The 576,716-nt window shown below is 38.3% G+C and overlaps 1 protein-coding gene across 4 annotated transcripts; it reads left to right on the top strand.

Annotated features, from left to right (window-relative positions):
- The first annotated feature begins 140,103 nt into the window (after positions 1-140,103).
- On the top strand, positions 140,104-528,567 carry LOC150077302 (tumor protein p53-inducible protein 11-like). Of its 4 annotated transcripts, none has more exons than XM_090385672.1 (6): positions 140,109-140,679; positions 423,061-423,154; positions 463,229-463,336; positions 474,524-474,629; positions 512,523-512,624; positions 528,146-528,567. In XM_090385672.1, the coding sequence occupies exons 1-6, from the start codon at positions 140,576-140,578 to the stop codon at positions 528,382-528,384; spliced, it is 753 nt and encodes a 250-aa protein (XP_090241798.1). In that variant the 5' UTR covers positions 140,109-140,575; the 3' UTR covers positions 528,385-528,567. The 4 variants fall into 4 exon arrangements, with proteins under 4 accessions (XP_090241801.1, XP_090241798.1, XP_090241800.1 ...); XM_090385674.1 differs by lacking the exon at positions 140,109-140,679 and adding an exon at positions 309,947-310,057; XM_090385673.1 differs by lacking the exon at positions 140,109-140,679 and adding an exon at positions 358,563-358,892.
- Positions 528,568-576,716: the final 48,149 nt, after the last annotated feature.

Below are 576,716 nucleotides of genomic sequence, written 5' to 3'. Positions count from 1 at the left end.
TAAGAAACATTATACAATAACAATTCTGAATACAGACAATCTAGGGGGATGAATTATAGACAGATAAATCAAATGGGGAGCTCTTCACATTGGCAGTTTAGGGATAGGCCCAGCTGACAAAGAAAATTTTCTACACAGAATATTCGGGGAAATAGAGTAGGGCATGGTGTGTTTACAGCAGATAATGATACTGATCTACCTCTAGTAGAAGGATTTATTCAGGGCATTAAATCAAGGTTTTTGGTTGATAGCGAGGCACCATTACTCTGCTTGGTGCAGATATTTTTGATAAAATTAAATATAAGTATTTAAAACAGAGGCCTTCCACCGTTACAGTTTGTGGGATCGCCGGAAATTGTGCCTTTAGACACAAAAATCACTGTAAAGTTAACTTTAGATGGGAAGTCATTCACCGTTGATGCCTTTGTGGCCTTAGATAGGTTAAGTCCTCGATACGAACCGATATTAGAATCAGACATTTTATGGAAATTTTCATTCATATTAGATTCTGGGAAGATAATTTTAAAACCTGTACCATTGGGATTTCAAGAGAGATAGGAGTACAAGGACGAATCATGGGTGACCAAAAACCCTGCGTGGGAAAACTAACCTCAAACACATTATTCCACCTAGCACAGAAACAGTTTTAACTGTTCGGTGTGTGTGAACACATTCCATCCAGGACAACTAGTTCTTGTTGAACCCAATTATGACTTAGGTAGTAATGAGTTAGTGGTTAGAAACTCTGGACAAGTCCAGCAATAGAAAGATTTCGATTCTTGTGGCAAACACATCATGAGCCTTTGCACCTTACAGCGGGAAGGCAGCAAAAATTGAATGTATTAATATGTGAGAGATTAATTTTGCAGGTGAACAAAGGTGTGCTAAGAAAGCATCTCCAGTGAAAATTGAAGATTTTGAACTGAATCACTCAACTGTTAATGAACGCCAAGAACTAGTTAAGCTATTAGATAGGTACAAAGATGTTTTTGCCAAATCACGTTGCCAATTTGGTCGTTCCACTGTAGTGCAACATAGAATAAAATTACAAGACAGTATCCCAACCAAACAAATGGCTTATCGCACACCTTATACCTTCAGAGATCAGGTTGAAGATCAGATCAGTGAATTGCTGAATGCTAATATAATTTCACCGACGGTCTCACCATATTCAGCTCCCATTGTAATGGTGAAGAAACGAAATGATTCACGTAGGATGTGTATTGACTTCTATAAGCTTAACGCCAAAACTTACAGATAATTTTACTATACCTCAGATAACTGAGATTCTAGACATTCTGAGGAAAGCTCGTTACTATACCACTCTTGATCTTCAGTCAGGGTTCTGGCAGATTCCTGACCACTCTGCAGACCAACAAAAAACAGCTTTTACAACCGGGCATGCCTTTATGGGTTCAAAAGATTGCCGTTCGGGTTAAAAACAGTCCAGCAAAATTTGTGAGAGCCATGTCCATTGTCCTTCAAGACCTAAGAAAAGATGGGATAGACGACATAGGCATACCCCAAAAGAGGAAAGGGGAGTCAACAGCTGTACCTGTCATTCTGAAGACTGACCACGCACGTGAGACGATGCTATGGGAATACTGAACTCTGTAGCCACATTCCTTGCACTTCGAGCTTCCCCAATTATTCGACCCTGGGTCTAGTCTAGTTGTGTGGTTTTTAGGAGCATTAGCAACTAAGGCCATATTGCTCCGTGAATATGCGGTGGTCATTCCTGACCTTTCTGCATCCTCCGTATTTGGTGGTGATAAGCTCGAACCCCGGTCTAATCAAGAACTGTGTGCTACGCACTGCTGCTCCTTCCCACCTGGCTACGGAGGCGCCTTTCGACCCTGGGTAAAGTCATCGAGATGCTGTCTACTGGCCATTTTGTTGTCTGTAGCACTATGAAACCAATCGAATGTCTGTAACAATCGTGCTCACCATTCGGTAATTTGCACATAACTGCTGAACACTGCTTTTATCTGTTTACGTGAGTCCTCTCATCACGATTCAAATTTTTGCATGTGCAACAGCTTTCCACTGACTGGCCACGGTTATGCAAATCGGCACAAGATGTTTCATTTTATTATTATTATCATTAGCCATACAGTGCAAGGAACCCTGAGGCTTATACTGCATCAGCCACTGCATCGATATAATGATATGTATTTTTGTGAGAAAAATATCTCCACATTCTCATATTCATTGTCTGATGAAACCTCTCAACCAGACTGGCTTTCGTGTCGCCATACGAAGAAAACAGATAAACACCTTCCCTTTTCATTAAATCACAAACATGTTTATTCCAGAACTCTTTTCCTTTATTGGTCTGTAAATAGTAGAGTGGAGAACCAGTGCAAAACATCTTTGATAAAGCCTGTGCAACCTCTAATCAGAGTTTAGTTTTTAGGGGAATAATCCATGCAAACCGGCTGAAGCAATCAATAACAGATAAAAGATATTTGAATCCGTCATTGAACTTTGCTATTGAAGTCAAATCGACGAGATCACATTGATACTAGTGCGCAATGCTACTCACAACTGTTCGTAATCGCTTGAAACGATGTTTCACAGGTCTGTGTAGGGTATAAGGAGGTTGTGCCCTAAGCCACTGTTTCACGGTAGAAGGGCTGCCACTAAAAGTATTCTGTAAGGCTGCTTGCCCTGCAAAGCTCCCTGGCTTTTTGGGGTGTAATAAGCAGTGTACAGTTGTTCGTTCATTCATTCATTACAAACTAACACTAAAATAGTTTAAACACAGTATATATATATATAATGAATTGCATATTGTTCATTACAAAAAATAATTCAGGTGTAGAACACAATTTTTTATTAAAAAATAATAAATTTACATTTGTCATAATAAATGATAACATTACATTTGGGTTAACACTGCCTTAATCAATAAATGCTGGGCCAGCACGGAATTAAAAAAAAAAAAAAAAAAAAAAAAACTGTATCCCTGCAATTGGGTTGACGAACCTTGAATTATAAGCTCAAATTCTTCGATTAATGCGAAAGGACTACATTTTTTCATAAAATCACTGAGAACAAAAAGGAAATATGTCTCACTTAAGGTACTACAATCGTAGCCCAATTTCACACAAACTTGCATCAGAGACAATGTTAAAATCTCTGCCATGATTTGAAAAACATGCCTGTGCCCATGCAAAACTTCTAGATAAATGCTAATGCTGCTAACACGAGAAATCAGAGTAGAAATTCCATTAATAAACTTCGACAGCTTTGTCTTGAAGGGAGAAGCGAATTATGTTGTTGGTTGCTACAACATGACAAGTGCCACCAAGAATAAAGTCCGCTTTTCTACCATCATGTAAACATCTTCTCAGAGTAGGGAGGTGCGATTTCATAACGTCCCACACATCTGAGATAAATAACAGTATTGCATGATTCTATAGAGATTTCAGGATCGAACTCACTAAGGGAAACATGGAATTTAACTCCTCTTGACAATACAAACTGCAAACTTACACGAGACAGTGAAAATAAACTCAAGTCACTACATAAGAAAAGCACTCTCAAGGCATATCGAATGTGTATCGATCAGAAGAATTATATATACCCTCTTGGGGAAAACCACCAATCAGAAAACGTTAATGACCCTCCAATCAAATGGGATTAAAATGTATCTGGACAGGCAGAACCAATTACAAAGGCATATGGGGTTTGCGTAATAGGGGAGCAGTTGTCTCAGCTTTATTGTAAACAGTTCCTCAAACTACCAGCTCGAACCTGACTGGAATTCCTTTGCGTCACTTAATTGATATTTTCATCTGATAATAAAACACCCGCATCAGCTCTGTGACCCACATACCACTTTTACTGATGATGGTGTGACACATTTTCCTGCTCGGTTGCATAATATCCATGCCATGAACAGGTGTGTATGTAGGTCAGGGCCGAAGCAGAAAGGGGCTGTGTATGTTGACAGTTGTATCCTATATCTACTTAGGCACTTGCTTATTTGAGGACCTATGAAAATTCCTTCCTTAATGAAATTCTTAATCAGTCCATTATGTATACACTATATATTGAACAGTTGAATGGTGTAATAAAAACACTGACTTGTCTGGAAAAGTGCATCAACATATACTATATTGCTTTTTTTTTTTTTTTTTTTTTTTGTTTAGTTGTTGGCACATCGGCTTCTGTGGCCATAATGCACCTCCCAAGGTTTTTGCAGTACTGTGATCCAAGGCCGAGGCAGGATTCGAACCCGTGACCTTTGTTTTGCCAGGCAGGCACTTTACCCACCCAGCTAGCCCTGTCGGCTACTATATTGCAAGAACAGTAATGATGTACTTGCTTAAATTTTAGCCAATAAACAAAACCAACCAAAGTTAATAAATTTAAAAATTGTATTTCAAACAGTAATGATATCTTTGTCCATCTTAAATCTGAGATGTGAGAGGAAATTTTTATGATTGATTTTAAATTCTATACATAAAATTTGACCAGAAACAACCACTGATTTGCTGTAGGTAAATATCATGTTGGGGAGTGTAATTATACAAGATATAACTGGAAAAGTTGTTTTGATATGAAAGTGTTACCACTTTCAGAATAAATAAAATTCTCAAACAAAGTATATTCCCGGAGAGAACGTTTCGATCACCATCTATCTCTAGTTGATATGGAAAAGAATATATTGCTAGCTCTTAAAATCAAATAAGTTTAATAACTTCATAAAATCGCTAGACAAACAAAAAGAAAAAAAGTACATTCTTTCCAAACAAAAATCAGACTGGGATAAAAGAGGAAATATTCACTGGTTTGCAAATCAAGATATTAATGAAAGACAATCCTAAGGATGTTCGCAATGAACTCGATAAAGCATCGGTGGCATGCCTTCAAGGCACTGTGCCGTAAATTTTTAGTAAATCTTAGTCGTCAAACTGAGGTTATTATTGACAACTTTTGAATATATATGAAGTGTAGAGTTGTATTAAAATAACCCCCTGCTCCCCGAACTTGGGTAATGTCAACTATTTCTTCAGGGCATTTCTTGCGCACAAAAACATTATGAAACAAGTGGAGTCCGAACATGCTTCCAATTCCCAGGGCCGTGCAAAGGTACTTGGAGACCGAGATGCAAACTGGTTTAAGGGGCCTCGTTTATTTATGTTGAGAGTGAAGGCTCCCTCCCTTGGGGCGGCACATCCAATGCACTCCCCATTTGTATGGTCCTGCCGATTCCTGCTGCGGACCGTATTTAGAAAGCAGACTGCCTGCTTCCTGAGTCTGCGCGGTAGCACAGTGGCAGCGTCACCGTCCTCTCCACACCGAATGGAAAAGGGCCGGATTCGAATCCCGTCGATGACGCGAGGAACTTTAATGGGCTTTTTTTCACTCCGTGGCTGAGTTAGTCAGTCTTGGGCATAGATAGCAAGGTTTTATCCCAAGAAACTGGGGTTTTTCGTCCCGCAAAACAGACAAATCAACCATAGAACACACGCAATTAACAGACATAAGACACACAGCACGGCTGATTAATTTAATTATTTGGGTGGCCTAAATATAATAGTTTGGTTTCTTTTTTTTTTGCCTGCTTCCGGGGGAACAATGCTTATTGCAGTTACTACTATTTTACTTTACTCAGAGGTATGCCAGAAACCAGTCCGTGATATTTATGATCACAGATTGCTCAATAAGTAAATAAGCATTCAGTCGTTAGCTTATTTAATCAACTAGTTCCCTTCCGGGGTTATTAAATCATAAGAAAGGTATCCGGGGTGGGTACTTTTCTTGGTGGGAATCTATCCAGTTATATTGAAGGAGGCAGTATTTGAACTCAGGGGAAGAACCCACGTACTGGAGTTGTGCAAATGTATCCCCAATTCACAAAGGCAGATTTAAGAGTGACACGAGTAATTACAGGCCAGTTAGTTTAACTTCTGTTCCGGGGAAAATAATGGAGTCACTGGTTAAGTATGCATTGCAGGATCATCTAGATAAGGCTGCAGTAATAATTTAGAAACAGCATGGGTTTGTTAAGAGAAAGTCTTGCCTGACAAATTTGATTGAATACTATGATGTGTTACCAAGAAACTGGATGCAAAAAATAATTTTGATATCATATACTTGGATTTCAGGAAAGCTTTTTACACTGTTGCACATGGAAGGCTACTATACAAATTGGAGCAGTATGGCATTAAAGACAAGTTGCTACAATGGATAAAAAGGTAGTTCGCTAATAATATTAGTCCTCTTCGTGGACTAATATTATTAGCGGAGTACCCCATGGTTCGGTGTTGGGCCCACTGTCGTTTTGTATATTTATTAATAATCAGGCTTACTGTCGAAGTTTGCAGATGATATAAAGGTTGGCAGGGTTGTTAATGACACTACGCCACTGCAACAGGATCTAGAAAAGTTGAGCAGATGGGCTGAGAGGTGGCAACTGAAGTTTAATATTGGCATATGTAAAGTGCTGCATATGGGTAGAAGTAACCCTAGAGAAACGTACCAACTGTACGCTTAGGGTGGTAGAAAATGAAAAAACCTGGGGGTAATTGTGCAGTCGGACATGAAAATTTCAGAGCAGTGCAGGTCATGGGGCGTTGTCAATGATATACAGGAATTTTGCTAGAAGGGACAAGGAGGTGATGAGCCTTTTGTATAAGGCAATGGTCAAACCATGCCTTGAGTACTGCGTACAGGTCTGAAGGCCTCATTTTAGGAAGGATATAGAGTTGCTTGAGTGAGTACAGAGAAGGGCTACAGGTGAGGGAAACAAAGCGGTGGTTTTACCAAGAAAGGCTTAAGTCCTCCAAATTGCTGTGTCTGGAGACTGCAATTTGCAGGAGACCAATGCGAGGTTGATCTTGAGGTGTATAAGGCTTTGAATGGGTTGAGCAAGCTCGATGATGTGCTCCGTAAACTTTTCTTGATTTGTGTGTTTTTTTAATTAAAGTATTAAGTTCCTATTAGTGCCACCACATAAAAATAGGCCCTTGGATTGCCAGGTGCAAATACTTTATTATTTGAGCAGACAACAGATAAGTATTAAATGAATTTCTGCATGTTCATTCTGCTACTCTATACAAGCGCTTTCAGCCATTATCTTGTAGTTCAACTTATACATGTGTCCAACAGACACTTGACCAGGCATTACAGTTCCGCATAGCCGCTCTGCTCACCCTCCCTACTTAGACCCCTGCTACCTGTCGATTTCACTGCGGGACAACTAAGGAGACTGGCTGGTCAGTGACAATTGCTTGTAAAACCACAACTGGTGGCGATATTAAATTGTCTAGTAACACTACAGTAACTGAATTCAATATGACAAATACTACCTTCTGTCAAAATTCTAGCGTCTGCACCATCTGTGGGACCAGCTCTGACCCCATTGTCCAATGTACTGAGTGTAAGCAATTAATATGCAATGACTGTATCCACACTGACCTGAAAAAATTAAATAAAAGTCGTCGGAAATCATTCTGTTGTGATAGATGTCGACTCAGAAATTCTCAGAAAGGCCCTGTAACTGTTGCAACGAAAAACAGCACGGAACCTGAGACACTTTCCTCCTCTTGCACTAGCAAAGTTGAAATAACTTACTCAAGTTCACTTGAGCAAATATCATATTAACGCCCAAATTAAAAATCTCAAGTCAAGTCAATTATGTCTTGACACTTAAGGGAAGCTAGGAAGAATTCTAAACCTACTCTTGAAACTAATGGGCTCAAAGTGAATAGGAATTCTTCTTTACCTGACGATGCCCTTAGTATTGAGACCAGATCTTCATCCTCCATCGGCCTCAGTACTCCTACTGCTGCAAATATTAATTTGCCAAAGCCTGCTAACATTCATGATTCAAGTCATTTAACAGAGCAATTTATTGCCAGACTATGTCAAATGATTCTTCTGATGTAAATCGAACCACTCCTACCACCTGCTCTCCTCTGCGGAACAGTTTTGTCTGTACCTCTATTTTACAGCTCAGAGCCACCAAGTGGAATCCTCTTCAACATCAGTTAAGGCAACATATGCAAAAATAACTGCTGCCACATCTAATGAGATCTGCAAACTTGTCTGTAGGGCTGCCGCCACAGTGAGTATACCTGTTTCTGATTGCCAGTCTCAAATATCACACCAGAGATGAAAACAGACCAAACCTTCAGAAAAAGCTCAAGCCTCTATATCTCAAGATACTTCCTCCAAGCTTCCAGCCAAAATTCATCAAACACAGAATGTAACTACTGCAGAAAAACCTCAGTTACTCAAACATAAGTAAAATATCACAATTATTCCCACAAAAGACCGAATTTTTGTTTCTAGGCTTGGACCCGCCACTAAATCTGAAGATCTTATCAATTTAATTAAAGAAGAATATGGTTTCGATGTAGATGTTCGTTCTCTGAAGATACGGTGTCCCGCCTACTCATCTTTTATAATAACATGCCTGCCATCACAAACAGAAAAAGTGCTGACTAAGATCCCTCTTATCAGGGGTTCTAGTAAAACGCTTCACGGACAGACCATCAAGGGAGTCCAAAATCTCTTCTCCACAGGCATAGCAATCAGAAGCCCTGCTATCTACACATATTACGCTCTCCTCTCGTCATAGAATCCCCAGATCCCAACTGTTCAGTGTTTTACCTTCAGAATTTCAGGAGTATAATTAGCAACCTGAACCAATTTAGAGCAATCCAAGGCTCACATATTTATGACATTTACCTGCTCACTGAAACCTGGCTCTCCATAGATATTGATGATCAGGAGATTATAGATGGGCAATATACAATCCATAGAAAGGACAGAGGATCTCGTGGAGGAGGAGGAGTAGCTATTATACCTTCTAACCATATACTCTGTGAAATTTCATCAAATTTCACAAATATTGAATCACTATACTGCCTTCTTCGTCTTGGCAAGTTAAAAGTTTTAATCGTATTGCTTTATTTTCCACCTCCCTTAACTAATATCGACCTTCAGTACTTAGAAAGCTCGCTGGAATCTATCTTCCCACTAATTCAATCTGCCGACATAGCAATGGTTTTGGGTGACTTTAACTGTCAACTGGCCAATTTAGGATCTTCTTCTCCATCACTGCAGACTAGGGCTCTCTTCAATATGCTTCACAGCTATGGTCTTGAACAAATTTGCAATTTTCCAACCAGAGAAAATGCCTACCTTGACCTAATATTCTCCTCTACTCATATAGATGTTCACAATGACAACCCTATATTTCACTCGGATCATTCGCCAATTACTTTTGACATCACTGTGACTTCTCATAACTTCAAATGCAGCTCCCGTTCTCCACGATTCAATTTCAGAATGGCTGACTGGCCTCTGCTCAACCTAGCTCTCAGCAACGTAGACAAGCAGCTCCCTGACTCTATGGATGACATCGATGTGCTCACCAGCAACCTGATCAACTGTGTCCACTCAGTTATATCTGACATTGTTCCTCAATCCGATCTGACCGCACGCTCGATCTGACCGCACTGGTATAACAGCGAACTAATACATAAAATTAAATCCAAAGAATTATATAGAAACAAGCATAAGCAATCAGGTGACAGTCAATACTACGAAATATTCAGCCAACTCCGCAAAGAAGTGAACACGCTCATATTAAACTCTTACAATATGTATACAGAATCAGTTCAGGATAGTCTGCTTACTCACAGAGATATCAAACCATTCTGGAATTACATGAAGCACAAGAATATAACCAGTAGAAAGTTACAACTCCATAACGCAGATGGAATTCTCTTATCGGACGAATTCAGTATTGCTCAAGAGTTTGCCGAACATTTTTCCAGAATTCAAACAAATGATACATTGAGACCTGCCTCATTTACTGACTTCACACCTGTTAAAGATGATATAATCATTAACCTCTTTATGAATGATGAAGATTTAAATTCGGCATTAAAAAGCATGAGAAATGACTATACTAGAGGCCCAGATGACATTCCAGGCTTACTTTGGAAAATGACGGTCACTACCTTAAAACTCCTCATACTGCGGATCTTCAACTTGTCTCTCAGGCTGGGGAAGTATCCTAAGCACTTAAACAGGTCAATATAGTTCATATTTTCAAAAAAGGTGATAAAAATGATGTAACTGATTACAGACCTAAAACAGCCTGGCTAAATTCTTCGACACAGCAGTACACAAACATCTCTTCGAATTATTCAGGCCTTTCATTGATCAGAATCAACATGGTTTCTGCAGTGGCAAGTCAGTAGTCACAAATTTACTTCCTTTCTAGCAACACACCTCTGAAGCTCTTGATAACCACCTTCAAGTTGATGCAGTCTACACAGACATACCTAAAGCATTTGATAAAGTCCCGCACGAACAACTTCTGGAAAAACTTAAACTATGTGGTATCCGTGACCCTTTGCTCTCATGGCTACGCAGCTATATTACGCATCGTTCCTTGAGCGTTATCATCAATCAAGTGAATTCAGACTGTTTCATACCACTAAGTGGAGTACCACAAGGCTCCCCCTTAGGTCCCCTTCTCTTCATTGTTTTCGTAAATGATCTTCCTTCGTTCATCTACACCAATGTTCAAGTTGCTCTCTATGCAGATGATCTTAAGATCTACTCAGCAGTGAAGGAGATTACCGATTCTCAACAGCTACAATGTGCTCTCAATAAATTCTCTCTGTGGCTATCTCTGAATGGCTTGTCTGCTAACCCCTCGAAGTTCAAACTAATCTCTTTCTCATCCGGCAGATTTCCACAACTAAAAAATACAGAGTACAGTATTAACTCTGTGATCATCGAAAGGTGTTACCAAGTTAACGACTTGGGGATTCTCTTCTCCAGCAGTGCTAAATTCGATGCTCATGTCCTTAAAATCACCAGCAAAGCCTTCAAAACACTGGGATTCATCAAACGGAACACATATAAGTTCAAAAACTACAGATATGCGGTTATCCTTTATAAAACTATTGTTCTGCCAATCCTTGAATTCAGTTCACCCATCTGGAATCCTCACACAAAGACTTTAACTAACAAAATTGAAGCAGTCCAAAAATTTTTTTCCGTTACCTTACGTACCGCAATCCTCTATTCTATCACTCAGTGTATTATGAATCGCTGTGTGATTACTTTCATCTGAGGCCTCTGTGCACCAGAAGAGTTACTGCTGACATCACCCTTCTAGCCAAAGTAATCACTGGAACTTATGAAGCATCTGATATCCTGAGTAAAATAAACTTCAATGCTCCTTGTAGACAAGTCAGGAACCTTACACCGTTTTGCCTTGACTCTGCCACCACGGACTTTATGAAGTTCAGTCCACTGAACAGAATCAGCAAATCACTCTCATTGACTTCTTTGACAACTCCATCCACAAGTTTGCCTCTTCACTTCAAATGCTAAATTACTAGCTCTCATTTAATTATTGTAGTTTATTATTATTATGTGTTTTATTATTTTTCTATTCTCTAACTGATTAATTATTACTTGTTTTACCGGTAACTTAACTTAATGCAATCCTTTTTTGTACATGTGATTTTAATGTTTGAATCTATATCAATGTTTATCTTCCTGTTGGATTTCATATTATTGTTGTTATGTTTATTGTTCTGATCTCAGATACACTGTTAATGGTTACCTGTTGTGTATCTTGTTATTAAAAAAAAAAAAAAAAAAAAAAAAAAATTGACGGGATTCTTCCTCTTTCTCAGATTACGAACCTGAGGGGGCATAGATTCTAATTGAGGAAAGACATTTGTAGAATAGATGTGTGGAAATTTGTCTTTAGCCAGCGGGTAATTGATTAGTGGAACAAACTTCCATCTGTTGTTATGGAAGTTGATAGCTTAAATAAATTCAATGAGGAACTGGACAAATGTTTAGAGGGAAGGGATGTGTGAAACGTTGGGGTTTTTTTTTTTTGGCTGATACTACATAAGCTTGCTTCCTTGCATCATATGCCTTTGCTATTACTAAATCAGGTTAATGAACGCATACACAATAAAAGAGTATTCAGGAGTGGTCAGCGTTAGTTGCCAGCAGCAACATTGGGTATTATGTTTGTTGCTGTCGCTGATTGTCAGAAATGAAATGTTCTCTGTTCGTTTCTTTAATCGATGTTCAGCATTTTTTAAAATATAATTAAGTTTCATTCATAAACATATCGAAAAAAAAACGATAATAAATAAATAACTCTATGTCCTTTTTTTTTAAATAAAGAGAATATTATTATTCATGTGGGGACAAATGACATTAAACGAACACGATCTGATGATTTGTTGGAAAAATACAGGACCATGCTGAAGAAATTCCGCGAGCTAGGCCACAATGTCTGTGTGTCTGCAATTCTGCCCAGACACGATAGGAGGGATTATATGTTAAAAGCCTTGTGGATTAATTCAAGACTTGAAGGACTCTTCAAGGCTTTTGGGGGAAATTTCTATCAGCATGGCCCCCACTTGTAGGTAGATGGAATTTGTTTTGTAGAGACGGGATACACTTAAACAAAGATGGTACAAAAGTTTTTGCCAGTATTACTGAGGATACCTTAAAGGTTCAGGTAAACTGCTAGTTAGGGGGAATGTGGGTAATACTGACACGTTTATCTGATAATATTGGTCAAAGTAACTCTTGCACATACCTCAAGAGTTCTTATCTGTTATCCCAACTGGACATATTATCTACATGTTCTGGGGGCAGAAACGTTTCAAGTGAGCGGGTAGCTAATGACAGGGAAGAGAGCCTAAAAAACTTCAAGGGTTGTGTTAGGGTGGTTAAATATACAAGAACAGTAAGTCTTAATTGTTTATATAGTAATGTTAGAAGTGTCGTCAATCAAATGAGCGAATTAGAACTTCTGGTTAAAACAAGTAATGCGGACATAATAGGGCTTACGGAGACGTGGTGCCACTCGGAAACTGGGGATGATGAGTTTCAGTACGGCTTGTATAATGTATTTAGGAAGGACAGAGTAGATAGAAGGGGTGGTGGGGTAATGCTTCTTATCAGAAGCAACCTGAGTGCGACGATAGCTTTCCCGGATTCCGATGTTTCACATGCTAATATAGAATCTGTATGGTGTGAGATAGTTGGAAACAAAAGGTATAATGCGAGTAGGAGTAATCTACAGGCCATGTGATTGTGAAGATTATGACGAAAGCCTCTACATGCAAATGGAATAGGCAAGTAAGCGCCAATGTCTTATTATGGGTGATTTCAATTTGCCTCTAATTGATTGGAGTAAAAGGGAAGGAAACTTGACATGGGGAACAAAAGTTTTAAATCAACTAGATGACTGTTATTTGTATCAACATGTCAGGAAGAGTATTAGAGAAAAGAATATCCTAGACATCATCATCACCCATGAATCAGATGACATAACAGGGATGACAGTAGAGGAACCAGTAGCAGGAAGTGATCACGGAGTTCTACGGTGGATGACGATGAGAGAGGTAGCAGCAGTAAAAGGCAAAGGAATGGGTTTTAATTTCAGAAAAGGAAATTACGATGCCTAATGGTACTACATGGCCTCTATTAACTGGGTAGATATCGCACAGAGAATGAGTACATTTGAACTGTGGTATGCTTTTAAAACATTAATCACAGATGCCTTGAATGCGTATTTACCATTAAAAAAAAAAAAAAAAAACTCCACGAAGAGGGTTCCAAGTTGGATGAATAGTGAAGTTCCACATTACTTGAACAGAAAAAGGTGGCATGGAAAGGTTACAGAGCAATAAAAAGTACTGCAGCCTATAACAGCTACAAGGTGATCTGTAATAGAGCCACAGAAAAGGTTCGACAGGCAAAGGCAGTTTATGAGAAATCACTAGCAAACAGGGGGGGTTAAGGAATTCTTCACGTATATAAATGCCAAGAAGAGCAGGTCAAACCAGATCGGACCTTTACGTAAGGGAAAGGGGATAGTATTAAATACACCAGCTTCTGTTGCAGATGAACTCAACAGTTATTTTGCATCGATATTTACAAATGAAAAACCTTTTGTGGAAATGGGAAATTGTGGGAGCGAAGTTGAAAAATATGTAATTAATGATACTGAAATTTCGCAAGATTATTTAATGAAAAAAACTTTCGAGCGTACAGGCCAGTATGGTTCTTGGAGTTGATGAAATATACCCTATAATCTTAAGGGAGGCGGCAAGTGAGTGCATTGAACCATTGAGGCTAATTATGCGAGCATCACTAGGCTCTGGGGAGATTCCCTTGGATTGGAAAAGGGCCAATGTATCTCCCATACATAAGGGTGGCTCTTAGAGTGAAATGGAAAATTATCGACCTGTCAGTTTGACTTCAGTGGTAGGGAAAATCATGGAGGCAATGATCAAGGGTGGAATTCAGGATCATTTGAAATTCTCAATGATACTCAGCATGGTTTTGTAAAGGGAAAATCATGTTTAAGAAATCTGGTTCGCTATTTTGAAAGGGACACTCACGAGTTGGATTTAGGGAATAATATCGACATTGTTTATTTAGATTTCAGCAAAGCTTTTGACTCAGTCCCACATGAGCGGTTGCTTTATAAGCTGGAACAGGTTGGAATCACTGGGAAAATCCTTAGATGGATAGCAGGATGGCTTCAGGGCAGGAGGCAGAGGGTTGTGATAAATGGCTATTCCTTAGATTGGGTTGATGTAATAAGTGGGGTTTCCCCAAGGATCAGTATTAAGACCACTGTTGTTTTTAATTTTCATAAACGACATCGATTAAAGGATAGAGGGCGTGATATCTAAATTTGCAGATGATGTTAAAATTGGTAGAGTAGTTAATGATCACTGTCAAGCTGAGCTTCTTCAGAGAGACCTAGATAGACTTCAGGAATGGTCAGAAAAATGGCACCTATGCTTTAATCCAACAAAGTTTAAGGTATTACACCTGGGAAACAGTAGTCCCAAAATAACTTATTCACTTGGAGTTCAACTAAACTGGAGGAAAGGTACTTGGATGTTACGATACGGTCAGACATGAAATTCTCTGAGCATTGTAAACAGGTTGCAAGGAAGGCCCATGGTGTCCTATCGAACTATTGCAAGTAGAGATAGGGACGTGATAATCCAATTATATAAGGCTTTTGTTAGACCACTCTTGGAATACTGTGTTCAAGTATGGAGACCGCACCTAAAAAAAGACCGAGCTTCTTGAAAGAGTGCAAAGGCGGATAACTCGCCTGGTGAGATCGGAAAAAGGGCGTCCTCATGAAGAAAGACTTCGAATATGTGGGTTGCAGAGTTTGGAAACTAAACACCTTAGAGGAGGTTTGATTGAGGTGTTTAAGGCTCTGAGAGGCATCAGTAAAATGAATGAGGACGAAATTTTCAAGATTATAAATGATGCTAGAACTAGGGGACATAAATTCAAGTTACGGGAGGGAAATGTTTAGATTGGACTGCAGGAAGTTTTATTTTAGCCAGCGACTTATAAATTACTGGAATAAGTTGCCTACATGGGTGGTAGAGGCTGACAGTTTGGAAATTGAGAGGTCATCTGGATAGTACAGCTTTCCTTCTGTCCTCGCGTGCCTGTCGCACTGTCAGCAAACATGCGCTCCAGGTCCTCACTGGATCTCTTCCACTGGACCTGGAGATTATTCGTCATGGGTTGCTCTACCAAATAGCCAAAAGGAAGAGCAGTTACTTGTGCAGGTTTCACCACTGACCCAGCAAATAATAGAAACGCTGAAAAGAAGAGACTTAATGAACATCTAACAGACACCTGGCAAGAAAGATGGCAGACATCAACTAAAGGCGCTGTCACCAAAAGATTTTTCCCTGATGCCAGGGCCTCCTACCCCCTCACACCTGTCTGGTTTTCACCAGGACTCTATGCTACCTACCTCCTCACTGGACATGGCTCCTTCCAGAAAAACTACATGACTTCAGAATTTCAGACTCACTCCGCTGCCACTGTGGAGAGGATCAGACGTGGGAGCACCTTGCCCACAGCTGTGAAATCTACGAGGACTTCAGGAGGATCCTAATAACGAAACTACGCTTCAACTACCAAAATCAAGAACACCTCACCCTACAGAATGAAGAAACTTACCAAGCTCTGACCCAATTTGCAATGAACCTATTTACCAGGCAGAGAGCGCTACCACCACCTTAGTATTCGAATCAATAGGTCATGGCTCCAACCATGACTGCCAATTGTTGCTAGGCATCATTGAGCCATGGATGCTAACGCCTTGGACCAACTTGTACAAGACTTGACCAGCAGTGCAATCAAAGACAGGGTCCACACATACCTTGACAAATTCCTCATCATTGATTCCTGGACAAACTTCTCTCGACCAGACGTGACACATCTCATCAAGAAGAGGCCTAGCATCGATCCCTGGACTTGGACCATCAATCTTGGACTCCCGGTTTTGACCACCCCCACTGTTCGTTATGATGGACTACTGGACCAGCCTTCAGTCTGGATGCGACACAGACTCACCAAATGGAGTCCCAATGACGACACCTGAACTAGACCTTACTGAACATGACCCATCCACCATAGCAGCACTCACACTGCTGGATTTCCAGCAAGTTGTCGGCTCCAACTGACTGGCTGTGCTAGCTGTACCTACCCTGAACTTGCAGGGTGTATCTCTCTCTCTCTCATTTTTTTTTTTTTTCGGCTTCTTTCTTCTGTTTCCTGCCATCCGTTCTTTTACTCCCCCCTCCTATTTTTCTCTTACAGAATGTGTTTTTTTTTTTTTTTTTTTGTGGGGAGGTGGTTTTCGTCCACCCGCCACCCCACTCTTCTCTCTGGTGAGGCACTGGGCATGCCACACTGTCATCAGGGGCCATCTTCCCTATTGGCCCCTTTCTTGTGTTTCCTACCCTCCAGTCTTCTGCCTTCCTCCCTTACTTTTCTCTTGCACAACGTTTTCTTTTTTTTTTTTTATTTGGTATATATATATATATATATATATATATATATATATATATATATATATATATATATATATAATAATCATATAAATTAGAATAAAGTTATATAATAAAATAAAATAAAATAATGCCAGCAGTACGGCAAGATAAGAGCGAAAAAACAAAATTAAACTTAAATTCAAATTAAACAGGAAGGGAAGAGAAATGTAACAAGAGTAAAAATATTGCAGCAAAAACTCTAAATTAATTTAGAAAATCTAAATATACAAATGATGTGTGCTGTACCCTCCTTTTTATTTTTATTATGTAATATTTCTTTTTCTAACATTATTTAAATCTAATTATATATATATATATATATATATATATATATATATGCACACACATACCCCACAGGTCTAAATCTAAAAACATCAAAATTACTGCCCGACCTATTTGGCCCTAGAACAAGTTATCAGCGAACAACCCTACGCTCTATTACAATTACAACCGTTGTTCAAGAAACAGCGATCATCTCATTCTCAAATCTGGTCCTAGCCACTGAAATCCCAGGAAAGTAGGTGGCAGGACCCGCCAGAGTACTCTAGCTACAGTGCTGCTACACCCGGTCAGCCTCCCCGTGGCATGGTGTGGTAACGTCGGGTACCACTAGGGGCTCGGCGGCTAATAGACCGGAGGAACAAAGGGCACAACACAATATACAGCCCATGACCCCCACACACTTCAAATCTCTGGCCCCGATACAATGTACACCCGTGGAGATGGGAGAAATCCCAGGAGCCGTTAGACACTAATATACCTTATACCTTCGGGTCAGGGAAGCGCATAGGATGATAGGTTTAATTTACATTTCTTTTATTAATATTTATTTATTATTATTTTTTTTATCATTGTTTTATTCGATTGTTTTTTTTTTTTTTTTTTTTTGGCCGGTGCAGCATAAGCCATGGGCTTTCTCGCACCATGCGGCTATTACTAATCTATTAAAATAAATAATGACATTGACCAAATTTTGTCTACACCCTATAAAATTTAAAGGATGTATACCAGTTATTTTTTTTATTCATTTAAGAAATAACATATATTTTTTTTTTAACTGCGTCCTCCTTGAGATACCCAATTCCCCAGTAAACTCAATTCCCCAGAATAAATACTACAACAGAAAAAAAACACTTCCCGATCTAATGGTTTTTGAATCTGTTTGTTGTTATCAGAATCTACAAATCATGCATTTCGCAGATATTTTCTTTTCCGCTACTTTAGTGATTGTAATGTTGCTGTTCCGCCGTTTCAATTTCAGTTCAAGTATTTAGACCAAAGATAATGTATGCAAGATGCCGATAAAATATTGCTTTAATTTCCTCAGATATACTAGATCCAATTCTAGTTAAACTAAGTTTTTCTAATTGTGGAAGAAGAAAGAAGAAAAAAATCGACGTTAGCTCCATGAAGTCGAAGGTGGATCCGTGAATACCGTCATGTGAAATGAAAAAATACAATTTAAGCTTAATAAAATCAGTTTTATTTTATTCGGTATTTTCATTTACAATCAACAATAAAGGTTTGTAGTAACTAAAGTAGGATACACAGTTGAAACTATTAACATTGCGATTGAAGACCAAGACGATACATGGACCACGCATAGCAGATTTTGTAGGATCCGATGCGAATTTAAAATCGAAAATTGATTCCATGAAGTCGAGGAATGGAGCATTTTCGGGTTTCTTAACGTCAATGTTGAAATCGCCCACTAAATTTATTGGGATCTTTTGGAAGTTGAATTTCCTTACAACTTTAGGTAAGTCGTTGTTGTTGTTGTTATTGTTATTTTTGGCGCAAGGGCTGCTCAGGCCATATTGCGCCGATCAGCGATGTGAACGATACTCATGATGACTGTTTTGCAAACAGTCAGAACTGATCGTATAAGTTTATCCGCTTGATAAATGAGAAAAATTCTGTGAGATTGGCATTATTACCTATGATATGACAGAGGTTCAAAGATTCGTTAAGATTAGGAAGAAAACTGAATGAGAGTTGCCGGGCATGCGAGTATAAGGTGCATTCAACAAGAATGTGCTTCATTGTGAGTTGAGAATTGCAGTGTGTACACTGAGGAGGATCATTGCCTGTGAGGAGGAATAGGTGGGTAATGTGACTGTGACCAATTCTTGCTCTGGCTAGGATTACTTCTTCCTTTCTGTTTTCCCGGAAGCTAGAGGCCCATAATTGTGGATCTGGTTTTATTTGAAAGAGCTTATTATCTGGTTTATTTTGCCATATAAATGTCCATTGTTCCTTACATATTCTTTGTATATTAGATTTGTAGTCAGAATATGGAACGAGAGCACATGATGAATCTGAATTAGAAGGATGTTTGGCGGCATAATCTGCACATTCATTTCCAGATATCCCAGTGTGGCCTGGGATCCAGCAAAAGATAACTACAATCTGGCGTTCCTGAGTGTGTATCAACATATCTCTTATAGTTTTTAGTAAAGGATTCTTTGGTGAGGAGGTGTTTTGTAGGGTTATAAGTGCACTCTGCGAGTCCGTATATATTATACTCTTTTTGATGGACAGATGGAGAATATTTTGTAGGGCAAGCTTGATGGCAAATAACTCAGCTGTATAACTGCTGCATTCTGTGGGAAGTGATAGAGAGATGGTGTTAAAAGGGAATACTGCTGCAGCACCTACTGCGCTATCAGACTTTGATCCATCGGTATATATTTTTGTAAAAAGAGGATAATTCTCTGTGTGAGCAGTATGGAGTTGTTGTATATTGATATTTGCCAGGGAATGCTTCCCCCAGTTTACGAAGTAATTGTCGCAGGATGGTATATTATAGGCCCATGGGGCAACTGGACAGGTTGGATCTTGGAGGACTTTTTCGAGATGGACATTCCAAGTTTCTGATAGTGCTTGTAATCTGATACCAGTAGGCTGAGCAGCACTGGGTTTATTTCTATAAAAGCTTTTAAACTGTGGGTCACTAAGTATAGGCCAAATTGGATGGGTAGGCATGCTTCGAATTTTAGCTGCATAATTCAGAAGTAACACCTTTCTTCTGAGACAGAGTGGAACTTCATTGGCTTCAATATAAAGGCTTTGTACTGGCGATGTCCTAAAAGCTCCTGTAGCAATCCTGAGGGCAGAATGTTGAATAGGTGCAAGGCGTGTAAGTACGCTTTCCCTGGCAGAGTCATAAACTGGGGCACCATAATCAAGACGAGACCTAATTAGAGTTCTATACAATTGAAGCAGGGTATAGCGATCTGCACCCCATGTTGTCGAAGAAAGAACTCTGAGTATATTCATTTTTTTCTGGCAAGTAGTCCGCAGATATTTGATATGTTCCAAGAAATTAAGCTTACTATCAAAAATGAGGCCCAGGAGAGAAATACTTTTCATGACTAATATAGAATGATTCGTTAAGTGAAGCTCTGGTTCAGGATGCATCTTTCGTTTGTTGCAAAAATGAATGACACTGGATTTCTGATGTGATAGTCGGTATCCATTCTGTGTCATCCATAATTCAATATTGTTAAGAGAGGTTTGTAGTTGCCTTTCGATGAAGTTCATATTCTGTGAACTGCAGGAAACAGTCAGGTCATCGGCATAGAGATATGTGTTTACAGGGACTGGTATGCATTTGGTTATATTATTTATTCTTATTGCAAATAAGGTAGAACTCAGAACTGAGCCTTGTGGGACTCCTTCCTGTTGTATATAGATTTGCGAGAGGACTTGCCGATAGCGGACTTGAAAAGTTCTATTCTGAAGGAAGTTTTGTATGAAATATGGTAAGTGGCCTCTGAGGTCAAGAGAATGTAGATCTTTCAAGATACCAAAACGCCAAGTGGTGTCAAAGGCCTTTTCTATGTCAAGGCATACCATAACGAGATGCTCGTTTCGGATAAACGCATTCCTGATGTTTGTTTCAGCTTTGACCATGAGATCCAGGGATGATCGATTTTTCCTGAATCCAAATTGGCTATCAGATATTAAATGTTTGGAGTCAAGATACCAGGTTAGTCGGCGGTGTATCATTTTTTCCAGGGTTTTGCCCAAGCAGCTGGTAAGAGAAATAGGTCTATAGTGGTGAGGGACAGAGTGATCTTTCCCTGGTTTGGGAATTGCCAGTACATAGGAGTGATGCCAGCATGTGGGGAATGAATGTTCAGTGAAAATACGATTGTAGAAAGTTAACAGCAAGGATAATGCTTTGTTATCTAAGTGTTTAAGCATTGTATAATACACTCCATCTGGACCAGGAGCACTGTTCTTTGAGGTATGTATAGCTTCTTGAAGTTCAATCATAGTGAGGGGCCGATTATATGATAGACACGATTTGGTTTTGAAGTTCAATCGAGATTTTTCAGCTGAAGCTTTAATCTTCTGAAATGACTGGTCATATGCGGTCGATGCAGACAGCTGTGAGAATACAGAGCCTAAAGCATTTGCAATTTCTGCAGGAGTACACAGTTCCTGTCCATTCCAGTTGAAAATTGGGGAGGATGGAGGAGGAAATTTGCCATTTAATTGTTTTATTTTTCTCCATATTATTCTAGAATCTGTATTTTTATTAATTGAATTTGCAAATCGGATCCAGGAGTCTCTTTTTGCTTTTTTCCTGATATGGCGAGCCTTGGCTCTGAGTTTTTTATAATTTATAAGATTATTGGTAGTAGGATGTTTGCGGAATATATTCCAGGCTCGGTTTTTTTCTTTTTTGGCACTTCTACAGTCTTCATTCCACCAATAATTTGTGGATCTACGAGAGCTTGACTGTGACTGTGGAATGGCAATAGACGCAGCTGCTAGGATTTGTTTAGTGATATGGCTGGTGACTATGTCAATTGGACAAGATTCAATTATCTGATTATCAAATGATACATGATAAGTATATTTTGCCCAATCAGCCTTGGAAAATTTCCATTTCATGCAGTTTTCTGAAGTCACGGAGTGTGAAGTTTGAATTTTACAGATTAGTGGATAGTGATCACTGTTCAGTGGATCATCCAAAGCTGTCCACTCAATACAAGGAAAAAGGATTGGAGAGCATATAGATAGATCTATTGAGGACACAGTTCCTGTTTGGAGATGAATGTAAGTTGGTGAACCAGTATTTAGGATGGATAAATTCTGCCTGTCAATGAGCATTTCAATAAGGTGTCCCCGTCCATCTGCATTGGGAGAGCCCCACAATGGATGGTGTCCATTGAAGTCGCCCAATAAACAGAAAGGGGTTGGCAACTGCAGTATTAGATCTTCAAGTTCATGAATAGTGCAAGGCTGAGTGGGCGGTAGATAGATAGAGACAACTGTTATAGTGACTCCAATTGCTATTCGCGCAGCAACCGCTTCAATGGAGGTTTGCAAAGGAATACGCCTGCAAGGGACTCGTGAATCTATGAGAATAGCAACCCCACCGTGAGCTTTATTTGTAACTGGTCTATCTTCTCTGAAAAGAGAATAATTTTTGATCGAGAGAGATACTTTAGGAGTTAAATATGTCTCCTGTAAACAGATGCCAACTGGATTATGACGTTTAATTATTTCTTGGATGTCATCAATATTGCTACGCAAGCCTCTGCAATTCCACTGGACTATATTATTCATTGTTTAGATTTAGATGAGGGAGCTGAGTCTGTCTGCTTTTTAAAAGTCTGTTTACCGCGGTCAATTTTGATTTTATCTCTTTTTGAGAAAACTGGTCTCTTGTCTATTTCATCTTCCGGATGGATCTCCAGAATCGTTTCTGTTTCTTCCTGACTGGGGATTTCATTGGTATCCATAAGGATGGAGTCAACTGGCTGTTTGCTAACGGTATCTGGTTTCTCTGTTTGAACAGATATTACAGGGGCTGCATGGACAGCTGGTGGTATGGTGATTGGCGTGTTGTTAGCCCTGCTTGATATATGTTGCTTTGATGATTGTGGTGCAGAAGAGAGCAGGGATCGAGCCCATTCAGCAATAGAGATGTTTGGTGGAATTGATGTGTCAGTTTGGATGGATACTGAATGAAATTTTTTCGAGGCTTCGGCATATGTACGTCTAGGCATCTGTATTTGCAGTTGCTTTCGTGCTTCTGGGAACGAGACTTTGTTTTCTATTTTATATTTCTGGATTTTTTTCTCGTATTTCCACTGTTCACAATTTTTGGAGAAGGCTGGATGGTTGCCTTTACAGTTGGGACAAAGAGAAGACTGGGCATTACAATCAGTTTGGGTATGCTCTTTCGATCCACAGTTTGGGCAGACTGGGTCACCTCGACAGACTGTTTGTGAGTGTCCAAATTTCTGACACTTATAACATCTTATTGGGTTTGGAATGTATGGCCGTATGCGACAATGCAAATACCCTGCTTTCACTGACGAAGGTAGGTTTGGTGAGCTGAATGTTAGTATGATGCTCCGAGTTGGAGTTAGCTCGCCATCTTTTTTCATCATGATTCTTTTGGCCTGTGTGACTTTCTGTTCCTGCAATTCCTGTACAATTTCCTCCTCTGAAACATTCATTAGGTCCCATTCTGAAATTACGCCTTTGGATGTGTTTAGTGTGGCATGTGGGGACACCTTGACTTGAATTCCACCAAATGAATTGAGTCTAAGTAGAGACTCAGAGTGTTTAGAGCTTGTGGTCTCTACAAGCAAGTCGCCAGATTTTAGTCGTCTCACCATTTTCGGGGAACCAGCTACATTCTCAAGACATTTTTGAATTAGAAATGGCGATAGATTGCCTAAGGGTTGGTTTGTCAGTGAATGGAGAATCAGAAAACTCGGATGTTCAATTCGATGAGTATCCGTTTTCAGTCTCTTTGGATTGGTAGAGTCGATATCAGGTTGATGCAAATCCGTATTATTCAGATTTGCAGTCTTAATCGGGGGGAAGTTGTCATATTCCATGTTTTGCTCCTTTTGGCCCTGGGGGTTTGCTTTACCTCCCAGGTTTCCGGCCCCGCCACGGGGAGGCAGGAGCAGTGCCACTAGGTGACCAAGCGGCTGAGTTAATTGGTTAGTACTGTTAGAAATAGAAACAGAAAGGTGGCTTCCCTTTCTGGGCCTTTGCCTACTTCTTGTAGTGCGAAAGTGCTGCAGTAATTTATAAATAAAGAAAACGGTAGTTGGAACGAAATATAATTTGTTCAAAGGCTCTTTGGATATAACGCTTTTTGGAACGCACAAAAATCACTTGGTCACGGAACGCTTGGCACCCGGGGCCTTAGGTAAGTCTCCAAACTTTGGCATATAAATCGCTAGATAGGATATTAAGAAAACTTTAATCTGCTCCAATGTTGAATTAGGTGAGATGTAGAATGTTACAAGCAAAGTCTGCATCCACGGTAATAAGAATATGTGGCGTACATATTGTCGATTCGACTTTATTGTATATCGCAACACCACCAGATTGCACAGGTCTTTTGAATTGTGTAATACGTTTGTACCATAGTGTGCATAGTGTGCGGGTCGGGCGCCACCTGTGGTTTCCCACATCTGCGCCATATGTACACTGTGAAGAAATACAGAACACTGTAAATGCCAGAAAAAGTGTAGTGTGTTGAATGTGTAGTTTTGTGTTGGGTTCTGTTGTGTGTCCTGGCATTTGGCCGCAGGGCCCCTGGTGGAACCCCACGTTGCCCGCACACACACCACTAGGAGGTAGCCAGGCTGCCCATTATTCTCTGGCAGGTCTCCGTCAGAGTTGCCTGAGCTTCCTGAACGGAGACCAATTAAAAAAAAAAATAAAAATAAATAAATAAAAAAATAAATAATAATAATAATAAAAAATAAAATAAATAAAAAAAAATAAAAATAAATAATAAAAAATAATAAATAAATAAAAAATAATAATAATAATAAAATTAAAAAAAAAATTAATAAAAAAAAATAAAATAAATAAATAAATAAATAAATAAAATAAAATAAATAATAATAAAAAATAAAAAATAAATAAAATAAAATAAAATAAAAATATAATAATAAAAAAAATAATAATAAATAAAAAAATAAATTAAATTAAATTAAAAAAATAATAATAAAATAAAAAAATAAATAAGTAAATAAATAATAAAAATAAATAAAAAAATAAGGTAGAGTGCGGCAGTACAGGGTGTACGGAAGAAGATGGGGGATGAAAGTAAGAGTAACGGGATGTAGGTAAGGGCATCCCATAAATTGACAGTGGAGCATATGCCCCACCAGGAGAAAAGGGGGAGAGGATAACTCCAGAAGGGTAGAAAAACCACTCAGCGAGAGTGCTGAGTGTGACTTATATTTTGCGGTGGAGTGGTCAAGACCACTGGAGCCTACCAAACCATATGGAAAGTTAGCAGGTAATCCTACTTTGGATGTTCCAGGGTTAGCAAGTCGATGCTGGTAAAACAGTCAAGTACAGATTTTTTTAGTTCAAGTTTGAGTAAGTCCTTTACAAGTTTCTATCCCTGGCTTGAGTTGGTTGTAGAGTCCTGCGCCTAGAAAAGAGGTTCTGTGCGTACTCAGTTAATGATTTATAATATTGTTCTTCAGAAATTAGCAGGTGCTCCTGTCCTTGAGGTATGTGTTGTAGCCTGGTGTACAGTGTTCCTCGAAGATCGTTATAAATTGGGCAGTTATAAAGAAGATGGTCCCAATCTTCAATTTCTCCACATGTACAGTAGGGGTTATTGATGATTCCCAAGGTAGTCAACTTATGATTTATAGAGCCGTGTCCAGTTATAATATATGTACAGTAGAGGCCAGGAGAGAACCAAGGCGGCGACTTTGGATAAACTAGTTTGACATCCGGGATGAATTTCTTAGTTATCAGGCCCTTGTCCGTCTCCTCTCATCTTGTCTGCCAGATTTGTACTAGCATGGCAGCTAGTTTTTTCTTTTCTTGCTTGCAGTCAGTGCGGGTGTCGATGGTATGTCCAAAGATCGTAGCTGGGATTCCCCGCGACAGGCAGTAGTGCAATCCTCGACGGATAACCTCCAAGTCAAGGGGGAGGACACCTGCAAGAACCTGTAGGGCCGGAGAACTTACTGTACAACAGGCTCTGGTAATGGCAAGCAGTATACTTCGCTGAATTGTTTCCAGTTTGCATTTATTGCGAACAATTATTGCTCTATGGTACCAAATCCCAGATCCGTATGTAATAACAGGGAGGAATATAGCGTTATACAGGAGTTTGAGTGTTCTCCGGTTCAGACCCCAGTCACACCTGCTTACTCGGACGATTAAGGCTGCATAATTTCTGATTTTTACTTGAAGGTATGAGAGGTGCGGGAAGAAGGAGAGCTTTGAATCCAGGATGATACCCAGGTGTTTTAGGGAAGTTACCAGCTTGATGGTTTTCCCTTGTACCTTGATCTGAGGTGGCCTTGATATTTGTAGGGTGCCTTTGAGAAGTATGGATTGTGTCTTCTGTGGAGAAATCCGGAGCTTGTGTAGAGTTGCCCAGTCCTGTATGATCTGTAGTGCCTGGTTTCCAGCGGCCTCGAGAGCTGCTCTGGTGTCCGCTGCGATGGAGATGGTAATATCATCTGCGAATGCTTGGATAGTAACAGGGCCCAGATCCAGATCAAGTAACTCATCAAGGACGATGTTCCAGAGGAACGGGCCGAGGACCGAACCCTGTGGGCAGCCTCTGTAGATAGATTTGGTGAGCTTCTGGTATGGTGAGGAGATGGTGATCTTCCTGTTGGAAAGGTAACTTTCTATACACCTGTATAAGTTGGCTGGTATGCGTGCCAATCGTAGCCTGCGAAGAATGCTTGGCCACCAGAGCATGTCAAAGGCCCCGGCAAAGTCAATGGTTATGAGGAGAAAGTACTTGTAATTAGTGTTGGCTGCAGCTTGGGTTATTTGGTAGAGAGCATCCTCTGTGCAGCGTCCTGGGCGAAATCCATACTGTGAATTGGATTGTAGGCCAGCTTCTGTGTAGTGTGTTAGGAGTCTGGTATGGAGGAGGCGTTCAAGTAGTTTGCTCAATGTGGACAAGAGGGCAATGGGTCGGTATGAGTTAGGCTGTTCTGGAGGCTTCGATGGATTTTTCAGTATTAACTTTAATTCAGCTATTTTCCAGCTTTCTGGGAAGGATCCCTGGGTTAGGCATTTATTGAACAGGTTAAGCAGAAATTGGGGATTTACCTGGGCGACCTTTTTTAGTATTTCTGGTTCAATGCGATCTAATCCTGGGGATTTTTTATCCTTCATTTTGCCAAGGGCTTGCTGCAGTTCTTCAGTGTTAAATTCTTCCTCCACAGAGTCAATGTGGTAATTGTCATTATCTATACAAATTTGCTGCTGTTGCGTTGTGAGATGATCGGCGTCGCTGATAAAGAGAGTATCCAAGATATTCATCAATACGTTTGTACCCTCGAACATCAACGTTTTCAAGCCATGTTTCATTTAATGCCAAGATATTAGATTCCATGACAATTGGATCGGTCGCAATGTCTTCGCTATGAAGTTTCAAACTCTGTGTATTCAATAGTACCATTCTGAATCTCGACGAAGCAACTTGATCCCAAATGTAATGCGGTTGTAGAGAGTGTTTCCAAACAATGGTTATTCAATGTAACCACAATCTTTGATTTCTGTTTCTTCCGTCTCAACGTGCTGTAAAGTTCCGACCGCTCCAGTGACCAAACCATCTTCAACATCGATGTTTGTAGTGATCATGTAAAGTTTTCTAGTAGATAGATGCAATACGTATGGCAAATCTCCGGTCTCTGCTACGCTAATTTTATGGAATTTTGTTCGCATACTAGTCAACTTTCATGACCCTTGTAACCAGTGAAGTGATCGTCGACCGTACAATCGATGGTGGTGTTTCCTTCCAACGCTTGAGCGTTATATTGAACAACATCGTTGTTACGATGAAACAAACGAACAGCATTTGGTTCTTGTTCCACGAGTCTGGAGAATACAACATCACTCTGTCTCACCACTTGAACCAGTGGAAAGAAACTGAGAGACTGCTACAAAATTGCACCTCCGACGAAATTCTTATGAAGCTTGAATATTTGCCTTGCATTCACTGGCGGCAACTGACGCAAATCTCCGCAAAATATGATATCTAAACCACCAAACTCTCGATCGAATTCTCCGGTGATCTCTTGCAGTCTGGCGTTGATCGTACGCAAAATTTCAGCTCCGATCATGCTAACTTCATCGATGAATACTGCTTGAACATTTTAAAACGCGTTACGATAGAGGTGAAAAGTTTCTCGAGTAAGACCACCATGTATTCCCATCATACTAACTTTGAACACCAAATGAACTGTATTACCGTTGATCGCTACGGCCACCCTCCCCGACGACGCGCAGGCGACGAATGCGTTGTTAAACGAGTTGTGGTCTTGCTTGCGTTGAGACCAGTAGTGTACAGAATTTGGAATAGATTTGAGAAACGACAAGTTACGTTCGAAGCATTCTTCAACAAATCTTTGGTCTTCTATCATAAGTTTTGTTATGTTGGAAGTTTCTCCGACGCACTTGAAATTGGAATATAAACCTTCGGTAATTCTCAAGCGCAAAATTTTCATCGCCATGTATAGAATATGATGTGGCGTTACTCCTCGGCGATCTTTTCGTCTTATTTTGCTAATTGCCATCATAAACGGAGTAATACATAATCCATCTTTAAATTTACGTGGATGGCCTAAGTACAGGGTTGTTAAAATTAAAGTATCCCTATGTAGAGGGCTCTGGAGTCAGTTCTAAGGCTCTCGTACTTTAGAGAAATGTGGACAACAAGTACAATAAAGAATGTGCTCGAAATTTATTGGAAAAAAAAATTAGTTACAAAATTTGTCACCGTATGGCGCTGTGTCTCTATATGGCGCGTAACTATCTTAGTTACGATTATACAAATAACTTACGTTATTTACATAATCGTAAGTTATTGCCACAGCGCCACTACTCAGCTCCACCGTACTGTATAAAAGCAAAGCAGTCTCTTCAAAATCATACAGTAGATGTTTGCCTGCACTACAGCAGCAATGACTACAACTTTGCAGGAAAAGGCGCTGTTAAGTGAAGCTGTACTATCAGAACAGCAACAATGCAGCTATCAGAGAATTCCGGCGTCAGAAGCGCATAAGGCACAGGTGGACCTATGACTGTTTGTGCTGTCCGCAAAATGATTGCGAAATTTGAAGCGACAGGACAGCTTGGTGTTCAACCAGGTAGAGGTCAAAAACAAGTGGACTCCTCTCGTGTTGAAGATGTGGCTATGGCTGTCGTGGATTTATACAGTCAATCTCCATGTGGTAGTGCAAGTGTGCCAGCTGTTTCTAGTGAAGTGGACGTGCCGTATTCCACTGTAAGGCTAGTAATGCGTCAGGTGTTGCGGTACTATCCTTACAAGATGCACACGCTACAACAGCTAAAGCGTGGTGATGCAGATATTCGTTTCACATACGCACTTTAGTTTCTGGCGCAAATGAGAGTGGATATCACTTGGCCATGGAACATCCTGATGAAGCCCACTTTTGCTTAAATGGACATGTGAATACGAACAACTGTCGCATTTTGGCAACAGAAAACGCTCGAGTTATCTAAGAGGTCCAGTGCATTCTCCAAAAGTGACAGTGTGGTGTGGATTTACGGCTACATTCATGATTGGGCCATATCTTTTTGAACATGTAATACCGACTGGACCCCAGCACCTGTTCCGTCACTGGACAGCGATATTATGAAATGCTGGCAAATTTCGCAATACCAGAGCTGCAACAACATGGGTGCCTTCAGGATACCATATCCATGCAAGATGGTGCGCCACCCCACATCCACCGTTGTGACCAGAAATAATGCTAAGGCAACACTTTACAGACGAACGAGTCATCAGCCGTTGTTTCCAGACATTTTGGCCACCCCGATCACCAGACCTCACCCCATGCAACTTCTGGTTGTGGGGTTTTTTGAAGAACCAGGTGTATCGGGAAGGATGTCAAACTCTGGCAGATTTGAAGGACAGCATTAGACATCATGTGCAGGCTATTCCAGTTGACATGTTACGTTCTGCTGTAGAAAATGCTGTTCTTCGAATGGAAACTGTTGTTGACCAAAATGGAGGACACACTGAACAAATGTAGCGCTGTTCAAATGATTTGTATTGCCACAGCGCCATATAGTGATAAATTTTGTAACTAATTTTTTTTTTTTTTTTTCAAATAAATGGTGAGCGCATTCCTTATTGTACCTGTTGTCCAAATTTCTCTTCAGTACGAAACTGGCTCCAGAGCCCTCTTTAATTTTAACAACCCTATACAGTATATCGCTGGAAACGACAGTTCTTCAGCATGTTCATCGTAAACTGTCGACATCGGTTGATTGTGTTATCCAGGAACAATTGCAAGACAGTCTTCATTCCTAAGTAAAGTGTGTTGCTGTGCCATAAGTAATTCGATGTCACTTTCAGACGACGCGATCTTCTCTACATTGTCTACTTGTTCGCTATTGGTAACTCTCGATGAAACTGTAGCAAGCAAGTGACGATCGACTGTGGTATAACGTTTGTACAGAGGGGTATTGATTAAATACTGTAAGAACCCATTTCTTACACTCATCCTAGGGAAATAAATTTTATAACATAACAAAAATACATATATATTAAACAATACTATTTACAAAGGACGATTTTCAGCTTTGATTGTGCTCGCTCTGTACCGTACAGTTAAGTAGGGAGAGGATTATCGTAACAACGGGGGGGGGGAGCTGGACGGGGCACTAAAGTACAATGGGAGCACCGTAAAGGGCAGCTAAAGTCACGATAAACAGAAGGTGGGCAACCCTTTGGAAGAAAAGAACAAGCAGACCGACCCCCCCCCCCTTGTGGAGAGAAAGAATTTTAAAGACCCTTGATGTAGCATACATCATGTGTAAATGGCTAGCCACTGGATAAAACAGACCGACTCCTTGAGCACTTAATAATTTCAAGGAGCGGTAGAGAAAAAAAACAGAGTGGACAAAGGGGTAAGTGCATCGGAATGATCACATAGAGATATCTAGAAATTTCTAGGCATCCGGAAGTTCCTCGAAGCTTCTAGAAATTTCGAGAAGTCTGAAGTTCCCTCAGGAAAGAAAGGGCCACGAAAACGGAAGAAGTGGGTGAGAGCGAATGAGGATGAATCGGATGATGAAGAACGAACTATGATTGGACCAGAATAGAAGGGGTGGCGGAGAACAAAAGGGAGATGCAACAGGAGGACGAGAGAGTTTTGGAGTTTTTTTTGGAGAGTTGGGGGAAAGTATTGGAAGAAGGTGGGAGTTCTTGGATACGAGAGAGTTGGGTGAATCGCTGGGATGTGGTAGTGGGAATTGAAGCAGTTTGTCGCAAAGACAATTCATTAGGCAAGGCCTGGGAGAGGTCAGCCGCAACGTGGAAGTGGGAAGGAGATATCCAATGAAAGATGGAAACATATGCTGGAGCTGAGTGAAAAGGATCGAAAAGTCTCTGTATAGAGAGATAAGAAAGAGATACCCCTGGAGAAATAGAGGAAGGGAGATAAAGAGAATGAGGAGAACCCTGTATAGTCTGGTTTCTTGATAAAGCGGTAATGAGAGACTTGATAGTTCTGTTATGCACCCCAGTATCGCTGAGCTGATTAGACGCCTAAAGCGGGCCGGAGTAACTCATTAATACCCCGACTACGAATCGCAGTGCCGTATGGAGAGATAAGTTCCTGAAGTAAGGCGAATTCCTGTAGATGAGCAGCAGTTCCCTAACCGATGACTAATTCCAGTAGGAGCCTGACGATGCCCTATGCTGATGAAGATGCCCCCCCCCCCCCCCCCGAGCTGAGAAAAGGGTCTTGTAGAGAGTGATCCCCTAAGCTGTTATGTAAGTACTAGATAATAGCTTCAAGCTAGATTAGAAGGAAAGGACTCTAGGGAATGTTTTAATTAGTTGATAGATTATTTGATATTGTTTTAGCATAAAGGGAATGAGAAAGTCGGTAAAAATAAATTAAACTCATAAAGATAAGTTTAACAAACAAGGTAGGCATAGATATATGTACTCGTGACTGGTATGTTTTATGTTGAGACTAAAGAGTGTTCTATGCACATGTAATTTTTGTAAGGGATAATTAAAGAAAGAATTTAGCGGGGACTTATAAACCTAGGAAAATACATTATAGGTGTTATGCTCACTAATGTAATCCCAGTTAGGAAGTTTAATTGTTAGAAGGCAAGAGAATGCCTTCTAACAGAACCAGAAGGAGAAAAGGCCGAAGGACACGATGAAATATGAGTTTTGATTGTCTTTACATCTTAACACACATTATGCTAGTAGTTAACATTATACCCAATTAATAATGTATGCTATATTCTTCTAATATATATACTGTGAATAAACAATACAGTATTGTATATGTTTACCAAGTGTAGTACGAGTCATTCTGAATACTCAGCCAGTCCAGAGGATACATACACGAACTACTATCCCCCCAGAATCTGTAATCTTCTGTGCGGCACAACAGTCAGGTGCTAATGTAGAAGGGGGTGAATAGAGGGGAGATAAATTGAGTAATACAAAGTTGTAGAGATTTATTAACTGATCAATCACCAAAAAAAAAAAAAAGATCACCAAAGAATATAAGATATAATATAGTATTACACAAAAAAATAAGAGGGAAAAATCCCCCCACAATACCCTAGCCACGATTTGACCGTTTCTTTTCTCACATATCCTTGCAAGTAAGTCGATTTTTGAATCACATGCTTCTTGATGTGAACGTTGAATGCATAATCGTCTAAAGCACGAGGCAACTCTCTAACCTATTCACGTCGACTGTAACATTTATATGACTTGTCCGACGATACTATAACTGCCAATTTCATATCGCAAACGTCGAATCTGCATGAATGGCAGATTCGATGTTTGGCGAACGGTTGGATTCGGCAATCTAGCTGAATCCAACCGTTGGCTTATACAATCGAGCGGCGGTAATTTCGATGGAAACGGATGATATATGAAGCCGTTGGACTTCGATAACGACGGTACATTTCCCGATTCTAGGCTTGTGAAGCATATATTGCATGTCCACACGTACTGCAAAGTATAAACGATGCCATGTTCTCTGCTTCTGGAAATTCTCAAATCATTCTGAAACCACAGTCTGTCGCAAACACTGCAGACATATCCGAACGAGTTGTTCAAAAACGTTCTTTCAAATTCTTTTGAAGCTAACGTATAACACTTGACAATCTTCATTCACTGATTGCACTGTTGGTATCGCGTGTGCGCGTATAGTGTGTGGCAGCCTGCGAATGATCTCCGATTAAAGTTACTAATTTGTGCGGTTATACTGTTTTGATTTTGAAGAAAGATGTTCTAAAGAATTCCTCTGGTGATGATCTATCCGGTAATGATGCCAAATCGCCTGCATCGTCCTCAGGTAATGTTTTATTATATATTATTTCTTGACTGATTATATCAATACGATACAGTACTTCCATTGTCCGACCATAGAACAAAAGCAGTTGGCTATTGATAACCAGTGTTCGACGACTGTGAGTGCTCCCACCTCTTGGTATCTAGGTCATTGCCTCCGGCTGTCTTAAAGACTTCGCCTGAAATAAACTAGGGAGCTGTGCTACCACAAACACCTTGCCTAATCCCTTTATAGCAATTGTCAAAAAGTGTTCTGCTTCGCCTTCGTTTTTCCGCCCTGGTAGGGTAACTACTAAAATCATTATTGTCGCTTTCCGTCATACTGCAATGCCGTCCAGGAACACCAAAAATCAACTAAAGACGACTACTGTCGTTTGCAGCCGCTGCAACAAAGAAGTCAGTGAAGCGGTCTCGTGTAAATTGTTTCGCCTTGCTTTGCGAATCATGTTCGGGCCTAAAATCCCTACATAAATTAAATTCCCCGCGTCGCAAGAATTTCACGTGCGTTCCTTGCAAGAACAACCAGCCGAAAAAATTTAGGTCCTGCGAGCAGTTTACCAGTTGCACAGATAATCAACTTGGTGAGGCGATCGCAGTTCCATTAGCAGATGATAATGATACATCACCCACTTCCAGCACCTCAGCTGCTGATACATTTCATCCAACTGACTGCTTCCCAGATATAAGGGCCGGATCCGTGGAACGGCTTATTTCCCATTGTGATATCACTAACGCCGCAACCTGTTCGGTTGACCCTGATGATGAAGACTCTAGCTTCTCTAACTAAACAGACGCAAAGTCCCACCATCGCAGTGTCGCCACTGTAGCAACTCAAACAAAAGGACTTCGCCAATATCCCGCATGCACAGCCAACAATGCATGCAGATCCCCAAAGAAGGAACTCCATCTTCTATCACATTTACTAATGTGTATACACAAACTGATTTTTCGCTTGCTGAATCTTTGTTTCCTAGCCACTCCACGTGCCTCTTCAAGAACCGTAAAATCACTTGAAATTATTATAACATCAATACTTGAAGATATCAAACATCGCATGCTCTGCACTACTAATAACTACGTATCCTCCATAGCTGATAACTTTTCTCAAGATCTAAGTTTGTGTACATGTAATGATGGTGGTCCAGCTATTAAATGCGTAACGACTCAGACCTGCGCTACTAATCAGGCTCACAATAACTTATCCTACAGCACTAATGTACTGAATTCAGGCCAAACACTAAATTGCCCCGAGATCCAGATAGCCGAAGAACTTCCTTGCCAGAAAAACCAGACCAGAAACCCTGCCAATCCTACGGAAGAATCAGCTAATCCAGATAAACCACTTAGTGTCCCACTCCACAAATCACAGAAGCCATCTACTACATTGCAATGGAAACCCAATCCTGAAACTATCGTCGAGCCTTACTCGTACTCAAGCCGAGTGTATCAACCTACAATGCCGAAGAAACCTGAAATCCACAATTGCGGCCCCCCCACTGCCAACATTACAACCATCCTGGGCGGAAGTTGTAGCTGCACCTCCTCCTACACTTGCGGCCCAGAGTTACTGCAGTAAGCCTCGCCACCCTGAAGAGGGTAAAATGGGAACCCCAAATGTACTAAAGAGAAGGGGATCATTTAAAATGGGCACCGCGGCCACCTCCAGGCTGCAGGCGATGCATTCGCCAACTGTCCGTCTTCGACGAAGTCTATTCGCTTCCCGACTGGCCCCAAATACAACTCCAGATGATATCGAGTCATACATAATGCATGAGCTGCACTTTACTGTGTCCGTCACACTTCTTAAGAAAACACCCCTGCATACATCGTTCAAAGTTGAGTGCGATGCACAGAATTTTAGCTCCATATTAGCGACTGCTCTCTGGCCGTCTGGATCACTACTGAGGCCATACTATGAACTTAAATCCAATATCATCCCACGTCTAGCCAAGGCTAATGCGCTATCCCACCAAGACTACTCCCAAGCGTGACGCCATGATAGACATTCCTATTCTCAGAAGCCCGAAAACCAGGAATCAGGGTCACACGATGATGAGCCCTATACATACCCTGATGACAAAACCTCTGATCAATCTCTGCAATACCACAGCTGCAATGAAATCCACCCTCAGCTGATACCAACTATTGTAACCAACCGTGCTAAAAAGCCAACAAAGAAAATAAATCCTGTCCTCGAATCAGCACTCCTGAAGGTCTCGTGTCACCTTACACTCAAGATTTTTTTATCAAAATGTTCGTAGTATTCGGAATAAGCTAGAGACACTTGAGCAGATGCTCCTGTCCCAAATGGCTGATGTCATCTGCATGTCTGACACCTGGCTGGAACCACAACAAGAATCAATTGCCTCCGCCCAAGCTGCTGGTTACAAATCCTTCTTCACCTCCCGATCTCATACCTGTGGTGGGGGCGTTGCTGTTATCATAAATGCCAGTAGACTTCAGTTCGTACATGTAGTCTCCAGCAAATCCAATCTATTCGAAGCATTGATAGTAACGGTCAAGATCAACTCCAGCTTATTAGATCTCGGTGCAATATATATACCCCCAACCTCCGATGCTCAGACAATCAATGATATTGCATCCTGGCTAATAAATACGCTCCACACATCTGCTATCCACCTCATCTGTGGAGATTTTAACTTACCACCAAATCTCCAACATCTTCATGAGTCACTTATGGCTAAGATTGCACCTATTGGCCTCAGGATCATAAATGAAGGCCCAACTAGAGGTCTTCATCGCCTGGATCTCATATTATCGTCTGGTTCCTGTAGCGTCGACATTAAACCCGAAACTCACTTTGAATCCGATCATGAACCCATCGTAGTCCTATTGCAGCTCCCATCGCCCAATTTTAATGTCTCCCACTACGTTAAAAGGAAGATCATCATCTCTCCCACTTTCCCACAACCGAACAGATGCCTTTATGCAACAAGATTAATTCCCTGGGAAGTTCTCGAATCAGGAGATCCGGAACTGGCTCTAGACATATTAACTAGATGGTTGCACACTGTTACCATGTTCTCAGCAGCTAAACAGGTCAGTATCTCCGCTAGAACTAATGCTTGGTGGTCTTCGGAGCTAAATTACAGTTTCAAGTGCAAACAGTCCCTCCATAAACAATGGAAACAGTCAGGTACAGCATATGACTGAACTTAGTACTCCAAAGCTAGAGCACTGTTTAATAGACTGAAATCGCAAGCCATTAAAGAATATACTGACAAGACCTTATCCAAAGGCAAAGTGCCATATACCCGTAACTCTGAACCAGGTTCCAATTTCAATCCAGTTGAATGGATCAACTATGTAGCCAGATTCCAAGACAAACATCACACAACCATATGATTACCAACCAGACCCCATTTCTAGTCCAGATGATGAGCTGTTTTCCATTCGTCTAGATCGACAGCAGCTCCGTCAAGCCATGAACTCGCTGCGTCCGTCATGCACCGCTGGCGTCGATAAAGTTCCGCATTTCATCGAAAAGTTAGGATGATACACTAAATAATCTCTCGGTGGACACAGACGATATCATTCAAGTGCTTTGGAAACTAACAAAAGATTTTTCTGCAGGCCCAGATAACATTCCGCTTATCTTGTGGAAGAAATGCTTTACACAACTTAAATATATAATATTGCATATATTCAGTCTTTCCGTTAAGTCTGGTATCTACCCCACTCACTTCAAAACTGTTAATGTTATTCCTATCCCAAAGAGAAGTGCAAACCACTCACTAGAGAATTACCGTCCCATCTGCCTTATGAACTCGCTGGCAAAAATTCTGGACACTGTCATTCACCACCGATTAATGGAATATTTTCATCACTTTATCTGCGACTGCCAACATGGCTTCACCAGGAGCCGATCAACTACCAGTAATCTTCTCACTATCTGGCAACAGGTTCTAGACACCGTCGATCGCGGGGAACAGGTTAATGTGATCTACACAGACCTTACTAAGGCTTTCGATAGTGTCCCGCATAATCAACTTGCTTAAAAACTAAGCCACTATGGAATACTTGACCCTTTATTGTCCTGGTTGATGAGCTATATTTCATATCGAAAACATAGGGTGATCATCGGACAGGAAGTCTCAAGGGAATTTTTTCCATCGAGAGGAGTACCACAGGGATCATCTCTTGGGCCTCTTTTATTCACCATCTTTATCAACGATCTACCGCAATTTGTTGAGAGAGGTAGTATCAAGACACTAATGTTTGCCGATGATGTGAAACTATATTCACGTATCAGCAGTCAAGATGATGCTGTTAACCTTCAGGCTGCTCTCAACTCTTTTGCTGATTGGGTTGCTTTGAATGGTTTGGAGGTTAACACTAGGAAATGCAGCTCTATTTCCTTTGCAGCTACGAGGAAAACTAAGACTTTAGCTAATGAATATTACATCAATGAGATGCCGATTTCCAGAGTTGACTAAGTTAAAGATCTGGGAGTTACTTTTACCGCTACATGTGGGTTTGATAAACATGTTAGGAAAATATTAAACCAAGCGAAAAAACAAATTGGCTTCATTAAACGGCAGACGTACAGATTTCAAGATCCTCAGTTCTCTGTGCTCCTATTTAAGACAACTATACTCCCTATAGTGGAGTTTGCTTCTCCTATATGGAACCCACACTATGCATACATGATACAGCAAATAGAATCGCTCCAGATGAAATTTATCCACTATCTTTCCAGACGTAACCCCATGTTTTACCACAGAATCTTCTACCGGAATCTCTGTTCCTACTTCAAGCTTCAAAACTTGGAAACTCGACGAACTGCTCTTGATCTCAAATTGTTGTACCACATCTTCGCTGGTTCACAACCTACCTGCCAGATCTTCTGTGCCATATTGACCTTCACGCTCCAGTGGTGGCTACTAGACAGAAGACTACATTCCACATCGGTAACTCCAGATTAGAGATATCCAGGAACTCCTTCTTCAAAAGAACATTGGCACTCATGAACAAGTTTGACTTGGATATGGCTGTGAACAAGAAACAATTTCGAGTAGGTTGACCGATTGACGGATGAGTTCTGGGCTAAAGATGTCCTCATTAATTCGTGTGTGTGTGATGATGTCTCCTGCAGCAAACTGCTTTCTGCGAGTTCACATAGCGCTGGACTTGACGTCATGAATATCTTTTTTATTTTTGTGAATTGGACTTTTCCCAATTGGACTTTTCCCGTTTGAATTAACTTTCGTTGTACAAAGTATATTAGTCTACCATTTATTTTTGTTTTGTACAACTTTTGCCCTGTTATACACTTTAACTGGGCGAATGCCTGTTGTGTATATTATAGTTAAAAATAAAAATAAAAGTGCCTCAGTCCATATATCCTTGATCCTCTGCTCTACTTGTTCAACTCCATCCTCTCTCATAGTGTTTCCTGCATCCTGGAGCAAATACGCTCTCGCCCCACTACCAAGCCAGCCGAAGCACTATAGACCGATATCCACTGCATCCACGCTCCTAAAGCTACTGGAAAAAGTCCTTCTTCCGCATATAATACGCCATCTTCCACAATCATCAAAACAACTCCATTATGTTCTCCCTAATAGATCAACTGTCTCCAACCTTCTGGCAGTCCAAACGGAAATTTTAAATGCATTTGAGGCCATATCAGAAATGGTGGTTGTTTATGCCGATATCGAAGCTGCTTTTGATAGCCTCAACATCTCAGCCCTTCTGAATCTCCTAACCAATTTCTTTCTGATCAAAGGTGACGTTTTCGCTTTTCTGCACTCGCTCCTCTGGAATAGAACAGTGTACCTCTCTCATCGCACCCTCTGCTATACCCGATCCATCAATGCTGGTGTGCCGCAAGGTGGCGTTTTATCGGGGTTACTTTTTACCGCCCTCCTTATTCCGTTTGTGTGTAACAGAGATGATGTTATTACCTACGCCGACGATATAAAGTTCCTAACGGAAATACCACCATCAGCCGACAGGGGAGTGATCACATCGGAAATCTGTAATAAGATCACAGCTTTCTCTAACCATCTCAACCATTTCGGTCTTAAACTGAACCCCCAAAAATCCGTTATTATGGTTTTTTCTCTGAAGAAGTGTCCCACATCCATACAACCCTCACTGCAGGGTGCAGTTATTCCAGGTGTAACTAAACACAAAGATCTCGGTGTAACCTTCGACCCAAACCTTAGGTTCAACTGTCACATCGAATGTGTTCTACGCAAGATCAGCCGAATGCGCTGGATTGCCCGTCAACATCTTCTTCATAACACAGACGCAAGAACCACAATCAGACATCTGGAAACCGTTCTGTATCCTACCTTTCTGTATGCCTCTGAAATATGGGCATCCGCAGTACCTTCTCTCATGGAGCCCATCTTCGCCAGCGAATACTTAATATTGAAGTGGGCAACCCACAAACATCAACTCCCCCCTCAGCAGAGGACCACCAGCATGGCCGACCAACTCCAAATCCCGCAGCTGCCTCAAATAATCAGCATGAGGAGAACTGTGACCACAGTCAAAATGCTGGTTGGCAAAATCAACTCCCCTGACTTCTGGGATATATGCCAGTGGCATGTTCCACTTCCTTCCTTACGAGCCACCCCTCTTCTTCAGCTACAACGGAACAGGCTGAAGATCAGTGACAGATTCCTACCTGGACAAGTACTTCCTACAGTACAAGCCCTGCTAATGATCGGAGTTGACCTCCAGAAATTCGCTTCTGATCGCAATTACAGGCGCTCGTTGGCCGAACTTGTTCCCCTTTTGTTTGGCCCCTGATGTCGACTCATACCGATATCTCCATCTGCTATCTCCTATGAGGCGCATAACGGCACGTCGCAGGCAAATCGACGAACTGTCTCACAAGAAATGCAATACCGAACATCAATTTGGCACTGTGAAATATTCTGACTTGTGTGAATATGCTTAAATTTGTACATATGAGCGTGTACATACCTTGGTGTACTGTCTGCCTCACAACTATGTACATACTCATATCTACTGAATGATTAATGCTACGTTTTTAATTGTTATGTTATCTTTTATACTGTACAAATTTTTATACTGTTCTTTTCGATGCTGATGGCCGGACATCTGCCTCTAATTGATCTTGCTCGCGTTTATACCTCTCTCGCGTTCCGTCACCGACTTTGGTGCTTGCTATTCAACGTTAGATTTGTGATTTTGTCGAAATCTTTGAACACGTTCAGTTGATGTAACTTTCGGCATTGTCACAACTTAACTAAATGAAACACAACTGCACTGCTGGACAAATGCGAAGTACATGAACGAAGTAGTTACTTTAATGAGTTCCTCAACTCTCGAAAACTAAAAACCCTATTTGAAATCTAGTTATATATCCTTGTAGCGCTCTCAAAGGGCAACAATTCCGTTGCTTATTATTTTTGTCTAAATTTTTTGAGAACGAGCGTAGCCTGTGCCGATGTACATTTTTACCGCTCCTAGAACAGAGAAGTTTTTTCTGATTTATTTTCTGTTTTATTAGCTTAAATTGGCATATTAACTTATTTTCTAGAGTAGTTTTATATTCTTATTTACGATACTTAGATTAAAGTAACTTAGATAGAGATTTTGTAGGTATTACTTAGTATCGGAAAGGGTATCAAATCCACGTGTTACCGTTCGTAAATAGCCGCCAATGCTACGCGATACAAAATATCTCGAAATAGATAGTATAAGCATAATATAGTATAGTACATAATATTGTCAATTAATCAGATAATTAATCTTGTTGAACTTCATTGTCAATTAAATTGTACTTTTAACTATACATATAACGACTTGGGTTACGTAACATAAATAATTAGTAAAAAATGAATAATTAATACTTAACTTGATACGGAAGTTATATAAAGGGATTTCGTAGATAACACTCGATACTGAAACATAAATATAGCGTTATAACTGTGTTGATATATGTTTAGGGTTTTAATTTTGTATTGAAATTGAAATTTTATTGAAATTAAATCGAAATCTTGACTCTGACCAGAGCAGCAAAGCAAAAGGCCCAAGCTAATGGGAGTACTGTGGCTCAGGGGAAAAGTGAGGGGGGGCAGTTGCCCTCTGAATCACAGCCTATTAAAATGCACTAATTGCTTGATGTTTGTGGAGCAGTCTGGTACGGGACATGATACTGCCATGGGGGATGTCTTTGTGTGTGCGCGATGCAAGGAGTGTAAGGAAATCAGGCGACAACTCAGCATTGTTGTGGGCCTATATGAGAGCTTGAAGGACAGAGTGGATGCCCTCGAAGCATTAAAAGTGAGGGCCCATCAAGCTCTCAGCTGCCCACACCAATGCCAGAGCTTGCATTTGGTCATCGCGCAACACAGCGGCAGCCCCCAAGGCAGAATGAGCTGGTCCCAAAGGAACTAGTAGTTGTTGGTGACTATTGTCAGTGAAACATGCTTTGTAAAAAGGATAGGTGGAACAGGACCAGGGTATGTCTGCCAGGGGCAAAGGTTGATGACGCTGTAGAGCAGATATCATCTTTTAAGGGCACAAAAGGTGATATAAATAATAAAATAAATAATAAATTTTCATTTATTGCAACTACAGCAAGCCCATCACAGCACTAGGCTAGGGCCATAAATTCAGTACAAAGGAGACAAATTATATATATATATATATATATATATATATATACACAGTATATAAAAAATACATAGGATATTCTATATATACATTAACAACGAATATGAATTATAATGATCAATATATTACAGAACATCACATTTGGCTCTCGGATGCAGTTACTGGGTTGCAGGCAGGCAGTTGTTTGTATTTCTCATAATTTGTTTGGAAATGAGACTCCTGTAGGCTTCAGAGTTGAGCATCCTCTTACAATCAATGTTGTGATAGTTGTACACGTTGGCACTAATGATATTAAGAGTAGGGGACCGGCGGAATTACTTAACAAGTACAGGTCACTGTTTAAAAAAAGCCGTGAATTAGGGTTGAATTTGAAAGTGTCTGCAATTCTGCCCAGACACGATAGGAGGGAGTATATGATGAGAGCCCTGTCGATCAATTCTGCCCTGGAAAGATTGTGCAAGGCTCAAGGGGTAGAATGTTTTTCAGCCTGGTCAGTACTTGTTAACAGGAGAGACTGCTACTACAGGGATGGGATACACTTAAATAGAAAGGGTGCAAGAATGTTTGCTGATGCTATCGAGGCAGTGTTAGGTGGGTCGGAAAACTGCTAGATTGGGGGAATACAAGGACTAATAGATTAACAGTAGCCACTGGCAGAGGTGAAAGTGATTCTTGCACTGCTTCTATTGGAATGAGCCGCAGCCTGGAAAATAAGATGCAGGATATTTCAGAGACTGCTGGGAATCATTGGGGTACAAATAAACACATGGGTTGTGTTAGGGTAGCTAAGAAAAAGAACAGGTGCATGTATACTTGCGTGTACACCAATGCTAGGAGTTTAGTAAATAAATTTGATGAATTTCTCATAACATCAAAAGGCAGATATTGTGGGGATTTCAGAGACGTGGTGTCACACAGATATAAGGAATGCAGAACTGGAATTTGGGGAGTACAATGTCTACAGAAAGGATAGACAGGGTAGGAAGGGAGGAGGGGTTATGCTATTAGTTAAGAAATACATAAAATCCAAGGAAGTGAAGCCAGTCGACATTGCTGAACAGTGGACCTGGGGGTGGTTGTGCAGGCAGATATGAAGTTTTCTGAGCAGTGCAGACGGGCTGCAAGAGTAGCTCATGGTGTATTGTCGATGATATATAGGAATTTTTCTAGCAGGGATAAAGAGGTGATTATTCCCTTGTATAAGGCAATGGTCAGGCCACACCTAGAGTACTGTATACAGGTCTGGAGGCCTCATTTCAAGAAGGATGTAGAGCTGCTGGAATGAGTACAGAGAAGGGCAACAAGATTAGTGAATGGAACAAAGGGGTGCTCTTACGAAGATAGGCTTAAGTTTTGCAAATTACAGTTGTTATTTTAGTTTTTAGAAGCATTAGCAACTAAGGCCATATTGCTCCGAGATATGCGGTGGTCATTCCCTGACCTTTCCGCATCCTCCGTATTTGGTGGTGACGGGCTTGAACCGCAAATTACAGTGTCTGGAGACTAGGCACCGGCGAGGTGATCTGATAGAGGTGTATAAAGCCTTGAATGGTTTGAGCATGCTCAATGCTGATGGGATTCTTCCTCTCGCTCAGAATAATCACCTGAGAGGGCATAAATTCAAATTGAGGAAAGAGAGATGTACGATAGACGTGAGGAAATTTGCCTTTAGCCAGCGGGTGGTTGGTTGGTGGAATAGACTTCCATCCCTTGTCGTGGAAGTTGATAGCCTAAATAAGTTTAAGGCTCAGCTGGACAGGTATTTCGAACGAACGGAGGCGTGAAGTGGAAATTTTTTATTTATTTATTTTTTTATTGTTGGCTGATGCTGCCATAAGCTTGCTTTCTTGCATCAAATGCCTCTACTAATGCTAATTATAAATTTCAAGATATTGCGAAAACAAACTTGAAAATTCTCGGATTTTTCAACTCTCTCAAATTTTGCATCGCTATTACTCGGGAAACATAATAGCTACATCAAAACTATGTATAGATGTAAAAACTACGTTTCCTACTGAACAATATTGTCGCTTACTGTTTATCTATTATAGTTTAGAAGTTATTGAAAGTAACCAACGCGCAACCGACCAAAATGTGAACTTTTTAGTTTTTTCGAAAAAAAATTATATTAAATATAAAAATTTCTAATTTTTTCTTGCATATTCGTCGACGGCATTATATACCCAACAAAATAACTATAAATTGTTTATAGTATTATTGTCTATTAGTTTCGGAGATATAACAGCGGTTAGACGTTTCACTTTTCGTGACAGCCTGAGCGCTGTAGGGTACCCTCAGCATAGACGTTATTCGTGTCAAAAACCTAACACTGTATTTCCTAAAAACACGTAAAAATTCGTAATTTTAAATTCTATGTATTTTCAAAGTTTTATTTTTATGTTGCATCTTGTGGTTAAGTTCCTTTACAACCTAGAAAGATGTAAACCGAACTTCATCTTTACAACGTATGAGATATAATTGCATGGATACCGTTGCCGAAACTTATCAATCACATTACGAATTTTCTCAAGGGACAAAATTCGAGAAGTGTATTCAGCAGAGTAGCATGTTTGATTGATTGGTATAAATTATGTTGCTTGCTGGCATATTACACAAATGTGCCTTTGCGGACTTTTTTTTTTTTTTTTGTTTAAAAATAAACACAAGCGGCCTCCTAATATTAGTGAATAACTGAGGGGCATCTTTATGAATGCTTAAGTATTCATCATCTTCTCTTTCAAGAAGCATGAATATCAGAGCCTTGCGGTTTTAGAATCCATTATAGAGTCAGCGCTCATAAAGCAACGTGAATAGTGTTTTCACTTTGGAAGTGTAATTATCGTTATTTCTTAGCCATTTCTTAACGCATGCCGTGAAAGAACTTACTGAAGTCTCTGATGTTACCATAGCAACACACGCAACTTAAATTAGAACGGATTTTCTGAATCATAAAACAATTTTTACCGAAGACTCGTACGAAAATTCTTGTCATTCTAAACTTTATATCTTGACGTCCATTAAAATTTGTGCACATCGTGCCCATGACAACCGAAAGAATAAACTAAGTACATGCAGTATTGTAAGGCAATGAATTTTTTTTTTTTTTATCTTTCCTTCACACTATGAATGAATGAGAAACGAAAATAGCGAGATGAATTATTCGTTTATCCAAAGAGTCGGCTCTGAATCAGGATTAGCTAAGAGCTGGAGGGGTGGCTGCTTTATTATGTTCTTTGTAAAGGCAGGTCGTGATTCTAAACTTTTCAAATCATTACAGTGATATGAGAGAGAGAGAGAATTATGTAAATTAGCTATTTGAAAAGAGCACAGCGAAAATTACTAAGTCGCTGACTTCGTTTGAAAACATCGTTTTATGGCTAAAATATTACATTTGCTAATATACTCTGGGTGATCTCAAGTATAATCAAGTCGAATTATGCTTCTTACATCTTACTTCATACAGAAGTAAGTAAGGATCTTATAAGTTTTTATTACTAACGAAGAAAAATTAAATTTGGAATATTGAGGTGGAAATATCTAATTAGAAAGAAGCCATAGAAGTAGTTCAGTCAAACGTTTTTCTTTATTCGAAAATAACTTAGAAATCCAACTTTTGTGATTTATCCACCCAGTTAAATTACTTTTCTTAACGAATTGAGGCGTAGCCGCAATTCGTTAAGTCTCAATCTTGTTTACTGGAATGAACAAAAAGTGTCTGGAACATTCTGTCCTTCCAGTTCGGTTATATATGATGAAGTCTGAAAATATTGGCTTTGGCTGCTGAACCACTACAATTTACTTATACGGATTTAAAAAAAAAAAAAAGAAACACTGCTACATTCTTCTTTTCTACTACTATTTTTACACCTTAAATCGGTGAGACAATGGTGTATGACCAAATGTTGTCCCCTCCCTCTCTAGCTGGTAAACGTTAGCAGGTTAACAAAAGTGGGCGAATTCCCGTTTAAGATTGTGCAATGTCTTTAAAGATAAGACCCACAATAATAGAATTTGATTTATTTTTTAAAATATGACTACGAATTTTATTATATAAATCGATTAATATAATATCTGTGGTTTTACTTAAAAGATAGACTTTTCGAAATAGCTAATGCTATTTCATTTTATAACTAATGCCACTGTACCTTTTTTTTTTTTTTATCTTTGTAAGTCTGTTCATCAGCAACTGAAGCCATATTGCGCCCTATATATAAATTGTCTGTAAATTGCGTGTTCTGTGATAGTTGCTGTTTGCTGGACGAAAAATCCGTGTTTTCGAGAAAGAAAAACATGCTGCCTTCGCCTAAAACTAACTCAGCCACGTTGTGTAAGAGGCCCATAAAAATTCCTCGCTTCATTGACGGGATCGAACTCAGTTCTTTTCCACCCGGTGTGGGGAGGACCGTGATTATACTAACTGTGCTACCCACGAGGGCGCCACTGTACCACTCAAGTTTTTTCGGCGAACTGCCGATAGATGGCAGAAGAGTTTAATGTCCATGGATACGTTGACAGAGATGTAAGTTTTGACATGTCGTAGTTGAAAAGTGGTCTTAAGCAACGTGATGTTAGTATGAATCGTTTTACGAGCTGCATAATTGAAGACTGAGTAATGTTTTTTTAATCGCTATTGCGTTCAAAGTGGTATGAGTACTACAGAGACGAAAAAATGTCAGAGGTTTACCGGAGACAAGTGCTTGAAGAAAATTTGCAAATTTCAAGTGGCACAGGCGGCGCATTAAAGAAAGTTGAGAACCCATGGGTCGACCATTCTCAAAGAGTTATCAAGAAATGGCTTCCAAGAGTCCTTCTACGAGTGGACTCATCGATGGTGCAAGTGATAGTGGGAGGTGTTATGGATGTTTAGTGTAGCACAAGCTGCAGTGCGTCTAGATGGTAATGGTACAAATGTATAACATTTCGAAAGACATTTCAAAAAGGAGGGAGAGAGAGAGAGAGAGAGAGAGAGAGGGGGGGGGGGGGAGGAACGGCTTCCTTCAGCAACGAAGATTAAAATCAAGGTAGGTCTCTTTCATGAATTAAATGATCAACGTGGGTTTTTGATACCAGCCACCTTACAGCGTTTGTAGGAAGTTCACTTGGTTTAGTGTCAGTTGAATTACTGATAACACGTTGTTTGAGGATAATCGAGTAATATCAAAACTATTTGTTGGGCGTTCATGTAAATAAATTTTGGAAAAAATCGCCCTCATATATAAATATAAACCCCCCCCCCCCACTACTTTTTATAACCGTCAAAGTTATAAAAAGTAGCACTTACTGTACACTTGGAATGTATAGTTCCGCTATTTATAACGTTTAAATAATGTTAGGAGTCGCACAAGCTTTCGTAAATAGAAATGGTGAAATATTTATTTAGAAAAGCTATCTTGGTTGTCTGAATTTAATACACAAAGAGTGTCCCCGCCTAGTATTATTCCGCACACTTAATGACTTCCGCAAAGGAAATTGAAGAAATGCCACAAATACGTAGAGAATTAATCAGTTAAGCCAGAGCGAAGCTTTACTTAAATATTCTTGAAATCCATAAAGTAGAAGTTCCCACAGTGCTATTAAAGTTTTAATGCCTCAGAGCAGTACGAGGTGGACAAGGAATCCCATTCTGAACTTCTGTTTCATTAAATCGTACATTAAATTCTCATTGTACATTAAATATTTCATTTGTGCATTTAAACAGCAGAGTATTTCTCTAATAAGGTGAATTCATCCGAAGATGACTTAATTTTATTACAGGTTACGGATCATTTTATAATTTAAATTTTGAATTCCTATTACTTCTGGAAGTATTTTTCCAAAACTGTACGATGTACGTACGGTTTGAGAGAAATAATAGAACACAACACTGCTGACATTTTTAAATCTTAAAACAGAAAAGTGTGAAATATTCGTATGCATAGATGCAAAAGGAACGGGAATTAACTCTGTAATGCAGATTTTTTTCGATCTGTAGAAATAATGAGTTTTATAATGAAATATAAACAGCAATCAAAATTTTTAAGTCAGTTCAGATTGCATGGATTATATAAACTACTGCCTCCAATTCTGCTATTTTATGATTGTGGGGAGTCGTTTACCACCCGTATTAATTGGGCGGCGGTACCGATAATCATGCACACAGTAAAACTAGTGAAATCAGTCTGATTTCACTAGTTTTCACTCTGACAACTCCTGTCGGTCAAATCGCAAATGATTTCAATTTGGCAATATAACCAAATAGGTGAAACAATGAAAGGCGTTGATATTATAGGATAATAAATAAAAACAAGCGAAATTGCAATAGGGATAAATGGACAACACGAGAATGATATGCGCTGTGGGCAGCATCTGCAACTGACGTGCATTTTACCTTAATCTATTATACACTGAGTGGACAGAAATCGTGGGAATACCTACCTAGTAACGGGTAGGCCTACCTTTCGGCCGGATAAGAGCAGTCACACGGCGAGGCATTGAGTCCACTAGTTCACGAAATCGTTCCACGGGTATTTCTCACTCTCACACACACTTGTTGACATTTTAATCTTTTCTTGGCGCAGTATAACCGCAGTCGTTTTTGCGCCAGTAAAATCCAAATCAAATCAAATCACACAATCCCTACGTATCTGCCCACTTGCTTCATATCACGGAACGAACACGTGATCAGTTGCTCAAGGAGCACTTCATTTCATGAAAATGATTAAGTGTACCTAATAAAGTGCCCATTCAGTGTGGAAAAGGATTTGGTAACTACCTTAGATGCTTCCTTCAGTATACTATCAGCTTCTTTTGCTTTCTTAACTATTATACCCTATAATTTATCCTCGAGAGCCATTTCACTTATCACAAATTTCTTTAATGCTGGATTGGCAGAACTAGCAGTCTGCTCTTTGGAAAGGTATATTTTTATATAAAAGAATACATATGCAAAAAAACAGTTAATTTCACGAGCCATCTACTCGAGGTATCCATTTAACTGGTTTTTTTCACTCCGTGGCTGAGTTAGTCGGTCTCAGGCGTAGATAGCAAGGTTTTTCTCCCCAGAAACGGGTTTTTTTTTCGAAAAAGTCCAGCAAAACGGACAAATCGACCACATACGCAATTTACAGACACAAATACGGGTTAATGTATTCAATTACAGGCAGCCCTAAAATAATAATAATACTAGAGATATCCTATGTTGTTCTTACTACTTCCCTTGCGGGTGACTACTGTTCGTTCCTTTTTCTTTATAGTTCAAATATGCAAAGAATTCTCAGAAACTTCATTACTAAATCATTTTTATAATCAGCTTTGCCCTCGTGTGTATCACAGCTGGCAGTATCGCTGTCCTCATCACACCGGCTGGAAAAGACCTGAGTTCAAGTCCCGTCGATAACGAAGGGAATTTTTATCGGCCTTTTCACGACGTGGCTGAGTTAGTCGGTATCAGACAAGAGTAGCATGGTTTTTCTCCCGGAAACTCAGGTTTTTCGTCCAGCAAACAGAAAATCGACTGCAGAACACGTAATTTACAGACAATATACACTAAGGCCAAAATACATGGCTGATGGTCCAAAAAATCCTACTACAACAACAATCAATCTTAGCGAGTGTTACCCCCCCCCCCCAATCCAGCTCCAGGAGCAACAAGGCCTGCGTAGCTCAGTGGTCAGGAGCGAGAGTGCATAGCACGCGTTCCTTGAGTGGACCGGGGTTCTAGCCCGTGACTACTAAATACGATAAATATTTGTATTAACGATTTATTGTAAACTCTACTGACTTGGTTGTCATGCCGGAGTATAAACAGAAAATTTAATTTACTAACCTGATCACACATATTTTACATTCCATATTGAACATGGTTTCTTGATAATCTCTGGTATAATTTACAATCTGCCAGTGTGTTCACTGGCCGATCTACATGTTTTGTAGCCAGGAAAAAACCCAGAATAATTTGGAGTGCAACCTTACTCCATCAGCCTGAAGTGGCTAACTACAACCCCCACTAAAGAAACCTTTAAGAATTCTTCCAGTCTCCGTCAGCATTTAACCTCACGCTTCTCTAAGCGAGTGACAAGGGTAGAATTCACTATACCATCAAGGAGACGGAGAACCGACATTTACGCATTTATTGAAAAACTCCAGGAAACAAAGTAAGTATAGATAACACGAATATATGCTTTTTGTTCGGGTTTAGCCCACTGCTTAATTTTACCTCGCAATTCACGTTCTGTGACCAGAAACGATCTGGTATCTGACTAATTGTTGAATCTTGATTATGCAAAGTTTTTGTGTGGTAAAAGGAGATCTTTTCACACACAAAAGAAGATTTTGTGTGCATCTTTCTAATTTTGTGCTTCAAATTATTCAGTCTGGTCCCACGGAGAACACACGCAACATGATTTAAAGTGACCAGACGTCCGCAGTATGCGAGACTGTCCGGGATTTCAGTCGTTTGTCCCCGCATTGCACTGTCCCGGATTGGACATGTAGCCTCCATACTTAATGGCAAACATAATGCAAATCATTTGCATTGTTCGCCGGGAACCAATGGTACAACGGAAAGAGGTTTTTCGATAGTAAATAAGCTGTTGACGTCAACAAAAACACAGCTGACCGTAGAAACGCTGAAAGCAATATTACAAGTTAACTGCAATTTTGCTAATTCATGTGAAGAATTTTACGAAGAAATAGCAAATAATGAAGAATTGTTAAGAAAAATTCACTCAGCGGAAATATATATTTAATTTCTCTTGTTTTTATTGTTAAAAGAAGCATGCATATTTATTATTATTTCACAGAAAAAACAACTTTTTTTTCACTAAACAAAAATCGATAAAAAAACATGACCCCTCTAATAAGTGTTTCCCCTTCTAATTACAATTATTTTTCTTAGTCTTCACGCAATCTTCTGTTCGTTACGCAGCGTAACACGAGGGATACTGTATACTGTACTGAATTTTAGCGTTTTTGTGAGAAAAGAAAAATACATATACAAGGTTGTTAAAAATTCGCTCTGGAGTGAGTTCTAAGGCTCGTACTGAAAAGAAATTTGGACAACAGATACAATAAAGAATGCGCTCGCCATTTATTGGGAAAAAAAAATTAGTTACAAAATTTGTCACTGTCTGGAGCGTAAATATCTTAGTTACGATTATGCAAATAACTTACGTGATTATTCCGTTGTATAAGGCAATGGTCAGGCCACACCTTGAGTACTGTATACAGGTGTGGAGGCCTCATTTCAAGAAGATGTAGAGATGCTGGAACGAGTACAGATAAGGGCAACAAGATTAGTGAATGGAACAAAGGGGTGCTCTTACGAAGAAAGGCTTAAGTTTTGCAAATTACAGTGTCTGGGGACTAGGCACCAGCGAGGTGATCTGATAGAGGTGTATAAAGCCTTGAATGGTTTGAGCATGCTCAATTCTGATGGGATTCTTCCTCTTGCTCAGAATAATCACCTGAGAGGGCATAAATTCAAATTGAGGAAAAACAGATGTAGGATAGACGTGCGGAAATTTGCCTTTAGCCAGCGGGTGGTTGGTTGGTGGAACAGACTTCCATCCCTTGTCGTGGAAGTTGATAGCCTAAATAAATTTAAGGCTCAGCTGGACAGGTATTTCGAACGAACGGAAGGGTGAAGTGGAAGTGGGTTTTTTTTTTTTTTTTTTGTTTTTTGGCTAATGCTGCATAAGCTTGCTTTCTTGCATCATATGCCTCTACTAATGCTAAAGGCCAAACTGCAGGCCTACAAAGAGAGTGGGGCAAGACAAATGCAACAGCGCGCCCCCTCATATGCTGACGATAAAGCAAACAAAAGAACAAACCACAGACAACATCAGCCAGAATAGGAAGCCGCCCCCTGCTGAAAACTCCAAATCTGGTCGTCCTGAGACCTTCTGCAGGAGAAGAAAAATTTACAAACGAGGAAATCAAAACAAAAGTCATAGCGAACATGAAGGAAGACTTAAAGACAACCAGAATAAAAGGAATACGAAAAATGCGCAGCGTCGGAGTTGTCATAGAGACGGAGACCAACAAATAAGCTCAATAAATCATAAGAAATCCCAAAATTGCAACACTGGGCCTCACCCCCGAGCCTCCAATGATCATTTTTGACCTTAGCCAAGACCTCACGCCAAAACAACTGATGGATGAGACATATAGACGAAATCAACAAGATATCTTACCGGACCATGACCAACTAATAAATACTAGATATTCCAACCAAAGTAGGAACAGTGGAAACACAAACTGGATCGTGGAACTGGCCCCCAAGCCCTGGCAGGTGATCAAGGGACAAAATCGGATCTTCATTGAATGAGGAGAAGTCACAGATTCCGGGGGGCATGTGGTCGTACCAACGTGTTACAGGTGCTGCAAATTCGGCCACACTTTCCACACATGTGCCCAATTGGAGCCAACCTGTTGTCACTGCTCGGCGAAAGGGAATCACTACACTAACTGCCCATACAGGACTAAGGAACCCATATGGGCCAACTGCAGGGCTGCAAAAACAGACCATGTGCATTCTATCAGGGATTCCAAATGCCCTATATACTTAAAAGCACGAAGCACATACCAACTAAGAACTTAATATGGGAACACGCCCTAATGGTTACAACCACAGAATGCTAAGCATACACCAAATAAATGCAGAGCGAGCACGGGCAATGGCCGAGCAGGTGAGGACAAAAGCGGATTAAGAAAATGCAGATGTAATAATAATACAAGAGCCTTGCAAACACATGGGGAAGGTCAGAGGCTACCCACTGGCCTACAAAGTTATACAGACAGGCACTCCATGGGCGGCGTCGTGGTTTGCAATCCAGAGATAACTGCCACTAAGATCCCAAACTTACCACAGCTTGTGCAGCATGTGCCCACATCATCAGTTCAGTGGGAGAAATCTTTGTTATTTCACTCTACAGTCGACCAAGAGAAGACATAAATCTAGCCATAAAATACCACCTACAGGCAGCACAAAATATCCTCCAGGACTGTAGAGTCATCCTTGGAGCCGATATCAACTGCATGTCTCCAGCATGGCACAGCAGAATGCAGGAGCAGCGGGGAAAGAACAGTGGACTCCAACTAGAAGGAGTTCCTCTCAACCTCATCCTTCACTGTTCTGAACCAACCCTTCCAACTACCTACCTATGCAACACTCTATGGGAAGCAACTATAGATATCACCATAGCCACAAGAAATGTTGCAGCATACATCACTGATTTGTGGGTGCAAGATGCCTGGACAACATCAGACCACCAGACAATAACCTACTGGATAACGAGAACAATGGCAAGAAACCCCATAAGCAGGCTGATGCTGAACAGATTAAAGGTAGAAACAGCAAACTGGGAATTGTATAGGGAATACCCTACAGTCAAACGTGAACCAACTTTAGAACAGGTTGACCATACAAACCAAAACAAATCACGCTGCCAGCGTACCTGATCCAGATGTCTTACAGCAGGTCACATAACATCCTCATTGGAGATAGCGATGAGAAGGAAAAAACCAGCCACCGGAGTAAAAGCCATGGTGGATCCCCAAACTTAGAAGAATGCGGAAGGAAGCCCAGAGGAAAAGGAAAGAATTCCAAAGGGCAAGAAGGATGTGGCCACCAGAGGATGTGGCAATCTTACAACGGCACTACCGAAAAAAAGCTTACACTGAAAAAAAAAAAAAAATCAAGAAAAATAAGAGGTAATTGTGGGAGAATCTTGTCTACTCAACAGGCAACACTGATCTCTGGGGAATTGTACAAAATCACCACAAATAAGTTTCCTAGGGAGAAGTGAAGACGCTTAGAGGAACAATAACAAAGACATGGATGGAGTCCACCACCAATATTCTAAATGTAATATTCCAGGAACCACCTACACTAATGCTGCCTAAGCAGCAGGAAATATGCGATGCAAATCAAAATTACACAGTGCAACGGCAGGAGCATCCTTCCACTATGGATGAGCTATGGGCCACAGCACTGAAAATTAGGAATAAAAGATGCCCTGGCCCGGACTTGATAGAACCAGAGATACTAAAAAAAAAAAAAAAAAAAAAAACTGTGGAATATGAGCCTGAACTACTCCTCTATCTCTTTAACACCTGCCTTCAACCAGGAAAATATCCAACATACTGGAAGACAGCCAACCTGAAGCTGATCTTAAAAAATCCTGCTAAGCAACCTGACCAACCAGACTCATACCGTCCTATAGCCCTTCTCTCAAGTCTAAGTAAATTCTAAGAAAGATTACTTCACAGCAGAATACTAGCCCATACACTGCAGCAAACCTCACAAACCCTAATCAATTCGTGTTCAGGCCTGGTCTGCCAACCATTGAAGCCATCCAGAAACTTCAGAATGAGGCACAACAATGCACCAAGAAATACTTCCTTGCCATCCTGGTTGACTTTACCGGGGCATTCAACTCACTTTGGTGGGTGAGTGTCCTTGCCAGACTCCGGGTGGCAGAGGTCTTGGCGCATTATAGCCTTAGTTGCTAATGCGCCAATAAAACCCAAATCAACCAACAGCCAGACTCTGGGTGGCAGAGACCCCCTTAACATTTACCAGAGCATAATGACCTATCTGAAGGATAGAGGTAGTCACACCATTCCAGAAAACAACCAAGAGCATCCACAGGGGCTGCCCACAGGGATTAGTCCTGGGGCAGCCCCTGTGGAACATAGTCTTTGATGAATTCTTGCAATGGACCTGGGTGAGGTTGAATCCCAGGCCTTTGTTGGTGACCTAGTCCTGACAGTGGACTCAAGGGTAGGACTGGAGGGCCCTGGCCAACCACGCACTGGTGATCCTGCAGGAATGGACGACGACTCACTGCCTAAAGATATCAACGATGAAGACTTGAACAATCCTACTGAAGGGCACGCTTGATATAGAAGACCACTGCAAATTAAGCTCCAAGGGAACACGATAAAACTGATGAAGAAAGTGAAATATCTCGGACTAATCATAGACAACAACCCGTCCTTTAAACTTCATCTCCTGTACTTAAAAGAAAAAATAAGAAAATACGCGGCCATGATTGCTAGGGTGTCAAGGCAAGACGAGCCTAAAAAGACTCTCCCTGTCTCTGTACTACAAGGCGCTTTTCATCCCTGTGATTACCTACAGAGCACCCATCTGGTATAGGAAATTGATCACCGTGGTTAATAGAAAACTTCAACACTATACAGTGAACCATACTCCTTACCATAACAAGAGCCTGCAGGACAGTGAGCATGCACGCCTTGCAGGTCCTGGCTGGGGCCCTACTGCTGGACCTGGAGGTCGTGCACTGTGCTACACTATACTACCTTTCCAAAGGGAAAACAACAAACCTGTTTGGATATACCACAGAAACGGCAAATACCTCCACTACAGAAAAGAAGCGACTGCTGAGGCATTTACAGCACGTGTGGCAGAACCGTTGGTCTGCATCTACAAAGGGAGAAGTAACGAAAAAATTCATGCCGCACATAGAGAGAATCAAAACCAATACCTTTATTAGTCATCCATATATTTTGATGGTCCTTTTCAAAATAGCCGCTGATTGTTGAAACTCATTTACTCCAACGGTTCTGCCATTGTTCAAAATCATGGAAGCCATTTTGTGACATGCGTTTGAGAATAGTCTCCGACGTCTTTACAATGTCTTCTGACGACCGGAAACATTTTCCTTTCAACTCCTTTAACTTTGGGGGAAAAAATTGCAGGATGGAAGGTCAAGGATACAGAGCGGATGAGGAACATTTAACATTAATACTGGTTAAGTATTCCATGATAATATGAGCTCTCCCACTGTTGCCATATCCACAAACCTGCATACAATTATGGTCGTTTACGACGAATATGATCGCGCGAAGTGTGCAGTATAGTTCTTAGTACGGTGCCATAACAGTCGTATGACGTGGCACAACACGTTGGTAAACGATTCCTTGAATGAAAAAAAAAAGAGAGAGAGACAGAGAGATGAATAGCCTTCCTGCAGAAGCAACAACTTTTTGCTTTTTATTGGACTTCACAATCAACCCAGCAAGCAGTCAAAAAACGGAAAAAGCAAGACTACAGACCTACCTCCTTCAGGAGTGGCAACAAAGATGGACAGAGACGACAAAGGGCGAGATCACTCGTAAATTCTTTCAAGAACTGAACAAAATAAACCCAAGGCAACCGGGCTGGTTCTTCCCGGGCTTGCACCTGACCTCATTACTCACAGGACATGGACCCTTCAACCAGAAACTGTTCGGCTTCGGTCTCGCCACTAACCCAAATTGCACGTGCAGGGAGGTAGAAAGCTGGGACCACCTGCTTTACGACTGCCCACGATACGAAGACCTCTGATGCACCCTCATCACGAAAATCCATTACCTCCCCAAAGGACTTTAACATCACTTCATTGACACAGAAGAGGAGTACCGCACGCTCTCCCAGTATGCACAGGACCACTTCACAAGGAGAAGGGTGTTAATTGCCATACATCGAGACTGATAGTACAGTAACATAAATCGCATAAAAGACAACTCCTGGAAAAGAAAACTGTGGAAGAAAAGAAAATGAACGGAAAAGAAAAGGAATAAAGAAAAGGGAAAAAAGAAGAAGAAAAGAGAATCAACGAGAAAAAAAAAGGACAGGGATTGCCTCACGAGTGTCCCAATCTGAATCAAGTGGACAAGAATAGAGACAACAAACTGCAGCCTAGCTCCCAAAGCCTCACGGTAGCCTGAAGAGGGCACCCTAGCCCCTTCACCTTTAAACCCTACTCCCCCGGAGAGACGATTCTCTCGTCGCCCCCCCCTCATTTCTACTCTGGTGGGGTATGGGCATGCCACACTGAAACTTAGTTGTCTTCCCTATTGGCTCCATATTTCTGTCTTTCTCCCCCCCAGTCTCCAGCTCCCCCCCTCTCTATCTTCACGCTAGCGAAGCCCCACAAACCTAAATACATCCAAACTATCTTCACCCACGTTCTGGCCCAACTCAAGCGAAGTCAACCCCACGATTGACGTTGGTATGTGTATGCACGTTGTGTGAACATACATGTACTTGTATGCACACATATATACCAACTCATGTATGCACACATATATACCAACTAATGTATGCACACATATATACCAACCCAACTCAAGTGACGTCAACCCCACGACTGACGTTGGCACATGTATGCACTTTGTGTGTACATATGTGCTTGTACACATGCATATAATATAAATTTTTTAAAATTTTATTTATCTTTCTTATTATTATTTTATTTACCTTTTTTTATTATTATTTTATCTATTTATCTTTTTATTTACTTTTTTTTTTAAGATCCTAGCCACTGAAACTCAGGAAATTAGGTGGCAGGACCTGCCAGAGTAACTTAAGTCTACTGGGTTCCTGGTCTGCCTCTACGGGGCGAAGGTGGGGCAACGTTGGGCCTCAGCAGGGGTCCAGCGGCTAAACGACCAGATGAACAACGGTACACGGCACTACACATATACAATATCCAAACACTTTTAAATCACTGGCATTTCCAGTGAACTGGTACACCCACAATGAAAACTACGTGGAGATGGGGGAAACCCCTGGTGCCGTCTGACACTAAATACACCTTACACCTTAACCTCACCATCTTCAGTAACCATCCATTGCAGCTCCTGACAAACCTCCATGCGAACTTGTTGTTGCTGATGTGTGAGTAGTCTTAGAACCCTGCGTGCACAAATACTTGTCAAATGCAAATGGTCATGAAGAATACCATGGTGCTTCCTACCGATATTTTCAACATTGCAAGTTTTTGTACTGTTATACGACAATCTTCCCTCGCGATTACAGAAGCAGTGTTTATGGTTTCTGTGGTGACAGCAGTGGTTGGAGCTTCAGGACCGCCAAGTAGCCGAGTGGTCATTAGCGAGAGTGTATAGCACGCGTTCCTTGAGTGGACCGGGGTTCAAGCCCATGACTACTAAATACGATAAATATTTGTATTGACGATTTATTGTAAACTCTACTGACTTGGATGTCGTGCCGGAGTATAAACAGAAAAAAATTGAAAAAATTATTTTGTGATTGAATCGGTTCATTTTTAAACATATAAACCACCTGCGAGCTGTGCTACATGAAAGCGTAGATAAGCCTCTTTTAAAGTCTCATACGCTTCAGCTAATGTTTTCTTGAGAGTAGCATACTGTTCCTCGCATGTCAAACCCGTTGTTACATAGGCGAAACTAAAACAGGCATAAAATTGACTGACCGCCAAGATCACACCGTGTGCACGAGTCATCTGTGGAGTTGCTATGTGATGCAGCTTGGTTTGGTCTTAAATTCCACAGCTCAGCTAGAAATAGCAAGCAGTACGGTTGTTCGTAAAAAAATTGTGTTTTTATTTATTGAGCAGGTCTCGTAACAAATATGCTATAAACAACGAAGCAGTCATCGCAGAACCTGAAAAACAGACAAGCTGACGCTGCCTCGTGTACTATGACACACTGGCTACTCACAGCTTAGTAACTCGCATGATTCACGTAGTAAGTGAAACGATACTATTACCGTCCATACTTCGTACAAATTTGTCATTCAAATACAACTATGTAAAACGATAGAAAACAATGTTTTTCCTGGTTTGTAATTTATGATTAATGTTTATTATCAAGGAAAATAGAGATTTTGGGGACGTATATGTATAGAAGGTTTTTCTTTTTATTTTTAGTTGTGGAATATGCTCCTGCATTCATTCCTTCCAATTTTGTGACGCTCTTTATAAGACACTAAAATATTGGGGGAAGGGACAATTATTACGTGCCTTGTATAATACAATCATTCATACTGGTTTATTACTACTAAATTAAATTTTTTACACTCTCAATCATCATTCGATGAGCTATGCTCCATCTCTTATGGAGTTCAGACGTTTTTCCTTCCTTAATAAGATGTTTACTCGTTAATGATTATTCATTTCAGTTCTAAATTCAGATAATACAACTTCATCTTAATTGAAAGAATAAAATCAGCTTACTCAAAGAGTCCACATTGTAAGCATATTATCATATAATTTAAACCAGATTTATTGATTACCACTAACAGTGGTAATCAATAAATCAGGTTTAAATTAGTGGTTAAAGAAGATTACAGATTAAGGAAGAACCTAATCGCCAGCCAGTGTTGGAGATATTGCTCCCAACTGTGATTGTCTCTATACATCTATATTCTCACACTATACAGAAATACAGTTATAATTTCATTTCCTTACCGTTTATTAAAGATTCTCCCTCTGTTTTCTTTCTGCTTCAGGATTGCTTTATCTCCTTCCACTGCGAATAAGCGGCTTTATTCTTTGAAATACCTTGACTCTTCAAAATATTTGTGCAAAATTGACTGTTAAAGTTATTCACACACTAATTTGCATTTCAGGTTTTTTCTTCTAAGAGTACACCTAGTGGTAAAAAATTCAGAACCGACCAACTATTATTATAAGATTCTCTTCTGACTGCATGCTATTCTTATGACTGTCACATCCTACTTTATTCTCTTCTTCTGATTAAACATGCTGTCCTCGTTAAGCAGTACGACACATCACCATCTCTCGCTTGCGTGGAGTGGAGAGGATTGGTTGATTCTCGTCTGTTACTGGAATTTCTAAAGTCCTCTTCGACCGATCTAAGACAGAGGAGCAGTAGGTCTCCCCCCACCACGTCATTTATTCCGAGTTGTATGCGCTCACGGTTGTATTCTGCGATCTAGATGGGAATGATTTATCCATGGTCCTTTTACTCGTAGAAAAATAAGATCAGATAAAGTACGTAAAGCCGAAGCATATTTTAATGAGATTTTAATTGTTTATTAACGAAACAAACTCCCTGCAGCTTATGGTTGTCAAAGGCTGCTGTAACAGAAACGGAGGAGTTCAGTGAGGTGAGCTGTGTTCTTAGATTTCCCCTACATTTAATGAAAATAGTCTCTTCACATAATAGAATACGAACAGTTACTGAGTGTTCCCCCTTTTCTCTTTCCCTACAAGACATGCTAATGTTTATCTGTATGTTCAGCTTTTACTGGAGATAAACGCATCATAATAAAAATCCTGCGTCCCATATTTTATACTTAAATTACTCGGATTAACATCGAAAGAAGTACAATTTCATTTAATAAATCTAAGTTGTCTTCCTAGATTACCGCGGCAGTTAAGTGTTCAAGGAAACACTACCTTTCAGAAATAGCTGCTGGCTGTTTGTTTGTAATCTGGCTCCATGCTTTTCTACCATTATTATTTAATTGACATTACTAGAACTTAACGGCCTTAAAATCTAATAGATTATTATGATGCGAATATTCAATAAAATTTGGAGGGAATTACAGAATCAGTGTAATAATTCCATTAATGTATAAGTTACAGCTAAAGAACTTTTAATACCGCTGCTTTGAAATTACATGAAATACATTGCATTTATTATTAATGTTAATTTTAAGAAAAAACAGCATTTTTCAGAATGGATCCACGTCAAAGTACAAGTTCTACTACTAGTATACTTCATACATTTTACCTACTAACTATGTGTACCGACGTTATTTTACAATATCAGACTCAGTATTATTCAGGGGTGGTGGGTGAGATAAGAAGTGAATCAAGTTGATCAAATACCAGCCTACCCGTTAACAGTATTCCGTGCTTGTTCTGACAGTCTTATTAGAAATAAAAAAGCTAATTTTACTTGCTTGCCTGTTTTCTTTTGTCAGTATACAAATAGTCCCTGTTCTTTATTAGTAATAAATGACATAATAAATAAATTTTCGTGTATTAACTAGATAGCCAAGGCTAGAAGAGTTTAGAAATTTATCATGACCGCATACATATTTAATTATTAAGTAATAATGTCACTCTTCAAATTATAATCTGAACAAAACGAAACTACGGAACTTATTTTCGTTTGTTATAATAATATGAAAGCTTTATGGTTAGCTGAATGAATGCTCTTTTTTCCATTTATTCCATTCTGAAAGGTTATTTTGATCTTCTTGAATATTTTATTTAGTACTCAGTAAATGTATATTTATTGTCTACTAAAACTGATAAAGAATGAATGATTAACACGATACTTAATATAAAAATCCTTATTATTTTCATAATTTATATGTATCTATGTTTATGTGATTTTGTAAATTAATGTGTATTATTTATTATATTTATTAATTATTATTTATTAATTTATGCATACATGCAAATATAAATCGTCGTGACAGATAGTGGTTCCATTGCTCATCACTGGTGTAAACATGTCTATTTTTAAATCCAATCGGCGACTGCATTCGTTCTTCAGTCCCCAAACATGCCAACTCCTCCGTGGAAGATTCATTTATAGAGATGACGCGTATTGGAGCTTATAAACGCTCACTTTGATTAGGAAATATTTATATATGAAAATCTATTTACTACTTTAACATAGGAACAGACATTGTGTGACTTCAAATACCAATTGCAGTCATAGGTTTTATGCTTTATTTTTGATTTTATGATCGATTTAATTGGGGGAAGGGGGCCTATCTGACTGGTACTCCGGCTGAGACTTTCCTTTAGTGGTGCAATTGCCAATTGTTATGTACAGTGGCGGACAAAAAAAAATTGCATCACTTTAAAAAAAAAGTAACTTTTGTAGTGAAACGTATAAGATATTGTTTGATTAGTCATTTTGTTTGTCACAAAGCAAAGGTATTGCGTCAGATAACACCTCTATTTCATCAGACAGTAATTGCAAGGTATTGCATCAGCCGTTTCTATAAATACGGCTGGAAGGGTATATACGCTCATTAGTATCCTGTTTTGCGGAGGTGTAAGCATGGCTCCATATGTTCAATTGACACCAAGAAAAAAAAAAGGTTTAGCTGTTGCTCTGTCCCAGGAAGGGCTTTCTACGAGTGCTATCGCTGATAAAATAGGCTGCCACCAGTCAACAGTATCCCGGGTGCTGAAATTAAAGCGCGAAACCGGTGATGTGAAGAGAAAACCTGGATCCGGCTGTAAGAGAGTAACTACGCCTTCCCAAGATCGATATTTGAAACGGCTATGCCTTAGTAATCGATGCTGGTTCTCCTGATGTAAAACTGGACTTTGAGATGGCTGTGGTGTTGAAACAAGTTTACAAAATATTCAAAAACCGTTTTCGGAATGTGGTCTGCATGGTCTGCATGCCTATCGCCACAAGACGAGGCCTTTGTTGAGCCAACAAATGAGGAAGAAACGACTTGTTTGGGCTAAAACGTTTCATATTTGAGCCTAAAATGTTTCATGGACAAAAGAGCAATGGGAAACAGTCATCTTTTCTCAAGAATCGAAATTCAACCTGCATGGCTCGGATGAGAAGCGATATATCAGAAGACGAAAATCGGAGGCATACCATCCTGCCTGCATAACACCGACTGCAAAGTTCCCCTCCGGTCAGATGGTCTGGGTATGCATAACAAGCAAAGGGGTGGGGCGAATTAAGTTTATAAACGGAATAGTGAATGCAGAAACCTACACTGCTATATTGGAGGAGTTCCTGAAACCCATTATTACGGATCACCACACAGACGTCCAAAACTGCATTTTTCAACTGGACTCAGCACCATGCCACACAACAAAATTGTAAGTTTTATGCTATTTAGATTTAATGATGAGTTTGTCTTCTTGTCTCACAAGGCTTAAAACATACTTGCACCGATGTTTTCCTCGTTTTTCTCCCTTAAGGTGATGCCATACCTAGAAATGCCGAAATTAGAGTGTTGGACTGGCCTAGAAACAGTCTAGATTTCAACCCTGCTGAAAATTGCTGGTTCATAATGTCGTCTAAAATTGCCCAGAAGAAGCCAACAAGTAAGGTTCAGCTGCATTGTGGTGTGGTACCACGAAATTGGGCTAACGTATATCCAGAGTCGATTGCCTCACCGCCAGGTCGTTGCAAGGCTGTAATTGCAGCTCGAGGAGGAACAACAAAATATTAAGGACTTATTTTGCTGATTTCAGTACATAATACTATTACGTTAACTTGTCAATTCAGTTTGTACTCGTAAATGCAATAAAATGTATGTTTGGTTGGGATGATTACCATTTGCATGATTTCTCATATTTCTATTAATTACTAATTTTACCCTTTGGGAAGATATTTAGGGCAATTAGGTATGTCAGGTGGAGTCTTTTTATTGGATTTCATTCACAGATATATATATATCCCACATAACAAATGCATTTCTAACATTTGTGCAACCCACAATGCAGCCCAAAACACATTATTTGCAAAATTTACAAGTGATGCAGTTTTTTGTCTGCCACTGGATGTGTTAAGTACCAAAGTAGCTAAGGCCATGAGGCGTTAATATATTGTGTCTGATATGTCTATTCTTCGGTTGGTTGGTTTGTCTGTTTATCAGACGAAAAGCACGAGTTTCCGGATGGCAAATTTAGCATTAGTAGTGACAAATAATGCAAGAAAGGAAGCTTAAGTTATGCCGCATCAGCAAAAAAAAAATAATAATAATCATAAATAAAATAATAAACCGACACTTCTCATTTCGCCAAGGCGTTATACACCTCAATCAGATCACCTCGCATGTGCCTAGTCTCCAGACACTGTAATTTGCAAAACTTAAGCCTTTCTTCGTAAGAGCAACCCTTTGTTCCATTCACTAATCTTGTTGCCCTTCTCTGTACTCGTTCCAGCAGTTCTACATCCTTCTTAAAATGAGGCTTCAAGACCTGTATACAGTACTCAAGGTGGCCTGACCATTGCCTTATACAAGGGTATAAATACCTCCTTATCCCTGCTAGAAAAATTGCTGTATATCATTGACAAGACACCACTACTTAATACTGAAACCTGATGAACACCTTCAGGATGTTTCGGAACCACAATTGAGAGACAGAACAAGACGTGCTAGTTCAAGCACAAAACTAGCTGCAGTCTTACGGGAGGAGTGGAGCAAGATTCCAATCTTTGTATACCAGAAACATGTATAAGATGCCCCGCAGAGGGTTATTGATGTTATTAAAGCCCTAGGGTCACTAGGCATTATTATTATTTATTATTGTTTTTTTTTTTTTTCTAACCAAATGCATTTCCATTTAGTGTCCCAATACACGTTGGACGGTAGTCTACGCTTGTAATTAGTCGAAGGGCTGTTTCTGTTTTTAGTAGTATGATAATTGAAGAAATGAATGGGTAATATTAAGTATGAACAGAAAATAAAAATTCCCGGTTCAACCACTTAGGTATCTTAAAGTGGCGAAAAGTTCATTTTTATTATTAATTTTCTAAATATATAAATAATGAATCGTTATTATTTGCTTATTTTATTAATCACTGAAGATCGGTGAAATACGTTTTGTATTTTATAATTTAATTTTTGTGAGATCCAGACGGAAATTAAATAAAGTACATTACAAAAAAGTTGAGTGAATATTTCACTCGACTACATACAGGGAAGTGAAGTAATTATTCCTTGCATATTATTAATTAACAATTATAATATGCAAGGAGTAATTATTTTAATCACTATATATTATTATATAGTGATTAAAATGGTGAAGAATTAATTACGTTCAACTTTTGTTAATCAAAGCACGTGGAAAAATTAAATTAATTAAAAAAATGAATCAAACGCTTCTGAAATGCAGCACACTATGTACGTTAACTTTTCGACATTGTTTTATAACAGGACATTTTTTGGCTGTCTGTATACGTATTACTTCTGCAGAATCGAATGATTGTGTAACATCTAACAAAATATTCTATACAGTGCGAAGTAGTAGTGACTAATAGAATCCAGAGTGAATCGGGCGAAGCAGATTTTTTTTATTTTTGTTTTTTTTTTTTTCCAGATAGAGGGATACAAGTAAAGACGTTGTTGTCGTATATTTACTTGGTCGTGTTAGCAGATACAATGAAAAACATTACAAGAATCTTCAGGAATCTCATACATCAACCACATGTCGAATTGCTTTCTTGTCACTACAGTCCAGAACTTGCAGTCGACGTTAAGAAAAAGACAAACAGGGGAAAAACAAGATTGTCTTCAATCAAGTGAGGCCATGCGCTGGTTTGCGTTAGTTCTGCGCGCTTGCAAACAACACCGCTGTCATGGGAACCGTTTAAGATTGATTCGATTGTCCAGGTCCGCTACCCAGGATGGATTAATTCATCTTCTCTGCTCGGTAAATACCTAAATACATCACGAAGCTGGTGGCAAGATTGCGCGAGAGTTGTGAGAAAAGCACCAAGACCTCGTTCCTGTCTCAAGCTACATACACATCTCCTCTTGTTAGTTTTTTTTTCTTTTTTTTTTTTTTTTTTTTGTATCAAAGGAGATTGGACAGAAAAAAGGTAGCTAAATGTGTCCGAGAATGGGGGATGTTCAAAGAAATTTCGTTTAACAGGAAATTGTTCTTTAAGAGAGTAAATCACAGAAAGGAGTTAAACGCAAAAAGTTTAATATAATTCACAATTAAAGTGCAGCAATTGGAACAGAAAAGTTTTTAATACCCGCATCAGTAGGCATTCATATTTATGTTGGTAACTAACGTTAGTATACTTTATTTTTATTTTTTTAATTTATTTATTTCGGAGAATTCTTTTCTTTAAAACTTCAAAATCATTACAATTATTTTATAAACGTTAGGTCCTTTTAGTACTCGTGATCTCTTGGAAATGGGAACAACAAATATCTTTCAGCATTTACTGTATAAATTGCTATAGGTAAGAATGTATTTTGTGTGTATTTCCTATTGTATCGATATTGAGACACGGACCAATTTATCACATAGGCTTCAAAAATATTAGATTGTTCCCGTGGCGGAAAGTTAGGCATTTTAATGTTCCTGTTTAATAAATTGCTGGATGATAACTCATATCTCTGGTGCCTTTACCCACCTCCACTACAACGTATCGATTATACATTATATTTCTGTTCATACTGAGGATTTAAGCTACTCGCGCGTTACAGTATCACAAAAATAAATCTCCTGGCAATCCAAGTCCGGTAGTGTATTTTTGGTCTTCTCTTTCTGGGCTAATTATGGTTTCCTCATGGTAGACACAATTTATAAATACATAACCAGAATCACAGCTCCAGGCAGAATATTATTTGCCTTGATATCTGAACGATATGGCGAAGCAAATGTATAACATAACTATATAAAAACGCTAACTCCGTTGCTATGTTTGTGCTATTTGAAGACGCAATTGCAGTTATTTGCGAGTTCGAATCCCGTCAATGATGGAGGAATATTTATAGTTTGTTTTTTTTTTTAATCTCTTTTCTGAACGTGGCGAATTTAGTCGGTATGTGGCTGCGTGGTTTTTTTCCAGAAAAAGACCTGATTGAAAAATACCGACACAAATACGATTAACCATTGTATTTATGAACTGCAGCAGGCTCTTACCAAAATGGAGAGGAAATGTCCCGGACCAGACCTCATTGAACCCGAAGTCCTTAAAAAGACCGCCCAAATCAACATCCAGTTTCTACTCGACCTCTTCAATAAGTGCTTGTCCCATGGATCTTTCCCAGAAGAATGGAAAAACGCCAATGTAAAACTGATCATAAAAAATCCGTCTAAACCGCTCCAACAACCAGAGTCATATCGACCCATTGCCCATTTATCCATGGTCAGTAAACTGTTTGAACGTCTACTCCTAGTACGGCTCCAAGACCAAAGCTGGGCTCCAGTCCAACTTTCACTTTGGATTTCGACCGGGGCGTTGCACAGAAGACGCACTGCAAAGGATCATCTTTGCAGTCTCAACTTCTACCTTCAAATACTACCTACTAATAGCAATAGATTTCGCAGGAGCCTTCGACAGGCTCTGGTGGGCAAGTATCCTTCGCAGACTTAGGCAAGCAAATATTCCATTAAATTTATACAAATGCATCGAAAACTACTTGTCAAATAGGAAAATTACAATCTCCTCAACGTACCGAAGAATCACCAGGTCTATCTACAGAAATTGCCCCCAGGGTTCAGTCCTTGGTCCTTTTCTGTGGAACATTGTCCTGGATGAGCTCCTTGGACTGGACCTAGGTTCTGTAGCGATACAAGCCTTTGCTGATGATGTGACCATCTCGATTGAGGCTGACAGCAGAACTTCTCTGGAAGCCAGAGGAAACCAGGCACTTCAAATCCTTCAGAACTGGGCAGCCCTACACAAACTAAGACTCTCACCCCAAAAGACACAATCCATTGCAGCCTACTAGAAACGCTGCAGAGACACTGCAGCCTACTAGAAACTCCACTATCAAACTTCAAAGCCAAACCATCAAGCTAGTTTCTACGTTAAAACTACTGGGAATAGTACTTGACCCTAAGCTCACTTTCTCTTCGCATCTTGCACACCTCCACACGAAAGTGAGAAACTACACTGCTCTCATTGCACGGGTGAGTCGTCGTGATTGGGGATTGAACCGACGCACCCTTAAGGTTCTGTACAAATCAATCTTCCTTCCCTTCATAACGTATGGATCAGGGGTCTGGTTTCGCAGGGCAACTCTTTAGAACAACAAATGTAAACTGGGAACTATCCTTCTTACTATTACAAGGGCATGCTGCACAGTTAGCAACTCAGCCCTTCAGGTTCTTGCGGGCGTCATTCCGCTTGATCTGAAGGTTATTCAAAGGGGCCTCCACTACTGTCTATCCAGGGGTATACCAGCCACTATCCTTGGACACTCCATCAATAACTTGAATGAAATCAGGCAGGAAAAGAAACAAATTGCCATCCTACTACTTCAGACCTGGCAGGACAGATGGACTGCTACCGACAAAGGCCCAATCACCAAGAAATTTATACCTTATGTGAATGCCGTATTTCCCAAATCTCCAACTTGGTTTTCTCCTGGTCTTTATACCACCTACCTCATTACTGGACACGGATCAATAAACCATAAACTAACATCCATGGGAATCATTGACAACCCCTACTGTGCATGTGGTGAAATAGAAGACTGGAACCATCTAGTATATACCTGTCAACATTACGAGGACCTCCGCAGCATCCTGTTTACTCGTATACAAGATAACCCTCAAGGAAATGAACACTTATTCATCACAAAAGAAAACTACTACTATGAGTTTACCAAGTTTGCACAAGCCCTCTTCACAAGACGGAGCACCTTATTGCCAACACAAAATAGGAACAACCCAAACATCTGATCCTTACCTAACTGGCCAACCGATCTTAACCTGGATAGGATCAGCTGGCGTACGGGCCACCTGATTCCTCAGTGGCAACTTACACGCAGCTCCCTTGCTGTGTCTTATTTACCGTCCTTCCCGGGTTCCCCTTTCAACTGATGGCGCTTATTGCTCCATTGATAACCTGGAGGATGCCTTCGCCTACATCTTCCATATTTCTAGCTATACCCTCCTTTCTTGCGTACACTCTGTACTTCCCCGACTCTACCTTTTTTTTTTTGTCTCCGTCCAGGGAGCTCTGGCGACCCTGGAGGAGACAAGCAGAGAATAATGGGCAGACTGGCTACCTCCTAATGGAGTCCCACCAGGGGCCCTGCGGCCAAATGCCAGGACACACAACAGAACCTAACGCAATATGTCATATACAACACACAACACTTTTCTGGCATTTACAGTAGTACTGTATTCCTTCACAGCGAACATATGGCGCAGATGTGGGAAACCACAGGTGGCACATAACCCTAATACTATGCACACTATGTATTTATAATTTATTGTAAACTACTCTGACCAAATGGGCGTGCCGGAGTATAAGCAAGAACATACTGACGCCTCAGCTTTACTTGTTTGGGACTTAACAAACACCTATATATCTTCATAAACATAATGAAATTCACCGTGCCGACACTTTCAGAATTATTGTATAAAATACCATTATGAACTATAAAGATCTAATAAATAAATGTTTAATAAAAGAATAACACAGTCAACCATTGAAAAAGGTCAGGTTTGCTAATATGATTTTCTTTCTCTCATTCCATTTTTCTCAGAACTCATTTTTGAATTCGAATTCAGTTTTTTCCTGCTGATATAGCCTGGTAAACCTTTCTTTTGATGTTCCCATGCGTCTTTTATGCTCGAATCGTTGTTCTTTTCAGTATGTACGAAAAATGTAATTTTACTAAGAACAGTCTGAATTCTGCATCTGAACTAGTAGCAATTCACGAAACTACCGGTAATCACGGCAGTACTTTCAGTTGGCAAAAAAGGTTTTTCTTTTTCTTCTTGTAAGAGATCGTTTGAAAGGTTACTTTAATCGAAGACCTATCCCTTTTTATAGTATTCAACGACGAACGATCAGTTTCTGCGATCATGTGCTACAATACTTTCTAGAGAACATGGACGCTACAGTATAATGTACACAAGAAAGCACTTTAGTCTTTTTTGCTGCAAACCTTTCTTTGTCTTAGTAGGGGATCACGGGAAGAGTTCCTTTTGCTACTGTCTATTCCCCTCTTTAATCCATCAGTCAATGCCTGTCACTGATAAGACTTTGACCGATAAGACACTTTCACTGCTAATGCAGCCAACTTGCTCTTAAACAGACCAGATAAGATGGCTGAATAATAACCTCATGCTGGTTATAAAAAAATTACAAGTCATGAAAAATGCTTCATCAGGAACATTACAGTTTTATCGAAATATATAGCACTTTTTTTGCTTTTTATCCCTGCAATTGTATTATGGATAATTCTTAGCATCTAATAATTTATAACAGCAGTTCTCAAACTGTGAAATGCACCTCATAGTATGAGAACCGCTGAAAGAGAGGTGGAGAAAAAAAGATAATACCAATATGAACAATAATAATTATAGCATTTTAATTATAAAATTAAAAATGTAAAACTTTAATATGAAATAACTATCCGTACAGCAGTCTCAATTAAACCGGCATCTAATTTTAACCAACATCATTAGTTTTATGTCACTATATTTCATCAATATTTTTCTTATTATACTAAAGATGCTACATATAAGTGCATAATTATGCTAGTGATGTTAATGAGATCACTTCTTATATCTGTTAATCAAAGCTGGACGCTGTGACGATTCACGTCACTCCCCAGCCTAAACTTCAGATGCGCCAATGTCTCCCCAATTCACAAAGGAGGTGGGAAAAATGTTACGGGAAAAGATCATGGGCTCTGTGGTCGAGAATAAAATACAGGATCATGTCATATCATACAGGATGATATCCTTAATGGATCACATCTTCGGTTCGTGAAGGGATAGTCTTGGCTGACCAAGCTAGTTAATTATTATGACAAAGTCATAAAATACTTGGATGCAAGAAGCAACTTTGGCATTACTTTGTCAGGCGACACAGAAGCCTATGGTAGATACAAGCTAGTTTGCAATTAAGTCACAAAAGAGGTTAGGCAAGCGAAGGCAGATTCTGAAAAATCTTTGGCAAAGGATGCAAAGACTTCTTTACTTATATAACCTCTAAAAGGAAGGGGATGAATCAGATTAGTCCACTTGATATCAGTGGTTTGACTGTAGATGATTATTCTCAGATAGCTGCCGAACTAAATGAGTATTTTGCACCTACAGTCACACATGAGGAGTTATTCAAGGAAGAGGGGGCCAGATGTTTATCAAACTCTAACAGGGAATTAAATGACTTTGTAATAACTGAGAGCAAGGTGGAGGAGAAATTCTTGAAGTTAAACATAAGAAAGGCACATGGAGTGGATAGGATCTATCCAATTATATTAAAGGAGGCGGAAAAGCAACTAAGCAAACCCTTAGCCATAATTATGAGAGCATCCTTGGACTCAGGGGAGGTCCCCACGGACTGGAGATGTGCAAATGTATCCCCAATTCACAAAGGGGGATCAAAGGGTGACACGAGCAATTACAGACCTGTTAGTTTGACTTCTGTTTCAGGGAAAATAATGGAGTTACTGGTTAAAGAAGTATTGCAGGATCATCTAGACAAGACAGCAGTAATAATTCAAACACAGCATGAGTTTGTGAAGGGGAAGTCTTGTCTGACAAATTTTATTGGATACTATGATGTGGTCACAAAGGAACTGGATGCAAAAAAAATAATTTTGATATTATATACAGTACTTGAATTTCAGGAAAGCTTTTAATACTGTTGCACATGGAAGGCTACTGCACAAATTGGAGCCGTATGGCATTAAGGGCAAGTTGCTACAATGGATAAAATGATGGTTGAGTGGTGACAGTGGTTGATGGTTGAGACAGAGAGTTGTGATTAATAGGTACTGCTCTACGTAGACAAATGTTATTAGTGGTGTCCCTCAGGGTTCGGTGTTGGGCCCATTGTTGTTTGCTATATTTATCAATGATATTGATGAAGATATATCAAGCTTAATAAAGTTTGCAGATGATACAAAAGGTTGGCAGGGTTGTTGATAACAGTAATGATAGTATGCTGCTGCTGCAACAGGATCTGGAAAAGTTGTGCAGATGGGCTGAGAAGTGGGAACTGAAGTTTAACATTGACAAATGCAAAGTACTGCATAGGGTAGCAGAACCTCAGAAAAATGTACCAACTATATGGTGTTACACTCAGGGTAGTGGAGAACGAAAGAGACCTGGGGTAACTGTGCAGTCAGACATGAAGTTTTCTGAGCAGTGCAGACAGGCTGCCAGTCATGGGGTCTTGTCAATGATATACAGGAATTTTGCGAGCAGGGATAAGGAGGTGATTATCCCCTTGTATAAGGCAAAGGTCAGGTCACACCTTGAGTACTGCGTACAGGTCTGGGGGCCTTATTTTAGTAAGGATGTAGAGTTGCTAGAACGAGTACAGAGAAGGGCAACAAGGCTAGTAAAGGCTAGTAAAGACCAGATGCTCTTATGAAGAAAGGCTTAAGTTCTGCAAATTGCAGCTTCTGGAGACTAGGCACCTGGAAGGTGTATAAGGCCTTGAATGGATTGAGCAGTCTCAGTGCTGATGGGATTCTTCCTCTTGCTCTGATTACAACCAGAGGGGGGCATAGATTCAAACTGAGGAAAGATAGTTGTAGAATAGATGTGCGGAAGCTTGACTTTAGCTAGCTGGTAGTTGATTGCTGGAACAAACTTCCATTTGTTGTTGTGGAAGATGAAAGCTTAAATAAATTCAGGGTAGAACTAGACGAACATTTGGAATGAATGGATCAGTGAAATAGGGAATGGCGTTTTTTTTTTTTTTCTTTGGCTGTTGCTGTATAAGCTTGCTTTCTTGCATCGCATCATGCTCCCCTACTAATGCTAATGCTTACATTTGGGGAACCATATCAAAAGTTTTACTGACTTCAGTTAAGTTTCTGACAAGTTTATCCATGAAAGGTTATTTATAAACTGGAACAAAAATTGGGATTGCTGGCAAGATCTTTATTGGTCAAGTGCTGGCTAAAAGATAGGAGACAGTAGCCATAAATGCACTTTTCTCAGGATGGACCAGATTAGCAAGTGGAGTCCCTCAGGGATCAGTATTGGGACTACCTCTATTTCTCATTTTTAATGGCTTTGATGAGCGAGTGCATGGGAAGTTTCAAAAGTTTGCTGATGATTTGAAGGTTGGAAGGATGGTTAACAACTAAAACCAGTACATTTTGCTTCAAAATGACATAGATCAGATCGGTTGTACAAATGGTCTGAAAAATGGAAAACGAAGTTTAAAGCTTCTAAATGTAAGGTTGTGCACCATGGGGAACAGAAATTTTGAAGTTACTTATAGGTTGAGGGTGCGCTTAAACGTAGTTCAGAAAAAGATTTGAGGTTTATGATCAGTCAGACATAATTTTCCATGCAATGTAAACAAGTGACATATAGTGCCATGTTTATGATACAGAGGACCTTTGCAAGTAGCGAAAAGGATTTCGCTGTCCCTTTATATAAGACGATTGTGAGACCACATTTAGAATACCGAGTTCAGGTCTGGGCCACACTTGAAGAAGGACGAAGCTTCTAGAAAGGGTTCAAAGGACAAACAGATTGGTGAAGGCTGCTAATCGATGTTCATAACTCCGACCCTTCTGCAATAATACAATAATTAAAACTTATCTGCATCCTGTTATGTTATATGGTTCTGTAATTTGGTCAGCTGCTAAAACCAATGTCTTTCTCTCTTTTGAATTTAGTGTTCTTATATGTGCTAATCAGAGCTGGATTCTTTTTCACTTGGTCGAGATTATAAATGTAAAAACCTAGAATATACTTCACCTCCAGTCTATTAGTAACTGAATCTTATTATTATTATTTTTTTTTTGCTAAAATATGTTCATCAATTGTTCCTTTTCCTTCCATATGGGATAAAATTGGAATATAATAAAATATCTCGATATCTTTTCTCTTATCGAACTATTAACTTAGTAGATAATAATGCATTAATGTTATGTTGTTTATACAGAATACTACTCCAAAAATTATTTCTGAGGTTTCCTCTGGAAATGTATGCTAAACGGAGCTTAAATAATTCTGCTTGTCTGCTCTTTATAGAGTCCTATTTTGTGAATGTGTTATTTTACTTTTTTTAGGGTCCGTAGTCTAACGAAGAACCCTTATAATGTCACCCGGTTGTCTGTCTGTCTGTCCGTCACAGCATTGCATCTCTGGAACCACTCAACCTATTGACTTCAAATTTTGCATGGGTTTGTACATCATGTGGGCCAACATAATGCCATATTAATCGTTGTTGACAGAAATTTGTTTGAGAAATGAGGGGGGGGGGACAAAATGTTGTTGACAACCTATATTATTATACACCGTTGGAAATAGCACAACGAGTAGATTTAAAATATAATTTTAAACCTACAGGAAAATGAGTGAGAAAATGCCAGACATGAAAATGTATTTTCGTGTCCACCCCCACCTCTATTTTCGTCGCTAAAAATTTAAAAATCACATTCGCTATGCGTTATTTGATGCTTATCAAGGGAAAACTATTCCGATTGAAATCAATCATTTACTTTTTGTGTTAAAATTTAAAAAAAAAATTTAAAAATTTATTGCACTTCGATAGCGCCTTCTTTGTACTAAGTAACTCTCCTTTTGGTGACAAAAAGGTTGCTAAATAATTAGTTAATAATTCTATAAAGATCATTTATAAATTTTGCGACGAGAAGTATTTTTTAACAATTTTCAAAGCTGGAGTTGTCCTGGCAAGGAGGTACTCAGAGAGCCAGTGTTGAGGCGCCGGTGGTGGGGAGACGCCTGCGCGGGGTATTGCACGGCCCTCACCTGCCAGTCGCTTCTCCCCAAGACTTTAATCGCTTCTCCAGGAAGAAGTCGGAGTCGCTTCTCCCACCTTTGTCATTCACAACTGGAAAGACTCAAATAGAGTTCCCCAGTTTTAGGCCAAGCCGGGGTACTAGAAACTTTTTTTCAGTTACCATAAAGCTCTCTGTTTGAGATACTACACTAACGACCATTCGTGACTACGGACCCTTCATCCTGAGTGTCCTACACTCAGCAGTTGACCTATTTTTTTAGTTAATTATGGTTTGTATGTAAACTACCGATTACATGTCTATTATTATATTTAATTCCATTCGTATTGTATCTTTTATCTCTATGTAAGTCTCTCACTCCCTTTCTAGCCAAATGCTGTACAGGGCAAGTCTCTCTTGTTCTGCTTTTGCATATATGTTAATATTGAGCTAATGACCAAAAACAATATTTTATTTTATTAAGGTTCAGTTCATCTTCTTTAACCGTAAAATAACACTCTCTACTTTAGTGTTTTTAAATGAGTCTTGCATTCCAATTCCTGTTGTACAATCAAGCTATAAATGCTCTGAAAATTTCTTACGGAATTTTCCTTGTGGAATTGTACCCTATAATGCACTCTTATTTTATTCGAACTGAAATCAGGCTCAGAATGGATACCATTCCGGTTTCACATCGGTAATCATGTACGTACTTCACATTACAAATTTAACTCAGAATTGGGGTCCACCAAAGATCAGTTCTTGGGCCACTGTTTTTTCTGATTTTCGTAAATGACATGGACGAAGGGATAAAGGACGTGATGTCAAAATTTGCAGACGACGTAAAGAGTGGGACAGCCGATAATGATCAGTGCCAAGACGCGTTCCTTCAGGAACAGGCTTCAAGAATAATCAGAAAAGTAGAAGCTATGTTTTAATGCAACAAAATGCAAGATCTTACACTTGGGAAATAGCAACTAAAAAATAAATTTTCTGTTTATACTCCGGCACGACAACCAAGTCAGTAGAGTTTACAATAAATCGTCAATACAAGTATTTATCAGTCACGGGCTTGAACCACGGTCCACTCAAGGAACGCGTGTTATACACTCTCGATCCTGACCACTCGGCTACGTCAGGCCTACTTAGACATTTGATGGGGTTGAATTAAAAACAGTAGAGGAGCCCACCAGGTTAGTGGAATTTGCAATAAATCATCAATACAAACGTTAATCGTATTTAGCAGTCAAGGGCTCAAACCCCGATCCGCTCAAAGAGCGCGTGCTACTGCACTTACGCTACAGACCACTTGGCTACGTTTTCTGAGCAGTGTAAACAGGCGGCCAGGAAAGCTCATGGTGTCCTATCGACGATTTAATTTATCGAACAATGTCCTGTAGAGATATGGAGGTCATAATCCCACCATATAAGGCAATTGTAAGACTGCAATTGGAATACTGTGTCCAAGTAAGGAGACGTCATCTGAAAATGGCGAGATCGGCAAAAGGGCAACCGTATGGAGAAAGACTTCGATTGCGTGGGCTACAGTTTGGAAACCAGTCATTTTAGAGGGCTCTGAAGTTTATAAAGCTCTGAGAGGGGCTAATAAAATGAATGAAGCCGAATTTTCACTGTTATAAAGAATTCGAGAACAAGGGGCCATAAAATCGAATTACAGGGGAAGGTTTAGACCAGATTGTAGTAAGTTTCCTTTTAGCCCGCGAGTTACTGGAACATTTTTCCTTCGCAGGTAGTTGAGGCTGACAGTTCGAAAAAAATTCAAGGGTCAACTGGATAGTTGCCTACGTGAGGAGGGAAGTGCATAATTTATATTTTATTATCTCTTTTTTTTTGGCCGCTGCACTAAATGGCTAATACTAATATCTGATTATTAAAAATAAGATATTTTATTAACGACACTAAAAGGAACGTACACGCAGATAATTCGATTGGAAAGTACAATAGCCGGCCAATTACAATATTTGCTTGTAATGTACTTTCGAATTTCATTACTTCACAAAAGAAAGCGCTTCTGTTACGTTTTTGCAAGCGGGCATATCAAAATTTAACTCCTAATAAGCACTTGGCGTAGGTAATTGCTTTTGTTTTGGTTGGTGTACTTACACAAATTGGGTCCCAAAAAATATTTTCCTTTAATTATTCAGTTCAAGCAGTTTTTCTATAGAACTACCAGAAACGTGATCGGGCACATTAGTATTTACGAAGTTGTAATGCTGAGGTTTCTTGTACCGTAACATTCGCATGTTCATCGTTAAAAAAGAAACCTGATCCAGGGTACAGTATACCTAACTAAAAGTTGCAAATAAAGTCTTTTTGTGACTAAAGTTCCTTGTTATTTATCCGAGGATATCTCACAAATGGGAAATGCGACGGTTTGCTATCAACGTTCCAACCCATCACTAACAAATGCCTCCATTTTGCATATTTATGACATGGAACAACGATAAAGTTTAACAGGCGAACCACGTATCTCATGCATATCGAAAAAAAAAAAAACTTTCACTATGGACGGGAACATCTTGATGTAAATCTACATAGAAAGTTTATTTTCGTTTGTTTCTGGACATTATGCTAACTTGGGTCATTTTCTTACACGCTCCGAGAAATAGTGGAACTGCTGTCGTAAATAAAAGGAACTCATAAAAAGAGCTGCAATAAATTAAGAAGTCCAATACTTCCTCTTTCTATCTGCACTAGAAAGAGAAAGTATTTCTTCCTCTTTCTAGAGCAGCTTTAATTATGAATGCAGCTTTTTTCTGGATTTTTGGAATGCAGCTTTAAACTGTTCTAGAAGTAAGAAGTTAAAATATATAAAAAAAAATTTGGCTGCTGATATTTGTAATGTTTATAAGGTAAAAGGTTTTGTTGCAACTTCACAATGTCTCTAATAGATGGCGATGCACTACGATGAAGTCGAAATAAGTTTCTTGTGACAATTCATCACGTTTTCTTGTTATGTCGTCATATAATACAGTTTTAGAATTTTAATTAGAATTCATATTTGCCGTCACACACCAAGCGGTTACAGGTGTAAATAAAGTAGCGAAATTACAAATTCTATCCTTCCCCGCGGTGGAATACCTCTCAGTATGGTAGTTTCACCACTGGGTAAATAATCGAGTTTTGCCAGTGAATGCCGCACTACCATGCTTTCTAAGAAGCATCAAAGTGTTCAATGCGCACAGATACTCTTTGAAAAGCTGTCAATTAACATATTTCCTACAAAGCTGCTGATAACTGCAACACAAGCACTGAAATGAATGCGAGATTAGCTGTCACCATGGAAACACATTCTGACGAAGAAAGGATATAACAATTTCTCCATATTCTTCCTTGTGATGAGTTGTGTTGTGAGTTGCTTTACTACATTGCCTCTAGCCTCTGAGGACTTGCGTGTTGAAATTGCTGCATAATTGGATGAAGTTCAGTTAGACACATCGGTGCTTGTGACGTTATCAAACCTGAATTATTATGCATACTTGTTAGAATGCAGCAGTTTCAGTTCACTTAGTTTTGTAAATTATCAATGTAAAAGAATCTGAAAGTGCGAATATGCAAATTAGTAATCTGATTATCTGCTGCGCGTCTCTAAAACAATATTTAGTTGAAAAATAGATTTACTACCAATTACCACACACTTTCATGGCGACAATATTATTTACAATAATAATAATAAAAAAAAGAACATTCGTAAATTTTTTTCTAATGCGTTTTGCAACTCTCGTTTGAGAAATTCGTTGAAATATGATTATTGTTATAGTAGTTCCCTTTGTTTGAATATCGGTGTTTGATTTCCGGGAGAGATTATTCGTTAAGCAATTATTCCAGAAAAATCCGACAGATGTAACGATACAAAAGAAATATGAGAAGGTGCTGAAAGATGACGGAATGACTAAGAGAACTAGCACTGCAATAAAGTAAAAAGGCAATGGATTCAGTCAAAAAATTTCTTCCAGTAGGGAGAAAAAACACTAGTATACAAAAGTTAGTGGATAAATGTGATATACTTTGTAGAAAAATGCAGGTTAATTAAATGTGGTATAGGAGGCACATTGTATCATGATATGAAAATATCGTGAGTTGCTCTTTGTGCAACTCAGGATTATTGTTTTAGTTTTACAGCACAAAAGCGGGAAAGGCTATAATATGCCGAGCATGTGATTGGAAAAGCAAACAAGTTCAAAGTGACTTCTAATGTCTTTTTAAGTCTTGATATCGCTGGAGCTCCAAAAATCTTCTAAACAAACTTACACCTTAAGCCTGACGACTGTTTTTTCCAACTGAGAATCCAGTTTTCTCACTGACCGTTCACTACTGGTGATGATAGATTGTGCTGTCTTCTAATTTCTCACTAATGCTAGTGTTCTCCAAGATTCAGTTCTTTCTTCCACTCTTTTCTTCTTGTATATTAATGACCTTCCTCCTAGACATTCTATCCATAATTTTACTGACAAGAGCACACTACATTCTACCTTCCAGTTTGATAAACCTTGTCCTGCACAAACAGCCTCAAATTCTTTAATATTCATCACCAGTGCCTTAAATGCCGATCTCCAGATAATTCCCTAATGGGGGTAAAGAAAACTTAAATTCTTCTAAAATTCAGTCCTGTCTTTATTTCTCGCGAAAAAAGTCTACTGATCCTGCTCATCTTCGACAACATAAACATAAAATGTGTACAGTATATAATATTTCGGGACGAGACTACGTGTTCAGTATATGTAACCCACTGCACGTAGTATCTCGTACCCTGATATGTACTTAGCACCCTCCTGGCACTTTGCCGTCCCGGGGTGGTTTCCTTATGGAAATAAACAGATAATAATAAAAAAATAATAACACTCAGATTTCTAGACGAGATCGCATAGACGCTTTACGCGAGAAATAAAGACAGGACATTGAAAAATCAAAGCGATTATCACTGCACAAGAAAGCCCAATTATTCAGTATCATTAGCATTAGTAGAGGCAATCGATGCAAAAAAAGCAAGCTTATGCAGCATCAGCAAAAAAAAACAAACAAACAAACTCCCATTTCACCCCTCCATTCATTCCAAATGCCTGTCCAGCTCAGACTTATTTATTTAGGCTATCGACTTCCACAACAAGAGATGGAATTCTGTTCCATCAGTCAACTACCCGCTGGCTAAAGGCAAATTTCTGCACGTCTATCCTACAACCGTCTTTCCTCAAATTGAATCTATACCCCTTCTGGTTCTAAATCTGAGAAGAGGAAGAATCTCATCAGCATTCAGCTTGTTCAACCCATTGAAGCCTTATACACCTCAATCAGATCACCTCGCATGTGCCTACTCTCCAGGTGCTGCAATTTGCAGAACTTAAGCCTTTCTTGGTAAGAACAACCCTTTGTTCCCCCTCACCAATCTTGTCGTCCTTCTTTGTACTCGTTCTAACAACTCTACATCCTTCTTAAAATGAAGCCTCCAGACCTGTACACAGTACTCAAGGTGTGGTCTGGCCTTGTACAACAGGATAATCACCTCCCTGTCCCTGCTAGCAAAATTCCTATATATATCATTGACAAGACTCCATGACCTGCCCTGGCAGCCCGTCTGCACTGCTCAGCGAGCTTCGTACTGACTGCACAATTACCCCAGGTCCTTTTTCACTTTCCACTTGTAGTACCACACAGTTAGTACGTTTCTCTTCGGTTATTTCTACCCATATGCAGTATTTTGCATTTGTCAATGTTAAACTTCAGTTGCCACTTCTCAGCCCATTTGCCCAACTTATCTAGATCCAGTTGGAGTAGCATACTGTCTTCACTTTAGTTAACAACACTGCCAACCTTGTATCATCTGCAAACTTTGACATTAAGCCTGATATACCTTCATCAATATCATTAATGAATACACAAAACAACAATAGGCCCAGCACTGAACCCTGGGGAGCTCCACTAATAACATTCGTCCACGAAGAGCAGCGTCCATTGTTTACTACTCTCTGTCGCCTCCTACTCGCCCATCTCTTTATCCATTATAGCAACTTACCCTTAATGCCATACCGCTCCAATTTGTACAGCAGTCTTCCATGTGCAAACAGTATCAAAAGCTTTCCTGAAATCCAAGTACTGTATATGATATCAAAACAAAAGTGTCAATTGAGATTGGAGGGGGCTGCGGTTTCATCATTACTCCTATAACTGCTTACACTATACAATAAAATGCCAGAATGTGTGTGTATTTAAAATTGTTAGTCACACCAATGTATACGCTATATTTTATTTCTTCGGTTTAATTGTAAAATAACATTTATTTTCATACTTTTATTACCACCGAAAGTTTATCACCGATTATGTTTTTATAAGTTGTTGAAGAGACAGCGCGATTTGTCAATTTTTTTTTCTTTGAGAAAACTTAGGACTATTGGAAACAGTAGCAGATTTAGAGGTGCAACACCCCCCAAAGTTATATACAGCTTCATATTGCAATCGGTTTTATATTATTTCATTCTCCATCCTAAAACTGGCACAAGATCTGCCATTGATTGGAAGAGTTTCTCTTCACATTTTCAGAGGAGATGGCAACTTTAATTTACAGATGAAAAAAAAAAAAGAGTATAATAACAGATACATACAAAAGTAACAAGCATGAAAAATACTTTAAAAATACACTGAAGGAGTGTGATCTCTTCAGTGAAGTGAAATTTGGACAACAGGTACAATAAAGAATGCGCTCGCCATTTATTGAAAAAAAAAAAATTAGTTACAAAATTTGTCACTGTATGGCGCTGTGTCGCTGTATGGCGCGTAACTGTCTTAGATACGATTATGCAAATAACGTACGTTATTTGCATAATCGTAAGTTATCGTCACAGCGCCACTACTCAGCTCTACTGTACTGTATAAAAGCAAAGCAGTCTCTTCAAAATCATACAGCAGCAATGCCAACAACGTTGCAGGAAAAGGCGCTGTTAAGTGAAGCTGTACTATCAGAACAGCAACAATGCAGCTGCGGCTATCAGAGAATTCCGGATTCTGAAGAAGCGCATAAGGCCCACGTGGACCTATGACTGTTTGTGCTGTCCCCAAAATGATTGCTAAATTTGAAGCGACAGGACATCTTGGTGTTCAACCAGGTAGAGGCCGAAAACGAGTGGATGTCACGAAAAGATGTGGCTATGGCTGTCGTGGATGATATAACTGCACAGTTATTTGACCTGCACAAGCGACCGGAGGAAATATGAAAAATCATTCGATTTGCCTGAACCGGAGTGGCCTGTGCAGGCAAACCGGAGCGTATGTAGCGACGTGGCAGGCGCACTGCCAGATTGAGGGATTTCTCTATTCGACTATCATTAATAATTACATAAATTCTATGAAAAAAAATTCACTATTAATTTTGTCGCCGATTAATAAAACATTTGCCTGGATTAGAAGTAAATTTTAACTTTGAATATCAGTGTCAATAAATATAATTTATAATAACAGCAATAATAAAATTCATTACTATATTATTTTATTAAATTTTAATAAATCTGGGGGATTTTTCTGAAAATTTCTCTAATTATTGTCGAAAATTTAAGATCTTCGTAACTTCTTCCAGTTTCAAGAAATCTCAGAGTTGCAGTTAATCTCTCGTGCGATGGCCGTCCTCATAACAGTATCGTTTTTTTTTTTTTTTTTTTTTTTTTTTTAATTACTGGAGTAACTAATGAAAGAAGCGCCAAATAATTTCTTCATTCATCCGCAAATAATTATACCAATCTTTAGGGGCCAACTGAAATTCACTTAACAAGTTCACATGTGAATAAACTTTTCTTTTTTTCAATCATTCTTTGCACCATATATTACGTTTTATTTTACATTTAAAACACTTCGTTGCAAATAATAAGCCAACTATTGCTAAAACGTCGTCTGTCGATGCTGTCACCATTCATTCAGCGGGCTGACCATGGGGTCAGCCCGCTAAATGAATGGTGACAGGTTTACCGGACCGTGGATGCACTATGGCGGCAGGTAGACCTGTACAGGCATAACTGACAGGTTTATCTGAACGTGTGTAGCGGCCTTAAGGCTAGTAACGCGTCGGGTGTTTCGGTACTATATTTACAAGATGCACACGCTACAGCAGCTAAAGCATGGTGATGCAGCTATTCGTTTCACATACGCACTTCAGTTTCTGGCGCGAATGACAGTAGATATCACTTGGCCATGGATCATCCATTTAAGCCCACTTCTGCTTAAATGGACAAGTGAATATGCACAACTTTCGCATTTGGGCAACAGAAAACCCTCGAGTTATCCAAGAGGTCCCGTTGCATTCTCCAAAAGTGACAGTGTGGTGTGGATTTACGGCCACATTCATTATTGGTCCATATTTTTTGAACAGGTAACACCGACTGGACCTCGAACCTGTTCCGTCACTGGACAGTGATATTATGAAATGTTGGCAAATTTCGCAATACCAGAGCTGCAACAACGTGGGTGCCTTCAGGATACCATGTTCATGCAAGATGGTGCGCCACCCCACATCCACCGTTGTGTGTAAAAACTGCTAAGGCAACACTTTACAGACGAACGTGTCATCAGCCGTTGTTTCCAGACATCTTGGCCACCCCGATCACCGGACCTCACCCCATGAAACTTCTGGTTGTGGGGTTTTTTGAAGAACCAGGTGTATCGGGAAGGATGTCAAACTCTGGCAGATCTGAAGGACAGCATTAATGACAGTAATGGCAGTGTGCTACTGCAACAGGATCTAGATAATTTTGGCAGATGGGCTAAGAAGTGGCAACTGAAGTTTAACCTTGACAAATGCAAAGTACTGCATATGGGTAGAAGTAACCCCATAGAAACGTACCAACTGTGTGGTACTACACTTAAGCTGGTAGAAAATGAAAAAGACCTGGGAGTAATTGTGCAGTCAGATATGAAGTTTTCTGAGCAATGCAGACAGGCTGCCAGGGCAGGTAATGGGGTTTTGTCAATGATATATAGGAATTTTGCTAGCAGGGAAAAGGAGGTGATTGTCCCTCTGTATAAGGCAATGGTCAGGCCACACCTTGAGTACTGCGTACAGGTCTGGAGGCCTCATTTTAGGAAGGATGTAGATTTGCTTGAGCGTGTACAGAGAAGGGCAACAAGATTGGTGAGGGGAATGAAGGGATCCTCTTACCAAGAGAGGCTTAAGTTCTGCAAATTGCAGTGGCTGGAGGCTAGGCACCTGCGCGGTGATCTGATTGAGGTGTATAAGGCCTTGAATGGGTTGAGCACGCTGAATTCTGATGGGATCCTTCCACTTGTTCAGATTACGAACCTAAGGGGGCATAAATTCAAATTAAGAAAGACAGATGTAAAATAGATGTGCGGAAATTTGCCTTTAGCCAGCGGGTGGTTAATTGATGGAACAAACTTCCATCTGTCGTTGTGGAAGTTGATAGGTTGAATAAATTTAAGGAGGAACTGGACAGGCATTTGGAGGAAATGGTGTGTTTTTTTTTTTTTTTTTTTTTGGTTGATGCTGCATAAGCTCATACACATGCTTTCTTGCATCACATGCCACTACTACTACTACTACGTTATGTGCTATCTGTTCCAGTTGACATTTTACGTTCTGCTGTAGAAAATGCTGTTCTTCGAATGGAAACTATTGTTGACCAAAATGGAGGATACATCGAACAATTGTAGCGCTGTTCAAGTGATTTGTATTGCCACAGCTCCATATAGTGACAAATTTTGTAACTTTTTTTTTTTTCAAATAAATGGCGAGCGCATTGTTTATTGTACCTGTTGTCCAAATTTCTCTTCAGTACGAGCCTTAAAACACGCTCCAGAGCCCTCTACATAGGAATACTTTAATTTTAACAACCCTGTACAATTTCACATTTTTTCTAGTCTTCTACAAATTTCAGTTTCTGTTTTAAGGTTAACTCGACATAGATATATGTTTTCTCACGTATATGGTTACACCAGCAAGTATAAATACACATGCTGGTGTAACCAATACTTTGAATGCAAGTTAATTTGACGGCTAAGAGAAGAATATATTTTGCTGATGCTATCAAGGCAATATTAGGTTGATCGGAAAACTGCTAGTTTCGGGGGATACAGAGATTAATACATTAACAATAGCCACAAGCAGAAGTGTGAAAGTGATTCTTGCACTGCTTCTATTTGAATGTGCAGCAGCCCGGAAAGCAAGTTAACGGGGATTTCAAGGCCTGCTGTGGGTCATAACTGAACAAGGAAATACATGGGCTGGAAATAAATAAGTAACTAAGAGTAAGAACAGGTGCATGTATTATTACGTGTACATCAATGCTAGGAGCATAGTAAATAAATTTGATGAATTTGAAGTGCTGTCTAGACATTGTGGAGAAATAAATTTGATGAATTTGAAGTGCTGTCTAGACATTGTGGAAATATCAGAGATGTGGTGTCACTCATATATAAGGAATGAAGAATTTGAATATGGGGAGTACAATGTATACAGAAAGAACACGCAGGAAAGGAAGGGGATTATGCTCTTAGTTAAGAAGCACATAAAATCTAAGGCAGTGCTTCCAGTTAATATGTACAATGCTGAATCAGTATGGTGTGATATAAGCACTGGGAAAACAAAGAAATGAGAGGAGTGTGTTATAGACCGAATGACTAATGAATACAACGACAACTGTATTGAGAGAGATCAAAGAAATACCAGGTGGTAACAATCACAGTGTATTGATGTGGGATTTACTTAAAGATGTAGCTACCATTAACGGTAAAGGGAAGAGTTTTTGCGTTCATAAAGGAGACTACAGTGATCTCAGATAGTTTTTAAATTCTATACAGTGGGATGAACTAATTTGTTACTGATACAAATACTCCATGGGAAGCATTCAGGGAAATAATCACATACGCTACTAACTTTTCACATCAACTAAGAAAAACTGTTCAAGGTTTACGCCTAAATGGATGTCCGATTGAGCTGTTGAGACACCTGGCAGAGAAAAAAATGCGTGGGATGCATATAAATTATCAGGCGATACAAAGGCATATGGTAGCCAAAATTAGTTTGCAGTCAAGTCACAGAGGAGGTTATGCAAGCCAGGGCAGATTATGAGAAGTCTCTGACAAAGAATGCAATGAAAAGCAGCAGACTTCTTTACTTATATTAACAGTAGAAAGAAAGGGTTGAACACATTAGTCCACTTGATGTCGATGGTTTACCTGTTGATGAACCTGCTCAGGCTGCTGAGAGGCTGAATAGGTATTTTGCATTTATATTAACCCATGAGGAATTCTTTAGGGAGGGGAATGGTAGAAGTTTATCGAACTCATTCTAACAGGGAGCTGACTAATTTTGTGATAACTGAGAGGAAAGTGAAAGAGAAATTGTTATACATAAAAAAGGCACTTGAGGTGGATTGGATCTATCTAATTATATTAAGGGAGGCAATAACTGAGGTAAACAAACCCTTATCCATAATTATGAGAGCATCTTTTGATTCAGAGGAGGTCCTTGTGGACTGGAGATGTGGATCCCCACTTCACATAGGGAGATCAAAAGATGACATGAGTAATTATAGATCTGTTAGCTTAACTTCTGTTCCAGAGAAAATAATGCAGGACCAACTAGACAGGAGGGCAGTTATACTTCACTCACAGTATGGATTTGTTATTTGATTTGGTTTGTTATTGATTTGTTATTTTTTTTTATTATTATTTTTTTTTTATGAAAACCCCAAACACGAAAGGTATCAAAACCTATAGTACTTAGTACCGTGCATGGGTTGGAGGAGAAGTATGGGGGGAGGGGGATGCCGGAAACTTTGCTCTAGAGACTAAACATGGGTTTCACCACTTCAAGCCTCCAATAAGCAAAGTGGTGGTATTTCACCGGTTGATGAAAGTCATCTACCACCTATGAATTTTTGTTAACAAATCCATAACAAATCTATGTGTTATGAATTTGTTATTGGATTTGTAAAATTGTATGAATTTCATAAGTTATCAAAAATAATTTTCATATCATATACTTGAATTTCAGGAAATCTTTTAATACTGTTACCCATAAAAGACTGCTGTACAAATTGGAGCAATGTGATATTAAGGGAAAGCTATTGCTATGGATAAAAAGGGATGGTTGAGTGGGAGAAGCCAGAGAGTTGTTATCAACGGATACTGCTCTTCGTGCGCTAAAGTTATTAGTGTAGTACCCCAGGGTTCGTTGATGGGCCCATTGTTGTTCTTTGTATTTATTAATGATATTGATGAAGATATATCAGGCTTAAGGTCTAAGTTTGCAGATGATACAAAGGTTGGCATTGTGGTTAATGACAGTAATGAAGGTATGCTGCTGCAACAAGATCTAGAAAAATTAGGCACATGGGCTGAGAAATGGCAATTGAAGTTTAACGTTGATAAATTCAATGAACTGCATACGGGTAGAAGTAATCCCAGAGTAACGTACCAACTGTGTCGTGGGTAATTGTGCAGTCTAATATGAAGTTCTCTGATCAGTGCAGACAGGCTGCCAGGACAGCTCATGGGGTTTAGTCAATGATATACAGGAACTTTTCTAGCAGTGATAAGAAAGTGATTATCCCATTGTATACGGCAATGATCAGGCCACATCTTGAGTACTGCATGCAGTTCTGGAGACTTCTTTCTATGTGAAGGAAGTAGAGCTGCTGGAACGGATACAGAGAAAGTCAACGAGGTTGGTGAGGGGAGAAAAACAAAGAGGTGCTCTTACTAGGAAAGGCTTAATTTCTACAAATTGCAACATCTAGAGACTAGGTACATGCGAGGTGATCTGATTGAAGTTTTTAAGCTAGGAAAAACAATTGGAGGAGATGAATGGGTGAAATGGGTTTTTTTTGCTGATGCTGTATAAGCGCGCTTTCCGAGTGGTCAGGAGCGAGAGTGCAATAGTACGCGCTCTTTGAGTGGACCTCGGTTCAAGCCCGTGACTACTAAATACGGTTAATGTTTGAATTGATGATTTACTGTAAACTCCACTGACCTGGTGTCGTGCTGCAGTATAAACAACAACAAAATTATTATCGTTGCGTCTGGTGATCAGTGACATTTGATGTAATGCAAACAAGAAATACAGTACTTTCCAGCTTTTCTAAAGTTTTTCCCGAGTTATTTTTTTTAATATGAATTGTTATTTAGTTAAACATTATTGTTTTATTTAATTTATTTTTGTAATGTTTAATTATTTAATTCACAGTCTCTCTTTTGTTAATGGGTGCGTAGGTAGGTACCTAGTACAGCAGTCCTTTTTTAATATATTATTTTTCAAACTTGCCAGTTTGAAAAATAATATACTGTATATAAATAAATCAACAGCTTACCCGATGGTTGGATGACGGCCAAGCGGGCTTTAACTGTATTAATTAATATGAACAGAAAGGTACTGGGAAGAGTTTGTAAACAGATAAACATTAAAATAACTATTGAAATAATACAGAAATATATCCAAAAAGAAAAGTCAGAATGGAAAACATAAAATGCGTGAAAGAGTTTTTTTTAGCGAACACATTTCAGTCTATAATTTGAGAACAATTCAATAAAATAACAATACTTTCCTAAAAGAATATCGAAGTTCCGGTAACCTGGGTATAGTTTTTGAGTTAATCTTAGCAATCTTGGGTGCTAATCTTAGAAACTTTGGGTGATCGTTTATAGCATAGTTTTCTTGATAAAATTTATAAGTGACGTGATTTAGGTGGGTAGTTCAAGTATGAATGAGAACTTTTTATAAAATTTTATTGGCATTAACTATTAAGAACGCAGCATTGTTACTTCTGGAAATCTAAACATTTCTGCTAACATTTCTACTAACTTCCGAACGCCATTTTCGAAGGAGGGTAGTAGTATAGGCATAATGATGCAAGGCAGCAAATCTTATACAGTATCAGCCATTTAAAATTACCCATTTCATTTCTTGTAATAATAATCCTTCTAATTATTTACCTAATCATTCTTGCAGTATGTTCAAACTACCCACTCCCATGTGGAAAGTTTATTACAACAAATGAATTACTCTCTGGATGAAAGAAAATTTCCGCATATTTATCCTGCAACAGTCCTTTTTCCAATTTAAATCTGTTCCCTGGTCTGTGTCATCCATGTCAGAAAAAAGGAAAGATGCAATAAGCATTGTTATTTTGATTTACTCAACCTTTTGAAAGTTTTAACCACTTCATATTTCCTTCTAGATGCATGTCCAGACGGCGTAATTTACAGAAAATAAGTCTTTCTTGGTGAGAGTATCCGTTTGTAACCCCCTTTGTACATTGTGGTTGTCGCTGAGATAGAATGAATAATCGGATGACTTCTTGCTAATTCTTAAATTTTTTAAACCTTACTTGGATGATGTCCCAATAATGGAAGATTAAAAAAAAAAAAAGCAAGCTAGTCTGTTTAAGGACCTGAGGAAGCAGAAATAATAACATAATCTACACCAAAGCTCGCAACAATTTTAAAGCAGTTATTAATCAGTTCAAACTAGATTTTGAACAGGCTAAGAGCAGAAAACTTGCTTCTTGCCCTAATGGTAGCCGAGCATTCTGGTCTCTTGCCAAAGCTATTGGCCGCAACTTTTGTCCATCTCTGCTCCCACCTCTGTCAAAATCAGATGGTTCTGTTGTCACTTCAGCCAAGGATAAAGCTGACCTGCTAGCATCTCATTTTCCTTCCAACTCACGTATTAATGATCTTGGTAAAACACCTCCCACCATTCCTAGCAAGCTCCATTCAATGCCTCCTGTGGTCTTCCGTCGAAAGGATGTTAGAAGGATTTTGACGAATCTTGATGCTAAGAAAGGTCCAGGTCCTGATGGTATTTCTCCACTTGTTCTCAAAATCTGTGCTGCTGAACTTACTCCTGTTCTATGCTGCCTTTTTTCACTTTCTTACTCCAAAGGTGTTTTTCCTTCTGCTTGGAAATTTGCTCATATCCGGCCAGTTCCTAAAAAGGGTGACAAATCCCTCCCATCCAATTATCGTCCCATTGCAATTACTTCTACTCTTTCTAAAGTAATGGAGAAATCAATTAACCGCCAACTCTTAACCTAGAAACCTTCCGTCTGATCAACGATCGCCAGTATAGATTCCGTCGTTGTCGATCCACTGGGGACAATCTGGCTTATGTTACTCATTTATGGACAAATTCAATGGAAAAGTTTGGAAAAACACAAGCAGTTGCTCTTGACCTCTCAAAGGCTTTCGATCGTGTTTGGCATAAAGGTCTTCCAAACAAGCTTCCATCTTATGGTCTGCCAACTTTTTTTTGTAATTGGTTATCCAGTTTTCTCTCTTATCGCTCACTGAGGGTGAGGATAGATGATTCTCTGTCTTCTAACTTCTCCACAAAGGAGAAGTTAGAAGACAGAGGTTAGAAGAAATTAGAACTGAACCAAGGTTCAGTTCTTTTCCCCACTCGTTTCCTCTTGTATATTAATGACCTGCTTCCATTGAATGGAAATTCTATCCATAGTTTTGCCGATGCTAGCACATTGCATTCCACTTTCCATTTTGAGAAACCTTCAATCAGCTTCAACTTCTCGAATATCCGGGCTCCCGAAATTTCAAGTTCCTTAAATGTCGATCTTCAGGTAATTCTCTAGTGGGGCAAAGACAACTTAGTTGATTTCAACCCTTCTAAAACTCAGTCTTGTCTTATATCTCGCAAAAAGGATTCTTCTGCTCCTATGCTTATCTTTAGTGACACTCCGATTTCTAGGCAAAATGATATATCTCTTTTGGAGGATTACCCTCACCTTTAATCTCTCTTGGCACAAGCACATTACAAATATTGCTTCCTCTGCATCTAAAAAACTTGGTTTTCTCTTTCGCTCTCGGCCTTACTTTTCTTCCAAACAGCTGCTCACTCTGTACAAATCGCAAATCCGCCCTACCATGGAATATCGTTCCCACATCTGGGGTGGTGCCCCCTAAACCTATCTCAGACTCCTAGATTCCATTCAGAAGAGGGCAGTTAGGTTAATTAATGACTCATCTCTAACAGAGTATCTCCACTCGCTGTCTCATCGACGTTCTGTTTTTGCTGCATGCCTCTTCTACAGATACTATCATGGGCACTGTTCTTCTGAATTGGCTTCTATAATTCCCGCTCTCTCTTTCAAAACAGTCCGAACACGTGCCGCCACCAGCCAACATCCATTTACTGTCCAACTTCAAACCCACAGAACCAACTTTTCATCTTCCTCATTTATTCACTCAACTGCCTTTTTTCTTGGAACAACCTTCATACGTATTTCCTGAAAATTACAACCTACAGAAGTTCAAGTCCAATGTCAACAAATATCTTCTTTCGTCTTCTCAACTTGCAACTCCAATCACGATACTAAGTACTGTAGGTTCCAATACCTCTTGTGTTTGGAGTTTTCATAAAAAAAAAATATATATATATATATATATATATATATATATATATATATATATATATATATATATATGAATTGAAAAAAAAAATTCTTGTTTATACTCTGGCACGACCATTCAAAAGAGTTTACAAATACATCATTAATGTAATCGTTAATCGTATTTAGCAGTCAAGCGAGCTTGAACCACGGTCCACTCAAAGAATGTGTGCTACTGCACTCTCCTCCTAGTCGAGTTCCCCTAAAACTCGACTAAGTCAATCGAGTTTTAGGGGAACGCTAATGGGAAATCGGTTTATATCTGAACAAATAACTATAAGGTGCTAAATCCGCACTGTGTGTGTGAGGGGAAGGTGAAGAGAGAGAGGAAGTACCTCCCATTTCCGATCGTTCAGAATATTCGTTGATTCTATGACTGTGTGAGACATGGAATTATCTTGATAAAACTAAGACTTGGAATGACTGAGCTGTAAATCTAAAAATTTCGCCCGGGTCCTCGTTTTTTTTTTCGATAAAAAATTTATATAAAAAAAATGGAGTACACTTTTAAGACTGCCCAGTAATGGCTAAGCCTTGCTGGGCCTACTATAACTAATAGTTAACTTTGCATCCGATACTGTTGCCAAAGTTTCTTCGCAAGGGATATTTCTTAATTATCCTGTAATAAAGAAAAAAATCTCATTCATATTGTAGTTATCCTTTATTCTGAACTGTAAGCTACTCGGATAGCTAACGACTTCCGCTTCCAGACAACTTTAAGTTGTTGATCCTTGAATTGTTCTTGTTACAGATGGTTCTCCCCCCTCCTCCCCAGTGTGCAGGAATAGCTTCAGAAGCATTCTAGATACTTTTTTCCTGCTTCCCTGTCTCTCTCTCTCACAGTCACCTAATCTAAATCCAATACAGTATTATTTATTATGTGAAAGTTAAAAGGCTATCAGGTGTATGTATCCGATTCTGTTCGCTCTCCAGAAACTGCGGATGCTACAATAACTTTACTGTCATCGCGTAGCATTAATGTCAAGGCTAATTTTTTTGCTAGTGTGGAGATGAGGATTATGTTCCCAACTAACAGCTATTGTTTCATTACTAAACAACAATTTAGTGCTATCCTTCGTAGAGAAAGTGACCAATCAACCGAAGGGATGGTAGTATTTCAAACGTTCTTCCTTTTGTTTGATTGTTTTATTAAGAACATCAGGTACCCCCCCCCCCCCATCCCGCTTACGAAGTACGCAGAATCATAAATTGTTATGTTTTAAAATTCGATAATTTCTTTATTTGCAATTATCTTCATCTCCTGCACAGTTCCAGAAAATTAGTACCCAGTATTTAGGATGTCTGCATTTTCCATTATTGGTGGTTTTACAGACATGTAGAGGAATGTAGACTTTCTGTCCGTTCCATCGACATTTGATGAATTTCCAGAATTCTTCCAGTACCTCTCTCTTTCTATCGTGTTTGTGTGTGTGTGTGTGTGTGTGTGTGAGAGAGAGAGAGAGAGAGAGAGAGAGAGAGAGAGAGAGAGAGAGAGAGAGAGAGAAGGCGTTTGGAATGACAAACACACAGATCTCAGAATAAATTCGCGAAACTTACTCTTTTTTTATGAAAGCCTTCATACTTCTGTTTTGTTGGCATTCTCCACTCGGAAGATCGATTGGCCCTTCTTGCTTAGAGAAAATACATACCACCTTACCGACAATATATCTTTGTCGGTCTGGGCAGATGGTCTGGAATTTCGGTTCTGATAAGCTAAGTGCACATTTTGCGAAGTTTAATGACCGTTAGAGTCGATTTAGGACAATTGATCTTCTGCTCATAAATATTAAATTATCCCCAAATAGTATTTAGGACGTTATTAGAGCGTTTTTTTCTTTAACAGATCCTTTTATCGGAAATGTTATCAGAAAGAACATTACAGGTTTAGGCGACCGCTCGAATGCAAGAGAACAAAAGACTTTTGTTCCTAATATCCCTCCCAATCTAAAGATATTATTTTAACCTTTATTTAGAATATTTTCTTTCTGCCATATTAGTCTGTTCTTTCGCATGACTCCAAATAAAAACCCCACTTAAGGCACTAAAATGAAATATATTTTCAATGAGTTTTGTTGTCAAATTAAGAAAGTAGCTGTTTTTCTACAAGAATCGCTTTTTGCTGTGCGTGCGGCTATTTTATTGTACCATCAGTTGATGTTCCCTGCACTTCTAAATGTTATGACTCGGAAGAATACTTTTCCTTTTTTTTTGTTTTTTCTTTTAAGATTAAAACTTAAAACTCCGTTTTGTCAACCTGTCAGGAGTGCAAATTCTGATTTAAAAAACGAGATAAAAATTCTATAAAAGAATTTCGATACCTATTTAGGGAATTACCTACAACTAACTAATGCCTCGAATGATTGAAATGATCTAACCTCTCTGATTTGAAATTATTTTCAGAGAACGAAATTTAAATTTCTGAGTGACATCTAACAACACAGAAAAGAAGCAGTTGCCCGAACTAATTTCTTTCTCAGAAAGAGAAGTTACCAAGGCATGGATCAGAGAAAGAGCCCGTTTTTCATTGATCTGGAAAAAACAGATTTCAGTGCATATCAAACATGATATTTATATAGGATATTTTCAAAATTGCATAGAGCAAATGTACGAGCATATTCTGCAACTAAAAATAAGCAAAAAAGTTCCTATAAATATATGTCCCAAACGTCTTCATTTCCGAGATATTAAATCATAAATTACAAAACCTTATAAAATGGGCTTTAAACTGTACAAAATATACGTTAGGTAATGTGTACAGTGCGTTATATTTCAAGCACGTTCGATTTCTATTTTTCAAATTAATGCATGTTTCTTATTTTTCTGTGATTAACAGAAGCGAAAAGTAAACAACTAGTTATCTTGTTTATCTTGTTACTGATTAATTAACTATTAATATGTTTTCTCATAACTCCACTCGTACTCTGTACTCATAGTGTAGTAGCAGTAGTGGCATTTGATGCAAGAAAGCAAGTGTATGAGCTTATGCAGCATCAGTCAACAAAAAAAAAAAAAAAAAAATCACACCATTCCCTCCAAATGCCTGTCCAGTTCCTCCTTAAATTTATTTAACCTATCAACTTCCACGACGACAGATGGAAGTTTGTTCCAGCAATTAAGCATCCGCTGGCTAAAGGCAAATTTCCGCACATCTATTCTACAACTGTCTTTCCTCAATTTGAATTTATGCCCCCTTAGGTTCGTAATCTGAACAAGTGTACAGAGAAGGGCAACAAGATTGGTGAGGGGAACGAAGGGATCCTCTTATCGAGAGGTTTAAGTTCTGCAAATTGCAGCGGCTGGAGAGTAGGCACCTGCGAGGTGATCTGATTGAGGTGTATAAGGCCTTGAATGGGTTGAGCACGCTGAATTCTGGTGGGATCCTTCCACTTGTTCAGATTACGAACCTAAGGGGGCATAAATTCAAACTGAGGAAAGACAGATGGTTATCTATCTATACGGTTATCTATGCAAAAATTAGAAATCTACAGCAAAAAAAAAAAAAAATAAATAAATAAATAAAATATACAGGGTGATTCACTACCAGTGCGACAAACTTGCAGGAGGTGTAGGGGGCACAAAGACGAAACGGAATCACATAGCATTGCAGGGTTCGAAATGCCTTCGTCATGCGGTAGAGGACGTTGAACGGGAGGTCGCGTGAACAGCGATCCCGCTGGAAGTCAGCATTTGCGAACCGATTCCCGAGGCAGTAGGATGGACGAGTATTCAAACGTTGAACTGGCCAACATGCACCTCGCGTATGGGGCTGAGGACTGTAACGGGCGCGCCGCTCTGCGCTTGTACCAGGAACGTTTCCCCACAGGCGTGCTCCTCATCATACGATTTTCGCACGTGTGCACAGAAGGTTACGTGAGACTGGTTGTTTCACGAGAGGTACCATGAATCGAGAGCGAACGACGAGGACGCCAGACAATGAGGAGAATGTCCTACGTCTTGCAGAAGGCAATCCGAGTACGAGTACGAGTACTCGAGCGATAGGCCAACGATTGAGTATTTCCCAATCCGAGGATACTGTCAACAAACCAAATGAGTTCATACCATCTGGAACGCGTTCAGTCATTGGAGTCTGCGGATTATCCACTCCGGAGGACTTTTGCTACTTGGTTTCTTCAACAGAAACGGTTCGCAAATGCTGACTTCCAGCGGGATCGCTGTTCACGCGCCCTCCCGTTCAACGTCCTCTACCGCATGACGAGGGCATTTTCGGACCCTGCAATGCTATGTGATTCCGATTCGTCTTTGTGCCCCCTACACCTCCTGCAAGTTTGTCGCACTGGTAATGAATCACCCTGTATATATATATATATATTTATATATATATACAGTTTATATATATATATATATATTTTTTTTTTTTCCATCATCGATCATTTTACAACTACAGAAACACACTGTTTCCTATAATAATATTCCACAATGATTGGCCACATGTGGATAAATCTGACCATTACTGTGGACAAATAAATGATTTGCCTATTATGACTACCTATGGTTAGGTAGTCATAATAGGCAAATAATGTTGATCTAATCCATGTTAAGTCTGATCAAATTATTTTAGAAACGTTCATTTTTGTTGGTGACGCTGCTTCTTAAAGTAGCAGTTGTGGTACGCCATGTATTAAATCCATGGACATATCAATTTACACCGTAGGAGCATGACATCAAATTACGTTCACAAATGATTCTACCCGTTGTATAACTAGAGTGGTTTCTAATAGTTACACATAAAATAACATTTTACGTGATACTGGAGTGAGCAGCATTATAATTACAGCTGTAAGCGCTTGCTCCTATAAATGTTTGAACTATGCGCAAGAGATCGCCTAGGGCTGTTTTGATTTCCATAAGTCATTTGGAACACATTTCTGGCTTCAACTAACGTCGAGTAACAAATTAACACGAAGTTGCCCATTACGCAGCATTAGTCACAGAGGGCAGTCGATATTATAACAGTTTACTAAAACTAGTTTCGAATGATGAGTTCATAGTTTCGTAGGCTTTGGACATGGACATGTGGACATGTGTATATGTAAAGGGCGGCTCCTAGAACGTTTGTTCAACTCCGCCTCGTATCTCTGTGAAGAACAGTAGCACTACAAATGGGCCAGATATGTGTGTGACGTCGGTTTGTGTGTATTATGTGTGTGTTTTGTTGTTCTGTTCTGGCCGCTTGGCTACCCAGAAGCATCAGTCACCTGGACAGATGATTCTGAGTACTCGTCCACACCACGGGAAGGTGGGCCAGTCCATGTAAAGCACGTACTGTCTCAAGAGAGACTCTGACCCACCTAATGTTGGCAGAAGGTAGGCCAGGATCCTCTGGGGGCCCATTCCAGAGGGGAAAAAAAAAAAAAAAAAAAAAAAAAAGGATCACCCGTGGTGCTGGATTTGGAACCAAAATTATTAAAATAAAACATTTATGTAACTAAATAATAAAATAAATAAAATTTAAAAAAAATAAAAATAAATAAATAAATAAAATTAAAAAAAAAAAAGGAAGAAAGCACTTAATTTTGTCTGCAGGCCGAGGAAAATTTCATTTCTTGAGGATTTGAGTTTATGTATTATTAAACGAGATCTAACCAGCTATGCATCAGCAGGACCGTTGTGCTGCATTCTGTTGAGATCTGTCGACACTGAACGCCTTCGAAGAAATACGCCTTGAGCGAAAGCTTGAAGAATCTGAAATGACTCCGAGCTTTGAAGCAGAGACGACTCCTGTCCTGATTGAAAATTAGTAAGTGCTTGAAGAGGAAGTCTGAGATCGTCATACAGGGAGCAATGAAACAAGAGGTGATCCCAACTCTCTGGTGATCCACACGAACAGAGGTCTGTTTGTGATAAATTGAACCTAAGAAGACTCTGGTTCATCGATCCATGTCCTGTCAACAGGTAGGACGTGAACATGTCCATGCAGAACCACAATCGAACACGTTTATCAAGGAGAAATGAAACTTGTGGTATAAATTTTCTCGTTGTTGCACCAACGGGAGCTGTGTCCCATCGAGACTGCCAAATGTTTACTAACTCGTTCCACAGTCTCCTTCTTTCTCTTTTAGCATCTTCTTGAAGGTTGATGGTTATTCCAAGAAATTCGGTCTCAATCTGCCTTTTCAGTCTGTATAAAAAGCCTCTATAAGTAACTTGCAAGTCTAAAGGTAATGTTCCGGCTAGTACTTGCAGAGCTTGCGTCGAGACTGTCCTGCATGCCTTAACTAAACACCGCAAAATGGTTCTCTGCAATGAGGCGAGTTTTGTAATGAAGTGTTTGAGCCGTGCCCTGTGAAACCATGCACCGGCAGCATACGTGATTAGAGGGAGGAAAACTGCATTGTAATAAATCCTTAAAGTTTTTCTGGAGAGCCCCCATTCTACACGGGACACCCTAACAATTGCACCAGTAAATCTACGTATTTTAGATGATAAGTTTGTCAAATGAGGAATAAAATTGAGACTGGAATCAATTACCACTCCTAGAACCTTGTACTCTTTAACTATGGGGAGACGAATGTTGTTGATCTTGACCAACGGAGGACGAGTGATATCCAACTTTGATCCAAGAATCATCATCTTTGTTTTTGACAAGCTGATTTTAAGCTTATTGGCCACAGTCCAATCGTAGAGATCCCGGAGAACAAAATTTGCGGTATTTTCCAGATCGGCCCTAGAGTTACCATTTACCAAGATGGTGAGATCGTCTGCATACGCTATTATTTTTACGTTACCGAAAGATCGGGAGAGCCACTGCTGCAGCACCATGTTCCATGTAAAAGGACCCAATATAGAACCTTGTGGGCACCCTCTAGATACTGATCTTGATACTTGGCTATGTTTAGCCTTGACTATTATGGTTCTATTGGCAAAATAATTGCGGATTAAAAGGTAAAGGTGGTTGGAGCACCTAGCCGATCGCAGACGCTCCAGGACGCTCTCCCACCAAAGGGAGTCGAAGGCACCCTCGAAGTCGATGAAAACGGCCAGGGTATATTTATGTACCGAGTTTTGAACTGAAGAGACAAAGTCCACAAGAGCATCCTCGCAGGAACGTCCGGGACAGAACCCATATTGACTTCTTGAAAGCAGATCCTGTTCTACCAGTAGGGTATTCAATCTAATGGCCATTAGTCGCTCTAGCAATTTACCCAAGTTAGCCAGCAGAGCGATCGGCCTGTACGATCTAGCCGCTCCAGGAGGCTTATCCGGCTTTCTGATCAACTTAACTAGAGCGACCTTCCAAATTTCCGGAAAAGTTTCTTCCTGAAGGCATCTGTTGAATAAGTTTAGAAGAACGTAAGGTTTTAATTTCAAGACTCTGATGATAAAAATGTTTTCTATAAGATCTAGTCCTGGGCACTTCTGAACATTAACTTTATGGGAGACAGCCTGCAGTTCATCCAACGTAAAAGGTTCGGTGGTTGTTGAGGACACATAAAATTCATTGTCTGATCGGATTTTAGAGTGAATAGGTAAGTCTGAGGTTGGATCATCCAACGGAAAAAGAGCATCTAAGATTGCATTTGTAGAATCATGCCAGTTCAGTGTTTCCACGGAGTCTGCCACAATTGAGCCAAATATGTTAGAACTAGAGGTTTTTCCTCTTACAATCTTGTATAGAAGACCCCAAGGGTTAGCATTTCCAGAGGTGTGAACGAAATTCATCCACGTTTCACGCTTTCGAGAGGCAATGGCCTTCACGTAGCTTTTCCGCAAAGAAGAATACTGCTGGTAAAAACGATTAACGTCGGCTTGGGGCCAGTCTCTATGCCTTTGGTAGTACCTACGGGCTCGATGAACTTCCCTTCTTAACTGCGATAACTCCTGCGTCCACCATGAGCACGTCTTCTGGTTAACCCTCTTTTTCCTAGAAGACTTATATGACGCTTTTATTATAGCATTTTGAATATAGTTCACTTGATGAGAAATAGGTGAGGTTTCAAAAGAAGCAAGTTTCTGTTCGTCAAGGTCCAGAAGAATGGAAGAGTCAAAAGCATTCCAGTCAATGTTTCTGATGGAAAATCTTATTAATTCTGGCTGTGAGAAAGTGTGTGAAGATGGAACGGTAGAATCAGGGGAAAGCATGTAATAGATGACTCTATGGTCACTGGTGCACCAGTCCGTATACACGGTCCAGTCAGTAAGCCGCAAATCGAAGTGAGAGTTTGTCATCGTTATATCTATATTAGATTCTCCTGCATAACTTGAGAAAGTATGAGGGTGATTAGGCTTGTTGTGAATTGAAACACAATGATTAATTATGAACTCCTTCAAGAGAAGGCCACGTGCATCTGTAGAAGAGCTGTGCCAAAAGTTTGATTTTGCGTTGACGTCCGATGAGATCAATATATTGCTGTTCGGTCCCAAAGTATTTATGACAGTCTCTAGGTAAGCAAGAGAGTGATTAAAGTCCTCCGATGGAGGGCAGTAGAGAGAAATTAAGTAAAAATTCATTACGGAGTGTGTGACAAGAATGCAGGTAGAGAACTGAGTGCAAAATCCATGAAGAGCCGTGATGTCTAAAGAGTCATTAAGAATTAATATACAAGATTTGGGATTCTGGTCAACGGGTTGTATTATTCTCATTTTTAACGAGTAACCCAGGATTTTAGACTGTGGTCCAGACTGGACGCGTGCAAAATAAGGCTCTTGTATAGCGACAATGTCGATACAATTTGTCTCGGCAGAAAGCCTAATCTCGTCAGCTACTGCCCGAGATCGCTGCCCATTTATCTGCATAATCCTCAGACGGTCTTTCTCCCTCACAGACGAAACTGGCGTAGAACCGTTTAGAGAGGTGGTGTTGTTTACATTATGTACAGAGTAATGAGTCAAATTACTCATAAGCGGTCCTTATTCTTGCGGTTTCTAATGCTCTTTTATATTCAGGACATTCACTGTCCTTTACAGAATGGCTGTACTCCCGTTTACGTCGCTTGCAGTTTACGCAGCAAGCCGCCTCTTCCTTATGAGGGCACTCAGAGAAAACATGACCACTGCGGGCACAGTGACCGCACGAAGGGGATTCGTGGGAACAAAACTGTGTAGTGTGCCCATATCCTAAGCAGAGGTAACACTTGGTTACAATTGTAAACCGACGGAATTTGTGAGAACTCCAAGATAAGAAAATCCTTTCTTGGGACAGAAGGTGTTTGTACATTCTTGGCGGGAAGCTTATTACCCAATTCACAAGTGACGACGATCTTGCACGTGTAGTAAATCTGAGAGCAATTTCCTGTTTACATTCCTCTAAGGAAAATCCATAGTAAGCCAAGTTTTTCACATGAAGATTTTCGATTATTTCTTCTTTAGTTAAATCTTTTGGAATGTCGTAAAGAAGCAAAGAGGGGTTTCCCATGCGAGGGCGACCGAGAGAGACGCCAGCCGAAGTAAGAGACTCAGAAGCAGATAAATTTTCTAAGTCTGTCTTGGTAGCAGTTTCTACAATAACTCCTTTATTTCGTATCATGCGTAGGGACTTAATTTTAACAGTCTTAAGATCAGACTTGAGGGTCTTAGTAACGAGATTTTTAACGTCGCCACTTGTTTTGCACCCACTGGTGTCTGAAGCTCGAAGAATAATAACATTATCAGTTTTAACTTTCGGTTGTCCAGTCTTTTGTACCGATATTCGAACAGTGTCTGCATATGATCTAGGAACAGGAGAAGCAGGTAGTAACTCAGAATGATTAGGTTCTGAACATGACAGGTGTGGCTCCCTTATCAGCTGAGAATCGATAACCTCGGATCCCATCAGATCCTTTGATTTCTCTTGTCTGGCCGTATCTGAATTCATCACGAATGCCGGGCAGGTATTTATAATTCTATCAAGGAGATCTGTTCTGTTTTGTACCTCCTGATTAAGCGCCTTTAGTTTTTCGTTTTCAATGAGAAGTGACATTGTCACGGTTTCCAAATTATGCCACTTTTCTCTTAGGATGTTACCAGCTGTTTTAGTAATCTTGTTTCCCTCTTGGGAGAGAAACCCAGAAAAATCATTATGCAGTTTCGATATGGTACCCAGAATGACAGGTGCGTAGGCTTTGGACAGGAATTAAATATCCGGTACCGCCACCGTTAAAATTCAAAGAAATAGGCTTATTTCTATTTATTTAATATTATTTTTAATATTCCCGCGCTGTATTCATCAGAATGTCGTACTTCATCTTCAATTTATATCTGATTCGGATTATTCTTTAATGATAAAACTACAGTATTTCGTCATTCTGCAAAATGTGATAGCCTGGATTGTCTGCGTCTTTGTTCAGCCACAATTCCTTAGTCAAACAATAATTATTACATAATTTTTATTGCAATAGTTAATGTAATGGCTAATTTGTAGCTTTTTTTTTTTTTTTTTTTTTAGATGGTGAAGTTTTTATGCATCATTAAACTATCACAGGAATATGTTATATTCGTGTGATATTTTTTCTTTCTTACAGTTAAATATTAAATGTGCCAAGTTAAATGTTAAATGCTCTATATTAAATGTTAAAATTAAATGCTCTATATTAAATGTGCTCAGGTTATTTGAGTGAAATTAGGAGTAAAAATAACAACGGGAAAAAAAAGAAAAAAAAAACGGACTTCGAAAAAATTTTCAGATAAATAACTGAAATTTCATAGTTTCTTACAATTATGGCAGCCTTGGCGCCCGGTCCAGCTTGACCAACCTTTCACCTTAGAAAGAAGCCCTTGATACCATCCTTGCCGACGTATGGCTCCTGCATCAGGATAATGTCCAAATCATTTTCTTTCATCATTTAACCAATTGTAAAGCAACAACATAGTTCCTCCTGAACTATTTTCATCTTATTTCCTTGATGTTCAGATCAATCCACGATTTTGCTTTTTCAAGTTCTTCAAATACTCTGGATAGCTTTTATATTCGACTGAATGGTTGGGCTGTTTCCCCCTTTTTTTGCAATTCACAGATACAGGTCCATCATCTTTATTAACACAGTCTTTTAGCATATGTCCCTCCTTAGCAGTGACCACACGTCAGCATACCTTTACAGTACTTGGACACATGTCCAAGTACTGTAAAGTTGGACACATGTCCAAGTACTGTAAAGGTATGCTGACGTGTAAAGGTTTTTTGAAACACCTTGGCACTATAATAATGTCCCGTAATTTAAACCAGGACCAATTAACAAATATACGCTCTATCTGCATGAAAATCTTGCTTATACTATTTGATGCCTCAATAATCCAGTTCTGGGAAGCCTTTTCCACTGATTTATTCACTGATCTAATGTCCACCTGTTCACTGTAAGACCACATTTGGAATACTGTGTTCAAAAATATGGAAACCTCATCTGACAAAAAAGACATTGAGCTTCTTGAAATGGTCCAAAGACGGCCAACTAGCATGGTGAGATCGGCAAAAGGGGCGACATATGAGGAAAGTTTCCATATATCTGGGCTACAGAGCTTGGCAACCAGGCACCTCAGAGGTGACCTGAATGAGGTTTATAAGGCTCTGAGAGGGGTTAGGAAAATTATGGAAGGCGGAATTTTCACTGTTATAGAGAATTCCAGAACTCGGGGGCATAAATTGAAATTATAGGGGAAGAGGTTTAGATTAGATTGTAGGAAGTTTTCTTTTAGCCAGCGAGTCATTGGTTGCTGGAACAGGAAGTAGAGGCTTAAAGACAGTTTGAAAAAAATCAAAGGTCAACTGGATAGTTACGTATGCAAGGAGGGAAGCATATAATTTGTATTTTCTTATCCACTCGGTTTTTTTTCCCCAGCCAGTGCAGGAAAAGCCTGTGGCTGCTATTACTACTATTGACATCACTCATTGAGTATACACATTCTTTTAAGTTTCTTTCGTATAGCTGCTCTAACAACACCTCTTTCGCTACTTCAGGGTCCACTTCATAAATAACAAATTTCCTCCCCAGTTTCTTTGGAATTTCAACTTTAAGTCCTAATTCCAGTATCTTTTCGCATTGCTGAATCAACTAAGACTACTCTGAGACTCGGTCTCTACTATAACTCCATTGTCCTTTATTTTAGGCATTGTCTTCACTTTCATCTTCTTCAATATCGGCCGCACATTCTCAATTAGTTCTTGTTTCTTAATTATTTCCTGCTGCACAGCCTCACTTGTGGTAATTCTATTTGAATTGTATTTAACCAAAATGGAATACATCTTCTTCTCTTTTTCTTTCTCCACCACTTTATTTTTCGTAAGAACGTTTTCGTCAGGATATGGATGACGTTTCTGTTTTCCTAAAATCGATTGACACGTATCACCTTGTCTGAACTTTTATCCGAATCAAAACAAACAAGAAAGATATACTAGTCAGAAATCAGTGCATTATAGCCACAGTTGCTGATGCACCAACAAACCTAACAACAACAGTAAGAACATTTGCGTATGTCTCTATTAGATCTAGTTCAGCAATCATTTGGCAAATCTTTCACTCTTGCTTTAAGGACTTGATTCTGAATATATATCTGTATAGCTTTAGCATGGCATTCAGGGCAGCTCTCCTTATCTCATTCGAGTCACAGAATAAAAATTTGTCTAAATTCGTTCTTAAAACTATGATTTCATTAAACTCAGGTATTCTTCGTTCATCTTCACTTTCTTACGTTTCTTGTTCTTGTGCCTTCTTCTCCTCGATTCTAACCCCCCCCCCCAGAGAGAGAGAGAGAGAGAGAGAGAGAGAGAGAGAGAGAGAGAGAGAGAGAGATGTGTGGACATGTGTTTTTGTAAAGGGCGGCTGCTAGAACGTCAGTTCAACTCCGCCTCGTATCTCTGGGTTTGTGTGGGTGTGTTCTGTTGTTGTGTCTGGCTACCCAGAGAGGCCTTTCCTATATCTGGTCATGGCCTCACCTCTATATAGAGAGAGTATAAGCCTGCAATTATGTATAGATTGATCAACCTACAACAATGAAGCCCTGCTTAATACAAAGTAGGCTTGACTTTATCCAAAAAATCAAGAAAATACCAAAAACTATACAAAACAAATAAACAAAAATACAATCAATCTCACAAATCAAATCAATAAAGGGTCAGAATGGATCCTTACAAAAAACAAATGAGAATAAGTTGATACAAGATCCCTAACTTTGCTGTTAGAAGGCACGGAAATTCACGAATTCCTTTTTGTAATTTTCTACGGTTGTTAAACTCTGCTTCGCCGCCCAGAAAAGCCTCCCTGGACGCCAGCCGCAGAACGACGCAAAGGTGAGAGCAACCAAGTGCTTAAAAAATAAATCGCGGGAAAAATCGCGTAAGTCGCTTCATCAGACCTACTATCCCCAAGAGCAAAGTGACAGCTCAGCTGAGGCAGAAAGGGGCGCAATGTGCTGTCGCTCCCATAACTATCTACCACCCACCACTGGGTGAAGATAAGAAGTAGAAATATTGAACATACTGCATCGAGTGTGATGCAGGATAAGTCACTGGCTTTCAGGCTTTCGGCAGAGGAGTCGGTTCGAAAAGTTGGTTGGAGACAGTCCACCCTGGACCGACAGTGGAGTGAGTGGCACTGTCTCCCGTATGGCTGCAACAACTTGAAGGGCAAGACCACCGAGCATCGGTGGTCTTGCCCTTCACCAGGCACTTCCAGGTGGTTATCTGGAAGTGCTTCCTGCGCAACTGTATCTAATGATGCATCGTGTGGATGGCACATACATCATAGCTCATGCAGACGATGTTGTCATTCTGGTAGGTGGTGACTCACGCCGGATGTTGGAAAGAGCGGACAGAGGCTTCTTTAACCCAATTGTTAGATTGTGCAGGTCTGCATAAGCTGCAAGTTTCTGAGGAAAAATCTGTTGCCGTTCTTCTGAGGGAACGCCTCAGTTGGACCAGACCACCGGTTTGCCTCTCTGGAGATTTTTCTCTTAGAGAAAAATCTCCAGAGTGGCTACTTATATTATTATTATTATTATTATTATTATTATTATTAGCTGTATGGTGCAAGGAAGCCTGAGGCTTATGCTGCACCAGCCAAAAAAAAAAAATTCCCGAGTTACCCTGAGAGAGAGAGAGATAAGAGACAAAGTGAAACGATTGTATGCCAAGCTCCAGCGAGTACCTCGCGTAGATTGGGGCATAAAGGGGGCCGCCCTCCACCTCCTTTATGATAACATCTTTATCCCGATCTTAACTTACGCGGCTAGGGCTTGGGCAGGGTCAACTGAACATTACATTCACATATCCGAAGGATTTTGTCTTCTGCTCAAAGGTCTGCTCTTCTGGGAATCACCAGAGCCTGTAGGACTGTGGCTACCGACACATTGTGCGTCCTCGCTGGGAAGATGCCAGCTGAGTTAGTGATGGCACAGTATTCCTTGAGATTTGCCCTTAAGAGAGAAATCTCTAGACAGATTTTTGGCGTTAGGTCGTGCCCGGTGGGGCAGGCTGCTGCAATGCTTGACTTACCATCTGAACGAAGGCGGGTTAATGATGAAATAATCAAAAATAGAAAATATAAGTGTTTGTAGAGAAGAGTTATAATTTTGTCTCTTGAAAATCGAAAGTTTGGAAGTCTAAGATATTACATGATCAACGTAGCAAGAGAAATGAAGGCTAGATAGGAATAGGAAATCTAAGTCCTTGAATGTATCAGTACTTGCAATTAGAGTTTCCAATATAATAATCAATAAAGACGGAGGGTCTAACTGCACGATTCGAGCGAATGCGAAATAATTTACATTTTAGTGGATTTAGACGCAACAAAAAAAAAAAAAAAAAAAGGTTCAAAAATTTTTATTGAGCCAGAGTGAGAGGGAATCAAGACAGGACTGGAGTTCATCACTGTCAGTTGAGGAATATATAACTTTGTAAAGTTTAATATAATCTGCATAAATATTTAAAAAATAAATCATCTATATTATTCTGTTAACGACTAAGCGTTATAACTAACTATATTTATTTATCTCATCTGTTTTAAACTGCTTTGGCGAATTTTAGAAATTTAAGTAACTTTCTATTCTCTTAAATATCATGCGGCTTTTATTAAAATTTCCAAATCATACATTTCAATTATATTTGTAATTAGTTGAGGCTGTTATGATAGAAATATGGATTTGATATACAGGGGGTGTGTGTGTGTGTGTGTGTGTGTGTGTGTGTGTGTGTGCAGACAAATACACTAGCACTTTCGCTTATATTCCACTCTCTTATATATCACTTTAATGGAACTTTCGTGCACAACAGAATGCCAATAAGAAATATTTGCAGCACGATACTAAGATTTGATCTCTTTCTCTCTGTAAGAAATTAAGATCACTCATCTCTAGCAAACGTTCACTGTTAATAGACCCTTGGGAATGAAGTAATTTAGTGATGATGCCAAGTTTCCCTTCCACTATTTTTAAATATACACACACACTCTAGCTTTAATACTTATTTCTTACTAAATACCCCCAGGGACTGTCTGCAAGTGATAAATCAGTTCAATTTCAAAATGGGGAAATACGTTGCAATAAAACAGCTCCGGAAGCATATCTCTTACTAAAATAAATGCAATATTTTCGTCTTAAATTTTATTTTTTCGCAATCATTGGCTTTCTTCGTTTTGCATAAATCTCTGTGGAAGTGAAGGAACAATAAAAAAATAAAAATAAAATTAAATAAATAAATCATGGGAAGAGTGCAGATAGTAGAAGACGAAGAATAAAAAATATTGGAGATAAATAATTAACTGTGTTAGAAGTAAGGAAGAAAAGTAAGTGAAACGAAATTCAGTTCAGAAGAAGACAAAGCGAGTCAGCGGTGGAAGGAATAACAAAAATAGAACAAATGTATCGTTAACAGATACCATCGTGGACAAAAGTCAGTTTCTTCGACGGATTTTAATTACTTCTATTACATCAAATTTCATCAAAATCCGTTCGGCCATAGCAAATTATTAAATGTGTACAGACAGATAAAGTAATGCTACTGAAACTTGAACGTGTCGTGGAGTATATAAGTTTATATTTGTATAGTTCCGCTACATTACTAATACTAATACACACACGCCAAAAAAATACCAACCTTTATTCAGTATCGAATCAGCTGCCTTTGTTTCAAATAACATTACGGGTGCTGCGCGGCATGGATTCTATAACGTGTTTTAGTGCGTTTTAGTCTAATTGCAACCATTCTTCCAGAAAAACATCGTTCAGCTACGACAAAGTTGAAAGAAGAGGACTTCGTTGCAGAGCAGCTCTGTCTCCAGCATATCCCACACATTCTCAACAGGACTGAGATCATGAATGTAGAGACCATGGAAGACGATAGAAATTCGTGTTATCTTCTGCGAATCATCCTTGCAGGATTCTGGCACGATCTGCGGTTGCATTGTCATTTATAAAGTGGCCATCACCTTCGGGATGAAAGTATAACATTGTAAGGTGCACTAGATCTGATACAAAATTCAGGCACTATCTGGGTGATATTCTCCTTTCCCCGATATCGACGGACCCAATCCGTGCCAACAAAACATTTCCCATACCACGATATCACCTTCAGATGCTTGGGTTGTCTTAACAAGCCAAACAGAGTCCATCGCTTCGTGAGGTTTTCGCCACACTCTCTGCCTACTATCAGTGCAAAACAAAGTGTATCGTGATTAGTCTGACTTTCTTCCATTGTTCCACTGTGCAATCGCAACGTTCTCGGAACCACTACAAGCTGTTTTTTTTTTTTCTCTGAAACAAGTGGCTTCCGAATAGACAGGCGATGCAATACCCAATTTCTTCAATTCCCTGCGCATGGTACGATTGAAATAGGGAGTTCTGGGCCTGATTGAATTCAGATGTTATTTGCTGCACGCTGCATGCCGTATTTTTCCTACAGTCCTCCTTAGAGAACGATGGATTCGCTCTTGAAGTGCTGTTTTTCTCCCAAATTTACGCCGTTGAGATGTGGAAGAACCGTTTGCTTTCCAGTCATTAAAATCCTTTGAGATGGATGATTTTGAGAAACTATGTCTTTCGTTTCATAAATCAGGGCTCCTGTTAAACGTGCACCCAAGATATTATTTTTCAAAGTCTGATAGATCACGCGTTTTCCCATTCTGGCTTCAGATTACTGCAGTCGTAGTTCGAACAGCCTGTGTGGTCTTTATACTCAAGAGACAACACGTCATCACCCCATGTCACAGTTTTATTTGCATCTATTTGCATTTATTCTGTCTGTGACTGTCTTAATATAGAGGGTCGGATTTTTTTGGCCAGTGTGTATTACAAAACGTATTATTACCTTGAAGAGCAAGCATAGATTTCACCACCTTAAGGCACGTCGACTACACTTAATATTGAATACTTTTCGTTCTTTTGGTCTATTAGGATGATTATTCTAGACCGGAGCCTTAGAGGGGATACTGACACCTCATAGTCTTAATTACCTCGGAACGCCCTGAAAAACATTAAACCTAACTGATCTGACCGATATAAGGCTCAATAGGGATAAGGAAATTCGGTAATTCAGTAAGGATAAGGAAGTGGCATAAAGACGACGACAATCCTCTTTCTTTCTCAAGATCAGCGTTCAGAGCCCTGTAGAACGACATGAAGGACTAGTTATATTTGACATAAAATGGCTATAAAGTCTCATATTGTATATGCAGTTATTTGCCGAGCACTGCACACAAATAGAAATCAACTGTATGGCTTGTGAAATCTGACCGATTTCAGTATGATCGATACGGTTTTAAGGCGAAACAATATACCGCGCTGATGCTGTGGTCTTCTGCTACTCAGCTGGAGTCCACATTCTCTTTCACCTTTTTCCTTTCCACCTTTTCATTCTCTTAATGGAAAGGTGCTGATTTACACAACATATTAAGTTTAGAGTCAGTAAAGCATAACTCAGACTGAAGATTCTTTGGCTTTTCTCTAAATAATACTGTAAACAGTTTAATTGATCTGTGTTACAAGAAAAACTGCTATAACAGAATTCAGAACTGTCCTTAATTTTATAAAAATAACCTAGGTATTAGTTTAGCACATAGTTTCTAACTTTATCTTTCCTTTATCGTTAAATCTGTTGTGACTGTTTCTTTTTCTCTCTGTCTCCGCAGTTATGCAAATGAACACTATTGAGCGTTCAGAGCCTCGAGGTTGAATGGATACAGTGATGAAATTATGAGCGCTCCAGTTGGTTCAGATTAATGGCCACTCTGCAACTGATAAGTTCATTAGGGTTACTCTAAATTTCGATTATTTTGTCCGAAATAATCGAAATTTACATTTGATCACAATGGATATCGTGTATTAGAATGTCTGAACAGAATTAGCGGCCTGCTGCACAGTACATCAGCCAAGCAATAAACGTTTAGACCACCCTGTACAACATATTTCTCTCTGACCTTAGCTTTCACTTACAGTCCACCAACTTCACTGAGCGAGGACGTGTCACCTATGCCTTCAATGGCCTCTGTCCTTTCGGTGCGCGTTAGCCATGTGAGACTCCTGACAGGCAATATGTCAAAACGAAGTTCCCAAGAGACGTGAATGTGTGACCTTAATGGGTGGCTGTGTACGAAAACGCCAGACTTATTACGAACACGTCATTCTTGTTCCTAGAGGACCTTCACTAAAGCAACAGAAAATGTGCTGTTGATTCTCTGATCCACTTGCTAACAGACGGCTGCTACATCGGTCTCTCTCTTTCCGGACAGAAATTAAATCCCGCTGGGTTTGTTTTTATCAATAAATCTTCCAGCTTTTTGTTTCATTGTTTCACCAGACCATATGTAGTTCGCTGACAAGAAAATTTTCTAAACTTAGAATACAATAGACACCACTCTGTGTGTGTGTGTGTGTGTGTGTGTGTGTGTGTGTGTGTGTGTGTGTGTGTGTGTGTGTGTGTGTGTGTGTGTGTGTGTGTGTGTGTGTGTGTGTGTGTGTGTGTGTGTGTGGTGCTATATTAATCCTAAGTTCAGTTGCTAATATCTAAGTAATGCTTGTTCAGAACTTATATAAATAAAATTTTCGTTCCATTTGTGAAATAAAATGTGAAAACGGAAAAGTTTTAAAATTCCATCTTATTTGGAGAATAATTTGAACGATATTTCTCTCATCAGGATGTTGAAGGTTCTGATTAGAAAAATGAAAATGGCTTGATGATTTTCTTCATACAATTTTTTTTTTGAATGGACAATTATACCAACCTACCAAAAATATTCAGACTCACCCACTTCCTCTCAGCAGTGACCGGACCAAACGAGATGCACAGCAGGAAGACGTATAAAAGTATGCAAGCAATAGCAGAGATATCACAAACAAGCAAAATGAGTCACAGCAAGGTTCTTACATGTTTCTTAATCGTCAGTTGCTATAATAAAAATTTGTCACTGCGTGCGGCAGCCACACATTTGAACAGTGGAAGCGTGATGAATCATGTTACAGTCTTCAGATCAGACGGACCAGTGCGGTGCGTAAATGCCTGTAGAGCATCATTTACAGCAGTATATAATGCCCACGATGAAGTTCAGAGAAACAAGTGTTACGGCGTGGGGTTTTTCTAGTGGTTCGGACTCCGATCGTTGTTTGTAGCGCCAAAAATATTAATTCCAAGTCATACACTAACATCTTCTTTTCAGACAGGTTGGGTGCCCACACTCTGATAGTATTACAGAAATGGGCCCTCCACGTTCCAACTCCCTCAAGGTTAGCAGTGTTCGGATCACTACTCTTCCACGCTGTGTGGAAAAGGCTTTTGTTTGAATCCCATCTTGATGGAAGGAACGTATTAGCTTTTTTTTACAATGTGGCCGAGAAACGCCAAAGAAACCATGGTTATGAGACGTCAGTATATTGTGTCTGTAATTGCGTGTATTCTTCGGCCGCTTTGCTGGAAGAAAACCGGGTTTCTTAGAGAAGAAACGATGCAACCATAGTCTGAGAGCGACTAACTAAGCCACAAGAGAGAGAGAGAGAGAGAGAGAGAGAGAGAGAGAGAGAGAGAGAGAGAGAGAGAGAGAGAGAGCCCAAAAATTCCTCATGGCATTGACGGGATTCCAAATCGGGACTTTCTCCCAGTGGTGATTTTAACTACTGCGAGAGAGCCGAAGCTGGCAAAATGATCGAAGAATACATGTTATTACAGACCCAACGTATTGGAACTTCACTGCTTCATCCTATACAACGAGCCTATTTTCCCCTCCAACCTGGTTTGAAAACGACGCTCAACAACTCGCCTGGTTACTCCAGAATATAGACCTGAATCCGATCGAACACACTTGGGATCAAATGGAATGCCCAATCAGCGTGAGTCTAATACGTCCCTCTTCTACAGATGAACTGGCCGACTGCATCAAAGGAGGAATGGATATAAATTCTTGCTGCCTGCTAAAGAAACAGGTTAAAAGTGTTCCACGACAGGTCGATGCTCTCACTAGGGTCAAAATTGTCTATACCTTGTTAATTTTATTAAAACTCATGTTTTTACAAACGTGAAAATACCCGAATGCTTTTAGAGTAGAAATTGCATCATCGGTATAATACAAACTAACATTTAATTAATTTGATAGACTGGGCTGCTTGGAATACGGTATTTCGCACGGAATACGGTACCGTACGGTAGCAACAACGGTATTTTATTGTTGGGATGTCTTTTCATCAGATTGAAAATCTCGCCACTTCTCTAGGACAGCTCTTGCACGTAGCACAGGGGAAAATCGCTCTGCTACCGACAAGGATGGAGGTCGAAGGATTTTAATTCAGTGAAACAAGCAACCCGAACTAGAACTTACTTATCGGTTATTCCACCACTCACAGACCGGTGTCAAATCCCGTCTCGCAGAAAGAGACTCTTTATTTTTCATTATTATTATTATTTTATTTTTAAAATGCCGTGGTTGGCGGTACTACCAACTGTGGGTATCACAGTGATAGTACAACCGTCCTCCACACACCGAGCGGAAAAGACCTCAGTTCGAGTCCCGTCGATGACGTGAGGAATTTTTATGGGCCTTTTTCACAACATGGCTGATTTAATCGGTCTCAGGGGAGGGTAGCATGGTTTTTCCTACCGAAAACTCGGGTTTTTCGTCCAGAAAAGCAGAAAATCGACCACACACGTAATTTGCAGATGATATACACGGAGCAATATGGTCTTAGTCCTTGATGTTACTAAAACCGATCTGCAACAACACAGCTCGTGGGCGTCTCCTAAAGTATCAAAGACCTCATACATTAGCTGATAAAAAATTATCATTAATTGTATTTATTACAGTTTACGAGTTTTAGCAGCGTATTATGTCAATGTTCTTCACTTTAATAGTGCTTGTGCATACTATGTACAATGGTTAAACTTGGAATGAGAGGCCTCATTCCCAGTTTAAGAGTGCACTGCTGGTATTATTCCTGGCAATATAGTGTACGATAGTTTCCAAAACTTCAGTTATAACTGCATTTTTTTTTTTTTTCAGTTTTTAAATGTAATTGCCTTATATTTATTTATTTTGTTATTATTTTTTTAACTTTTTATTTTATTTTATTATTATTTTATTTTATTTTTTATTTTTTTGACATTACCACTTCCTGGATGTTACTTGAGGGGATAAATCCGCATACGATATCAGAATAGTTTTAATCTTTGGTACAAACCAGGATTGCTATAAATGTGCAAACCACAAAGTCACCATTCGTTTATATAATCTAACGCGATAGAGGATGCATTTTCTCTTTCTTTTAGATGTAACGAAGATATTAATAGTGGTTGATGGCTATTGGTTGGATGATGGCAGGACAGTCATAAGCTGAGGCATTCAGAGTTTGTGACAAATGGTAATTTTAAGAATATGGCAACAACATCAAGAGACACCAGAGGTGTTTCGGCAGCAATTCCCAGTTACACCTTACGATGACCGCTATGTGATAGTAATAACAAAACGTCCATAAGAGATGGCAGCTGATTAACTAACCACCTAGTATAGAATCTGTATGGTGTGAGCTAGTTGGAAGCAAAGGTATAATGAGAGTGGGAATAATCTACAGGCCAGGCAATTCTGAATATTATGATGAGAGCCTCTACATGCAAATGAAATGGGCAAGTAAGCGTAAATTTCTTATTATGGGTGATTTTAATTTGCTTCTAACTGATGGGAGCAAATGGGAAGGAAACTCGACATGAGGGACAAAATTTTTAAATCAACTAGATGACTGTTATTTGTATCAACATGTCAGGGAAAGTACTAGGGAAAAGAATATTCTAGGCCTGATCATCACCCATGAGCCAGATGACATAATAGAGCTGACGGTACAAGAACCTGTAGCAGGAAGTGATCTCGGAGATCTATGGTGGACGATGAAGAGAGAGATTGCAGTAGTTAAAGGCAAAGGAATGGGTTATAATTTCAGCAAAGGAAATTACGACGGCTTAAGGTGCTACATGGCCTCTATTAACTGGGTAGATATCTCACAGAGAGTGAATACAATTGAATTTTGATATACATTTAAAACATTAATCACAGAAATCTTGAATGCGCATATAAATACTCCACGAGGTAGATTCCAAGTTGGATGAATAATGAAGTTGCTAGATTAATTGAACAGAAAAAGACGTCGTGGAAAAGTTAGAGCAATAAAAAGTACTGAAGACAGCTACAAACTGCATTGTGACAGTATTACAGAAAAGGTTAGGCTAGAAAAGGCAGATTATGAGAAATCGCTGGCAAAGAGAGCATTGTGGGGATAACAATTCTTCACATACAGTATATAAAAGCAAAGAGAAGAACAAATCAGATCGGTATCAGATAACCCTGCTGATGTTGCAGATGAACTCAAACAGTTACTTTGCATCGATATTTACAGAAGAAAAACCCTTATGTCAATGGGAAATTATGGGAGTGAAGTTGAAAAATATGTAATTAATATTATTGAAAATTCACGATTATTTAATGAAAAAACTTGCGCGCCTCCAGGCGAGTAAAGTTCCTGGGATTGATGGCATATACCCTATAATTTTAAGGGAGGCTGCAAGTGAGTGCACTGAACCATTAAGGCTAATTATGAGAGCATCGCTAGACTCTGAGAGGAGAGATTTCGTTGGATTGAAAAAGTGCCAATATATCTCCAATACATAAAGGCGGTTCTAAGAGTGTAGTGGGAAATTACCGATCGGTCAGTCTAATTTCAGTAGTAGGGGAAAATCGTGGAGAGAGTGATCAAGGTTGGAATTTAGGATCATTTAGATAGAAATGGAATTCTGAAGGATACACAGCATTGTTTTTGTAAAGGGGAAATCGTGTTTAACAAATCTAGCTATTTTGACAGGGTCACTCATGAGCTGGATTTATGGAATAATTTCGACATTATTTATTTAGATTTAATCAAAGCATTTGACTCAGTCCCATGAGCGGTTACTTTATAAGCTGGAACATGTTGGAATTACAGGGAAAATCCTTAGATGGATAACAGAAGGACTTCAGGGCAGGAAGCAGAGGGTTGTGATAAATGGTCCTTCACTGATAAATTCTTCATATTGGGTTAATGTAAGAAGTGGAGTTCCCCGAGGATCAGTATTGGGACCACTGTTGTTTTTGATTTTCTTAAATGACATCAGTGAAGGGCTAGAGGGCGTGATGTCTAATTGCAGATGATGTAAAGATCGGTAGAGTAGTTAATGATCACCGCCAAGCAGAGCTTCTTCAGAGTGATCTAAATATACTTTAAGGAAGTCAGAAAAGTGGCAGCTATGCTTTAATTTAGCAAAATGCAAGGTCTTACACCTGGGGAACAAAAACCCCCAAATAACTTATGCACTTGGTGGAGTTGAACTAAAGTCAGTAGTGAAAGAAAGGGACTTGGATACGGTAAGACCTGAAATTCTCCGAGCATTGTAGACAGGTTGCGAGAAGGCCCATGGTGTCCTATCGATGATTTATCGAACATTTTCTAGTAGAGATAAGGACGTCATAATATATTATATAAAGCTATTGTTAGATCACACTTGAATACTGTGTTCAAGCGTGGAGACCACACTTAAAAAAAAGACATCGAGTTTCTTGAAAGAGTCCTTTCACGATAGCTAACAAAAAAAACATTTACTGCTTTTCAAACCTTCGTATTCAAAGCGGCACTGCTTAGGTGCAATATACTGTTGGTACCAGACTCTACTAGTGCGTTAAATTTTTTCTCTATTTTCTCTTTTTTTTTTTTTTTTTTTTTTTTGCTAGGCCCATCTAGGGGAAGGAATTTGTTTTGCTGGCCTCTTCACTTTTCTGAAGGGGAGAAAACTTTTACTGATACCATTGATTGGGCCTCAGTAGTACGTGACTGTGGACACCCATTGGATTTGCACGACTGCCTACGAGTGCAGGATTTAGTCCACTTAGGAGAGTACGTGCATAGTTGTAACTCGTCTCCTCGTGGCTTGAACGGGTACTGGAAAGAAGCTTTCCTGATGATCACTTTTCTTGGCAAAGTGTCCAGAAACAACTAAACAACGCAATATGACACACAATACGCAAACATAGCATTACAGTAATTTCTGGCCATTTTGCAGAGGTTTGTATCATCACAATGTATGCCATAGCTTGGTTGAACCAAAGTTCAGGAGCCACCCCACATCAGACACAACATATATCCATAAATCAGCTGCTATCGCTTTTTCCATCTCTTTGCGAGCTCTCCAGGTCATAAGAACAGTTTCAAGACAAACTGTACGGAGAAAACTTCAGGAAAGGAGACTAAACGTGACAGCCCACTGTTTATGTCCTCTTCATCTCCCCCTCCCCAAGAGGAGAGTCCATCTGACTTGGTAAACAAAACCGCCACATCCGGAGTCAAGACCAGTCACTTAACGAAGATTCAGTATTGACATTTATTCTAGAAATATTCTCATCTGGAGAAGATATGGAATGGTCAGCCAAATCTTCGGACCTGAATGATTCTTTGGGAAGGAGATGAACTTGGGCAGGTCGACCACCACCTAGAACCCTTCAGTCATTAAGAAGTGCTCTTTCAGAGTAGTGGGAAGATTATTACCATAAAACTTTATCAACTTTATTAACAGCTTAATTAAGCGATCGATCCTAAGTGATGTGGGTTGTCAGGACTGATCATATTACCTATGAAACGTCTGAATTATGCAGAAGGGCCGACAGAACTGTCTACATAATTCATGAAAATAATCTCATGATTATGATCATGAGAGTACAGGCATATTTATTTTCAAACTTAACAATATTTATATTTATAATAATAATTTTTGCACAATATTTATGGGTTCCAACTAGCAGGGCCGGATTAAGGATAAAAGAGGTTCCGGCCATATTTAAATTTGAGGCCCCTTTAATATATATATATTACAGACGTACATATAAATACAATTACTACATAGGTTTTTATATTTATATTGTTTACTTATATTATTTTTTTCATCCATACATTGATACACATTTTTCCGTCATCCGTAAAAATTATTATTAGAAATTTCTATCACTACTTTAGAAAATATTTACACTGAAAATGAGGCTCCTCTTCGGCTGAGGCCCCCAGCCATGGCCGGTTTGGCCGTAGCGTTAACGCGGCCTTGCCAACTAGTATAGTGTTTTCTTGATATCTCGGATCTTAAGCATGATAAAAGTTAACTTTTGTGCACTAGTGTATTAGCAAATACACGATTAAAGTAAACGACTATATATTTTTTTAATTTTTCACTTTACGTTCACGGTTTTAATCCAACGCACATTTTACTTATCTGCTTCCCTCCTTAAATTAGCACAAATGCTTTTAGCTGGAGGAGTCCTAGATATCGTTGAACTCGGTACACTAAATCATATTTATCATTCGCGTATCCTCCTTATTTTACACCAGCTCTCATATGTCAGCCCACTCCCTTCCATTACTGCCTCTTTTATTAGTTGGGAGTGGAGAGTTTCTTGTTGTGTGTTCCGACTAAGTGTATTTCGAATATAATAACACAGTGTCCAGGAAGCAAGCAGTCCTAGAATGGTTCCTAATTAAATATAGGGACACATCGACCATCTACGTGAGACAGTTTAGAGTAACATGCCGCACAACAGCTTGTAGCGTCGTTTGATTATTTTATATTCTTGTGGGGGAGGATGGGTTGGAAGTGAAAGAACGTTGTAGTTTCAGTCTGGAACACACTTGGAAACATACTAACTTCAGCGGTCTTTTTCTGTTACAAGCTTCATCTATGAAAATTGTTTATGTTCTGCCTGTTTGTGTATTCGTTGAAGCGAAATCGTTTCAGCTTCACTCCTAAGTCGTCTCCTGCAAAAAGAATACAAGCAAACGTGTCACATCAGTAGCAAATGCTGGATAGTAGCCCTGGTGACCAGCGCTCACAAAGCAGTAAGATAAATAGACAGACAACTAGAGATGGCTGACAGTAAGGAAAGATGACAGTTTCAGCGGTGAACGAAAATCGATTAGAGCGATGTTAAGACAGATTCATGTTTATCAGCAGATACTTGTATGTACATTGCTTTTATCATCTCTCTCTGATTACTGTGATTCTACAAGAGATTAATTGTCTTTCACGGATTTAATTAAATGAGTCTGTTTTGAAGTGCATAACTTGATTAATTAAAGTGATGGCATTCTTTGCTGTACGTTGGTAACCCAGTTTGGTGGTACTGTCAATATTTACAAGATGTCTTATTTTTGTTCCGGGGGAAATAATAGAGTCAAGACTTGAACTAGAAGTGTAATAAATGTTCGAGAAAATTAACCTTTTCGCTATCAGGATACTTTTCAATCTTCACATATCATGCTAAGGGAAACAAAAATTAAAGCAGATAAAAATAAAACCAAACCAATGCAGAACAATAAAAGCGATTTGACCATTTAAAAATGCCATTGATTTGTATTTATTCCTTCTCCAAGAGTGTAGGAATAGAAATACATCAGAATGGAAAATGGAGATTTTCGAATCTGCATGATGGAAATCGTATACATGTAAACAGCATCTCCAATAGAAACAGGGCAGTGTGAATAATCGCATGAGTAAACAGTCGTTTCGCACGGCTGCCACCAGCCAAGCAAGGAAAAAAGATGTAGTTTGGACCAACGAAGTAAAGGAAAGGTAAAATTACGAACAGAATTCTAATGGAAAAGAAATCGCATTAACTGGGAAGAACGTTATGCAGATAAGTGCTTCACATTATACTTGCTAAGGCACGAGCAAAAGTAATGTTCCCGTCCAAGAAATAGCAAAAGTAATGCTTGCATCCAAGACAGAGACTAAAGGTTTTGAAATGGAAATCAAACCGTTCAGGAAAATAGTTTGTAAGTGGACTGTTTGTGGCCGCCACCCCGAAAAAATAAACCTCAAATAACAGGCTGCACTTGGATTTCCCTTGTTCGAGTTCAAACGCACTCATTAAATAGCACTTTCATTTAATTTTTATTAAATTTAATTAACTGTTATATTTCCTTTTGCAACACAAGTTAGAAATTAAGACAATATAGACAAAATTGATGGTTTTCGTAATTTTTCCCACCCCTGCCGCTACCGCATTACATAACCTCAACATAACCAGGTAGATGGAACCGTTGTCAATTAATCTTCCAGAAACAACAACCAATCAACTTAATGTTGGCTAACGGAGATAAATAACGCAAAATCTAATTAGGAAAGCATTCTAATATTTCTTTGTCAAACTAAGTATTTAAGAGTTCATTACGCTAAAGGAGTGCGAGAAACGCCTAAATTAATGCTGCCTATTATTCTTTTTGGTATGTGTTCGGGACTCATTTATTCAATATGATCGCTTGGTGATTAAAAATTTGGTCCATTTTTAACAGAATGCAACTGGCAAGGCTACACTGGTGAACAAACATTAAGGTGTAATTGAGTTTACCTTCTGCAAATAGAATTGAAATTGTTTACATAAATCAAGTAAATGATGGAAATTCAAATGATAACATATGCATATTGTTCTGATATACAAATATGGATAGTTTTTTATAGAGCGGTCTTACCGCTTAGTTTTATTAAGCAATGATTCCAAGTTCATCTGGTCTGGGTAATGTTTCATGGTTCGGTGGCGCAAAAATATCAGTGATTTATTATCGTGCAAAATGACTGGCAGGATTGAAGCGGCCCTGTGACTGCGCCGCTTCCATTCTGTCAACAGGGCAGCTAGCAAATAGGATCGTGTGAATCGGATCGAATTATCCTGAAATATTTGATTCAAATCTGCTTCGCATAACGTAGAGTATGTCAATTAAAATAAAGATTATGACATACAGTAATTCTGTATTTACAATAGAGTTTCAACATGGTTCGTCAAATTGCCTGTACGGGTCCCGTTGTCCAACCTTTGCTTACCGAACATCTTTAAATCATAGTCCAGACCTTCGGATTTTGTCTAACAACTGCTCACTACTGCACAGAGATCACGAAAAGTTTACAACTTCGGGATTTATCGATATCATACAGAATAGTGGCATGGTATTTAGGGTCAAGCGCCACCGGTGGTATACAGTATAGTGAATTCGCCTCTTGTTATTCGTTTGGAGAGGTCGGGCTCCAGTTCCATTTGTGACTGGAGGAATTGGTCTTTTCAGTCAGCGTTGTAATTAGCCGATCTCAGGCGGGAGTACGGTCCCGCCCCCGGCGTTATTCTAGGTTTTTCAGATCGCATAATATACAAATAAGACCACGAACGCGCGCGCACACACACACACACACACACACACACTTATACAGGCATACAATAATACATGATGATGAGGACCACAGCTAGTACACTAGTGTACAAAACTTAAGGACCAACACTATTTCTAAAGGTTACAACCACAAAATCTCTACTTAAGGTACTCTTTACAGATCAGAGTAGATTCAGTCTCAGAAGCGATTCTGGACGTCAGCTAATTTGGCGAGAAGTTGGCACACGGTATCACCCCGCAAACATCACTGAACGGAATCGATATGGCGGTCGAGGTGTTCTCGTCTGGGGAGGCGTTATCTTGGATGGACGTACACAACTCCAGATACTGGCAGGCGGTACTGTAACCGGTGCACGCTATTGTACTGAGGTAATCCTTCCCCATGTGCGTCTATTCAGAAGCGCTAGGGGAAACCCCCAAACAACAATATATATACAGATATCTACTTATATTATATTTATATGCAAATATTATATAAAAATACTAAATATCCAAATTTTTGTACTAGCCCAATTATTATTATTATTATTAGCCATGAGGTGCCAATGGCCCCGAGTTCGTGTTTATGGATGATAACGCCACTGCAGCTGTTCATATGCTTTTCAAAAGCGAGGGCATTGTTCGTATGGATTGACCTGCCCGTCCTCTCCGCCGATCTAAATCCCATCGAACACATATGGGACGCTTTAGGGAGACACCTAGCGGCACATCCACACCCACCAGAAAATATTCACCAGCTGAAGATGGCGCTGACAGAGGAATGGGCGATGTTACCGCAAGAACTTAGCAATAACATTGTTCTAAGCATGGACAAGCGGTGCAAAACCTGCATCGACATTAGGGGTGGCCATATCTCCTACTAAGGACCACCTCTTCCCTTTGTTCCATCTTTGGCAGTGATGCATCTGTATCATGGCAGCTAGTGCTATGTTGCCATTTTTGAATAAAGTCCCTCTACCGTTTTGTTTCCGTTGTTGTGTCGGTGTTGTTTCCTTCATCATTTCTATACCTCACGAGGTTCCTTTGGTATGCTTTACCGATATCCAGGCCACTCCTATGAGAAGCTATAGGTGAAAACCTGACTGGTCCTTAAATTTTGCACACCAGTGTACAACATTAAACGGTGTGTTACGATCAAGGCAGACGAAGCGCTAGGGGAAACCCCCAAACAACAATATATATATATATATATACAGATATCTACTTATATTATATTTATATGCAAATATTATATAAAAATACTAAATATGCAAATTTTTGTATTAGCCCAATTATTATTATTATTATTAGCCATATGGTGCAAGGAAGCCTGAGGCTTATGCTGCACCAGCCAAAAATTTGTTTTCTGAATTACCCTGAGAGAGAGACAGAGAGAGAGAGAGAGAGAGAGAGAGAGAGAGAGAGAGAGAGAGAGAGAGAGAGAGAGAGAGAGAGAGAGAGAATCACCAAGAAAAAGAAGAATGATGATATCCAACTCAATCAGACATATGATAATAATATAACTTCGCACACTAAACGAAGTGATCTCATTAACGTAACGCAACCAGTAGTTCAGATTATACCTATTACGAGAGATGAAAACAAAATCAGAAAGTATTATTAAATTTATCTATTGATCTCGACTTGTTTAATTAAGCAGAACTTTAAAATATTACGAAGGAGCCACAGTCGTCTGTAAATCAGATTTTACAGAATTAGTTGTATCATTTAAAACTAAATATAATTCAGTAGCGTGCAGGATATGCGACTATGCAGGATACTAAGTAGCTGAATTGGAATAAATTATACTAAAGGGGGACACTCTACAAGTGCCACCGAAATTAGGTGATAATAAAATTTACTGCTAATACTTATTTACTAATCAATACAGACGTCCCATAATTTTTTTACAGAATAACTGAATGAATTATAAAATTTTGTGCACTTGTTGAAACTACTATTTATAAACTTTTTTATAACAATACGAGAAACTGTCTAATTTATTATTCGTAAATGTAGAAAAATAACATCTAAGCAAGAGCTTATTTAATATAGTTAGATAACTAAATTAGAGTGGGAGATTTTTTTTTTTATTATTTCCTTACAGAGAGCTGTCCCTATCGCAAGAAGTATAATTTGTCTCTGAAGATATGCATTTTCATTATCGTTTTGAAAGAAGAAATTGCGATATTTCAAGTGGCACGTTCGGTGATTTGAAAATTCGCCAAAAAATAAAAATAAGTAATTGATTTGCAAATACAGATCAAAGTACACAAAATACACGTAAACGTCCCGTTTAGAAGAAAAGAAATTCAATAAGATTTCCAACTGGAATAATAAAATAAATATTGTGATATCATTTTTAATGCTATTATCATATTTGTTATGATATTATTATGTTCAAAAATTACATTGATTACAATGAATAAAATTCCGGTAGTCAGCGCTGTTAATTTAGTGCACCTCAAATTGAATACGATTAACGTAATGCACTCACTGGGAAGTTTCTTTAAGTGCATCGATATAACAGCGAATAGCACCTCCTTTATCTTTCAGAACAACTTCAAATCTTCTGGGCGTACACTTCACGAAGTACCGAAAGTGTCCCACAAGATGTCAGCCTATGCAGACTTCATTACATTCTGCTGTTTCCTCAGATCAGATGGCAGCAGATCCCTACCGCGAAGAGCTTGTTCCGCCTCATCCCGATTGATTAATCAAGTTAAAGGCTGATGGCGGAATGGTTTCATGGTACACTTTAAGTCCCATGATTTTTAGATCTGAATGCCACAGCGCCTTTTTGAACACTGTTGCCGATCAGATGCATCCATTCATGCTCATACCTTATCTGCCCGGTAACACCTACTTCCAGCAGGATGATGCGGAAAGTAACAAGGCACAGATCGTTCAAGAATAGTTCGAGGAGCATGAAAATGACTTTTGCCATACCACATCTCAACTTGACTGATTCATTATTGGTTACACCACGCGTCCTTTCCACACTACTTAAATGTCCATTCTCGATATTCTTGTGCTGACTGTGCTCGTAGCTACATGTTTTCAGTTGACAAGAGTGAAACCCGGAGTGATCGTTTGCTGCCGTATCCCATTCGTGACAGGGTTCCATACATTGTGCACTCCGATATGTACCGTTTACCACACTGCTGTTGTACTGTCGTACTGCGCTATCATTTGACCGATTTTATCCCTTCCGTTAGACTGTATAATTGTTTTCACTTGCTGTGGGCCACTCAAATCAATAAGATGTCTCTGGACACAGGACTGCGATTGGCCGTATGTTTTCCACTTGTTGGACTATTCTCGGTACACTGTAGATAATTTTGCGCGTGAATGTTCCAATAGAGCGGCGGCATTCGTGATAGTTTCACCGGTTCATCTGATGCAACTATCTGATGCCAACTATATATGGACTATTGCCCCATCCCCTTGGTATCTATCTCCTTTGTGTAGTCTAGTCTGGACACGTGAGAATCTGAAGGAGAGGTCAGTTCTTCGTAATGGGTATGTAACTAATGAAGTGGCCACTGTATTTATATACAAGAGTAATAAGTTTCATTAGAATGACAAAACAGCATAAAATACGGAAAAAATTTATATCAAATATGTACAGCGTAACACGTATATTCGTAAGTAATTGTTTAACTTTAAAATTGAGGATAAATGGGCCTGTTGTACTGGAATCCATAGGATAACATTAGGTTATACGCCTAATTATTTGTTAACTCTAAAATTTTTACTTTTATAGTAAGCATGTACCACTTTCGGAGGACATTTATACAAGCATTATTTTATTATTATTAAAATCTTATTTGTTACCTTATTGGTTCACTCCCCCACCCTCTGAAAACAGCCTGAAGGCTTGAGTACACTGTCAACGGATCATATAACAAAAGTCACACTTCCATACATACAATAGGCACCACACATTACATAAAGTGTGCACAAAGAATAGTTTGACAAATTTCAAAATTACAAACAGATCAATAGCATTGAAGTGGCATTTTAGGAAAAAGCATTCGCATTAATTACTCCCATAAAATGATTACACCGTTCATATTACAGCTTTGATTCCAGAAAAATTCGGAATACTTTTCAGTGATCCAGCCGCATTCAGAACAAAGTGATACCAAATGACAGAAACGTAAACTGCTGAACCCCGCAGTTTCTAGTTCTGTCCCAAGAAAATGGAGCAACCAACGATTTTGGAAACTGTGTGGTGTAAGTGGGGATCTTTTAAAATCTGTGTTGTTTCGAGGTGACGAAGGAGGGAGACCAAAGAGGGAAGAGAGGCTTATTTTAGTTTGCAGTGAGGAGGTTCCCTATATTTACTTAATATTACTTCAGAGCAAGTTTTGCCAGGTGGAAAGTGCTTAGAGATAACATTTAACGACAGTAAGGAAATCATTAACGCCGGTACACGGAAAGTCCTTCAGCCATACTGAAAGCATCCATTAGTGAGTCTGAAAGGCGTCGGATGGTAGCGTGACCAAGCTGCCGTAAACTATCACATACTGCTGTTATGACCTTGATAAGAGTCACTATAAGCTTATAGGAATGCCTATAAAGGAGCTAGTAAAACTAGTAACTAGTAAGTGCCTGAAACCTACAACTTTAAAAAATCCAAAAATTTTGTTACTTACAGCAAGGAGTGCTCATAAAAAATGATCAAATATGTCTCTTTCCGTAAGCTCTGTAGATTAAATCATTCAGATGATTAAACAGATCCACTAAAATTTATTAACCTTAAAATCTGGAAAAGGTCAATATTTACATTAAACTATTCATCTTTGATTCTATTTTACAAATCGTTTATTCTATTTTTAGGTAGTTGTTTACGCTGTTGTAATACAGGGACATTTATGCTTATTTCTCATAACATTTGTGATACTTTAGCTTAATTTTTATTTTTTTTTTTTGATAAAACACAACGGAACTCAGTTGCTTCCTACAGTTGTTGCAAATTGGATGGTTGTGCATCTCTGCTCCGATGAGCTCGTCCCATCTCATCCTAGACGTATGCTCATTTGGATCGAGATCTGAACTGGGGGGAGGCCACCGCAATAGGATCAATTCCCTCATGTTCACGGAACCAGTTCTGTACAATTCTGGCCATGTGACATGAACGCATAATCCTGTTGGAAAAACCAAATCGCACTGGGGCAAATTCCAGTTAACCTGTGACATCCGAATGTTGCTCCACTGATCTGAGGGGGTCCAAATGTGCACCACGAAAACACTCCCCACACCATATCACCGCCTCCACTAGCTTACCTTGTTGACACCTGGAAGAATGGGTTAATGGACTCAAACTATTTTCGCCATGTTCTGACCTTCCCATTAGCGTGAACCATCAGCCCGCTGTAACCACTGGGGCGTCTGACGTTGACTATCATGCTGCATTCAAAGTTCTATCGTCTTCCGCATTCTCGAATTGTGCACACGCACGCGCGCACGCACAAACACAGAACAGTCCTACGTATCGTACGGTAGATACGTGAGAAACCCCGGAGCCGCATAGACAGACACTAATTAATACATAGGTTCCCAAAGTGGGCGGTACCGCCCCCCAGTGGGCGCTGAAGCCTTCTACAGGGGGCGATAGTGGGTTCAGAAGCAACTGGGGGGCGGTCTAGGGGTCAGTGGCTCCTTATCCGTATTTTTATCTTCTCAGGGTCCAGTGGACCCAGGGTCAACTAATAAATCAAAGGTCAACTAATAAATTCTATAATTTTTACTCTAGCTGAAATTCACTATAGGTGAAGCCAGAACTGTTTTCTTCGATTCCCACTTCAATTTTCAAAACCTTCTATTGAATTTCACGCAAATGACAAAAATGTGACGTCGCGTGTATTTTTTAGGCCTTTTTCTGTTATTTTTCTAAATCCACCCTAATTAGCCTAGGGCCTTTGAAACATGACAACGCGAGCTACTGTGAGTTGACATAAGAAGCAATAAAGCGAAACAGTAGCAACAAATGTTTTTGAAAGGCGTACATTTTTGCTGTTTAGGAATAAGTTTCATTACAATCATCAGTCAAAAGTGTGATAAATAGTGGAGTCATACAAAGTGTAAATTAAATCTTTTATTTTGTGAATATTGTTGAAAATTTTATTACTTCATTATGTCTGAATCTAAGAAGAAATGTCGACAGTACAGTATTGCGTATTTGAAATACGGCTTTATTCAGTCTCCTACGAACCAATTATTACCTATGTGCTTGATTTGCCAGAAAGTATTTTCAAATGAAGCAATGAAGTCTTCTAGGCTACAAGAGCGTTTGACTAAAATGCATGCTGACGAAAAGGATAAAGATTTGTCCTATTTTCAAGTACTAGAAGAAAAATATTTTAAACGTCCAACTATATCAAAACTTTTTGCATCGTCCACTAAACAAGATAATGACGGATTACAAGCTTCTTATAATATTTTATTATTAATCGCAAAAGTGGGAAAACCACACACAATTGGTGAGGAATTAACCTTGCTGGCAGTAAAAGAAGTAATAAACACTGTGCTTCATAAGCCAGCATCAGATATCATCAGGAAAATTCCTTTCAGCAATAATTCAGTGCAAAGAAGAATCGATGAAATGGCTGAAGACTTTGAAAAATCATTGTGCGATTATTTGAAGACATGCCAATTTTCCATTCAACTCGATGAATCAACTCTCTCAAATAATGAAGCACTACTCTTATCATACGTACGTACGATTCATAAAAGAGGAAAAGGTTTGTCAAGAATTATTATTTGCTAAAAATTTGGAAGCTGATACAAACGGAGAATCTATATTTAATACCATGAATAAGTTTTTTCAAGAGAAAGACATCCCTATTCGTAATATTTTGTCTGTTGCTACTGATGGTGCTCCAGCAATGACAGGGTGCCACAAGGGTTTCATAGCGCATTTGAAACAAGTAGTACCAAATGTACTCACTATACATTGTGTTCGTCATCGTCAACATTTGGTTGTAAAGAATTTAAGTGAATGCTTGCATACATCACTCCATTACGTTATTAGAGCAGTCAACAAGATTAGAAGCAATTCATTGAGTGACAGATTGTTTAGCCAACTTTGTAGTGAAAACGATGAAGATTTCAATCGTTTATTGCTTCACACAGAAGTTCGTTGGCTTTCAAAAGGTATTTGTCTGAATTGATTTTACAATTTGTTTGATTCAATACTAGAGTTCCTAGAAAACAGAGACGACGGATTGTGGGCCAACCTGATTACATCCAAAAATGATATCGCTTATTTGACAGACCTCTATAAAATATTTAATGAAGTCAATCTACAATTAGAAGGTAATGAATGGAATTTAATTAAAACAAAAAACGTTATTGCCGCTTTTGTGGGGAAACTTCTTCTGTTCAAGCGGAATCTAGGCCGAGGGGAATATAGCTACTTTTCAAATTTATCAGCAGTGTCTCTCAAAAAAGAAGATTTACTTACATACCGCCAACACTTGGAGGTTCTCCATGCTGATTTTAATGAGCGATTCAAGGATATTCTTAACATGAATATACCAAATTGGGTTCTAGATCCTTTCTCACATATAAACACAGCAGGATCATCAAATTTAGAAGAGGAACTCATAGAACTCACAACAAATGAAGAACTAAAAATAAAATTCAAAAGTGGATACCAAGAGTTCTGGCTTCAGAAATCAATACCGACACTGTACTCTGGATTATGGAAAATAGTGCAGAAATTTTTAATTGCATTTCCATCTTATTTGGCTGAGCATGGGTTTAATGCTGTAGCGAATTTACTATCTAAGAAAAGGAACCGATTGCATATAACTGAGCGTGGCGATTTACGACTGTTTTTAACGAAAGTTGAACCCGATATTAACAAACTTTTAAAAATGAATCAGGCTAATCCTTCACATTAATTTATTTTTTCTTTGTATTTTCACTTTGTAAGTTCGAAATAAACAATTTTCTAATACATTTGATGGTGTTTTAATTATTACAATAAGATTCTTACTAATGTAATACAATCTCTTAATATGTATTCCGAATTTTCATATAAACCATTGTATGAAACTGTGCATAATGTTATTCGAGCATACACTTTACAATCTTTACATATGGGCTATGTTTCATCAAAATCGGAAAACAATAATTGTGTTCAAGATGAAGCACATATTGGCCACTACTTTTTCAATAATTTAACGGCATAAGCAGTAATGTATCATTAGTTGCTATTTACGTCGAAAATATCAAACATCTTGAACGCGGAAAACTGTTATAATGGGGGGGGGGAAGACGTTACAAAATTTATGTCTTGCAAAGTGGGCGGTGGCCCGTAAAAAGTTTGGGAACCTATGCACTAATACAATGCAATGCCTACGTGCCTGCCCGCCTGCTTGCTTTATATTGCCTGGTACAAAGACATGGTACAGTTACCGGATGAGCACTCCATTTCAGGAAAAGAGTACGTGTACCCAATAAAGTGGCCACTCAGTGTACGTTGCATACCGTAACTAAAACATTTTGTTTCCTACAGCATGCTTTCTGAACAGACCTTGTACATCCCTGATCCAAGTTAAGCAGTGCTGCTTTTATTCGTCACCACAACAGATTAGTGAAAGCTTTTCTCAGACTTAAATGTCCACAGTTGAAGAAAGACTAATGTGAGATAGCTAGAAAGGTTAATTACTAATCACGCTAATAAAACGTGCATCGCGATTGAAAGGAATGTATATTGGGATTATAAATAGCAGTGGTGCAAAGGAAAAGCACAATCACAGTGTTTAAGCAATCAGATGAATGTTGAAGACATTGAAATGTTGTGGAATTAGAGAGGTTATTCCGCAAGTCTTACAATAAAGCACACAAGTATTAATGTAAGCATTTCTCGTTGAATATGCTACAGTACATCTGTATGGACTGTAATTAAATACAATGGTATCCAAAATTAAAGCAGCAGTCACAAAAAGTCACAAATATAGCAGTAACGCATTAAATATTTTACTGCAACTTCGGCAGCAGATAACCTTTAACAAATACTATAAAACCTAACAGCATAGACAGACAAACAAATAATGGCCAGCAAGCATATTCCAGAATAGCCGTGTATGGGGGAAGGGGGGACAATGCGAAAACTAGGTAGTCTGAGACTTGGTGCATATTTTAGAGGCCCTAAAATAACGTTATGAAGTTCCCGAAGAAATAGTAGTTGAATGTTTGCTGTTGGAAAGAAAAAGTAAAGTCTGAGGAGTACAAGGTGTACGAAAGAGGGGTGGGGCAGACAAAAGTATTGAGGATATAGAGGGAGGCGTCCTCCAAGAGAGAGCAATGGAGCAGTTAGCTTTATCAGACATAGGACAGCCTAAACGGGCAGGAAAAGACAAGCGAGAGGGCTGTGACTAAGTCGCCATTAGTGATTGGGATGGCCCAAGTGCCACCTAATCCTACCCGGCCAGGTTAGCATGTGCCTGAATTTAGATATTGGTTATAATTTATATCCGGTAGATTCCAGCGAAGCGGTGCTATGTCAAGTCCAGGTCCAGTCGTTAACGCCAAGTCATGTCGGTGAGTAATCAATCCAGGAATTTGGGAAGATGTATGTCCGATAATCTTATACTGGAGGGGGGGGGTTGTAAATTTATTGCTTCAGGAGCAAGAAGTAGTCAATGTGTTCGGGAGTGTTGCCTACTATGCTGCCTTGGTGCTATCATCCTCTAGTACAAGATGTTTAGCAGGACGTGTCGTTTGGTGAAGAGGTCTTAGGAAAACCTTGATAAAATTAAATTATTATATTAGAGCACCTAGAAAGTCACTTCAACTATCCATGTGTATTGTGTTTCGCTGAACTAAAAAAAAAAAAAAAAACCAGTTTTCCCGGCGTAGAGGGGGAAACCTTGCTATTTACGCCTGAGACCGACTAAATCAGCCACGGAGTAAAAAAAAAACATTAAAGTTCCTTGCATCATCGACATGATTCCAACCCGGGCCTTTTCCACTCGGTGTGAGGAGAACGGTAAAGATACCACTGTGCAACCCGCGCAGACGGAAAATCTTGCAAAGTAGTAATGTCCCTCGTTTACGAATAAGTACTCATGTCCATGTGGAAGATCTTGAATTGTGGTTATGAGGATGGCGTGCTAGTACGGGGACTACTGTACAGGAGGGACTCTCAGTCTTCTTCCTGTTCACGTAGGCAACTCGGGGTTCTCAATAATGCCCATGGAGGCTAGCTTGATGTAGTGGTGTAGAGCTCTGGGCAAAACCGGAGGGGGGCTAAAAGGAATGCTTGTGAGATGTTGAGCAGAAATCTTTGAGTTGTCACTCCTTTTGTTGTTTCCGTCCACCTATCTTGCCAGACATTATGTAGGTGCGTAGCGACGCGTTTACGTTCTGCTTTGAACGTAAACGCCTCGCCTGTTCTTGGTTGGGTCAATGGTGAATTCTATGATGGTCGTTGTCAAACCTCTTGCGAGGAAGTAATGAAGACATTTTCTGATACCTTCCAGATCTTGCGGCATAACGCCCGCGAGGAACTGGAGGGCTGGGTTACTCACTGTGCAGCATGCACATGTTATTTTAAGAAGCATGCTATGTTGGATTGCTGCGAGCTTCCTCTGATTGCAGACAAGCGTGGCCTGAATGAACCATGCTCCTGCACAGTACGTAACCACAGGGAGAAAGATGGCTTTGTACAGTAGCGACGATTTAGGTTCCAATCCCTTCTGCTGATTCTGGCTGCCATTGCTGTATAGCTGTTTACTTTTTGAATAGAATCAATTACAACCCCTATAAATTTGATCTCTGTAACCAATTTAATTGTTTTATCAGCTTTATCTTTATTCATGGGGTCTGGAGGCCTTTGGGAGCCTTTGAGCAGGATTGAGACTGTCTATCCAGAGAAATGGTCAACTTATCTAGGTTTGTCCAGTTCTGCAGAATCCCTAGTGAATGGTTGGCTGATATCCCAAGATCAACTCTGGAGAGGCTTGGCAGTGCTCGAATCCATTGAGAGGAACTTGTCCAAGACCACATAGGAATGAGCTAAGGAAGGAGTCCTGGGAATAGCCTCTGCAGATGGAGCGGGTGATTCTTTGGTAGATGTTGATCAAGCAAATTCTCCTGTTGTGTAGTTAGTGTTTCTAGATCCGTAGAGGTTTGCTGGCAGGTTTGCCTACTGTAGGCGTCTCAGAATGCTGTGCCACCAGAGCAAATTGAAGACACCAGTGAAGTCCACAACAATGACGAGGTGAGTTGCGGGTGATTTGGAGGCTGAGTTATAAGGTGCCTGATCACATCTATACTTCTTCCAGGGCGGAAGTCGTACTGGTTTGGGGCCTGCGGTTTGTCCATTAGATTGACTAACTTACTGGTAGAACAGGATCTGCTTTCAAGAAGTCAATATGGATTCTGTCCCGGACGTTCCTGCAAGGATGCTCTTGTGGACTTTGTCTCTTCAGTTCAAAACTTGGTACATAAATATACCCTGGCTGTTTTCATCGACTCCGAGGGCGCCTTCGCCTCCTTTTGGTGGGAGAGCGTCCTTGAGCGTCTGCGATCACCTAGGTCTCTAACCACCTTTATTTTTAAATCTGTAATTACTTTGCCAATAGAACCATAACAGTCAAGGCTAAACATAGCGAAGTATCAAGATCAGTATCTAGAGGGTGCCTAAAGGGCTCTATATTGGGCCCTTTTACATGGAACATGGTGCTGCAGCAGTGGATCTCCCGATCTTTCGATAACGTCAAAATAATAGCGTACGCAGACGATCCCACCATCTTGGTCAATGGGCCGCTCTTGAAACTACCGCAAATTTTGTTCTCCGGGATCTGTACGATTGGACTGTCTGCGCTGGTAGCACAATGGTATCGTCACCGTCCTCCCCACACCGGGTGGAAAAGGCCTGGGTTCAAATCCCGTCGATGACGCGAGGAACTTTAATGGGCTTTTTTCACTCCGTGGCTGAGTTAGTTGGTCTCAGGCGTAGATAGCAAGGTTTTTCTCCCCAGTAATTGGGGTTTTTTCGTCCAGCAAAACAGGCAAATCAACCATAGAACATACGCAATTTACAGACACAAATACGGGTTAATGTATTTAATTACGGGCAACCCTAAAATAATAATAATAATAATGTACGATTGGACTGTTACAAATAAGCTTAAAATCAGCTTGTCAAAAACAAAGATGATGATTCTTGGATCAAAGTTGGACATCTCTCGTCCTCCGTTGGTCAAAGATCAACAATATTCGCCTCCCCATAGTTTGGGGAGACGAATTTAAAGAGAAAGAGGTTCTAGGAGTGGTAATTGATTCCAGTCTAAATTTTATTCCTCACTTGACAAACTTTTCATCTAAAATACGCAGATTTACTAGTTTAATTGTTAGGGTGTCCCATGTTGAATGGGATCTCTCTAGAAAAACTTTCAGGATCTATTACAATGCAGTTTTCCTCCCTCTGGTCTCGTATGCTGCCGGTGCGTGGTTTCACAGGGCACGGCTCAATCTTTTCAAATCTAAACTCGGATCCTTGCAGAGAACCATCTTGCGATGTATAGTTAAGGCACAGGACAGTCTCGGCTCAAGCTCTGCAGGTACTGGCCGGAACATTACCTTTAGACTTGCAGGTTACTTATAGAGGTTTTTTATACAAACTGAAAACACAGATTGAGACTGAATTTCTGGGAATAACCATCAGCCTTCAAAGAGAAAGAAGGAGACTGTGGGACGAGTTAGTTAATAACTAGCAGTCTCGATGGAATACAGCTCCTGTTGGTGCAACAACGAGAAAATTTATACCAGGTTTCATTTCTCATGGATAAACAGGCTCAATTGTGGTTCTGATTCACGTCTTACCTGTTGACAGGACATGAATCGATGAACCTAAAAAGACCAGAGTCTTTTTAGCTTCAATTTATCACAAACAGACCTCTGTTCGTGTGGATCGCCAGAAAGTTCGGATCACATCCTATTTTATTGCAATTATTGCAGTTGTAATTATTAAATATGTGGGATTTAAAGTAGCAAACACCTGTTCTAGATATCTTTGTGATAAATTAATATCTGCTGATGGTGGACAATATAGTGACAGTAAGTAGAATGAGAAAGTTGATGTAGAGACTAAAATACAGGTGGAATTTTCATTACACAAGCCAGAGATAACAGTGTTTTCCAGCTTGTTGTCGAATATGATGATGGCAGATTTAGGATCTGTTTCAGAGGACTGAATGATTCTTGAAGTCATGGGATATCCCATAACTTTGGAAGATTGCCCATAAAAGTGCTTAGAGATATAAGGTTCCTGAATGCATATAATATCAAATAAATTTTCCGTTGCAATGAGCCTGATCTCATCAGCAACGCATCTAGAGTGTTTTGCATTGATCTGCATTATTGTAAGTTGGAAGGGACAGTCTGGTTCGCTGCCTAGCTATGCAGAGAGAGGCACACTGCCCATCTCTGGTCTCGAGATCGCTTGTACCGCTGGTTGTTCATTATTATTACCAAACGATGGTATTACCAAGAAACCTGCGGGCCAGATAGCTGTGTTTAGATAACTTTCTATATTGGAATCTTTGATCTTAATCCGGAAAGAGGAATAGGATGAATGCCTGGTGTGGACCTTGATGGGGGTACCGGGTATGTCGAGCTGCTTCAGAAGGGTTTCAATTTGTTCCACTCTTGTTTCCGGGCATAGTCGACTTATAAAAATGCTGGAGGGGCTTGACCTCCTTCCTCTACGCTGCACCGTTTAATATCCAGTGTGTTAGGGTTAGAGCCAATAACTGCATTACGATTCTGAGCTGCTTGGGTGAAGGAGGTCTCCTTGCCTTGCTTGGGAGTAACTTTACATGCTAGAATCGCTCTTTAGTGCAAATTTGTTCTTATAGTAAAATGCACACTGCCATTCGTCTTGGGTCATATAACGTGCTGTCTACGTCAATTCAGGTGCTCCCTCCCATGACGTGAATGGGGGGGGCACATATCATCAATCGTTTTATATAGAGGTCACCATTATACAACAAATCTGGATGCTGTCGTACTGGCCATGAGATCCAAACGTAGTCAAGATGGGTACGTACTGCTGACAGAACCGTTGGGTTCTGTCAGCAGCAGAACCCCATTTTGTGATGTGGAATAAGTATTTATCAGAAAAACATGGAAGGAGACTATCGATTCGATCCGACTAAATATTACAGCGGCAGTAACAGAAGTAATACTCCTATTATCACACCAATGTTCCCGAGTATAAAAAGGCATTATTGAAAACACTAACGTTCGCCCCCCCCCCCCAATGAGGTTTTACTTTTCGTGACATTGATCAGAACTTCTCTATGAAACATGAATGAATAACGTGAAATAAACAAGTATTGTAATAATCAGTAGTTGGCAACCTTTTTCTACGGAGGGATTACAGCTTGCTTTTCGAATTTTTTGATCGATCAGTAATGAAAACTATGAAGTGTATTTTAGATTATGTAGAATGCAATTAATTAAAAAAGAATTCATTCAACAATCTTTTATTTTTAAAGTCAATTCTTTTGCATTTATTTATATACATATAATAATATTTAATGATACATTTATAAAAAAATTATTTTTGGTAATTAAATGTAAGAATTTTTAACGGCTTCCTTGACTCTGAATTTATTTAGAAATGTTTATTACTAAATCTGGTTGGCATTTTGATACTTTTAACCGCACACACGATTCTGAATTGTCTCTTTGTCATCCTGCTTCGAAATGCATTTAACACATATTTCATTTGAGAAAATATCTGTTCGCACATATAGGAAGAACCAAATGCAGAAAGAAAGGCGATTGAGATTTTTTTCATACAGCAAAATTTTGGTGTAAAAGAAGTCTAATATTTAGATATTACTTTTAATTTTTTTATTTATGTTTTTTTATAATTCATGGCGCAATTCTTTGAATTTAGTTATCCATAAAGTAGAACTTTTGAATTCTATTAATTAATTCCATATGCAAATAGTGAATTGCTAAAAATTCAAAATACTGACGTGAATGTGCAACATCCATTTCACTGATTTCCTGAGGATTAATTATGACCATGTAATTTTAAATTTTGGAATCTTTTTTTTTTTTTTTTTTTTTTTTTTTCAAATTCTACTTTTATGTTACCGATATAATGGTTTAAAAAAATTGCGTCGCGGAGTCTTCATTTTTTTTTTTTTTTAAATTAATTAAAATGTTCGGCTACAGGTTAACCAAATCATGCTGGAGGGTCACAGATTGCCGACCACTACTATAAATAAATATCCGTTTATTTGTTGCAGTAGACGAATACATGCTTAACTGGAGTAAACATAACGGATCCGGCCAAGGCAAGAAGGGCTTACGTTAGATTCCAATGATACATACTTAATAAAATACGAGTCTTATTTACATAAATAATCACATACAATGTGTACTACTAATAAAACACACACACACACACACACACACACACACACAGTGGATTAAAAGATAGGACAGCGTCAATAGTTTTCTAGTCACACCGACCCAGCTGGTCGAGATGATGAGGCTTTTGCAATTACTAATGACCTTGCACAGATTGTTCATTTGCCTACAAGAATACCGGACAATCCTAACCATACAGCCTTGATCTTTTTCTCACAAACAACCCTTCTAAGTACACGGTCGAAGTGAGTGGTCCTTTAGGCACCTCGGATCACAACTTGGTGATTGTATCTTCTCCAATGGAACCTTTATCTCATGGCTATTCCCAACCTCGCATTGTTTGGCATTACATGAATGCAAAACGGGATGACCTGCGAGATTTCTTTTCTTTTTTTCCTTCGTCGGATTACTGTTTCGAAACTTCTGATGTCAACGTTTGTTCAGATCTTCTTCTTCTTCTTCAGTGTATCAGTCTATCGACTGGTTTTCCCTTTGATGAGCTGTCTCCATTTCTCCCGGTCTTGTGCTAGGTGTTTCACTTCTGCATAGCTTCGAAGCCCAGTTTCCTTTAGAATCGTATATTTATGGTGGTGTTTCTTTGTCTTCCTTGTTTTCTTTTTCCCGGTATTTTGCCATCTAGCACATTCAGTAACATCTCTCTAGGCCTCATGGTGTGTCCGATCCATTGTAGTCGCTGTCTTCTGATTCTCCTTAGCAATTTTCTTTCTTCTCCTACACGTTGTAAAACCATGTTATTACTCATTTTTTCTGTCCAGCTAATCTTTTCCATTCTCCGCCAGCACCACATCTCAAAAGCCTCTAGTTTTTTCATGTTGGTTTTGTTTAATGTCCAATTAAAAAAAGCTGAATACAAAGCAATTGACTAAATGTAAGTTTTCTTAATTCTTTTTCTTAGGTCTAGTGACATATTTCTTTGGCTTAGTAAAGAAATTTTACCTCTAAATGCTTGTTTTGCCATCGCAATTCTTGAACCGATTTCATTGTTGTAGGATGAATCTTGTGTTATAATCTGTCCTAGATATTCGAATTTTGTTACCTGTTCTATTTTTTCTCCATCAGTTTCAATGTGAAATTGTTTTGGCTTTTACTTATCATCATAATCTTTGTTTTATTAGCGTTAATCTTCATTCCATATTTCTTCACTTTCTTAGTTAACTGTTTTAGCATATTGGATAACATTCTTGGGCTACTTGCAATGATTACCTGATCATCTACAAACTTGATTGTGCTAAGAGTTCTTCCGCTTATCTTTATACCTAACTTTTTACCATCAAATGCTTCTTTCATTATTAATTCTGCAAATATATTAAATAAACCTGGGAAAAGCAGGCATCCTTGTCCCACTCCTCTCCCTATTTTTGCTGTTTCTGTCAATTCTCCGATTAACCTGATGATGGCCTTTTGTCTTTTATACAAGTCAAATATTAGCCTAATTAATCTTTGTGGACATCCCATGTTTTCTAGTAGAGGAAAAAGCTCATTCCAAATTACCATATCAAATGCTTTTGCACAGTCAATAGAGCACATTGTTTATCATTCTTTCGCCTAAGAATCTTAAAGTTTCTACTGCTTCTTTTGTAGATAAGTTCTTTATGAACCCACATTGCGTATCCTCTAAAAAGTGTGTTCGATGTAGGATTCTATTCGTATTTTTATGATTTTTAAGAAAATTTTTGATGCATGTGATATGAGGCGGATGGTTCTGTAGTCTTTGCATTTGGTTGGTGCAGATGTTTTGGTATTGGTACTATGACGGTTGTACAATGTTCTTCTGGCCAATTTCCTTCACTATATGCTATCAAAATCAATCCAAATAGTGATTGCTTGCCTTGATCTACACTGTTCTTTATTAATTCTGCGGTAATATTTTCTATACCAGGAGCTTTGTTGTTAGGAAGTAACTTAATTCTTCTTTTAATATTTGATCTTGTTTTAAGTTTTGTTCTTCTCCTTTCTCATCATATTTCCAAGTGTAAATAATTTCACTAACACGATCTGGGCAAGATCGTGTCAGTGAAATTATTCTTGTAGGAATGGAATCCTTTATTCCACACTCCACTTTAGAATCTCATCCTTTATCTAAACTTTGGTTTTCAAATAAATGTGTTAAGTCTGTTCAAGTGAAGAACGTTGCATATCGTATTTGGCTTGTTTCCGATTCTTCAGTTTCATTTTCTGCCTACACCAAAGATCGCAACAATTGTAAAGCAGTTATTAATCAGTCCAAACTAGATTTTGAACAGGCTAAGAGCAGAAAACTTTCTTCTTGCTCTAATGGTAGCCGAGCATTCTGGTTTCTTGCCAAAGTTATCGGCCGCAACTTTTGCCCATCTCTGCTCCCACCTATGTCAAAACCAGATGGTTCTGTTGTCACTTCAGCCAAGGATAAAGCTGACCTGACCTGCTAGTATCTCATATTTCTTCCAACTCATGTATTAATGATCTTGGTAAAATACCTCCCCCCATTCCCAACATACTCCATTCAATGCCTCCTGTGGATGTCAGAAGGATTTTGACGAATCTTGATGCTAAGAAAGCTCCAGGTCCTGATGGTATTTCTTCACTTTTTCTCAAAATCTGTGCTGCTGAACTTACTCCTGTTCTTTGCTGCCTTTTTTCACTTTCTTATTTTTCCAAAGGTGTTTTTCCTTCTGCTTGGAAATTTGTTCATATCCAGCCAGTTCCTAAAAAGGGTGACAAATTCCTCCAATCCAATTATTGTCCCATTACAATTACTTCTACTCTTTCTAAAGTAATGGAGAAATAAATTAACCGCCAACTCTTAAACTACCTAGAAACCTTCTGTCTGATCAACGATCGCCAGTATGGATTCCGTCAGTGTCGATCCACTGACGGAATCCATACTGCCGCTCTTCTGGCTTACGTTACCCATTTTGGACAAATTCAATGGAAAAGTTCGGTGAAACACAAGCAGTTGCTCTTGACATCTCAAATGATTTCGATCGTGTTCGGCATAAATGTCTTCTAAACAAGCTTCCATCTTATAGTTTGCCAATTGTTTTTTATAACTGGTTATCCAGTTTTCCCTCTGATCGCTTACTGAGGGTGATGGTAGATGGCTCTCTGTCTTCTAACTTTTCCACTAATGCTAGTGTCCCCCAAGGTTCAGTTCTTTTCCCCACTCTTTCCCTCTTGTATATTAATGACCTGCTTCCATTGACTAGAAATCCTATCCATAGTTTTGCCGATGACAGCACATTGCATTCCACTTCCCATTTTGAGAAACCTTGCCCTGCTCAACTTCAACTTCTCGAATATCCGCTACCAATTCCTTAAATGCCGATCTTCAGATCATTCTACAGTGGGCCAAAGGCAACTTATTTGGTTTCAATCCTTCTAAAACTCCGCCTTGTCTTATATCTCGCATAAAAGGATTCTTCTGTTCCTATGCTTAACTTTGGTGACACTTCGATTTCTAGACAAAATGATATATTTCTTTTGGGGATTACCCTGACTTCTAATCTCTCTTGGCACAAGCACATAACAAATATTGCTTCCTCTGCATCCAAAAAACTTGGTTTTCTCTTTCGCTCTCGGCGTTACTTTTCTTCCAAACAGCTGTTCACTCTGTACAAATCGCAAATCCGCCCTAGCATGGAATATTGTTCCCACATCTGGCGCAGTGCCCCCAAAACCTCTCTCAGGCTACTAGATTCGATTCAGAAGAGGGCAGTTAGGTTAATTAACGACTCCTCTCTAACAGAGTCTCTCCACTCGCTGTCTCATAGACGTACTGTTTCTGCTGCATGCCTTTTCTACAGATACTTCCATGGGCACTGTTCTTCTGAATTGGCTTCTATAATTCCCGCTCTCGCTTTCAAAACAGTCCGAACACGTGCTGCCGCCACCAGCCAACATCCATTTGCTGTCCAACTTCAAACCCACAGAACCAACTTTTCATCTTCCTCGTTTATTCATTCAACTGCCGTTTTCTGGATCAACCTTCCTTCATACGTATTTCCTGAAAATTACAATCTACAGAAGTTCAAGTCCAATGTCAACAAATATCTTCTTTCGTCTTCTCAACCTCCAACCCAAGCATGGTACTAAGTATTATAGGTTCTAATACCTTTCCTGTTTGGGGTTTTCATAAAAAAAAAAAAAAATATGTACCTTGAGGTAGTGGAGGTCTGTAGAGAATAAGACCATACCCACATTGAGCTGCTGAATACATCTGAGCCATGTATATGGAAAGAATTATTTATCTATCAAGAGAAAGATTCGATTAGAGAGAGAGAGAGGAATTAATGAAGGTTTCTGTCTAGCACCCTAGGGGAAATAAGCCAGCTAACCTTAGCTCAAATAGAAAGCACCTCCCCATATATTCGCGGAGAGTATGGAAACACAATATACTGACGCCTCATAGCCTTAGTTTCTGGCACTTACACACTTTACCTTACCTAACTTTCGTGACAATATAGTAGTTTCGCCACTTATCACTAGTTTGGAGAGGTCTGGATTCGACTCCAGTCTATGACTGGAGAAAATTCTAAAGTTCTCTTCAATCGAGGCTGTAGTTAGCCACAGTTAGCCGATCCCAGGAGGGGAAGGGGTAGAAGTCCACCGGGGGTGGAATCTACTGCCAGTGAGTTATTTTTGGGATTATTCAGCTGGCACAACAGGCACAATGGTACGTGAACACAAACACAAACACACTTGCATAGAAATAATACACAACGGTGTACTATAGCTTTCTGGTGCGCTTAAAACGCGACGAAAACAACCTTCATATTTTCAGATACGACTACAAAAGTTGTTGTTTTTTTTTAAATTCTCTTCTCTACAACTCCCATTCATTTCCACAGTTCTGAATATGAAGTTAATTTTTTACTTCTCTTTTCACAGAATAGGAAGACTGGATCTTCTCGTACGGGGTTCGAGCCCGTCACCACCAAATACGGAGGATGCGGAAAGGTCAGGGAATGATCAACGATTTTTTTTTTTTTTTTTTAACTTGCTTATTTGTATATGACAAAGACTTCTTGTCTTCATGCAATCATATATTTTGTTTGTTTGTTGTTTGGTTTTTAGGAGCATTAGCAACTAAGGCCATATTGCTCCGGGATATGCGGTGGTCATTCCCTGACCTTTCCGCATCCTCCATATTTGGTGGTGACGGGCTCGAACCCCGGTCTAATCAAGAAGCGTGTGCTACGCACTGCTGCTCCTTCCCACCTGGCTACGGAGGCGCCCATATATTTTGTATAACACTGTATATTTTGTACATTATTGTATATTTAATCCTGTAAATGTCTCGGGTCGAACACGCATGTACTCTTGTTAATTGTACATTGCGTTCCTCGCACCTTAGTCTGTAAATATTCACGCCCTTCTGGCACAGAGCCGTCCCGGAGTGACCCAAGGTTTCTTGGGAAATAAACTGATTTTAATAATAATAATAATAATAATAATAATATCCCGGAGCAATATGGCCTTAGTTGCTAATGCTCCTAAAAACCAAATAACAATAACATCTTCTCGTAGTAATCTGTTTATCTGCAGAACTAATTCTGTGTTCAGAAAGTCGACAAACAAACCCTCTAGTCCCGATATCGGCACTCTCCATACCAGGCTATTAGTGCGGTGAAGTGTACTGGCTCTCCTTTCTCCACCTACCTGCATGTCAGCCTGTGCGCGCACACCATCCAAGTGAATGGAGTAATAACACGTGTTCTATCGCAGGCCCTCTCTGTCTCTAGCTAGTACTGACCAAGTGTAGTAATTACAATGTAGTGCTTTTGGTGAGTGTGTTTGTCTCTTCAAACTTACGGAGTCCCTCCAAAGCAACACTGTGTGCTACTTCTCAGAAAACTATGACCCAACTTCTCCGCAAATAAGGTAAACAGTTACCATAGCAACGCTCCGAAATGGCGCAGAATTAAAGCTCACTGCCTCTGGTTAACCATATGGGAACGACACGAACCCACAACGATAGACAGAAGGAACGGACAATAGTGAACGAAACTGGAAAATTCTCTGTTACTATCGGGCGACAGATCTGTGTGTGTGAATTATCATTGCGGAATACTAGCTCTCTCGCCTGGTGAAGTGGTATGCTGCAAGAAAAGGAGTAAAGGATTAGACATATACGAGAAAAATGAGTGAACTGCCTTGTGACGTGGATGAAACTTCCCCCCAAGTAGCCAGAACATCACCGAGTGACATCGCTCATCGACTGTTTCATGCAGCAAAGCTAGAAAGGTAGGAGTTCAGAAATCAATGTTAGTGTTGTTTGGACCATGCGAAGCTTTATGTTATCATTTTAAGCCAACAGTAGTTTTATATCGGGCAGTTTATCCTGGAATTAAATTGTAGTATAATAATTGTCGTAATTGTATTGTGGTAATTATATTATACTAATTCCATACAATTTATACACTACTTATACATCAGATTGATTTTCGTCATCGTACATTACGATTATTGTACTAACTGCATACAATCGATGACCTGATAAAGGAGCTACCTCTCAGTAGCTCCTTTATCAATGCTAAAAAGCAGAAATCGCACGTCAAAAAATCGAAAGTTAACTTAATTGCAGAGACTCTCAGTGTGTGTTTAACATTGTTGGATAGGGTGTTACTTTTTTCAGCTAACAGCATTTCTTTTTTGATTTCTTTTCTCGACATTTTTTTTTTTTTTTTCATATTTCCTTCCCTCCTTTGTTATTAACTTCTCTAAGGGCTACACGGCTTCAGGACAGTATCCTGCTACATTGAGCCTGAGTAATATTTTCCAAAGGAATAAGATACTTCTATCAATATTATAAAACTAGCTTTGAAAAGCTAAATGTTGCTACAAAATTCTTCCGACCTGCAAATAGAATACAGCCATAAGACCAGGGGTGTGTTGCCGCTGGCTCGTTCGTGCTTGTTAGATTTCGAATGGCTTGCATGCTAGTTGTTATAACAGTTGGAAATTAATTAGCAGCACACCGTTGCATCAGATCTACAGTTTACCTGATGCAACAGGTAAACAAGAGCTTCGTGCACTCTATTTACGATCTAACAGGCATGTTTGATTTCATATGCAATAGAATAATATTTATTCAAATTTTGACTTTTTTGCTATACACAAACCTCCAGGTTTCTCGATAGGAGACTCTCAAATAGAAAGACTAAAACGTTAGTCGCCCAGAACAACTTTGTAAAGCGAAATACAGTATAATACACTGATAGAGATTATTATACTTAATGATAAGCAAAATTTTTAAGTACGCCAATCACTGTCTGTACAGATCTGTGAACATCTTCAGTAGTGATTATAAAATTTTATAGCTCTAAGGAGCCTTTTTAGTTTTGTAAAACACACACACACACACACACACACACACACACACACACACACACACACACACACACAACTGCCTATTGATCGCTTCAGTGTCAAAAATTAATAAATAACATATATCAGTTTACTGGGTCACCACATCACGTGAGAAAATACGATCATTTTGGCACATAGCAACTTATACTGAGTTCCACCTGAATAGCTAAAAGGCAAGTAAACCAAATAGCTGCACCGAAGTCATAACACTTCATACTTAATATAAATTGACAATATTACGCAACATTACTGAATTACACAAAAATAATTATAAAATTAACACATTGCAGAAAGTCAAGAAATAGTTTTTTCTAACATATCTAATTTATCCAACAAGTTAACTGAAAAATAATTAAATTGAGATATAATATTTTTCATGGAAAAATAGGTAAAGATCAAAACTACTTGCAGCAAATATTTTTGACATATTGTTAGGAAAGAATTCATCAACTTATTTAGCATTAGCAGAGGCATATGACGCAAGAAAGCAAGCTTATACTGTATATCATTATACAGAGACGAAAAAAAAACATTCCCATTTAACCCATCCATTCACTCTAAAAGCTTGTCTAGTTCAGCTGTGATTTTATTTAAGCTATCAACTTCTACAACGACAGATGGAAGTTTGTTCCAGCAATCAACCACTCCCTGGCTAAAGGCAGATTTCAGCACATCTATTCTTTTTTTTTTATGTGAACCCCAAACATGAGAGGTATTAGAACCTATAGTACTTGGTACCGTGCTTGGGTTGGAGGTTGAGAAGACGAAAGAAGATATTCGTTAACATTGGACTTGAACTTCTGTAGACTGTAATTTTCAGGAAATACGTACGAAGGAAGGTTGTTCCAGAAAACAGCAGTTGAATGAACAAACGAGGAAGATGAAAATTTGGTTCTGTGGGTTTGAAGTTGGACAGTAAATGAATGTTGGCTGGTGGCGGCACGTGTTCGAACTGTTTTGAAAGAGAGAGCGAGCGAGAATTATAAATCCAATTCAGAAGAACAGTTCCCATTGCAATATTAGTAGAAGAGGCATGCAGCAGAAACAGTACGTCTATGAGAAAGCGAGTGGAGAGACTCTGTTAGAGATGAATCATTAATTAACCTAACTGCCCTCTTCTGAATGGAATCAAGAATCCTGAAAGAGGTTTTGGGGGCACCACCCCCAGCTGTGGGAACAATATTCCATGGCAGGGCGGATTTGCGATTTATACAGACTGAGCAGCTGTTTGGAAGAAACGTAAAGAGAAAACCAGGTTTTTTAGATACAGAGGAAGCAATATTTGTAATGTGCTTGTGCCAAGAGAGATTAGAAGTCAGGGTAATCCCCAAAAGAGATATATCATTTTGCCTAGAAATCGGAGTGTCACTAAAGATAAGCATAGGAGCAGAAGAATCCTTTTTTGCGAGATATAAGACAAGACTGAGTTTTAGAAGGGTTGAAATCAACTAAGTTGTCTTTGCCCCACTGGAGAATTACCTGAAGATCGGCATTTAAGGAATTGGTAGAAAATTTTCGAGAAGTTGAAGCTGATTGAGCAGGACAAGGTTTCGCAAAATGGAAAGTGGAATGCAATGTGCTCTCATCGGCAAAACTATGGATAGGATTTTCAGTCGATGGAAGGTCATTAATATACAAGGGAAAAAGAGTGGGGGAAAGAACTGAACCTTGGGGGACACCGGCATTAGTGGAGAAGTTAGAAGACAGAGAGCCATTTACCATCACCCTCAGTGAACGATCACAGAGAAAACTGGATAACCAATTACTAAAAACAGTTGGCAAACCATAAGATGGAAGCTTGTTTAGAAGACCTTTATGCCAAACACGATCAAAAGCCTTTGAGATATCAAGAGCAACTACTTGTGTTTCACCGAACCTTTCCATTGAATTAGTCCATAAATGGGTAACATAAGCCAGAATATCACCAGTGGATCGACGCTGACGGAATCCATACTGGCGATCGTTGATCAGATGGAAGGTTTCTAGGTAGTTTAAGAGTTGGCGGTTAATTGATTTCTCCATTACTTTAGAAAGAGTAGAAGTAATTGCAATAGGACGATAATTGGATGGGAGAGATTTGTCACCCTTTTTAGGAACTGGCTGGATATGAGCAAATTTCCAAGAAGAAGGAAAAACATCTTTGGAATAAGAAAGTGAAAAAAGGCGGCAAAGAATAGGACTAAGTTCAGGAGCACAGGTTTTGAGAACAAGTGGAGAAATACCATCAAGACCTGGAGTTTTCTTAGCATCAAGATTCATCAAAATCCTTCTGATATCCTTTTGACGGAAGACCACAGGAGGCATTGAATGGAGCGTGTTGGGAATGGTGGGAGGTGTTTTACCAAGATCATTAATACATGAGCTGGAAGAAAAATGGGATGCTGGCAGGTCAGCTTTATCCTTGGCTGAAGTGACAACAGAACCATCTGGTTTGGACAGAGGTGGGAGCAGAGATCAGCAAAAGTTGCGGGCAATAGCTTTGGCAACAAACCAGAATGCTCGGCTACCATTAGGGCAAGAAGCAAGTTTTCTACTCTTAGCCTGTTCAAACTCTAGTTTGGACTGATTAATAACTGCTTTGCAATTGTTGAGAGCTTTCTTGTAGGCAGAAAATGAAACTGAAGAATTAGAAACAAGCCAATTACGATATGCAACATTCTTCTCTTGAACAGCCTTAGCACATTTATTGGAAAACCAAGGTTTAGCTAAAGGACGAGATTTTAAAGTGCAATGTGGGACAAAGGATTCCATTCCTGCAAGAATAATTTCACTGACACGATCTGAGCAAACGTTGACATCAGAAGTTTTGAAACAGTAATCCGACCAAGGAAAAGAAGAAAAGAAGTCTCGCAGGTCATTTCATTTTGCATTCTTGTAATGCCAAACAACACGAGGTTGGGAATAGCCATGAGATAAAGGTTCCATTGGAGAAGAGACAATCACAAAGTTGTGATCTGAAGTGCCTAAAGGACCTCTCACTTCGACCGTGTACTTAGAAGGGTTGTTTGTGAGAAAAAGATCAAGCGTATTGGCTGTATGATTAGGATTGTCTGGTATTCTTGTAGGTAAGTGAACAATCTGTGCTAGGTCATTAGTAATTGCAAAAGCCTCAGCATCTCGACCTGCTGGGTCGGTGTGACTAGAAAATGGAAGCCAGCTGGAGTTGTGAACATTAAAATCACCAAGGAAAATTACCTCACTGTTAGGAAAGTTGGACTGCCGAAAGTCAAGTTGCAAAGAGAGGAAGTCAAAGAGCTCCAAGTGATTAGTGGAGTTGGGAGAACGGTAGAGACAACAGATGAATTTGACACAATGAGGTAGAGAGATTTTAAGCCAGAGAAGATCAAAGAGAGGAGATTCCAAATTGCCAAGTCTCTGACAGGGAATATCAGAACGGACATATGCACAAGTACCACCTTTGAGGCGAAAGGACTCATACACCCGAATAATTTCGGCATCTGAGATGAGCAGTGGTTGAATCAACCGATAACTGAGATTCTGTCAGAAAAAGTACATGGGGTTTGCAGACTGCAAGTGGAAATGGACATCGTTGATATTAGAATTGAGACCACGTATATTTGTGAAATGAATTAGAAAGTGCTTGGGAGGTTTAGATCTTTTCGCAGATAAGCTTGCTCTATTAGTTTGACAATTCATGGTGTATTCAATAGTAAGAAAAAGTGGGTGGGACATGCTGTATGAAGTAATGAAATTTTTGGATATGGCGTACACGTGGTAAGAATATACCCTGATTCTTGACATAACGTGGCCACGACAATGCTCCCTGCATATACACTATTCGGACTCCCTCCAGTCACTATCTGGCAGAGTAGAGGTAGCAAGATTATACACTAGCTGATCCGGAAGCCTCCTAGAGAGTTACCAATAGGTTCAGTCCGGTATACTAACTAGCGGCTGGCCTGCAAACACCGTTTTAGAGCTGTACCCTCGAAATGTAAGGAATATTGGATCTCGCCACGACGTTCATCATAACCTCAAAAGTCATCAATCATACTGCATGATGGAACAGATAGGGAAGGATTGATCGGAACTTAGCTCTAGAGACTAAACATGGGTTCCACCACTTCAAGCCTCCAATAAGCATAGTGGTGGTATTTCACCGGTTGATGAGAGTTATCTACCACCTAGTACTGCCTGGTAACATAGAGTGGCGGCGTTCCTCCATGTGGTGTGGGCACCACACCTCGACCCCTGCTTACGTTGGTTCACACCTGGGTGGTCACCCACCATGTACTTGTGCATGGAGGTTATACCCAGGATTACTAACAGTCCCACCATCGTGAAGGTGCAAGCAGAGGATTTGGCTGTCACAGATCGTCCGGACTTCGCCGAAATTGGGTCCACCTGACTTGAGTGTCACCCGAATATCAGTTACATCAGCGTTTTAGACTCCCAGGTAGCAAGTACAGCTTGTCTGGCATATCTGGGAGAATGTCTGTGACAACTTCAAGGACCAAACAACTGTTTTTCCTCAATTTCTACAACTGTCTTTCCTCAATTTGAATTTATGCCTCCTCAGGTGGGGAACCTGAGCAAGAGGAAGAATCCCATCAGCATTGAGCTTGCTTAAACCATTCAAGGGCTTATACACCTGTGTCAGATCACCTCGCAGGTGCCTAGTATCCAGACTGAAATTTGAGTCGTTCGGTACCCAGCAAAGTAAATGCCTCAGTATGTAACAGATACCCTTTTTTCCACCCATTAATCTCGTTGCCATTCTCTGTACTCGTTCCAGCAGCTCTACATCTTTCCTAAAATGAGACTTCCAGACCTGTAAGTACTCAAGCTGTGGTCTGACCATTGCCTTATACAGGCAATGGTCACCTCCTTATCACCCCCTTATCCCTGATAGAAAAATTCCTATATATCATTGACAACAGCCCATTACCAAGGTAGTGGAGAACCGCATTTGATATGTTACTCTGGGGTTACTGCTACCCATATGCAGCATTTTGCATTTGTCAATGTTAAACTGCAGTTGCCATTTCTCAGCCCATCTGCCCAGCTTCTCCAGATCCTGTGTAGCAACATACTGTCATTACTATCATCACTAGTGACATTAAGAGTTGTTGTTGTTATTTGGTTTTTAGGAGCATTAGCAACTAAGGCTATATTGCTCCGGGGATATGCGGTGGTCATTCCCTGACCTTTCCGCATCCTCTGTATTTGGTGGTCACGGGCTAGATCCCCGGTCTAATCAAGAAGTATGTGCTACGCACTGCTGCTGCTGCTGCTGCTGCACCTGGCTACGGAGGTACAGAGTAGGAAATCTGCAGATTTACTTAACAAGTAAAGGTCAATGTTGAAAAAAGTCACGAGTTAGGATTAAATTTGAAAGTGTCTGCAATTCTGCCAAGACACGATAGGAGGGAGTATATGATGAGAGCGTTGCCAATCAGTTCGGTCCTGGAGAGATTGTGCAAGGCTCATGGGGTAGAATGTTTTCAGCGTGGTCTGTTTGTTAACAGGAGATACTGCTTCTATAGGGTTGAGATACACTTAAATAGAAAGGGTGCAAGAATATTTGCTGATGTTATCGAGGCAGTATTAGGTGGATCTGAAAATTGCTAGCTTGGGGAGATTCACAGATTAAAGATTAACAGTAGCCACAGGCAGAAGCGAAAGTGATTCTTGCACTTCTTTTATTAGAATGAGCAGCAGCCTGGAAAGCAAGGTGCTAGGGATTTTAGGGACTGGGAGCGTGTCATTATGGAACAAGTAAATACATGGGTTGTGTTAGGGTAACTAAGAATAAGAACAGGTGCTTGTATACTTGCATGTACACCAATGTTAAGTGTATAGAAAATAAATTTGATCAGTTTGAAGTGCTGGTCAAGTCATCAAAGACGGATATTGTTGGGTTATCAGAGATGTGGTGTCACACAGTTATTAGGAATGCAGAATTGGAATTCGGGGAGGGAGTACAATGTGTACAGAAAAGACTGACAGGATAGGAAGGGAGAAGTGGTTATGCTGTTAGTTATGAAACACATAACATCTAAGGAAGTGCTTCCAGTTGATATAGATGGACAGTACAATGTTCAGTTAGTTCGGTGTGACATAAGCACAATCATAAAAAAAATTAGGGTAGGAGTGTGTTATGGGCCTCATGACTCTGATGAATACAATGGACAACTATACAGAGAAATAGAGCGGGCCAGTAAATCAGAATGTCTTATAATGGGGGATTTTAACTTCCCAGATACTGACTGGAACTTGAGAATTGGTCACTCGCACACTAGCAACACTTTTGTGGATTAACTGGATGATTGTTTTCTACATTGGTATGTTCGATTGGCAACCAGAGAATTATCAGCAGTGATTATTCGTGCATTAAGAATTTGCAGATAAAGAAACCACTAGTTGGCAGTGATCACAGTGTACTGGTGTGGGATTTACTTAAAGATGTTACTACCATCGTGTAAACGGAAAAGGAAAGGTTTTTGCTTTCGTAAAGGTGACTACAGTGGTCTCAAACAGTTTTTAAATTCTGTAGCGTGGGATCAACTGATGATGTTATCAACAGCAAATTCTAAATGGGAAGCACTAAAGGAATTAATCTAGGCTTTTCATATCAACCAAGAAATATTGTTCAAGGTTTAGGTGTAAATGGATGTCACATTAACTAATAAGACTCGTGGCAGAGAAGAAAAATGCTTGGGATACATACCAATTACAAAAAAAGCCTATGGTAGATATAAGCAAGTCTGTAATCAAGTCACAAAGGAGGTTAGGCAAGCGAAGGCAGATTACAAGAAATCTTGCAAAGGATGCAAAGAAAAACAGCCAAGACTTCTTTACTTATATAAATTCTAATGTTGCTAATGCGCCTAAAAAACCCTACACAACCTATCGACACGAACTGAAGCTGTCATCGGCGAAAGGTGATTCTACTAGGGTATTAAGATTCAGAATTAAAATAGTTTTTGTAATTACTTGTGTGTGTGTGTGTCCGAAATCTTCTTGTGGTATAGAGTATTTTCATATGCAACAACTGATGTGGTATATTTTATGTTCATATGCAACAGATGATGTGGATTATGTTTTTCTTCCGGTTCATTTTTATACTGATGAAAATAACTTGAATAACGAATCTACCGTTAATGACCCTAATCTCAGTTTTCGTCGGAATAGCATCTGAATCTATAACCGACCAAGTCAATAATTGTCTGTGGTTAAGCATTCCTAATTATTCTTATGATTATTGTTACTACTATTATTTCACCAAACAGAACGATAAAATAGACTATATAAGCTGCGCAGCAGGATAAATACAGTATCTTCATATTAATCAAAATCAGTAGGAGTGGAGTTAATTGAGTCAGTTTTCATAATTTAAGAGGTGAAAAACCATGGTGAAAAAATAACTCAAAGAGGAAATATCCAATAGCTGAGACCGGCTAACAGAGCCATGGTAAGAAAAAAAAAATTAATAAAATAAAAGACCATAAAAGTTTCTTCCGTTCCAAAGGGAAGGATATCTCAAATTTCATCTGCATAGGAGAGCGGATCCAGGCTTTTTCACAAGGTGTGAGAGCAGAAGCGGATTAAGGTCGGTTGAGGCCCCGGGCGCAGAAGAAAATATTGGGCCCCTTAAAAAAAAAAAAGAGAGATAGGGAAAATAAAAATACATGTTAACCATTTTTAAATAAATAAAAAATATTATGTACTATCCATGTTTTATTTCCAATAAAATTTGAATATAATATATGCATTATATTATATTCGCGTCTTTTTTTCAGCCCCTGATAGATGTCGTTTCATTTTTCTAGCTACCATTGATAGCCTATCAATGAAAAGAAGAATATAAAATTTAATAGTCTGAATGATTAGAATACTAGAGAAGAGATGATTTTTCGTTATAGTGCAATAAATTAATGAGAATTAAAATTCAAAAATTATTCATAAACTACAAAAATCCAGGCGCTGATGTAACAACAGGAATTAATTTTATTTGCCTTTGAAAGTACAAAGGAGCAAATACGATTCTATTCCTCTGATGAGCGGTAGCGCAGCCGCGCGGGGCTTATGCAGCGTAGTATGTGTATAGTATGCAGCGTAGTAATGAAATAATGAAAATAAGCGAATATAAACATACTATCAGGTTTTACCGCCGATTGTAAACTTGTACGTAATTAAAATTGCACGTATGTAACCAAACTTAGTGTCATTAGAAAAAAGTGTAAAGTTGGGGTTTTGAGGGGCCCTTCAGAAGTCGGGGCCCAGAGCGCGCGCGCGCCCGCCGTTGAATCCGTCTCTGGTTGTAAGGTATGTTGGTGTCTAACGGCTTCTGGGATTTCTCCCATCTCCGCGGGTGTGCGTTGTATCGGGTCAGAGATTTGAAGGTGTGTTGGGTCTTGTGCAGTGTTGTGCCCTTTGTTCTTCCGGTCTATTAGCAGCGAAGACCCTAGCGGGACCCGACGTTACCACACCATGCCACGGGGAGGCTGACTGGGTGCACCACTGATGCTAGAGTACTCTGGTGGGTCCTGCCACCTACTCTCCTAGGATTTCAGTGGCTAAGAAAATTTGAGAATGAAATGATCGCTGTTTCTTGAGCAACGTTTGTAATTTTAACAGTTAGTTGGTCTCAGGCATAGATATCAAGGTTTTTTTACCCCCAGAGGTTTTTTCGTCCAAAATAAATATGGGTAGATGTAATCATTTACAGGGGACCCTAATATCATAATTTTTGTAATTTTAGCAGAGATTTAGTTGTAATTTTAGTTGTTCGCTGATAAATTGTTCTAGGGTCGGGCAATAATTTTGATGTATTTAGATCATGAAAAAAAAAAAACGTTGTGTAAGAGAAAAGTAAGGTGGGGAAGGAAACAGAAGGAAGGGGCAGAAGGAAGGAAACAGAAGGAAGGACATGGCCCTGCAGACAATACTGTTCGGCCCCTATGTAGGCGTCACATGTTGGATGACGAGGCACTTGGCCTCGTCATTATTATTAATAATACATTATGTATTATTATTATCTGTTTATTTCTGTTTCGAGACACCCATAGACACGTGGCTATGGTGAGGGTGTGGTTACATTACATCAGTATTTACAAGCATGTTTACATGAACTTATTAACAAAATTTGGAGATTTTTTCGAAAGTTTTTTTCCATATGTAGGCGTCATATGGAACAGAGTATGTGGTTAATGAATTAATTGTTAAGTTGGTTTAATTAATTGCAAATGGTTGTTAAATGCCAAATATTATTATATAAATGATTAGATTAGTCGTCTTATTATATTTATACTTGCGGATACACATTACCAAAGATTTTTGTCCCCTACATTTTGTCTGTATATAGTTTCTCTCGATCTATATTTAAATTATTACAATTTTTAGTATTTGCTAGGAAGAATCTCCCCAGAGAGTCCAATTGAGTCAGTTGGTAGTTGAGACTTGGTTCTTCCCTATTTATTCTCGGTCGTATCATCCGGGGGCGAGTGATCACGTTTCCCACTTTCGGCGCATCTATTCTCTCCGTTAGTAGCTTTGCCAGAGTTAAGATGTTTCTGGTTATGATGATGTACTTCCAGGGTGTGATGTCCAGATTGGCAGACAAGACCGCTCTTGAGATGGTAAACGGTTTCCCGGCGATCTTGTTTAGCCATCTCAGGAGCCAGTATTCTACTCCTAAGAAAGCCTTGATGTTGTTCTCGGGGGCCGATGACTGGATAGTCGATGCGTACAACGGAATCGGTGTAACGCATTTAAGGATGTATTGAATCATAATCTTATAAAGCTGGGATTGAGAAGTTGTCGAAGGCTGCTGCTACATCTAGGAAAACTATGTCCAACTGTTGTTTATTATTTAAAGCTAGCTGTATTCGGAGTAGTAAGTAAAAAAAAAAAGTAAAGTGCAGCCATTATCAACCCATTGCAGGATGGAAGCTTCCTCAACAATTCATGCTGAGAGAAATGAACCGTAATCTGCCACGCTGGTCCAGTGCGGGTTGGCAGATCGACCGTATTCACCAGTCAGGGGCTTGAACCCCGGTCTACTCAAAGAGCGTGTGCTACTGCACTCCTGCTACTGACCACTCGGCTACGGAGGCACTCGGAGTAGTCTCCATTAAATTTGTAATTGTCGACCTTAGTAGTAGGCGTCACCTATTAGATGACGAGGCACGTGGCCCCTACGTAATTAAAATTGCACGTATGAAACCAAACTTGGTGTCACTAGAAAAAAGTATAAAGTTGGGGTTTTGAGGGGGGCCCTTCAGAAGTCGAGGCCCAGGGCGCGCGCCCGGTGCGCCCGCCGTTAAATCCGCCTCTGTGTGAGAGCAACGACTTGTCCACTTTTCTACCCACGAGGAAACCTTGTGGGTACACCACGCAACCCTCACTCAACACCGACTAACTCGGCTAAAATAAAAAAAAATTAAAAAAAAAAAAAAGTTCCACTTTTTTTTTGACTAGAAACAAACCCTGGCTATTTTCACACAATGGGAGAAAAGGGGTCATAACTACCGTGATGGTTGATGAGAAACGCTAGGATGCAACTCACGTTGTGTTGCGTCTTGTGACTGTAAACTGTACTTAATTAAGTAGGAAAAATCGGAGTTTGATGATCTCTACTTATACATCCAGATGAGAGTGCGATCAATATTGTCTACGTAGGACCCTAAAATTTGCTCGTCATTTCTTATCGTTGCTTTCAATATATCTGGCTGTTGTGATCTAGCTCGTGTACCACAGCTCTTCTCTGTTATCAATTGCTTGATTTTGTATTGCTGCCAAGAATATTAAATAGCGCCTTGCAAGCCTTGTTTTAACAACGGCCAACTGAGACCTACGGTGACGCCCTTTAATTCAACCCTAGCGATTATTTTGCGTAGTCTATTATGAGAACCAAAAATTTGAAGTACTGTTTAAATCATTGGTAGCTTTCATCAACCGTGAAACTGTTTAACAACTTATATATTATAACTATGAAACTGTCATGAATCAACAGTTTATTACAAAAACTTGCCAACCAAGTGGCAAGTTTTTGTAATAAGCAACTACTACTATATTTACATAATTGGCTTCCTCATAATGGGAATCAGTCACGCATCGCATACAATACTGTACTTTATTTCTTCCATGACCAGATGCTGTATAAGGTTCAGTTAAACTTCGGCTGCGAGATATACATTAATAAATAATACATCACTAGCTTATTTACTTCGGTATCATTAATCGGTGGGGATTATTTTTCTGCTAGTTTGCTACAAAAGTCAATTGTATTCCTGAGATTTTTTTTAAACTCTTATATTTGAGCAAGATGAATTTTTACGTAGAAAAACAAGTCTTAATAATTTAGTTCTGCGTGAGGAACACGAGGAAGAAATTCTCGTTTATTCCCGCACAAAAGATTACGAAAACCTGACTGTTATAGTCTTTTATTTTTTTCTTCCCCTTTTGTTCAGGCCCAGAATATTAAAGACAAAATGAAATGCAATAGTAAGTAATTTCCTCAGTGAATTAACTTAGCGTCTCTACCAAAACAGTCAACTCATTGTAAGCTGTATTTGCATTGTAAATTGATCTCAAATAAGAATATGAATACATCTGTCTTGTGATTACATTTATACAAATAGTTTTTTTTAAGCCAAGACCCTCGAAGTAATGCAGTGGATAGCAATGCTGCTTTTTTAACGTTCGATTCCGTTGCCCGCAGCAGATGAGAAATACTGCCTGCTGCCCTGTCCTGTCCAGTTCTGAACACTTTATTTAAAAAAAAGTTAGATAATAATGTACATAGTGCATTACTTTTTTATTACTAGTATATTTAGTAATAATTAGTAGTATATTTGGTCCTTGAAGTTGTCACAGACATTCTCTCAGATATGCCAGACAAAGCTGTACTTGCTACCTGGGAGTCTAAAACGCTGATGGAACTGATATTCGGGTGACACTCAAGTCAAGTGGACCCAATTTCGGCGAAGTCCGGACGATCTGTGACAGCCAAATCCTCTGCTTGCACCTTCACGATGGTGGGACTGTTAGTAATCCTGGGTATAACCTCCGTGCACAAGTACATGGTGGGTGACCACCCAGGTGTGAACCAACGTAAGCAGGGGTCGAGGTGTGGCGCCCACACCACATGGAGGAACGCCGCCCCTCTATGTTACCAGGCAGTACTAGGTGGTAGATGACTCTCATCAACCGGTGAAATACCACCACTTTGCTTATTGGAGGCTTGGAGTTGTGGAATCCATGTTTAGTCTCTAGAGCTAAGTTCCGATCAACCCTTCCCTATCTCTTCCATCATGCAGTATGATTGATGACTTTTGAGGTTATGATGAACGTCGTGGCGAGATCCAATATTCCTTACATTTCGAGGGTACAGCTCTAAAACGGTGTTCGCAGGACGGTCGCTAGTTAGTACACCGGACCGAACCTATTGGTAACTCTCTAGGAGGCTTCCGGATCAGCTAGTGTATAATCTTGCTACCTCTACTCTGCCAGATAGTGACTGGAGGGAGTCCGAGTAGTGTGTATGCGGGGAGCATTGTCGAGGCCACGTTATGTCAAGGATCTGGGTATATTCTTACCACGTGTACGCCATATCCAAAAATTTCATTACTTCATACAGCATGTCCCACCCATTTTTTCTTACTATTGAATACACCATGAATTGTCAAAATAATAGAGCAAGCTTATCTGCGAAAAGATCTAAACCTCCCAAGCACTTCCTAATTCATTTCACAAATATACGTGGTCTCAATTCTAATCTGAACGATGTCCATTTCCACTTGCAGTCTGCCAAACCCCATGAACTTTTTCTGAGAGAATCTGAGTTATCGGTTGATTCAACTACTGCTCATCTCAGATGCCCAAATTATTCGCTGTATGATTCCTTTCGCCTCAAAGGTGGTACTTGTGCATATGTCCGTTCTGATATTCCCTGTCAGAGACTTGGCATTTTGGAATCTCCTCTCTTTGATCTTCTCTGGCTTAAAATCTCTCTACCTCATTGTGTCAAATTCATCTGTTGTCTCTACCGTTCTCCCAACTCCACTAATCACTTGGAGCTCTTTGACTTCCTCTCTTTGCAACTTGACTTTCTGCAGTCCAACTTTCCTAACAGTGAGGTCATTTTCCTTGGTGATTTTAATGTTCACAACTCCAGCTGGCTTCCGTTTTCTAGTCACACCGACCCAGCAGGTCGAGATGCTGAGGCTTTTGCAATTACTAATGATCTAGCACAGATTGTTCATTTATTTACCTACAAGAATACCAGACAATCCTAATCATACAGCCAATACGCTTGATCTTTTTTCTCACAAACAACCCTTCTAAGTACACGGTTGAAGTGAGAGGTCCTTTAGGCACTTCAGATCACAATTTTTTTTTTCAATGGAAGAAGGTCATTAATATACAAGAGGAAAAGAGTGGGGGAAAGAACTGAACCTTAGGGGACACCGGCATTAGTGAAGAAGTTAGAAGACAGAGAGCCATTTACCATCACCCTAATTGTCTCTTCTCCAATGGAACCTTTATCTCATGGCTATTCCGAACCTCGTGTTGTTTGGCATTACAAGAATGCAAAATGGGATGACCTGCAAGACTTCTTTTCTTCTTTTCCTTGGTCGGATTACTGTTTCAAAACTTCTGATGGCAACGTTTGCTCAGATCGTGTCAGTGAAATTATTCTTGCAGGAATGGAATCCTTTATCCCACACTCCACTTTAAAATCTCGTCCTTTAGCTAAACCTTGGTTTTCCAATAAATGTGCTAAGGCTGTTCAAGAGAAGAATGTTGCATATCGTAATTGGCTTGTTTCTAACTCTTCAGTTACATTTTCTGCCTACACCAAAACTCGCAACAATTGTAAAGCAGTTATTAATCAGTCAAAACTAGAGTTTGAACAGGCTAAGAGTAGAAAACTTGCTTCTTGCCCTAATGGTAGCCCACCATTCTGGTCTCTTGCCAAAGCTATTGGCCGCAACTTCTGCTGATCTCTGCTCCCACCTGTGTCCAAACCAATGGTTCTGTTGTCACTTCAGCCAAGGATAAAGCTGACCTACTAGCATCCCATTTTTCTTCCAGTTCATATATTAATGATCTTGGTAAACACCTCCCACTATTCCCAACACGCTCCATTCAATGCCTCCTGTGGTCTTCCGTCAAAAGGATATCAGAAGGATTTTGATGAATCTTGATGCTAAGAAAACTCCAGGTCCTGATGGTATTTCTCCACTTGTTCTCAAAACCTGTGCTCCTGAACTTACTCCTATTCTTTGCCGCCTTTTTTTGTTTACTTTCTTATTCCATAGGTGTTTTTCCTTCTGCTTGGAAATTTGCTCATATCCAGTCAGTTCCTAAAAAGGGTGACAAATCTCTCCCATCCAATTATCGTCCCATTGCAATTACTTCTACTCTTTCTGAAGTAATGGAGAAATCAATTAACCGCCAACTCTTCAACTACCTAGAAACCTTCCGTCTGATCAACGATCACCAGTATGGATTCCGTCAGTGGATCGACACTGACGGAATCCATACTCTGATATTCTGATATTCTGGCTTACGTTACCCATTTATGGACTAATTCAATGGAATGGTTCGGTGAAACAGAAGTAGTTGCTTTTGGCATCTCAGAGGCTTTTGATCGTGTTTGGCATAAAGGTCTTCTAAACAAGCTTCCATGTTATGGTTTGCCAACTGTTTTTAGTAATTGGTTATCCAGTTTTCTCTGTGATCGCTCACTTAGGGTGATGGTAAATGGCTCTCTCTCTTCTAACTTCTTCACTAATGCCGGTGTCCCCTAAGGTTCAGTTCTTTCCCCCACTCTTTTCCTCTTGTATATTAATGACCTTCTTCCATTGACTGGAAATCCTATCCACAGTTTTGCCTATGATAGCACATTGCATTCCACTTTCCAGTTCGAGAAATCTTGTCCTGCTCAATCAACTTCAACTTCTCGAAAATCTGCTACCAATTCATTAAATGCCAATCTTCAGGTAATTCTCCAGTGGGGCAAAGACAACTTAGTTGATTTCAACCCTTCTAAAACTCAGTCTTGTCTTATATCTCGCAAAAAGGATTCTTCTGCTCCTATGGTTATCTTTAATGACACTCCGATTTCTATGCAAAATGATATATCTCTTTTGGGGATTACTCTGACTTCTAATCTCTCTTGGCACAAGCACATTACAAATATTGCTTCCTCTGCATCTAAAAAACTTGGTTTTCTCTTTCGCTCTCGGCGTTACTTTTCTTCCAAACAGCTGCTTACTCTGTATAAATCGCAAATCCGCTCTGCCATGGAATATTGTTCCCACATCTAGGGTGGTGCCCCCAAAACCTCTCTCAGGCTTCTTGATTCCATTCAGAAGAGGGCAATTAGGTTAATTAATGATTCATCTCTAACAGAGTCTCTCCACTCGCTTTCTCATAGACGCACTGTTTCTGCTGCATGCCTCTTCTACAGATACTTCCATGGGCACTGTTCTTCTGAATTGGCTTCTATAATTCCCGCTCTCTCTTTGAAAACAGTCCGAACACGTGCCGCCACCAGCCAACATCCATTTACTGTCCAACTTCAAACCCACAGAACCAACTTTTCATCTTCCTCATTTATTCATTCAACTGCCGTTTTCTGGAACAACCTTCCTTCATATGTATTTCCTGAAAATTACAATCTACAGAAGTTCAAGTCCAATATCAACAAATATCTTCTTTCGTCTTCTCAACCTCCAACCCAAGTACGGTTCTAAGTACTCTAGGTTCTAATACCTCTCGTGTTTGGGATTAACATAAAAAAAAAAAAATGAAAAAAATTACATTTTATTCGCATTCGATCTTTTCTTCTTAAGTCAATTAGATTTTGTTTTGTGATTAATAGATGTGAAAAGTAACCAACTATTCTGTTACCAATTAATTAATTAACTAATAATATATACAGATTTAATTGTTTTTACTTTAGTTCAAATTTTATTACTTTTCTTTTTCTATGAAAACCCCAAACACGAAAAGTATTAGAACTTATCGTACTTAATACCGCGCGTGTGTTGAAGATTGGCAACCTGATAGAAGATACTTTGTTGACATTAGACTTGAATTTTTGTAAATTGTAATTTTCAGGAAATATGCCTGAAGGGAGGTTATTCCACAAAACGGAAGTTGAAGGAATAAACGAGGAAGAAGAAAAGTTGATTCTGTGAGTTTTAAGCTACTCAGTAAAATGATGCCGAGTGGCTGCGGCACGTGTTGGGACTAGTTTGGAAAAGGAAGGAGGAATTACATAAGCCAATTCAGAAGAACAGTGCTAAAGGAAGTATCTATAAAAAAAGGCAAGCGAAGAAACAGGCTGTCTATTGCGTCAAAGAGTGGAGAGACTTTGTAAGAGTTTGGGTCAACCTAATTGATTTCTTTTGAATGGAGTCTAAAAGACTGAAGAGGTTATGGGGGCACCACCCCAGATGTGGGAACAATATTCCACGGTAGGGCAGATTTGAGATTTGTACAGAGTGATTAGCTGTTCAGAGGAAAAAATAACACCGAGAGGGAAAGAGAAAACCCAATTTTTTAGATTTAGAGGAAGCAATAGTTTATGTGCTTATACCAAAAGAGAGATTAGAAGTCAGGGTAATCCCTAATAAAGATATGTGATCATGTCTCGAACTCTGAGTGTCGTTGAAGATAAGCATAAGAGCAAAAGAGATATAAAACATAAGAGATATAAAACAGGAATGAGTTTTGGATGGATTGAAATTAACTAAGGTGTCTTTCCTCCACTGGAGATTTACCTGGAGATCAACATTTAAGGAATTCGTAGTGCATATTCGAGAAGTTGAAGCTGGTTGAGCAGGGAAGGTTTCTCAAACTGGAATATGGAATGCAATATGCTATCATCAGCAAAACTATGGATAGAATTTCCAGTAAATGGAAGAAGGTCATTAAAACATACCTTACAATGTAATATTCATGCAACATTTTGCAATATTTTACTTATTTTCTCCTCGAATTTTAATAAAAATTGAAATGTAACACATATCACAGATCTTTTGCGATTTAATAAAATAAACAAATAGCAACATTTACCTTAGGTCCTAGTATGGGTTCAACATTTTTATAATATACTGTACTTATTTCCTCCTGGATTAACAATTGAAAGACAACTGCAATTTTACGTTTCTGCCGGAATTAATATAATAAGCAAATACTAATAATTCATGATTCATTTATATACTATATTCAGTAATCTGACAATAAAAAAAACGAGCTCCTCAAAAAAGTAACGACTTTAATTGACGAAAAAAGAAATGAAAACATTTCTTTTCTGCTTATTCACCAAATGTAGATTTATAATAAATTGTAGATAGCGTAATATGTAAATGAGACAAATAATTAAATATTTATCAGAAATTTTCTTAAACATTTTTTTTAAAATAAAAAAATAAGGTCAGTAAATTTTTAGAGAACGTTAATCAATAAAATTAAAATGTTACAAAAACGATATTTTAAAATACAATGATGGAAACAATTAATGAATTTATGATTTCCTTAATAAATTAATAAAAAGGCAAGATAATCAGCACTGAAAACATGGGACCGAAATTACTATAATCAATACGAAATTTCATAAAAATAAAATTAACATAACTGAAAGCTGAATTTAGACAACTTCCGTGGAGCAAATAAAATAAATACATTTTCTGTTTATATTTCTAGACGAACACTTGAGGTCAGAGGAATTCCCACAAGTAAGGAGAATACAGAAACATCACGTGGACATGAATAGTCTACATGAAAGCCAGACCACAACAACAGAACCCAACATAATACTTCTCACATACAACACACACTACTTTTGTCTGGCTTTTACAATGTATACTTGACAAAGAGTACTTATGGCGCAGTTGGGGTAAACCACCGGTGGCACCCCCCTCCCGAAACACTATGAGCTATGCAGATAGGCTGTTAGGACAGCTCATAGGTTTTTGTCAATGATATACAGGAATTTTACTATCAGGGATAAGGAGGTGATTATCCATTGTATAAATCAATGGTCAAGCCTCATTTTAGGAAGGATGTGGAGCTGCTGGAACGAGTACAGAGAAGGGCAACGAGACTGGTGAGGGGAACAAAAGGTGCTCTTACCAAGAAAGGCTTCAGTTCTGCAAACTGCAGTGTCTGTCTGGAGACTAGGTACCTGCGAGATGATCTGAGTGAGACGTTTAAGGCGTTGAATGGATTGAGCAAGCTGAATGCTGATGGGATTCTTCCCCTTGCTCAGATTACGCACCTGAGGGAGCATAAATTCAAAGTGAGGAAAGACAGTTGCAAAATAGATGTGCAGACGTTTGCCTTTAGCCACCGGATAGTTGATTGTTGGAACAAACTTCTATTTGTTGTTGTGGAAATTGATAGCTTAAATAAATTAAAACAAACTATTGGTGAAATGAGAAGTGTTGATTTATTATTTTATTTAGTATTATTATTATTTTTATTTATTTATTATAATTTTTTTTTTTTGCTGATGCGGCATAAGTTTGCCTTCTTGCATTATTTGTCACTACTAATGCTAATGCTAAATTTGTCATCCGGAAACTCGTGCTTTTCGTCTGATAAACAGACAAACCAACCAATCGAAGAAGAGACATATCAGACACAATATATTAACGCCTCATGGCCTTAGCTACTTTGGCACTTAACACACACAACATCCAGTGGCAGACAAAAAACTGCATCATTTGTGAATTTTGCAAATAATGTGTTTTGCGCTGAATTGTGGGTTGCACAAATGTCGAAATGTATTTATTTATGAATCTTCCACGGAGGAGTTGGCATGTTTGGGGACTGAAGAACGAATGCAGTCGCCGATTGGATTTAAAAATAGACATGTTTACACCAGTGATGAGCGATGGAACCACTATCTGTCACCACGATTTATATTTGCATGTATGCATAAATTAATAAATAATACTGTATACATTAATTTACAAAATCGCATAAACATAAATAAATAACGAAAATAATACGGATTTTTTTATTAAGTTCGTCGTGTTAATCATTCATTCTTTATCAGTTTTAGTAGACAATAAATATACATTTACTGAGTATTAAATAAAATATTCAAGAAGATCAAAATAACCTTTCAGAATCGAATAAATGGAAAAAAGAGCATTCATTCAGCTAACCATAAAGCTTTCACATTATTCTAACAAACGAAAATAAGTTTCGTTTTGTTCAGATTATAATTTGAAGAGTGACATTATTACTTAATAATTAAATGTGTATGCGGCCATGATGAATTTCTAAACTCTTCTAGCCTTGGCTATCTAGATAATACACGAAAGTTTATTTATTATGTCATTTATTACTAATAAAGAACAGGGACTATTTGTATACTGACAAAAGAAAACAGGCAAGCAAGTAAAATTAGCTTCTTTATTTCTAATAAGACTGTCAGAACAAGCATGGAATACTGTTAACGGGTAGACTGGTATTTGATCAACTTGATTCACTTCGTATCCTACCCACCCACTACCCCTGAATAATACTGAGTCTCATATTGTAAAATAACGTCGATACACATAGTTAGTAGGTAAAATGTATGGTATACTAGTAGTAGAACTTGTACTTTGGTGTGGATGCATTCTGAAAAATGCTGTTTTTTCTTAAATTTAACTTTAATAATAAATGCAATGTATTTCATGTAATTTCCAAGCAGCGGAATTAAAAGTTTTTTAGCTGTAACTTATACATTAATGGAATTATTACACTGATTCTGTAATTTCCTCCAAATTTTATTGAATATTCGGATCATAATAATCAATTAGATTTTAAGGCCGTTAAGTTCTAGTAATGTCAATTAAATAATAATGGTAGAAAAGCATAGAGCCAGATTACAAACAAACAGTCAGCAGCTATTTCTGAAAGGCATTGTTTCCTTGAACACTTAACTGCCGTGGTAATCTGGGAAGACAACTTTGATTTATTAAATGAAATTGTACTTCTTTCGATGTTAATCCGAGTAATTTAAGTATGAAATATGGGACGCAGGATTTTTATTATGATGCGTTTATCTCCAGTACAAGCTGAACATACAGAATAAACATTAGCATGTCTTGTAGGGAAAGAGAAAAGGGAGAACAGTCAGTAACTGTTCGTATTTATTATGTGAAGAGACTATTTTCGTTAAATGTAGGGGAAATCTAAGAACACAGCTCACCTCGCTGAACTCCTCCGTTTCTGTTACAGCTGCCTTTGACAACCATAAGCTGCAGGGAGTTCGTTTCGTTTAATAAACAATTAAAAAATTTTATTAAAATATGCTTTGGCTTTACGTACTTTATCTAATCTTATTTTTCTACGAGTAAAAGGACACTGGATAAATCATTCCCATCTAGATCGCAGAATACAACCTTGGGCGCATATAACTCGGAATAAATGACGGGGGGGAGGTACCTACTGCTCCTCCTCTGTCTTAGATCGGTCGAAGAGGACTTTAGAAATTCCAGTAACAAACGATAACCAACCAATTCTCTCCACGCAAGCCAGAGATGGTGATGTGCCGTACCGCTTAATGAGGACAGCATGTTTAATCAGAAGAAGAGAATAAAGAATAGCATGCAGTCAGAGAAGAGACTTATAGTAATAGTTGGTCGGTTCTGAGTTTTTTACCAATAGGTGTACTCTTAGAAGAAAAAAAACTGAAATGCAAATTATTGTGTGAATAACTTCAACAATCAATTTTGAACAAATGGTTTGAAGAGTCAAGGTATTTCAAAGAATAAAGCCGCTTCCTCGCAGTGGAAAGAGATAAAGCAATCCTGAAGCAGAAAGAAAACAGAGGGAGAATCTTAATAAACGGTAAGCAAATGAAATTATAACTGTATTAATCAGTATAGTGCGAGAATATAGATGTATAGAGCCAATCACAGTCGGGAGCAATATCTCTAACACAGACTGGCGATTAGGTTCTTCCTTAATGTGCTTTAACCACTAATTTAAACCTGATTTATTGATTACCACTGTTAGTGGTAATCAAAAAATCTGGTTTAAATTATACGATAATATGCTTACAACATGGACTCTTTGAGTAAGCTGATTTTATTCTTTCTATTAAGATGAAGTTGTATTATCTAAATTTAGAACTGAAATGAATAATCATTAACGAGTAAACATCTTATTAAGGAAGGAAAAATGTCTGTCTGAACTCCATAAGAGATGGAGCATAGCTCATCGAATGATGATTGAGAGTGTAAAAAATTTAATTTAGTAGTAATAAACCAGTATGAATGATTGTATTATACAAGGCACGTAATAATTGTCCCTTCCCCCAATATGTTGGTGTCTTATAAAGAGCGTCACAAAATTGCAAGGAACGATTGCAGGAGCATATTCCACAACTAAAAAGAAAAACTTTCTATACACATACGTCCCCAAAATCTTTATTTTCCATGATAATAAACATTAATCATAAATTACAAATCACGAAAAACATTTGTTTTCTATCGTTTTACATAGTCGTATTTGCATGACAAATTTGTTCGAAGTATGGACGGTAATAGTATCGTTTCATTTATTACGTGAATCATGCGAGTCACTAAGCTGTGAGTAGCCAGTGTGTCATAGTACAAGATGCAGTGTCAGCTTGTCTGTTTTTCAGGTTCTGCGATGACTGCTTCGTTGTTTATAGCATATTTGTTACGAGACCTGTTCAATAAATAAAAACACAATTTTTTACGAACAATCGTACTGCTTGCTATTTCTAGTTGAGCTGTGGAATTTTAACACCAAACCAAGCTGCATCACATAGCAACTCCGCAGTTGACTCGTGCACATGGTGTGATCTTGACGGTCAGTCAATTTTATGCCTGTTCAGTTTCGCCTAAGTAACAACGGGTTTGACATGCGAGGAACAGTATGCTGCTACTCAAATTTTGTTTGTCTCAAGAAAACATTAGCTGAAGCGTATGATACGTTAAAAGAAGCTTATCTACGCTTTCATACATTATTTCGACTCAAAGAGTAAGCAACAAAGGTCACTTTAGAAGTTTTCGCCCATAAAATGCAAAAGTTGTTGCTTTTAAAGATGAACTGATTCAATCACAAAAATTGGCGGTCCTGAAGCTCCAACCACTGCTGTTACCACAGAAACCATAAACACTGCTTCTGTAATCGCGAGGGAAGATTGTCGTATAACAGTAAGAAAACTGGCAACGTTGAAAATATCGGTAGGAAGCACCATGGCATTCTTCATGACCATTTGCATGTGACAAGTATTTGTGCACGCTGGGTTCTAAGACTACTCGCATCTCAGCAACAACAAGTTCGCATGGAGGTTTGTCAGGAGCTGCAATGGATGGTTACTGAAGATGGTGAGGTTGTGCAGAAGGCGATAACGACGGATGAGACATGGTTACATTATTTCGACTCAAAGAGTAAGCAACAAAGATCAGTTTGGAAGTTTTCGCCAATAAAAAGCAAAAGTTGTTTCTTCTGCAGGAAGGCTATTAATCTCTCTCTCTCTCTTTTTCATTCAAGGAATCGTTTACCAACGTGTTGTGCCACGTCATACAACTGTTACGAGACCGTACTACAGAACTATACTGCACACTTTGCGCGATCATATTCGTCGCAAACGACCATAATTGCATGCAGGTTGGTGGATATTGCAACAGTACGAGACCTCGCATTGCTCATATTATGAAATACTTAACCAGCATTAATGTTAAATGTTCCTCATTCGCTCTACAGCCTTGACCTTCCATCTTGCGATTTTTTTTTTCCAAAGTTAAAGGAGCTGAGAGGAAAATGTTTCCAGTCGTCAGAAGACATTGTAAAGAAGTCGGAGGCTATTCTCAAACGCATGTCACAAAATGGCTTCCATGATTTTGAAGAATTGCAGAACCGTTGGAGTAAATGCGTTTCAACAAATAGGCTATTTTGAAAAGGACAATTAAAATATGGATGACTAATAAAGGTACATTGTGAAAAAAAAAAATTATGATCATTCTTCACTGAACAGCACTTGTATTTTATGGTAGACACTGCAAAGCTGTTTATTTTTGTTCACCTAGCTAATATGACATTAACTTAGAGGTTAATAATTCCTTAGCTGCTTTCGCAGAATCGCCTAAAATCTTCCAGCTCAAGTTCTAAATCGCAAAACACTTGTTGCTGTAAAGGGGTGGGGGGAATAAGTATGCTGAAACCATTACCAGTAAACACCGGTAGAAGGATATTTCGAGAAACTGCAAATGCTGAAGAGCAAACACTTCGTGATGTACAAGTACCTCCTGCCACAAGGTTGTCGGATACTGTAAATATTTCAGCTGCAATCGTATGGAGTATATTACGTGAATAGCAATTGTATCCTTTCACAGCACAAGAACTGTTGTCATATGAATAAAAGCAGAAACTTTAGTCGGTGGCTCGTTTTGCAGTGTTCATATGACCCTCAATTTCTCAGCCGCGTTCTGGTTACAGATGAATCATGTTTTACAAGAAATGGAAACGTCAACTCTGAAGGCACTCATACCTGACCCGAAGAAAACCCCTATGCGATTGTCAGTACTCATTATCAATACTTTTTTCCTTTAATGTTTGGTCTGTTGTTTTTGAACAACCTTAGGTCTCTAGCAGAGTTTCGAAACAACAGGCCTACGTTTTCTGCGGTAAAATTTGTGGGAACTATTGACAGACACACCTTGAAAATCGGCAAAAGATGTGGCTTATGCAGGACGGTGCACTAGCCCACTTACATTTCTGACCTTTTAAATAACGGACGGATTTGTTGTAAAGGCCCTATACCAGGGGTGGCCAACTTAATTTGTGATGCGATCTACTTTTTTCCTTAAAAATGTGCCGCGATTTACTATCTCAAAAATTTCATTGTACAAGGCTAAAAAGTTAATCAACACATATTCAAAAATGTTTATAAATTTTAAAATTCAGTACAATTCAGAATTCTTATTTTAAATTCATACGTATTTTAATTTATGCGAAGTTTGTGTCTTCATGTCATCTGCCAAGCTTTCAAAATCGGTGATATACTTGTGATAAGGCCACAACAGTAAAGAATCTTAATACGAAATAATAATATAAAGAATAAAGAATGTAATACGAAAAGGCCGATTCACACAGATATGTGGAACCAAAACAGGAATTTAAAAGTTCGCTGCTTTTTTTTTTACATTTGGGTACTTTTCTCGGCAAACATATTTCCAAAAATCTTCTCTGATGATCTGGCTTTTAGGAAGATCGTTTCGCAATGTAATTTCATTTTCAAGTAATATATTTTCTCCGTGTGAAAAATCTCAGCGATTTTTTCTTCAATTTGTTTCGTATCTAAGCGGACATTAAATGGATAAGAAATATATTGAACAATGTCTTCAATTGTTTTAAAATCATTGATTCTGGTTTCAAAATCATCCATAACATTCTCAATTTCAGAAACATTACTCACTATTCAAAAACAGGATATTTTTGCAAATGATCGATTTTTTTTTTTATTTGAGATCCTTAGCCATTGCCAAAAATTGATATTTATATGCAGAAATACTACTAATCATGTCACCACATTTTTATTTTTTACTTGTAATTCAGATAACTTAATTTACTGGTAAAATCTGCCAAAAAAAGCCAGATCACACAACCGCTGCGTATCTTGTAGCTGCTGATAATCATCTCCACTTTGATCAACAATTGTTTTAATTTCATTCAGCAAATTTCGAAATCTCTGTAGAAACTTACTAAGACTCGGCCACCTCACATCTGTGTGTAATATCAGATCTGGTTCTTTTTCATCGAGTTACATTTTGAAAAGTCTCCTTTGAAGAGATTGTCCTCTGATGAAATTCACGATTTCGAAAGGGATGTCCATAACACTTTTAGTATTTAATCTTTTGCTGGCTAGCACTTGTTGGTGGATGATACAGTGGTAAGTCAAATCTGGGAATTGATCATCCTTTTGGCACAATGCGATGAATCCGTTAAAATGCCCCGTCATTGCTTTAGCTCCATCTGTTGTTACTGATACGAGCTTAAATAGTGGTAATTTAATTTTTTCAATAAAGTGTTTGTTTGTTTGATATCAAGACCTCTAGTTCTTTCTTTTGACGAAACCATACCCAGCAGTTCTCTAAGTGGCAGAATCATCGAAAACCATAAGAATAAAAACGAGAAATTGAGATGTATCATTGACGTCTGTAGATTTATCCAGTTGTAAAGAAAAGGATACTCAATTAGCAATATGAGCACGCAATTTTTCGCTTACATTTTTACTCATTTTTTCGATGCGTCACATCACAGTATTTTGAGATGATTGCAAATCTTGAAGGGCACTTAATTTCATTTTTGTTCTTAAAATTTTCAAAAAGAGAATCAGTTATTTCTAAAAATGCGTCTTTGATGAATTGACTATAAGAAAATGTTTGCATTTTTTTTTTTTTTTTTTTTTTTGCAAAAAGAAGACTCACTTTAAATGATACTACAGTTACTGCTTTAATTGTAAATTAGGTGTCATGAAGAAATTTTATTGCGCAAATAATCTAGATTTAAGGTCTTCTAATTTATTTTTTCTAAGGTCACTATTCGGCGGAAAATCCGATTGATATTTATCATGGAGTGCGTTGAAGTGTCTTTCTAAATGCCCTTTTTTTGGGTATAGCCACGAAAGCATTGCAAATCAAACAGCAACATTTTTCTTTCACCATTACAAAACAAAAAAGCATTCTAGTTCCCACTCTTGATGAAAATGATACATTTTTTTACTCTTTTTTTTTTTCGTAGTATTCATTTTAAATAAAAAGGTATTAAATTAACATATAAGGTACTGTCCAGTTATTAAATCAGCACAAGCAATGCCTACCGATTAAAACATTTAAGTTGCGCAAACCGGAAAAATATTGTCTGAACAACTAACGTAGGATAATTAATGAAGAGGATTCCCGAATGAGGAAGTTGTTTCCAAAATAACCGACAAACGCACCACCGTTCATTGCTCTGTTTGGTTATATCCTTATAAGAATCAGTTTTGAATGCCTTTGTGATATTTCTCTAAAGCTATTTCTCCAGGTCACAATCATAAAACAATTTGCACTTTTCTATTAATGCAATCTAATTATAAACGGGTGGTAAACTCAATCTTATTGCATTTGCAATAATATTGGCAGCTGGAATTCTGTGGTATTTTACGTTATTATGGTGAAATGTTACTCCTTCAATGAAATCTTCAATCATTCAAAAAAAAAAAAAAATAAATAAATTTTCAAAATCTGCTCTTCATTCCTATTTTTGAATGCTTATATAAAAATAACGCTACCTGCGTGTTATTTTTATTTATTCTCAATATAGAATTTATATACTGTTCGCAAAATAAAATTTTATATTGCAAAACCGTCTGCGCAATATATATAATTTTAGTATGAGCAAATCGAGGGATGACTGTATATTTAAAATTCGTTGTGATCGATCAAAATTAAAGCCGCCATCGATTTGTTGGCCAGCCCTGGCCTATACGATTCAACTGCATTCTTAAAATGCGGAAAAATGCCCCGACATATTCAGTGTCTTCCGGAAATGTTAAAATCCAACTGTCTAGCACCTCACGTTTCCAATGTAGATCTTCCTGAGGCATGGTGGTTAGTGACAGCAATGACCGTACGCACTGCAACAAGAGCTAAAGATTTCTAAATGTGTCTTCTGGTATCTGGTACCAACACATGATCCTTTAACTCCTGCAAGGTCCTGCGGCATCTCAACCTCGCGGCTGAGACGCCGCAGATCTGAGTTGCTGTTCCAACACAAACCGCAGATGGGATTGATGTCTGGGGAATTTGGAGCCAGGGCAATTCCTGGAAGTCTTCGGTGTATCTCACAGTTAGTAAGACGCTGAGAGAGTCGGAATATAAAATGAACCGCTGGTATTGGCATTTTCTAATGTGATCCAAGTCTAACTCTACAGCTCTGCAGTAAATATACTGCATTCAAGGAGAATCTGCTCTGATATCGTGGTGTCTGTAAAGACAGTAGCAGGTCCTACATGCTTCCTTCCTACATAGACTTCCACCTGTCTGTGTAAACTGGCACGAAGTCAGAATGCTCAGATCGGTGTGTGATTAAAGCTGCAGGTAGACCGACGATGGAGCTGCCAATTTTCCACAGGTTTTAAGGAAAAAGTCGCATGCTGGAACGTGAGCATGCCAGGGTTGAAGGGGGGGCCCTAGGTGTGCGAGCAACCTTGTCTAACTTGATCTTAAGTTCTCTGATTAGCTCTTGGACACGAATACCAAAAGGACGATTAGCACTCTTACGGGCTTTATACAAACTCGTGGCTGAAAAATGGATGGCCATGTGTGAAATCCATGCCAGACCATGTATCTCATCCCTGTCTGGCAGGATTTTAGTTTTAAAGCATATTTTAGAGACAGCTGCTTGCATCAAATCTAGAGCATCTCCTCTCTCTAGATGTTCGATTCGAACTGTGTGCAGACGCCATAGTTCATGTCACAGACCTGCTGTGATGTGTGGTACATATAGATCATCCTGCAGTAAATATACCAATACAGCTTATGAAGGCTGTATGCTGCCGAAAGCTCCTGGTGGTTCCAGTGATTTTAGCGACTTATAGCGGCTGCTGCTGTCGAAAGCTCCTGTATTAGTGGTTATAGTGATTTTAAACAACTTTTATCGCTTTTAATTTTATATATTTTATTGAATTTTTATTCTTGTTACATTTACGATCAGCATGCATATATTTTCTTTATCATAATAAAGACGTTTTACACATTCGAGTCGGTGCTATTTAATAGCATTACAGATGAATTGCAGAGTTCTTGACTCCAGAGGCCTTTTCACTGGGACCCGTAATCCAAACTGGATCGTAAAAGTGCACGCAATCGCAAATGGTCCGCAGCCCTGAATATTCTCCGCTCTCGATATAGCGGAGAATATTCAGGCCTCTCGTGCACTTTGTACGGAGTTACGGATGTAATTTTGTGCTTGGAATTGCATTTTTTTTTTTTTTTTTTTTTTTTTTTCAAGCAGTTCAACAAAAAAAAAAAAACGCCGTAGCCTAGTGGTCAGGCGCGCGGGTGCATAAGTACACGTGCCTTGAGTGACCGGGGTTCAAGCCAGTGACCACTGAATACGGTGCTGTTTCTTGTATTCTATCTATCTTGTGAACTCCTCTGACCGTTTGGTCGTCCCGGAGTATAAACAGAAAATTTATTTATTATTAAAAGTATCGCATTTGTAATCGTAATTTTCATCCATTTTGCAGTTGTTTTTCAACATTGCGAAGAAGATGACGATTTAGTGTGCAGGTAGAGGCTGACGAGGTACTGTGCTGGGAGGCATCACCTATTAGATGACGAGGTACTGAGCAGGTGACACACATTAGATGACGAGGTGTCATCTAATGTGTGTCCATGTGGAGGTGTCACCTATTAGATGACGAGGCGTCACCTATTAGGCATGACGATTAGCCTGTATATAGATGGCGATTAACGTGTTTAACATCTCCACTTTAACACACTCCAGCACGTTAAATGGAGGCGTCACACAGTAGATGACGACGTACTGTGCAGGTGACATATTAGATGACGATTTAACTTGAACATGCAGACTAGGATCGAACTGAAATCTCAGGTTCAATGAAACAACCCTAGTTTAACAGCAGTGCAAACTAGACACTTCATTTTTTTTTCTTTAATCAGAACCTCAGTTGTTGGAAGTTGGACAATCAAATAGACGAAGGGAATTTTGCTTCATATATTACTCCAAGAGATTACGTTAGGTTATGACTCTTTTATATTGCCTTAAAAAGGAGACCTTCCAACTTTTGGAAGGAGGAGGGATGTCAAGAATATTTTCACTAAACTTTTAGAGTCAAATTATTGATTCTGCTGAATGAAAGGGTAACGTTAGAACAATTCTAAGGTTTATAAAGATTCTTGGACATATATCGCTACTTATAACTATCTTTCTTGTACGTGTCTTACACAATCAATTTCTTGTGTTAAATTTCTTCCAATTCCTTGACAAACAGCTCTCTAAATCGCCACAATCTTATCACACTGCTTCATGTCTACTTCCCCATCCACGTTTTATAATACACGTTCCTATTCCGTTTGCTTTCCTCCCCAAGTGTTTCGCTGTAGAGCAATGTTCTATATTATTAAAGCCACCGCCTGTATTACCTCGTTTTTCATGTAATATTGACTGTTACTTCATCCGTGTATTGTGTAGTAGGACTTTCATTATGTAGGGGGCTGTCTCCCTCTCCAAGTTTTTTGGGGAGGGAGACAATATCGACGGGCAGTTACAGCTGCTACAACAACAGGGTATATATATATATATCACACAAGGCTTTGTGTTGAAGGCTCTTCCAGTTGAGTAACGAAACGCAAAAAAGACTAATCTTTAGAAAGTAAAACTATTGCTATTCACCCAGTAAACAAATCGTAACAAAAAAATTTAAACGTTTGCTTTTTACAAATAGTTAATTACTTGCATACAATGCTACTGCAGAAACAAATCTGTTATTATGATCAGGGCAGATCTGTGACGATAATTATTTCGGGCACAATCAATTTAGTCCTAAATGCCGAAATTGCACCGTAATAATGAGTAAGAAGAATACTTAATTTGTCTGCAACACGTGCTTTATACTGTAATGTAGCCTAAAAGGATTGGCAAAGTTAACTAAACGACATAAACGCTACGGTGAACATTTCCAGGGCTTCGTTATGATATGTTCATAGCTTTATAATCTTACTGTGGATTTTAGTGTTTTGCACCAACCTTGCGTAGAAATAAAAATAAAAACACAAAGGAAACTGGACTTTTAATAACTGTGTTTATAATAAATTATAATAACCTGTATTTACAATAAATTTAACTTTACGATAAACTATACATATAAAATATTAAAATCTGCTACATTATGAACAATAAAATGCATTAAAATATACTAAGTTAAAAGCGATAAAAAACCATAGCTTTCAAAGGCTCCAGCCTTCTTCTTCAGCGGTATTTTCTTATTCTGCAGTAGATCTTTAAATATCAGCAGGTTTATGGTACTCATCACGTGTTTCATTCTCACGTGTTCCGTTCTCTTGCGTTGTGGAACCGGAAGTGGCTCGAGCGGGAGTCATACGGAACCGTTCATCCCTTCTGAGGATAGTGGTCTCAAAGAGAGGATGAATCCGCGTACCTCTATCTCTATTAATGTTGATTGTAGAACAGATCCGCAAACTCTCGAGCCACTTACGGTCCCAGAACTTATGCGCCCGATCGGTGATGATAGCATCGTCCGGGGAGATCTGGTGCTGCTTCTCCCAAAAGTGCTCGGCCACGGCGGACTTGCCATACTCCGCATTTCTTATTGCCTTAGTGTGTTCCCCCAGACGATCTTTGAGACGGCGTTTTGTTTCCCCTACATAACATTCCCCACAATCCGGGCATCTAATGCTATATACGACCCCTCTGCTACATTATGAACAATAAAATGCATTAAAATATACTAAGTTAAAATATACTAAGCATTAGATGCCCGGATTGTGGGGAATGTTATGTAGGGGAAACAAAACGCCGTCTCAAAGATCGTCTGGGGGAACACACTAAGGCAATTAGAAATGCGGAGTATGGCAAGTCCGCCGTGGCCGAGCACTTTTGGGAGAAGCAGCACCAGATCTCCCCGGACGATGCTATCATCACCGATCGGGCGCATAAGTTCTGGGACCGTAAGTGGCTCGAGAGTTTGCGGATCTGTTCTACAATCAACATTAATAGAGATAGAGGTACGCGGATTCATCCCCTCTTTGAGACCACTATCCTCAGAAGGGATGAACGGTTCCGTATGACTCCCGCTCGAGCCACTTCCGGTTCCACAACGCAAGAGAACGGAACACGTGAGAATGAAACACGTGATGAGTACCATAAACCTGCTGATATTTAAGATGTACTGCAGAATAAGAAAATACCGCTGAAGAAGAAGGCTGGAGCCTTTGAAAGCTATGGTTTTTTTTATCGCTTTTATCTTAGTATATTTTAATGCAATTTTATTGTTCATAATGTAGCAGATTTTAATATTTCATATGTATAGTTTATCGTAAAGTTAAATTTATTGTAAATACAGGTTATTATAATTTATTATAAACACAGTTATTAAAAATCCAGTTTCCTTTGTATTTTTATTTCTACGCAAGGCTGGTGCAAAACACTAAAATCCACAGTATGAATATATACCCAACCTCAGAGGCCTGTTTAAAGAAGCTTTATAATCTGATTGCATGACGCTTAATCAGACAAGTGTCATAAAGGTTCAAAGACAGACATCCAGGTGGGCAGGTAAGGGGTACTAATCTCGTACGTCCAAAAGAACGGCTTAGAAGATGCAAAACTTGGCAAACTTAGACATCTTGGGGGAGGGGGTGTAACGGAATCAGTAAAATGAATGAATGAGGAAGGTGCATTTCATTGATAGAAAATAGCCAAGGAGCAGAAATAAAAAATTCTGAGAAGTAACCGAGTAGTTTACTTTCAGGTAACTTCTGTAATTCATTCTAGATCACTAGAATGAATTTCCTGCCACAGTAGCGGAGGTGGAGAGTTTGGTAAAAAAAATTCAAAGCGGAATTGAGTAGCCACAGTTTTTTTTTTTTTTTTTTTTTTTTGGCAGATGCAGAAAAAGCCCACTACTAACAAGAGTGGAAGAGGGCCAACATCTGAAAAAGCTGTATAAATGGTCTTCCTAAGGACAGGATCACAACAAATCGTTTTAAATAAATTCTGTTTTAATATAAACTTCTTTTAATTATCCAATTCATATGTTTAATAAATGACACTATAATTAAATAATTCTACTATAGCTTTAGTTCTGTGAATAATCTGGTTAGTAATACAGTAACTGAACAGTGCTGATGTTCCTTAGGTCTCTAAACGTTATTATATTACGTATATTTAATCTAATATATTATTGCAAACGTTGAACGTTTTGGGGATTAAAACAGTAAGTTGTTTTAAATGCATGTGTACAATTTCAGATCATTAAAGGTAAAAATTTGAACTTTTTTTTTTTTTTGTAAAAAAGGAAGATAAGTTACATTACTGACATAAAAGCTTAAATAATAGGAAGCCCGTAGGAAGAACTTTGAGATATACCTATATGATGTATCGCATAGGTAAGATTCCTCCTCTCCATAAATTCCTTAACGTTTTGAACATAATGAGAAATCCAATTTAATAATGGAAGATTTATATAGCTACATCTATAGCTTCATAATTAACAAGAAACGATAGGGCATCCACGAATAGTTGTCACTAATCCACAAGGACGAAACTGTTAAGCTCACAGGAAAACATTTTTAATTTTAAAATATTTATATAACTTATTATTCACTATGGTATGAAGGATGTTAGGTAAACTAATTAAAATATTAGACATTAGGTCAGTGACTTACACTTGTCTTAGCACATTTCTTGTAAACAGGAAATAATTATACATGCATTCTGAAATATATAGGATAAATCCCTAAATTTAATGGTTGAAATTTTGTAGCAAGAAATCCCGGTAACGTCTGTGAACCATAAACGAAATATCCTTAGGATCAAGATATGTAACTAGCAGACGTCAGATGGTTGTATCTACTAGCATCTACATATTTCCAAGATGACCAAAGATTCTTGAACTTGATGAATTTAGCAACTAGACAGGATCGATTTCCAGTTTCGTTTCGATAAGAAACAAAACTATTTAACCTTTCTTTCACATTAATTTGAAAATTTTTGAAAACAGGTTCTTAATCGATTTATTATATTATATTTTTGTAATTTTTCTTAACTTTATGAAGTTAATTCTTTTTAATTCTACATTAAACCACATAGGAAATTCACGGCTAACTGATTTACATAATAGAACAGCGCTTATCAATAACGTTTAGAAATCAAGCAGTAACAGACTCCAGAGAGACCTTATCATAAATATTTTCGTAATTTACGAAAGTGCATTGATTACGTTTATCCAATCTGTTAGATTAAATCCGTTAGTTAGATTGATCTGAATTCATTTAATCTAATTACAGGATAGCAATATCGAAAATGTAAGGGGAATGAATACCAATATCTCGAGAAAACAACCAATGAGATGCATGTTTGAGTGGTAATATACTCAGCGACTGAAAGGCACATTTTCTATTGATATCAAGATGTTGAGTAGTCAGTTCTTTCCTGCTTGCAACTGTAATATTTTTGCCGCATATTTTAAACGGCGTAGTTCTTCCTTTGCTGTAAAAACAAAGAACCGACGTGAAACAGTTTAACACGAATTTCACTGATCTGCTTATACCTTAAAAAGTGATTAATGTGTGTGTTTAATACTTCAGCCGTCTGTAGCGTTTTCTTCAACAGCATCCGTGGCATTTTAATATAAAAAAATAATTATTAGACGTTAACACAAAAAAAATTAAAAAACACTATGGTGGATTCTTATTACCAATTAATGGTTTCAAGTTCATAGATGGTAAAGTACTGGAAAATAGGAATCTACTATATACATCAGTCTCTAAAATTCTCTTAAACAGTCCTCGTAGCTGAAGGAGACACAAGTCTACCTCATCCATCGTATTACTCACCACTTCGGAAGTTTGTGTTAATAGTGGAAGTATTCATTGTGTTTGTTGAAGAATAACATGATGAATGGAAGAACGAAGTGAATTAGCAACGGTTTTATTTTATTTATTAGCATTTATACACTTAACCATTAATCTGGATGTAACAATACACCATAACAAGTTCCATCATTATTTCCCCATGTAGGCAACGTAAGCCGTTTCCGGGATTTCCAGCTATAATGACAGTTTATTGTCATTATAGCTGGAAATGGTTCTTCATCTGCAATGTACAGACATGGCAGATGAATTCACGGTAGAAATCCAATTACCCGAAAATAGTTTCAGATAATTGGAATTTCTTCCACTAATTTCACTCAAAGAAACTGACATCTTTAAACTGTAAGAAACAAGACTATCACGTGAATAAGATAAAATCATGTTTCACTGATATGAAAGCATTACGAATAAAGAAAACAAGAGTAAATTCCATTCATGTGAGTTCTGTATTATACCAACCATACTTGTATGATGCGAAAAAACTTCACTGTAAAAAAAGGCTACAAATTCACTATTGCAAATAAAAAAAAAAAATTTAGTCTGTGTAAGGTTGAGTGTTTTTTTTTTACATGACAATCTAGAGGTTCTGAAAACATGTTAACACACTAAACGTGTTTAGTGAATCGTTAATGCTTTATGTACGAATCGCGAAACTCAAACTGCGTAATACATCGCTTATTATCAATGAGTCTTTAATCTTGTTCACGAACTACAATTAAGACAAACACATGACCTACCAAATTTATCGATGTCATTAGAGATCAACAGAGCTTACAAACCGTGAAATTTCAATCCTGTGCAATCAGCCCTACAAGCTACTCTGGCAAGTGGCCAATACGAGAACTAAATTTCTTGATTCTCGAGTAGTTTTCCGGATTCATCTATTTCCCTAAACATAGTGGGTAAATGGGTGGTGCAGGATAAATGATATCTTCTAGAGTTTTTTTGTTTGGTAGGGTACTGAGGACAATCAATTCTGAAATGACATGAGATGTCTCTGGCTGGTATACTTGGGGGATGATCTAGCAGGTATTTGGTGTGTCGATTGACGGACAGGAAGTGGAACGAAAAATCTTATGACACGAATGCTTTAATAAATTATCTTATTTTTTGATAATCAATTATGTATACTACCGATTTTACGAACCGGAACCGCTTTCCGGTTCGTTCCGGTCTGTTCGAAGCTATGCAGAGAAACTGGCTGGGCCAGCAGGCTAATGTTAGCTCTAATGTTTGATTTTACAGTTACTGAAATTTTTTTTTCTAGACATTATGAACGGAAAACTCAGTTTCGGTTTAATCATCAAAAGATCTGTCTTACGGTGAGAACTTTCTTGATTATGGATTCAAGCATATCCTACCAGATTTAAGAGCCATATTGTCAGAATGAATAGACAACGTTGGACATGGCTGATAATGATTTTTTACTTGTTTGTTTAATGTTCGCATGACTTTTTTGGATTTTGCATGGACGTGGTGTTGGAGGTAAGTTTGCACCAAGGATAATTCTTTGTCTTCATATGACGTGACTTTTGGTACTGACTTTATGGTGGGGGGAACTTTGGCTTTAGAAGAGAGGTGAGATGTGTTCACTCCATAGGTAATACAGGTTGCCGATGTGCTCAGTGGAGTTTTATTGAGATGAGATTTATGTCATCTGCATATATATTCTTTGAAATCCTCCAAGAGCATTTAAAAATTACCAGCGTTAATTTTGAAATGGTGCCTCCTGTATAGTATTAATAAAATACACTATTCTATCGTATGTCTTTCAAAGATTTATAATGGACTAGAAAGTAGTACATTATTAAAATATTAAGAGTACGTTACTACTTTCTGGTCCATTATAAATCTTTGAAAGACATACGATAGAATAGTGTCTTTTATTAATACTCTATAGGAGGCACTTTCAAAATTAGCGCTGGTAATTTTGAAATGCTCATGGAGGATTTTAAAGGATTTCAAAGTTTAAGTTATTATAGGCACTTTTTTTCCCCCATATCAAAATAAGTACATTCCATTGCGGAAGTACTCCGTCTTGAAGGCTTTCGTAGTACGTACCACAAATACCTTTTTTTTTTTATGTTTAATTAATGGAACTAATTTGATAAAATCCCTTTCTGAAAGGACAGTTATCTCCGGCGTTCCTCATCCTGTTTCCAAGAAATAAACCGACATTCTAATTAATACTATGGTATATTGAAGAGTATTAATTAGAATGTCGGTTTATTTCTAGAAGTTGGCGAATGGATGTAAACCTTTCTTTCAAATTCTCTCTGGGGGTTTTTAATGAACTCCTGTGGCTTACCCACAGAATAGCTTGCTAAGTTCATGAGTTTAGTTTGCCTGCTGTGGGGAAGTTCTTCAGAAAGTTATTAAAATTCATCAACGCAGTAGTGAATTCCCAGTGACGTCAGCCTCCATGTAGCTACATGGAGACTGACTCCCTCCCTTGTACAGGTTCTTTTCGTAGTGAGAAATCAGATGACCGGAGGTTTACTCTCAACAGTGTTCAGTTACCTGCCACCTGTGGGAGGGCGTACGGCATTAAACGGTTGCTATGGCTACCCTTTCCTCGATATCAATATACCGGCGTTGTTTCCTCCTTCCCTCCCCTCCCCCAAGCATATTCTTGTAAGGCTCTCTCTGGTGAAGAGGAAAAAAAAGTAGGAATTGAATAACAGTGGTCAAAACGTAATATGTTACTAAAACGAAAATATCCAATCTTGACTAATTTCATGCTACTGAACACGAAAGTCACATTAAAATTTCTCGATTGGCTCTTGTTTTCGAATTACAGTTGGAGTCTCATATTAGCGAGTTACTCTACATGTCGACAAGTGGGTAGGGCGGCTCCCAGAACGTCGGTTCATATCAACTTCGTTTCGTTGTAAATTATGCAGACTGTGCGAAACAGGCCAGACGCAAAGTAGTGTAATGTTCCTGTGATTAATGTACGTTGTGTTGGCCTCTTGGCTACCCAGAAGCAGCTATCACTAGGAAAGCTGCTTCTAAATACTCTTCCGCACCACGGAAGGTTGAGCAATTCCGCTTATGGTCTCAGATTATGAGACGACAAAACAAAAAACACCTCTGGGGGTCCAGTCCAGAGTAATAGGGACAAAAAAAAAACACTCCTTCACATTCAAAACAGAGTTAGCGTTGTGAAAATCGGTGGGCATGTCATTTTAGGGTATGGGGAAGCGATTTGTAGAAGGAAAAAATTTAGTTCAAATTTCAGCCACTAGGGGAAAACGGCGCTGCACATAAGTAAAAGTTGTCATTTACTTCAAGACACGCTGCTTACGCAAATGACATCCTGTTAGATAAAAGAAGAAAGGCCAACGCCACCGTCAATAACCATTATGGCTCTTACAAAAAAGAAACTTGCTCTTTTAGTAAACCTGTTCTACTAGAATAATAGTAACGCTAATGCAGCACTACGTGAATATCGGAAACTTAAAAAGGTTTGCGTAAAGGACCTTTGACATTGTCAGTGGGGCTTCGAAAACTAAAAGAAATTTGAAGCGACCGACCGACCGGGGAGTTAGGTGTAATTCCAGGCAGAGGACTACCACGTATTGGAACGGATGAAGTGGCGGTTGCAATGGTCAGAATGCGAAACACTACCAGTCAGTAGTGCTTGCCAGAGGTGTGTCAAGAGACTTGAACCTTCCTTGGTCTACTGTACGTAAAGCGGCTCGAATAATTTTAAGCTGGTTCCCATCCAAGATTCACGTAGTGCAAGAACTAAGTTGCTGTGATCAGCAACAACGAATAGACTTTGCTCTACGATTTCTGGCTCGTATGGAACTTGATGATACGTGGGCTCGAATGATCTTGTGGTCTTATGAGCCAACGTCCCCAATGAGATGCTATGCGAAACTGTCGCCTGCAGTTCTCCGTTTTCAGGATGTCATCTGAAGTGAAGGAAAGCACATAGAACAATATCTGTATATTTAAAAGTTCTGGTACATGTTTACAGTGCCAATTTCTCCCCTGGTGGTGGAAATTTGGTTTTTTTTCTTTTTTTTTTTTTTTACTTCTACAAATCGCTTCCCCATGCCCACCGATTTTCACAGCGCTATCTCTAACCGTTTTGGAACTAGGATCTCTTGAATAGGGAAATTTATTTTATAACCACCCAGTATTTTGACCTAAGACTTAAATAGCAACTATCTATACACAAATCTATATTGAAATACCGCTTTCTGGAACTCTTGAGAAGCGTCAAATTTACTGTTCAGAGAGAGATAAAACTTTCTGCCTGAGTATCAAGGATTCAATAACAGTACAAAGTGCCGTCCTGTAGATCTCATAGAAAGAACAATCATACAAAATGTGATACCAGTCCTCATTAGAGCCACACGTATTAGTCAGACCAAGCGCAAACAACTTCCCATTCAGAGATCCATGGCCCGTTACCAAGATGGCTGGATCTCTGAATGCTTCCAAGCCACGAGTAAACAAACTCGAAAAGATGCCTATTAACCAAACCGTAATATCAAGGATAAATTGTCGTAACTCTTCCAGTGACCCATCGTGTTTGCCATGTGTTTATGATTTCATTAAGACACCGCTTCCTGTCACAATTAATACTAGTAAAATTATTAAGCTCAAAACGTATAATCGTAGTGGGTATCTGTCTCCTTATACAACCCATGCTATACAAGAAACAAGTCCAACAGCTGCTGTGCAACTCCATCCAAGACTTGCACAGCAGCTGTTGAAATTGTTCGACATACTCTCAAAATACTAAAAAGCGTCAAGCGTTGAAATGAATTTTAATTTGGACTGTATCCTGACAATCGTAGTCCGGTAAAACTAGGTTCCAGCAGTATACAGTGTCAAGGGAAGGAAACCTGTTGTATAGTATAGAAAAAGAGCGTCTTCCGCGACAAACCCCAATCTGCTTTAGACATTAATAATTGCACTGGAGAATTTTTATCTTAGTTTATTACTAAGATATTGCAAATGTGGAGCAACTTTCTTCAAAACGTTTGTTAATTCCCCAGAGGTAAACTGAGCCGGAACTGTTTAAGTTTGATATATTTCATTATCCATCCGAATAGATGACTGGTCAAACGTATCTTTCTCAATATCATCTGTTGGAAACAATTTAGTCGACATTGCTTCAACTGTATCTTCCCAGCCTGTCGTCTCGTGAGAATAAACTGTAACTGACCCAAATATGTCCCAGGAACGCAACTTGTTCGTGGAAATTTTATGCAACAAACCCCATGAGGTTTTGATTTCCTGATTCTTTGACGAATTCCCTCCTTACTGTAGAGCCGCTATGGCTCTACAGTAAGTGATTTTAAGTGTTAAATACTTTTCATGAAACCTAATTACCTCCTCAGGCCTCCAATCGCGATGACACTGATATTTTCTCTACTTTATCAACTACGACTCTCGGCAAAACGCATGGCAACACCGCAGTTTCAGTACCACAACGTTCTGAATCACGTGATAAGTTGTCTTCAACTCTGTTGCAGTAATCTTCGATACCGCTAGGTGACTTGTTTTCAGATAACGGTTGTTCTCTGAGATTCCTACATTTTGCGCAGTATTTGTGTCGTGTAAGATTAATATGCACTGTAATTGTGTGAATAGTCTGGGTGACTTCTGTCGTGTATGTGAAGTCACGTTAGCTTCAAGAAAGCGTTTCTTCACTTTCCTAAAAAAAGCCTACTTTTTGTATTTTGGGTGTAAAGTAGGCAACCAGGACAAAGCCGGAGCTCCACACATATGCTAAACTTCCTTTCATCAAAATTCAACGCGTGGGTGAATCGAAATGGACGTTTTATGCCTTTCGCAGTGCTCCATATCATATGGAGGGACCCAACAAATCACGTCACAGACTGTTACTTCTGTATGGTGCCTCCTATTAGAAAAGCGATGACAATGAAGGAAAAGTGGTCAGTGACGTACCCAAATATACCATCTGCAATTCGTCTCGTGCCTCACGGTTGAAGTACTACTATTCCTGAACCTTGATCGTTTTTCTGTACATTCTGATGAAGACATTGATGACCATCAACTTGATACACACGAAGAAGTACAGCAGCTGTCTACGTCAAGGGATGCACCATTTTGTCCAAACCTTTATCCTTCTGAACCACATAAGATCACAGAAAGTGAGCTTAATGACCCCATCAGGTATCTCGAACTGCCGAAAAACAGGGCAGAGATTTTGGCCTCGAGGCTATAACAGTGGAATATTCTAGGTCATTCTATGAAAGTGACAACATTTCGTACTGGAAATAAAGACTATGATATATTATATCAAACAGAAGGTGAGCTAACTGTTTGTAAGGATGTTTATGGTTCAATGACAGCAATGAACACGAGGCACTTTCCCGAAGAACGGCGATTATTTATAGACGCTTCTAAGGTTAGCCTTAAGGCTGTGTTATTACACTATGGAAACATGCTGCTTTCGATACCTCTTGCGAATGCCATGCACAAAACAGAAACATACGCAAACATGGAGAACATCCTCTTAGGTGTACACTATCAGAAGTGAGTGGTATTAGTAGATATGTGGTGATTTAAAGGTAATCGCCATTTTATTAGGACTACAAAAGGGCTACAGTACATATAGTTGCTTTCTCTGCGAGTGGGATAGTCGTGCCAAGGATATGCACTGAGAGAAGAGGAATTGGCCTCAATGAAAATCATTAACACCTGGAATAAAGAACGTACCATTTGAACCTCTGGTAAACAAAGTTTTGCTTCCACCACCACCCCACATCAAACTGGGGCTCTAAAAGCTTTGGAAGTGAATAGTCCTGCATTCACATACTTTCAAGAGTAGTACAGAGATTAAGGCAAGCGTTTTCACTGAGAGAGAGAGAGAGAGAGAGAGAGAGAGAGAGAGAGAGAGAGAGAGAGAGAGAGAGAGAGAGAGAGAGAGAGAGAGATTTATTGCACCACCTTCAATAGTGACAGTTACGTGATTGGGTCGTGTTTCAATGTCCCTTCATGGCCAAAAGGCCAGGAGCTAACACATATAGAGATGATAACAAGCAGATATATTACAGAAATAAATAAATTGCCATTAAGGCAACTTTTCAAAGACGAACAGGTAGAATGTCTTCTTAGTAGCTATGTCCTTTCGAAATGTTTGGACTAGTTTTCTAGGAAATGTTAAAGCCAGACATTTCAGTCAGCTTGTGCAAAATCTCATTACTTCTTACCAAAAACTAGGGTGCAGCATGTCATTGAAGATGCATCTCTTGCACTCACACCAGGATTTCTTCCCGCCAAACTGTGGTGCCGTCAGCGACGAACTTGGTGAGTGCTTCTAGCAAGACATCGCAGCGATGGAACAAATATGCAAATGTACCGTCATTTTAGCCGATTATTGTTGGAGGGTGAAAAGGGATGCTCCCGAAGCTGAATACAAGCGAAAGGCGAAAAGGTCAGGTCTCCCGTGTTTGATACAAGTATGTTCGTAGCTACAACTTACTGTCATATAAATAAAAAAATTTAAAAATTGTATAAATACAAAAAACTACTTTTTCGAAAACAAGAGCCAATCTGCCATTTTAAACACTATTTCCGTGTTTAGGACAATAGGCAAAAATCTATAAAGTAAACTTACTTTCACGCTCGTAACAAGATATGACCTACAATTTGTTGTTCAGTGTAATATGCAGCCCATGTTCAATATGGCTAAACTTCGTTTTTCAACAACTTTTAGTATGTTTTTACTGCAAGATCGTTACGTTCATATTATTAGTGGAGTCCCCCAGGGTCCGGTGTTGGGCCCTCTATTATTTTATATATTTATCAATGATATTGATGAAGGTAAATCAGCTTAATGTCCAAATTTGCAGATGATACAAAGGTTGGCAGCGTTGTTAATGACAGTAATGGCAGCGATAGGATCTAGGAAAGTTGGGTAGATGGGCTGAGAAGTGGAAACTGAAGTTTAACATTTAAAAATGCAAAGTACTGCATATGGGTAGAATTAACCCCAGAGAACCGACCGTACTAACTGTGTGGTATTTAGGGTGGTAGAAAAGACCCGGGAGTAATTGTGCAGCCAGATATGTTTTCTGACAGTGCAGACAGGCTGCCAGAGCAGGTCATGTGGTATTGTTAATGATATACAGGAATTGTGCTAGTAGGGTAAAGGTGATTAGCCCTTTGTACAAATATATTTATCAATGATATTGATGAAGGTAAATCAGCTTAATGTCCAAATTTGCAGATGATACAAAGGTTGGCAGCGTTGTTAATGACAGTAATGGCAGCGATAGGATCTAGGAAAGTTGGGTAGATGGGCTGAGAAGTAGAAACTGAAGTTTAACATTTAACAAATGCAAAGTACTGCATATGGGTAGAATTAACCCCAGAGAACCGACCGTACTAACTGTGTGGTATTTAGGGTGGTAGAAAAGACCCGGGAGTAATTGTGCAGCCAGATATGTTTTCTGACAGTGCAGACAGGCTGCCAGAGCAGGTCATGTGGTATTGTTAATGATTAGGGTGGTAATGATTAAAGGTGATTAGCCCTTTGTACAAGGCAATGGCCAGGCCAGGCATTGAGTACTGCGTACAGGTCTGGAGGCCTCATTTTAGGAAAGATGTAGAGTTGCTTGGGCAAGTACAGAGAAGGGCAACAAGATTGGTGAGGGGAACGAAGGGGTCCTCTTACCAAGAAAGGCTTAAATCCTGCAAATTGCAGCGTCTGGAGACTAGGCACCTGCGAGGTGATCTGTTTCATGTGTATAAGGCCTTGAATGGGTTGAGCAGGCTCAATTCTGATGGGATTCTCCCTCTTGCTCAGATTACGAACTGAGGGGACATAAATTCAAATTGAGGAAAGACAGTTGTAGAATAGGTGTGCGAAAATTTGCCTTTAGCCAGCGGGTAGTTGATTACCGGAACAAAATTCCATCTGTCGTAGTGGAAGTTGATAGCTTAAATAAATCCAAGGAGGAAATGGATAAACTTTTAGAGGGAATGGATGTGTGTTGTGTTTTTTTTTTTTTTTTGTTTGTTTGTTTGTTTGTTTGTTTGTTTTGGCTGATGCTACATAAGCTTGCTTTCTTGCATCACATGCCTCTAGTACTTAATCGAGCGCCACAAGTTTGCATTCGCTCTGTTAAAATGAATAAACTTTTCCAGGTTTCTCTTGCATTACTTAAAGTAGAATAAAAATTCCAACAAGCTTCCACACAACGTTTCGTGTACAGACAATATAATCTGGCATCAACATCGCGTTTATTTATTACTGGTGATGGTCATCGTACATCCTGGCTCATTTCTAGTTTCCCCACTTTTAAATAGTTTAAAAGTTATCATTGACTTAAAATGATACCAAAGAGAATTTATTCCGAACAAAAGACATTTCTTATAGATGATGTGTTCAAACACATCATCTATAAGAAAATTTAAATAAGTAAGGTAATGTACTCATTGTTACGTTAAATTTCAGATTCTTCTAATTATCAAATAACATACCTCGGGAGTTAAAAAATATACTATACTAATATAACTATAATGACTTTTTTTTTTTTTGTTATTTAATGATTGAGACCTGTCTTCTTTAGAAGTTCTCGGGTTCTAATACCGTTATGTTTGGGGTCATTTATACAATTAGTACAATGTACTAATCATTTAGTACAATGATTCCCAAACTACTGAGATCTACGGACCCATTCAAAAAAAGTTTGTGGACCCATATTTTAACGGCTGGCCCTCGTTAACGACGTTGAAATCATCTTAAGTACAGCACTAAGTACTTATAATATAATATTTTTGACTTTTTGTCAAAAAAAAAAAAAAAAAAAAAAAAATATATATATATATATATATATATATATATATATATATATATATATATATATATTTTTTTTTTTTTTTTTTTTCCAACTCAATTGTGGTTCTCACAGCTTTCCTTGTTGGTTGTTTTTCTTCACTACATTTTTTTTGGGGCCATGGTGATTTCTTTTTACAAAGATATTTAAAAAATTTTCAAAGAGGTGATACGCACTGAACGATCTCGCAAGCAGACTGCTGGGCCATCGCACGGCGATTGCACAAAGCTAGGATGACCATGTGGAGTGACTTTTCGCGACGAATATTGGATTTTTGAACGAATATCGGAGCAATTTTTTGCCGAAAAAATGTGATGACTATTGGATTTGACGAATATAGAGGTCCCACTATATAATGTTTAAAACAACCGAACTTTATTCTTATTTTTACCAAAATATATAATAATAACTTCATTTATCATTAGGCCGACCGGGCTAGCCGGGTGGGTAAAGTGCCTGTCTAGCAACCCCCAAAGGTTGCGGGTTCGAATTCCGCCTCCGGCTTGGATCAGAGTAGAAAATGCAAAAACTTTTGGAGGTGCAATATGGCCACAGAAGCCGATGCGCCAACAACTAACAAAAAAAAAAAAAAAAAAATTTTTTTCATCCGTTTCGTGGACCCCCTGGAACTGGCCTACGGACCCCAGTTTGGGAAATGCTGAATTAGTATATGGCCATGAACTGGGCTGTGTATACCAGAGGAGGGAATACAAAGGGGAAATGAACTAACAAGCTGTTATATGAAATCAGGGACAACTATTCCAAAAAAATAGTCAAAACAATTTCAAAGTCTTTTTTTTTTTTTTTAATGGATCGGTGCTGTTGTTTGAAATCGATTGCAAAGATTTGGTGGACGGAGAGGGGAACTAGGGAAGGATATGAATCGGAATTAGGGTTTGGAACCTTCCTAGAAAATCTTCTCCAACGTACAGAAAATATGGTGGCGCTCCGTAATACCAGATTTATACTAGTACGATTTTAATTAAATTTGAATTGGCTCGATAAATGTTTCTAAAATATGCAAACATAAAACTTCAAATAAATCCATCCACTGGGAATTGAGCTGTTACATGCGGCTGGACGGAAATGGTGAGGACAATAGGCACTTCATGCATTTGAAAACATGACTAAAATAAACATACTTGATGCCCTAGTATGTTTGTTTATTTTTAGGCATTTTTATTCTCAGGCCAATATTCATTTTCCTGATTTGCTTTCAGACTTTTTATCTCGTAAAGTGGGCGGAGCTGTTTTCGATCTCAGCAAGCAAAGATCGAAACAAAGTAAGCCGAATTACTATTCTAAGTTTATTGCAAAACTGTAACCATTTATGTTTTAGATGGTATGTCATCACACAGTTTCTACTTAAATTTGTGACAATGACAAAAAAAAAAAAAAACGCGGATTTCATCCGCAATTTTTTTTTTTAAAGGATTACTATCAATTAATGGGTACTCAAGGCATTCAACTAACATGACCATAGAAAAATATTCGAATATAACAATAACATAACACTGAATATGATTACACACACAAAACAGTTATGATTCCAGACATAAGGAAGCCGCAAAATACTGTCTTGGGATAATCTTTAAGCGGATCAATAAGATCTCCATCTGTTCAAGTGTGACACCATACAATAATAGAAGATTTTTGATATACAAAAATTAGTATAAATGTGGTAACGTACGCATAGACGAGACGTGGAGAAGATCTCAAAGCGCATAAAAGAACACAATAAACATGTGGCTAAAGGGAACACGAAAGAAAAAAAAAAAAATCAAACATACAGCGACAGAAACTTTGCGATAGTAGGGGGGAAATAAAGGAAACATTTTTACATCAAGAAATTCAGCGAGGTTATTTTAAAAGAAACAGGAACTACTGAATGGGATTTCACTAAAGATTAAGCAGGGAAGTAGCAAACAGTTTACTCACAGCTACATACAGAAAAAGGAATGTATAAATTGTACAATGACTTTCATATCTTAATGCTTTTGCCCTAGAATTAACTATGTCTACTTAATTTGCTGCACCATCTCACATATTAGGATATCGCTCGTCATTGGTTTGCTTAGGTGTTAACAATGCCTAACTGCCCACCAATGAGACACTAATCGGAGTCAAAACCCGGGTCTGGGCAGTGATATAAAAATTAAAAAGCATGCCAGCGGTGAAAAGAAAAATTCAGAAAGAGCAAACTGAACTAAGCATTTCCTATCAAAAGTCCAGGAAATTTTTTTCCGAACAGGAATGGCCATACTATTATCAGTCATTTACTGAGTTCGCCCAAACCAACTCTCAAAAATCAATCGGCTGCCACGCGTATAATAATACTTCCTGCTATTACCACCTTGACTGAGTGGCAAGGAAAACTTCACAAAAACCTGTCCCCCACACACAAATCTCAAAAGAGGTGAAGGAGGTTCCAAGTCTTGTCAACTTTTTGCCAAAAGAAAAATTGCCACCAGACAACTTTCATCCTTCCCCAAAAAAAGATAATCCCAAGTCAGAGAAGCCTTAAGCCCTTCAGAAGGCGATAGACGGATCCAGCAAATCTCTCAATAATGGTCACATTCAAATTCTTAGCGGAATTGCTGTGGATTCCGTTGAAATAGTGATAAACAAATAAATTTTCTGTTTATACTCCGGGACGACCAAACGGTCAGAGGAGTTAACAAGATAGATAGAATACAAGAAACAGCACCGTATTCAGTAGTCACGGGCTTGAACCCCGGCCACTCAAAGCACATGTACTTATGCACCCGCGCGCCTGACCACTACTACGGCGATGACATCGAATCCCCTGTTACGTAAGCATCAGCCAACTTTGTATCTGCTTACAGGCGAAAAGGAAAATTTTGTTTATACTCCGGCACGACTACTAGGTCAGGAGAGTTCACATTTAATTATTCTAATAATGAATACAATCATCAACAGACCGTAGTCATGCGAGCTTCAAACAAGGTCCACGCAAAGCACGTAGCCGGGCGATCAAGTGTAACCACGCACTTGACCGCCTGGACTTCCTGTATCGTAAAGCCAAGTTCCATGACGAACTGCATATTGGCCGCTGTAGCCAATAGTAGGTGTTAAGTACACATGATTTGATTGACGGGGATTCATGCCCGTGATCTGCTAAATACGGTGAACTCTTCTGTTGACCATGTGGTCGTCACAGAATATAAACAGAAAATTTATTTATTATATGAAGTATTAATTAGCATATTAATTATTGTATTGTAAACGGAAGGAACTTATTTTTATGACCCACTTTAATCACGATTTCCAGTGTGTGTATGAGGATTTTAAATATTATAAATAACTTTTTTTATTAGTAGTAATTAAAGTTCAGTATTGAAATAAAAAATCATTTCATATTAATTTTGAAAATTAATGAAAAACATCCAATATTAATCGCCGACAAGCACAGTGATTTTGCAGTAACAGTCTTTTGACTGTTACTGCACTTGCTACCACTCCTGTATGTTCTTCCCATTCTCTTTTCAGCTCAGACGAAGCTTTACTGTTTTTAAGGCATTAGCGCTTCAAAACGCGGTCCTGTTTTGGCATAGAAACACGTTTGCATCCGGTTCCTTTTTTGCTATCAGCAGAACCAGTATTCTTGAGTTTGGAAAGAAATCTACTGACTGTCGACTGATTACAAGACTCTCTCTAAGCAATATGACGGGAAGAACATCCTTCCTCACGTAAAGCAATAATAGCACTCTTTCTTCATGGAGCCAACTGCACGTAACTCGCCATCCTGACACAAGCAAGGAATGACTGCGACTCTTGCAGAGCGTGCTTATATAGCTGAAAGTAACAGCTGATGCAATATTACGTCATCACCTATGCGTGTCAATCTTATATGATGCAATCTGTAAGAAATATTGCCATATACTTACGTACGTTATTCGGACGACAATTATAATTTTAAGGGATGATGCACTTTTTTTGAACACCAGTGTATATGGCCCGCTTAGTACTTTAATACTCTTTGAGTACCAATTATACTCCTACAGTAGTAATTAGATTACAGACTGATGTAATGTTTAATCTACAATTTATGGCATTAATCTGATCTGATATACATTTTACATCTATTCTTATATTTCATAATAGATTAAATACATATATATTTTTATTCATTAAATAAAAACAAGTTAAATGTGGTCTCTCCGTGAATGCCACAGAGAACTAAGAAGGCAGCAGGTCTCCTATCATGGCACTGGTGCGCGAGCCCATGTTTAATGTTCTCTGTGCAGTTTCCAGATAAAGAATTTGCGATTAAAGCTTAGCAACATGAAAGCACTTATCTCACGCTCAGACAGGAGCTCCCTGGTATATGGATATGGGATGCGATTACTGTGGTGGCTATTATAGTGGAAAGTTCTGACGGAGAGCGAAAGATAGGTTATTTGAACGTGTAACTGCCATACGCAAGGCTAATTATGAGCGTGCCACTATGTACGAGCGATCCCTAGGGACAACGTTGGCTCTAGAGTTTGCGGATGAGAGTACAATATAAGCGTGCTTGTCAGCGATTAATGCTGGATGTTTTCCATGAATTTTAAAAATTAAAAAGAAAGTTTTTTTTTTTCTTAATTTATTTCATTACTGCACTTTAAAACTTTCATTACTAGTGATATGCAGGCTTCACCCGTTTACAAAGTGCTTCATAGAAAAAAAAAACAAGTTATTTACAATATTTAAAATCCTCAGTATCGTTACAAAATGAATAAAATTATAAACACACAAAATATGAAATAAGAAGTACATTAAGTAATTAGAAATATCAGGGTAACGATAATACAAAGTATAAAGAGGAATGTTATTCAGGGCTTAATAAACTTTCTTTAAAACCCATAAATAACAAAAAAATATTAACAATACATTAAATTAATAATATTTTATGGCAGAACTGCCTTGAAATATTATTAAGTCTAAGAAGTATACCTTTTGGCGCCTCTCATATTGTGTAAATAAGTCACAACTGGGTTGTCGCCGCTTATACCTCTGGGTATCTACCCGCTCACTAATAAGAAGCCAAATAATGCAAATGCACAAACCAATTTATACAATAGGTCAAGTTTATATTGATCTATTACATTTAATTAAGAGTGAGGGGGACCCATTTTTCCCCATAATCTGTCTGGTAGGGTTATTGTTAATTTTATTACAAAAACAACAACAGCGGGTGCATTTATGAACTAAAGCACGCTATTTCAAAAAAAAAAAAATAAATAATAAAATAGATTAATTAAATTAAATGATTTTAGTATAACATGACTCTAAAATAATTGAAGCACATTGTTCTGATAATACATATATGGGTTATTTTAAAAAAGAGCGGTCTGACTACTCATTACTCAGTTCCACTGCGCACTGGCACCAATCATATCTAAGTTTCCATAATCGAATGTCATATGCACTATATGAGGGCTTGCAGTGGAGAGCAGTCGGTAAGATGGAAGCAGATCATTCCACAGATGAAGGTAGCAAGCGTCCTGAATATCCACCCAAATATGAAGACTGAAGACAAATATCCTGAAGAGCTGTATAAGGTCGACCACGGGTCAATACCAACAGACGATCAATACCTGGTCCTAAATGCTAGACAATAGAGCAAAATAAATAAAAGCGCAGCAACTCTTCAAAGTTTCAGTCGCCTTAGGATGGAACATCTCTCGCCTTACTATATACCATAGGCTGCGCAAAAGAAAGAAATATGTATCCATCTTTTTTGCGCCAGTAAAATCAAATCAAATGTATCCATCTTACCTCAGCGCAGAGAGATCCCGTTTCAACTGTTGTCGTTAACATTGGGCCCATCAGTAATGGTCCAATGTGATATTCACGTATCGATCCATAAAAAACCCCTTTGCAGTTTATATAATAGCAGTGAGGATCCAAACAGGCGCGATGCATGCGCACATATATGCGTACAATCCACTCCCGAAAACGATTAATTTGGCTACAGTGCGGAAAACAGCGATTGTAACAATTTGCTAAATTCACGCCCGTCGTTGTTTTTCATCTGATTAGCTATTACCTTATATTACTCTCCCACCTGAAGAAGTATCCAAAAATTCTCGCCACGATCCGAAACGAAAATTATGTTAATCAATATTTCGCTCCACTCCCTATCACACAGATTCTGCAGATACAGCTTCTGCTGAACGCCTTTTTGGTAAAGGCACTTCCATAGGTACTCATTCTCTTGATGGCATCTGGCTTTCTGTGTCTTTCGTCTACACAAGTTAGAAAGCGTACATCAGCCAGCACCCGTCACGGTAAACCCGAAATCCACGGAAGCATCCTATCTCCATTCATCCTCTACTTCTATTCTCGAACACCTCTTCACACCCTCTCCCCACAAAACAATGTTTCTTGAAAATTATAATGTAGAGAAATTTAAAATTTTGCTTGGGAATCATCATTTTGAAAAAAATCTAAATCTGTAATCTGTGCATCAAAGGTAGACCGGAAGTGAATGCATTAAAGGGCTTAGTTTGTGCCCCTTGTTTATTTGGGCCTAAGTTCTGGGCTAACCGAAGGCCGTTTTACGCGGATTGTGACCTCCCACACCACTTACCGCTGCTGCTGCTGTTCGGCGTGTTTACTCGAACCTCTTCCTCCCACTTCTCATCAGAGTTGACGTTTGCCTTCCTGCGATAAGGGCATGTTGCTGTCTAACCACAGACGGATGATATACGGCATGGAAAAGCAGGAAGCATCTCCGTCATTCCGAATTCACCGGTCCTTTCGCAGCTATCTTCCCATCTATTGGCACATCAATATGCGGGGAAGAGTGGTGCCGTTCCGCGAGAGACAGTTTTCCATCAACTGCATACCGGCGCATTCCAGCCGCTTATTTCTCGCACAGACACGGAAGTGATGTGTTATGTGCTGCAGAAGGGAGAGGGGGAAGGGAGTATAAATAAGCAAAACCGTCAGCAGAAATAAGAGATTTGAAAATCAAAGTGGCAGTTCACATTCATGTTTTCTCTTCTAGTTTGTTTCTCTGTGTGCGTGTTCCAGCAGTGGTTGAAAACTTGGGATTAATAACTGCAGCAGCTTCTTGCTACTTTAAACAGGAGGAAATATACGAAGTTAGAGCAATGTGTGTGTGTGTTTTTATTTATTTTTTTTAAACTTGCATTTTTTTTTTTTTTAAGAATCTCACCTCGGCAATCGATTTTCTGAATGTACACAGGGGTTTGTACGCACACACTTTCTTGACTTAGCCTGTCTGCATTTATTTTAAATGTATCGTTCTGACGGATGTTTCAAACTCACACAATTTTGCATCTTAATAAATGCATTTAATACTCTTTTTAAACGTCATCGACACTGGAAAGTTGCCCTACTTCTTTTGCACGAGCAAAGTTTCCTTTATCTTTCAATCAGTTCTCCACGAATTGCGTATAAAACACGAATTTACCATTTTCGGTATCCTTAGTTTTTCTTATAGCGTTATTTCAAATAGAAATTTTCAGTGACGTATATGCTGCGCTGCTCTTCCATTAAAGCATAAACAAATTTTCTTTTCTCATGACTTAAAGTGGCTAATCATTTTCCTAAATACCATAAGGAAATGAAGATTTTTCTCAAACAAACGGGCGACATCAGTGGGTTCTACAGTGCTCTCGATAGCAAGTTAAGATCAATGCTCCAAACAAGTACTTCCTTCATTTTTCACTCTAGTCACACCTTTTGATATAAAAGATTATATACTCGCAGCACTAAAGAGCTCAGTGGTGTTTTACTCAGTCTCGCGGCACACTTGGAGATTGTGGTATTTTGGTGTGTCACGACTACCTTCAAGTGAAAGCAGTTGTTACCAACCTATATGTACGTGCACCGTTGCGAAGTGACAAGTATGGGGGGGATATAATATTTATCCTATTCTCAAAGAAATATTTTGTTTCTTAAACGCGGATTGGAACGTTGCGCTGCATAAAAAGTTAGATTCTCTCTCTCTCTCTCTCTTCGGGAATGAATATTGTTTCTTAGCAAATATCAGAATCGTACGATTTTTGAGGGAACTTAATAGCACCGATATTGTTTACAACGGGGTGCGTTGTAAACAATATCGGTGTAAACAAAAAAGAATGAAAATAAATAGGTAGTAGGTAAAAACACATTCATTTTTTACCTCTCCTACCCATGATAAAAATTGTCTAGCTCCCTTCGTGCAGCTCGAGATTAAGTTTTGCAGCCTACTGAATGTAATCTGTAAGGCATTATACGAGTATTTTCTGCTAAACATAGGCAATGAAAGCATGACGTGGAATACGAAAATAATTCGTGGAAGAAAAATTAGTAATCGTGCTGCTAATGAGAAAAAAAAAAAAAATACTTTGTTTTCATAACTTGAAAATGGAGCACAGCTCATCCGATAGCGTGGGGGGGGGGGGGGGTTCTGGTGAAATAAAGGTATAACGAACACTGCTATAATGAAGGTTTCAATATAACGATTATTTCTTTTCAACAATACTCGGTCACACCCATAGTCCTTGGGGCTGTCGCAGACATTATCTCAGATATGCCAAGCTATGCTTGCTGCCTGAGCGTATAAAACGCTGATGAAACTGATATTCAGGTGACACTAAGTCAAGTGGACCTAATTTCGCCCAAATCCGGTCGGTTTGTGACAACCAAATTCTCTGTTTCCACCTTCACGATGGTGGGACTTTCGTAACTCTGGGTATAACCCCGATGTGCAAGTCCTGAAATACGACACCTAGCACACCCAGGTACAAACCAACGTAAGCAGGGGTCGAGGTGTGACGCCCACAGCACATGGATGAATGCCACCCCTCTGCATTACCAGGTAATACTAAGTAGTAGATGACTCGTCAACCGGTACAATACCGCCACTTCGCTTATTGCAGGCTTGAAGTTGTTGAACCAATGTTTAGTCTCCAGAGTAAAGTTTCAGCAAACCCTCCTCCATCATGCAGTATGATCGATGTCTTTTGAGGTTATGAGGGAAACCATGGCGAGTCCAATCTTCCTTACGTTTCGAGGGTAAAACTCTAAAACAGTGTTTGCAGGCTGGCCGCTAGATAGTCCACAGGAACCTATTGGTAACTCTTTAGGCAGCTACTGGATCAGCTAGCATATAATACCACTGCCTCTACTCTGTCAGATAGTGACTGGAGGGAGTCAGAATAGTATGCGGGGTGCATTGTCGAGGTCACGTTACGTCACGGAGCAGGGTATATTCTTGCCATGTGTACGCCATATCCAAGAATTTCGTTATTTCATACAGCATATCTATCCCCACCTTTTCTTACTACTGAATGCCTTATGAATTGCCAAACCAATAGAACAAACTTATCTGCGAAAAGATCTAAACCACCCAAAAACTTTTTCATTCATTCAACAAATATACGTAGTCTCAGTTCTAATCTCAACGGTGTCCATTTCCAATTAGTATGTCAAACCCCATGTACATTTTTCTGACAGAATGTCAGTTATCGGTTGATTCAACCACTGCTTATCTCAGATGTTCGAATTATTTTCTGTATGATTCCTTTCGCTCCAAAGGTGGTACTTGTGCATATGTCCGTTCTGATATTCCCTGTCAGAGACTTAGTAATTTTTGGAATCTCCTCTCTTCGATCTTCTCTCGCTTAAAAAGTTTCAACTTGAAACTCTTTGATTTCCTCCCTTTGAAACTTGACTTTCCCCAGTCCAACTTTCCTAATGATTTTAATCAAGGTAATCTTCCTTGGTGATTTTAATATTCATAACTCCAGCTGCCTTCTATTTCTTAGTTACACGGACCCAGGTGGGCGAGATGCTGAGACTTTGCAATTACTTTTTTTTTTTTTATCGTATGATGTGAGCAATACACGAAGGAACCAGTTTTTCCCTGCTTCCTTCGTGCATCATGGCCGAGAGATACAACCGGATACTGCGGCACCATCGTGATATCCAGGCGGGATTCGAACCCGCGACCTTTGGGTTGCCAGGCAAGCACTTTACCCACCCGGCTAGCCCGGTCGGCTTTGCAATTACTAATGACCTCGGACAGATTGTTCATTTACCTACCAGAACACCAGACAATCCTAACAACGCAGCCAACACGCTTTATCCTTTTCTCACAAACAGGCCTTCTCTAAGTGAGGTGAGTAGTCCTCTATGCATCTCAGATCACAACTTGCTGATGGTCTCTTCTTCAATGGAGCCTTTCTCTCGAGGCCATTCTCAAACTCGCTGTTTGACATTACAAGAATGCAAAATGGGATGACCTGCCAGTTTTCTTTTCTTTGGTCAGATTACTGTTTCAAATCTTCTGATGCCAACGTTTGCTGAGAACGTGTCAGTAAAATTATTCTTGTAGAGATGTAATCCTTTATGCCACATTAAAATCTCATCCTTTATCTAGACCTTAGTTTTCTAATAAATGTGCTAAGGATGTTCAAGAGAAGGATGTTGCATATCATTGCATTGGCTTGTTTCCAAATCTCCAAGTTCATTTTCTGCTACACCAAAGCTCGAAACAATTGTAAAGCAGTTATTAATCGGTCCAAACTAGATTTCGAACAAGTTTAGAGTAGAAAACTTGGCTGTCCAAATGGTAGCCGAGCATTCTGGTCTCTTTCCAAAGCTACTGGCCACAGCTTTCGCCCATATCTGTCCCACCTCTGTCAAACCCAGACGATTCTATTGCCACTTCAGCCAAAAATGAAGCTGACCTGCTAGCTTCCTATTTTTTTTTTCCCAACTAGTATTATTGATGATCTTGATAAACCATTCGCAATACACTCCATTCAATGACTCCTGTGGTCTTCCGTCAAAAGAATGTCAAGGAATTTTGATCAATCTTCGTGAAAAGCAAGTTGCAGGTCCTGAAGGCATATTTCCACTTGTTCTCAAAACCTGTGCTACTCAACGTACTCCTGTTCTGTGCCGCCTTTCAGTTTCTTGTTCCAAACGTGTTTTTCCTTCTGCTTGGGAATTTGCTCATAATATCAGCCAGTTCCTGAAAAAGGGTAACAATTCCCTCCATCTAATTATCGTCCTATTGCACTTACTTCAAATCTTTCTAAAGAAATGGAGAAATCAATTAACTGCCAAACTCTTAAACTACATTGAAATCTTCCATCTGATCAACGATCACCAGTATGGATTTCGTCAGTGCCAATCCACTGGTGATATTCTGGCTCATGTTCCCCATCTATGGACAAATTCAATGGAAAAGTTTGAAACTTAAGCAGTTATTCTTGAAATTTCAAAGGCTTTTTATCGTGTTTGGCATAAAGATCTAAATAAGCTTCTATCTTATGGTTTGCCAACTGTGTTTTATAACTGAGTATCCAGTTTTCTCTCTGACCGCTCACTGCAGGTGATGGTAGACGGCTCTCTGTCTTCTAACTTCTCCACTAATGCTGGTGTTCCCAAGATTCAGTTCTTTCTCCCACTCTTTTTCTCTTTATATTAGTGATGTTCTTCTATTAACTAAAAATCCTATCCATAGTTTTGCTGATGATAGTACACTGCATTCCACCTTCCAATTTGAGAAACTTTCTCTACACAAACAGCTTCGACTAACCACTACCAACTCCTTAAATGCTGTTCTCCATATAATTTTCCAGAGGGGCAAATATAACTTAGTTGATTTCAATCTTTCTAAAACTCAGTCTTGTCTTATATCTCGCAAAAAGGATTCTTATGCTCCTATGCTTCTCTTCGATGACACTCCGATTTCTAGGCAAGATCATATATATCTCTGTTGGGGTTAATTACCCTGACTTCTAAGCTCCCTTGGCATAAGCACATCACAAATATTGCTTCCTCTGCATCTAAAAAACTGGGTTTTCTCTTTCGCTCTCTGCCTTACTTTTTTCCATACAATTAACCTTGAACGTTGGTCTCCTTTAAATGCATTCTGTGCTGTAATTTTAACCAACTTATTTACGGTAGCCAAGTTTTCAACTTTCGTGTTGAAAACTTTGCTACCGCAAATACCGCATTGACAATTATTATTTCTGCATGACAAGAATATCAAGGAAGTTCAAAAAGAACAAGCAGAGCATCAAATATCCTAACATATCATAAGCAATAAGGCCTCATTTCACATAATGACGACCTGCCGATACCAGATCCCCCAAAATCATGGAATAGAGGAAGCAACGATAGTGGGAATTCTTGTTGCAAACTTTCCTAGACTGTCCACTTCAACCCATTTGTACTACCACCAAGGAAATTATAATTCTTAAATTAAATTATATAATTAAATAGTTGGAGTTAGTAATGAATTCAATTTGCTGTAAACAGCAAGCAGAACTGCTTGGTTATGACACAACAGTGGAAATTACTTAAAACAGAAATTAAAATCACAGTATATCGAAATTTACGCAAAACATTTCTTTGTTGTAGTAATAATGGCAAATGATGCAAGAAAGCAAGTTTATATAGCATCATCATTATATATATATATATATAAAAAACCTTCATCCATCCGTACCCTCCAAGGATTTCTCTAGTTCTCCCTTGAATTTATTCAACCAATTCACTTCCACAGCAAGGGATGGAAGCATTTTCAAACAATCAACCACCGGCTGGCTGAAAGCAAACCTCAGCACATATATCGTGCAACCATTTTTCTTCAGCTTAAATCTTGCCTGCAGGTGCCCGGTTTTGAGACGCTGCAATTTGCAGAACTGAAGCATTTCTAGCCTTCCCTTCACCAATCTGATTGCTCTTCTTGGCACCCATTCCAGAAGTTCTACATCCTTCCGAAAGCGAGACCACCAGACTTGTATACCGTACTCAAGATGCCGCCTAATCATGGCCGTATACAAAGGCAGAACAACTCCTTATCCCTGCTAGCAAAGTTTCTGCATATCATTGACAAACACCATGAGCTGACCTGGCAGCATGTCTGCACTTCTCAGAGAATACCATGTCTTGATTTGTCAATGTTAAACTTCAACTGCCAATAATAATATTTCTCAGCATATCGACCTAATTTTCCTAGATCTTGTTGCAGTAGCTCACCTTGATGACTGTCGTAAACCATACTGCCAAACTTTGTATCGTCTGCAAACTTAGACATTAAGCCTGATATACCTTCATCATCATTATTGATAAATATTCAAAACAACCATGGACGCAGCAATGAACCCTGGGGAAATCCACTAATAACATAAGTCCACGAAGAGCAGTGCACATTGATAACTATCTATAGCATTAACTTGCCATTAATGCCACATTGCTCCAGTTTGTACAGCAGTGTTTTTTTTTTTTTTTTGATGTGCAAGAGTATCAAAAGCCTTCTTGAAATCCAAGTATGTGATGTCAAAATTATTTCTGCATCCATTTCCTTGGTCAGGTCTTTTTTTCTTTCGTCGTAGTAACCTATCAGATTGTTTATACAAGCCTGCGCCTTGACAAATCCATGCTGTGATTGCAGTATAAATGCATGCCTGCCCACAGGTCCTACATTACTTCTTTAACCAGTAATTCCATTATTTTCCCTGGAACAGACGTTAAGCTAACAGGTCTGTAATTACTCACGTCGCCTTTGATGACTCTTTATGAATATAATCGCACTTCTCCAGGATATTCGAATGTATCCCAATTCTTAGGGATACGTTCGCACTCCTCCAATCCATAGGGAATCCCTGAATCCAAGACTGCTTTCATAATTATGGCTAAGGGTTTGCTTACCTCCTTTGTTGCTTCCCTTAATATAATTGGATAGATTCCATCCACCCAGGTGCCTTTTTTATATCCACCCTCAACAATTTCTCCTCCACTTTCCTTTCAGTTATCACAAAATCATCTAGCTCCTCATTTGAGTTTGCTAAACTTTTGGCATTCCCCTTCCCTAAATAATTTCTGCTGTGTGAATGCAAAATACCTATTCAATTTATCCGTAACTCGAGCAGGTTTATCAACAGTTTACCATAGACATCAAGTGGCCCTTTCTTCTACTGTTAATAAGCATAGGAAGTCTTTTCTAGAGACTTCTCATAATCTGCCTTAGTATGCTTAACTCCCTTTGTTATTTGATTACAGACTAATTTATGTCTACTATAGGCTTCTGTATAACACGATAATTTATGTGCATACCGTGCATTTTATTTCTCTGCTATGTCTCAATAGTTCATCTGGCATCCATTTGGGTCTGAGCCCTGAACAGTATTTCTTTGTTGGTATGAAAAGCCTAGTAACTTTTTTATTGGTTCTCATTTAGAATTTGCTATTGGTTGCATCATCATTTGGTCCCTGTGCCCACAATTTAAAAATGCTCAGACTCTGTAGTCGCCCTTACAAAAGCCTTGACAGTAGTTAGGTCTTAATTAAATTGCACATTGGCACACTGTTATTGCTGCCACCCAGTGGGTCTTTTACCTGCAGATTCTTAATGCATGAAGAATCTCTGCTGATAACCAAATCAAGAGTATTGCTTCCTCTTGTTGCCTCTCTAACATGCTGCTGTAGAAAACAGTCATCCAAGAAATCCCCAAAAGTCTTTATGAATATAATCGCACTTCTCCAGGCGGAGTGAGAGCGTACACGTTGGGACCCGAAAGATGGTGAACTATGCCTGGGCAGGACGAAGCCAGAGGAAACTCTGGTGGAGGTCCGCAGCGGTTCTGACGTGCAAATCGATCGTCAGACCCGGGTATAGGGGCGAAAGACTAATCGAACCATCTAGTAGCTGGTTCCCTCCGAAGTTGTGTGTGTGTGTGACCAACCCACAAATTCCAGTCAACATCAGGAAAGTTAAAATCACTCCATTATGAGACATTCTGATTTGCTGGCCCACTCTGTTTCCCTGTTTAGCTGTTTGTTATACTTATCAGAGTCATTAGGCCTATAACACACTCCTACTCTCAGTATGGTTTTCCCAGTACAGTACTAATATCACACTAAACTGACTCAACATTTCACTCGTAACCCAAGTCAATTGGATGCACTGTCTTCGCTTTAATATTCTTCTTAACTAAGGTCATAACCTCTCCAGCTCTCCTGAACTGTCTGTCCTTCCTGTATACATTGTACTCCCCATATTCAAATTCATCGTCACTTATGTCTGGGTGTCACTACATCTCCACTGTTCCTACGACGTCTGCATTCGGCGATATAATCAGTACTTCAAATTTATTTACAATGCTCCTAGCATTAGATTACATGCACGTGTTCATACTCTTAGTTACCCTAACACAGCCCCATGTATTTACTTGTTCCATGATGATCCACAGCAGGGCCTGAAATTCCAGACACCTTGTTTTCTAGGCTGCTGCATGTACCAATAATAGCAATGCAAGAATAACTTTCACCTCTGCCTTGCAGCTCTAGTTATACTATTACTCTGTATCTCCCCAAGGTAGCAGTTTACCAACCAACCCACTTATCACTGCCTTGATAGCCTCAGCAAATATTCTTTCCCCCTTCTATTCACGTGTATCCCAACATTGTAAAAGCAGTCTCTCCTGTTAACAAGCACAGACCACGCTGGGAAAAATTCTACCCCATGAGCCTTGCACAATTCTCTCTAGGACCGAATTGACTGATATGGCTCTCAATATATACGCCCTCCTATTGTCTCTGGGCAGAATTGCAGACACTTTCAAATTCAATCCCGACTCGCGACTTTTTGACAACATTGCCTTGTACTTGTTAACTAACGTCTCGGATCTCTTAATATCATTAATGCCAACGTGTAAAATATCACATTTCGTGCCCTCAAAAGATGATATCTGCTCAACGTCATCTACTTTTTTCCCGGGTACACCTGGTCTTATTCCACCTCTCCTTCTTGCACAACATGTTTCACTGACAATAACTAGCTCCTGTGGGAACACCGCATTCTGCTTTGAAGATTGTCGCTGTGTTATCTAATGCACAAGAGGCTTTGAGTTGGGCAGCTGAGAGCTTGATCGGTTTCCCACTTTAATACCTTCGAGGGCATCTACCCGATTCTTCAGACTCGTGAACGCCCATCAGAACGCTGGATTGGCGCCCAATTTCTTCACATTCTCAGCATCCTTCTTGGCTGGATCTTGCCCTGTTCCAGAAAAGTCTTTTTTTTTTTTAAGCCTGTGATGCCCTGGAGAATCGCCCCCTTAAATTCTCCCCCAAGACACAGCACTCTCGCTACTTTGTCCCCGTTTCTTTGGTACTCTAGTCTGGGGCATGATTTCCGTTTAAATACAATTTAATTGATTAACAGTGAAAATTAATAAGTTTAATTGATTGACAATATTACACTAAGATAATAGATTCCTAAATGCAGTGATGCGTATTACGCTATCTAGTAGCGTATTACGTTATAACCATAGTAGCTTATGCGCCATTAAACTCCCATAACAACAGCTATCTAGTTTTAAGTTATACTTACGTTATGGAAGACCGCATCTGTTTCTGTAAAAATAACAGATATTGTGAACGAAATGGGCGCTAAACCAATTCTAATGAATGGCGTATATTTATTGGTGCCTTTAAAATTAAATTTAAAAACAGTTTTTCTGCACAATGAAAACTCATTCCCATTACTTCCTCTATTTCATGGCGTTGGCTTGAAAGAAACGTATGTGCTTGGAATGCCTGTGGTGATATTAAAGTAACTGGATTACTCACTGGTCTACAGGGAAATGTCACAAATTACTGTTATTTTCTGTTTGTGGTGTTTTACGACTTTGAATGAATTGAGCAAGCTCAATGCTGATGGGATCCCTTCTCCTTCTCAGAACTACGCACGAGCGGACATAAATTCAAATTGAGGAAGGATTGTTGCAGGTTGTTATTTATTGGCCGATGTTGTATAAGCTCCCTTCTTGCGTCATTTTCCACTATTAATACTGACATATCAGCCATCGCATCATATGAACTTTATGGAGGAAGGGGTAGAGCAGTTTATATTTCGGAACAGCCATCAAGAGCTGCAAAAGAATATAAAACGATGAATAGTATTAAAGACTTTTTGGTATGCAGTTCCTTCCCCTACCTGGCAAATCTTGATTTGCCAGGTAGGGAAAGGGATCTTGAGCAAATTTTCCAATTATCTGTTTGTGAAACCACGGTAATTTTTACCTATAAAACAAGTCTGAAACGGTAATTTGACTACATCTAAGACGCTTGATTTAACCTTCCTATAAACAGCTTATCCTTTATATGCGATAATCAGATTCTTATTCAGAAGATAAGGTAAGGATGTGACATTACTAGCTGAAGTATCCAGCGTTGCCCTAGGAAACTTGGTATAATATCTTCGCAGATCGTAGACATATCGTTTATATGAATGCTTTGTAACTTCCTAAGATACATTGGAGTTAAAAAAAGAAAACCTTTATTTTTATGTTATGAAACATTTTTGATGAACAATAAAAAAAAAAAAACTGCTTGCCACCATAATACCAGGGGAGCAATGAAAACTTGATGACAAATATTCCTGGGCACTACCTAGTATTACAATCCCGGAAATCAAATGACGATGAACTGAAGGGATTGGGGTAAAAGACCGTCTGTGGAGCTATATTATTTATTTATTGTTAGGTTAGCTATATTATTCTATTTGCTAATAACATGGCTAAGTAATAATATAGCCATACACCTTCCCCTTTAGGAAAGTGGAGATCATTTAAAGGCTATGTAGTGATTCCAGTACCCGATGAAATCAAAACACTCGGGGTGCGTAAAAACTTATTCCTTGACCCCCTAGATTAGGGGTTTCTTAATCATCTTTGCGCAGTTATCTCCTTTCCAATTTTGCCCTGCCACCTCGTTTCCCTTATTTTCTACACATAATCGGAAAATTAAATTTTGGGAGAGGCCTGTAAAGTTTGGTTTCACAACATAGTCCGAGGTATCGCATACGGACAAGCCTTCCCAATGATATTAAATTATGTAATTAACTAAATTTTCACTATTGATTAGTAGACATACTTAAAACTGACAATCATCAATGAAAATCGACCCAAAAATTGCACGTTTCGATACGCTAATGTATAGTCCTGATTCTTAGTCCAGAAGAACACAACCAACATTTAGGGTTAACGCAGATCTAACTTGCTATGTATTATTGGAATAGCATACAAATGAGTTTCTTGGTTATAAAATTCACGTTAAAGAATTAACATTTATATTTAAACGCGTTATAACTGGTATATATGGCAACATCATTCATTAGCTATATTTATGCTTTGACGGTATTACAGACACACAAATATTACAGTGGTTAATAGTGGCAGATGCTGAAAAAAAACCAGTTGTTCTATTCGTCAGATATCCCTCCTGCTACTGTTACCAAGGGAACAATTTTGCATCATCCAAAGAAGATATTGTATTACTATGGGCATTAGAATCGTAGCTTTATTTGATCGAAGACTGAATCAATAAAAAAAAAACTTTAATGTTTATGTCTGGTACCTAGTGGAGCGAGCCAAGAAGTTGTATGCTCTATAGTCACATATCACGCACGTGTAATGTGTTTGTCACTGGAATTATAGATCGATACTTCGCCTTGCATGAGGAGGTGACCCATTATTTTCCAATGCCTATCTCACTTTTGTGAATTCTCAGAAATTTTCACAACTAACATTTAAACTGCAGGTAGAGAAATGTATTATTATATCGTGTAATATAGGTAATATGCAAGAATATATATCGTGTGTGCTAATATAAATTAAAAAAACAGTCTTTAACCTCGTATAAAGAGCTTTTTAAGTGAAAAGCAAAATTAAAGTTCAAATAAAAGTCAAAATATTTTTACCCCACTAAATTTAACTTTCTGATAGTGTGACGCTTGCAGAAGTTAATGTTCAATTTATCGATTAGCCGGGCCTTCACATAGAAATTTGTAGAGTAGGGGTGTCTATTCTATTTTAATTACATAAAGATTTTTCGCAAATTGGGAAATTAAACACATTTTTCCTTATATTGTAATTTATTAAAGCCTACAATATAGCATAAATTCAAATTTTTCTTATAATAAAATGGACAAAAATGGAAAACAGAAGAATGTTTTATACAAAAGGTGAATGTTTGTGAAAATATAAATTAGCATAAACATTCATTTTTGCATTAAAAGGTTTTTTTTCCCCTACCAGACTTTCGTATTCAATACTTTTTGAACGGAAGACTGGAATGTTCTGCGGGTTTTAGATCTTATGCATCACGCCAGGCCCTTTAAAAAGACCCGTAGAAAGCTCTCCCATCATATCAAGAAAGTTTATCCAACTTTCTTGAAATCATCTCATCTTCTTTCCATCTCTGTTATACCTTGATGGAATCATTCACCCTGTTCCTTGCTGGAACGGAACAAGATTTTTCTTAAAGAGTTGCTAACATTTTTTTGAAGCCATTCTTGCTTCTTTTTCAGCTGTGGTCATCGTTCTTTCAAACTGTCCATCAGAACTTAATTTTTCTTACCTGTGACGCAATTAAAATACCTTTTTTCAGTTTTTGACGGTATAAACTTGGAAATTGACTGTAAAGGTACTTAGTACCTTTACAGTCAAAGGCTTCAAGCCAAGAAAGGTAACTGCTTAAAAGCAAGTTACCTTTCTTTGAAGCCTTTGCAAATTGCATCGTTAACTACAATTTGTTACGAAGTAGAAGTAATAGAACGTTCGCTCATTCCATCAGACTTTCACAATCAGTACCTTTTTGAACCCGGTACAAGGCTATCTCCATGTGCACAGTTTTGTCCTTGTTCAATGTTGATATTATATCGATGTCCCATTCATATGAAACACCGTGTGTTACTGTAACCTGATTGCTGACCATTCTTTATAGAACCTTAACACTTCTACAAATTGTTAATTTGTAGAGTTATATTATTTTTATTAAGGAGTCTGAGGTTATCGTAGATCTCCTTCTCAACTGAACCGAATGTGCATTGGAAGAGAAGTATACTGCACGTTCCCCCCCTTATGAAGGAACGAAATTTTTAGACTATTTATTTAAATACTGGTATTGGTGTTTTTTTTTTTTTTTTTATTTCAATAATTCTACTTTTTTCAAATTCTAAAAAATCTATTTGAGAGCTCATGCAACTGTTAATTCTACGTTCAATTGCTGCTTTTGTTTAACTGATGAAATAATCTCGTCTCTTCCCTGAAATAACGTTATTTTACTTGCTTTAAATCCAGTGTAAATGACTTTTCCTCCCACTCTAGTAATGGTTCAGTCCAACAAGTCTAATATCATAAAACAGCATATACGGCCTTGGATAATTTATGGATTTAATCTTTTTGTCGATACCCTAAGTTATAGTTATTGATTCACAGCCATTGATTTAGCTAACAATGGATCTGCTGCAAAACATCAGTTTTTAAAACGTTGTTCTCTGGACATTACAGGTAATTAAAGACCATAAAAATACCAGGATATTGATTTATAGTGAACTTATAACAGGAAATCTTCGATGTAAATTCAAATCCTTGACTAACTTTGGGGGAAAAAAAACAATTTCAAAGGAAAAAGTTTACAACAGCTTCATGCGTATGGTGGCATGGGCGAGAACTCGCGTCTTTACTCGCGTATGAAGACAAGGAAAATGATCACATACGGTAATTGAAGTGGACTTGGCTACTCCATATGTCAGTACAGCATTGACTTTCCAGTGCATTCTGTAAACAAACGAGGTCAACTCATAGTTTGCTTATAATGCACAGGGCAAAAAAAAAAAAAAAAAAACATGCACACTGTGCTTTATAGTCTACAACGCACCGTTAAGACCAACAATAAAGATTATACCGTTGGTTAAGGTTAAGAAGACTCACAAATCAAATTATCATTTTTTAGTTTTTGATATGAAATAACTCCAAACGACACTTTTATGAGAAAAAAGTGTCACAAAGTTTAAGTCGCTTAGTAAACGCCAGACGGCGTCTGTGTTTCATGGTTGGAATATCCACATTTTTATTATACACGTAATTTTTAAAATTCACCTCCTTAAAAAGTCAATCCTCGAAGATTTTAAAGCCTGTCATTCGGACTTTTTTGCTCAATTTAAATGAACTGGTAAAGATACTAATAATTTTTAGTGTTTCTCACCAACCATTGAAGTAAAAAACGAAAACCAAAATCTTAAAGTTTGTTTAAATTTACAATAAATTTACAGTAGATCAACAAAATACGATTATACAAAATGTTACTGATAATGAAATACTGAATTAGGATAAAACAAATGTAATTTACAGTGAATGTACAAATAAAATGATAATAAAATACTGAATTAAAATATACTAGATTAAAAGCGCTAAAATAACTGAAGCTTTCAAAGGCTTCTGCCTTCTTCCTCAACAGTTATTTTAAGCTTCAGCTATTTTAATCTAGTATGTTTTTATTGCATTTTAATTCAGTATTTTATTATCATTTTATTTGTACATTCACTGTAAATTACAATTGTTTTATCCTAATTCAGTATTTCATTATCAGTAACATTTTGTATAATCGTATTTTGTTAATCTACTGTAAATTTATTGTAAATTTAAACAAACTTTTTAAGATTTTGGTTTTCGTTTTTACTTCAATGGTTGGTGAGAAACACTAAAAATTATAGTATGAATATACCCAACCTCAGAGGCCTATTTGAAGAACTGGTAAAGAGCTTTTTGATATTACTTTAAAAGAACGAGGATTTTCTGAAGTATAAATTTGAAGTGGTTTGCACTTAGTCACACTCTGCATAGCCACATAACAAGTGTTAACCTATCTTTGGAAACCTGGAGAGGTTCTCTCGTTCTTTTGAAATTAATGTTTGGCTTGGCATACGCTTCCAAAATAAGCTGGTCTCATCAGCATTAAACATTTGCTAGATAATCCTCAGTCATAATAATATTCCTTAAAGTTTTCGGATACAAGGAAACAGAGCTTCCTGATCAGCGCTGGCTGCTTCACTAGTTAATTTTATATTGAGAAGATTTTGAAGCTGTTTAAGTTTTCAAAGCAACCATTACTGGCCCGAAAGATATCTGCATTGGATGGACCGGCTTCTTCTTGCAGGCTATTAAAAATTTGCAGAGATTTCGTTCTAATAACATCAGAATTTAGAGGTTATTTTGTTTATGATCCTCTCTCCAGAAAAAAAAGTAATTTTTCAGTTTTTCCTATGATAGGATTTTTCACTCTTATTTTTTTTTGCAGCCAATGATGTGGAGCAGATAACTGAATTTAATTTTCTCGGCCGAAGCCACAATCTATCTTTACGCCATTTTCTACATGCTTAATGATTTTTAAATTTTTTTTCTCTAAATGTAATTTTTCTCGTTGTAGCTTTCTTCATTTTAGGCCATCTGAAATAAACATACTGTACATATATAGTTAAACTTAAACACACCCTTTATGTATATGAGAAATAGCGAAGAAGAGTAAAGGACTAGTGGCATAGTATCTAGGGTTAGGCGCCACATGTGGTTTCCCACATCTGCGCCGTATGTACTCTGTGTTGGAATGCAGAACTACTGCATAAGCCAGCCAGAAAAAGTGTAGTATCTGGTTTATGCAGTATTATGTTGTGTCTCCGGCTACTTGATCGCAGGGCCCCTATTGGAACCCTACGTTGCGCGCCACCACCACCACTGGGAGGTGAGCTAGGCTGCCCATCATAATTCCGGCTGATCTCCGACAGGGTCGCCTGAGCTTTCTGGACGGAGACAAAAAAAACAAAAAGGAGTGGGGAAGATAGTAGAAGTGGTGGAGTCAAAGTAGGCAAAAGGATGGGGAAATAAGGCATCCTCCAGCGGAAAGAAGAGGTGGAAAGGGAGAAGTAGGAATCACCCCTGGTCTGGGAGCCCACTGAAGGCCAGGGAAAAGAAGACAGGTTGCAGAACAAGGGCGTTCTGCAAAGGTGGGTAGGTGCAACGGGAAGTGTCTGAGTTTGATTTATATCAGTTCAGTGCCGTCATTCCAACGAGGAAGATGTCCAGTTAGGTGTTCGTTCAGTTCTGAAAGTGGCCGGTGATGAGAAAAGAGCTTATACGAGGAGAGATCATAGCGGTTTCAGGAACGTCTGGTGTGGGATCAGACGTGGAGAGATGATACCAACGCCTTTTGAAGACTCCTGAGGCATACCCGCTAAAAGCTAAAAACGCTTCTTTTGATTTTTAACAGGTAAAGGACTATCATTTCATATTGAATGGGATGTCTTGGAAAAAAACATTTTTTTATGTTATCTGAAGAAGCTCCTTTTTTTTATAATGGAAAAATCGCGCAGCAGCGAAACTTTTACCACATATTCCAAAATTTTGGTAGTAAATACCTGACCGCGCCATAAAAAAACCGCGCAAATCGAGGGATAACTACTTATCCTTAAGTAATGGTTAATACTAACATCACAGGTCTCCATTTCCAAACTGAACAGTCTTTTCTTGCATTTTTTTTTCGAGGGGCTGCTCTTGGAATCCCGGGAATTGATACATTTAGCCTTGCGTAGTCTCTCCAGATATGAACTGGTTGATAAGACTCTTATTGTGTGTAAGCATAACCACAGACATTTGCTTTGAAATTTAATCCTAACTCGCTAAACTTCCTCAAGATTGACCTATACCTCTAAGTAAATCATCAGGTTTCCTATTCTTAATATCATTAGTACCAACGTTATATAACAACATCGGCTTTCTCCCAGGACACGCCTACCTTAGTCCTATTCCATGTATGCTTTTTATGTAATACATCTTCCTCCCCCCCCCAGCACTCTTAATTGGGGAAGTAAAAACAGAGCATTAAATGTATACTACTATTAGAAGTATAGGAAACAAATTTGATGAATTTACTGGTTCAGTCATCAAATGCAGATGTAGGGATATCAGAAACAGTGCCACTCGGACATAAGGAAAGTTCAATTTGAATACAAGTACAACGTGTATAGAGAGAACATGCGTGTACCGTATGTATATGTAGCTTTGTTACAGTAGTTCCAAAGAATTCCCTCAAACCTGCCGCATGTTTCTGTGTTGTGCATCTCTGCAAAGCCAGTCATGTATGTTGTGTTGGTTTGTGTGCTTAGTGATTTGCTGTTTTTTGTATGACACCTCTTAGCAATCAGCCAGCAAAAGCTGCTGGCTTGCTCCTGTCATTTAGTGTTTTATGTGCAGTGTACTATATTGTAGTAAATTACACTGTGCAGTTTACTACATAATATGTGGTGCAGTCAGGAGTGGCAGAATGATATAGGGCAATGCAGTTTAGTGCAGTTCACTGCTGTGTGGTATGATGCACCATACTATAGTGCAGCATGATACAGTTAATGTAGGAAATTGGTTTAGGGTGTTTTGGTTATATAAGATGAACCTAGAAACCCACACATCCTGAAGGCTATCAGCCAGGATTAGTTGCTGGTTTTGCTCTTACCAGTCCTGTCATGTAAGTAGCCAGGACAGTGCAGAATACAGCAGGGTGGCAAAAGCAAGGAAGCTGCATTAGCATTTGTTGTGCCTGTTTTTCTCTTGTTGAATATGGTGTTTGGTAAATGTTGGGAGTGCACTGAATACCTTTTTTTTTTGTTCCAATAAGTTCTTCCTGGCTAACAGCAAATATGCCCAATTGAATGAACTGTCCTGTATACTGAATATAGGAGGCAAAAGTCAGAGGCGTATTCAGGGATGGGCAGAGGGGGCATATGACCCTCCTTAACTAAAAATTTTAAATTAAAGAAAAAGAACGAGGAGGCGTTCTCAAAAGCCTTGTCGCCATTCCTCCCTTAAAATTATACCTGGACCTAGTCACCATGCCCCCCCCCTTACAATGATGCCTGGATACGCCACTGGCAGGAGTACAGAACATGAGAACAGGCCTTGGGCTTCCCACACTGGAAATTTTGTGTCACTGATGCCTAGGTCTGCCAATTTTGCTTTGAATGAATGAGCCATGGCCTGTCAACAGGAATATGACACAAGTACAAGGTCAGAACCACTTACTGATTTTGGGATTTAAATAGATTGCATATGAAATAATTTTTTTGATTATGGCACCTCTTTTTCATTTTTAATATCAGTGGGCAAGTTCAACTCATTGTCAAGAATTTGGACAGATCTTTTTTTTCTACTGAAATAAAGACGTTCACAACATATGATTATAAGGTCCAAATGAAGGTAATCAGCAAGCTCCTGAAATGCTAATACAGAGACTCTGATAGGTAAATGTGAAGAGAAGTAGTATTTGTTTTTGTATGGAGCCCCCAGCTTGTTACTGCTCATTCCCTGAGTGGTTAGTAGTTCTGTGGTAGCATATACGTGCTACATATGTGAGAGTGGGAAAGAAAACAATCTGTATGCTCAATTTGAGTATCATACCTGTTGTGTATGTGTGATTATTATTTTTTATTTTATTTTATTTTTTTTTTATTATCTCCTAAGTGAGCTAGCTAGGAACCAAAGAGTAGTTTGTGATATAAAATAACTCCAAAGTGCTTTAGAGTTTTAACATTAGTCATTGAGTGAGTGATATTGATACTTTATCACTGGGGGCTGCTTCAAATTATCTTTCGTGTACATAGTACTGTATTAGTAATGGAAAATGATGCAAGATAGCAAGTTTATGCGGGAACAGCCAAAAAAAATTACATTTCCCTTAACCATACCCTACAATAGTTTGTCTAGTTGTTCCTTGAATTTATTCACAGTATCCACTTCCACAACAACTGACGAAACCTAGTTACAGTAATCAACCGTCCGTTGGTTGAAGGCGAACTTCCCCACATCTATTTTGCAACAATTCTTCCTCAATTTGAATTTATACTTCCCTCATCTGCATAGTCTAAGCAAGAGGAAGAATCCTCATTAGCATTTGAGTTTGCGTAAGCCATTAAAAGCCTTAAACACCTCAATGAGATCGCCTTGCAGGTGCCTAGTCTCCAAATGCTTTGTCCCCTCACAAATCTCATTGCTCTTCGCTGTACCTGTCCCAGCAACTCTACATCCTTCCTAAAATGAAGTCTCCAGACTTATATGTAGTATTCAAGATGGGGCCTTACACAATGGGGTATCGCCTACTTAGCCATGCTAGCAAAATTTCTGTATATCATTAACAGAACCTCAAGAGCTAACTTGTCTGCGCTGCGCAAAGAACTTCATATCTGACTGCAGAATTATTCCTATGTCTTTTTCATTTTCCGCTATTCTGAGTGTAGTACCACACAGTTGGTATGTTAACCTGGGATTGTTGCTACTCATATGCATACCTGCATTTATCAATGTTCAATTTCAACTATTTTTCATCCCATTTGCCTAATTTCTTTATATCTTGTTGTAAGAGTTTAACCTGATTACTGTCAGTAACCATCCTACCAACCTTTTGTATCATCTGCAAACTTAAACATTATTGTGAATTTGTGGGGTGGTCACTCGCAGACTAGCAAGACATTTGCAGATTTCTTTGACGACTGTTTTCTACAGCAGCATGATAAAGAGGTAATAAGAGGAAGCAAATACTCTTGATCTGGTTATCAGCAGTGATTCTTCATGCATTAAGAATCCGCAGATAAAAGGACCCATGAGTGGCAGCGATCACTGTGTACTAATGACAAATTTATTTAGGGATGTAACTACCATCAAAGTTTAAGAGAAGGATTTTTGCTTTCATAAAGGTGACTAGAGTAGTCTGAAACAGTTCTTAAATTCTACACAGTGGGACCAACTGATGATGTTAACAACGGCAAGTTCTAAATGTGAAGTATTCAAGGAATTAATCAAAGAAGCTATTACATTTTTCATACCAACGTCAAGAAATACTGTTCATGGCTTAGACCTAAATGGATATCAGATGAACTATTGAGACAAGTGGCAAAGAAGAAAAATGCACGGGATGCATATAAATTATCAGGTGATACAGAAGCCTATGGTAGATATAAATTAGTCTGAATTAAAGTCAAAAACAAGGCTAATCAAGCGAAGGCAAATTATGAGAAGTCTCTGGCAAAGAATGTAAAGAAAAACAGCGAAGACTTCTATGCTCATATCAACAGCAGAAGGAAAGGGTTGAATCGTTTTGGGCCACTTGATGTCTATGGGTTAACTGTTGATGACCCTACTCAGGTTACAGACAAACCGAATAGGTATTTTGCATCTACATTCACACATGAGGAATTCTTTAGGAAAGGGGATGCCAGAAGTTTATCGAACTCTAACGAGGAACTAAATGACTCTTTGATAACTGAAAGGAAAGTGGAGGAGAAATTGTTGAAGATGGACTTAAAAAAGAGGCACCTGGGGTGGATGGAATCCATCCAATTATATTAAGAGAGGCAGCAAAGGAGGTATGCAGATCCTTAGCCATAATTATGAGCTTATCCTTGGATTGAGAAATGGTCCTTTTGGACTGGAGATGTGCGAATGTATCACCAATTCATAGAGGAGGATCAAAAGGTAACGTTAGTAATTACAAACCTGTTAGCTTAACGTCTGTTCCTGGGAAAATAAAGAAGTCACTGGTTAAAGAAGTAATGCTGGAAAAGTTGGACAGGCATGCAATTATACTGCAATCACAACATGGATTGGTCAAGGAGCGGTCTTGTTTAACCAATCTGATAGGTTACTGTGATGCAGTGAACAAAGAAGGATGCAAACAAAATTTTGGCATCATATAATTGGATGTCAGGAAGACTTTTGATACCGTTGCACATAAGAGACTGCTGTACAAACTGGAACAATGTGGCATTAAGGGTAAATTACTGTTATGGATAAAGGGAAGGTTAAGTGTAAGAAGACAGACAGTTGTTATCAATGGGCATTGCTCTTCGTGGACTAATGTTATTAGTAGAGTTTCCAAGGGTTCAGTGTTGGACCCATTGTTTTCAATATTTATCAGTGATACTGATGAAGGTATAACAAGTTTGACATCTAAGTTTTCAGACGATACAAAAAGGTTAGCAGAGTGGTTGACGACAGTCAAGGGTGAGCTATTGCAACAAGATCTAGGAAAATTGGGTTAATTGGCTGAGAAATGGCAGTTGAAGTTTAACATTGACAAATGCAAGGTAAAACATATGGGTAGCAGTAACCCCCAGAGTAACTTATCAACTGTGTGGTACTACACTCAGGATAGTGGAGAAAAAAAAAAAGACCTGGGGAGTAACTGTGCAGTCAGACTTGCTGCCAGGTCAGCTCATGGGGTCTTGTCAATAATATGCAGAAACTTTGCTAACGGGGATAAGGAGGTAATTACTCTTTGCATAAGGATATGGTTATGCTGCATCTTGAGTACTGTATACAGATCTGGAGGCCTCACTTTAGGAATGAGATGGATCTGCTGGAAGCCAGACTGGTGAAGGGAACAAAAGGGTGCTTTTTAGTTAGAAAGGCTTTAATTCTGCAAATTAGAGCGTCTCGAGATTAGGCACGTGATTGGAGATATAATTGAGGTGTTTAAAGCACTGATTGGATAGAGTAAACTAAATGTTAATGGCATTTTTCTACTTTCCGACACTACACATGAGTGGACATAAATTCAAGTTGAGGAAGGGTCATTGTTAATGCTAAGTTACTGTTGAACAGTGACGTCAAGCTTGATGTGATGAAGTGAGAAACATTGGAAAAAATACAGCTGATGGGGAAACAATGGCAAGAGACAGTGTATCATTACAATGGCGGACTGCGACTTTTTTTTTTTTTTTGGACCAAGACATAAGTGCACTGCAATTTACTGGCCGAGTTCAAGTTTCTAACTCTATCAGCCAAAAGAAATGGGAACGAACTGAATACGTGAAGAAAATGTAATAGTCTGCAGAAAGAATGGAGCATCCTTCATTGCAATCGTTTGATTGGATACAGTAAGCTAAATATTAATGGCATTCTTCCACTTGCCGACCGAGACTACCTGACATTCCCATGAAGGGGGGGGGAGAATATGTAAGCGGCCTATAACTGTTGATAAATATTAAGAATTGACATAGTTAGAGTAAAGAAAGTGATTACTTATGAGCAAGTATTTAATTTATTTGAAAGTGAATACTAAGGCAGATTGTGTCATTTATTGCTTGGCTGACTGCATCTTTCAACTACAGTTAACATGAAAAATGTGGGTAATGACAAGGAAGACTGTACTTCGGATTAGTATTGCAGTTTTGAAACAGGAAAAAAAAGATAAAAATATATTCAAGATTCAGAATAAAATGTAGAGGCGTAACGGAGTAATTGGTAAATAAACAGCGAAGGTAAAACAAATATAAAAGTAATATGATATTATATAATACAGTACTAGGTATTACATTAGATAAACAGTCTGAATCGCAGGTTTATAAAGAATAGTATGTTTATTTATAGAAGAGTAGTATATTTCAGTATTCGCAACATTATGCAAAGCTTATACAGCACCAGGCAGAACACACGCACCCTCCCTCCCTTATTTTTCAATTTCCTTCCAATAATTTGCCCAAACCTTCCTGACATTTATTCAAACTAGCTACCTCCACAACGTTAGATGAATTTTATTCCATTATTTGATTCGCTGAATGCGAATTTCCGCACATCTATTCTGCAACCATATACACTGAGCGGACAGAAATCATAGCTACCTACCTAGGGTAGGCCCAAATTTCGACTGGATAAGAGCAACCACGCGGCGAGGCGTTGAGTCCACTAGTTCACGAAAGAGGTTCCGTAGGCATTTCCATTAACGCTTGCTGCACCTCTGTCCATAATTCCGTCGCATTTCTCGGTTGAGGATCCAAAGCTGGACCTTTCCACAGCATCCCAAAGAGGCTCCACAGGGTTCATGTCCTGTGAATGGGGAGCCCATTCCATGGTGGTAAAATCTGCGGAATGCTCTTCGAACCATGTTCTAGTCGCCACGGCTCTGTGGGGAGGCGCATTGTCCTGGTGGAAGAGTCCATTGCACTGTGAGTGCACGATGACCATGAAGGGATGCAGATGGTCTGCAAGGATGGACGCGTAACCTGGACCGTTCAGAGATGCGTCTAGACGTACCAGAAGTCTCAAGTGACAGCTGAACACGCCCCAGACCATTACCGACCGTCCACCTGCCTGAACAGTTCCTTGTTGACTATGTACTGCATGATGGGTGCATAGCTCCTTACGGTTTTCGCCAGATACGCACCCTCCCGTCCGGTCGAAATAACTGGAAACGCGGGACTCATCGAACCAGGAGACCAGTCTCCAATCATCCAAGGTCCAGTGCCGATGTTCTTTCGCCCAGTTGAGGCGTAGAGTCCTGTGTCGTAGTGTTAGCAGTGGTATCTGGTGGGTCGACGGCTCCCATAACCTATTGCGGCTAATGATCTCCTGCGTGATGGGCTTGGTGGAAACGTTTCTGGTACCTCCCTGTCGGTGGTGATTTGTGTTATTGTCGCTCTTCGGTTGGCTGAAACAATGCGAAACAGACGTCGCTGTCCACGATGAGATGTTATTCCGGAAATGGCGTATTGCCGATACACTCGCAAAAATGCCTTAATCCTACAGAAAATCCAGAATATCGAAGCCTTCCTCTCCGGTTTCAGCCTTCACATAAATCTTGAGAAGTCGAAACAGTTGAATTTCTCGCTCAAACGGAACCCAACGATGGTGCAACCCAATCTAAGAGGATCCGCGATTTCTGCGTTCAACAACACACCGATGTGGGCGTTATTTTTGACCAGAAGCTCTCCTTTATACCGCACATAGAGTTCTGTCGACTCCGGTGGATGCTTAAGCAACAACTTATGCATGACCAGGCCGATGGGTGCAGATATAATAAGACATGTGCCTATCCGGTCATACTTTATTGCGCAGGAACCTGGGCCTCAACTGCGTTGCGGCAGTTGAGGCCCTGAGAAATTCGCCTGCGAAAATCCTCAGACCGATTTTCGCAAGCGAATTTTGGCTACTATGGCTACCATGGCTACTTTGGCTACCATATAGCCGACTAAAGTCGGCTATATGGAAATTTCGGCTTCCCCCCCCCCCTGCACCAAGGACCACCCAGATGGCGGTAGCTCTAAACATCAGACGTCTTCCTGCCATCATCCATGAGAGAAGACTCGTCTTTGCTGTAAAAATGATGGTTGACATTATTTCGGAACCAGAATTCTGGGCTAACTGCGGATGGAGAATCCCGGTATCAAGCCTTAGAGCCAATCCAATCCTTCAGGCCACCCCAAACCGGTTAAAGTTATCCGATCGGTTCTTACCCGTGTAAATGCTGCAGTACATACACTCCTTGGACGGCGACCTCTACAAGTTCGCAATCGATAAAAAATATAGGCAGAACTAACTCCATCGACTTCCTTCTCAGGACTACGTCACAGGAAATTAGAACCTGCTCCTGAAGACTTGTCCATCACTGCCATGGATCCATCTCTACATTATTCCAACTTTCTGCGCCTGCTGGGATGACTCCAGCACTGTAAAAGACTGCTCCCTGGAGAATAATCTAACTTAATAACATGCTGTTGTGTATATATTCTCATATGTAATTTTTTTTTCTCTCCAATTTATAATCTTTTTCTCCAAATCCTATACTTGTATAATTAGTAATATATTGATTTTTTTCCCTATCTCATCCTTGTTTATCACATTGTATTAGCCTTTACTGTAAACCCTTGGCTTGTAGCCGTGATGAGTATTATGTATGGCGTGTACCCTTTGTATGGGCGCCTCCGTAGGCAGGTGGGAAGGAGCAGCAATGCGTAGCACACGCTTCTTGATTAGACCGGGGTTCGAGCCCGTTACCGCCAAATACGGAGGATGCGGAAAGGTCAGGGAATGACCACCGCATATCCCGGAGCAATATGGCCTTAGTTGCTAATGCTCCTAAAAACCAAATAACAAACAAACAATAACCCTTTGTATGCAGTAATGAGTTCTTCCTTTAACTTATTTACATAATTTCCAAATTAGTAATGCATTTCCTCTGTTTTTAAATTTGAGGAGTTGAGCGGAAGGTGATTTGAATCGGGCATCCCTGGTGACGTGTTCAGTTAGTTTCTTTAACAGGTTTAGTGAAATGGCATTTTTGATATTTTCAGGAAGATTGTTCCAGGTTTTAGCACCTCTGTATTTTATATTTTTCTGTCCTATGGCTTTTCTGAAAAGCGGAACCTTCAGGTTTGCTTCATTTCTTAGATTGCACGATATTTCTTCTATTGTTATGAAGAAGGATCTGAAGAGAGGAAGAAAGTTTTTGACGTTTTCAAAGCATTGTAGACAGACCGCTTCAGCTTTCTGCAGAAGTTGGAAGATGCTTAGAAGTCTTGCTTCTTTGTATCTCTAACTCACTAATGCATTCCAGGGAAGGCCTAAAATTGAACGAACGCATCGATTGAGAATGGAGTTGATTCTAGCAAGGTTTTCTTGACAGATGGTAGTACTCCATGAGATGATTCCATAGGTGAGGCGAGGCTGAACTAAGGAAATGAATACTAGTCTGAGAAGGGAAGGAGGCTCGTGCGAGTATTCCCGCTAGTGACGGTCTTCTTTCGTAAATTGATCATCTGTTTATACCAACTCAGCTTATGATCAAGCCAGATTCCTAGAAACTTGAACCTCGTAAATCCCGCGAGGTTCATGACTGATTTTTATGTTTATATATGTGTATCTACACATGACAATCAGCTTCCAAGTATTTTCGAACAGAAAATATGTCCCTCTGTAGTTAATGGTAAAAATATGGTGATGTGCGTTATTATGGTGAGTGCAATGCGAGCGCGTGTTATAATTATAGTGAGCGTAATATAAGTATACAATAATTTAATACAGAGCGCTGTTAAAATCTCAAACAATGTCCCTATTGTGACACGAAAATCAAAATATTGATAAACGTTAATCAATATTTTACAAACTTTGTGAGGGACTAATATCAATTATGTGAGCTGGAACCAACACAATCGAACTGTCGTCAAAAGTCGATCAACAGCCATGTATGGTGACCTTGCAAATCGCCATATTTTTTAAAAAATCACTGAATACTTCAAAATCAAATAATCGTTAAGTTTTTTTTACAATTAAATGATTATTTGAACTACTTGTGTTAAATACATACATGGGTTTGATCTAATTAGAATAACTAAAGGAGACTTGAAATTAAAACCTCTTACTCCGAGTAAATTGATGAAAGATTTGCAGAGTTAATAATTTTTTGTGAAACTACAATATTTTCAATATTAGTAAATAGAAACTCCATTCTTGAACTTTACATGTCGGTTGTAGTCCTGGGGTAAAGTAAGTGGACACACAAGTGTAAAGACTGCGATATCGAGCCGTACGTTATACCGAACTGTAGTTAACACCGACATTAGAGAAATTATTATTTGTCTTCTCTTGATATCATAGTCTCCTTACACTGTAGCTACACTCACCTGCAATCCCTCGTCGAAGAGGAACGGTTGCAACATTGATTTCCCATTTATTAATTGAACTTTGAATGGATAATCTTCATTTGCGACTTTGAATTTCTGATAAGTTTAGAACACATCACAATTTTGGTCCGTCACCCGTGATGGGATGGTAATAACTTAGTTTACACAATCCAGATGGACTGTATAAATTTCTTGTAGTCAGAGGCCTCTTTAAGAGATAAATCTCGAATTTCCTCGAAATAAATCTCAGGCGGTTGAGGAGGAGAATCCACAGCACTGCCCGGGACTTACTGCACCCTTGAGTAAAAACATCTTTCAAGGATCGCATAGCGACATTTAATAATTTACCATTCCATCACTAATGTCAGATTAAATTCGAATTATTTGGGGAAAGGAAAGTCGGGGTACCGAATTTTTACATTTCCTTTGCCTGCGTAAGAATATATTAATTGTGGCTTGTCAGGACAATTTTAAATCCACCTTTTAAAAGTTATTTTATAGCATAATTATTTTAAAAAATAAAGGCACTCTCTGTGTCCCTTTCTCTCAGTAACTGGCAAAGTAAAGGACCTCGATATTTACAAAACATTATATTGTATCACAGATAATTTAATTTTCTAACGAAGTTTCAATTCCTTTTCTTCGAGTGGAAATTGAATACTAGATCGCCTTTGTATCTTGAACCACTTTGAACCGGAGGGGATTACCGTTTTAACTTATAAAGAACTCTCTGAACTTCTTTAGTGACTTGTATTGGGTGAATCTGCCTAATTATTTTAGTGATTACTACCACTTATTACGGATTAAGCAGCTAACATCTCTGCATTTTCAGTTGATTTTACCACAAAATTAATTTGCAACTGCGCAAAGATGAGAATCCAACGTTGTCCATATATTTGGCATATTTACAAAATATATACTGCATTTTTGTAACTTTTCGATCTCGTGTCATATCCCTATGTAAATCAGCCTACTACGCTGGTCTATCCCCCCCCCTCCGCCCACACACACAATGACCGGATGGATACTGAAAACTGCTTGTAATCAGAACTGTTTGAGGGATGAAAAACCCGAATTTCCCCCTCTGGAAATTTTAATTTCAAGTGGGGGATTTCGGGTTTTTCTATAAATAATATATTAGCAGAAACTCAACAGCATATGAGTTATCAACAGAAAGAGTTCAATATACAGTACAAGAATAGGATTTCGTGTGTAAAGTCTATCGTTCTGTGCAAACAGCGTGGAAGCTGGGTTAAAGTTATTTTTCTAAATTCTGAGTATACATGTAATTGCATGATCTGAGAAGTACCTACCAGACGACAAGATAATAAAAGCCAAACCTTGTTTTCAACAGAAATCGTTTTGGTACTGAGCGGTTTTTCTGAAACCGTTTATTTTGATTTGGTTCATTCTTACTTTACTGGTAACAACATTTCTTGCTTAAATGCGTTTTTCTTTTGTAGTGTACGTGTCTGTCTGTTTTACGCTGAACTCGAAGCCACGAGACTGCAAATAAATACCGCAGTGCAAGCCAGTTGAATAAAACCCTTAAATGGAAGGCGCAACGACCATTTTCCTAACGCTATCAGCTAAAAACCTGGCACTGTGCCAAACAGGAGTGTGAATGCAGCTCTTCTACTGTCAAGAAGGGTGTGAAATAGCGTGACATGTAAAGTATTTTAACATTAGCGAGAACGTTGAAGTCCCTTCAGCGTTCTCGCTAATGTTAAAATAGACAAAAAAATAATGAGCACTGTATAGGTATTCACACGGGAATAAACGTTTCTGATATTCTTCCGTTGGAAAGTCTATCGTTGTTATAATCAAAAATACACCTTTTGTTTAGTTCGCTTCGCTATCTGCTAAAACTCACATTATGCTAAAAATTATTTTAATGTATTCTGCTCTCTATTTAGTTTCAAATTTGAACGCAATCTGCCAGTTTCTTAGATCGATGGATGCCAAGAAGTAGAGGAACTTTATGACCGGCTTGAATATACGATCGTATTAGTAATAAATATATAGCAAAGATATGAATACAGAAACATTAATACTGACATTAGCATTATATACCTCATTGCCTTCTCAGGTTGTGACATTGTTCGCACACATCCATATTCGGGATTGCCAACATCTAAAGGCAATCTTCATCCTCATTGAAAATCAAATCTCTGGCTCTCACACATATACAGTACTAAATACTATTGGTTTTAATACATTTCGTGTTTGGGATTTTCACAAAATAAATTTAAAGACATGATTAAAGTTTTTAAAAAAAAAAAAATTATTTGGTCGTGTGCACCGCCTAAAATAGATATTGAATGCTATTGCAGAAAATTGGCGAGGTTAGACCCATCGTCTGCATTGCGCACTTCGTATCGGAGTCTTTATGATTAAACAAGTCTACCACAGCGATATTTAACATTTCGTTTCGTATTTTTTTTTTAATTTTTATTTATCCATTAAAGAAGGGTGCCAAATACTTCAAAAACGTTATATACGAATATTCTGTACATACCAACCTCTCAGACCCCTGAAAGTTTCGTGTTTGGGGTTTTCATAAAGAAAAATAAAAAAATTAACATTCAAGAGAATTGTCGGTTGTCAGCGAATATGGAAGAGTGCTGCAATAAATTCTACGAAGAAGCAAAGAAGACTAATAAACAACAGAGAGAGGAAAAAGACATCAGCAATAAGGCCTCTAAGGTTGGGATTATTCCTTCCTCATTGCTGAGGAAGGAGGCAGACACCTCCGAAAGCTTCAATAGTGTTTTTATCGCTTTTAAATTTATATTTTAATGCATCTTAACTTATTTTATTTTATTTTTGTTGTAAATTAGTTTTTTGTAAATCATATATTTGTAAATATTATTTTACAGTCTTTTGTATCATTTTATTTTATTTCATTTCATTTTATTTTATTTTACTATTAAATCAGTTTGATTTAATATCTGTTTTTAATGGTGTATCTGTTTAAATTTGTGGTAGGAAAAAGATGGTTTTTTTTTTTTTTTTTTTCTGAGAGAGTTATTTCAAGAAAGAAAATATCCAACACGTTGGAAACGAACATTATTAATGTGCAGTTTGGAAGAGATTTAATGAATTTATAAAATTTAATACTCTCCTAAGAGATTTGTAGTTTTCTCTTTTAGGTCTTTGCATTTGGAATCCAATAAGCATTTCTGTGTATACACATGACCTATCGGTATATCTGCTACCAAGTATTTTCGACACCAGAAAATATTCCTCTCTGTAGTTAATGGTAAAAACATGGTGTGCCACGCAAGTCTTTTTTTTATTTATTTATTTAAGTTAGGACGATCCCCAAGCCAGACTATGGCAAACCCGCCACGTGTTTAGGTACATTACTGTACCCAGCAAGGTCCTTAGTACGATGTCATACATCCATATTCGGCTCTATAAGTAAACTAGTACTGTATATTGTCAGTATTCAGTGTACAATGTTATAGTATACATAAGTTAGTTCCAGTCCCATACTCTGTATACAAAGTCATACATAAGTTAGTTCCAGTTCATACTCAGTTTACAAAGTCTTTTGCCACGCAGGACTGTGACCTTCTAAACTCTGTAATCTCAAATTTATACCCTTTCACATACCTTGGTGGCGTTTCAATTGTCAGCTCGGACGCAGTGTAGAAGGAAGGAAGATTAATATACCGTATTGCCAGTAATGTAGAGGGGTGGGGAGAAGATGATGGTATGTTAGTTGTCACGGCCCCAGATGTTGGGGGGCAAGAAGAGGCTGAAGCTAAATAAGAGGAAATTAATTATAGTTACGGCTAATTACGGCACCTTTCATTATGTATATTCAAGGTAACTGGTCCACCCCCACAGGGGTGGACCAGTTACCTGGACCTTCTGATGTGGCACTTGCATTACGCCTTCGCACTTCAGAAAAAGCGGGATGCTCCCAGTATTTTGCACCTTCAGTGCAGATTCGACGTGATGTTGTTCGTCTCGTGGTTTTGATTAGGACCAGGTCTCGTATACCCTCAACATAGGAGAAAGAAGTGAAACTCACCTCTCCTAATGCCGCAGTTTGAACCTTTTTAGCGTTGTGTAAATATTGAGGAACTTAATGCAATTAAGCTCATCAATATGCAATAACCATTATCATTTTGATCTTATTCAAATCTGGCAATTACTGGTATGATTAGGAGCTTAGCAATGAGGCAAAATTTCAACATAAACGTTTATTGAATGTACGTATATAAAAAAAACACATGTACACATCACTCACATTCTCTTCCTGATTAAAACTTCATTATCAAAACATGAATTCCACCAAAACAAAGTATTACAATGATTCATTTGGTTATTTTATATCCCTTTACAAAGGGTTATACCATTAACATAGTAATATAAAAACTCTCATATATATATATATATATATATGGCCATCGCCATTTCTTAAGTATCAACATCCTACGTTTAACCTATCCCTCAATATAATATATAAAAAAATAAGTTTTCTGTTTATACTCCGGGACGACCAAACGGTTAGAGGAGTTTACAAGATAGACATAATACTGTACAAGAAACAGCACCGTATTCAGCAGGCACTCAAGGCACGTGTACTTATGCACCCGCACGCCTGACCGCTAGGCTACGGCGGCCGGGATAATTAAACTTTTGTATTAACCATTTAATATCCATGCGACTCTCCAAAATCATGTTCCGCGACATATAATACATATGTTTAACATAGTAACTCATAGGAAGGAATCATCTTCTTTTAAAACTTAGTTATTCCGTTACTATTAAAGGGCCGACCGAGCTAGCCGGGTGGGTAAAGTGCCTGCCTGGCAACCCAAAGGTCGCGGGTTCGAATCCCGCCTCGGGCTTGGATCAAAGTACTGCAAAAACCTTGGGAGATGCATTATGGCCACAGAAGCCTATGCGCCAACAACTACTCAAAAAAAAAAAAAAAAAAAAAAAAAAAACTATTAAAGGTTTGCCTTTCACATACACATAATAAAGCTTTTCTGCTTACCCTTTTTATCTTGTTCTTTGACTCTATGGGCTGGCTTCTCTACTCGGGCGTTTCCTCCTTGCTTCTCTGGAATGGCACTAGCACTTAGCTAATTCTTTACCGCACTTTTCACTTCCACATTTAACACACTACCAAAAGACTGACCGACCGACTCTTGTCAACCACTCTCACAACTACTAACGATCACGACAACCACTACCATTCCACTATCCCGCTAAGGACCCCTTTTTAAACCAGGAGCAGCTCTCTATGTTTAGACAACTACTCCCTCTCATTGGATTTCCAAGACCGGGGTCAGATCCCAAGTGTCTGAACAGCGCGTGATGGATAAGGAATCATCACCCCATCCTCCAGAAATTTCCACGACCATCGAACCATGGATACGTCACGACTCTTTTGGTATAGGTACCACTGTGGCTCTGTGCATCACATGCACAATCTTTACCGTTTTGGGCCAGCAAGAATGTTACTTAACACCGAAAACACTTAGAGAGCTCAAGGTATTTTCTGTACACGTGAGAAAACAACTTTTCCCCACTCTACACCCCGTTCTGGTGTCATCCCATACTTGTGAAACTCTCGCATGTTTATAAGGGAAGATAGTCTTTCTTGACCCGTTCCTGACCTTACAACGGAAATCTACCGCTGTACTGTGAATGCAAACCTAGGCTTATGTGGCATGTACATCTACATGGCTTCTTCTATGCTAGTTACGAGTGGGTGGGCTCTTCTTAAGGTTCTTAATATTTAAACTCTAATTTTGAATAATAATAATTGCTTGGTTCTACTGGTTTCCGTCCTTGTTGACAGAACTAACAGATTATTGATTAAAATACAGGTGCTCGATTAATAATATAGATATCAGCAATAAAGGAAACCAGGCAATTAATAAAGGTTTTAATTTATTCAAAAGAGAAAAGTGGGATCTATACCACTCGTAACAGTAAGCGCCGCACGCACGCCACCTAGTAAGAGGTGGCGTGCGTGCGGCGCTTACAGGAAAAGGTCCAAGTTTAAAATAAGAAAGTGTGAGCAAGGATGATAGACGAAGAATGGGAGTCAAAGCTGGTAGGAACACGGAAAGACGAAGAAAGAAGGCGTCCTCCAGATGAGGAAGGCAGGCAAGGAATGAAGGGTTGGACACTCCCCGAGCTGGGAAGTCCACTGGAGCCCAGGGACAGTAAAAGTATGCAAGGCCAGAGTAACTGCATAAGGTCATTGGAAGGATTAGTTGTCCTAATTGTCATCTTTCTGTTATGAATTTGTTTGACTGTCTAATTTCAAAGAATGATTTTGCAAACTCAGTAAAGGCAAGGCAGAAACGCTCATCCTGCAGTAAGAGATGTCATTATGCTGTGGGTTTTCCTGTATTTAGGTGATGAACCTGAGTCGGGGGTATTTTTATGTCGGGCAAGTGTACATAATATGGTCCCAACTTTCTTCATCTTCACATGTACATGTATCAGTTTGAACTTGAAAGTCCCATGTCCCGTAAGGAGGAAGGTAGCTTATAGGCCTGGTCAATACCAGGAAGGAGACATCGGACTAGCAAATGCAATTGATGGGACGAATTTCCAAGTAATTATATCCTTGCCAGAGTTTTTTTTTTTTTTTCCAACTCTCTTGCCAGATTCTGTTGTCTTTGGATGATTTTCTTCTTTTCATGCCCGGGATCATTGGGAGGTCAAGGGTAATGTCAGCTATTGTCGTTGGAATGCCCCTCTTCAAGCGTTGGAAGAGATCTCTGCTGATTACCTCCAAGTGGAGGGGCAGGCAGGCAGCCAGCAAGGAGCTGGAGTGCAGGGGTGCTAACGGTATCTGACGCTTCATGCTCTAGTCCACTTGACAAATCCGGATAATCATAGCAGAGTACTTCTTAATCTTGTCGGCCAGGTACTTAAATAAGGGTGAGCTTCATATCAATAAGTATTCCCAAATATTTCGCTTCCGGATAGAGCCTTAATGAAATATTGTCTCTTTCAATGACTGAGGGGTCTAGTTAGCTGCAGTGTTCCTTTAAGCATTATTGATTTAGTTTTCTCGCAGGAGATGACCAGCCAATGAGTAGCTGTCCAATTCTGTAGCTTTGAAAGGGCTCTGTTAGCATGGGTTTTCAGGCCAGCTCTTGTGTCAGCATTCACTGTCAATATCGTTTCCTTTTTGGTTCTGTGATAATCCCGAAATGTGAAGTTTATTAGCAGTTAGAACACGTGGAATTTATAGAATGCTTTATTTTCCGTTCACAGCAATCGCCATCAGAATTTTCAATATTGCCTGTAATGCGCGAAAATGTTGCTTATAGAGCGCAAGCATACCTCGCTTAATGACACTTGAAAAATTACCACCAATATTCGGTTTGCAATATCCTTCGCCTCATTAAAACAATGCCTTATAAATAATTTCTAGAAATATTAACAAAATCTTTTTTTTTTTTTTTAACGGCCTTTTTCCGTTTCGGGAAATTTTTTCTATTTAGTCTCCTGATAAACACAGCAAGTAAAAAATAGAAAACCTTTACCAAATTACGGCTCAGTATAGCCGTAAATATCACAAGAATAATTTATTTTTAATCAGCTTGTAGGGTTGTTATTTGATGGCGCACTTCTCAATAATCAAATATGTACATGACATTACCGGTGCGTGTGACGAACCAGAACGGTGTTCCCATGAGCATCAGCCCATTAGGAGCTCTGGGAGGTGCGGGGATAGTCTCGGCATGCAGACGCAATAATTCGAGCTCCTGATATTTTGTTTAATTTAAGTGCTTAAAGTGCCTCATACTTCTGGAATTATGTTCTCCATAGACAAGTTTAGAAGAGGATTCCGTTGGTGAGACTTTTTTTTTTGGTGTTTTCTGGGATCTTTCTGCTAGATCTTAACGTTAATTATTCAACGTCTTTGTCAATGGTTAGGTCGCCATGCCGCCATTGGCAGGAAATTGAAGAGAGCAGTTTTCGGTCTTTTCGGAGCTGCCACGCTAATATCTAGCAAATTGTGACTGGGGAGGGGACCACCCGCTGTGTGTCAGCAATTGTCTGCTTACGTTGCCTAGTGATTGTCGCTTAACAAGGTCAAGAATAACGTCACGTGGCGACAAGGTTAGGGATTATACTCCTCCACCCTAATTGCACTTTTCTCCTCTTATGCCCATAGGCACAACGTCTCTGAAACTTTTCGCCTGATTTAAACTAACTTTACCATGTTTTCTGTGTGTTCCCCACACGTCTACAAACTTTTTGTGGCAGATGTGAAACTTCCCCCAGGCTTATCCGGCGAGAAAATGAAGACTGTCATCGTATTTATCGTCCCCAAAAACTTCTAATAATAATAATAATAAAAAAAAAAAAAAAAAAAAAAAGACCTTGTTCTGTTAATTTAGAGGTTTTTCCGCTTGAACTTTTCCTATTTTTTCCCACGTGAACAGAAGGCTACAGCCCAATACCGGGTTCCTGTTTATCATAGAGACTTGCTTCAACCATCATTTTGCTACTTTTTAGGAGAATACTAACGGCGACCCGATTATCTGGAAACCCCTGTTTTCCGTTTTTCGAAAATCATGTCCACTGCAGACTATACTATCATTGATGAATGCCAGGACTTTACTCCTGAAACTATCCAAACTCTAGGCCTACGGGGTGATACTGAGGCCTCCAGGCCTACTCCAGCCTCCAAGAAGCGTAATAAAAAATCATTTCCGAAATCAGAAATGGAAACCAGATCCCAAAGTGAACGAAAGGAACTACAAGACCGATCTTCCCAGCAAGGAGAAAATGATGATGAAGAGACACCACTGGATCCCACTCTGCCTGAGGGTCCCGTTTTAGAGCAGGTTCTCTACCTGAGAACTGCACTAGAAACTTTAATGAAGACAACCAACAGCAGAGTCAGTACAGCTCTGCGCGCAGACATAGTTTCCCTATGGACGAAGTTGGAAACCATTTTACTTACAACGCACCTCGAACGCGAGAAAGCAGTGGCTAAACTCGAGGCATATCTTGACGGTAGGGATAGTCAAATGCAACAGCGCGCCCCTAATTATGCAGACACGCTGAGGATTCCCAGTAATGCTGAACAAACAACTGAATCAGAAAACTCAACCAAAAGGAAAACTCTCCTACAAAAACCACATCTGGTAATTGTTAGATCTACTTCCACAGAAGATCATCACACAAGTGAGGAAGTAAAAAATATAGTGGTCGCAAATTTAGCAGAAGACCTGAAAATGGCAAAAATTAAATCTGTGCGTAAGACACGTAATATTGGTGTCATCATTGAAACTGAGACGAAAGAAGAAGCTAACAAAATCATTAGTAACCCCAAAATACAAACACTTGGCCTACAGGCTGCACCCCCGAAAAGAAAGGGGCCCAGCATAATAATTTATGATACCGAAAAGGACCTAACCCCAGCAACGCTCCAGGATGAACTATACAGAAGAAACCTCCAGCAGGACCACCCAGATGTTGAACCAAATGACCTCGTTTTCCCGAAATTCCAAAAAAATGCCAGAGTGGGAAATTCTACCAACTGGGTAGTGGAGCTTTCCCCCGCAGCCTGGAGAACAATAAGTCAACAAAATAGAGTGTTCATAAATTGGGGCAGTCACCGCTTCAAGGAGCATGTGGCTGTCCCCAAATGCTACAAGTGTTGTCGTTTTGGACACACGACACACACGTGTACCCAAGCTCAACCCACATGTGGACACTGTGCTGAGAGAGGCCACGACTTTAACTCGTGCACTAAAAAAGAAGACCCACCCACTTGCGCAAACTGCAAATCAATGAAAATGCAGGCGGATCATTCCATCCGGGACAATAAATGCCCTGTCTACACAAAAGCTAAGAGCACATGCCAACTAAGGCTCGATTATGGGGACTTACCTTAAACCATTTAATACTACCACTGTAAAATTTGCACAAATTAATGCCCAGCGAGCTAAAGCAGTTGCAGCGCAGTTGAGGAAAAAGGCAGATGAGGAGAACCTCGATATCCTCTTTCTTCAAGAGCCATATTCGCATAGTAAGGCAGTCAGAGGGTATCCGTTGGCTTATAAGATCGTTCAAGTGGACGGGGAGACCCCATGGGCGGCTATTCTGGTCAGAAACTCTGATCTCACTGTTACCAAAATACCACATTACTGCCTTCCCTGGGCAGCCTGTGCCCATATCATCACCCCTTTGGGGGAATTTTACGCAGTTTCTCTCTACTCGCGGCCGGGGGAGGATATTCTCCTGATTATTAGATACTTACAAAGCATCTCTCTGGAATTCCCAAATGCAAAAATCATCGTTGCCGCCGACGTAAACTGCAGGTCGCCAGCGTGGTTCAGTGAAACTCAAGATAGACGAGGCACAAACAACGGACAAAGACTGGAAGAATATCTTTCAAACAGTTCTTTCTCAATTCTCAACCAACCAAATAACCTACCGACCTTCTCTAGTACAATGTGGGAAGCCACAATTGATATCACCCTGGCCACAAGATCCGTTGCACAACACCTTTCATCCTGGACAGTTAGAGAAAGCTGGACCACTTCGGACCACCGTGTAATAACTTTCCAACTACACCGATCAGTAAGCCGACAACCAATTATGAGGCAAACTCTACATAGATTTGCAATTGACAAGGCAAACTGGCAGGAATTTAAGGATTCACTGATCATGGCCGCCCACTCTCTCAGCACAGTTGGACTGAACCCAGACCAGCACCAAAAGGCAATTGTAAGCCTAGTCACTGACAGCTCAATTAACTCTATTAAACGGAAGAAACCTTCTCTTGGAGCCGTACCTTGGTGGTGCCCAGAGCTCCAACAACTGCGACGGGAGGTTTACACCCGACGGAAAAATTTTCAACGCGCAAGACGGACATGGCCAGAAGCGGAAGTAGAGTATCTCAAGCAGCAGTACCGAACGGCAAGAAACGAATACACAGCCCTGATTAAACAAAGGAAAAAGCGCTCCTGGGAGCACCTAGTCTCCACAGTTGGAAATTCTGCTCCATGGGGAGTGGTTTACAGAGTAATCACAAACAAACTCCCCAGGGGAGAAGTCATCCCAGCCACCAAGACGCCACAAGGCACGTATACAAAGACATGGTCCGAATCTATAAATAACATCCTTGACGCCATGTTCCATCAACACATGCCACCAAGTACCCCAGAGCAAATACTACTATGTGAGGAAAACAGCACATACACCACGGCCCAAGTGGAAGACAGCTTCACCAAGGAAGAACTGGACTCCGCTGCAGCAAAAATAAAAAACAAGAAATCTCCAGGAGAAGATATGCTGGAGCCTGAGATCGTAAAGAAGGCTGTTGAAACCATCCCAAATGAGATCCTAAACCTCTTCAACCATTGCCTTGAAGCAGGCCATTTCCCAGTAGTATGGAGATCTGCAAAATTAAGGCTTATTCTCAAGAATCCGACAAAACCACAAGACCTTCCGGAGTCATACCGGCCCATCGCTCTTCTATCCATACTAAGCAAACTCCTAGAACATCTTCTAAGCAACAGAATAGAAATTCATTACTCCAAGGCTGGCCTTCACTCTGACAACCAATACGGCTTTAGAAGGGGATACTCCACGGTGGACGCCTTAGAGAATATCGTCAAAGCAGCTACCACTACCAGCCATAAATACTTCCTTGTCATTTCAGTGGATTTTGCCGGGGCGTTTGACTCCCTCTGGTGGCCAAGCGTCCTTGGCAGACTCCGGAAAGCAAAACTACCAGCTAATTTGTACAATTGTATAAAAACCTATCTTGCAAACAGAACAGTAACCGTCAGTGCTCCGTACTGTTCAGTCACACGACCAGTCTATAGAGGATGCCCACAAGGCTCAGTACTTGGCCCACTTCTCTGGAACGTGGTGCTCGACAGCTTTCTAAACCTCGACCTTGGTAATGTGCGATCGCAGGCCTATGCGGATGACCTGATCCTGATGCTGGCGGCAGACTCAAGAACTCAACTAGAGATCTCTGCAAACCGTGCTATAAATATCCTACAAGACTGGGCCACCCAAAACCACTTAAAGATATCCCCAACAAAAACCTGCTCCATCCTACTTAAAGGTTCTCTCAATATCAGAAGGCCTCCCCAGATAAAGATTCAGGAAACAACAATTAAGCTTTCCACTGAACTTAAATATCTTGGTATTCTGCTGGATAAAAATCTGTCATTCACACCCCATCTTACTTACCTCAGAAGCAAAATCAAAAAATACTCCGCACTAATAGCTAGAGTCACTCGTCGCGACTGGGGACTTAAGAAGAGGACCCTAGCCCTCTTCTATAAGGCAGTCTTCTTACCAGCAATAACATACGCATCAGGAGTCTGGTTCCACAAGGCGGTAACAGCAGTTAACAAAAGGAAGCTAGAGACCATTCAACGTTCAGTCCTACTAACAATCTCGAGAGCCTGCTCTACTGTAAGCACCCACGCCCTCCAGGTCCTCTTGGGTGCTCTCCCCCTGGACCTGGAGATCGTCCGCTGTGGGTTGCTTTATCAACTATCCAAAGGCAAATCAATCACCTGCCTAGACTACACAACTGATCCGGCGAACGATCGTAAACTAGAGAAAAAACGCCTTCTCACCCACCTACAGCAGGCCTGGCAAACCCGCTGGACGACTTCGACAAAAGGGGAAGTCACCCGAAGATTCATACCGGATAATCAACTAGTGTTTCCCCAAAGCCCAAACTGGTTTTCACCGGGTCTGCTGACATCTTACCTGCTCACGGGACATGGCGCAATAAGAGCAAAACTCTCCAGTTTCGGATTGAGTGACACCCCTCTCTGCCACTGTGGACAGCCAGAGACGTGGGAGCACCTCATGCACCACTGCCAACTATATGAAGACCTCCGCTGCCTCTTAATAACTAGAATACGTTTCTCACCAATAAACCAAGAACAATATCTCCTGGAGAGCGAGGACAACTATAAAGCCTTAACGCAGTTTGCGCAGGATCTTTTTACTAGAAGAAGAACATACCCACAACCTTAGCAGGAATTTTCCCACAAACTAACCACTCATCATCCATAATAAAGATCCTTAGATGTGTCAACCAAACAAAAACCTAACAGCTACAATCTGAAAAACTAATCATTAACTTAACCTGGATCTGACCACTGGCTTAAACTGGAGTCATTATCTGGATTTGACCACTCACACGGACGGAACAACATGTCCCAGGAATGGCGTACGAAGACCTGACAAAGACATTATGCAGTTTGCTGCCGAAACATCATTAGGCGATCTGAACCGGGTACCCTCACTCGGTTCACTTTCTTTCCCTTTCCTTGGCAGGGGATGGTTACTCTGTACCCTCCCCCCTGCCATCCCCTATCTTCACCTGGTGAGGCATGGGCCTGCCCCACCGACTTTTGGGGTTATCTTCACTATTGACTCCATATTTCTGTCTTTCACCCCCCAGTCTTCAGTCTCCCTTCCCTCTCTAGCTATCTTGCGACTAGCGTTTGACCCTTGCCAAAACTACACAAGCCCCACACAAAAATTAAAAAAAAAAAAAAATAATAATAAATAAATAATAATAATAAATGAACTATAACCCGTATAACTTATATCTCTTTCGGTCTGACCCAATTTCTAGCGTTTCTCCTCCCCCCTCCACTTTTTTTTTTTTTTTTTTTTTTTTAGGTCCTAGCCACTGAAATCTCAGGAAATTAGGTGGCAGGACCTGCCAGAGTAAATAGTAAATTTCTAAAATACTGGTGTACCTGGTCTGCCTCCACGAGGTATAGTGTGGGCAACGGTGGGTCTCATTTGAGACCCAACGGCTAAAAGACCAGATGAACAACGGTACAAAACATTACACACTACAATATCCATACACTTTTAAACCTCTGGCCTCTACAGTGTTCTGTATCACACCACAATGTATATTACGCGGAGATGGGGGAAACCCCTGGTGCCGTTAGACCCTAAAAAAAACACTATACACTACACTATACACACTATAGGAGCTCTGGTGTTTACTTGATTCATTTATTAGCTTCTCTTCAATAGTTCCTTTTTAAGACGGGTACAAAAACTCCAAGAGAAAGAAGTTAATACAAAATATTTGACGGCAGCTTGGAGAAAACTGCGCTCTTGTTGTATGTAAAATTACCATGGATTTCGATCAAAAATAAACACAGCAGAGACTGCAAAAAAGGCCGACTTTGATAAATAGTCATTTATTCGAATCACGTGATGAAGATTTGACAACTTAGTGGAGTGGTCAAGCCCGAGTGCAGTAAAACACACACACACGTTTAACGGGATCGTGGTTCGAAGCCTTGTGACTGCTAAATACGGTTAATGATTTTGTATTTATTGTCAGAATAATTACTTGTAAGCTCCTCCGACCTAATGGCCTATAAACAAAAACTCACTGAACTTGCCCTAAACAATGAACGACAAGGTTATATTGTTAACGCTGCAGCCTCAGAAATTAATTAATCACAACCAAAGACATGTTGGAAGCCTTTACCATTTAGAAATTTATTACAGCCTGTAAGAAATAATTTTTTTTTCTTGTTTATATTCCAAGACGACCACATGATGTAAGAGGAGTTCACAAAGTAGAGAGACTACAAGAACATTACAGTTTTTAGTAGTCATGCGAGCTTGAAATGCGGTCTCTCAAAACGCATGTATTTCTGTCTTTGGGCTGGACCGCTCGGCTGCGGAAGACACGCAAAGGAGCATCAGAGTTTTAAGAGAAAAAAATCATACGAATGCTAATAGACTCTTATTTTAAACGATCTCCACCACTTACAGCTACAAAAGAAGCTTTATTGCCATCCAACAAAGGGGGAAAAAATGTTCTTTTTTATTATACAATTTTCTTTTCTTCAGGCCTAATGGGGATGGTTATACATTAAATAAATCAATGGTCCACTAAGTTTCAGTCTTCTCTTATTGCGTTGTTATACACTGACTTACCATTAATATCTAGACACCTGCATATTCGATCTTCATTTACAGGCAAACTAATAATGTGTGCTGAAATCCTTAGTCTTTGTTACAGCCTTTAGTCTGGGAAGAACATTGTCCATCAGTTTTTTGTAAATATGCTCCGATATTTTCCACTACTTGGCTTTCAAAGCTGCGACCAGTTCAGTTCTGTTTCTTAAGCGGTTTCTCTTTATACGTATCCGTCCATCCAATTTCGAGGATGGGCAGGTATTTATAAAGAGGACCAGAGGCTGGCTCTCAATAGGATTGAAGTCTGAGCACTGCAGTGGCTAATCAAACTTTGACTCTCATATCCTGAAACCAGTACGTCACAACGCAAGCAGTGTAACATGCAGCGTTCTCCTGATGACTATGGTATGGGCTTCCCCAAAATGCTGCCACAACGTAGGTTTCGCGTTATTGTCCAGGACGTCTAGATAGACTTTTGCAAGCAGATTTCCTCCACGTTCATCACTCAAGGAGCTTGAAGGACAGTTCCTCCATGAAGAATGGTCCAATATTCCTCTCAAGATTTATTTACATCTATTGCACGTAGAATACAAGTTGTTTTAAAAGCAAAGGGTGACCCAACACCATATTAGTGCACACTTGAAACTCTTATCAAAGGTGTTTCCATTATTTTGTCTATCTTTGTATATGTTCTCCTTTAAGTACAAAGACTTTTCGCAGTTTACAAACACTTTTTTTTTTTTTAAATTGCTATGATGCATTAATATTAATAGGTTAACTATTATGACTTCTTTGCAGTTGTTTCATTACGTTATATGCAGCTGATATTTGTCGTAAAGCTACAATACAAATATAAAGACTCTTCTGGATTTCGGATAATTACATAAGCGCATACAGGAGGACCTTTTGGATTGCATTCCCAAAGATATCTGCGAACTGAAAATTGTTGAACGGTAACGTTAATTAAGGGCCTATGGGGAAAATGGAGGTTGGGTTCTCAGATTTTCGTTTATAATGAATTTTGGTACTATATTACTACAGGCAATTACATCTATTGATATAAGCGATAGGCTTGTATGCCGTTATTGTAATCTGTATTAAAACAAGGTGTCCGCAAATCTCTTTTACAAAATTAAAAATGATACAAATCTGATAAAAATGATACAAATCTGAAACCACTTCCAAGTGATACAGGATAGCTTTGTTTTTATTCACCAACCGGAAAAGGTGCGCAACGTAGAGATGGCAGCATGACTAAAAAATTGAAATCGTGGTTAATTTAAACGACCGCTCATTTAACTTCAGTTAAACGAGCTCAGTCTGCCACCGTTGTTATACGTAAATTTCGAACAGTTTAAAAAGAACCCTGAATGGAAGTAGAAGGCAGCACGTCAGTGACAGCCATGTGTATACCAGCTAGCATGGTAAACAAAGCCATGCTGAAGCTGGTACTAACCAAGAAGCGTGTGCAATCCACATAAACACCTACGAAGGCACTACTCAAGAACCAGAAGGGTTAATAAATTTGTAAATCCTGAGCACTGATGTCACAGCAAAGTAATCGTATCACCTCTGCCGTCAGAGCAGAGATAGTCCAAGTCTGGTCGAGTATAATCTTGTTCTCCTCGACCTTCACAGAGAACATGAACGAACAACGGCCAAATTAAATACCTACCTTCAAGAAAGGGGAAATTAAATACTACAGCTCCCCCTCTCCTAGACGTCTCCGTAGCCAGGTGGGCAGGAGCAGCAGTGCGTAGCACACGCTTCTTGATTAGACCGGGGTTCGAGCCAGTCACCACCAAATACGGAGGATGCGGAAAGGTCAGGGAATGACCACCGCATATCCCCGGAGCAATATGGCCTTAGTTGCTAATGCTCCTAAGAACCACGTAACAAACAACAACAATCCCCCCTCCTACGCTGATGCGCCGAGATCACAGTTAGTGTAGCTCCATATACCAGCAGACCTCCAGCTCGGAAGAAAAAATTTTCCTACGTGAGCTGCACCTCGTACTACTACTAAAGCCTACCAAGAATTCGACCTTTTGACTTCAGCGAGGCTGTTAATGGAGCTTTAGTTTTGTAGAGGAAGTTTGTGGGCCCTCTGTAAATTTCAGTGTACATATAGTAGATTCTGTATATGTGAATCTATACTGAATATAAATCTATGTTGATTGTAGAATTTGTGGTATGAATTAAGAATGCAACCGAAAACTTCGCTGGCAACGAAAAGTTAAACAGAGTTCGCTAGACAGTGGAAAATTCGAACGCAGCTCCACATTTTGACCAACGACCCACGGTCACCGCATACAGAAATAAAATATTTATATGAAAAGAACTGCAAGCCTTTTCAACATTCCTTTGGACCGTTATCAAATTTTCTGGCCATTTATGTTGCCTTAATCTTTATGGCCATATGCAGAATCTGATGTTAGGCTCGAAACAAAAATCAACTCCGACCGATGATAAAATTTTAGTTTTGGTTCTAACTTTCACCTTTATCACCAGACGTTCGTCAATACTAATAGTCGTTAGATCTGTCATCTTTGCCGGTAAGATGACAGATCTAACGTCAGTCATCTTACCGGCAAATAAGATTATGCATCAAAATGATTGATTGATAGGTGGACTTGTCAAGAAATAAAATTGCCAATGAACACATAGATAGGGGAAAGGTTTCCAGGGAAATACATATAACCGAAAGATGCCAAGCAAGTTTAGATTCCGTGAATGATTGAGCGCCTGACTCGTGATGGATGAAGTATGATCAAAGTACGAACCGCGAGTAGTCAACTAATAGCAGTTGTCCACGATCCGAAAATCAACGAATTTCAAGGTTCTCTACTACTACTACTACTTTAGTTTAATACTTTGAATTATATTCCAGCAACTCAGAAGGCTGAGCTAAAAATAACATTATTTGTAAATTTACGGTCGAATATATCAGATAGTATTAATATGTGGGCCTCCATGCTGGACGACTCCTATGCACTTTAAGAACAGTTCCCATTCTAATTTGAACAGTTCAAAAAAAATTGTTCATTATTCAAATTCATTTTTATTAGTAGCAAATAAGGATTTAATGGAATTTAGGGCTCAGTGAGCATATTATGCAAATAATTTTTTTATAAAACTTGGGTTATAATGAACTGAATTACGTACGAGTATACAGTCTTAATGGTAATGATGTATTCTTCAATGTATTTTTTTTTTTAACTCGGTGCAAGGCTACATGGCACCTATATTTGGACCATTTTCTCTGTGTTTGCAGCAGGCACCTGTGTGTGCAGTTACACGTCTGTAGTAAACAGCAAATTTTCGTTTGTTCTCTTACGACCACTGCGGCCAAGAAAATATTACTCTATTTAACCAGTCTACTGCAACAGATGTACTAGAGTAACAGTTAACAATAGGGCATGTTGGTGTGTGTGTGTGTGTGTGTGTGTGTATATATATATATAGATTACAAATAACTCAGTTAATTCACAGTGTAATCGAAATAGAAATGAAGATTCCTATGGCCATTGTGGTCGTACAGAGTACAAATGAAACTTTATTATTTATGAAGAAGTATAAGTATGTTCACCAATTGTACACACATACTTGTACTAGAAATAGAGGGAAAAGTAATCCTAACAGATGCCCAGTAGGATCTTAAGAGTTTAAAAACTATGTTGGAGAATACAGTTGTTCTTCAACATAGCACTTGAACATAGTTCCAACATTAGCATTTTAAAACAATCTGCGAACAATTAGTTCGTGCCATTTAAATTTCAGCAAATATGATTTTCTCAAAATACTCAGTACCAACATAACAGACATACAGTACAATATGCATTGTATAAATTGAAGGGTGATCTCTGTTAGTTCAAAGTTGACCATCCCTGGATCAAATTTTGATCCAGGGGTAGCCAACTTTTTATTATTTATTCATTTTAGTTAAAGCCCCTGAAAATATTCATTAATTTTAGCACATAAATTAAATATGTCACTATAAATTAAATAATGTCACTATTTTATCAAATTAATAATTTTAAGCAGGATGTTTAAAACAGGATATCCAATAGTCAGTTTTATTTTTATAGAAGTGCGGTCTTTGCGTTATTATGGATCAAATCTTATCTCGGAAATCATGATCCTGTTTTCCAATCACCTGAGTACGTGGACAACTGTTTGGCCACTGGGATGGTGCCTGAGCAAACTGCCCCTGCACGTTTAGCTTGTCCTCTAAATCCTATTCCTGAATTTAGGGGCTTTGCAAGAGTGCAGATCCTAATTTCATTCGTCTCAACTTTGACAGTGAAGCGAATGAAATTTTGGCGCTTCCCTCTGGGCTTAGGCCCCCCGTTAGGCTCGGGGTGGAGACTACAGAATTCCTCTGCTGCTGACGGGTTTATCCCAGGAATCAATGACCAGTCTCAAATTAATCAGCTCCTGGATTGTTAATCTGTGTTAAGAACTCCCTAGCGGTTGCCTTCAAGGGTCAATTTTAGGCCCTTTAATCTGGGGCTAGCTGTCTAGGACTACCAACCTCAACAATGTCCAACAGTTAACATACGCTGACGATCTCACCATCCTCGTCAGTGGTATTCGTCAGAAGAACGTCAGCTGCACGCTACCATAACACATGGGCCGGCAGCCATTTTTGATCTAATTATGAGAGAGAGAGAGAGAGAGAGAGAGAGAGAGAGAGAAAATGAGAAGAGCCGCGCCTCAGCTCAAGCTGGGAGGCGCGGGGGGTAAGAAATGGAATAGAGTGGGAAGGTGTTTTATTAAAACTATATATATATTGAAAATATTATTTGTTAATACTGAAAAAACGTAACAAACATCCAATAAGTACGAATTAATGTGACTTTTGCTGCTGAACTTCTCGAGTGAGCCTCTCAACGTCAGGCGAGTATGCCGTAACTTTCATCTTTAAACATGCAGAGACTCGCATTGTTCAGACGGTTTCTTGATTAATTTTTAATATAGTTCATGTTCGAAAATATTTGCCCGCAGAAATTCGTCGAACCAAAAACTGAGAATTCCAAACGCAAATATTTTCAAATTGTATACGTGTCCGGTAAGCTACTCCATGCATCGAACACAATTTGGTCTTGCTGTTTCAATTCCTGTATCGCCGTCCATTTGTGTAGAATTGCAAGGGCAGCCTTTTGCCTCTCCAAATCCTCAATTTCAGTTTTAAGCCATTTTAATCTTGCACTCCACATGTCCTTGATTTTTAAGTCCTCCATTTCAAATTGGCACTTCCCTAGCCAGATGGGAAGGATCAGCAGTGCGTAGCACACGCTTCTTGATTAGACCGGGGTTCGAGCCCGTCACCACTAAAAATGGAGGATGCGGAAAGGTCAGGGAATGACCACCGCATATCCCGGAGCAATATGGCCTTAGTTGCTAATGTCCTTAAAAAAAAAAAAAACCCCAAACAAACAAACAAACCATTTCAAATTGTGCTTCATGTGGTTAAAAGTTAGAGCGGCAGTTGCATGCTCAAAGAGCTGCATGCGGTTCGCGAGCCGCAGGTTGCCGACCCTTGCCATAACAGGTAGCCTTATTTCTTGGTCTTCTGAAAATGAGCTCAAAACATCTCCTTCAAAGACAAAATTAATGCTCTTTATGGGCAGTCTGAATTAAACAGACCGCCGATTGTTAAATCACATGACAAAAACTTCCGATGTTAATGTCAATCACCTATCTAGCAGTCCTCATTGATGATCGCTTTTCTTTCAATCTCCAAATTCAACAATTATCCCTAATGATTAAGTCTAAATACAGATCTTTACGCTTTAACACTTCTCACTGTTTTTAACACTTATCACAGTTTTTTTTTTTTTTCCCCCATCTTCCATATTGCAGACCTGTTTCTATCCCCGCTCTACAAGTATTGGCAGGAATTCTTCCTTTAGATATCTTAGTTGTCTTTCGTTACCACATTAGACAAGGCAATGCCATTACGTTTTATAATTTCGAGATTGATACTGCTGCTCACCCTGCGAAGGAAAGGAAGAGCTGTTGGAATTTTCTGGTCGATTTGTGGAAAACAGATGGACTGCCTCTTCTAAAGGAGCAATGACCAAAGAATTTCTTGAGATCGCAAACTACCCCATTCACATTTCTTTAGATTTATGTATGATCACAACTCCACTTGATACCAAGTGGAGTTGAACCTTTAGGAGCAGCCCTTCATGAGATACAATACACGTCCATGTCCAATACATCAATACTAGTAATATATATTGTAATCAGTACGTGGATATTGTGATGCTGGGTTTCAGCGCTCATAATTTGACTCAAATAAAATATATTTTATTTGAGTCAATAAAGTCAATATATTTTATTTGAGTCAATATATTTTATTTGAGTCCACCAATAAAGTAAAGTCCAAGAAAATCATGTTAAACTGACTGTTCGATAGGTTCCTTCGGCAACTAAGCAGATCAATACGTTCAGTGGCCTTAATTCATGATATTTTAGCGTGAAGAATTGTAAATAAGACTTTTAGTTTAGCTTTCTGAAATATATATTTTTTTTTTCAATTCAAAATTATTTATTACAAAAATTTTCCGAATATAATGATCCAGCTAATGGAGATGTAAGGAACTTTCTATCATTGACGATTGTGACACTAATTATTCACTTACCTTCTATAATACCGGATAATTTCAACCACATGCACAAAATCATCGATAAATACCCCTTCTAAGCGTATTGATGATTCTAGCAGTTTTCTACTCGACATCAGATAATAATCTGGTGCTGATCTTCTTTCCCATGAAGTCCCTTATCTCTCACAGTCACTGTCAGCCTCATGTGGTTTGACAGTAACACCAAATGTGATTCGTTCCTCTTTCTTAATTGGACTGATTTTCAAATCTCCTGATCCGAACACTTGCTGTGAGAGCATAGCGAAAAGCAATCGTGTAGAATTAAATACTTTATTTTTAATTAAACTTTCAAATGGCATCCTTATTTTCCAACACACTGGATCATCATCATCATCAGCCATTTTCAATCCACTGCAGGATGAAGGCCTCTCCAGCAACTTTCCAGTTCCTTCTGTTTTGAGCACTGGCCATCCATTTACTACTCAAAAACTCATGAATTTCATCTATCCATCTCCGCCTGTGTCTTCCAGGTTTTCTTCTAGCCCCTCTTGGGTACCATTCTGTTATTTTCTTAGTCCATCTGTCATCATGTCTTCGAGCTATGTGTCCTGCCCAAGACCATTTTAGTTCTTTAGTTTTGATAAGAATGTCCTTTACTTGAGTTTGCTGCCTAATCCATGTGTTTCTCTTCTTATCTAACAGTCTGATTCCCAATATAATTCGTTCCATTCTTCGCTGTAGTTCTTAGCTTCTCTTCCATTCTTTTGGTGAGTGCCCAAGTTTCACTTCCATAAGTCATGGTTGGGAGTATACATTGATTCATTATTTTACGTTTCAGACAAACTGGGATATTGCTCTTCAGTATGTGGCTATATTTCCTGAATGCTATCCATCCAAAATTTATTCTTCTCTTGACTTCCAGCCATTTATCATTATTACAGCTAATAACTTGTCCCAGATAAGTATGACTCCACCTTTTCAATTACTGCTCCTTCAATCATTATTTCCCTTTCCGTGGCATACTTGTTCATCATTACTTTTGTTTTATCCATATTCATCTTTAGTCCAAAATCCTTACTAACTGTGCATAACTCATTAAGATTTTCCTCTAATTCTTTGGGATCGTGGCTTATGACCACAATGTCATCTGCAAATCGTAAATGGTTTAGGTACTCTCCGTTCACATTGACTCCTTTCTGCGACCAGTCTAATCTTCTGAAAGCTTCCTCAAGGGCAGCAGTAAACAGCTTCGGAGATATTGTGTCTCCTTGTCGAACTCCTTTCTCGATTTTAAATTTGCTACTGTCTTTGTCTAGTCTAATAAAGGATGTCGCACTCTCATATATTTTCTTCAAAATCATAATATATGGAGTATCTATGCCTTGCCTTTCCAGTGCCCGAAACATTGCCTTATGCTGTATGGAGTCAAATGCCTTTTCATAATCCACAAATGGCAGGCATAATGGTGTTTTATATTCATTTGCTTTCTCCATTAGCTGTGATATTACGTGAAGGTGATCCATAGTTGAGAATCCTGTCCTAAAGCCAGCTTGCTCTTTCGGTTGATTCTCATCAAGTATTCTTTCTAATCTGTTAGTAATGACCCTTGTGAACAACTTGTAGATATGGGATAACAAGCTAATTGGCCTATAATTTCCAATTTCTGATTTATCTCCTTTCTTATGCAGCAAAACTATGACTGCATTATTCCACTGCTTAGGCATCACACCTTTTCTAATGCACTTTGTGAAGAGCCTTGCCAGTTTTTGTGTTATGTCTCTTCCTCCCAATTTTAACAACTCTACAGTAACTTCATCTTCCCCCGGGGCTTTCCGATTCTTCATTTTCTTCAATGCATGTTCTACCTCATCAGGAAGAATATCGGGTATGTCATATGTGTTGCTACTTTGCAATCCATGTTCCCCACTGCTGGTTTCATTCCCTCGCTCCTTGTATAATTCTCTATAGTAGTCTTCTGCTATTTGAATTATGCCTTCTCTGCTGTTTATAAGTACACCATCGCTATTCTTCAGTTTCAGTATCATTTGTCTTTCTGTATTACTGCTCATGGCTGCTGATTTAAATCCTTTGTTTTCCCTTAATGCTTGTTCTACTTTTCTTGTGTTAAATCTTCTTATGTCCTCTCGGAGTCTCTTTCTAATGGCTTTGCATAACTCAGTATACTCAATTTTCTCCCTGTCAGTGTTTTTCTTGCTCTTCATTTGTCGTCTTTGGTTCATCATGACAAGTGTTTCTTGACTAATTTTTTCTTCTTTGGATTTCTGTTTCCCTATAGGTTTTTTGGGCTTTATCACTTTCAGAAAGTTGTAATATTCCTCGTCGATATCTTGGTCCTGAGCAGTCTGCAGAAGCTCAAACTTGTTCTTAAGTTCCAGTACATACTGCTTTTTCTCCTCCTCTGTTATTTCAAAGACCTTTGTATTATTCACTCGAGTCAGTTTTTTCCTTTCCTTTCCTACATCTATATCAAGTGTACATCTTACCATTCTGTGATCACTTCCAACATTTACCTTATTCAGGACGGTAACATCATTCACAATATATCTTCTGTTAGTGAGGATGAAGTCGATTTCATTAGCCGTTAATCCATTTGGACTCTTCCATGTCCACTTTCTGTTCACCCTTTTCTTGAAAAAAGTGTTCATTACTGACAGTCCTTGAGATTCTGCAAATTCCACAAGTCTTTCACCTCTTTTATTTCTTTCACCAATTCCAAAATTTCCTATAGTTCCTCTTTCTGCGCTGTTTTGCCTTTTTCCAACCTTAGCATTGAAGTCCCCCATAATAATAGTGTAGTGGGTTTTCTGCTCATCTAGAAGACTCTCAATTTCAGTGTACATTTCTTCAACCTCTTCATCATCATGGCTCGATGTTGGTGCATAAATCATTATAATCTTTAGCTTGTACCTCTTAGAAATCTTGAGTATTAGTCTTGACACCCTTGGTGGTGTACTTTTGAATTCCAAAATGTTGTTTTTTAAATCTTTATGGACCAGAAACCCAACTCCACCTTCACTCCTTTCACTGTTTCCATTGGTGTACAGCAGATTTCCACTTGATAGACTTATAAGTGACTCATTTCTTCTTCTTGTTTCAGCCAAACCGATGATATTCCAATTCACATTTTCTAATTCCTTTTCCAGCTCTAATATCCTGTCTTCACCGATGAGTGATCGTACGTTATAACAGGCCAAGTTCAATTTCCGTGCATGGCAGCCTGGTTGTACCCAGAGATTCTTAGCACCCTCTGCTTCCACTCTGATCCTCTCGCTGCCGTAAGAGGGAGAGTGAAAGCTGCTGGGGACTGAGGGCCATTTGTATTGTTGTGCTCTCATTGCTGGAGGGTTTGGTCTTTTCCTCTTCACGCTGACCAGGCGTCTTGAAGAGAACCACTCTACACGTTCGTTGCCACCTAAGTGACGTAACAGGGCTTACCATCGAGAAGGTGTGCATGAGTGGATTTTAGGGAGGCAGGCCAACCGGACTTCTCCTAAATCTTCTGTAATAGAGAGATATTGGATCCATCAGTGTTTTAGGCTGAGTGTCTGATAACACACTGGATACCTGTTCCCCTCTAAGCCCCTCTGCGCTGTTTTGCCTTTTTCCAACCTTAGCATTGAAGTCCCCCATAATAATAGTGTAGTGGGTTTTCTGCTCATCTAGAAGACTCTCAATTTCAGTGTACATTTCTTCTCATATGTGAATTCACACTGGTGAATACACACTGGATAACGACTTTCAAATTTTGTACGTACTTGTATTTCTAGCAATAAATGTGATAAAAATGAATCAAATGACAAGCAGTTTGAATCAAGATCCAATGATACCTTTTTTTGTCTAGGTTAAATCCCTAAACGCGTTAATAAATAAGTAAAAATATTATTAATAAATGAAAAGTTCAAGAAGCCTCCAAATGACAGCTGGATTTTTCTGCTCCTCTAAAAGCATCCTATTTTGCCTTCGCATGGACGAAACTGACAAATTTGATACCATACCAAAAACGTCCTGTTAAATTTCTCCTTGGAATTTTTGCCAGAAGTAGATTTAAAGAGTACTAAACGGCCTTGATAGTAAAAACGCTTGTTACAAAATTTAAGTTTAAAGTTTTAGTATAAAATTTTAATAAGTGTAAGTAATTAATATTTTTAGGGTATCCACCTCAAAAATTCGAAGGTGAATGAAGCTAAGATTTTTGATAATGAAATCTAATAAATTTGCGAATCACATATGACAAATGTGTGCTTGATGATTAATGCAAATTTGCTGTAAGAAAAAAAAATAAACAGGAAATGAAAGAACTAAAATAAAAAGTTCTCTTCATTTTTATTTTTTTTTAAGCACAAATTTGTCAAATAACGTTCGCATATTTATTAGAAGGTTTGTTACTTCAACTCTTAGTTAAGTTTCACATAAGAAATAACTCGGGCACAGGATAGCAAGACTTACGTTCCACTAAAGAAACTGAGAGGACACGAAATTAAATTATAGCAAAAAAAAAAAAAGAAACATTACCATCTATTTATCTTTCTATGGACTTACTCTAACTCTATTTAAAAGAATAGACGAATCATAATATCATTGTCAGAGTCACGTATTTCGAAAAAAATTGCAAATAAGTCTTTACTACATGGCGCGTACTTTTAGTAAGTTAAATTGATCTGGAAAGTGTTAATCAGGTAGTAGGATTACATAGGTTTAACAATAAAATAAAATAACAGAAGATGAGGTTGAACGGAGCAGTAAGGGCGAGTGCATTTCATTCCAAAACATGGAAAGGATACCAACCTCATAGCAGACAACGGCGATCGCTGATCTTAATTCAGGTGGGTGTCGAACAGGCCTTTACGGCAACCTCAAAGATCATTGGGATGCTAGTAGAAGAGTAAGATTAGACAAAATCGCTAAACAAACAGATCATAGAGAAAGTAGAATGCTGATAGTTTTAAAGAATTAACAGAGATGGCTCCTTTAACGTATCCCATTTCTGACCGGGTGATCTTATTTTCCAAATTAAATTTACACTTTTTACCATGTGTGTAAATGAGTTAATTTAATTTATTCAGCGTTATTCTTTTATTTTGATTTTGTCGTTTTAAGAGGGGCAGAAGTATTTTATGTTGACAAAGCTGTGGAGAGGAGGGGTTGTTTTTTTTTTTTTTTTTTTTTTTTGCAGTATAAGGGTCGGAGCAGAGAGGAAACGAAGTAAAATGAAATTAATTTAAAAAAAAAAATTCGGTAAATTACACGAAAAGGAAGGAGGTGGAGGAAACAGGAATGTGTTATGTTGGTCCTCGTGGGTAGCACAGTTGGTAGAACTGCCGTCCTCCCCACACCGGATGGAAAAGACCTGAGTTCGAGTCCCGTCGATGACGTGAAGAATTTTTATGGTCCTTTTTCACAACGGGCTGAGTTAGTCAGTCTCAGGCGACATGGTTTTTTCTTACGGAAACTCTGGTTTTTCCGTCCAGCAAACAGAAAATCGACCACAGTATACACGGAGCAATATGGCCTTAGTTGTTGATGCTCCTTAAACTTTACTACTACACATTTTAGAATATATGAAAATCTTTGCTGCAAAATTCATCATTTCTTATTTGGCGGGCAGGACGTTTCAATTGACCCAAAAGTTCAATTCAAACGTCCTGGCTGGCATCCTTTTCCCTCAGTAGAAAGATGATAATCAAGTGAAATATATAGAATAAAGGTGTTTTTTTTTTTTTTTTTAATATCACTGTAATAGATTTATCTTATTATCAGTTCAAAGTATGCTATTGTGATTGGTTAACTGGCTTGAATAACAAAATTGAAAACAATGCCGAATTAGGTACCCAGATAAGTAAAGCAAGACTGAGAGTGCAGGCGGTATTCAAAGACATGCATGCACAATTATATTGATTGTCTTATAATTAATACAAAATGTATCAAATATACGTTGATTATTTTGTAAAGGTGTAGGATGGTAGCAGATAGGATTATTTAATTTATTACGGATTGGCTAGTTATGTATGGCAGAGAGTTATGGTTGAGATGGAATAAAGCAGTAACTGAACCAGTCATAATTTATATCAAGAAATGGGTCAGTATTGAATTAAACTAAGTCAGCCTTTTACAGGATACTTTTGATACAAATAAATTTTAAAAAATACAAAGTCTAAGCAGTTAGTAGGGTGTAGTCGAACCTCTGAAATCCAGCAACCATCGAACCCCGATAATTGCCGAATCTTGTAATTTTACGAATTTCTTGTAACCATAAAAAAAGCGAAATACAGCATTTTTATACTTAATAAGTTGAAGTACAGTTTTTGTTTATGAAAACCTCAAGCACGAATGGTATTATAACCTTTAGTACTGTGCATGGACTGAAGGTTAAGAGGGAACAAGATAGTTGTTAACAATGAATTCCGGTAGACTGTAATTTTCACGAAATACATGTGACAGGAGGCGTTCCAGAAAACGAAAGATGAAGGAATAAATGTGGAAGAAGAAAAGTTGGTTCTGTGAATTTGAAATTAAACAGTAAAGGAATGCTGACTAGTTTGTAAGAGACGGCGAAAACTATAGAAGCCAATTCAGAAGAACAGAGTGCCCACGAAAGTATCTATAGAAAGGACATGCAGTAGAAATTGGAAGTTCACGACACAGAGTGAAGAAATTCTGTAAATAGTGGGGCATTGATTAACCTAACTGTCCTCTTTTGAATGGAGTATAGAAACCTGAGAGAGGCTCTGAGGAGAACCCAGCCCCATCTGTGAGAAAAATATTCCATATTTCGGCGGATGTGAGATTTGAACATAGTGAACAGTTGTTTAGAAGAAAGGTAACACAGAGGGTGAAAGAGAAAATCCAGTTTTTTAGATGCAGAGGAACCAACATTTGTGATGTGCTTATGCCAAGAGAGATTAAAAGTCTGGATAATCCAAATACAGATGTGTGTGTGTGATCTTGTATGAAATCTGAGTGTCTTCGAAGATGAGCAGAAGAATTCTTTTTTTCAAGATATAAGCCAGGACTTGAGTTTTTGGATTAAAATTAACTAAGTTGTTTTTGCCCCACTGGAGAATTACCTTGAGATCAGCATTTAAGGAATTGGTAGTGGATATTCCTGAGATTTGAATCTATTTGTGCATGGCAAGGTTTCTAAGACTGGAAAGTGGAATTCAATGTGCTGTTATCAGCTAAACGATGGATATAGGATTTCCAGTCATTGGAAAAAAGTCATTAATATATAAGAGGAAAAGAGTTGAAGAAAGAACTTAACCATGAAGAACATCAACATTAGTGGAGGTTAGAAGACGACAGCCGACTGCCATCACCCGCAGTGAGCGGTCGGAGAGAAAAGTGGATAATCAATTTAAAAAAAAAAGTCACAATCAGAACAGCAACTGCTTGAGTTTCACCAAATTTTCTAAAAAATCTGTCCATAGATGAGTAACGTAAGTCAGTATATCGACAGTCAGTGGATCGACACTGATAGATCCATATTGGCGATCATTGATCAGAAGGAAGGCTTCTAGATAATTTAGGAGTTAGCGATTAATAGATTTCTCTATTACTTTAAAAAGAGTATATAATAAATAATGCAGGGTTTACCTTGGTCTCTTTATAGGAATGCTTCTTTTCCAACCCTCGTATTCGATCACGTAAGAATTCAATTACAATAATAAAATTTTAAAAATTCATTTTTTAATGTGTTCCATACCGACAGCTCGTCCGCGATTCAATAAATCGGAATCACCGTTGAGGCCCCAACCCGACCCCTAAAATACTAACCGCGACGCAACTATCAACATAGGGAAACATGTCAGCATTAACAAATAAGTTCAAACAAATATGAACGTATTCATATATTTTTTTTATTTATTTATTTTTTTGGCTGATGTTGTATAAGCTTGATTTTGCATCGTGTTCCTCTACTCAACATAATGCTAAATCACTGTTGTCGATCCACGGTTATTTATGCTTATGTCACTCACCTTAACCTATCTTACAGCTTCTCTTGCGTAGCCAATTTGAGCTACTCCGCATGCTGTTTGAAATTCCAAACCTAGGAATATCTCACGAAGAAAATCCTCTTCCTTCCGTTTGAGATCGAACCAACCACAGCCCCAAATATAAACAAATTTAAGAATTTCTGCAGTCTCCCGCAAAATTTCAACCCAGACCTCTTCAGGTAAGTAGAAAACTGGCTATATAATGTCACGGAGGACAAAGCGAATAATGACTGGAATTAGTTCAGGGTGGAATTATTTCAGGATTCTCAATTAATGCTAATATGTTTCAAGATTCTGTTCCTTGACCTATTTATTTTCCTTCATATATTAGTGACTTCTACAATAAGAAGTCCCCCATCACTATATTCGCCGTTTACCTCGAATAATCAACCCAGATCCATCAAGTTGGATTGAACTCTAATTCTTAGACGTAAAATAACCTAAAATGTTAAAATGATTCTTCTGTGAAAGTTCGCACAATTCTCGTTTTCTATGCTGTGTGTGTGTGTGTGTAAGAGAGAAAAAATACTGTTAAGAAAAGTAATATAAATACAAGTAATTTTCCTGAGATTAGTTAAATAAACATCAGAGAGTAATGTTTCAGTTTACTGATTTTTCCATCAACTTTCCGACAAACAACCCCTCAGAAAGAAAAGTATCTTACATAAGCTATAATCGTAATTAAATTTCTGCGGAAAGAATTTAAACAATCCGTAATAAACAAATACATATTCCTATAGTTAGACCCACTAGAAGTTCTGGATCAATAGCCAGAACGTGATTTACAGAACAAGAAACGCTTATTTGCTACACACTACTTTATTAAACTGACGATAAACGAACCGTACATTAGGATTGATGGAACGAGAGAACACGTGTTCAACCCTAACATAAATGGGCACGTGTCCCATTATAAATGTACTTACACCGGAAGAGTGACGATGGCATAATATCTAACTACCTCTGGCATACCAACAATGTGTGTGCTCTTCTGGAACGAGGTCTATGGCCTTCAGAGAAATGCAATTAGCAGAGTTGTGTAACTATGGGTGATGCAAATGGAACACGGAAACTGTTAAGAAATGCAGAGATGGGGAAGAGAGCGCTGTCCCGAAATATTGATATTTGGGGGATGGCACTTCCCCCATATTTGCGAGTGTGGCGTTTTGTGGATGAAATATAGAGGCATGATTACAAGCACTTCGGCGTCTGACATCCATGCTATTTAGTTCGGAGGTTAGAAATAGAGAAATCAGAAGAAATGTTTGACGAATTGTTCCAATTTTAAAGAAATTCATAGGCAGTGTTACTATGAATTGAAGTAGAAAAGCGAGTTCAAATAGTCTCATGAACGGAATCTCTCTGGAACACGTGATCGAACTGGTTTAAAAGTAAGAACCTAAATTACAGTTATCAGTTATGAAGGCCCAATGGAAATATCTGTTAAAATTTTAAAGCCAAGCTTGAATATCTGTGCAACGAATTCGAACTGAATATCTGTGGAATATGGGGTTCACTTCATATTCCACAGTGGTGAGTGATCATTCTTTAACACGCTGCTCTTTTTTTAGATAGGATAACGAATGTTACAGTTGGGAGCAGTTTCACAGATGTGGATATTAACAATGATCCACGATAGGGCACATTTGAGATTAGTATAGAGTTAACAAATATTCAAGAGAAAAAAAAATAATGGCTAAAGCGAAAAAAATTTTTTTAGATTGTAGAAAGTTTGTCAGCATTAAAAAGTAACTGCCATTTCTCCAACCATCCATCGCACTAGTAAAAATCATTCTGAAGGAACTCAGCCTGACTTGTATCGTTAACCGCCCTCCCGATTTTCATATTATCTGAAAATTTCACATCATGCCCTTTATTCCCTCTTCGATATCATCTCATAAAATCAGAAACAAAAATGATCCCCCAGCACCTTATCTTAAGGGATCCAATAACTCCGGGGAAACTATCGATAACAACTCTCTGCTTCTTATCTTTCAATCATCCCTGAATTCACTCCAGGACCTTGTTTGTAATCCCAATACGCTCTAGGTCGTACAGCAAAGTTGTCAACTGTTTTGCTAAAGTCTTCAATATACAAAGGACAAAAAGGGTAGATGAAATAAAAGAAAACTGAAACACTTCAGCATTGGCTGAAAAGTTCAGAGACAGAGAAGTATTATGCCATTACACATAATGAACTGCTAAAGAAGAAAAAGAAACATGTATGCCTTTTACAACTACCATTCTGATTGTCAGCCAAAGTTACTGGCAAAGTAAGCCACTCTGCTAATAATTAGGAATAGAATTATCAAATTACTCCTAGTTTTCGTGGATGCCTATAATTTGACAATAATAATTCTTCATTAACGCAGTGTTCAATTATTGAACACTGCGTTAATGAAGTTTACTGTTTTCATTTACTGAAAACAGTTAATACCTGAATTTTATATAATATTAGATCAGTTGAATAATAATTAAATTCTATTTTGGGTATCACAGCAGATATCAAATAAAAGCTTTATTAATATCGATTTCGTAAAAGATGGTAGTAAGGCCACCAGCTCCAAGTGCGACGTAACGCTAAGATGTCCCTAAGAAAAAGTACATATTTTTATTATTCATAATAAGTAAAAAAATAAATAAATAAAATAAATTTATATTCTGGGATGGTCACATAGGGTTAGAGGAGTTTACAAGCTATCGATACATAAAGATCTTAAATCACACTGTCGTAATTTACATATGGAATTAACCGATGTGACTTTGAGTTAAAGTAATACAAACGGCTACAAACATTTTTAAAGAGATGAAATCTTAAAAACATTACAGCTTAGCAATCCGCAAGAGTTTTATTAAAAGTAACATATGAACATAATTTAATAAATGCAGTACAAAGCTCAAGAACACACATTTCTCCACTTGTTCTCAAAACGTGTACTCTTATTTTAAGCTTACTCTAGCGACAGGTTTTGTGTCGCCTATTTACACTATCTTATTCCACTAGTGTTCTTCCTTCAGGTAGAAATTTGCTCATATCTAGCCAGTCCCTAGAAAGGATGATAAATTATCGACCTTCCAATTATCGTCCCATTGCCTTTACCTCCACTCTTTTCAAAGTAATAGCGAAATTCATCAACCACAAACCCTCTCTATCTTGAAACCTATCTGATAAATGATCGCCAATATGGATTCCATCAGAGTCGATCCACTGGTTATACTGTCTAGATACTCTTCTCTGGGCAAATTTGAAACTCAAGCAGTTGCTCTCGACATTTCTCTTGTTTTCCATAAAGGCCTTTTAAACAAGGTCCCACCTTATGGATTTTCGACTTTTATTTTCCGCCATTAAGTAACCAGTTTTTCTCTCAAATCGCTCACTGCAGGTGACAGCAGATCTCTCTGCCTTCTAACTTCTCCACTAATGCTGGTGTTCTTCAAGGTTCATTTCTTTCTACCTGTCTTTTCCTCTAGTTTACTAATAATTTTCTTCTACCGACTGGAAATCCAATCCGTAGTATTTATGACGATAGCACACTGGATTGTAATTTCCAGTTTGAGAAACCTTGGACTGCAAAGACTACTTCAACTTTTCGAATATTCCCACCACCAATTACTCAAATTCCGATCTCCAAGTAACTCTCCAATGAGGCAAAGAAATCTTAATTGCTTCAGTCCTTTTAAAATCCAGTCTTGTCTTTTTTTTTTTTTTTTCTCACAAAAAAAAAAAACACGCTGCTGTTCCGTTAAGATATGCCTTATGGAAGCATATCTAGAAATCTGGGTATCACCTTCAGTCACATTTCTAGACGAGGCCCCAAATCTCTATTAGGAATTACCCTGAATTTTAATCACTATTGGCATAAGCATATCATAAATACTGTTTCCTCTGCATCAAAAAACTAGGTGGTTTTCTTTTTCGCTCTCATCTTTACTTTATTCCAAACTACTACTCACTCTGCACAAATTTCAAATCCGCCCAACCATGAAATGCCATTCTCATATCTGGGGTGGTGCCCAAAAAACTTCTTTCAAAATCCTACTCTATTCAGAGTGCTCTGTCAGGTTAATTAATGACCTGTCTCTTACGAAATATCTCCACTCTGTCTCATAGACGTTCAATTTCTGGTGTATGCTTTTTCTATAGACACTTCTATTGACACTGTTCTTCTGAATTAGCATCTGCAATTCCATCGCTTTCTTCAAAATTAACAAGGTGTTCATAAACCCCAGAGGCTCACATCGGGTGAGTTATGGGCTTGGCAAACCCAGGGTGCTCAGCTGGATATCATCATCCTTCTCTTGGCGATTTCTCTCTCTCTCTCTCTCTCTCTCTCTCTCTCTCTCTCTCTCTCTCTCTCTCTCTCTCTCTCTCTCTCAGGGTAACTCGGGAAATGTTTTTTGGCTGGTGCAGCATAAGCCTCAGGCTTCCTTTCATCATATGGCTAATAATATGCCTTAACCAGTCAACATCCATTGCCTGTCTAACTCATAACTCGCAGAACTAACTTTTCCTTATTTTTATCCCTTCTACTTTTGTATTCTGTAAAAAGCTTCCCCCGAATGTATATCCCAAATAATACTATCTGAAGAAATTAAAGTTTAATGTTAAAAAGTGTATTCTATCTTCTCAGTCTTCAACTTATGCATGATACTTAGTACAATAAGTTTTTAATACCTTTAAGATTTACAATGTGTCAGGAAAGACCCATTGATTTTATAATAAATTCTATTAGTAACAGAGATTTCTGCGTGCAGTGATATAGACGACGTAATATTAATGATTATACAATAATTAAACACGAAAAATGTACAATAACATGTACAATTATACTTAGAAGTAATTATTACATTTTGTATTATTATTTTTAAGATTTTTGTGTAAAATTACATTACTGGTATGTTGTACTCTCAATATTTTACTGTATGTTTCTAGTTACTTTGAAATTATAAAAAAGGAGTTTTATTTTTCGTTTTTTTTTTTACTTCAAAGGGCGCGATTTTAAATTTACACGCTTTTGCATATACCGGTCTGTTCGCAAACTGTATAAGCTGTGAAAACTGCCTTAATTCACTCAGTAAAGCTCGTTGCCATAAGCGACTGCATGGGACTGATCAGTAGGATTTAGAACAGCTCGGCAATACATTGTGCAGTTGCTCTGCAATTGCACAATGTATTCGTAATTGGAAAATCAGTAATCATTTTCTGTACCAAACACCAAACTTCTAGGATGTTTTCTCATATCTGTGTTCGGCCACTAGATGGCAGCAAGTGACTGTTTAACTTGCTGCTAAGCGCCGTGGGTTTGCTGCAATGGTACATTAGCTGCTCGACGATGCTTTTCATTGATTTTTTTTTTTCTCCTCTCTGTCTCTTGTTGAAACAATCACCTCGTTATCGATGTTAGAAGTAGTAATCCCAATTGTCCCGCCATCGCTTTCGTCGAGAAGAGATGATCGATAAGAGAGAACAGTGCCTGTCCTCTGAATATTTTCCCTATGACGAAGGACAGTTGTGAGTTTCAATCAGTTTGTTACCATAGTTACACAAAATGAAAACGTCAAACCATTGACAAATTCTCATTGGATTACTTTTTCATGAACAAGAGTAGAGATTCAAAAACTAATAATGAAAAGCATCTCAAGGATATGGCTATTTCCTTAAGATGCATCGAAGTCCTCTGGATTTACACAATAGACGATTTTGAACTGTTACATGCTAGCAAAATATATTCCTCTCAACTGCGTTTACTTTTACATTTTTACACACATTCTGCTTTTTGTTTTAATTAGCCAATTTCAAATCCATTAATGTGATGTTCATTTTCAGTTGTTTATCATCGCGTTTTCTGAAGGATTCCAGTTTCGATAATTAAAAGTAATGTGACATAATTCGACCTCTAAAGTCACGAGAATCTGTGTGCTATACAAAATTCTTTGTATCAATATCATGTATTTACCTTTTGTCATACAGAACCATTCGTAATACATTGCAATTAATTTACGCTGATATAAAAGATCACTACTTTTGTCATGTTTATAAAAATTAAATCAATTAATATTTAATTGATTTAATATTTTATTTTATTTTATTTTATACTGGGTATACTTTAAATAAATATCTGTTAAATTAATATTTAGCCATTTTTTGGCGTAATTTATTTTGTCGTTAAACATAAGGCTTGCAAGTGCTTTATTTTCCTCTCACCTGCTTATTAATTCTCTTGCATCTTTAGTTTCTATTACTGAGATAATGCAGCGTGTCCTTTTGTGCATGTTCTGTGGCAAGTTATTCATCGAAATATTTTCATTTCTAGGTGGCGCTCGTAGCAACCATCGGATTTCTGTACACTTCTTTGTAACGTGTTAAAATTGCGTCCCCGAAGGGATATGTGCTTCGCTAAGTGGCATCTAGACACAAAAGAATGCATCTAGTGTGCATGAATCTACAAAATCAATAAGTGGAAATGATTGAAAAAATTAATTAATAGATGGGTTGGCAAGTCTAATCGCATGATGCGGCCACGCTTGAAAAGATGAGATAAGCAGAATTTCTGAATAAAAGGAAACAGCCGTTGAATTTTAAATATTTATAGACGAGTAAAACACTTAATTAATTGGATAGCATTATAGGCCGAAGCTTTTTATGTTGGTATTTCCAATCGAGTCCCAAGATGAACTATAGATAGTTTTATAGCTAGAGATAAGAAAGCTATTTTCTAATGAAAATTAACTTCCGAGTTGTATATTTATTCGGAATGCAACAACTCTTAAAAATTCGTCTCTAATTAACAGGTGTAGGAGGACTGTCTGCCGAGAGTTTACCTCTAAGCTTTTGAGATCAATCCCCACCCCAACTTTCTCAAGGTAAAACTGAAAGCATTCCAAAATGATCACTTAAAATATTTAAAAATTTTTCTGCCATTTCAGAAAAACTTCTTCAAATTGCTACTGCAAATTATTTCAATAGAAAACTATTATAAACTTGGATGTAGTTACATCGACGGAAGAGGATTAAATGGACGATAATTGTTTTGTAAGGATCATCTCTTACAAGGTTTTTATAATGCTCTTAATTTACAGAGGATAAAAAACTTACATCTAAATACTTCCATCAGGTATAGTTACTATTCATTTTTTAAAGTTTTCCTTATCGTAATTTTTTAATAATGTCGGTACGCAACAATTTCAAAGACTCTCTCCATCCCTCCAGATAAGAACGTTTTGGTAAAATACAATTAAACCTAAAACGAGCTGCACGGAAAGTTTTTGAGGATTACACCTGTTAAATTGCTATGTGGAAGAAACAGATTCCTAACCTCAGCGTTCCTTTTCCTGGCATTTATCGGAAATTTATTTCCTCTTCCTTCCCCAGGGAGGATGTTCTCGAAAATTGCCCCAAGTTATTCTGAGAAGCCACGGTGAACAATTTAATCAGCCTTTTACGTGAGTGGATGCAGTTTGCAGAAAGTAAAGCAGTATGTTTAAAGCAAGGGAATGGGGATGGGGGGGAGGATGAAGCCTTTTAATTGATTCGTTGTGGAGGGACTTGTAGATTAAGACGCTTTCATCACCCTGCACACAAATAACTTGTTATTATGGACTGGAACGGTTCTACGATTTTTATTAAATCATCTCTTCATGCTCTTTTATAAAGCTACTGGAAACATGTTTTTCTCTTTGAATGAGCTACGATAAACCTTTTAGCTGTTTTACCCTGTTTTTCATTATGTTTGCGACTGACATTTTTATTAATTAATTACTTATTTATTAATTACTTTATTTTATTAATGTGAACTGTCGATAGCGAAAATTACATTTTATAAGTATTTGACACTAGATACACCTGAACAGCTTACTCTGATGATATTACAAGTTAAAGGAATATTCAGCCAATTGACAATACACACGGCTTAGTAGGTTGTTCTCTCTCTTTCTCGTTTGTTTTCTTATCCCTTCTCAATTTCCTTTTCATATGCAGAAGCTGACCAAGAAAATCTTCCGAGATCCATGTAGGTCCAAACGATTACACATTTGTTCTCCAGCAGACGCTTCACATTCCGCAAATGCGAAGCGTCTGCTGTTGATGGAGGAGGCGGGACGAAATGTCCGTACTCCAGAGATCGCATGAATCAAGTCGATATTCGCTAATTACGTCTTTTCTCTGTCAACAGCGGCAACGTCATGTCTACAGCTCGATTCCCCTCCTCCTTAATGGTACTAGGCTCTGGTCTACATCTGTCTGTCTTCGGGTGTCCACAGCTTTTCAGATGCATTTTTATACCCAGCGGAATTCTGAGATAGCTTTTTTTTTTTTTTAATTCTCAAGGAATACTCTCCGGTGTTTTGAGTAAATTTCTGAAATACGGAAGTTATTTCTCAGTTGCTCTACAACCATTTCTACTGCTTGATGCACCAATCAAAGACAGTAGATATCTGCTGATTTTAGTCGGTATTTCATATTTGTAATCATCATGAAACGGTCGAATCATTATTTTAAATGACTGAAAACTCTGTATAATGATAGGTGCTAAACTACTGTGAATATAAAGAAATCTACAACAGCGTGGTGATTTAGATATCTCTGAAAATTGCGAATAAAGTACTTTTCTCGACAGCTTTTCATTATTTTCTCTGAGGATTTGAAATGACACTGCAATAGATTAAACAGAAATAACGATAATGATGCTGCAAATTTAGCCTCTTCTACAAAAATGCTTAATAGTCTAAAGGGGAGAAAACTCTATACTCCGTTGTTTTGCTGACGTGACTGTCTGGGGACTTTTGTCCCTTCAGTGACAGAGGCTTCAGGCTTAGTTTTTTAAAAACAACTAGGTTTATTCAAGAATGGACCTAAAGGAATATCATTTTAATAGAATAAATTCGTTATTCATTAAAAACTTTCGGTCATTGTTGTGTCCGTAACAACAAGTAGCCTCAATTAGCGACTTTCGTTCGAGAATTAAATAACCATAATGAAATCTAAACGAGCAGTCAAACGATGTTCGGAATGGAGACTTCCGAACTCCACTTTCTTTACGTGTATAATAAAATCCCCTATCAATAGGCTGCGTTGGCCGAATGCAGCAATCTACTAAATACACGGAGTATTATTTCAACGTGCCTTCAAGTTTTGACGTTAAAAACGTTTCTACTGGCGTTATTCCAAAAATTTTGTAACGAAAAATCGTCATGTGAAAAGCGGTACGAAAATTTATTCAACTTTAATTTATCTTCTACTGGACCGAATTTAATGAAATTTTGCACGGTGCTTCATCTTAGCACTATACTAGAGCAAAACTTTCAAACCTCTGAAAATTGCAGTAGTTTTTCCAGGATAGTGGAAAATATGAACATATGATCAAGAAATTTTCTCACGTAATAAACGGGATAATGTGGACGTATAGCGTATCGTTGGAAAGCTAAGGAATTTAGAACCAGAAATATTAAGGTTTTAAGATACAACAAACTTTCGAAAACGCATCTGCTTGCAAGTCACCTGGTGTTTTCAGACTGAATGTAATTTTTTTTTCTTTACAATTAAACTCTGAGGCTGGAGAAGAGTTCTGCACATTTATGAAAACATTCTTCAACTTGGGCATGTCATCAGATCTTTTGATAAATACCACACGTAATGGAATGACTACTATGGATGGTGTATTTAGTCGTGAACTCTTCAAAGTAAAATTTATATATCCTACTTTAGTCATCACAGACCAATACTTTCAGTAACTGATACGTAATTATTATTAATAAAATAAAAACATTGTTATATTATTATTATTCATGAATTTTATTAATATCTGAAAATTAAAACGTTTTTAACGCCTGCCGATGACTCTTAAATGTAAAACACGTTAAATATTCTAGCGGCAGGACACATTATGTACCTGCTACAGAATTTTTATTTATTTTGACTAGACGACGTTATTCGATTTCGACACTTACTAGACGACGTTATTCGATTAAAAACGATATTATAAGTTATTACTTTAGGTCGTTTCTAAAGAGCCCAAGCACTGTCTCACTGAATGAACATTACTATTTCCTGACAGTTTACGAGAGAAAAAAATTAACAGTGTAGCGGTTTTTTTACCCTCTCAAACTACTCTTATACTATTCCGCTTCTTTACTAAATCGCAAAAATCGGAGAACGAAAGTAGTTCTATAAATGTGCAACGGTATAGTAGCTTCACCGTTTGTAACTCGTTTGAAAAAGATCTGGGTTTAAATCCTATATACTAGAGGAATTCCTTAAATCGATGGTTCGACTATTGATGATCCTGCTCAGATAGCAAACAAACTGAATGAGTATTTTGCATCTACATTCACACATGAGGAATTATTACGGTTTGAAAATGGCAGAAGGTTATCAAATTGTATCAGGATACTTAATGATTTTGTTATAACTGAAAGCAAAGTGGAGGAGAAATTGTTGAAGTTAAACATAAGAAAAGCACCTGGGGTGAATGGGATCTATCCAGTTATATTAAAGGAGGCGGCAAAGCAACTAAGCAAACCCTTAGCCATAATTATGAGAGCATCCTTGGACTCAGGGGAGGTTCCCACGGACTGGAGATGTGCAAATGTATCCCAATTCACAAAGGGGGATCGAAGGGTGACACGAGTAATTACAGACCAGTTAGTTTAACTTCTGTTCCGGGTAAAATAATGGAGTCACTGGTTAAAGATGCATTGCAGGATCATCTAGACAAGACTGCAGCGATAATTCAGACACAGCATGGGTTTGTTAAGGGAAAGTCTTGTCTGACAAATTTGATACGATATTATGATGTGGTTACAAAGGAACTGAATGCAAAAAATAATTTTGATATCATATATTTGGATTTCAGGAAAGTTTTTGACACTGTTGCGCATGGAAGACATATTGTACAAATAGGAGCAGAATGGTATTAAGGGTAAGTTACAATGGATAAAAGGATGGTTGAGTGGGAGAAGACAGAGGGTGGTAATTAATCAATGGGTGCTGCTCTTCGTGGACTAATGTTATTAGTGGAGTCCCACAGGGTTCGGTGTTAGGTCCACTATTGTTTTGTATATTTATCAATGATATTGATGAAGGTATATCAGGCTTAATGTCGAAGTTTGCAGATGATACAAAGGTTGGCAGGGTTGTTAATGACAGTAATGGCAGTGTGCTACTGCAACAGGATCTAGATAATTTGAGCAGATGGGCTAAGAAGTGGCAACTCAAGTTTAACCTTGACAAATGCAAAGTACTGCATATGGGTAGAAGTAACCCCAGAGAAACGTACCAACTGTGTGGTACTACGCTTAAGGTGGTAGAAAATGAAAAAGACCTGGGAGTAATTGTACAGTCAGATATGAAGTTTTCTGAGTAATGCAAACAGGCTGCCAGGGCAGGTCATGGGGTTTTGTCAATGATATATAGGAATTTTGCTAGCAGGGAGAAGGAGGTGATTGTCCCTGTGTATAAGGCAATGGTCAGGCCACGCCTTGAGTACTGCGTACAGGTTTGGAGGCCTCATTTTAGGAAGCATGTATATTTACTTTAGCGTGTACAAAGAAGGGCAACAAGACTGGTGAGGGGAATGAAGGGATCCTCTTACCAAGAGAGGCTTAAGTTCTGGAAATTGCAGTGGCTGGAGACTAGGCACCTGCGCGGTGATCTGATTGAGGTGTACAAGGTCTTGAATGGGTTGAGCACGCTGAATTCTGATGGGATCCTTCCACTTGTTCAGATTACGAACCTAAGGGGGCATAAATTCAAATTAAGAAAGGACAGATGTAGAATAGATGTGCGGAAATTTGCCTTTAGCCAGCGGGTGGTTAATTGCTGGAACAAACTTCCATCTGTCGTTGTGGAAGTTGATAGGTTGAATAAATTTAAGGAGGAACTGGACAGGCATTTGGAGGGAATGGTGTGTTTTGTTTTTTTTTTGGCTGATGCTGCATAAGCTCATCCACTTGCTTTCTTGCATCACATGCTACTACTACCTTTTTATTATGCGCTGTTTTTGCGAAAAATGTATGTTCTAAGCAAGTATTCTTAATTAGTTTTTTACGCTGTGAAATAATTAGATTTCCCTAATTGGTTTTTCTTCTCGTCAACAGTTCTAATCTTGTAATAGACACATTCAGATACGATAACACAGACGTGTCTTTGTTTGTTTGTTTTGTTTATTTATTTATTGCGATACAGATAGCTTTAGTTGTGCAATAATAATAAATAAATTCTAGAACCTCCGCTTCAATAAAGGCAGTTTTTTTTCTCTATATTTGATTTAACAGCAATTCCTCAAACTCCAAAATTTAGGAGGTTCTTTCAGGTTATTTAACGAAGAGTAGTGGAAGAGTACTTTAAGTATTTCTACACTCTGGGAATACATGATAAATAACCTTGCCACACGCAACGTAGAAAACAACCTTAAGTGATCAAAGCCAGCTAGCAGGTTTCTTTACTTTTTCATGACTTGCAGTAATTCCTACCATTACAAAGGAACAGATGGATGACTGATGTTTCTAATGAAGAAAAAATGTTGAAACTTTTCTAATAGCAAGACATCGCAGAAGCCATTAGAAGTTGATGGGTCACCGCTGTTTTATTATGGTGACCTTTACTGTGCTGGCACTCGCTCGTAAATGTTTCCTTCTTCGGTTTCTTTAACGTGAGTGCACACACACACACACACACTGAAATGGCGGAAATACTGAGGACAACTCCATCGCTACGTGAATGATTATGACACGCTTAGTCCTGGTAGATAGTTAGCTTTCCGTGATATCCCTCCTTACATAACACTTGAGATAATAACCGAGAACCGCAACAACTCCTGCTACCTGCGCAGCATGTAATGGTTTAAAGTTAGGAAATTCGGTTTGTCTTATAAAGCATTCACATGTTCGGAAATCCATTAGAAACAATTCTATAAATAATTGTAAAAGCAGAGCGCTATGCAAAGAAACTGACACAAACTGAATACGCTGACCTATATGTAATGAATGAAATTTACTTCAAAATACGAAGTAAATCAAATGAAAACAGAAAATACTGCATCATAATTTCTTCAAATTATGATGCAGAGAAACAGCTTGTAGATCACTCTGCACTTACAGATGGCTTTTGAATTCATTTTCACGCTTTCACTTTTTTATATTAAAGAAGTAATAAAAGTAATCCAGTCTTCCTTTCTGCATATATTATTACCATAAAAGTTCAAATCAAATATTGCTGTCTTAGTCGATTGATTACAATGGTTCCAACATAGACTGAAGTGATTTTATCATGAGTATAGTCGGAACCGATTTCGTGTAGAGTGAGTGCGAGGTCCGGTTTCATGATATATAAATCAATGGTTTCGGAAAAAACCCTGCACTGGCAAATCGCATGAAGTTTGTTAGTGGCTATGTGTGGCCTCTACTCCTGTATTGAGTGGAAACTTGGACACTCAACCGTGAAAAGAGTAGAGTCCTTTGAGATGTGGGTATATAGAAGAATGCTGAGGATCCCCTGGACGAAGGGGATTACAAATAAACGAATGTTATAAATTATAGGATATAATTCGGCAAACCGATGAACATCGTGAAAAGACTGAAGGTCTCATGAGAGGAAGGAAGTAAGAGTTATTGCAGGTGATTCTGGAGGGGAAGATGGAAAGGAAGAGAAAGGTTAGCCAAAGGAAAATCTCATGGATGGATAACACCAAGAGATGGATAGGACTGGGGTTCGAAGAGCTTGTCAGTCGGCTGAAGACAGAAAGGAGTTAAAAAAAAAAAAAAAAAAAAAAAGTGATCGCCGACCTCTGAACCCAGAGATAGCACTGGAAGAAGTGCGAACGGCAATTTTTTTTTTTTTTTTTAATAATTATTTGAAAGCATTGGTAACTACATGTGTTGGTGTTTGACTATTCATGTTCAGGTATTCTGCAGCCAGAAGCGAAACTATAGATTATGTGCTTCTAAAATACGATTTCAAAGCATGAACTGGGATATAATTTTTTTTCAAAATTTTAAAAAGTAATTATTATATCAAAATACTTAAGATGAGGATCGTGACGAATTCCCACGAACCGAAGAATGAAAACAGCATTCATTGCCAAATCAAAGTCCGGAAACTGATAAGATGGAAATGCTAGGTAGAATTTCAAAGAAACTATAATAACGTATAACAGTGCTGTATCATTTGCTCTTGCAACAGATATGCAGGTTTATAAGACGACCAGTATCCATGTATCTACGGGAAGAATGAAGGCATATAACCCCCCCCCCGGCCAAAAATGTAAACAAGTAATTTATTTTCTCTGTATTTCAGAACAGTTACATAAAGGTCAAAGGGATCTGCAAGAAAAATTACACAAAGAAAGATTCGAATAAAAAAAGGTCCATCGTAGGATGGATTTCTACTTGAAAATGGCCCTATATAACAAGTTACACACTAGTAAACACAAACTCCTGTTTTTGGTGATAAATGGACTCTAGAAGATAACAGCCAGAAGCGGATTAAGGTCGGTTGAGGCCCCGGGCGCAGAAGAAAATATTGGGCCCCTTAAAAAAAAAAAAGAGAGATAGGGAAAATAAAAATACATGTTAACCATTTTTAAATAAATAAAAAATATTATGTACTATCCATGTTTTATTTCCAATAAAATTTGAATATAATATATGCATTATATTATATTCGCGTCTTTTTTTCAGCCCCTGATAGATGTCGTTTCATTTTTCTAGCTACCATTGATAGCCTATCAATGAAAAGAAGAATATAAAATTTAATAGTCTGAATGATTAGAATACTAGAGAAGAGATGATTTTTCGTTATAGTGCAATAAATTAATGAGAATTAAAATTCAAAAATTATTCATAAACTACAAAAATCCAGGCGCTGATGTAACAACAGGAATTAATTTTATTTGCCTTTGAAAGTACAAAGGAGCAAATACGATTCTATTCCTCTGATGAGCGGTAGCGCAGCCGCGCGGGTCTTATGCAGCGTAGTATGTGTATAGTATGCAGCGTAGTAATGAAATAATGAAAATAAGCGAATATAAACATACTATCAGGTTTTACCGCCGATTGTAAACTTGTACGTAATTAAAATTGCACGTATGTAACCAAACTTAGTGTCATTAGAAAAAAGTGTAAAGTTGGGGTTTTGAGGGGCCCTTCAGAAGTCGGGGCCCAGAGCGCGCGCGCGCCCGCCGTTGAATCCGCCTCTGGTTGTAAGGTATGTTGGTGTCTAACGGCTTCTGGGATTTCTCCCATCTCCGCGGGTGTGCGTCGTATCGGGTCAGAGATTTGAAGGTGTGTTGGGTCTTGTGCAGTGTTGTGCCCTTTGTTCTTCCGGTCTATTAGCAGCGAAGACCCTAGCGGGACCCGACGTTACCACGGGGAGGCTGACTGGGTGCACCACTGATGCTAGAGTACTCTGTTGGGTCCTGCCACCTACTCTCCTAGGATTTCAGTGGCTAAGAAAATTTGAGAATGAAATGATCGCTGTTTCTTGAGCAACGTTTGTAATTTTAACAGTTAGTTGGTCTCAGGCATAGATATCAAGGTTTTTTACCCCCAGAGGTTTTTTCGTCCAAAATAAATATGGGTAGATGTAATCATTTACAGGGGACCCTAATATCATAATTTTTGTAATTTTAGCAGAGATTTAGTTGTAATTTTAGTTGTTCGCTGATAAATTGTTCTAGGGTCGGGCAATAATTTTGATGTATTTAGATCATGAAAAAAAAACGTTGTGTAAGAGAAAAGTAAGGTGGGGAAGGAAACAGAAGGAAGGGGCAGAAGGAAGGAAACAGAAGGAAGGACATGGCCCTGCAGACAATACTGTTCGGCCCCTATGTAGGCGTCACCTATTGGATGACGAGGCACTTGGCCTCGTCATTATTATGACGAGGCCAAGTGCCTCGTCATCCAATAGGTGACGCCCTACATAGGGGCCGAACAGTATTGTCTGCAGGGCCATGTCCTTCCTTCTGTTTCCTTCCTTCTGCCCTTCCTTCTGTTTCCTTCCCACACCTTACTTTTCTCTTTACACAACGTTTTTTTTTTTTTTCCATATGTAGGCGTCATATGGAACAGAGTATGTGGTTAATGAATTAATTGTTAAGTTGGTTTAATTAAATGCAAATGGTTGTTAAATGCCAAATATTATTATATAAATGATTAGATTAGTCGTCTTATTATATTTATACTTGCCGATACACATTACCAAAGATTTTTGTCCCCTACATTTTGTCTGTATATAGTTTCTCTCGATCTATATTTAAATTATTAAAATTTTTAGTATTTGCTAGGAAGAATCTCCCCAGAGAGTCCAATTGAGTCAGTTGGTAGTTGAGACTTGGTTCTTCCCTATTTATTCTCGGTCGTATCATCCGGGGGCGAGTGATCACGTTTCCCACTTTCGGCGCATCTATTCTCTCCGTTAGTAGCTTTGCCAGAGTTAAGATGTTTCTGGTTATGATGATGTACTTCCAGGGTGTGATGTCCAGATTGGCAGACAAGACCGCTCTTGAGATGGTAAACGGTTTCCCGGCGATCTTGTTTAGCCATCTCAGGAGCCAGTATTCTACTCCTAAGAAAGCCTTGATGTTGTTCTTGGGGGCCGATGACTGGATAGTCGATGCGTACAACGGAATCGGTGTAACGCATTTAAGGATGTATTGAATCATAATCTTATAAAGCTGGGATTGAGAAGTTGTCGAAGGCTGCTGCTACATCTAGGAAAACTATGTCCAACTGTTGTTTATTATTTAAAGCTAGCTGTATTCGGAGTAGTAAGTAAAAAAAAAAGTAAAGTGCAGCCATTATCAACCCATTGCAGGATGGAAGCTTCCTCAACAATTCATGCTGAGAGAAATGAACCGTAATCTGCCACGCTGGTCCAGTGCGGGTTGGCAGATCGACCGTATTCACCAGTCAGGGGCTTGAACCTCGGTCTACTCAAAGAGCGTGTGCTACTGCACTCCTGCTACTGACCACTCGGCTACGGAGGCACTCGGAGTAGTCTCCATTAAATTTGTAATTGTCGACCTTAGTAGTAGGCGTCACCTATTAGATGACGAGGCACGTGGCCCCTACGTAATTAAAATTGCACGTATGAAACCAAACTTGGTGTCACTAGAAAAATGTATAAAGTTGGGGTTTTGAGGGGGCCCTTCAGAAGTCGAGGCCCAGGGCGCGCGCCCGGTGCACCCGCCGTTAAATCCGCCTCTGATAACAGCATATTTTATCCTTAATATATGAATAATCGTATCCACTGAGCCTTGTTTCATAATATTAACTTTCATAGTCGTGCATGTTTCTAGTACAGAATTTCAGCTTTTGAGAGGCGCAGCATTTCATAAATAAATGAGTCGATATAGCTGTAGACATTCAGTGGTCGGAAGTCATTTGAGCAAATACAGTTGGTAACGTCGCGTCATTATTAAGGATTATTTCATTTGGTAAGGCTACTTTGGAATACCAAAGCACCCAGAGAGGAAGGAAAACGCATGCACAGACTATAAAATGAAAATCGAACTGGAGATTCAGACTTAATGATCAATTCCCGAAAGCTCACGTGAGTGAATTAAACGACAATTGCTCCCACCTGTATTTAAAGTATTCGTGCGACATTGCACCGTCTATTGACTTCCAAACTGACGTCAATTACCTAAGCGCTGAGTAACTGACACCCATTAGATGTAACGGATTTCGGAAGGAAGTGCATTTGGCTAGGGACACTGAGAAACGGCGACGTGAAGTGGTTGCAGATAACGCATGTGCACAGACAGATGTACACAAAAGTGTTTCGATATCGGTAATTATATGCGGTGATTAATAGTTCTCTCACATCGGGGCATATATGCTAGATGGGGAAAAACGACATAGAAATTATAAAATTCGTCACTGTATATCTTTTCAGTAGGGCTTTTTTTTATTTTTGTATATATGATCTTTTGGGAAGTCCTCCCGTTACTCCGCTAGGTTCGATTCCTTTCTCCGTACCAATGTTTAAACGTTTACCTTGGAATGCAAAAAAAAAACTTTTATTAACAACATTTAAAGTCTGTCTCTGGAAGAGTTATAAAAAAACTTTGTCCATCACATGAACTAACCAAAGATTATACTCAATTTAAGAACATAACAAACTGGCTTCGGTTTTTACGGGAAAATAACTCAACCCTTTTTAGAATGTGATGTTTATACGTCAGGTATTCAGGCTAGTACTTCGGGAGTGTTTTCCACTTTGATTGAAGATTCCAATAAAATAAATCGTTATTGTGGACGGCATTCAGTTCTTTATCGAATCTGATGACCCAAAGCAGCTTCCTGATCTCATCCAGCAAAGCACTAAAATTCTACGTCTCGAGCAGTATTTATTATGCATTAGATTAAACCTTAACTCTAGGAATTCGGTACAGGCTACGATCATAAATAAATAAAAAATAATAATAATATTAACAATTTTATCAGCTGAACACGGGTGGAGAAAGCAACCCACCAGAATTTAGATTTACTCTGGGATGAAAGTATCAACATCCAGAAACACTTCAAAGCTGTCAACGCCAAAACGTACGATGCTATGTTGGCCTAAAGCAAGAATTAGTCGGGGTGCATAACACAATTCAAAATACATCCTGAAATGCCTGCTGTAGCACCACTACGCTTCAGTGATTTAGTACTGGTCTCCTAACACTCACCACAGATTGTTTCTACTCAGGTATAGAACATTGCGTCCTTAGATGGTTAAACAGAGTTGCACGAAAATCTTTAATCTATCTCAAGGGCCCTACTATACGCCAGCATATTGAACCACTGAGAAACCTTCTTCAGATTCTGATTAAAATCATTACTACTAAACATTTGGAAAGTTTTTAGCAATAGACAGCTGAATTATAGGACCACAGAAGGCAAGTGGAACTAATGGAAACATATTTGTCTTTCCCTTCTAAGCTATGCAACATGATTTCCTTGGGATATACAGTGTATTCAATAAGAATGTATCGGGATCAATGTGATTACTTTTAGATTTAGTCTATTCGTCATCTGGACCTTTTTGTCATATCTGGGCTGAAGTCTGGTGGTTTTTATTGGATCTGATATTAAAATTGGACTAAGTATTACCGATTTCTAAATTTAAAGTTTTTTCTTAATCAAGCTGCTTTTTTTTTTCTCAATGAGAAAGTTGTTCCAAGTCCTCAATTTAGTCTTAAACATTATCGGTGTACTTCTGAAATAAAGTAAAACCGATTTTATCTAAAAAATAAAAAAATAATAATAATAACAGTGGTTGTAGTGAGAGGAGACGGGCCACAACTGTAATTGTACTGCCAGCGCAGCTGAACACGCTTTCATTTGTCCGCACCCCCCCCCCCTTTAAATAATTTTATCTAAAGGGGAAAAATGGTTTATGTTCGTTCGTTTCAAATGCACATCGATAACCCTTTTAGACTAAACTGATGACTGGAAACAACTTTTTCCTTGAGAAAAAAAGCAAATGATTAGGAAAAAATTTAAATTTTGAAATGGCAAATGAGGTAAACATAAAATTAAGTGAGATAGGATCCCTACAGTGCCTTTTTTAAATTCAAGCACCCTGTACGTTCCCTAACCTTCTTCAACTTATTGTGTCGACAAGCTACAGTATATGAAGAGAAATCAGATAGAAATTAGTTCTGCGAGGGTAAAAGTAAACAGTAAGAATAAGTCTCTTCAGATTTTACAAGTCAATCTTAGCGGAAGTACTTTAGCATCAATTTCATTTAAAATGAGATACTGTGTGTGTGTGTGTGTGTGTGTCTCTCTCTCATCTCCCCACGATAGATGAATTATTTCAGCACATCTGTAAACACAAACAGCTTACTAATGACATAATTTCCAACTATCTTGGAAATTGTCATTAATTTCCAAGATAATTGGAAATTAATGACATAAGCGAATAACTAAGAAAAAACGTTTCCTGCAAGAACGTAGCCTTCGTCACCTACACTGGTGTTCAAAGAAAGTGCATCACCTAGGAATTTCACATTTATAACCCCTTTTCCGAAATGGTATGTTACATTAATAACTAGCATCACAAATAGAAATATAAACAAAAGATATTTATTAATAGTTAAGGCAAAAGCTAAGTAATATTTGACGGGTGCTCTCAAAATATTCCAAAATGAGCATTTGCAACCTTTATACAACAGTTTTGGTTAACACGACAATTATGGCTGAAATGTTATCAGAAGCCCTCAATTTGCTTCAGTTTATCATTTTAAATGGAAAACAAAATGAAAAGTTCACCAAACTAATATTCAGTTGAACCGCCTCTGGCCGTGATGACAGCAGCGTCGAGGCATTGACAAGATCAATTTCTGAAGATAATCAACTGGTAGTTCGTGGTTCCAAACACGAATTATGAAGTTCACGAAGGGTCTTTAGTTTATTTCTGGCAACTGCAGATTCCTCACGATGCCAACAGTTCTCTATAGGATTCAGGTCCGGGCTGTTTCCTGGCCAGCTAACAGTTGTAATGTACCGTTCTTCCAACCTCTTCTTGGAACCTCTAATGCAGAAATGAAGCTAAAGTTAACTACAGAAGTGCCTATTTTACACTTTTCGCCCGATGACAAGGAGCAGCAAATAGCTGAAAGATGCAGTTACTTGAAATGGTCAGGTTGAAATGGTCTCTAATGGTTGGCAGCAATTTGCTTTCCAATATAGCCAGGTATCCATTGGCATTTACGGAACCTTTTATAAACTGCAGGTGATACGAAATGCACCCCCATATCATTTGGCTGGTAGGGAATTTCACTGTAGAGGCCATACAGTCTGGATGGTATTCTTCACCACGTCTACGGCGAATCGTTTGTTTCCCATCAGAGCCATGCAAGTTGAATTTATCCTCATCCGAGAAAATATCCGACTTCCACTGCTTGGGGATCCATTTGACATGCTCCTTACACCAAATTAATTGGGCATTTTTTGTGTGAGGAGGGGCTTCTTAGAATGACGGACTACAAGTCCATTTTTGAAGAGGCATGTTCTGACTGTTACTGCACTTGCGACCACTCCTGTATGTTCTTCCCATTCTCTTTTCAACTGAGACGAAGAAGCTTTACGGTTTTAAGGCATAAGCGCTTCAAAACGCGGTCCTGTTTTGGCGTAGACTCGTTTGCGTCCGGTTTCTTTTTTTTTTTTTTTCTATCAGCAGAACCAGTATTCTTGAGTTTGGAAAGAAATCTACTCACTGTAGACTGATTACAAGACACTATAAGCAATACGACGGGAAGAACATCCTTCCTCACGTAAAGTAACAATAGCACTCTTTCTTCGTGGCGTCAACTGTACGTAACTCGCCATCCTGACACAAGCAAGGAATGAGTGCAACTCTTGAACAGCGTGCTTATAAAGTTTAAAGTAACAGCTGATGCAATATTACGTCATCACCTAAGCGTGTCAATCTTATCTGATGCAATCTGTAAGAAATATTGCCATATACTTACGTTATTCGGATGACAGTTACAATTTTAACGGGTGATGTACTTTCTTTGAACACCAGTGTATGTGTACTCGTGAATTCTTTTAATATACAATACACTGAAGATTTTTTATGTATATATTATTTAGTTATACTTTGAATTATATCCCCTGCGTTGTTGTACATACATTATAATCAGTGATATTATCACTATATTATACGTTGCTCTTAATAAATAAATGTTTTAAAACAATTAATAGAGTTCAGATTTATTCAATGAATAAATCACAGTTCAGCGTTGGGCAGTGTTTAAGGTTCTTTCTTTAACACGTGTGAAATTTCGGTATCATTCTGGTGAAGAAACGCAATGATCGGGACACTCCAATGAACTCTGTTCTGTACCGCCAGGTTGCAAAGAACTTTCCGTAAAAGTATGGAATTAACACACTACTGGTGTGCTTTAACCACGTTCCAGAAGGAAATACTTCAACAGACAGATTAAGAATGGCGTCGTGCAAACGTTTAAACTTCCGTAAAACCGTTACTTAAACGAAGTTGGCAGCGGAAGTCTAGTTGTACGAGGAAATAGAGGTGAAAGGAAGAAGGAAGTATTATTCCTCGAAAAACCTCAAAGGGCACATATAACGAGAACAAGAATTTTACGTTTGTAATAATTTAGCGACCACTGGTTTAAACTATAGGAAAACGAGTTAACATATTGCTCTACATTACTAATCGGCCATCTTGGGTGGGAAATTAACTATATATAAAACCAGTATTAAAAAAATAAATGGACTAGCTACTGTAAGAAAAGCTACATTAATTCACCTGAAACATTTGACACATTTTATAATTTTCATATTTTTGTTATTATTATGGACATAACTATAGTGCAACAGAAATTACTGCTTTTCTGCCAGCAGATAAATGTTAACCTAATTGTCGTTAAACAATCATTTCTGCTTTGAGTTATGTTTCCCCAAGTACATCCTACCGTTAAATATCCTAATTGACGACAAATAACTGAAATTAGCAGCAATTTGACACCCAAGAAAGAAATTAAAAAGAAATGGGATGTGTGCTACTTGCACGAAAACCTGTTTGAAAGAGTTAAAGAGAAATTTAGTTGAACAGCTAGCGAGTGAGGACTCTCCAAATGCGTTTTCTCTCCAGGGGCTCGTTATATGCAGTGTGGATGGTGTCATTTACAAATTTCATTCGGGAAGACATGCAGCATGAAAGGAGTCCATCGACTGTTTTAAATTATTTCTAGAAGTCTAAAAGTCACCTGGGACATGAGCGAAACCAACATTAAATTTAATGGAATCGAATGAAAAATATCTTCCCAGCAATGAGTTAATGCTCGTGTGAATTGGGCCTTCTCTGCAGAATGTCAAAAATCTTCACAATGCAAAGTAATAATAATATAAAAATCATTATTACCTTTGCATCTGAAGCTACTGCAACAGAAGGAAGGAAATGAACTATTTGGCACGCATGTCTGCACATCGAGGCTTTGTTAACGTCTTTTTCCTTCTGGGATTTTCCTTCAGTTCAGTTGAGATCTCTCACCGTCCCACAGTTGTTACGATTACTGTATTTTCACATTGTATGTAAGAGGCCTGGGTTCGAACCCCATCAAGTTTGGAGGAATCTACATGGGAATTTTTCACACGGTTGTGGAGTTATTCCGTCTCGGGTAAGAGATGCACAGTCTCTATCTCCGGAAACTGGTTTCCAAGGGGGGGGGGGTTAAAAAACCAGCAAAATATCATAACAAAATAAAGAAATAAAAGGATCTTACTGCTGTTACAATATCATAATAGGTTACTGCGCGAATTTAACGGTGTTATTTTCGCCAGTTGTTTCAAATATGTCCATGTGAATGACTTCTATAGAAGCAAACGTACACATGCGCACACACGAGGGGGGGGGGGGTGAGTGCTACGATTATTTGCAGTACAAGCAAGCCAGGCATAATAGTTAGGTGTTTTTTTTTTTTTAAGCATCAGAATATGAATTCATTTGAATAATACTAATATTACCGGTAGTTTTATAATACTAATATTACCGGAAGTTTTATCCGTAAATTTTTACTATAAATAATAGTGTGGTTATCTCGGAGTATCTTTCGAACCTACTAAAAAAAATTTAGTCAGTTTTAGGATTGGTTAAGGAAATTTGTCAAATTGATTCCCAAGAAAGAAATGCCGGCTTTATTCTACATTTAGCAGTTCAATAATCATTTAGGAATATTTTCCTGACATAAAACAGTTACACATCTACAAAGGTCTTTAGGCTACGTTAGAGAAATTTGCCAAACAAATTCAGTATGTAGTCACTGATTTGTGTATTCGCTGTGAATGCATTAATCAAATTTCCATAACATAACATAACCTAGCCTAACCTGATCTTAAAAATATTATGATGTCAGATTAGGTCAGGAAGAGATTCCCAAAGTGGGTGCCCCCCCCCCGGGAAAGTTATACTTAGGTTTTTTAGGGTGGGACGCTTGTTGCTTTCATGAAACACTTTTTAACAAAATATGGACAAGCCATCCCACAAATCCAAGTACAAAGTTTTTTTTTTTTTATTATTATTTATTTCTGTTATTCGTATTTTATTTCTTTTGAGATTAAATGTATTAAAGTATATATTGAAATATATATTAATAAGCTAAAATTTTATGTCAAATCTATTTACTTGTTAAACTTGGGGGCATAAAAATTGAGGGATCAAGGTATAAAAGTTTCGGAACTAACTTCAATGAATAAATCACGCATCAAAACTTTAATTTTATCTTGAGATAAAATGACTGGCGAATCATGTCAAACTAGTGCGCCACCATCGGAAAGGCAAATTGCTGACAGAACCGGGGACAATTAAGTTACATATATGCAAATTGGCTACGTAGCAGGCTGGATTTTCTACAGTTTTTTTTAAAATTCGTTAAAAGTCTTTTATGACTAATAATTCACTCTGCTAAATTCTGTTTATTCAGGCATAATCTTTTTCTTGCTCTTGCAAGACACGAAGCTTGCAAGAGCAAAAAATAAATAAAAAAATAACTATTTGCTACTAGAGAAAGACCGACCGTTGATTTTCATCTGATATGCTCTTTAAGGAGGGAAAAAATTTAAAAATAGTAGCAAATCATTATTTAAATCTTAACCATGAATTGTGGTGGGGTCTGTCATACTCTAACAGTTGCTTCTTCATTTGTAATATTAAAGCCAGATAGTTTCGGGTATTAAAGCTTTGAGCTGTCAGCGTGCTTTGCGGTTTGAAGGGTTTTTTTTTTTTATTTTTATTTATTTATTATTAGAATATCAGTTTCACCCTGCGTCACCAGAATTTAAATGTCAATATTTTTCTAAAGCATTTTTGGAAGTAAAAGTAAGTTTTTTTTTTTTTTTTTTTTTTTTTTTTTCTCTTCATATCATTCCAAACATAGAGTAATCAAGTCTTTGTTGTTAGTGGTGGTCAAATTAACTTCATGCGGAAGTTTGCAAACATTTTTCTAATTTTAACTTTGAAGTTGTTTCATCAAAATATAAAAATAACTGTATATTTCTTAGATTGTACCACCTGGGATCTGACAGACCCCCACTTACCTTTAAGTGCCTTTTTTTTTTTTTTTTTCCATCAACAGGATTGAGGGTTAAAATACTTCCTTTTTAAAATAATACAAGCATTAATTTATGTTTCCAAAATACTGAAAATACGTTGGATGTATTTTGGTGTAAATAAGCGAAGCTTTAGACTTCCATCACATCAGATGTGGCGTCACTGGATATTTTAAGTATCCAGAGGCCCATAAGGCATATATGAATCGGAATTAGTTCTCGTTTGCAATTACTTATAAAGCGACGCTAAATATAAGTTATAATTCGTATAAGATGACTTCAAAAATTGATAAACTCATAGAACGCAACTTACCGTACATCCCGTTAAACAGCACAAAATTTCTGAACTACGGTATTCAGAGTAGGTAATCGAGATCAGTTGTCTCTTCGTCTAAAGCATAAATTTAAAAGCGAACACTTCTATGTTTTTTTTCTTTCCACCATCAATCTCTGTTAAGCTGTGGAGAAAAATTAGAAGTAAAACTGCAATGATGATATCTTTATGATCCCTATGGGAAATTATTTATGCATAAACTTTTTAATTACTAATAGAAAGTTCATGAAAAAGGGATTTAGAATAACGATAATAATATGCAATATATATTATTATCCTAAATCCAGATAACGACAATGCAATCCTCACCTCAACAACCTACGTTAATCCGAAGTTAAATTCAAAGCTCAGTATTATTCCGAATGAAAATTTCTTTGATTAATTGTATCGAAATATCAAGACGTCTTCCTTCAGTTATTTACCAGTAAATTTGAGCTTTCTTCCAACCATGAAAAGCCGACTTAAGAAAGCGCATGTTTGTGTATTCGAGGCTGTAGTTAGACGATCTCAGGTGGAAGAAGAAAGGTTTCTCCTCTCCATCGACGGTTATTCCTTGTTTTTCAGCCGGTATAACATTTAAATTAACCCGTGAACCACATTTGCACAGGCATAATACAGAGTATAAATATGGTCTAATTCGCTGATGCGTGTGAAATACCCAAAACATTATCTGCACCACTGGAAAATCTGGTCCTGGGGCTCGATTAGGAGAGCGCCGTCTGGCACAAAATTACACACCTATTCCCTCTCGAGCCCCCCCGTTTCGTATGTTCCAGGGCATCACTCGTTTTGTTAGATTCAATATCTTGTTATGGTACGCGGAATTTTAACTTGAGATCGTCGCACTACGACATCTGGAAATCGAAATTAATCTTCATCCACCTAAAGAAGTTTCTGTATACAGTGGCGGATAAAAAAACTGCATCACTTGTGGATTTATCAAATAATGAGTTTTGTGCTGCATTGTGAATGAAATCCAATAAAAATACTCCACCTAATTGCCATAAATATCTTCCCAAATTGTAAAATGGTAAAACTTCCCAAAGGGTAAAATGCGTAATTAATGGAAATATGAGAAATCATGCAAATGGCAATCACGACAACGAAACATTTTATTGCATTTGCGTGTACAAACTGAAATGACAAGTTAACCTAATAGTATTATGTACTGTAAATCAGCAAAATAAGTCCTCAATATTTTGTTGTTCCTCCTCGAGCTGCAATTACAGCCTTGCAACGATCTGGCATAGAGTTAATCAACTTCTGGATATACGGTTGCCCAATTTCGTGGTACCCACACCCTTACAATTCTCTCCTCCAGCTGAATCTTACTTGTTGGCTTCTTCTGAGCAATTTTAGATGACAGTATGTACCAACAATTTTCAATAAGGGTCAAATGTGGACAGTTGCCGGGACAGTCCAACGCTTTAATGCTAGCGTATCTGAGGTATGATTGACCTTAAGGAAGAAAAACGAGGGAAACATCGGTGTAAGTATGTTCTAAGCCTTGTGCGACAAGAACCAAACTCATCATTAAATCTAAATAGCATAAAACTTATCAATTTTGCTGTGTGGCAAGGTGCTGTTGAAAAATGCAGTTTTGGGCGTCTGTGCGAATCCTAATAACGGGTTTCAGGCACTCCTCCAAGATAGCAGTGTAGGTGTCTGCGTTCACCGTTCCCTTAATGAACTTAATTCGCTCCATCCCTTTGCTTGTTATGCATCCCCAGACTATCTGACCGGCGGGCGAGGAACTTTACAGTCGATGTTATGCAGTCAGGATGGTATGCCTCCGATTTTCGTCTTGTGACATATCGCTTCCCATCCGGGCCATGCAGGTTGAATTTCGATTCGTTAGAAAAGATGGTGTCCCATTGCTCTTTGTCCACAAAACATGCGTTTTTGCCCAAGCAAGTTGCTTCTTTCTCATTTGTTGGGTCAACAAAGGCTTCTTCTTGGGCCGATAAGCAAGCAGACCACATTCCGGAAGCCGTCTTTGGATAGTTCGTGCACTTGTTTCAAGGCCAGAGGCCATCACAAAGTCCAGATCAGGAGCACTAGCATCGATTACGAAGGTATAGCCGTTCAAATATCGATCTTGGGAAGGCGTAGTCACTCTCTTACGGCCTTATCCAGGTCTTCTCTTCACATCACCGGTTTCGCGCTTTAATTTCAGCACTCGGGATACTGTTGACTGGTGACAGTCTATTTTATCAGCGATAGCACGCGTAGAAAACCCTCCCTGAGACAGAGCAACAGCAAGGGTGTTTTTTTTTTTTTTTTTTTTTTTGTGTGTCAACTGAACATACGGAGCTATGCTTACGCCTCCACAAAACAGGATACTAATGAGCGTGTACATCCTTCCAACACCGTATTTATAGAAACAGCTGATGCAATACCTTGCAATTACTGTCTGATGCAATCGAAGCATTATCTGGCGCAATACCTTTTTTGCTTTGCGACATGACATGTATAGTATCTTATGCAGGACGGTACCTGAACTGACGTTTAGGTGCCGTCCTACATAAGATACGATATTGCCGGGGCCTTTGACATGCTCTGGTGGCCAAGCATTCTTCGCAAGCTAAGATTGGCACGCATACCAGCCAACTTATACAGGTGTATAGAAAGTTACCTTTCCAACAGGAAGATCACCATTTCCTCACCATACCAGAAGCTCACCAAATCTATCTACAGAGGCTGCCCACAGGGTTCGGTCCTCGGCCCGTTCCTCTGGAACATCGTCCTTGATGAGTTACTTGATCTGGATCTGGGCTCTGTTACTATCCAAGCATTCGCAGATGATATTACCATCTCCATCGCAGCGGACACCAGAGCAGCTCTCGAGGCCGCTGGAAATCAGGCACTACAGATCTTACAGGACTGGGCAACTCTACACAAGCTCCGGATTTCTCCACAGAAGACACAATCCATACTTCTCAAAGGCACCCTACAAATATCAAGGCCACCTCAGATCAAGGTACAAGGAAAAACCATCAAGCTGGTAACTTCCCTAAAACACCTGGGTATCATCCTGGATTCAAAGCTCTCCTTCTTCCCACACCTCTCATACCTTCAAGTAAAAATCAGAAATTATGCAGCCTTAATCGTCCGAGTAAGCAGGTGTGACTGGGGTCTGAACCGGAGAACACTCAAACTCCTGTATAACGCTATATTCCTCCCTGTTATTACATACGGATCTGGGATTTGGTACCATAGAGCAATAATTGTTCGCAATAAAAGCAAACTGGAAACAATTCAGCGAAGTATACTGCTTGCCATTACCAGGGCCTGTTGCACAGTAAGTTCTCCGGCCCTACAGGTTCTTGCAGGTGTCCTCCCCCTTGACTTGGAGGTTATCCGTCGAGGATTGCACTACTGCCTGTCGCGGGGAATCCCAGCTACCATCTTTGGACATACCATCGACACCCGCACTGACTGCAAGCAAGAAAAGAAAAAACTAGCTGCCATGCTACTACAAATCTGGCAGACAAGATGGGAGGAGACGGACAAGGGCCTAATAACTAAGAAATTCATCCCGGATGTCAAACTAGTTTATCCAAAGTCGCCGCCTTGGTTCTCTCCTGGCCTCTACTGTACATATATTATAACTGGACACGGCTCTATAAATCATAAGTTGACTACCTTGGGAATCATCAATAACCCCTACTGTACATGTGGAGAAATTGAAGATTGGGACCATCTTCTTTATAACTGCCCAATTTATAACGATCTTCGAGGAACACTGTACACCAGGCTACAACACATACCTCAAGGACAGGAGCACCTGCTAATTTCTGAAGAACAATATTATAAATCATTAACGGAGTACGCACAGAACCTCTTTTCTAGGCGTAGGACTCTACAACCAACTCAAGCCAGGGATAGAAACTTGTAAAGGACTTACTCAAACTCGAAATAAAAAAAAATCTGTACTTGACTGTTTTACCAGCATCGACTTGCTAACCCTGGAACATCCAAAGTAGGATTACCTGCTAACTTTCCATATGGTTTGGTAGGCTCCAGTGGTCTTGACCACTCCACCGCAAAATATAAGTCACACTCAGCACTCTCGCTGAGTGGTTTTTCTACCCTTCTGGAGTTATCCCCTCCCCCTTTTCTCCTGGTGGGGCATATGCTCCACTGTCAATTTATGGGATGCCCTTACCTACATCCCCTTACTCTTACTTTCATCCCCCATCTTCTTCCGTACACCCTGTACTGCCGCACTCTACCTTATTTTTTATTTATTTTTATTATTTATATACTTTTTATTTTATTTTATTATTATTATTATTTTTTTTTAATTTAATTTATTTTTTTTTTATTTTTTTTTTTTTATTTTTTTATTTTATTATTATTTTTTTATTATTTATTTATTTTTTTTATTAATTTTTTATTTTATTATTATTATTTTTTTTATTTATTTTTTTATTTTTTTATTTATTTTTATTTATTTTTTATTTTTTTAATTATTTTTTTTATTTATTTATTTTATTTATTATTTTTTTTTATTTTTATTATTATTTTTTTTTTATTTTATTTATTTTTTTTTTTAATTGGTCTCCGTTCAGGAAGCTCAGGCGACTCTGACGGAGACCTGCCAGAGAATAATGGGCAGCCTGGCTACCTCCTAGTGGTGTGTGCGGGCAACGTGGGGTTCCACCAGGGGCCCTGCGGCCAAATGCCAGGACATACAACAGAACCCAACACAAAACTACACATTCAACACACTACACTTTTTCTGGCATTTACAGTGTTCTGTATTTCTTCACAGTGTACATATGGCGCAGAAGTGGGAAACCACAGGTGGCGCCCGACCCTAACACTATGCACACTATGCACACTATAAGATACTATACGTTCAGGTGCCTTTGTACACTATGATGATTACAGAGCACTGTAGAAGACCAGAAATGTGTGTAATATTATGTTCGTGCAGTGTGTGTGTTTTGTTGTTGTTGCTTTGCGACAAACAAAACGACTGTAATCAAACAATATCTTATACGTTTCACTACAAATGTTACTTTTTTTTAAAGGTAATGCAGTTTCTCCGCTACTGCATATGCAATAAAGAAAAGAAGCAAACGACCATAGTCACAGATGAATTGTCACTGACAATTCCCCCATCACTCATGATATGAAATATGTAAATAAATTTTTTGCTTATACTGTGGGATAGCCACGTTGAGTGAGACGAGATTACATGGTGGGGAGAATACAAGGACACCACGTATTTAGTAACTACAGTATATGAATTTATAACCGCTATCAACTTAAACGCGTATACTCCTGTAACCTGGCACTTACCTCCTGCTTCTAATTACTTAAAATGAAAGCATTTCATCTCCTAACTTTATAACCTATTTTTCACTAATAGCGTAAAAATCCTACGTTTCGCAGATGTCTCTCTTCCGCTTCTTCGGTGATTTAATCTTGCTACTGCATTTGAAAGGGTTTGCCGTTCTGCCCAGTCATGATAGGAGGGAGTACATGATGAAAGCGTTGTCAATCAATCATTATATTGCATTTAATTAGTAATTTTTCAGGTCGAATTTTGGTATTTGTATACGGCGTTTGAGCAATGATTATAGGCATAGCATAGAAATGCTAAAGATAAAAAACTTGAAATAAGAATACTCTAAATTTTCATATTCTGAAAGTAAATGTATGTTGGCAGCTGCGTAACATTTTGTCATAAATATGATTAGCATAACTAAAACTGTAATTATACAGGTATTTGTTATTAGGTGTAACTTTCACGAATTTCTTTGACATTAGGCACGACCATGGGCGCCGGCAGGATATTTTGAAAGAGGTAACAGGAAAAAATATCCCATTTTCTTCTTATTATAATACTTAAGATTATTTAAGTATTATTATTAAGATTATTATAATACTTAAACGTTTGATTATAATTTGCATGATTTTTTGCAAATTTTAATCTGATTTTGATATCATTAAACTGGTGATTATTCTTAGCAATGTGGTTTTTGTGAAACACATTGCTAAGAATTTTTATTATATATAATAAAATTTTAATGTTTTAGTGGCCGTTTTGATTACATAAAAAAACTTTTATTTCAAAAACAGTTTCTGAGATATAGACTTTTTTTAAAATACAGTCGGGATTTTGGATAGCACCGATGCCATCCAGGCAGTGTCAGATGGATCAAAAAACTAATAGCTTTGGGCGATACAAACACTAATAGAATAATAGCAGCTGCAGACAGAGGGGGAAAGTGATAGGTGCACTGCTTCTATTGGAACATGCAGCAGCCCGGAAAAGCAAGGTTCGATGACAAGTCCTGATGGGGGCTCACGGATCAAGTAAATACATGGGCTGTGTTAGGGTAACTAAACAAGTGCATCTATGCTTGCACGCACACTAATGTTAGGACCAGAGTAAATAAATTTGATGAAATAATGACTAAGTCATCGGATGCATACCATTTAGGGATATCGGAGACAGTGTCAGTCAGATACGGGATGCAGAATTTGAATATGGAAAGTACAATGTGTACAGAAAGGGCACACACAGGACAGTAGGTGGGGAGGATTATTCTATTAGTAAAAAAATGAGCGTAGGAGTGTGTTATAAGCCTAATGATTATGATGAATATAACTAACAACTATACAGACCAGGCCAGTAAATTGTAATGATGGATTTTACCTTCCAGATATTGACAGGAACTTGCGAAATGGTCACTGAGACTAGAAAAAATTGACTGGATGAGTGTTTTGTACAGTAGCATGTTAGAGAGGGGACAATACTATTAATCTGAATAACAGCAGCGATTCTTCAAGAATTAAGACTCGACAGGTAAAAGATCCACTGGATGGCAGTTATCACAGTGTACTGACGTGGGATTTACTTAAAAACCTAACTACTGTGAAGGGTAAAGGGAAGGGATTTTTTTATGTGAAAACATCTATAGCGACACATAATAATGGAATGTAAAGAAAGTGTAATGCAAATGACGTAACATCCTAATTGAGTTAGCGTCATTTAAAACGTCACGATCATACTTCCTGCAGTTACTACTGTAGGAAGTATGATAGTGACGTCACAATCATACTATTCTGTAAATGGATTTCACTAAACATCTTTCGCGCGTACAGGGTACACACGCTTTAATTTTATTTATTTTTCATAAGGTTAACTATAGTGGTATCTCAAACAGGTTTTTGAATTGTATGCAGATATATACTGATGATATTACTAACAGCATATTCTAAATGGGAAGCATTCAATGAAATAATCGTAAAAGCTGCTATGGTTTTACGATTATTTCATTGAATGCAAAGAACAGCAGCAGACTTCTTTACTTATATTAACAGTAGAAGGAAGGGGTTGAATCACATTGGTCCACTCGCTGTTGATGATCCTGCTCAGGTTGCTGCTAAAAACCTGTATAGCTGTTCTGCATCTACATTTACACATGAGGAATGCCTAGGGTAAGTGATGCCTGAAGTTTATCAAACACTAACAAGGTGCTAAATGCTTTTGTGATAACTGAGAGGAAAGTGGAAGAGAAATTATTCAACTAAATATAAAAAAATTAAAGAATGTGTACGCACGAAAGATGTTTTATATGAAAACTTCCTTGGCTTGGAAGAGGTTAGCGAAATCCATTTGTAGAATAGTGACTTGTTCCAGTAGTAACTGCAGGAAGTATGGTTTTGACATCGAGACTACGTCGGCACAATCATAGGGAAGTATGATTGCAACAATACAAATATTTGACCGCAACATTTGCATTTCCGTTGCATTCCATTGTTAGGTGCCGCCATAGATGTTTGCGCATCTAAAATAAATAAAAGCAAGCATACGTACTTTAACGATGCAATTCACTGCATGATTTTGTAAAATATGGTCCCGTTGTTAAGAACAGTAGCATTGTGTGAAGTCCTCGGGACAATCGCTCGCACCCTTCAGGAAATAAGTGCTGAACGGTGTCTCTGCACTAATGACCGCTGCATAGTCACAAACCGGGATGCAGCCACGCAAACAACACCCCTTGAGTCTGCCGAACTGCTTACACAAAAAGAAAAGATGCACAATAAGAATCCCTTTAGGGTGGCTAAAGAAAATGAAAGCGCCCTTGAAACTCTTCTAATCAAATCAGATTACTGCAAGTTCCTTAAATCACTTGAGAATCGGGATCAGAAGAAGAAAAGCGACAAACGTCCACAGGAAGTAAACAAAGCCACCCGTGTAGTGAACCACACTAATAAGTTGACTCTGTTTCACGAAAGAAATGATCATATTGTACCACACGACAGACATGACCAAGCTACTGAACCGAGAATCGCTGACCAGAGATGTGTTTCGAGAAGCAAGAGCCCCGCCCCATTTTCTCCCCCACTAGAAGGCAACCAAAGAATTCCAACAACATTAGTCAACAAGCGATTATCAAAGACTCACCCTAGTAAACAGACGCTCGCAGAGAAATATGACATCTCTGTCGCTTTGCCCAGAACCAAGATATTTGTCTCCCGGTTTGGACCCTCAACAAGCCCCGATTCCATAAAGAGAATGTTTCTTGTGGAACACAATGTCCGCATCGAAGTAAAACAGCTTAAAACTAGGCAAACTGGCTACGCCTCATTTCTAGTAAGATGTTCACCCTCTGCCTACGAAAAAGTTCTGGATCCCGACTTCTGGCCTCCAGGCATACTTATCAGACCTTTCTCTGACGAAAAAAGGACATCCCCTCAGCAATCCCTGCTTACTCGTCCTCTACAATAGCAATCATCTATTCCAAAAAACCTCCATCCATGCCACACAATCAGGGTCTTCTCGCAAAATGTGCGCAGCATTGTTAACAAATTAGCCCCTCTGCAATCTCTCCTCCTGCTCGACGAATATGATTTCATCTGTATCCAGGAAACTTGGCTTAACCATGGAAGACAACTCACCCACTTGGCCACTCCTCACCATTACAAAAATGTTTGCAATGGCAGGGACCTCAAACGTGGAGGTGGCGTCTCCATCATTTACAAAGACATCCATCACCTTGTGTGTGCACAACTCAGCGACTCCCCTGCATTTGAAGCCATTTCTGCAATTTTTACAGTTAAAGAAGTGAGAACTCAAGTTGTAGCGGTATATTTACCTCCTGACCATAATCCCGTCACAAGGGATGAGCTAACTACCTGGATTATAACCCACCTCAAGCCTCACATGTTCACCTTTGTTTTAGGAGATTTCAACATGCCCTCCCCAAGACACGAAGCTGCTTTGAAGGACGTCGTACGCTCCTTCTCATCTCTAGGCCTTAGACTAACCCATACGCAACCTACAAGACGACATCAAAACCTAGACCTCTTATTTCATAACCTTGACCATCTTACTCTCACAACGCCGATTTTTAAGTTTGCATCAGATCACCTCCCAATTTCCTTTGATAGTGAATGTCTATGTTCTCCCCGACAACTTGAACAACATGACCATAAAGAATCCCAACTCAAGATCTTCTCATTAAAATATATGCAACCTCAAATCATCCTACAAAGACTAAAAGCTACAGACTGGAAAAAAATTGCTGCTAGCCATCCTGATCAAACGCTTACCAATTTAGCAAACTTGTTAAAAGACATCGCCTGTGAAGGGGCCTCCAAATCTGTACGCCTGTCTCCCAGGACCAAGAACTGGTTTACCAGCGACGCAAAACTCGCCTTCATCATGAAACAGAAACTATACAGGAAATGGCAAAAAACACGGGATCTAGCCGACTACCAACTCTATAAAAAACATCGGGCACGCTTCCTACGCATTCGGAGGAAGGCGCGCAGAATGACTGGATTGCACACAGAATGAAACTTGGGAAAAGAATCTTCACCAACAAGAATCAACAGTCCCCCATGTCCACTGACACCTTCCTTGCATGGGCTAACTCGCTCGCAACTAAGCCCCTATCTGCCCCAAACCCCTTTATTCGGGTTAATCCACCAGCTAACCAGACATCACTGGATAAAATAGCCATCACAAAAGAACGCCTTACTGAGGTCATCAACAGTCTTCCCAACAAGTCTACCACTGGCCCGGATGGATTCCCTATTTTCATGGTTAAACTGTGCAGTGTATATATCATTGATCTCTTGCTTGATGCATTCAATTCCGTCCTCGTAACAGGAGTTTACCCTGCTATCTGGAACACATATTATGTTTCTCCAGTTCCAAAAAAGTCGAACCCAAAATTGCCTAATGACTACAGACCAATTTCTGTAGGATGCACTTTTCTCAAAATCTTGGAAAAAGCCATACTTCCTGCTCTCATCCATCACATGTTCGGCCACAAACCTCCATACCTCCATAGTGTACTACCTGGACGTTCCACGATCACCAACCTCTTGGACACACTGTTCAGAATTGAAAGTACCTTAAGCAACAAAGAGCAACTGGATATTGTGTTTCTCGACATTAAGGCGGCCTTTGACAATCTGTCCACCCATGCATTATGTACCATACTGTGCAACTATTTCAAAATCTCTGGCAACATCTTAGTTCTCCTTCAGTCCAGGATCCTATGGATCAGAAATCAAAACCATAATCACCACATTTTCTGCTCCAGAGGGCTCCCCCAAGGGGGCGTTCTCTCTGCCGCCCTCTTCGCCGCATCTTTAGAACCCTTCCTATCAAACCGTACTAATTTTACCACCTACGCAGATGATATTAAGTTCTTCGTCAGCACAAAATGCCCCCAGTCTCTCCAGTCTATTACTGTGAGCTCCAACCGACAGCTACATGAACTGGAAAACTACCTTCATGCGATTGGGCTCTCCATTAATAAAGAGAAAACTGCACAACTCTCTATCACCAAGAAGAAAAATACCAACGATGTGGACATCATTATTGCGAATTCTCCAGTTAAAAAAGTCACCCAACATAAAGATTTGGGTATCATCTGGGACAAAGACCTCACCTTCTTGCCTCACTTTAATGCCACTCGAACGAAAACATATTCGGCTTTATGGGCAGTAAAACAAGAGATCTCCAACTTCCATAACCCGGACCTTATCATCAAATACATTCTTCGTTGTATTTTCCCAATTCCATTATATGCCTCGACTATATGGTCCTCAGCACCCTCATCATACCAAGCCAGGTTCCTCTCCCTGGAATTCTGGATCTTGAAATGGCTAAATAGGGTTGCTGGGCTAACACCTACAATATCAAAATCTGTTCTGGTCACCAATCTTAATACGCTTCCTTGGAGGTATCACATCATCTCTAGGAACCTTCTTACCCTTTCTCAGCTTCTATCCGGAAAACTGAAGTCACCCGATATTTGGGATATCATCGCTAGACCGTCCGACAGGAGAAGATGCCAGTCCAACACCTCCCCATACAGATCGAAGCTGCGTAGCATGTCCTCCTTGGACAATATGTTTCCACACAACTCCTTCCAAATATTTAACAGATTAGCCATAGACGCTGAGAAACTTTGCAAGGACAGAACCTACAGATCTTCCATTCTTGCAGACATGTATTCCTTAGTCAAGTTCTAGGTGGACTCTCTGTGATACCGCAATATCCACGCTTCGATGTATCCGGATGCACTTTTATTTGTTGTAACTTTATGTTTTTGTACTTGTTGTAACTTTATGTTTTTGTATTTGGTATAACTTTATGTTTTTGTATCTTCACCAGTGGCTGTTTAAGGCCGTATATTGTATCTGGCTCTGTATGCAATGCATATGTCTGTATTTTATGTTTTTTTTCTCTGTATATAACTCATGTCCTCTAGCTGCATAGCTGTAAAAGGACATTTCTTCGGAAATAAATTGATATTAATAATAATAATATGCATAATGCGCCTGCTGCCTTCACCACGCTTCCCCCCCCCCGGCGCCTCCGTGGGCAGGAGCAGCAGTGCGTAGCACACGCTTCTTGATTAGACCGGGGTTCGAGCCCGTCACCACCAAATACGGAGGATGCGGAAAGGTCAGGGAATGACCACCGCATATTCCCGGAGCAATATGGCCTTAGTTGCTAATGCTCCTAAAAACCAAATAAACAACAACAAACAACAGCTTTCCCCCAGCATGTAACAACTCGACTCTCAGGACGGATTTTCATAACTCTTCCCAGTGGATGGATTTTAAAGAAAGTTTATCTTTCGCTCTGTAAGAAAGATTTGTCGGTCCTACCTATGTTTCATTAAAATAACACCAACAGAATTCCAGCAACTATTATTATTATTTTATTTATATTTTGGAATACAGTATGTGTGTGTATATGTGTGTGTGTATATATATATATATATTGTAGCTCAATATTGTGTTTGCTTAATATACGCAAAAACGAAATATTCTCTGTTCGCGCATAAATAGTGCTTTTTGCTGTAAATCGTGAATTATTAACGTTTGCAAACGTACCTGAAATGAAGTGCTCTGCGCACATTAACTACCTTTTTTTTTTTTTTTTTTCCTTTTTGTATTGAACTTATATTTTGCAGCAGGTGCAAAGTCCAGCAACTGATTTTTGCCGAAAGGCATAATTATTCATATTTTAGCTGCAGCTGTAAACCACTGCCTTAGTTAATACAATGTATTCTTTTAAGGAGCAGAGCAGGACATGTCTGTTAAACAGACTGCCCGCAACCCACCTTATGATGGTGGCGCGGCTGCCCCACTAACCCCCTTCCCTCAAGAGTAAAGTCCGCAGCGAAAACGCTGCGGAGTTTAGTCTTGGATTTCAGAAAACTTTTGATAACATTATCAAGTGTGGCATTAAAGTCAAGTTACTGTTATGGATAAGCGATAGTTGAGTGGGAAAAGACTGAGTGGTTATTAATGGACTTTGTGGACTAATGTAATTAGTGTAGTTTTACAGGGTTCAGTGCTGTGCCCATTGTTGTTCTCTATATTTATTAATGATATTGATTTATTTATTTCGGATGTATTCCTAGTCAGGGTCCTTGGATTTGAATTGCTAATAGCACCCGGCCTTGAGACTGACTAATTCAAGATACTGAGGAAATCCACGACTACTGACAGTTGGTCTCAAACCCCGCACACTCCACTCAGCCTTGCGCTCTTGTTAACCTGGCTACCGGGGGCCGGTGATATTGATGAAGGTATATCAAAGCTGCAGATGATACATGACAGTAATCGAGGTAGGCTATTGCAACAAAATCTAGAAAAAAAAATTACACAGATGGTCTTTGAAATGGCAGTTTTTTTTAGCGCATTATAATTGTGAACTTCTGGATGAAATAATAAAATCACGTCAGTCGATATGAAATAGGTGGGTGTATTTTCCCATTTTTGAAAAAATGAAGTGCGTCGTGAAAATTTAAAGCAGATAGCGGAGTACGTATAACGCTTATCTGGAACTATAGGCGAAGGATTTTCCTATAGACAGGTCAAAGTCATTCGCTAGCTGTTCTCTTCTTCCTTTGTCATTCTTTGTACATGTATGGTTCGTCCACATAATTAGTAGTACCCGCCTGCTTACGTAAGCAATGCTTTTCTTAGCCTAACAGTTTGTTGATAAGAAGAGGTGAATTGTAGCATAAATGACCTTAACCGGCCTGTAGAAATTCTCTGAACTACAATGCAATTATGGGACACATTTTTTCTGTGGTAAAAATGTGTATTAAGGAATAACTACAATTTACACCACTGTTACTCCGTGATAATTACCATCATAAAGACTACTGGAACGATGTAACTGTACAAACCTATAACTTACTCTCTTTTGCAGGCTTCCAGATTTTATATTTATAAAAGCGGACAATCGTAATAACGAGACGCATTATAATCAAGTGTCCCACTCTGGTCGTCAGATCTTGCCACTATAATAAATTCATACTTCTAATTTATCTTGCCCATCTCAGTACTTCCTCAGTTTTAACCCTTTTTTATTTTTGTGCACCTGCTTAGTCCCATAAACCATGACGCTCCACACAAAACTTTTAACTAACTTCTCTCTTAACTCTATATCCATTCTCCCTATATCTACTTCCTCTTCTAAAATGCTATCTTACCCTTGCAGATCTATTTCCTGATTACATCTCCATTAGCTTATTAATTGACTATCAAGATAGCTTTAGTTATACGTTGTAATATCCTTTTAACAGTTTTCCCCTTTCCACCATAATTTTGTCTACCAAAATTTATTCTCATTGCACATTTTCACAATTTTCCTGAAGCTCTCCCAATCATATCATCTTCAAATCTCACAGTCTGTACAACTTCCGTCCTCATCGCTCTTCCCACTACATATACAGGGTGTCTCGAAAATACACGGCATAACTTCAGGAATGAGTTCCTCATATGTAGACAATAAAAATATTTTATATCAACATAATTCCTGAAATGCTTGGTTTCTGAGTTTTGAAGGTCTGTCTATGACACTTAACTGTTCACATCACCTTATAGTAATTGCTCAAAATATCCACCTTCTGCCTGAATACAGGCCTCACACCAACGTCTCATGGACTCGCGAAGATGATGCCAAATTCCTGGCATGTTTCGTATTGTCTCACAACCTGCCACAATTCGATTGCGGAGAATTTCCACATCAGCTACCGGAGTCGAATACACCAATGACTTTAAATAGCCCTACAACAAGCCTGCACAACATCCAAAATCTCCTCTACTTCAGGAGTCGTAGATCTTGGTCGTCCTCTGTCGGCAGCATGAGGTGTAAAGGTCCCATGTTCACAAAGGCAGCGATGGATACTTTCAAACGTTTTCCTGAGTGGACATCTTCGTTCTGGAAACCTTTCGTGGTACAAACGACGAGACTCCAGAGCATTGCCGTCCGCCAAAACATACATAAAGTGCATATCCGCTTGCTCCTGATCTGAGTACATGGTAGGAATGGGAAAACCACCAGATTCTGTCAGTACCTTGTGATGAAGGAGGAAATCACTTGCGAGAGATAAGACATTCCGGTTAACTCGGTAACCAAGCATTTCCGGAACTATGTTGATATAAAATATTTTTATTGTCTACATATGAGGAACTCATTCCTGAAGTTATGCCGTATATTTTGAGACACCCTGTATATATAGAAAAATGTTGAGGAGAGACAACACCCTTGTCTCGCCGCACTGCCTATTTCCATTTTCCCCATTCTCAACTACATCATTTTACCGGAATACAGTAATTTTTTTTTCTTTTCTTTTTATCCTCTCTCTCTCTCTCTCTCTCTCTCTCTGCAGTCAATTTCTACTCCTTATATCCTCCTCTATCTCCATAAACGTTTTCCAGTTTGCCAATGAATTTGTTTTCCAAAATAAACATTCTCATTCATCTGTAAATTTCTTTCCATTAAAAAATGGCATGAGTACTACCACGTCTCTAGCTCCTCATCTATCATTTCCGCCATTTAAGCGAGTCGCTACTTTTCCAGGTTATTTCTATTAAGGGATAACTACAATTTACACCACTGTTACTCCGTGATAATTACCTTCATAAAGAGCATTACATTCCGGGACCTATATCGGCCCCTTTATATTGTAGCTATTCCTGTCATTCCTTCCCCCAATCTCCTCTTCCTAAGCCCCAGCATCACTTTTGTTGCATGCGATATCAAATTAATTATTCTAAAAATTCTTATCTGATTGTATTATTTTATTTTTCTATTGGAATAATGGCCATGAAATCCTCCGGTAATTTTTCCTTCTCATATACCTGTATACACATTTTGTTAGTTCCCTTATCCATGCAGTTCCAACTGCTTCAAATATTTCCATTGGTAACTTATCAATTCCAATCGCCTCTTCTGTCTTTATTCTGCTTACTGCGACTCTAACCTCTGTTTCAATTATTTATGGAATCAAGTTATGTCATTCATCCTCAACCTTATCCTCTTTTCCACGACTCCCATATGCATCCTCTTATGTGTGGTACAGCATCCTTGGATTAATGTAAAATTAATCTTTTGAATAATTTTCCATTTCCAACCACATCCGAATTCTCTCTCTATGGGGCCATTCTTACACGTATTATTGAAAAATCTCACCTTTTCAAACATTAAATTATAGCATTCTTTCATTTTTATACTCTTGTATTTCCCTACACTGCTTCTTTAGCTGTTCCTCACTCTCATTTCATTTGTTCTTCTCAACGTAGTATTATACTCGCTGTAATACCTGTTTTTCCTGCCCTGTGGTCACATAAAGTCACATTCTTCCATCTTCTTTCATCCAACGCTCTCGTTATTTCTACTCTTACCCACGGTGTTTAGTTCTAGAACCTTTTCTGTATCCTGTTACTTTCTGGCTGAGCTCAAAAACTCGATTCCCTATTTCAATCAGGTTCATCCAGATCACTATTTCATCCTTCTCCATTTCTCTTTTATGGTCCTTACAAAATTTTCCTCATCCATCCTTATTTTTTCCATATCACATTTGCTATCATTCTTTGTACTCCCAGTCCCCTTAGACTTTACTCTAAGATCCATAATCACTCTTTCGTAATCGCTGTTAATCAGGTTTTGGATATAATATTCAAATTTTTCACGCTATTCTTACACCTTTCTCTGGCCATCATGTTATCCAGTTAGAACCTTCCCCTCTGGCATTTCCCAAGCGCCTCCTCTTATGAAAAAAAAAAAAAAAAAACATTCTCTCTACCAGTTTATTTTTCCTACTAAATTGAACCACCTCCTCCTTCCATTTCATCTATTTCGGCATTGTCATAATCTGATGTTGTCGCATGTATTACAATACGACAACATCAGACAGTAATCACTGAGAACTATTTTTTAATACAGTTGACGGTAAAAATTGAACTCTTAATTAATTAAATTAAATCAAGTAATTATAATAATTGCGAAATTAAATTAATTTTTCAATTTTAATTCAGATTTGATCGTTGCAACGAATAAAGACAATAATTCAGGTAAAAGATAAATAGAGCGAAATAAGTAAAATAAAAGGAAAACTTGAATTTACATGGAATTCACAAATCTGAATTTCTGTTTGTAACAGCTTTATTCCCTGTACCTTTATAGGGTCGCATGTAAGAGAATAAACAAGTCCACGGGTAAGTAACAGCGGCAGATGATCCAGGACCTTCTTTGATATAAAAAGGAAAGGAACTACTTTGAGATATTCTATGGTGTCGTTCAGTCTTGTATTATTTTTCACGAGAACACCCTTACTAAAAGGAATGTCTTGTCTTTCTACGCCATTCTGCTCTCTAAGGAAATCAGAGAAGCACTTCAGGGACGTTTTTATATCAATTCTGGCGATGGCAAAATGTTACTTTGCGGTAGCATTTCATATCATACTATTCAGTTTCTTCCAATGAAAAATATATTAAATTAGCGCTCTCTCTGTCTCTCTCTGGTATTATTTGCTTTCGTTTTATCCTCTTTCATATTCCTTTTTCTTTCTTTTCCAATTCTGGGAAATCTTTCTGTTTATCTCTCTCTCTCTCTCTCTCTCGTCAGCAGAATATGGGTAGAAAGCAAGACGGGTTTTATACCTCCCACAAATAAAAGCACTCTACCTAGAAGCCGTCACTCTGTATATGTGTTTCTGTCCCGGAGCGCTACAAAGAGCCACTCCTGTCGCATTGACATGCTAAGATGCGAGTTTTGCCTGCAAGCACTGAGAAGAGAAAGTTTGGGTTGAAGCCACAAAGGAAACGTGCTCGTAGCCTCTGAGAGCATTTGAAAGGGTTCCGTGTGACTTAGTGCAGTTCGCGCTTCTTTAGTTTGTGCTTTCACCATCAAATTCATCGATCTGCACACGCAGTTGATGGTCTGAGTTGGGTGTTCGCTTGTTTTCAACTCGTTTCTTAGATCCCGGGATTGTCTATTTAAACTTTACCGGAATTTTAGCGAGTTGAGAATGCAACAAGATGATCAAGAGAAGTTCTTATTTCTGAAAATGGCTAGCAGGTGTCGCTGGAACACCCGACGATAGATTAGTTACGTCAGGCGTTAAATAACTGAATGTTCAATTAAAGATGCTAAGTCAGTTTGATGAGTGTAAGAGTACTTAAATACTAACATCTAAACTTCCTCTCTATTTTTCGCTTCCCGACATACACACTTGAAAATCTAAGATTTTAAGAAAATATTTTATTGCATTACATATATACTATTTTCACGAACACTGTAAGGTAACAAATTGCCACTACTGTTAAAATTAGCCAATTTCAACCTTCAAAACTTAGCAGAAACTTTTTTTCTACGACCAATTCTCATCCTAAACAAAGATAATGAGAAACACCTTCCTGTTTATATAACCAAAGAGACAACACATTCTGTCGATGTCAATAATTCAAAGAAACTAGCAATTTTAAACTGCTGAATTTTTATCACGTGTCTCTCCATCCCATTGTCACTTCGAAATAGTTCCATTGTCCCCCTAATAAGACTAACTGCTCACTCAGATTTATCAGAAAATCGGCAGGGAAGCTGTCGTCTTTAAGTGTTGCAGTGTGTTTGTTATTCGTAGCTTCATTTCATTTCGTACAATGTTTCTCCCTTGGGGAGGGGGGAGTGAATGCCCAAGCCCTCACTTTTTGTAAGTTTAAAGTTTGGCATGAGGGCTTGCTTTCTGAATTGAACCCCTAAAACGTGCAAATGTAGTTATTACTGTAGGAAGCTGTAATGTCCTACTTGCTGGAACTTGAATGAATTATCACAAATCTTTTTACTTCTAAAAACAGGGGGTATCACATAAAATGTTACGATGTTATGGGTGGGAAAGCAAAGGCAGTCGCACGAAAAATGCTTAGGTAATAATGGAAAGAAGAGAAGAGGCAAAGGCTATTGTTAAGAAATGTTATGGGAGAATGGTCTGTTCTTTTCCGTGTAAATCAAATTCAACTACTTTTTTTTTTTTACACACAATTCGTTCCTGTCAATTTATCAGTTTAAAAGCTAGCACTTCATTAATATACACGGAGTGGTCCCTTTATTAGGTACGCCTACCATTCCATGAAATGGAGCGCACCTTCGGCAACAGCATCACGTGTTCTTATCATGCGATATAAAGCAGGTGTGTAATTCTGTACGAAAATGGGTAAGACGTGGAAATTAGGGAACTTTAAACGTGGCACGGTAGACGAGGTGAAATGAACATGTCGGAAACTGCAACCTTGCTTCGGTCTTCACGTACAACTATGTCTCGGGCGCATCCAGATAACCAAATAACATCTGGCCAACGGGGATCATGTGGTCGGAAACAGCTTCTTGATGCGAGAGCCGTGCAGGATAAGAGAAAGGCAGCAGTCAGTCATAGAGCCCAGTACAACTCGTCATACTGTTTGATACCTTCTGTTCAGTTATTATACTTCATCCGTGATAACTGATGTGGTATAATAGACGAGAACCGAATCGGGTTCCATTTCCGTCAGAAAAAAAACAAAAAAAAAAAAAAACGAAGTTGCCTTTGCACTGGGTTCAGGAACACCAATACTGAAGTGAAGGATTGGGGACATATTGTCTGCTCGAGGACTCCTGTTTCATGCTGAAATGTACATTACATTTGAGGCGCGTTCATTAGCTAATTTGTTTATTGCCTGAGCCGATTAGCGGAATGAATGGAAAATATGGCGGATGCGCAGAAACGAAATCCTCTAGGTTCATGCATAAGTCGTTGCTTTTTTGCAGGCTAGTGGTGGAGGTATAATGGTGTGGAGAGTTAAATCACTCTGCACCCCATCGGTCCCTTATTACCAGTGGAGCAATATCTAGATGCCACGAGTTAGGTGGAAATTGTTTTGTACCAGGCGCATTCCATCGTGTCGTGGATGATACAACAAATTATTCACAGAAGCAAACTTATATAGCAAAAAATAAAAAATGCTCACCTCATCTGTTTGTCCCCTCCCGCCAACAATTTGTCATACTCTGCTTTCAATTTACTCAAATTATCCACTTCCACAACGTCAGATGAAGCTTGTTACAACATTGAATTAATCTGGCTGAAACCGAATTTTCGCATATGAATCCTGCAACCATACTTTTCAATTTAAATTTGTTCCCTTATGTGTATTGATCAAGAAAGACTAAAGATTCCATCAGCATTTAGCTTACTGAATCCATTTAAAGCAGTAAACACTTTAATCAGATCTCCTTGCAGATTTCTAGTTCTCAGGCACTGAAATTTGCAGAATTAGTATTTCTTGGTAAGAGTATCCTTTTGCATCTCTTGTTACTCTTCTCTGCACACGTTCCAACAAATCCACATTCTTCCTAAAAATGAGGCTTCAAAACCCGTATGTAGTAATTAAGATATGGCTTAATCATTGCTTTATGCAACACAGTTATTACCTCCTTGTCTCTGTTGGCAAAATTATTATTTATTAATACTTTTCTCCTTTATTTTTTCCGCCCCGTGACGGGTACTGGTACCAAGTGCATTGGGTCGTTGGTTGTGTTGGGTTACTGTTGGTAAAGGAACTCTGACTATCCTACAGGTGAATCGTGGCTTTCTGGAGTTACATGTAAGTGTTCTCTGGGAGTCCGATTGCTGCCAGGTTATTATGGAGGCTCTTTGGCACCATACTGATGGTTGACACAGTGATCTGGATGGTCACTACCTGTTCAACATGCCATATTTCTTTGACTTCCTGTCTTAGGTCTGTGTATCTTCTGATCTCTTTCCTCGTAGGTTTTATTATTAGTGGCATATGATGCAAGGAAGCAAGCTTATAGCATCAGCAACAAAACAAAATTAAAACAAAATAGTGAAAATCAATGACAGAATCCCATGAACTGTATAATGTTAAACTTCAATTCCCACCTCTCAGCCTATCTGCCAACTTTTGCATCATTTGTAAATTTATACGGTAAGCTTGATAAGCCTTCGTCAATATCTCTAATAAATATATGAAAAGAGTAAAGGTCCCACACTGGGACTCCAATAAGGGCGGTGTCATTAATAACCACCCTCTCTCTTCTGCCACTCACTCAACCATCCCTTTATCCAAGGCAGCAACTTGGCCCTAATTCTACACTGCCCCCATTTGTAGACAGTCATTCATGTGAAACAGTGTCAAACGCTTTATTGAAATATAAGCGATCTCAGAATTATTTTTTGCATCCAGTTCCTTTGTTAATGCGTCATAGTACATAATCATATTGGCGAGTTAGAACTCCCCTTAAGAAATCAATGCTGCGATTTCCTTATGACTGCATTCCAATCAGATTATCTTGCGTTACGTCTTTAATCACTGACTCAATTATTTTCTCTGGAATAAGTCTCGCTTATAGGTCTGTAATTACTCACTGCACAATTTGATTCCTCTTTGTGAACATTAGAACATCTGCAATCAAATATTTCTAATATTCACATGCTTGTCTAACCCTACAGCATTAAGTAAGAAAAAGAAAAAATCGATTAATTTAAAAAAAAAAAAAAAGAAATGAAACGCCTGAAATATAATTATTATTATTATAATTAGCCATATGGTGCAAGGAAGCCTGAGGCTTTTGCTGCACCAGCCAAAAAAAAAAAAAAAAAATTCTGAGTTACCCCTGAGAGAGAGAGAGAGAGAGAGAGAGAGAGAGAGAGGAGGGGTCAGAAATAGAAGGGAATCACCAGGAAAGAGAAGAATGATGATATCCAGCTCAGGACCCTGGGTGTGCCAAGCCCATACTCACCAGATGTGAGCCCCTGGGGGTAATGCACTGTGTACATACCAAAATTTTGTTTATTGCTGTTTACTGAGTAGAGAAATGAATGGGCAATATTGTAAATACGCAGAAACGAAAATGCTCTCGGTTTACGCATAAAATCATTGCTTTTTTTTGTTTTTTTTTTGTAATAAATCATAGATTATTACTATTTGCTAACGTGTCTGAAATGTAACGTACTGCGTACATTAACTTGTTAGCCATCATTATTATAACATCTCATATTGTGAAATCCTTAATTTTCGTGAAATCCCTCACGAAATCCTTCTCATATTGCCTTTCTGCTGGCGCCTCCGTAGCCAGGTGGGAAGGAGCAGCAGTGCGTAGCACACGCTTCTTGATTAGACCGGGGTTCGAGCCCGTCACCACCAAATATGGAGAATGCGGAAAGGTCATGGAATGACCACCGTATATCCCGGAGCAATATGGCCTTAGTTGCTAATGCTCCTAAAAACCAAATAACAACATAACAACAGCCTTTCTGCTATACTTCGAATAAGTAACACTTCCACATTACACAAGTTTGCTGTTAACTATACTCAATTGAGTACCACCACCCAGATGGCACCGTTTTTAAATTAATGTATGTAGGAATATAACAACCTTCAACCTGCAAGGCTCCCAGATAGTTGGAGAACAACTTCAGAGTGAAATGAAAGAAAAATTAGAGTAGAAGGCTAGAGTATAGCTCCGAAAGAAGAAGTAAGCCACATCCATTTGGGGGTTTCCACATGATCAATTGGATACCCACACCATTCCTCACACTCACTCAGGATTTAAAGTTCTTTTATTATCCACTCGCTCGCTGGAAGGCTCCGTCTGCGAAACCACAGACTGCGGTTGCCCTCCCTGCTCAGGTTCTGGTAAGTTCCAGTCACTCTCACACATTAGGGCACACAGATGGCCCGCTATCGACACGAATGCGACTGCTTCTACTAAGCTGTGCACCTGTATTATATACTGTGTCATTTCAGGAATAGATGATATACGAGTATATTGAATATATACATTCATGACTGGCCCCGGACAGCACCGTTTCGAAGCTATTTGGCCCCTCCCTGGTGGATAGGCACTGAAAAACTGACGATCCTGTTGCTACCAAAATACCAAATATGAGAGACTCCAAACTGTGTACTTCTTAGACTAAAACTCTTAGGGAAGAAAACCTCAAATTATGCAAATTTTAAAACTATGGCATAGTGTAGTGTAAATGCATCATTACTACACGGTTGAATTTTAAGACAAACAGAAATTTGTACGTTAGATATTACAACTTCTCATTTGTGAAAACCTTCACAACGAATTGGTCTTATACTTCGAATAAGCTTAAGTTTGTTTTAAGATTCAACTACGTAGTAATGATGAAATTGTACTAAACTGTGTCATAGTTTGAAGCTTCTGCCCTGAAATTTTATTAGTATGTCTTATCTAATTTTGTTATTAATAATATGCATAGAGGGACGGATAATAGGCGCTTTTTTCATATTAAATACTCATATGATTCAAGAAGATTCTGAATATTAAACTAGCGTAAATAATCTTTAACAGCAGTTATAAGAATCTAACAGCATGTCGGACTGATAGCTACAATTTGAAAAGATGTGTTTACTATCATTTCTTGGTCCCAAAAGTTTTATAACGAACATTCATGCACTTTCCGTAAATGTCTCGCGGGAAATGCGTCTGTTACCGATGAATTCCCACTACGCATCTCTGTCAAACAACTAGATATTTTTACACAACTACACTCGCACAACAAACCATGCTCCCCCCCCCCTTATCTTGCTGAAATGCTTTTTGATATTCGACAGTACTATAGCAAAGACATGCATCCCCCTCATTACGCATTTCAAGTCGATGATCTCACGTTTTCTGCCCTCGTCGATGTCCCGGCGAGTTTTAACCAATTGAACCACAGCTGCAAGAAACCACTTTCTGCTTTATACTATCAGTCAGAGCACAAATCGATGAGTCCGATAGCAAAGAGCCACTAGCTGAAGAAGTTCTAAAAAGTATTTCTTAGAGGTACTTTAAAATTTCTTTTGCTTGTTCTCCTTTCACTCGCTCACTCTCATTATATTTAACCAATAGTACAATAATATAGAAAACTACAGCGGTTCCAATTCCGGAAATTTCTTTCTCGCGCCATGAATTAGGGTTTCCAAGATTGCTTATCTAACTTATAATTCTTGATTCAGAAAAGTCCTTTGTAAAACTAAAAATACGTGTTCAGCATACTCAGTGCAAACCTTACTGAAAACACTAGCTTTTCAAGCAACTGTGTGTAACTACACTTATTTCACAACCACACAATTCAATCTTGTGTTTGCTGACTAAATGTATTCTTCTGTTGCTAATTTGTAAATTTATAATTCATTTAAACTAGCAGATGCATTTCAGATTCTTTGCCATTTGATGACAAATTCCAAACTTTCATCCAGACTTTAAATTTAAGGGTGTCAAGTTAGGATGAGTCTTCGCTTTGGAAACGACTCTCGCTTGAAACGTATTCTGGAACCAAGCGGAACAAAAAAATTTTCGGTAGTGATACACGAAACATTTGAAGCGCTGTAACAGTTCTAAAATAGAAAACTACAATATATTTATATTCCATTTAAGTTTCTTTATTCGCTTTTTAAATTTTATATGTATTTTTTTTCATTTTATTACATTTTATGAGGACCCTAAACACAAACTGGACTAGTAAGGTTAAATAACTGAGAGCTAGGAAACAGAAGAAAGTCACTGACATTGGACTTCAGTTTCTGTAGATTTTAATTTTCATGAAATAATTTGAGGACGTTCGATCCAAAAGACGGGGTGGAGGGAATAAATGAAGAAGAATCGTTTGTTGAGTTTAGAGATGAACCGAGAATACTACTGACTATTTGATGCATGCTTTCAGACTGGTTTCGATTAAAGAGAAGACATTCCAGTGTAGAAGAACAGCGTCCATAAAAATATCGGTACAAAAGGCATTCAGCAGAAATTCAGTGTTAATATGACAAAGTACAATGAGCTTGTAATAACTCTGAACAAATCGTAAATTTACACTCTCATGGAATTATATTCACGGATATGGGAATGTTATTCCGGAAAAGGGCAGATTTTCGATTTGTACAGTTGGCAACTGCCCGGAAAATTAACGTTGGAGGTAAAATAGAAGTCCCAGTTTTATTGGATGCACAATAAGCGATATTAAGCAGTGTAATTAATACGTAAGTGGCAAAGGATAGCAGGAGTTTTTCGAAGGAAATTAATGGAAAAAGATTAAAGGAAAAAAATTAAATAAATTTTTATCTAAAAATCGTAAGCATAAAAGCAGGATTTTTTTTTTACCTGAAACAAGATAGGACTGGATTTTATAATGGAGGTTCTCTGCTCATCCCCCGCTTGGAAAATGGCATGTAGATCATCATTTAAGGTAGATATTTAATAATTATTAGATAAAGAATCAGTGCAAGGAAACAGAACTTTGTGGCACCCCAGTGTTGTAGATTAATATTGAAGAAAAATGATTGCACCAAAAAAATTACAGATGTTAATTTATTCAGTGATTATTTGTAGTAGTAGTAGTGGCATGTGATGCAAGAAAGCAAATGTATGAGCTTATGCAGCATCAACCAAAAAAAAAAAAAAATCACACCATTCCCTCCAAATGCCTGTCCAGTTCCTCCTTAAATTTATTCAACCTATCAACTTCCACAACGACAGATGGAAGTTTGTTCCAGCAATTAACCACCCGCTGGCTAAAGGCAAATTTCCGCACATCTATTCTACATCTGTCTTTTCTTAATTTGAATTTATGCCCCCTTAGATTCGTAATCTGAACAAGTGGAAGGATCCCATCAGAACTGTCACTTAATTTATCGCTGTTCTTTCCAAACTCTATGGAAAACGCCTGGGTTCGAGTACCATATAAACAGGAGGAACTTTTATGGATTTTTTATACTGTTGCCGAGTTTCTCGTGCAAAAGTTAGGCGATTTGTATCCGCCAAATAAGCATAGACAATCCGTGTATTTTTTGCGTTGGCGCAAAAAAGCAAACGACGAAAGAACTGATACTCCGTGAAGTCTGCCCATCAGTTCAGCCGACTTTTGAAGTTGAATTTGTTATGGGTTCCCTGAAGCATCATAAGTTATTAGGTGTTTCTCAGCCCGCATACAAGGAAATCGGGCCATGAGTATACCTTCTACAGATAATTACACAAAAATACGGATATAAGCAACAAGATGCAGTGTTATTAAAAAAGAATAATTAGAATTCGAACAAGCATCCCCTGGCATTTTCTGCCGTGAAAGGAATTTGTCGTGTACCAATATATTTGGTAGGACAAAAAAATTTATTTATAATTTGATGCGTTTGATTATAACCACTGTGCTACCTCGCGTGTAGCACAGTGATTATAATCACCGTCGTCCCATACTGCATAGAAAATGCTTTAATTCTAATTCCCTATATGATATGAGGTACCTTTTATTATTGGCCTTTGCCATACCGGAGCCGAGTTAGTCGATCTCTGGCAAAGGCAGCATGCCGCCCCTCCCCCGAATCCCAGTTTTTTTTGTTCAGCAAACTTATTTTGAGCAGTTCCTATTTTGTATTAACAAAATAAGACAGTATGGGACGACGGTCATTTCTTTTCAACTTATTGGAAATCTTACTCCTGTAGGCTTGAGAGTTGAGAAATCTTGGGCAATCAGTGTCGTGAAGATTTACGAGGAAGGTACAGTTTCGCAGAATTTGGGTAAATAAATACATCTTTATTGCATAGTATTGTATATGTAAGATATGCAATACGTGAATAATCTATATAGCATACAGATCATCCTTTAGAGTAATTTCTAAAGTCCTTTCAATCGAAGCTGCAATTAGCTGATATGAGGATGAGTGGGTAGGGTTTTCCCACGAGTATTCCCACCAGATTTTTTCAGGCCCCACAACATGCAAATCCATTCATGAACACACACAGTTGTATACACATAATACACAACAGTGCAACGTGGTTAAGTTGTTGATGTACCTAAAACCCTACGACAACATAAATAACAAAGAGCCACCAGGGCTTGATACAAGTTAAGGGGAACGGGTAAAAACAAACATAAATATGAAATCTACAGTTAGGAAAATACACAGCTTAGGAGGCTGACAAGACATATGTATTGAAACAAACCTATGTACCTTATTAGAGTCAAGTGTTCAGAAGCAAATTAGGCTTGCCTGTCGGTAAATATGTTAGAGAGAGAATCTTTATTACAACTAAATAAATACAATGTAGATAAATGTATAAAGTTGCAACTGTCCCGTCACGGCCAAAGGCTCATATCAGAATTAAATAATTATGTACACAACGATATAAAAAGTAAAAACTAAAAAAGAAACATGCTATCACGATTCCTTGCATTACATGCTACATCACGTAAGGTTATATTTACAATACAGAACATACATGAATGGCATTTATACCTTCTCTGTGCATACGCATCGATGCGCTCTTGTTTAAAGACGTATAGGTATGGTGAGACTTAGCCCCCCCCCCCCACACACACAAGTAGCAAACGAATTTTGTCGTAGCACAAGAGAGCTTGATGGTGTGGAGAGGAGCACGAGCTTGTTCTTATTGGCTTCTGGGATTCGAGCAAGATGCTAAGACTTCTTTCTTATAGGATTTATTGGTGCAAAATTTATTCAAGTCTGCGTCGAGATGCCTGTACTTCCGTTAGCATTTGATTTGGGAGGAAGTGATCTGAGATATAAAGTTTCCGATGCTTCGGGCAGAGCATCGGGATTGACTGAAGAGCTGGCTTGGGAATTCGCCAGTAACACGAATCCCAAATGGTGTTGATATTTGGTGACCATCTTAACTGCGGCTACTAGTCCCTGTATTTCAATAATATCAGGCAGTTGCTGCATCTCCAATGAAGTGGCTAAGATTGTAGTTCTGTCCTGTTGTGGGAGACAAGCTTTCCGGTTAGCCCATTTAAGGAGCCAGAATTCTGCAGCGAGTATTGACTTCTTCGTTGTAGCTCCTGATGCCCACACTTCAGCGGCATAGAGGAGTGAGTATAAATTACTGTTCTAATGAATTTCCTAATTATTTGGGGATCCTTGACATAGATTAATTACTGATTAGCTGCCCATCGAAGAGAGGCTGCTCTGGACGTGAGCTTGTCTACACGAGCATAAAACTGAAGGTTTGGGTCAAATACTATTCCCAAATCTACGTGAGTAAGACTGGCAGATATTATTATTGTGTTGCAGAGTCCTCTTGGGTAGCACAGTTGGTATAACCACAGTCTTCCCCACACCGGCTGGAAAAGACCTGAGTCTGAATCCCGTCAATGACGCGTGCAATTTTTATAGGTTTTTTTTTTTTTTTTAAACATGCTGAAGTCGGTCTCAGGCGAAGGTTTACATGGTTTTTTCTTCCGGAAACTTTTTTTTTTTTTTTTTTTGTCTAGCAAACAGCAAATCGACCACAGAACACACGCAATTTACTGACATTACATACAGCGCAATATGGCCTAAGTTGCTGTTACGCCTAAAACCATACAACAATATGTTGCAGAAGTGTTCTAAGTTGCGTGAAATGCAGGTACACATTAGTTTATACATAGCCATTTTCGACCCTAGCCATTTGCTAGGGTGGTACACGGATATCTGCAGACCTTTTGTGCAGGAGAGGTCCGTTCTCAGCTTGATGTGGTAGACGAGGTCATTATATGGAATGCGTGCATCGCGGGGGATACAAGAGAGGACTTAGCTCAGCCAGAGAACTCCTGCGCTTGTGATCTGAGCGAATTTTTCGGGGATCTACAAAGCATTACCATTAGCAAAGGCACATGATGCAAGAAAGCAAGCTTATATAGCATCAGCCAAAAAAAAAAAAAACCCTTATTTCACCCATCCAGTCGCTCCAAATGTTTATCAAGTTCTGCCCTGAATCTATTTAAGCTATCAACTTCTACAACGACAGACGGAAGTTTGTTCCAGCAATCTAAACGCGCTGGCTAAAGGCAAACTTCCGCATATCTATCCTACAACCGTCTTTCCTCGATTTGAATTTATGCCCTCTCAGGCGATTATTCTGAGCAAGAGGAAGAATTCCATCCGCATTGAGCATACTCAAACCATTCAAGGCTTTATACACCTCAATCAGATCACCTCTCCAGACACTGTAATTTGCAGAACTTAAGCCTTCGTAAGATCAACCCTTTGTTCCATTCACCAATATTGTTGCCCCACTAATCTTGTAGTCCAAACTTTGGGATTCTCCACAGTTGATCGATTAGTCCTAATATTATGTAGAGAGACTCATAGCGTTTTTCCACTGTTCTAAAGATCGTGACGATAGCCAGACTACGCAGAGGATATTCAAATAAATTGCACTAGGGTAATTAATTGTTGGTACTCATTTTTAGTATTCTTGATCCACTTCCATTATTTTTATTATTAATTTTCCACAGCTATCTGTCGGGCTAGCGGTTATTCTGAAAGTTTTCTGCTAAAGTTAATGTATATTAAGGTAATTAAACTATATTGAAATTATATTCTCAGTATATTTGAACCTTGGTAAACGGCAAAAAGAAACAGATTGATAGGATATATTAAGGGGAGCTAGCCCTAGTTAACGTTCCCTTCGATGTATCCAATTATCAATAATTAACTAAATCATTTTAATTTTACTATTTTATTGTGTGTGTGTGTGTGTGTGTGTGTGTGTGTGTGTTTATTTATATGGTACAACAATGAAATCCAACTTAGGTTACCTAAATACTTAGCCCTTTGACCTAAATTCTTATTAAATTTCTCTGGTTGTATGCAATTTATCCAGTTGGTATTAAGTTAAAAAAAAAAATATATATATATATATATATATATATACACACTGTGCTCCCACTTTATTAGGTACACCCCTGTTGTGCACACAAATGGTTTGTCCCAAAACCTTGCAAGTCACATGACCACAGTTGTGGATATAAATGCAGCAGAACAACCTTTCTAGTATCAGTTAAGCGTACAAACCGTAGCAAGAATTTGGAAAAGGAGTGATCTAACGGACTTCGAACGTGGCATGGTAGTAGGTGCAAGACGTGCATCTCTGAAACGGCAGTTCTTCTGAACTTTGCACGCACCACAGTTTCAAGGGTATATCGAGAATGGCGCAACGAACAGAAAACATCCTCTCAACACTCCTGTGGGAGAAAATCGCTTGTTGATAAGAGAGGTCAGAGGAGGATGGCTTGAATTGTGTAAGCAAACAGACGGGCCACAATGTCGTACATCACTGCAGAACAAAATATCACAACGGACCACTAGTCGCGAATGGGCTACAACAGCCACGGCCTCATCGCATACCTTTGTTATCAAGAAGAACAAGAGAGCACGCCTCCTGTGGGCACAGCAACACCAGCACTGAACTATCGAGGATTAGAAAACAGTTGCTTTTTCTTCTGACGAGTCAAAGTTCCTGGTGCATCATGTCGATGAAAGGCTCAGAATTTGGCGAAAACAACATGAATCCATGGAACCGTCATGTCTGACGACTAATGTGCAAGGTTGTGGGGCCAGTGCTATGGTGCGTGGAATGTTTTATTGGCACATGTTGGGTCCATTGATACCCATAGATTCACGTCTGAATGCCACATCGTACCTAAACACCGTTGCTGACCACCTGCATCCGTTCATGTTGAGAGTTTATCCTTAATCACATTGTTTCTTCCAGCATGATAATGCGCCGATGCACAAAGCCCGAATCACTACGGAATAGTTCCAGGAACATGACAATGACTTTACTTTCCTGCAGTGGCCCGCTCAGTCCGCGGATCTCAATCTTATTGAACATCTTTGGGATGAGCTGGAATGCGCTGCAGGCCTACACCTCCGTCGAATCTCAAGGAACTGCGTGACACTCATGTCTGCATGGTACTCCATTCCTGCACAACCTTTTCAGCATCTTGTTCAATCCATGTCTAGACGAATTCAGGCTGTTTTGAAGGCTAAAGGAGACTCAACACGCTACTAGGCAGGTGTGCCTAATAAAGTGGCAGCACAGTGTATATACCGGGTGGTTATAGATTAAGTTTCTCTATTCAGAGACCCTAGTGTCAAAAAGGTTAGTTAGCGCTATCAAAATTGGTGGGCAGGTTATTTAGGGTATGGGGAAGCGATCTGTAGAAGAAAAAAAAGTAGTTCAAATTTCCGCCACCAGGGTAAAAACGGCGTTGTATATATGTAAAAGTGGTCATTTACTTCGAGACACGCTGCTTACAGACATCCTGTTAGATAAAGCAGAAAGCCTAACGCCACCGTCAATATCCATTATGTCTCTTACAAAAAAGAACGTGCGCTTTAAGAAAAACTGTTCTACCACAATAATAGTAACGCTAATGCAACACTACGTGAATATCGGAAACTTAAAGATTTGCTTGAAGGACCTTTGACATTGTCAGTGGGGCTTCGAAAACTAATAAAGAAATTTGAAGCGGCCGACCGGGGAGTTAGGTGTTATTTCAAGCAGAGGACGACCACGTGTCGGAACGGAAGTAGTGGATGAAGGGGCGGTTGCAATGGTCAGAATGCGAAACACTACCTGCCAGAGGTGTGTCAAGAGACTTGAACCTTCCTTGGTCTACTGTACGTAAAGTGCTTCGAATAACTTTACGCTGGTTCTTGTACAAGATTGACGTAGTGCAGGATTCAGGAAGTGCAAGATTAAAGTCGTGTGATCAGCAACAACGAATAGACTTTTTGCTCTACGATTTCTGGCTCGTATGGAACTTGACGATACATGGGCTCGAATGATCTTGTGGTCTGATGAGGCACATTGCACTCTTCATTGGGCTGTAAATGCACAAAACTACCGAATATGGGGAACTTTTCGTTCATCTGCTGTGCATGAAAGACCACTACAAAGTCCATACGTTACAGTATGGTGTGGATTCACAGCAGAGTTTATAATCGGACCATTTTTCTTTGAAGAGTCTACACCTCATGGTTCCGTAAGGTGCACGGTACTGCGCTCTTCTAAGAGATCACATTTTTCCCGCTCTGCAAGAAAGGCAATGCTTGGAGACCAGAAGCGGATTAAGATCGGTTGAGGCCCCGGGCGCAGAAGAAAATATTGGGCCCCTTAAAAAAAAAAGAGAGATAGGGAAAATAAAAATACATGTTAACCATTTTTTAAATAAATAAAAAATATTCATGTTTTATTTCCAATAAAATTTGAATATAATATATGCATTATATTATATTCCCGTCTTTTTCAGCCCCTGATAGATGTCGTTTCATTTTTCTAGCTACCATTGGTAGCCTATCAATGAAAAGAAAAATATAAAATTTAATAGTCTGAATGATTAGAATACTAGAGAAGAGATGATTTTTCGTTATAGTGCAATAAATTAATGATGAATTAAAATTCAAAAATTATTCATAAACTACAAAAATCCAGGCGCTGACGTAACAACAGGAATTAATTTTATCTTAATATAATTTCAACAATATACGATATACGCGTATTTGCCTTTGAAAGTACAAAGGAGCAAATACGATTCTATTCCTCTGATGAGCCGTAGCGCAGCCGCGCGGGGCCTATGCAGCGTAGTATGTGTATAGTATGCAGCGTAGTAATGAAATAATGAAAATAAGCGAATATAAACATACTATCAGGTTTTACCGCCGATTGCAAACTTGTACGTAATTAAAATTGCACGCATGAAACCAAACTTAGTGTCATTAGAAAAAAGTGTCAAGTTTGGGTTTTGAGGGGCCCTTCAGAAGTCGGGGCCCAGGGCGCGCGCCCGGAGTGCCCGCCATTAAATCCGCCTCTGTTGGAGACCGTCGTGTTCATGCAAGATGGTGCCCCTCCCCACGTTGGTCGACAAGTGAAGGAACTGCGCCGTTCAACATTCGGGAATGATCGCATCATTTCTAGAGACTTTCCGTAGTTCTGGCCAGTCCGATCTCTAGATATCAATCCCTGTGATTTCTGGCTATGGGGATACCTGAAAGACAGTTTACCATACAGACGCTTGACGATTTGAAAGCAAGCATTAAACAGCATGTAGCCAGCCTCTCCAATGAGATGCTACACGAAACTGTGTCGCACGCAGTCCTCCGTTTTTAGAATGTCATCTCAAGTGAAAAAAAAAAAAAATCATATAGAACAATATCTGTAGATTTATAAGTTCTGATATTAAAATCTAATCCTAAGTTAAGTATTCCATCTCATGTTGACAGTGCCAATTTCTTCCCTGGGGCGGAAATTTTAACTGATTTTTTTCCTTCTACAAATCGCTTCCCCACACTCTAAATGACATGCCCACCTTTTTTCACAGCGCTATTTCTAATCGGTTGACACTAGGATCTCCTGAATAGGGAAACTTCAGAACCACCGTGTGTGTGTGTGTGTGTGTGATCGTCGTCTAATTGTTTCATCACCCTCCAGCTTTGATATTTTCACACAAAATCCATTACTATTGACTTCAATGACATCATCAGCCATTTTCAATCCACTGCAGGATGAAGGCCTCTCCAGCAACTTTCCAGTTCCTGTTTTGAGCACTGGCCATCCATTTACTACCCAAAAACTCATGAATTTCATCTATCCATCTCCGCCTTTGTCTTCCAGGTTTTCTTCTAGCTCCCCTTGGGTACCATTCTGTTATTTTCTTAGTCCATCTGTCATCATGTCTTCGAGCTATGTGTCCTGCCCAAGACCATTTTAGTTCTTTAGTTTTGATAAGAATGTCCTTTACTTGAGTTTGCTGCCTAATCCATGTGTTTCTCTTCTTATCTAACAGTCTGATTCCCAATATAATTCGTTCCATTCTTCGCTGTGTAGTTCTCAGCTTCTCTTCCATTCTTTTGGTGAATGCCCAAGTTTCACTTCCATAAGTCATGGTGGGGAGTATACATTGATTCATTATTTTACGTTTCAGACAAACTGGGATATTGCTCTTCAGTATGTGACTATATTTCCTGAATGCTATCCATCCAAAATTTATTCTTCTCTTGACTTCCAGCCATTTATCATTATTACAGCTAATAACTTGTCCCAGATAAGTATATGACTCCACCTTTTTAATTACTGCTCCTTCAATCATTATTTCCCTTTCCGTGGCATACTTGTTCATCATTACTTTTGTTTTAGCCATATTCAACTTTAGTCCAAAATCCTTACTAACTGTGCATAACTGATTAAGATTTTCCTCTAATTCTTTGGGATCGTGGCTTATGACCACAATGTCATCTGCAAATCATAAATGGTTTAGGTACTCTCCGTTCATTGACTCCTTTCTGCGACCAGTCTAATCTTCTGAAAGCTTCCTCAAGGCAGCAGTAAACAGCTTTGGAGATATTGTGTCTCCTCGTCGAACTCCTTTCTCGATTTTAAATTTGCTACTGTCTTTGTCTAGTCTAATAAAGGAGGTAGCACTCTCATATATTTTCTTCAAAATCATAATATATGGGGTATCTATGCCTTGTCTTTCCAGTGCCCGAAACATTGCCTTATGCTGTATGGAGTCAAATGCCTTTTCATAATCCACAAATGCCAGGCATAATGGTGTTTTATATTCATTTGCTTTCTCCATTAGCTGTGATATTACGTGAAGGTGATCCATAGTTGAGAATCCTGTCCTAAAGCCAGCTTGCTCTTTCGGTTGATTCTCATCAAGTATTCTTTCTAATCTGTTAGTAATGACCCTTGTGAACAACTTGTAGATGTGGGATAACAAGCTCATTGGTCTATAATTTCCAATTTCTGATTTATCTCCTTTCTTATGCAGCAAAACTATGATTGCATTATGCCACTGCTTAGGCGTCACACCTTCTCTAATGCACTTTGTGAAGAGCCTTGCCAGTTTTTGTGTTATGTCTCTTCCTCCCAATTTTAACAACTCTACAGTAACTTCATCTTCCCCCGGGGCTTTCCGATTCTTCATTTTCTTCAATGCATGTTCTACCTCATCAGGAAGAATATCGGGTGTGTCGTATGTGTTGCTAATATGCGATCCATCTTCCCCACTGCTGGTATCATTCCCTCGCTCCTTGTATAATTCTCTATAGTAGTCTTCTGCTATTTGAATTATGCCTTCTCTGCTGTTTATAAGTACACCATCGCTATTCTTCAGTTTCAGTATCATTTTTCAATGACATAGTAATCGATAATCACATTTCACAGAAATTCTAACGCCTTATCACAATTCACGCTGAATAATACATATAATGGCGTTTTCTGAATGCTTTCATCCTCATCTCTCATCAGCATAGCATATACTCAGTTCACATCTCGGTTTAATACTTTTGGAGGGGATATCTAAATACTTTTGAGAGGATAGTGTATGTAAAGAATTGGTAAAACTCGAGAACAAAATGGCTTTCATTTTTTAAGACTGACTTACAGAAACGTACCTAATCTCGAATTTTTAGAAATTCGTGTTCACACTAGATTTGATCTGGTGATAATGCAAGGAATTGAGTTTGTGGCAGGATATATTCTCCCTGGAGCCAACCAGGAAGAATATCCTACTACAAACCAAGAAGATTATCCATTCAAATTTAAACTGTAAATAGCGGTTATAATTGCTCGAAAGTCAGATACATTTCGAATTGTGTGAGTGAAAACTGGAGCCATCCTCATTGTAGTTTTGAGATATCAACAGAAAAAATGGCATGCACATTGAATGATATGCTAAATGATTCAGGGAAGTCCGCTTCCCTGAATCATTTAGCCATTATAATAACAGAATCAAAAACTCCAATAAGAATGCAATTCCAGTTAATCTTTAAACTTATTCATTGAGCTTGTGAAGAACATTACCTATTTTCCTTTCTAAGAACTGGTATTATCTACTAACCATTTGTCTCTTTTCATGCACTGCACACGATAAGTATAAAAATAAATTAATAATAATACAATTCAAGTTAACAGTATGGCAACAATCTTTAAACTTATCCACTACGCTTGTGAAGAACATTACTTATTTGCCTTTCTTAGAAATAGTAATATCTACTAAACATTTCTCTTTTCCTGCATACACATAACAGATAACCTCTGTGTATGCAGAAGTTATCTGAAGTCTGTGACGATATCTGGCATAATTTTGAATGGATTGTTTGCTTTAATGGGCTTAACAATTCTAATGTAAAAGAGAACAAGCTACAAGGGTATAAACATTTTTTTTTAATTTCCAATTTTAATCATGGGAGATGATTGATCGTGAGAACACAGATGTGAGAGATGTTATGCTTTCGTTCTGTTTGGTTCAAGGCCGGTGTTGTTTTCAACAGCCAAAACTATTATTTGAAGTTCTTCTTTTGCAATTCATCTGGAGATCTCATTCAGCAAAACATCTCCCTACCAATAATTATTTGATCATAGGTGCATCAGAAAATGGTCAGACAGTGCGCAAAAACCAACAAAGTAAATAAGATGGCATAGTTGAGTAGTGTGGTCTACAACAGAATCGTCTTATCAAAGAGAATTCCAGAAGGAATGATGCGAAACTTAAAGTCCCAGTATTCTATCTCTAGGGGTGCGCTCCTTTATCTTTACGAGCTTAACCAAGCACACGAGAATCGCATCTGTCGTAAACAGAGTGACCGACTTCGTTTTCCCTAGAGGTTAAAATGTCGTAAAGACGTGCTAGCTCTCCATCACCGTGGAAGGAAGCGCAAACAGTCTGAAGGAGTAGTAGTCAGTAATCAGAACCATGCCATTTGTTGGCTGTCGTTTCCGCTTCTAAAGCTACGGAAATGGAGAGAGAGAGAGAGATCGCGTCACTTCTGGTTACCGACCGCAACTCGACGACAAGTTTAACATTGAAGATTAAATAGAATTCTCTTGTTTTGACAAAGATCCTATACTGAACCCGCATGAGCCATATACACTTACAACTCAGTAATGTCTGAAGAAGGCGATGTTCCCAAAAAGACGTTGACCACGTAAGTAATTCCTGTTTGTTTTGAATTTCACTGAAACTATCATTTCAGTAATTTGTTGACCGTAATGTTGAAAAAATAATGGATGGAAAAAAATCGCCATCAAGATACTCCATTAATGAAACAAACTTTGATTGGAATTCTCAATCTGGAGATACCAGCCTAACATCTCTGAAAGAAATGGAGAACCATTTATTTCAGGGATATTAGGCTGGTATCACCAGATTGAAAGTTCTACAACTGCAAGGGCCGGGTGGGTAAAGTGCCTGTCTGACAATCCAAAGGTCGCGGGTTCGATTCCCGCCTCGGGCTTGGATCAAAGTACTGCAAAAACCTTGGGAGGTGCATTATGGCCACAGAAGCCTATGCGCCAACAACTACCAAAAAAAAAAAAAAAAAAAAAAAAAAACAACTGCAAGCTGCATTCCCCAAATAACGACGCCCTCTACAACCTGCGTGCAAGTACGGGTGTTGGGATATTCAACGAGAGGCGGGGCAGTGTCTCTAATTTACATACTGTGAACAACGCAGACAAATTAAAATGTGTCTACCATGCAATGATGTCAGCAATTTCTGTGACGCTACAATCAGTGCAGTGGAACAGCATCGACGCTACATTGAAACACTGGTGCATCACTTTTCCACTGGTTCAATGCGGTCTCCATCACTACATTAAAACAGAGAAAAAGTCATGGGGGGACATAAAGGCGAAACAGCAAGGTAGTTTAACGCGTCGTATAGTGTTTCACCCTGTCAACGCGAAATTTTACACAGCTCTTGACAGCCAAACTCAGCGAAACAGTGTAAGAAATAAAGTGCTGCAACGTCAGCCTACAAATCATATCTGTCGCCCTGCGATTGCTACGCTCTCCCTGAAGAAAACACTCAAGTTCGTTGCTGTCTGTATGATGAGATGATGATGGATGCTAATATTGTTGTACACCGAAGGTGTGTCTTCCCTGATAACACCATGAAATCGATATCTCAACGTCCCTTTTGATTCTTTACTTTTTAACCATAAAGAACATTCTTACTCTCTCTATTCCCGAAACAGAATTTCCCTCGATGACGAAGATTTGAAGACAAACGCGATACAGCAACTCAATCCTGTCACAAAATAGTTCCACAGGTGCTTCCAAATATCAGGCATCCTGGGATCGCTGTATTCAGTCAGGAGGAGCACAGTACTTTGAGTGAGTTTTATTTGAGTAATTTATATGTATAAATTTTAAATTCAGTCAGTCCTGGAACGTTTTGATCAGACGCCGTACATGGTCTTTTTCCCAAATGCACTTTTACGGGCTTTTTTTTTTTTTTTTTTCCCCTCTCTCTCTCACAACATAACTGAATAGTGTCGGGCGCGAGCGAATTGCATGTGTTTTTTTTTTTTTTTTTTAAACTTGCCCAGAAACTCGCGTTTTTCGTTCAGCAAACAGGCAAATCGATCACACGCAATTTACAGACAAAATGTTAATATCTCCTCATTGCCATAGTTGCGCTGGATGGATACACACACATCATATGCACTGAATAATTTACTGTAAAAGTAAGAACTTGCTGATGAAAGAATGAAAACGGCACCTCACATTACGTTTGTATTTTAATGTCGGTTTATTGCCGACAAGTTACACGGTAATTTAGGCATGTGCGCTAGAAACAATGCAGAAACACAGGTTAAATGCATTAAAATTTTAAATTTAATAAACGAACATTTTAAATAAAAACAAACACTTAGAAACAAACTGAAGAAACGGTCACACATTTAAAATAAAGTAGCATTACGTTAAGTAACGTAATGCAGCAAAGGGTCGGATTATAGAACTCGTTTTGAGCTCCATGTGATTATTACATGTGTTTTAATTATTGACGCTGACCTCTATGAGGACAGATCAAACCTGGAGGTGAAAAAGTGTTCTTCACTCGGTAAAAGAAGAAATTCTGTTGTTTCGGCACCAGGTCTGGACCGGTCATGGAGCCCTGTTCAGGAATTACTTGCGGGATCCTATTTGTTATTTCCTTATCTCCAGAAGTTAAAAACAAATACAAATATTATTGAAAGTGAGTATAACATAAAAATTACATTTTTAAATAATGTCCTATGTTCGATATCAAACGAAACATACACATTGAGAATGAAATACAAATTTGTACACGCTGCATTTCGAACAATTTTCAAGTCGACTCGCGCAAGCGTTCTTGGAGTGACGATAATGTGGGTAAGCAGCGTTAAAACAGCGGTAGAAACACACTGAAGAAACGTAGGCTCGTTGAGAGAAATGCGAAAAAGATACGGATAATATTATTATTTAGACCATTTGAGCGCGGGCCCTGTTCCACAGAACTGGATGAATATGCTAGTGGCCGGCCCTGTGTACTTTGCCTAATCTGTTTGCTGTTGCGTACATGCCAATATGCGCCGTTTAGTCGTGACCAATTGCCTCCGGCTATTCACCTGCTAGTATTCGCTCCTTCAGAAATAACCCACGTCCCTAGGGAACTTCTGCAAACCCTCTCTTGGCTGATAATCAGTCTCTGTCCTTAGCCACGCTGAAATATAAGATTAAACAATGTCAAGTATAAACAAGCGTATTCGTGATAATAACAAGACTGGTAGCACAGTCTTGTTATCAACTGTGCTCGTGGGTGGGATTGCCGTCATCCCCTCACTGGGTGGGAAAGATCAGAGTTCGAATCCCGCTGATGACGGGGAGAATTTTTGAAGGTGAAACTTCTTTAGGCACGTTCCAGGCAGTTTTCACATGGGAGTAACTTGCATCCGAGGATTGACAAAAATCGTCACGGAAATGAGACACTAAATGATCCATCGTCCCCACCATTGTCCCACTCCGTACCAGGCACGAGCTACGCGGCGCCATACGTTGCAGCGACGCGTAATACAATCAGTGCCCCTGCAGCGCGGCCACAGTTACGTTTTAAATCGCTATATCTCAGCTTCTAGCAGTCCGATTTTAAAAATGTTAAAACCAAAATATTTCTTTCGGCATTCTCTACCGTATTTTATTAAAAAAAATTTCTACGGAAATTTTCAAACGTTTGGTCTAACCATAAACAACGATCTGCGGATTTCAACGACTAGATCTGGAACAATCATCCATGAAGTATTTCAACGACACTTACAAACTTTGAAATCTGAAATTTATGCATCATGGTTTAGCTCTCATAGGTCAACTGTATTGATGTTACCATATTAAATTTATAAAAACTTTGTAAACTTGTAAAACAATTGTAAAATATTAAACCACTGTAACATTAAAATAATAAACGTTTCAAAAGATTCTAAAGATCATCAACAGCAGCCATTTTCAATCCACTGCAGGATGAAGGCTTCTCTACAATCTTTCCAGTTCCTTGTTTTGTGCAATGGTCATCCATTTACTGCCCACGAACTCGTGAATTTCATCTGTCCATCTCCGTCGTTGTCTTCCAGGTTTTCTTCTAGCTCCTCTTGGGTACCATTCTGTTATTTTCTTAGTCCATTTGTCATCATGTCTTCGAGCTATATATCCTACCCAAGACCATTTTAGTTCTTTAGTTTTGATGAGAATGTCCTTTACTTGAGTTTGCTGCCTAATCCACGTGTTTCTCTTCTTATCTAACTGTCTCATTCCCAATATAATTCGTTCCATTCTTCGCTATGTAGTTCTCAGCTTCTCTTCCATTTTTTGGTGAGTGCCCAAGTTTCACTTGCACAAGTCATGGTGGGAGTATACATTGGTTCATTATTTTACGTTTCAGACAAACTGGGATATTGCTCCTCAGTATGTGACTATATTTCCTGAATGCTATCCATCCAAAATTTATTCTTCTCTTGACTTCCAGCCATTTATCATTATTACAGCTGATGACTTGTCCTAGATAAGTATATGAATCCACCTTTTCAATTACTGCTCTTTCAATGATTATACCACTTTGTGGCATTTTTGTTTTAGCCATATTCATCCTTAGTTTGAAATTCTTACTAACTGTGCATAACTGATTAAGATTTTCCCCTAATTCTTTGGGATCGTGGCTTATGATCACAATCTCATCTGCAAATCGTAAATGGTTTAGGTACTCTCCATTCGCATTAACTTCTTTCTGCGACCAGTCTAATCTTCTGAAAGCTTCCTCAAGGGCAGCAGTAAACAACTTCGGAGATATTGTGTCCCCTTATCGATCTCCCTTCTCAATTTTAAATTTGCTACTGTCTTTGTCTAGTCTAATGAAGGAGGTAGCACTCTCATATTTTCTTCAAAATCGTAATATATGGGGGTATCTATGCCTTGTCTTTCCAGTGCCCGAAACATTGCCTTATGCTGTATGGAGTCAAATGCTTTTTCATAATCCACAAATGCCAGGCATAACGGTTTTTTATATTCATTTGCTTTCTCCAAATGAATTGCTTTCTCCACATTAAAATAATAAATTTCAAAAGATTCTAAAGAAGTTTCACTTAACTGCCACTATCGTTCTCCGCACACAATTTTATGGGCCTTTTTCACAACGTGGTTGAGTTAGACGGTAGCATGGTTTTCTCTACCGGCAACTCGGGTTTTTCGTCAGAAAACCCGAGTTGCCGGTTTACAGAAAACAGAAAATCGACCTCAGAACACGCAATTTACAGACAATGTACATGGAGCAATATGGCTTTAATCGCCGATGCTCCTAAAATCATATAATAACCTATATAGGACGAAAAAAACCGTCGATTCATATTCTCATATCAAATGCACCGGGTGCAATAACTTTATTTGCCGTTCCTGCAACAAGGTTGTACACATAAATAAACAGCCATCAAAAGGCCGGAGTTCTTTTTTAAGGAACTACTTGAAAAATCCCCAAAAAAAAGTCTGTCTCATTTTTTGAATTACCAGAAAGATATTTGCCAGACCGCTAAGTCCATGACACTTCGAACCGAGGATCTGCCTCAAGAGAACTAGGGAACAAGTAATTATAAAGAAATACTGTGTGGAATGTCAAACAACCACAGCAGCATTGCGGCCGGAAGTACAATAAAGGACAGCGGAAGAATCACTGAGCGATCACGAAATCGTGAAAGTAGCCAGCGAACATAATACACTTCCTCCTCCAAACCAATTCACGATAAGAATTATAACGAACAGATAAAATCACCTGCAAATGATAGTTCTGACCTTAATAACAACTACAAAGTAACCTCCATTAATCTAGTCACTTCTCAATCGCAAGTCTTAAATAATGGGAGTAGAAGGCGACACATCAGTGACAGCTATGTGCATATCAGCCAGCATGGTATGCAAAGCCATGCGGAAGCTGGTAGTAACCAAGGAGAGTGCACAATCGCTTCTCGGCGTTTTGGCTAAGATCAAAGTGTAATTTGCGTTGCTATGTCACCTCTCTAAGGGTAAAGCAGTATCAATCACGGATTATACAACAAACACAGATAAAGCAGAGAAAAACGCCTAGCCCACCACTTACAACAAACCTGACAATCCAGGTGGACCAACTCTGCGAAAGGAGAGATTATGCGAAAATTCATTCCCGACACTACTAGGGTTTATCCGGAAATGCCGACATGGTCCCCCTGGCCTCCATACGACGTTCTTGTTAACCGGCCATGGGCCCATCAAAGGGAAATTACAAGCACTAGGCATTATTGATGACTCGCTATGCAACTGTGGTTCCCCGGAAAGCTGAAGCCACTTAATGTATAACCGTGAGCTCTGAGGATTTAAGATGTACTCTCCTCACCAAAATCCACTATCTTCCCAAAGACCGGGAACAGCACGTTCTTGATAACGCCGAAGACTACATTGCCTTCACACACTTTGCTCAGGAGTTGTTCACTCAACGTAGGGCGCTTCCGCGAACACAAACTTGAAAACTGTACAGTACCAGTCACAACTCACGACGCAGCTTTCAATCATTGACTGGAGCCTCTACTGAGAGAGAAGTTCCATTAACGCGCAGCAGAAGATAAGGAAACTGACACACTCAAACCCCATCAAGCGCCATCTGGCGATTTAAATGGAACTAACCTAGTTCCCTTTAAATGCCCTTCCCTAGGCGGGGGAAGGATACGGGTTTCTGTCTCCCCCCTCCCCTGCCTGACACTTCTTCTCTTGGTGGGGCCTGGGCCTGCCCCACTGACATTTTTGGGGGTCGCCTTCTCTATCATCTCCATACTTCTGTCTTTCCCCCCGCTCTGCCTGAACTGTCAGCGTACGCCCCACACAATATAAAAATTCAACAACATCCAAAATTAAACCGCATTAACATTAACCTCTTTCGGCCTTGCCTAAATTCCAGCGTTTCCCCCCCCCCCTTTTTTAAGTCCTAGCCACTGAAATCTCAGGAAATTAGGTGGCAGGTCCTGCCAGAGTGCAAATTTAAAATTACTGGGTACCTGGTCTGCTTCCACGAAGCATAGTGTGGGCAACGTTGGCCCCCAGAAAGGGTCTAGCGTTTAAATGCCCAGAAAAACAACGATACATAACACTACAATTACAAAATTCATACACTTTTAAATCTCTGACCTTTACAGTAAACTGTTACTTATTCCAATTATTACACCTACAATTAAAGCAATGCGAAGATGGTGGAAACCCCTGGTGCAATTAGACACGAACATACTATACAGTTCGCGTATATGCAGGATCGCCTGTCGGGAAGCTCAGGCGACCCAGACAGAGACCAACCAAAGAATAATGGGCAGCCTGGCTACCTCCTAGCGGTGTGTACGGGGAACGTGGGGTCCCATTAGGGGCCCTGCGGCCAAATACTAGGACACACAACAGAACCCAACACAATACTACATTTTCAACAAAACACTTTTCTAGCATTTACAGTAGTTCTGTATATCTTCTCAGCGTACATATGGCGCAGATGTAGGAAACCACAGGTGGCGCTTGACCCTAATACTATGCACACTATGCAGTCTGCGTAGATGGGACAGTTCCTCAATGATAGTCGCAACAAGAAGTTTTATACAACGTTACATATTTACTAAATAAGTCGACAAGAACATGGTTTTCTATAGGAATGGAAACTTCATATATTATAACGGAAAATGGGGCCCTCAATGAAAAATTATTTCAACTAGGACTAGTGATACAGATTTGCGCATGTGGAGCTGTAGAAAACTGGAAGCATGTACTTTGACTGTCTATATTATGCTGATTTATGATTGCAAAAGAAGGGGCTGCGTTTCTAATTTCTATACGAGGGAAGAAGAGAATCTTCTCTTCATCCGAGCATCTTTTCAGAAATTACAAACCCAAAACCTATTATATTAGGCCACTGGAATATAGACTAAGATGCCGCCTTATAAATATTCTGTTTATTCAGAAATGGCTGCGTATTAAGGATGCTATTGCACTTAATATATACATAACCACTGGAATATTTAAATTCATATGCCGTGCTGTGTGTCTTATGTCTGTTAATTGCGCAAGTTCTATGGTCCATTTGTATGTTTTTTTTTTTTTTTTTCTGGACGAAAAACTACAGTTTCTGGGGAAAACCTTGCTATCTACGCCTGAGACCGACTAACTCAGCCACGGAATGAAAAAAGCCCATTAAAGTTCCTCAAGTCATTGAGGGGATTCAAATCCGAGTTTTACCACCCGGTGTGAGACAAAGAAATTACAAGAATTTGCTACGAAAGTGTTTAAAAGGAGACAGATGGTTGCCTGAGATTCTGAGAGTACTGATTCAATTAGTATTGCAGTCGGAGCTGCCAATGGTATTTTTTTTATGTATGTTTTTTATTTATATATATATATACAGGGTGTTTCAGTTAAACGTTTCAGAACTTCTAAGAGGGGTAGGGTACATCCTGACAACTCGAAATCATATAGCAATGTGGGGTCGGAAATGCTTTCCTGAAGCGGTGTTGTACACAGAAGCACCATAAAGAAAAGAGACCGTAAGTGAGAAATCGTTTTAATAATACATGAAAAGAAGCAAAAGGTACATGGATTAAAGTAAGTGTTCGAAGTTTCTTCCACGGGCTACAATGCACGCCTCACATCTCCGACGCATGGACATCCGAACATTCTGGAATACTCCAGGCGAATTTCGAATTTCTTGAACAAGAACGCCAAGTTAGTAGGATGGATGATTACACGAACGCAGAGTTAGCCGATATGCATTTGGCGTACGGGGCTGCAAATTGTGGGCCAGCCGCACAGCGTTTGTACGCGGAACGATATCCGACGAGGCGTATTCCCAGTCATAATTTCTTTGCAAGACTGCACCAGAGGTTAGCTGAGAGAGGTTCATTTGAAAGAGCTGACAGGGACAGGGTAAGAACAGCACGGACTCCAGCCGTCGAACAGAATGTGTTGCAGCATGTACAGGGGAATCCAAGAACGAGTACACGAAGTCTAGCAAACGCAGTCGGGGTTTCCCATTGCAGCGTCTGGAGGATTCTCCGAGAACAAGACATGCATCCGTTTCACGTGCAGCGTGTCCAGACACAGCAACCGGAGGATTATGCACCTCGTATTGCTTTCGCACAGTGGTACCTTGGAAAATGTGTTACAAATCCCCTTTTTCCTGCTGAAGTGTTGTTTTCCGATGAGGCATCCTTCACAAGAGAAGGAATTTTCAACACGCATAACGACCATATCTGGGCGGTCGAGAACCCGCATGCAATACGACGTCGTGCAGCACAGATTCGATTTTCGGTCAATGTATGGGCCGGTATTATGGGAGATCACCTCATCGGACCTTACCTGTTACCGTGTCGTCTAACCGGACCTATCTACTTGATCTTTCTGCAGCAAGTATTGCCACAACTTTTGAGAGATGAACAGATTTCTGCATCGACGCACCAGACAATGTGGTTCCAACACGATGGAGCCCCTGCCCATTATAGCGGAGATGTTCGTAACTACCTGGATGTCACATTTGGTCAACAGTGGATCGGACGTGGTGGTCCCGTGCGTTGGCCTGCTTGGTCACCCGACCTATCTGTCTTGATTTTTATTTCTGGGGTCATATGAAATCGCTAGTTTATGACACCCCTGTTGACAATGCTGAGGAGCTGGTTGCAAGAATCGCAGTAGCTGCCGAAGAAATTCGCCTGGAGTATTCCAGAATGTTCGGATGTCCATGCGTCGGAGATGTGAGGCGTGCATTGTAGCCCGTGGAAGAAACTTCGAACCTGCTTGATCCATGTACCTTTTGCTTCTTTTCATGTATTATTAAAACGATTTCTCACTTACGGTCTCTTTTCTTTTTATGGTGCTTCTGTGTACAACACCGCTTCAGGAAAGCATTTCCGACCCCACATTGCTATATGATTTCGAGTTATCAGGATGTACCCTTCCCCTCTTAGAAGTTCTGAAACGCGTTTTAACTGAAACAACCTTTATGTATGTATGTGTGTGTGTATATATATATATATATATATATATATATACACACACGTCTTCTTCTTATTATTATTATTATTAACGCCATAGCATCTTTTATTCTTCCTTCCTTTTTTTTTTCCTCTTTCTGGAGTGGGCTCTCAGAGGAATCTAGCCTACCTTTTGGCTTCATCAAGTGGGTCGGAGTCTCGAATTGAGACAGTACGAGCATTATTGGGACTGGCCCACTTTCCTGTGGTGTGGACGAGTACCCAGAATCATCATTCCAAGTTATTGATATTTCTGGGTAACCAAATGGTCAGAACACACACATTACTGGTATATCTGGCCCTTTTTTGCAGTGGTACTGTACTTTACAGAGAGACGAGGCAGAGTTGAACTGAAGTTCTAGGAGCCTCCCTTTACAAAAACACAAGTTCATGTCATGTCCAAGTCCACATAAACACTGACGAAGACACTACTCGAGAACCAGAAGAATTAATAACGGATCAAATCCTGTCACTACACCTCAATCTGAAGGCCTGATGTCGCAATAAAATAATCGTATCAACTCGACCGTCAGAACAGAAATAGTCCAAGTCTGATTGAGGATGGAGCTTATCCTTCTCAACCTCCACGTAGAACATGAACGAATAGAGGCCAAATTAGACGCCTACCTTCAAGGAAGGGACAATGAAATATTACAGCGACCCCTCTCCTACGCCGATGCGCTGAGGACCACACTTAGTGTGGCTCCATATAAATAAATAAATTTTCTGTTTGCGATCCGGGACGATTACAGTCAGAGGAGTTCACAAGACCGACAGAATACAAGAAACAGCACCGTATTAAGCAGTCACAGGCTTGAATCCCAGTCACTCAAAGCACGTATACTTATGTAACCTCGCACTGACCAGTCGGCTACGGCGGCCAGCAAACCTTCAGCCCAGAAGAGAAGACATTCTATGTGAACGGCACCTCGTACTACTAAAGCCTACCCAGAATTTGACCTTTGACTCCAGCATGGCTGTTAAAACTACTGTTGTACAGAAGTTATCCCAAGGCTTGAAAACCACGACAATAAAGTCCTCAGGAAGACTCGCAACGTTGTAGTAATTACTGAGACAGACACAAAGCAAGAGGCACAATCAATTATCTCCAACCCGACAGTTACCTCTCTTGACCTGACCGCAGAGTTTCCCCCAAGAGGAAAGACCCCTCTATACCCATATTCGACGTGGACCAAAGTCTTCACTCCGGACCACATCATGGATGAGTTTATTCACCACAACTTCCAAGATTCCTTTGACATCGCTGAAGCCAGAGACCACTTCAAGCCTAAGTATCAGATTAACTCTCACTGTCCATAGTATTGTATCCTGAAAAAAGCCTCTGAGGTTGGGAAAATTCATATTTTAGCATTAAATCAGATCACACACCAACCATAAGAGTAAGTAAGTAAGTATTTACTGTAACTAAAATATTTACATATTAAAATAAAATAAAATAAAATAAATAAATATTTACAAAAACTGCTATTAAATTAAATTATATACATATAAAACATTAAAACTGTGATAAAATCCTTGAGATAAAATACACTAAAATAAACCGGATAAAAACGATAAAAATCTCTGGAGCTTTCGGGCATCCGCCTTCTTCTTCAGCAGTAACAAAACTTCCTGCAGCACGTCCATATATAACAGGCTCACGGTACCTATACACGTGGTGCAGTCGGCGCATGGTCTGAACTGGAAGCGGAAATAGCTCGGGAACGTGTTAAGCAAAACCGTTCATCCGTACTTAGGATGATAGTTTCAAACAGAGGATGCATACGCATACCTCTGTCCCTATTCATAATATTGTGGTCGGATGAACAGATTCGTAGGCTCTCGAGCCATTTACGGTTCCAGAACCCATGCGCTCGATCCACGATAACCGCATCCTGTGGGGAAATTTGATGCTGCTTCTCCCAAAAATGCTCGGCCACAGTAGACTTATTGTAATCAGCGGTTTTTATAGCATTTGCATGCTCCCCCAGACGATCCTTGAGCCGTCGGTTTGTCTCGCCCACATAACATTCCCCACAATCCGGGCATTTTATCCTGTATACTACTCCACTACTCAGGTCCTTTGCTATTGGGTCTTTTACCTGAGACAACACTGTGTGCAACCTCCGCCCTGGAAGCTGCACACAGCGTGTTTTATAACCCCGCAAAACTCTAGCGAGATGCTCAGTAATGCCCGGATAGTAAGGAATGTATGCGGTAGCCACAGGAACAAACGGTTCCTGACGGTTAGACTCTATTCCTTTACTAAATCTGTCTATGATCCTCTGGGGGTATCCGCATTTTCTAAGGTCTGCTGTGACCCGTCTAATTTCACATTCTTTGTCCTCAGAGGTGGTGCAATGTGACCCTGCTCTATCTAGTAGAGCTTTCACTACACTAATCTTATGCTGCCCAGCTTGTGCTGAACTGTAATGGGTGTACTGGCCTCTGCACATAGGTTTTTTAAACACAGAAGTTTTGAGCCTAGGGCCTATCCTAGAGACCAGTACATCCAAGAAAGGAAGGGTACCTCCTGTTTCCACCTCTGAGGTAAATTGTATAAATTGGGAGAAGCTATTAAGCCAATGGAGTGCATCATCCTCTCTCCCCTTCTGGACCACGGTAAAGGTATCATCAACATACCTTTTCCATTTCTTTATGGGAAACTGACATCCACTAAAAACCCTGTCCTCTAACTCCTCCATGGCCAGATTAGCCACGATGGCGCTAATAGGAGATCCCATGGCTGTACCGTGAACCTGTTTGTACATAACACCTTGGTACACCATAGTGGTGCTGGCCAGACAAAGTTCCACACCCGAACAAATATCCTCTACATTTAAAAGCGATCTATTACTCAAAGAGACATCATTACTCAAAGATTTTCTAACACAATGCCCGGATTGTGGGGAATGTTATGTGGGCGAGACAAAACGACGGCTCAAGGATCGTCTGGGGGAGCATGCAAATGCTATAAAAACCGCTGATTACAATAAGTCTGCTGTGGCCGAGCATTTTTGGGAGAAGCAGCATCAAATTTCCCCACAGGATGCGGTTATCGTGGATCGAGCGCATGGGTTCTGGAACCGTAAATGGCTCGAGAGCCTACGAATCTGTTCATCCGACCACAATATTATGAATAGGGACAGAAGTATGCGTATGCATCCTCTGTTTGAAACTATCATCCTAAGTACGGATGAACGGTTTTGCTTAACACGTTCCCGAGCTATTTCCGCTTCCAGACCATGCGCCGACTGCACCACGTGTATAGGTACCGTGAGCCTGTTATATATGGACGTGCTGCAGAAAGTTTTGTTACTGCTGAAGAAGGAGGCGGATGCCTCCGAAAGCTCCAGAGATTTTTATCGCTTTTAATCCGGTTTATTTTATTTTAGTGTATTTTATCTCAAGGATTTTATCACAGTTTTAATGTTTTATATGTATATAATTTAATTTAATATAATAGCAGTTTTTGTAAATATTTATTTATTTTATTTTAATATGTAAATATTTTAGTTACAGTAAATACTTACTCTTATGGTTGGTGTGTTATCTGATTTAATGCTAAAACATAGTATTGCAACTGGGTTACAGAGCTCTCTCAGCAAGCCTCGAATGAGCTCCAGCAACAAGATCGAATTTTCATAGGGTGGAGCAGCCATCGCTTCAGGGAGCATGTCGCAGTCCCCAAATGCTTGTCCCCAGGTGTTGCAAGTTCTGGCACCCCACCTACACCTGACCTGCACTCAGTCAGAGCTCACATATGGTTACTGTACCCAGGAAGGATATGATTTCAACAACTGTGTTAACAAGTCTTCTGTTGCAGTATTCGCGAACTACAAGGCGGCTAAAATTGATGCAGCTCACTCAATTAGAGATAATGTCCCGTTTAGTTTAAATTCCTGGTAATTTTTATAACATAAATCCTCAAGTAGATTTTGCTTAGTCAAGGCTTTGTAAGGTGCTTTTTGATCAAGGCTTTGTGTCTCCAAGAAGATACTTTTATCCTTAGAGAAGATGAGGAAGTCAACCTGTCAATATCAATTGAGAAAGCTGTTTCAACGGCAATGCCTTTTTTTGTTTTTGATCAGCGTAATGATTTTATTCTCACACTCTTCACATCAGCACTGGAATTAACAGCACTTTAACAATAATTCATTGGCGATCTTAAGGAGCAGGAAATTAGGTTTAGATCTGATTGAATCCTATCTGTCAGGAACAGCATGAAGAAGGGGAATCGTATGTAATATGTTGGGAATGAATAGAGTTAACAACACTTGTTGGGGAAGCAGAAGACGAAGGTACCTGCTTAACCTTCTCAGCACCAGATGAACTGAAGTTCGAAAGTGTTTGCAATGAAGAAACACTAGTAAGAATGTTGATAGTTCTTTGCAACTCTTCGTGCTAGACTTTTAAGACCTCATAGTTGTAATAAGATCATTAACTATGATCTCAATATTACACCATCTTTTAGTGACAGATGTAAGCTTTGGGCGACTTTGTTTTGTTCATTGGTTAAGAATTCATTAATTTCCCTACAAGTATTACAAGCCTTATGTCAGACAAACCCAAAGAAGGCACAATGACTTCAGCAGATTGAGAAGGCACAGCAACAGTAGAAGTTTCAAAAGTGTCCTTAAGAAAATCAATTTGTTCCGGACTAAGAAAAGGAACAGTTTCAACTTTACATCAGATTGCGAAACACTATTTACATCAGCAGAAAAGGGTCAGTTAAAGGAGGGAAGTCCTCACTATGCAAAGAATGATTTTTCATCCATGGTAAAAAAAATAGTAACTAATACAATAAATAAACGCACAGGTGCAGCCTAAAATACACGGTTTAAGTTAAATCAATCATTTATAACACAGTCACAATGTTAAACGAGAGAAGAAATCACAAGTGTTCCACTTAACAGAGCGAATGCAGCTCACGATTTTAAGGGGGATAATAAAATACACAAAAATAAATAATTCCCCCAAATATAAGAGGAATTCATTACGAATTTTAGAGGGGTAGTTACCAATTTAAGGATAAGAAAAGGTGTGCCTAAAATCAGTCCAAATACATATGCAAATGATACATATGCATTGGCAAATGAATGTGTGAATCATACATTCATTTGCCAATAATCAACCCAAATACATATACAAAGTAGAAAATAACCAAATAACCCTCAGAAAGGCAATTCCTCTTGAAACTAAAGGGAACATAAATATATGGAGGGTACAAATACCAAAAAAGTATTAGTATATATAAATATTTTACAGAATTAAAAGTTTTATTAGATTTTCAACTTTGGAAGAAAATGTTTAACACTAGATTGTCTAAAGTCTAAGAGAGAAAGTCAAATGGTTGACTTTCTCTTTAACTGTATGTGAAGAACAAGGTCTTTTCCGCAAAAAAGTCAATATGAAAAAGCAATGGCAGCTTCTAAAAATTATGTACAAGCATTACGTCAAATTTAAAGCCCACCATCATGATATCATGTCTTCGAATGAAAAGTGTCCCCAAAAATCTTAAAATCCTGAAAAAGTTAACCCTCTATAGGGGAGGTTAAATTTCAAGAATTTCTTGAAATTTAAATAGAATTAAAGCTGAGGGTCTATGAGGGTAGCCCATAAAAAAAGGAAGTATAAATTACGCGTAATATGATCTTTATTGTAAAGTGCAAAAGTACACGCAGCTACTCTGACTTTACAAAACTCTTCACGGCATTAAGCCAGGGGTTAACAAGTTTCCATCTCGCCGAAAATATAATACAGGGTAAGTACAATAGCTTTAATACGATTACATTAAAGGGAAATATGTATAAATAACATAAAGCAGATTATATTAACTTAGGGTAAAAAAGTAATAAAATACTTCAAAGTAAAAATAATAAAATAAATTAAAATAACACAAGATGGGTTTCCTTGAGTTGGGTTTTCCGTGAGATTCTTGTGCAACCGGAACGATCAATCAGTTGATCGTTGTGGAATACATGTACGATCTAGGATCAGACGTACGTACTTTTTGTCATCTACAATTTTGCACAAGTCGGCATCCAAGGATTGAACTAGACGGAGCTTTTGATAAGGGAGGAAGCGATCTTTAAAATATAGCCTAGAAGCTCTTGCTTCTAGGCAAAATTTTAACGTACAGGAGATGGATGTTGACTACAAGAAATTCATTGAGGTCAAATCCTACAGAAAAGTATCATCAGTGAGCAGCTCTCGTCTTCAACTGAGTGGTTATCAGCTTGGGAGTGGAGAGCTGGTTGCTCTCCACTCCACAGAGTTGGGGAACCGCAAACACGGTGTCCCAAATGTTGAAAAAAGAAGTGAATATTTCCTTTTTTTTTTTTTAAGATGCATATTTTCAATGCCATTTTGTTCGTAAAAAAAAAAAAAAAAAAATCTGCCTTACGGATATTCATCAAAACGTGCTTTAATAACCGTTCATTTAAATCTATTGAATAATATTGCCCTTGCTCTTGAGAAGGCGATTCTGTCGTTAACGTGATTAGATTTTTTCCTGTATCTCGTGGCAGTCTTTCCAACCTCGCAAAGGAAAACTTTGTTGAGGTCGAAGTCCCCAAATAGATCTTCTCCAGCGAGTGGGGGTGTCACAGTGTGCTAGTTACACACCCTGCCAGGGGCAGACGCAGCAGAGGCATCTTGAAGACAACAGGATGAGTCCAAAAATTTAGGAGAAATGATCTTGTTTTCAATCAGTCAATTCAGGAAAATCAGGACCTGGTAACTTCCCTGAATTGATAACGAGCTCGTGATTAGGTTGAAAACAAATGGTTAAAGTGTAACCTCATGCCTCATCGAGTGTAGAAACACTGCAATTTCGTGACGACGCACATGTAGGAATTTCGTGAGACGTCCGTCCAACAGTTTCGTGACGACGTTCGTACCTCAGTGTCGCAAGGATGCGCGTGCAACCCCCAAGTCATTCACGACAGTATCCTGAATGACTTTGAAGATACATCCAGTGAAATCAATAGCTCTAAACAAATCCACACGACTAAGCAGAACACAGCACTATCTCAGATCCACCTCCCACATCAGTACTTCTTCACAAACTGAATGGACTCACAAGCCTGAGGCCTCTGCGTCTGGTTGAACTTTAAAGAGTGCCAGCACGTACCTGATGTCATAGTGAAGAAGATTAGGCAGTATTCAGTCGGACTTTGAAATAAACATTTTCCAGTTCGTTCTACCCAATCTCATATAACTACAGATTTCCTGCCACCAATACTGAGAGAATTCAAGTCATCGTTACTAAAATGCATACCAATGCAATCGGACAGCTTCTACGATAGGTGAATTACTTCTCTTGCGAAATTTGTGAGAATGTGAAAAGCAGCATCCTCATGATCAATCGCAGAAATAAAAACGTAAGTCAACCTGTATCACCTTACTCATCGTATTTTGACTCTGAGCGTTGAAATCGATCACCATACTATAAACATATCACATTCTCATGCAAAAGGCGATAATATACCCGAAACAGTCCTCAACTGACACGTCAAATGAAGAGGTAAAGAATCCAGCACGTGAACATTTCACGTCCCTTCCAACCAACCTTCGCCCTGCCATCACGACTGCCTCACAATCTGCCGGCGTGCAAAACTCATCAGTCCATTCAGGAGGAAGTGTCATGGCTGATATTATTAACAGCTATGGAAAACAGAAATCAAACTTGCGTGAGGGTGCAGCTACAAAGCATTATTACACAGCTCCAAAGCTACTGCTTTGGAGCTGTGTAATAAGGCTTTTCTCTTTACTTTGGAAAGCAAGTGTGTGTTAGCTGCTGTAATTCTGTGCTCTTAAATTTTGCTTTGAAAACGTAGTTTTATTTGCAGTTTGTTTTATAATTTTGTGAGATATCCCTAGTTCACGACAAGGTCTACCTGAATTGAATTTTTTTAACGGCAGTAGGTTAATATCTAGGTAGATAAAGACTTAAGATGGTTTCGGCAGTTGGAACGTTTCCAGTTCTAACTGCCATGTTACAGTTTCCTATACTTTAGCATAGGGCTAGAAATTTTTGAATTTTCAGCGGACATTATTCTGAATACTGTAAGCTATGGGAAGTGGCTTCTTGTTTTCAGCAACGGCCTTCAAGTTTGGCCGTATACACTTCACTTCCTGATGAGATATTGATTTTTAAAGGGTTTTATAAATTTTAGGTTATCCAGCCTTTACAGACTGTTGAGAAGAAGGTCCACTGTAATCCCAACACCACATAATACGACTACGGTGACATTTATACCGTTTTTGTGCCTTCTGTAGGCTATTCCTCTGGTTAGAACTCAAGATGGCTGCTATAATATGTCCTGTGGGATCTTATTGATTGTGTCCTTTGCCCCAAAGTGACATCTCAACTTAGTGTTACCGGGTGAAAGAGGAATTCATGCTCTATCCTTCTGACCACCCATCTATCAAATAATAAGAATTGAGTGAGAATTCGCATTTTCAATCTCCTTGTCCAAACCTGACTTCCATCAAGTGAGGATAAACATAATTAAGGAGGTCACTTAATAATTTTTTCTTTTTTTCCTGCAGACGCAACAGACGTAGCTGATATTGGGGTTTCAAGTGTTGATGAGAGATCTTAAACTGTTAACAGTCTTGCCGCATAGATCTAGTGCTACTACCTGGAATTATTGGATATATAATATTTAAAACAAATTGGCTTCTATCAGAATTTTGCTTTTTATATTTGGTATAACTTGCGAGCTGTCTCATTGATATTCCACAATCAAAACCCTATAATATAATACTGGGCTTGAGTTTAAGGCTGACTTGTCTCGATGATTGCATATGCACAATGATTGTGGATAAGAATGGTAAGGAGGGAGGTGACTACAGAATTAGTAGGATATCCTCTACTCCATTGGAGGAGCTCCTACAACGTCTCATAGTGAGTGATGAATTGGATTCGGAATATAAGCAAGTTACGCTTCGTACTTCTGGATCTTGGATAAAGGAACCCTGGACCTGATGATCTTGTTCACTTATATTTCTGGAACGAATATAAACCGATTTTAAACTAAAGAAAAAATAATAATAAACGATTTTATAGGATGTTGCTCTTCAGTACATGTGGTTAGTCGGCTATATAAATGCATTTGTGGTGAATCTCCTCTAGCTACCATCGTTAGATTATTAGTCTTTTTTTTCTTTAAGAGAATCCTGTTTACGTTCGTTTCTGAAACGAACGTAAACAGAGTTGATTAGTAGCATAAACATTACTAATCAACTACTTTTTTATCCCACTGAGAAAAACTCAGTTGATTAGTAAATATTTAAATTTAGAAATCATAAAATCTGAACGATTATATCTAGTCCAGTTTTAACCACACAAATTTTAATACGTTTTAAAATCAAACTTCGAATAAGAGCTAAAGTTTTGTTTTAAAAATTTCAGCTAACAAAAAAGGGTTGAGACGACAAATAAGTTAAACCAAAAAGTAAGGCAAGACCTGAGCGCCTTTTAATTGGAACGCGCTTTTACAACAAATATATCAAGTGATATATTTTAGCTAAACGCGAATTAAATCAATTAATTCTTCTGCGCGCGCGCGCGCACACACACACATACACTTTGGCTTCCAAAAAAATTTGCAATTCCTGAAGGCAACTTTCTTACGTTCAATTTTAAGAATATTTTTACTTTTTTGTTCCTTTTACGGTATTTTTAAATTAGCCATTTTTCATTGGAAACAGTTTACCATTAATCTGCATGCAGGTCATGTGACTTAATGCGCTTTTTTCCTCTCTTGTAAGACTAAGAACTGTACTTCAGTGAAGAAAAAAATTAAAAAATGCACCCGATACAAATATGGGCGCATAATAGTTGCCATAGCGACGGGAAATGGCCATTAATAAGCGATAAAAATTAGCGAATTTCGCTTGAAAAAGTACCTATAGAGAAGAATTTCTCTGTAGGTACTTTTTCCATATTTAAACTTCACATAATTACTCAACATTGCTATTATTTTATTTATTATTTTTTTTTTCTTTTCATTATAAACGAATTTTGTGACCTTTTTGCAAAGGAAAAAAGGGAATAAAACCCATAACTTCCATTCAGTGAAATAAATGAGCAATTGAATACAAATACGTATTTATTTTAATGAATACACTTATTTTACGGAATAGATATTTGATATCTGAATACTGGTAATGAATTAAATGCTACTGAAACTACTTATATTTATAAAAACAAAGAGAAATGAATAACAAACGAATTCCTAAACTAAACAAGTCCTAAATCAGAACAAAACCTCTGAGGAATTTCTGTGATAAATAATTTTCCTGGCTCGCTCTCTCTGTGTGAAACTAAGATACAAAGTACATATAAAAAATCTTTCAAAACTGGTTAAAAATCTCTTAGTCTCCAATTCTGTATTGCTTTATTAAATTTAAAGAAAGCGCTGTTTAACCTCAACAAGCAGATCTTCACGTTAATTGTCTTGTCGATCTAGATGAGCACTGCTGACAATGTGCTTTTGTCATTGCGAATGGATCTGAACATTCGAATCACGTGAAAGGCATGCAACGACAGATGTAGCTGACGTTGTGTTGACCCAGTAATTAGCAGTTAGCTGAAGCTAACATCAAGCATGATATAAATTACTTGTATTCAAAATATAGAGTTGGCAAATTAGGCTTAATTTTAAAAGTTGAACGAAAAGAACCGTGCCTAATGAAAAGATATAAAAACATAGCAAATGATCGGTGATTTAATTAGAAATGACGAAGGTGGATTCGTGCGAAATCCCCCATACCCCTCCAGTACCTAGCGAAACCATTTTTAAGGGAGGAAAAATAATTAACGAGAAGCGGCGCTCATTACCGAGGACAAGATAACTAAAGTTAAGAAATCAAAGAGGACACAAGTTTGATGCTCGGAAACAGACTGAAAAACAATTGAAAAAGATATTAAATTCTTCGTGGACTGATCGATACACGATATATTCGTAGCACGCAACTTGCAGCCATGTTAACTGATAGAAGTGAGCATAGTTTAATGGAATTGTAATTATAATGGCTTATTGGAAAGTTCAATCGATTAAAAACTAAATTAAATTCATTTCCCTTTCCACCCAGGGGTATAATTAATAGGAATGGAGATTTTTTTTTTTTTTTCTTTTGTCTGAGAGGATTGCGGGGTGCTCTTTTTAACTAAAGTTTTAACTTTTGAGAGACGAGGGAAGATGAGACGTTAACGCAGAATGATTCAGGTCCTAATGATGCCCTGTTTTTAATTAAACCTTTCTAGCGAATGTACTTTTATTTAGAGCCTTCTGATAAATCACTAAACTAGGGAATAGTTATGTCGATTTGAATACATGCTCGTGAATTGCTCTTCCCATTAAGTGGTAATTTGCATTAGAATTGAAGTCCGCCGTCAACATTCGGAAAGATAGATTACTCAACACCAATCTCTTCTTGCAAATACCCATACATTTATAAACATTAAGGTCGTATTCAACGATATTTATATTTGTGTATTTCGGCGTAATTTTTGTCTTTTCTCTTTCACTTCAAAGCTCTCTGTTGATCTTTGTCATTTTACTTTATTATTGCCAATATAGAGTTGCCCTTTCTAGACATCTAATGATCAAACTTGTTTTCCATCCCCAGATACAAGCGATGATACATTATGCTGGAAGCCATAATTTTTATGATAATTTACATTTTATTTCCAGTTGTAACAGCGATAGGAGCTTAAAAAAAATCTACACGTCGCGCTTTAGATGGATCTAATTTAAAAGGATCGTTGCAGTAAAATACCGGTGCCTCCCCCCATCAGTTAGCAATAGCATGCAAAACAGAAGAAAATATAAAGTAGTAAAATCAATGGTGGTAAGCGGCTGATATTCATATACAGCGAACTCTCGTTTTAGCACTTCTGCTTATAGCGAACTCTCCGTTTAACACTTCTGCTTATAGCGAAAACTCTCGTTTTAACACTTATACTTACAGCGCTCTTTGTTTTTAACACTCTTTCCCTGGCCCCAGTGGTAACCTATAAAGCTACAGACGAAAACAAATATGTATTTTTAATGTTTATAGCGCTTCGGTTTCAAAGGCTCTCCTCCTTTTTAAAGTTTCAAAAGAAATAAACCAGCCCTATTTCATATTTAACTCGAAGTTTTGAAGAAGAAAGGGCTCTCTTTACAATTCAGGTCTAGCCATTTATGGTTACATTCGCACATTCTGCTCAGCTTTCTTTTTTTTTTTTTTTTAATTCAACATTATTCGTTCGCCTTTCTTGCTGGTATATTAATTATTCACCGTGTGTGTGTGTGTGTGTGTGTGTGTGAGAACATGGTATTAATAACAAAATTATTACTCTTTTGTTAATACTACGCTTATCATGATAAACATAACACTTAAGATATGTTTAGTTCAATTAAAAGGCTGAAGGTGCTAAAAACGCAGAGGTGGTATTGACGAAATATGAAAAACAGAAAAGAGGGATCCCGCTTTTCTGTTGCGGGTTCATTTTAGTTTTAGGATTACACATGACCGTAGCTATATCCCTCATTTCCCGTTTTTGAAGGTCACTTAGCATTTAACTGTAAATATAAGAGCTTCTAGGACCTACTAGTTTTACAATAATAGGTATTTTTCAAATTATTATTGTATACCAGAAGAATAAACTCGTTGCTCATTTCTTAAACGTTAGTGGTATTCTGAAGTTCGGTTAAATTTTTTTCTGTTAAACTGATCGTAAATTGTTAAATAAAAATGCGAAAGGAAAGAAATCTGACAAATAAAGAAGACACAAATCACATTAAATTTCTAAAAGTCTTCAGGGGTATAGTAGAAATAGAATTCTTGAGAGTTCTTTATTACGTTCATGAAAACGCCGACAGGAAGAATAAATTTGTAACGCTAGAAAAATTTAACACTGTACCATGTCCAATACAACTTCTGTTTATACTCCGGCACGACCACACGGTCAGAGGACTTCACAAGAGAGAGAGAGAGAGAGAGAGAGAGAGAGAGAGAGAGAGAGAGAGGGGTGAATTAGTAGGGTGAAGACCACCATCAAGGTAAATGCGCTTTTATCTGAAGATAAATTTGTTCTTTGGTCCATCCAGCCATATCATTGTTACTTTTAAGTTAAATGTTATTTAAGGGGCTTTTGTGTTTTTTTAAGCCCTTTTCACTGTCATTATTGACGTAACAATCGCAATTAACTGAAAACATGCTGATACTTCAAATGTGAGCACATAACATTTGGTGCACCTTGGCTGCCGAAACCTATGCTACTGTATTAGTCCGGTGGGTAGCATGCTTGCCTAAGAAATTAAGGTTTGGGTTACGATTCCCCAATAATTTTAATATGATATATATAAGTTCGAAATGATTCCAGCAATCGAAAAGCCTTAACTAAATACTGCTTCACAGTTTATTACTTACTAGGATATAGTGAAATAGCATTGAAAGGTCTCAAAATCTTGAGACCTTTATGCCAAACACGAACAAAAGCCATTGAAATGTCAAGAGCAACTGCTTCAGTTTCACCAAACTTCTCCATTTAATTTGTCCACAGATGGGTAACATAAACCAATATATCACCAATGGATCGACACTGCGGAATCCTTATTGGCGATCATTGATCACATGGAGCTTTCTGAAGACTAAACCGATGTTCAGTCTCTAGAGCAAAGCTCTGGAGACTAAACATGGGTTCACCACTTCAAGCCTTCAATAAACGAAGTGGTTGTATTGCACTGGTTGATGAGTCATTTACCAACTGGTTCTGCCTCAGATGGGCGGCATTCCTCTGTGCGGTATGGACGCCACACCTCGACCCCTACTTACGCTGATTCACACCTGGGTGGTCATTTTCAGTACACTAAGTGCAGTATTTCTTGACCTCCACACGGGGTTAATAAACTCCCACCAACGTGAAGATGCAAGCAGATGGCTTAATTGTCGCAGATGACACTTCATTCTAGTGACACCTGAATATCAGTTCTCGACGTTTTATACTCTCGGGTAGCAAGGAATTTAAGAAAGAATCAGGAACTAATCACCTCTACGGCACGTGGCTAAACTGTGATAAGATGTAAAAGCGATAAAATAAAACTAAGTCTGATTACAATAAATGGCGTTTTTCCTATGTATTCGTGTATCTCATTGGGACTTCATAAAAGCGAAAATATTATCCGTTATTACAATAAGCGGCGTGCATTGTATTTGAAGATGTTAGCATCACAGGACATACTAAGTCGCGAATAGTAGTGAAACATGAATATGGGTCGCATCTTAACAAGGACTTCAATTTCACATTACATGAAAAGTATAGAACTTCAATTTCTTATAATGGAGCGGGTATTAATTAGTGACTATAAGTCTGTAAAGAACTGTAAATAGGTGGCGGGGTTGTCAACAGCTGGCTGGGACCGCCTAGTACAATAAATAATAATAATAAAAAAAAAAAGGTTGGTAATCGCTGATCTAGACAGACGTGCACACTACGCGTGTTTTCTCCTAGTTATCTCAATCTTATTAATTTACTACATAGAATCATTCATTTCCCTCGAGTAATTTGGGCACTGAACCTCTTGGCCATTTTATGACTACAATAAGTGACTACGGATACTATGATGAATCGACTTATTTCGGTGGGATCTGATCACTGAAGTCACTCGAGTCACCTTTCTGTAATGACTCGACTGAATAGAATCGGACAAATACCTCGTTTTGCTCATCACTTCATCAAGGCACTAATATCTGCCACACAATCCGTATAACCGGTTCTGTTCTGTGGCTCCTGTTCGTGTGCCTAATGTGTTGAAAAGATAATCCTTTATGTATTTATACTTGAATAGTTCTACTTCTAGGTCGGTCAATTTCAATGATGAACATTGTTAATTTTTTTCAGAATGACTTGACTGACCTTATGAAAAAGATTTGTAAATACCTTTGAAAAAAAATGTATTTTTAAAACCAGATGACGATAATATTCTCTGTACTCAGTTAATTTCAGGAACGACCTAGGCATTGACATAACTTGCTAAACGAAGCAGAAAATTTTTCTTCATCGTACAATCACCTCTCGATTATTCCAGATAAAGAAACATGCATGGACGTATCTGTACAAGTTTCAAAACGATTAAAGCAAGTAGTTAACGTGATCATAGTAGTAGATAAAAAGTAACCTAAGTAAAAATACACTTGCTTTTGGTTCATTAACATGTTTTGCTTCTTTGTTAAACTGATTTAGCATTAGCATTAGTAGAGGCATATGATGCAAGAAAGCAAGCTTATTCAGCATCGGCCAAAAAAAAAAAAAAAAACCCACTCCCATTTCACCCCTCCGTTCGTTCGAAATACCTGTCCAGTTGAGCTTTAAATTTGTTTAGGCTATCAACTTCAACAACAAGTGATGGAAGTCGGTTCCACCAACCAACCACCCGCTGCCAAAGGCAAATTTCCGCATATCTATCCGACATCCGTCCTTCCTCAATTTGTATTTATGCCCACTGAGGTGATTATTCTGAGCAAGATGAAGAATCCCATTGGCATTGAGCATGCTCAAACCATTCAAAGCCTTATACACCTCTATCAGATCACCCCGCCGGTGCCTAGTCTCCAGACTCTGCAATTTGCAAAACTTAAGCCTTTCTTCGTAAGAGCAACCCTTTTTTCCATTTACTAATCTTGTTGCCCTTCTCTGTACCCGTTCCAGCAGCTCTACATCCTTCTTGAAATGAGGCCTCCAGACCTGTATACAGTACTCAAGATGTGGCCTAACCATTGCCTTATACAAGGGAATAATCACCTCCTTATCCCTGCTAGAAAAATTCCTGTATATCATTGACAAGACACCATGAGCTACTCTTGCAGCTCGTCTGCACTGCTCAGAGAACTTCATATCTGCCTGCACAATTACCCCCAGGTCCTTTTCATTCTCCACCACTGTCAGTGTAGTACCGCAGAGTTGATACGTTGCTCTGGGGTTACTGTTTCCCATATGTAGTACTTTACATTTGTCAATGTTAAACTTCATTTGCCACCTCTCAGCCCATCTGTTCAACCTTTCCAGATCCTGTTGCAGCAGCATAGCGTCAGTAGTGTCCTTAACGACCCTGCCAACCTTTGTATCATCTGCAAACTTGGACATTAAACTTGATATCCCATCATCAATATCATTCATAAACACCGAAAACAACAACGGACCCAACACTGAACCTTGAGGAACTCCACTAATAACATTAGTCCACGTTGAGCAGTGTCCATTGATTACTACTCTCTGTCTTCTGCCACTCAACCATCCCCTTATCCATAGCAGCAATTTGCCTCCAATGCCACACTGCTCCAATTTGTGCAGCAGTCTTCCATGTGCAACAGTATCGAAAGCCTTTCTAAGATCCAAATATATAATATCAAAGTTATTCCCTGCATCCAGTTCTTTTGTGACTACATCATAGTATCCAATCAAATTGGTCAGGCAAGACCTGCCCTTAACAAAACCATGCTGCGTCTGAGCTATAACGGAATTCTTGTCTAGATGATCCTGCAGTGCTTCTTTAACCAGTGCCTCCATTAATTTACCTGGAACAGAAGTTAAACTAACAGGTCTATAATTACTTGTGTCAGCCTTTGATCCTCCTTTGTGAATTGGGGTTACATTTGCACATCTCCAGTCTATGGGTACTTCCCCTGAGTTCAAAGAAGCTCTCATAATTATTGCTAGGGGTTTGCATACTTCCTTTGCTGCCTCCTTTAATATAACTGGATAGATCCCATCCACCCCAGGTGCCTTTTTTATGTTTATCCTCAACAATCTCTCCTCCACTTTCCTCTCAGTTATTACAAAATCATCCAGCTCATTGCCAATGTTTACTTTACCTGATTTGTTTTGTAGATTACATAACAAATTAGCAGTTTCATAACCTTAAAACAAACCAGAAGACTTTCTTCCTAACGGATAACACTGTATTCCTTCTCGGAATAATCTGTTGTTTCTATCCTGTATTTTATTTATTTTCCTTCTGCCAGGCACTGCGTTCCTATAACGTTTTCATTGTCAGATAGCACTTGAATCCTTGTTCAGCTGTCAACTCTTAGTCGTTCTCAAATGTCTTCAGTGTCACCATTTTCTCGGCCTTCAGAATCGCTGCTAAATTAGCTGCTAAACTTCATTTTGGCAGTTTTATCAACCCTTCTTTTAGCTGTCAAAGAGAATTTTTGTCACTATTATTAATGTCTTTCGAACTCACATGAAATGGACAGAAGTGCTTAAATCGGAATGTTTCTTCGAATACGAAGAATTTATGCACATAGCATTCTAATCACAAGCTAAATTGTTAAAATTAAATGCAGATAATCAATATTGATTGTTCACAGTATTTAAGGTACTGAATTATTAAATTATATTACGTTTCGAAAATCCGTTATACGAAAATTTCGTTAATAATATCGATGAATTATGTGCCACATTGGTTATACTGAGTTGTCTATTTATTTATTTATCAACTATTTTACCTCTAATCTTTCAGTTTCCCCGTTCAATCTAGCCATTAATCTTTTGAGAGGTCTTCCGTTTATTCTCTTTATCGGTGTTCTGCTTGCATTAATAGCTTATGCCTAATGAATGTTTTTTTTTTTTCCTCTCTCTCTCTCTCTCTCTCTCTCTCTCTCTCTCTCTCTCTCTCTCTCTCTCAAGAAACATCTTTAAAATTATTATTCGTACGTATTCCAACCTTTCTCTTATAGACATTCCTCTTTTTTCCTGTTTCCTATAATTTTACGAATGGATTGCATTTCAAATGCATTTACTTTTTTATTTTTAAAATAATACTTCTTAGTATTAAAAACACTAATAACTGGAGGATTATCATAGTTCTGCAGTTTCTGGTATTATCAATTTCGAGATCCATCAAAGTTTTCGTTACGCATACAGAAAGCTCATTTCTTATTTCTTTAGTTCGTATCGTTAATAAATAAAGAAATATAATTTTCGTAATCCTCCAGCGAACAGGAGAAGATTAACTTTTTAAAACTGCCGTTTATGTAATACGATGCAACTAAATTTTTTTCAACCAAATTCAAATAACTGATTAGCAGTTCAACTAAGCTCTAAAACTGTGCGTTTATTTAATAAACCGAAGAGAAAACAATGTGACCACGATCAGAGAACTGTTTCCAACGATATACCCTCCTTGAAAGTAAGAAGAAGAAAATCAGATGCTGTGAGTCTTTTATGCAACTATCAAACCCACAGATTTAAGAGAATTGGAATTTCCAGTGCAGAGGCAAAAACTAGAGCGATTGCCAGTTGTCTAGAACGGTGCACTTTTGTTTCATCAAGGAAATAGCTCTTCCCGTGTATGACCTCGTAAGAGGAATTACCACGTGACACCGGAAACGAATTTCTAGTTGCGATATCAGGGCGAGAGGAAGCTGAAACTCCCTCAAGTCACGTGCAGGTTTCAATAAAGGTAAAACGTCGAGCAAAGAAAAGCATAAAAACCCCAGCCAAACACACTTCCATTTCGTTTTGATGAAGGAAAAATACCAGAATGACTTCCATGTCTTTTAAGGGCTTCTTTGCAAATTTCCTTTTCGGGCAGGTTTTTAAAAAAAAAAAAAAAAAAAGGCGCTTTTAGAGATTGTTCTATCATGTGGGTTTACGAAACCAGGACAAATTTTATTTCAACTTCGACTTTTTTTCAAGTAAATTTCGACAGTCTCTGGAATACGGCCGGCAGCATGGCATGCTTCGATAATGAGTGCTTGCCATTCCACTGGCAACTGAACAGAGTATACTATAAAAATAAAAACTTATTTCTCTTCCAGAGGAGTACGCAAAACTTCCCTATTGATCAACAAGAACAGACATTGATTTCATTTATATTTATTTGTTTTTCCCCAAAGTTCGTCTCTTTTATGCCTTTCTTAAGTATTCTTATTTAGAAATGAATCCCAGTAGGTCACAATGCATCTCAATCACATAGGTCTAACAAAGTTATCACTCAAGCTTTTTCTCAATGGAGGAAACTCAAATTCTTTCACAATTTAGCAGACTAGTAGCTCATTGTTTTCTTGGCCAGCTTGTGAGTTACCAACTCAAGTATCCCTTGGAATAAATCTTACCTCGGTTTTTATTTTGAGATATTTGGTTATTGTACGAATTCTTTTTGAACAAAGCTACTTCAGTATCAAAAACACTGACTCTACTAGCAATAAACAATGCAGAAGCGGTTCGTATAAATGCTGAAATATATACAGTCGAACTTAGTGAAATAAAGTACATGAATTTATATTTATAAACATTGCATTTAAAGCAATAAGAACAAAAATCATCCATTTACTAACCTGCATTTAGTCCAAAGGCTTGTTTTTGCTGCAGAACGCTACAAACAACTGCTTTTAAGCAATTATCGAATCGGTGCCTATAAATTCGATGTCTCTGCACAAGTTGATGGACATATAGAATTACACAGAGTCGACTGTTTCTACTGCAGACTTCCTTTTGTGATTTGAAAATCCTAGTTCTATTCACGAATTTCGTTTCCTTGTTACCGGATCGATAATGAGCAAAAGATCAGATCACGTAACTTTCATGGCAATCGCTCGTGTATTGCGAAGGTTCTCCTATTGCTGGCTGCGTCTTGCTATTCGCGAGGCTGCCCGAAATTCGAGAAGGGAGAAAACTATGTCCGGAAGTACAATCAAATATAAAAGCTTCGAGCATTCAGAGATATTTCAGATTTTGCCGAACTGCTTAGAAATTTCTTTACATTACTCTTCTGTTATTAATACTTTGGCAAATTTTGCTCCGGGTCTCCCCTCTCCTTCCCCGCTTAAAAATTTAGAAACGGGGATTTATGCTTATTCAAAGTGAAATGATACTGGTCAAGAAATTTAAAGAAATGGAAACTTCTTCATTTAAATTTTAGCGTACTTTGTAAGTAATAGAATCAACTGAGTTACATCTCCCACAAGAATAAACAAAATAACTAAGAAAAAACAGAAAAGAACTGTGAAGGGTGCTGATTTTTCACTGTGGTACCTATCAAGAGAAAATGTTTTTGCTAACCGTTCTAAAGATGCTGTAGGGGATTCTTCTTTTTCTCTTTTTAGTAGGTATATTAATATGTTTAGGCCTATCTTCGTCCTTAGCCCAAGGGGATGTTAGCCTCCAAATGTCTTAGCTGTCTGAAAAACCAATTAAAGCTCACTTATCCAGTTGGTAGAGTAAAATGCAGCAACACGTCTGAGTCGTTCGAGAGTTCCGCTTTTCTCACTAAAGAATACGGTGAAAGTGTTATGTCACGGAGCAGGAGAAATCCTCCGTTAATTTAACCGTGACTAATACCAGGACGATAGTGTGTGTTCTTTTTCATTATTTGAAATCCAGCTTCGAATTCCAAAGAACGAATTTCTTTCTGCCTGCCTTTTTGCTTCTTAAATATCGTTCATAGTTGTTCTGAAAGAATGGCTTGCTGGGCGAACTTCTGAAAAATGTACCACTTGTTCTATTTATAAAATTCCTTATAGTGCTCTGCAGTCCGATGATACACTGAAAAATTAAATACGCGATGGCTTTATGGTATTGTGAAACTACAAGACCTCATTAAGAGTGTGCTACGTAAACGATCAATCGCGTAATGTCCCCAAAGCAACTATACTGCGCAAACATGGCTATTCGGCATTCTACAAAATTAACATCCATCAAAGCAGCTGTTTTACGAAAGAAGCAGAATGAAAATTCAGAATCGTGAAGTTTTATGCTGAAAACTGGTAAATAATAAAGCAATTTCTGACTACCTTTTTAGGAGCGTTCGCACATATTAAGTACATATGCATAAGCACCTATTGTCTTTGGCAAGTCTGTCTGTCCGCATGTAATAACTCGACTCCCAGTGGAGGGATTTTCATTTAATTTTACATTTGGGTCTTTTGGAAATATCTGTCGAGCAAGGCCAGATGTCATTAAAATAGAACAGACACACGCGAATTATTATATTTTATCCGAAAATTATTTTTTTTCATGCATGTCACATAGGCTATCCATATATCGTATATTGTAGCTGAAACATTGGGTATTATCTTTATTGCCGTGCGCTGATTGGAGAAATGAATGGACAATATGGCGATTGCGCAGAAACGAAATGTTAAGCATTGCCTACATTACTTAATTTGGATTACTTAGTCAATCACGACTTCGGTCACAAATAATTACTTAATTATTACGTTGTGATAACAGTGACCCCTCAATGAAGTTAGTGGATGTTATAATACCTTTTTGAAAATAAGATTATGCATCGTTTGACCTTCAAGAGGAGGTATTGCTTCACCACAAAACCACTGAAGAAACTTTCAATTTCTTAAGTGTTGATTCTTTTTCAAGATAACTAACAAGCATCTATTATTTTTTCCTTCTAAAACACAACGTTGAAATCAAGCTGCCTATTTACCGTAGATATGTGTCAAATCCTCTCCCATCTTTTAAATTGTCTGGTTATATCAGATTTGGCTGATTAAACAATACAAAACAGTAGAATATATATATATATATATATATTCTACTGTTCTGCAACATAGCAACAAAAGATGCCTCTCGTCATAACACTATACATCCGGCCTATTCTGTGATGTCTGTCTGTTGGGTAAAGGAGTTCCACTTTTTTATTTTGTGTTCACTCGGGTGTAGTTAGCCAGTCTTAGATTGAGGCGAAAGCGTTTCTCTCCCTAATACTTTTTACGTGCCGCGTAGTGCAGACCAGCGGTGAATACCAAAAATTTCTCTATTGTGTGAACGCAGCATCATAGCCACTGCTACGGAAAGTGGAGACCCGGAAAGCGGGTGTTATCACACCCGCTTTCTGGGCCTCCACTCAATCTACGTTCAAAATTCTTTCTTCAGTTTAGAGTATTAAATAAACCATAAATAACTACTGATGTTGTTAACCTTATATTACAAAGCTAATTGGTTAAGTAGTAATATATGGATTTCCTTGCGACGGAAGGGAAAAGTGTTCCTAATAAACTACCCACCGAATGTATTCGACTGATGAACTAATGCTACTACGCGGTTGTCCCCTTTAATGTCTCTCTCCAAAAAAGTAATCCGAATTTAATAAAATTTGGATTACTTTTTCATGAGTTCCTCCTCTTCGTCCAGTGAATAAACACACTTTATTCGCTGGAATATCTAAACCATATCCGTATTTAGCATTATAGGTAAAATAAGGCTGTGGTTCGGATATTCTGAAAAATGTAAAATCACTTTATTGGAACAGTATCTACGTGATTTTTTTACCAATTTCTTAATCCTCTACAGTACCTGAAAAAACTACTATGGCGATATTTCTGAATAAATCTATGGAATTCTGTCTTCGGACTAAGAAAGGAATTCCTAACTGGTTTGCAATTGAACAACACCAGAAAATGGAAAAGTCTCATATTTAATTATATGATTAGCTATTTTCAGATCTCTCGGAAAAGAATTTCGCATATGTGAGCAATCAAAGCTGAATAAAATTAAAAAATCTAGAGGAATAAAAGACAAAATTCACTGATAATACCATTCTCGAAATTGTAACAACTTACAATCATAATGAGGCATCCAACCACATAGTGCTAGTAGAGAGCAGCTCCGTCCAAAAATATCAAATCAGTCATGGATAACAGGAGCACTGAGAAAGCAGACATTTAACAAGAGTGTGAACAGTGAAAAGGTCAAACTAAAAAAAAAACAACTTCTGAAAAAACGTCGGCAGTCTCAAAGTTAGAACACAAACTGGATCGTAATGTTAAATGAAACAACACCGCGAGAGTAAACCTGCAAATTGAAAATACTCAAAAGTAGGAAAATTTAAGAATGTAGACAAACTCAGTCATGAACTGAGCACAGCTTATCTGTGCTCAATGCATACTGGTAGATACCGGGCATTTCAAGTGATGCTTTGCAACGACGACCACGCTTGAATATAACAAAAGTAGCGAGGATCTGTTCTGTCATTTGTTGAACACTTTCAAAGCAAATATAACAAACGTAGAGTCCAGAGAAAGATAATTCTTCCTTTCTCGTTTTTCTCGCTCTACTAAGCCCGAAAAAATTATAACTATGTATGCAGTTAATTGGACCACCTTGTTTGAAGTGAAGCCAAAATATCCTTCATACACCTCGATAGTTTTAACCTGTACTACATCAATCTATCCAGGTTGCTTGATGTGGTACAGGTTAAACGGAGAGCAACTGGCATGAATACATCACAATAGCAACTAATAGGCCGCAATCCTCTTCTGGCACTGAATCCGAAATTTATTCCGACAGGTAAACGGAAATCAACAAAGCACACAATAATTGAAGCGTGCTATCAGAACTGGAAAAGTAATTCTCTCATTTCAGAACTATGACCTTACAGATCTGCGATATCGATACCAGGAAGAATGCAAGACTTGATCTGATCTTTTCTAAGGATTACGATACTGTTCAAGAGGAACAAGCCATATTCCTATTGGATCATATTGCAATACACCAATGAAATGTACCTACACCGGGAGCTATCAATATCACAAGAAATTACTTTCTAAAAGCAAACTGGGACCATATTAACGAAACTATTAAAATAATTAACTTGGCATATCTCTATCGCAACACCAACGTGGATGAGTTAAGGACTTACTTTTCCCATCTGTTAATAACGTTCTCAGAAACAGTCCCGGTGGTTGCCCAAAAGAACTTTAACTGTCCAGCATGGTACTCAGAAAAACTCAAAATAAGATATACTGCCAGAATAAATTTAAACAAATAGGTAAAGGTGAAGTTATTCATTAAATTCAATTGTGAGATATCTTCACTCAGTCCCAGAAAGTCTTTCGGTCAGGGGAGACAAAGTTATTTTGGAACTTGACTCAGAAATCCACTAATAAATCACCTCATTCTTTCTTAATCGACAGAAAAAGAAACCAGGTGTCTTCTCCAGGATAAGGAAATCTTTTTTGCGGAATACTTCATTAGCCCAAAACAGTATAACGTGACACATTCAACTTTATTAGCATAAACGCTTCTGACATACTGCATGTCTTATTAACACTTAAGATGGACTTCATTGGGCCCTGATTGCATTCCTCTGATATTTTGTAAGAAAGGCGGCAACAATTTTATGTCCATACTTCTGCATCTCTTCAATCTATTTCTGAGCACCGGAACTTATCCTACTACTTCAAGTAAGTCAATATTATTTCCATACATAAAGGCAACTCAAAAGATAATGCCCAAAACAACAGACTAAGCATCCTTAATACACTACAAAAATATTTGGCGCTGGAGTAAATAAGTATACGAGGTGTGGCTGCTAAGTAACGAGGCTATTTCAATAATACTTTACAAGTTACCCCCTTCAAAATAATCGCCTTGGGCTTGTACACACTGTTCCTAATGTTTCATCCAAGCACAGAGACATTTGTGAAAGTCATCTTCTGTAAGCCCTTTTACTACTTCGATCGTTTTTTTTTTTTTTTTATGTCTTCAATGGACTAAAAATGAATTACCTTAAGTACATGTTTCAGTTTAGGGAAGAGAAAAGGTCACATGGGGCTAAGTATGGCAAGTAGGATGCTTTTTTGGCCAGGAACTGACGAAGAGAGCACATTTTGTGCCGAAGCATTGTCTTGATGAAGAATCCAACCATCCTTCCACAATTCAGGTGTCTTCCTTCGAATTTTTTCATGCAACCTTGTCAGAACTTCAATGTAGTATGTTTGATTGACAGTTTGATTTGATGGAAAGTATTCGACTATAATAATTCTTTTAATATCGAAGAAAACAAGAAGCGTGGTTTTCAGTTTTGATTTTGATATTCTTGCTTTTTTTTGGTCTGGAGGATTGTTTTTTTTTTATCTTCCACTGCACTGACTATCTTTTAGTTTCTAGGTCGTACTGGGAACAGTCAACTTTCTTCACAAGTAATTACAGTACTCAAAGTCTTGATCTTTTTCAACGTTTTTTTCAAAACATCATAAACTTGGAGTCTTCTCATTCTTTGGTCTTCATTCATATTTTGGCATCATCTTGGCACGCTTTTTTCATGTCTAAATTATCAGTTAAAATTTGTGTAACTGTTTCTTTGTCCATATTGAGTTCTGATGCTTAAACGACGATCACTTCTAATCAATATCCTTACCCAGTTCACATTTTCATCCGTTTTCATGAATATCGGTGATCATCTTCTACTCTCTCTTCTAAAAATCATCTATGCCACCCAACCACGCGAGCTCTTGGCATAGTACCTTCTCCATAAACTTGACCAACAATTCATAACTTTCAGTTGGTGTTTTCTTTAGTTTTGTTAAAAATTTGAAGTTGATTCGTTGTTCGAGTCTTTTTTTTTTTTTTTTCTCTCTCTCTCTCTCTCTCTCTCTCTCTCTCTCTCTCTCTCTCTCTCTCTCTCTCTCTCTCTCTCTCTCTCTCTCTCTCTAAGTTTTCCAACAAACTACAAAAACACAAGGTATGAAACCTGTCTCACTGCAAAGCGAATGAACGAGCTGGAATGTAACTTGGCAGACAACCAGGGAAAGGTTCAAGGTCAACTGTTGTGCCTTTATTTCACAGGTGGCGCTTGGTGTCAGGTTGCACGCGCAGTCTCGTTATTTAATAGCCGCACCTTGTATGGCAGAGTACTTTGATCATTTCACAACAGATTTGTCAGCTTGGATTCACAAAAGAAGGATCACCAGGCTGTGCTCTGCGATTTTGTAACAGACACTACAGACAAAGAAGAACAAGTGGGTGTCACCTTCAGAGACCTGGTCCATGCCTTTCATTGTGTCTCGCATGCGATTCTGAGCACGAATTAGTACATGTAGCCAAAACGCCAACGTTTATGGAAGTTGTGAAAATGTTCAGGGAGACTGGAATACATAAAACTTTCAATGATAATTTGCAACATTTCAGAACTCTTTTACCCGATGTTATTCGCATTTTCATGTATTTTCATTTAAAATGACCACCCTATAATTTAAATATGCTATATGTTTTTCAATACACAGTATATATGATAGGATGAGACAGCGTAAGCAGGGGTGGAAGGGGCCAGAATTTACTTTTTTTTTCATATCCGTGCAAAATGTTCACGGTACTGAAACAATTTTTATTTTTCTCTCTTTTTACTGGTCGCTTAATCCCGTGATTAGCCGAGTATTTTGAGGTTCCCTTGTTCCTTCTATAAATGGAACTTGTGGATATATCCTCCACAGAATTATCTGCCGGAGGTTATTGTTGACTAACGTGATGCGCGAAGTGACAATATTGGTAAAATTTGTAGCAAACTAAGATATGTTTTTGAAAAAAATAAGCAAGACAAATTAAACAACGATATGAAGCTGATAACTACAAAAATCATATATAACATCCTGAAAATATCGCAAAAAAATGTATTATACAGCGAAGTATGACTATTTGAAATGAATTACTTAAATCTTTCATTGACGTGCTGCAGATGACAGTACAGCACACCAATACTTATGGGGAGACACAGAAATCTGCTTCTGCAGAATAAGAATTGCTAGCCCTGTTTTACTATTAATGATTTAAAAGGATAGCACTGATAAATTACAATAAAGTACAATCAGATTTTATTTACGCGCTCTCACAAACATTGTTGAAGAAAGAACCGAAATGAAAATGTGCCATATATCACAAGGTCTCTTATGTAGTCATGTGCCACAAATGATTGCATCACCCTAGAAGCAATATAAATAGAGTACAGTAGTACATTATTCTGTACTATTGCAATAGTTAAGTTTTTACAATTAACACCACGTAGGAGAAGAGGCCTCCGTTGCCGAGTGGTCAGGAGCGGGAGTGCAGTAGCACACACTCTGAGTAGACCGGAGTTCAAGCCCCTGACTGCTGAATACAGTCGATCTGCCAACCCGCACTGGACCAGCGTGGCAGATTGTGGTCCATTTCCCTCAGCATTAATTGTTGAGGAGGCTTCCATCCTGCAGTGGGTTGATAATGGCTGCACTTTACCTTTAGGAGAAGTGCTGCTGCGTTGAATGCGGAGGGACATTCTACCCATGAAATAGCTAAATGGATTCACTGTACTCAGGTCAACAGAGGCACGTTTATTACAAAAATTATTAGAAACTGGCAGTCTCAATATAAAAAAAAAGTGGACGCCCATGAATATCTCCTGCAGCGCAGAACGACTTGCCGGTTCGTGTGTGTGTGTGTGTGTGTGTGTGTGAAACAAAAGATTCTCATCGACAAATCTGAAAACAGCATGGGAGGAAGATACAGGAGTAAATGCTAGTACAGCAACAGTATGTAGAAGCCTTTTTCATCAGGATTAGTAGCACGTCGCCTAAGAAAAAAATTGCCCATTTTGTCGTAAAAGATAAAAACTCAGCGTCTAATGGGGACGAAAGAGAATGCTATGCTCCGAGAATCAACGGAAATGTGATACTTTCTCTGATGAATCAAAATTCAACTTGCATGTTCGGACGGCCAGCAGACTGTTAGACGAAGAAGCGAAGAATTTCTTCCTGACTCTATCGTCTCCACTGTGAAACATTCGGCATCTGAAATAACATGGAACTGTATTTCACATAGAGGAGTTGGTCGTCTTGAATGTGTGAAGAGTACAGTGAATTCTGAGGTGTACGAGGATATTGTTGAGACAAAATTACTTCCTACAATTAGAGATCACTATGGAAATGTTCCGTAGCCGAGTGGTCAGGAGCAAGAGTGCAGTAGCATACGCTCTTTGAATAGACCGGGGTTCAAGCCCCTGACTGCTAAATACGGCCAATCTGCCAACCCATACTGGACCAGAGTGCCAGATTATGGTCCAATTCCCTCAACACGAATTGTTGAACAGGCTTCCATTCTACAGTGGATTGATAATGGCTGCAGTTTTTTTTTTTTTTTTAAAGGGGATGTTGCCAATTATTCAAGATGACTCTGCTCCATTTCATAGCGCCAAAACCGTAAGTACCACTTCATAAAATTAGAAAAAGTTTTAAATTTATACATCGCACACTTGCTTAAATAAATGTAATTTGTTTTGCTGTCTTTACTGTTCATGGGTAAAGATGGTATAAATGGATACAAAAATGGTTTAATGGATAAATCAATTCGCACAATAACAAGGCCTGGGAACAGCCCAGACCTCAAGCTAGTTAAATTGTAGGAACAAAATGGCAGTTTGGGTAATGGAAAAGAAACCAAAAACAGTTAGAGGTGCAAGTTACATTCATCGGTGTTTGGTACCATTAGATTTCTAAGGACTACATTCAGAACCTTATCCAGTCGATGCCACGATGAGCAGCAGTCATCAAAGCAAGGAAATATTAGTTTTCGTTTTGTTTTGTTTTTTTATTATACAATATAACTGCCTGTCGTATTAATATGAGCGAGTAATGAAAAAACTGCTTTCATAGAATTTTTTTTATTATATGAACCATAAGTGAAAACTGCAGCCATTATCAATCCGCTGCAGGATGGAAGCCTCCTCAATGATCCATGTTGATGGAAATAGATCATAATCTGCCACGCCGATTATGGTCGATCTGCCAACCCGGTCCAGTGCGAGTTGTCAGATCGACCGTACTTAGCAGTCAGGACTCGAACCCCGGTGGTCTACTCACAGAGTGTGCTACTGCACTCCCGCTACTGACCACTCGGCTACGGAAGCTTATATGAACCACAAGTAACATGGTGTTAATTTGGATATTTACCCAGAGAGAATAAAAGTAAAGTTTTTTGTAATTAATAGTTTCATAGGTGTATTATTATTGCATATTTATGTTCTTTCTGCTATTTTTAAAAGATTAGCAACCAGTATAAGGACAAACAACCTAAAAAATGAGGTGATCAAATTTTTTGAGCACCACGGTATATCATCGTCCCCCGCGGATTTGTACAGAGTAAGTATTTGTGTATAAGAAAAGTAAAGCAGAGAGCGACAAGAGAAAACCCAATTTTTTAGATGCAGGGGAAACAATATTTACGATGTGTTTATACCGAGAGGGGGTGGAATTAGAAGTTAGGGTAATCTCTAATAGAGATATGTGATCGGGTCTAGAAGTGTCATAGAAGATAAGCATAACAACTTCCTTTTGCGAGATATAAGACAGGACTGACTTTTAGAAGGATTGAAATTAACTAATTTATGTTTTTTCTATTGGAAAATTACCTGGCGATCAGCATTTATGGAATTGCTGGCAGTTAACAGAGAAGTTGAAGTTTGTTTGTGCAGGGAAAGGTTTGTCAAAATGGAAGGTGAAACGCAATGTGTTATCATTAGAAAAACTGTGGATAGCATTTCATGTCAGTGGAAGATCGTTGTTATACAAGAAGAAAATAGTGGGAGAAAGAACTGAACCTTAGGGACCACCAGCATTAGTGAAGAAGTTAGAAGACAGAAAGCCATTTTGGCATCACCTGCAGAAGACAGTCAAAGAGAGAAAATTGGATACCCAATTACAAAAATAGTTGGCAACCCTTAAGATGGAAACTTATTTAGAAGACCTTTATGCCAAACACGGTAAAAGCCTTTTAAAATGTCAAGAGCAACTACTTTCCTTTCGCAAAACCTTTCACTCCCCCTCTTACGGCAGCGAGAGGATCAGAGTGGAAGCAGAGGGTGCTAAGAATCTCTGGGTACGACTAGGCTGCCATGCACGGAAACTGAACTTGGCCTGTTACAACGTAAGATCACTCATCAGTTAAGATAAGATATTAGAGCTGGAAAAGGAATTAGAAAATGCGAATTTGGATATCATCGGTTTAGCTGAAACAAGAAGAAAAGAATCACTTAAATTTATCAAGTGGAAATCTGCTATATACCAATGGAAACAGTGAAAGGAGCGAAGGTGGAGGAGTTGGCTTTCTGGTCCATAAAGATATAAAAAACAACATTTTAGAATTCAAAAGTACATCACCAAGGGTGTCAAATACAACTAAAATTAAAAACAGGATAAACTGTTGCAGTAAAATAGGAAGCAGTGTCCAAATAAGAAAATAGAGAAAGCCAATAAGGAACACGGGACAATTGAACTGTTGAAAAAAACTTAACCCAACAGCCAACTATTTTACTGTGTTAATATAAATTAATATTAAATTTCACCATTAAGGTGCAAATTTTGAAAATCATATGAAACGAGACATCACATACAGGAAATATAGGAAAATTAGGGCAATAGACGCATTGCGGATGGGAATCTCTGTCACAGAAGCACTCATGAGCGTATTTATGATTTTAATAAATTCCCTCATCTGCCGCGGGTATCCATTTTGGATGTTGATATTGTAATAATACATTTATTACACATTATTTTATATCATATTAATTGGTCTCCACAATAAGAATACCTTTCTCATAGACTTGAGCGAATTCAAATCAAATTCATTAAATCCCTATGCTTTAGAAACCTTTTGCCTTTCATCGTCGAAACTATGACGCACTTTGCCATCGTTTTATTCGTCCCTTTTTGCTTCAGACAACTCCATGGGTCTTTTTTTGTTTACAATATCATAAACTCTGTTATTGATTCTCCATCTCTTCTCGAACAGATACCTTTCACTACAGCACGCTTAAATTCTCTTCTAACTATTTCTAACTGCCTGTTCCTCCCACTCAACATTTATTTCCTGGTCCTCTATTCCGTTTGTTTTAAGTATTAAATAATCAACACATTGATTACACATGATTATACTTAACTCATCTATGTACAAGAAATTACTCATTTTAATCTGTTTTTATTAATTAATTTTGCATATTTCAATAAAAAGACTGCTTTATATTAATTGTCTGTAATGCTCAGCCTTTTACCAGAATTTAATGAGCTATTTTTTCAAATATGAAATTAAACAATTGATGAAATTGTACAAATGACCAACTGATATTATAAATCAGAATATTATAAACAGCAATAATGGTGGAAAGTAGTGCAATGGAAAAAATAGTTTCATGCATGTTTATTACTTAGGGTACACGTGATAAAATCTATATGAAGGCATTTTTTCTCTATTTTCTTGATTTTTCTGACAGAAAAATTGGAGGAAGTGATATGAACGATGACAGATACAAATAAAACGGCGTATAATTTAGTGATTAAATAAACTAATAATTGAACGTCAAACTTATTTGACCTTTTATAATACTCGCATCTTTAATTAGATAATGGAATAATATTGAAATTTTGACTTTATTGAAAGATAATTGAAAATGTGTGCGATGTTAGGAGTTAGTGGTACAATTATAAGTTTAGTATTCTTTAGATTAAAATTCATAAGACAAAGCAGTAACAGCAGAGTACTGTGAGAATGCGTATTAGAGTGTGAAAGCAAGAGTAAATTCTTTCACACACCCCTGTGAAAAGACAGCTGATTATCCTGCCCAGTGGCTGCAAATTCTGTGAATATGTTGCGCTGAAACTAGCATAAATCTCTGAACTATAAAACTCTGTTACTCTAACAAACCTAGTCCTGTTTACAGAATGGATAATATCGGGTGTTAGATGTGAATAATCCTTATTATAATATCAAATACACTGTTATCATACACTTCTTTCTTATTGGGAATTGCTATTTTAAGTACATAGCATAATCTTTGTATAAATAAGCCTATGGCATTACAGCTCAGGATGTCTTTGTATTTTATCGTAAATTGTTTTCATACAGTATATGGTTTGTAGTACAAAAGTGTTCTCTATGTTGCGTTGAATAATATTAATTGAAGTGATCTCTTGCATTACTGGTCAAGAATTGCGTATAGCGTTGTTTCAACAGGTTTGTTGTTTAAGATAATTTGTATATGCTGGAATGATCATAGATAAACGGTTGTTTTCGTGCTTCTGGAAAGAGCTTTAGTGTTATTTGTTTATCTTCAGTCTTCTTTGTGCTGAGAGAAATTCTAATACTCTCTCATATAAATAGTTTGTACCACTATCCTTTTCTCTTGTTTTCTTTTGAAAAACTGCACAGCTTTGACGTAATTGCATTGTGTTTCGGCGGTGTTTATAACAACCTTACTGTAAAAGAGAGGAGCAGAGTAGTCATAATTGTATTAACGATATTTTAATTACCAATTACATTACGGCCTTGGTTTAAGGAAAGAGGAAGCAGATGAACCAAAAAATCGAAACCAGTTGTTGAACTTTTACCATGGTTACGAAAACAGAATTAGTTAATAACAGACAGAGATAGAGCATTGCCAATTGCTGTTCAGGTCAGTTCCTTCTTCCTGCTTACTTCCCCCCACCCCCCGCTGGTTTTTCTTCGCCCTAACTTTCAACTTTAATGTGATAAGTAAGCCGCAACTATAAGCCTAAGGTTTTTTTTGCTGTTTAGGAATGATTTATACGGCACGCTATCAGAAGCAGAATGGATAGCGATAAAAATGAAATATATCAACTACCTACTTTGTGCCTGGTGAACTCCATCATATAACGTGGGCGACAGCCGCTGCTGTCTCTACCACTCACCGCTGCCGACAATTCACGGTGGCATTTGAACGAACCTTATACATTGGCGTTGTTCAGAATTCGGATGGCAACTCTAGAAAACTTTACTTCTGGTGACAAATATTAGAGGCACTATATATAATTCTTGTCGCAAATCATATCCATGGTGCCTAAATGGGTTGGCCCGATGCCAAAAATACATTGTTTTGGTCAGATTGTTGCAGTGTCCTCAGCGCGACTTTATGCTCATATGCATTAGGCTGCAGGTTTCATGGACCGGAACTGCACACTGGTTTATTCCACTTTGCTTTTATTACTGGTCACATTGCGACGCCGTAAAAGAAACATTGTAATGGTTTTTATTTTGTATTGTGTGCGAGGAAAAGATTCCCATCCTCAAATAAAATATTTTCCCAAGGGCTCCCATCTCTCGTATATAAGGTAGATGGTTATATATCCTGCACGTTCTCTTACTCGATGGGGTTGGAAGAAGCCTGTACCCCAGAGTGTTCGTTGTGAGACAAACCTATTTCAAAATTCGGGAAGCCACAAGAGAGATTTTTGTAAACAAGAAATTTACCTTCACATGTGAATAATACATCCGAGTGGAATCAAACTTTCGCATACGCATCGTTCGTCGTAGCCCTGTAAATAATTGATAACGTGTTCGCTTCAGCACTCTTTGACTAAAACAATCATAAACCAATACGAGACAAAGTATCAAAATTTTAATGAATACAAGACTGGGAAAAAACTAATTAAACATAGCTCTTACCACAAGCAAATGCCGTACTGTCATAAACTTTGTCAATTTCTAATTAACGCAAAATATGTGGGTATTCTATTTTTGTAATGCCCAGATATCATCCTCGTTTTGGTCGGACAGTGTTATACAGAGTCATATGCTTGGTACGTGCATATAAACATCAGCGATCTAAATGCATATGTACATAGAATGAAAAACAAAAAATGGTAAATTATGATTAGGATGGATTTCTAATATGAATTAGCTGTTGTGTGAAACTAGGGTGACCAGATGTCTTGGTTTTCAATATATTGTCCCGATTGTTTTTTTCCTGGTAAGATAAATGTCCCGGTTTTCTGAAAATTTAAATCTCGTGGTTTATCCAGCATTTTTTTATCACCTCTGTTTTTCACTAATTCATTTTAATTCTCAAACTAGATCTAACAAATACGACTTCATAAAAGGCAATCGCATTTCTCTGCACAATGCAATACAGTCAGAAATTGGGAGACTTTCTTACAGTGTGGAAGTGGTCGTAGTCAACGGCCGTCCTTCCATATAGACCAACTAGGAGGTCGCCTAGGCCAAAAATCGCAGGATACATGTGCACTTGGAGTTTTTTTTTTTTTTTTTGGGGGGGGGGGCGAATGTATGGTTCGGCTAAGCCTTTAGTTGCTGAATGATATGAAGATTGTGACAAAAAATTGTAATACTTTACAAACTGCGAAGTATGGGCCAAACAATAGTTTGTTACTTTAGTAGATGTAACATACTATAAGGTATTAACTTATTCAAAAACTCGCTGGTTAAATTTCTACCAAGTGATCGATCGACTATAAAAAAATTTTCAGTGTTGAAGGCATCGTTTCTCGAAGAAGAAAAGCCTTCGCCAAACATTTCTGAATCATCATTAAATAAAGCATACTTCCATATTATACACATTGTAGTTAGCATATTAGTATTGGAATATGATGATAAGAAGTAATTCAATAAACAAATACTAAAAATTCAATGTCCCAAAATAGGTGACAGAGAAGGTAAGAAATGATTAAAATGATCAAAATTGGATTTATACAATGAAGAAAAATTACTCCCTTGCTTGAAAAGCAAGTGAAAAATATAATAAAAAAGTATACTTGCAAACTTTTAACTGATTGAAATATTCAGGATGAAAGAATGATATCATTTAAAGGCGAAACATCTGATAAGTATAAAACGACTCGTGAATACCTAGAAAAATGAGATGAACACATTTCAATGAAAAAGTACACCAGTTTGAGAGGACGTCCAAAATATGTAAAAATATTATTTATACATAATTTTAAATTGACCCTCTTGTTATCAGTTATTTTCTGATAACAAGAAATAAAAATAATCAGTTATTTTTTCTTAAATACTTCATTTTGAAAGAAATTAAACTGAGGAAGCTAACTGGTCAGCGGTCATCGTGTTTTTTTTTAAGCCTGTATTTCAAGAGTATATTCCTGTAGTCAGTTTCCAAGACTTCGGAAACTGAAAAAATCAAATGGCTACAAGACGGATTCTAAAATATAACTTCGTGAAGTCTTCAAATTTAGTTAAGTAACTTATTTTATTATTTCTTAAAACAGTAAAATAAGATTCCCATTTTATTCCATTAAGGCAGTTATAACAAACCATAAACAGACTTCAATATCTTCGATATCTAGAAATAATCCAGAGCCTACAAGCCCATTTCCCTTCAAACTTTCTCTACTGAGGCCTTTATGCACTTGAAAATAAGCGTAGTAATCTATAAGGGCAGAGAATTATCGATTTCACTACAACGAAAAACCATCTGCGTCTACAACTGACTTTATGAAATCGTAACATTTTCACTTACCAATAAGTGTGTTGTGCACATGAAGCGTGTCCTAATGTTTCCGTTGCCCAGTATACTGTCTTGCTGGTGAATTACTTCACTAATGCAGTTTCTAACATTACTTGTGGGGATTGCAGTTCTATATACAGTTCAGACCATTTGACTTTCTACTACGCTCAGTGAATGGCTAACTTTCCTGTAAAGTTGATTTATACCTCTGCTTTATGAATAAATGGCCCCACGTCATTCTCTATTCCTCTCTTTTCATATCTAAATGATTTAGTCGCGCTCTCTCTCTCTCTCTCTCTCTCTCTCTCTCTCTCTCTGAAATTATTATTGACCTTATATTTCCTTGTAAATAATCAAGTGTGTGCACAAAAACTATGAAAAAACATGAAACTCAGTATACAGTGTGCACTATAACAGACATTCTTCAGTTTCCATTAATATGGGCTATTTTTGTGTGTGTGTGCTTATTGATTTGTCTCTGATACGGACTGTAGGTGCACATGAAAGAAGATATATGGCTGACAATGGTGTGTAATAAATCTCTGTATGGTCACTGAAATCTATCAGTGTATTAAGTGAATAGGTGTAGCAGCAGTAGTCTCGCTACTACGTGAGGATATGCCCAGCTAAATTTTCGAGTATTCGTTTCGCTCCGAGCAATAAAAATGTTCTGATTAGGTAAGGAGTGTGCGTTGTAGAAAAAACTGTGTCCTAACAAAATTGTACTAGCTTAACGAGTTTGCTATTTCCCATTGATTAGGTACTTCAGAACTCAATACCAAGATTCAATCTTAAGGCCTTCATTCAATTTTTTTTTTTATGTAAGGGTTCCCATTTTGAGTAGGAAGAGAAGTACTGCATCAATAGTAAGTTGTTTGAGTTTTCCATCTGAGCTGTAGCTGAAGTGTAAAACCTATGAATAATTCTTGAAAGTTTAAAAAAGAAGAAATTACTACCATACAATTTGAAAATTACTATCTTTGCATTAAACTTACTGCTGCACTTACTGCTGTGTTGCCCCTGTAGTGGTTGCTTCTCTGTATTATTTAATTACATTGCGGTAAAGTAAAACTTCAGTTGTATGAAACTGTCACTCTGCCAATATCAGTTTTTATTTTCCACCCCTCTTTTATTTGTTAAGTTGGAGGAGGAGGTCAATAGTGTGCTAGAAAGATGAAGGGGGAATACATATTTCTGTATAACAGAAATATGTATTCTTTTTACATATTTCTTTATACATATTTCTCTTTATAATCGTGCAGAAAAATGTATATAAACTAGTCTACGATCGAAAATGACAAAAACTTGCAAAAACTATCCCGTTTTACCTGACTCTTTGAGTTTGGTAATACGGGAAGTACTTAATAAACCCATGCTATTATTATAGTAGCTTTAAATGTGGGTTCCGACATTATTTTGTGTCCTTTCCTCTAAATTATCAGTAATCAGAAATTTGATTACGGATTTGAACTATCACAGATTTAGACCTGCTGATTACATCTCTCAGTACTCAATACTTCCGAATAGGTTTGCTCAAGTCTGTACTTAGTTAGAGCAGCAGCCACTGAAAATCATGCTAATTGTTTATTCTCTAGCTGGATCAAATTTAAATAAGTTTCTCCTTAAACCTTGTGCTTGAATTCGCCGAGAAAACATTTTTAATCAGTTTCGGAACTTCTGCTTTGCTTAAAACTTGAGAGAGATTAGTCACAAGGGACATCGCACACATACATTTGCATAATGACTTTTGAAATTACGAGTGAAAGAGAAAACATCAGAGAAAACTTTATTGGTATCTGACTTAACTTGTAGAAACTGACTTACTTCAATTTCTGTCTATTATTTAAAAACAACTAATGACAAACAGTGTTCTGAATTATGGCAACAATCACTTTCATAAGGATATTCAGAGCTCAGTGGGAAAGAAAGAAGAGAACAGAGAACACATAATTCAAAAGATTACTCGAGACACTAGATTTTAATGATTATAACTCATTAAACAACATAAAGAGGGGTTGTACTGTCCTGTAATTCCATACTGATGGATGGTTTTTGCTACTAAAACTGCCATATTAACTTTGAAGTTTTCTTTTAGCTGTCATTTTAGAATTAGTTTGAACTCCTCCGGTGATTTTTACAACGGTAGCAAATAATTATTTGCTACCGTTGTATATAATACAGACAATTATTATCAACTGTATTATAATAATAATAAAAAAAACTAAGACTATCCCACTTTACACAGAACTGAAGCTTTGTCAACTTGGGAATAATTGTTTCTCAACTTTATTTAGCCTGATGCACTCCTAAGAAGACTAGAGCACATTGAGGCTTATAATAATAAATTAGTAATTTATGCAAAGTGATTTTACTTCTGTTTTCACGAAATTTATTCCAGTATTTTTTTAATATTAATCAAGATTCGCAATCCAAAACAGGCTATCGTTAATTATAGTTATCTACTTCAGTCACTTAGCATAATAGTTTCACTAATACCAGACAGACAAGACTTTAAAATACCACGGAAACTGAACGCTTTCAACACGGAGCCTCGATTTAACAGACTATGGAAATAACGAACAGCGCCCATTGAACTAGGTTTTTCGTCTGTACGGTACTCACTGATGTAACTGCCTCAGGCTGATAGTATATTTACCATCAATTAAAATATTTTAATTAACGTTAAAATAAGTTTAACTCAGCGGTTAATAAGGCTGTCTTTTCTTTCGTTTATCAATGCAGTATCAGACAATCAGATAGAAAAATCAAAATATATACTGCATTTCGGTTTTTCTAACTGACTTTCATTTTGTTCTCTTGAAGTTGAAATAACTGCAAAAGAATTTGGTATTTAGTGAATGAACGTGAACTTGCTGTTAGGCAGTTCCTGCTGTTATGAAGAAACTAAATTCGCGTGTACTGTGTCCTTTACTATATTCACATGGTAAAAAGTGCATGGGAGCAAGGATTTTCTTCATTTTACCTCTCATCAACCTGCAGACCATGTCAGGCATCAATAGGGTGACAGCGAGAGTACGTACTCGAAAGCTTTTCAGACTCTGAATAAGCTTCAGTCACAGGTTCCATTCCTATATACGACATAGCAAAATTTCAAGCTCTTCCACTCCACAGAACTGATTTATTTCAAAGTACCACACTTTTTTATAACATTCTGGCACTTTGACGACTATATATATTTATTTATTTATTTATTTATTTAGTGCGAATTTAATGGACAATCGGATTTAGGAGACGGGCTTTATCCCCCATATAAAATTAGTATTGTCCATATAGTCTATTAAAAGGAAGTTTTACTATATTAAAATACACATAGCTTGTTTCTATATAATAATCAAGTTAAAACGAGCACACGAACTTCCTTGCGCTCCCTCTTAATCCGTCCCACTACCGACCAGTGTGAAAACCATTAGTTTAATAGATATTTGCTATCTGATCATTACTTGTAACTGTTCTCGGTAATGCCTTTTTCTTATAAATGATTACGGATGAATAAGAATCATCATAGATGAAATCTAATATCTCATCTACTATGATGAAATATCAGATTCCATCGAAACAACAGCAGTGCGTTGCACACGCTTCTTGATTAGACCGGGGTTCGAGCTGGTCACCACTAAATACGGAGGATGCGGAAAGGTCAGGGAATGACCGCCGCATATTCCCGGAGCAATATGGCCTTAGTTGCTAATGCTCCTAAAAACCAAACAACAAATCATCGAAACAATTAGTTCATGTCTCGTGGTTTCAATTCTTTTCAACATGAATTCATTTCGAAGTACAGCTAACTTTTACCAATCCATGAGGTGCACAAGTTGCCTATTTATTGATATACCTCAGTCCGCTGATATTTACGGTGGTGTGGCCCAAACTTCCAGGTTTTCCTACGACCGAGACCCGCGAAAAGCAAGTCCCAGTAGTCCGGTGTAATCCCACCCCGTCAGTGTGTACATGCAACGATTCATTGATTCTTATTAGCTGTCGAAACTAAGAGCGGCTTTCGTGTGCACAGCAGATGCTAGCGCCCTCTACTATCCTTACGGCGGGCAATCGCGGCGAAGGAGATGAAAAAGAAGAACACGAGCTGTCTGCCGGAGAGATCTCTCAACTCTGGCACGTCAATCAGGTCGCGGGAGATCCCTAGCCAAGCTTAACGAGACCGGCCTGTTTAATAAGCCACGGAGGCTACCGAGTGATGTGGATGAGTGCGTGAAAATGAAAGAGCTCTGAGAGTAGCCTTCCTTCCGTAACACCATAACCCCACGGTGCCGTTGAATAGGGAATGTTTAACGGTCTCTATGGAAACCGATCAACAGGAAAATATCGTATATGCAACTCATGATGATCTATGGTGTCCCGCCTCTTGGAATCAGGAGGGCGATGTTCCTGGGTGAGAGATTACAATCTTACTTAATCTGTTAATGATGTAGTTAGTGAGTTATTTTTATGCTAAGTACAGCTGGTACAGAAAAGGTTGCCTTTTTTTCTTTTTTCTTTTTTTTTTTTTTGTTATTTATTCGGCTTCTACATTGCCATGTTGTATGTGAACCAATATCGCCCGAGTAAAAGTTCCAATATCGCCCGAGTAAAAGTTCTTAGCGTATTTATGCTAACAGTTAGCATGAATACGCTAAGGTTGTTAGCGTGAACCCACCCTCCATGCAACTGACAATCATAAAACTTGTTGCTTTTTCACAACGACCACTCTATTAAGACGCTAAATTAAACAACAGCATTAAAGTTCAAGTAACTATGGAAACATGAGTTGCCAAAAATTTGTTTTACCAGAATATGCTACATTCTTTCGTTAAGTATATCCTCCTACAAATGGTCCGTGATCCAAGTGCAAAGGGACCGCAGATACCAGAATACCAGACTTAGTGGTGGTTTCCATTGTCTTTCGCGCCTGTATTATGCTAGTAGCAAGTCTTGCATGGACCTACTTGTAAGAGCTGAAAATCTAGGAAAAAACTTTGCTCTCTCTCGGGTTTGGATCGACCAACTACAGCCCCGATTGAGTTGACCTTTAAGCATTCCTCCAATATCCGACAAGATGCGAGCCACACGGATGGATGATGAATTTTTAGAGATTTATTTGTTGAAAACATCTGCTATGCTTCCTTCTTATTTCGACTGTTCAGATTTTGCACGAGTTTAATTTGAATGTCGATATTTGAATATTGGAGATATAAAATGTTTGACTGAATGACCGGCTCCTGTAGGGGCACATAAGAATATTAAGATCCTTTTATATACTCCGGTAAATGTGCTCAGTTAGACACATACTGGATTATTTTTTTTTTTACTTTCCACATCAGCAGCAATACCTTCTGTTGAAAATCATACACCTAAAACTTATCAAAAATATCATCACTTTTCTTCTACTGACAACTTCAGAGCAAATTCAAATAGATTGCCGTCAGAGAGAATTTTCAGGTAGTAGAAATGTCAGGTAGTTTAGTTTGGAACTAAAGGTCTATAGAATGATGACATTAACATATATTATGCTTACTATAAGTGATAATATTGTGTTAAATGATTCTGTCACTGATATTGAAACTGTCATTTATTTTAATAACAATACTTTTCTTTTGAGTTCATTCCAACGTTTCGGTGTTTACGAAAACGGTTAATGCAGAGATAAAATTTGTCCTCTGTGTCCAAAACACAAGGTTTAGACTGCAAGGTACTATTAGGTCCATTAATGTCCCAATGAGTTTTCCTATGCAGGAATAAACATAAAAGCTTTGCGTTCGTGAACGTTAGGTCCTTTTATCGGGAGTGATTCCATTAACTCCAAATTGTCTCTCTCTGACTGCGAAGAAGTCGACATGCGCCTCCATTGTCTTAGACAATCTGGCCTAATTTAATAACGGAACTCAAAGTTCCTTGGGAAACACTGTGAGAGAATACGCTACCAAGATATTCTTCAGTATTAGCGTATACTTCGTTGTGTAGTTAGTGTCGCGTGCTTAGTGTATACGGGATACACGCATTATCTACTGTTGACCACAGGCGATAGACACACCACTCAAAGCAATGTCTAGATAGCGAACATGTCGTGACCAGGTGACCTATCGATTAGCCGACTGGCGTTAACATTTTACTAACACTGCTGTAAATATTTTTCCACAATGGCCTCACAAAGAGAGAATACGAATGCTCTGTAAAGGAAACCCAACGACATCTACAGTATCTCTGGTAATCGCCAACTAGAATTTCTACTCTTATAGAATAAAAAGTCAAGAATATTTACATGATATTTTACATCATTTTTTGTTAACTCAGAAACATCAAAAATACGTCTAAAGTAGTAAATTATGTACGCGCTATTTTCAAAGCAAGCGTAATAAAAATTAAATAATATCAGATTTTTCTCCATCTTAACTTAAATATTACAACTTGAGTAACTTTTAAAGCTGAAATATCCATTTGTGAATCTTATTTAGTCTTCTCTCGTCTATACCTGCAGGCATTTATGCATGGGCTTCTGGAAGACTGTGAAGACTCGTACGTCACTGACTGTTTATTTTCACGTGTTACGGATGGCCAGCTCCCTGAAGTATTTTTAATTGTTGGAATAGGGCCAAAATTCGACAAGTCTTGGGATATAAAAACACAACTCCCTCCTCAGGTTAAATGTGCATCTTTTACTTTACAAACAGGAATGAGTTGTTAAATTGTAATTTTCTCAGATATGTTTACCTTTTCGTTTTTTTTTTTATTATTTTACTTCCTTTTTTTTTTTTTTTTTTGGCAGACGTTTGCGGTCAAAGACCTGGAACCGTCCTTACTCCCTCTATACTACCACCAGAAACTCTGTTGCGTAATGCAAACTACTTTGCGAACACATTAATCGTGCCGAGGTAAAGAGAAATATTAGCTCGAGGAGGATATTTCCTGTTCCGCCTTCCTCTCAGGATTTAAAACTGTAATTTAATAGTAAAGCAAATTGTTTGTTTTAATCCTTTTTTATCATAAAAAAGGATTAAAATTTTTCTTTATTCCTGAAAGAAGGAAATTCTTTCAGGAATAAAGAAAAATTAAAAATGAGAGAATTTTGTATTTTCTCCGAAGAAACATAACTGCTATTAATGAAGTCGATCATATTGAGTTCGCCATCGCTGAACACTTCAGGAGGAAAACTACGATATTTCTCCGAACGATGCGATCATCATTGATAATACTCCCGAATATTGGCACCGGAAGTGGCTTGATGGCATGCGGACTGGTATTGCTGAATGCAGTATTAACCAGATTGGGAGTGTGCCATATTCATTTCTGAAGGAAATGAATGTATTCGGGCGGGATGGGCTGGCATTAGTTATATCCCCGTTCATGTCCGGAATGCAGACATGCAAATCAGCCGTTAATGCACTTTACTGAGAATACTCGATCAAGGCGAATTATCGACGCATTATGACTAAAGTAAATGATGCACTAAGAACCCACCTGTCCGCCCAAAAACCGCACCAACGGAAGCAGGTACAGGGTGTGAACTAAATTTCTGCCTAACAGCAATTTAGGCCATATTTCACCGCTGGGTGTTATATCTGTTGCTGTATGTGTTCAGGGGTCGATTTGCAAGTTAGTGCGGGCTAAAAAACCACTCTGAAAAGTCGCCGAAGGAATCCTTCTCTCCCTTTTAGAAATTCCTCCAGTCTGCGACGGGATTCGAATCTAGACCTCTCTACAGGAGTGAAATGAGGCGAAACCATTATACTGTCAAGGAGGTTTAAGGCTGTGTTTTAGTATCAACATATTTTTAGTGCTATTAATTAAATATTTCTACTCTGGGATAGCTTAGTCAGCACGATACGCTTCTTTGGGCAGTCTGCGTTCGAGTCCCAACGAAGAGTACAGAACTTCTAAACGCCTACTCAATAGGGGCTAGGTAATCTTACTCGGGCTGCCGGTAGGGTTCCACCTCCTCCGTGAGTTAGTTTTTTTTTGCTCTTGCAAATCGGAACGTGAGCACAACCCGGAACAGGGGAAAAAAAAAAAAAAAAAAAAAAGAATATGCTCGGAAAGTAACAGAAAATCACAGCGTCAAGATTGTATAATTCCCTTTTCAGTCTGGGTGCTTTTCATCCCGACCGCGGGCTCCCTGTAACGGATGGAAGCGGGTCAGGATTGGATCTGGAATTAGATACTTACTGTTTAATCTGTGTAAAAAGTCTTCCTGTATTGTAAATTTTAAGGCATTTTAATATTTATTATATTTATGAATAAAGGCTCCTAAGTCAGCAGAAGCCTTTTGTGAGTTGGTAGTTGAATTTTATTTTATCAATTAACAAAACAAGTCGGAATTATTCCATTTTCTCTGAAACTCCACCGACAGTCGCAATCGACTGCCTATTTGCAAATTGTCCAGGCTGAAAAAAAAAACGGATAAAGCGTAATAAACCAGCAAAAAAGGTTTAAGAACGACAAATATAAGGTACTACACACGGGTAGCTGCAATCCCAGAATTACGTACCAACTGGGTGGTACCAAACTCAAGGTTGTCGAGAATGATAAAGATCTGGGGGTCACCATAGATATTTTTTATTCTCACAGTCAAACAAAGTTCTCTAACAGTACAGACAGGCTGCTATGCCAGCTCTGGGGGAGTTGTCAATGATATACAGGAATTTTGATTTTGTTAGCACGGACAAAAAGGTGATTATCCCGTTGTATAAGGCAATTTTCTCAGGCTTCATCTTGGGTAATGCATGTGGGTATGAAACCTCATTTTCGGAGGGATGCGGATCTGTTGAAACGGATGCAAGGAAGGGCAAGAAAAAGATTAGCCAGAGGCACAAAAGGCCTCTCTCTCTCTCTCTTATCAAAAAAAAAACTTTCAGTTCTGTTGTAAATTTCAGCGTTTGGAAACAAACCAGGTACCTACGAGACCTGACTGAAGAGTTTAAGAATTTTAAATAGGATTGAGCGAATTTACCCCAGTTGCTGTGGCAGTGAGCGTGCTCGTATAGTGTGTAGTCAAGTGCTTTATACGCTCTCCAGCTCTTTAAGAATTTTCTTCTAGCTTATGAAGATAAAATTTATACTGTACTAACAGATGCCTTACTGGATGCTGATCTCGACTTTCAACTAATCTTATGTAGACTGACATCAGGTAACTTTTTATTGAAAGTTTTCCTATGTGATACGCATATGCTTTTAGATACTCTGCTAGTTGCAGTGAAGCACAAGGTCAACTGTTATGGCCTTGGGGTCAACGGGTCAACAGCCGAAACACACAGGGTCCTTACTTTTGACTCGAAGTGAAGATCTTATTTTCGGTGACCTACTTTCTGCCGGGTGCGTGAGACAGTGACAATTTTTGTCAAAAAATAACTGCTAGTATTTATATTACTTTACTGCATTCTTCCATTTCTCTTACGGAACATAACTTTTCTTGCACTCATTAAATGTTTGCTATATGTAAGTAGACAACGTGGATGTTGATGTCAAAAGTAACTAGCATTCTGATATTGGGTATTTTCCCCCACTGCCATCCCCTGTTCCTGGGACGCCAACGGACAAAGACATACTACCAAATATTGATCGAGAAATAAGGGATACTCTTATCCGAACAGATGTAAATCCAGAGAAAGTTGATGAAGATTGTGTTTCACAGGAAGCTCTCAACAATAAAACGAGTGTTTCTCACGACGCTAATACAAACTGTGATATTTCTTCTGATTTTGGAACGGTAACCAATCTGAATAAAGCTGTAGTTCGTTATCTTACTAATAAGACAAGTAAAGTTACGAAAGCAGCTTCCAACTTTGGGTTGGAAAAATGGGTATATTTAGAGACCATAACCACTGCGCTCATAATTGAAAACGAACATCTGCGAGTTAGCACCGAAGAATTACAAATCAGAACTTAAGAAAACTTTGTTAGTAGCCCACTGCATTCTCGTGATCATCCAACTTTTTATCGAGTATAAAAGAATAATTCTGTTTCTACACAAAGGTAGTGAGGAATGCCATAAAGAACACTATGAATCCTTCAATGTCTTCTTTGTACGTTCTTCTAGAAAGAAAACAACCATCCCAGGTGTTTCTAAAGATTCTAACAAACTGTCTGTTGATGATGCGTGCCTCAGAATAGTGCGATTTAGACATGTCAAGATATTAGAGAGACAGTAGTACAGACTCAAAGAAAAGAACGTGAGAATCAAATCTATGCGTACAACTCGCAATAAAGTATAATACTCGAAACAGCTAATCAACAAGACTTTGAGAAGATAGCAACATCGGAATCCCTTGCATATCTTGGGATCATACCTGACAGGCCAAAGTTTCCAAGCTCAACTATAATGATCTATGATGTTCCAAAAGACATAATTAAGGAGGACATTGCGGATGATCTGTTTTACAAAAATTTACAAGATTATGGCTTTACATACGAGGATACCTTACAGGGAATTACCTTCCGTTTCAATACTCGCACGAAATTCAAGACCACAAATTGGTAATAGGTTTTTCGCCTCGACTGCTATCCTGTAATATGAGTAGTGAAAGAATATATTTAATCTACATCTCCATAAACTTCCTAATCAGCCAAGCACTTTCTCTAATACGCATGGAGAATCCAATATAGACCTAAATATCGCTACTGCAGGCCCGTCATCTAGAATTTCACATTGGTCTGTACATGAAGATTTTACCAATAGTGATCACAGAGAAATTACTTTCAACTTGTCCCTACAGCTTGCATCCTTATTGCACGCTTCTCTTCCTCAGGATTTTCAGAAAGTATGTAATTTAACACATTAAATGGACAAAATTTCGTGATTCTATAAAAAAGACTTCACTGCTGAGAAACTGAATTCTATTAATTTGTTGACGGCATATGGAGCACGCCTTTTATGTGGAAGCGAGGGAAAAAAGCTGACAGACCTAATACTGTTCCTTGGTGGAATAATGAACTTTCAGTATTGCGTAAGCGCGTTCACAAGGCATGAAATTCTTTCAGCGCAGATCTTGGCCCGAGACAGTAGTAAGACTTGAAGATATTTACAGGGATATAAGGAGAGAATATGTGAAGGCTATATAGCTAAACAGAAATTAACCACTTAGCAATACTTAGTTCAAACAGTGGCAATTCTAACTAAATAAACTCAATTCGCACGACATTTATAATACTGATATTAACAACAACATGGAAACAACCAACTACACGATACAGTAAATCTAATCGACGAGCTTATACTTCAAGATGATCCTACCAGAGACTCTCCAGAATAGCTTAAAATCAGAGGGATAGCTCACTGTATCACGCTCCTGGAGATACAGGTTTATTTACTGTTTCTGAACTAAAATTTGCTTTGTGAAAAATCAACGTCAAGTGCTCTGACGCTGATCTCATTGAAAATGCTGTTATAATAAAATTTTCTGATCTTTTTCCCCGCATCCTCCTTAATATGTACAAGTGTCTTTCGGCTAGAATTTTCCTAGAAATTTGGATGACTGTATTAAGTAAAATCATCCGTAAACCCAATAAGGAAACCTCGGATCCAAAAGCGTACAGACCCATATCTCTATTGGCTAATTTGGGTAAACTACATGAACGGCTCATTGCAGCTAGGCTGATTGACCTGTTTGACAGACAAATTTTAAATTCTCCTTCTCAGTACGGATTTAAAAAAGGCAAATCCTGTGAGGATGCCTTGATTTCATTTTTAACTCAAGGGCCATCTACGAACTAGCTATATCTGGTGGGGAAGCGCCCTCGATTGACTGCGCTGTTCCAATTGCTCAAAGCAGCTGTATAAGATTATTCGTAACTACTTTCAGCATAGGTCCAGATTGTATATCAACAGCAACATTCCTCAAGACCTGTCTCTAGAGGGTGCCCCCCAGGTGTAAGTTCTTGGTCCCTCTCCTGAAACATTGTTTTAGATACCTGGCTTTGTCGACAGCTTGATGGCTATACCATCGCCTATGCCGACAACTGGTTTGTCTCTTTTCTGGAAAATCTCGCGTAGAGCTTGAGCAAGAGCCAACAACATGCTTCATAATGTATTAAATTGGACGAGTCGTAACAAACTGCGCATATCTCCAACCAAAACGAAAATGACGATATTCAGGGATAAACTCAACTATAGAAGAGCACTAATTATCAAAATTGAAGGTAAACAAATTCCATTAGTTCCACAGCTAAAATACTTAGGCATCCTCCTGGATGATCGACCAAATTTTACTCCACATATTAATAAGCTTATTATAAAGATCAAGAAATTTACAGCTGCTGTTTATGAGAATTACTCGTACCTAGTGGGATCTGAACAGGAAAACATTCTCTATTATAATCCGGTATTCATTCCGATTGTTTCCTTTGCGTCTGGAGGTGGTTCCAGAGGGCTGCTCTAGTAAAACTACAAGCTAAGCTGATCTCCCTAGAGCGATCCGTGCTGCGGATCGCTCTAGGTATCATCCGCTGCTCTGCAGGTTTTAGCCGGATTTTACCTCTCGACCTCCGTGTAATATATAAAGGAATTTCCTACAGATTAAAGCATTCAATTCAAACTGCAATTTTAAGAATTTTCTACGATGTAACAGTTGATATTAAAAGAGAAAAACGTCGCATCCGGAACTAACTAGTAAACATCTGCAAAACTTGTTGGGAGACTAGTACTACAGGACATGTTACACGCTCATTTATCTCGCAAGTCACATTTGCAACAAAGAAAAATGTAAACTGGTGGTTGTCTCCAAATCTAACCACCACCTAAAAGTTATTCCAATTAGATCTCATCAACACTATGCTCTTGTGGTGAAGAAGAAACATGGTCTCATATTTTATCATTGCAAAATAATTGTTGCAATGATAAAATATGGTCTCATATTTTATCATTGCAACAATTATTTTGATTCAAGAAATAGTTTACGGAATTTTGTGATAGGTTATTCTGAAGGTGAATCAGTAGTTTTTATTGTAAACGCTGCAAGTCCTACAGCAGTTCTCTACTGAAGTTTTCAACAAAAGTAAATTACTGCTTCCTGGTACTTCTACAATACAGATTAAAGCTATGACTACAGGATCGTCTTCTGGGCATTAAAATTCTCAACTGCTTCGCTATGCTATTATGATGCTCGGTGTTCATATCTACTTCTTGCCATGGTAACTCTTATTTCGTGTTATAGTTAACTGGATGTTTCATGCATAAGCACGACCATTTATTGAAATCCGCCTGTTGATGATCTCTTAGATCTTAGATAATTTTCTGCTAATGACCTTGAATTTTGAATGCTGACAACTTCCTTTGGTCCCATCTTTCAGTGGATGTGTCACCTCTTAGTCTGGTTATCAACTTATGTTGACGGTGTTCAAAATCCTGGCAGTTCGTTTTTTTTTCTTTAATTTATATATACATTTTTTCCTTTTTTTTTTTAAATTATATGTACTTTTTTTTTCTTTATTTTAAATTATATATATATTGTTTTCTTTCTTTTTTATTATATATATCTTTCTTTTCTTTTTCATTTTTCTTTCTTTTTTTATTATATACATTTTATTTCTTTTTACTATATATATGTATACGTGTGTTTTTTTTTTTTTGTTTTTTTTTGTGGGCGCAATTTTTCATTCTTGCCTCAAGTACTAAAATGGCCCTGCATGTCTACATGTCATACCTTAGTTGTCAGAGGTTGGCAGGAACCGCTCAAATACAATAAAAAATAATTACTCTAGGACGACGCCAACAGTGGGGACATACATTTAAACTGGAAAAAGGTTGGCTGCAGGATAGACGTATGAAAATTTGCTTTCAGCCAGAGAATAGTCGGTTGTTGAAATAAACTTCCATATGGTGTTGTGGAAGTGGGTGGTTTGAATAAATTAAAGGATTAGAAATGCTTAGGTTTTTACTGGATTTTTTTTTCCTAATGCTGTATAAGCGTCATGCCACTACCAATACTGACACCAATTTCCTCAATGCTATATATCTTCAATGTTATATGTTATTTATAGGGATTAGGAATGCTTACTCAAGTGGTTTTACAGCTTACATCGTTCAGTAATTGTCTTATTGCTAAATGAACAATTTCATAGAAGCAGGAAAGTTTATATAAATAAACCTAACGTGGTTATTTCAGTATAAAAATAGCAAATTATTAGTTACAAAAATGTTGCTAAAACGAAATAGTTCTACCCATATTTTATTGCAATATTATGCAAACAGAATGACATTGCTCTAGGGTGGGGTTTGTGTCTATGCATCAACTGATTATATCTGGCTGATTTATTGAAGTGACTTATCGGAGATTTTTTTTTCAGTTTGTAGCAGTACGGCATAAAGATGATAAAATGAAAATGATTATTTGCTTCCTTTTTCTGCTACTGTTTGTTCTTTCGTTCTATTTCTCGATTTCTGTTAGCTATCCCTTTTTTATTCTCTTCTTTCCTCCGAATTCTCGTTTGTTTTTCTTATCCAATCTTGCGTACTTATTGATACAGATATCATACTGACTAAGAAAATTATCAGTGGATGTAAACTCGCCACACAAACAAACGTCGTCATGCGGTTAACTTTTTCCCCTTCTTTAAATCTCAACTCGAATGCCTTCTTTTTTCTACACCAACTGTATTATTTTTATATAAAATTCTCTCACCAGCTGAGTCGTATGGGATAACAACCTAAGACTTCCAATTTTACGCCTCTCCTCTTCTCGTGCTCTCAGTTCCGTGCAAACTTTATCCGTTACACTTCCACACAACTCACTGCCATGCCATCTCTACAGACACGTCGTCAGTTCCTGGCGTCTTGCCATTTTTCATCGCCTTTCTGATCCTCCACAGTGATAACAGTATCCTCCTGCTAGGAGCGACGATTTATCTCTTCCTGTCTTTCGTAATTTCTTTCTTTATCTGTTTTTTTTTTTCATCCTGGTTTAACATTTCATTAAGGTAATCCATCTGGATGTCTTCCTCAGTTTCCATTGTTTCCGTAATCTTCGAAGTTTCCACGGACTACTCATGGAACACGTCGAAATCCATTCTGCTTTGAGCTGAAAGTTCTTTAAACTCTTTTTTTTTTTTTTTTCCAGCTTGCTGGTATTTTCTTGTCCGTGTTATTCCATTTTCAAAAAACCTTTTCTTTCTCCTTGTAAATCTTCTCATCTGTTCTTCTCTTTCAGCCATTCGTTTACTTTTAACGTTTTCTTGGAAAACTGAAGTTGCCATTCTAGAGGTTCTTTTTATTCAAGTTCTGTAAGCATTACGAATATCCGTCTCAACCATTTTGCGTCCGCTTGAAACGAATCTCATCTTTTACTAATCCGTATCAGTTTTTTATTTATTATAATTCTGGCGTGTCTTTTGCTTATTGAAGAAAGATTTCAGAAATTCGGCTTTCCATCATCTGCAAGACTGCAGTAGGAACGAACTCTCTATAGGAACTTAATAGAAAGAAATATCGTTCAGTGACGACGAAAAATTTTAATTCAAACATACAAGTTCTGTACAGACAATAACACAGGAAAAGACTCGTCAAAAAATCCAACAACCTGTTCTGTTTAACATAATATTGACACGAGGGACATCTCAAGACTAATTTATTTTTCAGTTCAACCGACACGTTCAATTCCCATCGCTGCGTGTGATTATGTAGGGAATTAATTTATGATTTCCGAATGCTTCAGTTTAACAATACAAAGTAACAACAGCGTAAGAAAATTTTTATACATATTACAGAATGTGCATAAAAATGTGCATAATGAATTTCCAGATTTTCGAAGTTAAAATCCATAACGTTTACGCTATTTTTTAAACCCCACACCTCCTCGTTCTAGCAGCTGCTAAAGTTCTTCCACGTATTCACTAAATCAATTAAAAAGAAAAGCCCGTTTAAATCGAGACTTGCCTCCTCCATCCGTATGGTTTAGTGCAGCAATAGTGAACTTTTTCCGACCTGAGTGCCAAAAATAAGCTGAAATAACGCATGCCACAGGGAAAAAAAGTAACTAAAATTAATATTATGAACGTATTGTAACAATGCTTGGAAATTTTTAATAAGAATATTGTTGCTGCATAATTTTGCACAATTACGTCTAGTATTCGTCAGATATAGCTGAAAGACCATAAAACAAAAAGGATTTTGTTTTATGGTTTTGCATACGCTCCTATTGTCTTCAACATGCGTCCCTCTACATGTAACAGAGTCTCCAGTGGCGGATTTTCATGAAATTTTATATTTTAGCCTTTTAAAAATATATTTCTCGAACCGTTCCAAATTATATTAAAATCGGATAAATATAAATCCGGCAATCAATATATATATATATATATATATTTTTTTTTTTACACACAAATTTTATGGAAAAAGAAATCTATAGATTAAATGTAGTTTTAATGCAGTATGGTCAGGTTTAGATAGTCCTTGCACGCTTCTCGTGCAAGGACGAATGGATAAGACATACGCAGCTATGTGGGCAATTAGGCAGGAGCTAGTGGGTGTAAGGTAGCTCCATAAGGATTTAATGACACATTAAAAGATGCCCCTTTCCGGTATCCCCACCACCTTATGCTTCTGTTATTTGCTCCTCAGCTCCTTAAGCATAGCTCAGCAGATTCTATGGGCTCGAATATTGGATCCTCAGATGGGCTAACCTGGCTAGCTGGACGACCGTTCACGATCGGTCCTCCATACCAACCTCGGTCTAACTCCATTGAAAATACAGGTCGCAACCGGAAATATCCAGTTGCTAGCAAAATTTCGCACAGAAGATAGACGCCCCATTGATTTCAATCGTCATCACCTAACGAAACTTGGAAAGACGGACACGCAGTCGTGTGGGATCTTTACTGTAGCATTCCGTCAACAATTTAGTGTGTCTGAAGAACATGTTCCCATCTAACGCAATTGGGGGTTTCTATAATGCTCTCGAAGTACATCCCTTAAAATTTTGTGATGACAACAGCTACAGGACTCCGCACTCAGGAATACCCACCAGTTCTTTGTTATATATAGCATGGCACCTATCTCTAATGTGGGACATGACCCACTTAATTGTGAGGGCCAGCTAATCATAAAAACTTAGAATACTCCTGGCAGACTACCAGTGTTAATCGCATGATGAAGCTTCCACTGCAATTTCAGAAGAGGTTTTTAGTGAAAATACCATGTAAAATTGTATGCAATTCTGGCTGAATTTTTTAATTTTAAATAAGTATACACGTTATCCTAGTGATAGTGATAAATTAATCTATAAAACTTACGCTGCCACGGTCCTATAAATACTATTTACTTGAATAATTAATCACAAAATTCATAAAGGGGATCGAAGGGTGACATGAGTAATTACAGATCTGTTAGCTTGACATCTGTTTCAGGGGAAAATAATGGAGTCACTGGATCATCTAGACAGGAATGCAGTTATACCACGAATTTGTTAAGCGGCAATCTCGTCTGACAAATCTGATTGGATACTATGATGCAGTAACAAAGGAACTGGATGCAAAAAATAATTTTGACATCACATACTTAGATTTCGGAAAAGCTTTTGATACTGTGACACAAAAAACACTTCTATAAAAATTAGAGCATTAAGGACATTACGGTTATGCATTTATCCATAGAATTACTTCTACGCATTTATCCATAGCAATACTGCTACAGATAAAGGGATGGTTGAATAGGAAGAAGACAAAGGGTTGTCTGGGCACTGCTCTTTGTGGGTGAAAGTTATTAGTGGAGTTCCCCCCCCCACAGGGTTTAGTGCTGGGTCCATTGTTGTTTTCTGTATTTATTAATAATATCAATGAAGGTATATCAAGTTTAATGTCTGCAGATAGTACAAAGATTCACATTGTGGTTCAAGAGTACACTGAGTAAATTGCTGCAATAGGATCAAAAAATTAGGCAAATGATAACATATATACCAATTATGTGGTATGATACTGAGGTAGTGGTGAAAAAATACCTGGAAGTAACTGTGCAGTCAGATGAAGTTCTTTGAGTAGTGCAGCCAGTCTGCTAGGTTAGCTCACAAAAGCAGTTTTGTCAATGATATACAGGAATTGTGTTAGCAAGGATAATGAATGAGGTGATTATCCCATTGTACAAGGCAGTGGTTAGACCACATTGAGTACTGAATACAGGTCTTGGAAGCTTTATTTGTGTAAGGATGTGGATCTGTTGGATCTATTTCTCAGACAAGAGAAATAAAATTAGTGAGGAGGGACAAAAGGGTGCTCTTACCAAGAAAGGCTTTAATTCACAAACTGCAGCACTGGAGACTACACTAGAGATCTGATCAAGGTGTTTAAGGCTCTGAATGCAGTAAGCTCAGTGCCAATGGAATCCTATTCTTCTCCTTGCTCAGACTGTGCACACATAAGGGGACGGGCATAATAATATTTTGAATGGTTTGAATAAAGGAGATTATATGTGCAGAAATTTGCCTTCAGTGTAAAAGAAATCTATTTTCTTGTGGGCACTTGACTGTTCAAACAAACTTCCATAAGGGTTAGAAGTAGTTTAAATAAATTTAAGAAAAAACACACTGTTGGAGGGGATAGTGGACAGATAATGTGGAAAGCATGTGTTTTTATTTATTTATTATTTTTTTTTTTTCATTTTATTTATTTCATTTTTTTTTGGTGAATGATGTATAGCTGCTTTCTTGCATCACTTACTAATACTAAACTGACACCCGTTCCTCTTCCTGCACTTTCAAATACAGCACAAATACACTCTTTCAGTTTGGACATCTGGTATTTCTAAATGTTTCATGATAAAGTTTTTGCCAAGTGACACTCCTAAATCCTTCAAATACTGGCATGTGTTTTTCTTGTTTTTGCCTTTCTAACCTCGGTTGGTCATTGAAACAGGTTATTGCGTTTATTCTAGCATTATCTAATATACAAAGGCTGCTGATTCATTCTCCTTATTGTTGAATTCACTTACATAGCTGAACAAATGAATCGGTTCCTCCTTTAGTTATGCTGTAAGTCACTATCATTGAAGGTTTCCCACTGCATTGATCAACTGAGTCATCGTGGTGCATAATGTTCAAGGGGAGCAGTTTTTATACTTTTATGGCATGTAAGCCATCACTGTTTTACTCTGGCATACGAACATGTCCAGTTGGACTGATATCTAAAAATTAGCAAGGTATTTACGAATTATATTTTCCCAAAGTTCCTAGAATTGTCAATTTATAATTTTCTAGAAACCAACCAGATATAAATAATCTCTTTACCTTCTTGAGAACGATAAATGCAATCAAACCTGAATCCACCGCCTGTACCAACCAATATTGTAATAGGTGCATTATGGCCTTAGTAGCCCTTGCGTCAGTAAATCAAATCAAACAACAAACAAGCATAATTTGCTAGAATTCTACCTGTGACGGTAATACTAGAAAATCAAAATTGTCAACTAGTAAACAAATAATATAATTTAGTTTAATTTATCAACGCTCTTGATTTTATTTTGAGTCAAAATGACTCTAAATGATGATAAAAATATCCTATAAACAATGCATAAAACTATACTGCTTGATTCACGAGCCCAAGCAACATTAATGCAAATTTACGTGAGCTACCGGTGTAGGGTTAATTTAATATTTCCTCAACGGCCTAAAAGCACTTCCATAAGTTTTTGAATTTATTATCTGGTTCACATAAAAATTGCATCACATTATTTTTTTTATTTTTAAATTACTTCAGTACTGTACAGAGAATACAATAATTAACGTGCTCTTTTATGTATATGTAAAAAAAAGAAAAACGCGGATTGTAAAATTTCAGTATATAAATATAAAAGTACGTTATTTCAAATCCGCGATTGGCAAACCGTGTGCTAGCGACGGATGCTGTAAAATAAAGAGGCAGTGTAAAGTCCAGAAATCCAAACTACGCAACATTTTAGCTACAGGAACTTAAGAAACATTTATATAATATAAATATATTAAATTACATACCTCTCAATCTGCTAATATCGGTCATAAGTTTATCAAAAGCCATAATCACAAAAGACGTCTTCACGAACCCAACCGTCCTGGTTGTAGAAATTGACATTTTACCACGTGTGCGACCTTCAGCTGTCCTTAACGTAGTTTGCAGAGTTAAAACTGGGTATGAGCGCACATTTACACATCGTGGTACATTATTTTACTTATTATTCATTTGAGAATTATCAGAAAGATATAATAAGCCAGCATTACCAGTGATTGTAGGCCTCGGTGATGGCGAATTTCTGCTCTGCGTGCCAAAAATGAGCTGAAAAAAAAAATTATATATAACAATTTTGGCGTGACATGGGAGAAAAATAATAAAAACTGACTAAATTAAATATCCTTTATAATTATTTATAAGAACTGATTAGTAAGTAGTTTTTATAATTGTGGTATATGTGATCCCAGGTGTAGGCCAAATAAATCCATGATGAAGCGCTTGAACAAACGTATTCGAGAAACAGGCGGCATCAAACACAATAAAAAATAAATAAAATGCTATATATATATAAAGGTAGTATTGCCAAACTGCTTTAGTACTAATTACTGCAGGCACAGTATATTGGTCTTAATTCGAGGTTGGTATCTCTAGGTCTACCACTTCAAGTCTTCTCTCTAACAACTTTCTCTTCACTCTAACAACTTTCTCCAGATTATGCGGACAAATGCATGGTCAACACTGAACCATTTGGCAAAATCTATTAGAGAGTAATCAGCCTCAAGCCTTCCAGTGGCTTTTAAGCATTCAGGCAGTTGGTTCCTTTCAGACATTCAATATTAGAAATCATGACTTGATTAGTTCACGGATCGAAAAATAAGTTCGCTTTCCTGCCGGTTTCCTCATATAATGTGGTTACTGAATAGACTACGTCTGTAGTATATGAAATAAGTCTCATTTCCGTTCACTGCACGTTTTATAATATATGCAGAAAATGTTAAAAAGCAAGTGTGTTGCTTAAGTTTTGCAAATCAGTATATTTTCAATTAAAATTTAATTTTATATATATATATACAGTACATTTAAAAAGTTCTTGAAAAGTCGTGAATGTTTTTAATTTTCACGAACGCATGAGAAGGAAGGCTATTCCGAAGAGCATAAGTAAAGGGATAAAAGAGAAAGAGGAAATATTAGTTCGATGGGTTAGAACTGAACTGTGTGTGTGTATATATATATATATATATATATATATATATATATATATATATGGGTTTTGAAGAATTTTGTAATGAAAACATTGGCAAAAGGAATAATGAAATAATTCCTTATGCCAGATATAAACCACTTTTATATTTGAGGTACAGGTAAGACCACAAAAAATATTAAACGTACATAAAATATAAGATTTATACATGCAAATATATTAATAACTATTTTTAAATACGATATATATATTCATACTTTTTTTAACATATGTAGTATATGTTAGGTTGTTATAAGCATACCTGCATCTTTCATCACTATTAAATGGATCACTATTACTAGCAAAATAAACCTTAGTGAATAATTTACATAAATACGTCCACAGCATGCAAAATAAAGCAAACAAGTTTCAATATCAATAATTGACATGGAAATCAATTACTACATATGTGACATCTTCATCCTGCCGCTGCTTGATACCCCACATAGAATTCAAAATATAATCTATAATAATTTGTTAGCAATACCAACTTAATTTTTAACACATGAATTTTGAATAATACTTCTTTATTATACCACAATATTTTTAAAATCAGGAGAGTTTATACTCTCCTTCTTATATCGTTTTGTTATAAATAGTAATTTCGGAAACATTTACAGATTATTGAATAATATCAACCGACATGTTACCCACAATTTAATGCTCTGGAAGATATATCCGAATTTACACATTACACGACACTCATTATTATAAGAAAAGTTAGAAAGATTTTAAAATTACATTACCAGCATGTGTCAACTACTAATGTCGTATAAAATAACGGTTCATTTTTATCATACATCTATGAGGCTGCATGAGCAGTACGTATTCAAAACGAAACCAAGCTATTATAACATTGTTGAACGTAAAATGATAACAGCGGTGAGAAAATACCTAAATCGAAAAACGTCTCAGGTAAATTATTATAAGTTCCAAAATTTTACGAGAGGAGGTTCGCACACTACACAGTAACAAATTTTAAATAAATCTTTAATAAGAAAAAATACATAAACAAATATACGTACCAAAACAAATACGCAATAAAATGAATCAAATAAATAGCTTTACACTCGACACACAAATAACACCATTAGACCAACACCAAACGACACCTACTCATACTATAGCAGCGCCCCACGTCGCAAAAAAAGCTATTGCTAACTAATCATTAAGTTAACTTGTGACAGTCAAATTAATTAGCTATTCTTATTAGTTTAACAAACTAATCGTAAAACTAAACAAAATTAACCTATTTGGAATTTTATAGCTAATTAAGTTATAAATAAAAACGAAAATATCCAAAACAAAAATGCAAAGTATATTTTTTTAAGATCCCAGAAATATTGGAAACGATAACCACATAAGTTTTAAATTTCATATTTTGGATATAATTGGGAAGGTATACCGCCCCACATTGCGAGAATCTGAGATATCATAAGCTGCCAAGGCCCTGAAGCCCTTGATACGTAAAATTGCAATGAACGCATATATTACTTTCGCATTGCGTCAAGAAGGATTGTATTCACTTGCCCGTCAGGATTGTAGGAACTTTTATACGCTTTTTTCATACTAGGACCGAATTAATACAACTTAGTAGAATGTTTTATGGCATTTTCTTTTCAAACGTCAGGTTTTTTACTCTTAAAACTACCAAACTACCGGTATTAGGACACAAGGCACATCAGAGTTTGTAAATTGCAAACAAACTCTGATGTGCTTGTGTCCTAATAGAGCCTTGGTGAAACTTCTAAAACCCACTGATCTGATGTGCTGCATATAATTTCACTTCCAATAGTTAGAGGTTTGAGTTTTTAAATGGAGGACCAGTCAGTTACACCATGTACAGTAAAATTAAAATCAGATTCGCCATACAACTAGGCCGTAGTACAGAAGCATTGTTAATTATTACTTTTAGTTATAAATTTTATAAATTCCTTAATAGGATTATTACTGAAAATCATTATTGATGAGAATAATTTCAATATTAAAGTCAGTTCCATGGAATAAATGAATGAAGAAACAAGGAAAGCATTAAAATAAATCGGTCAACTACTGAGTGCCGGGCACTCAGAATGAAGGGTCCGTAGTCAAGAATGGTCGTTAGTGTAGTATCTCAAATAGAGAGCTTTATGGTTGGTAACTGAAAAAGTTACTAGTACCCCGGCTTAGCCTAAAACTGAGGAACTAATGAAAACGTTGTCTATTTGAGTCTTTCCAGTTGTTGTGAATGACAAGGGTGGAAGAAGCGACTCCGACTTCTTCCTGGAGAAGCGATTAAAGCTTTGGGGGAGAAGCGACTTGCAGGTGAGGGCCGTGCAAGACTCCGCGCAGGCGCCTCCCCACCACCGCCGCCTCAACACTGGCTCTCTGAGTACCTCCTTGCTAGAACAACTCCAGCTTTGAAAATTATTAAAAAATATTTCTCGTCGCAAAATTTATAAATAACCTTTATAGAATTATTAACTAACTACTGTATTTAGCAACCTTTTTGTTACCAAAAGGAGAGTTACTTAGTACAAAGAAGCGCTCTATCGAAATGCAATAAAAATTTGTTTTTTTTTTAATTTTAATACAAAAAGTAAATGATGATTTCAATCGGAATAGTTTCCTCTTGATAAGCATCGAATAACACATAGCTAATGTGATTTTAAATTTTTTGCTCCATTGGTGATGGAAATAGAGGGGAGGACACGAAAATTACTCGCATTTTCCTGTCTGGCGCAGCCATTTTTAATTTTAAAAATATTTTAAAATTATATTTTAAACCTACCCGTTGAGCTCTTTCCAACGGTGTATAATAAGCTATAGGTTATCTAAAACATTTTTCTCCTCCCACATTTTACCCCTCCCCCATTTCTCAAACAAATTTTTGTCAACAACGATCAGTATGGCATTGTTGGCCCACATGATGCACAGACCCATGCAAAATTTCAAGTCAATAGGTTGAGTGGTTCCAGAGATACAATGCTGTGAAAGAGACGGACGGACAACCGAGTGACATTAAAAGAGGGTCTTTTGTTAGATTACGGACCCCTAAAAATGGTCAGTCTTTACAACATGGCACCCCTTCCGATCGATCGTTGCCAGCAGCATTGATTGACAGGCCTAACCCCTCCTATTCGTTGCTTTCCTCGCAGTGATTGGAAACTCTGACTTCTTCAGTATATGGTACCCGTTTTGGTGTTTATTCTAGTAGAGAAGACTACTGTTATTTATTTTCATTGAATACCACCACCCAGACGATCGTTTCGAAGTTAGTTGACTTCATCATCGGTGGGTGGAAAGGTACCCTGGTAATGCAATATGCCATCACAGTTGCCAAGTTATTTCCACAATATGAGAGATGCCAAATGGTGAATAAATAATAATGTACTTAGAAAACTAAAGACGTGATGTCACAGAGATATAAGGAATGCATAATTGGAATTTGGGGAGAACAATGTATACAGAAAAGATAGATAGGATGGGAAGGGTTATGCTCTTATTTAAGGAGCACATAAAATCTAAGCCACTACATACAGTTGATATGGGTGGACAGTGCAATGTTCAGTCAGTTTGGTGTGACATAAACACAGAAAAAGCAAAAATGAGAGTATAAGTGTGTTATCGGCCTAATGACCCTGATGAATACAACGAACAACTATACAGAGAAATAGAGTGGACCAGTAAATCAGATTGTCTTATAATGGGGGGTTTTAACTTCCCAGATTTTGCCTGCAACTTGTGTTGGTCACTCGCACACTAGAAAGACTTTTGTCGATTTATTGGATGATTGTTTCCTAGGGCAAGCATGTTCGAGAGACAACCAGAGGAAGTATTATTCTTGATCTGATTATCAGCAGTAATTATTCATGCAATAAGAATCTACAGATAAAGGAACCACTAGGTGGCAGTGATCACAGTGTACTGATGTGGGATTTACTTAAAGATGTTACTACCATCAGGGGTAAAGGGAAGGGTTTTTGCTTTCATAAAGGTGTCTATGGTGGTCTCAGGCAGTTTTTAAATTCTAGACCGTGGAACCAACTGGTGATGTTATCTACAGCGAATTCTAAATGGGAAGCATTCAAGGAATTAATCTTGAAAGCTACCAGACTTTTCATACCAGCTAAGCAATACTGTTTAAGGAATAAGCCTAAATGGATGTCAGATGAACTAATGAGACTCGTAGCAGAGAAGGATGCATATAAATTATTAGGCGACCCAGAAGTCTATGGTTAGATATAAACTAGTCTGTAATCAAACAAAGGAGGTTAGGCAAGCGAAGGCAGATTAAAGATCTTTGGCAAAGGATGCTAAGAAAAACAGCAAGGATTTCTTTACTTATAAACTCTAAAAAGAAGGGGATGAATCAGATTAGTCGACTTGATATCGATGGTTCGACTGTTCATGATCCTTCTCAGGTAGCTGACAAACTGAATTTCTATTTTGCGTCTGCATTCAGAGATGAACTCTGTAGAGAAGTGGAGGCCAGAAGTTTATCAAACTCTAACAGGAAGCTAAATGATTTTGTAATACCTGATAGTAAAGTTGAGGAGAAAGTGTTGAAGATAAACATAAGAAAGGCAATTGAGATGCGTGGGATTTATCCAATTATAGTAAAGGAGGCAGCAAAGTTAAGGTAAGCAAACCCTTAGCTATAATTATGAGGGCATCCTTGGATTCGGGAGAGGTCCCCACGGAGTGCAGTTGTGCGAATGTATCCCCCAATTCACAAAGGGAAGCAAAGGGTGACACGAGTAATTACAGACCTTTTTTTTTTTTTTTTTAAGAACAACTCTTTATTGCATACAGAATGCACACGCCGTACGCAACACCCTTCACGGCTACAAGCCAAGGGTTTACAGTAAAAGCTAATGCAATGTCACAAAGGTTAATACAATGCAATAAACAAGGATGAGATAGAAGAAAAAAAACAATATTACTACTAATTATACAAGTGTAGGATTTAAACATTGGAAAACAAATGAAACATTTACATATGAACATATATGCACAACAGCATGTTATGTTAAATTATTCTCAAGGGAGCAGTCCTTTTATAGTGCTGGAGTCATCTGAGCAGGCGCAGAAAGTTGGAACACTGTAGTGATGGATCCATGGCAGTGATGGACAGGTCCTTGGGAGCAGTTTCTAATGTCCTGTGACGTGGTCCTGAGAAGGAAGTCGATGGAGTAAGTTTTGTCTATATTTTTTATCCAATGCCAACTTGTAGAGGTCGCCATCCAAGGAGTGTATGTACTGCAGCATTTGCACGGGTAAGAACCGATCGGATAACTTTAACCGGTTTGGGGTGGCCTGAAGGACTGGATTCGCCCGAAGGCTTGGGACCGGGATCCTCCAACCGCAGTTAGCCCAGAAGTCTGGGTCCGAAATAATGCCAACCATCATTTTTACAGAAAAGACTAGTCTTCTCTCATGGATAATGGCAGGAAGACGTCTGATGTTTAGAGCTGCTGCCATCTGGGTGGTCCTTGGTGCAGGGGGAAGCCGAACTTTCCATATGGCCCACTTCAATAGCCAAAATTCGCCCGCAAAAATCCGTCTCAGATGCGTTGGGGCAGTTGAGGTCCAGACTTCTGCGCCATAAAGTATGACCGGATAGACATATGTCTTAATATACCTGCACCCAACGGCCTGGTCATGGACATGCATAAATTGTTGCTTAAGCACCCACCGGAGTCGACAGAACTTTTTTTTTTGCAGGTGGTCTATGTGAGGTAGAAAGGAGAGCTTCTGGTCAAAAATAACGCCCAGATCGGTGTCTTGCTGAACAGCAGAAATCGCAGATCCTCTTATATTGGGTTGCACCATTCTTGGGTTCCGTTTGAGCGAGAAAGTCAACTGTTTCGACTTCTCAGGATTGATGTGAAGGCCGAAACCGGAGAGGAAGGCCTCGAGGTTCTGGATTTTCTGTACGATTAAGACATTTGTGTAGTCAGCAGTGTCTCCGGGGTTGATAGCAGTGAACAGCTTTATATCATCAGCGAAGGTGATAAAATATCAGTTCGGCCTGTCACGAAAGGCAGAAGAACAGCTGAGAACAAGATTCCGGACAGGACCCCGCCTTGTGGGACTTCAAGCTTGACTCCAAGAAGTTAAACCTGTTAGTTTAGCTTCTGTTCCCGAAAAAATAATGAAATCACTAGTTAAAGAAGCATTGCAGGATCATCTAGAAACACTGCAGTTATAGTTTAGACACAGGAGGGATATTAAGATGTGGTCACAAAGGAACTGGGTGCAAAAAATAATTTTGATATCATATACTTGTATTTCAGGAAAGCTTTTGATATTCTTTCACATGGAAGACTACTGCACAAATTGAAGCAGTATGGCATTAAGGGGAAGTTGCTACAATGGAAAAAAAAGTGTTTGAATGGGAGAAGACAGAGTGGTAATCAATGAACACTGCTCTTCGTGAACTATGTTATTAGTGAAGTTCCACAGAGTTCCGTGTTGAACCCATTGTTGTTTTCTGTATTTATCAGTGATATTGAAGAAAGTACATCAGTCTTAATGTCCAAGCTTGCAGATGATACGAAGGTTGGCATGACTGTTAATGACAGTACGCTACTGCATCAGAATCCAGAATAGTTTGGTAGATGGGCCGAGAGATGGCAACTGAAGATTAACATTGACAAATTGAAATTACTGCATATGGGTAGCAGTAACCCCCGCCTCCTGAGAAACATACCAACTGTGCGGTACTCCACTCAGGGTAGTGGAGAATGAAAAAGATCTGGGGATAACTGAGCAATACAAATAGGCGGTCAGAGCAGCTCATGGTATCGTGTTAATGATATAGAGGAATTTTGCTACCAGTGAAAAGGAGATGATGTATAAGACAATGGTCAGGCCACACCTTGAGTACTGCGGTCAGGTCTGAAATCTTCATTTTAGGAAGAATGTAGAGTTGCTAGAACCGAGTACAGAGAAGGGCAACAAGATTGGTGAAGAGAACAAATGGTTCTCTTACCAAAAAGGCTTAAGTTCTGCAAATTGCAGCGTCTGGCGACTAGCCACCTGCGAGGTGATCTGAATGTTTTTTTTTTCTTTTTTTTTTTTTTTTTGAGCTTAGTGCTGATGGGATTCTTTCCTTCTCTGATTACGGGCTGGTGGTTGATTACTGGAACAAACTTCCACATGTCGTTGCCGAAGTTGATAGATTCAAGGAAGAACTGGACAAACTTCTGACGCGAATGGATAGGTGAAATGGGAAGTTGGGTTTTTTTTTTTTTTTTTTTTTGACTGATGCTGTATAATCTTACGCTCTTGCATCATGTGCCTCTAGTAATGCCAATGATGAATTCCCTTCAATACTTCGAGTTTAACCACTCTTTAGTAATAAGTAATTTCATATTATTTCGGAAATTTTTCAACTCTGATTGATTTTCCTTAAATATAGATAAAAGTAAAACAAAATATTCCACGCGTATCGAATACACTGAGGATATTAAGAACTGACAACAGAGGAAAGTCCTTACGTACCCTTCGTTGACAAGCACTTTACTCTGTTGCAAATTCTTAACGTGTTAAACTAGGGTTACCACGTTTTCAGAGTTGAAAGCAGTAACAAGAAGAATTCTAAAGATTAAAAATCCGGAAAAAAATGTACCACGAAGAAGAAAAATTGGAACATTTCCAGGACCAAGCTATAAAAAAGCCACCCAATGTAATTTTATCTATGTAACTTTTCCTGAGCACCCTAATATTAGTAAAACTTTTATTATTTCACGAAACAGTGCACAAACAGAGACGCAATTTTGTTTTTCCTGCAGATAAAATTATCAAATGAACTGCAGGAACACAATTTTTTATACAAGTGAAAATAAGAAAGTTCCAAAGAAAGGAAAAAAAAAAAAAAAAAAAAAAAGAATCTAACAGGAAACTGATCTCAACATAACATTTACAACTCTTTATAAAATTCTGGAAACCCAGTGCTTAAAAAAAAAAAAAGAACATTGCTTTCTGTCGTAACCTGCGAGATACGTCATTTTTAACATCGCATCGTTAGCGATGTTTGTTTGTTGCCAACAATTTGTTTAAGTGGTGGACCAAACAAACGGAAATCACTACGGGCGAGATCAGGGCTGTAAGGAGCATGATCAAGAAATTCCCCTCCGTTAATGGTCTTTTGGGATGCACGCGCCGTGTGTTTTCCATGGCCCAATACTCTAGATCGTTTGGGTGGGGGACTCAGTCCGTAAATTTTTTTAAAAAGTATATAATATGATGTGGCATTCACAGTATTTCTGGGGGCATTTTGAAAATGCACAAGAAAAATTCCACAACAATCCAAGAAAACTGCTACCATACCTTCTCTGCAGATAATACAGCCTTAAATTTCGTTTTTGGAGATTAACCAGGATGCTTCCATTGCAATGATGCCGGTTGGATTTGAGTTGAAAGTAGTGGACTCACAGCTCATCACAGGATTCCGTTTCTGAAAATGGTGAGGCAGAAAATTCAGCCTTGTTTTTCGCTATACAGGCAACCCCCGTATAACACGGTACTTCTACAACACGGTTTCGCTTCAACACGATTGATAAATTGCGGCAATCCTCGCACAACACGGTACTTATATAACACAGTTAGAGAATTTCGGTAAACCTCGCATAACAAAAACAACTTATTTATTAGGTCACCAGTAATTGATTACATCTACCCATGTGTTTTGTTGTCTGTAAATTGCGTGTGTTCTCTGGTAGAGTTGCCTGTTTTGCTGGACGAAAAAGACACTGAGAAATCTCGAATAACAGAGTATTTTTGAGCTTTTGTCAAAAGATTTAAGTCATCCAAACTTGGAAGTTATGTTCCTACCGCCACAGTTGTACTAGGTTAATACAACTTCTTTCATTCAGCCATTAGATCAAGGCATTATATCCACCTTTTAAAAATCATTACATCAGAAAATCGTTACAATGGATTTTGGGAAAAAACTGATTCCGAATCTATTGAAGTCATGGAGGCATGGAAACATTTCTCGGGCTCTGGAAACAGTTAGTCGGTCTCGGGCAGCATGGTTTTTTCTCCCGGAAACTCTGGTTTTTCGTCCATCAAAACAGAAAATCGACCCCAGGACACACGCAATATACAGAGTAACGTGGTCTTAGTTGGCGATGCTCCTAAAAAAAAAATAATAAAAGATATGATTACTGAAGACGTTCAAGAATTACTGGTAGAAAAAGAGGCTGGTGAAGCGGATTTGGTGGAAATGGCATCGGAGGTAAAACCAAATCAATTCAGATGATAGCGCAGATGAAAATTCTAAACTTCCAAATTTTACACTAAAAAGCATAAGGGAAGGCATAAAGTTAGCCGAGCAATTAGAATCTTATTATTGGCGCCTCCGTAGCCAGGTGGGCAGGAGCAGTAGTGCGTAGCACACTCTTCTTGATTAGACTGGGGTTCGAGCCCGTGACCACCAAATACGGAGGATGCGGAAAGGTCAGTGAATGACCACTGCATATCCCCCGTAGCAATATGGCCTTAGTTGCTAATGCTCCTAAAAACCAAATAACAACAACAGAATCTTATTTTTTTGAATGAAAGGAGCCCAAAATTCAAAAGGGAGCTTCAAAAATGCTTAGTTCCATAGGATGAAATTCACGAAGATTTATCAAGCAAAAGCAAACAAACTCCAGTTACTAATTTTTTAAAGATAGTAGAAGATACACGAAATCTAGAATGGTGTATTTTTGTTAGCTTTTGGAACTTAATCCCCCTTTTTGTACTTTTTCTTAGCCCCGTGTAACACGGTTTCGCACAACACGACATTTTATAGGAACCTAACTACCGTGTTATACTAGGGTTACCTGTATTTTGTTTTGTTTATAAAGTTTTTGTTTTGTAACTAAATTCTAAAACTCCAGACAAGTCAGTTTGTAATCAGTTGCTGTTTTTAGGAACTTCCATTTGATTTTGCTCTTCCGTTCCTTTTGTGTTCAAAGGAAATATTTTCACATGAGCAGCATGATGTGAAGGAATTTTGAAATAACGAACTGGCATAGCTCAAGACTTGAGTATGCTCAATTGATCACATTTTTAAAGAACTCTATCCAATTTCCTTAAGCAACACTAAGGTAAACGCTGTGTATGAAAAATGCCCAGGAAAAACTGGCAGCGCTTTATTTTAACAAAGCCTGGAAGACACTGCCTTCATGCAACAGTTACAAGGGCTGGTAGAATAGAATTATGACTGTACCTTTTCATGTAGAGAGCGGTGGCAATTTTCTGTTTGCATTTTAGGTGCTAAGACCGGACACAGTTCCTATAAACGTATAAGAAAAATTGCCACATTGCTACTTAAGAACAGTGACAATTTTGCTTATATGTTTGCTTCATCATAATTGAGATAATATAATAGCATAACATCCACATCATGCATGCTATTAATTCAACGTCTTCATTAAGGCGATCTTTTTTGTTAAATGCTCGTCCCTCGAATATTCTTTCTTACAAACGCATTTAAGCTTTGAAATTTTATTGATTGGGGTAAAAATAAAATCTTCTCTAGTTTATCAGTAGCTATAAAATGGTTTTATTTTCTTTATTATTTTAAGGGCGATAACAGTACAATACTATGTTAATAAGTAGTTCATGGGTAATGGAACCTGCGGTTCTTATCGATGCTTTATACAACGTCCAACAGTGTTGGACATAATACGCATGTTGCAATTTATTACGTGAATTAATGCTAAATCAATGAAAATTATACATTCATTCTTTCAGAAAAAAAAAAGAGGGTAGATGAAAATACGGGACAAACAGTGTCTCCAAAATGTTTTTGGGGACACCGGAACATTATGTCCAAAATCAAAACAATGCCAGAAAAACGGCAACAGTGGGTTGCCCTATGTTAAATCATTTCAATCATCTAAATCTTGATCCTACAAGTCTTCTTAGGAGCATTGCCGAAAATAGAAAAAAAAATCGATTTTTCTAGTTGGCAGGCAAATTTATCTTCGCAATTCGAAACTTATATTTTAATAGTTGCTTTTTTATATAAAAAAAAAACCTAAACCCACCTGTTCATAAGTATATTCGATCTTTTAAAATTACGTTAATTCTTGAATCTAGGAACTAAATTTATAATAACTAGCATTTAATTAAGTATTGTATATCACATCTGAGGTTTTTATCTCTAATTTTAGTTGCTATTTGAATTTTCAGTCAACATCTTTTTATTCGCTTAGTTTGTTTTTAATCTCTTCTACTGTTGGTTTAATGCCATTTATCTACTTTTGTGACCTCTGCTGATCTCCGACGACTGTCTGGGGTTTCTTTCAGCTGTCTTCGGTATGGCTTATGCAGTAATAGTTTGCAAGGACTTTGCAATCATTGTCACTTAAGTAAAGTCGTTTTTGTCAAACCTGGATATTTTTGGACTTGCTATTTGTTACAGGTCGCTGCACTTGAATTACGCTGAATAAATGGAGTTGATCGATGATTTTTCTACGTCTGTAGCATGCAGCGTAGAGGTCCGGAAGATTCGGACTGATGAATGGCTGAGATGATCGGACATTTGCAAGGTCAGTTGACCAGAACCGTATCCAGAATGGTAATTTTATAGCAATAACATAAATTTTAAATGGCAGTAACACACCCATGCACTCCGTTGTGGAAATTGGAGACTACAACTAAAAGAAAAATTCCTTTAACTCTATTACCTGCATTTTTCTTGGAATATATTGTTCTATTAAATTTCTTGGGATATTTTGAGGGTATTAGGTTATTTACACTCGGTGTCCATTAGCTTCGCCAGGGTTAATGGGCATTTTTGATGTAATTTTTGCACCCATGGCTCCATCCTGAGTTCTGTGTATAATACAGATTTTCAGATAGTCAGTGGGTTATATCCTATCCTGTTCCATCACCTCAAGATTCTAAAGATATTTCGTGCTGTTAACCATCAGTTTAAGCAACCCGGCGCAGACGACCAGATCTCTTGTCCACGTGGAGCAGAGTGCATACAATCGCCTGTTCTTCTGTATCATACAGAAAAGATTGGGGTTCCATTTCCTTCTCGACAGTCTGAGTTTCTGAAACTGAACAGACCCTTAAAACTCTCCGTCTCCAATGGAATTCAATCCCAGACCTCTCCAAATGGCAAACTAGGTATACTATTGTGGAAAACGTTTTGGGTGGGAGGAAATTTTATGAACTTTCGTCACACTGCGGTCGATTTCCGGAAAGGTTGCGTAGTTTATTCCCCTTGCAGCTGTGGATTTTTATTCTTCAGAACAATCAAGCACATATAGAATACACGCGTCCTCGGTGACAGATCGACCAGTATAAAGCACACACTTACAGACATAACTTACCTACAGGATATAACTTTGGTTTATTAACGCTTTTTCTTTTTTTTTTTTTTTCTTCCCTCGGTGCAGCAAAAACCCAGGAGTTCCTACACCATACAGCTAATACTATTTTTAGATGGTTATATACTATAACCATCTAAAAATAATAATCATAAAAAAAAAGAGAAAACTATTATACTGGGAAGACTTTCTAAAGTACTCTTCGATCGAGATTGTAGTTAATCGATATACTTAAGACTCTCCCTCTGAGTTATTCCATACAAATCAGCCCATATGTACACATCTACAGACAAACTCCGGTGCCTTTTAAAATAAACATTTTATTTTTTCTGTCTATATTGATTGAGACCACACATTTCCTAGGCACTTTAAATCCTGCTGGTAAAAACAGAAAAACATATATAAATAAACATTTTAAAAAAACCAACTACGTCCTCCTGCTTTAAAATTGGTGAATGCCACTAAACGTTGTAAAATATCTCTAAAACGTTGTACTAAGATGAAATGCGGAGTAAAAAAAAAAGAACTTGAAATTTTGAAAGTTATTAACAGAACGTAAAATTATGAAATCAAAGAATTTTTAGACTAAGAGAAGTTTAAATATATATGTTTATTATTTTTTTAAAGATATAAGCCAAGCCAAAATTTTATTTTTTAAATATTAAATTAAATTTAAAAAATTAAATTTTTCAGGAGTTGTAGTTTCATGTAATTCAGTTAAACTCGAACAGCTTTCATCAGTGTTGTAAGCCTAAATAAGTTTTTTATCTTATTTTGCATTGAAATTCTGCAAACACGTTTATCAACATAGCTCGGGGTAGGTAAAACGGAATAATGGATACAAATTTTCAGTTCTTCATAATTCATTTCTTTTCATGATATGCAGTACTTATCGTTTGTTTTTTAAGAAGCCCTAAAGACAGAATTTCAAAGAGACATGTCGGAAGGTGTGAGACTTACAGGCTATTTTGAAGATCTTTTTCCCTGTTCAGTTTCAGGGAAAGGTTTGCTTTAAAAATGTTCAAGTTTCAGCAAAGTGCAAAATTGCTATATTCTGTAGGAAGATTACTCTTTATAACAAGCCAGGAAGTTTCTTAGAACTGTAGAATAAAAATATAACTAGCATTTTTCGGTAAAAATTACTGGTTACGGTTTATTCATCCGAACGAGAAAAAAAAATCCATAGATGCGAGAACATGACAAAATATATCAGACGTTAACTTTAGGAAAATTCTTTCTTGTTCGTAGATTTTAGGGTTGTTGTTTTTTATTTTTGATAAATGCCACAATTATAGCTGTTTACTTCCGGGAGTCATCGAATATTACCTCCTCACTAAAAAGGAGCTTTGGTAAAAAGTATTCATCTAACTGTCCTTTCGATTAAATCTTTAAAGATGGTGATATCCTTTTCATGGTCTTCCTCTACATTTGTTGCATTGCCTGCACATTGTGGGTTCCAAATGAGATTCATTCTGATGGGTTCTATGAACTAGAGAGTACGAGATGCTTAACTTCGTCTTTTCTCTTCTAATCGATGTTTTTATGAGAAATGAGACTTTAAATCTTTCTATAAAAAATTAATATTGCGCTTGCGGCTGGCACATTGATAATAATCCTTTTCCTCCCATACGTTACTTTCTTTTCTAATATCGAGTCACCAACTAGCTGCAATTAATCTTTAAAATGGGCATTCTACTCATAGATAAGACTATGTAGATATTAAATATTTTTAACCAAAGATGATGTGGGCCCCCTTGTAGATTTTTATAGTCAGTTTGTTTAATAATTTCGCTGAGATAAAGTCACGAGGCGTCAGTAGGTGATGTTTGCCAAATTCGTTTATTCTATGGTATGTTGGCTTGTTTTGCTATAAAAAAAAAAACCTCCGAATTTCCAAAAGTAAAAATGTTGTAACCCTCCTCTGAGACCGACTAACTAAACTTATGTGAAAAAACCCAAGAATGTTCGAAACTAGCCTTTTCCCACAGGGTGTAAAAGGAAAAAGACAATGATTATAACCATTGTGCTACCTATTTCCTCATGATTCTATCCTTAGAAGGAATTATATAAGTTAATAGCGTTGTCATTATAACGAAAAATGTTTACGACTGCAGGACATTGAGACGGTCTCCGTGCCGGAGATTGAAATATAAGCCGAAATAGTCAAATTCTCACGTTAATTCTCTGGCTGAAAATATTTTTTAATTGTTATTTATTTTATTTTTTCGTATTTGACATATCTAGTTTAATGGTCAGTGTACTAAAAATCCTGATTAATAAACTCTGTGACTGAAATTGCACCACCCCGAAGGAAAGGAATAACAGAGAAGATACTTAGAATAATGATAGCCAGGGAGTTAAGGAACATATGATACAAGTTGCAGACGATAATGTGTGTGAACAAATTTAATGACCCAAAATGATACTTACGATGAACAGATCAATATGATGTCAATCCACCACGGTTCGGATACATTGAGCTAAGAGTTTCGGCATAGAGTCGTACAAGTGTCGAAATTAGTCTCCTACAGTATTTCACATCAAACCTCTTGTACCTGGTCCCGCAGAACGTCCGTGGTCTGTGCCGGGTGCGATAGTTCTGTAGATGGTGTCCAATCATAGCCCACACGTTTTCGATGGAAGAAAAATTCGGGGACCTAGTTGCCCAAGACAGTACATCCACACCACTAAGACACTCAATAAACTCCTGCGGTATGTGTTCGGGCGTTGTCCTACTGAAAAATTACGTTAGGCACCCCAGTAAGAAAGGGGAGATCGACAGGTTCCAGAATCTCGGCGACGTAGAGGTCAGATTGCTGTTGACGAACACAACCTACGACAACTGACAATCAAAACTGATCGCTCCCCACATCATAACACCAGCAAGGCGTACAGGATGGCATTCAACAATGGCTCTAGGATCATTGGTTTCACCATCGTCGCCACACGTGTATATTGTTATCATTGGACCCCAAGCAGAAGTGAGATTCATTGCTGAAGACCACTTGATGCCATTCTACTTCCCAGGTGGGAGTTTAGGAGTGAAATATGGAAGTAAAATCTTAAGAAGGCTTATCAAATAAGTAAGGTTGTGGAGAGGTTTACCCAGGTAAGTTTTTCCACAAGCTTACTTATTTGATAATCTTTATTTTAAATTTTGCTTCCATACTCCCCATACTCATACTTCCATATCTTTCTTTAGATTTTACTTCCATATTCCCATGTAGTCGTCTTCAAAGTTGTTATTCCTGTAGTAGGTTTTAGTCGCAACAGCAACTTAAACCGTATTGCGCTATATATAATATGTCTGTAAATTGCGTGTTCTGTGTCGATTTGCTATTTGCTGGACGAAAAACCAGAGTTCGATAATTTGTATCAAATAAGAAAAACCAGACTTCAATAATTCCGACTGCACGTTCTGAATTGAGACAGACAGTCGGCAAGCAGGAGAAGGCAACAAACAGCCTATGTAAGGTCTGAAGTTGGGTTCCGGCAAGGTTCCTGAAACGTTACTTTAAAGTATAGTGATACAGTTAATAGCTAAATAAACGACCTTAATATTGACGTGCTCAAAGAGTGGTCATTATAGAAATATAGATTCCATGGAAACCACCGCGTAACGTCCTTCTCCAACTATATCAAATTTCTTGTTAACTTTATTAGCAAGTTCATTAGATGAATGGCCATCCCTTCGTGAACTTTAACAAAAGATATCAAAAATACAGATATATATCGAACACAAAAATATGAAACACATTTTCGGAGAGAAATAAGTTTTTAAGCCAGTGCGCAATACCCGAACTAATACAAGCGAAGTGAACAGCGGAGATAGCATTACAACTTGCAGTGAAACGAGAGACATCACATCACATGACAACACAATGGAGTATTATTGATTGACGTCAAAGAGTTCGCTACTCATTGACAGACGTGTTTAGAAAGTCAAGCTTGTATTATAGTTGAGGTTGATCTGTTTCTCATGAGGAAACCACTTCTTTCGTCTCGTCCTGCGAAGAAAACTTGGTATATTTTCTCTTCTTTAAAACATCCGCTACTCTAATTTTGTTTGCTGGAATAAGGTTGTCGACACTTCCTTTCGAACATTAACTACTGCTATTTCCTGGCGCATTCAAGAATTTGACACGCACTCACGAAACGCATAAATATTAAAATAGGAAGGAAGAGTGCATGAATAAGTTTATAATATGGGATGCGTGGCAAGAGTGTTTTGTGTACTCCTAAATCAGAAAAGCGCGTTCATAAGGAATCTTGACATTTATTGCTTGGCACGTCTTTCTAAACTGATTTGTTTTTAAAGTAAGTAAAAAAAGAGAATAGAAAAAAAATCTTTAAAACCCTATTTACCAAATAGAGAATGTCTCTTATGTTATTATAGCTTTCGGCTTCTAATGTTATGACCACTTACTTAATACTGTTGTGCCACCATTCGCACGGACGCAGTGTCCGAATGATGGTTGCGTGTCCATGCGCCACACTTCCGTTCCAAAACAATCTACAGGTGGTCAATTGAATTGAAGTCAAACGAATTTGGAGGCCAATTACGATGGGTGATATCTTCACTGTGTTCCTCGAACCACTTGTGCACAGTGCAGGCCCGATGACATGGCACATTATCGTATTGGAAGATCCCATTTCTATCCGGGGAAAAATGCAACGAGTCAGAATGCACATGGTCTCCTAAGATCTGCCGGTGCACCTCGCTCTTAAAACGTTGGTCCATATGCACCAGCGGTCCTAGTTCTTGACAGAAAAACGTGCCATATATTAAGCAATCCATATATTAAGCAATCTATATATTCGCCGTCAGCGATGATCAGCGGTAAGGAAAGTCTCTTGGGTCGTCTGCTGTGGAATCCCATTAGTGTGAGTGTGCAGCGCATCGTAATTTGGGATATTCTTGAATTCTCCATACTGTATTGCGATGTCATCTGTTGCACAGTGACCTGCTATTTAACCCGTACAACGCGCTGCAACCTTTGCTCATCAACAACAACATCCACCTTACATAATCCTTTACAGTTCTGTCGTCGGGAGGTGACTTGATCCTTTCAGCACCATTCTTTGTACACCTTAACCACAGTAGGCCGTGAGCAACCAAGAAGGCTTGCCGTTTCTGATATGGAAGAACCCGATGCACGAGTTCCCACAATCGTGCCCTTTTGAAACTCCGTGATATCTTTACTACGTCCCATAACTGCTACGTTTTAACTCTGACTTGCAGGACCTTGCCGAAGCTGTTCGGCCTTTTATACTGGAGCTATGCGGAATAGTACATTGTGGATGGAGTGGTTATAATTCAGTGATCACTGTGTGTGTGTGTTCGAATGTATATTAAAGGTGAACTTATATAAGTTTGAGTATATATATTTAGGAATGCATGCAGTTATAGATTTCTCAGATGTCGCTTTATTTCGACGAAAATAATGATATATCATTAAATGAATATGGATTAAGTTTTAGTAATATATATGATATAAAGTTATCAAATTTATAACAGGTCTGGGCAATGGTAAAGAAGGTAAATGAGGTTAAAAAGAGAAGAAATAAATCAAGGTTTAGCTTGCTATTGATTTGCATGTTATGCAGGCTGAAAAACTAGATTAGTTAGTTATCCCCTTAATCATCCCCTGGCATTTTTTGCCGTGAAGGAAATTTGTCGCTTACCAATGTACACCTATATTTTATTTTTGGTAGAACAAATAAAGATTATTATTATTAGTAGTAGTAGTATTAAGCCAAATAGTAAAAGTAAGTCACAGGCTTTTGATGCACCGGCCCAAAAAGGAAAGGAAATGAAAGGAAAGATAAGAGACAACAAATTATGCACTTCCCTCCTCATGAAAGTAACTATCCACTTGACCTTTGAATATCTTCAAACTGTCAGCCTCAACTACCTGAGAAGATAATTTGTTCCAGCAATCAACTCATTGCCTAAAAGAAAACTTCCTACAATCCAGTTTAAACCTCTTCCACTGTAATTTGAATTTATACCACCAAGATCTGGAATTCTCTATACAGTGAAAAATTTATGAAGACAGTGAGTAAGAGTTCAATGAAGGGAAGTGTTAAGAATTTTAAGTTCTACTTTCTTTTTTAATTCCCTCTGTTTCTTACATTACTACACGTCTGGCCCATTTTTACAGTCTGTAAAATTACAATGATACGAGGCGGATTTGAACTGACGTTCTAGGAGTCGCCCTTAACAATAACACATTTAAACTGCGACGAGACCGTAGGGAAGCTTAATTATCTTGATACACCGTCTGTCGCTCGTTTGGACAGCAGCTCTGGGTTCCATCCCTCGACGACTGAAGAAATTTCTGAAGTTCTGTTCAATCGCGACTGTAGTTAGACGATTAAGGTGAGAGAAGTAGGGCGCCTCGTGAATCATTCCTGGTTTTTCATCCTGAACATCGTGCAAATCAGCTGCGAATCCACACTAATATAAACAAACAACCCAACTCAATAGGGCCTTAGATGCTAATTCTCTATATAAATAATGTATGAGGTCATTATTGTAAGTACTGTAAATCATCAATCGTTATGGTAAGCAACTTTGCTTAGAATGAAATTTCTAGAAAGTTTTTGTTAATAAAATGTAAGAGGTCCTTCCAAATATGTTCTGGGCCTTCTTCGTTAGTGGTTTGTTTCTGGCATGTACTTCCCTCTTATAGATGATCGGTTTTATTCTCTGATATATCTTGATAAAAATGCAAAGAATGAATCCTTCTTAAAAGTAAAAACATATTCATTATCATTATTATTTATTCATTTTAAAATAATATTTTCACCACTGGGACGCAATAGCCGGGAGAATGCAATGTTACATAAACATAAAACGTTACATTTGGAGGATGCGCACTTTACAGCTTGGAAGCTGGAAAGTGCGCGAGTAGCACAATTAGTATAATCGGCGTCCTCTTCAAATCTCAGTTCGAATCCTATTGATGACTTAAGGACTTTTACTGAGCATTTTTCACAACGTGGCTGAGTTAGTTGGTCTCAGACGAAGGTGGCATGGTTTTTTCCTCTCGAAAACTCGGTTTTTTTGTCCGACAAATAAGAAAATTGATCACAGAACACACGCAATTTACCGATGTAGTATAATTTGGTCTAAGTCGCTGATGCGCCTAAAACCTAATCCAAAATAAAGCCATTTTGGAATGAACAAAACAAAAATAGTAATTAGTAGGTAAAAACATTTTGACATTTTTAGATCCAAAATTTCGGTACACTTCTTGATCTTATTTCTGAAAGGCATATCGGAAAATTAGGTATACGAATTATTAGAAGTAAAAATCGATTATAACAAAAGATTATTTGCAAAGTCACTTAAAGAGTGTTCTGAAACAGTCCAATACATTCACACAGCAATACTTAAGCATAATTTGCAAAATATTCAGTAGATTGCACCGAAAGAAAGTTACATGGGGAATATCAGATAAGTCGGTTCATTTTGCCCTGCAATACCTTTTTTAGCTTGAAGATGAGGGTTATTTCTGGGTTTCGACAAGCTCTAAGTCGAAGCGCCAACCCAGTCGGTGCCAGATAAGTTGAGCCAAGGTTTGGATGAACCTTATGAGTGAGTTAATTCCATGTAGTAACAAGTGAAAAAGAAGATAACCGCCTTTGAGATGGTGAGTGCATTCTAGCCCTATTTCGCCATGCTTTTTTGGTTTTGTAAAGTAGCTATAAAAATAAAGAGAGAGAGAGAGAGATTACTTGTTGTATGAAATTCAGAATTCACTTCTACATATGTAGGTGAGATATATTGATTAATATTAAGCATAAAATGCAAACGGTGAAAAGCACAACAGTATGAACAGGCACTGCATGTCTGAATGGGAACTTTCAAATCGCGAAGATTCTATAGATTTGGAAAAAGACTGAAGTTCTATCCCCATTGAAATTCATATTTAAAGGCTTTTTTTTGCTCGGGAATGTAGTTATTTGATCTCGGGGGAGAGGGAGGCTTTTCCTACCCCGGAAATCAAGTTTTTCCGAGCAGATGGATTCGCATCTGCTCGGAGAAACCGATCTAAAATGCATGCTGTTTACAGACACAATGTACAGATGATGTCTCGTTTGACCTTAAACAATACAAAACCAAAGCCAAAGGAATCGCCAAATATCAGCTAATTTTGTAGTCTGAATAGTGATATTGGCTGATTACTTTCACAGATTGGCTACCAGTTAAGACAGCAACTTTTCTTACTTGATACACTGAAACTCTGTGATAAGTATCTTTATCAAACCAGTATTGCGTCTCTGCTCGACTTCAAAAATTTTAAAAATGCTCTAAATAAACATTCTGCTATGGGATTTAATATAAAAAAGTAAAGATTTAATTCTTTTGCTATGACCTCACGAATATCATTTGAAAAGTTCTATTTCCTTAGCTAGAACCAGTTAATACCACAAATTATTCTGCAGCCTCATATTTTTAGTCATAATATTGTAGGATCTGATCTCAACCCGTGGTGTAACTTTTTTTTTTCCTTCCTTCCTTCCTTTCTTTGTTCTTCTGCTTTATGGCCACTGTAGCACTAAAAGCCAGTATTACCGGCTTTTAGCGCCTGTGTAGATATTCTCCTATGGCTAACATCATCACTTGCCACATCGTCTTCCAAATTTTATTATGTAAGGGGCATTTTCTTTTCACGTGTTAAAAATTCACGATTCCCACGATGGAGTGGAAATTCTACACTTACAATGCATTAGAAACAGAAACATTTTGACAGCGGAATTAACGACTTGTCGGGCTAACTTCTAACATCTGTTATTTTTTATCTTGTTTTTTTTTTTTTTTTTTTTCAAATATTGGCTTCGGTCATTTCAGTCAACACATTCACATGTATTGGGTAACCAGCGTTACGAGTGATATTTAAGAGGCTCCTTTAACGAAAACAAGCACAGCCTACAGAACAGCTTACTGACGGCAGTCCTTTTCGCTTTCATTTCCCTTCAGTGTCTCGTGCGTGTTGCATCAAACATAACGGAACATTACAAATCCATTAGTACCTTTTCTCGTGCAGCTAAACACTTTTGATGAACTCGTGAGGTCGCTAAAAGGAACGGGTATTCGCTGAAATGATAGCGTAACTTCGGTCTTCTGGAACAGAGGAAGGGTAAAAAAAGGTTTTTCCTGAAATTTCCATTGAGTATCTATCGGTCTAAGCTTTGCATTACACTTCAGACCTTTTGGATAGAATGGTCGTAACAGATTTTCTCTCGGCCACGTGTGTAAACCATATGCTTTCTAAAAATGACCACGTTTTGTCCTTTTAAATTTGGTATCGAGAAAAGTTACTTGCTTCTACGGTCTGTTTATCAATTATGCATTTTTTTAGAGTTTAATAAAAAAAAATATTTTTTTCAAAAATATACCTTAATTCCTATAAAATATAAGGTGTGGCCTTTGCCCCTGCAACATAAAATGCCTCATTTTAAAAAACGGTAACGGCCATACTTACATTTTATCGGAATTAAGGTATATTTTTGAAAAACTTGTTTTTTATATTATTTTTTATTTTCTTATTTTTTATGATTAGAAATTTTCATACTTTTTTTTATAAATAAAGTATGATTACGTCAAAAGAGATTGTTTACAAAATTACATCCTTCTAATCATACAAGAAGTGGGGAAAAGGGTATAAATCCTGATAGCCAATATATAACATGCAATGGCTGCACGGTGCACCGCTTGATAGATTTAGCTCAAATTTTGATAGAATGCATTGTCACGCGAATTAGGAATATGTAAAATTTCAGCCTTCTATCTCTATTAGAAGTGATTGAAAAAGCGATAAAACAGAATTCAGCAGATCCAAAACTGATACTCGAATACGTTAATTTTGTTTAGCTCATTTGCTGTGAGACTGAACAGTCTTTTCGTGTCTTCCTAATTTAGTTTCGTCTTTACGTTAATTAAATTTTAATTTTTTGAACACTTTCCACCAGTAATTTATACACAGTTTGATATCCTTGACCACCCACTGTACCTTCTCTTTCTTTTTTTTTTTTTTGGCGATAATAATTGGTTTATAAACATCCGTACTTGATTCTGCCCGTAATTACGTGGCCTTTAATTTTATTAGTTATGTGTTCTATAGCCTAGACTGTTTTTCTCATAATAAATTACGTGTAGGAATGGTATTGTCTGAAAAACAGTTTGATTAAAAGTTTGCGGTAATGTTCTTGCTAAATGTAAACTCGCGCATATTTAATATAATATGATTTTGTAAGCAGAAGGATTCATGTTGTTACTGCCCATCGTATGGTCGAAAAATGCAATAATTCAGGATATTCGTAGCATCAACTCTTTGGAGAAAATATTTAGTATTTCGTTAGCGTCGAATCACAGTAAGGTAACTCAACAAGAACATTTGCCGACCGGGCTAGCCGAGTGGGTCAAGTACCTGCCCAGCAACCCAAAGGTCGCGGGTTCGATTCCCGCCTCGGGCTTGGATCAAAGTACTGCAAAAACCTTGGGAGGTGCAATATGGCCACAGAAGCCGATGCGCCAACAACTACCAAAAAAAAAAAAAAAAAAAAAAAACAAGAACATTTCTAGCAGGAAAGTGATATGTAAATATAACTTTTTTTCTGTGACCTACTGTAACGGGTATGAAGTTTTCGATCACTGATGTCGAAACGGTAAAAGGTAGGAATGTTTTTAGTCGAGTGAAAGTGCACGAACAAATGGATCTCCACCAACAAAAGCTTTGTTGTCTTTCTAAAATTCTGCTCAACTGAAGCTTTCGAATTCGACATCACGTGAATACTTGCGCAGATTGGGTTTTACTTAGTTGAGCTGAGATTGACGATTTTGCATCCGGAGAAGTGACAGCAAGATAGCCCTGGCTGCGTCAAACGTGAAGGACGATGGGAATTGTGACTGCATGGTGGTTTTGTGGGATACAGCCTGAATAGAATTTTCTATATACAGTATCCGAATAGGTAGCAGATTAATTTCTAAGGTAATACACGAGCGTTAAAGTTACATTGCTTCACATAAAAAAAAAAAAAAAAAAAAAATCTGTGCGTCTTATGTGGTGCTTTCAAGAGGCATATATCAGCGAAATAGTAAATATAATATAAATTCATAAACATAAAATACTGCTTTGCTCACGAAAGAACTGGCATAATTTTTTTGTTGACTCTGTTATATCAGCAATTGTTGGGAGTTTAAGTAGACTACTGTAATTGCGAAAATGACATCATATACAACCGAGAAAATAGTGTTTATTTTTAAGATCTGCTATGATTTTTTTTTTTTTTTTTTTTTTTTTCAACAAGACGGGATACGTCCACCCACTTCCAAATCATCAAAAGCTTTTATTTTAAAAACAAAACGTAGTCCTTTCGTAATGAGTGCATGAATATTCTATATAATAATACACTTACTTATCACTGAATTGTTTTTTTCTTTAGTTGTTGGCGCATCGGCTTCTGTGGCCATAATCCACCTCCCAAAGTTTTATCATTTTACTGTGGTCCAAGCCCGAGGCAGAATTCGAAACCGCGACCTTTGGGTTGCCAGACAGGCACTTTACCCACCTGGCTAGCACAGTCTGCCACTGAATTGTTAACCACCTAATAGCGTGCTGGGCTACCGTTCGCAGGGATAACAGCTGCTATTCGCCTAGGCATTGAATCCACTAAATGTCTGAAGACGTCCCTGGGATCTGCAGCCATGCTGACTGCAGGGCTTTCCACATTGTCAGAATAGATACGGTTGCGCATCCATACGTCTCACGGGTGTTCAATTGGATTGAGGCAGGCGAATTTGGAGCGAATCAAGATGGGTGATATCTTCACTGTGTTCCTCGAACCACTCGTGCACGGTGTGAACCTGATGACACGGCGCATTAATTCCTTAGATCTCATTTCTGTCCGGAAAAAAATGCAATATGGCAAGATGCACATGGTCTCCCAAAAGCTGCCGGTAAACCTCACGAGGATTTTCTGGCTCTGATGCTTTTCCGAGCGCTCAGAGCTGGAACATAGACAATCCTCTTGGGGACCTTGGTAGCCCGAGGTGGGACGCTATTGCTGACCGTTTTGGGGGTGTGAGATTAACGGACACCACTGTCTAGACTTTCTTTGCTTTTACTTTCCTTCATTGATCTTGTAACTTCTACTTTTCTTGGGAATCCTCCTTGTTTCCTCCCCCACTTCTCTATCTACTGTCCTCCTTCCATTTTACCACACTCTTCATCAACTATTTCCTCTTCTGTTCAATGTTTCTTTTGGACTTCTCCAGAATTTTCTGTAAAGTCCAGTGCGAGACCCGTCCTGGATAGTTTCTGGCGTGTCTCCACGTGGCTGGAGTTGGGAGGCAAGGGTAGCCGACCAGGTGTCTGCTTACCCCTGGCTGCGAGGTCGCCAGGTGCCAACACAACGCTCAACACAATAAACAACACTTACAAACCTACATTATACTTACACGGACGGCTTTGGCATTTGCCTAGTACAGACGATAATGCGGCGTATGGGGGAGGAACCCTAGAGACCCCGAACAAGAAACACACACACACACACACACACACACACACACACACACACACACACACAAGACCTCATGAGGGCGGGCACCCCTTTGCTGCTGCTGCTGCCGGTGGCATACTAACCACATGTGATATACAAACTACAGAAATCTGCCAATAATTAGGTGATTACTATCGGAATTGAGCTACGTTCCGGATGCCGCCGCTACACAGAACACTCACACATACATACATTTTTTTTCTGTTGAGTATTTGAGTGTTACATTCTGTTTCATAATTTTATAAGAGATGCTTTATAATCTGAAGAAGTTCCTTAAACAGAATCGAATGAATGTAAATGGAAGGTGTTTGTGTATATGTTTGTTTGTATATATGTAAATTTAAAAAATGTAAATACAATGTAAGACCTCACCAGTGAACCGAAGACGATGCGCCGCCCACTCAGACTTATGGAGTTCCACAGCAGACTACCCAAGAGACACCGTCTCCTTACCGCCGTCGATGATTCATCATCGACGGCGAATGCTATGGTATCAACAACACGCTGGTTGGATACTGGAGGACTGGAAACGAGTGTGCCGTTCGAATGAGTCCAAATAGCTCGTGCAACGTGCTGACGGATATTGTTCTTATATTCCCTATATTGTATTGCGATGTCAACTATCACACAGTGACCTGCTGTTCAACCCGTACAACGCGCTGCACCCTTCGCTCATCACCAACATTCACCTTGCGTAATCCTTTACAATTCTTTAGGCAGGAGGTGGTTTCACCCGTTCGACACCGTTCTTTACACTCCTTAACCACATCTGGCCGTGAGCAACCGACAAGACTTGCCGTTTCCGATATGGAAGCGCTCCACACACTAGCTCCCACAATCATGCCCTTTTTGTGATATCTTTACTACATCCCATAACTGATATTTTATGACTTCGACTTGCACGACCAGATGCAAATTACTACTGCTCTATTGTGCGAAGCTGTTTAGCTTTTTATACGTTGAGCTGTGCGGCATATTACGGGCAGGTTGGTCACAATTCAGCGATCATTAAGTGTATATTTATTATTATAAATATCAATTTATTTCCAAAGAAATGTCCGTTTACAGCTATCCAGCTAGAGGACACGGATTACATAATATTAATGAATAAATAAATAAATATTGCCATACTGTTTACAATCTATGTACGGAGTAATCAAATAAATCTTGGATCTGAATGGCAGTGCGCTGGTATGACTTCTATTACGATCTGACGGTCTAGCAATGATCTCCCAGATATCAGGTGAGCTTAATTTTCCTGAGAGAAGGTGGGCGAAGATCACGAGGTTCCTGGAGATGATGTGATACTTCCAAGGTAGCATATTTAAATTAGAGAACGTGACAGATTTTGAGATTGTAGGCATGCGACCTCATTTAGCCATTTTAAAATCCAGTATTCCAGAGATAGGATTATGGTTTGGTAAGATGGAGGTGCCAATGGCCATATCGACTTACTACTGTTTCTAGACATTTTTAGCCCCGCGGTGGGGGTAGTGTTTATGTTACTTGTTATACTCATTTAGAAACGATAGGGTTCAAATCACGTCAATTACATATGATCTGATTATGTGGATCGGAATTGCCCCGTCTCAGATGGAGAAGATAGCGTTACCCTCCTTCGATTTTCATCCCTCAAATAAATAAACCGCCCTTGGAATACAAGCCCTTTTCAAACGAAAGGCAGTGATGTCTAGTGGCCTGTTTCCTTTCAGTAATTCAGAAGAAATCAAATAATTTTTCTGAAACCTTTCTCCGATAAAAACTTTATCTAACTGTAAGATTTTGTTTCAGTTGGATAAAAGGAAACAATTTGTCTACGTATAAATCACACTGCTCAAGGGGGGAAAAATTTCGATTCCTGTTAAAATTCATGGTGATTCTTGCAGATTTGACGTTACTGAATTCATGTATGGCTGTAATATCCACGAATATTTTAAAGGTGAAAGGATTAAAGTCAAACACTTTAAGTTTCTGGTAATAAAAGATTTCATATATTTTAATAAAATGTCAAATATTGTACTAAATATTGAAAAATGGGTTTTTTAATCTTATTCTATTTACAAAAATGTTTATCTGATAACAAAATACTTATTTCGGCCTTTTTTTTTTTTTTTTTTTTGCTTTTTATAATCGTCCATTCTCCAATAACTTGGAAACACCAATGGAAACGTACGAGAACTTGTAGAGGCGGACTGGCCATGCTAGTATGAGGCCGCTACAAGTTTTCCCAGGTAAGAAGGTTTGACCCAGTCCCCCTCTTTAACGACATGTTGCGTTCCATCTCTCTCTATACGCTAAAATTAGTTCATCCACAATTTCACTGTAATTTTGTGATTTCTCATTGCCTCTAAAGTTCGGGAGACGTTTTTGAATGCCTTCCTGGCTCTTATTTCTGTAGAATTTAATTTTTTAGTAAATTCCTCATCTTCGAATAGCAGTTTGATTTGAGGACCCACAAAAATTCCCTTTTATCTTGGCTTCACTAATTCGAGAAAACTTTTATCTCAAACAGGAAAATCCTTCTCCTTTTCGTTCATCGCTTTCACAAATATTTTTTTTTTATGAAATCTTGATGTCCAATTGAAGTAAACAGATTTTTGACTTATCCACCATAGGAGGATGTGCTACATTTTTCTGGCCTGGTGTAGTTTCTGAACAGTCTGGCAATTTTTTTTTTTTTTTTTTTTACCTGTAGTGGCAGTTCTTCGCTCGGCTATCCCACTCGCATAAAAAACAGCAGTATTTAGCGTCCACCACCTTGCAACCCAGTCAGAAAAGCTACCACTTTTAGGTCGGAACAGATATTCAATTTTTATTCTTGATAGCATATTTTTTTTTTGCAAAAGACCTTGTAGATTCCCGTACGTTTCCTTCATGTGAACTGCATGGGCCAATGGTATAGATGGATACTTATTTCCACTATGGAGTAAAAGTGCTTTTAAACTGATCTTGGATGAATCAATGAAAAGCCTCCGCTGCTCGGGAACGTGCTCCAGATGTTACTGTTTCATTAATTCCTGGACATTGTTACAATAAACCAGTGGTTTCAACCGGGGTGCCGCAACAACATTCCAGGGGTGCCACGTAATTTGTATTTAAGTAACTTAAACTTATTTTTTTTAAATTTATATGTTTATTTCATTATAAAAAGGGTCTAAGGTATCTTTTTAATTTTGTGGTGATCTATAATTGATGTTTATTTAGTACCTCTATATAAATAATAAAAATTATTAGATATATATATATAATTTGTATTATGAATTTTAATTTTTATAGTTATGTAATAACTATCATATAACAATTTTTTAATTATATTTATATATATATAAATCGGATCTAACAGGCAGAAAATTGAATAGGGGTGCCGTTATTAAAAAAAGGTCGAAAAACCACTGTAAAAGCACCATCCATGGAGTAATAGGTCGTTATGTTAGATTGCCTCTTCCTATAAAAACACCTTGACACCCTGAAATCTTCTTGAAAAGAAGACTCCACTGCTGAAACCGTGATCCTATCTAGTAATTGAACCTTGGTTTTGGAGAGGTCCAAATCTCTGATCAAATCATTCAATTCTTCCTGAATTATTAGATGCGGCTTTGCAGTATCAAGAGTTAAAGTCTGAATCTGTACATTTTCTGGGTTCTGCATCTTCTGGAGACTCCTTTTCGATCCTGAATCAGTCAAGTGGATAAGTTTCTGGTGGCTTTGGCACTGACATTGTATCATCGTGAGGAACCGGCCTTAGAGCAGAAATTATGTTGGGATACTCTACTTTATCCTCGTATTTCCTAGAAAAACCTGAAATATTGGTCACGCAAAAGCAACAATTGTTTGTGGTCTCGAGGTTCCGCCATATCACCGGAACAGCAAAATTTATGACTACCTCTAAGCCGGCCTCTTAGTGTATTTGAAATGAGCTACAGGAAATCTTTGGAGCCATGGTTTATCTTGATCTACGACCTTACATCAAATAGAGTTCACAGGCTTTTCTCACAAGTTGTGGCAGTGGCTTCCGCTGCGATTTTAATACTACTTCTCCGCAAATGTAGCAATCCTATCAGGCTTATTTCGGCTAGAACGCGACATATTTCATGTACGGTTGAGGTACGCTCACATAAGAACACAATTAAGAAATGGTAAATTTTTATTTTTAATTTAAACACTGTTTACGATTTACACTTATGCACACACACTTGTTTACAAACACTAATTCACTAAAACACTTATTCTGTTAACCACTCGCTCTCTGAAACACATACAATTTTCGAAATACGAAAATGCTTGATTGGTGAGGGACCCACTCGTATATATACTGGTAGAGAATTTTATAGAAAGCTCACAATATTTCTAGAGAACTGAGTTGAAAGTTTTAGAACCTTGCAGTATCATCCCGACCTTTCTTTCGCGCGTAACGATATTCTAGAACGCTCCGGAAGATTCTTGTATGTTGTAGAAAGCTCCCGAATGCTCTAGAAATCTTCCAAATGTTCTAGAAAAAAAAAAAGATAAAATAGATGGAAAATATGATTGAACCAACTACAGGTCTGGTTTTTCGGTCATTAACCTACAATATTTGAAAACTGAGCATATATCTGAGCTTTGAGAGAATCTATCGAAATTATTTCAGGGAGGAAATTAATGCCGACCATGCTATCCTTTTGCCTGTGTTTATTAATACCCAACTGCTTAGCGCTGTCGTGTAGCAAAAGTCGTAACTATAGTTATAAAAAAAATGCTTGAATGCGTTTCACATGCAGTCTTTAAATTAATGAATAGCTGAATGTTTCCATCAACAAAAAAGATTTATTTTATTTATTTTTTTGATATATAAGTGAAGAGAGAAATGGAAATCTTTGAATTGATGGAATCAAAGTTCGACTTTACTGAAACACTTAGAATCTCGAGCTACGCAATAAAACTCATTATTCGCAATAATTATTTAGTAATGATCGTGAGGGAATTTAAAATCTTTTCATACGAGAGTGTAAATGAAATCGCATTATTCAGTCTAAAATAAATGTTTAAAGCGTACTCTTTCCTTTGAATGTGATTACAAATAATGATAAATGAACGTATTAAGCACTCTTGAATTAACTATCTGGAAGCATTACTCCATTAATACTAACCATTCTTTTCTTAACTTTCTCTCCGTTTAGTCGGCATTTAATTTACGCGAATTCGTGCTTGGTCCTTAAGAGCACCAAAAAGTATTTTAAGCGATCGTACCCGAGAAATTTTCATATTTAGGTATAACAATCAAATTTTAAATCTCTGTAGCGTATATTTTTCGTGTTTCGTAGTCTCTTCCTTTTCGTATTTACTTCATTTATCTCTTTTACTTTGCGCAACTAAATCCCATGATAAATCTTGCAAAGATGCTTGAAAGTATACGCGTCATCGCTGGCACCCGTGTGTGAACAAACAAGGTCCGGTTTCTTGTTTCCACCATATTACCTAAGGAGATAAATCAAGGTTTCCAGTAACCAGAAGCGGGCTATACAGAATTTAAGCAGAGCCCAGAGATTGATACTGAAGATACCTTAATGAGCTCGGAGGGCAATAAGCAGCCGAGCGTCTCCACACTATACTGCTATTGATTGCCAAGAAACAAGGTGCGGTGTGAAAAGGAAGTGGCAGCCGTTAGACCCGTAATTTGTCTGCGCTAATTAAAGCAGCGGAGACCAATGATGCTGAAACTTTCCGCTGCCGTAGTTCCTCGCCGTTTAACAGCCAACCCTGGAGGTCCTACTCCATAGTAATTAGGATAAAACTCTCTCAAAGGCAAAGTGCTACTTAAGCGTGATGCGATCAGTACGCGTGCCTACTCAAGATCTTTTTGTTGCCACCACAGCGTATCGTTTGCATGCTAAAGTAGTACAAAAAAAAAAAAAAAATTCCTATCTTGCCTTCTCGTTGTACTATCACCATTAGACCTATAATTTAAAAGATTGAAGAATAAGGACTTTCGTAGTTTTTCATAAAGTGGGGAAAAAAATCGCATAATCATCACAGCCATCCATTTTCTTGCTTGGTAAAAGCAAACATTTTAAAGAGTTGCGTATTTAACGGATTACTTTGGCTTTATTTTGCGTTTAATTTACTCGGTTATTTCGTTGAATATCTGTTGGTTATTTTAATGACATCCAGGTGGCAGTTTTCACATTTACTGGGTGTAACAATGCACTTTGATGCCAAGGGCCCATTTTCGTGTGCTGGTGCTTACCGCATTTAATTTCATACCGTCTAATGTAATTTGCTGCATGCAAATAACTTGTATTCAACCTTAAGTTTTAAAGCCACACCTCTAATATAGTATTATCTGCACCTTGTTTTCCTGGATTTGTATCACATAAGAGATGCTAAAGCTTCTATTATCCAAAGCAATTAAACCAATTTCATACACTAATACAATAATAATGCGGGCTACCTTTTACCCTATTGTTTTTGTTACTCAAAACACAATTTAATTTCACGGGGAATGTAACAAAATGGACATTCTCCTATGCTCTTTCTCAACCGTAACTTACGTTGAATTTAATAGCTTTTCCGGTGTACTTACTCTGTACATAATTGCGCAAAATTAAGGCCTGTTGACCTTACCGAGATGTGTTGCAATTAACTGATTGCTTAAGTTATTAACACAGCTCGAAATTAATTATGCTCTCTCTCTAATTTGAAAGAGAACATATACCGGTATCTTAAGTAGCAAAAATAAATAAATAAAATAAAATAAAAAAGAGAATTTACATTGTTCCTTAATGCATAAAACAAAGTAAGCTACAATTCTATGCTACTTAAAGGGCGTGGAGTTGTGGTTCTGTCTTTCATGTAGTTACCTTTGTACTGTATACACTTAGATTAAAAATTATTGGTAGCATCGCTCTCTTTTCCAACTGCCCCTCCCTTTAATCGCTACATTCCAGTGTCATATATTTAATTAGGCTGACATCTTCGACATAACTAGTTTAGGATCCCTAAGCGATCACTGGCTTGTTCACACGCTGTAGTGTCATCAAGGCTATATCAGAAATAGTTTAAAATAAAAAAAAATCAAGCAGGTCTATGCAAATGTAGAGCTAGTAGGCCACCGTGGGAAAATGCGAGGGTACAGTAAGTACACACGTTTGAATTGACCGTAGTTCAAGCCCACGACTTACAAATATGGTACTGTCTTTATATTACAAAAGCCTCTACATGCAAATGGAATGGGCAAGTAAGCGTCAATGCCTTATTATGGGTGATTTCAATCTGCCTCTAATTGATTGGAGTAAATGGGAAGGAAACTCGACATGGGGAACAAAATTTTTAAATGAACTAGATGACTGTTATTTGTATCAACATGTCAGGGAAAATACTAGAGAAAAGAATATCCTAGACCTCATCATCACACATGAATCAGATGACATAACAGGGCTGACAGTAGAGGAACCAGTAGCAGGAAGTGATCACGGAGTTCTACGGTGGATGATGACGAGAGAGGTAGCAGAAGTAAAAGGCAAAGGAATGGGTTTTAATTTCAGAAAAGGAAATTACGATGCCTTAAGGTACTACATGGCCTCTATTGACTGGGTAGATATCGCGCAGAGAATGAATACAATTGAACTGTGGTACGCTTTTAAAACATTAATCACAGATGCCTTGAATGCGTATATACCATTAAATCATGTTTAACTAATCTGGTTCGCTATTTCGAAAGGGTCACTCACGAGCTGGATTTAGGGAATAATTTCGACATTGTTTATTTAGATTTCAGCAAAGCTTTTGACTCAGTCCCACATGAGCGGTTGCTTTATAAGCTGGAACAGGTTGGAATCACTGGGAAAATCCTTAGATGGATAGAAGGATGGCTTCAGGGCAGGAGGTAGAGGGTTGTGATAAATGGCTATTCCTCAGATTGGGTTGATGTAAGAAGTGGGGTTCCCCAAGGATCAGTATTAGGACCACTGTTGTTTTTAATTTTCATAAACGACATTGATGAAGGGATAGAGGGCGTGATGTCTAAATTTGCAGATGATGTTAAAATTGGGAGAGTAGTTAATGATCACTGTCAAGCTGAGCTTCTTCAGAGAGACCTAGATAGACTTCAGGAATGGTCAGAAAAATGGCAGCTGTGCTTTAATCCAACAAAGTGTAAGGTATTACACCTGGGAAACAGTAATCCCAAAAAAACTTATTCACTTGGTGGAGTTCAACTAAAGCCAGTACTGGAGGAAAGGGACTTGGGTGTTACGATACGGTCAGACATGAAATTCTCTGAGCATTGTAAACAGGTTGCAAGGAAGGCCCATGGTGTCCTATCGATGATCTATCGAACTTTTGCAAGTAGAGATAGGGACGTGATAATCCCATTATATAAGGCTTATGTTAGACCACACTTGGAATACTGTGTTCAAGTATGGAGACCGCACCTGAAGAAAGACATCGAGCTTCTTGAAAGGGTGCAAAGAAGGGTAACTCGCCTGGTGAGATCGGCAAAAGGGCGTCCTTATGAAGAAAGACTTCGAATATGTGGGTTGCAGAGTTTGGAAACTAGACACCTTAGAGGAGATTTGATTGAGGTGTTTAAGGCTCTGAGAGGCATCAGTAAAATGAATGAGGACAAAATTTTCAAGATTATAAATGATGCTAGAACTAGGGGACATAAATTCAAGTTACGGGGGGAAATGTTTAGATTGGATTGCAGGAAGTTCTATTTTAGCCAGCGAGTTATAAATTACTGGAATAAGTTGCCTTCATGGGTGGTAGAGGCCGACAGTTTGGGGAAATTCAAAGGTCATCTGGATAGTACTTTCGGGTAAGGGAAGCACATAGGATGATAGGTTTAATTTCCTTTTTATTTTATTTTTTTTTTATTTATTAATTATTATTATTTAGTTATTTATTTATTATTATTATTATTTTTTTTGTTTTTATCATTGTTTTGTTCGGATTTTTTTTTTTTTTTTTGGCTGGTGCAGCATAAGCCATAGGCTTTCTTGCACCATGCGGCCGTTACTAATACTAATACTATTCATTCTCTCTCTTTTGTAAGTTCCTCTAACCTTATATGTCCTTTCCGAACTGTAAACGGAAAATTATTTTATTTATTTATTAGTAATGGGCGCCGAGACATTGCAGACGTGAACTACGGCTGCAGATGTCCCAACTCAAGATGCATTGGATACTATCCGTCCTTACTGCATACATTTAACAAAAAGAATTATTAGAGTGAGCCACTGCTCTGATGAATCCCAGTTGCATCATGTAGATGATAAGACCAAGTGGGGAATGTTCTGGTGTAGTATTTATTGTGATACTGGATTTGTAATGTTCGTGGACTAATTTCAGAACTGTAAGGCGGAACCTACTTAAAAATTGTTGGAAAACAGCATGTTGGAATACCTGGAAGTTCCAGGTATTCCAACATGCTGACTCTATTGTCCCACCTCCTCCGATGATGGCCACTTCTCTTAAAATAACATACGATGTCATAGAGAAAGCATTGTGTGTGTTCATAACGTCAAAAAACAGTGGCTTGATAAATGTCAGTTCGAATTCCTCCAATTGTCATTTTTTAACATATGGTTTTCGATAATCGATTCAGTAATGTCTAATCATTCAGTTATGTCCATCACTAATTCGACGACTGATTTGCATTTCTTGCAGGAACCCTGTTCCCTCCGCTTGCAATCGGTTAACTAGTCTCCTTTTCATCTGGTCTCTAACAGGATTTCATTCGGACTTCTCCAAACGAGTTATGTAAATTACTTCTTTATAATTTGAAGACCGAACTATTAAAACGTACGCATAATATATTTCTTGTGCACAAATGACGCACATGCATAAATAGCAATTGTTTATTACGAATGTAAATATCTAATTTAGCGTTCTGTTCTGTTTGCATTAAAAGTTGCGGCTTTAACTGTTCTGTGGTATAGCGTTTTTGATAAAATGGATATTTCGAATGATCTGTGGTTTAATATAACCTGTTTAATATAACAAATACTACATGATTTTATTTGCTAATGATTATTTTCTTATTATCCGCTATAGTGTCTTAGCTCTTATATAACGTCGACTTTCTGTATACTACTTATGGTACCTCACAGCATTCACTTTTATTTCCTTTTGATTTCGTTAATGTACGTCACTGATGCACACTGTAACCCAATTAAATTGATTTTTTTTTCATAAATCCATAATGATTATCATTATGGATTTATGAAAAAAAAATCAATTTTTTGATTTTTTTTTTTTGATTTTTTTTAATGATTATCATTATGGATTTGTGAAACACGTCATTCCTTGGAATTCTTCATAATGTACAGCAATACAAATTAGGTTGTTTTTTTTTATATTTTACAAATTATATTTTATGTTATAAAAATTCTTGCTATCCTATCAGCTATTCAGAAATTCGCATTAATTTGGATTAATTTGCATGTAATATGAATGCTGAGCTATTTCGGATTTCATTTTGGCGAAAAGAACGAGAAAAAAAGTTTGAGAGTTCATGTTTACGAAAGGATTCATTCATCAAATGCAAATTGAAATCCATTCGGAAAATTTTATTTTTAATCTTCATTTCGAATGTAAATGTAGTGTCGTGGTTAAGGAAGTTAAGATTTATGCTCGCTGAAACAAGCTGTGGGTAATTATTAATAATTTATATCTGGTTTCAAGCTCCAAATTATGATTGCGGAGCTCATATGCACAAAACAAATAATTATGGGCATTTTTCACTCCGTGGCTGAGTTAGTCGGTCTCAGGCTTAGACAGCAAGGTTTTCCCCGGAATCCGTGGTTTTTCGTCCAGCAAAACACACGCAATTTAGAGACACAGTACACATGGGCAGATGAAGCAACTTTCCGGGGGACCCTAATAAATAGGGGTTTTTTTTTTTTTTTTTTTTTTTGACTGTGTACATCTTCAGTGTCTCTATCAGCTGGCTATGGGGCACTGAGTCGAAGGCCTTGCGATAGTCGGGGTAGGCTGTGTACAGGTTGCAGCGCTTCTTGTAGGCTTGCTCCATAACTGTTGCGTCAATATTCAATTGTTCCTTGAATCGTTTGCTTATATGCTTACATCCATACTTTGCTCAGCCATGCCATGATGTTCTGGCTCCCCAAGTGGTCTTATATCTTCTTGATTATGTAGATGGTTAGGATCTTGTACATTGTTGGGAGAGAGGTCTGTACTTCGCCGGGTTTTTGGTGTCTTTGCCCTTAGCCTACAGATAAGTGATTCCTTGAGACTGGGACTCTGGGATTGTCAGACTGCCTTATCATCTGGGTGAACTGCTCCACTCTGTGCCTGTGTGCAGCTGAACTTCTTGTACCAATAGTTGTGGATGCTGTCTGTCCCTGTGGTAAGCCAATTATGATTTAATGATCGACTTTTGTACTTCCTCTCGAAACTCCCATTCTGTCATCTCGTGTATGTCCTTGGTTTTCTTCCGTTCTAGGGTCCACCCAGGGGGCATGGGCATTATGGATAACTTCGCTGCTCCATAGTTTGCTCCAAAACTCCTTGAGTTTTGGGGCAAACTGTGATTGAGGGATCCGCTGTCTTTGTTCTCTTGTCCAATTTTCCTGTAGAAAGATTATTGTTTTTTCATCAAATTTTCTGTTATCTGTCTTTCTCTGGGCATTCTCCCTATGTACGGCAAAGTCCCTTGCTCAGTACCAGGAGTTTCTGCTTGAAGGTGTCAATGTATTCTTCGATCCTCTGATTATAGGTCTCGATTATGCTCTGGATGTTTCTTTCTTGAGGATGGCCTTCCCTTTTCTGATCAGCTTCTTACATCTGTTGCACCGTACTGGGTCAGTTGGCCTATCTTCACTTTTATCTCTTCTATCTCTGTTGTAGCCTTCTTTCCGAGGCGGCGGTGGTGGTTCCTTTACTTAGCGTTTTGTGTTCTGTTGGTTTCTGGTGTCTCTTCCGTTTATCCTGGTGGCTGCTACAGCAGCACAGTAAATGGTTGTGTGGATGGTATCTAGTGCTATTGGCCGGATGAACAAGGGCACAACATGCTACATACCACATGACTTTTAAATCCCTGGCTTGTCCGATACAGCGTACATACGCGGAGATGGGAGAAATCCCAGGAGCCATTAGACCCAAATATACCTATACCTAACTAGTGCTACTTCGTTGTTGTTGAGGTAATCTGACATTATTCGCTGATTGAAGTAGTCTGTGACTTGCCACAGGATTCTGTTTGGTCTCTCGTTCCATATGGTGTGGGGTACATTCCCTCGAATTCTGCTGGGGCCTTCTTCCACTCTTCTATCCTGGATATCGCGATCTCGTCTATTTCCACTTTGGCTGCTCCAGCGTGTAGCTCTTGTACCTGGTGTGTTCCTCCTCCAGTTTTGGATCAGCTGTGCTCATATTCTTTATTGTTTATAGTTGATTGCTTACATTCCTGCTTGATTTTTTTTTTTTTTTTTTTTTTTTCCTCTAAGGTTGCAAGAGCTATCAGGGTCTTAATGACGATGATTCGTCTTTGGTCTGCTATTCGTTGTTTGGTGACCTGAACAGTCGGGACCGATTCCAACCACTTAGTGTTTAGTTTCTTCCTGTACATCGTCATGTCGGTCTCTAACTTCGTTACTTCGTAGTATGCTCACATGATGAACGTATTAATTTCGATGTTCCACTTCATGGGTTGGCATTTTCTGCCGTTCTGGATGGTCACTAGCGTTATTGCATAGGAAGCACTTCCATTTGGTTGGGCTGGATGGTCTTGCCCTACCCTTGTGGCAGCCATATGGGGTAACAGCGACACTTGCTCCACTGTATTCCTCGGGAGATTTTCTCTGACTTTTCGAACCGACTGTTCTGCCTAAGGCATAAGCTCGAGTGACTTTATCCTGCTCCGCACTCGATGCAGTATATTCGATATTTTTACTTCTCCTCTTCACCTAGCTAGGGAGGTGGAACTGTTTAGCTTTGGCGTTTGCATCTAGTGGTGAGTAGCAGTTATTTGGATCGACACCAAATGGCGCCACTCTGCCTCAGCCATCTCTTTTACCCTGTGTAGAGTAAGTCTGATGAAACGACTTTCGCGATTTTTTTTCGCGTTGAGATTCAAACTCGATATGATATTGCTGGCCCGGTGGTAACCACTTGGGCTAATAGCGCCCCTTATTATTATTGCTCTTATATTATTTCTTCCTGACTGGGGTTTTCACCTCGTGACGGCTATTGCTACCAAGTACACAGGGTGGTTGTTGCGTCTGTGTTACTGTTGTTGGTCAAGGAACTCTGATTTTCCTACAGGTGTTCATGAGGATTGCGACTTTCTGGAGTTCCTTGTAGATGTTTTCTGGAAGACCTATTGCTGCTAGGCTGTTATGCAGGGTCATTGGCACCACACCGGTGGTTGGGACACAATGATCGGGATGGTTGTTACTTGTTGCATATGCCACATCTCTTTGATCTCCTGTCTTGGGTTCGTGTACTTCCTGATTTTTTTTCCTCATGCGTTTTCTGGAGATTGCCAGTGTTGAGCACCGCTATGTCAATCAGGTAGGTAGCCTTTTCCTTCTTGTCGACAAGGGTTATGTCCGATCTGTTGTGCGGGATTGTCTTGGCCGTTATTATGGCGCCGTCCCAGTACAGCTTGTGGGTTGGGTTTTCAAGTACTGCCGGGGATTCGTACTTGTAATACACTTGTTATTATTATTGTACATACTTTCTTCCTCAATGATTAAGCCTTTATGGAAATTTTAATTTCCATATAAGGCTTAATAGGGAATTTTATGGAAATTTCGATGTAATTTATTTTGCACAAAATAAATTATTTTGAAGTATTTCAGATGAGGAGACACTAAACCTACTTGTTGATAACAAATTTGTTTTATTGAAACATACTAGAAGGTACGAAACGTTTGACCCAATACAGTACTCTCAATTTACTAAAACTTTATAGGCTCTGTCTTGGGCCTTCTATGGCACCTTTCTTCGGGAGAAATGGGAGAGGAGGAGGACGGGTGATAAAACAGCATAATATGTGCACACCTCCAGTAGCACCAAAGTACATGCAATGAAAAAGAATATTTTTATTTAAAAGTTATGCAATTAACAATTGTTACACAAAATTTCATTAAAATATTTTCATGTATGCATCTTTGTGCTGCTGTCCATACCCTATGTCGTTCTGTTAAGAATTATCATACTCTATCCAATTTGGTCAGAAGAAGAATTTCACAGACGATCCGAGACGTAATCTGAAATGTTTTAATAAATCGAGAGTACTGGACCAAGGGCATTGTATCTTCTAGTATGTTTCAATAAAGCTAATATTTATTACCAAGTTGAGTTAAGCGTCTCCTCATTAAAAATACTTCGAAAGCTCACACATAATCTTTCAATACATTAAAATAATTGTCCTACTAATGATATTTATTCAGCCAATGGGAGAAGAGAGATGCGTGTTATGACAATACGTAACAAATACAGAAATACGTAACAGAAGCTTGTTTTACTGTGATAAAACAAACTTCTGTTTAAGCGTGGTCACGCGCTATGTTTATCCAACATGACCACACGGTGCCATTCTTGATTTCCATATATAACGTATTTATTTAAATAAACTAAATGCAACAAGGCATAATATTTTAAGAGTTTAAGATTTTATATAATATTGATGTAGATACACCAGAGAACTCTTAAAGAAAAACTACGATCGTAGTGTGAAAGACACCCACCGATGAAAAGCCAACTAGCTTTGAAACGGGGCCGTCTGGGTGGTGGCGCCTACCGAGAATAAGTAACAATAGTCTTCACTATTAGTGAGGCGTTATTTATTCGAGGTAGTGCAATACTTGGTAACTCTTTGTGAAGAATGAGCACAATATGAAATACAGATGAAATGATAAAAATTGCATAAATGCCTTATTCAAGCTAAATTTACTATCAATAATAATATTCGCATCTGGTGTTTACCTAGAGGCAGCAGAATTCTTATTGCTCTATATCTGTAACTGTTCGACCTCAATGTGGCGCACCTGCAAATATCAGTATTTTGCAGAGAAAACTGCAAAAAGGATATCTTCGGCGGGAGGCTATACCTAGGACTGGGACCAGCCAGCTACAATCCCACTATAATGTAAAGGCCATTATAAATTCTTTTCTCACCGACGCAATTTGAACCTGAAAATAGAAAATGAAGCCCCCTTTGCCAAGCATGAAAATGCCTCTCTTTATTCTTAGCCCCCCAACCCCCAAACGTGAAAAGCTTTGTGTTAATTTTGCCGCCCTTGATAGCTGGAACATGGGCGCAGCCGTTTCAGAGTGTCCAACCTCAGTGATAGTACAGTGGTTTCACCACTTTTCATTCGTTTGGAGAGGTCTTGGGTCGAGTCCCATCGGCGACTGGAGGAACTAAAGTCCTCTAATCGAGGCTGTAGTTAGCCGATCTCAGGCCGAGGGAGTGACGTCCCTTCTCCGTGATTTATTCCTGGTTTTTGAGTCCGCACCACATGCAAATCGGCCGGTAAATGCACACATACATTCTACAGACACCGTACACATACGAAGATAAGTTTTGCTCAGGAACCGTTAAAATAATAATTATTGACTTGGACCTTTCCAAACAAGACGACCGATGGAAAACGAAAAAGACTTTGGGGAAATCGTACCCAACATGAAGTTCTCTGAGCAGTTCAGATAGGATACTGGGACAGACTGCGGGGTTCCTGTCAGAAATATTTTCAGTAGGGACAAGATGTTTATCCCGTTGTATAAAGCAATGATTAGGCCGCATCTTGAATGCTGCATACAAGCTTCATTTTAAGAAAGATGTGGATCTTTTGAAACAAGTGCAAAGAAGAGCACCAGGATTAGTCAGTGGCACAAAAAGAGCACTCTTGCCAAGAAAGCCTTGAGTTCTGTACATTGCAGCATCCAAAAACCAGACATCTGCGATGAAACCTAATTTAAGTGTTAAGACTTTAAACGGATTGAGTTAACTTAATGCTGAGGACATACTTACTCTTTCACGGATGAGACACATAAGGAGACAAATTTAAATTGAAAAACGTTGCAGAATTGATGTGCGAAAGTTTGCTTTCAGCCAGACTGATTGTTGGATTCTAGTGTTTGCAAGCGGGTAGTTTGAATAAATTTATGCAAGGATTAGACAAATTAGTAGAGGAGATGGATAAATGATGTGGGTAGTTGCGACAGAAGCACATAATTCAAATATGTGGAGGTGATTCAAATGAAACCCACAAAAATAATTTTTATTTTGCGGTTTTGTTTTTACCTGCCTTAAATTATTAATTACGTCACACGTGACTTGTGATATCACGTATCTGACCTCCGACTACGTGCCCTCCCGCTTTCATGATTCCGTATAAAAGATTAAAGTTCCAATTCGTGTTTTCATTTCTGAAGCAACGGTAAACTTCACTGCAAATCTATAAACGTTCGTGATATTTTCGGCTTCAGAAATATTTATTTAGCGCCTTTATTCATTGACGTATTGCTGTAACTTAAGTGTGCCATTAGTAACACTCAACACCACAACTGCGGTTTCAATATCCGCAGGGATTTTTCCACCAAAACGTTGGCCTTTCTTTATCCTACAGGATCCGTTTATTCTTAAGAAATATTACGGTCATTTTGGAGGAATTTATTTCCAGACATTTATAGTACTTTCCCGGAAATTATTATAGGCAATATTTCTAAACAGCCCAGCTCGTTGTTTCCTATCTACTGCCATTTAATGATATCGTCACTGTCTTCGTTTCCGCCGTTTCGCTTGTGGTGTGATTTGTGCCGACAGTTACGCACCGTCTGCAGGAAATCTTACACCTATGTTGTCCTATAAATCGAAATTCTTGGACAAGCTACATCTTCAGCAGCACAATTTATGAGCTAGTAAAATTGAGAGAGAAAGAGAGACGAGACTACTACTTATTATTACGAAACTCTCTCTCTCTCTCTCTCTCTCTCTCTCCCCCCATCTCGTGGTTACTATAGTTACGCATAGAAGCTCGGGAGACTGCAGAAGTTTAAATGAGTGCAATACTCAACTGCTATCGGCAAAGCAAATGGTTTTCGAGTAAAATGTGAACATTTATTTATGGAAGTTTGGAAAATAATATTGTGGAAATAATTTGTTCCGGGAGCACTCTGAGCGAAATAATTCACAAAGTTTGTTCTGAAAAGTACGATTTAGAACTTTTATGGAATGCATGCGCTATTTGAACTCGGATAGCGGCGATAAGCAGCAGTTATTTATTCTGTAAACACACTGGGAATATAAAAGAAACGGCGCATGCATTTCAAAGGAGTTGTGGTTGTGTGCAGTGAAAAGATACGAATACAAGCGGTTTAAAAGTTTTCCTTTTTTATGTAAAGGAAATGCACAGAACTGGGGAATGGCAATCCCTGGAATCACTTGATTTATACAGTATGCTGTGCGTATTTTCATTCTTTATACTTCATACTTCACTCAGACGAAACGGAAAATGAAAAAAACAAAAAGACCATTACTATTTAATTAGAAAAAAAAAAGCATTAAAGTTTAATAAACTTTGGCAGTTAGCATGATTGAGTGAGTACCACATGGAATGGTTACCGTTGATGCAAGTTTACAGTCATGCAGTAGAGGAAATAAAAATGCGATCTTTAAACCACAATTTCCTCCAGGTATATTGAATTTCTCTGAAATTCTCAAGATTTATACGGAGGAAACGAAGTTACGATGGAAGACTTTTCTTTGATCACCTCATGGGAGCTCTACTATAAGAAGAAAGCAACGAAAAATCGTAAAATAAAAATCACGTACTGCTCGTACAGTTAAACAGATTGTAGTTTCCAAGAAACCACGACTTAAGTAGCGTCTTGGTTCGATTGAGATAATCAGCGGAAAAACGAAGTGAAGTAAAATTAACCTAACACGAGAAATCAGACGATTCGGTTCATAAAATGAAATCCAACTTCCTTGAAGGCTGGGTGGATCGTGGCAGACCAGAAATTCAAAAACGAATTACTCCAGAAATCAGCAGTAACTATAGCAAGTGAAAAATGATTAGGCCACTATTATTATTAGCCATATGGTGCAAGGAAGCCAGGTTTATGCTACACCAGACAAAAAAAAAAAAAAAAAAAAAAAATGCTGAGTTACAGAGAGAGAGAGAGAGAGAGAGAGAGAGAGAGAGAGAGAGAGAGAGAGAGAGAGAGAGAGAGAATCACCAAGAAAGAGAAGAATAATGATATCCAGCTCAGGACCCTGGATGTGCCAAGCCCATACTCAACCAGATGTGAGCCCCTGGGGTTATTTGTGACCTTATTGTTAACACTTCCACCCAGTGGCGTATCTAGATATCATCGTAAGAGGGGGCATGGTGACCAGATCCAGGTATCATTGTAGGGGGGGGGGGGGCATGCAGACCAGGCTTTTGAGTTTCCACATATACTGATTGTTGAGTTACCTGATACAACCTTTGGGCTTATAGAAATTCATTTTGTTCATCGGTTTCGTACGGCCGTTTCTCTTTAATCTCTTGCAGATCCAATCCATTTGGTACTACAATGGAGGAAACTTATGGTCACCATGTGCCAGTCGGTAACGGTAGTCGAGAAAAATTCTAAAGTCAGTTCTAAGTCCCTCATTAGGGTCCATTGTCTCTCACTCCGTATACCTTTCACCCACGTAAATCGTGTTATAGACTGCTTATGTAATTAATAATAAGTAAATAATAAGGCGCGTTTCTTAGACAACTGTTTTGTAGATCAAAGGGATGAAATAATAACGTGAATGCGTCGCGGAATGGTTAGTGAAGGATCGTGACCCGCCTATGGAAATTCTCTCTACTAAAGAAAAATGGTCACTGACATTATATAATGTTAAAACGCCATCTCGTCTAACGCAAGTGAGACGAGATGTAACGCAAATGTGACGCAATTTGCCATTTTATTGTCATTTTGGAAAGTAACACGTGTCATTTTATCCTCGCTGAACAATGGTCTCCAGGCGTGTGTAATAAATGGGAAAGAACATTGCGAGTGGGGCATTGACTCTGTTATTCTATGATGGTATCCGCCTACACACACGAAAATTTAGTTGCAGCGCTATCGATTTGGCATGGATACGAAATCAAGACGTGTTCAGAGTGAACTCGTTCCTAAAGAATAGTAGGAAATAGCTACGGCCATTATTCTGGCATCAGCGTTCAATTCTGTACCTCATATTATGATAAGGTATAGTATAAATTCGTCGTTATTTATCAAATTAGCAAGTACAAAACAGTTAAACTTTATAATCTGTTCTGCCAGTATCTCAACTTGACCTCTGTTTAGTTTCTTTTCATGCGTAATGTGTTTTATCTTCTCGTAATTACTTAAGTAATTACGAGAAGATAAAACAGATATGCTTGTTAGTTATTTTTCCTTCTTCTTCTGTTAAATGCATTATCCTAAATCTGTAGCTCTGCAATACGCAAATACTGATATTATATGGTTCGATTCACTCATATCAAGAAAAGTAGATATATATGTTGGCAAAAGTACTTATGCATATATTGTTGATATATTGTAGAGAGCGTTGCAGTAATACTATTAACAAAGCTACTGAAGATAACGGTGTTATTTAAGATGGAGACGAGACACGGTAATGGCTTCAGCAAATTTGATTGCGATAGTGCGATGCAACCCGGCAAGACTTGGTGTAAGACGGATTTCAGAGCTTCTCAATATTCCGAAGACTGCCAAGGACATTGAACGAAGAGGGAAGGCAGCTGACCATACCCAAGTCGAACATCGACCAGAAAGACGGCGTATTTCCGAACATTTTAGTGGCGTTGTCCGGATAAACCACAGCCAACATTCGTCATATAATCACCCAGTAGATTCAAGAACTTGAAGCAAATATTGTCAGGGTACAGAGCGTATACAGATCATTGCATCCTGTTGGTGCAACTCTGCGTACATAATCTCATACAAAATCTCGTTACCCTATAGTGTGCATAGCTTTAGGGTCAGGCGCCACTTTTGGTTTCCCACATCTGCGCCATATGTACACTGTGAAGAGATACAGTACCACTGTAAATGCCAGAAAAGTGTTGTTTAATGTGTAGTATTGTGTTGGGTTCTGTTGTGTGTCCTGGAATTTGGTCGCAGGGTCCCTGGTGGGACCCCACGTTGCCCGTAAAGACACCACTAGGAGGTAGCCAGGTTGCCCATAATTCTCTGGCTGATCTCTGTCAGGGTCGCCTCAAGGCCATATTGCTCCGGGATATGCGGTGGTCATTCCCTGACCTTTCCGCATCCTCCGTATTTGGTGATCACTGGCTCGAACCCCGGTCTAATCAAGAAGCGTGTACTTCGCACTGCTGCTCCTGCCCACCTGACTACGGAGGCGCCACGGAAGAAGGGGGGGATGAAAGTAGGAGTAAGGAGATGTAGGCGAAGGCATCCCCTAGCGGTCAATGTACACTAAGTTCCATCAGACGAAGGAACAGAGCAGAGCATTGCATTGCATAGCATGGGTACTGACAGTGCAGCAGGCGCGGTTAGTGGCGAGCAGGATGTTCCTTTGCACCGAGTCGAGGATTCTTCTACTAGTAACAGTGATGGCTTTCGGGTACAAGATGCCTGCTGCGTAAGTTATAATCGGGATAAATACGCTTTATAGAATAAGGACAGAGTGTGCCTATTGAATCTCCAGCCCCGTATGGAGACCCTGGCGACAAGGGCGGTGTAGTTGCGTAACTTTCAAGAAGAAATTCTTAGGTATTTAAGATGTGGCTGGAAATTTAGTTTGCTGGCAAGGATAGCTCCTAGATACATAAGTTGAGTGGAGAATTTTATGGTCCTGTTGTCAATTTTTATCTCTGTCGGTTTGGCTTCATTGAGACTTCCTTTGAGAAGAATAGTCTGTTTTGGTGGCAGAGATGGTGAGGTTGTGGCGTTTAGCCCAGTTATGTAGCTTCTGTAGTACATTATTCGCCAAAGTCTCCAGTCGTGCCCGAGAATCGCCGGTAATGGTGATAATAAAATCATCTGCATAAGCCTGGGAGGGGACTCTATAATGTCTGTACTTATACAGTATAAGTAACCTTGTACAATAAGTAACCATGTACGCTATCTTTTCCATGGCAGAGTTGGACTAACGTTTAGGAGCCGCCTTACATGTCCACATCTTTTAGTGTGCTATTTTTAACTGAAATCTACCGAACGTGATTTAATTCATGATTCTGCTCAGTCCCAACTGAGCAGTGGGGTCAGAAATGAATAATCTGATATTTATAGTGGTGGAGTTACTTTTAAATATAAGCTAATTCGTTAATTAACTTCAGCTTTAGGAACTAATAGTGCTTGGTAATATGAAAATATATTTTTGTAGTTCCTATCGATATAAATTGAACCCGATTAGTTGCTTTGGTTAGCGGTCGTTTTTAAGCAAAATATTCTCCCGTGATGCGCTGGAATAATAAAAAATTTCCGCCTTTTCTTTTTTACTTTGTAATCTGTTCCGTCCGTCATCGTATATCGCTTACTCTTCCGCAATGGCAGCGCAATTATAAGACATGCAATATGCATAAGCACCGCCCCTTCTTTTTAGTGTACCATTGCTGGTTTTTTTTTTTTTTTTTTATCTCCGTCTTAATCTCTTCGAGTACTTTTTGAACATTCTTCCAGTTCAGATGGATCTTGAGATTCGTTCATTTCAAATGCATTCATACGATTATTTTGCGGAAATCGGAAAGTAAAAGCAACTTTAAGCCAGCGTTCTTTACATCGTTCTGTTTCTTTGAATAAGTTCCTCCTAGAATTGCATATTCCAGCTGCTGGGCGAAACGTGAAATTGGTAAACTAAACCTATTTCATAAATATGGAAAAGTCAGCCAGTATATTGCCTTTCTTTTCTCAAAAAGAGAGGCAAAAAGAATTCATTATTAAAATCTGGACATTATAAATGTATACGGGAAGAGCGAGAGATTCATTAAAGTTGACAACCCTGGTAAACCATAGGGGGGGGGGGGGTTAAAATTAAGATCAGTGGAAAGTAAAGGAGAAAAATCCATACTTTACTGAACAGGCTCCCGAGGAAATATTTCAAGCAGAATAGGCGCATGAGCCGGCTGCATACTACTTACCATTTTATTCCATCAGTCCAATGGTCATTTACCATCCAAAATTTAGTACGATCAGGATTATTATTCATGTGCTAAATTTCATGTATCAATTTTTTATTAATTTTAATTTGTAGTAACAAATAACAGCCGATTTTAAATTCATTAATTTAATGAATAGATTGTAACCTACAAAAGTTCGATTCCAAAATCAGGAAATTTCTTTATCTTTCTAGCCTTGAGTACTGCCGGTTTCAGCAACTTTTGTTTTTTTTTTTATTATAATATAATTCTCCTATAAGTTTTGTACGTTGCAAAAATTTATAGAAATTTTTAAAATAAAATTTTTGCTTATTTGCATATAGAAAACTAAATTACTTTCTTTTCAATCTTAATCATTTACCTTTCTTTTAAAATCATAGAATTCGCCTTATTTTCCAATTTGTGAAGGTATTTATTTCTTAGGAAACACAGCAGCGGAGATTTACACAGTCGGCTGAAAACGAGGAAGATCCTTGGAGTCGGAGAGACTGACAATGGAGACATACACAGATCAAAAGTAAGTTTGTTTCCTCTTTCAATAAAGCGTTATTTAAAATTGACTCTTCGGGAACAGAAATAAGCGTGTTTGATAGAAGTTTAATTTTTATTTATTATTTTTTTTCCCACATTCCTGAATGTGGGAGGAGCGGGGGGTTTCGATCAAGTATGTCAAAAGTAATTAAAAGTTGATTAATTTTTTTCGTTTTTTTTCCTGAATTAACTTTTATACTATACATGCAGAGTAAAAGGGCTAAGTCAATAGACTGGGAGGTGAATTTATAACCCCTGGCCATTCTTAAGCATGTGGACAGTCCCGCTTCTCAACAACCTTCGTCGGTAGACACCTGCCTATTCTTCCTATTCGTAAATCGAACCCAATTTTAGACACCGAATCTTTTGCCTTTGTTACTGTGCACTTGTGACCAGAAGAAAGGTAGCCAGTCAGTGGCATCTACCGTCTATTCAACAGGCAGCTGTTTGCATTTCAAATAAAAAAAAATTAAGCAGTCAGTCACTTATCTTTTGCCGACTGTGTATCTTGTGGCGTAGTGAGGAATCAAATCAGGCCGCTTGGTAATGTGGTTAATTCGGTTTTGCAGATTACCAAAAGACCGATTAGGCGACATGATCCTGGATTCGATGGAGCCTTTTTAAGGCCACGCGTAGTCATAATACATTGTAGCGTTTAATCTACAAAAAATGTGTAAAATATATAATTTGGTCTTGCTGTGTCTATCAGTATGAATTTTGTTTATTATCCTTAGCGTAATTTATTCTAAAATCTTATCAGTAAGTCGCTTTAACAATTTATGTGGCCACAAAGTCAAGTGAAGTGAATTGATTCTTGCTGCATGAATGAGCTATTCTTTTTTTTTTTATTTATTTTCTCCTGTTACCCACACGCTACATGAACTAAATGACGATTTTAAGTGGATTGTAGAACAGCAATGAAAGGTAATGCTTCGCTGAAGGAAAAGTTTGATATACAAAAATGAAATTTAAAATAAAAATTTCATTACATATATATATTCATGGTAAGAATTGCTTTTCTGTTGTTAATTATGGATACGGCGGACAAAAAAGATTAAACGTTAAGAATGAAAGTGTTTAAACTGGTGATGCTCAAATCGTTTTAGCCGTTCTTATGGGTACTTGTCTGTTATCCTCCCGCCAGGGTACAGTAGATTAGTTATCTTCCGCCATGTATATTTACATTTACTTATATTTTCCTTTTGTAATTCGTACTTAAGTTTAATGGCGACTAAGGTTGCGCCACAGAGTGGTGACGTAACTACTGGCTGGAAAATAATAACCGGTACCGTCTTATATTAGACATCGCAACGTTTGCTCTCTCTTGGTTTAAATGTCAGTCAAAAGATTTGTTACTTTAAATGTTCATATAAAATTAGGAATACAACTTATTTAAAAACAAAGGCGTCTACTTTACTTTAACATTACCAGTTTTATACGCATACTATATTAGTAAATTTTTTTATTTATTATTTTTTTATTAGTATTTTTTTATTAGTAAATTAATAAGAGGAGTTTACCTCAATATAGTACGTGGAACACTTCCGTATGATACCCTCCAGAAATTAAAACGGAAAAAACGAAAAAATCGACAACTTACCGGTACATTAAAGTAAAATTTAAATAATTATTTAATTATACCACGTACTATATTGAGGTAAACTCCTCTTATTAATTTGCTAATATTATTATCAACTTAGAACATATTGAGTATTACAGCTCTGTTTCATACTATCTAATTATTTTTTTATATCAGAACGCTCAAGCCTTTCTATTTTTATGTGCCGAATGATTTTTATTCACATTTATTAAAACCTGTTCTTGAATATGCTATCTTTTTTTTTTTCTTTTTTACTCACGACATTGGCCTCAAGTTTTGCATCTACAAAGATAAATCATGTATCATTCGAAATATCATTTATTCAAACTGTCAATTTTGAAAAATTTATTCAAACTGTCAGCCTGCACCATCTGCGAGGGCAACTTTTTCCAGCAATCAACGACTAGCTGGCTAAACGAAGACTTCCTACAATCTAATCTAAACCTCAACCCCAATGATTTGAATTTATGACCCTTAGCTCTGGAATTCTTTATAACAGTAAGAATTCCACCTTCAGTCATTTTACTAATTCCTCTCAGAGCCTTATAAACCTCAATCAGGTCACCTCTGAAGTGCCTGGTTGCCAAGCTGTGTAATATAATCGGAGTCATTTTCTCATACGGTCGTCCTTCTGCCGATCTCACCATTCGAGTTGCCCGCCTTTGGACCATTTAAAGAAGCTCGATGTCTTTTTTTCAGATGAGTTCTAGCGAGATAACGCTAGAACTCATCTTGGCTAGAACGTTATCTTGTAGAATCGAGTTCTACAGGATAACGTTCGATAAATCATCGATAGGACACAGTAGACTTTATTGGCTGCCTGTTTACACTGTTCAGAAAACTTCATATCTGCCCGTACAGATCCCTTTTTTTTTTTTTTAATTTAACCCCACCAAGTATGTAATTTATTTGCGGGTTACTGTTCCCCAAGTGTAACACTTTGCATTTAGCAGCATTAAAACATAGCTACCAAAAGTTGTTGGTAACTGCCAAATTAAACTATTCGGTTTGGAAGCAGCACATACAAATTTATTATTTTTTTTTTGTTAGTGATTGAACACCACTTGTTTATCACTCTGTAACTGGGTTCATAAATATTCCGTTCCATTTTCCTCTTAGTGTTATTATTTTATAATAATAATTGTCTTCGTATACCTTTGTGGGTATATAAGGCCAACTCATCCCACAAAGTGTAACGTGGCACTATTCCGAAACGTAAATTCTATAAGGGTTTAACAGAATAATAAAAATTCCTCACAATTACTGCAGCGGGTCAAAGTGCAGAGTTTAATCTGAAGTTCTGAATCTACGTGCGGGATTGCTGGTACTCACCACAACGCCAGATCTACAAGTTGGATGGATGGTTGTTTTGTTGTTTATTGGCATTGACGTGATCTACAAGTACTACGCCAATGGCCGTCATACAGGGGAGCCGGTATGACCGCCATTGGCGGTGACTTTTAAACCCTCACCCTTTACTTTACTTCTCCTAAACTAGGATTGATTAATTCTCACCTGTCAATCCACCCAAACTCATCCGACTGCCAATCTTCTCTTCTTCATTATACCCCGCACTTCGTGCTCATTTTTTTCTTTTTTTTTTTTTTACTTGGTCTCCGGCAGGAAGCTCAGACAACCCTGACGGATGCCAGCCAGAGTATTAAGGGCAGCCTGGCTCACTTCCCAGTGGTGGTGGCGGGCTACGCGGTGTCCCACTAGGGGCCCTGCGGACAAGAAGCCAGAGACAGAACAGAACGTAACACTACGATGAGAGCCTTGTCGATCAATTCGGCCCTGGAAAGATTGTGCAAGGCTCAAGGGGTATAATTTTTTTTTTCAGCCTGGTCTGTACTTGTTAACAGGAGAGACTGCTTCTACAGGGATGGGATACACTTAAATAGAAAGGGTGCAAGAATATTTGCTGATGCTATCGAGGCAGTGTTAGGTGGGTCGGAAAATTGCTAGCTTCGGGGGATAAAAGGACTAATAGATTAACATTAGCTACTGGCAGAGGTGAAAGTGATTCTTGCCCTGTTTCTATTGGAATGCGCAGCAACCTGGAAAACAAGATGCAGGGTAATTCAGAGACTGCTGGGAGTCATTGCGGTACAAGTAAACACATGGGTTGTGTTAGGGTAGCTAAGAATAGGAACAGGTGAATGTATACTTGCATGTACACCAATGCTAGGAGTTTAGAAAATAAATTTGATGAATTCGAGGTGTTGCTCGCTCAAAAAATCAAAGGCAGATATTGTTGGGATATCAGAGACGTGGTGTCACGCAGATATAAGGAATGTAGAACTGGAATTTGTGGAGTACAATATGTACAGGAAGGAGGGGTTATGCTATTAGTTAAGAAACACATAAATTCCAAAGAAGTAAAGCCAGTCGACATCGCTGAACAGTGCAGTGTCGAGTCAGTTTGGTGGGACATAAGCATTGGAAGATCAAAATTGAGAGTAGGAGTGTGTTATAGGCCTAATGACTCTGATGAGTATAATAAGAAACTGTACAGGGAAATAATGGGCCAGTAAATCAGAGAGTCTTATAATGTGGAATTTTAATTTCACATTGTGGGTTGGTCACTCACACACTAGTAGGCTTTTGTGGATTTATTGGATGATTGTTTTCTACATCAGCATGTTCGGGAGGCAACTAGAGGGAGTAATACTCTTGATTTGATTATCAGTAGTGATTCTTCATACATTAACAATCTGCAGATAAAGGAACCACTAGGTGACAGTGATCACAGTGTGCTGAAGTGGGATTTGCTCAGAGATAACTACCATCAGGGGTAAAGGGAAGGGTTTTTGCTTTCGTAAAGGCGACTACGGCGGTCTGAGACAGTATTTATCTTGGAAAAAGAATTTATCTTGGAAGCTATTAGGCTTTACATAACAACTAAGAAATATTGTTCAAAGTTTAGGCCTAAATGGATGTCAGATGAACTAATGAGGCATATGGCAGAGAAGAAAAATGCATGGGATACATATAAATTAATGGGTGACATGAAAACCTACGATAGATATAAGCTGGTCTGTAACCAAGTCACAAAGGAGATTAGGCAAGCAAAGGCAGATTATGAGAAATCCTTGGCAAAGGATGCAATGAAAAACAGAAAATAGTTCTTTACCTATGTAAACTCTAGAAGGAAAGGGATGAATCAGATTGGTCCACTAGATATTGATGGTTCAACAGATGAGGATCTTGCTCAGGTGGCTAACAAACTAAACGAGTATTTTGCATCTACATTCACACATGAGGAGTTATTCAGGAAGGGGGAATGCCAGAGGTGAAGTAAACTCTGGCAGTGAGCTAGATGATTTTGTAATAACTGAGAGGAAAGTGGAGGATAAATTGTTGAGGATAAGCATAAAAAAGGCACCTGGGGTGGATGGGATCTATCCAGTTAAATTAAAGGAGGCTGCAAAGGAAGTAAGCAAACCCTTAGCCACAAATTATCAGAGCTTCTTTGGGGAGGTACCCAAAGAAGGTACCTACTCAGGGGAGGTATCCATGGACTGGAGATGTGCAAATGTGACCCCAATTCACAAAGGAGGATCAAAGGGCGACACAAGTAATTATAGACCTGTTATTTTAACTTCTGTTCGAGGAAAATTAATGGAGGCACTGGTTAAAGAAGCACTGCTGGATCATCTAGACAAGACTTCAGCTATAGCTCGGACAAAGCATGGTTTTATTAAGAGGAACTACTACAAAGGAACTGGATGCAGGGAATAACTTTGATATCATATACTTGGATCTTAGAAAGGCTTTTGATACTGTTGCATAAGGAAGACTGCTGCACAAATTCAAGCAGTGTGGCATTGGAGGCAAATTGCTGCTATGGATAAAGGGATGGTTGAGTGGGAGAAGACAGAGTGGTAATCAATGGACACTGCTCTTCATGAACTAATGTTATTAGTGGAGTCCCTCAGGGTTCAGTGTTTGATCCATTGTTGTTTTCTGTATTTATAAATGATATTGTTGATGGTATATCAAGCTTAATGTCCAAGTTTGCAGACGATATGAAGGTTGGCAGGGTTGTTAAGGACACTAATGACAGTACGCTGCTGCAACAGGATCTGGAAAAGTTGAGCAGATAGGCTGAGAGGTGGCAAATGAAGTTTAACATTGACAAATGAAAAGTACTACATATGGGAAGCAGTAACGCAGAGTGACTTATCAACTCTGTGGTACTACACTGACAGTGGTAGAGAACGAAAAGGACCTGGGGGTAATTGTGCAGGCAAATATGAAGTTTTCTGAGCAGTGCAGACGGGCTACAAGAGTAGCTCATGGTGTCTTGTCAATGATATACAGGAAGTTTTCTAGCAGGGATAAGGAGGTGATTATCTCCTTGTATAAGGCAATGGTCAGACCACACCTTGAGTACTGTATACAGGTCTGGAGGCCTCGTTTTAAGAAAGATGTAGAGTTTTTGGAACGAGTACAGAGAAGGGCAACATGATTAGTGACTTGAACAAATCGTTTCTCTTACGAAGAAAGACTTAAATTTTGTAAATTACAGTGTCTGGAGACTAGGCACCTGCGAGGTGATCTGATTGAGGTGTATAAATCCTTGAATGGTTTGAGCATGCTCAATGCTGATGGGATTCTTGCTCAGAATAATCACCTGAGAGGGCATAAATTCAAATTGAGGAAAGACAGATGTAGGATAGATGTGCGAAAGTTTGCCTTTAGCCAGCGGGTAGTTGGTTGGTGGAACAGACTTCCATCCTTTTTTTTGTGGAAGTTGATAGCCTAAATAAATTTAAGGCTGAGCTGGACAGGTATTTGGAACGAACGGAGGGGTGAAATGGGAGCGGTTTTTTTTTTTTTTTTTTTTTTTTGTCAGATGCTGCATAAGCTTGCTGTCTTGCATCATATGCCTCTACTAATGCTAATACTGTCACAAATCAGACATTACACTTTTCTGGATTTTACTGTATTTCTTCACAAAGTACCATGGTGCAGATGTGGGAAACCACCGGCGGTGGCACCTTCCACAAAACATTATGCAACTGTAACCAAGAAAGCATCCCCCCCTTTTTTTTTTTAAGTGCTTCTGCTCTGTGCTCTCGGAGAAGATCTGAGCGGTCGAATAGAAATTCGCCACTGATTAACGCTCCAGAGACGTCCAAGGAATTGTTTCTACCATTAGCAAATCATATAAAGGAGGAGAGAATACAGAATTTCCATATTACTGCAATAGGCATCAGATTAAGATATGCAAAGTTAAACTGTAGAATGAATACGAAGCAGCTTCGGACAAGAGTTCACTTGTCCGAATTTGTTTGAGCAGTTGTAAAGAAGAGCAACAAGGTTAGTGAGAGGGAAAAAATGGGTGTTCTTACTAGGAAAAACTTTTTCCTGAAAATTGCAACATCTGGAAAATAGACACCTGTGAGGAGATCTGATTGTGTGGTTTAAGGCTCTGAATGGATTGAGTATTAACTCAGTACCAATTCCAGTTTTCCTCTTGCTCAGAATATGCACACTGAGGGGGGGGTGGCATACATTCAAATTGAGGAAGAATGGTGGCAGAAATTTGTCTTCAGCCAGAGGTAATTGATTGTTGGATCAAACTTCTAGTTCGTGTTGTTGAAATGGTGGGTAGTTTGAATAAATTCAAGGAAGAACTAGCCAAACTGTTAGAGGGGATGGGGAGGTGATATGGGATTTTTTTTTTTGGCTGATTCTATATAAGCTTGCTTTCTTGCACCATTTACTATTACTAATACTAACTTAATTAACAAATTTCCACCTAATGTTATAGAAATAACGTACATTTTGCGAAGGCTTGGACAGATACCTTGAATGGAACAGGTGACTTTTCTTTTTTTAAGGTTAGTGATTCCTTCCTTTCATTGATTTGTCAGCACTAACACTAAATTGCAAATGACTGAACAAACAAGCAAAGAAAAGCTGTAGTGGATCAGGCTAAATAAAGATGATGAAAACAGCAATGTTTTCATACATCAAACTTAATGCATATATCAAATGTCACTTTTCCTTTCTTTGAGCAGTTGGAAAAAAATGTAGGAAAAAGGTGATTTTATGTATTCAAAAGTGAGGAGTCTAACAGTCAAAAGGACATTACTGTTCCCAGTTAATGTAAATTACCATGGAAAAGTGAAATCTTCCATAGTAGTGATGAAATAAAGGAAAGGTGGAAGCGCAGTCTCTTGAACGTACTGTACGATAAAGGAAAATGAACCACTACAATCCCCTTATCCCTGAGGAATGAAGAAATACAAATAATGTTGGGCCAGTAATTATCGAACAAGAGTTCCAAAAAGCATTGACCTTGCTAAATGGAAAAGCTCTTATAGCTAATAAAATTCCGGCAAAATTATTAAAAGGAACAGGGATACGTAGCCCAGGCAGAATTAGTTTAGACCTACCAGTAGATATATAAAAGAGCTTGTTGACAAAAAAACTTCATTAAATCCATTTTAATTTCAGTAAAGAAGAGAGGCAACAAACCACATAGAACTTTAGGAAAATTAGCGTAATTTCGCATTCATTAAACATACTTCACGAATTCGTAACTGAGAGAATTATATTAAGGTTAAAGAATGTGACTGTATTAAAGACTTTGGGATTAGATAAAGATGTGGACCAGAGAAAACAATTGAAGCGATCACTTTTAAAACATCATAAATCGCGTTTCTCACTTTAGACGAACCAGTAAAAACTGAATAGAGAGACGATGACTTACTTTATTTTTGAAATGACTGTTGGATTAAAAGGTTTCTTTCATTTATTACATTTGATGAGTTTTGCTCTGCTTTTGTAATAGTCTTCAGAAACTCGTTGTAGAAAATGTAACTTAAGTTTTCAAATGACTGATTCAATTGGATTTTTGAAATTTCTCGAAGGGGGAGAGGCTTAAAATTAGTAGAGACGTGATGTGATTTGATTTTTCGAAAGCTTTTGACCGAGTTGTATTCGGTTAAGTTGATGGAAAATATGTAAAGGATAGTAGTAGATAAGAGATGCAAACCTAATAAAAGAAAGACAGGATGATTCAAAATTCGTGCAACAACAAAAAAATTTGAATTAGTGATATTTGGGTCACGCGTATATTGGATCACTCTGGCGCAAACGTCAATAGTGAGATTTAATGGAGACTAGTCCGTGGAGGCGGAAATCGGAAGTGGAATGAGATATAGATATTCTTTGTCACAATTACTTAATATTTATGTATAGTTACTGACAAAGGAAGAGGACAGAATATAGGTAAAAGAAGGGGGAAATGATTAAATAAGGTGTTACTGACAAAGAGACCTACAGAGTTATTAAACACCTTGATAAGATTTCAAATAAATGTAACATGAAAGTCAATGCAACGAAAACACAAGTAATGATTTTTACAAATAACGAAAACACAAGTAATGATTTTTACAAAGCGGCCATGAAAAGCAATTCAAATGTTTGAAGAAGAGAAATTGGAGGAAGTCCGGAGATACTGATAATCTGTGAAGGATGATACTTAAAAAAAACAAAACTTGGAGAAAATAAAGACCAGGATTGTTATAGGGAAAGATACTTTCAATCAAGAGAAGAACCAATAAGAAAACATTGCAAGAAAGAAATAAGAAAGTAGATGGAAAAAGATGCTGCATTTGAAATGTATGTATAATGAAGGATGGAGAAAAATAAATAGCATTGAGGTCTTGGGCAAATATGGAGAAAAAATGAACAACAGAAACATTGTTACAAAATGACACTGGATAGGAATTCGGAGGAGATAGAGAGAGAGAGAAGGCCAGGCCACAGAAGGAAAAGTCTGCTAAAATAAACGGTAGGAAGAAGTAGAATGGGATTGTTAGACTAGATAGGGAAAAGGCAGCTGCGAGGGGTAGAAGAGACATCATTGAAGCCCACAGCCGACTGGTATGCAAAGAACCTGAAGAGGAAATCTGCTTACAGTATTTCCATTGCCCGTATATGCAACTAATTTGGTACATAAAATCAGAAATTTCACAGCTGCTGTAACAAGAATTTCTAAGAATGAATGGGATCTGAATAAGAAAACATTGAGACTGTATTACAAGACGATATTCTTACCTATTATCTCGTATGCTGCAAGCGTTTGGCATCAGAATGTTATTGAGGTTGCTGTGAAGAGAAAGTTAACATCAATTCAAAGATCTGTTCTTCTCACTATTCGCTGCATCCCTCGCACGGTTTCAAATAATACATTCCAAATTCTTGGTGGTGAAATGCCCATAGATTTATGTATTTTATTCAGAGGCACAATCTACAAGAAAGGGATATTTACAACGTTTTGAGCATAACATCAGACCCAGCAAATGACATTAAAGCAGAAAAGAAAAGAATCTGGATTGAGATAACAGCTATTTGGCAGTCTAGATGGGACGAATCTGTGCTTGGACCGGCAACAAAAAAGTTCATTCAACAAGTAACCTTTGTGACTTCTCCGAGAATCTGTTCATGGTTCGCACCATCTATAACTACAGCATATTTACTAACAGGTCACGGTTCTCTCAGGGCTAAGCTCCATGAGATGGGGCTTGAGCCAGATCCGTTCTGCACTTGTGGTCAGAATAAGGATTGGGAACATGTCCTGTTAATGTGTCCACTGTATTCGGAACAGGGACGGCATCTTATAAATAGGGTCCCTAACCAATCGGTGGATAATGTTCATATCCTTCTAGAAAACGAACAAAATTTTACCGCCCTACAGATCTTCTCAGTGTCAGTTTTTCAGAAGAGAACTGAACTTAGGAATCAGCTTGTTTAATTAAATTGAAATCAAATTGGTGTACAAATTGCATGAGCTGCATTTTAATGAACAAAATAGCCTACTGTGTTCCGTTGGAATACCACTTGTAAATAAGGCAGATATCAAGTAAACAATGTAAATAATAAAAATATCAATACTAGTAGGGAAGACCTTCTTGGAATACTTGGAAAAAAAAATCTTGTAACCTCCTGCCTGCTGGACTCTGGAAATAGATATCATACTGATTCAGCACCACATAGCTGAATATAAAATTCAATCTACATGCTCAAAAACGCCACTTTTGGATTAGATAATATAAATCGTGCCGTGACAGTCTCATTGCGACTGTTCACAGCAACTTTCATCACTCCTAATTTTCTGAACAAAAGATTTCCTAGACTGCGTGGGAAACGATGAATTGTAAAACTATGTATTATAGAGGCACAGTCTCATTGTGGCTGTTGACCTCATTCCTGACGCTTGAGGTTTTTGTCATCTTTATCCAGTACATATCTTATGTGGAAGATTGAAAAGCAAGATTTATAATTTTTATTTTATTTTATTAACAACAAGATACACAACAGGTAACCATTAACAGTGTATATGAGAGCAGAATAATGAACACAATTGATAACAATAATATGAAATCCAACAGGAAGATAAACATTGATATAGATTTAAAAATTAAAATCATATGTACAAAAGAGGATTTCATTAAGTTAAGTTACCGGTGAAATAAATAATAAATTAATTAATTAGAGAATAGAAAAATAATTTTAAAAAATAATAATAATAAACTACAACGATAGTAATTTTGCATTTGAAGAGAAGAGGCAAACTTGTGGATGGAGTTAATCAGTGATTGGGAATTGTCAAAGAAGTCAATGAGAGAGTGATTTGCTGATTCTGTTCAGTGGACTGAACTTCATGAAGTCCGTGCTGGCAGAGTTAAGGCGAAACAGTGTAAGTTTCCTAACTGGTCTACAAGGAGCATTGAAGTTTATTTTACTAAGGATATCAAATGCTTCGTAATTTCCAGTGATTATTTTGGCTAGAAGGGTGATGTCAGCAATAACTCTTCTAGTGCACAGAGGCCTCAGATGAAAATAATCACACAGCAATTCATAGTACACTGTGTGATAAAATAGAGGATTACGGAACGTAAGGTAACGGATAAAATTTTTTTGGACCGCTTCAATTTTGTTAATTAAAGTTTTCGTGTGAGGATTCCAGATGGGCGAGCTGAATTCAAGGATTGGGAGAACTATAGTTTTACAAAGGATGACAGCATATCTGTAGTTTTTGAGGCGTTCCGTTTGATAAATCCCAGTGTTTTGAATGCTTTGCTGGTGATTTTAAGGACATGGGCATCAAATTTAGCACTGCTAGAGAAGGGAATCCCCAAGTCGTTAACTTGGTCAAACCTTTCGATGATCACAGAGTTAAGTGTACTTCGTATTTATTAGTTGTGGAGATCTGCAGGATGAGAAAGATTACTTTGCACTTCGAGGGGTTAGCAAACAATCCGTTCAGAGAAAGCCACAGAGAGAATTTATTGAGGGCGCATTAAAGCTGTTGAGAATCCGTTTTCTCCTTCACTGCTGAATAAATCTTAAGATCATCTGCATAGAGAGCAATTTGAATATTGGAGGTGCAGATGAAAGAAGGAAGATCATTTATGAAAACAATGAAAAGTAGAGGACCTAGGGGAGAGTCTTGAGGTACTCCACTTAGTGGTATAAAATGGTCTGAGTTCACTTGATTGATGATAACGCTCAAGGAACGATGACTTGTTGAGTACCTTTGACTGGGAGGATGACAAGGATCATTTATGATCTTCCGTGGCAGTGTCTCTTGAAAGGTTGATATTTCAAGTTGAGCAACGTCTCTTTGGACCAGCTAATATTAATGGGCTTCGACAGTCTCATTATGGTTGTTCATAAAAAAAAACATCATCACCATTAAATTCTGATCAAATTTTCTTGAATTTGATTGCATGGCAATCAGTGCTTTATAGAGAAACAAGTCTCATTGCGGCTGTTGTTTCCCTGTTGATGCTATTGACTTTATTATTATTATCATTAGCCATATGGTGCAAGGAAGCCTGGGGCTTATGCAGCACCAGCCAAAAAAAAAAAAAATCCCAAGTTACCCTGAGAGAGAGAGAGAGAGAGAGAGAGAGAGAGAGAGAGAGAGAGAGAGAGAGAGAAGCAGCAGAAAGGAATCACCAAGAAAGAGAAGAATGATGATATCCAGCTCAGAACCCTGGGTTTGCCAAGCCTATACTCACCAGATGTGAGCCCACGCCTCTTCTCGTGGAACACTGTAAAGATGTATTTCTTTGCTGCGTATCTTGGAGCGGAAGAGACGAATATCAACATGCTTCCTGTGGCAGTAGTCTCATTATGACTACTTGCCACCGGCTATCCTATTAAATGCTTTTGTATATAGTTAAAGTTTTAACTTTTAAATTTCCTTGCAATATCTTAAAGTTAAATTTAAATAAGGTAAAAAATCAGAATATTTCTGAGTAAAATAATTAACAGGTTAATTTACGCAGAGCTCTTTTTTTTCTTTTTTTTTTTTTTTTTTTTTTTGCTGGCTACCTGGTTTGGGCAACCTGGGAGCGGGATTGCTGGCGGCCACCGGTATTGCACTGTCTCCGGTGGGTGCGGGATTTTGTGCGTTTCAACACTACAGGTGATAGTGGACCCAAACCAGCACATTAGGCTGACACACGAGCGACAACACTTTTTCGGGCCTGCTCTGCAGAGGTTCTGCACCAACACAGATGAACAAGGTGGAGATGGGCAAATGCCTAGGAGCCGCCAGCGATACCACACACACACACATACACATGCCCGTATAATGATAATTGGTTAAAGGTTTTTGCTTGATAAAACTAAATTATTTTATAATTCTTGTTTATAATTTATAGGTAGGAATATTCTGAGGACTTGTATTCTTCTAGAGTTCCGTACTTCCTAATAACTACATTTATTTATTTTTCTCTAAATGGGGTGCTGAATTATGACAATTTGACCAAACAATGATTTTTGAGGTAACTCATTGCCATTGATTTTGCATGAAAAGCAAGATTCCGTGCGTCCAAGGTTTATTTATTGTACTATGCAGTCCCAGCCATCTTTCCTGACATCGCTGTCACTAATTACAATACTATACAGATAATTACAGACTTACAGCGCTAATTCCGCTCCATTACAAGATATTGAAGTTCTGCGCTTCATGTATTGTCACAGAACTTCAACCCCTAGCATTGTCGCTTCTATGGGTAATGCATCAGGCATTAATGTACTGTAACTATTCATGAATGCAATAAAGCTATATATAGATGGGGGGCCTGCACCATTATAAGACATTGAACCGCTGCAGTTCATATAAAATGAATTTCGAGTCCCTGCCACGAAAAGTATCTAGTGAGAAATTGCCGTCGGTGCATACAATTTCAATGTAATGTCCACTTTGCGAAAAAAGTCTTTTTTAATAAATGACATAACCCGGTAAGCTGAATTGCACACCGTGGAAATATTCTCATCAGTAAATTGTAGTCAGAAGATGAACACAGATCTGTTGCAAGTGCATCATCTTCATAAGCGTTGAAATATGCTTAGTTAGACATTGACGTTTCCAATGGACTCGTCAAGTACACAGACTATGGAACTCCTTCTGAGGATGAATGGACATGAAACTAATAAGAATTTTCATTATAAAGTCAAATTAGATATCATCGTGGTAAGCGCATAAAACTTGTTTAAAAAATAAAGCGGTAATAAATTTGAATGAGTGAGGTACAAAGCGGAAGTACTTGGATTAAACTATTAATTGAACAATATTGTCTAATTAGATATAAATAATACTGAATTACAGGCGACTATCGATAAAATACTGCAGCTCATTATCTTGTTAAACCTAAATCATTCCTCCAGAAAATTAAAATGTGTGAAAACGCACTACCAGGCCTAAGCTTGATAAAACAATCGTAATCTAATGTAGTTTAAATAACCAGACGACTGACGCAGAGTGATCCAGGGTCTGATTTATCATCTGTAATGTCTTCATGGTTGTTCTGTCTTATCGATTCGAACATCCTTTAGCTGTCTGTTATAATTTGGAATGTTGTAAATTTCCTAACGATCCGCACGAAATTAAATCACGATCTTTTTAAATTGCCCTTAAAGGATTTGTTATTAGGCTTATGCCCGATGCAGTCTGCGCAGTTGTTCGGCGATTTATCAAGCACGCTTTGAGGAGAAAACGAATTCTCCAAAAGACTGAATAAAAGTTAGGAAATTGATGTTTATAGGAACAGTGCCCAAGAAATCGGAGAATATATTTGAATTGCGGGTGATATAGTACTTTACTAGAAATAGCAAAAAAGAACAAGAAAAAAAATAAGATCTTCAAAAAAGAACAAGAAAAAAATAAGAGCTTCAAAAAAAAAAAAAAAAGAACACATGCATGTAGAAGGAATACACGATTCTTCCCATAGTTAAAAGAAAGCTCACTGCAAGCAGAATAGGTGCTGTTTAGCAAGGCGTTGGATGCTTGTTTTTCTGCTTTCGTTCACCTATCTCGGGTATTGCTGAAACTACAGGCGGGCGCTATGTCTCGTGCAAATATTAATGCAGCAGGTCCTTGTAATAAGTTTCTTGTTCCTTATGGATGGCTCGTTATTGACATAACTGAAGCAACGCACATGTTCTAGTCGGTAGGACAGGAGCTGATTAAGTCTGCCTTGTCTGTCGAGCATCATAGTGAAAGGGAAAGAAAAAAAAAATAATAAAGAAAAAACTATAAACACAAAGTACGGAAATGTTTACTCTGGACACGGCGGCACCGGGGATCTTAAACGCATAGATGATGTGTATTGGCATGTTCGCAATGGACAGTACCTGCTGGTTGATAATCTGCTGTAACCCACTCAGCTGTTTCTCTCTTTACTGCCACTGCGGATGTACAGGGAAGGCTAAAGAAATGAGATAATTAATTTTTTTATTAAACTACGAGTTATATATACTGAATTTATAAGCATACTATGTAATTAGATATTATCTGTAATCGTAAATAATTATAGCTACTATAGATCGAGAAAATCATGTTTATTCAAAATATTAGATTTTTTTTTTTTTTTTTGTCAACTTTAGCCTTACGAGAACGTCATCGACAATGAAGTTAAATATGAACATGAAAAATGTGGAAATTGCCCTCTCCCAGATAATCTGATATTTTTGTATTGTTCAAATACACTGCTCTACAAAATTAACAGAACACGTAGCAAACGTGGTATTAACTCGGGATGCTTGCAATGAAGCAGGACAAAATTTGGTATGGTGGTGTAGCATAGAATAACGATGAAATGAGGAGACTGAGAAACTTCAGACAGGTATAAGGGACATTTATAGGGGTTGTATAAGAATTACCAAAAAGGTCATATTACAAAGTCGATACAAGCTGCTCGAAAATATGGTTACATGACATCAGTACGGCAAAAACTAAATACGCATAGTATAATCCCCTCCAACGGCTAACCAGGCCTGACAGCGGTGAAACATACTCGATATAGGGGCGTATATAAGATTCTGTGGCAATAAATCCCATTCTTCCACTAGTTTAGACAGCTCACCAAGTGACCGAGGAATCAGCTGTCGGCGTGCAATTCGACGCCCACGGGCGTCTCACACATGTCTGATCGGATTTAAGTCTGTGATCGTGGCCAGCACGATCACAGAATTGTATATCTTCAGTTTCAAGATATTCTTCCACCACTTGGGCTCTATGTGCAGTGGAGTTCTCGTGCGTGAAAAGAAATTCTGGGCAACTGCATCCCTAAAACGTCGCACATAGGGTTCGAGGATCTGTTCTGGGTATCTCTATCAAAAACATGAAGAGGGGTGCGGCCACTGATTATTATTATTCCACCCCACACGAGAACACCGCCTCCATAAGTGTCCCTTTCTCTGATGTTGAAGGGATAATACCGTATTCCTCGTTGTCTCCAGATGAAAAAACGTCTAGAATCTATTAGTAAGCTGAAACGAGACTCATCAGAGAACAGAACTGTACTCCATTTGTTGGGGCTCAAATCACATGTTCATGGCACCAGTTTCGACAAGTTCTGCGGTGGTTTTGGGTTAATGGGATAAAAAACACCGGCTTCCTTGCGTAGAGTCCACTTGAATTGAGCCTTCTTAAAAAGTCCAGTTGAAATCTTTTCACCTGTGGCCGCAGCAATCTTAAAAGACGATGACAGGATGTCGTAGGGTTCTTTGTTAGAGCCAGAGTCTATTCTGGTCGGTGAAGCTAGCTCTTCTTGTCTCCTGAAACTGCTTCCATAGTTCCGAGACGACATTGCGTAACACATTAAGCCAACGTGCAGCCTGCGACTGCCCGGTTTCAGGTCATCCAACGGCCCGCCATCTCAAAGAATTATCAAAACGAGTACTGGAGATTTGGCTATCCCACTGAGCCAGCCTAAAAAATGGGAATGAAGTGGTGGTCACAACCCGTGTTTTTATAGGCATGAATAATTTGCATAATGTGCGGCTCTGTAAGACGGTAGATCGATTACTATTGGATACTCGGAATTTGCATGCCAGGATGCCTATTATATCAAATATTCGCTTTCGGCGACACTGTTCACAATAAAGTATTCCTGAAAAACATTTTGTTCTGTTCATTTATTCGATCGGTGTACTTTCCGAGATATGAGGAAATCTTGGCTTTAATTCCACAGAATTAAATATTTTGTTTGAATATAGATAATGGCGTCTAGTGAAAACATATATTTCTAATTAGTCTGGACCTTTCTTACCTTAGTTCTGTATGAGTTTTTGCTGGATTCATAATACGTTATATATATACAGGGTGTTTCAGTTAAACGTTTCAAAACTTCTAAGAGGGGTAGGGTACATCCTGACAACTCGAAATCATATAGCAATGTGGGGTCGGAAATGCTTTCCTGAAGCGGTGTTGTACACAGAAGCACCATAAAGAAAAGAGACCGTAAGTGAGAAATCGTTTTAATAATACATGAAAAGAAGCAAAAGGTACATGGATTAAAGTAAGTGTTCGAAGTTTCTTCCACGGGCTACAATGCACGCCTCACATCTCCGACGCATGGACATCCGAACATTCTGGAATACTCCAGGCGAATTTCGAATTTCTTCGGCAGCTACTGCGATTCTTGCAACCAGCTCCTCAGCATTGTCAACAGGGGTGTCATAAACTAGCGATTTCATATGACCCCAGAAATAAAAATCAAGACATGATAGGTCGGGTGACCGAGCAGGCCAACGCACGGGACCACCACGTCCGATCCACTGTTGACCAAGTGTGACATCCAGGTAGTTACGAACATCTCCGCTATAATGGGCAGGGGCTCCATCGTGTTGGAACCACATTGTCTGTTGCGTCGATGCAGAAATCTGTTCATCTCTCAAAAGTTGTGGCAATACTTGCTGCAGAAAGATCAAGTAGATAGGTCCGGTTAGACGACACGGTAACAGGTAAGGTCCGATGAGGTGATCTCCCATAATACCGGCCCATACATTGACCGAAAATCGAATCTGTGCTGCACGACGTCGTATTGCATGCGGGTTCTCGACCGCCCAGATATGGTCGTTATGCGTGTTGAAAATTCCTTCCCTTGTGAAGGATGCCTCATCGGAAAACAACACTTCAGCAGGAAAAAGGGGATTTGTAGCACATTTTCCAAGGTACCACTGTGCGAAAGCAATACGAGGTTGAAGAAACTTCGAACACTTACTTTAATCCATGTACCTTTTGCTTCTTTTCATGTATTATTAAAACGATTTCTCACTTACGGTCTCTTTTCTTTATGGTGCTTCTGTGTACAACACCGCTTCAGGAAAGCATTTCCGACCCCACATTGCTATATGATTTTGAGTTGTCAGGATGTACCCTACCCCTCTTAGAAGTTCTGAAACGTTTAACTGAAACACCCTGTGTATATATATATAGCGCCCATGTTCTTAAGGCTCTATGTTCTTATCCCTTCCTTGTTTATCTTTTATCTTTCTTGCATATCTTCCCCTTATTTCCCTCTCCTTTTTCATTTATGTAGTCTGTTTTCGACGTCTCTTTCCAGATTGTATGTCTCCTCTTCCTTTCCTTTCTGTTCTATAAATGTGTTAATTTTAGTTCACTTCCATACTTCATTCAGTGATATCCCTCTCCCGCAAATAGTATTCTTCCTATCTATGTATTCAAATTACTCCTTAATTATTTAGTAGCATTTAAACTGCAGATGCTTTATATCCACCGAACTTAACACAAACTGGAAATGGACAAGGTGTTCAGGTGATGTCATTCAGATCAGTTTGAATATTCATAAATAAACATTGAAATACTTGTCAGAAATGTCGGAAGCGAGACAGTTAAGGAGAAGAGTGATTACCCTTTGAGATGATAACGAAAAGAAACGACCTGGATGTATTGAATGCATTAGAGCTTATCACATTGCCCATCCATCCTGTTCCAAGTTATTATTGTGGTAGTCGAATTAACTTTCTCCATACTGCGCTGCATTTGTTTTCAATCATTTTAAACCTCTCTTCATTTTCTGTGTTTCTTTAAGATGTTCAAAACATTTCCGGGGTCTTTCGCTTTATTTCAAGAAAAGTCTCCTAATAATTCTTTTCTGCTTCATATACCCATTTAATTTTATATCTTGCCATTTAGTTTTTCCTATGAATTATTTCTGGTTTTTCAGCTCACACAACATGTAAATCAGCTCGTACAAATGTAATACACAATAGCGCAATATGTTCTAAGTTGCTAATGCGCCTGAAATCCAACAACAATCCGTGGTTTCGTTACGCTCAATTTTTAATTTCTCTGCATTGTAAATAAAAACAAGTGTGAATCAGTTCACAACTTAATTGAATATTTTTCCTTTATTAATGAATGGAGTCCTTGACAGTATCGTAGCTTCATCACTTGTCACTCATTCAGAGACTTGCGAATTCTTAAAGGTCTTTTCAATCGAGGCAATAGTTAGCCGATCTCAAACACACACACACAGAGAGAGAGAGAGAGAGAGAGAGAGAGAGAGAGAGAGAGAGAGAGATTCTCCCAGTGAATTGTGGGTGTTTGAGCCGCACAATATGGAAATCGGCCTGTCTACTCACATTTACACAGACAAAATATGAATGTAGTAGCATACTACTTTCATATTGTGAATGAACTACATAATCAACAGTAGGCAAGATAAGCTGAACCTTGCCCATTAAGTTTCCAAAAAAAATAATTTTAGTACTGGAAATACGACCAGGATATCGCGTACCAGCAAACATTGTTGCTACAAAATTTACTCATTTCAAAGGTTGGGCATTCGTGATGCCGTTTAACCAGAGTAACTACGGCGATGAAACCTGCCCTTGCACATTCAGGTCTTTACTTGAAAAATGTCTACGTGTAAACATACAGGGTGATTCACTACCAGTGCGACAAACTTGCAGGAGGTGTAGGGGGCACAAAGACGAATCGGAATCGCATAGCATTGCAGGGTCCGAAATGCCTTCGTCATGCGGTAGAGGACGTTGTCGCGTGAACAGCGATCCCGCTGGAAGTCAGCATTTGCGAACCGGTTCCCGAGGCAGTAGGATGGACGAGTATTCAAACGTTGAACTGGCCGACATGCACCTCGCGTATGGAGCTGCGGACTGTAACGGGCGCGCCGCTCTGTGCTCGTACCCAGGAACGTTTCCCGCACAGGCGTGCTCCTCATCATACGATTTTCGCACGTGTGCACAGAAGGTTACGTGAGACTGGTTGTTTCACGAGAGGTACCATGAATCGAGAGCGAACGAGGAGGACGCCAGACAATGAGGAGAATGCCCTACGTCTTGCAGAAGGCAGTACGAGTACTCGAGCGATAGGCCAACGATTGGGTATTTCCCAATCCACTGTATGGAGGATACTGTCAACAAACCAAATGAGTTCATATCATCTGCAACGCGTCCAATCATTGGAGCCTGCAGATTATCCACTCCGGAGGACTTTTGCTACTTGGTTTCTTCAACAGAAACGGTTCGCAAACGCTGACTCCCAGCGGGATCGATGTTTACGCGACCTCCCATTCAACGTCCTCTACCGCATGACGAAGGCATTTCGGACCCTGCAATGCTATGTGATTCCGATTCGTCTTTGTGCCCCCCCTACACCTCCTGCAAATTTGTCGCACTGGTAGTGAATCACCCTGTATAGCAACACTCTCCACCCAAACACTGCATTACATACGCTGTTTCTGATGCGCTGTAATTTTTAACGTCTTGCAGATCAATCCCTCGTAACTCTGGCACCTTTGCCTACCTTGCTCACGAATTTATGACATATGATGACACATTTTTTTCTCTAAGCCATGTTCTTAACGGGTTTGTTTTAAACGTAATATGCAGGGTGTTTCAAAAGTGATGGTCAATAATTTAAAGGCGAACTGTACAGACTACAATATGCAAAAAAAGCCTAGTAAGCATGGGTCCTTCAGTGAATCATTTTCGAGATATCGCACATTTCTAGTTGGGATCCACCACTGACAAGGTGAATTGTACAGAATTAGGATCCACCACTGACTTGTTTGTTTAGGTTAGGTTATGCTCATTCTCTCCCTTTCCCCTCTCTGAATGCTCTGAGACATAGCAGGCATACTAGTACTTGTCAAAGGATAGTCAACATGGAAAGAGGTTACAGCAACGAAGAGTAGGCGGATATGCACTTCGTGTATGGTAAAGCCAACGGCAGTGCACTCGAGACTGCACGTTGTACCAAGAAGCATTTCTCCGCCCAACAGGCGTACATTCATCAGGGCACATCAACACCTAAGAGAACATGTGCGCTTCGCACATGGAGTACGAGCACGTAGGCCTAGAAGCATAACACCTGATGTTGAGGAAAGGGTATTAGAAAGAACATCATGCAACATCTGTAAAATTCTGTGGTGTTGAAACCAAAAATTAAAAATGCCTTTAGCAAATCAGTAAATTATATTATCTTACATTTAATAAAACTACCCTTAGAAGAGAATTCACAGCTTTTTGCTAAACTAGTGCTCCCATAGTTAGTGGCGGATCTTAACAGAAAATTTGCATTATCTCGATAACGGTTCATTTGCGGCCCGATGTTCACTGGGACCTTTTTGCTTATTTTAATTTGTACTTTTCACCTTTAAATTATTAATCATCATTTTTGAAACACCCTGTATATGTATTTAGTGAATATTGATGGCAAGAACATAATAAACGTCAGTTAATGGTGCTTTTATTGATGTTTGAAAAAGAAGCTATAACTGTAATGTACTCATTCTACTCTCTCGTCTAAAAGAAAATTTATTTTAAATGGCGTTTTTTTACTTGAAACCCATGTGCCCGAGTGAAAGTGATTGGATCATATCATCGACCGACAGTTTATACTTCCTAATCCCAAATTGCATAAAGGCAGTATCAGCAACACAGTACAGAACTGGCTTCTTTAGACATACCATATTGTTGGAACTCTTTCCCCGTATTCACACATCTAAGTGACAGCACCTTGTTGGAACTTCAAATCACTCGGAGCTGATGTAAAGACCAAAGAGGACCTTTTCTTTCCGAGAAAGGATAAGCTGCACAAGCCCGACACAACTGACAACGGTGGTAAACTAAGGTTGGCAGACGATGCCCCGTCGTTCATTACACACTAGGCCATACTCGAGTTACAAACTAATGACGAGGCGTTGCAATCACCGAACTCCCTAATAGAATATCCCAGAAGATATATAACGAAGATGGTGTATCTTTGACATAGAAACCATTAATCTGTAATCCTATTACTGCTACAGTTTGGCGGGAGGTTACCACGCGCACGTGAGCGTCTCTTTTGAGGTGCTAGAGCATGTTATTAATAGATGTTACGCATTTCTCATCCGGAATCGATTTCTGCGGGGTCGTGTAATGTTCGTCTCCGTACATAACTCGTTGGAAAGAGAAGGATAAACAAATCCTTATGTAATGCGCAATTAAAAGTTTCCGTTCTAAGTTTTTTTTTTTCTTCTTTTGTATCATTGCGGATTTTATCTACACAAAAATGGATAAGGTGTAGAAGGGAAGAATTGACTGGAATCGGTAATGACAGGAGTCTGAGAATTACGGTAGAAAAAAAAAAAAGTTATAATAGCTAAATATGAAGAAACTAACAAACAGGAAACGATTGAAAATGAAACCGCGCTTTTTTTTTTTTTTCATGTATATAACTGTAAATTATGGGAATTGAAGCGATTATAATCGCACTGTGTTGACCGTGATTTATTAAAGCATCACGTGACCACGCTGTGTGTGCACGCCCACACACGCACACATTACAATTGACATTATAACACTCCCTCTTTGAGTCTCTACTTCTGGCTCATGATCACTCCTGTGAAGCAGTCCCCCCCTCCCCGCTTATAATGTTTTCTCATTCGTGGTACTCTTTGGGCCTTCGAAAGCATTATAGCGTAAGTTTACTGTAGTATAATAAATACCCTAACATGAATTTTATTATCGTTACGAGCTTCGTAATATTCGTTGTCTGGAAAGTTGCTCGTCACCAACCATCAGAGGGCAATGTTGACCACGCAGTTATTGTCTGAAAATAAAAACTGCCTACCTTCCTCCTCCTCTCCGAAGTAATAAGGTGTATTTAAGATTTTATCAATTCCCGGTAAACAAGTGTTCAGAAGGTGCGAAATTTTATGCCTCGTTGTTGTATGGTCTTAGGCGCAACAGCTGTTTAAGCCATACAATGCCGTATATATTTGGTCTGTAAATTGCATGTGGTTGTTGTCGAATTGCCGGTTTTCTGTACGAAAAACCCGAATTTCCGGGAGGGAAAACATGCTACCCTCTCCTGAAACCAGCCAATTCAGCCATATTATTTAAAAGAACCATAAAAATGCCTCACTTAATCGATGGGATTTTAACTCGGGTCTTACCACCAGGTGTGGGGAGGACGGCGATTCTCCAACCGTGCTGTCCACATATCTCACTTGCAAACCACTTGATCAGCAGTGTGCGCTGAATTAGTGGGTTCCTCGCGTTTCATTTTCCCTAGCTTCGTCTTGGTTTTCGCTGAGAAGGCAACTTGGGGGGGGGGCCCTTCGTTGCGCGGTTCATCAGGCTCATCTACGTCAGAAACGATGTGGCAATCAGTGTCAGGTGCTTCTTGTTCATCTTCACTAGCGGTTGGGGTCCGCTGAAACATTGGACTCGTGGGACGCTTCTTGAATTTTTTCCTGGGGGGGGGGGAGTGAAGGGGCAAACCTTCCCCTGAACTCGATTCCTCATCAACAGATGGTCGAACATCCTGCCCCCTGACCTTCGAGATGAGATGACTACGATGGAGTGACTTCTTTTGGTTTCTGGACCCCACATTGTTTCACTAATGGGGCGGGATGAAGTTATACAGACCCCACAGCAAAATTGGACGCCTTCAGATCGATAGGTAAATTCGTTCAAATGAAAATTGTTGACAGTACAGACTAGGTCGGCCTGAGGTACAGGTGAACCAGGTGACTGCCTAGAGCGCCTGGAAGAACAATATTTTAAGGATAAATTTCTAAATAATACTCAAACACGAATACTGAGAAAAAATATATTATACTACAGTCGATTCCGGTTAATTGGGACACATCGGGACTAGTGCATTTTGGCCCGATTAAGCGGCTGCCCCAATTATCCGAAGTTTTACGTAAATAGTTAAAAATACAATGTACCTCCCCCCCCCCCCTTTTACAATTGGTTCAGTGTACAATCAAATCACGTTACGATGGAGTCATCATAGTAAAGTACCGTTCACTATACGATGTGTAGTAAGCGGCGGTCATTGTGATCAAGTTTGTGAATTGAATTTTAATTCTATTAAACAGCGATTCTAATTAGCGAAAATAGGAGGAATATTATCCACAGGCTATAAAAGCAAAGATATATTAAGCACAAATTTACCCTTTATTACGTTACCAATTAAAAAATTAAATGATAAGTGAAATTCGGAAGAATATACGTGATAATCGGAATAATTAATATGTACTGTAATATGTACATACCTAACTAACTAGTTGACATTTCTGTTCACTGACATTTGCGGGTGGGGGTTAAAATTTAAAACAGTAACAAGATAAGCAATCAATAACAAGGGGGACGGCACACACAAATTGCAAGTAACACGATACGTGCAAGTCAGAACGGAGTAACGAGTTACAAAGCTTTAAAAAGGAATGAAGAGAAGATCTGAAAATTAATTTTTTTATATGATTGAAGATTACATGGAAGTGTAAACACATTTTACCATAATAACCCACAGAATTCCAGCTGTCGGTATTATCGCAAATTTAGTAAGATTGAGTTTACTATCCGTTTATGATAGATTGCACTAACAGAAAAGCCCAATAAACAGGTGACTGCTAATTGTTTTTATTGTTTTATGGTTGTGACCTCCAGACAATCGTAGGGTGATCTCCAGTGCTGCGGTCTCCTGCCCCGATTAAGCGGCATTTTGTCCCAATTAAGCGAAGTAAACTCTGGCTATTTTCTCGATTGGGTTCTGTTTTTTAAGATTTGCCCCAAATAAACGGCTGCCCCGATTAACCGGTGGCCCAAATAACCCGAATCCACTGTATTTACATGTCGCCTCCGTAGCCAGGTGGGCAGGAGCAGCAGTGCGTAGCACACGTTTCTTGATTAGATCGGGGTTCGAGCCCTTGACCACCAAATGCGGAAAGGTCAGAGAATGACCACCGCTTATTATTATTATTATTATTAAATCCGTTTATTATTATAGCAAGTTATTGCTTTCACCCCTTGCTGTACACCCTTCTAGCCAACCGGCTAGAATGGTGTACAAGAATGGCAATTGTTACAATGCAATATTTACAAATCATGTTTACAATATTTACAGAAGTGCGAATCATTTACAGTATTATTTACAGAATGTAATTATCGACAGCTTTAGAAGAGGAAATTATTCACAGTACCATTTAAAAGTAGATGTCCAACAGTTGTTATTTTATATTTTGGTCATTCCTTCCTGTTTATAAAGTTCAAATTCCTAGCTTTTTCTAGTTCAAGCTTCTTCTTCATACTTCTATAGTTCAAGCAAGCTGTAAGCTTCAGAGAGGCTCTTCACTCTGTACTGCTTGCCTTCACAGTATTTCACAGGATCTATTGCCAATGTATTGAAAAGGGGGACTGCGTTGTTCGGAAAGAAGTTCTTCAGACAGTACAGGTTGGATAGTGTAGAATGCAACGGTAAGTAGGGATTGTCATTACTGCGTCCAGCACGTGGAGTAGCGATAACTCCGTGAAGACTGGGGGCGTCAATCACACCAGTTAGCATCTGCGACAGAAGAAGAATATTCGTGGATGCAATGTGACCTCTCCAGGGAGTGATATTTAAGTTGTAATATAAAACAGCCCAGGAGATGGTGAATGCGCTGCCCGTGACTATGTTCATCCATCGCATTACCCAGTACTAGACTGCCAGGAAACTGTTTATGTACGAGGTCGGTGCAAAAGACCAGATTGGTGACGCATATAGTGCGATTGGTTGTTGGCACCGCTGGACGTATCCTCCGACTACATCGATGTCGAGTAACCCCGTCAGCTCTTGTCGAATTGTCCACATCGCCGAAAAAGTCTTAGTTTTCATGGTCGAAAAATGGTTTTGAAAAGTGAGGCCCTCGTCCCAAATCAAGCCGAGGTCGGTGTGAGACTTCACTAAGCAATCCCCGGAGCAATATGGCCTTAGTTGCTAATGCTCCTAAAAACAAAATAACAAACAAACAAACAAACTATTTACATTTTCTTTTTCGATGAACTTGAATTTATGCCTCTTCATGTGTGTAGTCTTAGCTAACAGAAAAATACCATTATCATTCCGCTTACTCAATCCATTCAAGGCTTTAAACATCTCAATCACAATTAGATCTTCCCACAGGTGACGCTGCAGTTTGCAGAACTAAAGCCTTTCTAGGTAAGAACATCCTTTGGTTCCCTTCACCAACCTTGTTGCCCTTCTCTGAACCTGTTCCAGCCAGTGGCGTAGCCAGGATAGGGTCAGCAGGTACGTTGTAACCCCTTAAACCAAAAATAACAGGTAGGTTAGCATTTAGGCAATTGGTGTCTTTTTTGTGAATGGACCTGCTGACCAAAAATCTTGGCTACGCCATGGTTCCAGCATGGCCTTATACAAAGGGATAATAACCTCCTCATCCCACCTAGCAAAGTTTCAAGAACAAATCGGTATGTTACATAATCAATTTTACTGCACATGCATAAACCGCAGTAAGGCAATAAAAGTGATAACAAAAACCAAAGGCTAATTAAAATAAACTTTGTTCCTTCCAAAAAGTCGTAAACGTCTGATCTTAATAAAATGATAACATTATCCGTGATTACAATAAGTGGCTCTCACTATATTTATTTTTTTGAAAACTTCGTTTAGTTATATAACTGATCTCTGTACGGCTAAAGTGACTTCGGAGTGACTAAAGAGTGAAGTTGTACGTTATTTTTCAAATGTTCATTATAGCAAGTTGCTACCAGCGGTACATCACAACAGCTTATAGCCTCTTATGTCAAAAAACAGAAGTAGATTGATTTTTATAATATAATTTATTAACAGTTTAATTTCTAGGTTATTCCCAGTTTTATGTATGTAATATAAGAATTTGAAGGTCGAAATCTAACCCGCTAGTTTGATCACAAATAGCTTTTATAATCCAGACTTGGCTTTCAGCCCGAAATAAAGGTCAGTTCCGCGTATCAAACAGACGTGACTAGCAGAAAGTGGAAATTTCTTGACGAGAACTGATCTTATTATATAGATCAAATTGTTTCTATCAGCATTCATTTACAGTTTGCGGTTCTGAAAAGTTCTGCACAACCTCAAGTGAATGGTGCAATTAGGGGTTCTCTGTGGACCAGTAATTTATTCTGTTTTCTTCAAGAATCTGGTTTTGCTTGATGATCGCGCTATCGCACAGATTTTCGATTTTATCTATAGTTAGATTCACTGTAGTTAGTTTCATATGGATTGAGATGAGTATTATGTTGGCTTATTAGCCGGTTTTTTTTTTTTTTTTTTTTACTATTTTATCAGGATTTCGTGTAGAGCCTGCTACTGCCAAGCACTTGTTACTGATGATAATGCTAAAAAGACGGATGCAGTGGTGTAAGAGGCACAAAAAACTGGTCACTTTATGATTGAAAACATGCCATATTTTCAGACGAATCGTCATTCACACTTTTTCCAACATCAGAGAGAGGTATCTTTGGCGAATGTCAAAGGGACTGCAGTTAGCAATAGACCGAATATGGCATCAAAAGCTACTCCATAGTCTGATCTTCAGACTCCTTCAGTATAATGCAAGCAATACAGTGTGACACAAAGAATCTCCATCCAACTCTGAGGCAAATTCAAGCAACTCTCAAAAAGCTCCTTAAAAAGAAAACAAAACATAATCTTTTGTTGGATCCCTGGACATACAGGAATTAAAGGGAACGAAGAAGCTGACCATGCAGCAAAAAACGGCAACAGACACCTTTCTTCAACCACCAAAGTACCATATACAGACTACAGGCATAACATCAAAGCTAACAGCAAGGAACAATAGTAAAAAATATGGAGCGAGCAAACTTATAATAAACTCTATCAAATTAAACTAGATTTAAAGAAGTGGAAGTCCAGTGAAAGAGATGTCAGAAAAGAAGTAATCCTTGCCAGATTAAGGATAGGACATACATATCTTACTCATTCCTATCTACTTAGAACCGAAGAATCGCCCCAATGTAATCAGTGCCATGTAAATGTAAACAAACAGCTAAACATTTGCTACTAGACTGCCCGTCACACGCTTCTTGATTAGACTGGGGTTCGAGCCCGTGACCACCAAATACGGAGGATGCGGAAAGGTCAGGGAATGACCACTGCATATCCCCGTAGCAATACGGCCTTAGTTGCTAATGTTCCTAAAAACCAAATGACAAACAAACAAGACTGCCCAGCCTTAACAAACTTAAGAAAAACAGCCTTTAAATCCGTAACTAAAATTCAAGACGCTCCAACTTTGAAAAACATTAAGTGAAGAAAAGAATATACAAGAGGTTTTCACTATCGAAAATTATTGGCTTTTATAATCAGATTTAAAAAGCAAAAGTCACTACAAATTGGTATATACAATCAAACTCCCTTTCTCCATCAAATACTCTGTGAATGATTTTTAATCAGGCATTAATTTGAACTGAAATTGCAAGCGATCAGAGTAGAAAACGCAAAACTTTGGGAGGTGCATTATGGCCACGGAAGCCGATGCTCCAACAACTAACAAACAACAAAGGGAGTGCATTGTCCTGACTGTCTTGTGCCAACCGTCAAACACGGAGGAGGATCAAAAATGGTTCGGGCAGCAATATCTTGGTATTTTTTTGGTCCTATCATCGCCCCGATTTTCTGACACCGATAATATTGATATTCTGAGTGACCAGGTTCTTTCCTGGGTGCAAACATTGTTGTTTCCCACAAATAATGCCATGTTTCAAGATGATAGGGCCCAATACACACAGCCAAATACGTCCAACCTTTGTTTGAGAAGTATGAATCTGAGACTAAGCATCTACCATGTCCAAGGCGCCTCTGTAGCCAGGTGGGCAGGAGCAGCAGTGCGTAGCACACGCTTCTTGATTAGACCGGGGTTCGAGCCCGTGACTACCAAATACGGAGGATGCGGAAAGGTCAGGGAATGACCACCGCATATCCCCGGAGCAATATGGCCTTAGTTGCTAATGCTCCTAAAAAACAAACAAACAACTACCATGTCCACAATCGCCAGACTTGAACTTTACTTGTGGGCATACCGGAGAGAAGAGTGAGAAGCACATTTCCTCTACCTTCATCACACAAGGAGTTTTGAAGCATTCCATGAAGAATGGTTAATATTCCTCTTAAGACAGTTCAAGATTTATTTCAATCTATTCTACATAGAACAGAAGCTGTTTTAAAAGCAAAATATGCCCAACTCCATATTAGTGCCTACCTGTAACTTTTACACAGGTGATTCCATTATTTTGTCCACCCTGTACATTCTGGCGAGAATGCATTTAAGTAATTGGCAAAAAAGTTAATGAACTTATAGTAACAGATGGGGTGGGTTTTTTTTTTTTTTTTAGGAGCATTAGCAACTAAGGCCATATTGCTCCGGAATATGCGGTGGTTATTCCCTGACCTTTCCGCATCCTCCGTATTTGGTGGTGACGGGCTCGAACCCCGGTCTAATCAAGAAGCGTTTGCTACGCACTGCTGCTCCTTCCCACCTGGCTACGGAAGCGCCATGGGTTGGGAGTTTCGAAGAATTTAATATTAGATTTTAATTAGATGGCAAAATAGATTCAGGCAAGCACTACTATCAATCAAGAAATTCTGTTGAATGAGCAGTTATTGAAGTGAATCAGCACTAATTCACATCAATAATGGAAACGTTTTCAGATTTTGAAAGCGCGAGATTCATCTAACTTAAATAAAAAGTTTTATGTCAGATTAATTTGATGTTTATGACAAAGATTCCCAACTAACCACCTGTTCTTTACCAAGTTAAATTAATCAGAATAGTTTGATTTTCATGATGCGAACTTCCCCATTTCTCGCGTGTCAAATTTAAAGGAAAAAAAATCATTTGTCATTTACTTTTCCCAAGTGCAGATGTACTTATGACAACTGTACCCATCGTGGACAAACTACTATACAAAGTAGTGCCAATCTTAATCTCCTTTGCAAATAGCTTTCATTGTGTTCCGCAACTTGTTGTGTTTTTTTTTTTTTTTTTTTTTCCAGTACTAGCTGTGTCTGTAGAGAATGTATAGCTGGAGTAATGAATTATCGATACTTTGTGCGCTTACCTGGTCTGCGAGATACATTTGTTTTCTTATTTTTTTAATGAGTATTCGGTTAACAATTATTGATAGTCGGGAGAAAGTGAAGTGCTAATATGAAAGTCGGTATAGCTTTTTGCACTTCAACAGATGTCGGAATTATTTTTAATTATTTTAGCTCTGTATTACTGCCGAATATTCTGCAGAGAATACGCCGATGAGCCAAAACATTATGATGTTGGTCCTCCATGTGCAGCCAAAACAACTCGTACCTAGCGAGGCATGGACGCTACAAGATTTCTAAATGTGTCGTGTGGTATCTAGTACCAACACGTAACCAGCAGATCCTTTAAATCCTGTAAGGTCCGTGGTTGAGACGCTGCAGGTCGGAGTTGCTGTTCCAACACAAACCACAGATGCTCGATGGGACTGATGTCTGGGTAATTTGGAGGGCAGGGCAATAGCTGGAAGTATTCCTCATGTTCTGCGAACCAGTCTCGAACAATCCGGGCGGTGTGTCATGGCGCATTATACTGCTGAAAGACGGCATCGCCAAAGGAGAAGACCGTGCCATGAAAGGGTGCACCTGGTCAGCAGTGATGTTTAGGTAAAGTGTATTGATGTTTCTAAGATTTGCCATGCTCGCGTGGCGAGATGGATTACCCAATTAACATTTGAATGTGTTTTAGGGTTAGTACTGTATTTTGGGCTGGCTGGCTGTCTGTCTGTCTGTTTGTTTGTTTGCACAATTCTAGCCATCCTCCTCCTCCGACCTCTCTCTCTCTCACCAACAAGCGATTTTCTTCCACAGGAGTGCCGTTGAGAGGATTTTTACTGTTTGTTGCACCGTTCTCGATACACCCTTGAAACTGTGGTACTTGAAAAGTTCAGGAGAACTGCCGTTTCAGATATGCTTTGTCCAGCACCTACTACCATGCCAAGTTCGAAGTCCGTTAGATCACTCCTTTTCCCCATTCTTGCTACGGTTTTGCACCTAACTGATACTAGAAAGGTTGTTCTGCTGCATTTATATCCGCAACTGTGGTCATATGACTTGCAACGTTGTGGGACAAACCATTTATGTGCACAGCAGGGGTGTACCTAATAAAGTGGCAGCACAGTGTATTAGTGTTTTATTACTTTGAATTCACATTTACATTTTGGTAAAGTCCCACAGGCTAACATGGGGCTAGTTTTGGGCTACTTTTAAAGAAATCTAAAATGGCTATAACTCTTAATTTTGGGGTTGAGGATCTTATATTTGAAGAAAAGAAACTTCTTGAAATTACTTATTTGGTGCATAATTTTGTGGCGCCCCTGTCCCTTAGAGGTGAGATATGAAAACTCGCCTTGGGGAAATCATCAACTGTTATGCATATTTCATCCCGGGTGGGGGAAAATGTCTATATAAACATATATATTGATAGACTGTGGGAATTAATTGGTTTTTGTTTTCTATGTTACTTTTCTAAATACATGTAACATAATGTCAGAAGAAGACAGAGATATTACTTGGTCTCAGGAATTTGAAGCATATTCTTCCTCTGTAGATTTTGCAACAAGACAAGTGTCTCTCGAAAAAGAATCTTCTCGGACATCAGTAAGAAATAAAGGTAAAAGGAAATCAAAGACCCTAAACCTATTATAATAAGGAAAAAAAGACAAACCGAAATTTGTTAAAACAAATATGAAAAAAATGATGACCTTGAATGATGAAGATATGACCCGCCCATCTCTCGTTAAAGTAGTTCAAGTAAGTACAGCCGAGAACGGTGAGGATTATGGAGTTTTTGATTCCCCAAGTGGTGTAAGGGATAATATAATTACCGTATTTCCCCATGTATAAGACGCATCTTAATTTTGGGGCACAAAATTTGAAAAAAAGGTATTACATAAAGTTATTGAACTCAAGTTTTATTCATCATAAAATTCATACAACTCCTCATTGGGAGCCTCCGTAGCCAGGTGGGCAGGAGCAGCAGTGCGTAGCAAATGCTTCTTGATTAGACCGGGGTTCGAGCCCGTGACCACCAAATACGGAGGATGCGGAAAGGTCAGGGAATGACCACCGCATACCCCTCCCCGGAGCAATATGGCCTTAGTTGCTAATGCTCCTAAAAACCAAATAACAACAACAAACAACTCCTCATCACTGTCAAAACTCCAATCCACTAGCTTGTCCTCATCTGTGTCTGATGACGAATCACTGTCTTCATATATTGCCTCCTCCTTAGTTCCATCTATGGCATTTGAAATTCCACACTTTAAATGACTTGACAACGATCTCAAACTTGATATTATCCCAGGATCTTTTCACCCAGGTACAAACTTCTCCTATAGTTGGTTTCTTCACTCTTCCTAAGACTTCATCCATTGGTTCCATTCGTCTCTCATGGCAGTATTGAAGGGTTTGTTAATGCTGACATCAAGTGGTTGGAGCTGGGATGTCAAACCTCCAGGTATGACGGCAAGTTTTGTTTTTTGCTCTGCAGCAATCTTCTTCATGTTTTTATGTGTGCCCTTCTGATCAAGCACCAATAGGGAAGGTTTGCGTAAGAGCCCACCTGGTCTCCTGCTCTAAACTTTCTCAAACCAGATCTTCATCCCATCCTGATCCATCCAACCCTTGTCATGAACGTGGACAATCACTCCTCAAAGAATGTCTTCTTTTGGCATTGTTTTGCGTTTGAAATTCAGCATAGGGGGCAGCTTGGGTCCGTCGGCACAAGCTAGAACAACTGTATAATGGCTCTTTTCATGTCCACTTGTCTTCACAGTTACAGTTCTGTCACTTGGGACATCAAATTGAAGGGGGACTTCGTCCATATTTACAATCTGTCCCAACTCAAACTGATATGTCTTCCGACATTGAATGACAAAACGATTAAATTCAAGGACCTTCTGCTCATAGCTTTCAGGCATCTTTTGGGCAAGTCTGGTGCGTGTACGCATGCTTAGTCCATTCCGTTTCATGAACCTGAAGCACCAATTGTGTCCTCCTTTGAAATCAGTAACTTCTTTTTCATCAGCAATTCTTCTTGCCTCATGCTGAACCATCTTTGTGGACACAGGAATTCCAATTGCCCTTTGCTCTTCAAACCATATCTTCATTTCCCTCTCTAAATCAGGCCATTTTGCTAACTTGCCTCTCATGGCCGTCTTCTGCCGTGGCGTTTTCAGTAAGGTTTCTTCTTCCCGTAGCCAGTCTCGGATTGTTTTCTCAGTTGGAGGAGGACAAAACTTACGTTCAGCAGCACGATTTCCATTCACTTTGGCAAACTGGATCACTTTTAACTTGAATTCAGCACTGTACGAAAATCTTTTCTGAGCCATTTCTGGTCAGAACGTAACCTAATATACCGGTAACAAGTGCGAAACAATGAGCGCAAAGACAAGCGCGAAATGCAAGTAAAAAAACATCTACAACCACTGTATAAGACGCACCCAGTTTTTAGACCCCAAATTTTTCGAGAAAAGGTGCGTCTTATACATGGGGAAATACGGTACTGTTTGTAATAGGACGGACCATAGGATTTTTTTTTTGTAGATTGTTTAAATCGCGGGAGGATCATTAAATGCCTCTGAGGTGCATTGGCTAAGATAAGAAGGGCTTTAGGAAAAGTAATGTCTAAAGAGTCAAGTAAAATAACAAAACAGCGTCCAATAGAATTTTTGCTCCTACCTATATGTCCCTCGTGATTATGTTAAGGAGGATATACTGTATATATATTTTTTTTTATTTATTATTTTTTTTATTTATTCATTTTTTCCTCCCCTCAGACTGATTGGGTGTCTGTCTGTGGGGGTTTGTCCCCCCAGATTGATGACTGTTTCTCTAGGGGGTAGGACAATTTGTTGTTTTTTTTTTTTGTTGTGTTTAACGGATTTGCACGAGTCTTTATATTCTTAAATATGAGGAAGATAATACTGATATGGGTATGTATGGTGCTTTTTTTTTTTTTCCCCGGTGTCGGGCAGATTTTGCTTATGCGGAATATCGATCTTGTGGGTTTGTTAAACACTTTTTTTTTTGCTGGTTCCTTGTGTGTGTGGGCGGCCTGGGAGCGGGATTGCGGGCACCCATCAGTTTTGCACTACTACTGATGGGTGTGGGATTGTGTGCTTACAGCATAGAAGATTTAATGGACCCCGTTTCGGCTTCACATGCCAGGAAGGAGTGCCAGGTAACGGATGCCCTGGTGGCGTCTGCTCCCTGGTGGCTAAGTGGCCTGCCAAAAACACGAACACTACACTACACTACACTTACACTGGCACATTTACACTGCAGGCCTATATGTGGAAGATCTACTCGAATAAACAAGATACAAGGTGGATATGGGCATTAGCCTGGGTGCCACCAAAAAAAGTTCACATATGATGATGTGATGGTGATTTGTGCATCTGCATGGTTAGCACAGTGATATCGTCACCGTCCTCCCCACACCGGATGGAAAAGGCCCGGGTTCCAATCCCGTCGATAACGCAAGGAACTTTAATGGGCTTTTTCATTCCGTGGCTGAGTTAGTTGGTCTCAGGCGTAGACAGCAAGGTTTTTTCCCCCAGAATCTGGGGTGTTCGTGCAGCAAAACAGACAAATCGACCCTAGAACACACACACACACAAAATTAAAAGACATATGCCACATAGCATGGCAGATGAATAATTATTCAGGTGGCCTAAAAATAATAGTTTGGTTTTTTTTTTGATGATTTGTGCAACTGTTGCTCTCTTTTTGGCTGAAACAATGAAAGACTGAAGTCGACGGCCACGTTCATCCACCACTTTTCTCCGCCCACAGTGCTCTCCACGATGAGATGTTATTCCGGAAATGGCGTATTCTCGATACACTCTTGATGCTGTCGAACGGGGATAGTGCAATTTCTGTACCACCTCCGCGATAGTGACCCATGCATTGGGCACACACTACATCCCTCTTTCAAAGTCTGTTAACTCACGACGTTTATCCATACTGACATCGAATTACCGTCTACGTGAATGCAGTGAACCTATACACCTGCCGAGTGGGTTTGTCCATTAGCGAGAAAGGTGATAGCATCGCATTGCGCCGGAAACCAGGCATCCCATGAATTGTCCTTTCAGTGTACTAGCGTAAACGTAGCAGGGGGCCTATTTATAGATGCAACCCACGGTGTGAAATACAATATTGAACATTACAAATCTCCCGTTGTTGGAAAAGGAGGTCCTTTATCACCTTCAAACAACTGAGATAACTAAACCGTAATGGATTAGCATTCATTACGGTTTAGTAAAAGAAATGCAAATTGATTAAAGATTTATGATATCTACAGCCCCTGTTCCAACTTATAAACTTGCAAAGAGAATAAAGAGGAATTTAAATATGAATTAGTGTTCTTATATATTTTTATAATTTATTGTATTATGCAGTCTCTGCCAACCAGTAAAAACTGCATGTACACAAAATAATTCCAATAAGTCAGTTAAATAAAAGAAGAGGATGAATCAGATTGGTCCACTTGATATCAATGGTACGACTGTTGAAGATCCTGCTCAGAAAGCTGACAAATTGAATGAGTATTTTGCATCTACATTCACACATGAGGGGAATTTGAGGACTATTAAACTCTAACAGGGAGTGAAATTATTTTGTAATAACTGAGCAAAATGGAGGAGAAATTGTTGAAATTAAAACATAAAACATAAGAAAGGCATCTGGGGTGGATGGGATCTAGGCAGTTATATTAAATGAAGTAAGCAAACCCTTAGCCATAATTATGAGAGCGTCCTTGGACTCAGGGGAGGTCCCACGGACTGGAGACGTGCAAATGTATCCCCGATTCACAAAGGGAGGATTAAAGGGTGACACGAGTAATTATAGACCTGTTAGTTTAACTTCTGTTCCGGGGAAAATAATGAAGTCACTGGTTGAAGAACCAATGCAAGATCAAAAAGACAAGTCTGCAGTAATAATGTTAAGAGGAAGTCTTGTCTGACTAATTTGATTGGATTCTATGATGTAATACAAAAAATAATTTTGATATCACACATACTTGGAATTCAAGAAAGTTTTGGATATTGTTGCACATGGAAGACTACTGTACAAATCGGAGCAGTATGGCATTAAAGGCAAGTTGCTGCAGTGGATAAAGGAATGGTTGGGTGGAAGATGACAGAATGGTAATCAATGGACACTGCTCTTCGTGGACTAATGTTATTAAATAAAAATAAATTTTTCTGTTTATACTCCGGGACGACGAAACGGTCAGAGGAGTTCACAAGATAGACAGAATACAAGAAACAGCACCGTATTCAGTAGTCACGGGCTTGAACCCCGGTCACTCAAGGCACGTGTACTTATGCACCCGCGCGCCTAACCACTAGGCTACGGCGGCCTTAATTAGCAGAGTCCCCCCAGGCTTTGGCGATGGGCCCATTTTTGTTTTGTATATTTATGAATGATATTGATAAAGGTATATCAGGCTTAATGCCGAAGTTTGCAGATGACACAAAGAGGAAGAACTCTTTATTGCATACAAAGGTTGTTAATGATTGTGCTACTGCAACAGGATCTAGAAAAGTTGAGCAGATTGGGTGGGAAGTGTAATTTCCCTGGGGTAGCAGTAATCCCAGAGAAATGTACCAACTGTGTGGTACTACACTCAGGGTACTCGAGAATGAAAAAGACCTGAAGGTAATTGCGCCGTCAGATATGAAGTTTTCTGAATAGTGCAGACAGACTCCTAGAGCAAGGGGGCATTCAGCATTGAGTTTGACGGTCTTAAACTGTGATTGTGAGGTTTTTCACCATCATAAGGTGGGTTGCAGGCAGTCCGTTTAACAAACATGTGCTCCTTAAAAGAATGTATTGCATGAACTAAGGCAGTGTATTTCAGCTGCAGCTAAAATGCAAATTATGCCGTTCGGCAAAAATCAATTGCTAGGGTTTGCACCTGCTGCAAAATATAAAAAAATAATTTTAAAAAAAGGTAATTAATGTGCACAGAGCATTTGATTTCAGACGCGTGAGCAAATTTTAATACATATGTAACTCAAATGTAATTTGAGTACGGTTCAGACATCACCGTTACATATATCGACATCCAGGCGGAATTTGGTTCCATATCCGTTCATGTGTTGGCAAGGTAATACTACTATGTGAGTACTACCTCAAGGACGGAGACGTGCTCTGATTTATTCAGACAATGCTTGAGAACAGGACTATTATCGTTTGCGATGGCACTACACCAGAACTATTACAAGGTGGGGTCCTCTCTGGTATCATGATGGGCTAAACTGATATTATCACCTTTGCTGATGATATAAAGCTGTTCACTGCTATCCACCCTGGAGATACTGCTGACTACACAAACGCCTTAATCCTACATAAAATTCAGAATCTCTAGGCCTTCCTCTCCGGCCTTAACATGAAACCTGAGAAGTCAAAACAGTTGACTTTCTCGCTCAAACGGAACCCAACAATGGAGCAACCCAATCTAAGAGGATCCGCGGTTTCTGCTGTTCAGCAACACACCGATCTGGGCGTTATTTTTGACCAGCTCTCCTTTCTACCACACAGACCACCTGAAAATAGTTGTCGACTCCAGTGCATGCATATGCAACAACCTATGCATGTCCTTGACCAGGCTGTTGGGTCCAGATATATCGACATGTTTCTATCCGGTCATACTTTATGGCGCAGAAGTCTGGGCCTCAACTGCCACAACACAACTCAGACAGATATTTTGGCTACTGAAGTGTGCGATATGGAAATTTCGGCTTCGCCCTGCACCAGAGACCATCCAGATGGCGGCAGCTCTAAACGTCAGATGTCTTCCTGTCATTATTCATGAGAGAAGACTCTTCTTTGCTATAAAAATGACGGTTGGCATTATTTCAGAACCAGACTTTTGGGCTAGGTGAGGATGGAGAATCCAAGTATCAAGCCTTAGAGCCAATCCAACCCTTCAGGCCATCCCAAACCGGTTAAAGTTATCCAATTGGTTCTTACCTGTGCAAATTCTGCAGTTTATACATTCCTCGGACGGCGACCTCTACAAGTTCGCAGTCGATAAAAAAATATAGGCAGAAATTACTCCGTCGACTTCCTTCTCAGGACTACGTCACAGGAAATTAGAACCTGCTCCCGAGGATCTGTCCATCACTACATTGTTCCAACTTTCTGCACCTGCTCAAATGACTCCAACACTGTTAAAGGACTGCTCCCTGATAAATAACCTAACCTGATAATACACTGGTGCGCAAAATTTAAGGACTAGTCAGGTTTTCACCTGTGGCTTCTCATAGGAGTGGCCTTAATATGGGAAAAGCATACCAAAGGAACCCCGTGAGATAGAGAAATGAAGGAAACATGATACAGAGGGACTTTATTCAAAAATGGCAACATAGCACTGGCTGCCATGATACAGATACATCACTGCCAAATATGGAACAAAGGGAAGAGGTGGTCCTCAGTAGGAGATATGGCCATCCCCAATGTCAATGCAGGCTTTCCACTGCCTGTCCATGCTTACAACAATGTTGTTGATAAGTTCTTCGGTAACATTGTCCGTTCCTCTGTCAGCGCCATCTTCAGCTGCTGAACATTTTTCTGGGACATGTCGCTAGGCATCTCCCCAGAGCATCCCATGTGTTCCATGGAATTTAGATTGGAAGAAACGGGCAGACTAATCCATACGAACAATGCCCTCATTTTCTAAACGCATATCGACAGCTGCAGTGCGATGGGGTGTGGCATTATCATCTATAAACACGAACTCAGGGCCAATGGCACCTCGGAACAGATGCATATGGGGAAGGATTACCTGAGTACAGTAGCGTGCACCGGTTACAGTATCTGGAGTTGTGTACGTCCATCCAAGATAACGCCTCCCCATCCCCAGACGAGAACGCCTCGACCGCCATATTGATCTGTTTCAGTGATTTTTTTTCGGGGTGATACCGTGTGTCAACCTCTCAACAGAATCTACTCTCATCAGTAAAGAGTACCTTACCCCATTGTGCTGCTGTCCAGTCCTTGTGTTCGAAGCACCACTGTAAACGGTGTCTCTGATGGGCAGGTGTTAAAGGAACACAGCGTACTGGCCGTCGGGCAAACAGTCCACCTTTGTGGAGTCGCCACAGTAAACCGCGATATTCTGCATTCTGTGCAGCTGGTTTGCAATGGATCCCACTGTCTGGTGTCGGTCCCTCTTGGCCTGTAGGAGTATATAGCGGTCAGCGCTGGGCGTTGTTTTTCATGGATGACCACCACTGGTCCTTCGAACAGCTGTACCTGTCATTCTGAAGGCCAACCATGCATGTGAGACGATGCGATACTGAACTCTGTAGCCACACTCCTCGCATTTCGACCTTCCCAATTATTCGACCCCTGGTAAATTTATCCAGATGTTGTCTACTAGCCATTTCATTGTCCGTAGCACTGTATAAAACCAATCGAACATCTGTAACAATCGTGTTCACCATTGGGTAATTTGCACATTGCTGCTGAACTGCTGCTTTTATCTGTTTATGTGAGTGCTCTCATTATGATTCAAATTTTTGCATGTACACCAGCTTTCTACTGAACGGCCACAGTTATGCAAATCGCCACAGCCTGTTTCTTTTGATTTTATGGTTGTAACCTTTAGAACTAGTGTTGGTCCTTATACTTTGCACAAAAGTGTAAGAATATCCTTGATAATGCTCAGGTGTAATTTTGACTTTGCGTTCATAAATGCAAGAAATATTACATTACACTTTCATGACTGAGATTAAAATTTAAAAACCATGGGTCTTGTAATTCTTTTATAGATAAGTCAGGTATTGGGACATAATGAACACCTTTATGTCAAATTCCCACGTGGCTACTGGCTGTGGCACTTCTCAATGGCTCTTTTGTTTACTGCTGGAGGACTGATGGTAAGTAAAATTTATATATTTCAAATTATTTTAATGAAATATTAGAAAAAGACTCCCCTCACAATGTGTCATACTAGGACAAATAGCACGTGCTGTTTTTATTCGTATATTATTTGCACAAACTGTTAATCCAGGGACAAAAAGGAAAAAAATATTAACTCAATTTCGTTTTCATTTTGTAATCCAATATTCTGGTGGTTGTTCATGGTCTCACAACTGATTGAAGACTACACTTGCCTACATAAAATATTTTAATAATAATGCATATAAATTAAGATATATGCAGGGTTTGGTTTGGTTTCGTTTAGGTTTTATTGGCGCATTAGCAACTAAGGCTATAATGCACCGCGTCATGGAAAAGATTATGGTTAAAATATTTTAGTGACCTAAAAATTAGGTCACTTCGTCAAAAGGTAGTATACGCAGGGATACTGTTAAAACTAATGAATTAAGTTAGCCTGGAAATTGTCTGTAAATGACAAGTTCATATAACATGTTGATTATATAAACTCAATTTGTAAGCTAAGGAGAAATTTACAGTGAATTATAAATTATATTTTATAATTTAACTGAATTATAAAGTTACTCCATTCATCAAATAATATTCTTTTTCTATTTTTCATCGTAATCATAAGTGCCATCACTAATAAGTAGATGGTTAGCAAAAATAAATAAATTTTGTAAATGACATCGATGAAGGTAGAGAAGGTGTGATTTCAAATTTGCAGATGATATTGAAGATTAGGAGAATGGTTAATGGTCGGCAGCACCATGCAGCGCCTGATCAGGATAATTTGGATCAGCTTCAAGGACGATCAGGAAAGTGGCAATATTTTAATGCAACAAAATTATAAGGTCTTGCACTTAGGGAATAGTAACTCCAAAATAACATACACTTTGCAGGGTTGAATTAAAAACTATGAAAGATTTGGGAGTTACAGTATGGTCAATCATGAAGTTCTCCAAGCAGTGTAGACAGGCAGCAAGGAAAGCCATTATTATTATCATAAGCCATATGGTGTAAGGAAACCTGAGGCTTATGCTGCACCAGCCAAAAAAAAAAAAAAAAAAAAATTCTGAGTCACCCTGAGAAAGAGAGATAGAAAGGGAATCACCAAGAAAGAGAAGAATGATGATATCCAGCTTAGGATGATGTCCTTTCAACGATTTACTGAAAATCAGCTTTTAGAGATAGTATGATTATAATCCCACTGTATGAGGAAATTGTGAAACCACACTTGGAATACTGCCTAGGAATGGAGACCACATATATATTTTTAAAAAAACCCAGCTTCTTTGAAAGGGCCCAAAGATGTGCAATCCATTCAAAGGACACCCATATGAGGAAAAACTTCAAATAAGTGGACTACAGAGTTTGGTAACCAGCCACCTTAGAGGATATACTCGATTGAGGTCTATAAGGCTCTGAGGTGGGGACAGTAAAATGAAAGAAAGAAAAATTTCTTTCTAAATGATTCCAGAACTGGGGTAATAAATTCAAATTATATAGGAAGAGATTCACACTAAGTTGTAGGAAGGTTTCTTTTAGGTGATATGTTGTTCATTTCTGGAATAAGTAACCTCCATGGGTAATTGAGGCTGAAACTTTGAAAATTCAAAAGTCAGCTGGATAGTTATCTATGTGAGGAGGGAAGCATAAATTTTTATATATTTTTGCATTTTTATTTAGTTATTGGTTTTATTTACAGGGTGTATGAGAATTATCTTTACAAATTTATTGAGACTTGGAATTACCGTTCAGGCAACACCTTAACAGAGAAAATTTAAATTTTTTTCTGAAAGTCACAAACACTCAATGTGGGCACCATTAGCTAGGCGCAAAATATCCAAACGATATTCCAATTCCTGCTAAGTACGCTGCAGTTTGTTTGCTTCAACATTTTCAATTTCAACTCTTTCCTTCAAATCGTCAATGTCAGCCATTGGAGTTTTTATACACGTGGTACTCAGTAAAACTTAGAAAGCTTTTTCTATAAGATAAGACTTTCAAAATTGTTCTGCAACTCCCGATTAAAATTTTATTTACGATCAACGTTGTAAAGATAATTCTCATACACCCTGTATTTATTTATTTTTTGCCTAATGTAGCAGAAGCTGATGTTTCCTCACATTGTGGTTAATACTAAAAATGAATGGTACACCAAATTACTGGTTTTTAGGTATTTGTGACCAAATAATAAACAGTGCATAAAAGCATTCCACACATGGCTGCCCAATGGAGCTCCTATCATGTCCCCAGTTGCCTCAGACTGCATGATGGCAGATCCTTTCTATGATCAGTATATGCCAGAATACTGATCATAGAAAGGATCTATGATCAGTATATATGCCCAATAAAGTTGGCATCCTGTGATTGCGCAAGCTAATGAAATATGGTAAAGTCATCTTTATGCTCAATGAACCATTACTAAACAATGCATGCCTTGTAACACTATATTTTTGGAAGTAACCGTTAATTGGCTACTTCCAGAAAACTGTGAACTATGGGCATGAAGGGATGCACCTGGTTAGTGACAACGTTCAAATTTGGCTTATGGAAACTAAAGTTGTTTATGGGGTATAATGTGTGCCGTGAAAACATTCCCTACACCATCACACTTCTGCCATCAGCCTAAAATGTTGACATTTGGCACAATAAATTCATTGTTTCATTCTGCTATTGCCATACCTTTTGTCCAGCCATCATGCAACAACCAGAACCAGGATTTTTCAGACTAGCAACGTTCTTCACTGCTCAAAAAAATTAGTTTGCTACGTTTCACTCATCTGGAGAGGTCTGACTTCAAGTACTGACATAGACATTGCAGATCTACTACCACGTGGGTCATCTACTAGACTCTCCCTTCCATCCCTCGTTTAAATTCTGCTGCCTACTTCTTCATCATGGAATAGGAAAGTGCATACCGAGTTTTATACACACCCAATGTAACCATATCCTCAATGAATTACCTTTTCCTTTAGTCCCTTTTCCCCCCCAAATATTGGACTGTAAGCTGACTGAATTTGTCCATCTTTCCTCATTCACATACCTTGGACTTCAGGACCAGCAATTAAAAAAAAAGATATTATTGAAACTGCATGAAACTTGGTGTGTTATTTGATGTGCTAATACACTAAGCACAGAAATTTTTAACACTGCACCACTACTATTTTCTAACATATAATGGTACAATATGAATAAGTTGCTATATACCTAAAAACAAAAACTCCATATCCACTGTCAATTATCTCTGTCAGATGTGTCCATAGTGGAACCAGATGAGGCTGTCTGCTCTTATAGCTCCCCATCAATGACAGGGTCCAACACATGGTGCATCCTGATATACTCCTTTTGTACTACCCTATTACCTGACTTATTGTGGCCCATCTGCACGATTATTTTTTTTCTCTGTTGACTCTCACATCACACAAGCTGTCTCCAGCCATAGGACTGTTGGTTACTGGCTCATATTTGGTACACCTAGACCAGTGTGTAGGTTATATGTTCCAGCAGGATATCAAACGGTACTTAATTTGGTCAGAAATAATGCCCATCTTCTTTCTGAATCCTTTAGTCTGAGAGTCTTGGCAACCATTTTTTATCTATGTTTGACTTGATCCTGTTTTCCAAAGTCGCTGGACTTGGGCATCTTCAAATTCTCTCACAGCTGACATTGCACCCTCCTTCCATTATTTTCTAGGGTGTCCTCGTCTTCTCTTCCCTTGTTGGTATCCACTCATATATAATTTTAGATCATCTCTCATCATTCATGTACAGATGTCCGAACCATCCCAGCCTCCTATTTTCTATTCATTCTATAATATCTTCATATGCATGCAAACGTCTAATTTACTCATTTGTAAGTCTAGCCTAGACTGTAGCACTCGAACGTAGGTAGTCCATCTCTAGGACCCTAAATTTCTTTTTGTCACCTTCTTTCAGTGTCCACACTCACGTGAGTAACAAAGTACCGATTCCACTAACGACTACCCAAAGTTTTTCTTTGTTCTACGGGAGATATTGTTGCTATATAGTATTGAGGGCACTAAGAATCTTCCAAATTTCATGAATTCGTGTGCTAACTTCCTCTTTCCCCAGTCCTTCCTTAGTTATAATTCATCCAAGATACTTGAAGTCAACAGGTTTTAGATGTATAGATTGTGCAACTTCCAATTCATCTGGATGTTCTGCTGTGCTTAGAAATTTTTTTTGTAAAATTGATATTGAGGCACCATTGGTTTTATGTAAGATGCGGTTTTTTTAACATGTATTCCAAATCATAATCTTCTTGTGCTATGAAAGGTCATTGGCAAAATTGAGATTCCATAAATATCTGTCATTAATTGGTACTCCCATTCCACATCTTTTCCATTCTTGCAAAGCACATTCCAAGAAAACATTAAACAATAACGGTGATAAGCTACATTCTTGTCTCAACCCCTTTGCTGGATAGACTGGGTTAGATAGAGAATTCCCAACTTTAATAAATGCCACGCTATTATTGTATAATTCCCTAATTGGATCAAGTGACTTCTTTTGTAGGGCTTTCCATAATTCCTTTCTTGGAACAGTCATAAGCCTTTTCTAGATTGATGAAGGCAAAGTAGGTATCTCTATTCCTTGCCCTTTTTTTTTCTCCACTAGTTGCTGTAGAATGAACAAATTGTCCACACGTGAGCGACTGGGCCTAAACCCACTGTTCTTCGCAAATCTTTATCTCTTACCTCCTCTCATAATTTTAACTGGAGCACCTCTAGACAGTGCAATTTACACCTAGGCCTCTATAGTTCCCAGGATCCTGCCTATTGTTTTTATAGATGGATGATATATATAGCTTACTTTCCATTCCTTTGGTGCTTTTCTTAGCTGTGCTATCAGATCGATTAAGATTGGCATTAATTTTGTGGTCTAGTACTTGATGTTTTGTAATTTCTATCTTCCCATTATTCACTGTTGGAGGGGTAATTATGCTCTGATATTGAGATCGTCTTTCGTTAAGATTATTTTGATTTTCCCATGTTGGCATATCAACAATATTTTTATTCAATCAAGATTCATTTTCAGTGTTCTCAAGCTCTGCCAAGCTTCAAATAATTGTGTACCTCCTAACGAGCTGTCAATTTCTTGTCATCTTTTCTCCCATGCCACATTCTTGGATTTAGCAATTTTCTGTTTAACTGCTCTATTGCAAAGATTAAAGATTACATCATAGTAACTTAACAGATTTTTCAGGCATAACATCCCCTTGATAGGATTCGTGTCAAGCCTCCCTGTTGATAGAATTCGATCATCCCGAATCACATCCTTAACTATACACTCCACAACCTTCGCTACCACATAAGTCACATTCAACTAGTCTATAGTTACCTACCATGTTTATGTATTGAGGAGACATTAGCATTTCTCCAGTTCAAGGGAGTCTTCCCATAGCATGGTCTGCATACGAGTGTAACAATTTGATGCACTCATGCAACCCTTTTAATTATAACTGAATATACCCTCTTCAGTTATAATTAAAAGGGTTGCATGAGTGCATCAATGTGGTTAGGAGACCCTGTATGTGGTTAGGAGACCTCCCATTGATGCTTCTCTTTCTACAGATTAGCATCTATGGGATCCAACACTTACAGCCTAGGAGTCAGGCATGTTTACTGTGCCCCATGGAAACTTGGAAAGGGGATCCTAGTGTTTTACATCTGTCTTATATCCTCTATTAATCAATTGATCTGGGACAAGATTCGGAAAAATCAAGGGAAAATACACATCTCATCAGTCTTGGAATATAATGGATCCGCTATTGCAGACTGAAGGGCAACAGCAAATGCTCTCAGCAACATCCTTATTCCCTAGAGTTCTTGGTCATCAAGAACAAAAATGAAAACAGGCCCTAAATTTTACAAAGGATGTTTACCCATATAATAAGCAATTTACCATTCAAGAGCTGAAAACATCTCTTACTTGTACAAAGGCAAATACTACTGAACCAGATAACATTTATTATGAAATGATTAAACACCTTTGAGCAAAATCTTTGAAGAGCAGTTTCTGGATGCCTAGAAAGGCTACTGTTTTCCTTTTTCTAGGCCAGGAAAGGATCCTAAATTTCTAACAAGCCACTGTCCTGTTTATCCAAAATATTTGAGAAATAGTCAATGCTCATTTTATGCTACTTAGAATCAAACGACTTCCTATCTCTCTCTCTCTCTCTCTCTCTCACTCTCCTAAACATATATTTACCAAAATGAAATTGCATCTCATATCTGAGTGGCACCATGTCTAATAAAATCTAGTTACTTGAGCATTAGGTGACATATCAATAGGCAAATTTGTTTAATTTGTTCACACTCTTGATATTAATGTATAGATAAATTTAAGTTTTGTACTTTATTGCATTCAGCAGTGTTCAACACTCCTTATAGTTGCTCAAGCGTTTTTTCATGTGACCTTATGTTGCTGGTGGATTTTGCTTCCATTACCTATATACTTTCCCTTTCCGTTTTTAGGGTAATTGATTGTACACCAGAGAGAGTGTTAGTGTAATTTTGTCACGTCAGTTCTCTGTCAATTTCTCTACCCATCCCTTTCTAATAATTTGTCTAATGCATTCTTAAATTTATTCAAACTATCCACTTCCACAACACCAGATGGAAGTTTGTTCCAACAATGGCTTAATCTTTGGCTGAAAGCAAATTTTTGGTCATCTATCCTTTTTCAAATTGTCTCCCCCTTACATGTGTTGAATGAGAAAGAGTAAGGATGCCATCAGTATTTAGTTTACTTAATCCATTTAAGGACCTGAACACTTCAATCAGATCTCCACTCGGGTGCCTAGTTTATAGATGCTGCAATTTGCAGATATGAAATATTTTATGGTAAGAAAATCCTTTTGTCCTTGACTAATCTGGCTGCTCATTAGTGCAACCAATCCAAGAGATCCACATCCTTCTTAAATGAGTTGCATATAATACTGAAGATTGAGTTTAGAGTGAATACAGCAACTCCCCAATTTTGGAATTCTCCCCATGCTTGTGCAGCACTTGCAACTGTGTTCGCTCCTTTGATTGAATCAAAAAAGAAATGTTCGACAAACATGTAAATAGAATGATTTATTATCTCATGCGCAGAAAAAATTACAAAAAAAAGAGAGAGGAGACAGGCATAACATCAGTAAATTTTACCCCTCGATCGTCGTTGCCAGAATCGATATCTTCATTTGACAAGTACACCACTGCGGAGGTTGAGGGCTGTGGAGATTTAGAAGGGGTTGGCCGCTCAACCTTACAAAAGAACATATGACTGGATGGTGGCTTTTTTCTTTTTGTTGTAGATTTCTTTGTAGCAAGCAATCATATCATTCGCCCCTCTGTTAATTTTTTAAGAATCATTCGCTGTCAGGATCCATCTCAACCCTCACCATTGACAATGCAATTTCACAAAATGCCATTGGCATCTCTCTGGTGAGGAATCATCTTGGCACCTCATTTGGTTCATCTTGAACTTTGTCAGCATTTTATTCTTTCACTATCGCTGCCTACAAGTCAATAAGTTCTTCATCAGATAATTCCTTGTCTTCTTCCTCTAACTCCACCACATCTTTGGCATCAAAGACGTGGTGGAGTAGCTCTGCAACCTCTTCATATAATTCGTCTTTCGAAGCCTTTTACGTGCCGTGGGCATATTATCTTCCATGCACCATTTAAACAACTTTTAGTAATTTCCACCCAGGCCTTATTAATGTTTAAGATGGCATGGTAAATATTCTAAGGTTTCCAAGTCTCATAAAATGTTTTCTCATCGTCCACTGCAGATAATACCTGAGCAAATGTTGTGCGTAAATAATATGCTTTTAAATTTGAAATAACACCCTGATCCATAAGTTGGATAAGTGAAGTCATGCTTGGTGGTAGAAATATGACTTTCACGTCCGAATTGAAATAAAACCCCGGGGCTCACATCTGGTGAGTATGGGCTTGGCACACCCAGGGTCCTGAGCTGGATATCATCATTCTTCTCTTTCTTGGTGATTCCCTTTTACTTTTGACACTCTCTCTCTCTCAGGGTAACTCGGGTTCCTGGTGCAGAATAAGCCTCAGGCTTCCTTGCACCATATGGCTATTAATAATAATAATAATATTTAATAGAAGCAAAATCTTGAAAGGAACGTTGTTGTCTTTACAATATTTTTCAACCTCAGGAATGAAGCAGCATTTAAACCAATCCTCAAAAGAGAGTTATGTTATCCATGCTCTCTGGTTCGATCAGAAATGCATGGGTAGAGTGGCTTTATTGATGCCCTTAAATGCAAGAGTATTTACAGAATGGTACATAAGTAATGGTTTTAATCTGTAATCTCCTGCTGCATTATCCCCAACCAAGAGCATGGCCCTATCTTTTGACATCTTGAAACCTGGCAATGTATGTTCGATCCGGCATTTTTTTTCCAATACAGAGCAGTCTTGTCAACATTAAAAATTTGCTCCATTGAAAAACCGCCTTCATCAATAATTTTTTCCAACACATCACAAAATTTCTCTGCAGCTGCAGAATCAGCACTGGCGACTTTAACATTGTGGAAACCAGCATGATACTTGAACCTATTAAACCACCCGCTGTTTGCCACGAACTTGGGTTGGGATTCGCTGTATTTATCCGTAATATCTTTATAAATACTTGTTGTTTTTGTTTGAATGATCATTAGACTCAGGGGCACTAGCTTCTGAATCTGATTTTCCATCCATATTATTAACAGCTGTTCCATCTTCGATGTAGCGCCTGCCTCGTACTTCTTAATCATTTTCATTTCTAAATCACTTTTGTTTCGTTTCCTAGTGCCGGCACTTTCCGTTGGTCCCTTCATCATTGTAATACGTAAATAGGAATGAAGAAAAGTTTTCGTTTTTTATATGATTGAAGATTTCAGTGAAGGGAGACATTTCACCAAAATAGCATAAAAACGGACAGAATTGTAGCGATCGGTATTATCGCAAATGCAATAAGATCACGTTTACTACCTGTTTATAATGGATTGCGTTACAAGAAAAACCCAATAAACTGGAAAGTGTAAATTGTTTTTACTGTTTTATGGTCATGACCTCCAGAAACGTGCTTTAAAAATATATCACAAAGGCATTCAGAACATATGATAATGATGAAAGGGTAGTGCAATTTCCATTATAAATAAGACTTTTTTGAGAAATAAATAGCTTAGTAATATATATAACAAATTTAAAAAAAAAAAAAAAAAAAAAAGTGTTATTGGATTCACAATACCTCCATTTATTCCTATGGGATGCAAAATAAGTTTCCATGATTTTTGAGTTTGCACTGGCCAGCAAAAACTTACCTAAAGTCTAATTTCTGTAAGTTGAGTATTACGTAAGTCGGGGAGTTCCTGTACTGCCTTTATAAAGTAAATTCCATTTATGAAACAAGGCTAGCCATGGTGAGAAAAATTTGCTCCCACATGCCTCACATAGAGTTCAAATCTATAGTTAATCCACAAGGCTTTCATCATAAAATCCTTCCTGCCATGTTTGGAAAGAATTGCAGAAGCAGGAACATTTTATCCTATCTTGCAACACTTTTTCAACCTTGCGTTTTATAACCAGTTCTGGTTCTTCAGTTTAAGCTTTAAATTATTAGTTCCCACATGTATTACCATTCATCCACTAGTATCACTGCAAGCTAATAATTGTTACATCAATATTTTCTCCCATTAAACATACTGTAGTTGTTTGCTATCTGTCTTTCTTACAGTATATGGTCCTTTAACATATGAGTCTCCAGTTTAGACTTCCTCCTGTGGAATAAAAGCATTCTGTACTGGTTGATCCATTCCTGGGGTGAGATTCAGGAGTATGTCGCCCAAATAGCATCAGACATGAGAGTTTCTGTTGAACCCCCAGATCAAATTTGTTCCGGGGGCATCAGCTCACTTTCTTAAAGACTCAATCATACCTAACAGTATATAAAATTTGGAATTTCAGTAAATCCCACTCCCTACATCTTGCACACAGAAGTCTTTGTCAGCTATCAAAAGCTCAGCACGTGTGAGAACTGCAAGCAAAAATTATTTAATTTGCAGTAGAATCACCGATGGCAATTTCGTCATCAATTGTTTTGCATGTTATGAATAACTTTCTCATGTAGATCCATAATCTCTTTTCAATTTAAAATTACAAATATCTAACTATAAAAAATTCAGAGGAGCACTGGTTGACTATATACTGTATGTTATATATGCATAAATTATACCTTTTAGCACTACAAAAGTTCTCCAGGAAAATTCTTACTCACAGCTTAAAGTATTTCCTATAAAAGTACTAATAATAAAATAGCTATGAATATTATGTTGTAGACTTATGTTGTAGTAGTAGTAATGGCAAATGATGAAGAAAGTAAGCTTATATAGAATCAGCCAAAAAAAAAAAAAAAAAAAAAATTCACCTATCCATACCCTACAAGAATTTGTTTAGTTCTCCCTTGAATTTATTCAATCCATCCATCCACTTCCACAAAAACAGATGGAAGCCAGTTCCAACAATCAATCTATCCTGCAACCATCCTCGTGTGTAGTCTCAGCAGGTGGCTACAACTCCTCGTGTGTAGTCTCAACAGGCGGAAGAACACCATTAACATTCAGCTTACTTAATCCAGTCAAGGCTTTAAACACCTCAATCAGATCTCCTGGTATCGAGACACTACAATTTACAGAACTGAAGCATTTCTAAGTAAGAGTGCCCTTTTGTTCACTTTGCCATTCTGGTTGCCTTTCTCTGCATATGTTCCAGCAGTTCTACATCCTTCCTAAAGTGTACCTGTATACAGTATTAAAAACTAAAATAAAATAATCCCTTAATTTGCTTCATTTACCTATTTCTTTCAAGTATATATCCAATCCCTCCTTAACCCAATAAGGAGGCACTCAAAGGATTGTTTGAGTGCCTGTTTATGAATTAAGGAGGGACTGGATAAACACTTGCAAGAAAAAGGTAGGTGAGATAAGGTGACACTTGGTTATTTTATTTTAGTTTTTAAATAGTGAAAATTTACTATATTTTCACTAATTAAACAGTGAAAAATAGCCTTTCTTATGAGCAGAAATCAGTGTTTTTTGTAAAAAAAAAAGTATTATAAAATGTTCATGTTTTCAGATTTTTATTAACAAACAATCAATTTAAATTTAGAACCTGCTTTTACCTGATCAGTGGTATGACATCACGCTGCAGCATGAAGTAATTGGTGATCCGAATGCAACATTAGCAACTCGCTTCTATGGCTGTACTCTACTAGGTAAGATCTTTCCCTCTTTCACCCTCCCAAACATTAAAAATAACTCTCACACGCAATGGCGTAGGAACGCCTTGGCATTGGGGCAGGTGCCAAGGGCACCACTGACAGACTACATGAGTACAGTGTCAAGCTATTTCAACACCCGAGGCTAGCTGACGAAATCGCGCCCCTCGATGATGTCGAATCAAGATGACAGCACAAGGAGGGTGAAAATTTAATTTTTACACGGTGATTCAAGCCTGCATAGCATCATAGATCTAGTTGCTGTCCAGCACGTGCTCGAATGCATAGTAGTTCACAATTCACGCATTGTGTACAGACTGAATAAGTTAGTGTTTTTGTGATTGCTATATAAACAGGTAATCGTGAATATTGTGATTTATGATTTAAATAAAACAAAGGCCAAATTAACTTTAGACATGCCACCAAAGAAAAAAAGTGGAAAGACTGCATAAAGGGGAAATTAGACAAAAACATTCTGCTAGTTTACAAAACTGGCTTACAATAAGAGACTCCAAACCTGAAAGTGACAAAGAAAACAAACATGATTCGAATGAAGATGAAACAAATGATGATGCCACTGAAATGGAAGTCCAAGAAAAAGCTCAAACAGTTGAAATTATTTTAAAAGAATTAGAAAGTGTGGACAATACCAACAACAGTTGGCAGAAAAATGATGGTAGCAATAATATTAACATGTAAGTCTGAATTTTAATGATCCGACCACATGGAACTTTAATGCCCACAAAAACAGATCTTTTATGATGCATCATGGTCCCAAACATATAGTCTTAAATACGTATCCTGTCACTAATGGCCGATGTTTCAATAATTCGTGTAAATACAAAAATGAGATATCGAAAAAAAGGAGAGGAAATAGTTATTCTATTGCAAAAACAAAGATACAATGTACTGTTTTCCGTGCCTCTTATTTGTATCTGGCACAATTAATGTTCCATTTTGCAGCTCAGGTGGTTTTAAGGATTGGAAACATCTAAATCCAAATGTTCGTTTTCATGAGAATTCATTACAACACATAAACAATTTCACAAAATAGAAATTATTAGAAAAGGATTTTCAAAAAAGATGGACTAATTAATGACACTGCACAAGCAGCACTAAGAGGAGAAATTTCGAAATTCCATCATATATTGTTCTGTGCTGAAAATAATTTGGCATTTTGTGGACATGCTAGTAATATCGATACCGAAGAAAAAAAAATTGTGGCATATTTTTAAACTTGATAAAATTTGTCAGCCAAATTTTGATGTTGGTATGAAAAATGCTCTGGAATCGCATATTAAACACCACACTAATTATTTATCTCCAGAAATTCAGAATGGATTAATTAATTTGTTAGGAACAAAAGTACGAAGTGAAATAATTTAAAATTACTAAATGCAACAAGGCATATAATATGTTAAGAGTAAGAGTTTTGTATCTATATAATATCGGTGTGGATACAACATAGATAACTCTTAAGGAAAAAACTACTATAGTAGTGTGGGAGGTATCATTTCCTCTGTATCTCATATTGTGCTTGATGATAGGCCAATAGCTTTGAAACGGTGCCGTTTCACTTCCACGAAACAACAGATGACTGCTTGTTGGGATAAAGGAAAACCACTCTTCTCAATCTCTAACAGGGTGCTTACAACAGAAGGTTGCCCAGAGCCTATTGTCCGAATGTTTAATGCACCTTGGCCTGCCCACTGGCTATAGATACACAAAAAGTAGTTGACCAGCTCAACTTCTCGGTATGAGGGACAGGTAGTCGGATGGGTTTTACAGGTCCCAATCTCTTTATCTTTTTAATTCGGGCGTAACAGCAGCACTATTGCTTGCTTCGAGGCAATGGGTGCGAACAATGTGTACCCAGTTAAGTCTCGTAATGCAGTAGTTATATGGAAAATTTTTGTTTCCATAAAATGAATAAATAAAAAAATTTGGTAAAGAATAAAATTCTAAAAAAATTCAGCAAAAAGAAAACATTTATCTATAAATAGAAAAATTCGCTATAAAGAAGTTTGTTAAACAGAGGTCAGACTGTACTTACTATTTATTATGATTTTACCAATTATCGAAAAAATGTGCATGGCCACGAATTTGCCAAGGGCGCCGAAAACCTAGCTACGCCTCTGCTCACATGTGTTCTATCAATTTAGATTAGTAAGTTGGGTTGTAGGGTCATCACAGATGGATAACTTCATCTTTGAATTACTGCTTGATATGGTTGCTGTTGTTTTTAGATGCATCAACAAATCGGGCTATATTGTGCCATTTGTGTAAGAGGCATGTTGTGTGGGCTGAAAAACCTGGACTAGCTCATGGAGAAAAGTTCCATCCCCTCTGAGATCAGCTAAATACAGCCCTGATGACAAGCACAGGTGCTGTGAGATGTGGCACTGTCACCTGGAAAATTGACATCTCAGACAAACAGAAATGATATAGCATCATTTCTGTTCTGTAGTTTTTCTGAATATGCAGATGATTACTTTTACTGACAAAATATCAGTCTACTGGAATAAAGGAAACTAAGCCACGCTAAGTAAACGTGCCCTACATCATTACAGACATTCCAGAAGGCACAGTTCCTTCAGTTTTCACCAAACATTTATCATTTATGAAAAAGTGAAAGATAACCCATCAGATGATTACATCCTGTCAGTGGTTCATGGCTTGATCACTACACACTCAGACATTCTCAAATGTGAGGCCTAGCATAATCAAATTGTCACGCGTGAGAGTGCACTAGCATATGCATTTGGTTAATAAAATAAGGTTAATAACTGTTCATTGTTAAAATGATTAATTGTAAACTCTTCTGACCTAGTGGTTGTGCTAAATTATAAACAGAAGGTTTTTTTGCCCCTTTTTGTTTCTTTTTTATGAGAGTTTGTGCACAGCCACCCAGCCATGGTATCCAACTTTGTACAGCTCTCTTCTTGATATTTCCATAGAGACAGGTTACCCACATCCCCTCATTGAATTCTGTACACATACTTTGTATGCTGTTATGCTTCATAATCCACACTAATTGACCTTGGTGGCTATTTGGCTAAAGACAAATTAGCTCTGTCTAAACTTCAAATGGCAAGAACAAGTGCTACTTATATCATGAAAACTTAGTTGACAAATTAAAATGTAATTTTTTTCTATGAATATTGAATCTACTAATGAAGCTGGAGATATGATAGTGAAATTATGGTAAAAGTCTTTGAACAGTAAAATATGGTGATTACTGGATATTTAGGTGCCAGAAAAGGAAAATCTTTCAACAGGAAAAAATATTTTCAGAAAAATAAGTGAGCTCTTAAAAGACAATGTGGACTTCAATTCACTTAAGTTATCAGTTGCCTTTTTGATAGCTGTGCAACTCCGAGAGGTGAAAACTGAGTTGAAACTCTCATTAGAGATAAAAATCTATATACTGTATTCTAAACATAGATGATGATATAGTTCACAAATTACATAATTCAGCTAAACTTTTCTTTAGTTATTTGGACAAAGTTATTGAAACTTTGCAAAAGTCTGTGATATAAATGAGTCGCCCAAAACTAAGCAGTTGTTTTCTGAAGTGCAAAGTATATTAGTTTTTTGACTGAAGGGGAGCAAGATAAACACAAAGAACTAGTTAGTGCTGTGTATGATAAATGTGATGTATCTAAAGAGAAAATAAAGTCTATTGAAATACTTTAATACATACAAAAACAGAAAATATCAGCTTTGAATGTTTATAGAGGTATCTTATCTCAATTTAATAAATTATCAAAAATCCTCCAAAGAGAGAGCCCTCTTAACTCCAAATCACTTGTTGAGCCTAAGGATATAAATTAGTTATATCCTTAGGTACCTAAGGATATAACTAATTTAGCACTGTGATCATTACGGAATAGTGTACTATATATTCTGAACTTATTAGCGCAAGGTGTAATGTAAAACTAGACAGCGTAATATGTAACACTGCATCTAGGAATCCATTAGCTTAGTGTTGTATTGTCAATTAGTTAAGTAAATTTATTAATCTTATTAATTTTTATTGTTAATGAATTAATTGTATTCAAAAGGAAATCATGCCACAGACTAGAGCAGCAAAGTAGTGGGAGTGCCTGTGGCTTAGGGGAAACCGAAGGGGGCAATTCTCCAATGCATCATATCTTAAAAAAAATGTCCAATTTCTGAAATGTTTGCAGACCTTTCTAGAACAGGATCTAGCCAAGGAGGATGTCTTTGTATGTGTGCATGTGCACTAGATGCAGAGTGTCAGGAAGTTAAGTGCCAACTCAGCATTCTGAAGTGTGTCTATAAGAGTTTAAAGAGTAAGGTAAGTGCCCTCAAAGGAATTAAAATGAGGGGGCCCATCGAGCTCTCAGCTACCCAACTCAATGCCAGAGCTCACTCTTGTGCATCCGGCAACACAGAGGCAATCTTCAAGGCAAAATGTGCTAGTCCCACAGGAGCTCGTTATTGTCAGATTGTCAGGGAATATATTATGCAAAAAGAATAGGTGGAACAGGAACAGGGTATGAATGCCAGTGGCAAAAGTTGATGATGTTGAGCAGAGGTGTCAAACATGCATGCCGCATGTGGCCCACAACACTCTTGAGTGCGGCCTGAATCAGATTAAAATTTAATTGGGAACTATTAAACAAAATAATAAAAAATGGATAATATTTCATTTTAAAACTAAAAATCATAAAATTCTCTTTTGAACTTGGTTTACGCATGCCCTTAAAGTATGCAGGACAGCACTTCCTTCTATGGTAGCTATGTTTGGTTACATGCCTTTGCAAGCAGTTATTTTCACTTGTGAAGACATTTAAAACTTCACATAGGGCGAGGTTAACAAGTGAGCACTTATCATCCATACTGAAAACTGCATTATCACAAAAGCTTATACCCAATACTGATAAAATAGTTTCTCACAAAAGATGCCAAGTTTCTAGCAAACGATATTAAATTTTAAATTAATTTTGAATATTTTTGTTGTGATATCTTTTGAGTGATTTTGAATCTATTCAATATTAAAACATAAAATTATATGTTTCTTTTTATCTATAGTTCCTATCTGATTTGTATGCATTCATGTGTTAATAAATACATATAAATATTGAAAACCACTGTGTTTTCAGGTCAGTACGTGGCCTGCACAGATCCTCATATAATGTTAAGTGGTAAGAGTTCCTATTTGAGTTCAACACCTACATTGTTCAGCACATATCTTTTAAGGGCACAAAAGGTGATATTGTTGTACACGGCATTAATGACATTAAGAATATCAGATCTGCAGATATACTTAACAAGTATAGGTCAATGTTGAAAATAAGTCACAAGTTAGGTTGAAATTTGAAACTGTCTGCAATTCTGCTCAGACATGATAGGAGGGAGTATATGATGACGAGAGCCTGGTCAATCAATTTGGCCCTTGAGAGATTATGCAAGACTCATGGCGTAAAAATTCAATTAGCCTGGCCTGTGCTTGTTAACAGGAGAGACTGCTTCTACAGGGATGGGATACACTTAAATAGAAAGAGTGCAAAAATATTTTCTGATGTAAGCAGTGGCATGTGATGCAAGAAAGCAAGTGTATGAGCTTATGGAGCATCAGCCAAAAAAAAAAAAAAAAAAAAAAAAAAAAATCACACCATTCCCTCCAAATGCCTGTCCAGTTCCTCCTTAAATTTATTCAACCTATCAACTTCCACAACGACAGATGGAAGTTTGTTCCAGCAATTAACCACCCGCTGGCTAAAGGCAAATTTCCACACATCTATTCTAGATCTGTCTTTTCTTAATTTGAATTTATGCCCCCTTAGGTTTGTAATCTGAACAAGGAGAAGGATCCCATCAGAATTCAGCATGCTCAACCCATTCAAGGCCTTATACACCTCAATCAGATCACCGCACAGGTGCCTAGGCTCCAGCCACTACAATTTGCAGAACTTAAGCCTCTCTTGGTAAGAGGATCCCCTCATTCCCCTCACAAATCTTGTTGCCCTTCTCTGTACACGCTCAAGCAAATCTACATCCTTCCTAAAACGAGGCCTCCAGACCTGTACGCAGTACTCAAGGCGTGGCCTGACCATTGCATTATACAGAGGGACAATCACCTCCTTTTCCCTGCTAGCAAAATTCCTATATATCATTGACAAGACCCCATAACCTGACCTGGCAGCCTCTCTGCATTGCTCAGAAAACTTCATATCTGACTGCACAATTACTCCCAGGTCTTTTTCATTTTCTACCACCTTAAGTGGGGCACCACACAGTTGGTACGTTCCTCTGGGGTTACTTCTACCCATATGAAGTACTTTGCATTTGTCAAGGTTAAACTTCAGTAGCCACTTCTTAGCCCATCTGCCCAAATTATCTAGATCCTGTTGCAGTAGCACACTGCCTTACTGTCATTAACAACCCTGCCAAACTTCGACACTAAGCCTGATATACCTTCATCAATATCATTGATAAATATACAAAACAACAGAGGACCCAACACCGAACCCTGTGGGACTGCACTAATAACGTTAGTCCGAAGAGCAGCACCCATTAATTACCACCCTCTGTCTTCTCCCACTCAACCATCCTTTTATCCATTGTAGCAACTTACCCTTAATACCATTCTGCTCCTATTTGTACAATATGTCTTCCATGCGCAACAGTGTCAAAAACTTTCCTGAAATCCAAATATATGATTTCAAATTTTTTGCTTCCAATTCCTTTGTAACCATGTCAAGTGTTAGGTGGATCGTAAACTGCTAGCTTGAAACAATTCATGAATTAATAGATAACAGTAGCTGTAAGCAGAGGAGAAAGTGATTCTTGCATTGCTTCTATTAGTATGCGCAGCAGCCTGGAAAGCAAGGTGCTGAGCATTTCAAGGACTGCTGGGAGTTATCATGGAACAAGTAAATACATGGTATGTGTTAGGATAACTAAGAGTAAGAACAGCTGCATGTGTACTTGCATGTACACAAATGCTAGGAACATAGAAAATAAATTTGATGAATTTAAAGTGCTGATAAAGACATCAAAAGCAAATAATGTTGTCACACAGATATAAGCAGTGCGGAACTAGTATTTAGCGAATACAATGTATACAGGATTGTACACAAGGCAGGAGGAGTTAAGCTGTTAGTTAAGAAACACATAAAATCTAAGGAACTGCATACAGTTGACCTGGGTGGACAATGCAATATTGAGTCAGTTTGATGTGACATGAGCACCAGGAAAGAAAAATTAGGGTAGGAGTGGGTTATAGGCCTAATGACTCTGATGAGCACAATGAACAACTGTACAGAGAAACAGAGTGGGCCAGTAAATCAGAATGTCTTATAATGACTGATTTTAAATTCCCAGATGTTGACTGGAACTTGTGGTTTGGTTACTCGCACACTAGCAAAACTTTTCTGGATATATTGGATGGATGGGATCTATCCCATCCACCCCAGTTATATTAGAAGCAGCAAAGGAAGTAAGCAAACCCATAGCATAATTATGAGAGCATCCTTGTATTCAGTCCCCACGGACTGGAGATGTGCAAATGTATCTCCAGTTCACAAGGGGGGGGGGGGATCAAAGGGTGACACGAATAATTATAAAACTGATAGTCGAGGGACAATAATGGAGGCAATGGTTAAAGAAGCATTGCAGGATCATCTAGACAAGACTGCAGTAATAATTCAGACACAGCATGGATTTGTTAGTTAAGGGAAAGTTATTTGGTTTTTTTTTTTTTTTTTAGGAGCATTAGCAACTAATGCCATATTGCTCCGGAATATGCGGAGGTCATTCCCTGACCTTTCCACATCCTCTGTGTTTGGTGGTGACAGCTTGAACCCCGGTTTAATCAAGAAGCATGTGCTACGCACTGCTGCTCCTTCCCACCTGGCTACGGAGGCGCCATTAAGGGAAAGTCTTGTCTGACAAATTTGATTGGATACTATGATACAGTCAGAAAGGAACTGGATGCAAAAATTGTTTTGATATCATATACTTGGATTTCAGGAAAGCTTTTGATACTGTTGCACATGGAAGACTAATGTACAAATTGGAGCAGTATGGCATTAAGGGCAAGTTGCTGCAATGGATAACGGAATCGTTGAGTGGGAGATGACAGAGTGGTAATCACTGCTCTTCATGTACTAATGTTATTTGTAGAGTTCCCCCCCCCCCAGGCTTCAATGTTGGGCCCATTGTTGTTTTGTATATTTATCAATAGATGAAGGTATATGAAGCTTAATGTCCAAGTTTGCATGTGATACAAAGGTTGGCATGGCTAGTAAAGACAGTATGCTACTACAACACGATCTAGAAAAGTTAGGTAGATGGATCGAGAAGTAGCAACTGAAGCTTAACATTGACAAATGCTGCATATGGGTAACAGTAACCCTAGAGAAACATACCAACTGTGCAGTACTACTTTCAGGGTATTGGAGAATGAAAAAGACTTGTGGGTAATCAGTCAAATATGAAGTTTTTTGACACTGAAGGTGTCAAAAGGTGTCATTACGGTCTGCAAGAGTAGCTCATGGTGTTTTGTCAATGATATACAGGAATTTTTCTAGCAGGGATAAGGAGGTGATTATCCCCTTGTATAAGGCAATGGTCAGGTCAGGTCAGGTCACACCTTGCGTACTGTATACAGGTCTGGAGGCCTCATTTTAAGAAGGATGTAGAGCTGTTGAAACGAATAGAGAGAAGGGCAACAAGATTGGAGAGGGGAACAAATAGGGTTCTCTTACCAAGAAAGGCTTAAGTTCTGCAAATTGCAGCATCTGGCAACCAGGCACCTGCAAAGTGATCTGACTGAGGTGTAAAAGGCCTTGAATGGTTTGAGCAGGCTCAATGCTGATGGGATTCTTCCTGTTGCTCAGATTGCACACCTGAGGGGGCATAAATTCAAATTGAGGAAAGACAGTTGTAGAATAGATATGCAGAAATTTGCCTTTAGCCAGCAGGTAATTGATTGCTGAAACAAACTTCTATCTGTTGTTGTGGAGGTTGACAGTTATTCAAGGAAAAACTGGATAAACTTTTGGAGAAAATGGGTTTTTTTTTTTTTTTGTTTGCTGATGATGTATAAGCCTGCTTTCTTGCATCATATGCCTCAACTAATTTCAGAGTGCACTTGGTGCACTCTGAAATTTATGATTTTTATCACACTACTTAAAATCAGATTGTCAGTTGCTTAAAAAATATTGATCTCAAAGATTGTGAAAAGCAGTGTAATAAATATCTGAATGTTGCTAGTTATGGACATAAAGATTTATATGAGTCTAAGAAAGAAAAGAAAAAAATTTGATCCAGTTCTATAAGTTGCTTTGAAATGCATATGAAGAAACAAGCATGTATCTTTTCAAAATTTTGTCTTTAAATAACAAGTGTTTAATATATTCATCTGCATTGGACCCAAAAGTCAGAAATGAGAGTAATTGTGTAGCAGCATTTGTCAGGCTAGCTGAACTTTTGTCAAAGTAATTCCTGTAGAAATTTTGAGGAATCTCTTTCAAGAAGTACAAATATATGTAACAGATCCAACAGTAAATGAAATGGAAAAGATAAATATTCATAATGTGAGTAAAACCTATAGAACTGATTTTAATGGGCGGTCTCAGGTATTTAAAGGAAAGCAATACACCGAAATATAAACCTTTATCTACTTTAGTAAAAGTTTTGTTGACTACATTTTCCAGCCCTCTTGTTAAAAGGCCATTTATCATCATGGATGGTATTATTATGGATGATAGAACATGGTTAAATATCAAATTATGAGGGTACGGGCATAATTAAGTATTATCTATGCAGCCAAGAAATAAAATGAGGAAATCAATTCATGAAACATGCAGAAAATATGCAATTCTAAAGTAAATAAGTGTAAGTTTCTCTTTCATAGAAACAGGATACTCTTAGTTCAGTTCCTAATTGTTGATTTAAAGAAACACAGTTTAGAAATACTGGAAAGTAAGATAAAAACCTATGTCATATCTGAAATCCTGATGAAGCAAAATCTGACAAAGAGACTGTTCAAAAAAAGAAACTGTAAAATTACATCAAGGGAAAGTAACAAGATTTTCCAGAAAAAACTATTTAATGTTATGTTTAAAAACAGACTTAGTTATTGTTATATTGACTTGTTTTCCACAACATTCAACTGATTTCAGAAGAATTTTTTTGGTACTTTTTCTTCTGTTCTATCCCCTGACAGTAAGCCTGTCTAATACAGTCTAATTAAGTCTTGTCCAATTAATACAGTCTAATCTCATTAATACAAAGTTCAAGGGATCTAAATTTATACATTTTGTACTAATGAGGTCCCCCAAAACAGTCAAAATTTTACTGTTTTTTTTTTTTTTTTTTGGTATATACTATATATCTAAGGATAATAATATCAAAAATAAATAAAATAAAATAAAAATAATAATAATAAAAAAGCCTGGTTTAACAATGCAGTAATAGGAATAATATATTTTTTAAAGATTTTATTTTATTTGTAAGATAAATTAAGAGAAAAGCAATTAACGGAAATGAAAATATTGGTACAGTATTTATTTTGATATACAAAGGGTACTAGGAAAGTTTTGCAATACAGCTTTGTTTATTTAATTTTTTCAAACTAATTTCCTCTACATTCAATACACCTCTCCACCTCCGAAACCAATCTTTAAACCAGTTCTGCCAAGTTTCACTAGGGAGTACAGCACAAGTTGTCCCAAGCCCGTAGAAGGTCCTCATCACTGGAAAACCGCCTCCCTTTTAGCTTCATTTTCACATGCGGGAACAGTGCAAAGTCGCAGGGAGCAAGGTCTGGACTGTAGGGAGGGTGCTCGAGAAGTTTCAGTCCTGTCGTGGTCAAATATTCGGTGCAGGCTTTGGCACGGTGAGCTGCAGCAGTATCGTGATGGAGGTACCAGGTGTCCATTCTTGACTTTGGCCGCAGGTTCTTCATAGATCCAATGACTTTAGGCAGGCATTGTTCAGTATACCACTTAGCTGTGACTGTCTTCTGCGTGTCCAAAACGACACGTTCCACAATTCCACTCGATTTGAAAAATACAGCTATCATTTTCTTCTTTACAGATCGGGATTTTCTGACAATTACGGGTGTGTCGTCATCATCAAAGACCCAAACTTTGTTTTGGGCCTTGGTTGGCAGATCGTAATAGTACAGCCAAGTCTCGTCACCTGTCACGATGTTGTTCACATACCAAGATTGTCCATTATCAAACTTTTTTAACATCTCCCGGCACCAAGTCACATGTCATGTCATCTACTCTTCAGTCAGTTGATGCGGCACCCAGAGAGAACAAAGTTTCTTCACGTGCAAATGATCTTGCAGAATCGAACGAATTGCTGGTGCATTTAGGCCCAAAGTATCCTCTATCTGTTGGTAGGTCACTCGCCTGTTTTCGTCAAGCATTTTCCTCACAGCAGTAACGTTTTCCTCCGTAACTGACGTTCGTGGCCTTCCCGGCCTCTCAGAATCCTCCAGGGTGAAATTTCCCCTTTGGAATTCTCTATACCACCTGAATATCGTTGTACGATGTGGACAATCATCATCTAGTGCAAGAGTCATTTCTTCTAAGCACTGGTCTATGGTTAAACCACACACGAAAGTATACCGCAAAACTGTCCTTATCTCATTTCGTGACCACGATGCCATCGCAAGCACTTTACACTCTCACTACTAATGAATAACTGAGCCCATCGACTTGGCGCGGTGGCTACTATGCACGTATGAACATTTCTCAACATGCAGCAACAAGCAGCTTCCTGTGATTCATTGTTGCGTCATATTGCAAAACTTTCCTAGTACCCTTTGTATACAATATTTTAGTATCACAGTAGAAAGAATTACAATCTTAATATAAAAGGAGACATACAAACCATTAACTTTTTAATAAATTAATCTAATTTAAAGAAAGAATCCACTGTTTGGCAAACTTTGAATTTTTATGCATTTTTAACTAAAGCACAGACATTATCAAATGCAATAGTTGTTTCTTTATCAATTATTGCAGGCCAATACATTCTCTACTATGCACAATGCATTTTGGGCATCTTTTTTAGATGGCAGTGTGTGTGCTTCTTCACTTTTGCTGTTGCTGGAATAAAAACATCATTGTTTTGCTTGGTGCTCAGAGCTCTTCTGGTGTTGGTGTTGCTGTGGTAGCAACTTCATCATCCACTTAAACTCTTTAAAATTTGCCAACAAAATTCATATGTTCCTTCAAATTCCTCCATTCCTCAATGTTACTATCACATTTGTCTGCTGGACTGTTTTTCGTTGATATGCTCTCCAAAGTCATTCTTTCTAAAGAAGTTGATTATTACACGCGATGCAATACTGTCCAGCAATAACAAGATTACAGATAGCATCCAAGACATTCCAATCTGGCTGCAAAATGTTCCTCTCCTACGTTGTGGATAAAGTACTTTATCAGGGGGACTCCATATGCTCTCTTGAGGTTATAAATAATGCCTTGATCTAGTAGCTGCATAAAATTGGTAGTATTGGAAGGTAAAAACAACAGCCGTATATTAGTCAACTTAAGTGCCTCGGCAGAATATCATGTACAATGATCTAGAATCATCAAAATGTTCCTTTTTTCTGAAACCATTCTTCTGTCCATTTTGATAACCAAGACTGAAAAATTTTGACCATAAGCCAAGCACTTCTATTGGCCTCATAACCACACAGAAGTTGGTTAACTTCTTAAAAACATCTTGGCTTCAAAAACTTACCAATCACAAGTGGGCGTAGTTTTGTACTGCCATTTGAATTGCAGCAGAACAGAACGGTGAGTCTGTTTATTTAATTTTCCATCATAACAAGACTCTCCTCAAACAGCAAATGTTTTGTTTGGCAGCAAATTATAAAATAAACCTGTCTCATCATATTTTTAGTTGATCATAGTTTTCAAGAATGGACCATACAGAACACAGCTAGTCTGTCAGACCAAAGTTCACGAAACCAAGTTATTCCTGTCATTAAATCTTTAGAGCCAGTCAATGCTGCATTTGAAGTTTCTAATTCCGTGTTGCTGAGCTAGATAATTTGCCGTTTCTTGTAGAATCGGACAACCTGATACAGGCAAATTAGATGCACACATTTGTTCGTACCACTTGCAGTTTTGCTTCAAACGCCTCGTGTTTTGCACCCCGAACTTGTTTCTTGTTTTTTTATCACTGCTCCAGTGTCACGCACTTATTCAAGTGTTTTTCGGGTTTTAAGTATTGTAGGTAAAGGGATCTTGTATTCCTCTGCAATGTCCATTTTACTTTGATCTATCCTATTAGCTGCTTGTATAATTTTCAGTTTAATTTCCAGGCTTAATTCCATCCGTTTGTTTTGTCACATCACTTTGTGGTGACAAAACATAAATGGATGATAAGATTTAATATAAACAAACTTTAAATTAATTTAAAGACACGAGTTCCAAAACAGACATCAGCTCAGATAAAATGGCACAAAAATAGATCTGGTGTAGCAATTGCAACTGACCTTAATCCCGTGGGGAGCAAGGGTGTGTACGTAACAACTTAGAAAACCTGTTTTTATTCTTTTGTTAATTTAACAGCTCATCCTTCACAAAGATGCTTCTCAGAGTGCACTTATGTTGCAGCTACCATAAATTGGTTTGGTTTTGTTTACACAAAAGTAATTTTTAACAAGTCAGTGCCATCCTTTGGGAAGCAGGGATACAAGATTTGTATTAAACGTACAAAATAACAATATTTATTTCTCACAGGGTGAAAACGAACTTTGTAACCGTATTTTGTAATAAACAAATATATTTACATAGAAAAGTTTATCCTTTTGCATGGGAATGGTTATGTGCTTCATATAAATATGTATTAATATTTTTTAGTAAAAATATTAATACATATTTATATTAATATAAATTAATATAAATATGTATAAACTGAGTTTATATTAACGAGATTTTACGGATATTATTGCAATATTTTGTTTAAAACAGTGCAAATATATTACTGCGATAGTTCATTTCTAGGTGGTAGATGACTCTCATCAGCCGGTGCAATACCACCACTTTGCTTATTGGAGGCTTGAAGTGGTGGAACCTATGTTTAGTCTCCAGAGCTAAGTTCTGTTTAGCTCTTCCCCATCTCTTCCATCATGCAGTATGACTGATGACTTTTGAGATTATGATTGAACATCATGGCGAAATCCAATCTTCATTACTTCAAGGGTACAGCTCTAAAACGGTGTTTGCAGGCCAGCCACTAGTTAGTACACCAGACCGAACCTATTGGTGACTCTTTAGGAGGCTCCGGATCAGCTAGCGTATAATCTTGCTACCTCTACTCTGCCAGATAGTGACTGGAGGAAGTCCGAGTAGTGTGTATGCGGGGAGCATTGTCGAGGCAGCGTTATGTAAAGGATCTGGGTATATTCTTACCATGTGTACACCATATCCAAAAATTTCATTACTATTAGCATTAGTAGAGGCATATGATGCAAGAAAGCAAGCTTATGCAGCATCAGCCAAAAAAAAAATGCTCCCATTTCACCCCTCCATTCGTTCCAAATACCTGTCCAGTTCAGCTTTAAATTTATTTAGACTATCACCTTCCACAAGGGATGGAAGTCTGTTCCACCAACCAACTACCCGCTGGCTTAAGGCGAACTTCTGCACATCTGTCTTTCCTCAATTTCAATTTATGCCCTCTCAGGTGATTATTCTGAGCAAGAGGAAGAATCCCATCAGCATTTAGCATGCTCAAACCATTAAAGGCTTTATACACCTCACAGGTTCCTAGTCTCCAGACACTGTAATCTGCAAAATTTAAGCCTTTCTTCATAACAGCAACCCTTCGTTCCACTTCTCTGTACTCATTTCAACAGCTCTACATCCTTCTTAAAATGAGGCCTCCAGACCTGTATACAGTACTCAAGGTGTGGCCTGACCTGACCTGACCATTGCCTTATACAAGGGGATAATCACCTCCTTATCCCTGCTAGAAAAATTCCTGCATATCATTGACAAAACACCATGAGCTACACTTGCAGACTGTCTGCACTGCTCAGCAAACCTCATATCTGCCTGCACAATTAGCCCGAGGTCCTTTTCGTTCTCTACCACTGTCAGTGTAGTACCACAGAGTTGATATGTTATTCTGGGGTTACTGCTTCCCATAGATAGTACTTTACATTTGTCAATGTTAAACTTCATTTGCCACCTCTCAGCCCATCTGCTCAACTTTTCTAAATCCTGTTGTAGCAGTGTACTGTTATTAGTGTCCTTAACCCTGCCAACCTTCGTATCGTCTGCAAACTTGGACATTAAGCTTGATATACCATCATCAATATCATTTATAAATATAAAAAAAAAAAATGGACCCAACACTGGACCCTGAGGGACTCCACTAATAACATTAGTCCACAATGAGCAGTGTCCATTGATTACCACTCTCTGTCTTCTCCCACTCAACCATCCCTTTATCCATAGCAGCAATTTGCCTCCAATGTCACACTGTTCCAATTTGTGCAGCAGTCTTCCATGTGCAACAGCATCAAAAGCCTTTCTAAGATCCAAATATATATCAAAGTTATTCCCTGCACCCAGTGTTTATGTCACACTAAACTGACTCGACACTGCACAGTTCAGTGATGTCAACTGGCTGCACTTCCTTGGATTTTGTGTTTCTTAACTATAATAGCATAACCCCTCCTCCCTTCCTATCCTGTCTATCCTTCCTGTACACATTGTACTCTCCAAATTCCAGTTCTGCATTCCTTATATCTGTGTGACACCATGTCTCTGATATCCCCACAATATCTGCCTTTGATGTTTTGACCAACACCTCAAATTCATCAAATTTATTTACCAAACACCTAGCATTGGTGTATATACGCAAGTATACATGCACCTGTTCCTATTCTTAGCTACCCTAACACAACCCATGTGTTTACTTGTACTGCAGTGACTCCCAGCAGTCTCTGAAATACCCTGCATCTTGTTTTCCAGGCTGCTGCTCATTCCAATAGAAGCAGTGCAAGAATCACTTTCACCTCTGCCAGCGGCAGAGGTGAAAGTGATTCTTGTGATCTTTTAGTCCTTGTGTCTCCCCAAGCTAGCAGTTTTCTGACCCACCTAACACTGCCTTGATAGCATTAGCAAATATTCTTGCACCCTTTCTATTTAAGTGTATTCCATCCCTGTAGAAGCAGTCTCTGCTGTTAACAAATACATACCAAGCTGAAAAAAATTCTACCCCTTGAGCCTTGCACAATCTTACCAGGGCCGAATTGGTCGACAAGGCTCTCATTATATACTCCCTCCTATCGTGTCTGGGCAGAATTGCAGACAATTTCAATTCAACCCTAATTCACAGCTTTTTTTCAACAGTGACCTGTACTTGTTAAGTACTTCCTCCAGTCTCCTACTCTTAATATCATTAGTGCAGTGTACAACAATAACACCTTTTGTGCCCTTAAAAGATATCTGCTCTACAACATCATCAACCTTTACCCCTAGCAGACATACCCTGGTCCTGTTCCATCTATCCTTTTTACACACTATGTATAAAACCCTTTTTACACACCAATACACCATCAAATTCTTGTTTATGAATTTTTGAATTATATCTAACAACATCCCTGAAGTGATGTATGTGGCAATGATCAAAATAGATTCACTATTGAATTTGCATAAAGATCCTCAAATGTCTCCAATTTCATCTGATACTGCTGTTGCATTTCTGCTATTATTTTGTGCAAAGATATGTGGTGTACTGATGATAGCTGAACCTTCACACTGATATATCGAAACACCACCACTACGAACATACAACCTTTTAGGTTGAGTCATACATTGGAATGGTTTAAGTAATATATGTTCATCATTATCCAACCTCATATCACTTAATATCAATATTTTTGATTGCTGTAAGATTGTCTGTTTCAATATCTCGAACGTGGGCCCATAAACTTTATACGTTCATTGACGATATAGATATACCACTTTGTATGAAATCTTGCAGTTCATCTTGTAGAGACAGTAGCTTATTATTTTTCAAGCTATCTAGTTCAGCACAAAGTTCTATATCACTAGTAGTTTTTGCTGTGGGGGATCTGAAATATATAAATCTTACAATGAGGTCACTCGAGATAATGCCACATATACAAGTTGCATGATCTTTCTCATAATTATATACAACTTTGTCAAAAGTCACTCTTTGAGATTTATGTATTGTCAAAGCACATACTAAAAGAAACTGTGTATATCTACATGTTAATTTCCTATTGTTCTTGAATGGAATCATAGTTGATCGTTTTATAATAGGTACGGATTGACTAGGTAAATGTTTATCTTTCACATATTATCTTTTACATACATCCTATTTTTGACTCAGGAAATTTCATCTATGCTCGTTTAACTGTTTCATCATCCTCAAATTTGAAATATACTAAAGTACCGATTGCACTGTTTACCAATCCATTGACCACATCTATATTTGTAGTAATCATGTATGGCTTTCCTTTCAATAATGGTAGAATGTATGGAAGTCCTCTGGTTTTAATCACTGACATTTTATGAATTTTATTTCGAATCCCTTGCGGGCATAAATTAGTAGCATCTTCTTCTGTAACAAATCTCGATTCTATAATTTTAAGTTCATCTGGTAATAATGCTTCTCCATTGCCTATTTTTGAAATAATTTCAGAAAATGTACTATTGGACTGTCAAACAACTTGTACTAATTCATGAAATTGTAGTGAATTCTGGAGCTCTTAATGACTTGTTTATAAATTCTTTTGATTCCAATATAGAATGAGCAATGTTAGCTGTTATTCCTACTGATTTAAATGCAATTTTGCAAATTTTCTGCTCTTTGCATTTGCATAATTTTCATTGCATATATAGCACATGTTGGGGAGTTACTCCACGACAATCATCTACGAATTTCCCTTGATGCCATCATAAAGGGAGTAATTTTCAACCCATTTTTAAATTTTCATGCATGTCCCAAATATATAGCTGGAAAAGAAAGTTCTTCTGCATGTATACCAAATATGAAACTTGGAGATGATTTCTGACTCTGTGTTATACATAAATATTTATCTTCAGACCATAATAATGGCCCTGAGTGCCAAGCGATTTTTCTCTGCGATCCATAGAATGTTCTTTGAAAGTGATATAGTTTTATTTTTGTTGTGTGATTTTCTTCTGTTTTGTTCACTTAAAGTAGTTTTTTGCCTAAAAAGCCCTTGGAAGAATCCTATTCACTGATCAGTGAATGGGACCTATTAAACATTTCTGAGAAAGAAATAATCCAGGAACTAAATGTAACTCAGGCCAAGAGAATTATGATACGAAAAGATGGCACCTTAGTCCCAACATGTAGCATAATTTTAACCTTCAATTCACCGAATCTACCATCCTTAGTCAAAGCAGGTTATTTAAACTGCCGTGTTTGGCCCTTTATCCCGAACCCTCTAAGATGCTACAAATGTCAGAAATTTGGTCACTCCCAGATAGCATGCCGTGGAGATGCAACATGTCCAAACTGCCGTTGCAAAACTCATACTCAATCAGAATGCAAGGCACAAACTTTGCAGTGTCCTAATTGCAGGGGCAATCTTCCAGCATACTTCAACGATTGTGATCACTGGAAGTTAGGGAAAAAAAATACAGAAATGCAAGACTCAAAATAAAGTATATTTTCAAGAAGCTAGAAGACAAGTAAAATCAAGCATGGCAAAAACCACTTATGCTTCAGCTACCCATAGTCGCAAATCAGTAGAATGTCAGACAGAAGTGTAAGTCTCTCCCGACAAATCGATCACCGACTGGGCTCGATCAGTACTATCGACTCAGTCTGCATCTGAATCACAGTTACTTTTTTTTTGTTAGTTGTTGGCGCATCAGCTTCTGTGGCCATAATGCACCTTCCAAAGTTTTTGGATTTTACTCTAATCCAAGCCTGAGGCGGGATTCGAACCCATGACCTTTGGGTTGCCAGGCAGGCACTTTACCCACCTGGCTAGCCCGGTTGGCTGAATCACAGTTAGTGGACCAAAGTAATAACATGCCACTCACAATTCCAACTCAAAACCTAATCCACAGTAAAGTGGCAGAAAAATTGCATAAATCAGATCCTGTGGAGGTGAAACAACCACAAGCATGGATACTGATGATATGCCCAACCAAGAAGATTTTCTTGAATTACATGCAGATGGTGATATGGAAGATAAAAATGATTCAGGATGCCCCAATTTTCCCAGAAAAGAAAAATCTAAACCTGACCATTATAAACAACCCACGCATAAAAATAGACAGATTCATCTTCCTCTTACAAAACGAAATAATGGAACTGTAGAGGTCTTTGCAGTAACATAGATGATATACATGAATTAACTTATCACTACAAACCTCTGCAATGTGCTTGCAAGAAACTAATTTGACATCTCTGGTCTCAGTTTAATTTCAATCAAAAATTACACTGTATTCAGGCAAAACAGGGCTAACTCCAATAGCATTCACGGAGGAGTAGCGATACTCATGGATTCAAGCATCCCCTCCAGACGCATTCCATTACAAATCCTTAGAAGCCATTGCCATGCGTGTTGTTAATGGTATTACTCGGACATTGGTTTCAATCTATCTTCTGCCTAATCATCAATATACTATTCAGGAACTTGAAGATCTTGTTATGCAGTTACCATCTCCGTTTTGTTTACTAGGAGACTAATGCACATCATCCATTATGGGGTTCCCCCACCTCATACAGATTAGGTAAGCTTATCGAAATGCTGATCGATAGACAGAATTGAACATTGCTAAATACTGGGTCTCCTATCTATGTGCATCTCCCTACAGATTCAACATCTGCAATAGACCTTTCCATTTGTTCCCCAATCCTCTTTCCAAGTACAGATTGGGTATTTCTGAGTGATTCTTATAGCAGCGACCATTATCCGTTGATCTGCAAAATTCAAACATCCTATTCCTTTCCAACAGAAAATCCAATTAAATGGAAATTTTCAAGGGCTGACTGAACAAAATACAGAATGCTCATCTCATTTGACAACAATATCATTCAGTCTGGTTCCATCAACAGTGTTACCGAGCGCATCACAAATCAAATGCTGGCAGTTGCATCCGCCACCATTCCTCAATATCAAGTAAGAAATAGACGAAAAATAAATTACTGGTGGAATGAAGATTGCAACAATGCAAAAAAAAGAGAAAAACAAAGCATGGAACCTTTTCTGCAAATATCCTACCACCTCCAATCTTATTAACTATAAACGGCTTAGAGTTAAAGCTCGTTATATTAGATGCAAAGCAAGAAAAGAAATTTGGATTAAATTCGCCTCATCAGTTAATAAAAATACTGATATCAGATTAATCTGGAGAAAAATAAAATGTTTGAACAGTAAATTTCCACCTTTATCCACCCCACTACTGAAAAGAAATGGACAAGAGCTCTCTAATCCTACAGATATATCAAATGCACTGGGAATTGTATTTTCTCTGTTGTCTTCTTGTAACGCTTATGATCAATCATTTCAAAAACATAAAACCGTTACACAGAAATCAACCATTTGCCATGCTTGAGCTACAACAATCTCTTACCAACTCAAGAAACAGTGCTGCTGGCCCTGATGGGATATATTATGTAATGCTCTGAAATCTGGATCAAAGATCACTCTCTTCACTGCTCATATTTTACAATCGAATTTTCTCTGAACATACCTTCCCAAGTTCCTAGTGTCATTCTCATGTACTACCAATTGCAAAACCCAGTAAAGATCATTCTGTTCCTCAAAATTACAGGCCAATGTCCCTTACCAGCTGTCTCAGCAAAACTCTTGAGAAAATGATACATCGCTGTCTCACTTGGTTCCTCGAGTCTCAAAACTTGATAAATAACAACCAATTTGGATTCCCGAAAAACCGATCTTCATTGGATCTCATGATCAAAGCCGAGACAAATATCAGAAATGCTTTGATCAAAAAGGAACATCTCATCATGGTCTGTCTTGATGTTGAGAAAGCCTTTGACACTACATGGTGTTTTGGCATCTTAAAGGATCTACATTCTCTTGGCCTGAGAGGTAATTTTCCATATTTTATCCAAAATTTCCTTCAACAGAGATCCTTTCAAGTTCGTTTTCAGGGAATTCTCTCTAAAATCTTTATCCAAGGAGATGGAAATCCACAATGGTCTGTTCTCGGCACCACCTTGTCTGCAATGAGAATGAATCATACAACTGAACTCATTCTGAAAACTGCGGATTCATACCTTTTCGCAGACAATCTCACAATTTCTTGTCATTCTCAAAACATGCATTACATTGAACGCCAACTACAAATATCAATCAATCGCATCCTGACATGGATGACACAAAATGGTTATAGACTATCCAGCCAGAAATCTACTGCCATTCACTTCTGTACCAGATGCAATATGCATCCTGAACCCGAGCTCCACTTGAATTACCATCCTATTCCCATAGCTAATAGTATTCATCTACTAGGATTGTTCTTTGACAGTAAGTTAAATTTCCAAAGAAGCACACTGAACATCTCCGGAGTGCTTTATCTTGTCTCAACCCTATTCAACATTTAGCTCTCAGAACAGCACTAGGTGCATTCAGAACATCTCCAGTGCAAAGTTTGTATGTTGAAGCCCATGAACCTCCTCTAAATATCAGGAGAAAGATGTTGCTGCTGAACTATGCAACCAAGTTCCAAAGCCAGATGACCCATCCTAATTGGTCAATAACTTCTACAGAAACAAACCACAGACAGTTCGGCCTGCTGGTATTACGCTAAAGCAACTAGCAGAAGATTGGGATATACACTTCAATAAAATCTTGCAAGATCCTATAGATCCCGACCCTCCATGGTCTGTCATCATGCCATCCTGTGACAATTATTTCCACCAGTGGGGAAAGCACTCTCTATCAGACATTAACATCAGCTACACACGCATACTCAACATTATCCTGACTTTGCTAAAATATATACAGATGGATCGAAGTCTGATTGGATCAGGTGCAGCAGTAGTACGCCATGATACTACCATTTCTCTATCTCTTCCAACAGAGTGTAGTAGTTACACGACTGAATTATATGCCATAAAGCTTGCTATAGAAAATATTTTTACATATGTCAATTTAAAAGAGCAAAATATACACAGACTCGCAAAGTTCCTTATTAGCCTTGCAAAGCAACTCCCCACCTACTCACCAGTTATTAAAGCTCATTAGAACAGAGTTGATACGTCTCAGAGAACATCAACAAATGGTTACCTTCTGCTGTATCCCAGGCCATACTGGAATACCAGGAAATGAAATTGCGGACACTGCCAAACATCCATCCAGATCAGCCCCAACGAATTCCCTAGTACCATTCACTGATTATAAAATGAATATACAAATTATATGTAAAGGTCGATGGACTCTTCAATGGCAAGCACAAATTCATAATAAACTACTTCAAATTAAACCTGTACCAAAATTATGGGCCTCCAGCCTCACTGCAAACAGACTAGAAGTAATTCTAGCAAGAGCCAGAATCGGCCATACTCATTTAACTCATCTATTCCTCCTGTCAGGGAATGATCCTCCTCAGTGTAATCATTGTCATACACCACTCACAGTCAAACACATACTTCTGAGATGTACTCTATATAATAATGCTCGACTAGTGTCTTTTAGTTCTCTGGCAAGCTTAAAGGAACCTTTGTTGCTTAGCCATATCATAGGCAAAAAATCAAATCTCACAGAATTCTTCTCCTTCCTAAAACGAATAGGACTGTATAGCCATTTCTAACTGCTTCTACATCAACCAACACAGGCAGTATGAACCACTTTACTAAGTGCAATATGGCCTAAGTAGCCATTGTACTTAAAACCCCATCAACAACAACCATAATAACGTTTGTTCTTGAATTAACAATAGTTCATCATCATTATTGACAGGTTCCATAATTTCATCTGCATGTTCCTGTTCACTATCATCATTTGTCCCCAAGAAATCGTCACTCAGTTTTATGCCATTGAATTTATCAAATACCGTAACCATATTTTCTTCTGCACCCATCCTTGTAGATATGATAATGAGTCTGTTTTATATGTACATTAATGGCATAATCGTCATCTAATTCTCTAGGTAATTGATGAACCATCATAGTTACGTTAACTTGTACATTTATTACATGTCCAATGATCCCATATTGTCCATGTTCATAATGTAAACAACAAATCTGCATAAAGGGTAATTGTGGTGATATCAAACGCTCAGTTACAACATCCAGTGGAGGCAAATGAGTAGGATATGTTGGATATATAAATCCATATGTCATGAATATAGTTGGTATCCATCCCTCTTTTAATGAAGTATGACATGTCATACTTCATTAAAAGAAAGTACTCACTTCTTGTAAATGAAATTCATTTTGAAGTAATTCATATGAAGTTGTTGGAAATGGTTTCAAATCTAATTTCAAATCAAACCATAAATGATCACAAACATTACAACTAAATCCAAATAGGTTTTTGTACATTAGTTTTTCAAACTCACTGTCAGCTTGTGTAGGCACTATAGGGATGAAATCAGGAATCTCATTATTAGCATTTCTAATTTTGCTTTTTTTCGTGCATGATATTCCTTCTTTTGTTCTGCTGGAGTTTTAGATTCCTGATAAGTATCAGGCATAGTAGAACTCTGTGGTTGACAAGTATCAGGCATAATAGAACTCTGTGGTTGAATTTCATTATTATTCGGAATAGTTTGAATTTCTAATTTCCTTTTCTTCCGTTCACTATATTCTTTCATTATTTCGGCTCGAATTTTTTTGGGTGCAGTTTGAGAACTCCCAGGTATAACAAAACACTCTTGTTGAATTTCATTTGGATTCTGTCCAACTTCCCTTTCTTTCACGATATTCCTTCGAATGCTGGGCTGTAGATTTTGGCACAGTCACTCGTGTATTAATCATTATGCTGATATAATGTGTTACATCACTGCATTTGTTGTGTAAAATTGAGTTTTCTTGGATGCATGTGTTGTACTTGTTGCATCACTGTAGCAACAAGTACAACACATGTGCATTGAGTTTCATGACGATTTCTAGGTAATGTAATGCTTTTTTTAATGCCAGTAAAAATGTTTTTAACATAAAAAAAAAAACAAACAAACCACAACACGTTCAAATTTTTCATCTATATCTGCAAGAGTGGATAAAGATGAAAAAATTCTAAGATGAATCAGTCCAACTTTTTACATATGAAGAAACAGATACTGGAAGACCTGTCTTCCAAACAAAACAAGGAGAAAACAAAAACAGATAAATATAAGAACACAGCCCTTCGAAAACAACCTGAAGGAACTAAAAAATAAAAACATAACTGATTCCCCTTGCAGTGGAACTGCAGAAGCATTTTCCACCAATGCTGATGACATACATGACTGCCTCACAAAATATGCATTAATACGTCTGTCTTCAAGAGATACACTGCAAAATAGTCTGGGCAATTCCAGAAATTCATTCATTCCAACTCAACAGATTCAACCAACTACAGTCCAAATAGCAACAAATATATATATATTATCTCTGCATTTATCCCTAAATCAAAATATAAAGTCCTACAAACTAGACCACCTAGTCACATAACTTCCTTCCCCCATATACTGTTATCTTTGGGCATATAAATGTATCATCCTTTTATGAAGAAGTCCAGATAAAGACCAAAGAGGCCATACAGCAGAAAAACTCATTGAAAAAAAAAAAATTTATCCCTACTCAGTGGATTTTACCTTATGTTTCCCCATACTATATCCCATCCTTGCATGGAAAACAACCAATGATCCACTGAATAATGATCATTTTCCAATAACACTGGTGGGCATCAATTTCCTCTCTGAAATAATTTTTACAGATTCTTGTAGAAAATATGTTCAAAAACTCATATGTGCTTAAAAAGTTCTCATCACCCTCAGTTTTCAAATATCGTAGGTTAATGACTGAAAACCAAGACCTCTGTAGTTGGTTTAATCATCTTTTCCATCTATGTATTTATTTTTTATAGAATATTCGGGTGATTTCTACAACATTCAAAAACGTTCTGGAACATTCTAGAATATTGTTGCATGTGTAAGAAAAGTCAGGATGTTTCTGGAAGGTTCTAGAACTTTTGACGGAGATCTCTAGAAACATTGTGAGCGTTCTAGAAACTTCTCAACTCATATATATACGAGTGGGTTCCACACCAAGCATGCACAAGTGTGTGTGCGCGCACGTTAGTGTAAATTGTGTTTAATTTAGAAATAAAAATCTATAATTTCTTAATTCTGTTCTTATGCACTTCAATCGTATGTCCTTGCTGAAATAAGCCTGACAGCTTTTGCTACATTTGCAGAGAAGTGGTATTAAAATCACAGCGGAAGCCACTGTCTCAACTTGTGAGAAAAGCCTATGAACTCTATTTTGGATGTAAGATTGGAGATCAAGATAAAGTATAGGCTCAAAAGATTTCCTATAGCTCATGTTCAAGAACATTAAGAGGTTGGCATAGAGGTAGTCATAAATCAATGCCTTTTGTTGTTTCAGTGATGTGGCGGGGACCTGGTGACCACATAAACGATTGTTACTTTTGCATGACCAATATTTCTAGTTTTTCTGGGAAATTCAAGCATGGAGCAGAGATCCCAACACATCTTCTGCTCTAAGGCCAGTTCCTCACGATGATACAATGCCAGAGCCAAAGCCACAAGAAACTTATGGACTTGACTTTGATTCAGGATAGGAAAAGGAGTCTCCAGAAGATGCAGAATCCAGACAAGTACAGACCTTTCAACTCTTGATACTGCAAAGCCACATCTAATCACTCAGGCAGAATTGAATGTTTTGGTCAGAGATTTGAACCTCTCCAAAACCAAGGCTCAATTACTAGGATCACGGCGTCAGCAATGGAATCTTCTTGAAAAGGGTGTCACGCTATCTTTTTATAGGAAGAGGCAATCTAACATAACAACTTATTACTCCATGGATGGTGCTTCAGTCTATCGCAACACTGTCCAGGAATTAATGAAAGATTTACAACTGGAGCACATCCCAGAGCAGTGGAGTCTTTTTCATTGATTCATCCAAGGTCAGCTTGAAAGCAGTTTTACTCCATAATGGAAATGAGTATCCATCTATATGCAAAGCTTTTTTTTTTTTTTTTGCTGACCAGTGTAATCACTGTTCTAACAAGCAACACTTACAGCCTAGCAGAAACCAGAAATGTACACTTGAAAAAGTGAATTGAGATGAGAAAAATACAAAGAATTAGCAACTTTGGATTTGCAAACAATCCAACAAAGTCATAACAGCACAGTTAGTTATATAACAGAAAAATTATTATATGCAGTAGAACATGTAATTTCCCAAACATCACTATATCCAAAGTATGATGGAATACAGAATGTCAATTAGCCAGGAAAGAACAAAATAAGATTACATTTCATTACATATAAGATTACATTTTTGAACAAGTATTCAAAAAATATGGCATATACCAGAACTTCCCCTCATGATAAAGAAAAAGAGTGCCCAGCCACAGGAGATAGCAGATATCCTTGCAAGTCTCAGCAGTTTGTTATTTGTTATTTGGTTTTTAGGAGCATTAGCAACTAAGGGGATATGCGGTGGTCATTCCCTGACCTTTCCGCATCCTCCGTATTTGGTGGTGACGGGCTCGAACCCCGGTCTAATCAAGAAGCATGTGCAATGCACTGCTGCTCCTTCCCACCTGGCTACGGAGGCGCCTAGTCTCAGCAGTCAAACCTTACATAGCCACATTACAAAACTGCAAAAAAAGGAAATCAAGAAGCATAAATTAAGCTTCTCCCCCAAAAAAAAACAATGAGCAATGTAATGTACATTTTATAATACATGAACTACACAGTCAATAGCTGCATTAGAACAAAGTGTAACAGGTACTGATAATATTCATTATGTGATGATAAAACAGTTAAATGAAAATACCTTGCATGCAATACTACTCTTACTACTACCTAATAAGATTTTTATGGAAAATGCATTCCCAGACCAGTACATACATTTCCTAAACTGGGCAAAGATTCGAGTAACCCATACCCTTACTGACCAGTAGAACTAAGGTGTGTAAAATTCTAGAAATAATGGCTAACAAGAGACTTATGTGATATTTAGAAGATAATAGTACTTTCCACATAGCTCAGTATGGAATAAGGAAAAACAGATCATCACTAGACATACTAGTAAAAATGGAAAACTGTATAAGAAATGGCATCATAAAATTGGAACACCAAATTACTGTTTTGACAATAAAAAGGCGTACAATATCCCCCCCCCCCCCCCGGTGCTGTGGAATTCTGAGATATCGGTACAATTATGGTTTGCATGGGTACCTACCAGTTTTCATTGAGAACTTTCTAGTAAAGACTTCATCATCAAAAACCTTCTACCAAGGAGTCCCTCAAAAATCAGTACTTAGTGCCACCCTGTTTGCAATCAAAATAATTACAATCGAAGATGAACTCTCTGTCACAGTAGACTCATCCTTGTATGTAGATAATTTCAGCATCTGTCACTCAAAATATGCAAGTAGTTGAAAGACAGTTACAATGAGCCATCAACAAAGTAAATACTTGGGCAGACACCAACAAATTTTGACTTCCATACAGAAAACTAACAGTATTAATTTTTGTCAAAAATATAATCTTCATTCTGATCCCAAATTGAAACTAAATGGACAAGTAATATCGTACAGTCATGCATGTGTTTCCTCGGAATTATACTTGAAAAAAAAAAAAAAAAATTAAATAACCTGTAAGTTCTTTGAGCAACAAAGTGGGGTGCATACCCTGCTTTATTTGTGCAGTGTGTGAATAAAATCAAGACTTGAATATGGCACTCCAGTGTACAATTCTGCAAGACCAAGTGCTCTGTACTGGCTGGAATCTGTACTATCCACATTACTTTAGGGGCATGTAAAACATCATCAATGCCCAGAATGTATGCATGAGCTCATGAACCATCACTATCAATTAGAAGAAAACAATTACTACAATAGTATGCATGCAAAATAAAATCCACGCTAAACCACCTAACATAGCAGAAAAATTTTTACACGACACTGGGAGAACATTCATAAAGAGAATATCAGCAGTGCACCAAGTGTAATGATATCCTAACAATCAAGCACATTCTAATAGAATACTTGAGCTATATAAGAGAATGATAGTTTGCCTTTAAACTTACCACCTGCATTACATGAACTCGCACTTAGCACTACGCTAGGAGATAATGTTACTGAAGTTCTTTTTTTATATCTAAAACAGATAAATTTATATATCTTATATAGCCCAAAGGAAATACAGAAATGAATTAAATAAAGAAAAACTAAATAAAAACAGATTGATGTCAAAAGAGAAGACAAAAAAAAACTATCACTTAACAAGCAAAAAACAAAATTTATCCGGCAAGCTTGGGACCGGAGGTGACCTGGATTTCTGGACCAAGGCATAATATATACTTAAAATAAACAATGAAAAGTAAAGAAAGAAATTGTATTTATCAGATAAAAATTAATACCCTTCTAAAGCAGGGTCTGTTTGATCAATATTAATCCATTAATCTTCATCTGAAGACAATTCAACATCTGGGGGTGACAGGTACAGGAAGAAAAGCAGCACAGGTTTTGGAGGTTGAGGCTCAGGCTGAACTTCACTTGAAAGTTTCTGGTTGATCTTTGGAAATATGTCCTGCAGATTCTGTTGTTTCATATACTTTGGTTTTTCTTTAATGAAAACCTCTTGTATTTTATACATCCACATTATATGCTGCTCACTGATGAAGCTCTTTTGCTCCATTCCCCGAATCAGTACCTCAGTCAGGCTGATGCACCTATCTATAGACATTTTCTCTTCTTCTTTCAGTGCACTGTCATCACCACTCTCATCTGATTTGTTCTTATCAGCATTCATTACCATATCTACAATTTCACTATCAGTGAGTTGAAGCACAACTAGAGCATCACCATCAATGTTTATACACTCATGTATAGCCCTTCATTGAGTGACTTGGCTACTTCACATGACAAACCTTTTGCATATTCTTCACTATTTCTTCCTCACCAGACATACGAAAACCACAAAAATCAGGTTCATCACTGTCAAGAAATAAGTTAGATGGCCATACTTTATGCCAGCCATTTATCAAAGTATCCTTGGTAAAGGATAGTTTGATAAATGGCTGGCATAAACTATCCTTGGTAAAGGATACTTTGATAAATGACTGGCACCCTTTGCGACACTCCAAAGTGCGTCTTTAACATTAAATGCTTTCTGAAATTCTTTTATCCCTGTACCTTTATTACAAGTGTCTAGCATTTTCCGCAGAAATACATCCCTCTACCTGTACTTGAAAACACGAAGAATGCCTTGGTCTAATGACTGAATTAGTGAAGTACAATTGGAATGCAAGTAAACAGCACATACATTGTCCTTCACTAGAACTTCAGCAGGAGGGTATGCAGAACAATTATCAAGCACTAAAATAATTTTTCAGTCATCAGGTAGTGCCACAGATTTTTTGGTTGTGAGTGCCAAGCGACAGTTCCCAAGAGATCTTTCTAGTGCGATTATCTAGCATTTTTCCTAGGGCAAGTACTAGTGGTTTCTTAAACCCTCCACCGCTCGCAACGTTACTGCTGACCGCTTGCATTGTTACTGCTTCCCTCACTGAGCAACATCACTGCTTCACCGCTAGCAACATACTGCTCTCCTAATCTTCTGATCGCTTGGTCACTGGTTGGCACTGCTCCTACCTCCACGTGGCAGGGTCAGTAACCTGGGCGTGGAATCACCCTCTCCCGGGGCTAAAAGGAGCAAGCATGGATTTGAATAATTTTCCGCCATTATAGCCTTCAAACTCAAGATCGGAAATGTCTGATGTCAATGACACTAATCAACCGAAAAGAATTCGAAGAGAAGCACAGTGCAATCAGATGCCAAACTTTCTGGTGATAAACTCTCTCTCCAACCAGCCTGTAGGCAAGTTATCACCATTAGTTATCCAGAGATTTTTGGAATCCATTGCTGGAACACCAAAAATGGTTAATGTTTACAATCAAGAGACCTCCTGATAGAAACAGCATCGTCCAAACATTCTGAGTGGCTGCTCAAAACTTTTGGTGGGCTGCCAGTATCTGTCACCCCTCACAATACGTTAAATTCATCCAAAGGTGTCATCACAGAATGAGACCTAATTAGTGTCTGAAGAAGAATTAATTAAAGAATTGAGCAATCAAAAGGTAATCAGTGCCAAATGTATAATAACTAAGAAAGATGGAAATCTCGTCCCAACTCGATCCATAATCTTAACTTTCAACACCCCAGAATTGCCATCATCAGTAAAAGCTGGCTACTTAAATTGTAGAATTCAGCCTTATATCCCTAATCCCATTCATTGTTTTAAATGCCAGAAATATAGACACTCCCAGCAGGCATGTAGAGGTGATGCCATATGTCCTATATGCAGTTGCAAGGAGCATACTCAAGCAGATTGTACAGCCTCTGCTCCCGTTTGCCCCAACTGTAAAGAAAGTCATCCAGCCTTTTCAAAATCATGTGAAATGTGGAAAACAGGAAAGAAAATACAAAAATATAAAACAGAACATAAAGTGACATACCATGAGGCACACAGACAAGTTATGCTGACAATGCCCAGCCTTTCTTATGCATCTCACACTAGAAGCTCTCAATGATGTATCTATACCACCAAGCACATCTATAGCTAACTGGGTTAAAACTACATTAGCAAACTCTGGAAAAAATACACCTCAAGCTAAAACCAGCGAAGCAACCAACACTCCAATTAGCATCCTGACCGATAATGCAAAGGTTTTGCTTGACAGTGAACAAATGAAAACCACTAAAGAAAGCAAGAAAATTGAATTGCCCACCAACAGCATGGAAGTTGATGTCCATTCAGAAATTGAGGAACCCATACTTGAACTCCACGCAAATGACACAATGGATATTGGACGCCCAACCTTTCCAAAAAAAAAGACCGGAAAAAATGCTTCCTCATTCAAAAAACAGTCAGATGAGTCATCCTCAACAAAATCTAAATGATGCACACCGTTTAACAATGGAATTGCAGAGGCTTTTGTTGCAACACAGACTATATAAAAGATCTAATTAACCGGTTTTCTCCAGTTGCCCTATGTCTCTAGGAAACTTACCTAACCTTACAAATTTTTCCTTCGATAAAGAACTACTGCCTTTATCGAAGAGATCGTAATACAGCTAATGCTGCCCATGGCAGTGTTTGTTATTTTGGATTTTAGGCGCATTAGCAACTAAGGCCATATTGCTCCGAGAATATGTGGTGGTCATTCCCTAACCTTTCCGCAACCTCTGTATTTGGTAGTGATGGGCTCGAACCCCAGTCTAATCAAGAAACGTGTGTTACACACTGCTGCTCCTTCCCACCTGGCTACGGAGGCGCCTCCATGGCGGTGTGGCAATCCTCATAAATTCAAAGATCCCAACTAAACATATCCCTCTTCAGACTGAATTAGAAGCTGTTGCTGTTTATATAACTCTCCATGTTGCCATAACACTTGTCTCAATATACTTACCGCCAAACCATGCTTACTCTTTAAAAGACCTTGAAGATCTCATCATACAGATTCCTCCAACTTTCTGTATATTAGGGGATTTTAATGGGCATCACTCCTTATGGGGCGCTCCAAAATTAGATAAATGGGGTAGACTCATTGAAAGACTTCTAGAGGCCCAAAACCTAATCATACTCAATACTGGCGCACACACACTCACATACAGCTCCCAAATGGACACACCTCAGCAACTGATCTCTCAATTAGTTCTCCAGTACTGGCCCCGACTATAGAGTGGTATGTACTAAAAGATCCCATGGGTAGTGACCACTTCCATTAGACCACCATTAGACCAACCCTGCAGAAACTGGAAATTCTCTAGAGCCAATTGGGCCAAATTTCAGTCAGCAATCACTCTGGATACAAAAACTATTCAACTACAGCCCATAGATAAAGTCACTGATTATATCACATTCTGTCTTTTAGTTGCCGCTAAATATTCAATTCCATTATTAAATCCCCAAACCAGATGGCGCTTCAACTATTGGTGGAACGAAGAGTGCACAAAAGCGAAGAAGGAAAAAAACAAAGCATTTAATTTATTCTGTCAATCTCCAACTACACCCAATCTAATTAACTACAAGCAGCTAAGGGCAAAAGCGCATTTCTTTCAAAGGAAAGCCAAGAAAGATTCATGGACTCGGTTCGCATCTACTATCAATAGAAACACCGACTCCCGATTAATATGGAAAAAAATCAGACAGCTTTCTGGGAAATTTCCAACCATCCCTTCCCCAATTCTTTCTTGAAATGGGCAAGAATTCTCTTCTCCTCTAGATATTGCAAATTCCTTGGCCAAATCCTTTGCCCAAGTCTCACCTGCTTCAAATTACACTCCAGAATTCCAGAAGATTAAGACCACCACTGAACAGAGATCCATCAACTTTTGAACATCACAATCAGCCTCTTCAATTTTGTGAACTTTTACAGGCCATTAAAACAACACGAAACAGTGCCGCTGGGCCAGATGGCATATATTATGTCATGCTGCAACATCTCGATGAAAAAAACTTACAACTGCTGCTAGTCCTTTTTAATCAGATCTTCCTGGAAAATATTTTTCAAACCTCCTGGCACCATGCTACAATTGTAGCCTTTCTGAATCCTGCAAAAGATCCCTCCAATCCTTATAGTTACAGGCAATCTCTTTGTCAAGTTGCCTTGGTAAGGTTCTCAAAAAAATGATCCACAGTCGACTCATTTGGATCATTGAAACTCAACATCTATTCAGTAATTGTCAATATGGCTTTAACCAAAACAGGTCATCCTTAGATCTGATGATCAAGGCTGAATCTGAAATTCACAATGCCTTTGTAAAAAATGAACACCTTGTTATGGTCTCAATAGATATAGAGAAGGCATGATACCACCTGGCGGTATGGCATTTTCAGCGACCTTCATACTCTTGGTCTACGTGGCAACCTGCCAATGTTTATTAAGAACTTCCTACAAAGCTGCACTTTCCAGGTACGATATCAAAACTCCCTTTCTTCTGTCTTCTCGCAGGAAGAAGGAGTACCACAAGGGTCAGTACTGAGTGCAATCCTATTTGCCATTAGAATTGATTCCATTACAAAAGAACTCCCAAATACTGTGCAGGCATATCTTTACGCTGACAATCTCTCTATTTCTTGCCATTCTTCAAACATGAGATCTATCAAACGGCAACTGCAAATGACCCTCAATAAAGTGCAAAAGTGGGCTGCGCTCAATGGATATCGTCTTTCCCATCAGAAAACTGTTGCGATCCACTTCTGCAGTCAGCGCAAATTGCATACACACCCTGAACTTCGGATATCAAATTGCATCATTCCGACTGGCAATAATATCAGATTCCTGGGATTGATCCTTGACAGCAAGTTAAACTTCTTTGAGCACATTAAATTAATACGCACGACCTGTCTGAAAAAGCTGAACATGCTAAGGGCTTTATCTGCCTTGTCTTGGGGAGCAGATCGTACAACTTTGCTGCTCTTATATAGAGCACTGATTAGATCCCATTTAGACTATGGTGCTCCAGTTTATGATTCTGCCCGAAGGAGTGTATTGCGTTGGCTGGATCCTATACAACACAATGCACTGCGGATTGCTCTTGACGCTTAAAGGACATCTCCAACCTATAGTCTATACATTGAAGCTCATGAGCCCCCTCTGTACCTCCTGCAGCCAAAATAAAAAGTTGCTCTCCGCATCCTATTCAGCCGTATCTCTTTAATCCACCATTTCACAATCTCTATAGAAATAAACCAAGTAAAATATGACCAGCAGGCCTACGGCTCCTTGAAATAACAATTTGAAATTGTTAAAATCCTTGAAATAAGAATTGGAATGTTTCTCTCTACAATAGGCAACAGGTCAAAAATTACTCTCCTCTACCATGGACCACCTATCCTCAACTGAAATGTGATACTTATTTTCTGCATGGGGAAAGAACTGTCTGCCGACTCTAAATGTGCAACAACTCCATGCTAGCCATATTCAAAAGTATGCTGACTTCCTACCGATATATATGGATAGTTCCAAATCTCACTCAACTGTTGGAGCAGCAGCAGCAGCAGTGTTTCCCTCTGCTACCATATCAGCTTCTCTTCCACTTGAGTACAGCAGCTTTTCAGAGGAACTATATGCAATTCAATTAGCTCTGGAGAATTTGACTCTCCACCGACTCTCTCAGCTCAATTAGAGCAATGCAGGATCCCTTTCATAAGGATCACCATGTTATAAATAAGATCAGGAGTTTGCTGTTGAAAATTGAAGACAGCCAATAACTAGTGAAGTTTTGCTGGATTCCAGCACATTCGGGTATTAAAGGAAATGAAATGGCTGATATTTCTGCTAAAAATCCATCAACTTTAGACAACCTCTATCTTCATTCCAGCTTCTGATTATAATATCATAATTCAAGCAGCATACCGTGGACACAGCCATGGCATAAACAAACAAATAATAAACTCTTCTAATTGAAACAAAATCCAAATTTTTGGCACTCAAGCATTCAGACAGTTCGGCGAGAAGTGGTTCTCGCACGGATTAGAATAGGACATACTCATCTGACACACCTCCATCTGCTCACAGGCGATGATTCTCCTCAGTGTTCACACTGCTTGGAACATCTAACAGTCAAACATATTTTGATTGACTGTGCACATTATCAACAACATCGAACTTTGGTATTTCTTTCTCTGGCTAACCTCCAAGAATCAATCACATTAAATCATATCATTGGAGAGAAGGCAAATATTAGTGAACTTTACTGTTTTTTGAAAGAAATTGGAATTTATGAGTGAATATAAAGTTTCTGAGCTGAAATGAAATTGAGCTGGCTTTATATTAATTATTATATATAACATTCCTATGAATAGGGGCGCTATAGCCACAGCAGCTTGTGCGCCATTAAACACCCATACCACACGCCACAGATTTACAATGAGCCCTGGCATCAGGCACAAAGTTCTTTAGAAACCAATCAATGAAAATCTGTGTTGTAATCCAAGCTCGATTATTTGCCTTATAAATCACAGTGAGTAATTTGCACTTGTGGGCGCCAGCTGCATTGGAACATGCAAGAATCATAAGTCGTTCCCTGGAATCCTTATACCCTGCTGGTGCTGACTCATCTGGTGTTGCATAAGATTTCCTTGGTGTCTAACACCAGAATAAAGAAGTTTCATCTGCATTGTTCAGCTGACAGTCCCTCATCAGAAACCAACTTGGCAAATTCATCTAAATACACCTCTGCAGAAGCCTTTTCTCCACAAACCTTCAGCTTACGAATGCCATGCCTTTGTTTAAATCTGTTGAACCACCAAATTCACGCGGAGTTGTCAAATTTAATTCCTCATGAAAAGGTTTAGCTTGGGCCATTATAATGGAACGATTAAGTGGAAACTTTTCACTCCAATGCTACCTAATCCATTCAAGCAACACTGTCCACACTCTTCGACTGGTGTCAAGTTTTTCACTTGTCCATTAATTTAGGCACATTACTGTCACCGCAGAATTTAAGTATCTATTTCTTAATATCATAGATAGTAGATATACCAACACCATACTCCTCATTCAAATGCTGCACTGAAGCACCTTTATTCAGTCTAAGTAGTTTTACTTTCTTTGATATACTGAGCACAAAATGTTTCCTTTTAGACATATTAAATGAAAATTATAATAAATTGGGACAAATAATCACATAAATGTAGAGGGGCAAGTGTACATAGCAGCTGTCAAACTGATGTGCGATTGATTGCTATGATTCCGCACCTGCATGTTGTCAAAAAAAAAGACTGCCAGATTCGAAACTAGCCAGTTTCAAAAATAGGCGGTTTTCTGGAAGCCAGATAAATGGTACAGTACCTGTATATCGAAACACACAACTCTACTGCATGCTTGATGTACTGCAGCCTTTGTAGCTGATATGCCATTAACCCCCACCCTCCACCAAAAATTTCATGTGCTAAGGTGAGGTCTAGGTTTAAATCCCATCAAGGACTGGAGAATTTTAAAAAGGCCATTTCAATCGAGACCATAATGAGATGATCCCCAGGCAGAGGGAATGAGATTTTCCCCATAAGTTAATCTGGGTTTTCAGATTGCACACCATGCAGATCAGCCCATGAATACTTATGTTATTTGGTTTTTAGGAGCATCAGCAACTAAGGCCATATTGCTCCGGGGATATGGTGGTGGTGGTCATTCCTTGACCTTTCTGCAGCCTCCGTATTTGGTGGTCACGGGCTCAAACCCCAGTCTAATCAAGAAGCGTGTGCTACGCACTGCTGTTCCTGCCCACCTGGCTACAGAGGCGCCATCCATGAATACTTGTATATATGATACCTGCACAACAATATAGCTTTAAATACTAATGCATTATATATTATAACAGAGACCAGATTGAGGTGTTTAAGGCTTTAAAAGAATTGCATCAATTAAATAAAGAATAAGGGTGGGTGTATGGAAATTTGCAACCAGCCAGAGAGTAATTGATTGTTGGAATAAACTCCATCTAGTGTTGCAGAAGCAGAAAGATTTAATGAATTGAGCAAATCATTAAAAGGGATGGACAATCAATTGGGTAAAAGTTTTTTTTTTTTTTTTTTTGGCTGATACTGTATAAGTTTGCTGTCATTCATCATTTTCATAATACTAAAACTTTTAACTAAACATTACTTTTTTCCCATGTACAGAGCACAGAAAGTCCTGTTACTCCATGAACTGTTGATAATGAAAAAATAAAATAAAGTTGAGTACCACTTATGCAAAATCTGGAAGATTTACATGTGCCATGTACCTCCACTTTTACAGCAGAATAATGTCTCAACATCACATGAAATATGTGGCATATTTCATGTGCATAACATTGTATGTATTACTTTAGCAAATAGTGCCTACTGTCCTTTTCAGTCCCAGAATCAAAGCACAAATTAAACTCAAAATGGAACATAAAGTGCAAAAGAGTATAGTGCAAGGTATATAACCTCCACAAATGATATTGTAATAAATAAAAATATATAATGTAGTGTAACATATTGAGTTATACAAAAATTAATTAAATACTGTAAATGTTAGACAGAATTACATTTAACAGCTTTTGTAGCCATATGTTGTTTAGTGTTTTAAACATCCTGCATCACTTAGGTGACAACATTCCTGTTTAGTACTATGAAAAATGTTTCTGCTCATCAGTTGACAGGTTTTAGCTGGCAAGCTTTGCTTTCAAGAAGTTAAGGCTTGATAAATTTTTTCGATAACATTTCATAAATTAAAGGAAAATTATTCAGGTAAATTACAGTGAAATCATTACTGTGACTACAGACTTAACAGCTGTTGTACTTCAGCTTCCATTATTCAAAAAATAAATTGTTGTAATATAGTAGAAATGATTTTCAGTGTTCAGGAAGATGTGACCAATATGACCCATCATTTAGAATCAACAAATTCACACTGTCATTAATACAGTATGCTTCCACATTCTGGAAGATGCAGCATGATGAATGCTATAGACTCTTCAGGCTGTGCTTACCTCAAATGTAATATGGAACTTTTATCCCATTACAGAATTAAATAACTTGTCCCTCATGGTGCTCTCAGCAGCACAGGAGGGGGAAAAATAAAAAGTTGTTTTTAGGAGTACACTACAACAAAATACTACTGCGTATGGCTTCAAACCAGCTTGTCAGTATCACAAGTGAAGAATGAATTTTTATTTACAGGTCTTGCATTACTGCTGTGGAGTTTCTGGGGAACAACAGATAAAGGACTAGCTCGAGGTTTTATGGCTGCTATTGCACTGTGTCATAGTCTTCAGCTGATGTGTAAGCCTCTTTCTTGTTTATTTTTTTTCATTCCTTTCAGATTGCATTTAGTCTGTCATTTTCCAAGTGGACAAATTCAGTAGCAATATAATTAAATTTAAGCATCTTAATTGCTAATTAAAGGTTAATTAGCAAAACATTTGTTCAATAAATAGGGAATATATTTTAAATCATAACAGTAGCTACTGTTGCTTTTTTTCTGCATATACACTCACTTAGACAACAGAACTGCTTGCTGTTGTGCTTTAACAATTCCTCATGACATGTCTTAGATGAAATTAATGCAGATACAACCAAAACAACAATCAAGTCTGCCTGATATTTATCTCTGTTAAAGCACTTTTGACAAATGATGGCAGTGCCTTGTTTAAGAAACATCCCATTCCTAAAATGTACTGCACAAAATTAAGAAATTTGAAGCTCCTAGCAGGGAATGCTACTTCAGATTTTCTGTTGTGAATTATCGTAATAAAATTTCACCAGAAAATGCTGTTCAGTTGTAATAGCTGTTATTGAAATTGCTATTCAGTTGCGATAGCTGTTCTTGAAATTGCTGTTCCTGTGGTGCCACTTGAAATGCACATCTTCCATTCATACCAAAGCAATGTCACAACGACTAGATATTCCATGGGCAAAAATTTACGAAATGTTTTGAAATCTCCTCTAATGGTCCCCATTAAGGGCCCAGATGTTGCACCAGTTGACTCCATATGACCCCCAACAACACACAACTTCATTCTAGTTTCTGGCTAAGTTATTGTAGATGAATGAAGTAGTCTTAAAATACCTTATGGACGAGGCTCATTTCCAGCTAGGTGGCATCAAATACCCAATGATTGTCATGTATGCAGAAACATTGCCATGTGCTAACAAAGTTTTTATAATGGGCATAAAATATGTAGTTATAGGCACATTATCTTTTCCAAGATAAGATTTCTGCCTTTCAAGAGAGAGAGAGTGAATTTTTGGTCATAACTCTTTTATGCAGGTAGAATTCTACCAAACACTGTTGAGCCAGTGAAACAGTTGCTTTGGGCTACATTTAACAATAATCACATCATTTCCCAGGATTTTGCCAATGCTTGTCAACCTCAAAGTCTAGATCCTAATCCTTATGACTTATTTTATGATGATATCTCAAGGACAGAGTTCATCAAGGTAACAATCAGTCTGTCTGACCTGAAGAAAAGCATTATGGCATGTTACTAACATTTTTCACAACATGCTTTGGGTTGCAGTTGACCATACTGTACAAGTAAAGAAACCGTGTTGTGCGAGGATTGCTGCACTTTATCAATTGTGTTAGACCAAAACTGTATTGTAGAAGTACCGTGTTATACGGGGGTTACCTGTGCTGTATTTCCCAAACACTTGAAATAAAAATGGTGATCACACCAAGCAGTTTTATCTTTATAACTTGTCCACCTCACTCTCTAGACTTTTTTTTTTTTATGTAGAACAGGGTGTTTTTATTTATTTCTGCTGTTTCTGCACAGGTGTAACCTGTGCAGATTTTTATTTAGAAACTTATGGGGAGAATAAAGTGTTGTATATATGTCAATGTTTAAAAATTATAGAAATGGATAAACAATTAATATGGAACATTTACAAATTAAGATTAGTTTCTGCTTTGGATTTTTATGGAACAAGTTATGAGGTAATCCCTCCCCTGAAATACCTGTTTATGGAACATTTCTCAAAATATCTTACTGCCCTGAAACAAAGGAATTTGCAAACCACAACATGTATGCCACAACTTATAAAGATAAGGAACAGAAAGCATTGGATGTAGAATTGTTTCTGACGCGGGCATAGCATATCGGATTCAGAAAAGTCTGGAAAGCACTCACATACAGTTTAAATTCCATTTTTATTACCAGAAATTATGACCCAGGTTTCAGAGTAACAGAAACCTAATTTACCAGCTCATATTTACTGCTTTTTAATGTAATAAAGGTAAGCAGGGATTAGCAAGCAAGATACTGAATCTGTTTAGATTCATTAAAATATATTAAATTTATTTAATTTTTTTTTCCCTTACAAGTGCTTAGCAAAAACATTATGCGGTACTGTGCTGATCAGTAAGGTATGTGTTTGGGGGAGTTATTCCAGTAGCTTCTAAATCTGTCATTAAATGCATTTTCAATATAATAAGATATGATGCAGGAAAAGGTTGGCCACCTGTGCTACATCCCATGTATTCTAAATGGGAAGCATTCAAGGAAGTAATCTTGGAAGCTACTAGGTTTTTTGTTCCAACTAAGAAATACTGTTCTAGGTTAAATGGATGTCAGATGAATAATGAGATTCGTGGCAGAGAAGAAAATGCATGGGATGCATATAAATTATCAGGTGACCCTGAAGCCTATGGTATAAATAAGCTAGTCTGTAATCAAATCACAAAGGAAGTTAGGCAGATTATGAGAAGTCTTTGGCAACTGATGCAAAGAAAAATAACAAAGACTTCTTTACTTATATAAATTCTAAAAGGAAGGGGATGAATCAGATTGGTCTGATTCATCCCCTTCCTTTTATGAATCATATCAATGGTTTGACTGTAGATGATCATTCTCAGAGAGCTGCCAAACTAAAGTATTTTGCAAATACATTCACATGAGGAATTATTCAAGGAGGAGAGGGCCAGATGTCTATCAAACTCTAACAGGGAGTTAAATGATTTTGAATTAACTTAGAGCAAAGTTGAGGTTAAACATAAAGGCACCCTGGGTGGATGGGATCTATCCAATTATTAAAGGTGGCGGCAAAGGAAGTAAGCAAACCCTTAGCCATAATTATGAGAGCATCCTTGGATTAAAGGAAAGTCCTCACAGACTGGAGATGTGCAAATGTATCTCCAATTCACAAAGGGGGATCAAAGGGTGAAAGAATAATTACAGACCAGTTAGTTTGACTTCTATTCCAGGAAAAATAATGGAGTCACTGGTTAATGAGGGATTTTAAATTCTCAAATGACGACTAGTACTTGTGGATTGGTCACTTGGACACTATCAAAACTTACTGGATGATTGTTTTCTACATCAGCGTGTTCAAGAAGCAACCAGAGGGAATAATACATCTTGATATGATTATCAGCAGTGATTATTCATGCATTAAGAATGTGCAGATAAAAGAACAAACCACTGGGTGGCAGTAATCACAGTATACTGATGTGGGACCAGTTTCTAAAACCCTTCCCCTTTTGGTATTTACATCTTAAAGATGTAAATACCAAAAGGGGAAGGGTTTTAGCTTTCGTAAAGGTAACTACAGTGGTCTCAGACAGTTTTTAAATCCTATACAGTGGGACCAACTGGTGATGTTACCAACAGCAAATTCTAAATGGGAAGCATTCAAAGAATTAATCTTGGAAGCTACTAGGCTTTTCATTACCTAAGAAATACTGTTCAGGTAATAAGCCTAAATGGTGTCAGATGAACTAATGAGGCTCATGGCAGAGAAGAAAAATGTATGGGATGCATATAAATTATCAGGTGCCACAGAAGCCTATGGTAGATATAAACTAGTCTTTAATCAAGTCACAAAACATGTTAGGCAGTCAAAGGCAGATTACGAGAAATCTTTGGCAAAAGATGCAAAGAAAAACAGCAAAGACTTCTTTACTTATATAAATTCTAGACGGAAGAGGAAGAATCAGATTGGTTCACTTGATATCAATGGTTTGACTGTAGACAATCCTGCTCAGATAGCTGTCAAACTGAATGAGTATTTTGCAACTACATTCAAACATGAGGAATTCTGTAGCACAGAAGCTTATTAAACTCTAACAGGGGGCTAAATGGTTTTGTAAAAACTGACAGCAAAGTGGAGAAATTGTTGAAGTTAAACATAAGAAAGGCAACTGGGATGGATGAGATCTATTCCATCCACCCCAGTTATATTAGAAGCAGCAAAGGAAGTAAGCAAACCCATAGCCATAATTATGAGAGCATCTTTGTATTCAGTCCCCATGGACTGGAGAAGTGCAAATGTATCCCCAATTCACAAAGGAGGGATCAAAGGGCGACAGGAATAATTATAAAACTGATAGTCCAGGGAAAATAATGGAGGCGCTGGTTAAAGAAGCACTGCAGGATCATCTAGACAAGACTGCAGTAATAATTCAGACACAGCATGGGTTTGTTAGTTAAGGAAAAGTCTTATCTTTTCAGTCATATGCCAAATCATGTGACTGAAATTTGATTGGATACTATGATGCGGTCACAAAGGAACTGGAGGCAAAAAATTGTTTTGATATCATATATTTGGATTTCAGGAAAGCTTTTGATACTGTTGCACATGGAAGACTACTGTACAAATTGGAGCAGTATGGCATTAAGTTGCTGCAATGGATAACGGAATGGTTGAGTGGAAGATGACAGAGTGGTAATCAGTTGATACTGCTCTTCATCTACTAATGTTATTAGTAGAGTTCCCAGGCTTCAGCGTTGGGCCCATTGTTGTTTTGTATATTTATCAAAGTTATTGATGAAGGTATATCAGGCTTAATGTCAAGGTCTGCAGATTATACAAAGGTGGGGAGGGTTGTTAATAATAGTAATGATAGTATTTTGCTACAACAGGATCTGGAAAAGTTGGGCAGATGAACTGAGAAGTGGCAATCGAAATTTAACATTGGCAAATGCAAAGCACTGCATATGGGTAGCAGTAACCCCCAATTCCCTCAACATGAATTGTTGAGGAAGCTTCCATCCTGCAGTGGGTTGATAATGGCTGCAGTTTACCTTTTTTTTTTTTTTTAACCCCAGAGTAACATACCAACTGTGCAGTACTACCCTCAGGGTACTGGAGAATGAAAGAGACCTGGGGTTAGTAATTGTGCAATCAGATATGAAGTTTTCTGAGTAGTGCAGACAGGCTGCCAGAGTAGGTCATGGTGCCTTGTCAATGATATACAGGAATTTTGCAGGAAGGGATAAGGAGGTGATTATCCCCTTGTATAAGGCAATGTTCAGGCAAGACCTTGAGTACATATCTGGAAGCCTCCTTTTAAGAAGGATGTAGAGTTGCTAGAAAGAGTACAGAGAAGGGCAACAAGACTGGTGAGGGGAACAGAGTGGTGCTCCTACGAAGAAAGGCTTAAGTTCTGCAAATTGCAGAGTCTGGAGACTAGGCAATCTGATTGAAGTGTATAAGGCCTTGAATGGACTGAGCAGGCTCAATGCTGATGGGATTCTTCCTCTTGCTCAGATTACAAATCTGAGGGGGCATAAATTGAAATTGAGGAAAGACAGTTGTCGAATAAATATGTTACCAAATCTATATAATATCGGTGTAGATACACCATAGACAACTCTTAAAGAAAAACTACGATTGTAGTGTGAAAGGCATCATTTCATTAGTATCTCATATTATGCTCATCCTTCACAACGAGTTACCAAGTATTGCACTACCTCGAATAAGTAACGCTTCACTAATAGAGAAGACTATTGTCACTTATTCTCGGTGGGCACCACCACTCAGACAGCACCGTTTCATGGCTAGTTGGCTTTTTATTGGTGGGTGCCTTTCACACTAAGATCGTAGTTTTTCTTTAAGAGTTGTCTATGGTGTATCTACGCCGATGTTATATTGATACAGAATCTTAAACTCTTAAAATATTATGCCTTGTTGCATTTAGTTTATTTAAATAAATGTTACATATGGAAATCAAGAATGGTACTGCATGGTCATGTTAGATAAACATAGCACACGACCACGCTTAAACAGAAGTTTGTTTTACCACTGTAAAACAAGCTGTTACGTATTTTTCTATTCGTTACGTATTACCACGTAACCCGCATCTCTTTTCTCCCATTGGCTGAATAAATATCATTAGGAGGAAAATTATTTTAATGTATAGAAAGAGAGATATATAGAAGTGTTTTAATTGTAACATCAGTATTTATTCTCATAATTTATTAAAAATGCATACATTTAATAAAATAATCGAATTTATCGATAATAAAAATAAAAAATTGATATAGATTTTGCTAACCCAAAAGAAGAGTGATGAAATGCAGTGTGAAATTGCACAACTAACCTGAGTTGACTGTTGATCAATCCTGCATGACTGCTTAATGATTATATTCTTTGAATATATTTGTAAGCTCCTCTGACCAATATACTTAGTCTGGAGTATAAACAGTTTTTTTTTTTTTTTTTTTTAATTGGAATTTATAGTAATCTGCTGAGTTGGATTTCTGTTTCTAAATTTTCTAAAATTTAGATTAAATTTTAGAAAATACACAAGAACACCGTTCCACAAACAGAAGTATAAGGGAATTTAAAAAAAAAAAAAAATAGTTTGGCAAGTTCATAACTGGATTTTGACTAGCTGATGCACGGATTTTGGAATGTTTGGAAGAACTAGAATGTCATTAAAAAATATATATATAAAAGAGGTATGCAACAGAAATTGAAAATTGCTATAAGTAGAGGATGTTCGCTGGAAGATTAATCTCTTGAGAAATTTTTAAACTCTTCTGCTGATTTACTCAAAGATTTTTTGGATGTAATTTAATTTTTGTAAAGTTGTAGAATTTTTTTTTAATATGAAATGATTTGTATTTATTCTAGAACATTTTTGAATGAAATGGGACAGTATCTTTTAGGCAGTGTGATTCACATAAAAATTAAGAGCTTGGGGAAAATGAGGAAGATAAAAGCTAAAGTCACTTATTGGGGAAGGTATGTGAGGCAGAATATATTGAAAATGCTACTAGGTTTAGCCATTAAGAAAAAAAAAAATCTCGTAACTCCTTTTATAAAAAAACAAATAGATTCTGTTTCAACTCTGAAAGTGTCACTTTTCACTGAGAGCTCTGATAAAACAAACCACACTTCAAAGAAAACAAGAGCCACTATGGGCTCAGAACAGATTGGGACTTTGACATGTTCATATTTATCCTTTACAAAAAACATAGGATTAGCAGAATTTATTTTTTGACTTCAAAACTAAATCTTAAAGTGGACTCAGATAAATTTTTAGCCAGAGCTATTATCTCTTCAGGTGCACCTCCACCATGTTTTCAAACTGATTGGATTACGTTTTTCTTCAGCCAAGTTCAAAGAATTAGCCCATTCGCTAAACTGCTTTCTAGGTTTTACTTTCAAGTAAATTGCACAAAATGATGAGCACATGCACTTTGAAGGACTTGTCTTGGTTTGCAGTGTCATGCTTGAAGTAGTCAAAGAAATTACATCACTTATGAATTTATGTCATGATACTTCAACTAGTATTTTACAAGACCTTAGCCATAATAACTGGCACATGGTTGACATCATGACTGAAATAGATGTTTCAAAATTTTGTGCTGCTGTTGTGACACAATGCTGTAGCAGTTATAAAAGTAACATCAATATCAGCATGTGTACATGTGGCACACATATTCTGAGTTTATTAACTAATAATATCATGTGTCTGAAACCTGCAGAAGACTTGCAACTTAGAGCCAGATCATTTGGTAAGCAAGTAAAAAACAAATAAGGTAAACTCCAACAGAATGTAGTGGTTAGAGTCTGCTACATCAGATGACATTATATCTGGATTTGTGTTAATATATTTTACAGAAACAGTATGTTTTAAAATTATATTATTGTCATACAAATAATGCTTTATTATCACAAAATAGTGTTATCACAAAAATGTGTTTTGCAGAAGCAAAACCCACATCCTAGAATACGAAAATAATAACTGGTTTTATACAAATGATTTTTACTATTCTAGAAAGATGTAGTGACAGAGGTGCTTTTACTTAGTTCATCTTGCTCATCAAAGCCAACTACACAATTCCTCAGTAGTTTTTCCTTTACTTTCTATCTGACAATTGATTTATTTATGCCAAGATCCTTGCTGCTTGTACTTTGCTTACTCCAGATTTTATGTGATACAATGCAGTCTTTCCAAAAAGTATAAACTGCTTTCTCTTTTCCATTTTGATAATGAGGCTAAACCATAATTTCAAAAGAAATGGAAATTAAATGTTTTGAATAGGGAGTTATCACAAAAATGTGTTTTTCATCTTTCACTTAACTGTACGAAATGCTTCCAGCATGATTTCAAAAAAGATGATATAGGGCTAGGATGGGTATGCGGAACAAATTAAAACTAACTTTAATATACCACCATACCATACACCATATTGTCCGACAAATAAAACAACTTATTATATTCTATATGTGGTTGTTGCCGAATGTAAATGTTTTGCTTAAATTAAATTAGCGTGGACAGGACATAGCATAATAGCAAGTACTTGCATTATCAATTTTGAAAACTGGGTCCACTGAGCAACTGCATTGTACTGGATAACACATTCTAAAGAATAACAAAAATTAATGATAATTTTGTACTAGTTGAAGATTTAGCTGATCTACAGAGTATGCACAGAAAATCTTTTTGAAAATTTTTGCCAATCTATTGAAAAGTTGAGATTAAATATTAAAAACCTGACAGGAGTTACAACTGACAATACAAAAAATATGAGTAGAATAACCAAGAAAATGAGAGATATCAGAGCTGAACCTCTGATTGGAATTCACTGCATTACACATCAAGAAGCTCTCTGTGGGAAAGTGTTGGATCTTCAACACATTATGGATGTGGTTATTTCAACTGTAATTTTTATAAGATCACGTGGCCTTAACCACTGTTTGTTTCTAGAGTTTCTTTCAGAAATTGAAGCTGAACGAAGATGTTACCTCACAGAAATGTACCAACTGTGTGGTACTACACTCGGGGTAGTGGAAAATGAAAAAGACCCGGGGATAATTTTGTAGTCAGATATGAAGTTTTCTGAGCAGTGCAGACAGGCTGCTGGAGCAGGTCATGGGGTCTTGTCAGTGGTATACAGAATTTTGCCAGCAGGGAAAGAGAGATGATTATCCCTTTGTATAAGGCAATGGTCAGGCCACACTTTGAGTATAATACGTACAGGTCTGAAGGCCTCATTTTAGGAAGGCACCTGTGAGGTGGTCTGATTGAGGTGTAAAGGCCTTGACTGGGTTGAGCAAGCTCAATGCTGATGTGATTCTTCCACTTGCTCAGATTGCACACCTGAGGGGACATAAATTCAAATTGAGGACACAGTTGTAGAATAGATATGCAGAAATTTGCCTTTAGCCAGCAGGTGGTTGGTTGCTGGAGCAAACTTCCATGTGACGTGGTGGACATTGATAGCGTATATAAATTCAAAGAATAACTCAACAAAATTTTGGAGTGAATGGATGGGTAAAATGGGATTTTTTTTTTGTCAGCTGATGCTGTATAAGTTTGCTTTCTTTCCTTTTTTCACCATGTGCCTCTACTAATGCTAATCCAACATTTTTTTCTTCACCTGCCAATCAAATTATGACAGAGAACTGTATGCATAGCTTCCAACTTTCCTCCATATAGGTACCAGAGATAGTTTAATTCAAAAACAAATTGAGAGTGTTAAGTGGAAGCAGGTTCAAGGCACATCTTTGAATGTGACTAAAAGGTGTAGAAGAGTAAATCTCTAAGCATAGAATAAAGCACCCGATGTAACCTCTATGGATTACTATTGAAATTATTAATGATTAATGGAATGACAGCTGTAGTCTATTTCAGTCACATGATTTGGCTGTGAATATTCTCAAGAATTTTATATTATTAGCATTTGCATTAATAGAGGTATGATGCAAGAAAGCAAGCTTATACAGCAGGGTTGGCCAACTTAATTTGTGGTGTGATCTACTTTTTTCTTCAAAATATGCTGCAATCTACCATCTCAAGAATTTCATTGCCATGGTTAAAAATGTTAATCAACACATTGAAAAATGTTTATAAATTTTAAAATTATATACAATTCAAAATTCTTATTTTAAACTCATACATATGTAAAGTTTTAATTTATATGAAGTTTGTGTCTTAATGTCATCTGCCAAGCTTTCAAAATTAGGGATGTACTGTGAAAAAGCCAACCGTAAAGAATTTTCTGTATGCAAGTCCATAAGAGTAGAGCAATTCATCGTCTTTGTTTGTTTCAATTGTGAAAAGGCCGATTCACGTAGATATCTGGAACAAAAACAGGAATTTAAAAGTTCACTGCACCTCTCGGCAAACATATTTCCAAAAGTCTTTTTCTGATGACCTGGCTTTTAGGAAGATATCGTTTTGCAATGTAATAATTTTCAAGTAATATTTTCTCCATGTGAAAAATCTCAGCCATTTTTTCTGATTTGTTTCATATCTAAGTCGACATTAAGTGGATAAGAAATATATTGAACAATGTTTTCAATTGTTTTAAAATCACTGAATCTGGTTTCAAAATCACCCACAACTTTCTTAATTTCAGAAACATATTTCTCACTATTAAATTCAAAAACAGGATATTTTGCAAATGATCTTGTATATTTGCAAAATGATCAAATTTTTTTTTCTTTGAGAACCTTTTACCAATTGCCAAATATTTATATTTATAGACATAAATACTACTAATCATGTCACCCGCATTTTTATTTTTTGTCTTGTAATTCCAAATTCAGATCACTTTAATTTACTGGTAAAATCTGCCAAAAAAAGCCAGATCACACAACATATCTTGTAGCTACTGATAATCATCTCCCATTTGATCAGCAAATTTAGAAATCTCTGTAGAAATTTACTCCAACTCAGCCACCTCACATCTGTGTGTAATATCAGATTTGGTTCATTTTCATCGAGTTGCATTTTGAAAAGTCTCCTTTGAAGAGATTGTCCTCTGATGGAATTCGCGATTTTGAAAGCCATGTCCATAACACTTTAATATTTAATCTTTTGCTGACTAACACTGGTTGGTGGATGATACAGCGGTAACTCAAAAAATCTGGGAATTCATCATCCTTTTGGCACAATGTGATAAATCTGTTAAGATGCCCTGTCATTGCTTAGTTCCATCTGTTGTTATTGATATGAACTTAAATAGTGGTAATTTAAATTTTCCAATAAAATTTTTGAATGCATTAAATATATCAAGACATCTAGTTCTTTCTTTTAACGAAACCATACTCAGTAGTTCTTCTCTAGTGGCAGAATCATCGAAAACCATACGAATAACAATTAGCAATTGAGCTGTATGACTGATGTCTGTAGATTCATCTAGTTGTAAAGAAAAGGATACACAATTAGCAGTATGAGCATGCAATTGTTTGCTCACATTTTTTCGATGTGTCGCATCACAGTATTTCGACATAATTGCAGATCTTTAAGAGCACTTTTAATTTCATTTTTGTTCTTAAAATTTTCAAAAAGAGAATCTGTTATTTATAAAAATGCGCCTTCGATGAACTGACCATCAGAAAATGGTTTGCATTTTTTTGCGAGAAGATGACTCACTTTAAATGATACTACAGTTACTGTTTTAGATTGTAAATTAGGTGTCATGAAGATATTTTGTTGTGCAAATAATCTGGATTTAAATTCCTTTAATTTATTTTTTCTAATGTCTTTATTAGGGGGAAAATCTGATTGGTATTTACCATGGAGTGCCTTTATAAATTTCCTTTTTTGGGTATAGCCACTAAAGCATTGCAAATCAAACATCAATATTTTTCTTTTATAATTACTAAAAAAGTATTCTAGTTCCCACTCTTGATGAAAATGGTACATTTTACTCTTTTTCGTAGTATTAATTTTAAATCTTTTTAAAATGAATACTACGAAAAAGTAATGTATAAGTTAAAACGTATAAAGTAGTGTAGGATTGTTTAACGTTTAAAGTAAAGTTATTGTTGTTATTAATATTAAATAAACTAAATAAGAATTCGACACATACACTATGCTCTCCACAACTTAACTGCATAAATTTTCACTAGACAAGCCTAGAGGCTGCGCAGAGACAAGAGTAGTCACTTGGTTCAACAGATTTGTAATAAGAGTATGCAGTGGGGTGCATAATAATAATATTTAGATTTTGACTGATCTATTTTTTATATATATTTAAAATTTGTCTTGATCGACCAAAATTAAAGCCGCAATCAACTTGTTAACCACCCCTATTATACAGCATAAGCTAAAAAAAAAAAAAAAAAAAAAACCACTTCCCATTTCACACATCCATTCGTTCCATGTATGTCTAGTTCTGCCTTGAATTTATTTAAACTATCAACTACCAACAATGACAGATGGAAGTTTAACTACCCGCTGGCTAAAGGAAAACTAGCACAGTGATTCTTTCTTTGCTTTGTTTTCCACCAAAACATTTATCATCCTTAAAAGCAAGTGTTCTATTCGGTAAACATTTAAAGAATAAACCAATTTCGTCAGCATTAAAAACATCCTTAGGTTCATATTCTTCCAAAATCTTCTTTAAGGTATTGTTCCTCCAACTGTTGCAATCTTCTTCGCTTACATTAACACTTTCTCCATAAATAACCTTTTCCACAATTCTGTGGCACTTCTTAAATTTATCTAACCACCCAGTGCTCACATTAAATTCTGTATGTCCAAGGGACTGTGCAAATTTCAGAGCTTGTTGCTTAATTATTGGACCCGATATTGGTATATTCTTTTCACATATCATTTGCCCCCATTTTAGAACAGCTTTATCAACATCTTCGTATATACACAACTTAATTCGCTTCTTGTCTGCTCCTCCTTCAATTGCATTTAAAATTGATTCTCAATTTTTTTTAAAATCGTAGATAAACTGCTAGCAGGTATGCCATATTTCTCCACAATATCTTTTTTCTTAAAATCCTGGTCAATATCATGAAGAATCTTTACTTTATCATTAATACTTAAACACTTTCTCTTTGACATTGTTCCCACAACTGTAAAAATTACTCGACTACAGCTCTTGCTGATACATACACCGCAAACTTCACTGCATTGGCCATATAGTGAATTGTTAGTATTGCCTACTCAATGACATCTGCTTGCCAATTCAACAGTATCACGTGACCTTTCCTATCAATCACTTTGAAGAAATATACGATTTTGTGCATTTCTTTTATTCTGCTTTCATATATACACAAAAGAAAACTTATGGTTAATGTATGCTATATGTTACTTTTCAGAAAAGAAAAAAAATAATAAAATACAAGAGCATATAGCCTATGTGATTGATGACAAATTGTTTGAAAAGAACGAAATAAAAAAAAATTCATGAAAACCATCTACTGGGAGTCTGTTAGATGAGAAGGGACATATCATAATGATTGACAGGAAGGTCACATGGTACGGTTGAGGTGAGAAGCGAATGTCACTCAGTAGGCGTTACTAAAAACTGACTATGGAAGCATTCTATGTATTGCCGCCACAGCACACTAAAGATTTACTGCAGCGAATTTCATTTTCCCCTTAGCCGACATCAATTTACAAATCTACCCTATTTATTGTAAAGTTTATGACCACTTTTAAGAAAACCCATTTGGTTTTATAACTGTAACAAAAATGAAACAAAGACCCTCCTACAGGCATCAATGGCTACAAGTGTTCACTAAAATGATGATTAATTCCAGATGCTAATGAACAATTTCGGAGGCCATATATTTGAGTGGCTGTTTAGCAGTAAATGCTTGAAAATCTTCAAAAATGCTTTTACTACTTTGTTTTAAAAATTCATTATAGAGAGACCAACACTTTGCTAAATGGGGTTAATTTTACATGTAATTTCGTTTCATGGTGCAATGTTTTGCAAAAAAATTCGTAATATAGAGAAATTCGTTAAATAGAAGTTCCACTGTATTTAATTTTTTGAAATCCATTTCTAAAGAAACTGCAGGAACACATTCACCAGGGGTGGGGGACCACATTTAGCTTGAAAAGACCTTTGACATGACCATTAAAACAACTTTTTTAAGATTTCACTTCCTGCATTGCCCACTAACATGCACAAAAAAAAACTTGCAACTACTTAAATCTCAGAAAGTTACTCTATATGTGCAACCATTATCCTTTTATGAACAAAAAAAATTTTTTTATTCCTATTTCTGTAATGTAATTTTTTAGGTGCCAATAAAGCTTAATTATATAAAACTGGTAAATGGAGGTGTCATTTTATGGAACATTTTTCAGTATAGTGATAAAGAGGTCCATTATTTTTTACTTATTCTGTTTTACATTTAATTCTGTAGTAATGACATGAGAAACCATAGGAGAAATTTTAACCAAACTACTGGTTCAAAAGTTGTATATCTCAATCATCTTAGTTATTGTTGAATTTAATCCTCATATAAAACACTTCACTTTGATTGGTTAGTATTTTAAGATAAAACAGTCAAACTTATATAAGACATGGGAGAACAAATCTCCCACCTTAAAATATTATAAGGGTTATCCCAAAAGTAATACAGACTGTGCAGTACTCCTCACTCCATAGTACTGTGCAACTGACATTTATCAATATAACCTCAACATTATTGTTGAAACAGAGTTCCTACATTGAATACGTGTAGACTTTTAAAAATACACTGTGATATTGCTTCAGATCAGATTACAGGTTCAGATCAAAGATCTTTTATCAAAATCAAAACTTTAAATGATCAAACTCTGACAAATTTACGAATTGTGGGGTGAGTCAGCAATAGACTGTAGCACAATTTCACACTGGTCTCAAAGGTTTTGTCAAGGTCAGATCAGTGTTGAAGACAAGCAATGCTCAGGTAGCCCTAGAACATCTGTGGACAACACATTGGCAGTCATTATTACTACTTGGAGAAAGATATATGACCTGTGAAGATATAGTCAATAAATTTGAAATACCAGAATCATCTGTTCATCAAATTTTAACTGAGGTGTTGCAAATATGAAAGTTTGCCACCTGATGGATTCCACATTTGCTATCATATTAACAACAAGCAAGATGTAAAAAAATAGCAATGCAGTTATTCATACATTACCAACAAGAAGATGAAGAGATTTCAACACATTTTTTTCCATTGACAAGACATGGTCATGCAACTTTAAACATGAACTGAAATAACAATTAGCTCTGTGGAGGCATTCATCTTTGCAACACCGCTTTAAGTGTTGCCAGCAACAATCAAATGCAAAACAAATGGTCATTGTGGCCTGGTTATCACTGTTCATGAGTCACTTGAAAGATCAGTAACTATGCAACATTTTGATCATAAATTACGCCCAAAAATTTGTCATAAGCGGCTACAGATGCCAGAAGCTGGTGTGCTCATACTCAAGGAAATGTCTTCATATCACAGTCTGTATAGCTTGTTTTCACTGATTACTGCAAATGGGAAGCACACCACTTACAGTCTCAATACAAGTCCTTATGATTAGTATCATTTCCCCAAGCTCAAGGAAGCATTGCACGACAATTGTCTAGAAGCAGTGGGTGTAGCTGTACCCCAACACATACAATTAACAGTCATTAAACAGCATTCAAAAATTACCTGAATACTGGGGAGCAGTCATAAGATGTGGAGACTACATCAAAATTTTTAATGTAAATTCGTTTTGAATTAACCACTTTGGCATATTATTTTTGGGATAATCCTCAATTTCTGCAGTATGCTAATTTTTATTTGAAAATATAAAAATAATGAAGTAAATTTTTTTTTTTCAGCTCTCATCACCCAGTTATGGCAAGTGGAATGGATGTGGAAGACCCTGTTGACAGTAATAGTACGCACTGTGTTTGTGCTGTTGAATCTATTCTTCTATAGAGCCATTGGTTCTACAACGGCAGGGCTCAGGAAAAGCACATCATTCAAAGATCTACGTGAAATAGGTGGAAAGACACCAGATAGTACCACTATGTCAGCAACACCACTCACTACTCCAAACACCAAGAAAATTGAGTGATGTCCAAGATTTATACATATAAACATGCTAGACTACATATTTATATTAAAAAATGAAAGTACGACACTACCAAACTTTCACTAAGGCAGCAGTGGTAATTTAAAATCAAATGTCAAATTCAGAATGGGCTTTTTTTTTACATCAATTTTATTTCCATTAACTGGGTTTTTTTCTCTGTTTGAAGGCAATATTATATATTAATAAAATTTGCATAAAATTGAAACACTGATTAAAATAACAGCCTATTTTCATAGGCTGTTATTTTAATTCCATTTTTGTATATGTACAATATTCATTTTTTTTAAATATTTCCTTCGGCATCTCAAGTCTAGAAACATCAGCCTGCTCAAAAGTAATTACAATTTCCAAGCCTTCTTTTATATAATTGATCCCCTCCCTTTTTCCCCTAAGTAAACATCTCTCTAATTTATGTATATATAAACTGTCTACAATGTTACAGTAACTAAAATTTGTAATGTGTATAGTTACTTCGTTGACATCTTGTATTTTTTTTCTGTCCAAAAAAATAAATTCATAAACTTGAATAACTTGGTTATGTGTCAACATAACATTCCTAGGAATAGTTCAAATTGCACAGTACAACCCAGAAATAAAAATATCCAAAAATAAAAATATACATAAAATAAAAATATAAATATACATACAATTCATATAAAAGTCTCAATGTTCAATTCTCAGTTGCATCAGCTAATAACACAATTTACACAAGTTTGTACTGTTTTGTGTGCATTTCATATATATACACTATCCTCTGACACATAAGGGAACACTAAAACTAGTTAGGAAAAAGAATTTATTTATCAAGTATGACTTGTAGGATTTAACGTCAGTAACCCATGTGGGGAAATTTTCCACAAGTATGCGATAAGTAGAGATTGGAACCTTGCTCCACTCCTCCTATAAGGCGATGCCAAACACAGCACTAGACACACACTTTGAACAGAAATAATATATGCAAATACATCCCATCTTTGAATCTGTAGTGCTGGATGAATTGGATGGACATCACCTCTGGTTTCCTTGTCCCAATTCCTCCCTACCACCTTCCCCTTCTTTCGAGTAATCTGTAAGTGACCTGAGGCTACACTAACCTTGGGACAGCCAAGGATTACTCCTTTCCCTCTTTCCCTCTTCTTCTATGTAACACTTTGTCCATTCTCTGCCTCCTTGCAAATGTTATAGTTGCTAATTGCAACATACAGATGACAAAAGCTCCCATGTTTCTAGATTTTATTTAATTTTTTTAATACTTTTAACTCAATATAGTTTAAACATTTTAAATATGTTTCATTCAAGTTATTTATATATTTTTTAATAAATATTTCTATAGAAAATAATAAATATTTTCTATTTAAATAGAAAGGGTGCAAGAATTTTTGCTGATGCTGTCGAGGCAGTGTTAGGTGGGTCGGAAAACTGCTAGTTGGGGGGAATACAAGGACTAATAGATTAACAGTAGCCACTGGCAGAGGTGGAAGTGATTCTTGCACTGCTTCTATTGAAATGAGCAGAAGTCTGAAAAACAAGATGCAGGATATTTCAGAGACTGCTGGTAGTCATTGCGGTACAAGTAAACACATGGGTTGTGTTAGGGTAGCTAAGAATAGAAACAGGTGCATGTATACCTGCGTGTACACCAATGCTAGGAGTTTGGTAAATAAATTTGATGAATTTGAGGTATTGCTCAAAACATCAAAGGCAGATATTGTTGGGATATCAGAGACGTGGTGTCACACAGATATAAGTAATGCGGAACTGGAATTTGGGGAATACAATGTGTATAGAAAGGATAGACAGGACAGGAGGGGAGGAGGGGTTATGCTATTAATTAAGAAACACATAAAGTCCAAGGAAGTGAAGCCAGTCGACATCGATGGACAGGGCAGTGTCGAGTCAGTTTGGTGTGACATAAGCATAGGGAAATCAAAATTGAGAGTAGGAGTGTGCTATAGGCCTAATGACTCTGATGAGTATAATAAGATATCGTACAAGGAAATAGAGTGGGCCAGTAAATCAGAGTCTTATAATGGGGGATTTTAATTTCCCAGATATTGACTGGAATTTGTGGGTTGGTCACTCGCACACTAGCAAGGCTTTTGTGGATTTATTGGATGATTGTTTCCTACATCAGCATGTTCGTGAGGCAACAAGAGGGAGCAATACTCTTGATCTGATTATCAGTAGTGATTCTTCATGCATTAAGAACCTGCAGATAAATGAACCACTAGGTGGCAGTGATCACAGTGTGTTGAAGTGGGATTTACTCAAGGAGGTAACTACCATCAGAGGTCAAGGGAAGGGTTTTTGTTTTCGTAAAGGAGACTATGATGGTCTGAGACAGTATTTAAATTCTGTACAGTGGGACCAACTGATGATGTTACCAACAGCAAACTCAAAATGGGAAGCATTCAAGGAACTAATCTTGGAGGCTACCAGGCTTTACATACCAACTAAGAAATATTGTTCAAGGTTTAGGCCTAAATGGTTGTCAGATGAACTAATGAGGCATGTGGCAGAGAAGAAAAATGCATGGGATACATACAAATTAATGGGTGACATGGAAGCCTATGATAGATAAAAGTTGGTCTGTAACCAAGTCACAAAGGAGATTAGGCAGGCAAAGGCAAACTACGAAAAATCCTTGGCAAAGGATGCAAAGAAAAACAGAAAAGAGTTCTTTACATACTTGAACTTGAGAAGGAAAGGGATGAATCAGATTGGTCCACTGGATATTGATGGTTCAACAGTTGAGGATCCTGCTCAGGTGGCTAACAATCTAAATGAGTATTTTGCATCTACATTCACGCATGAGGAGTTATTCAGGAAGGAGAATGATGTAGGTAAAGTAAACATTGGCAGGGAGCTGGATGATTTTGTAATAACTGAGAGGAAAGTGGAGGAGAGATTGTTGAGGATAAACATAAAAAAGGCACCTGGGGTGGATGGGATCTATCCAGTTATATTAAAGGAGGCAGCAAAGGAAGTATGCAAACCCCTAGCCATAATTATGAGAGCATCTTTGGACTCAGGGGAGGTACCCATAGACTGGAGATGTGCAAATGTAACCCCAATTCACAAAGGAGGATCAAAGGCTGACACAAGTAATTATAGACCTGTTAGTTTAACTTCTGTTCCAGGTAAATTAATGGAGGCACTGGTTAAAGAAGCACTGCAGGATCATCTAGACAAGAATTCCGTTATAGCTCAGACGCAGCATGGTTTTGTTAAGGGCAGGTCTTGCCTGACCAATTTGATTGGATACTATGATGTAGTCACAAAAGAACTGGATGCAGGAAATAACTTTGATATTATATATTTGGATCTTAGAAAGGCTTTTGATACTGTTGCACATGGAAGACTGCTGCACAAATTGGAGCAGTGTGGCATTGGAGGCAAATTGCTGCTATGGATAAGGGGATGGTTGAGTGGCAGAAGACAGAGAGTGGTAATCAATGGACACTGCTCAACGTGGACTAATGTTATTAGTGGAGTTCCTCAAGGTTCAGTGTTGGGTCCGTTGTTGTTTTCGGTGTTTATGAATGATATTGATGATGGGATATCAAGTTTAATGTCCAAGTTTGCAGATGATACAAAGGTTGGCAGGGTCGTTAAGGACACTACTGACGCTATGCTGCTGCAACAGGATCTGGAAAGGTTGAACAGATGGGCTGAGAGGTGGCAAATGAAGTTTAACATTGAGAAATGTAAAGTACTACATATGGGAAACAGTAACCCCGGAGCAACGTATCAACTCTGCGGTACTACACTGACAGTGGTGGAGAATGAAAAGGACCTGGGAGTAATTGTGCAGGCAGATATGAAGTTCTCTGAGCAGTGCAGACGAGCTGCAAGAGTAGCTCATGGTGTCTTGTCAATGATATACAGGAATTTTTCTAGCAGGGATAAGGAGGTGATTATTCCCTTGTATAAGGCAATGGTTAGGCCACATCTTGAGTACTGTATACAGGTCTGGAGGCCTCATTTCAAGAAGGATGTAGAGCTGCTGGAACGGGTACAGAGAAGGGCAACAAGATTAGTAAATGGAACAAAGGGTTGCTCTTACGAAGAAAGGCTTAAGTTTTGCAAATTACAGAGTCTGGAGACTAGGCACCGGCGAGGTGATCTGATAGAGGTGTATAAGGCTTTGAATGGTTTGAGCATGCTCAATGCCAATGGGATTCTTCATCTTGCTCAGAATAATCACCTCAGAGGGCATAAATTCAAATTGAGGAAGGATGGATGTCGGATAGATGTGCGGAAATTTGCCTTTGGCCAGCGGGTGGTTGGTTGGTGGAACCGACTTCCATCACTTGTTGTTGAAGTTGATAGCCTAAACAAATTTAAAGCTCAGCTGGACAGGTATTTTGAACGAACAGAGGGGTGAAGTGGAAGTGGATTTTTTTTTTTTTTTTGGCTGATGCTGAATAAGCTTGCTTTCTTGCATCATATGCCTCTACTAATGCTAATGCTAAATATATTCTGAAATCTAGTAGGAGCAATCAAGAATTATTCATAAAACTATCTAGTTCTCTGTTTAAACTAGAATGCTTTGTTCTGGCTGTTAATTATTCCAAAACATCCTAAAATTGCAACAATGCAAGTTTGGTTTGGTTGGTTTTTTATGGCGAAAAAACAACTATGGTTATAATGTCCGTCACCCACAACGCAAGTAAAGAAGAATTATTCAGAATGTTGTAATAGACTACTTCATTGATGACAACTGGTGGGCTAGTCCAAACCAGGTAAAACAGAAATATCATTGTTGGTGAAATACAACCAGTGAAATGGTTCTGCCTTATGTCACACTCAACTGCATTCATCTACTGTCTAGATTATGTAGTATGACTCACCACTTTGTATCACCCATAATGGCCAGTGTATCTTCTATTAACACGTTCGCTGCCAGTCATCAGTCAGCATGCTATCGTCAATAGCGCGGCACAGAAGGCGGAGACTGTCGCCAGAAGCCGACTGTGTTTCCGTAACCAAAAAGCTTGAAAATTGGTAATAAGGGATTGTTCGGTATACCATATCAATATTTCAGTGTCGTATAAGCAGTTTCCAAAAGATTTTGAGATTCACGCGCCAGCGCGTGATAGGCACTGGAGGTCAAATTTGGCTTTAAATGCTGCATCACGCGCTGGCGCGTGACATAAAAACATAATAATATAGTTTGTAAATAATAAAACAAAAAACATCGTAACATTAAGAAATACGTTTTATTTCATACCGAACCAATACAGATTATACATACTGTGTCAGAATGTTACTTATGTATAATTTTCGCACAATCTAAGCAATAGCCGGGTGATCCTTCACAAACACTGCAGATATAGATTGTATCCTTGCGTTTCCCTTCGGAATAGCAACGTTTGCATTGCTTCCTCAATATCTTTCCACCTTTTCTTTCTTCCCGTGGTTTGAGCACATGTTCCAGTTCAGGTACATGATGCACAGTATGAGGGAGATCAGATGGCTGTTTTAATAAAGATCTGATCACTGATAAACGGAAGTCATAAAGTTGCACCTTGTTATGTGAATATTTATTATAGATATGGTGTGCATTTATCATTATTAGTTGCAAAATATGCATAAATATTTTTGTAGGCCACCTAATGGTTTTCCTTTCGCAAGGATAATAGGCAAGCATTTGATCTTGCTTGTCAATGCCTGACATAAACCTATTATACTCAATTATAGGCAATGGTTTTGATTTCAGTTCGCCTCGTTTGTTCTGCATTTCCACCATATCATTTTGGTATTCTGTAGATATGTAACTGACATCTCTTCTATCCTTCCACTTAGCAATTATTACACCATGGGCACACCCTTGATAAAGTTTCTCCTTTCTTCAGTTTTTTTTTTCTCGAACCTCTTTCAGAAATGTTTTCCTATTACTTCTGATTGTCCCAGTACAATGTGTTTGTCTGTCAGCGAGACACTTAGCGAGTTCATAGCTATTGTAATAATTGTCCATAAATATGCTATGCCCGACATCTAACATCCCATCAAGTAAGTTCATGACGACTTTTTGTGCATGTCCTTTTCCACCAGAATCATCCAACATACTGGTATACACTTGAAATTTGATAACCATGCCAGTAGGCGTTGTGATCATATACAACTTGATGCCGTACTTATGGCGTTTGTTTTGAATGTACTGTCGAAAAACAAGCCTTCCACGCCACAATATCATAGACTCATCTAAGCTAATCTCACGTCCTGGATAATATATTTCCGACATTCGTTCATTGAACAGATTCACCATTTTCCGAATTTTATATAGGCGATCCCGTGGACATACCTCTTTCTTTTCTGGATTTTTTGCAAAATGCAAGGCCCGCAGTAATAATAAGAAACGATTCCTACTCATGTTGTCTGCGAATACATGTAATCCGAACAGCTTATCTGTTTTCCAATAATCTTGTATGCGGTTCAGTCGAATGGTTCCCATATGTAAAATTAATCCTAAAAATACCAGCATTTCATCTCTAGTGGTGTCCTTCCATGCATTTATTCGAGAATGTTCTTTATTTTCTCTGGGAAGAAGTATTTCATGAGCATAAACATTTGTTTGTGTAATTATTTCATCCAAGATATTGTCGGTTAATAAATGACGAAAGTAATCTATTGGATTCTCACCTGGCACGGGTTGCAGCAAAGACTCGGATTTTGTGAAACGAAACTGTTTCATCGATGTTACGTCATTTTCCCACACGACGTTTTCCAACTTACAGGGATCCTGCAGTGAAAGTGTAGCCTCTTCCACAATACCTTCTTCATCTATACTTTCCGAATCCGAAGCGTCCTTTGGAGGGATAAAATCTTCATCATCGTCGTAACTGACGTCACTGGAATATACGTCAGATAAATCCTCCAATATTTCTGCAATTTCTTCATCTGTAAGGGATTTTTTATAGTGCACTTTTCTTCTTTTCGGGCCCGACTAGCCTGCTAAACTGTCATCTGCACAACTCATATTATAAAGGCTTTTCCTCACGTCACGTAACAAAATATTCAACACCACATACAACTACATATAGTTTAAACCCTTTACTTGACGCCAAAACAAATATAAACAGCAGAAACACAATGCCAACTGAAGTTGACAACTTCATACAAAAGTCTAGTGAATCCCGCGCCCGCGCGTGATTGGCTACTGGGTAATGATGCCACATCCCGCGCCAGAGCGTGATCGGCTCTTCAATACTGCTGCGACATCACGCGCTGGTGCGTGATCAGCAGCGAATGTGTTAAGTGTTTCATAAAACAAACTGCAGTCAGAAGAAATCAAACTCAAAGAATTTTAGTAATAGAAATGAACATAATTAAGAACTAATTGTGATGATTCAGCAGTTGCATTAATATTTGATTCTGACTACTACACTATCTCTACAATCTGAAGAACTTGAACTGTATTTGACTCACTGTATACACTCTTGCCTAAAAGTCTGGAATCACAGTGTACTGACAAAAATTTTATTTTTTTTGAAATTAGCTATGATAATGTACGGTTTAATATATATATAAAAACACAGCATACTACTAAGTATTTTAGGATTTTTTTTTTTTTATTATTAACCACTGAATAATTTACAGCAAAAAAAAAAAAAATATATATATATATATATATATATATATATACAGTGAAACTTCCCTTTAACGGACAGCCATGGGGAACGAAAATCTGTCCGTTAGAGAGAAGTGTCCAGTAACTAGGTGGTAGATGACTCTCATCAACTGGTGAAATACCACCACTTTGCTTATTGGAGGCTTGAAGTGGTTGAACCCATGTTTAGTCTCTAGAGCTAAGTTCCGGCCAACACTTCCCTATCTCTTCCATCATGCAGTATGATTGATGATTTTTGAGGTTATGATGAATGTCGTGGAGAGATCCAAAATTCCTTACATTTCGAGGGTACAGCTCTAAAACGGTGTTCGCAGGCCGGCCGCTAGTTAGTACACCAGACTGAACCTATTGGTAACTCTCTAGGAAGCTTCCGGATCAGCTAGTGTATAATCTTGCTACCTCTACTCTGCCAGATAGTGACTGGAGGGAGTCCGAGTAGTGTGTATGCGGGGAGCATTGTCGGGGCCACGTTATGTCAAGGATCTGGGTATATTCTTACCACATGTACGCCATATCCAAAAAATTTCATTACTTCATACAGCATGTCCCACCCACTTTTTCTTACTATTGAATACACCATGAATTGTCAAAATAATAGAGCAAGCTTATCTGCGAAAAGATCTAAACCTCCAAAGGACTTCCTAATTCATTTCACAAATATACGTGGTCTCAATTCTAATCTCAACGATGTCCATTTCCACTTGCAGTCTTCCAAACCCCATGTACTTTTTCTGACTGAATCTCAGTTATCAGTTGATTCAACTACTGCTCATCTCAGATGTCCAAATTATTTGCTGTATGATTCCTTTCGACTCAAAGGTGGTACTTGTGCATATGTCCGTTCTGATATTCCCTGTCAGAGACTTGGCAATTTGGAATCTCCTCTCTTTGATCTTCTCTGGCTTAAAATCTCTCTACCTCATTGTGTAAAATTCATCTGTTGTCTCTACCGTTCTCCCAACTCCACTAATCACTTGGAGCTCTTTGACTTCCTCTCTTTGCAACTTGACTTTCTCCAGTCCAACTTTCCTAACAGTGAGGTAATTTTCCTTGGTGATTTTAACGTTCACAACTCCAGCTGGCTTCCGTTTTCTAGTCACACCGACCCAGCAGGTCGAGATGCTGAGGCTTTTGCAATTACTAATGACCTAGCACAGATTGTTCATTTACCTACAAGAATATAGCGGACAATCCTAATCATACAGCCAATACGCTTGATCTTTTTCTCACAAACAACCCTTCATGGTTGAAGTGAGAGGTCATTTAGGCACTTCAGATCACAACTTGGTGATTGTCTCTTCTCCAATGGAACCTTTATCTCATGGCTATTCCCAACCTCGTATTGTTTGGCATTACAAGAATGCAAAATGGGATGACCTGCGTGACTTCTTTTCTTCTTTTCCTTGGTCTGATTACTGTTTCAAAACTCCTGATGTCAACGTTTGCTCAGATCATGTCAGTGAAATTATTCTTGCAGGAATGGAATCCTTTATCCCACACTCCACTTTAAAATCTCGTCCTTTATCTAAACCTTGGTTTTCCAATAAATGTGCTAAGGCTGTCCAAGAGAAGAACGTTGCATATCGTAATTGGCTCGTTTCTAATTCTTCAGTTTCATTTTCTGCCTACACCAAAGCTCGCAACAATTGTAAAGCAGTTATTAATCAGTCCAAACTAGAGTTTGAACAGGCTAAGAGTAGAAAACTTGCTTCTTGCCCTAACGGTAGCCGAGCATTCTGGTCTCTTGCCAAAGCTATTGGCCGCAACTTTTGCCCATCTCTGCTCCCACCTCTGTCCAAACCAGATGGTTCTGTTGTCACTTCAGCCAAGGATAAAGTTGACCTGCTAGCAACCCATTTTTCTTCGAGCTCATGTATTAATGATCTTGGTAAAACACCTCCCACCATTCCTAACACGCTCCATTCAATGCCTCCTGTGGTCTTCCGTCAAAAGGATATCAGAAGGATTTTGATGAATCTTGATGCTAAGAAAGCTCCAGGTCCTGATGGTATTTCTCCACTTGTTCTTAAAACCTGTGCTCCTGAACTTACTCCTATTTTTTGCCGCCTTTTTTCACTTTCTTATTCCAAAGGTGTTTTTCCTTCTGCTTGGAAATTTGCTCATATCCAACCAGTTCCTAAAAAGGGTGACAAATCCCTCCCATCCAATTATCGTCCCATTGCAATTACTTCTAATCTTTCTAAAGTAATGGAGAAATCAATTAACCACCAACTCTTAAACTACCTAGAAACCTTCCGTCTGATCAACGATCGCCAGTATGGATTCAGTCAGTGTCGATCCACTGGTGATATTCTGGCTTATGTTACCCATTTATGGACTAATTCAATGGAAAGGTTCGGTGAAACACAAGTAGTTGCTCTTGACATCTCAAAGGCTTTTGATCGTGTTTGGCATAAAGGTCTTCTAAACAAGCTTCCATCTTATGGTTTGCCAACTGTTTTTAGTAATTGGTTATCCAGTTTTCTCTCTGATCGCTCACTGAGGGTGATGGTAGATGGCTCTCTGTCTTCTAACTTCTTCACTAATGCCGGTGTCCCCCAAGGTTCAGTTCTTTCCCCCACTCTTTTCCTCTTGTATATCAATGACCTTCTCCCATTGACTGGAAATCCTATCCATAGTTTTGCGGATGATAGCACATTGCATTCAACTTTCCATTTTGAGAAACCTTGTCCAGCTCCATCAGCTTCAAGTTCTCGAAAATTTGCTGCAAATTCCTTAAATGCCGATCTTCAGGTAATTCTCCAGTGGGGCAAAGAGAACTTAGTTGATTTCAACCCTTCTAAAACTCAATCTTGTCTTATATCTCGCAAAAAGGATTCTTCTGCTCCTATGCTTATCTTTAGTGACACTCCGATTTCTAGGCAAAATGATATATCTCTTTTGGGGATTACCCTGACTTCTAATCTCTCTTGGCACAAGCACATTACAAATATTGCTTCCTCTGCATCTAAAAAACTTGGTTTTCTCTTTCGCTCTCAGCGTTACTTTTCTCCCAAACAGCTGCTCACTCTGTATAAATCGCAAATCCGCCCTGCCATGGAATATTGTTCCCACATCTGGGGTGGTGCCCCCAAAACCTCTCTCAGGCTTCTTGATTCCATTCAGAAGAGGGCAGTTGGGTTAATTAATGATTCATCTCTAACAGAGTCTCTCCACTCGCTTTCTCATAGACGCACTGTTTCTGCTGCATGCCTCTTCTACAGATACTTCCATGGGCACTGTTCTTCTGAATTGGCTTCTATAATTCCCGCTCTCTCTTTCAAAACAGTCCGAACACGTGCCGCCACCAGCCAACATCCATTTACTGTCCAACTTCAAACCCACAGAACCAACTTTTCATCTTCCTCATTTATTGATTCAACTGCCGTTTTCTGGAACAACCTTCCTTCATACGTATTTCCTGAAAATTACAATCTACAGAAGTTCAAGTCCAATATCAACGAATATCTTCTTTCATCTTCTCAACCTCCAACCCAAGCACGGTACTAAGTACTATAGGTTATAATACCTCTCGTGTTTGGGGTTCTCATAAAAAAAAAAAAAAAAAAAAAACAAGAAATCCGAGGGAGAAAAAAAAAAAGAAAGAAAGAAAAATCATTATTAAACGTTTAATGTAAAATTAAATTAAAATATATACAGATTTTGAACAATATTTTTGTAAATAATATACAATTACATACACAAGAGAAAGAAAAATCGTTAAATGTTTAATGTAAAATTAAATTAAATTATACACAGATTTTGCACAATATCTTTGTAAATAATATACATACAATTGTGCTATGCATATTATGACTTTATCTTAAGAAAAATACATACAGTAATCACTTACTTTCTTCTGCACCTTCTTCCGGCTGATAATTTTGTTTTCAACATTTGTTTGGAGTGAAGAAACCATCGAAAGTCCTTCCGTATCTTCTTCAGCGGCGAAAAACATTTTTAAACGATTGATTTGTATGAGCGCTTCTTCTATTTTCATCAGTGGTTCGTCGTTAATATGTTCTTCGACAGAATGACCTCCTTCCATTTCTTCATCCTCATGAGCAACTTCTTGAAAAATATCGATGATAATGTCGTTGATATCAAGAGCACCATCTTCTGTAGTGAGGTTCGAGTCTATATCTTTGTAGCCAGGGTCACCTGTAGCGGAAGTATCGTACATTATCAATAGATGTTGAAGTTCTTGTTCTTCTTGGTGCTCCACACTGCTGTTCACAACTTCAATTTTTGCGTTTGAGAAGGCAGAGTTTACAAAACAGTTCACGACAGTTTGTTTTCTAATTGCGTTTACTGAAGAGGAAATCCATTAAATCGCATTTAGGATGCTGATTTTCTTTGCAAGGTCACTCGAACATGTTACATCGTTCATGTTTGCAATGAGATGTCTTAAAACACGTTTTCTGTAGTGAAGTTTCAAATTTTTTATTATCCCTTGATCCAAGGACTGACACTCTGCAGATGTGTTTGGTGGCAGAAAAACGATTTGAATGTTGGACAATTCAATGTGCGGATGAGTTGCAGCATTATCCATGAAAAGAATAATTTTTCTGTTTCGACGAATCATGTTTTGGTTAAAGTGACTTATCCATTCGCTCATGATATCTCGTGTCATCCATGCTTTTTTATTAAACTTCCAGTAAACATTCAAACGATTCAACTTTATGCCCTTGAAACAACGAGGATTTTGTGGTTTTCATATAACAAGAGGTTGTTCAAAGTCTCCCAGCATATTTGTACACAATAGTACAGTCAAGTGGTCCTGAGAAATTTTTCCTCCCTGGCACTTTTCGTTTATTATACTCATTGTTTTTTCAGGAAGAGCTTTAAAAAACAACCCTGTTTTGTCACAGTTGTAAATATCCTTAGCTTCAAAATCACGACATAAATCTTCCAATTTGATGGTCCACTCTGTTACAACCACAGTATCAACAGATCCACCTTCACCACTTACGGTTTCCAAGAAATTTTATGCCAAGTTTTGAACTTGTCTAGCCAACCCACAGAAGCTTTGAACTCATTTACTTCCATAGATTTTGCAACCTCCAAAGCCTTTTCCCTAATAATAGGCCCATTAGTGGGAATATTTTTTAGCACGTGCGCGAGAAATTTGAAGTCCAACAGTTTTCGGGAATGATTTTTGAACCTGATCATTTACGTGTTGCCAAAATTGTTTGAGCAGTTCATTTTTTTTCCTTTAGGATGTCGCTTACCTGTGTCTTCCCAATTTTGAATTTTGCAGCGAGATTGCGAACACTATTTTTTTGCCGATCATATGCATTAATGAGTTCGACTTTATCTTTTAAAGTTAAATGTTTACGAGAAGACATTGTGCACTTCACACGACACTGCATAAAACTAAAACTCAAAAGACGAAAGGCCGACAAAAAATGCCCCCCCCCCCCTGCACACACCGAATTCATCAGAAGTTTTACACGTGCCTTAAAATTGTTGAAAAATGGTTTAGAACCGCAATGTAAACCTTGATAAAATTCAGATAATCGGAAATAGAAAATAAACACACGATTGAGGCAATACGTGGAAGAAATGTTCCTAGAAAAAGGGCCGTGAGCTCTCCCGCTGTCCGTTATTGGGAGATCAAATTAAGTGCTAATCTAAACGAAACAGTGCAGATTGCCTGTCCGCATCCATTACAGAGAATGTCCGCTAGACAGAAGCTGAAAACACGTTAAAACCAATAGAGGAGAGTTGGGAAATTTGAAAATGTCCGTTGTAAAGAGATCTCTGTTAAAGAGAGGTGTTCGTTAGGAGAAGTTTCACTGTATATATATATAGGTAGCCCTCATTTTGCGCCGGTTTGCAATAGCGCCAGTCACTAACCACAAGGCCATTCTTATTTTTATCTATTCATTTTTGCAATTTTTTTTATAAATTGAAAGTTTAAAATCATCAGACAAAATTTATGGGTATTGTACTGTACTATGCATCAGGCACTGTTCATGCGATCAAGAACAATTGAACTAATCAGCAATTAACACATCCGTATCAAAGACGAAAAAACTTCCCGCCCTCAAAGTAGCCACTTGTGGAAGCGGGAGGTAAAGCATTCAGTTTGTTTGCGCCATGTGCGCATGTTGGAAATTTATTACTAATTATGCTATTAATATGTTAAACACATAATCATTAATAGTAGTGATAGCCGTGTGCAGTTTTTGCCAGTCGTGTTATTAAGTTTTTAATTTAATTAGAATAGAGATGGCATGTCTGGTAAAAGAAGTTCAACGAATACTAGTGAAAATGAAAGCATGAAAAAGGCACGTCGATCTATTACCCTGGAAAATAAGATAGAGGTTATTCGGAGGATGGAAGCTGGTGAAAGCTGCCCTAATGTGTGTGAAGGGCTATGAATATGCCTCCATCGACTGTTACTATAATTATGAAGAATGTTGATAAAATAAAACAATCAATTCAAAGTGCTATACAAGTTAGTTACAGCAGAAATAAGCGTTGGGAAAATATGGAGCAATTGCTGACAATTTGGGTCAATGATTTGAACCAAAAAAAACATTCCCTTGACCCAAGCTGTAATAACTGAAAAGGCTAAGTCAATTTTTGAAGACTTAAAGAAGAAAGAAGGTCAGTGCAATGAAATATTTTTGACTAGCAAGGGATGGTTCATGAGATTTAAAGCAAGAACCAAATGCAGAAGTGTGAAAATTACTGGCGAGGCAGCAAGTGCAGATGTTGAGGCAGCTGCTGCATTCCCTGCAGAGTTTCAGGCTGTAGTACAGGAGGGTGATTACCCTTCAGATCTCATCTTCAATGTTGATGAAACGGGCCTTTATTGGAAAAAAAATGCCCTCAAGAACCTTCATTGCCCATGAAGAAAAGTCGGCTCCTGGATTTAAAGCATCAAAAGACAGGCTGACATTTTTTTGGGAGTAAATGTGTCAGGAAATTTAAAACTGAAGCCAATGTTGGTATACCATTCAGAAACACCACGTGTTATGAAAGATTTAAACAAAGCCATGTTGCCCGAGTACTGGAAGTCAAACAAGAAGGCTTGGGTGACACAGGACATCTTCTTAGATTGGTACACCAACTATTTTTGCCCTACTGTTCTCAAATTCTGCAATGACAAAAATTTTCCAACCAAGGCTATTCTTCTTTTGGACAATGCCCTTGGACATCCTACAAATCTGGATGAAGTCAGAACGCCTCATAAAGTTAATGTTGTTTATATGTCCTCTAATACAACATCAGTTTTGCAACCCATGGACCAGGGGGTAATAGCTGCCTTTACATACATAAAAATGTTTTATGTATGTAATTAATTTTTTATTTACATGTACAGGGCTTTCCAATAGTAACGCTCGATTTTTGTAACGCAATAAAACAAATTGTGAGAGTGATAGTGATCTATTTTTATTTTTATTATGAAGTATATGTGTTAACATTATGTTTTAAAAATTATATCAGATAAATGTCCGCCGCGGCTTTGTCTGGTTTGGTTAATCCTGGATACCCAATTGGTGATGACGTTATCGCATAAAAGTGGCTCAATTTCAGCAATAACGCGCCTAATGTTGGCCTTTAAGGCGGCAACCGTTAGTTTGTTAGCATAGACTTTGGATTTTAGAAAGCCCCAGAGAAAAAAATCCAGTGGCGTTAGGTCGCAGGATCTGGGCAGCCAATTAACGTCACCATTTCGCGATATAACGGAACCTTCAAATTTCTCATGCAATAGTGTTATTGTATCACGTGCCGTATGGCATGTAGCACCGTCTTGTTGAAACCAAATGTTTGTTAGATCGATTCCATCCACTGCAGGCCAAAAAAAATCTCTTATCACAGCCCTGTATCGCTCACCGTTGACCGTAAGTGCCACTTCTTCTTCGTTTTCGAAAAAATACGGACCGATTATTCCGCCGGACCAAAGTATACACCATACCGTAACTTTTTCGGAATGTAGTGGGACCTCATGAATCTCCCGTGGGTTTTCGTCGCTCCAAATTCGGTAATTTTGCTTGTTAACAAAGCCACTTAACCAGAAATGAGCCTCGTCACTAAACATTATTTTTCGCCCAAAATCAGGATCGACCTCCAACTGCTCTAGCGCCCAATCAGCGAATGCATGCCGCTGCGCATGATCGTTGGGCTTTAGTTGTTGGGTTAATTGCACTTTATAAGGGTGAAGCCCTAAGTCCTTATGCAGGATTCGCCAAGTTGTCGTCGAAGACAGGCCAAGTTCTTGAGCCCGACGCGGAATGGACTGTTGCGGATTCTCACGCACACTTTCCCGGACTGCAGCAATATTTTCAACAGATCTTGCGTTTCGCTGACGTACAGGCACTTTCAGATTTGCCACAGACCCAGTTGCTTCGAATTTGTTTATTAAACGGCGAATTGTGGATTCTGAAGGACGTTCGCCGACACCATAAACTGCACGGAGTGCACGAAACGTTTGACGAATAGAACATTGGTTTTGATAATAATTTTTTACAATTTCGACTCGTTGCTCAGTCGTGTAACGCTCCATAATAAAATGCAGAGACTAACTGAATACGGCTACCAAAGATACCACCTGTGTGACTGTCGACTGCGTCATGCGCTGTTGCCAAACATCGAGCGTTACTATTGGAAAACCCTTTACATACTTACTATATTTAAGGAGGTTAAAAATAAAACACTTTTTTTTTTATTTCTTTGCTTTAAATATACCAGTATTGAAAAGGGTAGGTAAAGTTTTTGGTGGCGGGAACCTAACCATGATTTCCCATTGACTCCATAATATAAAAGGTTCCATTTGTTCCTGTCGTCCCAGGAACCTAACCCCAGCATAAATCGAGGGCTACCTGTATACTGAAATATTAAACGACGATACTGATTTTTCATCAAAATATCTTCCATGAGATTTTATCATTGCCTTACACAGACGTGGCATGCTGGTGATTAATTTTGTAATAGTATCTTGAATAACATTATTCCAAGTGGTCTGCAAACATTTCCATAAATGTTGCAAAGGTGAGGAGGGAGACCTCACACATTTGATGGTCTAGATCAGCATTTCTCACTGAGAAACCAGTAGCAGACCAGTAAAGGTTATAAACATTTCATGGAGGACTGATAAAATTTAGCAAACTACATTGAAAATTGTAAACTGAAAGGTAAAAAAAAAAAAAAAAAAAAAAAATTTAAGAAATTTTTAATGTAATCGTTGATAGAATTAACAAGCTGACAAGTCATCTGACTTAGGATGAACATGGAGATTAATTTATTGTTTTATAAGGATTTTTATTTCTCTTTTATTTTGAAAGAATTATCTTTTTCTTTTCTTTTAAAAAATATTTTATTTATTTATACAGGCAACCCCTGTATAATATGATACTTGAACAACACGATTTCGCCCTAACACAATTGATAAATTGCAGCAAACCTTGCATAACATTATTTTTGAGCTTTGTTGCAGGGAAAACCCTGCTGTTATGTTGGATGTAATATTTCAACATTTACATTTCCATTCTTTTTTTATGAATCCCGCTGTTGATTCGCTAATCGTTATGCAAAAAAAAATTGGGGAATCCCTGTATATTTTGTTGGGAAATCCCTGTGTTAAGTTCTATGCTAATGAGACCATAAATTTTGACTTTGAATCGTGCAGTTCGTGACTTTTAAACTGCACGATTCAAAATCACTGGTTTACTGGTTTTTGTAAGGTTATTTTGGTTTTTATTTGATTGTTTATAAATTTTTCTGGGTATGTATTACTAAACTCTGTTCTTAAGAAGCATATTGGAATGATTTCTTTGTTATGAATTAAATTCCAGCCCGAAATTATGCTTAGGGAAAGTAAAAAAGCATCACTCAAAATAAACTATTTCTCTAGAATGAAAGATACAAATTTTGGATTGTCTTAAAAAAGGGAAAAGTACCAGAAGTTGCAAAAAGTTTAAATTTAAATGAAGCAACAATCCGGACTATAAAGAAAAATGAGGATCTTGCATTTCTGCAAATATGACAGCTCGTCCCCGAGCGCCAATAATTGAGAAAATGGAAAAAGCACTCAGTATTTGGATTGATGATAGCAGAAAAAACGGATCCCATTATATAGCAATGTAATTAAACAGGCACTAAAAATTTATAACCATTTAAAAGAAAATGGAGAATCTTTTGTTAACCCAAAGTTTGTTGCCAGTAACAGTTGGTTTAAACGATTTGAAAACTGCTTCTCATTACATAACATAAGAATTCAAGGGGAAAGTGCATCGGCTGATAATGAATCTGCCAAGAAGTACGGAAAGGAATTTCAAAAATTATTGAAGGGCAGAGATATACATCACATTAAAGTGTGATGGAGGCATGAAAACATTTTTCAATTGTGGACTCTATTGGACTCATACCTTTATTGCACAAAGAATTTAAACCGTCAACATTAAATGCGTTTGGGAAAAATGAATGGCCAGAGTCAGTTCATTCAAGAAATATGGTCGAACCAACAGAAAACAGAATCAGTGCAATAGTAGAACTTCCTAAGTCGGCAGGAGGGGAAGGTTTTGATGATATGACTACTGAAGATGTTCAAGAATTACTGGTAGAAAAAGAGGCCAGCGAAGTGGATTTGGTGGAACTAGCATCAGAGTTAAACCAAATCAATTCAGAGGATGATATTTGTCCAACGTCGATGGCTTTTAGTGCAAACCACCCATTTCTTTTGATTTTCTGGTTTCAATAAGAGTTTTCAGACTACTACACCTCCATAAATTCCTGCTTGTTTAGGACCAAGTTTTACAGCTGATGTAGACTTGGGAGTTTCTCTGTTCCTATTAAACTCAGCTAGGATTTTGGGTGCAGTAAGTTGTCGATTGAATTTGTAAATCAATGCTATGGTCTTATTTTTTGCTTCTGTTGTTATGCACAGTCATCCTTATTGTAGTTTGTCCTTTAAACTTCCATTCCCTTGAATTGTCAAATGGTAGTTTGTATCCCTTTAAATGAAAAACCTAGTTTATTTGCCAAATACTTCTATTTTACTTATATAAACATAACAACATTCTTGCCAACTCTTGAGAGAACAACATCTCCCAACAGGAAGATGCCCATGCTACTGAACAAGATGTGTACAGGAACAGTTTACGAAAATTTATTTTGTTTCTCAGAGCAAACTAAACATAATTACAATAATAAGCTTTCGGCTGGGAGGCAGCCTTCTTCAGATTGAATAGAGATGTGCACTGCCAGGATGGTGCGTGAGGCACGTGGTTAATTGTTTGTTGATGTTTGTGGCTGTGACATATGGTGGTGACGTGGCCAGCGTTTGTCTATGGATAGAATTACTGCCTCTGTGATGGGGTTAACTTGGCACCCACTGTTCCTGTTCAAAGAGGCATCTGAGCATTTTATATTTAACGATTCCAACCAGGTGTGCTTTAGGTAACGGTGGGACCTAAATCGTTAAATATAAAATGCTCGGATGCCTCTTTGAACAGGAACAGTGGTTGCCAAGTTAACCCCATCACAGAGGCAGTAATTCTATCCATAGACAAATGCTGGCCACGTCACCACCATATGTTACAAAGTTACAAAGGAGGTTAGGCAGGCGAAGGCAGATTACGAGAAATCCTTGGCAAGGGATGCAAAGAAAAACAGCAAAGAGTTCTGTACTTATGTAAACTCTAGAAGGAAAGGGATGAATCAGATTGGTCCACTTGATATTGATGGGTCAAGTGTTGATGATCCTGCTCAGGTAGCTAACAAACTAAATGAATATTTTGCATCGACATTCACACATGAGGAGTTATTCAGCGAGGGGAATGCCAGAGGTGTATTCAACTCTAGCAGTAAGTTACAGAATCTTGAAATAACTGGGAGTAAAGTGGAGGAGAAACTGTTGAAGATAAACACAAGAAAGGCACCCGGGGTGGATGGGATCTATCCAGTTATATTAAAGGAGGCAGCAAAGGAAGTAAGCAAACCCTTAGCCATAATTATGAGAGCTTCCTTGGACTCAGGGGAGGTACCCATAGACTGGAAATGTGCAAATGTGACCCCAATTCACAAAGGAGGATCAAAGGCTGACACAAGTAATTATAGACCTGTGAGCTTAACTTCTGTTCCAGGAAAATTAATGGAGGCACTGGTTAAAGAAGCACTGCAGGATCATTTAGACAAGACTTCAGTTATAGCTCAGACACAGCATGGTTTTGTTAAGGGGAAGTCTTGCCTGACCAACTTGATTGGATACTATGATGCAGTCACAAAAGAACTGGATGCAGGGAATAACTTTGATATTATATACTTGGATCTTAGAAAGGCTTTTGATACTGTTGCACATGGAAGACTGCTACACAAATTGGAGCAGTGTGACATTGGAGGCAAATTGCTGCTATGGATAAAGGGGTGGTTGAGGGGGAGAAGACAGAGAGTGGTAATCAATGGACACTGCTCATCGTGGACTGATGTTATTAGTGGAATCCCTCAGGGCTCAGTGTTGGGCCCATTATTGTTTTCTGTATTTATAAATGATATTGATGATGGTATATCGGGATTAATGTCCAAGTTTGCAGACGATACAAAGGTTGGCAGGGTTGTCAAGGACACTACTGACACTATGCTGCTGCAACAGGATCTGGAAAGGTTGAGCAGATGGGCTGAGAGGTGGCAAATGAAGTTTAACATTGACAAATGTAAAGTACTACACATGGGAAACAGCAACCCCAGAGCAACGTATCAACTCTGTGGTACAACACTGACAGTGGTAGAGAATGAAAGGGACTTGGGGGTGGTTGTGCAGGCAGATATGAAGTTCTCTGAGCAGTGCAGACGGGCTGCAAGAGTAGCTCATGGAGTATTGTCAATGATATACAGGAATTTTTCCAGCAGGGATAAGGAGGTGATTATTCCATTGTATAAGGCGATGGTCAGGCCACACCTATAGTACTGTATACAGATCTAGAGGCCTCATTTCAAGGATGTAGAGCTGCTGGAACGAGTACAGAGAAGGGCAACAAGATTAGTGAATGGAACAAAGGGGTGCTCTTACGAAGAAAGGCTTAAGTTTTGCAAATTACAGTGTCTGGAGACTAGGCACCAGCGAGGTGATCTGATAGAGGTGTATAAAGCCTTGAATGGTTTAAGCATGCTCAATGCTGATGGGATTCTTCCTCTTGCTCAGAATAATCACCTGAGAGGGCATAAATTCAAATTGAGGAAAGACAGATGTAGGATAGACATGCGGAAATTTGCCTTTAGCCAGCGGGTGGTTGGTTGGTGGAACAGACTTCCATCCCTTGTGGTGGAGGTTGATAGCCTAAATAAGTTTAAGGCTCAGCTGGACAGGTATTTTGAACAAACAGAGGGGTGAGGTGGAAGTAGTTTTTTTTTTTTTTTATTTTTTGTGGCTGATGCTGCATAAGCTTGCTTTCTTGCATCAAATGCCTCTACTAATGCTAATGCTAATATGTCACAGCCACAAACATCAACAAACAATTAACCAAGCGCCTCACGCACCATCCTGGCAGTGCACATCTCTATTCCAACTGCCATTCATGTATTCAATCTGAAGAAGACTGCCTCCCAGCCAAAAGCTTATTATTGTAATTATGTTTAGTTTGCTCTGAGAAACAAAATAAATTTTCGTACTGAATCCAGAGCACGTAAGCCTTTTTTTACTAAGAACAGTTTACTGAAGACTTTATCACCCTTCCCCAGATACACACCAATTTCCTCTGGTCGAATAGTCTATCTGATGTGTGATCATCCTCCACAATGGATGGTCACGGGATGCTATATTATCTTAGAGGGGAACAGGCATTCTGTGTGTTATCAGATACTCAGTCTAAAACACTGATGGATCCAATATCTTTCTATTTTAGAAAGTCCGGTTGACCTGCTTCTGTAAAATCCACTCATGCACACTTTTTTGATGGTAAGCCCTGTTACGCCACTTTGGTGGCATCAAACATGTAGAATGGTTCTCTTTAAGATACCAGGTCAGCGTGAAGCGGAAAAGACCAAAATTCTCCAGAATGTGACAACATGACGAAACAAGCAGCCCTCAGTCACCAGCAGCTTTCACTCTCCATCTTACAGCAGTGAGAGGATCAGAGTGAAAGCAGAGGGTGCTAAGAATCTCTGGGTATGACCAAGCTGCCATGCACGGAAACTGAACTTGGCCTGTTACAATGCAAGATCACTCATTGGTGAAGATAGAATACTAGAACAGGAAAAGGAATTATAAAATGTGAATTGGAATATCAGCTGGCTGAAACAAGAAGAAATGAATCACAAGTTTATCAAGTGGAAATCTGCTGTACACCAATGGAAACAGTAAAAAGAGTGAAGGTAGAGTTGGGTTACTGATCTATAAAGATATAAAAAAAAAACATTTTGGAATTCAAAAGTACATCACCAAGGATGTCAATATTACTATTCAGGATTTCTAAGATACAAACTAAAAATTATAATGATATGTTTGTTTGTTATTTGGTTTTTAGGAGCATTAGCAACTAAGGCCATATTGCTCCGGGATATGCGGTGGTCATTCCCTGACCTTTCCGCATCCTCCATATTTGGTGGTGACAGGCTCGAACCCCGGTCTAATCAGGAAGCGTGTGCTATGCACTGCTGCTCCTTCCCACCTGGCTATGGAGGCGCCTTTATAATGATATATGCACCAACATCGAGCCATGATGAGGAAGAGGTTGAAGAAATGTACATCAATTTTTCACAAGTTGTAGCCTTGAAATGAGCACATAATGCTTCGTCAGCAACAAGCTTCGATAAGACCTTCCTTTTGCTGAATGGTAATTTCGGGACATGAAGAAATTTCAAAAGCAAAGGATCACGAATCCAATACAACTTTTTTTTCTGGAGATACATTAAATCATTTGGAAAAATTATTAATTAGCATTGTTAGATAGGTGGCAATGATATCCAAAATAGATGAACAGAAAACTCATACCATCATTATGGGGGACTTCGATGCTAAGGGTGGAAAGAGACAAAACAGCACAGAAATGGAGACTATAGGAAATTTTGGAATTAGTGAAAGAAATGAAAGACTTGTGGAATTTGGAGAATCTCGAGGAATGTCAGTAATGAAAACACTTTTTTCAAGAAAAGGATGAACAGAAATTAGACATAGAAAACCCAAATGGATTAACAACTAATGAAATGGACTTCATCCTCACTAACAGAAATTATATTGTGAACAATGTTACCGTTCTGAAGAAAGTAAATGTTGGAAGTAATCACAGAATGGTAAGATGCACACTTGATATAGATGTGAGAAAAGAAAGGAAAAACTGACTCGAGTAAGTAATACAAAGGTCTATGAGAAAACAGAAGAGGAGAAAAAGCAGTATATACTGGAACCAAGATATCAATGAGGAATACAACTTTCTGAAAGTGATAATGCCTGAGATACTGACAGGTTCATCACGACAAGAAACACTTGTCGTGATGAACCAAAGACAACAAATGAAGAGCAAGACAAACACTGACCAGAACAAAACTGAGTATACTGAGTTATGCAAAGCCATTAGAAAGAGACTCAAACAGCATAAGATTTAACACAAGGAAAGTAGAACAAGCATTAAGGGAAAACAAAGGCTTTAAATCAGCAGTCATGAGCAGTAATACAGAAAGATAAAATGATACTGAATCTGAAGAATAGTGATGGTGTACTTATAAATAGCAGAAGACTACTACAAAGAATTATATAAGGAGCGAGGGAATGATGCCAGCAATGGGAAAGATGGATCACAAATTAGCAACACATACGTCATACCTGATATCTTTCCTGATGAGGTAGAACATGCATTGAAGAAAATGAAGAATCAGAAAGCTCCAGGTGAAGATAAAGTTACTGTAGCGTTGTTAAAATTAGGAGGAAGAGATATGACACAGAAACTGGCAAGATTTCACAAAATACATTAGGAAAGGAGGAATAATGAGTTCATAATTCTGCTGCATAAGAAAGGAGATAAATCAGAAATTGGAAATTATAGACCAATTAGCTTGTTGTCCCCCCACATCTACAAGTTGTTCACAAGGACCATTACTAACACATTAGAAATACTTGAGGAGAATCAACCGAAAGAGTAAGCTGGCTTTAGAACAGGATTCTCAACTATGTATTAGTATTAGTATTAGTAACGGCCGCATGGTGCAAGAAAGCCTATGGCTTATGCTGCACCAGCCAAAAAAAAAAAAAAATCCGAACAAAACAATGATAAAAACAAAAAATAAATAAATAACTAAATAATAATAATTAATAAATAAAAAAAATAAAATAAAAAATAAATAAAAAGGAAATTAAACCTATCATCCTATGAGCTTCCCTTACCCGAAAGTACTATCCAGATGACCTTTGAATTTCCCCAAACTGTCGGCCTCTACCACCCATGAAGGCAACTTATTCCAGTAATTTATAACTCGCTGGCTAAAATAGAACTTCCTGCAGTCCAATCTAAACATTTCCCCCCGTAACTTGAATTTATGTCCCCTAGTTCTAGCATCATTTATAATCTTGAAAATTTTGTCCTCATTCATTTTACTGATGCCTCTCAGAGCCTTAAACACCTCAATCAAATCTCCTCTAAGGTGTCTAGTTTCCAAACTCTGCAACCCACATATTCGAAGTCTTTCTTCATAAGGACGCCCCTTTGCCGATCTCACCAGGCGAGTTACCCTTCTTTGCACCCTTTCAAGAAGCTCGATGTCTTTCTTCAGGTGCGGTCTCCATACTTGAACACAGTATTCCAAGTGTGGTCTAACATAAGCCTTATATAATGGGATTATCACGTCCCTATCTCTACTTGCAAAAGTTCGATAGATCATCGATAGGACACCATGGGCCTTCCTTGCAACCTGTTTACAATGCTCAGAGAACAATGCTCAAACTATGGGTCACCGTCGTGTTATATTGCAGCTAATGGAGAAAGCAAATGAATATAAAATACCATTATACCTGGCATTTGACTCCATACAGCATAAGGTAATGTTTCAGTCACAGGAAAGACAAGGCATAGACACCCCCCATACATTATGATTTTGAAGAAAATATATGAGAATGCTACCTCCTTTATTAGACTAGACAAAGACAGTAGCAAATTTAAAATTGAGAAAGGAATTTAATAAGATCTCTGAAGTTGTTTACTGCTGCCCTTGAGGAAGCTTTCAGAAGATTGGACTGGTCACAGAAAGGAGTCAAATGTGAATGGAGAGTACCTAAACCAGAGGCACAAAACTTATTTTGATCACGACCCCCTTTATTAAATGAAAAATTGACGTACCCACTCAATGTAAAACTCAAAGTAGGATGACCAGAATTTTAGCGAGGAAAAATAGCATTTTATAAATTATATAGTAGAAAATTTTATTCGACTAATAAGAAAGAAATAAAAAATTGTTTCCAATTTAATTTAAACATTAAAATTGTTTAAATTTTAATTGAATACAGCAAAATCAACAAATCAAATTCTCATTCTTTGATTAAGATTACAAAATAAAAAAATGAACGATTGCAAAACAAAACAATTAACGAGAAGGATGAGCCTGGATAACAGATATTTGATCCATATTTGAAATTGCTAATTTCAAGTCATCTAGATCAAGTCTGGAATGCTGTGTTGTTTTTATAGCTGTTAATTCTGAGAAGCCAACCTCACATAAATATGTAGACCCGAAAGGTAACAATGTTTGTATCGCCATTTTTCAATAATTCTGGATACTCATCTGGAAGAGAAAGACAAAATTTTTCACAAGTTGTAGCCTTGAAATGAGCACATAATTCTTCGTCAGCAACAGGCTTCGATAAGACCTTCCTTTTGCTGAATGGTAATTTCGGGACATGAAGAAATTTCAAAAGCAAAGGATCACAAATCCAATACAACTTTTTTTTCTGGAGATACATTAAATCATTTGGAAAAATTATTAATTAGCATTGTTAGGTAGGTGGCAATGATATCCAAAAATTGTAAAATGTCAATATTATTTAAAAAATCAGAAAAACATGGGAATATTTCAGTATTATTATGCTCAAATTCAGTTTTCCAAAGATTAAGCTTCATTTTGAAAGGTTCTATTTTATTACTGAGTATTAATATATTTGTTCCCTGTCCTTGAAAACTTATTTAAATCATTACATTGAACTCTCGTATTTAAAAGAAGTGTTTCATAAGTGGATTTCATTTCGTTGCAAAGTATAGAGAAAAGTCTGCTATTTAAGCTTCTACTTTTAATAAAGCTGATCACACTTACTGCATTTTTCAAAAACTTTGCAGGGAGAACAAGGGATTCAGCAATAGTGTGAGATTACAAATTTTTTCCAATTAAATATTCAACTTCCAACGATGCTCTTAAAGCTTTACAAGGAACTGTTATTTGGTTTTTTTTTTTAGGAGCATTAGCAACTAAGGCCATATTGCTCCGGGAATATGCGGTGATCATTCCCTGATCTTTCCGCATCCCCGTATTTGGTGGTGATGGGTTCGAACCCCGGTCTAATCAAGAAGCGTGCGTTACGCACTGCTGCTTCTTCCCACCTGGCTACGGAGGCGCCTACAAGGAACTGCCATACGTTTCTTCATGAAAGATTTCAGATCTTGTATGGCATTGGTGTGTCTTTTGAAAAAGGATCCAGTTTTTTTCATTAGCTCTGGATGTTTCTTATGTGTCTTTTTAATTTAATAGGTTTCATGCTTTCGTTAGCCAGTTTTTAGTAACATATTACGCACACAGGACGTTGCTCATCATCAACACTGTAAGTGAAGCTGTACCTCATAAATTCTTATTGATATTTTCTATTCTTTTTCATTCCTTTTCATTTGGAATATGATGGCTCTCTTCCATAAATTGGTGGTTGTACTATACTTTAAATAACGTTAGTGTCCAAATTTTCACATGATATATTTCTTACCTTATTAGCTTCTAAAGTATCTGTAGCAACATTATTGTCATCACTCCTAGGCCGTTTTGTTCTGATTACCCAATTGTCCAAGGTAAAATATATATTTTTTTCTTTTTAAAAACAACAATAATAACATGAAACGAGCAATATCAAAAGTAGAAAAGTATCAGAAGAATGAAAAACACATCCATGACATGGATGTGTTTTTGAAAGCACCGAATTATGAAGCAGATTAAAGTGTGTGTGTGTGTGTGTGTGTGTGTGTGTGTGTGTGTGTGTGTGTGTGTGTGTGTGTGTGTGTGTGTGTATGCAGCAGACTTGCCATATATAATATTTACTGCCACCACATATTCGCACATGTAGCCTTTAGGCAATTTGAGAATTTGTGCTGTAAGAAACACGAATTAAGAGCTAAAGGGATTACCATTCAACAAATGTACTGAGAAATTGCACTAGTCAGCTGCTTTCTGTAAGCAATTTTAACAACAGGTTTTTTTAGCTTTTATGAACACAAATTATTTTATTTAACTGCCATGACCCCTTTAATTTATCCCGCAACACCTCTGGGGGTCGTTCCCCACAGTTTGCGCACCACTGACTAAAACCATTTATGATTTTCAGGTGACATTGTGATCATAAGCCACGATCCCAAATAATTAGAGGAAAATCTTAATCAGTTATGCACAGTTAGTAAGGATTTCGGACTAAAGATTAATATGGATAAAACAAAAGTAATAATAAACATGTATGCAACAGAAAGGGATATAATCATTGAAGGAGAAGTAATTGAAAAGGTGAATTCATATATTTATTTGGGACAAGTCATTAGCTGTAACAATAATAAACGGATGGAAGTCAAGAGAAGAATAAATTTCGGATGGATAGCATTCAGGAACTATAGCTACATACTGAGAAGCAAAATCCCTGTTTGTCTGAAATGTAAAATAATGAACCAACGTATACTCTCCAACCATGACTTATGGAAGTGAAACTCGGACACTCACCAAAAGAATGGAAGAGAAGCTGAAAACTACACAACAAAGAATGGAATGAATTATATCAGACTGTTAAATAAGATGAGAAACACATGGATTAGGCAGCATACACAAGTAAAGGACATTCTTATCAAAACTGAAGAACTGAAATGGACTTATGCAGGATACATTTCAAGGGTACAGCTTCCTTACATTTTGAGGGCACAGCTCTAAAACGATGTTCACAGGCAGGCAACTAGTTAGTACACCGGACTGAACCTATTGGTAACTCAATAGGAGGCTTCCGGATCAACCAATGAATAATCTTGTTACCTCTACTCTGTCAAATAGCAACTGGAAGGAGTCCAAGTAGTGTGTATGTGGGGGGGGGGATATTATACCATGTGTATGCCATATCCAAAAATTTCATTACTTCATACATGTCCCCCCCCCACGTTTTCTTACTATGGATTCACCATGAATTGTGTATTTAATAGTAAGAAAAGGATAAGCTTATTCTATTAGTTTGCTAATAGAAAAAAACTTATCTGCAAAAAGATCTAAACCTCCCAAACACTTCCTAGTTCATTTCACAAATATTTCTCAGTTCTAATCTCAACAATGTCCATTTCCAGTCTGGCAAACCCCATGTACTTTTTCTGACAGAATCTCAATTATTGGTTGATTCAACCACTGCTCATCTAAGTTGCCCAAATTATTTACTGTACGATTTCTTTCACCTCCCTTTCTCACAAAAAAGGATTCTTCTGCTCCTATGCTTATCTTTGGTGACAATCTGATTTCTAGGCAAGATGATATATCTCTTTTGGGGACTACCCTGACTTTTAATCTCTCTTGCCATAAGCACATTACAAATATTGCTTCCTCTGCATATAAAAAACTTGCTTTTCTCTTTCGCTCTCAGTGTTACTTTTCTTCTAAACAGCAGTTCACTCTGTACAAATCGCAAATCCATCTTACCATGGAATATTGGTCCCACATCAGGGGTGGTGCCCCCAAAACCCTCTCTCTCTCAGGCTTATAGATTCCATTGAGAACAGGGCAGTTAGGTTAATTAATGACTCATCTAAAACAGTCTCTCCACTCTGTTGCATGCCTCTTCTACAGATACTTCCATGGGCACTGTTCTGAATTTGCTTCTATAATTGCCGCTCTCTCTTTCAAAACAATCCAAACACATGCCGCCACCAGCTAACATCCATTTACTGTCTAACTTCAAACTCACAGAATCAAATTTTCATCTTCCTCGTTTATTCATTCAACTGCCATTTTCTGGAACAACCTTCCTGAAAATTACAGTCTGCAGAAGTTCAAGTCTAATGTCAACAAATATCTTCTTTCGTCTTCTCCACTCTGACTCCAACCCATGCCTAGTGCTAAGTACAATATGTTCTAATACATTTCATGTTTGGGGTTTTCATAAAAAAAAAAAACTCAAAGACATGACAGATACACCTAAAACGATGCTTCTAGTCTCCCAACGAGTATTCAAGTGGTAGACTTGGTAAAACTTGAGATGGCATTTTAAAATGTTTCTATAATAATCAACAGATGAATTGTCTTTTGCAGCTGGTGTTCATAAATGGGATGCATCTGTGACATGGTTAAGTGTTAAAAGAAACAGGTTATGCCTAAATTTGCAAGTTCTTGGCCAGTTGAAGAACTTAGTAATTTACATCTGAGGATTAGTTTGTGAATGGGTTCCATCATTATGAGCACAATGAATATTGATACAGTAGGTTGTCCAATACATTGTGCAGCAATTCTCTAATTGTAGTGTATAAACTTAAAACTATACAAAAAATTGAAAGATAAAAACAAAATAAGATCTCAAAGCTACCAACATAGCAGTTCTATACTGCAACTTCATTTGCTACACAACTGATATGCATTTACAAAGACTTACTAAATAAAAATAATTTTTGATGGTGCCTGACATTTTACATTAAATATTAATAACTGTCTATCATTCATTTGGGAGTTCAACATTATGCATAAGCTTGGACTTCGTGCATAATTCTTCCCACCTTTAGGTAATTATTTTATGGGAAATTAGTTCTTAATTCATGCATTTATGCAATGCTTTTCTAGAATACATGTACAGTATAAATCAAGAAATAACTAAATATGAACGCCACCTCTCTTTAAACTGGGAATTAGACAATAATAACGATGGCCAATGTGGTTTCTACCTCCATTAATATCAGCTGTTTGCAGTCAAATTTATGCATAGGTTTTAACATCACATCACAATTTCTACTTGTACAGGATTTTGTTTACGCATAAAATGTATCTTATTACAATTTACGGAAATAGATATGCTATGAATCTATTGAATTACCTGCAAATGTTTGCATGTGATCATAGATGGCAGTAATATTGGGGACCATCAACAGGTTCAACCTTATCTGTCTCCTCTTGTCTCTCAGCAGTGGAAAATGGTTGTAGTGTATGGATTATAATTTATCTGCATATCTGGTGCATATTGTTTTTTCTTCTGTTTTTCAGAGCACTGTATTGTTAAAATGTTCAAGCAGAAACAAAGGAAATCTCTGAATCACCCCAAATTTCTGTGACGCATTTGTTAAATTTAGCATTTAACAAATGCAAAACGGTTTTCCTCCTGAAGCTGACGTTTTCAACCATATGTCGTGATCACAGGAACAAAAATTACTGAATAGGGGTGAGCATGAAACTTAAATAGGGATTATTTGTCTTCGTGCATGGTAAAAGCCCACGAATCGGAGATTAGAAATGGTCGGCGAACGTTAACAGAATTCTCGTGTAATTTAATTTCGACAGTTTCTGCAATTAATAATCTGGTATAATTACACTGGACAAAGTATTTTGGCCCATTAAATAAAAAAGTATGTTTTTCGTTAACGACACAAAAGGCTGACGCTGCTGAACAAGAAGCAGCGTGTTGATTAACACGAAAATTCAGAGGAAAATGAGAACCTTGGTACGACAAGTTGCAATCTCCACAAGAAATGTTGTATATCATTTATTTGTGTTGTGAACGAGGAAAGGACTGAGCAATTTTTCAGTATAGTGTGTAGTTTCCGTATTGGCCTGCCACAATTTTAAATTCGGTATCTTTAGAGAATCTGTTAAGCTGTTTGTGCCACGGTCCAACATATGGGACAGAAATAAAGTATTTTTTAATATTACAATTGTTGGTTGATGTAGTACTTTGTACCCTAATCCGGTTTATTGTAGCAAGGGCATAACCCCTGTTTAAGAATCTGATGGTTAATATTTGTATTTCTCAGCCCAAAGCAGATTCATTGAATATTTATAGACATTTAGAAATTAATTAAAGATAATAGATCTCTTTGTATGAGAACGTGTGATAGCTGTTATAATGTAGAAGCATGCTGGTGTTTGTAGGTTTACGATAGATACTAAATTGGATTTTATTCGAGTCCCAAGTAAGCATGAAATTTAGAAAATTTAATGTCTTTGTATTCATACCATGGGGACACGGAATGAACGAGGCGACAGACTCGTCCAGTTCTGCCAAGAAGAAAAATTTAGCATTGCCAACACTTGGTTCAAACTACCACCTCGACGACTATACACCTGGACCTCACCACAAGACTGACAACAATATCGTCAGGAACCAAATTGACTACATCTTAATCAACATCAGATATAAGTCAAGTGTCCTCAAGGCAAAAACTTACCCCGGAGCTGACATATCATCAGACCATAACCCAGTAATAGCAACACTACGTCTCAAATTACGAGCAGTCAAACGCACAAGCACAACAAAAAGAATTGACCTGGAGAAACTGAAGAACAACGCCAACAGGTGACAAGTACAGCTTCATCTCAACACTACAATCCGATCGATAGAAGCAGTAACAACAGACGTGCAACAGACGGGCGTTCACTCAAACAGTGCATCAATGAAACAGCAGAAACCCTGCTAGGACATCAGGCGTCGAAAAAGAAACAACGGTGGATGACCCAGCACATACTAGACCTAATGGATGAACGGGGAATATTCAAAAGCAACAACAACCGGGAAAAATACAAAGAAATACAACAAAAGATCAAACAGGAAATCCGGAAGGCGAAGGAAAAATGGATGGAAGATCAGTGTGCAGAAATCGAAGACCTAATCAAGAAAAATGACAACTATAACCTGCACAAGAAGCTTAAAGAAGCTGGAAACATCTACAAACCGGCTCCTATCCCAAGTTTATATACGGACAACAATCAACCTATACTAAGCAAACAAGCCAAACTCGACACCTGGAAGAGCTATATATACAATCTGTTCGGCACCAACAGAAAACTGGCAGAAACGCAACAACAAACACAGGAAGACTATCTCCACATATTAACATCTGAAGTGGAACATGCCATCCGAATAACAAAGCCAGGCAAGGCCTGTGGACCTGATCAGATTCGTGTGGAACTGCTGAAACAACTAGACTACAGCAACATCCAACAACTAACGAAATGGTTCAATCAAATCTACAACAACAACGACATTCCATCCGAATGGCTCCAATCCATCTTTGTGGCCCTACCAAAAAAGGCTACCAGCCGGAAATGCGAAGACTTCAGGCTGATCAGTCTAATGAGCCAGGTGCTAAAAGTCTTCCTCAAGGTGATTCAGCAAAGGATAAGATGTAAGTGCGAAAGTGCGCTAGGAAATACACAGTTCGGATTCTGCAGGGGACTAGGCACCAGAGAAGCAATTTTCTGTTTACAAATATTGCTACAAAGGTGCTATGAACATCAAAAAGACGTGTATATATGTTTTATTGACTACGAGAAAGCCTTCGATTCAGTAGACCACGACCGCCTAATTGACCGACTGAGAAAACTTGGGCTCGAAAACAATGATATCAACTTTATTACAACTCTCTACTGGAATCAAACAGCCCGGCTTCGCTATGACAACGACCTGACAGACCCAATTCCAATAAAAAAAGGCGTCCGGCAAGGCTGTCCATTATCTCCCATTCTTTTTAACATCTATTCGGAAATGATCTTCGACCAAACACTGGCTGACAAGAACATCGGCATAAAAGTTAACGGACACTACATCAATAACTTAAGATATGCCGATGACTAATAGCGGATTCAGAACAAGATTTACAGACCATCTTGAACGAAGTGGACATTGAAAGCCAAGCATGGGGGCTACGAATCAACAAAAAGAAAACAAAGGTGATAAAGGTCAGCAGGACTGCAAGCAAAATCACGATCAAACTAAACAACGAAAAATTAGAGCAAATACACCGCTTCAAGTATCTCGGAGTACTCATTGATGACCAGCTGAACCATGAGGCCGAAATCAAAAGCAGAATTGAACAAGCCAGGCAGGCATTCACCAAATGGAGAACCCTCCTCACCGACAGAAGCTTGAACATCATGCTCAAATTACGCACATTGAAATGCTACATCTGGCCAATACTGCTCTACGGTGTAGAAACCTGGACTCTAACATCAGCCACTACAAAAAAGCTCCAGGCCTTCGAAATGTGGCTCTACCGAAGAATGCTGAAAATTCCGTGGACAGCCAAGATAACCAACGCACAGGTCCTGCAGCACATGCACACGGAACGGGACCTGCTCAAAACCATCATCAGCAGGAAATGCAAATACCTAGGTCACATCGCTAGGAACCAACAAAAATATCACCTACTACCACTCATCCTGGAGGGAAAGATCGAAGGCAAGAAACGCCCAGGCAGACCGAAAATGGCATGGCTAGATAACATCAACACCTGGCTTCACATGACAACAGCACAAATTCTACACGCAGCGCTAGACAGAGAACAATATCAAAACGAAGTCGCAAACGCCATTCGGCAGCATTAAAAAAGAAGAAGATTCATACCATCCCTTTCCAATGTAAAATGTATCAGACAGTACTACTATCAGTAATAGTAGTAGTAGTGGCATGTTTTTCAGCATCAGCCAAAAAAAAAAAAAAAAAAAAAAATCACACCATTCCCTCCAAATGCCTGTCCAGTTCCTCCTTAAATTTATTCAACCTATCAACTTCCACAACGACAGATGGAAGTTTGTTCCAGCAATTAACCACTCGCTGGCTAAAGGCAAATTTCCGCACATCTAAGAAGGCTGCTGTAGCCTAGTGGTCAGGTGCGCGGGTGCATAAGTACACGTGCCTTGAGTGACCGGGGTTCAAGCCCGTAACTACTGAATACGTTGCTGTTTCTTGTATTCTGTCTTACTTATGAACTCTGACTGTTTGGTCATCCTGGAGTATAAACAGAAAATTTATTTATTTATTTATTTTATTCTACATCTGTCTTTTCTTAATTTGAATTTATGCCCCCTTAGGTTTGTAATCTAAACAAGTGGAAGGATCCCATCAGAATTCAGCGTGCTCAACCCATACACCTCAATCAGATCACTGCGCAGGTGCCTAGTCTCCAGCCACTGCAATTTGCAGAACTTTAGCCTCTCTTGGTAAGGGGATCCCTTCATTCCCCTCACCAATCTTGTTGCCCTTCTCTATACACATTCAAGCAAATCAACATCCTTCCTAAAATGAGCCCTCCAGACCTGTACGCAGTACTCAAGGCATGGCCTGACCATTGCCTTATACAGAGGGACAATCACCTCCTTTTTCCTGCTAACAAAATTCCTATATATCATTGACAAAACCCCATGACCTGCCCTGGCAGCCTGGCTGCATTGTTCAGAAAACTTCATATCTGACTGCACAATTACTCCCAGGTCTTTTTCATTTTTTACCACCTTAAGTGTAGTACCACACAGTTGATACGTTTCTCTGGGGTTACTTCTACCCATATGCAGTACTTTGCATTTGTCAAGGTTAACCTTCAGTTGCCACTCCTTAGCCCATCTGCCCAAATTATCTAGATCCTGTTGCAGTAGCACACTGCCATTACTGTCATTAACAACCCTGCCACCTTTGTATCATCTGCCAACTTCGACACTAAGCCTGATATACCTTCATCAATATAATTGATAAATATACAAAACAACAGTGGACCCAACACCGAACCCTGTGGGACTCCACTAATAACATTAGTCGACGAAGAGCAGCACCCATTGATTACCACCCCTGTCTTCTCCCACTTACCATCCTTTTATCCATTGTAGCAACTTACCCTTAATACCATTCTGCTCCAATTTGTAGAATAGTCTTCCAATGCGCAACAGTGTCAAAAGCTTTCCTGAAATCCAAATATATATCAAAATTATTTTTTGCATCCAGTTCCTTTGTAACCACATCATAATAACCTATCAAATTTCTCAGACAAGACTTTCCCTTAACAAACCCATGTTGTGTTTGAATTATTGCTGAAGTCTTGTCTAGATGATCCTGCAATGCAATAACTAGAATATCCCACAGTATGTGATACGGGGTAGAAAAGGCATCAAATGTATACGCTCAATGGTTGAGAGATATACCTCTGGTATTAAACTGCTCAAACTCAATCCCATTGGCAAGCCAAAAATTTGTTTGTATACTTTGTCTCAAAAGTTGATATCATCATCAGTCATTTTCAATCCACTGCAGGATGAAGGCCGCTCCAGCAACTTACAAGTTCTTTCTGTTTTGAGCACTGGCCATCCATTTACTACCCACAAACTCAAGAATTTCATCTCTCTATCTCTGCCTTTGTCTTCCAGGTTTTCTTCTAGCTCCTCTTGGGTACCATTCAGTTATTTTCTTAGTTCATCTGTCATCATGTCTTCGAGCTATGTGTCCTGCCCAAGACCATTTTAGTTCTTTAGTTTTGATTAGAATGTCCTTTACTTGAGTTTGCTGCCTAATCCATGTGTTTCTCTTCTTATCTAACAGTCTGATTCCCAATATAATTCATTCCATTCTTAGCTGTGTAGTTCTCAGCTTCTCTTCCATTCTTTTGGTGAGTGCCCAAGTTTCACTTCCATAAGTCATGATGGGGAGTATACATTGGTTCATTATTTTACGTTTCAGAAAAACTGGGATATTGCTCTTCAGTATGTGACTATATTTCCTGAATGCTATCCATCCAAAATTTATTCTTCTCTTGACTTCCAGCCATTTATCATTATTACAGCTAATAACTTGTTCCAGGTAAGTATATGACTCCACCTTTTCAATTACTGCTCCTTCAATCATTATTTCTCTTTCTGTGGCATACTTGTTCATCATTATTTTTGTTTTAGCCATATTCATCTTTAGTCCAAAATCTTTACTAACTGCAATATTCTTCAAATATTGTGCATAACTCATTAAGATTTTCCTCTAATTCTTTGGGATTGTGGCTTATGACCACAATGTCATCTGCAAATCGTAAATTGTTTAGGTACTCTCCGTTCACATTGACTCCTTTCTGCGACCAGTCTAATCTTCTGAAAGCTTCCTCAAGGGCAGCAGTAAACAGCTTCGGAGATATTGTGTCTCCTTGTCGAACTCCTTTCTTGATTTTAAATTCCCTGCTGTCTTTGTCTAGTCTAACAAAGAAGGTAGCATTCCCATATATTTTCTTCAAAATCATAATATGTGGGGTATCTATGCCTTGTCTTTCCAGTGCCCGAAACATTGCCTTATGCTGTATGGAGTCAAATGCCTTTTCATAATCCACAAATGCCAGGCAAAATGGTGTTTTATATTCATTTGCTTTCTCCATTAGCTGTGATATTACGTGAAGGTGATCCATAGTTGAGAATCCTGTTCTAAAGCCAGCTTGCTCTTTCGGTTGATTCTCATCAAGTATTCTTTCTAATCTGTTAGTAATGACCCTTGTGAACAACTTGTAGATGTGGGATAACAAGCTAATTGGTCTATAATTTCCAATTTCTGATTTATCTCCTTTCTTATGCAGCAAAACTATGATTGCATTATTCCACTGCTTAGGTGTCACACCTTTTCTAATGCACTTTGGGAAGAGCCTTGCCAGTTTTTGTTTTATGTCTCTTCCTCCCAATTTTAACAACTCTACAATAACTTCATCTTCCCCTGGGGCTTTCTGAGTCTTCATTTTCTTCAATGCATGTTCTACCTCATCAGGAAGAATATTGGGTATATCGTATGTGTTGCTACTTTGCAATCCATCTTCCCCACTGCTGGCATCATTCCCTCGCTCCTTGTATAATTCTCTATAGTAGTCTTCTGCTATTTGAATTATGCCTTCTCTGCTGTTTATAAGTATACCATCGCTATTCTTCAGTTTCAGTATCATTTGTCTTTCTGTATTACTGCTCATGGCTGCTGATTTAAATCCTTTGTTTTCCCTTAATGCTTGTTCTACTTTTCTTGTATTACATCTTCTTATGTCCTCTCTGAGTCTCTTTCTAATGGCTTTGCATAACTCAGTATACTCAATTTTCTCCCTGTCAGTGTTTTTCTTGCTCTTCATTTGTCATCTTTGGTTCATCATGACAAGTGTTTCTTGACTAATTTTTTCTTCTTTGGATTTCTTTTTCCCTATAGGTTTCTTGGGCTTTATCACTTTCAGAAAGTTGTAATATTCCTCGTGGATATCTTGGTCCTGAGCAGTCTGCAGAAGCTCAAACTTGTTCTTAAGTTCCAGTACATACTGCTTTTTCTCCTCTTCCGTTATCTCAAAGACCTTTGTATTATTTACTCGAGTCAGTTTTTTCCTTTCCTACATCTATATCAAGTGTACATCTTACCATTCTGTGATCACTTCCAACATTTACCTTATTCAGGACGGCAACATCATTCACAATATATCTTCTGTTAGTGAGGATGAAGTCGATTTCATTAGTTGTTAATCCATTTGGGCTCTTCCATGTCCACTTTCTGTTCACCCTTTTCTTGAAAAAAGTATACATTACTAACTATCCTCAAGATTCTGAAAATTCCACAAGTCTTTCACCTCTTTCATTTCTTTCACCAATTCCAAAATTTCCTATAGTTCCCCTTTCTGCACTGTTTTGTCTTAGCATTGAAGCAACCTTAGCATTGAAGTCTCCCATAATAATAGTGTAGTGGGTTTTCTGCTCATCTAGAAGACTCTCAATTTCGGTGTACATTTCTTCAACATCTTCATCATCATGGCTCAATGTTGGTGCATAAATCATTATAACCTTTAGCTTGTACCGCTTAGAAATCTTGAGTATTAGTCTTGACACCCTTGTTGATGTACTTTTGAATTCCAAAATGTTGTTTTTAAAATCTTTATGGACCAGAAACCCAACTCCACCTTCACTCCTTTCACTGTTTCCATTGGTGTACAGCAGATTTCCACTTGATAAACTTATTTTTTTTTTTTTTTTAGGAGCATTAGCAACTAAGGCCATATTGCTCCGGGTATATGCTGTGGTCATTCTCTGACCTTTCTGCATCCTCCATATTTGGTGGTGACGGGCTCGACCCCCGGTCTAATCAAGAAGCATATGCTGCGCACTGCTGCTCCTTCCCACCTGGTTACGGAGGCGCCTGATAAACTTATTAAGTGATTCATTTCTTCTTCTTGTGTCAGCCAAACCGATGATATTCCAATTCCCATTTTCTAATTCCTTTTCCAGCTCTAATATTCTGTCTTCACCGATGAGTGATCTTACATTATAACAGGCCAAGTTCAGTTTCCGTGCATTGCAGCCTGGTTGTACCCAGAGATTCTTAGCACCCTCTGCTTCTACTCTGATCCTCCCGCTGCCATAAGAGGGGGAGTGAAAGCTGCTGGGGACTGAGGGCCGTTTGTTTTGTTGTGCTGTCATATGCTGGAGGGTTTGGTCTTTTCCTCTTCATGCTGACCAGGCATCTTGAAGAGAACCACTCTACACGTTCGTTGCCACCTAAGTGACGTAACAGGGCTTACCATCGGGAAGGTGTGCATGAGTGGATTTTAGGGAGGCAGGCCAACCAGACTTCTCCTAAATCTTCTGTAATAGAGAGATATTGGATCCATCAGTGTTTTAGGCTGAGTGTCTGATAACACACAGGATACCTGTTTTGACCTCAACTAAACGTTTAAGTGAAAAATTTCTTTAATAAGAAGGTTCATATAATTAATCGGTATAGAATTATTATTTAACGTATCCCAAATAATATCTAATGTGTATTCAACGTTTACATTCTTTATATAACGAAGTAACATCTAGTGAGAATAAATTACCATTATCGCCAAGTCTACAGTCCTTAAGGTTATTAAATAATGTATCGTAGTTCTTAATCCCAAATTGTATTGCTTGTCTAAAGGGTTTTATAATGCTATATACATGTGTGGCCAAGGATGAAAATGCCAAGTTTCTGTAGGACACAATAGGCTGAATAGGAAATCCGGTCTTGTATAATTTTACCTGACCGACAAATGCAGGAATAGTGTATGTTCTGGCCTTCAATTCCTTTAACTGAGCCAAAGTAATGTAGTCATTTTTTTTTATACGAGGTTAACATTTTATTGTATTGATTGACCAAATTGGTAAATAGTGCCAGGTCTACTTCAAGGTAAGTGGAAGTATCTAAAAACTGAATCTAACTTATTAATATAATCATGTTTATTGAGTATTACAACTGTATCTCTCCTTTATCTGCCCTGTGCATAATAATGTCTTTATTTTCCCGTAATGCCGAACTGTCATGTGCATTCAATTTAGGAAGTCACATTTCTTTTGTGTTATTCACAACTTGGTTAACTTGTTGAATAAATAAATCTTTTTGTGGAACATTACAAAGTCCATATTCAATATCAATTATGCACTGTTTTTTAGGTAGTTTTCAAGGTGGTAAATTATAATTTAATCCTTTGGATAAAGGTGAAATCTGGTCTTGTGATGGTGTATATGGGGAAAGATTTGTAAACTGTTATGTCGGTTTTCCGTTCAATGTTGGGCAAGGGGAGTGTTTGCTGGTTGACATGATGTTTAATGGCACAAGGGCTGCTAAGGCCATATTGTGCCTGATTCTATTCGGTAGTGCCATTACCAGTTAAAATCTGTAAAATAATCCCGTCTGCTTTAAGAAATAAAAGAACTCAGCTAGATTTGCATTGTCTCCAATCAGATGTGGTAATGTCAAAGGTTCTTGCAGATGTGAAAGCGATTTGAAAATTTTGTTTCGATAATTATTATAATGATTGCAATTTATTAGAATATGCTTCACCGTAAGTGTAGTCTGACAAAATGTACAAATAGGCGGATCTTCCCCCTTGAGAAGATAAATATGGGTTAGATACGTATGCCCAATACACATCCTAGCCAGGATCACCTCCTATTGCCTATTTGATCGCATGCTTGAGGGCCACAACTTAGGTTCCTGTTTAAATTGAAGCAGTTTATTGCCGTACTGAGCCTGCCAGACTTGCAACCATTGCTCTTCACGCACGTTTTTTATGACTGATTTGTGGTCTGTGTATGGCACTTGGTAGTTAGGAGATCTTACATTGATTGGATGTTTAGCGGCTTGATCTGCGTATTCATTTTCTTTGATGCCTACATGGCCTGGTATCCAACAGAAACTGACTGACTGGTTTACAGATTGTAACGCAATAATCTGTGATCTAATTTGCTTCAAGACTGGGTGGATTGGTTTGGATGGATTTTTCAACGATTTTATTGCACTCAGAGAATCAGAGTAGATCATAATTCGCTTCCTGGACAGATTAGTCACGTGATCCAGAGCTATTTTAATCACCCACAGTTCAGCAGAATAGACGCTGCATTCCTTTGGAAGGGACACAGAAGTAGAAAAGATAGAAGAAACTGCCGCTGCGCCCACTGTCGTACTTGTTTTCAAGCCATCGGTATATATTTGAAGACACCGAGAATTTTCTGCGACATGTGCAGCATGGAGTTTCCTGATGGTAAGGTCTGCTGCTTGCTTTTTCCCCCATTGTTGGAATGAGAAATCACAGACCAGTGTATAATGAGCAATCAGACCACAGAGGGTCGTGATTGCTCATTTCCTGAAAGACATTACCCATGTCTAGATTCCAACATTGTGATAACTGTAGCAACCTTATCCCAATAGGCTTGTTTTCGTTAGGTTTGTTTTTGATAAAATGTGGTCCATTGGGGCTCAAATAAGTATGGCGAGATAGGATGAAAAGGAAGACTGTATTTTTGCTGCATAGTTGAGGATCAACATTTTCCTCCGAAGATGGAGTGGAGGTTCGTGTGCATCTATACAGAGTGTTTCAGTTACGTTTCAGAACTTCTAAGAGGGGTAGGGTACATCCTGACAACTCGAAATCATATAGCAATGTGGGGTCGGAAATGCCTTCCTGAAGCGGTGTTGTACACAGAAGCACCATAAAAAGAAAAGAGACCGTAAGTGAGAAATCGTTTTAATAATACATGAAAAGAAGCAAAAGGTACATGGATTAAATTAAGTGTTCGAAGTTTCTTCAACCTCGTATTGCTTTCGCACAGCGGTACCTTGGAAAATGTGCTACAAATCCCCTTTTTCCTGCTGAAGTGTTGTTTTCCGATGAGGCATCCTTCATAAGGGAAGGAATTTTCAACACGCATAACGACCATATCTGGGCGGGCGAGAACCCGCATGCAATACGACGTCGTGCAGCACAGATTCGATTTTCGGTCAATGTATGGGCCGGTATTATGGGAGATCACCTCATCGGACCTTACCTGTTACCGTGTCGTCTAACCAGACCTATCTACTTGATCTTTCTGCAGCAAATATTGCCACAACTTTTGAGAGATGAACAGATTTCTGCATCGACGCAACAGACAATGTGGTTCCAACACGATGGAGCCCCTGCCCATTATAGCGGAGATGTTCGTAACTACCTGGATGTCACATTTGGTCAACAGTGGATCGGACGTGGTGGTCCCATGCGTTGGCCTGCTCGGTCACCCGACCTATCATGTCTTGATTTTTATTTCTGGGGTCATATGAAATCGCTAGTTTATGACACCCCTGTTGACAATGCTGAGGAGCTGGTTGCAAGAATCGCAGCAGCTGCCGAAGAAATTCGAAATTCGCCTGGGGTATTCCAGAATGTTCGGATGTCCATGCGTCGGAGATGTGAGGCGTGCATTGTAGCCCGTGGAAGAAACTTCGAACACTTACTTTAATCCATGTACCTTTTGCTTCTTTTCATGTATTATTAAAACGATTTCTCACTTACGGTCTCTTTTCTTTATGGTGCTTCTGTGTACAACACCGCTTCAGGAAAGCATTTCCGACCCCACATTGCTATATGATTTCGAGTTGTCAGGATGTACCCTACCCCTCTTAGAAGTTCTGAAACGTTTAACTGAAACACCCTGTATATAGACTCTGTACAGGGGATGTTCTGAATGCTCCTAAAGCAGTTCTTAGGGCACTGTGATGGATAGCGTCTAGTCGAGTTAGTGCACTTTTCCTGGCAGAGTCATAGATTGGAGCTCCGTAATCCAAACGAGATCAAATTAATACCCGATAAAGCCGAAGCAGAGTGTATCGGTCAGCACCCCATGTCAATGAAGAGAGTACTCGGAGGATATTTAATTTTTTCAAGCAAATGGTTCTCAGATATGTGATATGTTGTAAGAAGTTTAATTTATTGTCCAGGATTAGGCCAAGAAATCTGATACTATTGGAAAGAGGTATGGTGAAATTTTTAAGATGTAGTTCAGGCTCAGGGTGGATCTTACGTTTTTTACAGAAATGAATACAGTTAGATTTTTCTGCTGATAAGCGGTAGCCATTGCGAGACATCCACAGCTCAATTTTGTTAATTGAGATTTGAAGCTGTCTCTCAATAGAATTCATAGTTTTTCCTTGGCACGAAATCATGAGGTCATCTGCATAATGATATAATTCTACTGTGCTTGGAATATCATGGATGATATTGTTTATTCTTATTAAAAATAGCGTAGGACTCAAGATAGATACTTGAGGGACCCCCTCCTCCTGTATATGAATTCTAGAAAGAACATTTAAATGACTAACCTGAAAGGTTCTGCCCTGGAGAAAGCTCTGAATAAACAAAGGAAGCCTGCCTTGTAGACCAAAGGTGTAAAGATCGCGAAGAATACCGAAATGCCATGTTGTATCAAAGGCCTTTTCTAAATCGAAACTTACCATAACGAGGTGGTCGTTTCTGACAAAAGCGTTTCTGATGTTTGATTCTGCTTTGGTCATCATATCTAATGCAGATCTGTTTTGCCGAAAGCCATACTGATTTTTATGCAAGATGTTATGTGACTCAAGAAACCAGGTGAGGCGCTTAAGAACCATTTTCTCCAGTGTTTTCCCCAAACAACTAGTTAAGGAAATTGGACGATAATTTCCTGGATTAGAGAGGTCTTTTCCTGGTTTAGGGATGGCTAATACAAGTGAATGTTTCCAAAAGTGCGGATGAACATCTTCCTCATAAATTCTGTTAAAAAATATTAAAAGAATTTGTAAAGCAGTATCATTCAAGTGTTTTAGCATAATATAAAATATACCATCAGGGCCAGCTGCACTATTGGGTGATCTGTTAAGAGCATCCGTTAACTCGGATATAGTAAAAGGCTGATTATATGGAAGAGACAGACCGGTGTTGAAATTTAACTTAAACCTTTCTGCTATCACTTTAATTTGTTGGAATGAAGTGTCATATGAATTTGCTGGTGAAATTTTTGCAAAGGCTTTAGCAAAAGCGTTTGCAAAAGCTTTAGCAAAAGGCTTTAGCAAAAGCGTTTGCAATGTCTTTGAGGGAAGACAGTTCTTGTCCATTACAGATCAATATTGGAGAGGATGACAATGGATATTTGCCATTCAGATGTTGGACTTTCCTCCAGATTAATCTAGTATCGGTGTTTTTGGTGATAGTGGAAGTGAACTGAATCCAAGAATCTTTTTTGGCTTTCCTTCTTATTTGTCGTGCTTTAGCATTTAGTTTCTTGTAATTTATAAGATTAATAATAGTGGGATGCTTGCGGAAAATATTCCAAGCTTTGTTCTTTTCTTTTTTTGCTCTATTACATTCATCATTCCACCAGTAGTTTTTGCACCTGCGTGGATGAGTTGACGACTGAGGAATAGCTTTGTCAGCTGCTGCTAGTATCCGTTTAGTAATATGGTCATTAGCTTCATCTATTGACTGGTTCAGAATGAAGTTTTTATCTAAAATTGTACTTAAGGAAAATTTTTCCCAGTTTGCCTTTGTAAATTTCCATCTTCTGCGAGTTTCCGGATAGGTGGTGGGGATAGTTTGGAATTTACAAGTAACTGGAAGATGATCACTATTATGGGGATTATCCAATACCGCCCAATGTATACTTGGGTACGGAGCGGGGGAGCAGATCTATGGCTGAAGTATTTCTTGAGGGAAAATGAACATGAGTATGTGCACTGGTGTTCAGCAAAGTTAGATTTTGTTTGTCCAGTAATGTTTCTATTAGCTGCTCTCTTTTATCCATATGGAGACTTCCCCATAACGGGTGGTGTCCATTAAAGTCACCCATCAAACAAAAAGGAGGTGGTATCTGGGCAAGGAGCTCATCAAAGTCACGGAGTGTATACGTTTGGTTTGGTGGAAGATAAATAGAAACAAGAGATAAAGATATTCCAATTTCTATTCTTACAGCAACAACTTCTAAATTAGTTTTTAAGGGGATTTGTCTGGACGGATTAGTAACGGATACCAAAACCGCTACACCTCCGTGGGCTGCAGTTGCTGTATTCCTGTCACGCCTGTACAAAATATATTTCTTTATTGAGGGGGTCACTTGTGGAGATAAAAATGTTTCCTGGAAACAAATGCCTGCTGGATTGAAATCTCGGATTAGGTCGCAAAGTTCATCTGTATTAGTACGTAGTCCTCGACAATTCCATTGTAAAATGCACTTCATTATTTAGTTTTGGTGGTAGGATGATCCGGTTGCCTTTTAGAGGCAGTAGGCTTATTGCAATCTATTTTAATTTTATCTTTTTTAGGAAAGGTAGGCCGTCCAGTGTCCATATCTTCTTCGGCATGAATTTCTAATATAGGTTCTTGTTGAGTTTTGTCATCTGTATCCATTTCTGCAGTATTAATTTGGGTTTTAGTAGAAGATTCAGCATTTGTCATCCTGGTCTCACTTTGTGACTTGATGCCACTAGTGGTGGGGATGGAAATTGGGGTATTACAAGTCTGGTCTCTGTTGTTTTGCTTCAAGGATGGCTGAGGAACTGAAAGCTGAGCTCTAGCCCATTCAGCAAGTGATATGTTTGGTGGAACTGAGTCATTGGTTTGTGTAGCAATTGAACGATATTTCTTTGTAACATCTGCATATGTACGTGCAGGAGTATCTTTCAGTATTTGTCGTCTTGCTTCCTGATAAGTCACTTTATTTTCAACTTTAAATTTCTGTATTTTTTTTTCCAACTTTCCATAGCTCGCAAATTTCTAGAATATGCAGGATGATCTTCCCTGCAGTTAGGGCAAACTGGAGATGTAGCAGTACAGTCTGTTTGAGTGTGATCCTGGGATCCACATTTTGGGCATATTGTATTTCCTCGACATGTTGCCTGAGTGTCCGAACTTCTGACACTTATAACACCATATTGGATTTGGTATATATGGGCGGGTATGGCAATTTAGATAACCAGCTTTTACAGTATTTGGTAAGTTTGGAGTATTGAATGTGAGAATTACACTGCGGGTTGGAATGAGATTGCCATCTCTACGAGTCAAAATTCTCTTAGCTTGTATGACCTTTAGGTCTTTAAGTTCTTGTACAAGCTCCTCTTCTGTTACATTCAATAGATCCCACTCAGAGATAACACCTTTGGAACTATTTAGGGTTGAGTGGGGAGATATTTTAACAGGGATACCACCAAATGTCATCTTTAACAACAATTCTGAATGTTTCGACTGTGTAGTTTCCACAAGCAAATCCCCTGACTGTAACCTTTTGACCATTTTAGGTGATCCAGCAGCATTTTCTAGAAATCTCTGTATAATAAATGGAGAGAGTTTGCTCACTGGTTGACTAGTTAAGGAATGGATAATCAGGAAAGTTGGATACTCAGGTTGATGATTATCTATTTTTAAGCGCTTATGTTGCGCACTACTTTCATCGGAGTTATACCAATCTATGGTATTTGAGCTTGAAGGCTCTAATACCATAAATTTTCTTTATCCATGTCGGCTCCTTTTCGCCCTGGGGGATTAGCTTTTCCACCCAGGTTACCGGCCCCGCCACGGGGAGGCAGGAGCAGTGCCGCTTGTGGCCAAGCGTAGGAGTTAGTACGGTTAGTATATACAATAAAGAAAAAGGTACTTTCCTTTTTCTGGCTCTCTTTCTACACTTTTAAAAAGTAGAGCTAATCAACAGAAAGGCTTATGAATGAAATGAAACAAGGAAAAACTCAGTCGCTTTGGAAAATCGCTATAGGAATCGCAGTACTATTAACCTCAAGAATCGCTTGGCACCCGGGGCTGGGAGTGTTTGCGAACTAGCTGATGCATTCTGTGGTAGCACGTTTTCTCTTGTATATCACATACTATGGGAGGTATTTAGACGATGTTCTAGTTATTACTGATAGTAGTACTATCCAAGACATTTTACATTCATTTAATAATATTCACACTGGACTCAAATTTACATTGGAAAGGGAGAGTACGGATACAAAAAATTTAATTAAGCAATTAAATTTTCTAAATTTCACGCTTACTTGGGACTCGAATATAATCCAATTTAACATCTATCATAAACCTACCAACCCTGGCTTGCTTCTACATTATAACAGCTATCACCCGTTCCCATACAACAGATCTATTATCTTTAATCAATTTCGAAATGCCTATAAATATTCATCGACGGAATTTGCAAATATTAAGCAGCAGATTCTTAAACACGGATTATCCCCTTGCTACAATAAACCGGATTAGGGTACAAGCTAGGGATAGGATACAAAATACTACATCAATCAACAATCATAATATTAAAAAATACTTTATTTCTGTCCCATACATTGAACAGTGACACAAACAGCTTAAAAGATTCTTTAAAGATACCGAATTTAAAATTGTGGCCAGGCCAATACGGAAATTACACACTATACTGAAAAATCACTCGGTCCTTTCCTCATTCACAACACAAATAAATGATATACAACATTTCTTGTGGAGATTGCAACTCGTCATACCAAGGTTGTCGTTTTTCTCTGAATTTGTGTTAATCAACACGTGGCTTCAGTTTGTGCTTCTTGTTCAGCAGCGTCAGAATTAGTCTTTCATGCCGTTAACAAAAAGCATACTTTTTTATTTAACGAGGCCAAAATATTTAGTGTGAAACGTAATTATACCAGATTATTAATTGCAGAAACCGTCCGTCGAAATTAAATCACATGAGAATTCTGTTAATGTTCGCGCCCATTTCTAATCTCCAATTCATGGGCTTTTATGCGCATGCACAAAGGCAAATAATCCCTATTTAAGTTTCATGCTCACCCCTATCTGGTAATTTTCATTCCTGTGATCACGACATATGGTCGAAAAGCGTTGTCAGCTTCAAGAAGGAAAATCGTTTTGCAATTTTTGCGTTAAATTTATTTTAATTAATTAATTCGATTTTTGATTGTGTTCAATTGATTTTTTTACTGTAAGATTTTCAATTTTTTCGTATTAACTGCTGGAGAGTATCATACAGAAGTGTTCCATGTAGTATATTGAGGTAAACTTCTCTTATTATTTTACAAATATTGATATCAACATAAAACGTACTGAGCATTACAGCTTTGATTCATACTATCAAAAAGCTTGGTTAATGTAGAATTTTGTTAAGGCTCTGAATAAAGAAGGAAGTGGATTCTGTTACCTAAGGCAAGTGTTTCCCAAGTTTACAGATGCAAAACTGAAAGAAGGAATTTTCATTGGGTCTCAAATAAACTCCTCAAAGATGATGTATGTGAAGCAAAGTTACAGTATACTGAACTAGCTAGTGACTTGGCAATTGTTTAAAGCAGCTGTGCATGGATTTCAAAGAAATCCATGCACAGCTGCACAGTTGTGAATGGATTTCAAACTGCACAGTTTGAAATCCATGCACAACTACTTCATTTCTTCATTCCTTCTTCAAAGAAGAAAGAATGAAGATAATTATAAATCTCTGGTGTCAACTTCCTGCCAACTGTCTTTGAAAATTTATTTTCTTTTTCCCATTCTAGTTTTTACCCAAAAAATATGGACAATGTAAGTGATGAGTGAGGGAAATGCTTTCATCAGGACATATCAACAATGGAAATGCAGTACCAAAGGTCACTGTGATACTGATATAATGAGAGATTACTTGCTGGTTTCTTAAGAAGGGAAAGCAAAATGAACTATAAGAAAAACTGTGCGCCAAAATTTCTAAGAAACAATGTACTTTTATGTAGTACATCATATTTGATTAAAGTATTTTAAAATGAATATGGAGACATGACAGAGACAAATTTTGGTAATTTTGGAATCAGCAGATCAGTTTTCTTTAAATCCAAAACTTGTGCTCCACAGATAAGAAAAAAAAAATTTTTTTTGTTGCCCAATGTAATTAAATAAGTGTGTAATGTTCTCTGAAAGATTTCCAACAATTTCCTGCATGGCACTAAAGTATGCAGCGAGACCTTAAAAACAGCCTTCATCTACATTATTATCTAAAAGAATGCAAAAAAGTTAACTGAAAACATTAAAGTATTAAATGTTTTCAGTGTATGTGAGTGGGTGGGATGACAAATTAGGAATGTCTCCAGGACATATATACTTTTATATAAATTTTTCTGTACATACACTAACTGTAAACACAATCAAGTATATATTTATACTAGAAACTAAGACACACAATTATTCAGTAGGATATCTGAAAGTGTTGAATGTACAGATGTGTTTTCACATCTGTAGATTAAAATGGTTTTTATTTCATTTCC

This window comes from Mastigoproctus giganteus, chromosome 12, assembly GCF_048544385.1.
Source record: "Mastigoproctus giganteus isolate SK-2022 chromosome 12, ASM4854438v1, whole genome shotgun sequence".
NCBI lineage: Eukaryota > Metazoa > Arthropoda > Arachnida > Uropygi > Thelyphonidae > Mastigoproctus > Mastigoproctus giganteus.
This window is presented reverse-complemented; position numbering and strand designations above follow the sequence as displayed.

Excerpts from the sequence above, each read along its gene's own strand:
- LOC150077302 (XM_090385672.1), top strand. The coding sequence starts at position 140,576 with ATGAGTGAACTGCCTTGTGACGTGGATGAAACTTCCCCCCAAGTAGCC. Across the intron at positions 423,155-463,228 it reads GAGACATACACAGATCAAAA|ATAAGTCAGGTATTGGGACA; the intron begins GTAAGTTTGTTT and ends ATTCTTTTATAG. Across the intron at positions 512,625-528,145 it reads TCATAGTCTTCAGCTGATGT|CTCTCATCACCCAGTTATGG; the intron begins GTAAGCCTCTTT and ends TTTTTTTTTCAG.